General features: G+C 39.7%; 12 protein-coding genes and 4 long non-coding RNA genes across 31 annotated transcripts in view; 9 read left to right on the forward strand and 7 right to left on the reverse strand.

The window, feature by feature from the left end:
• The first annotated feature begins 7,366 nt into the window (after nt 1–7,366).
• Nucleotides 7,367–17,007, forward strand: prelp (proline/arginine-rich end leucine-rich repeat protein). Of its 2 annotated transcripts, none has more exons than XM_088424618.1 (7): nt 7,367–7,484; nt 11,821–12,238; nt 12,315–12,500; nt 12,580–12,737; nt 13,465–13,661; nt 16,226–16,301; nt 16,413–17,007. In XM_088424618.1, exons 2-7 carry the CDS (start codon nt 11,825–11,827, stop codon nt 16,501–16,503), a joined length of 1,122 nt encoding a protein of 373 aa, XP_088280744.1. In that variant the 5' UTR covers nt 7,367–7,484; nt 11,821–11,824; the 3' UTR covers nt 16,504–17,007. The 2 variants fall into 2 exon arrangements, with proteins under 2 accessions (XP_088280744.1, XP_088280745.1); XM_088424619.1 differs by lacking the exon at nt 7,367–7,484 and adding an exon at nt 8,171–8,314.
• A 5,912-nt stretch (nt 17,008–22,919) lies between these two features.
• il20 (interleukin 20) lies at nt 22,920–25,143 on the forward strand. Its single transcript, XM_088424128.1, has 5 exons — nt 22,920–23,069; nt 23,148–23,210; nt 23,303–23,455; nt 24,887–24,949; nt 25,048–25,143. Exons 1-5 carry the CDS (start codon nt 22,920–22,922, stop codon nt 25,141–25,143), a joined length of 525 nt encoding a protein of 174 aa, XP_088280254.1.
• A 6,799-nt stretch (nt 25,144–31,942) lies between these two features.
• On the forward strand, nt 31,943–35,557 carry il10 (interleukin 10). Of its 2 annotated transcripts, XM_088423178.1 has the most exons (6): nt 31,943–32,185; nt 33,234–33,345; nt 33,461–33,520; nt 33,622–33,786; nt 35,109–35,171; nt 35,249–35,557. In XM_088423178.1, exons 2-6 carry the CDS (start codon nt 33,253–33,255, stop codon nt 35,360–35,362), a joined length of 495 nt encoding a protein of 164 aa, XP_088279304.1. In that variant the 5' UTR covers nt 31,943–32,185; nt 33,234–33,252; the 3' UTR covers nt 35,363–35,557. The 2 variants fall into 2 exon arrangements, with proteins under 2 accessions (XP_088279304.1, XP_088279303.1); XM_088423177.1 differs by having other exon boundaries at nt 31,943–33,345.
• Nucleotides 35,558–46,654: 11,097 nt separating this feature from the next.
• On the reverse strand, nt 46,655–74,686 carry mapkapk2a (MAPK activated protein kinase 2a). Of its 2 annotated transcripts, none has more exons than XM_088424321.1 (10): nt 74,486–74,686; nt 51,301–51,440; nt 50,044–50,108; nt 49,501–49,580; nt 49,282–49,408; nt 49,112–49,187; nt 48,913–49,037; nt 48,412–48,497; nt 48,245–48,325; nt 46,655–48,153 (listed from the first exon to the last, which is right to left on the reverse strand). In XM_088424321.1, exons 1-10 carry the CDS (start codon nt 74,495–74,497, stop codon nt 48,004–48,006), a joined length of 942 nt encoding a protein of 313 aa, XP_088280447.1. In that variant the 5' UTR covers nt 74,498–74,686; the 3' UTR covers nt 46,655–48,003. The 2 variants fall into 2 exon arrangements, with proteins under 2 accessions (XP_088280447.1, XP_088280446.1); XM_088424320.1 differs by lacking the exon at nt 74,486–74,686 and adding an exon at nt 56,858–57,621.
• A 965-nt stretch (nt 74,687–75,651) lies between these two features.
• Nucleotides 75,652–87,108, reverse strand: dyrk3 (dual specificity tyrosine phosphorylation regulated kinase 3). The gene is made up of 6 exons (XM_088424225.1): nt 86,325–87,108; nt 84,281–84,390; nt 79,489–79,691; nt 79,092–79,398; nt 78,308–78,724; nt 75,652–78,228 (listed from the first exon to the last, which is right to left on the reverse strand). The coding sequence occupies exons 1-6, from the start codon at nt 86,365–86,367 to the stop codon at nt 77,497–77,499; spliced, it is 1,812 nt and encodes a 603-aa protein (XP_088280351.1). The 5' UTR covers nt 86,368–87,108; the 3' UTR covers nt 75,652–77,496.
• Nucleotides 87,109–90,360: 3,252 nt separating this feature from the next.
• On the reverse strand, nt 90,361–121,779 carry rassf5 (Ras association domain family member 5). 2 transcript variants are annotated; one of them, XM_088422932.1, is made up of 6 exons: nt 120,932–121,779; nt 105,386–105,507; nt 95,022–95,135; nt 93,774–94,077; nt 93,576–93,691; nt 90,361–93,161 (listed from the first exon to the last, which is right to left on the reverse strand). In XM_088422932.1, exons 1-6 carry the CDS (start codon nt 121,671–121,673, stop codon nt 93,018–93,020), a joined length of 1,542 nt encoding a protein of 513 aa, XP_088279058.1. In that variant the 5' UTR covers nt 121,674–121,779; the 3' UTR covers nt 90,361–93,017. The 2 variants fall into 2 exon arrangements, with proteins under 2 accessions (XP_088279058.1, XP_088279059.1); XM_088422933.1 differs by lacking the exons at nt 105,386–105,507; nt 120,932–121,779 and adding an exon at nt 101,425–102,146.
• Nucleotides 100,636–103,870, forward strand: LOC148419019 (uncharacterized). Its single transcript, XR_015866566.1, has 3 exons — nt 100,636–101,582; nt 101,664–101,829; nt 101,901–103,870. It is a non-coding gene; the product is annotated as an uncharacterized LOC148419019 (long non-coding RNA).
• Nucleotides 121,780–122,118: 339 nt separating the features above from the next.
• On the reverse strand, nt 122,119–130,654 carry ikbke (inhibitor of nuclear factor kappa B kinase subunit epsilon). Its single transcript, XM_088422931.1, has 21 exons — nt 130,330–130,654; nt 129,919–130,021; nt 129,686–129,823; nt 129,446–129,575; nt 128,967–129,148; nt 128,087–128,247; nt 127,891–128,001; nt 127,644–127,823; nt 127,315–127,511; nt 127,133–127,191; nt 126,957–127,048; nt 125,688–125,789; nt 125,535–125,592; nt 125,172–125,284; nt 125,033–125,109; nt 124,920–124,959; nt 124,738–124,839; nt 124,459–124,555; nt 123,505–123,596; nt 123,358–123,429; nt 122,119–123,281 (listed from the first exon to the last, which is right to left on the reverse strand). The coding sequence occupies exons 2-21, from the start codon at nt 130,006–130,008 to the stop codon at nt 123,218–123,220; spliced, it is 2,157 nt and encodes a 718-aa protein (XP_088279057.1). The 5' UTR covers nt 130,009–130,021; nt 130,330–130,654; the 3' UTR covers nt 122,119–123,217.
• LOC148419021 (uncharacterized) lies at nt 124,695–127,879 on the forward strand. The gene is made up of 3 exons (XR_015866567.1): nt 124,695–125,328; nt 125,711–125,971; nt 127,326–127,879. It is a non-coding gene; the product is annotated as an uncharacterized LOC148419021 (long non-coding RNA).
• Nucleotides 130,655–130,970: 316 nt separating the features above from the next.
• On the reverse strand, nt 130,971–187,537 carry srgap2 (SLIT-ROBO Rho GTPase activating protein 2). 3 transcript variants are annotated; one of them, XM_088423335.1, is made up of 23 exons: nt 187,135–187,537; nt 154,443–154,635; nt 149,045–149,207; nt 145,722–145,784; nt 144,700–144,915; nt 144,411–144,539; nt 143,777–143,998; nt 143,595–143,696; nt 143,315–143,512; nt 142,216–142,300; nt 141,934–141,961; nt 141,659–141,689; nt 140,749–140,809; nt 140,469–140,546; nt 140,250–140,384; nt 140,057–140,162; nt 137,961–138,185; nt 135,836–135,915; nt 135,350–135,530; nt 134,810–134,947; nt 134,054–134,267; nt 133,864–133,974; nt 130,971–133,658 (listed from the first exon to the last, which is right to left on the reverse strand). In XM_088423335.1, the coding sequence occupies exons 1-23, from the start codon at nt 187,199–187,201 to the stop codon at nt 133,098–133,100; spliced, it is 3,387 nt and encodes a 1,128-aa protein (XP_088279461.1). In that variant the 5' UTR covers nt 187,202–187,537; the 3' UTR covers nt 130,971–133,097. The 3 variants fall into 3 exon arrangements, with proteins under 3 accessions (XP_088279461.1, XP_088279460.1, XP_088279462.1); XM_088423334.1 differs by having other exon boundaries at nt 135,350–135,548; XM_088423336.1 differs by lacking the exon at nt 187,135–187,537 and adding an exon at nt 156,575–156,681 and having other exon boundaries at nt 135,350–135,548.
• Nucleotides 187,538–188,334: 797 nt separating this feature from the next.
• On the forward strand, nt 188,335–193,564 carry LOC148419023 (protein FAM72A). 2 transcript variants are annotated; one of them, XM_088422342.1, is made up of 4 exons: nt 188,335–188,870; nt 189,034–189,111; nt 189,890–190,027; nt 191,474–193,564. In XM_088422342.1, exons 1-4 carry the CDS (start codon nt 188,719–188,721, stop codon nt 191,520–191,522), a joined length of 417 nt encoding a protein of 138 aa, XP_088278468.1. In that variant the 5' UTR covers nt 188,335–188,718; the 3' UTR covers nt 191,523–193,564. The 2 variants fall into 2 exon arrangements, with proteins under 2 accessions (XP_088278468.1, XP_088278467.1); XM_088422341.1 differs by having other exon boundaries at nt 189,890–190,014.
• Nucleotides 193,565–229,096: 35,532 nt separating this feature from the next.
• LOC148419024 (uncharacterized) lies at nt 229,097–315,072 on the forward strand. Its single transcript, XR_015866540.1, has 3 exons — nt 229,097–229,190; nt 232,050–232,128; nt 314,978–315,072. It is a non-coding gene; the product is annotated as an uncharacterized LOC148419024 (long non-coding RNA).
• A 13,133-nt stretch (nt 315,073–328,205) lies between these two features.
• On the forward strand, nt 328,206–440,495 carry foxp4 (forkhead box P4). 5 transcript variants are annotated; one of them, XM_088422966.1, is made up of 18 exons: nt 328,206–328,730; nt 367,003–367,182; nt 386,338–386,427; nt 398,915–399,037; nt 403,839–403,961; nt 411,237–411,375; nt 414,051–414,252; nt 416,542–416,640; nt 417,675–417,773; nt 421,763–421,850; nt 423,150–423,233; nt 426,467–426,692; nt 426,765–426,841; nt 426,912–427,013; nt 432,500–432,621; nt 433,141–433,207; nt 433,932–434,104; nt 435,033–440,495. In XM_088422966.1, the coding sequence occupies exons 2-18, from the start codon at nt 367,012–367,014 to the stop codon at nt 435,229–435,231; spliced, it is 2,184 nt and encodes a 727-aa protein (XP_088279092.1). In that variant the 5' UTR covers nt 328,206–328,730; nt 367,003–367,011; the 3' UTR covers nt 435,232–440,495. The 5 variants fall into 5 exon arrangements, with proteins under 5 accessions (XP_088279092.1, XP_088279094.1, XP_088279090.1 ...); XM_088422968.1 differs by having other exon boundaries at nt 435,084–440,495; XM_088422964.1 differs by having other exon boundaries at nt 426,467–426,841.
• Nucleotides 434,824–474,862, reverse strand: LOC148419026 (uncharacterized). The gene is made up of 3 exons (XR_015866573.1): nt 474,766–474,862; nt 466,685–466,746; nt 434,824–435,234 (listed from the first exon to the last, which is right to left on the reverse strand). It is a non-coding gene; the product is annotated as an uncharacterized LOC148419026 (long non-coding RNA).
• mdfi (MyoD family inhibitor) lies at nt 455,957–486,912 on the forward strand. Its single transcript, XM_088422969.1, has 5 exons — nt 455,957–456,070; nt 458,325–458,515; nt 470,709–470,846; nt 480,906–481,271; nt 483,202–486,912. Exons 2-5 carry the CDS (start codon nt 458,371–458,373, stop codon nt 483,453–483,455), a joined length of 903 nt encoding a protein of 300 aa, XP_088279095.1. The 5' UTR covers nt 455,957–456,070; nt 458,325–458,370; the 3' UTR covers nt 483,456–486,912.
• Nucleotides 486,913–528,762: 41,850 nt separating this feature from the next.
• The window catches only part of tfeb (transcription factor EB), a 26,836-nt gene continuing 6,446 nt past the window's right edge, over nt 528,763–549,152 (reverse strand). Inside the window, exons 1-12 of one of the 5 annotated variants that reach the window (XM_088424585.1) lie at nt 546,153–546,307; nt 543,942–544,013; nt 538,526–538,630; nt 538,235–538,402; nt 537,744–537,842; nt 537,467–537,655; nt 536,777–536,866; nt 533,289–533,406; nt 532,965–533,021; nt 532,514–532,589; nt 532,032–532,179; nt 528,763–531,227 (exon numbers count right to left, since the gene is read on the reverse strand). In XM_088424585.1, the coding sequence (XP_088280711.1) occupies nt 530,655–531,227; nt 532,032–532,179; nt 532,514–532,589; nt 532,965–533,021; nt 533,289–533,406; nt 536,777–536,866; nt 537,467–537,655; nt 537,744–537,842; nt 538,235–538,402; nt 538,526–538,555 (1,548 nt within the window). In that variant the 5' untranslated portion in view covers nt 538,556–538,630; nt 543,942–544,013; nt 546,153–546,307 and the 3' untranslated portion in view covers nt 528,763–530,654. Of the gene's footprint in view, nt 531,228–532,031; nt 532,180–532,513; nt 532,590–532,964; nt 533,022–533,288; nt 533,407–536,776; nt 536,867–537,466; nt 537,656–537,743; nt 537,843–538,234; nt 538,403–538,525; nt 538,631–543,941; nt 544,014–546,152; nt 546,308–547,591; nt 547,700–549,152 lie in introns of those variants that run through there. The other 4 variants (XM_088424588.1, XM_088424584.1, XM_088424587.1 and 1 more) reach the window with 4 other exon arrangements.

Below are 549,152 nucleotides of genomic sequence, written 5' to 3' on the forward strand. Positions count from 1 at the left end.
GTCCAGTTCCATCTAGTTTCGACTTAATAGTGTTGGGAACGTGGGAAAGCTTTAGGGGAAACTCACAGAGCCTTGTGGGATCCCTTTCTTGCTTGGCTTCCAACTGCTTAAGCTATCTTAGAACACTAAGGTCATTCTCAGGCCATGAGATCCTTCGCTCAAGCCGATACATGTTGGTAAAGTACAGTTCACCAGATCAGTGGCTCTCAAACCTTTTTCAACAACATACTTTTTTTCAGCCCTGTTCCCCCTTTCCAGCAGAAAGCATTGACAATATGCATGCATATAAAACATAAAAAATGAGCCCCTTTAACAGAAGTGAGCTATTCCAGTTTATTTGCTCTTAATTTGAAAGGAAGTATTTCTTGTTCCTGTGACTGCATTAAAAAGCATGAAATAAGGTTTGCTGGTGCCTGCAGAGACCCTGTTAAAATCTCACCCGTCAACTAAAGTGCCTTCATGTGCCTCTGCTCTTTACACATAACAAGAATTCTGTCTTCATAAGCAGTCAAAATATGGGGCGGCATTATTCAATGGAAGTTTTCAACTCCGAGTCGAGAAGGTGCGGGTTCAATCCTTCAACCATCGTGACCATGTCAGTGTCCTTGAGCAAGACACAGTAACCCCAATTGGTCCTGATGCTGCCTAATCAGTAGGTAAATGAGCTGTCAGCATTCAGTAGTTTTGACTACCAAAGGTAAAAAAAAAAAAAGCACTATATAAGTGTAAGTCCATTTACCATTTACCGTATTTCTCCGAGTACAAATTCAGTTTTTTTTTCTTCCATTTTCAAACCCTATTGGGGAGGTTGACTTATAACCACACAGACCAGTTTTATCCACATCGAGGGCTTTTCGATAAATTAATACTCAGCTGTGTCAAAACAATAAAGCAATAAACAGAAACTTCAAATCATTCAATTGTTGCAACATTAGTTTGCGTCTACACGCACGTGTACATTACATCACACTTGTCTCGTTTCCACCCCACCCTCTCCCACCCATAACTGCAACAGTGTTATTATTCGATATACGATGAAGAAATGCATCTAAATGTACTGTAATTCCGTCATTTTAATAACACACACCTTGGACAGGCATGATCTATGTAACCACTAAAGTCAAGGGTAGACTTATAATCACGTAAAATTGTAAAATTCACCCAAATTTAAGTTAAAAAAAAAGGGGAGGGGGGTCATCATATAAACAATATTGACTTGTACTCGACAATATACAGTATATGAAAACAATAGTTACATTAGTCTGCATTTAGTAAATCACTAAAACGTACATCAGAAATTACCATCAGATGGATAAATGGCTGAAAAGCAAATTTGCAGACAGCTGTAAAGTCATATCAAAGGAACAAATTGTCTGAATGAATGACATAACATTTTTTAAAATATTATCTAATATTATTTAAAACATTGGCTGCACAGTAAAGCACAGTTTTTATCTTGGTGCCCATCATTGACATTATTCAGAAGACAGATATTGTCAGGTTAGAAGAAGCCGATGGTAAAGGAACATGATGTCATCACGAGCCACCTAAACGCAATTACTGTTTTTGTGCCCGCTCTCATGCAGCATGACTAAAGCCACAACCATACTTTCCAGGTGACAGTCACCACGTCCACCAAAAGCACCGCTGTGGAAGTGCTAGTGATGGTCTGAGCAGGCTTATGTCGTCCTAGCCAAGGCCCACATACAGTAAAAGTCTCATTCGAGACCGGATTTATCTACCCTGACCACATGACGTCAAAAGATGTTGAAGGAAACTCGCGGACAGCTAAAAAAACAGTTTACAAGAGGTACGTGATTAGTGAAGCTGTCAGGCTTTACGCGTTAAAAGCACATCTTGTCAGTTCCACGAAAATAAAAAAAAAGAAAAACAAATGTCAGCATCACGTTAATGAGGGCACTTCAGAGGAGCTGGGAGATGGTCCAAATTCTCCCCACGGGTTTTTTTTTTTTCTTTTTCTCTTAGACTTACTACATTCTCATTAAGTCAGTCTTGTTCTACAAAGCCAGATTAGTGTCGCAGCTATCCAAAGAGTTTTTGAGAGATTTCCAGGTGTCACATGTTTTATATGTGAGGGGAATAATTACAGGGGTTGGATAGCACATTACAACCTAGCTGCGTGGCTGTACATTGTACAGTATATTTATTATTGTTCAATATGGATTTAACATTGTTGTACTAACCCGTAACAAAGATCATTAGATGAGTTCGTGTAAAAATATATATATATTACTTAGGTAAAATGATGTAAAATAATGATGTAAAATACATACGTGTGAATATTTATTTCAAGTACAGTATTTGTCCTTCTGGTTATGGTGTGGCTCAGACCCTTTTGCAGTGGCGCCACCAGGGGGTGGCTACTCCAATGGTTAGTTTAGATTTGAGTACTTTTCCTTTTTGGTTGTCAGTACACCATAAATATGCATATTGCGACTTCTGAATACACATTGTTCATTTTGTGTTTATATAGTTACAGAGCTGCTTTACCTTATCAGTAAGAAGTTATGTTTTGATGTGAAAAGCAAGCTGGATGTTCTTCTGTGCGAGATGTAGTCAAGACTAAATTAATGGGTTTTGTTAATTGTAATTTTGTATCCAAGAGGTGCTAGAAAAAAAGAATAGTACACCTTATGCATTAGCTATTCAATACAAAAGTCAAAATAAAATCAAAATCAAAATATTAACCTTACTATGCCTGTACACATTACATCATTAATTACATTAAATATAACACTCTAACTCAAAGAATAAGGCAATAAGAGTAAAGCAGATTACAATAAATAAATAAAAATCGCCAATATGAGCATGAGGATGCGCTACTTTCTCCTCAAATATCTTATAAACAACAATAACAACAATTTTCTGCTTAAGGCTCTCCTACAAAGCCTTGTCGTCATGGTGATGACCTATCCAGACCTTTAAAAACAGCATAAATCTGTCCGTTCTCCTCTAACTGAATGAATTATAACCTTGAATCCAGCAGTTAAAACAATCTGCACGCGGAGAAGCTCCTGGGGAGTGAGAGCTAAAGTTAAAAATCCATTGATAGTTCAAGTATAACATACAAACTCGCATTATTCAGTTTGGACATGAGCAGAAAGTGAAAACAAAGCTCTTTTGTCCACAAGTATTTGCTGTTATGTTAACAATGTTAATGTTTCCAGATGCTTCTTAGTGGTTCTTTGATTTGGAGTCCATTTGGTTATGAACAATGGTGGCAAATTTTAGCAGGCTAAGCAACTTTAAATACTGTAGATGTAATGTTAGCTTAATAAACATCATTACTCTAGCACAAAAATGAATTGGCAATACCAAAACCAACTCAAAGTCTGGCCTAGGAAGCTGCGTCTCTTTGAGTCGGATTTCTCCTGTTGTGGATTCTTGTGTGAACTTTGATCTGTATTTTGCTATAACATTTTAAGAATTTTGAGTAGTCCAAAATATTTCAAGTGTCTCCTACATGCCCACCAAGAAAAACTCACCTAAATCTGCAATATGACAAAAAAAGGAAGATTATTAGAAACTTTATGATCAAACCCAAGTTTATAAATGTATTCATCCACATTTAACTAATAATCATATTTCATATGGCTAGATAGATTTACAGTATATACCTGTACAAAATGAGTGTAAAGTAAGGGGGGATTTAGATAAGATTGAGTCAAGCTAACAGTCTGGTATAACTATGGAGCACCTTGTTATTTTCACCTTACATAACTTTAAAAGCTAAAACAGATGGCAGGTTCGGACCCTTTTTGAACATTAGCGAGCAAGTGTTGTTTTTTTTTTTGTTTTTTTTTAAACTGGAAGCAGTGGATTTCTTGACTTTTAACATTCCTTCTCAATTCACCAACAATATTATTGGAATAAGTCTGCAAGTGTGTGTATTACTTTCCTGTCATAAGAGCAGGTAGGCTTTTTCCATGACTTACAAAGTTGTCGAAGGTTTGAATCAACTGGGGATTTAAAGATTGAGCTTTTGCTGGATTTTCCCTTCAGTAATGGTGTTTTACAAAGAAACATGTTTAACAAGCCAGAATAATACCTAACACCATGGAAAAGTTGGCTGATTGATATTCTCCATTCTGGAGATTTTCGAGTGGAAGACAAGGGGAAGTGCGCATGCGTATGTGTAATCAGTACATGTTTACTTGTTTCCAAGAAAACAAAACGAATAATGCTGACTCGGCAGTTTGATGAGCTTTACTGGTTCCGCAGGTCCACTATGCTACTTAGGAGTTTTAGTGCATTTATATATATTGTAGCAGTCTATCACAGCAGGAGCACTTTCTAATAAGGGGAAGAAAATCTTGGTTAACAAGAAATGTTTATGCCTCTACTCAGCTGATTGTACAATCATTTCTGTCAAAGACAATACACTTCAGTTTTTTGCTTATTTTTTTTAACTTCTGGCAGCAATTAAAATTTGAACCGGCTTCAGAAACAGCACACTTGAAACAATGCGCCTCAAACACGAGTCACAGAACACATAAGCTTCACTCAATCTTCTGACTGTGTACATGTCGCTTATTATGATGAGTCAACTTCCAGCTTGTAGAGATTTAAAGACTGTCTGATGGATAAATACAGTACAAACGTTTTGATTACTGAAGAACAGTGAAGAGGGTGACAGACTCACCTATTGAAAACCAACATATAGATTTTTTTTAAACTCTTATGTTACCGAGTTTAAAAATGCAGATGAAGGCCTCTGTGTAAAAAAAAAAAAAAAAAAAAAAAAAAGTTGAGAACACGCAAATTTCACGTAGGAAGCCCGGAGGCAGAATCGAACCCACCACCTCGGTATGTGAGGAAGACATGCTAACCGGTCCGGCACTCTGCCGCCAATAATTATGTTGACGGCATTGGGAAGTAGCAGCCTTGCTGAGCTCACTGTTATGGAGCGAGAGAAAATTGCTTTTTGCCCCGTTCCAGCTGTTATGGTTCAACTCAGACTAAAAACTGAAAAATAAAAAAACAACAAACTGTATTCTGTTTCATAAGTTCCATAAATTCTCATGTCATATTCCAGATCACACAGTGCATTAGTGTCTCCAGTCAGAGATTTATAATAAAAATATTTGTGTTTTTTATGATTTTTAGTGACACGGGTAAAAAGCTGACAGAGGAGATTGAACGGCCAATACTGTAGGCTCACGGACTTCAGAGAAATGGATTTTGGCCTGACTTTTGGGCGCGGCATGACAAAGACAAGAATGTTCACACGCAGCTCACAGGATGTGATGTCGTGTCATCTCAATGCGTGCAACAACATTTCAGTACATTATCAACTACGGGGAGGAAATAACTTCCTGTCTTGTTTTCTTTCTCGCCCCAAAGCTCAACATCTGTATACCGCCAAGTCCTGAAGATGACAGAAGATGTCTTCATGATTTCGATGCACATCACGCCAACCTGCCTCACTCACTCACCGTCTGTTTGGAAAGCAGCTGCTCCACTACGTAATAGCGATCAAAATGTTTCCGGCAGCGAAAGCAAGCGTGAGCGCTCAATAAATTTGGATCCTCTAGAATCAACAGGTAGAACCTCAGTACAAATATTGAGCCCTTTGTTGTCCATCTGTGTGGATTTGAGCACAGTGAGCCAGACTACTTGCATTCCAGATGTCATGTGACACAATTTGCACAAGCAGAAAGAACCCATAAAATAGCCTTGGACATTCACCTCTAGTGAAAAAATTCAAACGTTCCACTGATACACGGACGCATTTTGCCGAACCACACCAAGCAAGACTCCACTTATGCGTCGGCCTCCTCGACCTGAAGGTTTACGTCTGCTTTTTCTCTTTTGCATGAAGCTGTCTTTCCCCGGATTGCATACTTAGGGGTATTAAAAACAGAAATCAACTTTAACCACAACAAGTAAATGAATAGAAACGCTGCTTTGTTTTCTCCATTTCGTGTTGAGGTCAGTCTTAACCAGATGTTTGGCCCAGCTGTGTTTTGTGTCACAAGCCTGGGGATTCAATTCATATGTCTCAGGTTGTCACAAACTCTTCATTAACTGTATAGGGAATTTTTAGGCAGTAATTTGGAATCAGGTGGCACAGTGTGGATGAGTGTTTCACTATGCATGCTGGGTTCACTCTAGACCACAGCTGGCAAAGTCCAGTCCTGGAGGCCCGGTATCTTTTATGTTTTTAAACCTTCTCACTCAAACACACCCGATTCAAATGCAGAGATATCTAATAAGCTAAGATCAGGATACAGGCCCTCCAGGACTGGAGTTCTCGACTCTTAAAGGGAAAGTACACCCCAACTAATTAGTGCTGTCAAGAGATATAAAAATAAGATCCACTAATATCTGTAATTAATTGATCAATTATATTTTCAAATTCTCCTATACAAGAAATACACTTACCCAAAGTGTTTTTTTTTTTTAAGTTTAGATACATTGCATTATTGTGGCACATCAAAAGATGAATATCCAATAACAAGAAAGCAGCTTCTGTTATTTATTTTAACAGATGCTGTTACCACCACTTACCTTTTGCTGCATTTGATACTATTCCCAGTGCAGTGCTGGCTGCAATTTTTATGGACATATGGTGCTCTTTTCTTTCATTGATGGCAAAATAATAATAACATCAAAATTGTTTCTCCTGTCTGTTAGTGTTTTGCTCAAAGGTAGGTTGTGCTTGAGGTAGGGAAAGAACTTTACTGCTGCTCAATAGTAGCATTTTTGTTGCTTTTATTTGCTGCAGTCACAGCAGGGTACTTTGCATTGATGTGATAGGCTAAACTTGAGCTGCTTTTGGGGCCACATAGAACATATTGTAAAGATTTGTTTTTTAATCTTACCTAAGGACAAATGATAGCATAGTGTAGGCAGAAAATGTGATTGTTGTACGTGGGTAGACGTCATGCATCGTATTCATCTAATTTTCCGGTCGAACACAAATTTTTGGACCATACAGATCTGGCATACTTGAGGTAAACAGAAAAGAAAAAAAAAATCATGGGTGCAGTCTGTAGTTGGATGCTGTTAATGAAAACCACATGATGAGACGTGAGTGGCTTCATCTAAAACAAGAAAGGAGAGAGAGAGAGAAAAAGAGAGCGAGGCCGATGCAATCGCAGCTGGGCAGCTCTGAAAAAATATCAAATGATCCTTTTTTCCCACGTTTCTGCATTCGTGCAAATACACCAGAGTGATTTGCGCTACTTGGTTACTTTTGCACTGAAGGGAATCAAGATGGACTCTAAAGGCTAAAAGTCATGGGTCGTGAAGAAAGAGGCACTGTGACCTTGAGAGGAAAAAAAGCCAAACAACCCAGAGAGTGAGGAAAGGAGGGAGGGAGGGAGGGAGGGAGGGAGGCTGGGGGAGTTTGAGGGACAGAGAAAGAGAGGGAGTGGACAGCCAAGGAAGGAGGGCGAAAACCAGAGAGAAGAAAAGACACAACTTGTGACTTGACAAAAGAGGGCAGGTACCAAAGGCAGGTAAGGGGACTTTGTTTTGTTTTTTTTGTTTGTTTTTTTTTTTTACAGTGATGTTTGGGTGTGAAAACAGAGGGCGTGTTGTGTAAAGTGAATATTGGCATGTGTACAGCAAATGCCAGTGTGTTTCCATGGCGATGCTGTGCTGTGCCATACCTGCTGCACTCTGCGACTCCAGGAGATCCTTGTTTTGCCTTATGTGATATTTTCAATCTTTTTTAAAAACAGCAAAAATTGCTACGAGGTTTATTTCAACTGATGTTGGTTTATCTAACGCTACACTCCCAGATCATCACAAAAGTTAGTTTTGGCTCATTGGCTTGAAAACTTTAAACAAATATTTTGCAAAAATATTTCAGGCATGCACAGGAAACCGGTTGTAATCTTTTCAAAAAAATAATCCGCTGAGCCGATTCGGGCACTAATTCCACTCTAAAAACTGCATCACATTTGCTATCATTTCCTGTATGTGATGACTGTACAATTCCCCTAATGGACAAAAAGTACACAACTTGATAAAAAAAATCTCTGCTGTCGATTTACATGATTTTAAATGTCTGATTTACAGTATCGATGCCTCAGTACGCCCAGATGGCTTTACGGATGCACATTTTTGTACAGTCAATGTAGGCCAGCCACACCCACATGAGAACATGTTTGGCAATCCCATACTGAGACAAATGCAGAGAGCATGTTGGCGAGGAGGGCTTCAAAAGGGGGTGCACGCTTCCACAAAATTCCTTGTCTACGAGCCAGGTTGTGGATGAGAGACATGAAAGCAGCCCAAGATGGATGACGTCATCCTGAGCGACATCTAATTATGCATACACTTGGTGGGTTGTTTAGTCACAAATGACTCAAATATTTGAAAAAGGTTGTTATGTGGTTTGGCTTAACATTTGATCTTCTGTTTCAACATGGTGGACAATCCACTCATATGGCGATGTCTTGCAACAGCTCCGTTTACTTTCTTATTGTACTGTACATCATGAAAGCACTGGTTTTGAGGTTCAAAAACATAGCCAGCTGTACTACAATCCAATAGAAGAGCACATCAAACAGTTGTCTTTGCAAATAAGAAATTTGAGCCTCATGAGACCCAACCTATTCATTTGTGTCCAATGTTTGTGTCATATTTTGCCTCAGCAAGACAGCAAAGGTTATTGTATCCCATCGAGGTGCAAGCGACATCATTGGGAAAGCCAAAATGCCCTCTGCTGACCATAATAGGCCATAGTAGGGTAGCTCGAATGAGTCAAAAGATACAAATCAAAAATGTGTCCAACATAGGGGAGAAAAAACGATAGGCAGAGTCTCACAAGGTCAAGGTCGAATTGTTTCTGGTAATTGTGGCCAAGTGCAACATTAGTTAGCAAGTCTGCCTCACAGTCAAGAGGTTCTGAGTTTGAATCTGGGCTCGGGACTTCCTGTTTCAAGTTTGAATGTTTTTCCCCATGAATGTGAGGGTGTCTGCTGGAGACTCTCATTCCTAAAAACATACATTTTGAGTTATTGATATACCCTACATTGCTCATAATGAATGTAAGTGGCTATACAATGCAATGTACGCAGTACTCAACATCTGGAAAAAGTTCTTAACTTTTGATTGGTCTTGCATTTCTGATCGTGTCATGATAAAGACCAAAACTAATCAGTAGTTTATGTAAAGGCAGTTTATTGTTACTCTTCATTATCCTTTTTGAAGCCAAGTCACCATGGTAGCTTGCCTGAGTGCATCTTTTCCTTTCCTACAAAGTCAACAAAATTGAAGTTTAGTTATTTGCTGGGTTAAAAAACAAATAAACATTTCCATATGATATGAGGATCGAATCATATCATTGCTATGTTGTAGACATGACAACACTGTGGTAGAATCGAGAAAACAAGGCGAGTTTGATCTCTGGTGTAAAACAAGGGTCTGGAAGGCTCTGGTTGACTGAGAGGGAAAAGAAAGGGCAGTGCCAGAGATCGCCGTCAATGAAAAAAATTCTTATTTGCTTTTCCAGGCAGAACAAGTGCTGTCTGGAAGGTTCCTGCAACGTGATTCATGAGAAATGTTAAGCTGATGATCTAAAGATTTTCTGAGCTGTCCTAACAAAGTGATTAGAATCTACTGCCATTTGGGCTGACAGGTGCCCAGCTGTATTTTTCCCCCCACTCTTCAGATGAGGTTCTGAGTAGTTATGTAAGCAAGAACATAGTGGAGCTTGCTGTATGTAAGCTTGTTAATGAAATGGTTTGTGCAAAGACGCTGGAACTTCCAGACCGGCAGTCTTCCCTTTTCTCAAGTCTCCCTAAGGAGCGCCCCTAACAAAAGAGTCTTTATTTCTCCTCTGTTGTTTATGCACAGCATTCATTTTTGTTTTTTTGTTTTTTTGTTTTTTTAAGGACTATATCAAATCTTTTGATTATCAGTTACACTATTGATTACCCCAACACACGTTTTTATTAGTTGAAATGAGTGGCTATAACAATTCAATATAATTCTCTATAACGTAACCAGTTTGCAATTTTGATTAGCATCATCATTTAAGGTCAACAAATACTAACTACAATTTATTTCACATATACAGTACGTAGTGTTTTATGTACAATACACATGCGTTCGTGTCCTTCAAGTCACTTAGAGATGATGCTTGAACAATATTCCAGGAGTAAACTTGGGAGTGCAGCTGCCTGTTAGCTACTTTGAGGTCAAAAACATCCGAATCTTCTTCTTTGATTTGTGCTTGACTGGTTCTTCAGATTTTTTGGACTGGTAGGTTATATTTTCGGAATATACTTTTTGGGAAGTTCTTTCCTTTATTTTGAAACGATCCATGTGCTAATATCGTCTTCAATGGAAGCACTCTAACAAATAAATCAGTAAGGGTTTGAAAGCACACAAATAGCATTAGCCATTCGTACATTAGGGATTGCAGCTAGGCTGGCAAAGGAGTTGTGTTTTTGTTTATTTTTAAACAACTGTGGTATATGTTCCCAATTTGCAATTAAACATGACTTAATTTTTGTCACTCTTTGTTTTAATTGGAAATTATTCCAAGAAACTTTCTTCCTTGCCAATATTGCAACACTGCATACGTCTGCAAGAAAGAAAATGGTGGCGCAAACATGGTTCCTGCAACGCTTCGAGGCAGATATTTTTTTGGTTGAGCAATTTTGACTTGGTTGACTTTTTTTTTCCCAGTCCAAAATAGATTATATAAAACTAAGTACAATAAAAATGAATTATGTGAATTTATGGATGAAATATTCTATTAATATAGTCTTTATTGAGGACACAGGAGTTGTTCCTGCGATTATAGCTTTAAGTGTTGAAATATATTGTAGTATGGCAAACATTTCTTTCTGAAAGATAGGAGCTGAAATGCTTTGGCTACATACAAGCACAACTTTGTCATCACTGCAAACTTTAGTTTTACTGCAGGTGGTAAGCTCTGTAAAGATGCTTACCGAGATGTATGTTATGATACAGTATCATCGGCCAAAGAAACAGATGTTATCGCTACCCCAGGAGGGGTATGTTTGAAGTGTAATATTTATTAGGATTGTGGATGCCACAATTTGAATTAAACAGTCATAAAGACTTCAAAATATGCAGGGTTTCTCAATGAAAAATTGCTAAGCCTGGCAGCTAGTGACAGGAGCTCGTGGAGTTTACCTAGCCTGGCCTACTTAGCCTAGCAGAGGGGTTGGGGAGCGGGGCAGTAACAGCCTGGCAGGGTACCAGGCTTATAATATAGACTGGGGGAATATATGATATTAGATCAAACAGTTTTTTAGTAATTCAAACGTGATCTGATTTGTATATTCAATACATGCGTACAGGCAAAAACAAGGGGAACTCTTAGTGACAAAGCAAATTTTACAGGGGAGTGAAAAAAGAATGAAAAACCAAGGTGATGTCGGTTCAATTATCACACTATTTTCTCATTAATTCACTGTTAAATTCACCGAAGAGTGAGATACCAAGTCAAACCGAATATTAACCAGGAAAAGTTTGTTTTGCAGTTTTCGCAAAATGGGGGTTCCCAGAGCAATGGCGTTCTAACATTTATTGAAAAAAAAAAAAACAACAACAAAATTGCAACCGCAGAATTTTGGCACGTTGTTCTTCAATGCGCAACAAGCAAAAAAGCACATGAATTAAAAATTGAAATTGTCTGTCTTCTTGATGATTAATTTATATTTGCACATTGCACATTGCAAATTGGAAGAATACCAACCCATGATTAAAAATAACAAACCCACAAACCAAAAACCCACGTATATAGATAACACCCTTGCGGGCTGCCTTGAAAAACCTCTCGACATAAAAATGTTCTTGATGTTTTTCCAGGAGCATGAAGGCCTCAGCAGGAATCTCCTCCGGCTTGGTGCTGCTCCTGCTAATAGGGGCGGCGCTCGCCCAGAGGCCTCGGCCGAGGAAGCCCACCAGGCGCCCCGGTACCCCCAGGCAGCCCTCCGTCCCCCAGCCCGAGCCGCAAGAGCCGACGGACTTCCCCCCGCTCATCCTCGGCCCCCCTTCCCCCTACCCCGACTGCCCCAGGGAGTGTTTATGCTCTCCAAGCTACCCCAACTCTCTCAACTGCGAAAACCGGAACATCCGCGCGATCCCGGCCATCCCATTCAGAACCCACTATTTGTACCTTCAAAACAACTACATCACAGAGGTGACTGCGGAACCTTTCGTCAATGCCACGGACGTCCGTTGGATCAACCTGGCAAACAATCGCATTCATCGAATAGACAAACAGGTAGGACGGCTTTCTCTCTTGCCGGTTGCGAAATGCTTACGACAAGAACGCTCCTCTATTTTTAAACTTTGCGCAGGTGTTCCAGAAGATACCCGCGCTCCTGTACCTCTATGTCCAACGCAACCAGCTCAAAGAGGTGCCCTCGGGCCTCCCGGCGAGCCTGGAACAGCTCCGTCTCAGTAAGAATCGTATTTCCAAAATACCTGCGGGCGCCCTCAGTAAGATGGGGAACCTGACACTACTTGACCTCTACCACAACCAGGTGAAAGTCTCTTTTTCCATGCACTCACGTGTTCCCTGCGCACCACGTGTCAATATGCCGCTGACGTCTTCCTTCCTAGCTAAGCGACAACGACCTCGGCAAGAACACCTTCAAGGATTTGTCCAACCTGATGCAGCTCAATTTGGCGCACAACGTGCTAAAAAAGATGCCCGCCGGCGTTCCGAGCGGTCTCATACAGCTCTTCCTCGACAAAAATCGCATCGAGGACATCCCAAAGCAAGTATAGAGAGTCCCGCCGGCCGTGCCGTGAACAAAATCACGGAAACACACTGGACTCAACGATATTTGAGGTTCCGCGATGTGTGTGTCTATGTATATTTGTATATGTAGATATATGCAAGCATACACACATTGTGTATACTGTACACACACGTATTGAATATTCTGTAAGTACGGTACAGACAAATGTTTGTGTGTGTATGTGAAATAAACAGTTTGAGCTAAATAGTGTCAACTCTGACAAAAAATCCCTGTCATGTTGGATGGTCACTTGTTGCTAGGCAGACATCACAAGGCTCACTTTTGATAAATCAGCCAGCGGATACTAAACTTATTTAGCTCATTTTTTTCAGGAAGAAAAATACATTTTTTGTCTGTTTGATAACTAAATTATTTTTCAAATGCACTAACTGTTTTGTGGGTTTGGTCATGTTCACAAGATGAGCTGTGATTGGTTAAGTGAGCCTTGAGCACATGAGCTATCATTTTCGGTCAACAGCCATTGGGGGAAAAAAATGTGTTAAAGGGTATTAACTTTATAAATATAAACAATTGAGGGTTCAAATTAGTTATTGAAAATATACATAAATAAGTTTTTACTGCTGTTAATGGCTAAATGACGTTGGTTTTTCTTTAAGTTTTAGATGAATTTCAATGGTACTGATCATTTTGGATGTAGAATTGCGAGTTCCTGATGAAATCGAAATGTGATTCCCTTATTCAGAGACTACTTCCAAGGCTTCTCTCACCTGGCCTTTGTGAGGCTCAACTACAACCATCTGAGTGACAAAGGCGTCCCCAGGGCCGTGTTCAACATCTCCACCTTGCTGGACCTGCAGCTTGCTCACAACCAGCTGGCCTCCATTCCTCTCTTCAGCGCTCACCTAGAGCACCTACACCTTAATCACAACACCATTGAGAGTAAGTCGAAGGCTGTTCGTCGGAAACCGCCGTCGGTGCAAAGGCTTCATTATTTTGTTTCGTAATTCGATTCATAATGTGACTGGCAAGCAATCAGCCCATGGTGCACAACACCTTTCGGTGAGGCTCCCATTCATGACAGAGAAAATAGATGCATGGATGGAATTTTACTTTCATGTTCCCCATCACATCAGACAAGATAAAACTCGTCCTCAGCAAAGTGCAGTAGGAAATAACTGCTTTTGATTGACAGGCTTCTTGAATGCAGAAGCAACTTACAACACAATCAACATGCAACATGAACTACAGTATTTCCATACAAACAAAACAATGAAATGTCTATGAACAATTGAAACCTTTACAATTTTTCCATTGCTAAAATGATAAATAAACACAGAAAATACTACAACTATTTTTTCCATCCATCCATTCATTATTTACCGTTTTATCCGGAGTCGGGTCGCGGCACAAACATTTTTTGACAGGCTAATTGAACGGTAGGACAGCAATCGGTAAGTAATACCTACAAATTGATCAGCAATATTAACTCAGGGACACATTAGTTCAGACACTTTAGTTTACAAAACAAAAACCAATCAAACAAAACTAAACATGTAACCTTCCACACCTTTGCACAATTGCAGTGACTCATCATTGTAGACGTCCTCGTCTGCACTCCTGCTGCTTGCAGTTAATGGAATTGTAAAAGTTGCTTTAAGGAGGAAAAGCTTTTTAATAATCTCGGTCTCTTACTTCACAGTACATATCACAAACACTAAGAATTTGAACGGGGGAAATGTAGATTTTATTTCTGTGACACCGAATAGAACAGAATAGAATAGTGAAAAGTACATCAGCACTGAAATCCATGTTCCTACAACAAACAAAACTAGGGAATACAATTGCTAAATAAATGACATGTGAAGGCTGAAAGGCAGAATAAAAAATAGAATGATTTGGCATGCTATTCAATGAATGGAATGATATATAATGAGCTGGAATGTGCTGATTATGACTCTTGAGAAATGTGGAAATTACAGGTGTAAAACTCAAAATAATATGTATTTTTGGTTTGTTTTCGGTATGGGTATTTACATTTCAACGGTAAAAATTTGGAATTTTTGGTAACATTTTGCATCGGTAAGTATACGACGAACAGTTTTAATTTAGAACAGCACAAAAATGTAAAAAATATCAAAGAAAACACCCAAAATTGACATTTCTACATTGTTGTGGGTATTTTAATCTATGAATTTTCAGTAAGGAAGAAATTCAGGTGTAATTGATTTAATATTCAAATAGGAATTGACTCTATTAAGTTGAGTGCACCGCAGGGAAATAATAATGAGTGTTTGGTAAAGGATTTTTCAATTTTATGTCCGCTAAGTTAAATTATCATTATTATTAAACTTATTATTATTGTTATCATTATATGTAAAAAGTCATCAAACCCAGAGTGAAATGAGTCTAGATGAATATGTTTCAATATTTTTGATGATTACTTCTTAGAATGAACAAAACCCCTAAATTCTGAACAGTACTTCATGAAATGAGGGCTGTCACTATGGAATCATTTTAGATTTGATTATTAACGCCATTACAAATCACACAAAATGGATTAACGTCATACTCGCCAACCTTTCTGGAAACGATTCAGCTCACGGTGCAGTTACTGTTTTCTGAAATATTTGCAAAAGATAAGTCTATTTTTATGAATGCCTTTTTTTCATTACTTAACCCTTAATATAGATGATTCATTAGATCATTTGATTTGAACAGCTCTACACAAATTATGAATATCACAATAAAATAATGCAAGTCGCTCTTACACTGTACAAAGATTTGAGACAAATTGGTGTTCTGAAAAGTATTTCCTCATATTGTAAGTAATAAAATGTTATATAATGAGTTTTTTAAATAAATAAGTAATAACTTGTTTCTACTTTGTTGAGATGCAGGTGTACCGCTACGCTAAAAAAAGAAAACATGAGCTCAACTTCAAAGTATTGAGGAAGTCCGTCAGAGCCAATATTTAGGCTTCAATCAATTTAAAAATATTCAATTGCACCAATTGAATATTACCATAATGTTTGAAGTTAAGCTCATGTCTTTTGGTGTAAGGTTTTTGTGTGAGCCAGAATAGTTTGCTATTTTTGTTTTGGGATTCAAATATCATATGATGCAATTTTCCTGGGCTGACAACTATTTGCCTCCAAAATGTATTTAAAACGGAGCAAGCAAAGTGCGAGTTAAAAATGACGATTTACATCACATGACACAGTATGATGGTGTAAAGTTAAAATGTGTTATTACCCTTAGCCTTTCATTTGAATTAACACAGATCAAAATGTTGAGATCAAACTCCATCCGTGTAAACTAAAGATGAGGTCAGCTTGATTAAATAGCTCGAAGACGTCACGACAACAAATCACCTGCGCCGCGTGCGATTTCCTTTTGTGCCTTTCCTTGTAAGTGCACTTGAGAATTACTTAAGATTCGAATTCTACGATGATGTAAGCAAAGACGGCGTTGTTGCAATTCAACGCTGCGCTTCTTACCGACAGATATCAACGGCACCTTGATCTGCCCGCGTAGCCCGCAAGCCGACACAAGTGACCCCGGCCAAATACCCAGACTAAGGTGAGTCCAAGTGACGGAGGCGGCCCGAGCAGGAAGTAAACAAAAAGACTTCCAATATCGCCAGCCAAATGCGGCGGGTCGACATGTTAAGTCACGTTGGTGTTGCTTCAGGTACCTACGCTTGGACGGAAATCAAGTCAGCCCGCCCATACCGCTCGATGTCATCATGTGCTTCAGAAACCTCCACTCCATCGTGATTTGAGGAAGTTCTGCCCTGAAGGGAGGAGGCGTGCACGCACACTCCCTCGCACTCGCCACATACGTGCACATGTAGCCTCAGGGCGTTCCACACCGGCACTCTGCGAAACTGTCTCAGTGCGATACTGCAAAAACTTGGACGGTTAAGAAATTTCACAGATTCCATTTCGTATACAGTACACGAGGAGTTGCTAAATGATATTATGATACAACTCGCTGTTTAGAGAAATGTATCAGGACATGTTGTATTTTTGTTCTCTACAAAAAATAGATCAGAAGACAAATGCTTGAAAAGCATGAAAATACATTTGCAATGATTGACACGCTTCACGTATGCAGTTAGTATGTTTGAGGGGAAAAAACATGAATCCTTAACTACTAAGTAGTTGAAAGTGTCCCAATTGTGCATGCAATTTTCATGTTATTTCACGTAAAATGTCCTCGTATTCCTTCTTTACTTGTATAAAGCTTTGTACAAATAATAATAATAATAATTAAGTGAAAACAACGTGTCTTGTAATTTTTTTCTTTATTTAAGATTTACTAAGACTCTATATGCATTTTGTGTCTTTCAGCAAAATATGTTTGCATTTATTGAGGATTTTTTTGTTAATTTTCTCATATTATTGAGAATAAATGGCATGTACAATTTTGTTTCTGTAACTAGAGGGCGCAATTACAATTTACACAAGGATAAACTTTCTTAATTCTTCTACACTTTTTCTACAGCGTAAGCGTGTTTGCAAAACAGGCATGACAGGGCAGAAAGTGAAACGTGGGAAATGATGACACCACTCGCAGCACAATAAACAGACACAGTTACGGCTAGTGGCTAACAACAATAACAAAAAATTTTGAATTTAATTGTTGGGTGGCACTGACAATGGGTTGTAAAAACTCACTGTTTAATTCCAATCATCCTTGAGATTCAATTTTATTGGAAACGTTTGTTTTACTTTCAAGTACATTTGAACACGAGCAGCTTTCTGTGCCAACTGTCTGAAGCAGTAAGAAAAATAAAAGAATACATGTATTTAAATACAAGCAAAAAGCACCTGGGTTAAAAATGTAGGTTGTTTGTGCTCAATGCAAACCAAAATTCAAAGGTTATAGTCTCCAAAAAATGACAAATAATGCAATGCATCTGAATAGAAAAGAAAATAATAAAAGTGGTAAACGATTTTATAGAAAAATAAAAAAATATATAAAAAAAGGTGAGATTAAAAAGACACGAATTAGATCAATTAACTACAAATCTTTCCGTTATTTAAATCTCTGGACAACGCTAATTTTCGGGACCAGCCAGGTCAGGAACATTGAATAGATCACGTTCAAGTTCAATAAGGTTGTTGTCGTTTCACGTGCTTGACTTAAGACACTTTTACTTAAGTAATCAAAAATGGGATTTGTCGGACATTAAAAGTCCATGTCATCCATATTTAAACAGATCATCCTAAATTTTGCTTGAAATGGTTGTGATAGGCAAACTAAATAAAATGTTCAGACTTTAGCTAGCAAACGTTCAAAGATTTTTTTTTTTTTTCTAGACTTATGGTAAAGGTCAAAACTTTCCTTTTTGCTTTTCCTTACCAGTGCACAGCTGCGTCACTGTGGTTAAACTTTCCATCAATGTAAGCACTCGCCAAAATTAACTTCATTGTTTGTTTTAGTCGAAAAGACTACATAAACATCACGTTATTGTAAGAGACTTGAAAGGAATACCAATCATCTAACTATAAATGAAGGGTGGGGATACTTAATTATACTGCAAATTCATTCAAACCGCGGCCATGATCTATTCTTGGAGGGAAGCAATTGCATTTGGCGCTAGACAGAAACTAATAACCAGATGATATAGTTATGTAACAAAATAAATTAAATGCGATTTGCATTTAAGATGCACCCAAACAGGAAACCTCCCTTTTGCAACAGCACCTTTGTCACGAATATTCCCCTTAACTCCCACTCCGCTTAAATGTCAAGGAAAGACCTTTTTTACCTAAACAATAGCAACACCGTTTTGCAACATCAGGACTTTTCCCGTTGATGCAAAAAGATGCAGAAAAACGAGTCCATGTCACAGATTAGTGTAACTCTCCAGCCGGTCCACAATGCCGCTACACGTGTCCTGACAGGAATAGGGAGGTGATTATTCCGACAAGGAAGAAAAAAAAAATGATGAGGATCAGGATATAATAACAATACCTTCTGCTTATTCGTGATCGCCCATAAACCAGGACGTAGCATGCAAAATAATTCAAAGACGGACAAATGAACAGATATATTGGACAAGGCTATGGCGTATTATACTGTATAGCTTTTTATTCATATTAGCCAAGAGTTCAAACTTGGTGGAGGTCGGAGTTTGTTTTGGTGTCACTTGTATAGGACTTTCACATCAAGGTCATCAAACACCTTCGGGACAAACCAAAACAGAATCGGTGTCTGAGACCCGTTAATCAATGACGCTTTCATTAGGCGGCCCAATACTTTTGTCGGTCGCACGGGTCACCAAACCTTTTGAAATCATGAGCTGCTTTTTTGGTACTTAGAATAGAATAATGAGTAGGGCATCTACTTTGATACACGCCTCTGAAATAACAAATTTGTTCGAATGATCTTTAATTGGATAGGATTGATAATGAATGATGTTCATTTGTATGAAGACTTTGATCAACTTACTATGATGAAGAAGATAGAAACAGTTTAATTTCATTTCAATGAACCTGTAACCTAAGCATATATCGGCAATTGCATTGTGCATGTATTATTTGGTGTTTCTTTTGAAGTTGGCCTTTTTGTGCCTGTAATTTTGTGATTGCATGCCCTTGGCTTTGTGTCTTTTTACTGGAAGATTTTCTGAAATGTGTATAAGTGTACATTCAGCACTGGACCTCCCTGGAATCTGATTGGACCCCCCAAGGTGCTACCCCAGATGATTGACATTTTACCAAACCGCACGTCAGCTCAAGAGGAGCGTTTACATTCATTGACTGCTATACAGGGTTGGAGTGACTTTTAAGGGAAAAAAAAACTCTTCAGCTCACGCTCGGTTGTTGTCATGAGTGAGAGTTAAGGAGAGTATGCAAATGCGCAAAGGGAAGCACGCGACTTTACGTGTACCGGTTATGTGTATTCCTGGCCATGTCATTGAGCAGACATGGAAAGAAGAAGAAAACGTGGGCATCGTAAATTCAACCGCATCTAACCCTGTACTGACCACGTTTTAAAACAGACAAACAAGCTAGTTTATCGAGAAGTAAGGAGAAACAGGGACAAGCCAGCCCACTATCCCCGGGTAAGAACATCTACAGGAGCAGGTTAGTTTTCGTTACTCGGAAATGTTGATTATAGAAAGTGCGCTTTGTAATTGTGGTTAGAGTTTTAGTTAGATTACGCTGATATTTTGGTACAATGCAGATCTATCGGCCACAGATGCCCCTGCCAGGAGACGGTATCGATCTTGTCCCTGTGTTGCCAGGCTGCGCCGCTTTTCCTCAACCAAATGAAGTGAGTGACTTGAGTAACTGAGTGCATTTTCATGTTAAAATTAAAGACCAAGTTCAGTAGATTTTTTTTTTATGATATATAATAAACATGGTAAATGGTAAATGGACTTTCACTTATATAGCGCTTTTCTACCTTCGGTACTCAAAGCGCTTTACACTAACTAGTCATTTACCTACTGATGACGCAGCATCAGGAGCAACTGGGGGTTCAGTGTCTTGCTCAAGGACACTTAGACATGGTCTTGATGGTCAGGGGATCGAACCCACGGCCTTTCGGCTGGGAGACGACCACTCTACCACTAAGCCATGCCGCCCCAAAACACCTTACTCTGGCCTGTGTGTATATGTATGTATTGCATGTTGCTTTTTGGTAATGCATACATGAGTATGCATGCGTAGGTTTATGTGTACGCATACGTGTATGTTGATTTGACTTTATTCATTTACTTATTTTTCTTTTTTTCCCATTGTGTGTGTGGGGGGGTGTATGTGCATGACTAAGTCAATGTAAAATCAATACAAAGACATTTGAAAGAAAGACATTAAAGACCTAGGTTTTGCAGTATCTTGATCACAGTTAAAACATGAACTGTTTTTTTAATGTAATTTAAATTTATGTCCATTTGTTTTTTGTTGTTTTTAAATAGTAACTGAATGTGAGTGACTGTGACATAGTAACTAACTATGTGAGTAACAGAGCGCATGTGAGTGACTTGAGTAACTTTTTCATTCTGGGTGTCAGGTTGTTAGTGTTGTTGAATATTTTATGGATCAATAAACAACAAATTTGTTACATAAATGCCCTCTTCTGTGTGCTTAGTAAAAGAGATAGTTGTTATATGTAATATGTGGACCCCTTAAAATACCCTCTGCCACCCTCTGGCCACCCCAAGGAAAAAGGTCTAGGTCCACTGCTGTTCATTATGTCAATAACAAGTATTAATCCACAATTCAGGACATTTCAGGAAAATATTAAAAAAAAAACAACAACACTGAATTAAACGGCGTTTCCATATTTTTGACTGAAAGTGTAAATATTGCTAGATTACTAAAAACAAAGTCTATTTAAACGTTTCTGGGACCTGTCATATCTGAAAACAACTGATTGGAACAGCCAGGTCCCACCGTCTATTACAGCACGGCAGCTTTCTTCATTTCAGACCAGTGGAGTCCCCCTCTGCTGGCCAAGAAAAGCAATGCAGCTTCAAAGGCTTTCCATTCCAAAACACAATGCTCCAGCCATCTCTCTTTAACAAGGACATGGATTACAATAAATACTTGTCATCGCTCATTTGTTGTGTAATAAGATTGTGTGGTGTGCAACAAATAGCCCAGACAATAGGAAGTAAACTTCTGTGTAATTGCAGGCTGTCTTGATTACAATGTGTCGTGATGCAAACAATTTGATGTGGTTTTCCGAATTGATGGGATGCAAAAAATGAATGAACAATAAATAAACTGGCAGTGGGCCGCAATTATTAGAGTTCTAACTGGCATTGGCGTCACTGACTTTCTGTTTAATTCAAATAAGACAAAAGTCCTCAAGGCTTTTTTTTTTTTTAAACAGTCTTACCAGTCAGTCAAACATATTTCATTTTGGATAGCTTTTTTTCCCTCTGGTAGAAGGTAGAAATTGTATTGAGAAATTTGAAAAGCATATTAATTTTGACAGCAATCCTATGCTGAATGAAAAAAATCAGGAGCAATTTATTGAGACAGGTGAAAAATGAAGATGTGGTATAATGGGTCACCGATGCGGTGCCTGCGGGCGCAGGTAGCAAACATAAACCAGAGATTTACGTCACCACTCTACTCGGTTACCCGCCAAAGAAGCCGGTGTCATTAAGAGATGGAAGTTCTTTTTGATTGGACAGAATTTAGCGACACGGCTGCTACGTATCGGCTTGGCATGCTTGCAAAATAATAAAACCGTACTATGCGGATTCGTGTAGCAGCATTTTTGGATGGAAGTTTTTTTTTTTTTTTTAATATACAAAAGGGGGCGGGGGGAATATCCGGGTCTAAATAGCCCCAGTTACATCTAAACAAGGGGAAAGAAAAGACAGCGTAACCCGTTCCAACACAAGTGAATTTTTGAAAAATGCATCCTGTGGAATTAGCAGTTCAGCAAGTCGACTGGGTGTTTCCAATCTGAACTTGTCTGACTGCAGTAAAGTCCCAAGATTGGGTATACGGTCAGTAAAAACACTTACATTTAAATGCATATCAAAAATATTCAACAATATTGAAGGGGCTAAACAGTGGCTAACCAGCGCTATACCGGATACAAAAAAAAAAATGTATGAAAAAATGTTGGCCTTCAACCAAAATAAGACAGTTATCTAATATCCTGGATGCAGTATGTCGCCGAACCAGAACCAGAGTAATTAGCAGAGAAGAATGATGTCACTGCATGAATGAGTCAAGGATATTATGATATCAGCCTGGGGCAAGAAAAGTTTAATTCATTTCACTTTTTTTTTTTTTTTTTTTTTAAGTACCGGTTTCAACACTTCCTCCTACTCCGATTTTTGGAATGTTTGGAAATTACTATTGTTTCTAAAATCCCCTTGAGTGCACTATAAGAGCAGACAGCATGGAGGCACACAGACACAGCCAGCCTTGGATTCTACTCCAGAATACAGGTGAACACACAGGTGAGTGTGAGCACACTGATGGTGATGACTCGCTGCCGAGCATCACTAACATCGCAATGAGGAACAGCAAGCTTTCACTTTCCAGTCTGTCGCTCGGCTAATACTCTATTTTAAATTTAAAATGGGTAAAATATATACTTTTTTTAAATTCCACACGATACGCTAAATACTCTGCATTAGTAATCGTGAATGGCTAACAATTTTACAATTAAATGTATAAAATGACTTTTGTGTCTCCTCTTCAGACCGCCACAATGATGACAAGTTTGCTGTGCTTCTCGCTCTGCCTTCTGCTGGGCCTGATGACCAAACCCGTGTTCAACTTGACGCTGGGCAACAGTTGCAGCTTAAGCGTCCGCATGAGGGAACTACGCCATCATTACTCGGAAATAAGACCCAGAGCTGTGAGTCCATCGTCGCTAAAAAACTCCTGGTCGCATCTCGTCACGGGCGTGGATAATAAATCTCATCTTGTTTGGTAGCTTATAGAAGACACTGAAATTGGAGTGAAGCTTCTGAGCATAGCAACGATGAGAGAAGTCCAGGTGAGTCGATTTTTAGGTCTGACTGTTGCTCAAAAGTTCATACGCGACATTCACGTGAGTGTGTAGTGATGCAAGCTTCTGGCCATTTTTAGGTTGATCAGACATGCTGCTTCCTGCGCCTGCTCCTACGCTTCTACGTGGAGAGGGTGTTCCGTAACTTTGTCTCCGATCAGCCACAGGAGCGAATGAGCGCCAGCGCCCTGGCCAACGCTTTTGTCACCATGATACGGAATATAAACCACTGCGTAAGTACGATTGACCTGAATTGAACATGTGCAATACCGGTCAAAAGTTGAAAAAAAGGACAACGTTTTATTTCCTAGAAGCTAAGAGCTTTGCGCATCTAAATATTTTCTCAGTCAGCTTTATAATGTGGATGGTGCTCTATGACCTGGAATGACTCTCAGTTCACAGCTGTGCATTTTCAACTCTTTTCACGCCAGCTATTAAACAAAGACAGAACATGCCAGCCAATTCCAAGCGTTGCTCACCTTAGCGTTTTCTTTCGAACGTTCGATTTTAAGGATCAAACCAGAGGAACCCATTCCCATTTAAAAAATAATAAATAGTTGACAGCGACTGACGTAGACGACGTTGTCGGAAGGGTTCCAGTTGACGTCCTTTCACGTCACCGGCGCTAAAAGCGATCATATCAACAAGTATGAGAGCGCAAAGCGTTTCCAAACTTTTGACTGGTACTGTGTTTTCACTAGTAAGACAATCTAGTTCATTGCTTCTTAAATGGCTTTACGAGTACCTCGGGGGGAACATTTCAGGGGATACAAGAAGTTTTAACAGGGTTTCTGCAGATATCCGCAAATCTAATTTAGCGTTTTGTTAATGTGACAGTAACAGGATGGGGTTTTTTGTTTGCTTGTTTTGTTTTTAAGATCTAAAGCAAATTAATAGGAACGTGAAGCAACGTTTTGCCTAATAGAGACTCCATTACAAAATGTTTAGGTTTTATAAGGATGCGAATGGGCATTAGCAGCGCAGGTTTTCAACAAAAATAAAGAAAAAAAAGGGATGAGGTTACATAATCTATTTTCTAAAACAAATACCAAGAGATACCACAACAAATGCCGTTTCAAAGTTAAAAGACCGATGGCACAGTACTGTGTTGAGTCTTGTTTGTTTTCCTCCCTGAAAGCTGGTTAGGGAGTACTAGGCTGAACAGTTGAGTTCAAATGAACCCGATGATGGGTTAAAAAGGGACCAACACAACTTACTGGGTTATTTCATACAAAACAACCCCATTTCTGAGGTTGTCTTTACAAAACAAAGTACATTTTGGAGTTGTTTTGTGCAAAACAACCCAGGAAAACTGCTCAAATTGGCCCAAATATTGCCTTGATCCTTTTTTGAAGTCAAATTAGCTTAACCAGTCTGGTATTTAAGTGGGGGAACATGACTGAAAAAAAGATTGAGAACCATTGTGCTAGTTTACTTTGTGCTAACGGTATTACGAACAGAATGCAAAGCTATTATAAGATAATGTCACTGGTAACGTTTTTCCATGTGTGTGTCCAACGCGTGCAACTTAGAGATTCTAACATAGCGATGAAAAAACATAATATCACATGGACAATCGCTGAACGAGTAGGACATCGAATGAAGTCATTTTGCCCATAGACGTGTCATCAAGAGGAATTAACACTCCCATATGCTCCCCACAGCACTGTCCCTGCAACGAAGAAATGCACAAAGCAGCCGACTCTATCATAACGGAGTTTGACAAGGTACGCATTTACACAAAAGCCATTCTGAATATGTGAGCCTCTGTTCAATGTATTCATATTGCAATCTCTCTCCCCGCCCTTGTCGTTACCCCACCCAGCTGTCCACTGACAAGGCCACGATGAAAGCCATAGCAGAACTGGGCACACTCCTGGACTGGATTGACGAAGTGGACCAGGCAATAGCCACAGAATGATTCCGATGAGAGCAAAGACTAACTGAACTGTGACGTTTGACATTTCTGGACTTAATACTTGAATTAAATTAACGTGTTTACTTTTTTTTATACATTTTATTTAATACGTTCAATGCGTAGCATAATTATTTAACTCCAGCAAGGAGGATGTGTTTTCAGGCCAGTATGTTTGTTTGTTTGTTTACCTGTCAAAATTATGCAATGTTACAAATAATCCTCTTTGAAACTGTTTTACCACTTCTGCATTTCCATTAATGTCACAATGGTTCTTGATGATAATGATTATGATAGTGAACATTATTGTTTATGCATGTTTGTACAAGGGGGTGGAATTTGATTTTATTGTACCTGTCAATTGTTCTATTGTTTAAGGTCTTACTAAGTGTCAACATCAGTGAATAAAGTATTTTCATAGCAACGCCGACAGGCTTTTTCCTCACATTTTGCATGTAATAATAACAGTAGAACGTTTTTTTTTTTTTTTTTTAAAGGAACAATTACTATACAAAACGTAATACAAGGAGACGATAAGATACATCTCGGTGACAATCTTCTTTTTCTCTTATTGACAAGAAGTACTGGCACCTCTCAATTCATGTCCAATTCTGAGAAAATGCACTCTATTCACAGTGGTACCTTTCAAGCGAAACTAATGCATGACTGAGCTGAAGTTTTGCGACCACAACCACTTACTCATAACATCACACAATGTAATGCATACATGCATTCCCACGCACAGAGAAAATACAAAGTATTGTAGTACTATGAGTAAAGGCCTCCATGCCTGAGCCTTATGCGCGCACAAGTTCCAATTTTCTCCAGCAGAGGGGGATAAACGGTAAAACACTAAGTACACATTATGGGCCGGTAAATGAATACTTTTAGCCCTGTGTTCATTTCGTGTTAATGCAACGAGAGAGACAGAGACAGATAGACAGAGAAGATGTTTGACTACGACTTAATTTCGTTCATTACGTTGACCGAACTCTATCGCGGAGTGCCATCGAAGTCAATTGATGTCAACTATTTTTTTTGCATGTATTTCTATAGAAATGGCTGGAAAGAAAATTGGGCAGCTCTAGATTGATCATTAAGCTTGGAAAACATGAAAAAAAAGACATTATGGTCAGTCATAATGTTCGAAATTGGCTGGCAGGTTCTTTTTTTAACAAATGGTTGGGATTAAAAGCGATGCACATTAAAGTAATCAATAACTTCAGTACCTAAGTAATCAATTACTTTAGTGTACTTCAGTAACAAAATAATCAATTAGTTTAGTGCTTTAGAACATATGTACTTTATTACTTCAGTACTTCAAAACATAAAGTTATCAACTACTTTGGGACTTATTTATCTGATGTAATCAATTATTTTTAACATAATTACCTAAAGTAAGTGATTACTTTAGTACTTATTTCATCTATTACTAGCAATTTTGAAAACTTCCTTTAGAAAAAATATAATGTACCGGGGATTTAATGTCTGGAATCTTCAAAACAACAAAAATGTAACTGTATCTGGGATTTAATGAGTAAACTATTCAACACCTTGTGTTTCAGGTAGCTCAAACAATAAGAGGAAAAAGCAATTCTTCTGTTTTTACATTTTCCAATAATTTTGCTGAATGTTTCTTGAAACTAAATTGCAATCACATTGTTGATTTAGTTTTGCATGATTGTAACCGCCTCCTCCCTGATTGACATAATAAGGCGGAGTGCCTTATTGTTGTATTGTTAAAGCCAACTATTTCCTTGGGCAAAGTTCCCAAGGTGGTGTCTGGCATTATTTGCTATTTAAACTCATTCCAAACCATTGTATGTGCACATGCTGCCACACTGGTCTGATCTGCAACTACAGGAAACGTTTTGTTCTGGTTACTTTTTCCACACCAACCAGTTAATATATCCTTACACATACTTTTCCTTCCTGTACTCTAACACCTGCATGTTGCGTTCAGTAAAACACTGAAATTGAATACCTAGTGTAGAATTTGCTCTTCTGATATTGTGACTTTTGAGTTGTTGGAGCTTGGAAAACAAAGCCTAATCAACCCTTCAATTTGACACCAATTGACTGTCATTGAGTTTGGCACAACCTTATAGGCTCCTGTTGCGGGTGGGAGGCTAAAGGTACCACAGAAGCAGCTGAAGTTTAGCCTACCGCATAAATGCAAAACACCCAGCAGATTTGGCAGATTTGAAGTCAAACGTGGTTCTAAAGAATTAAATTATTAGAATAGTTTTTCTACCTTGGTTATCTATTCATTTACTCCCATTGCCAACTGTATTAGCTCAAAAATTATTTTGAATTCATTCACTGCCAGGCCACTAAGAATAGATCTTAAACGTCTTTTGCCGTAAATGGCACTGAATGAATTCGATGTTTTTTTTCACATAATGGCTGATTAAGTCATGTCGATAATATTGCATTTTTATACTACGATATATGCCAGAGATGTATGGGGACAGGTAGAAGAATTAACTAATTCATCGTGAACCTAGTTCAAACAAATCTCCGTCATTGGCAGTGAATGAGTAAACCGGGCTGGAAATGAATGAGTGAAAAACAAAATTACTTTGGCGCTGATGAAACTCGATAATGAGATACCAAGTGCGCCCCCATCCCCCAGAGACACACACACGTATCCACACACCCCGACATGCAAATGCAAATCAAACTTTTGAGGAGTTTCTGGACTCACGTGTATGACTCATTGTATTGCGTATGTATTCCTGGAGTTTGTTATGGAACTGCTTTACTGACAATGACAGCATGATGAAAACATGATGACCCTTTAATGTACAGAGGCTGCATTTCCAAACCGCACTCGAAACCTATGGGTGACGCGACACTTGACACCGTATACAGTCACATTTCTTAAAATTACCATTAATAGAACACTGCTGAATCAAAAAGTCACATGAACGGAGTACACAAGAGAAGTGGCCATTTTTATAAACGGGTTATTTGGCGATTCCCATCTGCGGTGTACTTGAAAGGAACTGGAGGAAAAACTGAGAATTTAGGGAAATAAATATTCAATTACATATAAAATGATAAGGCGCCGAATAATGAGGGAAAACACCATCATCAAAGTTTAATAGGCTGTCGATATAAAAACACAAGAGAAAAAAAAGCAGAGGCTAGATGAATGTATGTTCTTAGTATGCACTAAATAAGATAGAATCTCTGTCTGATCTCCAAATCAAAGTCGGAATAGTGAGCAAAAACTTTAGTCTCCCAAAAGGATACTTACTCACTCAGCAAAACAAAGAGCACATCATAGTTTCAGGTTACATTTCTTAACATCAATTTGCTTGCTCAATTCTGCCCTCAAGTTTCTGCGGAAGTACTTCTCATGATCTTTTTTTTCTGAGAATGTATTAAAAGGGGGAGTTTTCCAACTACAAGCAAGTGCTGATTATAGCTTCACGTCACTCCTTCCTCAAGTCGCTGACCGAAGCCACGCCCCTCATTTCCATGCATGCGAATTGTATCAAAGTACTTCTTAGATATGGCTCTCTTAGCCAAAGATACTACGTTACTACAGTGAATTATTCATGAATGAGTGTTGCAAAACACTAAAGTGATGTATTTTCATGAATGGTGTTAATCCTGCACAGCAGATGGCACATCTTTACACCAGAGGCAGGTTAAGCAGTGTTGGCACTTCTGTAGACACGAAATGAGAACGATACACGCTTCCCAAAAAACGAAACACAGACAAAACGGACTTTGGGAAAGGACCGTAACGTTACAAGCAGCATCCTGCACAGGTCATTGATGAAAATGAAATAAAACTGCATATTATGGCTCTGAATATTATTATTCTTCACTGTTTTTACGCCGGTTTAAACGGGGTTAACTTTAATGTGCTCTAGTTTTTTGGTGATCAATGTTATAATATTTACATAAAACAAAGGCGGGCGTATTCTTTATTTTTGATTCATAGACATAGCAAACGCTTGATTGCAGAAGAAAAGCCTAGTTATTTGATTAGGTATTGTTTACGTGACTGGATGGACCGTTAATTTTGATTAAGTAAAATATCAAAGTAATTCTTCTTGATATATTTCTTTTATAGGTTAATAGGAAGCCCACTGTAGTGAGATGTGTAGTTTTGATGTTTAATATACTGATGGACTTCTTTCTGTCTGAGTTTGAAATATCCGACTGCTTTTGAATGCACAACAAGCATAGTTGGCGGCTGGCGTTAACGCAGGAGATTTAAACTGTCATACAAAGACAGTGCAGTGGGTTAGCGGTTTCTGACATATTGTTACAGTTTTAATTGTCTTTCGCCCAAAAAATATTCGAGGCCAAAAATGTTTGAAGCCACTCACCTCTAATCTTAACAGCATCTTAATGCAGAGTACATTTAAATCTTTAAATTTAAATTTCAAATCTTTCTGCCACCTGGCAGGCGCATTTCCAAGGACAGCACCAGAACAGCCAGCTTGGCACCAACTGGTTTGCCAAATTGGCAATTGCTTGCACTTGCACAAAAATCAGGAGCCGACGGCATTTATGTTCTGTTGCAGCTGGGTTGTCTAGAAAAACAGAGATAAATATTACTTCTTTTTTTATATGTACAAATGAATTACAAATCTAAGAGCATGGCTGCATGCGTTTGTCTCTTTTGCGTATTGACATTTTAAACAACTTCATGCTTTTAAATCTATTTTGCATTTATAAAAAGTGAAACGGATTCACATACGCAATGAAGTTTGTCTCAGTGGCAAGTCCAGCAGTAAACGCGATGCACAGACGGAGGAAAGCGTGCAAAGTGTGCAAAGCGCTCACGGGGTGAGAGATAAACGTTGCCAACCGCAGTTTTCAAAATCTGACGTAATCACATGTTCCCATTCAACTGCTGCAATCAGGAGCACGTGAGTCACAAACTCTCAGCGAAGAGCAAGAATGCACCATAGCACACTTGAAAACAAACAGCCACTGCGTTGTGTTCTTTAAAAAAAATAAATAAATAAATCAAGGTAACTTGTTGGACTTCAAAAGCTAGCTTATTATCAAAAAAAATGCATTTTGGAACATAAATCTTAGAATGTATATATAATGTAGTGTTTTGAACTCAGACAAACCCAATGAGAAGTTGTTGTTTTTTTTTTAATTAGGAATGCGCTGTTCTTTGAAATTAGGAATAATTCACTGGAGGAAAACAGTATGACTCACATCTTAAAATGACACTGTTTATCAAACACGCCAACGCATGACTTTACACAACAAAATGATGAGGGCAAAAGTGTAAGCTCGGGGCTTCACATAAAGCTTCGTCATTATTTACATCAAGGGTGTCCAAACTTTTTTGCTCCGAGAGCTACATTTCCAACAGCCAACCTCCTGCAACCTACACCTCACAAATGAAAACGCTCATCTGGGCTGTGGCAGTCATTTTCACTAATTGGAATGGAATGAAATGTGTTTTTTTTTTAAGATTGTCGGGTCAGAGGTACAATGAAATATACAAGAAAACGAGCTGAATGAACCAAAACACATTGCAACTCAAATGACTGAAGTATCAAAGTATACCTTTTGATTTGAGAATCACTCCGATCTGAGATCGGAGGTATCAATATTTCAGTATCCATCTGCATACAGTCTCTCTAAAAAATAAAGCTCGTGACAGTCAAAATCTAACAAATGTTTTCCATGGAGGGAAAAACAAACATTCTTATCTCAGTAGTTGTACTGTATTTAATGCACTTTGTCATTGAACCACCGAAAATAGAATGTAAATCTTCAGTGGCAAGTTTCCTATTTTGAAAGAGGTCTTAATATGGAAGTCTAAAATTCAACGGCATTTTGATTCATTTCATATTCATCGCAATGCATGCATGACTATATTGAGTAGGTGATTGCGCCACAGTCTACTCGCAATTTTGACCTTTTGGCAAACTCTCCATGTACATTTCATAAATTTTGCAATGTATTGATTTTTTTTTTCCTTTGAACAAAACAAAGTTTTTTTCTGGTCTATTTTGACACTATGGAACCCAATTTAAATGTTTGAGACAGCTTTAGACTGGTCATACTTTATATGTGACTCAAGTGTCAGCGGGTGATTTAACATGAACTTGACCTCAAGTGACACAAGAGGTGTTTTGTACAAGTGAGACATGACTGCCCAAAAAATACCAGAATTACCCAATCACGATGGCTTGATGGACTGGGACACGAAACTCAAGGACGGGACGTCCCATGAAATACAAAATAAAAGAAAAACCATTTCTACATGAGTGAAATCGTTAAGGTTGAATGCAGTTATTTAAGGATGCTGGTTGTTCTGATTTATTTGGATTTTATGTTTTGAGAGGTTTTAGGGCAGGGGTGTCAAACTCATTTTTATTGTGGGACACATTGTTGTCACAGTTTCTGTCAGAGGGCCGGTATGACAGTGAAGTCCAATACATTTTAAATTTTAAATGGGGGGCAGGCAAAAACGGTTCAAAAGAGAGATTAGGAATTTTAAAAAAAAAATGTTTTTTTCCCCTAAATGTTTTAAAAGTTGAAGACAACGTGCTGGTTTGGTATTTTAGCCAAAAACATTTTTCAGGCCATCTAAAGTGATGTGGCGGGCTACTTTGAATGTTTGATCAGGAAACTTGCAGAAACCAAGTCTTCTTTTTGAGGGATTCCTTTTTAAGTAGCATTCGGCGTATGTCAATTGCACAATTGTCTTAACAATTCATAAGGTAATTAAAAATAAATATAACTGTTAAATGCTTTCCTGTTGACTTTCGTTTTCACGATTGCGTCATACCGGAAAAACAAGTCCAGAACTTCTTCCTTCGGTTTTTAACAATCATGGGAAAAAGGCAGTAAGAACGTACGCGAACTGAGCGTTCCAAGTGGTAATATTTGGGACCCGAAGAGGATTGTTTTTTTTATTCGTTTTACTTTTACAAAGAAGGTTTTGATTAAAAAGGAAAAAGACAGCTTTTGCAGATGCACAAAGAAGCAAAAGAAAACCCGTACTCACGTGCTTGACAGTTGACTCGAGAGGCGTTTACTGACAACTCATACAGTAGGATATCTCATTCCTTCATTGAAATCTTCATTTAATGCACGAACAGTAATTACTCATACTCATACTCATTGCAGAAGCTACGTGGAGCAAGTCATGATTTAGTTGGTACACCAAATCGGAACAGTCACTAAATTGCCACATCACAGGGTTGGGTAATTATAAATGCATTGACTTGTTTAGCATAGTTTAAACTGTCAACCAAAATAGCATTTAGCATTTGCTGGCTAAGGTCATAACACAACTACAGGTTATAGGATTGACTCTAGTGATTTAATTTGTAATAGATAGTTCCTGGTGAGTATTTGTTTTATATTTGATTGTCAGTGGAATTTTTGCTGCGGTGTATGTTTGTTTGTTTATTTATTTATTTATTTATTTATTTATTGTGTTGACTGACAACACAGAATTGAGACAGATTGTAGGAATAATAAATAAAATAATAAATAAAATAATCCTTGACAACCTACGTTGAAATTTTACCCAACATCATTCTTTTTCACACCACAAAATATGAATGATTAGAATTTTCAGAATAGATTTTGGCAAGTCACTGGCAATTACTAGATGTTGAAACGAGTGATTTACAGTCAACCCAATTTTAAGCACCTAAAATCAGGTCACATTAAAATGTCTGTGCAAAAGTTACATTTTTTCAAAAACAACAAAAAAAAACTGCCGATAAAACGACTTCTGGTAATGTTGAAATCTAGGGACACCCCAGATTTTCCCCCCAATGACATTTCAATTTGCACCAATCTATGTAATGGGAGGAGTAGCCCGTGTGTAATGAATGAGTCTGGGGGGAAAGAAAACTTTCCCGCATGTATTAAGCATGTTTAAGCTTTTTTTTTTTTTTTTTTTACAATTCCCACCCATGCCCAAATTTGCCTATATAAACAAGTTTGATTGACCCCCACAAATAAGCATTCGTCATTTACATCCACCGGGTCCCTTCAATCGCCGGAAGCCTAGAAATATCCTGCATGATGAGCACGAGATGCTTCTCGGTCCTTTTGCTGTTGCTGAGCGTCCAATATCTCCTCAGCAAAGTGTGTTGCAGTCCCATGTGCAACAACCAGTGCTGTCGCTTCGTCGAGACTTTTCCCGGAAGGCTTCGGAGGCTGCGAGCAGATTACGTGCAGATCAGGGATTTTTACGTGAGTACGAGCCGTCCAGACCGTCCGTGAATGCATCACTGCGCTGACTAGTCCGAGCACCTTATCGACTCTTTTTCTTTCTTTTTTCTTTTTTTTTTTTTTTATTATCACATAGGAAGCAAACGATGACCTGGACACTGCGCTGCTCGACCAAACTATTGAGGACTCTTTTAAAGTACGTTCCTCTCTTTTTGTACAAGCCGCCGCCAGAGCAAGGTGCACAAAACATCATTTTCGATATCAGCAACAAAACAGCAGTTTCTGTTTCTCGAGCAGACGCCGTTCGCCTGCCACGCCATGAACAGTATCCTGGACTTTTACCTGGGCACGGTTCTACCTGCAGCCATCGCCGGGGTGTCGGAGGACACCAAGGAGTTGAAACCTTATGTGATGTCCATCCAGCTGATATTTGATGAGCTCAAGAGAGACGTTACCAAATGTGTGAGTAAAGCAGTTGCACGCACAGGTGGCACGCATTATTTCTCGAGGGAACGAACGTATTCACACTGGACTTAAAAATAAGTGGGAAACCATACTTTACTTGTGTAGCATTTTTTTCGGGAGAAAAAAAGTTCATATTTGATCATTGCATCACTTTCCTTGCACAATTACAGTGTTCCCTCGGCGGAACACGCATTAACTAAAATAGAGATTGAACCTCCCCCTTTTTTAGTTTATTTGTTTAAAAAATACGTACAATTTTCTCTGTCCTTAGGAGGAAAAATATTCAGAAAAATGGCGAAGTAAACCTGTAATAGATGTGCTATTGCAAGACAATCTATATAGTTGAGGTAGATTTTTATTGAAATAACTAAATTGTTTTTTTTTTTTTTTTTTTTTTTACTGTTCTGACTTTGAAAAAAATGCTGACATAAACATGGAATTAAAAAAAAAAGGTATGGTCATAAATGAAAATCTACATCAGAGTGAAAGCCGCAATAAATAAACTTTAATGTAGCGTGGGAACATAGTCATACCTTGTTTTGTTTTTTTATTATTCTTTTGATTTGATTTATTTTGCTCGGTGCTGTCAACTGCAAAGGACATCACATGCTCAGGACTCACCTTTTTTCTGTGTTTTGGTCACGTGACGTTCCCAAGATGAGTGAAATATAGATTGAAAATGACTAAATGAGTAAAATTGCTCTTTAAATACAAACGTAAAAGTACGTTTTTACTCTATTATGCGCACCCGTTTTGATAACTTAGTCAAATGAAATTAGTTTCAGATAAGACTGCACTGTTAAACTTGCTGTGATTTCACAGTTCATAATTGGATAAGTTTCGCATTACTTTTTCAGTAATGAATACAGCAAAATCTTGTGAATGCATTTACAACAGCATACTGATAAATGGATTCTACTGTAGAATAACAGTAAAATCCATAGTAGAATCCAATTATGGCCATTTGGAGGCCTGGGAGTATGATCTTATGCTTTTGTTTTAATCCTGATGAAACCAAACGTTTCTGTTCATATTATAAAACATGTGTTTGAAAGACGCCTTCAAACACAGCATCAAAACTCCCCTCCTAATTGTGGGATAAATCCCCAACACTCCATAAGATGAGGCACATGCATGAGCAAAAAAAAAAAAAACACGGAAGAGGTCATTGGAAGGATTGTGACGCATTCAAAAAAAAAAAAAGCAAGTAGCAGCGTAGTTTATGCATCATCCTGAACTTAGAAAAGGGGAAGTCAAATGGAGACTTGAAGTAGTCTGCAGGCATATTAAGTAACACACTTTCTCTGTTCCTCCCGTAGAAGAAATACTTTGCATGCCAGAAGCAGTTTGACATCATCAAACTAAATACGACGTACAACCAGGTGGGTTTTCCTGCGGTGTGGGAATTGCACGCATGTAGTCTTCATTGTCTTAAGGGCGGACTTGTGTTTGTCCCCAGATGGAGAACAAAGGCGTGTACAAGGCCATGGGCGAGCTGGATGTGCTTTTTAACTACATTGAAACATATCTGGCCTCCAAACGCCAGAGGAACAACAACGCATTGTCCTTTTAAAAAAAAACAAAAAAAAACTCATCAATGTGAACTTGTTCAGTACAGTAAGAAGAAACTTATGGACAATATTGGATGTGCTAATGAAAAGTCTACTTTGGAATCATATTGAGTCCAACTTGTCGGCCGGAATATTTATTGTTATGATGTACTTCTTTATTTATTTTCAATTTGTACCAAATAAAGGATTTGCCCGCATTTTTTGCTTCACTTGATATTTTGTTCATGTACAAGGAGTGAAAACATGACACCCTATACATGTTAAGTGTAAACCCACGCTGATACGCTGATGCACTAACCTCAAACGTGACCTATATCCTCCATTTACCAGCAGCAGCTTTTATCTAAACTTACTGTAAGTGGAACTACATAGCACCTACATATGCAAGACCACTCACGCAGGGTTAAAAAAAATCTAGCGCCTACTTACTACACTTTAACAGAAGCAGTTGTAACATTTAACTTCTGCTGAGTTTAAAACTTGTCTCAAGGGCTGCAAGATTTAGTTTCAGCGATCGGGAGGAATGGTGCGGCTTTCTTTTGTCAATTAGAAAATAAAATTGCCCAAATGCCAGATCTTCTCGATTTAGTTTGGCAAAGAGATTTGCTATAGCTCGCTACATTAGAGTATTTGTTGGATGCGTTGCATTGATGTGGTAGGCTAAACTTCAGACGCTCCCGTGCTAAGCAAGCTTCTTCTTAAAAAGAGTGCGTAAAGATGTTTTTTTTCAAGTTAAATTCACCATTCATCGGATCGACAAATCTCACATGCTTTTCCTGAACTTTCCTTTTCACCTACAACCAACAGGCGCTAATCAGGTTATGGCATACTAATATATATGTATATATATATTATATATATATATATATATATTATATATATATATATATTTATTTATTTATTTTTTTTTTTTTTGCACGACTATGACTTCGCGAGACACGACTTGACATCTTTGCATGAATCCCCCCTTTGGATTGGTTGATCTGATCTTTTGGATTGAAATTAAGATGACGTCACGCCAAGATGGCAGGCAAAGTAAATCGATCTGCCGGTCATCCGCGCCGCCATAGGTCAAGCGGTGAATGGCGCAATGCACTGGCAAATATGAGCTTCAATCCGGCTTCACTCTTAAGCATAATGTATGTGCATTTTTTAGCGATGCTTAAACTAAGCTTTTTGGGCCATTTGGGGCCAATTGCTTGGAAAACGGCTTCATTTTAGGAAGCTTCTTCAACAGCTACGGCCCTCTACTGGTAGAAACAAACACTGCAGACTGCAGTTGATTTAAAAAAAAAACCATTTCCCTTTGAAACACGATCACTTAAGCGAAATCCTATGACGAAATAAAGTTTATCCATTCATCTAAACATTTTCTATAGCCGGGCAATCGATTAATTACAAATAAAGAGTTTTATATTAATTATTATTTCGTAATTGTTGTGGTTATGTGGCTCTCTTAATGACATCGTAACTGCCCAATTTATAATTTATTTTATTTTGATGATTTTCAAACAATATTGCTTATGGATTTGGAGTTGCAGGATTAGCTTGCGAGCTATGGAATTACTTACGATGTTACGACCTTTTGTAACAACTTTGGATCACTTGGCTCATCACTTGCTTTTCCTGGTAGCTAAGCGTGATGTCATTTTAGTTGTATATTCAATCCAAATCCAAAGAATCAGATCCACAAATCCAAAGGAGATGAAGTCGTGAAGTCGTCTCACGGGAAGTCACGGGAAGTCATAGTCGTGCAAATGAGAGTTGTACTTTGCACTCGTAAATTTTAAATTCGTAAATTCAACACAATTTAATGATAACTTACCAAGTTAGAGTTTAAAAATCATATTTTTAATGTTATTATAATTGTATATATATATATATATATATATATATATATATATATATATATATTTATATATATTGTTCACATTTTAAAAAAACAGTATAAAAATAAATTAAAAGATAGAGCTTTAACTTACAAATTATGATTACATTTAAAATTAAACGGTGTACAAACGATTATCAAAAAAACTATTGATTGATGAATTTGATCATCAATTAAATGTCAATTAAACATTGCACCGCCAGACTATTGTGATTATCATTTGTAGGGATGTGACACATGCCCTGAGGATGAGTCCAGTCTGTTTTTAGCCAATTAAAAATGCTTCCTCTGAGCCAGAATAAAAATAAATAAATGAAAAAATAAAATGCTGACAGTGCCAGTGTCCTAGTACATCTTCTTACACAAGATGATGTGTATTACTGGGCTTATCGGTTTATGTTGTTACGAAGAAAATGTTTGATATTGCTTATCTCTATTTCCAAGCTACAAACAGTTGACATGCGGTTTTGCCGTTTGTGTCTCGCTTCTTAAAAGAGGTTTTTCATTGGCAACCGCGGTCTCGTTCTTGTCAGAGCTTTTAGTGCTAATTGTAAATACCACGACTAGCAGCAATGTGGTCACCTAGGCAAACGTGATCATGAAGTTCCATACATTTAAATAGAGTGCAGCTACGCTTTACGTGAACGGGTCCTGCGCTCACGTGTCTGTGAAGTTCCTGATCTGACTCAGCATCGCGCATCGAAACTACATAAGTCTTTGGAGGGTCAGCAACATAGTGCCTGCAATGAGCGTAATGTCATTCATAATGAAAAAAATCGCTAACTGTGCCCCAAAATAGTATTGACCATGTGCAGAATTTTGTGGTCAAATTACTGCACATGGTCAATGCTATTATAGAAATTATATATATATATATATATATATATATATATATATATATATATATATATATATATATATATAGACACACATGCTCAGGTGCTTATGGTCGGAAGTGACCAATCATATGCAAAATGGGATTGAGCACAACGCCAGCCATCATTTAACCCTTCATGCAGTCAGTAATTTGACTATTTTAGGGTCCTTTTCTTCCACATCTTTCGTATGATATTTTAGCCAAGTGATGGCTTACTCCTTGTAGTGTGATGACAAAGTGAACGTGCCATGTTGAACTATGACATGTTTTCACCATCTGGATGAAATTTCAGCTCCCTGGTGTCTTCTTTCAATGCTTTTACTTTGATGTGAAATGCATTTGCTTTAAAAGTCGAAGGATTGGAAAAAACACCCAACAAGGGTTAGAGTGCCTTTTAAATCATTTAATAAACCTCAGATGCTAAGGAAAACTTTTTTGACTTGTTTTTGTTTTCAAGCAGAAACCTTGAGATTTTACGCTGACACTGAATACTATTTCAAACTGATTTTTCAACAAAGTTCTGAAAGTACCAGTTGTGACTGGGCTGAGACTGAGAGCAGCACTTGATGGATTCACGATAAAAGATATCAAAGAGGTTTCGTTGGAAACGATTTGCCACCTGTCGGCCACCACAAAACCACCCCCAACCAGCTCCTTGGTGTATCATAAATCAACAATAGGACAAACAACGCGCCTCTTGACATATGACACTGATAAGAGGCCAAAACATCTTTAAAGCTTTGAATACATTGGTATTGTTGCTTTTGCACAACCCTGTTAACTACCGCAGAGCCGTTATTAAGAAAAAAAAGAACGCCAAGATAGTACCTTTTACCACATAGTTGGAAGTAAAATGAATGACATCCGTTACAACTACAGTATACAGGAAAAGTGACCATGCCATGACGAACATGGATTTTTCAGTAGCCACTACCAAGTACAGAATGACTCATTTCCCTGTTAACGAAATCAAGAGACTTGACTGCTTCCTAACAATCCAAATGACTACATTTGGCATCATCTGAAGAGGTGGTCAAGCAACTAAATATAGTACAGTATAGTACAGTACAGTACAGTACAGTACAGTACAGTACAGTATAGTATAGTATAGTATAGTATAGTATAGTATAGTATAGTATAGTGCTTTGGTGTTTGAAAATAGATAAAAGGGTTACTTTCGGGTTTTTACTCAAACTGAATGCTTGATTTTAATTGAAAGTTAATTTGTCTGCTTTCATGGAAGATGCACGTTAAAAGACAGTTGAGTCAAAATCAACACAATTATGGATTAAAAAAGAGAGAGATAAACCCAATATTTGGGCAAATTTGAGCAAACCTTTATATAATATTTTTGAGGTTGTCTTGTACAAAAACAACCCATTTTGTGCAAAACAATCCCAAAAGTTGGGTCAAATTCACCCAAATACTGGTCAGTCTTTCATTGACAAAAAAAGAAAAAATCGTTATCTCTAACGCAACTTTTTAGAGCGTGACAAGAGATCAGTAAATATCTAACAAGCTGAAATTCCGCAGTTCTCCTCAGGTTTAATAAACTTTTTAAAAAGGCATCCAGATGATTGATAATCAAAGGAGACCACTGAAGAATCAAAAATACTGTAGTTTGAAGTCATTAACCTTAGCACTTCTGATTGTAACAAAATAACATTGATAAATTAAACGTACCTTCTGGATTATGTGAGTAAAAGTATTAAAAATTATTTTCTGGTATTAAATATTTTGTTTCTAAGAATAGGAAATAGTTAAAATACTAAAAAAAAAAAAAAAATGTATAGTAAAACTGTATAGTAGTAAATATTTTATTGTATTGGGGGGAGGAAGCGAGGTGGTGCCAGGAGGGGTGCGGATGACAGGGAAAAAGCTTTGTTTTTGTCATGTTAGGTGTATTTGCAATAAAATAAGTGTCAGGCACTCTGATGCACTTGTTTTTGTGTGGTTTTTTTTCAGTTTTACACTAAGCAGCAACCCGTATAAACTTTGTAAAAATTGATTAACAGTTGTTGAAAATTGATTTACTGTATATTGCTTTTTTTCTTTTGTTAATCCAGGTTTAGGTATATTTATAATTTTTTTATAGATAATAATCTTATTTATAGTCAGCGCATCTAGTGGGGGGGGGGGGGGGGGGGGGGGGTTCTGTGTCCTCAAGGGGGGGCTTGGCGAAGTACAATTGAGACGTTCAAACGTGACATAGGTTTTTATTTCTGAAATTTCGTTACGTCAACTAGGGTCCACCTGACGTGAACTACGGTCCCAAAATCACGTGTCACAACTTGGCTTACTTGCACAAATGTAGGTCAGCCGGCTTCCCGCGTGAGCGGATGCGAATGGGCCGATGAGCGCAATGGCACACCGCTTCAAGTGACGCGACATCAACACAAAGACCACATGAAACGTTTCCAATTGTGTTGGAAGCTGTTGAAATAGTTAAGAGCTTGACATCAGTCATCACAACCGATCTAAAAAAAAGACATCTTTGAAAACCACACCATCCTTTGAAAATTCCATCACAATCACACCTGTTTCCCATCCAGTGCACAATACTGTATAATTGTGACTTCATGAAGGTTCTTGAGATGCGAAAAAACGCCTTCTTTGTTTTTAACTTTCACTTTTAACTCATTCGATCCCAGTGACATTTTTTTTCCAAGTCCAGACATTGAATCCCAGGTACTTATAGAATTTTTTTTTTCTCAAAAATGTTCAAGTTTTTGGCTAATAAACTATCTAAAACTGGCTGATGAATTAAGAAATAGGTAATGAATGATTTAGCTACTAAAGTCGTTTTTAGGTACTAAAAGTAACTAAAATTTAAAATGTTAAGTAAAAAAAATGGAAGTAACTAAAAACTAAAATTGTTACTTGATTACTTTAGGTACTAAAAGCTAGTCTAAATTTAGGTGCTAAAGTAATCAATTAACAATTGACCGGAAGTAATTAAGTACTAAAATTTACTCAATTATTTTAGAACTTATTACCTAAAGTAATCGATGATTGAGTACATAAAAGTAATTAAGGCTCCTAAAGTAATCGATTACTTTAGTAAGTCAACCATTTTAACACGTAATGGCAATGAATCACTTAAGGTACTCAAACACCTAAAGTTATCAAATAATTTAGTACTTAATTTCAATCGAGAACTCAAATATTTTTGTACTTAATGGTGAATAATTACATAGGTACCCAAGCACCTAAAAATACCAATTAATTCAATGCATAATTATAATTGGTAACTCAATTATTTTAATACTTAATGTAATTAATTACTATAGGTAGTCAAACTAAAGTAATCAATTACTTTAGTAGGTAATGGTAATCGAGTGCTCAATTATTTCCGTACTTGGAAATCAATTACTTAAGGTACTCAAGCACCTAAAGCAATCAATTACTTTAGTAGTTAATTGTAATCGATATCAATATTTTTAGCACTTAATTATACTCAAACATTCAAAAAAACATTTGAAAAATATTACGTTGATTCAAGAAAAAAAAGACAGTCAGCTTTATTTACATATTGGGCAGCCAGTCGATGAGTTTGAATTATAGTGATCTTTGGTTTACACATATGCGCAAATATGGGTGCTGAGCTCATTGCAATAGCGGCACAAAAGTACCGAGTCAACTCAAACTAACAAGCTACTCAGCGAGCAAGTTACCGGCAATTATAATCGATGCGCTTACTAGGGAGAAAAAAGTAATAACTTTTATTTTTCACACCATTCTTCAAAAGCGAAAGTTGCCGGTTGTGTCAAGTCATTGTGAACAAGAAGAAGTCTTTCCAAGAAGGAGAAACTGTTAAAAAAAAAAAAGAACAACAACAACAACAAAGAAGGCAGCTGACACATTGTCTCGGGACTTTCAAAGTATGCGGAAATAATATCGTTAACATGTTAGCCATGTTACAATGTTATTTTCTCACACTAAACAAATTGATATTTTCCTTCATTGATAAATTTCTAAGAATTACTTGCTTATTCTGCGCTCTCGGTCCCGCCCAAGCCGATATAAATGACTTGTGAGGGACATACAGTAAGAAATTGAATTTCCAAAGCACCAAAGGTAAGATTACATCATTAATATACATCTATTTAATTGTGGAACGCTTAAAATACCATAATATGGGCCCTTTTAAAGTTGTGCATTACTTTATTTCCTAAAGTAATTGATTACTTTTGTACTTCATGACCTAAGGTAATTGATTACTAGTCTCATAGTACAATTGACCTCATCAATTACTTTAGGTACTCAAGCAGCCTAAGCAATTGATTTCTTTAGTGCCTGATGGTATTATTTGATTACTCAATTGTTTTAGGACATAGAGTAATGGAATTAAAGTAATTTATTACTACTTATTACCTACAACATTTGTTTTTAAAGATTATTTTTGTGTATAAAGCCATTTAAGAATTTGTAGGTAGTTAACTCATTTTGTAGGTAGTTAATTCATTTAGTTCCATTTTCAGACACTTAAGGTACTGAAGCATCTGAAGTATTTGATTACTTTACTACTGAATGAGAGTATGTACATGTTTTAGATGTTTACCCTCATATGAGCAATGTACAACAAACATTGGCAAATTCAACCAAGGATATTTTGTTGAAAAGCACAAGAAATATGTTTTTTTTTTTTGGTTCAGGGTGTCTGTGGTTTTCCCCAGAGTCAGAATCAGCTTTTTTGGTTTATGTGAGTAAAAAGCACGTGCCCAATGAGTACTACAGCAACAGCAATTAAAACAAAAGAATATTTAGAATGTTCTTTTTCTATGGGGGCAAAACGATGTGTAAAATATTTGAAAAATGGGATTCGCTCAACTTATTTTGGGGTAAATGTGCGGACGTGCAGATGGGTGTGTTTTCGGGATGGTTGAATTGCAATTGCAATTACCGTTGCACAAGTAATGGAGCGGGGGATCCCCTTGAAGCCCCCGTTTGGTCCCAATTTCCTCATCTGACAGGCATGTGAATGGGAGATGACTGTTAGTTTCGTCACACTCAGAGCAGGATCGCTGCTACTTTGCACCTGATAGACTGGCTGGGTATGTTTGAAAATTAGGTGGAACAAATAAACACACATGTTCCAAATGACTCAATTCCACCGAATTGGCTTTGTGTTTTATGAATATCCCTGGAGCCACCGTTAAAACTTTGTCACATGATGAGTCTGAGTGTCGCATGTCACAGCCCCTCAAAAAAAATCCAAAAGCAGAAAATTGCTGTTGTCATATATTGAGTCACAGCTGTTACATGAGCTCAGGAGTTTTAGAAAGCTGCATTAAAAAATGGTGTGGATTTGGCAGGTTTGGGATTTTCAAATGAGATGGCACAGTCAAGACAAACTTGCCTTCGAACACGTGTGGTTGCTGGAATGTACATTGTGTTGTACAGCATGCGTGGCATATACAAATATCTTGAAGAAGTTCTATATTAATGGGGTGGTTTCCCAAACCACTACATCTAATAGAGTGTATATCTACACACATACACACACACACACACACACACATACAGTATGTGTGTGTGTGTATATATATATATATATATATATATATATATATATATATATATATACACACACACACACACACACACAAATTTCCCAGTAAAATGTTACAGTATATAATACACACACATAAATACTATTTATACATACATACATATACATTCAGGATATACAAACACACATGCTGTATGGATAGTTATACACATATATACATACGTAGTATACATCTAGACATATATATGAATATGCACTAATTTCCCTTTAAAATAGTACGTTATAAACACACACACAGACTATATGTACTTTGTGTGTGTTTGTGTGTGCGTCCTCTCCAACTAGTCTAAACACAGTATTTAGATTTAAATTACGTTTGTGGATCATGAATAAAATGGAAAAAAATCCTGTTATTTGTATTGTTTTCGGGCTGTTTTTGCCCCTTAGTTGACTGTATTAATAAGGAAATAATGGTAACGCGGTGTGATGGTTGTATAGACCACACAATGGCTGTGATCTAGAATATGTAACAACACAATTCATCCATCCATCTTCTAGAGCAAGGATGGGCAAACTACGTCCCGTTGGTCTTTTTAATCCGGGCGCCTATGATGGCACAAAATTAAGGTTGGTTTCAATGATTCCATTCATTTCATTTTGACCTATGACAGACTACCACAGTGGGCGCAATGACATGATTTTGCAGTGTCGAGAAAGAATGAGAGAGAGCGAGAGCAAATGAGCCATTTTTAATTATCGCTCTTCTACTGGTCATATCAGAACACATCTGCAGCATTCTACTACTTTAGCTAAGTTTATGTATGATATGTACTGTTAACAAATGCGTTGTTTTTTTAAATGCATAATATCTTGTTGCTGTCCCAGCCCGGCTGTCAAGCCACAAAGTTTGCCGACCCCTGTTCCAGAGCCACCAATCTTCTCGAGGGTCGCTATTCCAGGTGTGTTCGGGCAGTAGGCGGGGTAAACAACATGAACTGGCAGCCAGCCAATGACAAGGACACATAGATGGATGAGCATTGACACTCACAAACATGCCTAAGGGCAATTTGGAGTGTCCAAATACATACATACCATGCATGTCTTTGAGGAAACCGGAGTACCCAGAGAAAACCTGCTCAGGCATGGGGAGAGCATGCAAACTCAACACAGGAAGGCCTGAGCTGCAATCAAACCCGCAACCTCTCAAAGGTGAGATGTACGTGCTAACCAACCACTCATCCACGGGGCTGCTCTCGTAGTACCGTTATGTATTCTGTTAATATATATTAAGATATTACCGATTTATTAACATATTCAACGTTATTCTGCGTTTTGACGCGCAGTACGATTAGAAATCACATTAGATGACATACCTTAGCCAGAATATTTGGATCCTCAATTTTCAGGCTGACATGTGACGTCAGTGGGCTTTTTCATCAGAAAAATTGGCAGCTGATCCGCTATGACAAACTGTGGACGGGTGCCAAAAAAAAGAAATGCTGTCTGTGCCGTCACATTTTGTCAATTAGAGGGAAAGGGTAGCTCCATGAGGTGCCTCGTAAATCGCAAAATAACCGGAAGGTGCTGTTTTTAAAGCTAGAAAAACGACTTTTTAGAGTTTCCCATACTAAAGACTGCCCGGTTCATTATTCTTTCATAAGCTGTCAGCACCGTTTCATGTCTGTTGCTACGTCAGATGCGGGATTCGTGAATTGGCACGCATGAATAGTGCAAGAGCTGGATTCGTTCCAGTATACTTCAATGTTAGTAACAGGTTGTAGAAGTGGGACATTCCAGGAAGTTCACCTTGAGATCAGGGGAAAAGTCTGAATGAAGATCTGAGTGGTCAAAAACCGTTATGAAATGACGTTACTGTCAAAAACAAAACAAACAAAAAAAGACAACGTTCAAGGTTTCCCTTAAGTTATTGGTTGTTTGGATCAACAAATTTGGTTAAATACATCATATAGTGCAGAGGTCCCTAACCATCGGTCCGCATGCGCCGCACCTGAAATAATGAACTATTTCCGTTTTATGTATTATCTGAAAGTATAAAGTATGTATAAAAACTCACTTTCTATAAACTCTGCAAAACATTTCCCTACTCAAATATCAGTGTTTGTCTCGTATGATATAGGGACGTGGCTATCGGGTCGTCAGATTTTTTCTTAGTGAAAAACAGTTATAAAGACCAAATAAAGTATTTCCACTTGCTGGTCGACGTTTGTTTTGAAGTGTGGTTAGCAGCACTCAAATTTCCTCTTGACACTTTAGACAAACCTTTGCCAAAAATTTTGGTCGAGGAAAAGAACTCTCAAGCAAATTTGAGTCAGTAGGAATTGCAATTGTTTCATGCTGTCAGCATCAAAGTGTTTTATGTCTGTCACGCCTGCCGATATGGAGACACCGAGCATCACTAAATCAATTGTTAATCCCCTGAATTGGCTAGTCGATGTGATTTCAGAACAAAATTGTGCTGTATTGTTTTAAGAGTTGAAGTTGAGAGGCTTGACAAGCAGGAACAATTTTAAGTCACAAAAAGATCGCTTTTTTTTAACATTTCAGTTTGCTACATGATTCTGAAATATCCAACTGGCTCATATTAGCTTTGCCATTATTATCATCCATTTTCTTCCACTCACCTGGAATTATTAGGTCATGGAGCCAGCGGCTTAAGAAAAAACGCCCAGATTTCCTTCCGGACATTTCGTCAAGAACTTGTGGGAGAACACCAAGTCAGTCTTCTCGCCGCCAAAATGTCGTTCACTGCCATTGACGAATATACAGTACTTGTTAATTACAGGTTTCAACAGTGATAGCGGGGCAGCGTTTGATCCTATACTACACTGCAAATGTCGCTCTTGCAAACAACTTTACTGATATACAATCACCAGTAGATGGCATTGATGCCCAATTTTAGATTGGAGATTGAAGAAAATACCCTGAAAATGTCAAAATGCTCTAAAATGGCCAGAAGTCAATAAGATAATTACTTTCATTCATTTCAGATGCAGGACTGGTTTGTGTGTGTTTTCTTTTTTAATTGAAAGCAAGCAGACAAGAGTATGGCAGTTGCAGCTGACAAGGGGAAAAAAAAAAAAAAAAAAAAAAAGACCGACAAATGTGCATAAGAAAAAAGTAACTTTTTTTCCAACCAATATTTTTACAGTGTGATATTTGTTGGTGCCACATAATGTTGGTGTACTTATAAAGAGAAGCAAAAGTAAATGAATGCAACCGTTCCCATGATCCCAAGTGAGCAGTGAGGACTTGACTGGAGAGAACACTGAAGAGGAACTATCAATTACACCGTGTGATTGTGACAAAGTCTTGCTGGTGGTGGGTCACACGCTGCTGCTGCTGCTGCCCCCCCCCCCCCATGCTCTTTAGTACTTTGCGACAGGATGTTTGGAGGTGCACTTGTAAAAAGAAATGAAAGAACGACAGCTTGTAACCACTCGTGTCTCAATGCTCTCCTCACAAAAAGATGCCGTGAGGAACACACACGCATTTCCCTTCTCTCAAATACACTAAGCAAACAAATACCCAACACCATTGGCAAAAGGTCCAAGCAGTGCTTTAAGCTGACAAGTTCTGCATAGTATTAACCTGAAATCGGGCAACCAAAAGATGATGTCGCTAAATGCCGAGAAACAAAGTCAATAAGGCATGTGCTAAAACGTCTGTAAAAATCAGTGAAAAAATAGAATTGAATCTTTTTCTTTTTTTCCTTTTTGCTACGTGCAGGTGGCGCTACCTTCTCTGCCCAGTGACTGGACCAGTAATAAGGAACTCTTAAGGCAGGTCAGAGGAGAGGCTACAGGTCAAAATGGCACAAAAAGCGCCCTGGTGAGAACATTCACTAAGACAACCAGAATCTCAATCACACAGAAAATGAGCAACGATTCCCTGCTCATTCCAGTCAAGGCGGTCCTTACAATCCTCTTGTCAGCTGAAAAGAAATTTGCTTCCACTGTTTGTATGTAAAAGAACTCAGGCCTTCCGTTTGTTTTGGGGATTTAGCTTTGGTGTTTAACATTCACTTGTTTGGGCTGGACATTGCGAACAGTGGGGGCTGCATGTGCTCGAGTGCTGAGCACAAAAGCAGTTTGTGAGAGAGAGGAATTCCACAGTGCTTCTCCTCACCTTTAGTCCATTCATAATCACTTCCCTCATCTAAAACCACAGATCGAGAACCTCTCTGGAAAAGGGAGTTCAAATTCTTAAGAAAACAAACAAAAAAAGAAAGCACTCTCCAACACATTAGACTCAACCATAAAAAATAAAACACTGATAAAAATCCATGCGGTGCGACTCACACGTCGACAACTTATTGCTTCCTTTTTACAAACTGTGTGCGCAGCTTTCAGTGAGTAGCAGACTGAGCGTCCGCCATGGCGTGACTGGCTTTCTTCCTCCTCTTCGTTAGGAGCGGATTAGTGGAGTCCGCAATGGTTTTAATCTTGATTTGCTCATAGTCAACCCTCATGGTTGCCAAGGCACTGGTCATTTCCTCCTGAGAGAGAGAGAGGGGGGAAAAAAAAAAATGAGCACGGTCGGCACATTGGTCAATTTCAGCAGACAAAAAAAACAAGCGCACGACAAACCTTGACATCCTCCCACGCGTCCTTTTCTTCCTTTAATACCCGGCTGGTGTGCAGCGGCGTCTGAGGAACCTCCATCGATTGCTGCGGGAAGACATGCAACAATGCGATCGCATTAGTGGACAGTAACTTCCAAAAGTATCGGACTGATAACGAGGGAGGATGTTTACATTAATCCAAGGGTGATTCATAAACTCTGTGATGGTCATCCTTTGGGTGGGCTCCGTCTTCAGGAGGGTCCTGATCAGCTGTTTCGCTGCCATCGGAAAACACTTCAAGTCAGTCAAGGGGAAATGCTCATTTTTGGGTAAGACAAATTTACCCCCCCCCCCAAAAAAAAAACTGGAAATAACCCATCACATTTTCAGGGTTTTATGATTGTAATAAAATTCTGACGAGAGATGTGCAAAGTTTAAGTTGTTAAACTGTTGACTAACTCCTCTTAATCAGGAAGATCTTGAAAAAGACATTGATAAATTAATTTTTAAATGAACCGGATAAAAACAAATCTAAGCTTCAGATTTCACAGAAAGCACTGTCTGTACCTTTAGTAAAAGTTTTCTGATGGCAATACAGAACCTTGAACAATCTAATGTGGCTTTTAATGATATTATACAGGTTAAATTTTCACTCATCAAAATGATCATGTTTAGCTTTGCCAATATCCTCACCTTCGTCTGATACGTCAGACCACTCAGGATTGGGAAACTCATACTGTCCCATTCTAATCCTCTTCTTCATCCCGGGGGAAATGGCTAGACCGTGGTTTGAATAAAAAGGGGGGTACCCGCACAACCTGCGGAAGAACCACAGTCACAGGTTGCAACAACCAAATGATTCCATGGATTGCAATGTTAAAACTTCACTTACAGGATGTACATAATGACACCTAGTGACCACATGTCACAAGATTTGTCATACTTTTCTGGCCCCAAAACCTCTGGTGCTGTATTAAATGATAAGACAACATGAAAGATTTGAACAATGTGGAATCATGAGCGGGCGAAAATCATGCATTTAATACAGAAAGGAGCTCTTACCAACGTAGTACGGTGTGTAGCAGGGGGTAGCAAGAGAATTGTGTGAGGTGGTTTCCTTAGCAAAGCCAAAGTCTGTGAGTTTGAGCAAAGCGTTGGGCCTCTTGCTTGAATACAGTAAATTCTCTGGCTGCAGGAAGTTTCGCATCAATTACTTCAAGGGGCGATACTTTTGACTTCTTGGTCCAAACAGAGAGAGTGATGGGATACGACCACACATACCTTAACATCTCTATGCGCAATGTTGACAGCGTGGAGATACTGGATAGCTTCGCCAATGTTCTTCATTATGTCTGATGCCTCTGGTGTCAAGAATAAACAGGTTTACATTGGATTAATACAGTCCATCTTAAATATTTGGGGGGTGGGTCCTTTATTTTTGTCATGTGAAGTGTAATTGCGATTAAATAATGATTGGCATCGTTTAATTCAGGCACTTTGATGCTTTTTTCATGGTGTTTTTTTCTTCCCAGTTTTAGACTAAACTGTAACCAGCATAAATGTTGTAAAAATGTAGTTAATAGCTGTTAATTTTATTTACTATTATATTTTGTTAATGGTCAGAAGGATACAGGTTTAGGTATGCTTATACAATTTCTACAGATAATAATCTGATTTATAGTCGGCGAGTCGAGGGGGGAGCTGAAAGGTTTTCTCTTTCCCGGGGGGGGCTTTGCAAAATGTAATTAAGAAGTACTGGATTAATGTTATCTAAATAAGTGAGCACAGTCGTAATTTCGGAAATGCAGTCGGTGTGTTTTATACCTCTCTCTGTGAAGGCCTGATCCCCTCTGTCCTGGATTCGACTGAAGAGTTCTCCTCCATCCATACTGCAACAACAAATGCATTTTCAATTTTGGGAGTGAGACAACAAATCATTCAAGTTTTATTTTACATTAACACACTAGTGCCATGGCCATCAAACACATACAGCGGTATTTATTAGGGCTCGGGGAAATAAGAAAATAAAAAAGGGTCGATGGGATGGGGGGTCAATTCCCAAACTCTATTATTCAATGGAACAATCCAATGGATAATAAATCTTGAAAGAAATGATAGTGACTGCCCTGGTATTTATGGAACACACCATATTGTTCATGTTGCAATGTTGCAGTTGTCATTTTATTTTGCATGCTTTGGTTTCTGTGAACAGTAGGTAACAGTCAAACGGAAATAAGTGATGCATGAGAAAATGCTAATCAGATGGATTTACATGATTCATTTAAGATCGTGTTCTTTATGACTGAGTTTCAGGTGCAATCACAAAGCCACGATTTTGGGGTTTGTGTGTGAGACCAAAGATGCATGACTGCACAAATTATTTCTCAGAGCATCCAGGTCAAAGCGTGGGCAGTCTTTGAGCATGGGAGGGTGTCCTAACCACAATACACTTCAAATTTCTCGAAATCTCTCTTTCACTATAAGCTTACTGTGAAATGCAAGTTCAGCAGCTCAAACATGGCCTTCCCAATGATCACCAGATTACCCTTTGACATTTCAGACATTTGGGCCTTCCCTCTGCGTGTCTGTTTTTAATGATATGGCACCAGTGAATACAGATATCTGACACCATCACAGCACTAAAACCAATGTACATGTTGTACAAAATCCACATCAAAACACATGAGAAGAAACAGTAATGCATAAAATAAGCTCCTGTTCCAACAGTAAATTACACAGACAAATTAGACATAGAGCATTTTAGGTAGTATGTTCAGAAATGTGGGGAGAACGTTTGGTGACATATGGTATCTTTCCATAACATTATCATGTAATCTGACACCCAAAATCGCAAAAAGTGTACCATTTCAAGACCAAGTGCGGACTACCGCTTTTAGTGATGAAAAATAAGGTTGCCTAGTTGCAATTGAAACCACAGACATTTATCCACAGACATCTGAGAATCTTATTTAAGATTTGTCTCATTTTGACACATCTACCTTACATTTATGAAGTTCAGGATTGAATCCCTGCTTCAGTCATTGTGTGCGTTTGTGTGCCTGTCTGAATTGGTAAACTCACCACTCCATGACAATGAGCAGGCATTTTCGACTTTGATAAAGGTTCTCGTAGACATCAATAATCCGTACTATATTGGAACAAGGTGATGCCCTCCAGTGGAGCTCAACTTCTCTCCGCGCTTTTGAGCAATCCTGCAGCATCTACACAGCAAGTCGGAAAGAACAGATTAATAAAGACCAAGCATGGGGGAAATTCATCAATCACACACTAGTCTGGATTTGCACACAGGACAAATGAAGGTAAATGCTGCCACCGTTTGGAGAAACACAGACCAAGCATTGCCGAGCTGCTCTTGTGCGGAAATGCCGCCTTCTTGCGGGGAAACTTGGTCAATGCACATTTTAAGGGGTGCTGTTTTTTTTTTTTAACGACTATAATAAAAAGCCAACAAAAAGTCTAAGAAAGCAACGCTTTTTCTCATTTTATGCTTTACAATCGGAATCACCATATCAAAAAAAAATTTATATCAAAACTTTCAAAGAACATGAACCTAATTATAGTACTGTACTGTAATCTATCTAGTTTGAAAAGGCTGAATACAAATTGAAAAAAGGGATGTCTTAAGGCAGCAGACAGTCTGATCAAATATAGTCCAAACAAGTTAGGAAGACCTTGAAAAAAAAGTATGATTATGATCGTAATGTAATTTTGGAATAAAAAGATGTAAAAATAAAGTTGGGAATGTATTCCATACACGTACTTCTGTATTGTTCGTGCCAAAGTGCCAATTTAATTTTTTTTTAATTTGGAAAGTGATGTAAGATGTTCGTAAAAGTTTGAAAATATATTTGTGTTTTTTAGTTTAAACTGTTAATTAAAGCATTGTAGAGGTGGGTCATTAATTAGTCATGGTTTATTACCGGGGTTTGGTCAAATAGCATTACTAGTTCTCTACTTTGTTTTACCATTTTCTTTTTCTAGTGATGAGTTATATATTAGGTTAGGGTATATATATATATATATATATTATATGTAATTGTCATTTAGTGTTATTCATTTGCATACTTAATATATAAAAAAATTCAACAAATTTCAAGATAATTCAAATAACATGAAATGAAGACACATTTTAAACGGGTTAAAATAACCATCAGCATCCGTAGTCAACTTTAAAACAATCATTTTCTGTTTTGTCCAGACCTCAAATTTCAACGTGTTGTTAAAACGTCAGAGGAATTAGCCAGTGCTGTAAGAAGAGGAGCCAAGGCCATGAACTAAAATAGAAAACGCTAAATCTAAATATACCCCCCACCCCCCCCCAAATACTCACGGAGTTATCATTCAAAAAATATATACAGACACCTCCATTACACCCCCACTATTGTTTTTTTTTCCAATAACTGTGGACTGTCCATCTGTTGTGGGCCCTTTCAGACAAAATCCAGAAGCCCGGTGAGAAGGAGGGGCCAGATGGGCACACAATGCATTTCCTAATGCAAACACAAAGACACTGGGGTGATGGGGTGAGGGAAGGATGCAGGAGAGTCCACCTGCCACTTGAGCCACGGCTGGGTGGATCCAGAGAAATCACACTGAAGGGGTGATAAGCCAGTGAAATTGGGTGGAGGGGAGAGATTACTTTTAAGCTTGAATCAGTCAAAAAGCCGCTTAGGGGTTCAACAACAATCCAAGAGAAGACGTGTTTCTGTACATTTGCCTTGAGTAGAGGCAAACATGTTTGTGTCAATTGGACAATCTGATTACCGATATGTCAAACTGTGTACAAAATTTGTGATGAATGAAGACTGTGTGGACTGTAAATTCCTATGAGGCCATACCTTACAAATAGAAGCAGTCACTGTGTTAATTAGAATCTAAGTAAGCAACAATGGGATATGAAATCAAAGGATACAATTAGACAGGTTGTTTCCCTGATGTGGTAATAGGAGATATTGCGATTCTATTCTATCAGTAAAACCTTATTTGTACTTTAAAATATATGACAATGGCTCAGAATGGCATAATATGTTAACTGTCCAGGGACAAAACATATTCATAAAAATGAGTGCTTGACCTCGAGGGGGAACAGAGAGTAAAATCGACACAACAAATGAGGAATCAAAAATAACTTTTCCTCTTGATGGCCCACGAATGTAACACTAAGTGCATTTGCTTATAGCCTTAACTTATTTAAAGTAGAAAGTAAAAACGGTGCCAAATATATCATGCCAGTTTCTTGCTGTAGCAACCGCTGACGGATAGGGACAAGGGCCGAAACTCAACCTAAATCAATCCAAAAAATACTTCATAAAGAGAAAAAAAAGCAGCTCCACAAAATAAGTCACATTTTTAGGGGGAGAGCTCTGTCTTGCGCCCAAACTCCTTCTTTCGTAAACTTTGGTGAATTAAAAAAAAAAAAAAGATGCACTGATTCTCTCTGACCAAACACCTGTCCTGCTCATGTACTCATTTCTCTCATCACTGTGAAATGGAAGTCTTGAATAATCATAACCCCTTTAAAAAGTCCAGGAACTCAAAGGTTCCTGGGGTTTCTGGAGTTCCAGGCAAGAATTCCAGGGGCGTGGGGGGCAGTGTGCTCCCCTTCCTGTCTACGGTGAAAAGTACACGGTGATAAGGGCTATCTGCACTGACAACAATCGACGGGCGTGGGGCCTGCTGCAGTTTGTGCTCGGTCCGTGTTCTTTTTGGGGACTTGCACCATGAAGAGCTTGCCGGATGACACGGGAAGCGCTCGCCGATGGCGGGTATCGGTACGCGTTTCCTTGCCCCCCAGCATGTACTTTGAGATGCAGAGCTTTTAGGCAAGTGCATGCCATGGACGGGCACCAGCTGTGGCAAGTTTCTGATCCCAATCGACGGGACACAAAATCTGTTTCAGTCGGACGTGGCTGCACTTGTGATCCGTGTGTTCTTTCTGGAGCTTTGGTTCGTGGATGGAATGTTGGGAGGCATTGAAACGCTTACAGAGGGCGGGCGCCGGAAAGGCTTTCCATCGACGACTCAACTCTGTGTCTACTCGTGAGTATTTGGGGTGACAAGGACATCCAATGCCAGTTTACTTCAACAACGAGGAGCAGACAGAGGGTAAACTCGCGTTCGGTGGGTGTTTCCAGGTCCCCCAGCATACTGTTGATGATGAAAAGCTACGAAAATAATACATGAACTGAACACCAATCGTAGCATTTCTGATGCAGATCGCCAAGGACGCTAAGTTGCTTCAGTCATTGTTCACTCCTTGTATTTTAAAAATATTTATGAGAAGAGGAATGCGATGTCACATTGCAAATGCGAACTAATATTATATTCCTAAAATACATAAATTGAGCTTGGCGGGAATAGTTTCTTTATGCAAGCCACCAGACTGTTGAACAATAGCGCTATGAGACGTGCAACAACTTGAGCATTAACACCATTTTATCTGAATGTTCCCTTACAGGTGCCAATTTTTAGAATTTTACTATGGCTTTTATCTTATTTTATCATTTTTAAACTTAATATGTATTTTATCGGAGCTTCTGAGCAAAACCTTTTTCACGTGTATACACTTGAGTGTGCCTAGGGGACAATAACTAAAGTTCATGCAGTTTAATCCCAAAAGCAAACAAAAAGGTAAGTGTGGTCCTCATAAGAAGACACAATAGTCTGCTTAATGGATACAAAACACATTTGGTCAAAGTAATGGCTTTAAAAGTAAAAGTGTTGGTTACTAATAAAAGTGTTCACTTTTACAAGATGAAAGTTGTACTTTGTGAACTGAACCACTTGTTTTGAAATAAGTAACAAAAAAACCTGTGTGCACCTACATGTGCACTGTTTGGAATTTAGAAAAACATTTTCATGTGACAATGTCTAGAGGGGTTCAAAAACTTTCAAGCAGAACTCTAAGGCAACATTTTAGACTCCTGTGACAACATATCGCAAGATTTGGATACCAAAAGATTTCTCCTCCCTACAAAACACAAGATCTTTTTTCTTTTGGCAGTTATTTCTCAATGGAGTACACTGAAGAACGCACTGACAAGGAAAACTCGACACTTTTGGTGAGACGTTAAAATAAATGTTATCATACTGAATAGTGTTTAACGGCTTAACAATGGGTGACGATACCAAACAACCTGTTACAGCAGGAAGATCACGTGTCCCGACGTAATACAAACAACCATGTCTTAAAATCCTATTCAATATCCAATTCAGCACACTATAAAAAAAAGGTTAATTACACTGGCATTTTATTGTACAGTGCCTGTTCCCAGCATTCAGCGCAGCCCCTAGTATAAATTGTCGGCTGTCGAGAGATTCAGATGACTGCATGGCTTGATGCTGACAGTCTGAGAGTGGCAGTTCATACTTTTTAACCCTTTCGTGAACAAACCAGGCTGTCTCTGATGTGTCACTTCACTTCTAACGTCACTTCATCCTGATCAAAATGCAAGGGGAGAGAATGATGTAAAACCGGAGTACTGTATACATTTAACTAAATGAAAATGTTATCCCTCCAAAATTACACAAGTTGGACATCTGTTAAGTTAAAGTGTGTTCTTTAGTCATCTGTGTTTGTATTTCACCAAGAAAAAAATTATATATTTATATTACATTTGATTAATACTCAGTCTAAATATCAGCAGCCCTACAGAAAAAATAGGACGTTCCAATTACATTCAAGTCACATTTGAGGATGTTTTGGTTTTCCAGTCAAACAAAAAAGAATAGTAAAATATTGACAGATAGGACAAAAATGGTTTGAACACTCAAAAAAAAAGCCATATACCAATGTTAACAATGACTGTATGCATTTTGTTGAACTAATCAGTATTAAGAGAGAGCTAAGCTAAAGCTGAAAAAAAAGTTCTGCTCTTCTATTTCACATTCGCACACTAAATTCACAATTTTGTTGTAGTCTACTCAGTAAAAAGAAAACATTTTGAAACTGAAAAAAATTATACTAGGCATTATACTACATTTTTTTAAACAATTAAATATTGGAGAAACAACAAGAAGAGTGGATGTTGTCGGACTGTCACCAGGTGGCAAGTGTATACAGTAAAGCCACAACATGCCGTAAGAGAGCAGCAGCATGTCATTTAAAGCATATATGGGGAACAGTCACCCACTTATTTAAGTTATGCATTTCTGTTTGAATAACCACACAGGATTTTTACACAATATGATTCACATGGCGACAAAATTGCGCAACTTTTGTAGTACATCAGAAAAAAATTCCATGAATGGATCAGTTTAATATGTGGCTATCAATCATTGACCAAACAGAGGTTCCCTAAATAGGAGCGTCACAAACGGGTATGCAGGTTTTAGGGAAGTACACCACTTGAAATATTTCACCACGGAAAACACCTGACATGTACATATCATGTCATAGTAATGGTTGATTCGCGTTTTGTGCAGGAAATCGCACAAATTGGGAATTCCGAATGCTAAGAGAACTTCATTTTGTTCTCAAGTGAAGTATGCGTTGGACTTGTGTAGTTATCACAAAGTATTTTCCTTCGGCAAGTTGGGACAGCCCGAGCAAGAAGCAAGAAGGGAGACAATGGGCCCCACCGGATGAATCGTTATTCGGTTCAAAAGTAAAGCCTACCTTGAGTGCATACTTGTCCCCGGTCTTCCTCTGGAAAATTTCCAGCACCTTGCCATTGATCCCAAGCCCCAGCACCTGACTGGTCACCTTGTAATCGTCTATAATGGCGTTCTTCTTTATCTGTAAGGTGGGTCTGCTCAGGAAGGGGAGAAACTGGCCCGCGGGGTTCGGCTGTCCGGCGGGATTCTGTTGCCCGGTTGGGTTGGGAAAGAGCGGCTGGTTCTGGGCGTTAGATAGCATTGTGTTCGTCTGAGGCGAAGCAACAACCTTTGGTGTCACGACTCCTCCGTCCGGCCTGTGTGTAAAAGTCCGTTTACGAGGCCAGGGGCTTCTTCCTGGATTAGCTTCCTTTTGACAAAACTATTGGCGGTGTCGCAACCAGGCCCGAGGAAGCAAAACGCGGCCAGCTTTCGTCGGACGCTAACAAAGTCACTTGCTTAGCCGATCGAATGCTAAACTAGCTAGCCGTTAGCATGTCCATTCGCTCCTATTCTTGACCTTTGACTTTTCGGCTAACAAGTCAGCTCTCGGTTAGCGTATCCATCTCCGGTCCTGGCCGCCACACACCGGTTCCTTCGAGAACACGCAATGAACTTTTCCCTTCGCCTAAAACATCCCAAAAAATGTTTTAGAGGGGCGTGCCGATAAGTGGCTATCGTCGAACAAAAATCAGAAGAGTTGAGGAAAGTTAGGTTAGCAATAAGCAGCACGGAAAACACTTCACTTAACCGAGGGCCAAGTCAAGTCAGTCAGACATCCAGCCAGAGCAGGTTTTACTGGTGACGTCATAGTCTCGTTTTCGGCCCTTAAAGGGGAAGCGCAGTCGTTAGCTGGGGGTCGGTGAAGACAATCAAACGGTATTTGACTTATTTTTTCACATTATTTTAATGGAGTGTGTTTTCGGTATTCTGCGTTTAACTGGACGCTGTTGATAAATTGGACGATATAAGACTTTTACTCAAATGGGATTGCAATCTTTTACCTAAACATAGCGTTTGTTTGTTGTTTTGTGTGTGTGTGAACCGACGGGAGTTTCACTCAAGAGCCACTTGTACTGTTTTGATAGGAAAAGCTGGAAAGATAAAAATAGAGCTGGTAATCTCTATAACCAGCCAGCCCAGCCCCACGGGCACCCCAAGGTGGCAAATGCATTGTACCTACACCATGTTCCCTAATGGACAACAACAGTATTTTTTTAAATACATTTTTTAGTGTCAACTTCGTATTTGGTTCAAACATTTATTTAATATATTTGATATCTAGGTTAAGCTCTATGTTCCGGTACAAGCTTATTTTAGTCTCACAGAATGAAACAATCCCACGCTTGTCGAAAAACTACAAAGGTGCAATAGTAAAACCACCGCCTTACTCGTACCATAATATTTTCCCTAGTAAATCCGCTGTTCACACATTTGTATGCAATTACACCTCGCACATTAACTAATGGTGGCATGGCAGATGAATCTCATAGTTCTGAGGTCCGAGTCCAGCCGCCAGTCTTCATGTGTACCCAGTTAGAATAAGTGGAACAGACGTTAGATGGATAGTAAACCAATGATACTAGTAAGTAGTATACTAGTAATAATACTTATAGGCCCACTTATAGGCATGGGGCACGTGCTCAGAGCCCCCTGAGCCCAATTACAGCACCAAATTACCCGCAAGTAATTTTGCCGCGCTGCAAAATTACGAGTTACATGAGTTGCCCTACTTTTAAAACAAAGTTGTCCCATTACTTTGCAAAAAACTCATCCAAAAGTGAAAAAACATTACTGCTTGTGTGCCCTACTTAGAACCAGTACACTGAATATTCCTCCTTATGAGGAAAAGGGACGTACATGGTCCTTGAGATCAATATCAAGAGAATGGAATAAATACTCTAAAATCCACTTAATCTCGTTTTTATAGTAATGAACCCAGCGGCAATCGCAACTGCAGTTCTCATTCTAACCGCTAGATGTCAGACCTGTCACAGTAGTTGATCTGAACAAAAGCCGTGATGCTTGGATGACATTTAAAGCGTTTATAATAAACGTCTATGATTCGTTCGTTCCGTTTTATGGTTTTGACGGGCGACGACCACCATGGTGACTGCGATAGTAGTAGTCACAAAGTTGGTAGTATGGTTAGCACGTCTGCTTCACAGATGTGAGGTTCTGGCCTTCCTGTCAGACCATCGATTTCACTATTGCATCAGCACTGACACTTGTGCTGAGAATGCAATATTTAGTGTCAACCCGCTCAGATGCTTTACTGGGTATTTTGCGACTCTTAATAATAAACGTATGACGTAAGTTACAGGAGTTTGATGTGCAATCAGTGCAACACCTGTACTCCCTTTATTCGACTGTTGCCAAGTAAATTGGCCAGTTGATAACATAAAGTCAATTATTTAATCTATAGTAGATCATGAATAAATTCTGCCTGCACTGGAAAGGTCTCGTGCACATCACCAGACGTCATCACTTCCGTTCGTTCGTGCCCTATCCTTTAATGACATGAATTAGTCCGTTTTTTTTACATGTAATTATCTTTTTTGTTGTTTTTGAGGACCCGATTTCCCGGAACAATAATAGTATCACAAATTGCAAGAGATAAATCTAACAAGAACATGTATTAAGTGGGCTCATGTGACGTCCCAGTACGTTGTAATAAGTACCGGTATGCTAGAGGCTAAAATTGAGAAGTGCTGGTAGGCAATACTGCTGCGTACTGGCCCACTTAAAGGGACAATGTGTAAGATTTAGATCGTTTTTCATTACGGACAGCAGGAGGTGCTGAATTTACCATTGTCCGTAGCTATAACAGACATGCCAGCCTTGGGAGGAGTGCCACCCCACATGTAATACAAGTTAACGATAGCTAGACCTACAATTATATTTAAAACATATTGTTGATCATTGAGAACACATTTATTTGCAAATTTTGGAAATTTATCATCACTTTTTAATTAAAAAACGCTATAAATCTTACACATCTTAAAGCACTGCATAAAATCCACCCAGTTTGACGCCACCAAATGTGTTCAATCCAACATTAGTGGCACACAATAAGGAGCTCAGAACTCCCAGAGAAAGATTGTAATATCTCATAAAAAATAAAAAGCAAATAACGTTGCCCATTTAAAATAGATGTTTGTCTTATCCTACCCAGCCTTTTCATTTATGTCCATCGTCGTCAACGTTTGTTTTTCTTTGTCTATATCTTTTCACGCATTTGAACTACTGTTGTAACGCCCTGTCGTTTCCAATGATGCCATGTGTTTGGATGGGATGCAATTAACTTTGCCGTCTTGATGAGACACAACTGACACAGCAGGGGACACAATTGGATAGGCTGTGTCTCAGGAGAATATGCACTGTAGCTGTCAATGACAGTGACTGCCTGCTAAGTAAAAAATGGATAATTGTCATCCATCAATGACAGTAAACTACTTAATAAACCAATGAAATGTAGTGATTGTTATTTTTCATATAATTGATCCTTGATGGAGCCCATATTATGTACCCAAGTGTCGGCTACTGTATGTAAATGACTCAAAAGGCCTGCATCTGAATTTGAATTTCAAAACATGGCTGTGGGAATTTGAGATGATTTGACATTATGAATCTTTAACAGACATTTGAAGTTGTGTTGTTAAATTATATTGCAAAAATCATTCCCTTCCAGTCTCATCGAAGTGTCAATCTTGATGTCGCAGGTTCTACGCTACTATAATAATGATATGGCTCAGTCTGGTATTGTTTTTCATCGTTATGTAAGAAAATGTCTCATGTGTCCTCACCCCTGTTCATGGCCATACACACACGTGTACACACACACACATACAACTATTGTGAGGGATCTCTGAAATGTGAGTGTGTTGACTGAGCTTTCACAGCTTTGTGCCGATGAATTAACACCAGTTATGGAGCCGCGATGATACCTCAATAGCCGCAGGTGGACATTTCGGTCGGTACACTTTGTTCATCAACGAGTTCCTCCCCATGGCAAATTTAGAAAGTATTTCATGAAAGCAGTCAACTTTTAAATACTGTTATGATTCCCTTGCGTAGCTGCTGGACTATTTGTCCTCTGAAGCACAAGGAATGTGTGGCCTGTGCACAGAGCTGCAGAATTTTGGAATGCTGACATTTTCATTTTTTCCTCTGCAATGGTTCCCAGGTTTTTGTTCTCTCTCTCTCTCTTCCTCTCTCTCTGTCTCCCTGGCTCTCTCTCTTCGAAAACCTGCATGGAAGACACTCTCCAAGGGCAGTCGAGGCATAGCCACATATCTATCATCTCTCTATACCTTCCGCTCCTCATTAGCCAGAGTCAATTTGGAGCGGTTATTCCCGGCGATTTCTTAGAATAATCTTCCATCAGCGCATGGGCTTGAAACCCAAGCCAGCTCTTGATATAGACCCATGGTCAGTGTTGGCTCTGCTGGAGGATTCTAGCACCTGAACACTTGCGAGCCCCCCTGGCCAGCATGGGACCTTCTGAACCGGTTCACCCCTCTGATGCACGTAGGCACACATATCCCCTCATGATCCCCCCCCAGCTATGATCTCTGGCTCCCTCTTTGTCTCGCCATCGCTCTCTAATTGCTATGTAGAAGACCAAAAACCTATATTTACATGTGAGCTCATTTAAGGCTGCCTTCGTCTTCTCCCTTCAGCCACTGAAATGTATTTGTATACACAACACGACCTTAGAAAAAAACTGGAACAAAATGTCAGTCTGTGTTGCTGTTTATGTGTCGGTTTATTTGCGTACTATTTGGCTCTCATTTATTCGCGCTTCTTCAAGACATCAGCTAACAGTAAAAAAAAAAAAAGAAAGAAAGAAAAAAGCTAGCCATAACTTTCCAGTAATGCGACGTGTGCTGTGGCCATACTCACTATTGTCAAAGACCGGATACTTGCAGGTTTTACATATACACACAAAGTTTCCACAAGGCTAGTGACACACACCCAAGAAAATAGCGGGCCCGGCCGCAGAACCCTCCACAAACACAGATCCGGAAATTCCAAAGTCAAATCACATTTAAAATGCAATATTTTTGTCACGGTTTCAAAGTTGACAGTTGGTGAAAAGTTAGATTAATTTCAGAATAGGAATTATTTGAAGCAAATGATGAGAAAAATATGTAGTATTCTCTAATGATGCATAGAAATGAAAATGCTTGACCAAACCTTTTTTTTTGCACATTGTCTCATGTCAGACAATTGGTGTCAGAAACGGACAAGCAAGCATCCTGCACAGTTCTGTAAAAGATGAAGATGAAATAAAACTGCATACTTTGGCTCTGACTGTTATTGTTCAGTCTTTAAAGCAGAGTAATTTTAATGGGCTCCATATTTTTTGTTTGGTAAAAGTTAGTTAAGCGTGGGCCAATAATAGATTCTGATGGTATAACTTTGAGCAAAGATATCACAGTGTCCCTTTTTTGCATTGCTTAATTGTTGCATTGCTCAGTTGTTGTTACTTCCATTATATGATACTAAAATGAACAGTAATTCGGAAAATTTGGTTTTTCATTATACTTTGATGCAAATGAAATTTCACTCGATTATACGATTATTAATCAAACAATCAATAGAATAAAAAAAATTAAAAAATATTAAATAGTGACAGTTCTAAATGAAACCATAAAAATGACTCATAAAGAATGTTTAATTAATCGAACATATTGGAATAATGAAGGCCAAATCCTAAAACAATAAAACGCTTGCACGTGTCAGTACCACAGGGAAAAACTGCTAATGTGCTTGAAGGTATTTTCAACGCATCCAGCCATTTATTTTCTGTGCTGCTTATCCTCACAGGGTGATGGGTAAGCTGCACCTGCACAAGCCAAACAGAAAAGGCCTGCACCTTGAACAGAAAAAGTGCACAATGCAACAAACTCAGCACATGCATGGACACAAAGGGCACAAGTTTTGTCATCCATGAAATGAGCGACCAGCAAGCACGTGACCACCACGAGAATCCTTTCATTCAGCTTGGACCACAGGTTGAAACATGCCTGGGACACCCAATGTAAAGTGCAACCAACTGAAATTTTTGATGAGGGGGGAAAAAGAAAAAAAAATGCTGCACAACTCCCTAAAAATACCCCCTCCCTCACGATATTCGTTTTCAGGTCAGTAGGGCAACAGTTTGCTAACGTACGTTTGAGCAGTCGCTGTCACGTTTTAGTCACATGGCCATTCCTGTGGCCCTTATTACCCTCCATAACACAAGAGGGCTTTTGATAACAAGAGACAATCATTTAGCCTACTTCTTTAGCCAGCCATCTTCGGTCATTCTCATCTGACAAGAATGCCTTCATTTCATGCTGTTAGTAAACACACTCCTACGCGCCTATTCGCTTCTTGTTCACTTGCGACGTCACATTCTGCTGACCATGCTCCACTTCTCCTGCACAGAGAGAGCCTTTGCAGTTATCGGGACTTTGGCTCACGACGGCTTTCCCCACAGACGCGACAATGTTATGAGGCCCTTTTCTCTCCATGATTCACTCTGGGCCGCTGACCTACTAGTCTTGGGGAGAGGACACACTCTCATAAACTGACACATTTAAGTGTGTGTTAAGCTACTTGCACAGCTGACAAACATACAAGCTGTCAGGCTGCAGGCCTTCATGATGGCCTACCACCAACAGCGACACTCTGATATTCTAATCTGAACCATGGCTTTACACTTTATGTAGAACACCATTGTATATATTAGAGGTGCAACGATTGATTGACAAAGAATGAAGAATGAAATAAAACTATCGAAGTCTTTGGAATTTCAAACTCTTATGTAATTTATTATGAAAACAAACTGATTACTGGAGCGTTATTTCAAAATTAAGGTTTTTACTTCCAGCTGTTACTGTGGAAAACAACTATCAACATTTTAGGAGCGGTCTGGTGGGTGAGTGGTTAGCAAGTCCGTCTCAAAGTTAAGAGTCTCAAAGTCAATTCCAGCTCGTTCTGGCCTCCCTGTGTGGAGCTTGCATGTTCCGCCGTGTGCCCGTGTGGGTTCTCGGGGCAGTTTGGCTTCCTTCCACATCCAAAAACATGCATGGCAGGTGTATTGGGTACCGTACTCTAAATTGTCCTTAGGTGCGATTGGTTGCGTGAACGGTTGCTCGTCCTTCTGTGCCCTGCAATTGGCTGCCAACCAGTCCAGCATGTCCCCTGCCTACTGCCCTAAAAAAGCTGAGATAGGCACGAGCAAGCCTGCGACCCTAGTGAAGATAAGCGGCTCTAGAAAGTGGATGGATGAAAAATATAAGCATATTTTCTAATGTGATGAACCAAACCAGTAATTAAAAAAAAAAAAAAAAACTGTTTATGTTTGTTCGTCCATGTGTGGCAACCAGTTCAAGGTATACCTCGCCCAGCTAAGAAAACGGATGGATGGACCTGCATTTCAAGTTTAGAAAAAAACACTATCAATATTCAATAATTGATCATTTATGTACACAATGTTACTATTTATTGAGATTGATGGGCATTATTTATTTTGTTTACCTGGACTGTTACTCTTGAATATTTTTAGATTTGAGGATGAGGTTGACACAATTAATAAAATGATTAATTATTCGATGAAATATGTCATCCATTACATTACATTGTAAAAATGTATTGCAAAATAATTTTTCACAAATTATACAATTACTATTTACAATTGTTAAATGTAGAAAACCAACAACTAAACAACAAGTATGCAATGCCACAAAAGGATAAAAATGTATACTTATTTATTTTTTAGTTGAGTGAACTATGCTCTGCTAAATTAGTATTCTGGTCAAAATGACGCATGATTTACAGTTTAAAACTTGGGAAATGTTTTGTGACAACACCACATAAAATGACCAAATACGTGTTGAAATATCACACGACACATCAATATGCGTTCAAGCGATGATTTAAAAAACACTCATTTGTCATTTGTCATATTTAACTGGTGTAGTTTAAAAATGGATGATTCCCCTGATCTTGCGAGTTCAAGTTTCAGCTATTTTCTTTTGTCGTCTATCTATGTCCCTCCCCTGGGGAGACCCTTGTAATCCAATAATCCATCCTAATCCAAACGGAGATTATGTGAGGTGAAAGAGCCACTTTGTGCCTGAGATTATCCTTCATGAAATCACTCCTGCATTTCTTTGTCAGTTTTGACCCAATGTGCATGTAGTTTGTTGCCCGTTTGCTTTTATTTATTTGAGTATGGGCACATTGCGCTGACTTCTCAGTGAGCAGCTGTTCTCTTGTGAGCAGCTTCCCCTCGGTTCCTCATCCCTTCCCCTCTCCTGTGTGCATTAGTTGAGGTCAGTCCAGCGCTCTTTAATCCTACCAGTCTGATCCCCATCACGTTTCACCTTCCGTACACTCAACCTACTGCCCCACTGGCCCAACATATCAAGCCATCATCCTCAGCGCAGAACGCTTGTATTTACTGGCCGGGTGACGCCTGGAAGGCGGCCCCGCTTGTCATATCCGTGACGCTGCAAAGCGCAGACTTCTTGCAAAATCCCGCAGACGCTGTGAGGCAACCGGGTTTAATCATCCTCCTCCCTCGGCTCGTCACTCGTCACTTAGCCCAGTGAAACCTGCGCGGAATTACAACTGGACGAGCGGCCATGTGTTCTAAGATTCCCGTGCAGTCGCAATCCCGTACTCGGCAGCTATTTTTAAGCTGCCCAGCTGGCACTGCCTCCCATCTCCCTCCCATCATTGCCGCAGTTGCACACACCCTCACAGACATGTGTGCAGGGTTGGTATGAAGGCCCTCTGCCTTGACTATGTCCTTGTACGGACATATGACCCGCACACCAGCAGGCCCCTCTGGTGTGGCTTTCCATTTGCGGAGGCTTGTCCTTAAACACATACTGTCGTACCCTCGAGTCGAGATCACGACCCGCTGCGCATTATGACCACTGCTTGTTGTTGTGTATAAATATCATCTGCGCATGCATTCGGTCTATATAGAGTTTGTGCGTATAGGACACACATGCTGATGTGATCTGGAGTCATTTTCACGTGGGACAGAAATAGACATCATTTAGTGTACGTTGCCCTTAGTCTATGTCCGCTAAAATATACAACATTGAACGCATCACGTTTCTCGTGTGCATTTCACCATGGACGGGATTAGTAATGAACTCCTGAACCTGGCTAGCTAACGCAGTCAGAGACTACACAGACTAGCATGATTTTCGCCAACAAAAATCTATAATTAATGCAAATATATATTTAGCAAAGTAATTACATTGCATGTTAGTTTTTTTATTTTATTTATGTATTCATTGATTTATTTTTACCAACAATGACTCCGCTGATAATTTAATATAACCCCAATTAATGTCTCTGCTAACCCTAAACATCTTGCAATTTACTATTTTTTTAGAGATGCACCGAAATGGAAATGTTTGTCCGAAACCAAAAATGAGAAATGGTTAATTGAAAACTAAAACAGGAGAAAACACGGATAAAGCAAAGAGATTACAATCTTGAAATCGCTACGCTGTATGTTCATACCTGTCTCAAATAGTGGGATGCGCCTTGGGAAGGGGGGGATGAGGGGGTATGGACTTGTATAAATCCTCTAAAAAAGTCAACATTTGCTGATTTTGTCACGTTTTGGCATGGGTAAGGGTAAGGGTAAGGGTAACCAGCATACAAAAAAGGCAAAGCATATGATGAAAAAAAAACAACAAACAATACTATCATTTATTGTAAAAGTTTATGGGAAACTGTATAATCCAAAAACGTTTGCGATGGTAACAGGTTTGATTTGGAAAATATTTGTAAATACATGGTTGCATGTTCAAATGAGTTTACTCCACAATGACAGCTCCACGATTCCGTAGATATGGAAAGATCACTGTTGATTTATGACCATGGTTGACTTCCTCAGAGGCCTTTGCTCTATGGCGCACAAGTTGTGTGTGTACGTCTTAACTAAGTCTTGGCTTTATGCTAAATTGTTGCCTTCGGCAAAACACGTGCCCAGTAATCCTCAAAGTATAAAAATTACACCTCAAAAAAATCAATTTCACAACAGCATATTTTCTATTATTTCTGGAAACTTGCCACATACAACACAGAGCTTTTTCTGTGGTCCCACAAAGCATTCCATTATGTCCTGACACCATTAACCTACTCCTAATATAGCACCGATGTTCCATGTTCAGCCAGCACTAACACATGAACAGCAGAATCACTGAATTATTGATGCTGGCCTGATGGGCTGTATTCAAAGGTCCCCTTTAAGTGTACTACAGCGTAGGAGTGCTCTAGCGGGAGGGTCACAATGTAAAATACGATCTTCATTTTGGCTCTCACTTCAGTAGGTCAGCGTGTTTCCCGTCACGGGCAGGCGGAAAGTAACCCTCCAAACTCTGACATGGAAAAAGCTCTCAGCACAACAATTCAGCCAGCAGCTGCTGTGAGGGAGACAGGGATGAAAGAACGAAAACGGGACACTGGCGAGAATAAGGCCAATGAGACATGCAAATATAGTCTTACCCACTTGACACAACATTATGGACACCAGTGCAATGTACCCTGATAGGAAAAAGATGGAGCAAAGTTTGTGTGAAACCAGAATGTCCACAGATTTTGCCACATTCCTGAAAATTGGGGAAAAAAAGACTATAGCATTCTTGATTAGATATGATTATATTTAACAAATATTTAACAATATGCAAATAAGATTTTGACATCCCTGGTGCGACCTAGTCCAACAATTATGACCATTAACTACAATGTCAGTAGTATAACAGCATTACATCTTGAACCTTGATTTACTGTACCCCTCCTCTTATACTGTGGGTCAAACTGTCCCATTTGAACGTTACAGTAAATGCTGAATGTATTTTTTTTCTGGCACAAGACCTCTGCTTGGTTAATAACATATCCGATTAAAAATGTCATTGTAAGTGCATTCTAAAATGTCTGCCATTTGTCTTAATTAAGCCAAACATGGCTCAAAGTGACCCAGAAATACTACTGCAATTATTGAGGAAAAATAGTACAGTATATAGTAAATGGTAACATTACACACACACAAACACACGCACACACACACACACACACACACTTTTGGATCAATGAACAAAGCTGCGGGTCATATTGACCCAGAGAGATTATTGATTCCTATGAAAATTGAACATATCAGACTTGTTAAAACAACATTACTATTTTGGATTTCATGTATTTCTGCCACATTTGGAGGGCTAAACACGCCTCGGGTCAATGTGACCCAGGGACTTTATTGCGGTTTCTTGCTGAAAAAAACATAATAGAAGAGTTTATTAGCTTGACATAAAAAATAAATAAATAAAAACAAAAAATGTCTAGTGCAAGTGGAGCTGTTTTGAAATGTGCAAAATGAGCTGAGCACAGCATACAGAGCCGCTCTTGTTGACCAACAGGCATAAAATTTGATTTTCCAGAATTCTTAGCTTGTGCTGTCATAACAGCTACATAAACTGAAGTCGTTCCAAGAAGAGACATTGCGACAAAACATGTGATACCAACTTAAGCCTCATCTAATGCGAGAACTGACGGTGCACGAGAATTTTCTTCCAATTTGGATGAAATTGGAAAAGACAAAAATAAAATGCAACATATACGCCATCTCCCTTCATCTGTCATTCGCTGGTGATTTAGCTGCGTGGACTAGTTTAAACTGTGCTGCAAGGTGGTTTACAAGAGAACCTTACGATATTTACTAACTACTTATTTGTGGGATTTAAAGGGATAGTGTGTAAGATTTAGACCGTTTTTCATTACAGACCGCAGTTGGTGCTTCAGGCGCTGCATTTACCATTGTCCGTAGCTATTACAAACATGGCCGCCTCCAATGCCACCCCCAATGTAATATAATTTAATGATAACTAGACCTACGATTATATTAAGAACATACGGTTGGTCACTATAAGAACACATTCATTGACAAGTTTTTGAAAATACACAATTAATTTTAAATTGAATGTATTCCCTTTGAATGAAAAAATCTAAATCTAAATCTTACACACTGTCACTTTAAGCAAGCTAATGAGCAGCTGTATCGCAATCTGTATCGCAATAACTATGCTAAATTTGAGAAGTAATGATGTTGGGTTGTCTTTCATGTGTTGCCATGGGGACATTCCACCTTGGGTCTATAAGGAGGACTGGAAAGATAACTCTTGAAAAACACATTACGCACACATACTGTATATCGAGTTATATATAGTAAAAAAGACAGACAGTCAGATTCATCTGTGAAGACGGCAGATGAGTCACCTTCTATTCCGGTCCTAACTGTGACCCAGCCAGGTCACGTAAACAAGGCGGGAGGAACTAAGAACCTAATTACAGGCCTAATGCAATATATGAGCAGAGCTGTATTTTTCACCACCTGTAAATACAGTAAGCCCTCCTTCTCAAGCCCTTGCACGTGTCCACAGCTCCATCTCTTACCGGCATTCTGTGGGGAATGATGAATAGCGTTGGGTTGAGTTGCCAAACGGTCTCAGGACAGCCCGAATGTATGACGGGGTTTAACTTGTAAAGACGTGCTCAGCTGCGCGTGTGAGCGCAGCTGTGTCATCGTACGATGCACAACGATGGAGTAGGCCGCAGTCTGATGTGTAGCATGTGGGGACATGTGTCCGGAGATGTGCATGCGCTTGGTGGGGAAAAAGGGCTGGCGAGCTAATGTAGCACGTAGCATGTCCTGTTTCGTCCATGGACTGCCAGGGTCAGCTGTCCCTGTGGTCCACAGCCAGAAGAGCCACACATCTCTCTCGAGTGTGTACGTGTGTACCGTATGTACTCGGTGACCTGGGACTTTGTGAGTTTATTATATTTGTGTGGGCGTGACTGCATTGCATGCGCTCTAAAGGTGGAAATAGGGGGAGAACATTAGCGAGGTTGAGCTGCAATCCAAACACTGGAACAAACCGGACCTTCTTGGCCAGCCTCAACTATATCAGAAGCACTGACCTATATTTACAGCCTGTATTTTAATTACTTGTTCCATAAAATTATACTAATTTATTTCCAATAGTTTGCACTCATAATTCCGTAGCATTTTATTTACATGAACGCTTGCCGCAAGTAGAAGCCACTTGCCTTGTGCAACCCCCTGGTTCCGCCCCCTGGTCAGCATAGTAAGAAAAGCTTGGCGTTGTTTTGGAGGAGAGCTGACCCGTTTGTCATTTTTGTGAGTTATGTAAAGCGTAAATAACTGCATGTAAAGTGTTGCGAAATTCTTGACCTTTAAGAAAGATGACAAAAAATGCATCACAGAAGCTATTACAACTGGGAACTGTTTAAAATGTAGAAATAATTCAAAAATAATGAGTTGAATCAATATTTTTTGCCATGATGATTATAGTGTCTTTAAGATATTTCCAATGGGGGAAAAAAACTTGGAAGTCAACCAATGTCATGGGACGGATGGTGTCCATTGTGTATTATTTTGAGGCACTTGCAAAAACAGTGACATCACGCTCATTCCTGCTACTGCATTCTTTTATTTGTTTGTCCCCAGCTATGACAGAGGTAGGATTAAAGTGCAAGTCAGTATGCCAAATGGTGACAGGTGAGCATATGGTCAGAAAGGTGATGGGGTTGGTATGTAATGGGATTGACCTAATCTTCTTTTACTTGATAAAAAAAAAAAAAAACCTCTGTAGAGAGAAATGCAGTTTGTTTGTTTGTTTGTTTTATACAACCAAACAGTATATAGTTAAATAGGGTCCCTTTCCATTTAGGTTTTAGAGACTGTTTGCTCCAACTTAACAGTCGCCAGATGTTTTAGCTTTAACTGTGTGTATTTTTAGATAATAGTTGACTTTGTTCTGCACAGGCTGAGGAATGGCGCCGGAATACACTTGGCTGCACGTGATATAGCCACAGATAGTGTACAAAAGTATTTAGACAACAAGAAATTTTAACAGCAAATAGTTCAAGTGTCCAAATATTTTTGATCAATCTCAGAAAAACATTAAAATTCTATTATGTTTACATTAAAAAGACTACTTTTCTATGCAATTTTGATTATTTAAAAAAAAAAAAAAACAGTTGTTTACATTAGGATCTGCTATGTGAGGAAAAGATGATCAAGTTGACTGTTGCTTCTGGCAGGAACTTCAAAATAAAAGCGTATAAAGGTTGTTTCCATCATACATTATTTTGAAGCAACGATCGGCCTTCTCACAACATTTGGCTGCATTACAATAATGGAGAAGATCGTCAGGCAGCATTTTTTCCCCGCGTATTTCATTGCACTACTGGCCATTTACTGCCCAGTAAATGGTCAAACCTGCTGGGTCATTTTACTTTTCATTTAGCAATATGACTTGGAAAAAAAAAAAAGAGCAACTATTTATTTGTTTTATTGGTGTTGAGCTGTATTATGTTATCATTGGTCATTATGACCCCCCGCATCACCAGTCGGACTCAATCGGATATTTGAAACTCGGATAGAAAAAACGTCCATCAACGCATGGAACGTTATATATAAATCTAAGACATGAGTGCTTTCTGTCAATTTATAAATGCTAACATTCCGTATTTCTCCAAGGACGTCGACCACCCCCTCCCCTTTTTAACTTCAATTTGGGTGAGTATAACACAGGGATTAAACATCCTGCGTTGGTTGGAAAAAGAATGGTTGGATGAGTTATGCCCCCTAATATGGGGTTGAAAATGTAGGAAAAAAAACTCAACTTGTACTCAGAAATACAGTATATCAAAAGGAATATTGATCCATCCATTTTCTATAGTCGCTTATCCTCACAAGGGTCGCAGGTTTGCTGACACCTGCCGTGCATGTTTTTGGAGTGCGGGAGGAAGCCGGAGTGCCCAGAGAGAACCCACGCAGGCTCGGGAAGAACATGCAAATTCCACACAGGAAACCCGGAACCAGGTGGATTGGAACTCGGGTTCCTTTAGCTGTGAGGCGGACGTACTATACTTTTTTGGTTGAACAAAATGCCACCTTTTTTGGGGTGGCGGTCATTCCCTGCAGCTAGGGGAAAAACTGTTGAAGCATAAGCCCAAGGTCATCTAGGCTAACCTCCAGATCAAATGCAAACCAACTGAGGCCAAGCACGACTGTATAATAAATAGATTATGGCCCTCTAAAATTCTTGATGAAAGCCTGAGCAGTTGTATCCATTCAAGTTACATCTGGGTGGAAAATTACTTTCTTTTATTAGCACGCTAATATGAATGAAGGCCCTACGTAAATGGTGCTAAGGGAGAATCACTGATGCACTGATGCAACTACTGACATGACCTAAGAAAATGATGTCTGGATGATTAAGCAGCTTGTCAAAATCCCCCTCCCAACAAGCATCCAGAAACAGCGCCTGGCCGTGATGAAGGTAACGTTGCTCGACTGGTTGCCGCGCATATGACAAACTGTTTCCTCCCCCAGGGCCGCAGCAGCCTGCATGTAAACACGGAGGACTCAACCTTTACGGGATATGGTGTGTAACTGGAGCAGGCTGTCGCTCGTAGGTAGATTCCAAAAACCTGAACGCTTGCAGATGGAGGGCAGGCTGGCTTTGACAAAACCCGTTTGACAAGTCAAAACTCAGTCATAGCACGTACATGTAAGAATTGAGGAGCTTGATAAGCCTAGTCAAAAGTGAGTCATCGGTTTTCTGTTCTTGAATTGTGCTTGTTTGATTCTACACCACTGGTAACAAGTAACTGTGGTCTGTAATTAAAATATATACAGTACTGTATATGATATGAGGAATGAATAAACAATTGATACAGGTGATGTGCATTTTTCAGCTTTTATGCTTAGCTCTTTGTGCATTTTACTGGCATTGGCATTAGTCACATTGTGTTTATGTTCTGGGTGGTGTTTGTTGTGTTTTTGGTTGGTATTTTTGGTTCTGGTTTATTGGAGTTTTTTTTTATGTTTTTAAGTTACAGCTCACCTTGTGCCAATGTCTTGTTTATTTGTTTCCTTTGTGTCTGCCAATCAGCTCCATGCTCCAATTGTTTCTTGCCCAGGTGTTCCTGGTTGTCTTGTTAGTTTTAAGTGTATGTAGTTCCCTGTTTTATTTCCGTGTTTGTTGGATTTTTATCAAGTTAACCTGCCCGCCTGATTTAGAAGTTTTTGCTGTCCTGTTTTTCCCACAGCTTGGTTGCCTTCTTGTTTAATTAAAAGGTGGCTTTCTGCACTTACTCCCTTTCTCTGAGCTTTCCTGCAATTGGGTGCACAATCCCAATATCCTCGGTGCCCCCTGACATTTTGATGATCTTTATTCATATTTTTTTAATACTACAATTGTTCATTTTATTCTGCACGTGTAGTTGTTATTTTGTCTAATTATCAACCCATTTTAAGCGTTGAAAATGGCTTTCTCTCTGTGATGATACTAAGTTAGCGATTGAAGAAACCTAGCATTTTTTATGTGTGGTTGTATGTCTATGGTTTTGAAGATACGAGGATTCCGAGAGACAGAAGTTGAGTTACTTTGTTCACCTTAGCAAATTGCAACACGTTTTTTTCCTATCGTGCCAATTTATCAGAAATGAGCAGTGTAGTGTACAGTTTACAATTTTACAATTCACCTTTTTAATTAACAAAAAAATCTAATTTTTTTTGTTTTTATTTTTTACATTTGGAGTGCTTAAGCATAGCGGGTGAATCGTTATGTATATTTTTACCACAGTTATCTCATTGTATAAATGATCTATTGTGTATACCTTCTCCACAATTATCTACTTTTACTCAAGAATAGAGTTTGAACGCAGTCACCTTTGCGCTACACTCATTAGTCTGCTTAACAAAGATAATAATTCTTTTTTTAATTGACACTGTCAGGTACGCTGTTATGTAACAAAAGTAGATGATTGCGGTGGTAGCTGGATGTCAAAAGATGAGGGCGTATTCACTAGTTAATTGCCTAATAAAAGTGCATAAATGTCATGGTCTATTTAGGGAATGGGATGAAGGGAATACCACCCATTTGATTGAAATAATAACAAAGTTTTATGAATTTATGTGTGGACTGTGCGTATTTGTGTGTACTTCCTCACACATGAAGCGGATGACACTGAGTCATTGTCACTTGACACATTTGTTGGCAAGGGCAGGGTTGAGTTTACACTTTCCACTTACTGAACCCAACATTATATGCACTTGGGCTTCCAATGCAACAACTGCAAAGCCAATTTTTCAGTTTATGTTTGACACAAGATAGAGAAGTATTGTTCTAACAATTCAAACATTTTATGGCAATCGTGTTTGTATTCATTTGTCAGTGGATGTGTTTAGAATTATTCCCTATCTATTCATATCCATCTGGGACCCAAAGTATTTATTTGTCCACGCTATGATGTCAATTTTGTCTTTGCAAGACAGAAATGTTCATTGCGTCGGTCGCACTCAAACACATTGGACATAATTGGAAAGGCCTGGATGTCCTCTACTGAGCACCCTAGGACTTAGTAGGGTATAAGTCATATGTACAAAAAAACACATAGAAATATTGGCAAATAAGAAAGCTACCAACAAATTTGCCCACAATTCTTGGTAGCTCTCTGTGCTGTTTGAATAAGTTGTTTGCATGTTCAGTGCTCATGTTGTATGTTAGATATTTATTTATACTAGCGAGGGGAGTATCTTTACCTTAGAGAACATCTTGGGATGAACATCGTGAGTGTAGTCGTCGGCTCACGGATGACAATTTCTTCATTAAACTTGGGTCTTTTTACTTCATCGTTGAATGTTTAACGGGCTCTCAAATCTTCTGGTCGCGTCCCTCACCCGTGGACATTTATTTTCTACTTTCAACTTCGTAACATTCTCACCTGCAGACTGTTTTTGTTTTATCGGTGAGCGTAACTGAAGTGGGTGGATAACTTCCGGACACCGCTCAATTCGGCCTCTGATTGGTTATTTTATCACTTGCCGATTCATTCTTGATTGGATTTCGTGAAGGCTTTGTTTCGTCCTTTGCTGACGAGATTGTCAATTTTAGCATGCTTATCGATGAGTTTTAGTTTTGAAAAAATACTGATAAAATGATACTGAAAAAATGATACTGAAAAAATACTTAATACAAAATAAATGTCAAAATGTTTGTCATCTTAACACCGCGCAAGTTTTTTGAAAATATAAAATAATAACCTGAGCAACTAGAAAAAAATCCTTTGCAATAATCGGAAAATGGGAATTGAATGGTGTTGCACGAAGTCAAGGGCACTGGTTCCGTAACCTGATCTCCGCCTTTGAGCTTATTCACAGCAGCCCATGAGCGCTATTGGAAACATGGTTTCATAACGAAGGAATCAAATGACAAAAACATTAATCCTATAAACCAGAGGGAAACTCGGGCTCATTGAGCCAGCATGTGGTCAGACAATAGGTATTATCTCTCTACCAAAGGGCATTTAGGGTACCTCTGGTCAGGTCTATGCGGCACTTCTAAGGCTTTTCTTTGCTAAAGATCCTTAATTGAGAGTGTCATGCTTTCCAGCTGGTTTAAGAATGGCTGAAGAATGTTCTTCACATCATCCACAGATTCTCTCACGTCGGTCACATGTGCTCCCTGCAAACTCTCAGTACCAGTCTGGCTGTGAGCACCGCCTGTGGACGTCGGGCTCTCATGCCACCCTTGTGAGGTCTGTTTTTGACAGTTTCACACTTGACATGTGGCATGCTTGAGGCCTTTTTGTCGTATCTCATGTCTCTTTTCAACTCTAATAAAAAAAAATAAATGATATCCCCAATGTATGACTGATTCTTTCCCACCAACCGGTGATGTGTTGAATTCATTTGACACTCAGTTAATAACAATTTTCTTTTATTTTTCTTAGAAAAAGAAACTATCACAACTTGATTTGGTTACTTTACATTTTTCTTCTGGTCATCACTCAGCAGTAACTCATCGAAACTGTGACCTCATGCTGAAACACCAAACATCCTGCTACTTATACCGCACACCACGAGTACAACATGACAGCGTGCAACTTTTCTTTCTTAATCCATGTTTGGATTATCCTTCCGCTTGACATTTTTGGAGTGACTCGCAATAGAAACCACTTCTATTAAAAAACAAACAAACAAAAAAAACTATGGAAATCCCTGACAGTTTTGCTTAGAAAACAAGGGATGAAATAGAAAAGTCTTTGAGCAGTGTGGTCCATACAACATGCACCTGACAAGTTTTTGTGTGTAAGTGTGTGTGCGAGACGGGACAGCACCACAATTCAGCATATATTAATGAGGTTCCCTGGCCTACATGACAGTGCGAGAACAAGGGGGAGGGGAGGGGGAGCGAATCTAGGTCAGACTGTGGAGCATGCAGGCCGGGCCCCGTTTGTGGCACCGCTACGTCACTAGACTGTATGCAAACGCCACTTTTTCTAGTGGCGGGCCCCGGACCCATTTCAAGTAAGGTCGAAAAATATTTATTCAAAAAACTCCGCTGGGGTTTTTTTTCTTCCATTTCTTATTACGCAAGCTGCAATTTTGTTGTACCTTAAGACTGCCCATAGTCATTTAGTCTTTTTTGAGAAGTAACACCTTTGTTTCCTCCTTTAGTATTGAGCCTACATTTTTTTTTTTTTAGATGGAGGAACAGGCAGATGAACGCTTGTGGTCTTGTGGTTGGAGACCCCTCCTACTTAGGATTGACGGATGTATCAAGTATGTCTCCCTGAGAAAACTGCCTTCAAATCGATAACACTGAGGGATATCTTTGTTACTGGCCCTTCTCAATAGAAAGAAAATGGCTCATATTTAGCATATTCTGCAACATATTAGCTTCTTTTCTTTTAGATGATCCACCCTCCCATGTTGTAAACCCTTCATCACACTGTTAGTGCATCCTAGTGGTCCATAAGCATGACTGAATGGAGACTTGGGAGGTTAGGCAGATATTCCTAAGAACTGAGTGCAAAGTGAAGCTGTGACACTTTAGTGACCAGTGGAGCTTCTCTCTTCACTCTTGTGAACGAGGAGGCTTAAACACATGGATCTCTCTTCACGTCTCCCACAATAGCACCACCAAGTCAGCGAGTTCAAGCGCACATTAATGTCACATATTGAGTTGACATGCTAGCAACAGGGATAAGGTAAAGAGGTCAATTAGAAGAGTTGAAAGGATATTGCAGAAATGACATGCTGTCGTCAACGAGTGTGAAAGTGTTGGCTGAATGTGTCAGTGTGCTCTTTCCTACCGTGACTGTTGGCTGAGTAAAGCTTTGTCTGCTATCGGTGAGCTAAGCGGGGAGTTTGTAGCCCTCATCAGTGTTCACTATCAAAGAGTGAGGCATTTGAGTGCGGACAACGAAAAAACTCGCGTGGGAACAATTCACGTTAAGAACACTCACACGTTTGTACAAAGCATAATCTAAATCAATGAATGTGGATAGAAATCGCACAGCCGCCCACGGAAATCCTCTGTATAAAAACTTGGTATGAGTTTTTTTTTTTTTTTTTCCTGTGTCGGCTCTCCTTATATTAAAAAGCCAGAACTGGGGTGTCGACACCACTCAGTAAAAAACAAACACAAAGGACAAGCGACCATTTTAAAACCTAGTCTCCGCTTCCTCCTACACTCTGACTCCTCCTGAGAAGTGCAGAGGAGTAGGGAGGGAGAAAGGAGATGAGTGGGTCTCTCTCTCTCTCTCTCTCTAAGTGACAAGTTTGGGTAGGACCGTGCGAATAGGGATGGTCTCCCCTGAATCTCCCAATATGTTGCTCCTCAGTTTGTTGCTTGCAGTAGTGGTGCTGAGGCCAGAGCCCGCCTTGGCCGTGATGGAGGGAAAGGAGGTGCTGTGGTGCTCAGGGAGCCGCTTGACGGGGGCCCCTTGGCTTTTCTCGGATCCGGGCAGCGGTTTGGGCAACCGGCGATAGAGCCAAGGGTGCCTGAGGGCCTGGCTGGGGGTCAGACGAGACGAGGGGTCCCAGTCCAAACACTTCTTAATGAAGTCAATAAAGGTGGCGTCCTCGCAACCTTTGAGCGCGGCGCTCCACTCTTTACTAGCCGGCGGGCCTCTCAACTTACCGCGGCGGGAGCGAGACGCCGTCAGCACAGTGGCCCCCGTGGGCAGCGTGTTGGTCCCGCAGTAGCGGGGGTGACCCTTGGAGTTGATAAAGGTCTTTACTCTTTTGGCTTGCTCCAGAACCTTCTGAGGAGGCATGCCAAGCAGCTCCATGACACAGGCCAGTTGGTCGCCCTCGTCCTCCCCGGGGAAAAGCGGGTAGCCCGTCAGAAGCTCGGCCAGGATGCAGCCGAAGCTCCACATGTCGATGGGCAGGCCGTAGCGAGCGCCGAAGATCACCTCGGGGGCTCGATAGAAGCGGGACTGGATGTACGTGTAGACGCGCTGGTGCTCGAAGCAGCTGGAGCCAAAGTCGATCACCTGGCAGGAAAAGAGACAAGCCGGTGAGCGAGTGAGAGAAGGTGCCTGAAGGCCGCATGGCGCGGGTGTGCTCCAATACCTTGATGCCGCTGCGTCCCTGCTGTTTCAGCAAAATGTTCTCAGGCTTGAGGTCACAGTGGATGATTCGGAGCCTATTCAAGGCTTCCAGGCACTGCAGGATGGAGTGGGCAAACTTCCTGACCAGAGGCAAGCTGAAGCCCTGGAACTTGTTGCGCTTGATCAGCTCGTAAAGGTTCATGCTTAGCAGCTCAAAGGTCATGCAGATGTGGTTGCGGAAGGTGAAATGTTCCAGCATGTGCACCACGTTCATGGTACCGCTGCGGTCCTGCTTCCGCAGGTGCTCCAGGATGCGGATCTCTTCCTGCGCCTGTCGGTGGAAACGTTTCTCGTTGCGGACCATCTTCAGAGCCAGGTGCTGCTGCTGCTTGTGGTCATAGACTTTGGCCACCTGACCAAAGCTGCCCTTGCCAATAATCTGAGAACAGCAAAAAGCAAATGAATGAATGAGGTTTAACTAGTGGAAATTAAAAAGTGCGACGACAACTCGCTTGACAAAGTAGACCATTTGCTCATTATATCCGATAATTGATTATTTTAAAATAAAAAATCGGATTTCTATTAAATCTAGGTTGATCATCTTTGTTTTGAATAAAAATAATTAACATTTGCTCTGGAACTTTGGAATTCAATGATCAAAAGCAAAAAAAGTATTCCGAATAACCTGTCAAACAATTTTTTGAATAAACCTACATAAAAGTCCATGTTTGTCTGGGGGAGGGTCATAACCAGGCTAGCAAGAGATGTTTGAGGTCAACATCCTATGAGCATATCCTTCGCCTTACCTTGAGAAACTCATAGCGGTAAGCCAGGTGGTCATGGGCTACATTGATGTATCCGCCTTGCTCGTCGTCGTAGCCACAATTGTTGTTGCCCCCGGCGACGGCAGGCCTCTTCTTGGCATTGGGTCCCACAAAGTAGACGTCTGTGTAGGAGTGGATCTCCGTCTGCTCAAGGCTGGTCAGTTGAGTTCGGTACAGCCTCACAGCCTGTTCTGGCGTGAGTGGGCCACACAGCTTGGTAGTGTTCCCTCCATTGGCAATCCCGAGAGTGCCAGAATTCTCATTGGAGCCTTTACTGGATTCTGTGGAGCTGTGATAAACCAGAGGAGACGTCAGGTGGTGAGCAAAACACCTCCATCGCAGTGTAAATAACACACTTTTAAAAAAATTGTTTTCCTACCTGTCAGCGCTATGATCCTTGGGCAAGGGGGCCCCTGGTACCGGTTTACTAGGCGTCTGACCAGCGGTCCCGTTCTGAGGTGCGGCTGTGGTAATGGCACTGATCTTGCGATTGTTAGAGGAGTCCTCATACAGGTACTTGACCTTCAGCTGGCCACCCCGTACAGTTATCTGATCCCTCATCACACCCTTGGCACTGACTGCCTGAAGAAGAAACGGCAATTAGATCATGGGTTTTAGCAGGTATCAGATACGAAACGTTGGTTCCGTGAATTCAATGAAACCACCGCAAACATGAAATGTTTGACACCAATCGAACTTTTCTGACACATGGCTGTTAAACCATCCGGAGTGTGACTTTCTGGATGAACTCAAGGTGCCATTCGACTATCTTCACCTGTTTTGAAGGTTTTTGACGTGTTGTGGTGCAACATCTTGCAAGTTTAAAATTGAACATTAAAATCACATAAAAGTTCCGCACGGCGCTGTAGGGCCTGCTTATTGCGAAGGAAATGGGTGTGGGGACATTGCACAGCACTCAGGCTGATCTCTAGTTGGCTGCAGGCTACAGCGTATAAGCTATAAGCGATGAATTGAGTGTTTTCCGCAATGCTTCGATTGACTGTCGATCACGTACTTTTCCAGGTAAATTGGCCAATGATTGCTGATGGCCCATCAATCGGCGCAAAATTCATCTTTCTACACCCGTGTTTAAATTTTGACAACCAAATTAAGTGTCAAACAGACCGTCAGCCATTAAGAGTAGGCCAAACCTGCAAAACTGGATGTAGATCCAGTCTGGCAGGCAACACCAGAGGCCCCCCCCCCCTCTAAAACAATAAAACAAAACAAACTTTAGTTTCCTAACCACACGTGTATTTAACAAGCTTTAGCCAACTGCCATACGATTTTACCTGACTGAACATATATGACTGGATGGAATCATTAACATTTCATGATAATTGGAAAAAGTTTAGTGTTGTTAAAACAAACACTGTTGAGAATGTTAAGATGAGTTTCAGTTCTTTCTGCCAGCAGTTTCGTTTGAGCAACCCTCTGGAATTCAGCCCTTTAAACTCTCTTTCTTGTGGAAAGAGATATATCCACAATGAAACATAAGGTCAGTTAAGTTATTTTAAGTTAACAGTAGACACTGTGTGTTGTTGAGGTATGCCTTCTGCCCATTGACTCCCTTTAAAATCTTTTTTTTCTATAGCGCTGTCACAAAGGTTACAGCTGTAACAAAGCTCTTTATAGAATATATAACATTAAAAAAATACAAAAGAACAAACCACGTAAAAATATTGACAATCAAATAAACAGAACTCGCTACATATGTTTTGTTGCCGCTTCAGTTGATCGGAGATGTCATTATCACAAAATGCATGTTGACACACACCTCTGCTAAGTCAAGTTTAAAAGTAAACACTGTTGATGAGTAACGTACATACATACAAAAAGTTGAATTCCCCAGTTCCATTTAGATTTACATCTAGTCACAAGAAACAACTATTAAAAATTCAACTATGCAAGTACAACCAGAATTTTGATGACACTAACCTGTATTTTTTTTCCCTTTATTTTAATAATTACATTTACAATTGACTGTCTAAGTATTCATTTTTGCAATACAAAATCAATCTGATACGAAAATCAGGTTGAATAATCTAATTTAGAATATATTGCTGCCATAAGTAAAACGTTTTCTGAAAGAAAACCAAATTTTCCCCCGAAAAATCTGTTTGAGTGAATCCATTTTTATCTAAACCATTGTATATTAGCAATTTAGCATTTTAGTTGTCAAGTCTACTACGTAAGCACATATCATGGCCGTAGTAGTTGTTTCCCACCCTCACTGAGCACTTTTGTTTGTAATCATCAGAGGTGGGGTAACTAATCATCAGAGGTGGGGTAACTTTTGCACAGCTCCTGGGCATACGCAGCCTCTATGTAAATGAGTCTAACTGCTGTGTAAATTTAAAAACAAACAGGATCTCACAGAATTCCACATGTTCAAAATATACAATATAAACAATGTGTTTACTTGATTGTTATATCAAATTATTCATACATGAATTATAGCAGGTGAGAACTTAAAACTAAAATAGCATTTTTTTTTTTAGGTGCCCCGCCTCTGGTTTTAAAAGATACAGAGCCACACCACCAGGAAACACACAGTAGATGAAATGAGGTGGTGACATTTGTGCTGTAATTAGGCTTAAATCATGACGATAACAGGGGCTGATCATGCATTCCAGAGAAGCGACAGAATGCAGGGTTAGTTTCCACGCATAATGATATGGTCTTGATTTATTGCAGGCGAGCCAAAAGGCTGACCCTGTGACATTCTGCGGCCGTTGTCCCGAAAACTGTAAAGCCAATGTCATTGATTGAGCCCCATCATCAACAAGTAATAGCCGACAAATCAAAGTGTGAGGTGGGCGCGGCGACAGTGATAGATTATTGATCTGATGGAGCAGGAAGAGCAACTATATAAAAAAAAAACATCAAAAGGGCCGACAGTTAAGAGTCAAAACGAGGGTGTCGACGGAGTTCCTTGCACGCCAAGTGTAACAGATGGAGAAGAGCTAATCTCTTTGCTATCAGAAACGCCTAAGCGCGCTGGCAGTTGCACAACGCTTCACGTGCAGCAAACACACAAAACTTGTCACAACGCAAGCCATCTTAAACTAGACAAAACAAAAGCTATGTTTCGTGACAGCCCTCAGCACCAACAACTTCAATAACCACAATTCCTCACGTGTTTGTTTATGGCTTTTACAGTGACTAGCTATCACCATTCCTCACGTGTTTGTTTATGGCTTTTACAGTGACCAGCTATGACAAATGTGGTTATTAGTTCAAATGAGCTGCTCTGTGCATTCCAACAACTGAAACTGGGGCGCGCTCCTGTCAGCTACATTCAATTGAGGATATTACCTCGGCGAGCGTGACAGCAAATACAAAAGAAGAGTGGCCCAGGAAAAGAGAACATGGCCAAACCCTTGTGCAGGCCCACCGATGGCGGATTACGCTGCACAGTACAACGAAGGTAGTGAGGGGGATGTTGATTAGTGATTTTGTTTGTGGGTCACATTTTCAAGTCCAATAAACCTTTTAGAGTTAATACAGTGCCATTTTGCCCCTTTTGGCATAGAAGACTTTAGACATTTATTGTGTGCATATTTGCTGCCAATGGGGCCATTCAAGACGGCATTCAGAGCAAAAAAAGTAAGGCCAATTGTGTCTACAGGCAATTTTGCTGATTTAATGATAGTAAATGTATTGAAATGGACAATCATCTAAAAAAAAATAAATCATACCAGCATGATTGCCCAAATCATTTTTGAACATTTTCGGAAAATAATAACCACCACAACTTTTACAGCTGCCTCGACTCAACATTGCAGATTACCATGACCTGGATCACTGTTAATCGATCCAAGACATCAGAAAAACTTTATTTTAACTTATCAATCACATTGGTATTTTCTGCTGGCATTGTCACAAAGTGTTAAAATAACTTTAACAATTACTCTAAAAGGCTAATGAAATGTTAATTCAACTTGTATGCATTCATAAGTACAAACAGGGTTTGTGAACCTATTCAATAATCCCCATAATTACTAGATGAAACATTGTCCTTAACAGTTGTTTACATGCTGCATTTCTACAGACATTCCATCTCAGGTGCTTATTTACAGTATTTTTAATCAAATATGAGACTAAAGAAGTCTGAAAATAGTTGGCATTGAATGAGATCAATGGGCATGTGTATGAGGCACGTGTAAAACTGCATTATATCATGGCCGATTGTCATGAAAATGAAACCTTTTGTTTTGATGTTTTACAAGCTGTAGCCAACTTATTTTACACTTGTGTAACAGTTCTTTCAATCCCAACCATGACAGCCGTTTGTCATTTAAAAATGGAAGGCTTCTGTTTCAATGTAATGCTAGACAAGCCATGGTTTGAATTTTTTTTACACTTGTACAACAGTTCATCCAACACAAATTAGACACGTTATTTTAGAGTCCAGGCATTCAACCAAAAGTAATTTGGCATTTTTTATTTTTTTGTTAATGTCTTAACAAAATGAGGGTCTTAATTAGGGTAAAGGACTGTCTGAAAATGGTTGGCAATGAGTGAGTATACATTATTACAAGTGTATCTGTATTGTAGCTAATAAAATTCTAAGGATGGCACTAGTAGACTGATTTAGGAATTGTTTTAAATATATTAGAGAGGATAAATACCACTTTTTCAGACTAATACCAGTACGGCTACTTAACTCTCGAGTAGCCACTGATACCGCTAGTACTTTTGAAGGAAAAATATATTTGAATTTGTAATTTAAAGATGCAGGTAATTGTAAAACTGCTCTAACGGTGCAACTGATACCACTATTGGCTACCATTGCATGTTAATATTACCACCTTGAAAGAAGACCAGGTATAGGCCAGGAACAAAAATTTGGAATTGGGTGCTCACCCATGTCTATTATATACACCAAATATAATACAAATCTGCAGTTGCCAGGGAAATGATTGCGGCGCCAGACGTTCCACTCAAATTACTTATATATAAAAAAAAATACATCCCACAAGGTAGAAGTAAAGAGATGAGCAAACATCGGCGTCATGCAACAGCAAAGGCTACACAGAATAAGGTTAATGAGATGACAAGAAAGAAACGGGGGGGTATTGCTCCAAGGAACAGGATGTCTGGAGACGGTGTGCTCGAGCACAGGAAATAGGGCTTTGTTGGCTTTGGGTGTTTGCATGTTTGCTTACTGGGAGCCTGGGCATGGGGGGCAGGCCAGAAGGACTGTTGGTGTCTGTGTCCTCTTTGAGGATGTGGTCCGTCCTCATGTACGAGTCGTAAAGTCCATCACCGTGACGCGCTGAAGGCACAAAGGGGACAAACACACCAGCGTGATCAAGGGAAACGATGGAATCAATAACGCAGTCAAGGATACAAAAGGTGTAATCTAATCTAGTTGCAAAACGTCCAAAGATAAATCCCATTGATTATCTTGTCAATCAATGACAATGTTGTGAAAACAAATGGGAGAAACCACATTTCCTGTGACAATCCACCCAATGATTGTATTCTGAGCAGTACATTGTACCCAAGAGCATGGCAGCGACCTGACCAGCTTAGGTAGGGCTTAGGGTCCCAGATTGCTAGCGCTGCAAGTGGTATTATTGGCCTAATGGGGGTAACAGATGCCCGTGTGACGACAGCATCTTTCCGTCTACCCATCTGTCCGGTCAAGCCTGCTCGTGTACTGCATGGACCAGGTCAGGTGTGCTCCCAAAAGGGAGCTCGTATGGCCATTTAGTAGCAAGGCGTGCGTCTGTGTGAGCGTGGGGTCACATCACTTCATCTGAGATGATACGGGCTGAAAGTATGAATGAGTCAAGCTTGTAGGTGGTTTCTCAGATGACAAAGCGCCGTCAGCAGGCTGTTCATCCCCACGGTCGTTAGGAAGGTTTCTACCTCAACACTGCTTGCGGGATGGCTCCAAGTGGCCAGTGAACATTTACATTGGAGACATGTTTGGTTAGCTGGAAGAAAAACAACTGGTGTTCCCTGTGACTGGCCCTTGAGAATGTTCTGAGCAGAGGCAGGTGCGTCACAGCTTGTGTCCCAAGTCAACAGACCTGCACCGGGACAGATTAGACCTGCTGCCTGGATACCCACGCATTAGACTCGCGCACAGCACAGCAAACACAGGCTTTAGGTCTCCACGCACAATGTTAGCCATGCACAGAGCCCTATTAGCCCATTGCTAAGTCCTAGCCCATTGCTAAGTCCTGATCACTCATTGGGGGCTCAGCACCTTTCAAGCAATCTGCCTAACCTCTAAATAAAAGAAAAAATGAAAACACTTTCCTCAAATGGTGAGGCTAAAACAACACTGTGTTTACAAGAAAAGCATGAACTAAATCACACACCTAAAAAGCTGGAAAAACTTATGCTGTGCATCAAGCCAAAAGATATGACTATGTGATAAATCAAATTCATGACTATTTTTAATTGACCATTTGAAAACTAGCTACATCGTGAACTTGTTTTTTGCACATTATTTATGATAAAGATTACATGTGCTGGGTTCATATAAAATGGAGGTGACATTTTCACATAACTGGTGTTGAGCAGAATCCTAGCATCTCCAAAAACATCACTTTCAGCTAAACGAAAATTAATGTTGCATGCATTTTCAACACTTTAGCTTTGATAATCATTTGTAAAAGAAATAAATAATAATAACGCGGAGACTGGCCAATGTCGGCAATTTCTGCGTGTGAAGGGGGTGACTTGTTGACAATTGTACAAGAGACTTCCACCTAAAACTACCATATGTACCACCTTATCCTTTTAAAAAAAATCTAATCTGCAATCTGTAAACGCCACTATATTTGAGTAAATACTTGGCAAGTTTGGCCAGACCCTAAAGTTCTAACGCAAAGTAGCCAACACGTGACTGAAATGTGACTTTTCAGGCGTTATCGAAGAATGACCTCATGCAGGGAAGCAAATAAAAACTACTTCCTGGAAAGTGAGCCAAAATACTAAGATACATGTCTCGTGGTTCGTGTTTACATGGAAAAGAAGGATTACTGCATTTACAGCAGACATTTGTCTCATGCTTATCTACAACGTGCCACGATATGACATTAAAGCCTGGATAAGTAAATCCACTCACGACTATTTAGGGCATAAAATACTGACGTAGATGAAAAACCTTGCGCGGAGATGAAACTTTAAAACGAAGGCCTGCTAATAAGACAAAAACAAAGGCACTACAAAGACATCACGTTTGGGAGTTACCTGTTGCAATTGGGCCCTCTGGCTTTCTGGTTATGATCATCATGATTGTAATTAATGTGTAATGCCAGCATCCGAAGAGAAGAAAAGTCCCCAAAAAACGTAAAAAAATGTTACATAGCAAACCGAGCTAGCTGGTGCTTCTTTTGGCGAATCTTATCTGGCGCAGAGTCCTGCAAAAAAATACCCTGAGTTGTGTTTTCGAGATAAAACTTCGACAGGCAGCGTGTTTCGCTCACAGTTGTGTATATTGTTTGCGCTGCTAGCGTTAGCCGATGTAGCAGCAAGGAGGCGGCGGAGAAGTGGGGGTCGTTTCCTCTAGCTCGCTAGCCAGCTAGCCACAAAACAAACCACGGCCGTCGGAGAGCCGCTCCCTCTCCCGGAAAAAAAACCCCCAAACACTTTCAAGTCCAAACGGAACAGCCCGCTGATGTGTTCCGAACGCCTCTCGCCTTTCTCTGTCTGCGAAGCCACTCGCTCCAGAGCACCATCCCCGTCTTTTTTCCCGTTTAGCTGACTTTGCGGTTTGCGAACTCCGTCGCAGGCTTTGGAGTCCTCCGTCGGGAGTCGGGGCTGCTTCTGGTGGGACTGCTTTGGTTTCGGGGCGGCTATTCAAAAATAGCTAGCGAGTCGTGCTCTCGCCCCATGCTAACGGAGCAGACGAACGAATCGTGGCCTTTCCGCGGAACACCTGTAGACAGCGCGGCGAAGAAGCGGCGTTTAATCCGTCCTCTCGACTGAGCGAGTATCTTATTCGACGCGGCGCTGTGTTGTTGCTATGGGCGTCTTCGGTGTCCCGGGGTGAGCGAGCAAGGCGGGCGAAGAGCTGGGAGGGCGAGGGGGAGGGGCTTCAAGGGGACGCTAGGTCACAAAGGAGTAAGGTGCGCCTCCTGGTGGCGATGAAATGTGCACAGCTTCAAAGCAAAAAGTTGATAAGAACTAAAAAGGTCATGTTTTCAATTAACTCTCGTTGTACGTCATCCAGTTGCTAAAAAAGGGCGGTGGAAAGAGAAATAGCCATTTTTGTGCCTGTTTGGCCTTTTGATAAATTACAACATGAATTGCGTGGTTACATTTACGTGTATGGGTGGACTCCAGGTGACTGTGGTTTTACATAAAAAAAAACAGGTTAAGCACTGCACTGACCTAATTAACCTAGTTGCATAAACCATGTGGTTCTCAACTTTTTTTTCAGTGGGTTAAAAAAGAAACAAACTTAAAACATAGCATCAGTGTCTTATTCGAATTTAGAATCAACATAATTTATAATCAACATAATAATAATAATTTATAATCAACATAAAGTGTCCTGGACCAAAGTGTTTTGGACCATAGAAGATATCTTTCATCAAAAAGAAACAACTTAATTTTTCATAAATATATGTCCATGAAAAATAATTAATATAAAATAACAGACCTGTTCATAAAATAAATGATAAATAATTAATTGTCCGCATAAAAATATTAAACATAGTGTCCTCTTTTGCGATTATAGTCAAAATCCGTTCACAAAAATGTCATTAACCTAAACATTAATAAATATTTGTCTACAAATAAATCAACATGAAGACCTGCTCTCAAAAAGAAATAATTATAAATAAATACTTTTACTGTTAGAAATTAGAACCTTTCAAACTTCATGTTAAAAAATTATCAACATAAAGTGTCCTGTTTTGGACCATAGGATATATCTTTAATCAAAAATAAACAACGTAATTATTAATAAATATGTGTCTATGAAAAATAATCATAATAAAATCTCAGACCTGTTCTCAAAAAGAAATGATAAATAATTATTTGTCCACATAAAAATGTTAACCATAATTCATCCTTTGGGATTACAGTAGAGATCTGTTCACAAAAACAAGCCATTAACTTGACAGGTGACGAGAGGTGGGACTTGACAAGTTGGGTTGAACCATTCTCGTATGTTTATTTATTTATTTTTTTAATTGAATAATTATTTTTATAGAATTGATGTAGGTAATATGTGTGTTGTAAGTGTGGAGACACTGCTATCCAATGGTCACAGTTAACACTACAGTGCTCAATTGGCCTATACTAGTTAAGCATTCATCAAGGGTGTCAGCTCTCCATAAAGAAACATATTTGACAAGAATTTTATTATTTATTATTGTTATTACTATTTTAAAAGACGAGAATTCTCGTCCATGGCATTGAATGAGTCAACCGAGCATCTGAGAGTTCCAGCCTGAGGAGAATGTCGCATTGTTGGCGCAACATCTTTACTCACCAAATGTGGCTCTATTTGATTTTTTTCCAATTCTTCCATGCTTCCTAGGTCAACAGAAGATCTGTTTTCACGACATGGATGACATCAGGTTGGCCTTGATTGGACCTGCGGACGATTCCGGAGGAATTCTTTCAGGGATATATAAAGAAGTGGAAGAGTTGAGTGGTAAGCAGCTCTTAGTATGATGCTTTTTTTGTGACTGTGTGTGTGAGACTAATATATGTATTCAGTTTATTACCTGGACTCTTCTTCTCCATCTTTCTTTGCATGCTTTTCATTTTAGTTCATTACCCCCACCAAAATAAAAATATCCCTCTGTCCACGACCTGTCTGGTGGCCCGCAATGACTTTGGGGTCAGTATGGCAAGGATCACAGACCACATCATCATTGTGTGGCTTTGTTACACAACTGGTGACATAATTTGAAGTGATAAATACAAAGAAATGATGAACTGATTAATCATGAGCCAGTTTAGCAGATGCACAGAGCTGCACAGGGCTAATCTGTGCTTTTTTTTTTCTTAACTTTGTTTTTTTATCCATGGAGGGTTGGAGAAAGTGGCGCAGAGGACAGACAGTGAGATCAGGCCTGTGTGAGGAGTGTTTGAGGCTAAATTAAGATGGTGATACATGCTGGACAGGCGCTGGTGCTAAACTAAGCGCTTTCTCAGAGGTGAGAAAAGGGGCCCGCCTATATTCACGGCCATAAATACGCATATTGACACACTTTCATGATGCCCTCCAGCTACCCTGATGCTCATGCTCCTTATTCTTAGCACGTGGACCCGGGGTGACAATGTTTCATAATCGATATACACGTGCACTCCTTTCCGAAGAGGTCAAGGTGTAAGTGCGAGGATCAGGAAGCATACTAAATCATATTTTACAACTACGCCACTGAGAAATGAGACCAGGTGCAGCCAAGAAGGGCTTGAAGGGCCCGGGCTCTATTTGGTCTCGCAGTCTGTGATCGACGCAAACACCTGTTGATTTGAGTACCATTTAAAACGAGAGTGGGTCTTTAAAAGTCCTAGGAAAAGGGTTGGAATGTTAGTGATGCATTATTTCTAAATGTTGAGATTCTCTGGATTTGAGAACATGAAATCACAAATTTTATATTTGCATACATTTACAACAAGGTGGGAGAGTGACATAACCATCTTCCGTTGCTGCTGATGGAATTCATCCTGTGCGAAATGTGACTATCACTAACATTGGTCACCACTTAACTTGCCTGGACGGCAGAAAAATAAATAAAGGGGTACTAAGCTTATTTAGCAATTTTCAGGAGTATAAAATTAATATTTTGTTTATAACTCACACACTGAATACATTGCTCTCTTTTAAGGTACTAAATGTACAGGCGAAATATTGACTTTTTATTGTTGAAAATGGTTAAATAAGTTGTTTATTCATTTTAAAAAAATCTAAATGTGTACAGTACATCTAATTTTAGATGTGCAGGATGAATAGTGCAGAAAATAAAATGTTTTACTGTGGCAAAATTAAAGTTAGTGATATATATACTCCATATTAGGAAATTAAAAATATTCTACTCATTGATTTTATTTGGCTGTGTTTGCAACTTGCCAGGATGCGGAAGGAATATTTTGAAACATAAAACCACCTAAGGTGTATTTTTGCTCAAGTGTACATCTGTCCATACACGCGGAGCTGTGTTGTACAGGAAAAACTGAAATATGATCTAGTGAAGGTGACATAACCGAGTTGAACGCTGGTCTCAAAGAAATCACATTGCAAATATTGAACACAAACACACCAACCTGATTTCCATAAAGGGATAACGTTTTTTATTATTTCGGTCTGATAGTCTGTACATCTCTATTTATATAGTTATCACTCGCTTCTTCAAGTCAAAATAAGTTGCAAAAAAAAGAAAGAAAACAAAGCATCAACCCTTGGGCATATAATTACATAAATAACAGTCAGTCAGACGCACTTAACACACGGTTTGCTGGAATGACAAATGGGTGTAAGGACAGCATGAAATGCGGTAACATGTGACACCACCTCAAAGAAAGCCGAAATTTGCACACATACAAAAAGCACGCATACAAGCACTGAGGCACCTCTGTACAAGGACAAACTGTCCATCTATTCAGGACATGTACAGTTACGCTTGGACAAATGAAACAAAAGGCACTGCCTGCATCAACACAGATTTCACACAAGATGTTAACTGAGCAGCACGTCGTTAGCTTAACAGCAAAATCTTGGCTTTCACATCCAGTTTGTGATTATCTGTAAAAGTTGAATCGAGGCACCCGGACTCTACTTGTTTGTCACAATTGTTGTGTTTACTTTTCTAAAACAGTTCAAATATGATTAACACAACTATGGCATTAGGCTAACAATGCTAATGGACACGTGAGAAACTGAGTAGCATGTCGTTATCTTAAGAGCAAATTAGACAAAATAATTTTCTCGCATCCAGGTGGCGATAATCCTTCAAAGTTGAATCGAGGCACCTGGACTCTTCTCGTTTATTCTTTTTGCCCTTTTATTTTCCATTAACTATTGTATTAGGCTGACCGAGCGCTAATGGACAAATGGCCTCTTATTTTTAAATGACCGGATTATGTGAACATTTCTTAAATTCTTTGGTTAAAATGTTGAATGAAATGGTTGAAAACATGAATTTAAGTCAAATTTATCATTTTGCCACTTAATTAGAAGATGGAAATCATGCACACAATGCACATTTTTGATAAATGAGACCACATGAATGTGTGAGAGAAAATCAGAACACACGCACAATGATGCCGAAAAAACAATGATATTCATCATAACAAACCATCATTTTCCAGTGTCTACTTATCACATAGGATGCATCACAAACCCATCATTGGCTTGCACATCATAACCTTTATGATGATTTTTTTTTTTTCTACCTTGAAACTGACTGGCCGTAACATTCTCCATGCAACGTACTGTAGGTACCTATATGGCTCTAATGTCTACTAATGTCACCTCTCCACTCTGAGAAATCCTACTTGGTCAGATGCAACACTGTAATATTCTTGGATACACCTTTTGGAAAGGAATTTGTAAATACGTCGTATTTGCCACTCCCAAAGTGAGGTGAGCAGTCTGTCTGATGGTATTTTTCAGTAGCAAACCAGCTATTATCTTAAATACCCATTAAACCAATAATTATGTGTCATCAGATGCAGCTTTGATGATGACTTCAAGCACAATAGAGCGCATCATGTAAAAAAACAGCTCTGTCAATCAAAACGTTTATGCGGTTGTTGAAGAAGTGGATCTGCCTATGGCTAGTGCCTAATGTTGTGGCCAGTCGATGTACATCTCACTTTTTAACTCTTTCAGTGCCATGGACGAGAATTCTCGTCTTTTAAATTAATAATAAAATTAATACATAATACATTCTTTTTTTTATGGAGGGTAGCTGAGACCCTTGTCGAGGACTTATTTAATTTAAGCCAACTAAGAACTGTAGTGATTACTGTGACCATTGGATGGCAGTGTTGCCATATATGCCATACAAGGAATGGAAATCATCCTTCATGTGATAACACACGTTTACACAGAAATCGCACACAATACTCCATCAGCCTTGAAAGATGGGTGAAAATGCTAAATATAATGGCGCTCTAGAAGTTGCCTTTTCCGATAACGCTCGGCACTGAAAGGGTTAAATATGACCTTGCATGGATGTGTTCCCTCTAAATTTGATGCAAACATCATAGCTATTCAATGCACAGAAACAATGTTGCTGAGACACAAAATGGCTTCATCTGCTTCATGTGAAAGGAGGATGGATCTTATTACAGTACACACCTTTGGTGACTGTAGGAAATCCAGAACGCTAGGATTGAGTAGATTATTGTTAAAGCTTTGTTCTTTGTTGAACAAGACAGCTCCTGAACCTTTTCACAACTCCCTCACAAGTCCACATCTTTTATTCCATCAACAAAGTGAACACCTGATTCTTGCATATCAGAGCCAAAATTTGGATGAAAGAAAACCCGCTTGCTATGATTGCCCTTTAATTCTCACGAGATTCTGCAAAGGTAATCATGCGGTCGATTTATCATTCTAAATGGGTTTTCTTGGGGGGAGGAACATGCATAAGTAACACTTTGCAGTAGCAGCGGTAGCAGGAGAGAGGGCCATTTTAAATGCAACGCAACACTTTGCAGTCCCGGCTGGGTTCTTGCTAAAGTCCCAATACCCCTATAGTCTCCTGGATCTCTTCAAAGAGGAAGGGGGGAAGGGGGGAAGGGGGGGAGGGGTGTATTATGTGTCCTGAGATAGGCTGTGTGTATGTGTACATGCGGAGATGAGCTCAGCTCAGTCTCCAAGCTGTCTGAATAGATGATGGCGGGCCTCTGGAGGGATTGATGGGTAGGCGTTCAGTGTTGAAAGGGTTTGAGGTCACATGGTACCAGGTGAGGGGGTCAGGGGTCGTGTTGTTCTAGGGCTTGTTGTAGTTTGCGTCTGTACATTGAATATTTGGACTGCACGGCTCTCACGCGCTCTGCCTCTTCTTTATCCAGAATGACCAGGAAGTTTTGGAGCTCCGGGACGGAGAAGGCATGCCACTGTTGACAAAAAAAAAAAAAAAAATTCTTATGTTAATAGTTAATAAGACCTGCACCGGTATCTGGTTGAGTCCTCCTAATTAATTAATGGATGATTGCAATTGTGGGTTTAAATGAGACCAAAAAAACTAGGCTGCAATGCTCCAAAATGCCACAAGATGGAACCAAACCCTAGCTAATAGGAAAGTAGTAACAAGTGTCAAGGGAGTGTATTGAGCAACATCTTGACTACTCTAAGTATGTCATGGACTTAAGCCTGGGTTGTTAAAAGGTTTGAGTCCACCCTAAATGGTTTTGAACTCATTCACTGCAATTGACAGCTATATACGTGCAAGATCCAGTTTTACTAAACGACAAGTAAAATCGACTACTGTAGAAAAGTAGAGTAATTGTAACTCAATGTGATTTTGTCACCTCCACTTCTCCTGTCTCGTTTTCCTTGAGGACAAAACTGAGCTGTTCTGGGTCAGGCCCCGCTATCAGTCTCAGAAGAAGGGGCCGTTCACACAGAGGAAGTTTCTGGAACAAATCTGACAAAGACAAAACCTAAACAATTAGAAAGTGATCCATTATACAGTTGTTTGGCATTTCAAGGTGTTAGCCCTTCATTACCTTGTCCATCACGATGCGTCTGCCTGTACAAGGCAAACTTGCGAGGGTTGTCCAACACCATGAACTTCTTCAGCAGGCCCTGGATGACCTCTCTGGTCGTCGTCGTGGAACTGATGTGCAACTGTTTCACGCAGTCACATGGGAGGTAGAAGGAGGTTCTGTCCTCACCCTGCCCACCGTCCCGGCTTTGTGACGGTGAGTCATCGGGCCCTCCCGGGACCGGCACCTCCACAGCCGGCACTGTGACGGGTCGACTGAGCCTCAGATGGACTTTGATGAAGCCAGTGTAGGAGCCGTCTGAAGCCTGCAGCACAGTCGCATAAAATAAGATGACCTTTGAAGCACAAGTGACGCTGCATGGGGGATTTGAACGATCCCTGAATGCCTCGCAGCAAAGCAGCATTGATAATACTGTTCTTTCACTGCGTCGTTATTCGTAATCTAAAGTGTTCTAATAACTTTTGGAAAAATCTCTTGTACATCACATCTATTTGAGAGGTGCATCATGTTACCTCAAGAGCCTTGCAGCATTATGTTGCTGACGATTGAATGTTTTTAAGACAGTAATGAGCATCAGCATTAAGCTAGCAGATGAAAGGTTCAACTGGGGAAGTTTAAAATACACCAAGTATAAAGGTCTTTATGCTCAGTTTGACAATAAACTTCAACTGGAAGCGGCGGAAAAAAAATGCTTAAAGCCGTTCTTTTCAAGGATTTTCCACTAATCCTATCTCACTAAACTGCTGCTTGTTCTGAGGTGAACTGAGTTCACTGCCACCATACAGCGTTTGTTTTCATTCCCTGGGATTTCAAGGCACCACTGTTATTTTAATGTCGTTTTCTAATTATTTGGAGATTGAAAAAAATAAGCATTGCTCATAATTGTGGAAATGAGCCACACTTGGGGTGAGTCATAAATATTGCTGAAGGTCAATGGTGCATCTGGTAAAGTAAATAAATGAGCTGAAAACAATATTTAAAAAAAAACGTGATTTTTTTATGAAATAGTTTCGGCATGAGAGATCAATTAGATAGATCTTAATCTCACAATTTTTAAACCCCTTTATCAATTTTCATGCATTTTAAAGGATCAGAAGGTTGAAAGGACAGGCTTGATGTTTAGTGAAAAGAGTTATTAATGCCTTTTGGGCTAAGTGAGTTTTGGCTGGGATTGATCTTTTTCCTCAATGTGTATCACTAAGGTCTGCAATTATTTGGGGAATTTTGAAAAGATGACAGACAACTCACCAGTTTCATGCCATTCTCTGACACACGGGAGTTATATTCTTCTATCCTGGTGCGCACCTCCTCTTCTGGAAGGTCTTTTGCTCCACCCTCCTCTTCCTCTTTTGCCTCACCCTTCTGTTTAAAAAAATAAAAATAAAACAACCATAAGCAATTGTGCAATGTTCACTTCAGCCGCAAGGGGGTGGTGCCTCCCTCAAGAAAGCGCCAGCTTCTTTCATGAAAAAACTAATTGAAGGCAAAAAAAGGGCTTTACCCCGCATCTCAAAAAATAGAAGGTGAATTAGAGGCTGTGCTTGGCTAGACACAGTTATTAAATCTTTTAGCCGCATTCAGCGGTTGGTTCTTAATCATTTTCCTGTCCTACATCTTTGCCACAGTCAGTAATAGGCCACTCTGGCTGCAGCTGATTAGGATGCATGGCAATAGTTTTATATTCATATTTAAATCTGCTCTTCCGGCCAAACAGCTTTGCTGCTGAAAAGGGGAACAGGAAATGTTGCAAATGAACAAGTGACTCAGATAGCATCACAGCATCCCAATATTGACGGCGTGCCATGTTTCTCACTCTTTGTGACGAAGAGGAGGAGGGCGAGAGCCATGGAAGCTGCAATGGGGATGAGGTGGAGGTGGGGGGGCTGAAGATAGCGAGTAAGGGGTAAGGAATGATGAAAGAGAAGCTGCTGAGCCAGCCTTAGCAACACAGTTTGACTAGGTTATTTATAGTACACTAGGAAGCGTCCTCTCTATCTTATATATTTTCTTTCTTCCTCTGTTCCTTTGCATTATCTGGGGCAGAAAGAGAGAGAGAGAGCGAGACACACGGTATAAAAGAGGGAGAGAGAAATGCAGGTCAGGAATGACTTCCGAAGGGAAGTCCTCAGGTTGTGTGCTGAAATCGCTGTTTCTTTTCGACAGAGATTTGCATGTGAGTGAATGTTTTATGTCTATGGATATAGAGGGTAATAACGCAAAGCTAATACATATACAGTACATAGCTCATCCTGGTTAGTGTTCTGCAAGGTAAGAGCATTATGTTGTATATATTATTTGTAAAATGAGTCCTTCAATACGACCATTGCAATATATGATCTCATTGGATCAGTTGAGACCTCAAAAGTCCACATTTCATCATGAACATCTTTCAAACATTTCTGGAGGCATTTCTGCATATCTTTAAGAGAAACTCCAGGGTCATTGCCAGGGTTATAAACAGTTATGGATTTTTTCATTTTTATATACATGTGTGTGTGTGTGTATACTTATATACACACACACACACACACACACACACACACACACACACACACACACACACACACACACACACACACTTTTGCTTTTAAAACTGCTTTGATTAGTTTTTCAAACACATTTGCTGGTTTTTAATGCTTCAAGTGCTTTGTTCAGTGAGAAAAGAGGATCATTGAAACCTATAACTCAATGAGGTAGTGCTATATGTGATAGAAAAAAATTCTATCAAGATATAGGCTGTTTATATCACTATAAAAATGTACCACAATATAAACAAACGCTGTATGGTGGCGAACTCAATAAGCACCAGCTTGGTGACGTTATAAACTGTAGATATCAAATCTAAATAGTTGATGTCAAGGGTTTGACAGGATTCATTCAAGGTCACAAACGTTCTTAGAATGATTGCCAATATTTTTGTAATTTTGTCATGAGGAAATTTGGAAAATGTTCAGAATTTTCCTGCAACAAGAACAGTACAGGCGAACACCTTGTGAACATCTGCGGCATTGAACATACCCCCGAAGAGAAAGCAAAATTCACTACCTTTGCTGACACTTGCAAACGTTTGCCCTTCGGTGGGATAGACTTATAGTACTAGTATTGTGAATCAGAAGAAAGTAAAATATAATTCTTGAATATCTGTTTGACTCTCCGTCTGTGTGGAAGTATGACAATACCATAGATTCCAAAACACCAGCGTTAGCATTATGTAGCTAAGTGAGTTCTACAATCCAGATGAAATGACACAAAGAGTCTATGCGTTACAAAAATTTATATTCACCAACAATGGAGACCAAAGTAATATAGTAAATGGGCTTAGAGAAGCCCACTGGCATAACTTTCCAATCAAAACTTTACACAACTTATCCAAATGGGGAAACCTGTCCTTGTTTAGGGTAAACACAATGAAAATGATACTTTGAAGGTTTTTTTGTCAGCGACGTATGTAACAGTGAAGCAGAAAAAAACAATTGGGGGCTGAGGAAAGCATCCGAGGAATATGCACGATATGCATCTAAAGGTCCTCCCACGTCAAAGGCAAGCGCATTGAAAAGAACCTTGCAGGAATTCCTGCGTTTGTGTGAGCCTTCAAATGCATCACAGGCAGTGAGCGGCTGGCCTCTCAGCATACCAGCGACAGTAATTACAAAACAATACTTGTTGCTTCGAACTTTGTGGGACCCTCCCAAAACACTTTCTCCCTTTTACATTATTTATTGTACTGCGCATCTAACGTTGTTTATTGTCATCAGATTCACTTTTTTGTTCTCAAATTACTGCAACTGCTTTCACTTAAATGTATAAGAAAACACAAGAAGAACACAATATTAGAACAGAATTAGATTCTGCTTGTTTCTGAGGACACGGATTGACGTGCTTATGCCAGCCAAATGTGTAAAAAAATCCAGTGCTCTTACATAAGGACACATGCATACACATTCACATTCATACCTCAAGGTGACATGAGGATGTGTTGATGCACTCATTTTGATGAGACCAGACAAGAGAGGTCACACTGCTGCTTGAAAGCCTGCACAGTCTGTTGTATTTGTATATGTGTGTATGTTCATAATGTATTAAAAAATAGCTCAAATGCAAACTGAGCAAGCGGTAACCACAACACCTGCGCTACAGCTCATAGCACACACACATAAACAAAACAAAGGTACATCTCAAAAACTACATACACAGTGCACAGACATGCTCATACGTTTTTAAATATGAATTAAAAACTCGAACTCAGTACATAACCTATCTAACATTGAACTGCTTAAAAAGCAAGTACTGTAGATGCAAATGAGAAGAGGTTCTTTCCATTGGACAGTCACGAAATGTCAGTTGTAAATTTGTCCACGTTTGAGCACGTTATAGTTCTGAATTCAGTAAGCAGTGAATTCCCTTTTCTGTCACGCCACACTCACAAACTAACGGCGTGTTAACTACGTGCAAAATGAAATCTGGTGCTTAGCCACAAAAACAACTCAACATGTGCGGATGTAAAATGACTGGGCTGTACCATTTTGGATTCTAGGGTAGATGAAACGAGTGTATAAATACTAATTTAACCAACTAATTTTTCTATACACGTTGCTATTACTACCGTATTTCTTTTCTGACAGGTATCTATTGACTTATTTACTCCAATTGATAGCAGTAGACAACAGAGATGAATTTCAACTGGGCTGGCAGTGAATAACATTAATAAATTTTTAATAATCACTTATTCATTCTCATTGAGAACGACATATATTTAAAAAATCCATCTTAACTGAGATGCCAATAAACGAGTTAATTGATCATTATTAGAGATGGGACGAGACACATCCCACAAGATGAGATGTCTCACCAGACTGAGTTGATGATAACGAGACTTCTGCAAAACTTGTAATATAAAGTAATGCCAAACACACATTTTTACTGGGCAGAATTGAGCAAAATTAGTGATCAAGTGTGCAAACATAAGCACAGAAGACAAAATAACACATTTCCACTAATTGTGAATGGAGAGATTTTTGATAATAAACAATTTATAGTCAAATACATACTGAAATTCTGGATAATTCACTTTCCATACATTTAGGTTGAGACAGTGACATCAGAACCACAGAATACAGTTAGCCTGGTTCATTCAAAAGTGATAAGTACAAGTGGCAACTGTCAGGCAAAGCATGCAGACATTTTCATTTTTTAAACTGCCTTTGAAAGGTAATCCAATTGATCTTGCCAGCCAATTTATGCTAGGTGCTGCGCTAAACACTGACAAGAGGCATTGTACAATAAAACGCCAGCATAATTAAATCATATTTTAGCGCCCTGAATTGGAGATTAAACGTGATTTCAGGACAAAGTTGTATTGCTTGTATCGAGTCATGAAGTCAGCCATTGTAAACAAAATACAAGCATTTGTGTCCATTGTCAAAATGTAGCCAAAAGAAAAAGCTCTCGTGCTGTACAGGGACAAAAAAAAAGTGCCTATCAAATCTCGTGAGATCTTGCTACGTGACGTAATTTTCACACATTAATCAGACATGTACAGTTTAACTTAAAGAATTGTCATGCCAGTCCTCAATACATCAAAAAAAATGAGAGAACAATGCAAGCAGCCGCTGCTTTACAAAAAGTAGCGCACATACACTAAAGCTAACAGGTTTATTTGAAGCTAAAAAGTGTAAATGCCACAAATGAAAAGATGATCTTAATTCCCCTTCCACTGTTTTGATGAATGTAGCAGTATCTGTGTCAAGACTGAACACAATCACTGACTTTCACACTTCTATTCACAGGCTGCCTCCGTTTGCATAATCTCCTTTACATATTCAAACCCATGGAAAAGAGGACAGACATCTATCTCCTTGCTGTACAGTAGAGTCAGAGAAGACACTCCCTCCGATGGTCCAGTGCCATAATGTCATTTACGACCATCTTCCTCGGGCTATGAGAGATAACATGCTTCACCAGCTGACAACAGAGATGCTGGCAGCACAGTCCGGCTCAGCACTAACAGCATTAGGTCTCAAGCGCATGGCAAAGCTAACCGCACATGCTGGCTACACAGCTGGTCAATTATTTAGGGATTGTACCTTGGCCAAATACCACACAGGAGGCATCGGTCAGACGGGTCGGACGGTGGATGTGGGGGCTTAAATGGTTGAGCGTTAGTTTTAGTTTTCAGCCATCTGAGTGAAACTGTGCACAGAGGAATTATTAAAAAGCTCCGGTCTCAAACTCTAGCGCTGTGGGCCGCACTTGGCCCGCCAGGTTATTTCATGTGGCCCACTAAAGCAAACAAAGTGCATACTTTAAATGTGTATACATACTGAAGTGTTTCAAGGATGAATTAATTCATTGAATTGGAAGCATATTTAATGTGCTGTGTTACAAGTGTATTGATTTTCAGATATTGGGTAAAATTCTCATTTATTTCATGGATTAGGGTGCATTTGCTTGAGTCAAGCAAATTCTAATGATTAGGGATGTCTTGTTGTGATGACAATTAGCGTTAATTAAATGTTCAGAAGTTGCGATGGGCAATCCGGCCCAAAAAATGGGCGGGCTTTTTCAGGCATGTTTCATACCTGACCAACTCGCTGGTTAAAATTTGAACACCTAAAACCACTATATAGCTTTTTGTGAAGAGGTTGCCTTTTCCGACAACACTTGGCACTGAAAGAGTTAAGTACAAAGATAGCATCAGCGATTCGACCACTAGGTGTCTAGGTGTACCTAGACAAGCAATAGAGCCATATGTCAAGATGATCTTTGCAGGGCCTTTCCACTTTGCAATAATTGAACATTATATTTGTCACTTTTTTACTTGGAAATTATCTCAAACTTTGACATCCTGTGTTTTTGTGGGTGAGTCTGTCTCCCTTTCCACCATTGCAACACTGCATATGTTTGCAAGAAAGGTCTGTGTTGAAAACAGTGGTGCAAACAGTTCTGGTGGACCTTCAAGGTAGATATTTTGACATTTCTGTTGACTTTTTTTTCTATGCCTTTTGTCTGACTGGTAAACTTGTATTGCTGCTGTTGTATTGGTGCATTTTTATGAGCACATACATATGTTCAATATATCTGGATGGGGATGAGATCCCGTCTGCACTTCAAAAGCAGTAACATGCACAGTTTTGCCACAATATTTATATGTGACCAGGGTGATAAAAAAAAGGCAGTTGCTATGGTAACTACGAATTCTAATGATTAGGGATGTCTTGTTGTGATGAGAATTTGCAGTGGCCGACACATGCACAACTACAGTCAAGTGTTACAGTATCAGCTTTGTTTCTACGGAAACCTCTCCCACACACTAAACTGGTTGACATCATTAACTCGGTTAAAAATACATATGGTGGCCTTCACACCTCATACATGCTACAATGTTAGATGTATGAGTGCCCTTGTAATACAGATGCCGGGTGGTAAGGCATCAAGGCTTGATGGACAAGGCCGATGTGATCAATGTTGCTGAATAATGTATGACTTCCCATACATTTATGCAGCAAGAGGCTGCCGACAGCGTCCTAACCACATCCTCCTCAAACTTCTTCTTTTTTGCCTTTGTTTCTCACTCAAATGATTGCTTTTAAGAAAAAAAAAAAAAAGACGAACTGATCTGCTTGGCGCCAGGATAGCCACAAAAGTTTCATACCTGAACCGAGTGCCTGGGTTTGCGGAAGAACGAGGTCTTGGCCGTGAAAAAAGTGAAGTCTTCGTTCTCATCGTCCAGGCTGCAGTAGCCGCTACTCATGCTGTTACTGCTGGTCATGGAAGGGCTGGGCTCCGTGTTGACCGTCATGCGGAAGTCAGGTAGAGCTCCACAAAGTTCCGCTTTAGCCAAACTAGACTCCCCTAGAATGTTTCAAGTCCCACCTGTGATGGCGCTTGCAGGGGGAAACCAGGAAATCCGAGAAGCAGCATAGATGTGTCACTTCCTCCCTAAGTGTTTGTTGCTCTGACACCAGATGCGCCTATACCTGAGTCTAAACGCACAGCAAGAGATGACCTAGTCCTGGAGTCACTTTACAGCGGAGTGTCAAGTTAACCCACCCGGCAGGTACTTGCTACACTTGCAAACTACCAGTCACCAACATATGCAAGCTATGCCACATCCTGTTTTCTTCTTAGGAGTCAGCTGAGCCAGTGCTGCTGATGTTTATATGCAAGGAGAATGTATCCAGCTTTACATTGTTTTGAGCAGAGCTGGCGCCTCCATGTACGCTCTCCTCTTCGATGTGTAGCTTTGGCAAAGCAAGCTAAGAGACCGATGCCTCCTTTGCTCACTCTCTCGTGCAGCCTTGCTCGACCATCTGTGCTTATCAGCCTGAGCGCACCCTCCCCCTTCTGTGCTCCCTCGCTTTCTCTCTGCAGTACAACATCACTTCCTCTAACTGAGAGCAAGAGAGGGAAATGTCGATGAGCGAGCTTCTGTTTTGCATATTGTGCGTACTGCCACTGAACTGCGATGACAGGAAGACGCGTATACAGTGCGGTATGCACCTTCTTCCATGGTGGAAGAAGACTGTTATGCGTGTGGGTGTACCCCGCCTCTCATGAGAAGTCTGCTCACAATAACAATGACAAACGCATTGAAAGAGAATGGCTAGAAAATTCTTCTGGATATATAATATCTTATATACAAAGTGGAAAGTGTGGATAAAGCATGTAAAAAATGAAAGGGGAAAGACCACAGTAAACATCGGAGAACTGGTGTCTCGTTTGTGGACGAGCCAGCATAATAATAAATGATGAAAATGCATCAAAAACCGTAACAAATAGACATTGCGAGTTTTGATCCCGTTTTAAATTAGTCTTGTTTGAGCGAGCGCTGGTGTCTTATAAATAAACTCAGCAATTTTCTTCACCTTTCATATCCCGAATTTTTGTAACGAGAGACAATATTTTTTCCAAAAAGGTGTTTCGTCACCTGAATTTTTTGTAAATAGAGACATTCGTAAGTAGAGGCACCAGTGTATATGCAGAGTTTAACTATTCACGAACCATTTTAAATTTCAAAATGATTATTCAAGGCGAAAGGTAATCATCGAATGATTTGATCACCAATTAGATATCACGTTGCACCTCTAAAATAAACAAAATCAAAACTAAAGAAAAAGGTGCAAAATGGGAATTCTCCCTTATGTCAGAATTCCCTGCCATACTTTAACAATTCAAACCTGGGAACGTCAATGCTACTATTGATGAGAACGACAAAAAACACAAAACAGTCAGCAGGGTACACAAATGCTCAAATGACTACATTTTAGAGGTATGCCTAATATAGTAGATCACCATCACTATTGACTTTTGTAGGGTGAGTGAGCATGTGCATGGTAGTAAAAAATGATTAGTATCTAGTTAATGATTACTAAGAGTGGTTAAATTAAACTGACCTTTAACCTCAGTCAGACCCTTTATTCTGGCCTCTAACTGCAAACGGCGTCAATTCCCCAAGCACTTCTGCCACTGAATATATGAATACTCATTACATCTGCACTTTTATTTTCTCCGTACATAAGTCATTGTTCAAATCTAAACAGGTGATGATTTTACCAATTTCTTGAGATCGATCTTTTGGATGCTTTGTACTCAGACGCAGGTTCTTAGGTCCTTCTGGTTTTATTTTTAATTTGTATGTGTGTGTGTGTGTCTATGTCCTTGTAGACAAGTAAGAGGCGATGTTGTATTTAATTGAGCGTAAAGCACTTTGAATGGCTTTTTTATAAAGTTTAATAGATGGATAGCAGAGGTTCTTACAGTTGCATTGTGAGCCTTATATCACAACAATAATATCCTTGTGGCTGGCTGCCTTACTGAATTTGATAAACTTGGTATTTTTTTTTACCTTATACACTTATTTAAAGCACGACAAACAAATCATAATTACAAAGAATTGTTCCAATTCGGTATTAAAATTAAGTTGTATTTAGCTTAGCGGGTGTAAATACTGCATATTTTCATGGCTGTATTGTAGAACCCCCAGGTGGTCAAGTTGCACACACCAGATGAAGCAGTACAATATCCATTGAAGCAAAAAATGTGTAAAGAACTGTCATTCAATTAAATATGTCATTAATGTGTGACCTTAACCCTGACCCTAACCCAATAAAGTACAGTATTATAGTGTTATTTTTCTTCTTAAAGGGAAGTCAACCTTCAATAAATTACTGTGTTCTATGAAGCACTATTAGTCTAAACATGTCATTTTGATTAATATTGCATTTATTGAATATAACTAAAGCAGCAAAATCCACCTGTGTGTTTCCATCTCAGGGGGGGTGGCCATTTTGTCACTAACCGTCATCTACAAATGATATCACAGTTGCTCAAAGCTCAGGTAACAACCAATCAATCAAAGTTCCCTGTTTTCTGATTTGGATCATGTGATGTTTACAAGCTCATCCGTGATTGGTTGTTACATCAGCTCTGAGAAACCAACACCATTTTTAGTCAACAGCAATTGGCAAAATGGCTGCCACTTGAGATTTATAAAAAAACAAGTGGATTTTGAAGCTTAACTTACATTGCACAACAAATAACTAGAATGATACATTGAGAGAAAGTTTACCCCCTCCCCCACCCACGTACACACACACACACACAAATAACAATTTTGTATGGGTGTTTTTTGATAGGCTGGAATGGATTGATGTCAATTCCATTCATTTTAATGTCAAAAGACGTCTTCGCGATACGTGTATCTTGAATTGCTGGTCACAGAACAAAAAAAGGGTAACAACACACATACACATACAAATTAAATCAGAACAGTAATGGCACCATCGTGGATTGTTTTCTGCTGACGCACACACATACAGTTGAGGGAGGTCTGAAACAAACATGCACACCAAGCCATAAAGAAAAGCAAATGACAGTAAGAGAATGGAGAGGACTACAGCGAAATAAATGGCTTTTTCTCTTTCTACTCTGCAGCAGCAAGTGAGCTGTATATTCAGCTCATTAAATTGAATCATTAGGCAGCGGTTCCGCTCAGACAACTATAGATTCCGTAATTGTTGTGACATTTGGTAACAAAAAAAAAAAAAGGCCTCCGCTTTGTCACTTCCTCTATCAGTTTGAAGATTTTTTGGGGTCTGCGTGATAGTACGAGTGGATTAGTTCACGCTCTCTCGAAGTGCAGTATTACCTGGCTCGCCACCAAAGTTCTAATTTGGTCTCATCTGCCCACTGGCTGCTGACATTCTGCCGTTTGTGTGATTCGCGCTTGTGTGGAACTGAAGAGTGTGCACGTGTATATGTGTTAAACCACAACTGTGTGGGTGACTGCAGCTGGGAGGCCGAGAGCACTATGCATGCTTAGCACACAATAGATAATAGCAACCGCAGAAGTGACTTATATAACTAAATCTGATATTTCTTGATCTGCAAATTGAGACTATAATGGCGGGCTGGTTCATGTTTAAGAGTGCTTCCTGTTATTGGTGGGGTGGAATCTTAAAAGAAGTGGGTGCTTATGTAAACGTGTGGGCTAGGAGAGCTGTTGAGGTAAGCAGTGTGCAATTACTGTATCTGCCACAAACACACACGTGCACGTTGCCTGTGCCATGCTAACTGCATGCAATGCTTGTGAACATAATATTGAAAATGCTTACTTTATGTTCAGCTGTTGAGCATTGACTTCTGGGAAAAGGAGTTTCTTCAGGCTTATTGTCTCTCTGGTTGCAGTCCAGCTGGACTTGCCTCTCACACTCCAGATGGCAAGTGTAGGTACAGTCTGATGAATGCGAAAACACACCAGTCAAACTAAATGCATAATACAGATAAATTGTGTCAGTGATCTTACAAATCAGTGGTTCTCAAACAGGAGTTCACTTCAGGGGTATGTGGAATTTTAACAAGGTTTCCTTAGGTATTAGCAAATTTAATTTACCGATAACGTTTTTATAAGGCTGTGGAAGGAATGATATTTTTTTCCCCAAACAAATTAAAGTTGACATTTTTAGAATAATACAACCATCATGCTTATTGGAAAGTTCACAACTTACTTTCCTTTCTTTTGGGAAACTCCATATGATACTATGGTTTTTGATGGATGCCTGCCAAATAACTGAATCAATAAGTGTTTTTAAGCACACAATTCATTTGGAGTCTAAATGATGCATCAACACAAGAAAAGGAGCATAGTATCAATCAAGACACTCTTTGCATATGTGCTGCAACATTGTTAGACTGCTGTTATTATTACTCTTCTGTATGTTCTGTATATATGTAAATATCTTTATAATAGGAAATGATCTAAACGTCTAATATCCTCAGTTATTTGGGGAGTCTTTCTCTTTAGTATTTGCCTTGCTTCAAATATGGCTCAGGCAGAGCTTTGAGACCGATATTTTTGGGTGACCTATTTTTATAGTTGACTTATCAGACTTGGTCGACTTTCTTTTCCAGCCCTAGACAATAGTAATGCAATTTCCATCAGATGAACCAGAAATAAAACAGATGATATTACACATTCTGTCTTCTGGAGTTGCTGAAGAAAATACATCAAGAGATACCACAACGACTGTAGTTACAAATAAGTTTAATAAATCAGACATGGACGGCACTAGGCACTAGGCAGAAAAAAAAACTTTCGCATGGATTACATCAATGAAAAAAAAAGTAGAAGTATAATAAAAATACGACTTCAGGATAGGTGCGGAATCAAGAAAATATCTTAAAAATCACTATAGATATGACAAGTTAAGACAGTGTTAATATGGTTCAGTTTCTAAAATAATCATGATGATATTGAGACAGTAAAAGCAAAAGCAGCAGTGATGACTTTTTCTCTGGAAAATTCATATTCCCTAGCCTTGATATGGGCTGTTTCAAAATAAGAACAACAGCTCTATCTAGTGGCAAAATTAAAATCCACACTTTCGGCAGAATGAAACAAATTCGTGTGACCATATTAAAACATGTTTTTTTCTGATTATTTCTAAATACAAGCAAATTGGTATATCTTTTTCTTTTCACAGGGAAAATGCAGCTGAAGAAATAAAGATAATGCTTCAAGCTAACCACCTTGTACAGAGACATGCAAGGACCATGCAATGTAAACCACACAATTCAGTAGACTAGAATGCTGACAGTCCACTTTGATACACACGCTACCGGAATAGCAGCACTGGCACTCTTAACTACCTTTTACTGCTCGGCTAGAAAAGAACAGATTTACATTCTGCTCCTAAAACTTCCCAAAAATACATTTGTTATGGCCAGCGGCTTTGCAAAAACTCTGTCTCACATTCCACGTCTTTGCCTTTGGTCACACGGTCGATAAAAAAGGAGATTTAAAAAAACAGAGGCAAAGATAGATGCAGCTTGCTGTGTTCTAATCTTTTATTTATTTATTTTTTCCCACACACAGGAGACTCAGAAATAAACTGTAGAAAAGAGGCACAATTATGGGTCATTTTTAACTTATTCAGTGCCACTGCCGACTATAAAAATCGTATTTATTTATTTTTATTGAACTCCATTGATATCTATATATTCCAAAGATACATTTGAACTGAGCTGGCAGTGAAGAAGTTAAAAATGTTACTTAGGACTTCTTGTGATAGACAGACAGATGCTGCATCAGCACTGTAACCACGGCAACAAGCTTTTCCGTACTCTTTAGGGTACTATTTTCTCAACCACGGATCATGCCTCTAACAGAAGTTGTGCTACAATTATTTCTTTTTTATCTGTATTTATTTATTTATTAGATAAAAGCTAAATTATATGTATCATGTGTAGATCCTATTTCTACAAAACCTTTATTATAAAAAATATATAATATTTAACATGAAAAAATAGTTTAATTGGCTTACACTACTTTATAGTCTGATACTGTTATCTCAGTTAGCTCTTTTTACTTGATTTTGAACTGAAGTCCACTTTTGCGTGAAATAATTCGGAAAAACAGTATTTTTTTTCACCTTTAAAAAAACATAAAACAAAATAACATGGAGCCACAAATAGAATTGCAGCTGCAGTTGTGTAAATCAACCCTCACCTGCCACAATTTGGGTAAAATGTGATTTAAAGCAGATGACACCACAGGCAACAATTTACATTTTTCGTTTCAGGAAAATGAACGGTTTCCAAATTATACGACCTTTTGGGTGTTGCACTGAACCGTGTGACTATAGACGGGTTCAAATAGAGTCCACGCACACACAGACAGTTTAGGGGCCTTGCGTGAAGAGGCAGTTATGGCTCAGGGATGCAGCGTCTTGCTGACAGCAGGGTAGTGTCAGAGGAAAAGCGAGCGTTCAGATAAGCGATTGTGTTGCGCTCACCTCTGTTTGGAGGTCAGTATGGAAAGAGAGCAGAGAAAAAAAACACAAAGAGGAAAGCAACAGAGGAACTCCTTTCCTGCTTCCATTTAGTCATTTTCATTTAGCACGAGAACATTTATGTCAAGTATAGAAGTTCATCTGGAGGAGCAGGTATGATTTGGGAAGCACAGAGATAAGAAGCAGTAGCTGTCTGTCCACCTATTTTTTGCTATTTTGTTTTTCTTCATCAGGGTTATAGGTGAGCTTGACCCTGCAAGTAACTTGGGCCAAAATGTGGTGGACACTCTGGAATGCTCATCAGCCAATCACAAGACAATATAGACACATAATCAACACACTCACAGGACACCTAAGGACAATTTAATGGTTCTAAAAGTATGACAATAACACAAGGCCCCCCTGGGTTTATAAATTACATAAATAATTATGCTGATATGCTATGAAAAGTATATAAATTTGTATATGCAGTAAATTACTGCCATGCAGACATATTGCCCCAGCTTGTGTTTGGATCTGTGATCATTTATTTTTAAACTCACTGATTGGCCTAAAAAAATCATGATTGCGAAAAATGGAAATTTGGAGAAGCAACATTTTTTTAAATGTTAGTTATGAGGGTGTACTACTAGTTATAATGATCTTTTTTTTTTAGGTTGTACTTGGTGGAAAAGTTTGCAAAACTCAAAAACTTTTGAAAAAAGTTTGCAAAACTTTTCAATAAACTTAAATGCACGTTTTTTGTTTCGTTTTTTTTTTTTTTTTTTTTTTGCAAAAAAGTCTTGAGTACCTGGAGAAAACAAATTCAAGCTTTGAACCTCAAAACTGTAAGAGCAGATGGGCTATCTAGATCTTCGCCGTGCTGCCCAAATATAAAACAATTAAAATCGCCGTCCCGCCAAAACATAAAACAATTAAATGAAAAATAGTAGATAGAGCAGTAAACCAAGTCGCCTTATATTCACAACTATCCTGCTGCCCCCTTGTGGCAAACAGCAACTAAAGCAGACCCAGAAATTGGTGCAGTCACAATCAATCCCAGACATGATGATGGTTTTTGTTGGCTGGCTCAGCGACAACCTTGGGAGGAGCGTTAAGCTGTCCTACTGTTGAGTGAAGTTTAAGAAAAACATCAGGAACACTCAGAGGGGTGGAAATTTTCCTTCGTGACGTGCCCACAGCGAGATGATAATGCATCTACCAGCATATCACGGTTCACCAAACATCCACATTATTCCCACGCTGATAAAATAAAGCCATGGAAGTCATTGATTTATGCACTTTACACTAAACAATATGGTTTGATCCTGTGTGTACCCATTATAGAACATAGAGGGCAATATTCGATAAATAAACAAATCCACAATGACGAAATAAGGGTGTGAGACGAAAACAGAAAAATGTTTTAGGGGTTAGCACTTTAAATTCAATATGCAAAGGGTGTAGTTCAGCTTTTGTGAGTGTAAATGGGCCCACATGTCTGTAAAGGTCAGCGAGGCGTATTGACAAATTATGTGCGTTCCCAGTGTGACACGTCTGACAATGTGTTGTTGGTTTGTGGTAGTGTGAGAACTCTAAGGGATTCCCGGGGAAAGTTCTGTTGTTCCGCAAACAGAAACCTGACATTAAGATGAGAAGACCAGTTCTGTTCAACTTCACTGGAGTCAAATTTCAGTTTCACAATACTTTTTTTTTTTTTTTTTACTCTGGAAGCTTCGTGATGTCACTGATCGTTTTGGCGTGGATTTACAAGTTTTCCTGCAATCTTACTGACTGGATTTAACTCTCTTTGTATTCATCTTCCTGAGAGACAGCCTCTTCATTTGTATCTACAGAAGTGGACCTTTTGTTTTTGGCCTTTATCTGTTGATCTTTTAAGCTTCTTGACTAAGTTCTAGTCTGCTCAATAGAGGACATCCTGACCTTTCTAATTATGTCCTATATTGTGGGTGGAAGCAATCTGGCTGTTTTGCTAAAACAAAATGAACAAAACAGTGGAGAAAAATGAATAGGCTCGGTCTTAGAAGCTCATTAGCGCAGAAGCTTCAAGATGTACAACTAGGAACAAATTGTCTCAAATGACTGCCATTTTTTATCTGCTTATCTTTATCATCACTGCAAACACGTTTGTCTTTGCTTTTCGACTGTATAATGGTATACTATATAGACGGGTCATTAAGACAGTTTGTGTAGAGAGATGCCAACAACACCCACCACCATCACCACAACCGTCATCAGCCCCAACAGATACGTCCCTCATCCCATAATTCCAGTCAGACCACTTCTAAACTGACACTTACTCTAGATAGGGAAGTGAGGATGAAAGAAAAGCACAATACAATGAGGTGAATATGTTGGGGGTCACAGTGTTAGCTGCACAAGCTAATGACTTTCCAAAGAATAGATGACTAACAAACAGAATAATTAAGTGCGTGTAATGAACTAAGCCACATACAAGAAACAAAATCAATCAATCGATAAATCAAAGGACCACCTTGCTATAAATTAAAAACATGACACAACCACATTACTTCATACTGTAGTTATCAAAGCCATTCTGATGTATACTTGAAACCAATCTCCTTTGTTAAACAACTCAATGATTATTGATGGTTCTACAGACTCAGAGCTCTAAACCAACATTCAACATTTCACATGCATCAAAGCCTTTCAAAGAAACAAGCAAAAAAAAAAAACAATGGTTATTATGCTCGGCGCATTTTTTAAATCTTTGAAGAATGGCTTTAAAGATGAAACGTCAGAAAGTGATGTAACTCAAGAGAGAATTTCTGGCAATGATGCAAGCTGTAGAATACTAAAACAAAAAGAAAAAATATATATATCTATATGGTGGGAGACCATAAAACAGACAAATCCCATAATCGCCTCCGGATGTGCCGAGGGAGTGAATGAGGATTGTGGGTGGTGTGAGGGGAAGGGTGTAGGCGACTGACTACACTTACGTAGATAGAAGTACACATTATAATTGCGAGACCTTAAAATGTTGTTGAGGATGGCCGTCAAATGATGGATTTGGTGCTAATCTATCAAGAAGCACTGCAATTTTATCATTGGCAAGTTAAGAGAGAACCAAAATTTGATTGACATGAAAACAAATTTAGAGGAGGACATGGTTAAGAAGGCAAGTGAGTGATACAGCTCGCTGTCACTCAGATAATTTCATTTTCAGGTGTTGAATTTACAACAATTAAAGGGTTGACCAAAAATATTCGCCTTGAACCATGTTTGGGTGATTTCTCATTAATTCGATGGAATATTCTATAAGATAATTGATTTATAAAAGATTCAAAAGTGTTTTGCTTGTTTTTTTTCATTCATTTTGCACAATCTTGTCCCACTATTTACTATTTGACTTTGTTTTGGAGAAAACACCATCAAAACAAATGTCGACTTTTGATCAGTATTATTGAATGTGGCACCTACTGTATACCAACACCTATTGCTGCAACTGAGTTCATAATACAACCTATGCATATGTACTGTACGTGTGTGTACATATCCAATGCAGTAAGCTTCTCTATTTGGCCTGCTAAGTGGAACATTTCAAGACATCTATACAGTATCTTAGGTTTCACAAACTCTCACTTGTCATAGTTCTTTGGAATCCCGAACAGTTGAAATGTTTCCCCATTAGCCAAATCTTCCGAGATGGCGCGTTTAAGAGATAGGGACGGAAAGACTGGGGATAAGTTGTGTGTGTGTGTGTGTGTTTTTACCAGTACAGACAGTAGTGTGGGACAAAGGCAGGAGGGGAAAAATGGAGATTAGTCTGAATCTAGGGGTCATGAAGGATATCTGTGTGGCACCAGATAGCGACATGATGGGCTCATGTTGCTTCTCCATATCTGGGTGAGGTAGGAGGGGTAAATCCGAGGTTAGGCAATTCTAAATCAGGAGCGATGCTATTAACACTGTAACTAATGAACCCAAAAGGGGTCTTATGAAGGAATTAAGACCAGCTTTTAGCTCGTCTGATCCCATCATCCTATCATAGCTTGTTTAGAAGAGCTATCCATATTCTGGCCGCAAGCTAATGCATCCCATCCTTCACTATATCACAAAGAATTAAAATGATGATGCACTTAGACATTATTGCTTGATGCCTTAATACGCACTCACCTACCAAGCATGAGATAACAAACTCTGTGTTGATGCAACATTAGATATTTTACTCATTCTCTTGAGCGCCATCATCTTCCTCCCATGTCAATGCCGCCATATGTCTGGCAACAGACGCAGACTTCACCAAACAAACAAGAGGAGAATTTAATTGTGTTTGTCTGGGAAAGGATTTTTGCGGGCTGAAACTGCGAATGGAGGCAGCTTGAAGACTCAAAGTGGTGCTTTCGTGATGGTGGCCAGCACATCATTAAATTTGTGGTTCATTTCACGCTTTAAACTCAGACTGCGCAATAATAAAAAAGCTTTCATGACATAAGTTAATCAAGACTGTTGTAAACATTTAGACAATTCTCACAATGCTCTAGTTTATGAAAAATGTCACCTAATGATCCTCTTTCACATGGACATGTAAAAATGACTGTAAAAACTGTTGGGTTCATTCTATCTCAGTGTTACAAAACCAGATGAACCAATGATTGTTTTCCCTGAGACTTAGGGGTATCTCTAAAAATCTTTTGAATACACATCTTACAGACATATGTGGGTTTAAAACTCAATATATGTATGTAACAAGTGCAAGACAGTAAATTTACACAAAGTTATGTCATGTAACACTTATGTAACACAACACGACAGCACGGATGTTTTAGTTGTGACGCACTCGCCTACACTTAACGCCTAAAACGATCACAAAGTTGTCTTCCTATTTCACATCAACTTTCAAATTTCTGTTTGAATTCTCTAAAATGACTTTTGCCAGCTACAAACAATAAGTATGAAAAGTACCAGTAACAACTAAAAAACCAACTAACAAAAAAATAAACTATCCTCACCACCCACTTAAGTGGTTGTGGAAAAAAAAATCGCTAGAATATTAACGATTAATTACCATGCAAATAATTTATTTACAAAAGAATGAGACTATGGATTACAGAAGCATAGAACTTCCAAATCCTGAATGTATTTCAGAAATAGTTGCCAGTACATCTGAACATATTTGTAGGATGAATCGCATTTGCTCCCGTAATGCCGCGGCGTGTTAGCGAACATATCCCCTAACATTATAGGGAAAAAAGCTATGTGTTTAGCATCTAACTTACAGGTACATTTGAACATACTGTATATATGTATACTTACTATAATGTGTACTCCTAATTACATTTAAACATACATGCAAGTGCGTTCGAACATAGGTTACTTGCAAGTACTTTTCAACAAATTTGTCAAAATGTTTAGTCAACTTTGGCAGCTCCACATTTCCGTACAGGATAACTCAAGGCCAAGGTTTAAACGTTAACATATTTGTTCATGCTAAGTTGGCTTATCCCTATAAGTTAAATCAGAGATCAAACTCAGATCCACTGGCAATTCATGGAGATAAAAACAGTTTTAACTCCTCTCAGCTCCCCAAGGGGTAGACACAATCCTTTCAACCAGTTATCTTTGGTACAGATGGGAAGTCTATGGGGAAAAGACATGTAGGCCAGCGCATCATGCGGCGACACCATCCTTACAATTACACGGTTTGGCAGCTATGGCACGTTAGCTTCAAAGCATGCCACTTTGACTATAACCGCGTTTTATTATAGCTCCATCAACCTAAGGGTACTTTTTTTCTTCTTAAATTTCAGACTCGTTTATTAAACTCAGTTCATATGACGGTAACTGAGCCATCACTATGGCAACTCAGCAGATAGTTCTGCCAAGTCATATGCCTGACCGCTAAAGTCTAAAAATCTTCAATCGTATCGTTTTAGAATTTCCCTAAAGTAGGACCAAGCAGGATTGTGTGTTTCTGAGTGCGTGTGTAGCAGAAGATAATTATAGGATAGTGAAGTAGAAGGGAGCGAGGAATTAACTGGGTTTCCTTACTGGGAGAGCCATCTAAAAATATCCATTATCTTCCTGTGCTATTGATCCTCTTTCGAAGGTCTTTTGTAGATGCAAGCATGACATCACTTAGGTGACTCCTGTTTGGATGTAAGCAGGTTTACACAGAAGGGGGTAGGGCACACTCAAAGACATGGAAGTATGCTGCAACATTTTTTTTTTCCAAACTTGAGCTGTCAGTTCCGTGTAGTGGAAGCCAATCAATAAGACTGCAGCGGCCAGCGTTTTTTTTTTTTGTTTTTTTTTGGGCCGGTCCCCATTTGTGCTTAGGTTACATTAGGCATTCATCAATTTGCTTTCCCAAGCTACATTATTAGTTTAACTGGATTTGGAAACAGGAGGAAAAAGATCAATGGCGTACAAGCATCCTGATGAAAATACGAAATTCAATAGTTTAATCGGCTTTTCCAGACATATTTAGCATGCTTTCTCTTTCTGTGTTGATGGCAGATCTGTCTGCGTTTATTTGTTCTGTTTACTGGACGGTTCTGCTGAGCCCAGCACATCTGTAGTCTTTGTGCAGGCTGTTCACACATTATGGTGCACGGAAAGTGACAGAGAGACAGAACTGTCCACAGTCCACAGATAGATCTATACACACACTATCCAAATATTTTGGCCCACAGAGTGCTTTTAAGCCACACAGAGAAAAAGTGTCCACTCATCACTTCCACACTTTGGGAAACAAAATACTGATCCGTCTTTTCATCGCAGCAACGCTGACCTCCATTCATGCACAACTTGAACTGAGTTGTCTGTCGTTCCAGCCTGAGTGACACTCATACCTGAGTTGGGGAGCAGTGACCCGTTGGAGGCGGACCTCCGAAGGATCTTCAGGCCGTCACTCCACGATCGAGACTTGGGAAGCCTCTTCAAAAGTCGTCCCAGCCGGCGCGACACCTGGCCGAAGCAGGCCCCGCTGACTTCCCCCTCCGAGTCCCCCCGCACCTCCTCCAGACGAAGAGACACCTGACCGAAGATTGTTCTGCCCACCGTGACACCTTCTCCATTGCCGGAACTGCCCCCCACCCCTGTCACCCTCCCCCGCCCATCTTGCCCAGGTGCTATCTGTGGCATTGAGGGAGCATGGTGGCACCATCTGGAGGGCATGGTGCCGTAACCCTCGCTGGCTCTTCTCTGCTGCCCCCGCCTGCCCCTGTCCCCCAGAGGGCTGCCCCAACGCCAGCCCCCCCATGGCCCCCCTCTGCCATCCCAGCGCAGCCACTCTGCCACCGGTGCCACGCTTCGAATGAAGAGCCCCTTTTGCGCTCGCTCTGCCACCCCTTCGCCGGTCCCCCTCACCCTGCTGATATTCCGTCGCCTCTCACTTCGCTCGGACCTCCCAGCCCCGAGGTGCTACTTTTCCCTCCATGGTCCGATTGCTGTGATATCGACGCCTCTCTAGCCCTCTGCCGGTCTGTACTGCAGCACCCACACTCTGCAGTGCTGTGCAGCTGACTTAAAGAGACAGAGACCCCCGCATGAGATAGCAGCGTCATTGTACTGTACGTAGAAGCTCTCTTCAAGTGGGTGCTTTCACCTTCATGCTTTTTTTTTTTGGAGAACAAGACATATCATGAATGACACTCTCATCTCGAAACAGACCGAGTATCAGGTGACCCGATTATTTATGCAGTTTTTCAGCATTTTCATCCATTATTGGTCCTTTTTAAAAATCTAATGGGCCAATAATAAATATGTTTAAAATCATCATCAACATTAATTACTAATCAGGGAACTATTCGTTCAAATTTTTGGATAGCAAAGCAAGTTTGATCATCCCGAGAACACTTTCATGAGGCTATGAGGATAAGTCAAATTTAACATTTGTGTATTTCTGAAATTATGGAGAACATGTTTTAAAGTAGAAAACCATAGGAAGCATTTTACTTTTTAAAGATTATGTTTAGCTTTTTAAGGCATAATGATGACCCTTGGAGCGTCTTAGTTTTTACATTAAATATGTACCGATATTGTCTAAAATGTATTCAAAAAAATCGAAAACGATTTTACTCAAAATGAATATCACCTCAAAGTATTAGCTAACATCTACTTTCTTTTGGAAAAGAATAATCAACATTTTTTTTCTACTATTTTCTGATGTTATGGACCAAACAAGTAACCAAATCATAAAAAAAGTTAGTTCATTTTCTGTACTGTCAAATGAAAAAAAGTTTTACAGTATATATTTTAATAAAGGGATTAAATCAAAATGCTGTAATGAAATTATAATCTGATTCAATGATTAATTGACCATCAAAAGATAAATGCAGATTAATTAAATAATTAGTTGAAGAGCTATTGAGTTCAATAGTTCGGGGAAAAATTGTGCATCTATTGAATGTGGTTATTAAAAAAAGACAACCCTTATATTGAAAAGGTAATAGAAGAATGGTTTACTCTCCATATATTTATCCAACCATCCATTTTCTTTGGAATAATACCTTCCATTAACAATCCTGGACACTGTAAGATTAAAACTGTTTTTCATTCAAAACGAATAAATTAAATTATTATGAATTTAGAAAACTTGCAAATAAATGTGTTCTTAACAACCAACGGTATATTTTAAATATAATCCTAGGTGTAGTTATCATGAAATTATATTACATAGGGGGTGGCACTTCTCCAGAGGCTGCCATGTTTGTTGCAGCTACGGACAATGGTAAATGCAGCACCTACAGCACTTCCTGTTGTCTGTAATGACACTGTAAATGGTCTGAATCTTACACAGTGTCCCTTTAAGAGCATGGGTGCGCTATCGTTTATGCCATCTGACAATGGATAAGATACGAGAAAAGCTCTGGACTGGTGGCAAACCGTCGTCCAGATAAATGCTAACTAGTACACCACTTAGCTGATACTCTAACACAAAATCAATTTAATTGTACAAAATAAGTAAAGAAACGGACCGAGAATAATGTCTGAGACTGCACACTTCTGAATGGGAACGTCATTTTTTGGCAGAGTGTTTGGAAACGACAAAGATAAATGATCCACCATATGTTGATTTCACCTGCGTTTTCAATGTTTATTCTAATCAAAAAACCTTAAGGTAGGATTTTCCGACGAGTGTCTTTGCTTTGTCCTTCCGCACTCCCACTATCCAACCACCAAGGGCAATCTAATTATAGAATGCTTGAATGTCTTCATCGCATGCACAGCATGGTGGCAACGAGGTCTTCCTACTTATAACATTTGTCATCTCCGAACCTCAATTGCCCATTATGATTCTTAATCCAAACTCCATTGGATGATATAACTGTTTTCATGTGCTAATTAAAATAAAGAGAAAAACACTAAACAAATGAACCATAAAAAGTATTGATAAGACTCAGTTGAATGACTGTGTTTCTTCTACATTCACTATTTTCTATCCTGCTGAAGTCTTGTCGGCTCATGCAGAGTGTGCTTTTTTTTATTTTTTAAACATTCATCACACGCCTGGCAAAGCTACATTGGGACAAGAGGTTTGTGAGCCTTTGAGCACAAGCTTCTTTTGGGGGTTTCTTTCTCTGTGAATGGAGCATTGTGGAGAACCAATGTGGAACAGATGAGATGCTGGACCAAAACAAGGACTGTACTGTGTATACTAGAAGAGACCAGGGAAAAGATGGACTGAAAAATGCAGACTACACTAACATTAGTTCTGGTGTTCCATTTAAAAAAAAAAAAAAGTTTGACAGCAAGAGGCAAAAAAAAAAAAAGGGATACAAGAAATGGCAGGAACGCTGTCACACAAAAACTACAAACATGGGGACTGACAAACGGCATACATTACTTCCTCTTTTGCCTATTCATTACAATGATAGCAATTGATTTAAACGTCTACACTACGGTATGCACGATTACCGCTGTTATGTGGCCTGGTTCTGTTACCAGTGGATAAGTACCACAAGTGCCTTAATATGCTCAAATAAAAAAGATAATGCTAATGTTAGCGATAGGAAATTTGCGCAATAGCAATAAATAGGCATCGGCTTGATAGTTTGCAGTTCCACACTGACACGACCAGAAACGTCAAAAACTCGAAAGTATGATAATGCATGGACACCATTAGATTAATTTTCTCATTGTTATTCATGCACCACACAGCGACTGAAAACAGAAATGCGATTCACTGAATGCAAGCACTTTAATGATGCTATTAGATGGTCCACAGGGAAAATGTAGTCTTCTATAACTTAAAACACTACCGCTTTTGTCCATATGGTGCCACCATAATCAACATGACCTGGCAGATCTTAAGTGTTGGTTCTATTCATATTCCACAAAGAAAGTATTAATCAGAATGTCTTGTTTAGTCCAGAAAAAATATTATTCTACAGAAGGCAACTGTGTATGCTGAGAAACATTAGATAATTTATGTTGGCAGCACAGAACATCCTTGGAGTGAATGCGATTTTTGTTTGCTCTGCTGTAATGCCCTATTTTGCACATCCAATCAATTATGTGATTGATTGTTTGGCAAATTTAGATATTAGAACCGGCCACCACTTTTTCATATATTCCAAATCATCTGCCGATCTGACACAGCTGATCAAATCCGAGTAAAGCCACATTCTGTCACTCTATGGTAACACCTAATTAGAGACTTACAGGTGCCACAACAGCCCGGCCTCCTCAAAGCCTTAATCAAATACAAATGTGACATCCGACTCGTCTGCCGTGCTAGTAATCCCAGTCTCTCCATCCATCAGACATAATCCTAGGCAGGAGACACACAGCAGGGATTAAACTAGCTGCCCCCCCCCCCCCCCCCCCCCCCCCCTACATTTTCAAATACAGTATAAACTGTGTTGAAAACAAGCTACGTATACTAGAGGAGGTGGACAAACAAAGCAACTAAATAACCGATTTACAAGGTTATGGTCACATCGATTCTCCTTAAAGTCATTGACAACATTATGAAACTACATGTACAGTACATGTATTGATGTGTGCAAACCAGACCAAGCGAGGGATCCGGCAAAACAAAGATGGACCATGCAGATCGAAAATGCAAACTGATTGTTTTCAGTTGCAAGAACTCCCAACTCAACCCCTGTTATTTAATGGGTGTAGTTGGAAGTGGATCATGTGTGCACGCATGGGCAGTTTCTATTTTGGTTCTTTGAAGCCGCAGAATATCTAGAAATATTCTGTATGCTGCCCCGTATGGGTGCACATCTATCTCATGTGTTTTTACAGAAAATAGTAGAGAGTGGAACATCTACTCCAAAACTCAGCAACTCGGATTAAAAAAAAAGGACAAAGCACTAAAAAGAACTTTTTGTGTGTTCCAAAGAAACTCATGACCAACAGTAATGTCTGCTCTCGCTTCACTGGGCAGCCACTCGCTGATGGAACATTAAATCAGACAGCTCTGCAGTGCTGCAGACCCTCTCGCTAGGCTTTGCTTGGCATCGACATTGCATCACTTTTGACTTGCATTTTGTCATCACATCCTGCATGTTTTAGTCTATAATTGCCTAAAGTCTGTGCTTTGACATTAAAAATAGGAGGCGGTAACATGATCTTTTAAATTGTAATTACAGAACACGGCCTGCATGCACTTCCACCCAAGCAATGTGTCCAAAGGCAGAGACACAGTGACCCAATTGGCTAGACAGGAGCAGTACAGGTGTTTGTGATGTCAGCAGTAACCACGTGACCCCCGCCAGAACACTTGAAACATGTTCACGAAACTGCAAATAAATAAGCTCCATTTCTAATCATTCTTTTTGGAATGCGAGAGAAAACGCATCGGAGCAGATGACAACACAAAACCACCATTTTGCTCCTTTCTCTTTCTCTTTAAACAAGCGCCATAAATCCGAGAGTGAGAACAAGGAGGCAAAGCTGCAAGGACAAGATAATGAGCTTTCCGTGGGTAAATGTTGGCGGCATATGTGGAGCAAAATGTCAGCTACCAAAACAACAACTGACTACTTGGATTCTCTTTCTTGAGATCGAGGCTGTAACTGCACGCTAGAACGCGCACGCACACACACATTTTTAACCTCAATACTAAGACAAATTGTTGCAATTGTAGAAGAACTATTGGTACAATAGTACATAATTCTATGCTCTTTGTTGTCAATAGAAAGTCAACTCAGTGCCAGTGGGTGTAGAACGACCATGTAACAGTTGACATATGTCCTACTAGTATGGTTTTATCCACTACTAGTATCACTGATGAGCTGAATATGGAAATTCTGAGGTTTATTTGAATACCTTGATATATACTGTATCTTAGTGAAGTGTGTGCTAGAATATGTCAGTCACAAGTTACAACTTTTGTTTATGTCTACGCATGAGATAAACACTGAATAATAACAGAATATGTCTTTGAACACATTGCTTCCTCAAAATCTGTTGAATTTTCTAGTATTGAGTGTACAGGTGCCGAAACAAGTAAGTAAAAGTAAAAAGAAGTAAGTCAGAGATGTCCCTTTATAAATTCATGGTGTGCTCTTACCTCCCAGGAAAAGGGCAGTGAATGTCCCTGCTTCCACCACCATCAAAGAAAAAGAGCAAAGCGAAACCTGTCTAGCAATTTCTTCTAGCACACACTTCGCCCTTGTTATGAAGACAATTCAATGCACAAGTAGACTAACTAGAGTACGCCAATAAAGAGACTGTGTCCTACTTGCTTTTTCCCACTACTACGTTTGGCCTGCTAGTACTTTATTATGGAAAGTTATTATAGAATACAGGTGCTTGATATCCATACAAGGTTTGTTATGACTAATATGTTTTGAGACAGTAGCAATGAGACAAAATTGTAGATGTCGCTAGTGTTAACGGGGATATAAACACAAGCATAGTTTACGCACACATATTGCAGATACTCACTTTGACACTCGAGGGCCTGCGCGGTTATTTGACGGCTACAAGCGTCACACCAGTCCTGCGTAACGGCCTTGGCTTCGAACCGGTGTCCTTGTCCCTTGTCGGCTGTCAGCCGGGTTTCCGACCCGTGCGGGAAAATGGCCCAGGCTTCTCTGCGGGGAGGCTCGCTACGGGCCAACCTCACCACTCCGCTCCTGCCCTGCGTGAGACGCCGCAGAGGAAGACCCCCGTTGACATTCCGTGCGAACGCCGAACTAACAGGTTTGGCGTCTCGGTTGGTATGGTCCCGTTCGCTGTGGGGAAGCTGTTGGTGCCGCGCAGCAAGCGATGAGTTGTTCGCGACACCGACCGGGGAACGCTGGAGCACAGCGTCCGTGTTGCGGTTCGGGACCGCGAAGCCGACATGAGCGTCTCTCCCGGTCGGGGAGCGCACGCCGTCCTGCTGCCCGGCTCGCTCCGGGCTACGTGGCGAAGGGATAGACGAGGCTCCTCGGTAACCACCGGCGGGTGTTGCGTCGGTAATAACAGCCGTACCGCCTGCTGGTCCTGCAGGCAAATGGCACGTCCCGGCTTGGTTCGAAGCTGTGACGGAACCGCATCTTCTCAACATCATTTTCTCCCAGGAAGACTTCCTCGGAAGGGTGATTTTCTTCCTGCTGGAAGCAGGTTTGAAGACCCGGAGAAGCGGTTCCGAGTCCAGCCTGTGCTGAGCCGGGTGTTGGCCCACCACGCTCGCAGATGCCATCGCGTTCCGAAGCCAGCCAAGTGGCCGTTAAGTGTTAACTTGTCTGTGCCGTGTTGCGTTCCCTCCGTGCCTTGAATGTTGACTGTACTCGCGCCTGACACCAGCGTGTCGCGGTGACGTCGTTAGCCCGATAGTTCTTCGAAACCTACTGGCGCGCTCCCGCCAATGCGACGGGAACGCGCTCGGATCCTCGACTCTAACAAAAAATGAAACACGAAGCACCCAACTTTATCGATGCTGATTAGAAAATACTGTATAAATTGCAATTTCTCACAAACCGTAAAATGACTACAAAAAAAATTAAGACTGAAGAGCGGCAAAAGTTAGCGTGATGTTCATAATATAATAATGATCCATTATTAAACTTGATTATTATATTGCTTTAATGTCAACGCAAATTCTCTCTCCATCTGTACTAGGTCTGAACACATAAGGGGAAAAAAGATTATAATATATATAAAGAAAGAGTTTAATCAATTTATGTACACTTAATTTGTACACTTTATAAGAAAATATACACTAGACAAACATCAGCAAATGAAGCGAACCAGCATATCCTGAGTACTGACTGTATATTAACTGCATAGAGTTGGCATTCCATAATTTTCTCCATATATGAAAAGACTTGAACTACACAAAATTATATTCACATAACAAGCACAGACTTATGTGTGAAACCTGTGACATTTTGCACTCAGAGCTGCAAAAAATAAGCCCACAAACACCCTCAACATTTTTTAAGCTTAACATTTGAGGAAAATAGTGAGTCATCTTCACTTAGATGTTGTAGACTTAGATCTTGAGTGAACATTAAAAACATTTACTTTCACTTCTCCTCTCGCATTACTGTAGACAACATTATTGCACAACAAAAGAATGAAAGCCAGATGATACAAATTTTAAAATAGACTCAAGACATAATTGCACCCAAAAGTGTGCCTGACATTAAAAAAATGAATTCCCCGTTTGAGTCAGTATTCTGTTTTTTTTTTTGTTTTTTTTTGGGAGGGGGGAGCAGAATTTTAAAACAATAGCGCTACTCGCTACATGGAAACAACCCAAAACTTACTTTAAATGAAACCAACTGTGATTGAGGGGGGTTCGACTGATCTAATCAAAGTGTGTACATGAAGTAAACAAAACATCATGAGTGACGAAGGTAACCTTAGTAAGATTCGACTGAGATGTAGGACTTCAGTCTCACCGGTGAGGTATAATGGTATGTAAAATGTCTAAAAGAATTGCGATTGCTCAATGCCCATTGTAGAGTTCAGGTTGCAATTCCTTCCCATGAACTAGAATGGAATAAACGGTACATAATATTGATGGATTGATAAAATGCAATAATGAGGTTTGGATTGGCGCTTGTTGGCAAAGGGCATGCACAAAATCCTCGAGTGGTGTTTTGTCCCCAACTGCGACTCTTATCTCTTAATTGGTTTGCAATCTGCCGTTTTCAGCTCCGTCTTGCAGCAGGCCGTCTTTGATAGCATCACAGCAGTCATCCAGCAAGTGTTCACCAGGCAATTAAAACGAGGCGCCTGTCACAGTGTGGCGGGTCGAGCCAAGCTCGGCCTCACAGCAGCCGCAGAGTTCACTGCTTCCAAACTGCAGAAAAATAGTCAAACAAAAGTGTTCGTTCAGCCTTGTGACATGATGAATAACAACAGGCCGTTTCGCCAACCTCTCAATAATGGTGTTGCTACACTGCAGTTCCCGGACAAGAATTTCCATTTCTTCCTTTAGGTGGTACATCCTAGAACAAAGAAAGAGGTGTTTGCATGCCAACTGTCGGTCGTTTGCATTTGCATCCACAGACACACAGACGAACCTGGACACCATTTGTTCTTTGTCCCCAAGTGCTATTTCCTGCTGCTGTCCAGCACTGCTTGGCTGCAGTGTCACCAAAATTCTATCCAGAGTCTTGAGGTGGACAGATGGCATGTTGTTTAAAAAAACAAAACTAAAACCCATCAAGATGGGGACAATTGAATTTAGAAAAAAAAAAAAAAAAAACACGTGAAAATGCCAAGACTCACATTTTTAAATAAACTTATTTGTGCTTAAATATACTGTATATTTGTTTAGTCAGCATACTGTATATCTTTGTGCAGAAATCCTAACAAAATGTTCAGCAAGATCCCAGGGTGATGAGCATTTCTCAAAGTTACATGAAAATTCAAACATGCAATAGCTTGCTGAGGTTTTCCACAGTAAAAACTCATTTAAAAAAGGAGGATGTTAACATTTCAATTCTTTGTTTTCAAACTAATTTAAGAGTGCTGCTTTTCCAACGCCAGCAGAATTGCTTATAAGCTCAATGTCAATTAATATATGCATGAAGTTAACAGAATTTTAAATTGACATAAGAAATCAGATTTATATGAAAAAAGGTTGACGTTAATATTCGTTAAAACGCAAAATAAATAAATTTAAAAAGAAAAATCGGCTGATCTCATAATCTGTCTATCGCTGATGAATTTGGAGTTCAAGTTGCACAAACATTAAAATACTCCATCAATATAAGCAGCAAGTGGCAGTCCTGAGTGGAAAATAAAAGTAACCACACAGACTGGCATCATTTATTTAATTGAGATTTTCAATATCTATCAGTGTTTAAACACTTAATAAATGTTGCCAGCTTTTGCCGATACAGTATATATTATTTGGATTTGCTTTATTTCAGGGAGACCCTAATAGAAGTCCGCAATGACAATACACCCAATTCATGCAAAGGAAAATATTTCTCATTGGGAGAGACTTGTGGCCACATTCCCCAGCTCACTTTGTTTTGGTGCTGCTCAGTAATCTCAAGATCAGCCAACAAGCCTGAGCAGAAGGAACTGAAATCTTGTAGATGGTTCTGCATCTCTAGTAAAGTTCTGCAAATACAGCAAGGGCATATTGTATTAACTGTACTGGTTACTGAATTCCTTTGTAAAGTGAATTCAGAGACTTGCTTGTTTAAGAAAAATGTTTATTTAGTAAAAACGTTCTGTCTGAGGTGAAGTGAATCGGGACCAATGTTGAGGGTTATGTTTCTGTGGTACAAACGTGTTCTGACCTGCTCCATGTCCTAGTGGTGTCCAAGAGATCCTTGTATCTTGGCACACAGTTATCTCTGGTGAGAGACTTAACCCGCTTGATGTGCGAGGACAGGTGGATTCTATCAAAGATGATAAGCACGTGATGGGATAACAATTCCCAGGCAGGGAGAAAGCTTCGGAGAGTAAGAGCGAGCCATACTTTTCAAACTTGTGGATTTGTTCATCATTATATAACAATTCTGCGGAGAAAATAAAACAAAGTTAACTAGGGCAACAGAATCAGAATGTGTCGTTAAAGAGATGCACACGCACTTCCTGAGATTCTGTCTTTACGGTAAAGTTGATGAATCGCCACAATCTTTTGAAGGAGCATTTGCATTTTCTGACGGCTGGGGGAGACGTGAGGTCAAAGGTCATTGCACTATGCATTGTGGACTTGCTGATTTTGTACCTTCTGTCACTGTTCAGAGTCTCAGCAAGCTTGGCCTGTTCTATCTGCAAGTGATCCAGGCGCTTCTGAAACTCATGAATGCCTGAGACGTAACCGGGCAGGTGATCACTGACCTGCATGGATGACAGCAGCAGTGCACAGTGACACCTCAATTACGGTAAATATCGATAGCATTCGAGGTCCGTAATGTTACTGACAAAAGCACCAAGCAAGAATTGAGAGTTTTGTTGTGTTTAGTAATGTATCCATTTCAAGCAGATTGAAAATACATTAGTACCCCAGCCATATTTCCAGTGACCCAATTTCAGCTCTACAGAATGTCCCGCTCCTGTGCTTACAATTAAGCCTCCTGGCATCGTTTACCTGCTGCAACCTGTCATTCTTATCAGCTGCAGCCAGGTTTTCTGACGCGTGGCGATCTCTTTGGAATAGGAAAGACGTGGGAGGAAAACATCAGGATGGGGGCATTTTTAAAATTCCATTTATTTTGCTGAGAACGTGTGCAAGGAGACTCACTGAGCGAATATTCTGTGTTGCAGGCCGAGGCAGGACTTGAGTCGAATGCTGATCCGTGCAATATTGTGCATGGCTTCCCCGCACTCCGAGCGCAACCTCATCCTGAAATACAGTTGTGACTTTAACAATTAAATTATAAGTATTATAAGCGCTTGATATCAGGTGGGAAGCTTGAAAGCGAGGCCTTTCACATGAACTTTTTACATTTATTTCCTCATGGATTCTTTGTCTTAAAAATCCCTGCCTGGAGAGAAGCTGTGGCATCTGCAAAGATTTAGTTGAAGGTAAGAGAAAAAAAAAAGCTAAACATTTTCAACATCAACATTTAAAGCAGGAGTTGATATACCCCCCTCATATTTTTCCCTCAGCAAATTACTCCCTAATCAGGGCAAAACATTTTTGAAAGGGGGGGGAAACAATTCTGCGCCATCAATGTCTGATTTAATAAACTTTAAACCATTGTACATTTGTAGTTGTATCTCTCTGCATATTTTATTCAGCGACACTAGAAGATACTGTAAATAGTATAACCTCATCTTTTTTATTTCTGGCTCATCAGCCAGAAAATTTCAGCATAAATGACGATGTGCATGCGTATAAAACTTGACAAAATTAAGGCATACAAAGTTTAGCAAAGGAGTCAATATAACATTTTTGCAATAAGTTGCTTGATTTTCCATATAATTTGCTCTTAATTTGAAAAGATTAATGGCCTGTGTGGCCTGATTAAGTGCCTTCGTGTACCTCCAGGGGTGTACGTATCCCCGTTTTAAACTACGGATTCAAAAAATGAATTGATGAATGCAGACGAGACGAGTGCGCCTCACTGGACTGGAAAGAATGAATGTAACTTGGTAGAAGTAGGAAAAAAAGTTCTTAGACTAGATTAAAACTATATTTATTATAATCAATAAATATTATAATATATAACAATTGTAATATTTTAAGGCTACCCTAGTCTGCAGTTCAGTAAATGTGGGAATACCCACAACAGTAATACAATCTAATGTGATTGAGCCCATTTAAAAAAAGTCTGTCTTAAAAAAAATAACTACCTGTTTTCTTTTTCTAAAAAAATGTTGAACAACTAAGATGGGTTATGGGATATTTGTGTTTTCCATTTGCCACTCCCTTTGTTATTCTGCTTTCTGGTTCATGGTTGAATAGATGACCAAAAACATTACAAAAGGACAGCCATTTGGATTCTGTGCTAAAATGTTCTGGTGTGAAGTGGGAAAAAAAAAAAAAAAGAACGGGCGTGTTACTCACATGTAACTGTAATATCCTTCCAGTAGCAGTTCTCTGTGTGAGTGCAGCAGTTGAACTATCCTCAGATATTGGTGGACCACTCCAACCATTAACTTCCATGACATTAAAAAAGGGAGCGGTAATGACTTTAAACCTTTTTTTTTTTTTTTTAACGGAATAAATTACAGTGGTGCTACCTTTGTGAAGTTGTAGTCGGCAATTACATCAAACTTGGCTGGGATGATCGGAGCCTCTGCTACAGATGGAACATATGTATGGTGCTGTCATTTGTGCCATGTACAGTGTTTCTCACAATGTATGCAGCAGGTAATATGAAATTATACAGGATGTACTATATTTTAAAATGTGTGCATCTCACGTTCCCTGAAGGGCAGGCTGCTGTCTGCTTCTGGCTGGTGACTCAGCAGGATGAGAGGCCTTGCTACTGTCGTGTGAGGGAGATTGACCACTTTCATGCTGCCCTCTAGTGGGAGATCATGGCCTAAGTAGAGCAGCTGTTGGTGCTGGACATCGATTCCAGTCTGCATTGCCACCTCTTCAAAGAAAGCAGACACCCTGGGCAGACGGACAAAACAAAGAACAGTTGTGGATCTAGAATAGAAGCAATACAAAATGTCTGCTGATACTAAGCCGTCATTTAAGTTGCTTTGCGTTTCTCAGCACACTTTCCAAAATGTGCTGACTTACGTGTTATAATGATGAATGTAGACGCAGTGCGCCATAGCCTGCTGGAGCGCAAACAAGTGCACCGGTTGTCGTTGCAGGATGTCTGTTGTTGCTGTGAAGAACTGGTCAAAGCCCCAACATCTCTCCTGGTCTGCCTCAAGTATACCGGCAAGTACAGGAACCAGATGCATTTTGAGGCCCCTATGGAGACAGTGAAAAATGGACACGAGTGAGCAAGAAATGCACGATGACCATAATGTGACATTACTGCGAAAGTTGGCAGCTGTCGGGCAAACATGAGCTCCACTCTATTGGTCCGTTTTCGACACGCTGTATTCCAGAAATGGCCCCTGTTGGTTTCTCTGTGGTGATTTTGAACCTGAAGAATAAAACACGGGTTAATGATGATAACTTCGATCAGCATATACTGACAATACTTTTCAAATGCAAAGTTCCAGACTTACATGGTCTGCTTGTCCCTGCGGGGTCCGCGAAATGGCAAGAAGGGGAGAGACCCTGTGGCAGTGTGATAAAATGTCACTCCTATGCTCCACAGGTCCACGCTCACTCCATAGGACTTTTGGTGATGAGCACGGAGCACAACACGCTCATACATGTCTGGGTGCTACACACAAATACACATGAATATACTGCGAAAGCTTAATAAAGGACACATTCTTTAAAAAAATGAATAAATAAGGCTTCAACTTCAGAATTACTTAAATATTTTTTTCACAATTTTTTTTAAATGAGCACATTTTTTTCAGCCATGTTCAAACGCGTGGGACCGCTATAGCTGGTATACTGTATTGATCTTTTTGACCACAAGAGGGCACAAATGTTTCAAGTCATTTAAAGATTAAAATGTGACACACAAAGCAACTTGCTAACATGCTTTCACTGACTGTGGATTCACAGCAGGCCGCCATTTAAATTGTGCTGGACTAGAAAAATATTGCTCGAACTCCTTCTGTCTCTGAAGCTGTCACGTGTCATTCAGACTTCCTGATTTCATATTGCAGCGACTTACATAACTTTGCATTGTTTCTGGTTCTTTATTTCTATTATGTAAAATGGCTGCTATCATTAACAATATCAGTGTACAGTGACAGCATGTGTTGATGCGTCACCAAGTGTTAAATGGCAAAACACAACTTCTGTTTAATTCTATTTTCCAAGGTTAAGTTTTACAATATGTATTATTACCAAAGGACGCTTGGGTTTTTACAGAAGCTACAAAAAGTAACTCCACATGAATGTACAATTTTAAGGAAAATATTGTAAAATGAGTCGAAATAATATAAACTTACTTGCGGATTATCATTTGTGTTATAAATTTCTTACCAGATATTCCTCAGTTCCATAGATGGACATAAACTTCTCGCCATCCTCCAACTCTCTCGCCGCTCCAAAGTCAGTCAACTTATAGACAGACTTGCCGTCCTCGCTCGACTGCCGCATTATGTTGCCTGGCTTAATATCCCGGTGCACCACGCCGTTCTCTCGTAGGTGGTTCATTCCCTGCACTAAAATAGATCAAAATGAGGCAAATATTCATCTTAAATGCACTTAAAAGGCATCTTAGGTCAGGGGTCGCTAACTTTTTTTAAACCGAGAGCTACTTCTTGTTTCCGTCACGGGAATGCTACTTGTGTGACACGCACTTTGGAGGTAAATCCTATCTTATCTCCACCTATGCTATGATTTAGTCACGCAACACAATACTGACCTTTTGCTTCACAAGTTCACACAGGTGCAAATATGATTTGACCTTTAATGGTCCACTGTATAATTAACAACATATTTATCAAACTTTAACCTACCAACACATTGCAATACAGTAAGAAATTCCGTCTCAGTGAGGCCAAAAGCATTTTCTGGCTCTTCGAGGAGGTTGAGCAAACTTCCCCCTGAGCAGAATTCCATGACTAGAACTTTCTGATTCGACTGCAGCTACAAACGACAAAGACTGGGTTAGGCAGATTCAATATTCAACCAGGAAATAAATGCTCATGTTTACACATTATGTTTTGTCCCTGTGAACACTGAACAGTTAGTCTTACCTCTTCCACGGCATAAAGCTTGACAATGTTCTTGTGGTTGAGCTTCCTCAACATGTCAAACTCCCTCATCTGGACCTCGTGAGTGCGGTTGTAACTGGCCAAGTTGAACACCTTGACAGCTACCAATTCCCCTGTCCGCTAAGCAACAAAAGGTTAGCATTTTGAGTGAGTGTACCAGTGTGATGCTGGAAAACAATGAGGAAAACAAACAAATGGGAAAAATGAGGGGTTACCTTATTTCGAGCCTTGTAGACGCAGGCAGTAGCCCCTTGACCCAGGACATCCTGCAAGGACCACAAATAGCTGGGGGTGCTTGCTGTCATCTCTGGCACTTAGCTAAGAAAAGTCAATTCAAGAAAAGACTCAATTTTAATTTACCGTTGTTACAGCGACATACAGAAGAAGCAGACTGATAATGTGAAACACAAATGAGGACAGTATTCCTTACAACCAATACAATTGTATAAACATAAGCTTTGGAGGTGTTTTTGGAGCCAGCATATCAGATTAACACTGAAACAATGAAATAAAAAGTAAACAAGAACATTTCTAAAAGTAATTTAAAAGCCTCCGTGTTGCCCGATTAGTTAGTTTACGACGCAAAAAGAACTTCAAAATTCTTTCCGTAGGTAGATAAACCACACCTGAGATTGAACGACTTGGCTGTGGACTATCCTTTCCTTCGTTTATGAAGCCAAAAACGTTTTGTCTTTTTTGATCTCAGAGCAACGTTGGTAACCACATTTCAGCATTTTCAGCCGCGGAGGAAGTGTCTGCTCGCAGTTGTGATTCAGTTTAGATTGCGGAAATGAAGCTTACGTGCTAACACGAACTGTTTAAATCAAGTGACATTACGTTGAAAAGGTAGTTATCAGCGAAATGTACAACCTTATTAATGTTGATTTTCGATTGAACCGGACAAAGTTAACTTAGTTTGGGAGATAAAATTGTTATTTTCGCATTGGTCACTTGACACAATATACTGCACGCTTGCACAAAAGAACTGGAGCTGGGCGAGGTGGCTTCTGGGAATAGTAGTCATTGGATACCTCAACGTTTGAGCAGTTCTTAACCAAACTATTCCAAGCTTGTGGGAAAATTAAAAACGTATTCTGAAGACACGAACTAGACTATTCCGAGCAAACATTGAGGTAAATCTTATTCTCCAATACCATCTACATTTTTGTGTGATGCTTCTATTCGCTACTGTGTGTACTGTATATAAAACATATTAATTGTGGCTACTTTAATGTGAGTTTGGGCACAAAGATGATACAAGTCAATATTCATAGCAAGCAATGTTTATTAAAAAAAAAAGATCTACAGCAAGAACTACACATATAATTATATAAGGCCTATTTGATTAAACCACCATTGATATTACTGTACAATATTGTACCAAAAAGAAGAGTGTACCTCTGTAATGTACAACATTGTATATACAAAGTACATCTGGACACAGGATTCTCCAGTAATACAAAGACGACTATAAATAAATTTGACATTACAGTCTCTCTCTTTTTTTTAGTTCTGTTTCCAAATGGACACAAATGCATAATTGACAAATTTGATAAGTCACCCGCACACAATTAGTCCACACACAAAGCCAACTTTGTTCAGGTGCATGATGATTGATTTGAGATCAGACAAATGCACCAACCACCCACATCCATATGTGTACATAAGCACGCAGTCACAGTCCCTCCAGTCGTTGCAATGAGGTAAGAGCAAGAAAAACTCAGTAATACACAATTATGATAAAGAAACAAAAAAAAGTACACGTGTAAATTGAATGCATGGGGGAGCGCGATGCAGTGTCTGATATGCAGAACAATGTTTTAACCATTTTAGGATTTCATATCTACACACTCATAAAATGAGAAATTTATTTGAAAATTAAAGGGAGCTATTCTTTGTAATAAACTGGTTCTTCTTTGGCCACCTTTGTACGTGTTTTGTAATTGTGTTTGACCTAAGGTTTTGTGACATTATTGCAAAATCCTGTGACTAAAAATACATGAGCAGCAACATATATTTGCCTTATCATAGCTTTGCCATCCTCTTGGAATGGATTCACCCATCCACCCAAGCATGCTCACATGGCGGCACACACATGCACACAACCAGATGGCAACACAGTTCCACATTTGACCATATAACAGTAACAGTGAAAAAGTCAGAATAAAAGGGTGTTTAAGAAGTAATTGGATGAGGTGGTTGGTTGTGCTCAAAACACTCTCAAAAAATCCCCCAGCACCATGCTTCCAGTTGCCCTAATGATTAATAAACATACATAAACACCATTAGAATATTTAAACTCTTTTTACTGCAACGTGTGAAGTATAATTATAGGAGCAAGCTTTTTTATTTTATTTTATTTTTTTGACAGTCACCCTCTTGCTGGTTTTGCAGATACATAAAAGGTTGTTGTCAGCCTTCTAGTCATTGTAAGCTGCTGTCAAATGGCAACAGCATGCAACCTGAAGGTGTTTAGCTGCCACAAAACACCACACACACATCTGTGGAGGATATGTGCATGTAGAGTCAAATATTAAAAAAAAACAAAAAACAAAAAAAAAGAAGAACAACCTGGCTTTCAGTGGTCCCGGACACATAAAAGAAAAGCTGCAGGAGAAAAGCAGCATACTGTAATGCCTTAAACTACCAGCGCCCCATTGGTCTTATTGCTTTATTTTAGGCCGAGGAATCTCTGTCAACCATATTCAATTCATTAAAAAACTATGATTACATGATCACAGGTTACATTTTTTATGCTTTTTATACAAATTTCTGTGACTCTTGCCAGATAAAATTCTTGCATTTCCCAACCCTGTTTTAATATTACTTTCAGCTACATTTTATTGGAACAAAGCCCCCGCTTAAAAAAACAAAAACAAAAAAAAAAACACTAAAAGATAAAGCTCTCAATCACCCGTGCTGATATTTGGCCCAGTCTTTAAATACAGAGGTTTATCTCCAGTCTTCCATGTATGAAGCAGCAAGACAGTGTTTCATTTCAAGAGCGCTTAAAACTTTTCACAGTCTCTTCTTAGAATCAAGACCTCCCTTTTGATCGTTACAGGGTCTTAAAAGTGATTCAAGGAAAAAAAACCAGCGCTTTTTCTTGCTTGGCACCCCCGAAAAACAGCTAACATCTGAAAGCTGCAGGTGCCTATTGGTCAGCACGTCGGAAAGACTTGAAAATCCTCCCCATGCTGCATCATTTTAAAGTTGCCTGCCGTGCAACCTTGTGACAATCTAGAATGGATTGTGATGTGTGAATGCTACAGTGTATTGGGTTAGCAAGTATGTACTGTATGTATAACAAACTAAGTGCTTCCGACACCTGCTCCAAGACCTGCTGGTTTAAGCATGAGGGTCAGATATGAACTTGGCCGGGAGTGAGGAGGTGCTAAGCTGGACAGGATTTGTCATTTGACTGGGATGAAGGTGGCGGAGGAGGTGCGTGAGGGAGGGAATGTGTGTGCCCCTGTGGCGGAGGAGGAGGTGTAGGAGGTACGGTGGATGTTGGGGAACCCATGGCTGGGCTGCCAGTCCCTCCGCCGCTTTTCGGAAACACCACTGGTTTGGGCCTCGTTGCCGGGGGACGCAGCTCTCTGAAGGAAGGAACCGACGAGGAGAGAGAGGACGAGGACAGGGAGGGCGACGTGGCGGAAGGAAGCGGACTCCTCGGCTGGCTTTTGGTAGCCCTGAAGGAGGAGGGCACGTCGCTGGCTGAGGAGGCGCTGCGTTGAAGCGGGTGGGCGTGTGAGGAGCCCCCCTCGCTGTCCCGCAAAAGGCGGGAATGGAGCGGGCTGGAGGGTTCCGACGCCCCTCCCCCGCCGCTGCCGCCGCTCACTCCTTTCAGCTGCTCCAGTGTGTCCAAGACCACATCAGGGGTGTGTTTGGAGGTGCTCTGTCGCTCCAATTCCCTCAGCTCATTCAGAGCGCAACTCATCGCTGTCTCGATGTCCTGCAATAAAGAGGAAAGAAACATTAAAGTCATACTAAACTTATTCCACCAATTTTGAGCAGTAAAAATGTAAATACTCTGTAATTTATTTTATCATTATTTTTTTATGTACCTTTAAAAACATACTCAATACATGTTAAATAAGCGTTAGAATAGAAAGAAAGAGCCATCTGCACCTAACGTCAACGCTGAGGATGAGCAGTACCTGTGAGCTGTGATCCACTTGGGCTACGACCTCAGGTTCCAGAGGTCTATGGTTGCTGAAGCTCTTGGAGCGTCCTGCTGGAGTTGACTTACGTAGCTGAGGGCTTTCCACCTATGCATTCATCATTGATGAATTAAAATCATGTCATTGTCTCAATAATGTCCAATCTCAAAATCTTCAGCCACAGTACCTTGGTTTTCAGTGAAGAATGCCGCGTGATGGAATTGAGGATGCTGTGAGCGCTAACTGGCCGTTTGTCCGCAGACTCCTTCACCAGAGCTCCGCCCACAGGAAGTGAGGCAGTCCTCACCCCTCCAACACTACTTCCACTGGCTCCTGGACCATCGCTGTCTGAGCTCCGAAATGTTCTTCTGATACTACCAGATTCTGGACGTTTTCTCATCCTGAAAGAGAGCTTTGTTGTTAAGTACTGTACTGCCTTTCTATATTAATGAGAATATGTTACCTAACACTGCAACATTCAAGTGGGTCAGTCCACATGACATGACCACAAAACTCATTCTCAACTGATAATCGCAGGCGCTCAGGAATCAGGTAACAACCAACTATGGCTCACCACATTTCAAGTTAGGTCATGTGATGTCTGCAAGCTAACCCACTATTGTCTGTTACTGTATATGAGCTGTGAGCAACTGTGAACAAGCAAAATGTCTGCCTCTTGAGATAAATAAAAAAAAAAAAAGTAGATTTTGCTGCTTAATTCATATTCCAGCAAAGCGGTACCTGTATTAATTAAAATGCTGTGTTAGATTTAGTGGCAGTGCAAAGAGCAACTTATTGTAGAGAATTTATTGGGGGTTGGCTTCCTCTTAACTGTTTCAGAACAGTATACGGAACTTTAAGTGGAAATAAAGCCTTAACAGACATGAGATATTCACAGTTAAGCTATAGTTCAGCTGCACATAAATCTGCATGTGAGACTCACTTGTTGAGGTTGGCCAGGTAGATGTCAGCCACGTGAGCTCCCGTAGGAGATGCAGCGCTGCCTCGAGTGGAAACCCTTTCTTCCAGCTGCTCCCTGGTGTCTACATCTGATTTTGGACTTCCGCGGCCGCCATCAGTCCTAAAAAGAACCAAAAGTTAAATCAGGTGTCCTGTCTTTGCACTTTGAATGAGAGAATAAGTGTTTACTATAAAATAGTCAATATGTCTTTTTTTTTTAAATATAGGCTGACTTAAATATTTCCCCTTGAAATACCACTGATCACTAAGCTACAAAGCAGCACGATGGCAACTCCCCGTAGCCACAACTGGAATCTCCCTCTGTATAGAGCTCTGCTCTATATTCAGGTGAACTCTCAAAACCTCACATAGGTACGTACCACGGCCACATGAATAGTTCAGCTAATCGGAAATCGAACTTTAATAATCTTTCATCGGGGATTTCCACAGGACACTGGATCGTGTTTGCAGGAAATGTTCATGTGCAAATGTGTAACAGGCATAGTGAGTGTACACATCTTACATGTCTTGAACCACAATATACTGATGCGGTACCAATCCATCCACTCCATTGTGTCGCCCCTCCCACCAGTCATCGGACGCTCGCTGATACAGAAGCAGCGGGGCACCCTTCTTGAACGACAGCTCGCGACTGGTCCGGCCAGAATAGTCGAACCGAGCAATGGCTTCAACTGGGTCCGACTCTGAAACAGCCAAGGTGCCTGATGTTGAGAGGATGGTGGATAGAGACAGGAAGCAACAGAGTGGATGGTGCAAAACAAGACAGAGAGAAAAAAAAGGGAGGGAAGCCAGAGCCATGTCGAGCAGGTTAGTGTTGCTGAGTTTGGTGATAGCGCAAATTGTAAAAAAATACACAAAGCAGCATCATCAGGCAGCAGGATGTGAGCCGTTGGCAAAGCTTTCAGCTACAAAGAGCTTGAGGAGATCTTGTAAGCTAGTGCTGGGAGCAATTGTACTTGACGAACGGTTATGGGAGTATTAAACGCACCATCTTCGCTGTTGTGGCTGACGGACACAGAATCCGGTGCCGGCTCTTGCACGAGTGGAGGCTCGCAGTGCGGACTGTCGCTAGAATGGACAGAAAGAGCAGATGAGGCTGCGTCAGACAGTAAAATCCACTCAAGGGCTATGTTTCTCATTAGTCATTTCTCATACATAGCAAATGCATTGAGGACATTTTGGTATAAAAAGACTATTTGGTCTCAGTAAAATTTACAGTTTGACTTAATCGAATATTTTACTCTCTTGAGAGTGTAAAATTTACTCTGTTCAGATTGGCAACAAATGATCTTTTAAGAGGAGAATGTATTCTATGAATGTTACTGTTTAAAACAGGTGTGTCCAATCCTATGTTGGTATTGGTCTAATATTTGTGGAAAAAAACAACAACAATCAATCGGATTATCCTCCTTAGTCCTAGATCATTCAATTGTGTCCAGTGTAGTGGACATTGGTTTTTGGTCTTCTAACTCATTGAAGCTACTCGACTAAGTCCTTGTCTGCTCAGTGGTAGACATCCTGGCCTTTCCAATTTTCTCTTGTGTTTGGGTAGAATACAATAAATTTAACTGTCTCAATCAGACAAAATACTGGACAAAAAGGAATAGCCTGGATTTCAGGAAGATATTAGAATCTAGTCCATGTCCAGAATCGTTGATGGTAGCATTCATATACAAGCAGTCAAATCCAAACTTTGCTGCCCTTATTATTCTAACACCCCCCCCCAGTACAAACAGTACATCACAGCCTATCACAATCACAGGGTATCATACCAATACAGTAGGTTGGATAAACACAAATGAGATGTGCTATGCCTGCTCATCTCGTGACACCAACACAACTTCAAGATCATTGTGTCTGCATCTTGGCCTCTGACTCTTTCGCAGGGAAAAAAAAAAGGCCAACATTACAAAATGGCACAGTTGGAATGCACAACACAGCTAATCTGTCCTTGACACGCTGCATATTTTGTGCTTTGATGTAGTTTCGGTCATTATTCATGCAGCATTTTTGTTACAGATCACAACTGGTGGTCTTTAGAAAGCTCAATTCTTTTTTGCACTAGAAGTAAACAGCTATATAACTTTGATTACTAAAAATATGTAGTTTTATTCGGCAATTCGGGTTGGGTCTTCAAGTCAAAATTTATACTTTGCAAGTAAATTACCCGAGACATTTATAAAAGTTGCTGTAGTTTGTTGTTACGGTAAAACTAAGTTGACCTCTGTAAGTATGTGTCAGGCGATTTTAATGCATCAGAGCAATTGCGGTCAGGCGCTACTTTAATCTCTTATGTGATGGCAGGTAAGCCGATCCTCGTGGCACTCTGACCCAGCACAATGTGGCCCCCTCTCAAAATCATTCCGTCAAACCTTCACAGCTCTGAAATGTGTCAGCTATATCTTACTGGCCGCACTGTTATGGCAAAGCCTCGTCTTGTCATTGAATAGTCCTGCTACTTCTGGATTCAACGTCTCAAGTAAATTGTGTGTGTGTGTGTGTGTGTGTGTATATGTATGTATGTATTTACAGTGTGTACAGTGGCAAAATGGCTGGCAGCTGAGACTGATGAAAATGGATGGATTTTGCTGCTTAATTCAGACTATTATTTATTTTTTATTTATTTAGACTATTGGAGGATGCATAAAGAAAAAATGTAACTTGATTTCTCTTTGCAAGGCATTTTTAAGGCAAAAAAGAACATTTAGTTCAGCTAGAGATTGAGGCAAAAAAAAAAAATCTAAATCCAAATCCACCATACCTGTCCTTTTCCATGCTACCTGGCTCCACAATCTCATCTCATCTGTCAAATTCTTGAAGTGACATTCCTGACTTGAATATAACGACAAAGCTACATACGCTAAACAAGTATGGCTGAGCCACATCCAAAATGTGCATGTCCCACATTATATACTGTGCATTATTGTTTGAAATGCCAGTCTTAAACCAATTTCCCTCATGTATAACTGCACTATCTTGCTCATGTAAAAACAGATGTACATATTTTGAAGTATTTTTATTGTATTTCGTCATTTTATTTTTGTCCCTTTCACTGTTTCAGTTGGGAGGTGGGTTGGTGCTCTAGCGCCCTCTATTGATGAACCTTCACTGACCAGAAGTCATCTCCAGCTCCAGGGATGATGTAGATGGGGCCCTGTAGGTCCTGCAGTCTTGGGAAGATGGTGTCATGGTGGATGATGATAGTTTTAATGAGTTCATTGACGTGGGCCTGGCAGGAGACCTGGTCGTGACCTTCAGGTACAGACATCAGGGTGGGGCCAAAACAGATGGCGAGGTTGTAAGGGTCCATCATGTTTTCCTCACTGTACTGGGACAAACTGTGTGGAGGAGAGAGAAGACACTGATTTACTTTCATAACCTACTTATTTCACGGGAATTAATCCATTATAAATTTTTGGTTGGCAAATGATCACAAATGAGGTACTATAGCAAGTGAGAGCTTTGAATGCATGCATGGGTCTATCAAATTGCAGTTAACTTATCCCCCACCAGTTTATTCATTCACTGTCATTGACAGCTATAGACATCTTTGCAGAATGAGCTGTGAATGATTGATACCTGAGCCTTGAACACATTGTCATTTTCAGTTGATGGCAAGAGGAAAAATGTGTTCTAAAGGTATTAATTTGACATTAAATATAATTTAGTTTTAAGAAGTAATTAGACAAAACATTAGCTTTTTACTTGTGAACATGGCTAAAAACGCTTAATATGCCTTTAAGTATGAACTCATTGAGCCTAAACCACGTATTTGAAAAAAAACAAAACAAAACAAGTTAACTCGTGGATGTGAGTCAGTGGGTTAAAACGGATGTCTATACCTTCAATGGCAAAGAATGAGTTAACTCCGAGTGCCGAACTTTATTTACAAGCAAGGATGTTGGAGTGTATGAGAAGAAGCAGACTCATTTGGGAGGCTGTAAATCACTCAGGCCAAAGAGGAAGCTCCTCTTCTGGCTCCACAAGACTGTCTGGGAGCACTGGGTTTACTCAGGAGTCTCACATTTCACGTGTCCGTTTAGTTTCTCTCTCCTTGTGATGTGATCAACTTGATACATGAGCATTTGTTTGTTAGGCATTTTTGATGGCAAATATTGTGTCAAAAAGAGTAAAAACTCTGAAATGAATCCTTGGCTGACGGACGAAGAGGTCTCCCCCTTGTGAATTTCAGAGATTGCCTTTGCAGGGAATACAAGCCTGTATAGCTCATCAAGACACTGAAAATGATACAGGGCTATAAATCAACCACAGAAGGGTGTGTGTGTGTCTTTTTTCAAGAAATGAAATAGTGAGGGGGTAATTCTAAACGGGCCTCCTTAGGCCTTTTCAAGATGTTTACCTCATCTAAGCTATCATGACAATTTTGTATTTTTTGTTTGACATTTTTTACCTTTAACAGTGAGTGCAGACAGAATGTGCTCAAGGGCAGTAGTTGAAAATACTGATCTGGGAGTATGGAGGGGAAAGAAATAAAAGGTACCAGCACATCTAACACACACACACATAATTTACTGTTCTGTATGTACTGTGCTGTAACAACACATTCTGTAATTGCCATATTCCATCAACATTACGCTTGTTTTAATTTTCAGACTATTAATTTATAATTGTAATGCATTGACTTAAGATTGACTTACTGCTATCAAATAGTTGTGGGTGTCCAAATTTACGCTTATAGAAAAATGCAGGCAGCACCTTGACACTCTCAGACTTCATCAACCCAAGGGTCTTTTTTATATTTTGGAGAATTGTTTTAAAAATGAATATCTGGTTCATATGCTTCATACCTAGCCAAGTTAAACATAGTATAGACCAGTGCTTAGCTAGTGATAACTGTGACCATTGGATGGCAGTGTTGCCATACAAACGACACATACATCACAATCACTCTTTCATACGATACCACCCATGTTTGCATGGACATAGCACACAATATTCTATTGGCCTTGAAAGATGAGTGAAAATGCTAAATATACTGGCACTCTAAGAGGTTGCTTTTTCTGATACCGCTTGGCACTGAAAGAGTTCATTTTTATATAGGCCCAGGAGGCTGAAAGAAGTGAGACAGCGGGCCACTAATTGTTCCCAAGCATTAGTTTGGACACCACTGATGAAGCCTGATTTTTTTTTTTAAGGTTCTTCTAATCTACTGGATCTCATCAGGCAGAAGTGTCTGTGTGCTACTCACTGGTTGAGGAAGGCAAACAGGTATCTCATGATGATGAGGGTTTTGCTTGGCAAAGACTGCAACACTTTTTTAATGTGGACAGCGCGCTCCTGGAGGCTCTCCATTGCTGAAATGTGGCAAGTGTCGACACCCAGGAGATTAGTCACACAATACCGTTGCAAAAACAAAAGAGATTGGCGGAGGTGACTCTTACAGACACAGGATATGAGGTCATGGAACACTTCCTTTGGAAAAAGGGCCTGGTCCAATCCTCTGAAGTAGAGCTTGAGGACACCAGCAATTGAGTCCATGTCATGGTCATTCTGGTCTCCAGCTAGAGGGTCTTCGCCTGAAACCCAGACGACAGTGAGATACAAAGTAGGAAGATGTCCGGGGCGGCTGTTCACAAATTTTCAGGAAAATGTAGTCCTACCTCGCTCAAATGCGTTCTTAATGTCATTGACCTCCACCTGGGAGCCCGATACTCGGAAAATGCCCTCATGCTGCAGACCTACACAGCCATAACCACACACAGTTGCTTTTATTACATCCATTTTTCATTCCCCCGATTGGAATGCCGGGTATCGGAAATGTAGTTTGTTCATTCGGAGACTGCTCGGGTCAGAACCGGTCACATGACACAACAACGCATCCAATCAGTGCACGGCAAAGGCTGGTGCTAAACCTATCACTTGATGGAAGAATTTCCTCACCATGGCGACTGATGAAACGGATGCAGCTCTCAACCATAAGAGGGATGGCTTCACCTGCATCCTAAAATTGGAGGAGAGCATTTATATAATTACACCCAATCCTAGAAGATAAATAGGAAGCGGGCAGGACTTAAAAAAACAGCGCACGTGTTATCAGGAGGACTACCTCGCACGTCTGCTGCACATGCATCAGAGCGCACGTTTAGGAGGAAGGGCTGCCACACATGGTAGGGGAGAGGCTGCTGTTGCTAGGCGACTACACTTCACCCTTTTGTTTTGGCTTTTCAGAATGTGTGTGCATATCTATCAAGTCATACAGGTTCAGTATATAATTAATTATTTATCAAATGAGTCAATAGCCCTTTTTTATCATTTTGGGATATAAAATATTTAAAAAAAATTCACATCTTAAGAATTACAAGCCTCATTGTCATAAATATAAAGTTTCTGTAGTCTTCCCCATAAAGACTTATTTTCCTTGAATTAAAAATAAAACATGTTCCAACATTTTATTTACTTTAAAAAATAATTATTGCCATGTTTGTGGGCTGATACACAATATGATGGTGTGCCAGAACTTTTTAATTTGACACACCCTGAATTTTTAGATGTCCCTGGACTTCACATGAGCCCACGTAATGCCTACACTCATATTTCTCATATTTCATTTTTTTTTTTTTTTACAGTAGAAGAATTGATGCCACAAGAGGGCGACACTAACCTTACATCCTGTTTTCATTATCACCTTGTCATACTGCACTAGTAAGACTCATAGATTACACTAATTCCATAGCAGACAAACATCTGTTCAAGCATATATGCTTCAAAACATGACCTTGAGTTCTAAGGGTGGCGTCGGTGGGAAAATGTGTTCAAAACAAAACTACGCACTTGCACGGCAGATAATTACCTGTTTCCGTACTGCTGAGTTTCTCCGTCCACTATGCACATAGAGAGAGAAACAGCACTCTGTCATTAAGTTGCCAGAATGACTATTTATAAGCACACAACTCTGGTAACGCTCTATTTGTTCACGCAGACACATATGTTGAGAATATCTTTAAAACTGTGACGGGGAAAATAATACCCCTGAGTGCCAAGAAATTAAGAAAACCCCACTTTGGCATGTGTATCCGAGATAACGTGCACGTGTGTTTCTGTACTTCCTTCCTTCACCACACGTACCTGGCAAGGCAACAGTCGGTCTTCTGACCTAAAGGGGGAAGACACAGGATATGTGTGGACGCCGGAGAGTAAAAGACAGAGCAGAATAGATGCGGGACACACATGAAAAAGACGTCAGGGAACAAAAGCTTTCCTGCTCGGTGGCGGAAATGCAGAGATTTCCTGAGGAAGACCCCCAATAGTCATCCCCCACCCTCTAACTCCAGCACATCTGTGTCCACATATGGTCGCAGTCACTGTGACCTCAGTAAATGATGTCTAAAAGGTATGAAGGACACTCACTCTCTCCTATGGTCTTCTGGATGAGGTCATGCTTGGCCTCGAGCTTGGTGATCAGGTTCCTGCCTTCAAGAAACTCCTTCAGCTTCTACACAACACACAGTATTATGAGTGTGTAGTTCAGGTACGGTAACACAGTCACAGTGTTCTTTGAAATCCACTTTCAATATTAGAATGCAGAGTGTGCAGTCATTCATGTCACGCCAGCCTATATGGAGCACTTGAGCACTGCTAGCTAGTGGCTAATTTATGCTATACCCGGGTATAATGGCATCTGAGCCATCGGTAAACACTGTGCTGTACGTCAATATCCAATTCAGCGTAAAGTTGCACCCTAAATTAGCGAATGAATGTGATTTCAGAGCAATGTTGTTTTGTTTGTGTTCTGGGTTGGGAACAATAGTTTCAGTAGAAAGACTAGTCAAGCTGGTATGCACTGACATGCTGCTGGGAACAACTTTGAAATAAGAGCGTACCAAGACATGTGTATCCAAATATTATTTGGTAAACAAAGATTTATCTTGAAGTTGGGCTTCTCACCGAGTTGTAGAAGTGTTTTACTGTTAAGCAGAGTGTTTGAAACTGGCTGCAATTAGCTTGACGTGTTTTGTCTGACGTGTACATTAATAAGAGGGTATTCCAAGGAAAGAAAAAAAATGCATTGTGCATTCTTTTTGAACTGGGGTACTCGAATTATACGAGGACTTGTTTTAGCCGTGCCTTATATTGTTCTGAGACCAAATAAATTAGGACTCGAGGCAACTTCTTGCTAAGTTGTGTTACACGGATGCAAAATGTTGTATTGTTAAGTTCCATATGAATGTGCATTGCCATTAGTGACGCAATTCTCTGGCAGACAATTAAAAAAAAAAAAAAAGGAAAAAAAGGTTGATGTTGCACAATCTATTTTCTGGAGTTGCTGAATAAAATATGTCTAGCGTTACCACTGCAAGTGTACATAATTTCAAAGTTTAATAAATTAGAAATGGATGACACAGCTCTCTCGTGTTTTTTTTTTTTCCCATCCAAAAATTGCTGGTAGATCACTGAAAAAATGTCTGAGAACCAGTGCTATAATCATTTATTCAAACCTGCCACTGACCGTGAAGTAGAATTGTTCCGTCTCCTGTTGGTTGGCCCGCCTCTTGGCGAGGCTGGGCTTGCTGAGATAGGATTCACTGAACGTGGACTTGACGGACTCCATGCTGTTGCTGTGGTGGAAGCACTCAGACACGTCGTAGTCCTCCACTGTCACCATGTCCTGGATGGTGGACAGAGTGGCCTCCATGGTCTTCTTCACCTTATAAGTAGCAGAGACAGACACATGTCAAGCCATATGTTGTAAAAATGAAGGGGAAAATAATACTACAACATCTCTCAACCTCTTCGTTCTCTATCTTGAGCGTGGAAAGGCGGGACTGAAGCTGCTGACACCTCTGGAGAAGCTCACCTTCCAGTGGCTGCTGTGCGCACATAACGCCCATCTATACACACACATAAACAAACAGATTGTAGTTGACAAAGTGTGGACGTACTGAGAGGCCACTGGTGGTCAAACACATACCGTGTCTCCCATGTGTGACTGGAAGTCAAAGCGAGCAGGGGGGCAGAAGACATTGTTGTAGGTCTCCATCAGCTTCTGTTTGTCTCCGTTGGGCTCCAGACTTTCAGCGGCACCCTCCAGTGTCTCCAGACCAGTGTGCTTGGAGACCTCCACGTTCTGTTCTGCTGACAAGTAGGTTCTCAGGGCACGGTGGAGACTGGCGTGGTAGCCCAGGTCACAGCACTGTAAAAATATCAAAATCAAACAGCAAGCATTTTGGTCAAAGGGACTCGAGGGGTGTGAAATGACTTAAAAGTCGGTGCAACAGCTGGTTGCACTAAATTGCATTCACTGCGATCCATGTTTACTGAGTTAATCGCAAATGAGTTTTTATTCTACCTGTCACTAATGGTCATTGGCTTATGTCAGAGAATGTCCAAGTAAATGTCTGAAATGGAAACAATTCTAAAGTCAGTGTGCCAGAGGGATACGGTGCACATTAAATGCTTAAAAACGGTATTCACTAATGCAGAGGTTCCAAAGTTGCAGTGCTCGATGAACAATTTATTGTTACAATACAATTTTTGTTTCTGACTTTTCAGGAAGCGTTTTATGATTTGAAAATTCATTTTGCCTGTAAGAGTTTCAGACTCACGTCGATAATGTCAGAGAGGTCATGGATGTAATACTTGAAGACGCAGCCGTTGGTGGCTTCTAGAGCAAGAAGGTACTCATTCCTGGCTTTGATGGCCTTCAGTTTGTTCTCTGTGTACTTGGCTTGTCTCTGCGAAGCAGATGGGACAATCGGTGAAGAACAAGGGACCATCAAGAACTCAACAGATGAAGAAGATTTACACCAGTCAGTTCTCCTCCAAATCTTTCGTGAGGAAAACACGGTAAGTCGGTACTACATGTAGTGTCTTCAATTGTCACCTTCTGCTCACCTTCTCCTTCATCTTTTCTATTTTTTTGACACTGGAGCGGCGGATGGGTTTGTCATCAGCCTTTATGTTAGCAAGCGTGTCTGGCGAACGTGGCGTCTGGCGGTCGTCTTGGCGACTGGAGCGACCCATCTGTTTCTCCTCCTGCTTCTCGGCCTCCTTTAGTTTGGACTCTGCGTTGATGCTGTCGGTGTTGTACATGTGGTACGTCTTCATCACCTGGGAGCATGACATTTCCGTCAAGTCATATTTTTGCATTCTGTGGCTTTGGGGAAAATTGAGCGTTCTGCAGTTTATTTTAATCGTTTCATTCGCTAGTGGTCAAACACATGAAAGTTCTGATTCAAAGAGAAAGTCATCGCTTTGTTTATGAGTATGTGCGTGCACGTCATTGAAACCAAATACATTTATAACTCTTCGCAAACTATAATTGGGGGGTTAAGCTAGAGCTAAACGTCGGTCGCACATACAAGCAGACAAGGACATCAGCGATTTGGCGAGGCTGCAAACAACTGACAGCAAAAGACCACTATAAAAAAAATGACTGTTGAAAACCTTTGGTGATTCTGCATCATGGATACATTTTCTAGCTCTATGTTTGAATAAGCCAATTAAAATAGGGCTGGTTAAAAAAAAAAAAAAGTTGACCAAGTCGAGGAAGTAACTTTAAAAAGTAGGGTGACTAAAACTATCCGGCTCAAAGCACCACCGGAACCATGTTAGCACCACCAATTTCTACTTGGAGCTGTTTCGCAGACGAACACAATAATGCAATGCAAACAGGACGCAAAATGCTTCGCGCTGGTTAGATTTTACAGGGTTTATATTATTAAAAAAGTTTGAGAACCACTGCTGTGGTTCTCAAATCAACCCCCCTCCCCCCATGCAAACCAGTACAACTGAAATCTGCATTAACGTGCTTCATTCCTTTCCGTCACTTTTCAATAGGTTATGCAAGAACCAACATGAAAACCCATCATTACGGATTTACATGTTTGAAAAGTGCCAAACTTGATTTGTCTTACCGAATAAAGCTCATTTAGAACTTTCATCAAGTCCTCTTGCAGCTGCACCCCGACCTCTTTGCTCTAAAGAGACAAGATAAAATGAGTTAATCAGTGTGAACAAAGAGGTTATTAACAATTATCTCGGTGTCATTAGCCAAATTACCCCACAGTCATCGTGTATTGTCCATCCAGTAAAATTCAGCTGTGATTTTATATATATATATATATATATATATATATATATATATATATATATATATATATATATATATATATATATATATATATATATATATATATATATTTTTTTTTTTTTTTTAATTTTATTATTATTTTTTTTTTCACTGTTAGAAGGCCTGCCTGGTAGTTATTATTACATTATAAATCATTGAATCGCATAAGATCTGAATAAGGCCTCGCTTGAAAAGACTGGCAAATGGCCATAAATCTGAATTACACAGTGTAAATCCAGCCTGAGTACAAACAAATGAGGGCAAGAAGTTGAATCCCGGAGAGTTCAAAGGTCAGGACGAGGAAGAGAGGGATAAATGTGTGCGGAGAGAGAAAGCGACAGGGAAAAGATTTAGGGTTCTGAAGCGGACAAACGAGATATTGGGACAAGTGAGGTTGCCCCGCCCTCTCGCTTTAAAGTGCTCAAGAGTAGTTGGGCTCCAGCAATCTAAAAGTAAAAAAGCCATGGCTGAGCTGTCCTATCTATCAACCGTGAATCTTGACCTTCGAACTTTCATCCTGTGGCCTCTCTGGTTGAGCAAGATCACGGGAAAAAAAATTGTGATGTAAAGCTTGTTAATGCAGTTTGACACAAGCACACTCTCACACACACAGACACGTCCTTTCAGTTGAACCTGACATTTAACGGTAGTAGCAGAGATGGGAGAGAGAATCCTCTGGCAAGGATTTTGTGTAGTGGTAGTACTGATGTAAACCACTGGATGGAAACAAATCAAGACATCCCTTGTTCCAAACTACAGTGGTTGTGCTGTTATGTATTAGTAATTTTAGTGTGCTCTCGGCTGTCCACACTGGAGGTGGAATGAGCTGAACCCAATTCAATTCACTTCTACAAGTGCTCTTGGTCCAAATATGAATGTAGTCTTCATTAGGGTTGGGGAAAAAGTCGACCAAAGTGGGTACATTGACTTTAAAAATGAGTTGACAAAAACGAAATAAAAAAACAAATACCAAACCCTCAAAGCTTCGCCAAAACCTTGTTTGCACCACCGTTTTACAATATTGGTAGATGGAGCTTGTCAAAATAAAGGGAAGAACTTCCTAAAACACACTATGGCTGTATTTAATGACAATATAACCTGTCATTACAAACAACTGAAAGTGGCTTGGTTTAGCTGTTCAAATGTTAACCAGTAGGGCGCAGTCAAGCATGCCGGGTCGGCTTGTTAAGAAGAAGAAGAAGAAGAAGAAGAAAAAGAAGAAGAAGAAGAGGAGGAGGAGGAGGAGGATGAAGTTATTGACCCTATAGTAGCTGACAGACAGCTCCACTCTCAAGTTTACTCATGAGTTATTGTTGAAGCATCATCTCTAAGTGATTTTAAAGACACTATTACATGTGTAATACATATATACAGGATGTGTAACTAAAAAACAAACAAAAAACAAACTACAAGGTAGTTAATGTTTGTAATTGTACATTAATGATTGCTAACCAGCTGGCATATGCAATTTTTTTAATTTAAAAATTCTTATCTATATAATAAAATCCACTTAATGCCTTCTTCAACTGTCTTATTTCAACTCGTGTTGAACCTCCTGTTCAAATTTAGTAGATTTAAAAAAAAAAAATCAATGCTATTACATTGAAATCAATAGGTAAATTGATGACATAACAGGCTGCTTCACTTTACCTTCACACGCATACCTTTCTTCCAAGTGAAGTCTTTTTACGGGCAACATTCTTTTGCTAAGTCCTGTCCTTAAACTCTGCTCCACTTGATCCTTAACCCAAATTCTCAACGCCTCAAACATATCATGGTGTTTATTTCTAAGTTGAAACTTTCAGCTCTTTGGATGTGATTTTAAAAGCGCAATTTAAATGGCTTCATCTTAAATCTGCAAGAAAGGAAAATTCTATCCAGCAATTCCATCCAAACACAGGATTAAGGTAAATGAGATGTTTAAGCCTCATTGTACACAAGTTTGCCATGAGAACATATTGGAAGACAGTGACCTTTGCTTTCAGTAAAACCCAGACAAAAGTAACTTCCCGTTTTTCAGAAATGGCAACTATGTAAAAAGTACATGGAACACAAGTGGGTGACGTTTGTCACACGCAAGGCGATGTTAGCTTCCTGCTAAGAATGTGTATTTAGCATAACATGTCCATACTGGAGGACTTGGAATGTGGTTGACAAGGTCTTTTGAATGAATGCTTCCATCATGACTCAAATGACAAGAAGACAGGCAGGAGTCCACCATTTGCTTTCTCAAGGACAGGCACTACGATTGAAATGGAAAAAAGGCAAAATACATTTTTGCAACTGCATTTTTAGAATGAGTCATTCCTAATAGGCTCTCCACTATGCTAAGGAGACAAGAGACTCGTGTAGCTTTATTTTCTATGCTTTTGATGTATTTTATTGATCTCTTTTAATTTAACAATACGTAGTTGGGCAGTCAAGACAGAATGTGTGTTATTTCAAAATGTGACACTTTTGTATTGATTCGGGACATCTTCCAGAAACTCAACGATGGCCATTAGCAGATAGAAGACATGTGTGAAGACGCAAGATTTGATGTTGATCACTGAGTGCAATTATTATTATAACTAAAATTGGATGCCTAGACTCTGGAAAAATAAGTAAATACACATCTTTGGGCTCGATTGATCAATGAATCAGATTTAAAATTTTGATTTAAAAATTTAAATTGAAAAAATTGTTTTTTGTTTCAACCCCTATACTAAAAAACATGATCGTTTTCTCAAATTAAATAAATAAAGCAGAAAATTCATTATTTGTAAAGAATATTGGAGAAGTTGAACACATAAGCTTGTTCATTGTCGAGGACTGAAATTTTGCAGGTCTCTGAACCAATCAACTCATTCAATCAAAAAACATGTTTATACATATTTTCAGAGTCAAAGAAAGGAACTTATTTATATTTTGAATTTTTTTTTCACACAATAGAGTAAAAGGCCGACTAAAAATGGCAGGTACTGAGCGAGTGAATTGATTATCCAAAATAATGATCATTTAAAAACAAACAAAAAAAAAAGTTGAAAATGACTGCTGAATAAATCATTAGTAATAGATGCAATGTGCGTGTTGCCCGACTTGTGATATGCATGTGTGAGTGATTATTGCCTTCTTGAAGAGTCGGCCTGAGTCCTCGCTGATCTGCGCAAAGCGGGGAATGATGTTGTTGAGGTAGAGGTCGGACAGAGTGGCGTGGTCGCGGCTCTCCCTCTTCACCTGAAGCAGCAACAAGTTCCAGCAGTTGACTGGAGATAATATGCTCTGCTCTTTCCTGTAGAGGATGACAATAATAGAGAATGAGTCTTAAAGTAGGAGTCAGTCCCTCCATTTTTTTTTTATTTCTGATATGTTCTATGCACCCCCATTCATCTAAAGAATTCTGATGAATATTGCGATTGGATATGATTTAAAGGGGAAGTCAACCTCAACAGCTTCCTTACCGTCATATAGTATGTTATACACAGACCAGCCTGAGAATGACATAACATGAAATAAAAGTGAACCGTGATTGGCCGTTATCTGAGCCCTGAGCGACTGTGTTGTCATCTTCAGTCGAAAGCAAGGATGAACGACAAGGAGGATTTTGCTGCTTAATTCCTATTCCACAAGTGCATGATTAATCAGAATGCCGTTTTTAGATGAACATTTTAGGGTTGACTTTCCCTTTAAGAAGCAAAATACACATTTTTATCCATCTCAAGGGGGCGGACATTTTGCCACTTGCTGTTAACTGAAAATGACATCAGTATCTAAACAACTGATGTCATTTTCAGCAAATGCCAATATGGCTGTGCTTTAAAATGGGGCGGGGGATTTAGCGATTTAAGATATTCTACAAAAACACAATATTAGATTGTCGTACTTCGACTATCGACGGTACATAGAACATCTTTAACAAGATAATTCCTGGGTTGCTTTCCCATTTAAGACCCAACTTTGAACAGAATTTGGATACGGAAGCTTTAAGTCTCATTCATCTGTTTATAAGTTCACATTTTCATCTTGTTGACAGATGCATATGCCGCCTCACGGCTCGAACCAAGTTCATTGTACAGCACGCTGTTTTTCATCAAGATGAAACAAGCACTGGAATAACAGGCATGGTGGGAGAGAACGCCCAGACAGATTTATACAGAAAACAGCCACCCTGTGTCTCTCTCGCACATGCACTTACACACACCCACACCCACACACACTCATACACAGCAGGTCAGTGAGCCAACCCAAACAGAGGATTCAGCCAGGGTACAAAACCCAGCAGGAAGTGGTAAGGCTCCCCAAAATGCACAGCTGTTGCAGAGAAGAAAGGACATTAAAAAAAGGGAGGGAAAGACTCGGAAGTTCCTTTCACGCTCTCATTTTTACTGATTGTGCCCACTTGTATGAAGGTGAAAATATGGAATGGGCTTGCTTTGCAGATGAATCACATTTTGATCTGTAGATGAGATGAAAAACTGTAAAATACTTGTCATCAATTAGTAAGTGATTACAGTAATAAGAAGGGATCTTCATTTTGATTAAATTACTTTGATCGATGAGGAAACCAATCAAATTTTGGAATGTTCTGAACACCAAATCATGAACTTTAATTTACTGGATTTGCATCAATGTGATTTACCATCAATTCCATTCAACTTCTTATGATTCTCATCACTAGTAGTATTACCAATACAAAAAGTAACATTTAATTTACAAATAAAATGTAACTATCGTGGGCGGGTGGGGGGGGGGGGGGGGGGGGGGGGGGCAAACTTTCACGATACTTCCTGTTTCAGGTTAAGTCAACTCAAGCAAACATTAATTCAGGGTTAAAAGATTTCTTTGTTGCCCCATCTGGGGTGTTTTCAAAAGTGCTTAAATGATGCATGAAACTGGAGTTTTTCCTGTAAGTAATTGCTTAGGAGAATGAAAACTTCAAAAATCTTTCCCCAGGCCCCCCACTTTGCCAGAAGAAAAATAAATCTTCCATTAAGGTAGCCTTCAAAAGAAGAATTGTGCCATGCAAATGACTTTTTTTTTACAATTATAATAACAATACTGTACTTGTAATTTGCAATGCTGTTCTCAAAAGCACCATAGCCATCGCTTTATTAATATAAACACACTATTGTGTGGCTTTATCGGTTTTATTTATTTATTGACATAGGATCAAGTCTTCAGCGCCCTTCTCCAAGAGTGCCTGTGTGTGATTATCCACGTCTGGTGTGGGTTACGGATGATCTATGGATAATCTAGAAGGTAAAATGGATTATGAGTTTAAGTGGTTGACAGAAAGCCTTTGTGTGTTAAGAGTAGCAATAAATGACTTGAAGAGGCTAATAGTGGACACATTGAACAGAAAGGGGTCATAGCATGCACTACGAGGTCACACGGACAGAGGAAGTCTTTGACAAAGAGGGCCACTGATGGATTAAGTTTGAGTCATACACAATGATGTGATATGCTTGTACCGGCTGTCACTGGTCACATGACTGAAGACGTGCGGTAACGTGATCTTTAAGGAACACAACTAACCACAATCTCATAATAAGATTGGCTATGCCAGCATGTGTCATTTTCAGATTATCTGCAACCCTACACAGAGTATGTTTGAAATTCCTGAATCAGTCTTATAGACAGACACTAAATCCCGCAGACTCGTTGGTGTCTGCTCAATTTCTGGTGCTTCTAACTTTCCCGCTTTTGTAACATTTTCCTCCGTAAAAACAAGTTCCACTATTTGCTCAATCAACTGGTCTTGCAAATCCACGTGAAATGAGCCAATTCCTGATCACCATGGTACTGCAGCACCAGGGGTGAAATAGCAGCTATCTCTGCCCGGCTCTCCGTTATCCTAATGTAAACACTAAAATGTCATTGGCCTCTTTTGAAGGTCACATGGTGCACTTGGTGGAACATTGTGAGTGCTGGGGTCAGGTGATGACAGTGAGTCACATTGGAGGGAAATGCTAAATGGTCATTTACAGTCAGGATCAAAGCACATAGCATTACATGGAGCGCTGCTGCCGGCATTTTTTTTTTCCATTACAAGTTCAACCAAATGACTTATGTGACTAGCCATGCCCACATAAAGCAAGCCATAAATTATTATTACAATAAATGTTAAGTACTAGGAGTTCTACAAAGAGTATTTTTGTCTGGGGTAGCTCGAGACAGTCAAATTTATTATTAAAAAACATGTCCGACTGACATGATCACTTAACTAACTCAATGTCAATGGCAGTAAATGAGCTTGGATGTCTATGGTGTCAATGGCAGTGAAGGAGTTAATACAATGGCTGTGAAAAAAGTTGACCAAGTCGGTCAGTCGACTAAAAATAGGTGGACTAAGAATATTGGCTTCAAAGCGCCGTCGTAACTATGTTTGTGTCACCATTTTGTACACTGAGCTTTCTTGCAGATGTGCGCAGTGTTGCAAAGGTGGCAAGGGAGAAAGTTCCCCCTAAAAATTACATTATTACAAGTTTAGGATAATTTCCAGTTAGGAAAAAAAAAAGCAAAACCATGCACAACAGCACTGAGAAAAAGTAGCACACATGCAATTCCATGTTGTATTTGTAAGATGCATTTTTTTTTCTTACAATAAATTGTATTATCTCTTACTACACTCTGTGAAAAACATCATTTGAGTTGCAACCCAAATCCAGAAGTGAGCTGCATGCAGTCAACGATTTAAGTTTTAATGTGACAGAATTTAACAATGTGGAAACCTGGCAGTAAATAGCGAACTGACAATGTCAACCTCCTGTATACTTCATACTGCCTATGGGCACTGTCGACAGCCAGCAAAAACACACACAACAAAGGTTTCATTCAAATACAGTATTAGGCATAGTCTCAGCCCGTATTTATTTCTCTTTAGATTAGGGAAGGAAGCCCAGCAAGTCATGTCTTCCTTTCCTGCTGAATGTTTCAAAATATGCCATTACTCAGCTGGCTTGTCCAGGAGAATGAACTCATAACCCAGGATGCTTCTGAATATGGGAGGACAGTCAAGAGGACATTGAGGGGATGGCATGCTATGCCATTTGATTTGTGGGATGAAAAAAATAAGAATAATGAGGTCAGGTAGCAAAGGACAGTGAGGATATTACAATATACTCACCAGACCTGTACATTTGCGTTCCCTTCATTTTATTTAATTACCTATGTTTAGTGATGCAGGATGATTTACAAATCAAGAATATCGTGTGTAGTATATTTATTCATTTGATTCCACAGCAGCTTACAGCAAAATACTTATACTGTACCTTGAGAAAAATAACTCCACAGAGCTTGAAATGTGATGCTGATTTTTCGCATTGGTGCTGCCCAGTGTGAGAGGGGATTTTCAGCGTGAAATCGGATCAAGAACTCAAGAGAGAGCCTTTTGCGGGCCTCTAGGCAAAGAGAGGCAGACCAGAGCGCAAGAAGGGAGGTGCCTCTGGTTAATGCATGACTTCAGTATACGTATGTGATGAGGAGGTCATATTATACATTTCAATGACATATCTGAGCTTTTTTTTGTATCTTGCAAACTTGCATCACAAAATACTTTCAATATATGAATGTTGTCACATTGTCACGTTGTCACAGCAAGTGGACGTATTTGTGGGTGAAAGGGTTGCAGTGCTGAGCACTTTAGAATCCGAGATCGATTCGGTTGCGGTGGTGCACTATTGTGTTTAAATTCACATATCACATATTCAGAACACACAAAGCCACTTTTTAGTGGGCACACTAACCCAGAAAATAGCTGAAATTCCAAAATGGCACCCGCGTCAGATGTTGGTAGAACAGCAGAATAAAAAGAGGGGAGTATGTCAACCAGAAAAATGATCATGTGGAACTTTACAAGCGCTACAAAAACTACGATTAGTCCTTGTGACATTCCCAGCCCTCCCTGGATATTATCAGCTGAATTTTATTGGCTGTTTTGAAATCAACTGTCATGTCTCACAATCAATTTGAAATGGATGGTCTTTGCTTCCTCACAAGTCTCAGTAGTTTTGGCCAAAGTGTGCTGTGCATTATTTTTACCACAGATTCATTCTGGGCAAGCATGCGATGCATATATATTAGACAGTGAATAATGTCAAGTCAAAAGCAAAACAAGGAGCGGAACCTCAAGTGACTTAAGAAGTTGTCATGTTTGATAGGATGTGTGTGTCTGTCAGGGGCTGTAAAAATATACGGTTTTAACAACTTGTCATTTCCTGATAGGAACTCGACATGATAGCAATATAAGGAAACAGAATAGACGGCACCCTTGGCCTCCAGGCATCTTTAACTCCAGTAAAATGAGTGTGCTTCATGATAAACCAGAAGTTTAGAAACTAACTAGCATGTGATTGAGTTTGGATACGTATCTTGGCAACCTTTGACAGTAGACCTGAACATTCATTGGTAACAAAAAATAGTTGTCCGGGCAACAAAGGGCAATAGAATTATTTCTCGCCAACAAAAAATGCCAGATGACTCCATTTTGACAGGAGTCATAAAAGCCAAGTGGTTTTCGTTTTCATACTTGAGCAGATGGTCTTTAGTGCTGCGTGTCTTCGTGAGGAAGCGCTCGGCCAGCTTTTCCATGTTGCGGCTGTAGTCCATTTCAATCTCTGCCTTTTTCCTGAAGAAATCCTGCAGGTCCTGGAGCAGCTGCACCCGCAGCTCACACTGCTGGTCCAGACATTTTAGCTGCTCCACCAGCTGGGCTCGAATCTCTGTCAGGGCAGGGAGGGACAAGTTTTTTGACATTATTAACATGATCTTGATATCAGATAAGAATATTGTACAGTGGAAAATCAAATAAATATCCCTCAAGCCATTTGTGGCATATGACAAATCAATGTATCTTGTCAGGCCATTTTGTCTCCAGAATAATAGTCTTTGTTTACCCAAAGTTTATAAATGTTTCCACTTAAGTGACCATGGAACTTATCATTTATATTATTTCCAATGGAAGAAACTGCTTGATATCTGTCATCACTATAGCAATGCAGTCATCAGACTTAAAATCCTTTCGCCATATGTTTTATCACTAATACCGCTGAGGTCAAAATTATAAATATGCACATCCCACTGCCAAAGGAGATTTTACTACAATTACATTTTACTACAAAAACTAATAAGCTTAACTAAACTAACTTTACTAAAGAGAAAATGCTGCTGCGGGGGAAGGGTGAAAAGATCAATGAAAAAAAACAAAAAACAAAACACAAACTGAAGCGTGTGGAATGATACCGAATGACCTGAATCTTACACAAGTTGGAATCTGTCAATATATGTGGAAACTAGAGGTGAATATGTAAATATTTATCATAGCTAAACTGAGAAATCAAGATTTTGCATGAGTGGCAGATACTAGCTACTAGCTAGTACAGGGGCGATGGCGAGGCAGACTTTACAACATTCTTTGCAGCGCTCCTTGTAAATAGTTGCTGACAGTTTTTTTTTATTAGATTTGTTTTATGAGCATGTCTGTGATGTCAAAAACAGGATGGACACATAAGCTTGAACATTGGCTCGAGTGAGTGAGACAGTTTGCAGAGCGACTGGGCACGAGTTATGGCTCCTAGCTACTCTCCACTGAGTATGCAACCAGTTACCACTTGGTGGAACAGAATAACTGAGCAGTCTCAAGGACTGTTTCACTAACTACATAAAAGGGTTACATTAAATATACCATATTTTCCACAGTAATTGGTGCACCTTCAAACTGTTTTCATACATAAGGCACACCGCATTATAAGGAGCAGAGAATAGAAGCTACAGAAGTGGCGGGGGTTGCATTATGCCTCCACTAGATGGAGCTACGCTAAAGGGAATGGCAACAAAACAATGATAATGTTTTGTTGATTTGATCAAAAACAGTTTCTGGATTTATTTTTAAAAGCGCGCTTCCTTTAACAAATAAATTTTAAATGTAAAAAATAGATTGATAACTGAAATGCAGATTTGAAAATTGAAGGATTTACATAGCGATGACATTATTTAATTTTTTATTGTCCCCTAAAAATGAAAACTGGTGGTTTTATGCACTGCATTGTTAGCATTGGAAAACATTCAACACTTTTAGGCGCACCTAATAGTGTGGAAAATATGGTAGGTGTGTCAAAATAATAGATTAATTGCTCTCATTTGAGTTAGGGCTTATCTCTGATTTTTTAGGCAATATTAAAAAGTTTAATTAGATCAAATAATTACAGCTCTTAATTCATTAATCAGATTTTCAGTAATCTTTTTACAGCATTAGTTCTAGTTCCTTCTGTGTTCCGCAAATATTAATCGTAGCTGATCACATTCCATTTCCTCCCTGTCCACCTTCTCTTCCACGCCGCCCCCAGTCTGGTTTCTAATTAATAGAGTGCACTTTGTTGATGTATTCAATCACAAAGAAAAACTCCTCTGGAGAATGGCGTGTAATGCAGCTTTGTTACAGGAAGCCAGTTGCCACGTGCACTCACGTGCACACATTAATGATAAATGGATCAGAGCCGACAGCTGACAGATTAATGCTATGCTCTCCTAGCCGCCTGCCAACAGTTTGTATGCACGCTGCACGTGCATCCTTGTCAAGAGCGAAGAAACAACAAACCCCAAACACACACACACACATCCCAGGCTGTTCAGTCACGACGAGCGGACCCACAGCTGCCCTACCTCTACAGTGTTGGCCGTAGAGGAAACAACGTGTTCTGCCCTCCATCCTGGCTCCTGTTCAGCATCAAGCTCCCCGACACACAAGCGCAGACCCAAGCGCACGTTTGCACGCAGTTCTGGCAGAGTCCTCTGTCAGTTGAGCCAAGAGCCTCTTTGATGTTGCATTTGTGCTTTATAGCTGAGAATGCAGTTCCTCATTTACCACAAAGAGAAGTGGAATCTCCAAAGGTGCCTGCACACGCACGCTTTATCTGCAATCTGTCTTGCATGCAGTCTTAAACAGGCCTAAATGCTGCCACCCATCAGTGAAGGCCAACTCACATTAAAAAAAACAAGCACACACACACGGTCAACAACTGAGCCAATAACCTGTTGTTGGTATTTGCTTTGACAAGATGCATTTTTTTTTGTGTGACTATACTAGTGAGGACCCCTGTGAGATTTTAGAGACATAGTGAAGAGATTTTGGAGAAGTGAGTACGTTTAGGTTGGTCCTCAAAAGTTCAGAACTCTTTTTGAACGTCAAAACTTGCTTTTAGAATATAGTTTTGAATTGGATTTTGGTTGCGGTTAGGGCAGTGCTTCTCAATTATATTTTGCCAGGCCCCTCCTAGGAAAGAGAAAAGTTCAACCCCCCCCACCCCCCCACCCCACCCACTCAACGAACTGACTAGTGTACATAAACCTGTATCCTTTTTAACATTAACAAAGAAAAAAAAATCACCACACATAACTGTTAAATATTTTTTACAGCGTTTATACGGGTTACAGCTTAGTCTAAAACTGAAAAAAATAACCAAGTGCATCAAAGATGAAAATTCATATTCCACTGCAACTACACATGACAAAAACAAAGCCTTTTCCCTGGAGTCATCCGTGCACCCCCCCTCGGCATCACCTTGTGCCCCCCTATTTGAGAAACACTGTTAGGGCAATAGTGAAGGTTGAACAAGCTTGTTGTGACAGCAAAGTTTAAGGGCTAGGAAATGCATTCTGTTAATGGATGTCCTCACAAGTATAGTCGTACAAGCCTATGTGTGCGTGTGTGTGCATATTTGTGACTGCAAAGCGCCGCCAATGACAGGGATGGAGTCGGCCCATAGTCCTGCATCTTGTGAGTGCGACCACAGAACCACAAGGTGACAGCCTTGTAATTAACTGTCACACGACAACAACAACGCATACCACACTGCACAAACACAGCAACTGAAAAGCAGGAACTCCTAAGAGAAGACCGCAATCATAAATGGTGGATACCGAGAATCAGGTTTAGGAGTGACATACAACATTTACGACCGTGAGCTCAAAGTACAGTTTTAAGACCGGAGTAAAAGATGAAAATTAGTTTTTTGTTCCACTTCCTTATTTCTGAAGCTACACAAAGACCATCTGATCAGAGAACAAAAAAAAAAAGTGTATCTCATCTCCACTTTTTATTCCATATTTAGATGAGAGTTTTTCAGAGAAACTATTAGGGAGCCATCAATTTTTATTTATTTATTTATTGTTTTTAGGCCAATGCAATTTTGGGAGAGAAAAATTATAATGGCTAAAATAGTGTTTGTTTCATTACAATGCATGCCAATTACAAGCAGATATATATTTTTTTTTAATCACGCGGTGGCCTAGTACATATAGCAGGGTTCAACAGTAGATATATTATTAAAAATAATAATCATGATAATAATACTTTTCTGTTCACACAATGCATTGCACGACACAATGAATGAAGTCATGGGACCCCATGTGGGTCCCAGGTTTTCATAAAGCGAGTGTAAAGAAGCTGAATTTCATCTAAGCCCTGAAACACATGGAGGAATTTCTGAAAAGCACATTGATTTCAAAAACCTATGACTATATGACTCAACCGCTGGGAACTCTGAGCTCTCTATACTACCCGCTGTTGATCCTGGCCGTTGGGCTAAATTTCCTTGCGTAATAAAAAGTCATCCTTTTCATCTTTGTCCACGTATAGACAGGCACGTCACAAAAGAGTGGAGGCGAGACCCTCACAGCGCAGGTCGATGCCGTCCCTCTGTAATGGTCATCATCCCCTCAGCCAGAAAGAAGTGGGATGTGAAGTGGAATGTAGCGCCTCCACCCCCTCCAGAAAGCCCCGTCACATTTTCCAGGCAGATGAGAGCAGGTCTTGCAAACTGGATCTGGGATTCTGCTTTACTGATGCGCACCTATGGGCTCTCTTTTTCCTGCTCCCCCGAGTTTATGTCAGCGTAACCAGGTCAATCACCGGCAGCACAAACCAAACCCTGAAATTCATCTCATCAATCATCTCAACGTAGTGGACATTAGTTTTTGGTCTATATCGGGAGATTGCAAGCCATGGCTCTAGAGACACATGTGCGGCTCTTTAGCGCCACCCAAGTGGCTACTTGTAGCTTTTTTAAAAAAAATCATAATGGATTAAATGGTGGGGAATATAATTTATAATATATATTTTATATATTAATGTTTTCTAATCCTGTAGAAATTTGTAGACAAAATGTTAAATTTGAACAAAAACATTTGCCTAGTCTGTAATGCGTGTTTCTTTCAGCTTGTCACACTGTCAGGGAGGTGGCTGTTGGAAAAAAACAAAAAACAAAAAAACAAAACAAAACGGTGAGCGTTTGATATTGGCCATGGATCTCAAAGGGAGAAAGAGAAACATGGTGTCCAGAGATGTCCAAAAACAGAAGTCACATTCAGCGGGTAAGAACACAATTCAGTCATAGTAACAAATTGGCTTTTTTCATTCAGTACCGGTAATTTCATTTTTTTTTTCCAGTATACAGTATATTTTGAATGACACATAGGGATATTATTTTATGTTGCTCAGGTCTGAGGGTGACCTTCCATTTTTTTTTTTGAATCATCAAAATAAAAATGACAACAAAATCCAGATTTCTTTATTGTACTTCTGTAATTTCATCAATTGAACGAAACATTATACATTAATGTTGTAATGGTGGTTAAATTTAAAACACCATTGAGCGTTTAATCATTGCATTATGATCATTTTAAACATTTAATCACTAAGGCTTATTATTGTAGGCACTTAGAGCGTGTGTTGTCATCATTATTAGGCTTATCTATAAGGCTTTCATTTTATTTGCGGCCACATACAGATTTTTCTTTTTTTTTGAGGTTTAAGATGGCTCTCTCAACATTTTGGGTCGCAAGAGTCCGAGTGTACTCAGTAGAGGACATCTTGACCTTTAGTCGGATGCAATTAACTTTGATGTCTTGCTGAAATCAAATGGACACAACAATGGAAACAAATGAATAGGCTGGGTCTCGGGAGGATATTGAAAGCCTATAATGGTCACACAAACATCTGCTGTCCTTCACATGACCTTTGATCTGTTTGTCTCCAGGCATAGAAAACCGCCGCAGAAAATTTATTTCAACAGCAAGGTCTCGAATTAAGTAGTAATCTGCAAAGAATATTTCAGTGCCACCGTTTTCACTCTCAAAAACTTTACCGAGCCATTTGTTGTACATTATTGATGACTTTTGTTTAAAATGGCCCCGTGCAAGGAAAATGAAAATAGAAGCAGCGATTTGGTGCAGTTCATACGCATTTGATTGTGTGGGTCTCAGGATAAACACTAAATGCTATTTTTGTTGTATAATTTCATTCATTTCTAATGTGATTGAATGCAGACCTTGTTTTCAATTGAAGATTTGAAATTGCATGGAACTGAAAAACGGTCTATTGTCTTTGGCAAGATATTTTACTCGTTCCTAAAGTCTGGGACTTAAGGCTGCTGCCTCAAATCAGTCAGACATGCCGCATGCTAGCGTGCGGTTAGAAATTTTGGGGCAAAAAAAGGCTCTGCCAAAGGGCCTGTCACATAAACAGTCTGGGTGGAGCCCGGGATGGATGTTCCTCTCTCTGTAACATGACTTGAGAAAAAGGCATCTTTTTTTCGGTTGACCAATCAATCTATCCGCCATCATGCGTCCGGTTGATGCTTTTAGCCAAACAGTATTAATGCATCATTTCTCAACACGCTGTAAATGGCTGGTTTTAGAGAATTCGAATAGATGCAAAGAAGTGACGGCAGCACTAAATTGGCACCGACACAAGAGACACATTTACTGCCTAAAGCACTCCTTCTACCTGAAGACACGCTGGGCTTGGACTCAACACACATAATCTGACAGCAATGCGACACTAGCTTTAGGACAATTTGGACCCTGTCTGAGTGGGTTATGAAATATTAATTTCCTGCTACTGTAAAATGTATGTTTGGTTCCTATCTGATGTTCGACTGCGAGGCATAGTCAATGTTCACAAGCATGCTGAAAATGGGAGAAAAAATGGACTTCTATCTTTCTTGTGAGCTTTCTTGGTAAACAAAAAACATCATGGACATTTTCATTTGATTGCTTATATCGAGGTAAGGTATAAAAACAAATTGCTTTAAAAAAAAAAAATCACAAAACTATGAGACCATCTCTCATTTTTTCCCCTCAATTTAAAGTTGAAACACTGGCACAGTCAAGCATACCGAGTCCCCCCTCCAGTGTTAACAAGCCTTGAGTCATCCCACCATGGGCCATTGTTCTCTGGAGAATGAAAGAAATACAATGACAAACGGGAAAACACAGCGGTGTAAAGTAGGGTGGTCGTGTCACAGTGAAATATATGTTCGTTCAGTCCTCTACGCAGGAAGCCACGACAGAGAAACAGGAAGTCAGTGGGAGCAGTTCATCGCCCATAGGGAGCACATGGGAGGGTTATACTAAAACAACTACAGGAAGCATGAGCGCAGAGGCCGGAGTTGTGCCTGTTTGTGGGTTCAGATGAGCAGAGGTAAAGGAAAGCAGGCAGCACTAATACGAGAGGAAAAACTCAACTTTGGCTTTTCTGGTTCAATGAAGAATGTATATTATCTGTCGTGTATGAGGTTGGCCTATTGGACGCAATTCCAAAGCAACTGAATGGGTCGGTAGCCTCAGGTTGCAGGTAGTATTTCCTAAAAGGATTCTTAAGCAGGGTGGAATCTATTAGTTCCAGACATGCCTTACTAATACTACTTCACTTTATACGCACTCACACACACACACCAGTATATGAGGAAGGGGGAGTATAGCAAAAGATAGAATTACAGTACAGTAAGTGTTGGAGGGAAAAGTATTGCTGGAATGGAACCATTCCAACCAATTTCTTTTTCTTGGGTCTACTGATTTCCTCTGAAAACGCACACACACACACACACACACACACACACACACACACACACACACACACACACACACACACACACACACACACACACACACACACACACAGGGTGAAAGCCATGCAGCCTGTCACCCGAATCCCACCATCTGAAGGAAACGCAGTGTTGTCTTAATGAGGAAAGTTAACAAGTGCGGTGACTTCTAAAACTTGCCAAAGTGTCAAGACCAGAGCAGCCGACAATTATTTGCAAAGCAAAGACGAGGACAATGGAGGAGTGGAGAATTTTCATTTGTGCTACAACCAAGGAAAATAACTAACGAGGGGGAATTTCACAAGTTCTAATCAGAATTGGTTTAGTGCATTTGTTAGTTCTGGTTTATCATAATGGAGAACTGATACAAATAGATAATTTTCCCCGGGCAAGGAAACAAAAGCTGGAACTTGTAAGAACCACAAACAAACACTTCCCATGTACCAATTACACCAGTGATGAGCAGTGGAATGTAAAATGGATGGTGGGAACAGAATTTCACAAATAAGTGATGAATTTGCAAGAGTTCAAAACAACAACATTTTGCTGGGCATTTTATGTAAATGTTTTAAACAGGACTATAACTGTAAAAATTACAGCAGGGTTCATTTAGTAATCATTTAGAGCAGGGCTGTCCAAATATTTTTGTTTGGGTGCAACAAAAATGGAAGGATGCAAGGGCCACTTCAAAATTCCTTGGCTAATGTATTAAACAAGCAATAATTGGTTAAGAAAGCAATGACATATTATTTATATTTTCAAGTCAATATAATAAACTTCTACAGAACAGCTTTTTATTAAATGTGATCGGGCAAGTAATTTAGCAATTTTTGGGTGGCCAACGGCCTAGTATCCCACTAGATCTAGACCCACAGCTGCACCGAACAGCAACCCAATCCCATCTAAACATTCAGAACTAGAACAAGAGCAAATTGTCATCAATGAATTGAGTTTGATTATATTTTGTGTTTAATCAAAATAAGACATTTGATTTTACTTTGGGAAAACTGTGAGCGAAGCATTGACTGATTCGGTTTCAAAAACATTGATGAGTTACTGAACTGTAACTGAAATCTACATGAGCAACAACTGGTTTTGCAATGCACTTTAATGCAATATTTTTTTTCCATGTTAAATCGACGGAATAATCGACAGAATAATAAGTTCCAAAAGTATCTGCTCATGACAGGCAGCCCTAAACAGGAGTGAGCAGAATGGATGCTGACAAAGAGTAAGCGACAAAAGGGGTGTGACATCAACAGGCCCAAATTCCTCCCCGCTTCTCTTCACCTTGGTGACCAGTCCAGGAAGTCATTGACCCTTCCCCGAGTGGAAGATGAGATGTTTGCACTAGGAAGGGTGTTGAAGCTTCTGTTGGCCAGGCTCTAAGCTGTGAGGGCTCCCTGCTAAGGTTCCTTGCCCGAGATAGGGCCACAGGTCAGGGGGTCAGAGGTCGCAATGCTACTAGGAACAGGTCGGTCTCCCGTGTCAACCAACTGGTATAAAACACTTGGAACAATACGACTTAGTTTCAGATCAGTTTCAGCCCAGGCAGGAGTATTGCGGCTTGCTGAATGTACTCTTTCACTCTCCTGCGCCCTTGCATGCTCTGATTCCTCTCTGACGGTAGCAGAGGGGGGTTCACAACAGGGATTGGGGGTTTTCTATGAATAATGAAAAGGGCTGCTTATCAAAAGTTAACTAACTGCTCACCCACTTACAGAGCCTGCCTGCTCTACTAACCCATTCTTGGCAGGGGGATTAAGGAGAGGGATGCATCTCACTAAGATTTACAGACTCCAAATAAGATTCAGCCTCACATTTCGGTTGGTCATTTTTCATTGAAATTTGGGGGAGGGAATTGTATTTTGTAGCAGCTTGTTAAATGATCACATTTTGATTTGAATGCAAATGAGGCAAAATAATGTGGACAAGGCTTTGACCAACAAATTCACTGTTTATATATAAAAAAAGGGGGGCGGGGGGCTGCAGTTGTTTAGTGACCAGTTCAGAGGAATAGATACCTGTTTGATTATTAAAATAATAAACGATTTTCTAATTTTTGTTTTAAAGAAACAGGGGTAGCGCTATCAAATTTAATGATTAAAAGGCAACTCGTTGTTTATCCAATTATTCGCCAGCTGATGTAATAAACAAATAATCGTTTAGAGCCAGAGTTGAATTTCAAATTATTGAATTCTTCAAATTTCAGCCTCTAAACTGGAATTATCTGGATGTCTGTCACCCTTCATGAAAGTTCCTCGAATATCGTTTAGTGTTTAATCAAAGTAAAAATTTGATTACATTTGGGGAAAACGATGACCAAACCAAATACAGAATCTGTTCCAAAAAGTGGAGTACAATATCAATCACTTACGGCTTAACTGCTGTTTGTTTTTAAATCACTGAACAAAACAAGGTAAACAATAATTGGTGTATAAAATATTGATGGAATTATCAAGAGAACAGATTCTAAAAATTTTCATTTATGGCATCCCTAGTTTTAACTAGTTTTTAATGAGAGAATTACTTTTGATAATTGATTGTCTGGCGATAATAATTGTCTTTTAGCTTCAGCACCATTAACTATGTTGAAAAATAAATATTCAAAAATCTTTCATTCCTTTTAGTTTTTCTGAAGCTTAAAACTTTTCATACACCCCTCATATGTTAGAGGCATACAAAGCAGAATAAAAATGTATCCCTTGCAGTAAATAATTGACTTAACGTGCCGTTTCACTGAAGAACACTTAACTCATTCACTGCCAATGACGGCTCTGGACGACCAGGATCCATTTTTACTGGCCTGGCAGTGAAAGGCTTGATTCAAAAATATGCAACAGATTAATGGATTACTAAAGTAATCATCAGTTCCAGCCCTAGAAATAATCCCCCTCATTATTTTAAAGAAACACTCAGTAACATGTTCATTCCATAGTGTACTCACAAGTTAATTGGTCATAAAATGAGAATCATAATGATGCTCGCATGACCATCCACCTGGTGTCACCTCAATTTCCTGTCCCTGACGGACACTGCCATCTGGGCTTCAATTTCTTCCAACAGGCTCCATCTCTGTCACGCTCAGTCTCTCACCCACACACACCAACACAAACACACACACTTTGCCGAGGGGATGCAAACCACGACCTTTTAGCGATCAGCGCCATCTGTCTGGGAAGGCTCGATGAAGTATCATAACCTGGCAAAACCTGCTCACATTTATTATACCATCCTGGATGCGAATGGGAGACAATATTAAGCTGAGCCACATCACCGTGTGTGTTTTCATTTATATGTTTATGTGTGCACTCTTTCCAGTGTTTCCAAATGGCCAGTGCATAACACCCTTCTTAATCAGCTTAGCAGCCAGTCAGGGGATTTGACTAATCCATAACACAAGCATGGGAAGAAGCCCGCTGAGTGTGTCTGTCTGTCGCACTGTGGGAGTGTGTGTGTGTGTGAGCCTCAACCTTTTCCACATCAAGCATTAAAGCGTTCATCTATAAGACACGCGATGAAATGAAAGTCGTGATGGGTGGGAGCGGACGCCATTCGAGAGCAGACGCGTCGTCTGGCGGGCCAAGGGTCAGCCCTAACTCCATTCGTCATTTAATTTTAGCCATATTTCCACTTGAATGAGGGATGGCATTCAACTCCGGCTCGGTAGATTAAATAGTAATTTTCCATGTTTACCCCACGGCTGTCATTTATTTCTCGCAGAAATTGATTCGTCAGCAAGAAGCTGCTGGAGGAAACTACCAGCTGTCTGAATGCGACACTGTGTGTTGAAGTCTCCATCTGTAAGCCGACAGTTGTGAGCAAGTTCAATCAGATGGAAGACTAAATGCGCAGAACTACGCATGTGTATCTGACATCCCAATTGGTGTCTGCTCATATGGGCAGAAATTCTTATCGCAACATTCCAGGGGACATGACGCTAGAAAGGCAGATAGAGTGAGGAGCAGAAAGACTCAAAGGGTCGTATCTGCTGATGGCTGTCAAGTGGTGATGCGTATCTGCATGCCATAGGCAGACAATGAGTGAAGGGAATATTTTCATTCGGACACACAACATGCCACAGCTTCTTTCGGCGACAAATTCCTTCACAGCCATGTAATGTAAAATGTAAATTAAGTTTATTAAAACATATCAGTATTAATGATTTTTTCCTAAATATTTTCCACAAGATTTATAGTAAATCAAAGCTTTCAATATATGTATGTTGCGTTTATTTCTTCCGTTAAAATTGTTTTGACATCGTAATCGTTGAGAATGATTGAAGAAAACAAGATTCGTTTTTTTTGGCCATATCGGCCGGTCCTATCATGAATAAGGGAAAAACCCTTCCCTCATGTTTTAGAAATATACATAATTACAACTTTGATCTAAAGTTATTAGGATATTCACCAAGAAATGTGTGTGATCTGGACGATAAACCTGACAATTAGAGGGTCAGCCATTTGGAGTAGCTATGCCAATACTATGCCATTGTGCACCAGTAACAGCCTCTTACAGCAATCCTTTGTAGATGTTAGATACAGCTAAATCGAGCACACGAGATGATAACAGCCCCACCCCATCTGCTGTTATTCTATGGAGAACAAGTACTATCACAGACCTGGGGAGTTCATGCAGCTTAATGTTTAAATACACCATAACTCTGGACAAAAAAAGAAATCCTTTTATGATGATCATATTTAGCATCTTGATACAGAACCTCTTGAAATCCACCACTCCTTGCTGCTCCCACCAGAGCATCTTTGGAAGTGGTGCATTGACATGAGGGGAATTAAAAAGTGGGGCAAGCTGTATGAAAAGGCTTGAAGGAAAGACTCTGGAAAGACACTGCACCTCAGCATAAAACAACCACTGCAACAACAGAGGGGAGGGGGAAAAAAAAAAAAATCAGACAAAGCCTCAGCGGAGATTTGTTCTTATTCCTTAAAATGTTTCACTATTACAATAAAACAACTGTAATAGTGCTGTCATACCTGGATAACACAACTTACTCTAACACATGGACCTAATGATACGAGTTCACGTACAATAAGATGAACACTGAGCATTTGTGCTGTTTCTAATGTGAACTGCAGTAATCTGAGGTCAAATTCCATTTTACAGCTTTCAACTGCATATTATTCATGGAAAACTGGCCAGGAAATAATGAGAATGAAAAAAACCAAACAATCCTAAATCCATGCAATACTACGTGTTGTTTTCACATTATGGTGTATTTTCAGGTTTTATTGGTTGCTATGTGCATCTATTTAAATCATATGTGAAATGACAGAGGTGAAGATTCTTGGGGTTTTTTGAGGTTTTTGAGTTCCTAGTGACACTTGTAAGTAAGCTAAAAAAAAAGGCACGAGATAGCATGTTGACTATAACAATTGTTCACTTATCACTTATTTTCATACTTTCTGACTACAATGTCAAGTTTTGGGCTGCCGGTAGAGGAAAATAGACAGCTTGTGGAGAACTCACAAAAGCAAAAGTGTTTATTATTGTATTTTATGCAACACTAAACTATTTAGCCAGAGCAGGTTACATATAATCACATTACACTAAAAAGTATTTTAACAACATATATTCCAAAGAAGTTTCTTCTTATGTGTTCATTCACCCTTTTGCTGCACATATGAATGGTGCAGGTGTGTACCACTGTGAAGTGGTTAGTGAAAGAAAATGAATGACTGAATGAAGGCAACTGTATCGAAACACAGCCTCTCCTCAGCCTTTGCATTTTCGACCACAATGGCAGATGACTAGCAAAATTTGTTGAAATTGTGTTTAGGAATGATTGAACTTAGCTTGTACGATTTAAAAAAAAAATCACAATTAAACGTAACACTCACAACTTACAAAAGGGTTGACGCAGAAGATATTATTTAGAAGGTATTATGTGGGTCCATTTGAAGTCCTGGTACATCGTAAACAGTCCCAGTATGCAAGCAGCTAAGTGCTGGTATGAAGTACCGCAACATAGCGGCCCATTTCAAACATCAGATGTAGGGCAATATGAGGTGAAATATGACCATACTGTCCATAATGAATAGCTCCAGCTAATATGTGTATCTCAAATTTCAACAATACAGAAGATTCATATCAGCCTTGAGCAAGCTTTGAAATCACCCTTTGCTTAGAAAGCACCACAATGCTAATAAGGAAAGGGGGGTAAACACTCCCTCTACTATTTATGGGTTTGTAAACTGATGCAGGGTGACTAACACTCACCTCAGGTGATTCTGAGAGCGACCTTGCATGGTGAAAACAGCATTTGCTCTGCTAAAGTGCACAAACACATACACGCTATTGTTTTTTTTGTTTTTTTTTCCTCCTCAGGCATAACAAACGTTCTCCCTTAGCGGTCCTGGCATACCACCCGCATAATTGTCCCAGCAGCTCAAATGTCAGCAGCTCATGGGCCACAACAGGCATCTTCCCATAACTAGTGGCAACACTTATTCCACAACTCAGTAGCATGTGGTTCAATCATAACAGAACATGTCAAAGTGGGCAGTTAATCAATAAAGGTACAGAGCCAAGTGCATCACACGTGTGTATTTCATCAAGATGGCAACCTTGTGAAAACAAACAGATCCCGTGTCTCGTCTCTGACAAGGAGGACAAGTAAAACGAAGATGAATTGTGTGACCACGAACCCTGAAAAGGATGACTGCAGAGAACCAGTGTGGATCCTCGCACCCAGTGGTAACGTGGACGTCACATGGACCAAAGTATGACTTGACCTCAAGTCTAACCTGCTTGACAACCTTTCAGTCTGGCTTCTGCCAAGCATAACACCACACGGATGTGTCATCTAAACTGGATCCTGGTTTATATTTCACCTTGTGACAGATGGAGTAATGAGTAACACACCCACTTGTGTTCATTTGCACACGCTTTAGGCAAAGCCTCCATGATTAAATAGTCAACCTAGTGAAAACTTCTCAGCCTTCTGTGAGACTTTAAAGATTCAAAAGAGAATCTGAATTAAAAGACAGCTCCCAGGGTTGCTGATAATCTTCTTCAGGAAGACTTTCAGATTAAAAACCTTGGTCCACTCCTGAGATCTTTGTTGTTCCCTTGGCGCCACGGGAAGATGGCGCCTGGTGCGCCTTGAACGCTAACAAAGCTATCTGCATTTGGCAATGGACAGTTTGATAGCACAAAATCTCAAACAAGTGGAATGCCACAAGTCTGACATTCCCCACATCATCTATATCAGAGACAGGACTCAAAGGGTGTATACAACACAATAGGTTGCTCTAATGTGGGCGGTCACACCCTTTCCTTCAAGCTTCAAATCCATGGCCTTTTGCGATGACCTCGGAGAGGCTTGAAAAGAAAAGGGAAAACAAGGAGAGACGGGGAGTGGACACATCAGGAATGAAATCCCTGTAAAAACAGAAAGCAAGACTTTGGAATACAGGAAGTGTGAGAAAGACTTGAGAGGTGCAACCGATTCTGGAGGGACAGCTGAGACAGCAGACAAGCAGATGGGAAAATGGGACGGACGGAAAGCAGTGCGGTCGCCGTGTGTCCTACAACATGGAGTTGAATTATTAATGCTGGAGCAGTAGAAGTGAGAAAAGATGGAACATTTTCACGTGCTTGGTGTAATCTCCACATCATAAAAATGCATAATACACGTACGCAGAGCTGTCTGGTACCGACAAGAACATGACCATTGCTCAGGCTCAAGACGGCATGGACATTGCTCATACAATTTGGGCTCAGCTGCCTCCATTTCAGGCAGTTTCTTACTTCAAATTGCTCCAGAATATTCTAAAACCATGCCACACTGACATCAGCCAGAACAAAATTTGGAAACAACAACAGAGTTGATAGTATGAGATATCTGATAATTACTTCTCAGCATGTGGCTTTTGGCCTTGCAGGAGACACATTTTATTGTACAGGAGACAGGGCAGCAAGAAAACAGACCACTGCAGCAGAGAGCAAAATGTGGATCTTGGAATGCCATATGGAATTCAACTAACATTATGGGAAAAAATATTCCTTTAGTCGCACAAAAATCAAATGATCCAACCACCATTATGCTACCACAAAATGATACCAGTGATGACAACCATAAAAGTAGAAATAGAAGTCAGTGTGGCAGAAAAACTACATTTCCAGAAAGAGATTACATATTCAGTTTTTCTTTAAATACAATTTTTGTTTTGAAAAAAGTGAAGGAAATAAAAGAGTCAAGGAGTGTAAAATGTTTTATACAAAACCCGGACAATTCTTGGTTTTAAACATGACAGGCTGATAGAATACGAAAAACCTCAACTTATTATTTTTCCAGGGAAGTGCCTCAAAATCAAACCACTACTACACCAAAGTTTGGTTATTTAAAAAAAAAAAAAAAAAGGAGAGTCCGGAAAGGCATCAAAGGACTGTGATAAACAAATTATGGGAGTGACTCGCTGATGCTGTAGTGAACCTTAACTCGACAAAGCAAGTCGCAAATTCTCATTACTGTATGTCATTAAAGTGACACTGTGTAAGATTTAGACTGTTTTTCATAAAAAATGATTAAATTAAATGATAAAATGTTAAAATCTTGCAAATAAATGTGTTCTTAACAACCAACAGTATCATTTAAATATAATCTTAGGTCTAGTTATCATTAAATGATAATATATGGGGGGTGAAACCCCTCCGGAGGTCGCCATGTTTGTTATAGCTACGGATAGCAAGAGGAGAAGTGTTTATTGCTGCATTTACCATAATGCCCCTAAATTACACATACACCCTGTGAGTATGTGTAATTTTTCGCATGCGCCCATGAGAACTTGAGGGACGTTACGGTAAAAAGGATGCTTTCAAAGAGGATGCTGGTCGTATCTTTGCCTCTGAGTGGTGTGAATGTAATCTCTGTAATAATGAGATGCTTATTAGGAGTTCATTGAGGAGGTAGCGTGTCACACTGAATAATTGAGCATGTAACATGTTTCTGACCGCAGCCAAGGCCGAGATTAGAAGAGGTCAAAGGTCAAACAAGGCCTGAGCAAGACATGTGGCCCACACCTGTTCACAGATACCCCACAGTCAAATCATTAAGAGAGCAAAACAAGGTAAAGTAGACAAGTGAGTCAGTCATTACTGCAGTTTATTGTTAAACTGTGAGAGACTACAAAAGGCTGTCATGTTTTGCTTTATCTCTCTGCAGCCAGTGTTTTTCTCTCTCTCCGCTGGCCCGGCTTTCTTTCTTATCCACAGAGGAAGCCTGTTTGATCTGGGAGACTCCCGCTGTTCTGACGCTCCAAACTCAAAGACATCAGGCGAACACTCCTCGCTCGCTCACTTCAGGCGAGAGCTTACTTTTTTTTTTTCGCCTTCAATGCCCCTCCTTTACAAAAAAAAAACCCTTCCACATCTTTCTACCATTCTCCCTTCTGCTAGTAACCATTCACATTCTCCCTCTCGTAGAAAAGACAAGACAATAATTCATGAACTCAAAATGGCCTCTATGCTGTGGAAGTTGGGCCGACGCCAGCACTGCAGCGTGCATATGGACCGTGTAGTATGTGAGCTATGACACCGGAGGGACAGTAGCCATCATTGTCTTACACAGCGAGAGCTGGACACAATGGAGAGGGATACAGGCAGGGACATGACTCACCACATACTGTAAGCTCTCCTGACCATTATGGCTCACAAAGACGCTGGACACAATAGGCAGTAAGTGTCAGCGTGTTGTGCAGTTAAACAATAGCAGCATTACGTATGCCAACTGTAGAAAACAAGATTAATGTTGAATTTGTTTCTCATTTACTTGAACAAAAGATTTTTTGGCATGTCTCAACTCATTAACTGAAAAATGTGTTCATTTAGGAATCATTTGGTACATTTCTGATTCAAAAACATATAAGCAGATAAACATTTGTTTTTTGGGGCTTCTAACAACACCTTTTTAGAAGTCAAGGAGGATGATAACCAACAAATTTAGAGTCGATATTCGTTTTCAGTCAAAGGGAAAATATTGGTGTCTAAATTTAAAATAAATATAGCCAACTCCGAATCTTAATCTAAGATTCATCTTTTTTTTTTTTTTTTTTTTTACAAAATAAAAGAGGGTTGTTAACTGTGATGATGGTTTATGGCAGGAGAAAATACCAATTTCCCATTCATAAGCCTATTAATCAAAACATTTTAAATAAAATAACATTTGTGTCCTTCCAATTTATTTCAGTGGGCATCAATTATAGGCACATTTTCGCTGGCCCTGATACCTATTCCCCACACGGATAGCAGGGTTCAACTGTAAATCAATTGTTAAAAAGTTACTCTTTGGTTCAAATAATTCATCGTGTGGCTAAAAGTATTTAATTAATGACGTTGTAAGTGCATTCACAACATTCCTTAGCGGGAATCCCACCAGCGCATGACACCAGTCCCACACACATTCATCATGTTGCCACCCAATGCAACCTTTCAACACAGTAAGTGGCTGTATGCAGGGCTCTGTGTGTCACACACTGCCACCTTTAACACCACTGTCTTCTGAGAGAAAGAAATGGATGACAGGGAGGGAGTGGGAACAGAATGAGTCAGAAAAGGAAAAAAAAAAGGGTAATTAGGGCGGGTATAGTAAAATGCTGTGCCTCTTGATTCTGCCGTCATGAATGAAATGAGGTGACTGATGGTAAAGTACATTGTGCCAAAGGGCAATGATCCTTGAACCCCGAAGTTCTTTTGTTTTATTCCAAAAGAGACTCAATGTGCAGCCAAGCAGATGGACTTTATTTTCCAATAAAAGATCCGATACAAGTCAATTTATCAAAATAATTTATGAGAATTTAGTGTAGAACTACATACACTGCAATGAGATGCATATACAATAAGATTCGTACTGATACAGTGCATTAAATGACACAAACGTTCCTCTGGCAAGCCTCAACAATCCTAATTTGGATCCATCCCAAAGTGTACCCAATACTTTAGATTAATATCCACCTCTTGCACTTGAATGAACTGAGTAGCTAAGATTCATGCATTATTTAACACATTGAACAAAAATTTTCTTAGTTGATCTATCTCTTGCCGCTTCATAGTTTCAACCAATTGTTGCATAGCTAACAACACCTTGGCAGAGACAAGAATAAATATTTTGTTTATTGAGTAGCTGTCTGAGCCAATGTGATATATTATGTTTCGGCAATCAATTGATTTCTTTATAACACTGCACAGGTGAAGGAACAATCAATGATAACTTAATACTGAACCAAAACAAAAGCCGCGACCCTTACGTAACTAAATGAGAGGCATGTCATTTCTCCAGGTAAATTACTCTAGAAATGAAAGAAGTGTATTATGGATGCACGTAAAAGGTCTAAAGAGTCCTGCTCAAATCGGCTGATGATAATTGATTTGGAGGAAGTTGGGGGGTTCAAATAAAAACAAATGTCTCCAAAAAGTTAAAAGCAGACTTGTTTGTCCAGATCTTATATCTGATCAATGGAATTGTGGTAGTGCACATCAAGTTGTGGTCCACGTGTTGCATGGGTCATGTCACTGTCAGTTCATACAACTCCTGCTCCGCATGGGCCACTGCACATTGGGAATGAGTATGTGTGTGTGCATGTAGAAAGGGGAGGGATGTTCCCATTTCCCCTCTGTTTGAAGCACACGGACTGAGTCGGAATGTCGAGGAAAAAAAAAAAGGAGAGGGGGGGTTAGGGAGCTCGGCATTGGAAAGAGAGTGATGGGATAGGCGAAGGCCGTAATCCGAGAGGGGAGTCCCACAGTGTGGGCAAGCACATGGTCTCTAGCCTTCACAGTGGGGTTGGTGCAGTGCTTCTCAAACAGTGGGGCGGGCCTCCCTGGGGGGGTAGCAAGGCGATGCCAGGGGGGGCGCAGATGACCCAAGGGAAAAGGATTTGTTTTTGCCATGTGAACTGTATTGTGGTAAAATAAGGATTGGCCCCTTTTTTTCAGGCACTTTGACGCACTTGGGGTTTTTTCCTGCTTAGAGTTAGACGAAACTTTAACCTGTATAAATGCTGTAAAAAGTAGTCGTTAACAGTCGGTTTATATTGCTTTTCCTTTTGACAATGTTAAATATATAAGCATCATTTTGTCCAGTTATTCAAAAACAAAGCAAAATTCTTCATCCAAGGTAATTCTGCTGCCAGGGATGATGGAATAAGTTATAGATTGCAATTCAGCGTTTTTGTTATGTAGACAACGCTCAACCGATGTGCTTTTACTGGGATTTTTGGCAAAACGACCTGTATAAGGACTACATGAAAACATCTATCCGCTACTGTTTTGTACAGCCCGTACTCAGTAAATTTAAACAATGGCACATGTGATAACATCTCTGGTATGAAAATGACATTGCAAATAATGAAAGAAGCTTCTCATTGATATCAGCGTGGCATTTATTTACATAAAGAAGCTCCTCCCATACGTTAAATTAGACTCCACATGACTGACTACTGCAGTTGGAGTTCTAACCAAGGACTGCAGCAGGTATTTTGTGGGGATTATATGATTAACCACGGTCGCGGATGTAAAACTCAGAAGCAGCAAACGAGCGCCAGGCCACCACGCACTGCGCTATTTACCGACGTAAAACAACTCTGGGGTAAAGAATATGAATTATGCATACTTTACGATGGAAGAAGAGATAAAAGAGGGAGCGCTCCAGACAGGACGAATTAGAAATGCTGAAGAGCGTCTGGAAAGCTCACTTGGTAGTGGTGGCACAGACATTTGAACAGTCCTTTTCAATAAAACATAAACAAAAACTATGAAAATGTGTCTTTGACAACACAAAATAACAGTTTTTAACAAATCCATTTAATCCTTTTAAATGATGTAGGAGCAACTGTAGATTTTTGTCTTTTCATATTAAGAGCAAATTAATTGAAACATGTAGCAACTTCTTGTTAATTGCTATAGCGATAACAACTCTCTCCTTAAATTTTGGTCTCAAGAGAAAAACGTACTGACTGAAACAGCAAATTTGAGTTAGCATGGTTTGTTAAAAAGTGTTCAGTTTAAACTGTGTCAGGAAGTGAGAATCAAAGTGTGCACTTGCTTCTAGCGGCTAATGTTAGCCCTTGTATGCTTTTATTTTGTTAACTTGCTGTTAGAAGGTACTTGGCCCTCCAAAAATATTTCACTTAATTGAAAAAAGGTTCTAACCACATTACTATACCCGTGTATGTGATTCTTCAGCATGAACTGACCAAATGTCAACAGGTTTCCCTCGATCGGTGGATGATGCCTATCGCATCTATCATACAAGTGTCCGAAAAATACTTTGATGGCACATTTATATCACTGCCTGAGGATGCACTGAAACATGCATGAGAAAAGACAAGCACTTCTCAGTGTGTCCTTCACACATGCGGCGCACACACACACACACACAAAACACCAGTACCCCATGGCGATGCTTACAAGAATCAGCAACAAGAGCAAGCGAACGCTAACAGGCGCCTGCAAAAATCAGCGAGATAAATATCGGGCCTCAGGTATGCGCTGCAAGTTCCTTAATAGCCCTCCTGGCACCTGCACTGACGAGCTAGTTTGACACACAAACAAATATTTAAGTCAAACATGCTTACCACACCCACATCCAAACATGAGGCTCAGGACGAGTGAGCACATGAAATGTTTCCTCTGAAGGCGAGTTTGACCACATTCATGAGGAACCGCCGCGTTGCCTAGAGGCTGTTACCAAAATAGCATTAACTAAGATGCATTTTTTTTTCCACAGTGTATCAATAAGTTACATTTCGGTGTGATACACTGTACCGTTTTTGACTTGTTAAGGGCAACGTGGCCTTGCCCTAATGCGAGCAATAAACTCCTCAAACAACAATTAAGGAACTGATTGAAACCCAAGTCAGATCTACTTTGTGCAATTTAACCTGCATGCACGACCTCATCCTCAAGTTCAACACGTTTATCTTGAAGTTGTAAAGTGAGGGAACATTAGGGCAGAAAAAGCAAAAGTTTCCATGATGCGATGAGGTGAGCGTGATCAACCCACCCTCCTTTTCATCTTGTCTATTGCTTGAAAGTACAGTACTGTACAATACAGTACTGTCAAGGGTACACGATGACTACCGTGTTAACTTATCAGTGAATTAAACAAGAGGTTTCAATATTGCAAGCTGGCACAGTCATTGAAATATGTTAAAACTTGCCTCATTTTCAGCCTGCTTTCAAGGAGTGGCTCAAAAGATCAGCACCTCTCTGGGTTTGGGAAACTTGCTTTTGGTCTCAAGAGCGGTCTTGAGACCACTGATACTGGGTGTCAGTATCAGTGAGAAGACTTATTTCAGGGCCAATCCGATTAAATCAGCCGACCGATTAAATCTGGCGATGATGGCCCTTCGCCTACGAAAAATAATTGGACAAATAGCAGGTATTTGCTGATTATGCCGGCTTTGATTACTTTGCACTGAGCTGTTAACCAAGCGATGGGACTTATCATAGCTTCAGCCCGTACTAGCCTATAGTACCATATGGGAGTTGTGTTCATGCATTGGGAGAAAGCAAACGCCAACATGTTTCTCTCATTCAAAACAGTTTAGCAGCAAATCTCGGTCTCAGCACTTAAAACAAGCCGGCGTGTGTGGCAACAAACACCGGGAGAAGAGGGGAAAGACTCATCCTCTCACTAGAGCAGAGTGGATGCTGGGAACAGCAGAAGTGGTGCATCCGCATGGCAACCGGGGGGGAAGAACACTGTGTCCTCACTTTATGCAGAAGAAAAGAGGCGAGCGAGTACGAGGCTGTGTGTGCAATGCAGATTTCAACTGAGACGAGCTGATGAATGGCTTCATTAAAACAGCATTAGGAGAGGTGAGGTGAATGGTGGGGTGCAGTGCAGCCATTTGCTTACTTATAATGCGATACAGACGTTCTCTTTTTAATAGTCGCACAATACAGCTTTACGCTTACGTATTCATAAAATATATTCACACACAGGCTTAGATGAATAAATAGCACTTAACACCAGGGGTAAAAAAACAAAACAAAAAAAACAACGATTATTTTAACTCATTCAGTGCCAGCTATTTGAAAAGGTGTTTAAAGGCGTATAAATATGTTTTAGGGAATCAATCTTTGGGATTTGAGATTCGGTGCCAGCTATTTTTAGAGCTTTACCAAATTATTTGAAAAATCTATCAATAAACACTGTAAATACGTACCTTGGATTGTATTAGTTGATGATTTATTGAGCGATTATTATTGTTGATGAATCAATGATAGTATTTTTTAAAAAGTTAAATTTTATCTGTTCTTTAAAGAGAGCATTTTTTTTAGATAACTGCAAAAAAAAATTCTTTTTTTTCTTTTTTTTACTTATTTAGTTGGTAAAGGCGCAAAAAGGACAACATAATATATTTTTTTTAATTCAACAACAACTCAAACTTATTAAGTACTCAAGAAATCTCACAATTTTTACTTGTAGGATCCTGAAGATTTGGACAATTGTAAGTCTTTAAGCAATTAACTGACGATTAAAAATATATTATTGATGAATCGCGCACCTCTAAAAACAATGACAATCAAAGGAAGAACCTTACTCGAAGGCTTGAAACTAGAGTTGTGCATGTGGCAACCTGATTAACCCACAAGACCTACAGGGGAGACAAATCTACATTATTCCCTCTCATTTTCCTCTATGCTCCTTTGCAAACTCAGAAAAATGGGGGCAATTCTTGTAACCGTAGCAACCAAGTGTGCCTGCGTGCATAGGCAAGCTGCTGATGGAGAAGGAAGGAGGGACCAAGAGGGGAGACGGGGAGCGAGAAGGCTAAAACGAGATCTTTTTGTTTTTAATTATTTTCATTTTGCAGCCTTTGCTTCGCTCCAAAGTCCAGCTCCTTCCTCCCCTCTTTGTTCTTGAGGGCTGTTCAAATACAACCCGTATCCTCAGGCGTCCTGCGGGAACATTATCCAGCCTTTCTTACACTTGTTTTCTCTCGCTCCCCTCACCTGGCCCCTTTGCTATTTATTTACAGTGTTCTGCTCCAGTACTGATTGTTTCATAGAGGATATGGCCAGTCTTTTGTCATCGCCCACCCTGTCTTTATATAGACCCATCTGCTCTTTAAGATGCTCTCATCTCATCAACTTAAACAAACATCCGCGGCCGACAATGTGGTTTGCACGTGTGGAGAGTGGACGGCCGGTTTGAAGCGCAACAGGAGGCTGTGTGTGTGTCACACGTCATCGCCACTGTCAAACATGATGAGGGGAAAGGAAGGAGACAAGAGTGACAGAAAGAAGGAGAAAAACAAAATTATGACTAGAGGGCCGGCGGTTCTTTTCACAATGCTGCGACTGTTCACTGAATGTGGGCAGAGAGAAAGAAAAAGATTAATAATGGGCGTGAGGGAGGAAGGGATCGACAGCTTTTCACATTCTTGCTGAGTGTTTGTTGTACTGTTGCACTGGCTAAAAGGGTAATTTTTTTTATTATATAGCCATGGGTTATTCACAATAAAAATGATAATTATATTGGTAATGGAATGCCATTAGGGAGACCCGACACTGTCCTCCCTTGTCGTTTTATTAGAGGAAAAAAATATGCCCTCACTGTGCTGAAGAATGAAAATCTCTATTGTTTTTATATTACCTTATTATTTAATCATTTGTTGAGGAAATTACAACACCAGGGATCTATGAGGGCCCTTCAGGTGGTAGGCTAGAGTTAAACAGGGTGTCCTTCTGCGGGTATCAGCAAATCTAATTTGGCGAAGTGACGGGAACACTACATTTGTTTCGAATTAAGAGCAAATCAATTGGAAAAACACATATTGCGGAATTGTGTTGCAAAAACCTGTATACCTTTATTTTGGTAATATCTGTACAGCAGAGGAGCCAAAATTAAAACTGATAATGTTATGCAATTTTATCTTCTGGAGTTGTAAGTAAGAGGTGTTCACACATAATGCAAATAATGACACTGTTGAGAAAACAGGAGCTCGGAACATTCGAAGAGACAAAATGCTAGTTTAATGATGAACTGAGATGTACATTTAGCCATAATAGTCGAAGATAGTCCAAGCTTCTGTGACTATGACTTATGATCATTTGATAATTAATAAATCTGTCAATAGTTTTGTTGATTAATAGAATTGTTTTTTATGTCCATCTAGTTATTAAAAAAGAGGCCTTTTTTGTATTGAAAATGCTAAATTATGTTTTTCCTTAACTTTGGAAAATATGAAAACACGTTCATCTGTGGTCAAAAAAATAGCCCATTCATGCGTCAAAAAGGACCGACCCAATATCTGGCGCAATTTGACTCACCTTTCCCCATATTTTGAGGTTGTCTTGCGCATAATGACCCGTTTTTGGGGTTGTTTTGTGCAGAACACCCCAGAAAGTAAAACATTGGGTCAAAAAGTGTTTTTTTTTCTTCCTCATCTTATTTTTACAGTATAGGTCTAGTCCATGCCATTTCCATGAAGTAAGTCTGTTAAAGATCAAAATATTCCTGATTGGTACTCTTTGGTTTGCTGGTGCACTTCTGCATGCGTCATATCAGATCAGAGCAAGGTGATTTTCTCCGACATTGCGAGAAGGAACTCTGACTCACAGTAGCTTACCATTGCACTTTTTCCTCATCGACAATAAGACTTCCTGGTTTTCTGGAACAAAACATTTACATATAAATATGTCTCAACGTATTAGGAAGGTTATCCTGATAAGGGTGACCTTATAAGGTAATCAGCTCCTGCACCCCCACAATGCACTGGGACACTACCTTTCAGCAGACTTTTAGAAATTGGCCAATCAAAAGAATGTGCACATAGAAGAGGAATCTTAAAGAGGTAGGAGCCAAACAGAAAAAAGCAGAGTATTAACTAAACGCAGGCATGTCATGGAGGCATTTTTGACAGCAGTCCCTCGACGGTACTAGCAGGGAATACCAGAATGAAAATGTGAAACAGAAAATAAACAGATGTCTCCTTTTAAAGTGATAGGCACAGCAAAAAGAGGTCTCAGCGGACATCATGCAAAACAGAAGCACACGGAAATCCACAGAGTGATTTGTCACCGTCTTCGATCCTCCGACTTTTCAAGTCAAAGCTGGAACACCTGAAACAATTGCGAAGAAAGAACTCCCTCGGCCAACCACTGCAGACTGAACATCTGTTGCCCAATCAGAGCATGTGGAACATCTGGCACCGATGAGCAGCAGTCATCTCACTGCTGACCTCTGCCCTCACCCGCTTGCCTCGACTGTGTGCATTTTTCTTTCTCGCCGTGTTTATTTCTCTCTGTTTCGCTCGAGCCCTCCCGATGCCTCGCTTCATCTCTCGCCGACATTAATCAGGCGACCGAGCGGAGCATCTGATACGCCAGATGTTGTTGTCACCTGCGCCGCTTCATCGACATACCGTAGCGTGGAGTCGCCCTGATTGCTGACATTCCTCATTTTATCGCTCGTCTTTTGACGGTAGAAAAGAACGTGCGGCGGATAGATGATCTTATATATGGCTATGCGTCTATCCTGTATAACGGGGCGGTCAACTTAGCGCGTGAAAGAATGAAAAACCCGACACCATGTAGTGAAATAGGGATGGGAAGTGATCTCAGATGACGAGATCTCACGAGATTAAAACGTCACGGGATTTTTTTTTTTTTAAGGTGGGAGGAGCGTGGGGGCAGGAAGACATGCTTGAGTGAGTCAAGAATGGTGACTCCCAATGTAATCGACACAACATCACAAAATCGCGTTCAATCACCAATTGAGGGCATTAAAAATGACTTCATCATGCGGACATTTTATCGTACGGCTTCTGTTGCTGCATTTAGAGCAAACGCTATTAAATATTAGCTGTTAGCTAGCAGCGTTCGAGTGCCCCTGAGAGCAGTCGGATTTTTTTTCAAAGGCAGTTTAATAGACGGAACAACAGCAGACTTTGTATCAAAAAACCCGACACGGTTGCTGGTACTACTGATCACATTTGAGCATGCCACTGCAAATAAAATTACGCCGAGCACTGCAGCAAACATGGGCTGTGAGGATTTCGTTAATTTAGCTCATCTGCAGCTAAAAAATGAGCCAGCAACACAAGCGCCTCTTCTGTTTACGTTTAGTTGCACACTAGCTTGTTAATTTTCTTGCGGTCTGCTCAATAAATTAACTTTGAAAACAGGAAAATTTATGCTGGACAATTATTTTATATGACAAATTTTGCCAATTGGGATTTGTGTCGTCCCATCCCTTGTAGTAAATTATTAAGTGTACCCACGAGTGAAGAATGAGGAAGTAGTGGATTGGTAGAGTGATAGTAGAAATCGATATTTTTTTCAGCCATACGGAGTCCAATGCTGAGCCAGCAGACTGCAACAAAGGCGGGGTAGCTGGTTCAGGTATTTTTTTCTTTTCTTTAAGATACAGCCAGAACGGTGTTATTGAAAGTAAACGAACACACGCAGAGAACTGCTCTTTTTGATTCTACTGAGCAAATCTTTGGAGCTCAATTTTGTGTGTGTGTGTGTGTGTGTGTGTGTGTATGTGTGTGTGTGTTTGTGTATACTGTAGTGACAGGAAGCTTCCTAGCACAATCAGTGTGTATTCAAGCTCGACTCCATACCCACGGTTTCACACTGACATCCTTCCCAACTGATTATTTTAAGCTCTGTCAGCAAATCCTTAATTCAGTCCGAAACACACGTGCGCACACACTTTTACTCACTCCAGCAAGCATCAACAATCTTGCACACCTCACAACTCATCCAGATTTCATGAACAAAATTGTTTTTTACGTCATGAAAAATTAGAATTAAGATATTGCTAATGTTGCTAGCAAATTGGTGGTGTCAGCTAACTCATTATGTTAACCAAATTTAACCACCCGCATTTAAAACAAAACAAAGTATGTCTTCGAAAAGATGACATCATTACATTTTGATGTCATTGTTGTGATTGTAGTTTGTAGACAGTTGTGTAGAACTGTATACATCATACTGAGTGTTGTGTCATTTATTTATTTACCTTGCGCATACTGTATATTTATGTCACAAAATGTTACTCGGCTCTTTAATATGGAAGCCCAAAATTTCCAAAATCAAGTAAAAATGGCATTTAAAAAATGATAACAGAAAATATAACAAAAACATTAAAATGTAAAATAAGGTAATTCCTTTTTTCCCCAAGAAATTCTTAGTCACTTTTTTAATAATGCCATTTTCACAAAGGCCTTTTTATGTCATGAATTAGTAATGTACTTTTTCACTTCTGATACTGCAGCCTAGAGTAATGTGTGAAACCAACATTTATCTGTGTGATATCAGCAGGAATGATACATGATTTGTTTTTTATTATGAAATGTTAGAAGAGAGAAAATCAAGTGATACTATTCAAACAAAGAATAAAACAGGTCTGAGAAAATGTTATTTTGGATATAGACCAATACAATCTGATACTGTTTTTTTTTTTTTTTTTTAAGGCTTATAATGCACTGAAAACTGATGTCAACGTGGGATCAGGACACCTCCACATTATATAATATTTACTTATTTAAAATTTTAATGACCATATTAGACATTTGTCTGTTATTTATCAGAATGGTCTTTCTTAATGTTGCTTGTATAATTTTGAGACATTTTTTGGCTCTATGTATAGGTGGTGCTGAGATGCAAACCACAAAAACAAATGACTAAAACAAAAACATAATTGCAAACAACGTTGATTTTTGTTTGTGATTTTATTTTGTTTCTTTGTGATTTAGGTTTTGTGTTTTGTCTTTCTTTTCTGTTTTTTACATCTTTGGTTAGCAGTGAGTGACCTTATCTTTTTTTGCTTTTGTGATTTGTATTTCTGTTGTACAAAAGTTGCACTACTTTTGTGATTTGTACCCTAAACCTAACCGTAGCCTACTCTGAAGGATTAAATTCAATTCCATACCACTGCAAACAGCAAGCACAACTCAATACAGTGTCACTCAAACCTCAGATGAGCTGCGCTCTTTTGTTTCAGGTCTTGTGATTAACTTCTTGTGGTTGCTTAATTGTCCCAACAGGGCTTGTTTCTTAATGACACGCAGATGAACATTTAACACACACAGACACGATCATTAAAAAGTGCCACTAATTCAATAGACTGCCGTGCTTGAGAGGGGTCAGTGTTGCAATCGCCATCATGCAGCAACGGCTATTCTTGTTTTATCACTTCTGCATTATTGCAGGTAATGAAGCGCTTTCGAAAGCTGTCAAGCGGCCGCATTCTATTTCTCTCTCCACCAACAACACATCAATCAAAAGCAAGTCCGGGCATAGTCTTACACGCGCGCTTACACACAAGCGTGTTTGCAGACAAACCCACTGCTGTGTCAACACCTTTCCTATTGTGAGCCAGTGAAAGCGGCTATTTATCCTCAATCATATGTTTCACTGGTTGCCGAGCAAACATGCGGCCGACTAACGACCTGTAGGCAGGCGGCCGCCAATACGGTTGGCGGCCTCGGGCACGCACGCATGGCGCTCGTCCCCTTTCGGGGTGAAAGATGGTCATATCTGAAGCTGTGAAAATCAAACAGATGCTGCTCCCAAAATGTCTTTTGGGGCCATCGCTGAGATTAAATCGATCAATAAGAGTTATTCAAGCGCACCATCGGACCGGACGGCGTACATATTGCTAGGAGCGTCTCGGACAGACCACAAAAACGCCAAGATCGATACGGTTTATTAATGGCAGTGGAGGGAATGTGGGTCACGGAGGCTTATTAATGGCTGCGTGGAACGGCAACAGATGCGGCGCCAAAGTAACCTTGAATAGTTTAAAACGTGTCAATGCACAAAAACATTTCCTGTGCTTTTCTTTGGAATACTATGGTGAGCAGGCTGATTGGTAAACCAGGAGCGCTATGTTGGCTTGAACAAATGCAGTCACATGGCGACTGAGCTGCACCGAAAAGCGGTCGAGCTCTGCATTTAATTCCAAGTGCTCCGTGCGCTCCTAATGTGAGATGATAAGCTCATTCCTTAACTCCATGTATAACCATTTGCATCTGTGTTGAAACATTCCTACCACGTCCAGTTTCTGAAAGACTCACACTTCTTAGTACTGAATATTTTTTCAATTTTCTGCTACTCTGTTTCTGGTGTGTGAGCGCGATTATGCTTCAGGACTTAAGTATTTGGACACCTGGCCATTACTTCTACCGATTAGAGGTACAAAACCGATTAGAGAAACAAAAAAATGAAATTAAAGTTTCTTGATGAAACAAAGGCAAACATTTGCAAAGTTATTTTGTTTGAAGACAACTATGATAAGTCTGCTTAAATGAACGATAACAGAACAGCAACAGATCTGGGCAATGAGTGAATATTCTGATAATTGATTATTGTTGTTGTTCTTGTTCTGTATGAAAGCAGACTGATTATCTTTGTGTTGTATCAAAAGGCATTTGGACACATCTGCTTTAGCTTTGCAACGATCAACATTTTTTTTCTGATTTTCCGACAACAAACCAAATCAGCAACCACATTAAAAACAAATTTGTTTACAATGTCAATTTGGGAAAATGCCCAGTTTTTTAATAAAGGGATGGAAATTAAAATATATATTTTTTAACAAACTGAAAAAATAAAATCGACGGATTAATCAATGATTACATTTTGAGATGGGCGAGATGCAAAGAGGGGATACCAAATTGCATGCGTGCTTGTTCTGATTTTACGATCAGAAAATAGGAGTTAGCAATTATTATATAGGTCTGTATTTAAAATAATCTGTTCTTGTTTTTTTAGGGGAGATTTATGTATAAAAAAATAGCAGTATCAGTACTTGGTATTGGTATTGATGGCTACAACATTCAGTACTGCTAAATGTAACGCTGTGAAAAGTCATTATGAAAATTTCTAATTAAAATCATTGTTACTTGCAGCCCTACAACAGATAGTGAAAAAGCAAGAAATTTTAGGGTTGCTCACCATCGGGGCTTTTCAGATACAGTGGGGTATTCCCAGTCTGTCTTTGTGATTACATGTAGTTACCCCAATATGCTACAGATAGAGCCTTATCAAGTTAAGCCACGAGGTGGGATTTACATTTACTTACCTTCTAGCACGTAGAATAACAATAAAAAAAAGATTATTCCTGCTTCCAGACTTAAGCCCAGACATAATTTGACTACATCTAGATTTGGGAAGTTGACGGATGTATGTTATCACATATTAAAGGAAGCAGACCGTTTGATACGCTCTATTAGCGGCTTGCAAGCTAATAGCAGATTGTGTGTAAGCTAGTGTGTGTGTCTTTAGGAACAGCCTAAGAACGTTGCACTTTCTGCAGACACCCGAAGCAGTCATGCAGTGGAAAACCACTGCGGCTGTTTACAGAAATGCTCTGTTGTACTTGACAGGGTGAGTCGATTGACAAACACGTAATCCACAGGAGACAATGGTCACCGGCAGCTCTGACAGAAAGCCTTTACAAAATGGACTTCAACGTGACGCTTGCTCTAATGGGAACAAATATCACACTCCAAATCAGAGATAAGGCAGGTGACTGGGAGCCGGGATGATTTCTTGTGGATGATTCCTAAAGCCTTTGAAGTACTGTAACACCAGAGTACAACAAAAGGGGCAAGAGGTGAATTTTGGAGGGCCGGGGATAACTGAGCCCACTTGTTCTGAACGGGAACATGAGAAGCCCATGTGACTGAGAAGGTGGTGACCCATCTTATCTACTGATCTAGGCCAATTGCAGCAGTAGCCAATATCCTCTCTTCCAAAAGCCTCTCATCCTTTTTCCTGGCACATTCTTGCCTGCCCTTCCACTAACACGGTATAGTCAAAAATGAACTTCTTTTTTTAATGCATTTTAACCATCAGAAAATGTATGGTCATTTCAAAAAGAAAAAAAAAAGCAGCCAAGTTCCAAATAACAACACAATGGGTACACATGTACTTGTTCCCGTCACTTTACACGGTGAGCATTGGCTCAGTTGAAAAAAAGCTGCAGATTTTTGAGAATTCAATGCACATAGTCTTTCCGGCTTTCTATATTTACATAGCTGACCAACTACGACAGTAACTTTCCTTCAAAACCTCTAATCAATAGAAATATATTTTGATTTACCATTCCAAACTAAGCCCGTGAAATGTAATGAGCTCTCAATTCAAGAACAGAACTGGACATTACTTTTATTATTGTAGTTGTGCTTTACGCGTCTATCTAGACAAGGGTGTAAAACAAATAGCCCGAGGGTCATTTATGGAACGCAACCTATACATTTTCAACAGCACTTTTTGTTTTGAGTAACTGGGACCTATAACTTTTTGAGATCATATTTTGACAGACAAGCAATCATACCTGCGATTAATAACAAACTAGATGTATGTTTTGGGACCGAAGGATGAAATTGGGAGTACACAGACAAAACCACAAAAAGAAAAGAACTTGAAGACTCCACACAGGCGGAATTGAGCCAAAAAAAATGAATAATAACTTATGTAGAAAAGGTCCATGATAAGAAATGGGCTCTGATGGGGACCGAATCTACACACCATGACTGTGACATCACAAAAGTAATACATTTCAAATCAACATCAAGACCAAAGGTTGTAAAAACTTCCAACTTGATTGAATCCCCAAATATTCAAATATCTATCAGTTGTCTCCGATTGGCATACTACGTGTTTTATTTTATAAATGCAGCTCTTGAACGTCAACAGATGGTGGTGCAGGTGTGCCTAATAAAGTGGCCAGTTAGTAGAGCTCCCACCAGCGTGTCTGACTGCCTGACGACAGAAGCATCCATAAACAACCAATCGGGCCTTAACTCACTTCAGTGCGCCTCGTGAAGATTAAAAAAAAAAGCAGCGGACGTTGAAGAATAATGGCCGTTTGGTTGCAATGTGTGTTTAGGCACACATTCTCAGGCGGTATGCAGAGCTCAGCAGCCTGCAGCACAGACATGCGGGATACGGTGAGGGAGAGAAAACGCCCTGCCTTGTTCCATTTCGAAACTGCAAGCCTTCTGCTAGTCGTGCATAGCGGACACGCAGCAGAACGCGTGAGCTTTCGCACCTCAAACAAGCTGATGGTGGTCAACAACACTTGAGCATGGGCGTTTTTCCCCCCTTTTCGGGTCTTTGTTGGCGGTTTGCGCTCAACGTTAGGGGGCGAGCGACCACATGAGCACACTCCGGATCACAGTAGCAGCTATGGTTCTACATAAATTATCATATACTATGATGAGATGGTAATTTAAAAAAAACAAGCAGGAAGGTGGTGGCAGCAAACAAACAATAAACGATCAACAAATGGTTCATTTAAAGCGCCGTTGCATCATCGCTTGGGGATTACGAGAGGCTTGAAAAAAGTTTTACCTTTAACTTGAGTTTCATATTCGGCCACGATCTCCTTGTCCTTTCGGAATTTGGCCGGAGACGTCATGGCTGGAGTTTGGAGATCAAACCACTTGTCCACGCTGCGAAGTCAATTTGCTCTCAATTGGGGTCGTAAAAAATAAGATCGCTGAGAGACTATGGGAACATCCACGTTGCGGCGAAAGGAGTGGGAAAAAAAACGGATGATCCAAATGAGAAAATGTGGCTCCTTGCTTGGTCCGTGTTGTCTCCCTGCGTGTGCTCACTCTGGGCGCATTGTGAGTTTGCCGCTGCTTCTGCTGCTGCACAATTTTCATGCGCGCCTCCTCTGAGCCACCGGCTGTGGTGCAAAGCTTTGGAAGTCAAAAGGGGGATTCATCCCCCCCTTTATTATGGGCGATAACTTGTCAGTATGAACTCCAGAAACGTCCGCTTGCTTCTTTAGTCCCGCCTGAAGTGATCTGCTCAACCCCCTCGTGTAGAAATGAGAGAGAGAGGGAGAGAGGAGGAACCCGTGCGTGGAGGGGCTGGCTGTTCCTCGACCCCACTGCGCAGGACTTAAGGATGCAAATCGTGCAAAGTGCTCTTCGTGGCACTTAAAACAACCTTTGGAAACAGCAAAGCAATACTTATCTAAGACTAATCGTTTAAATTGCAGTCATGACGGTCAGACATCTTTATCATATGCAGATATTTAAAATACGATTACTGTTAAACCGGGACGTATTGTAATTTCTGTGCAACTACACTATATATTTGTATATTTGTTGCATTCAAACTGAGCTCGATACAGTTATGTCATATTGTCAAAACCGGAAGTAATCACCAACTTTACTGGTCTACGTCTAATTCACAAATTTCTCTTAAAAATTCATATCAATGACAAAAAGTAAAACGCAACCACTCTTCTCATTTCCGGTCCGGGAAAACTTCACGCAAAAAGAAGGCAGCCCCGCCTAATTTTGTAGAACACAGGCGACTGTTTTCAAACTATTATTGGCTCGAACGATCTAAAAACGCGAGGAGGAACCAATCAGCATGAGAGACAACTGAAATGAGACCGGACCATGTAAAACAGATATCCAATCAAACATTGACTTGGCGATAAGCTTGGCCAATCGGGTGAATTACTGCGGCCTTTGTCCAATCGGAGCAAAGCTTTGGCTCTTTTCAAAGATTGTTTCAGGAAGTGATTTTAAATATCAGGAAGTTGTAAACAAACCAGACAGGTATTTGGTTAGCTTTTAACTGCCGCCGTATGGACGCGGAACCGCTCGCGTAAACAATCATTTTACTCGCTGTTTCTGGGTATATTTTGAAAGTTTAGTCAATCGGCTTTTTCGTGTGACGTTCAGATACTAATTCGGATCCCCCCGGAAAAGCTAGCATTAGCCACCTTTGCCGACGAGATAGACTCACCGTGTCCTGCGAAGTTAATTTGTAAAGTGAATTTCCAAGGCACTCTCGTCATACGTAAACGCTGAGAATTCAGACAACGTCACTGTGAAAATAATCTTTCTGCGGTACCATCAAGGCGGCGTTCAACGCTAACGCCTGCGCTCCCACCATCAAAGCAGGACGACCATGTCGACGTCCAACGCTAATTTCAAAAACAAGTGTGTCGCCCAGGTTAACTGCATCTTTTGTGACAGTCTGCTCTGCACGAGAGGCATGAAAGCGGTACTTCTCGCAGACACCGATGTTAAGCTGTTTTCGACGGATATACCTCCAAATAGGTAAGTGCTAATGAAGTTAGCACTGCTAGTAGCTTTTGTATAGATGTGCAATATGTTGCGAGGCTGGTGTACACTACAGTAACGAGTGTGATCGATAAACTTTTCTCTGAAATATTCTTCCAAATGTTCGACCTATAAAACATGTTTCGTTTACCCAACACAGAACTGTTGACTTCGTGGCCAGCTGCTACTCAACTGAAAGCTGCAAGTGCAAATTGAGAGACATCGCATGTCTCAAGTGGTAGGTAAAGCGATGTTTTTTCTGGCAATGTGCATATTCCAAGTTCTGTTTAAATGACACAGTGAATAACGAACGCAAACACAATCGAATACAACACCTTTATTGTACAGGTGTACAACAAAATAGTGGAGAACACATAATTAACCCGTAACACTCCTAAATATGCCTCGTTGTTAAAGCTGTATTAAATGAAAGAGGAGAGATTCAAAGTCTTCTTGCAGAGAAGTGGATCACAGCTGTCAAAACTGACAGCATGCATGATGTCACACACATCTGCCGCAAGCAAAGTTTGAAAGTAACTTGCAGCTGTAGTGACCGTTGATTCGTAAAATACACGCAAAAGAAAAGTTCGGCTCTCCAGTCCCATTCAGATCACCAGGCATGACAAGCTGAGCTTGGCAACGCCGCTCATCTGCTGCAACACGCAGGGGTGAAAAATGACCAAAATAAAAGAGAAACACTCCTACACAAGTATTCTACACAATAGCATAAAAACATCTACTGCATTGTGTCTGGTGGGTTTGTGAAATAGTTTAAAAACCTTCTAATGTATTGTACCTGGTTGAATTGTGAAATCCTCTGGAACAAGTTTAATCGTGGCGATAACCGAGACTCGTGTTAAACGACGAAGCATGTGTTTCTTTTGTGTGCCACCCCTTTGTTGTTGTTGCATGCAGGTTGAAAACATGGGTTTCGCGGCTGGTAATGGAATTAGCGCTTTTCAGTCGTGCTCATTGTATAGTGCTGAATCATGTTTCTTCTTTGTATTCTGTCACAGTGGTAATGTAGTTGGCTATCATGTTGTGGCCCCCTGCCAACCCTGCCTGCTCTCCTGTAATAACGGACACTTCTGGATGTTCAACAGTGACGCCGTTTCCACGCTCAACAGATTGGACGCAACAGGTCTGTGGAAACGGTACGGTTGGAATAGAACAGTGCTAGAGAACTCCGGTTCCTCAAGAGTCGTATCCTGCTTTATTTCAATGTCTTCCAAAATCGAATGATTACCATTGTTATCAGGCTTCCACCGAGCTTACTAATAAGCTGATCATTTGAGTCTGGATGTTGAAAACAAGCAGGATACGGCTCTTGGGCAAATGAGGTTCCCTACCCCTGTATCAGATACAACGTCAATATGGAAAAATTGGGACAGACCACTAGTTGTAAAGGGCATCTTTTGTCAAATTTTGAGGTAGATTGCTGGTGTTGGACAAACTTTCATAAAACTAATTTGTTGTGCTATTAGAAACATTTACTTGATGACTCGACAGCTAATTGGAAATCAAACGGCAAATGATTCATAATTGATGAATTGTTTGAAAATTCAAAATTTTCCACATGCTTTGAATTTTTTTTTAAATTCTGTCACAAAATGAAAAAATCAAAACAAAATATGGGTCACCGTTTTTTGCTTTTCAAATCATATTCAATTTGTTTGTGCACATTTTGCAGGCAATGTAAACTTTTTTTTTAATGTATGGAAAAAACGTTTTAATCAAGTCATTGAATAATCAACAAGAAAGCAGATTAATCAATTAATAGATAAGCATTAGTTGCAGCTCAGGTTAGGCAATAAATAAAAATAATTTGATTTGTCATTTTAAAAATTGATGATTTGAAAATAAGCAAAATCGTGAATTTAATGTTTTATAAAAGTGGCAGCATGCTGGACAAGTGGTTTACAAGACATGTTTGCAGTAGTTACTTACTACTTATCAAGTCATTCAGTGACAGCCATTTTTTGGCCTCATTTACACTGACACTTGGAAAAAAAACAAGGATTGAATGCCTAGACTCATGAAAGATACGTAAAAATAAGTCTTTGGAATTGAATGAGTTCATTTTGACTTTCAAGCAAGAAATGCTCAAGCTATGAATGTTAAGCTGACATTAAAACCAATACAAAATAAATTATGCCTTATCGGTGTATGTATATTAATTAATTATTCATTAATAAATGTTTGTTGTAGGTTTTCTAATTTTTTTTTTTTTTACTTTAAATAAAATAATTTAATGGTTCTGGATGACTCTTGAAAATCGAGATTTGATTTTTTTCACAACCGCCTGTCTCCTTGTTGCAATTGTACCGTCTTGCGTGTTGTTGATTTTTTTTTCTTTTCACAGTTTTGCCAATTAATCAAAATGTTATATACTTCCACATATTTCTATGTGGTCCATTTTAGAGTGTGCTATTTAACTTAAGTATCCAATCAGTAATTTTACTGTCTTTTAAAACAGCAATACAGTACCTGTTTTTCTACTTTAGCACAAAGCCCAAGCACTTTTAGCTCCTTTGTGTATGTGTACGAGAAGTTCCCACCCCTTTGAAACAGTGGTTTCCAAAACCTGTCCATGTATGCAGGTCTCAATCTGCTCCTGTGGGGAGATCTGCCCGAACTGGAAGACAGTGAAAACGAGGAACCAGAAAGCCAGTCAGAGGAAGAGTGTTTCAGATAAAAGTGGACTCTGTTGACCAGAGACACTTTTAAGATGTGCGAGACAAGGGAAACCTCAAGGTGTAACTTAACTCTGAATCACATGGGAATAAAAGGTGCTTCTTTCAAAGCCACGCCCCTTTAGTGGCGTCACAGCAGGTGTTTGGCCTTGGGCAGCTGGTGGAACACCTGCTGCGACACACGGGGGATTAAACGGGCCTGAGCCATTGCACACTCCGTAGGTTGACCCTCCAGAATACAGCACAATGGTTGTGCTAAGAACAAGCACGCCCCTTTTGTATAAATGGTTTTGAAATTCAGCTGCACCTATTAATCACATGTAATAACTACTGTTCGGCTTGGATCATGTGGGTGGCAGTAGTAGAAAAAAAAAAAAAGTCAAAGACTTTATCATATGGCTGGCATAATTCAGTGTTTGATTACTATTTAACCATAGGCCTTGCCTATTGTATGATCCCTATTGTTTCAAGATAATATAAACACATCTATTGTCTCCCGACTGAAATTAGGATTTCATCCCAGCCACTATTATTAACTTAAAGGTATACTGTACTCCTAAACAATTTCAACCCCTTTCATAAAATCTTATTCTGTATTTACACATGGCTTTTTGACATGATTGCACTTAAATCTAATGAGAATCAACTGTCAAGTGTAGCGCTGTGACTGAAAAGGTGCATTTATTTGAATTAGAAAAAAAATAGCACAGTGACTTTAAAGGGCAAGCGTTACTGGATGTGTGATGCTGTTGACACCGCCTCTACTATTTATTTAGCACATTTGAAAGAGGCCTGATTGTTTTGTGTTTGTATGTTGACTCATCACAGTTGCACCTCAAGGGTGAATGATTATTTAAAAAAAAAAAAACACTGAAATATGGGTTTCCATTATAATACAGTGGAATCAATGGGCGGTTGTCCAAAAACCACATTTTAAAAACGTGATTAACAAATAACATTTTATTTCATAACATTTCTCAATTCTAATACACGTGTAAATTGAATTGCTGTTAATACCACAGATAGTCAAATTTTCACCATCGGAAAGACTGACTTTTCAAAAGATGCTTCGTGTAACATTTTAACATTTCTAGTGTGTGAAAAGTTTACCATGTAATATTGATACATTATTAAATTAACCCACTAAAACACTTAACTAATAATGAATGGAAGGTGTAATGAAGTTGCATCGCAGGTGTGCCTCGTGCATCTTATTTTTAAGGTAACACAAGTGTATAAGGAATGAACTACCAAAGAAATGTAAATGTTGAAACAGTTAACTGTTGTAACTGGTAGTGAGTCTTTTGTTTCTGAATTGTACAAATGTTGCGGCGTTCCTGTTTTAAGGGTTGACAATTCTATAGGCCTTCATCTAATTAATAAGATTATATACGTGGATCTCACTGGATAGATCTTGTAGTTTGACAAGTACCACATTGTTTGGACTTGTGCGCCTTGAGACCATGCTACGATGCTAAAGTTAGCATACTTTGTGTCCTTGAAAGAGAATCCAAACTTTTGCTCTGCAGTTTTGTGTCTTATTGTCTTCTTGCTCATGTGCAGTATGGCTAGGCAAACTCATCCTTATGACTGACAGTCTCCATAATAAGTATTGTCATTGTAGTGAACCACTTAGAACTGTTATTTATTAAGTTCTCAGGCCAATTACAACATGCTTCCTTTTTGTTTACAATCTTTGTTTACAAATGCATTTTTTTGTAAAGTGCATTTAATAATATATATACATTTCATTTGTGATTTTTTTGAGTGTTTGGGGGTTGGGTGTGTGCATTGTTTTGCCTCAAAAAGGTATCACTTAGAGTTCCCTTTGGCTTGGACAATTGTCATATGAGAATTAAAAAAGACATAAATGTTTATGAAGCAAATAATTTGCCCTGCTGAAAATGTATATTTTGGAATTGCACTGAAACTGCGTTAGTGGTTTGGAAATCATTGTTTTGTAATGCTTGTAAGTTAATAAAACTTTATGTAAAAATATGCCTCTAACCAGTCATGTATATTAAATCTGTGTGGAAAAAAAATGGAACAAATATATACATGCCCCTTTTGGGGTTGTTTGGTATAGTATATTAATGATTTTCACTTGTTACTTTTAAATTACACCCTATCCACAAAGTACAATACATATAATACATTGGACATTAAAAAATAAAATAAAATAAAATCTTGTGGATCATACCCCTAAAATTTGAACGTCAATTTATTTCGCTAATGTTTTTGAAGCTCTACTGCCCTCTTGTGAATAACATAGAAAATTACATACACTTGCGACAATGATTATTATTTTTTTTTTTATACTTGAACTGCTTTGTCAAATATGAATTATGAGAGTGAAAACATATAGACCGCATAATTGAAAATAGGCATTTTTGTTTGTTTTTGGTTGTGATTTTTAAAGCAGAACAAAGTTAATCGTAGTTTTGGATACAATTTTAAAGAATTGAAAATGTCTACAGCAGCACTTAACACCTAAAACAAGGAGTCAGCAAGTCATGCTAACTTCTAAAATATAAATAACAGATTAAAAAAAAAAAGTTGGACATGTGACAAGAACGAACACCTGGCTGCCTTCACACCCACAAGACGTGGCTCTAATTTTTTAAAATGAAGATGCAGTACCAATCTCAACCGCAGGAGGGCAGACATTCCTCACTGGTGTTTCCAAGAAGAAGAACATGTCGTGGGCCTCTGCGAAATCGATGCCAACAAGTGTTTAGTTTGTTTTGTGCATGAGGAGTTAGTAAGTGTGTGTCCTCCAAAAATCGAACTATAATAGTACAAATGCGTATGGGAACTGAATTGGACTCGCCGTGTTGAAATAACGTCACCTGTTGAAATGGCCTCACTTGACCCAGGCCCAACTTCAATGCTTCGTGTATTTAATGGTGAGTGACCCAGATAAACTTACTTTTCAATTGCTTTTTGTTTTTGTTTGCTTTGCTGTTTTTTCCTATTTTGGAATGGGAATTTCAAGAGAGTCTTTTGACCCCCACCCCCTTTTTTTTTGCCATGGCTATCTATGCAATGTTGTTTAAATTTCCCATCCCTGATTTACGGGTTCACACCTGAAACTTAATTTTTGCTCGAGTGACTTCAATTTAGAATGTGATTTCAAGTGATCTGTTTTCACTTTTAAAATAGAGTTGATTATATAAACGGGGACATAGAAGAAAGTATAAGTTTTAAAATTAATGCACACTTTAAATCAAACCATCAATGACGGTACATTATTTCCTCATATCTGGGACAACATATATTCCAAGCAACGGTAGTTTTGGAGGCAATTTGCTCTATTGCATGAAGATCATTATCAAAGATACCTTGATGCAATAAGCCGTGTTATATTTTCCTAGTCTGTTTTTTATTCTGAGGTTTTGCATACATCACCGATATATGGTTATGTACAGTACTGTACGTATATCTGATCTGTATCGACAAACAAAATGATGTTACGCCAGATGGCGTAGTTGTACCACGAATACAAACAAGCAGAGGCCTTGCAGGAGTGGAGGGACATCCAGATTACAAACCTGTGTGTAAAAATACTCAAATCCGTATCATAATATCCGTAAATACTGTAATTTAACGTTATCTATAATAAAGGAGTATGTCTATTTAAGAATTGCATAAAATAAGTTCCCAAATCATGTTTGTGTTTTTAAAATCAAGTGTTTTTCTAAACCGTCAGTAAAATCTTGTTTACCTAAAGGCCGTGATCAATTTATTTTTACATTTTACACTACTTTTTTGTCTTTTTTTATTATTTGTATTGAAATGAAACTCGCAATTATGAAGTACATGCTTATAGTCAGACAGTATAGTCGGCCATCATATTTGAGGTCACCTTGACCATCATAGGGAAGAGAATATTTCATAGAAGAAACACAAGGAGGTTCATAAAAAAATAGGCAGGCTGTCAGGCCATCTCCTGATAATAGACCTAAAAGGGCTAATGTCTGCCATTGCCTGATTATGCATATTAATGACACCTCAAGAATTCATCACAAAAATCTTTTTACAATGGGTGAGGAGGGCAAATGGTAATAAACGGCAGGATTTATTCCCTTTAGGGACGCACTTTATCAGGGAGACATGTTTTAAATAATGTATCTAAATGATTTTCTCGTGGAATGCCAACACTTTTGAGTGAAATGCGAAATGTATCTAAATGATTTTCTCGTGGAATGCCAACACTTTTGAGTGAACCGCGAGCAAGCGGAGGGTCACGGAAACCGAATGGTGCAGGTGTTGTCGGTTTGCAGGTTTCGTGCCTACTCGTCCATGCAGCACTCCACTGTGAGACCAGCTGCACTGGGCTTTTGTTGCTCAAGTGCTTAAGATCACACAAAAGAAAACTTCAAACAAGCTGCTTCGTCTTTTTTTTTCCTTTTTTTTATTGTCTTCTGTTCTTGTGGGCAAGCTGATTACAGCAAGGGATAAAAGTTGTTCCTATATAGTAAACTAATGTGGAGAATCAGAGAGCTCTAATTAAGTCATGGGGGAACCAGAAGGAGCCGACATGGATGTGTTCCCCAAAGCCCAGATCGACGGATGAGGGAGGAAGGGGATTGGTTCGGTGGGAACTTCACAGGCCAACAGAAGTCGGCATCAAACGTAGTTGTTGTCAGCTGAAGGTCCAGTCGAGGTATGAACTGTTGCATGCATACGCACACAAGGGAGCGGTTCCAACGGATTTACCCCCTCCCCACTTAAAGCCCCTATAGTTAGTTACTCCAAATGCTCTGCTTCAGTTGCACAATAGTGCTTTAATGTTCAGACGGAACACTTAAATGATATCAGGGGTGTCTATATATATATATATATATATATATATATATATATATATATATATATATATATATATATATATAAAATCATTTTTAAGGCTATACCTAAAAGGGCCTGACCGATAAGGATTTTCTTTGAGGTTGATGCTAATTTTCAGCAAACGAAAAAAAAAAAGTCAGAATCAAAATAAGGCATTCACAAAAGTCAGCTTTTTTTCTCTGTAAAGCAATGATCAATATTCTCGTCAGTTTTGTTATTGACAGAAACAATAAATAAATAATTAGAAATAGGTTCATGAAATTTTGTATTTAATTAAAAAAACATTTGTAATAATTCATCTCATCGATTAATCACAGAGTAATTGATGAATAAAATAATCTTACATTGCCCCCTTGTCTGATCATTAGTTTGATGCTGTGCAGAAGTAGCCTAAGCAGCACATTTGTTCTAAAACCGTTTATGTCTGGGATTAATATTTTCTCTTGCATATACTAAAAATAACCACCACAAAAGTTGACCACTGATTGCAAATGAGATTAATTCAAGTCACTTACTGTAATGTTGCAGTGCTGGAAAAAGAAAACGGAAAAATAGTACTCACCTGAAAATGTACTAAATCCCCAAATTACATTTAAAATTTTGAAGTCCAAAGTACAACAGTTCTTTACACACCCAGTGCCAGCTACTTTAAAACTATCTTTTTACCCTAATATTTGTGGAGGTGGTGGCTTGGTCTTGCAGTGGTTAGCACTTCCGCCTCACAGTTCAGGGGCCCGAGTTCAAATCCAGCTCGCGCTGGCTGGCATTCCTGTGTGGAGTTGACAAGTTGTCCCTGCGTGGGTTCCCTCTGGGCACACCGGCTTCCTCCCACACTCCACAAAAACATGCACGGCAGGTGTATTGGACATCCTAAATTGTCCTTAGTTGTGATTGGGCGTGCAAATTCTTGTTCGTTTCTGTGTGCCCTGCAATTGGCCGGCAACCCGTTCAGGGTGTCCCCCGTCCACTGCCTGAAGTAAGCTGGGATAGGCACCAGCAAGCCTACGACCCTTGTGAGGATAAGCAGTTTTTAGAAAAAGATGGATGAAAAAGTATTTTTGGTATTGGATGTCACAGACTGTCATACATCAATGTGTGTTCATTTTTTCTTCATTAAAAAAAATGTCATTGTAGTGCAGTGTTTTCTTATTTTCCATTTAATATTGATGTAGCTTCCCACAAATTGAATTATTATACATGTAAAGAAGAACGATTAAGCAACTTTTTGGAAAAAGAAAGCTTCGATGGAAGATTCTAATCATCGTCATACTTTTTTCCCCACTCATGGCGTTATTAACAATAACTGTCGCCACTTGCGAGTTATAATTCAGCACCGCAGTTAAGATGGTGCGTTTCAGGCCATTCTTTGCATGTGTGTTTGCATGTTTGTCGGGTGTGTGTGCATGCAGGGGGAGGGGTCGAGAGAGCCTGGTAGAAAACCTCTAATCCGGGTGCTGTCAGGCCCAAACCCGGCTTGATGTCCCATTGATGTGGAACAGAACAAAACAGTGTGGGCCCCTTGCTAAGCTCTCTCGCTCTCGCTCTCTCTCACATACGCACACACAGACACACACAGCCTCTCTGTGAAGCCCCCGGCCTGGGCCCCCTGCTTTCCAACTGGGAGGGGCATTCCTCAGTCCGAACACACTCTTGTGCATTCCCAACAACAACTGACTCACACTCAGTTTTAACTCTTGGACTAGCATGCTGCTGAGTGTACCCATTTCCACATTTGATGCAAAAGACTGTCCATTTGTGTACGTGGATCGAAACGGGCTCAGATTCATTTTCTGATGATTTACTACAAACATAACCGTAATGCTGGGCTACGCTTAACAGAAGCCAGATGCGTCATTGTACTTTGGCAGTAATAAAAGTGTGTATCTGTGGTGACAACTAAGTTATTATTTCCCCACTGTTTGGACTGCTCCCTGCCCGCAACATCTCTGTTTACTATTAAGGCTTACAGAACGAAGAGCAGAGACGCAGGAAGTGAGAGGCATCTTTGTTTGAGGTGAAATATGAATTAGGGTCTGACTGGATTCTTTTAAGGCTGGTGCCGATGCCAATTTTCGGCACAACAAAAAGATTACCCGTAAATCAGACCATTATTTAAAAACGTGACGACGCATTTTAATTCGCTTCAATTCATTTCTATTTCTATTTTAAATATTGCTCATCTCATCATTGCTTGTAAAAAGATTTGCTTTTTTAAAACAGTTCATGTCTGTTAACAAATTTCATGATATCTAAAAGTGATGTCAACACAATAATATGTTCAATGATTTATTATGTATGTGGCATTGTTCACCAGGGACCCAGTAGGTGGCGATGTGCCCAGCAAGCAGGCATTGGAGCAAAGCCCAGAGTTGACCCAGGCTTGCCCCCAAATGCGAAGCAGTGGACTTCCTGTCTGTTCCACTGGAGCTGAAATAAATCTGCGGTCCTGAGTGCTTTGGTTTTAGCTCCGAGGTGGCGGCCTCAAGGTTTCACCCGGGACCTCATCCAAACACTTAAAATAACTGCCATGCTATAGGAAAGTAATACGTGCACGCTATGGAAAACATCCTTACCTGTGTCATACTCCCAGGGTCAGATTTTGACCCCCCCCCTCCCCCCTCCTCCTCCCACCCCTCAGCCTCCTCAGTGACTAAAATCACCCCTTAGTTTCCTCCGGTGAATCACGCTGATCTTTATTCCACTGCGCGGCTGGGCGCCCGTCCAAGTGAGGCCTGAGCGGGCCCAAACAAAATGTTTTTTATTGACGGGCGAAAGGAGTCGGGCCGACAGCGGCGATTGGCTGTAATTGGTCGGCGAGTCAGCCGTGTGTTTGAACTACCCCACGTAAAGTGGCAGCCTTTAAAAACGTGCACACACATTCAACGCCCACCCCTGTTTCTCTCCCCTCTGCTTGCCTTAAGAGAAGCCAGATGGGCCACGGGGAAGCAATCACCCCCCTATTTGTCTTGGTACCGGTCGGGTTAGTGAAGTGTTCTCAGGCCCTGCGCTGCCTGTTGTCTCTGTCGCTCACGGCAGCTTCTGGACAATTGGTGATTCAATGAGATGGTGGGAACAGAACCAGCTCTCTCGGATGACACTGCGCAATGCTTTTGGATCAGCATCAAACTGTACACCTTTAAAGATACGCTATATACTCTTTGCCCTGTGATTGGTCGCTTGTCTTTATGTGTCAATTATGGAAAATAATGCAATTGTGGTAATGATTCCTGCACGACAACAAATAATATCAGATCTATTTTGCATTATAGGAGACTAAGGTAAAGGCAAATGAAGCATTAATTAATATGAAAGACAGTTTACTACAGTTATAGGTAAACACTTACTAACTCCTTTCACGTGCCATTTGGTAAGCACCATTGTATAATAATTGGTGCGGTGCGGACTAATCAGTTGCTTTACCACTTCCTATATATCATTTTCTTTCATGAAACATGTCAATGTGGCCTGCACTTCTCAAAGCACTCATTCAATTTATCATATGGACGGATAAATAAATGAAACATAATAACAGATAGGAAAAATCGGATAATGTCGACTCGTGACAACGGCTGAAACGACTCCTTGAGTGCATCAGGTGAATAAACGTTCCTTGAGGCATTTTATATATATATACCGTAATTGAGTGAGTAATTGAAGAAATATGCAAGAGTTAATTCTTTGCATGACAGTAACATAAGATGGAAGTGTGCATAATTAAGCAGAAATGTGTATTTCAATAACAAATGAGCACCAGCAGGCATCACCACTCATCGTTTCGGTTGTTTTTAGGTTCAAATCCTACAGCTGAATTTATTGTCTTGAAATTTGACTGCTTGACAGCTTTGCACGGGTGCGTTTTAATTTAAATAATTTCCATAGTCTCCGTGTATGCTCAAACTTTGGACGCACATAAATCCAAGTCAACCTTACACAAATGGTGGCTAACATGGTTCAGACCGACACTCCGACGACATACGGCGGCAACCAAAAACAGTGTTTTTTTAATTCCCCTCACATTTTTTTTTTTTTAACATTGCGATGCGGAAAGGATCACGTTAGATCCTTGCATCAAAACCTCGTCAGACAAAACCTCGTTGAAATCTAGTGTGGTTGAAAGTTAATGTGGTACCACTCGCATCCACTCTGTCCTCAATGAAGTAATTAGCATTTAACTGCAGCCTTTGTAATTACAATTTCACATTATCACACGGCGATTAGTTAAATTTGCCTTGCGGTTGTATACACAAAAACGTACGACCACAAGCTAACAGTGGTGGCACATACTTAGAGACGTCTTCAAAAATATGCTATGAGTGCACTTCACTCCGACTGGTAAATCTGAGCTTTGGAGAATTGTGCCGTTCAGGAATTTATTATGACAACTTTGCAGAGAAATCAATACATTGAAGTTAAGCAGGCGGGTGGGTGGCAATATAAGATGGCCGCCGGTGGCGCTCCTTGCGACGGCGAGTCAGCGGCATTATGAATTCATTCTGTCCGTGAGTGGTGGCCTGAGATCAAACGCAGGATGAATATGAGGGTCATTGAGGAAGCTGGTAGCTAACATCCTTCACCTGCTAATATGGACACCGGCATTTAGAGGTCAATTGATGTGGCGGGAGGAGCCAGAACTGTGTGTCCGTGTGTTTGTGAGATTCCTCATGAACATACACATGGTTTCGCTTAGCGCAATGAAATCAGCACCAGACACTGAGCAGTGACAGTGAATGCGAGCCTCTCTTCATACACATACACACACGTACGCACGCACAGATGCGGGGAGCCGGCTTGTATGGGTTAAGGGAGTGATGGAATCCAGAAAGAATTCTACTCAAGGACTGAAGCGGAGAACTACAAGGTAGCCTCCAAACTGCCCTTAAGAGCATTCCTGAGTTTTCAAAAGCAACTTTAACATAGCAGAATGCATGCTGGATGACAGATGTGTGAACGCTCAATACAACAACTCGCACACACACACATTCGAAAATGTCATGAGAGTTTTGAAGGCAGGTCCCGCCTAGACATGCTCACATCCCGATTGGTCGGCCTTGCCGTGAACCTTGACCCGTGACCTTGTCTGGGACTTGTGACCTTGAGTGAAGCTCAAGGCAGAGAGTCGCTGCTCCACCCTGCCCACGCCCTCTACTCCGCTGTTCCCCTTTGGATCGTTCGTCTCGAATGGGGAGCGGGTCGGCGGGAAAGGCGACGCGGAGAAGAAATGTCAGGCAGACATTAAACAGGACGTGTCTGTGTGTGCTCTCCTAGTCCAACCTGTCTGATTGCCCTCGACCCTCTTCCTCCTCCTCCCGCCATGTCCATATACACTCCTCCAAGGAGCAATAAATTCATCCTCTCCTTTCCCAATCTCTTTGTCTTTCTATTGTATCAACACCCCTGTCACCTTTTGTGCACATCCTCGCTTTAGCCTCATATGCTTAATGTCAAGGCCTCTACCACCAGTAATTCAAATCAGATGCTTAAATTTAAGTCCCGTCTCCTCTTCAAAGCCCCCCCCCCCCCTCCCTTGAGCCGCCCTACAGGGGAAATGATAAATTACATCATTAAATTAAAACTTCATCTTCATAAATTGAATTAATACAATTAATTCCTTTTGAAAATCGAAAATTTGCTAAATTGTGAAATCGAGATTTTGTAAAGGTGGAAGGCTGCAGGCTGGTTCAACTTTACAATAGTTACTAATAGTTACTAATTACTTAAGTGTTGCATTTAATAAGCAAGCAAACACACGCTATGAACACCTAATTTTTTGCACAATCTATTAATGTTTATTCAACTAAATTCGATTAGAATCATAATTGTTCAGAGTGATTGAAGAAATTCAAGAGTTTATTGTTCGACCGTATCACCCAGCCCTTTTATTAATTATTCAACGGTATATACAATAATATTCAATAGAGGCAGACATGTTAAGGGTTAGTTTATTCAGTTTATCTCATTCATTGTCAGCCATTTTAAAACCTTTATTCAAACACTCGAAAACGTTTGAAAAAAGTACCTGCAATTGAATGCATGGACCTTAAGGAATATATTTAAAAAAAAAAAAAAAAAGTTTGTGGTATGGGTTTTCGAATGGGTTGACTCATTCGCTGCTAGTGACTGCTGTAGTCGTAAAATATGTGTTTCTCGAGCCAGTGGTGAATAAGTTAACCGATTCACTGCCTGCTCACTTAAAATTGATTTTTGATAGCTATAGTTGTCAATGACAGTGAATGAGTTAATTTGTGAAACATTACACCCAGGTGAGGCAAAGGATCTAGATCACCTGTGACCTTAATTGGGACTTTAGAACGGATGGATGGAGGGAGAGGTTTTATCTGATATAATTAAAAAATAAATACATATTGTGTTATTTATCCAATCTCATTTTTATTTTAAACAAGACAAACCTGTTATTTTGACAGGGGTGTGTTCACTTCCGCTGCAAGTTAAATGTGGAGCCTGTTTATATATTCCGCTTTAAAAAAGTTCCTGACCACAATGAGATCAACTCACATGACCGCTGTTTGTGTCCCGCAACCTGCTTTTTCTGTTGCATGTCTGAACACAACAGTCCAGAACAGCAGCCCGATTTTGTTTTTAGCTCCTGTTATTATTGTAACCGTGGCAACCAAGCCTGAGCGTTCCTTTTTTTTCCCCCCTGACCCTAACGTGCGTGTTTATTTTTTGAGACCTAAACCCAACCGAGAACACACGGCCACGGGTGATGTCAGATGTCATCTAAATGCCATCGTTGGAATATGATGAGAATGTGTTGAAGCAACGCCACCTGCGATTGAGCGCACGTGCACACACGCAACAGTGTTTGGTGTGTTCGCACGGCGGCCCGGCGCAGTGGAGTGGTGTTTATTTTATTGAATGTTTATTTCGCTGCGTAAAACATGCCACTCAGGGACTTTTGTGCGGCGATGTGCTCCAAAGCCTCTCTCTCGCCTCCTCCATCAGTGTAAACAGTGTGTATATATGGGAGCGTTCCCCTCACTAGTTTGTGTACTTGTGTAATCCATCCAGTCACACATTGTAAACAACATCTCTACATGTTTATAAATGCTGCCCAACTACTCTAATGAATTTATGGTAATGCCTTGTTCTACTGCTCCTGCACTGTGTGTGTATGTGTGTGCGCTGATGCCTATTAAGACTTTTTATCCTCGCATTTTCTTGCTTTTGAGGAAGGTTTTTTTTTTTTTTTTTTTAATGCACTTGCTGGTTAAATGTTAAAAGCTGCTGACAGTAGCCAGCAGTGACTGTTGTGAATCCCTGAGTCTCAGTATGAAGTCCATTAGCCGACCTGCTCACTTTATTCCTTTTTCACATTTTTTCGGCTACACACAGCGAGGTACAATCTGGTAATGATAAAGTTAATGTGATATATATTCTTGGTAACTTTTGATGTGTGTGTGTGTGTGTGGGGGGGGGGGGGGGGTGTTAAATACAATTGAAACTTTCCCACTGTTCTGTTAACTGACATTAAAAGGTATTTTTATATTTCTACTACATTAAAAGAACTAGAAAAACATATTTTAACTGAGAGATGTCAGATTAACAATCGCAATCAGTTAATCACTGTCACCGTTCAAATAGTACCTTTTAAAATCATGTCAATGATTGAAGGGTGGCTCAGTGGCACAGTGAATAGCACGTCAACCTCACGGAACAAGGAACCCGAGTTCCTGTGTGGAGTTTGCATGTTCTCCCCGATCCTGCGTGGGTTCTCTCCGGGTACTCTGGCTTACTCCCACACTTCAAAAACATGCATGGCAGGTGTAAACATCTTAAGACACTTTTGATAATATTCGAGTGATATGCAAATTTTGTAATAAGGAGCTTGCTTTCCACAGAAGCCGCGAAAGTTTAGCTTACCACATGAATGCAAAGCAGCTAACAATAGCTACAAAGATGCTAATGCAGCGAGCCATAGCATAGCTCATTGTCAAACTAAATTTGAGAACTTCCTGCATTTGAGCGAGTCTGCTACAGGCAAGAAGTTGACAATGTATTTTTTTTTCTAAATATCTGGCGATTGGGGGAGAAGAAAAAAAAACAGCTCCCCTCCTGATGGAAAAGAAAGGTCGCAGCCAACACTTGGGCAAAAACTAAATGGTTGCAAATGTATCAGTTAAAAAATGACAGAAGCAAGTTTTGTGTAGTTGTATATCAAACTTTTGATCAGCCACAACAATGCAATATATTTAAGATAAAAATAACAAAGCAACGTTCTCAGCAATTTTCAGGTGAGATTTAAAAGAGAATTGATGACACCTTTTAATCTTTCAATTTTTTTTAAAATCTTCTGACAGCACAAGTTGCAATCAATGTTTATTTCAACATTTTCATGTCAGATTGCCTAAACTCTTGTTGTTGTTGTCATTGTCACACAAAAATAATCAGATTTCATGGACTAGAAGAAGGATCACCACCTTTTTTTTTTTTTTTTTTTGAACAGAGAGTTACTTTTTTGGTACTGGTCGAGTAATAGGAACGGCCAACAATTTCATACACACTTCATACACTACGTCCTTATTGTATCTAAGTATCGTTCGCATGTTAAAGTTAAGCAAATGTCACTGTACGTACAGATGGAGATTTGAGGTGATTTGTCTTTTGAGTTTGTCGTGTCGCGCCATCCATGTGTTTTGTTGATTGGATAATTGCGTGCATGCAGGTGTGCGTGATGCGAGAGGGCACACGTGGGTCTGGGACTGGGCGATCATGAGCAGCCCTCATCAAGCCTGACAGGTGTTATTACATTGAAATGAGGACCAGTGATGTATGCATCTGTAATGTGAAGCGGGCCTCTTCTGCTTGATGGAACCTGACGCTTCTCATTATCGTGACATATCTGGGAAAAAAAAAAGAACAAAGTATCAACACTTTTCCCCGAGTGCAGCCCATCAAGGCTAATGAAGAATTGTAAGCACATTTCAGAAAGACATGACTTAAAGTGACGTTTAAAAATCTCTTGAAAGTCCTGACAAATTTTTCATTGCTGCTTCAAAAACTGAAGTTGCTACTGCAATCAAATTTTTTAACGTTCCCCTTCAACTTGAGCGCTTTTTTTTTTTTTTTTTTGCAACCTCGCTCTGATTTTTGACCTTCCTCGTACAAAATGGGTAGAGAGTCGTGACATGTCGCGGCAGTTTTACATTTACTAGCTGAAGGTTGAACATTTCTTTACCCTCAACATTAATTTCCGATGTGTGTTGCATTTCTATAAGCGCTATTTTCTATCATGACAAAAACGGTCCTCTCTAAAGTAGTTTGGAAACTTGTCAAAAGAGAACTGCATAGGACTGAGCAGAATTTCTTGCTCAACACGACACATTTGTTATCCAGCATCATCAATTCATCTGCTGAACGCTCAGCAATGTTTCTGTTTTCAAAAAAGTAATATTGTAATTTGCTGGGATTTTCTTATGAATTTAGTAAATATGTGATAAGGTGTATTTATTATATATGATAATGTAACACTACCAATCCGATCTTATTTGAAGCTTCTTTTACATAAAATGCTGTTCTTCAAATGTTAAGTATATGGCAACACAATAGCTAATGATTCCTACCTTACTTGCAAATTCATAATTAAAAAAAACATCTTAAAAAATAAATAAACATCATTAGATGTGGATATTTTTAGGATAATGATAATGTTGATTTTTGGCAGAAAAAATAAAGATTAAAGATTGAATTTGATGAATCCCAACCAATAAAATAGCATGTTTCCTCCCAATGCAGTTCCCTTGCTGTATTTTAAAACCAACAATTTACTACTCGTCGGCCAGCCTGGTACTGATTTCCTGCGAATAGCTGTGGTCAACAATATATTTAAAAAAACAAAACAAAAACAAAACATAAACCTTTTCCTTTTGTCTTCACAAAATGCTTTATGTGGCTCAATTAAAGGAGTTGTAACAGCATTAATTCTTTGTCAGATTGGGTTTCATATTTGCCACATTCATGCTTAATTTATATTGCAGTATGCATTTTATGATTTTTTTTTTTTTTGGGGGGGGGGGGGGGGGTCTGGCTTCGGGCAGTCGGCGGGGGACACCTGAACTGTTTGCCAGCCAATTGCATGGCACAAAGAAATGAACAACCATTCACGCAACCAATCACACCTCAGGACAACTCAGTATATCCAATACACCTGCCATGCATGTTTTTTGGCGTGAGGGAGTAAGCCGTAGTGCTCGGCGAGAACCCACATGGGCTCGGGGAGAACATGCAAACTCCACATAATAAGACCAGAGCGAGGTGGATTTGAACTGGGTTCTCTGAACTGTGATGCGCCCTTGCCAACCACTGCGCCGAAACAAGGAAACACAAACTTTATTTTGTTTAAATCATGGTTTGTATTTACTTAAATCCTTTGCATTCTCTTTATTTATCCCTGAGAGATACAAGCTAGCTGGATGGTTAGTTAACTCAAATTATCTCGGACAAAAAAGTGAGTATAATAGACAAAACATTTCACTTTGCTTGTATGAATGCATTCTGAAGTCAATGCAGCCAAGGTGACGTGCGCCGCATTGTATTAGCTACTGCCTTATCGCTAGCCTTGATTACTGATTTGTGAAATGAATGTATTAATTGTTGTGAGTTAATGAAGCTTTTATATGGTTCTGTCTCATCCAGTGGGGGGGGATGAGCCACAGAGACCACTGTGATCACACACAATGAGCAGTGATATAATAAGAGACAAAGATAAATGCTTTCCCTTTGTTAGTGCGTATGAAAAGAAGCAGAAATAAACAAAATGCAGCATCTTAACAAAGTGATGCATGTGTAAAGGGAATTTCCTTGCTCCACAATCAATGGGATTTAAGGGGTTTTAAAACGCAATGTAAATGCATTTATGCAGAATTGTGTATGCAAAGCACTCCTTGCTTCCAAGTATGGACTAACTTAAAAAAAAAATCTGCAAAATATAGTAATCTTGCGATTATATCTAAATATTGACAAATCTCACACAAAAAAAATCTAAATTGAACTTGAGCTTCTTTTTTCTCTGATTTCCTGCAAAATTCAGAAAAGCACGTTAAGCTTTAAATAAGACATTTTTGTTTACTTAATTTTAGAAGCAACTGTTGAGCAATTTCTGGTTCATATTAGGGACCTGAAGCAAAAAAAAAAAAACATTTAGTAAACAATAAAAATATGACCAAATGTTATTTTTACAGTTATCAATGTTTTAATGGATTTTTTATCGGAATGAGTTTTAAATGTCCAGCTGCATTTGAATGTACCGTGTGTCTCACGTTCACGTTTGCAGCTCACGGAGACTACTGAATGATAATTCATTGACAGCATAACTGACACACCCACTGCCCAGAAGATAACTTTCAAAATAGAAGCCTGATGACTAAACTGTGTCAATTGTTACGTTCGTATCATGGATCACGTCTAACGAAACCTAGCGTTCTTGAACACGAACTGCCGTTTAAAAACAAAAAATGACGTTGTGGGCAGGCGCTTGATTCTCAGTTTAGCGATTCCATGTTTACATGAGGCGCAGAATCCAAAATTGATCTTACAAACAGCAATGCAAAAACGGCTTTTGTCAAAACCTGCATGTTGTCAAACCTTTTCTCTCCAAAACACCTGATTGCCTTTTTCTGACATGTAGATGTTGCTGTGTTGAAAGTCTGTCAGCATTTTTTTTTTGGAATAAAAACGGACAATTACTGTATTTGCACATGGATTTATTTCTGTTACATCCAATACGAGGGGTCAGACTCTTGACAGTTTTAGATATCCCCTCTATTGGAGCATCAAGTACAAATCATTTCACATGTAACAGTAAACCTGCACTATAGTCGCCCATCATCTCTACTTAGCTTGAAACATCTAAACACTGTGGAGCGTCTTGCCAGAAGCAGCTCTCTTGCAAACATCTGTCCCATTTGAATGCGCTCCAGCCAACTTGATTTGCTGCCGTGCCGAACAGATGTGATGCCATATGTTTCTGCTTCTTCTTTGCAAAGCAGTCCACTAAGCTACTGTACGCCATGTTGGCATCCATCCACCTACAATGCTCATCTACACCGTTCTAAAAATCAGTGTTCTAAACAGTTCTAAAAATCAGATGTTCAATAATAAGAACGCTTGCGAGAGCCGGTCCGACTCAATGATAACATATATTGTCATATTAATTATTAATTTGTACTTTTTTTTTATTTTAAGAGTTGATAGTAATTTGTACTTTTAAGATAATTAATACTTACAATATTTGCTTTATTGCCGAATTTGGTGACGCATGTTACCTATTGGTCCAGCTAGCTTTCCATGTTCGAAGTGGCTAGTTGAATAATAACATTTCCTCTGTTTTTAATATGCAAGTTTCGGTATTTACAGGGATGACATGCAATAGCCCACCCCGTTATACACACTGTAAATTTTATAGTTGAGTGGTTCACAAATGAAGGTATGACTACCCCAAGTGGTAATGAAGGCGCTTCAGGCAATACGTGGGATTTTAACAGGGTTTCTGCAGGCATTAGCAAATCTAATTTGGTGTTCTGTAACGCTGTGATGGGAACAGTACATTTGTCTTCTAAAATTAAGAGCAGATTAACTGGAACATAAAACATCTTATTGCTAAATTGAGTTGTAGTGCCTCCTTTGCACAACATTGTGTTTTATTGAGTAAAGTTTTATATGGATTTGCATTGTCATTGGTGATGCCCTTTTTGTGCAGATGAGAAAGTTGAAGTTACATGATTTGTCCTCTGGAGGTGCTGAATAATATACAGTATGTCTAAATACCACTATAAATGAAGTACAGCAAAGTTGAATGGGACAGCACCCTGTTTTAAATTGTCTTAAAAAATACTTTGCACTGGTTAGAGGGTACTTGTATGAAAATCTTGACTTCACAGGGGGTACATAAAACTACTGCAATGGAGTACTTGGCTTTTGCCTCACTTTGTTGGGTTTCTTTTCCGAGTTGCTGGGTTACAAACCTGATCTAACCTTTCTCTAAGCTTTGAGAAAGAAGCTTACTGATTTTAAATGAAATCATAAGAAGTTGACAAAATTGTGTTCGAGAGAGAAAAATAGCCACAATGAACTTGAATTTGACAAGTAATGCAGAGTAAAATATGATCCAAGTCAACAAAGGCCTGATTTTCTGAACAATTATCTTGAGCTATTATCATGTCAGAACATATCTTTCTTGCTCAGCACAATTCTACAATGCAAAAAAACGTTCTAATTGGACACATCCATTGAGTTATTGTTCTTTTAGGGCAGGGCTTCTCAAACATTTCTTCAGGGACCCCTTTTAGAAAGCAAATTTTCCAAGGACCCCATTGCAAATGTTTGTGGAAACAAAACAACACAAAAAATAATTTAAGCCAAACATAAGTGCCCTTCTTATACGTATTCAGTTTGACAACAAGTATGTATCTTTTCAGCTATACTGAAACTTAATGAGTATAGGTATAAATAAAGAAAACTTTGACGTATATTAGATGGGGGGTGACACTTCTCCGGAGGCGGCCATGTTTGTTATAGCTACGGACAATGGTAAATGCAGCACCTGCAGCACCCCATCTTGTCTGTAATGAAAATTGTCTAAATCTTACACATTGTCTCTTTAAGGTCACTTGTTCTATTGAAACTATAATGGCAACCCTCTCCGATTTCAAGTAACCCATACTAAAGGCAGATTGAATATTGCATCCCGGTCTTTTAAAATTCTAATAGCCTGTTCTCTATGTACTTTCAGGTTATCTCAATTGGAGATGAAAGGAATGGAACGTACCTACGCAAAAAAAAAAAAAATCTGAAAAGGCTTACTCGTGAAAGGGTGAGTCATTTAGTTTATTTAGCCATCTGAAAAATCTCCACCTTTTTTATTATGAACATTTTATTCAGACGTTACATTGCCCACGTTTAATTGGTTCCACTTCGATGGTTCCATTGCATTTCACATTCATGTTGACACTTAAAGAAACATTACCAGCAGCGGCCATTTTTGATGAGGCATTATGCCCATTTGGACAGTAGCATCACACTAAGCAAACATTCCAGCAATACTAACATTTTTTCCTATTCATATTCAGTAGCGTGTGACCATGTTTCCCCTCAGAGATGGTTTGGCGGAATAGCATGAAAGGACAGCTCAAGTGTATTAGTGACTAAAGTATACACAGTTTATTGCCCTTCATTCCTTTATCTGCCGACGTGAAAGGGTCTCTTCACTCCGGCGGGCTTATGCGGTGCACGAACGAGCAGCCGCTCCCATGTGCGCGGGCTCCGTTTGTCCGGGTTCGCTCCAGCAACCGGGAGGGACAAAGGTGAAGCGGCTGATTTGTTGCAGTCGCTAAAATAATAGAGCAATTTCTTTCTTTGATGCTCAGGTCTGCTGTTGACACACACACACACACACACGTACACACACTCACAGACAGCGATGTCTGTCGAGAGCATTCTGTTCTCTCAAATCATCCGCAAACAATGACGCTTGTGAACAGATCACATCAATCTCTCTCAAGAGAAATATTAGTTTCCCTCACCCTAATACACTCTCTCCCAACTAAATCAAACACACACACACACATACACACGCACCTGCTAAGGACACTGCGCTTGGTGTGTGCGCGCAATGAAAAAGTGAAACATTTTTTGCTCGTGTTAAATTTATTTCCAATCCCGCAGGTGGCCCACAAAAACATTCAGTGAGATTCCAATGTCACAATCTTTCCAGGGAAGCGTAAAACAAAACATCGAGTTGGGAACTGACTGCACATCAATTACGCCTTTATTTGTTAGCAGAAGGTAAGGTGAGAGTGGCCTTGTTTTCGCAGCAGTTTAAAATGCTGCTTGTTTAAACGATTATAGCATCTCACAATAAAATCCGAAGTCGATAAATCACACGTTTTTGCGGCTGAATAGGAAAATAGAGGATGTTAAAGTGACTCACACTGCGCCACCTCCATCAAGGCTTAAATATTAGCCACATGTAAAATGCCACATTTTCAGGGGCCAAGCATTTGGTGCAAAGGCCCATTGAAAATTATTCTTAGGCCTAATGAATCGCTTTTTTGAACCAATAGAACCGTTTTGCATTTGTAGTGGATTGGACCACCCAAAAGTGGCTCATTAACTCAGCATAACCCTCCCAATAAATCACATTTGTAATGATTGTGACTGGCAGACATTGTCAGAGAGTCAGAGGTTACACATGGCCTAAAATACATGCATAAATAGGGACTGCTGATAAACCTTGGATTATTACCAGTGACAGCACAAAATGCCCCTAGAGTGAAAAACATTGTATAGTTGTGATGTCTTATTTTGTGCATCCAACAGGTAATCAATAGGCAAATGATGCCATTACAATCGGTCACTTATTTTGCATGAAATATAAAAAAAAAAAATCTTCCTATCCGATACAACCAATCACCTGCCCAAATATTTTTGAGCTCCAGTGTGAGGCTCTCAAATTAAAGCCGTATGATTGCACTTCAGTCACATCGCGTAAGCTAATAATGTCATGTAAATTTATGGAAAAAAAGCCTCAGTGATAAAAGTCGCTTTAAAAAGTTGCCCCTTTCTTTGCAGTTTAATTTTTTTTTTTTTTAAGAAAGGCAACGCTTTTCTCATTTTTCTCTCCCGCCCACACTAATCTCTGTATATGAGCTCTCAGGAAGGGAAATCTCGTTCTGTGTGTCCTGCTTGTTCTAATATGTGTCAGTTTCATCCTGTGCTCCATCGCTCGGCTTCCTCCTCGCTTATTTTGGCTCTCGGTTTCCTCCTGTCTTCATATTTCTCCTCTTTGTTTGACTCCTCTGTCCCCGTCTCCGCCGCCTCTATCATCAGTCGTCGTCACCGAAGACAACGCTCCGCGCGTGTGTGTATGTGTGTGCGGATTTGAGAAGGATGATGAGGTTCATGCCATTTAGCGCGTCGTCCTGGAATTCTTAATTTTACCCGGTGCGTTTTGTCAGCACGAGCCAGCTTTTCTTGACAGTTTGTATAAACATGCTGATTGTACTGGAGCTATGGGACTGTGTGTGTGTGCGCGCACGTGCGACTGCTGCTCAGGGTGCACCTGTATTTCCATCTAAACTCTCGAGCGTTCATTGAGCAAGTCATAAATCGAAAAGCGTGTGTTTCAAAACATCTTTCGGGGTTAAGAGATTAAACATTTGTCAAGTTCAATTCCACTGGGTTTATTTTTATAAATTATTTCCGGTCATTTAAAAAAAAAATCCACCTGTGTTTGTGTTTATGTAGCCTTTTGTTTCAATTGCTATTTGGATTAAGTGAAACAAATGTTGACACAAGCTTCGAAAAAGAAAAGTGCTCGTTATCGCTAAGCGGCAGTTCTAGCGGTTATTGAAACCTTGACTTTTTAACACCTCCCTCAACCCGGTTATTGGCCCACGTCTAGTGACAGCCTTACAAACAATGCACATGCATCTTCGTATTGAGTAGTTTAAAAGGTATAGAATTCGGCCTTGTACGTGTCATGAGAGAAACACACAAGTGCTGACAGTTAACTCGCTGTGATTTACACACAAGGAGTGATGTGCATTCGTGTTCCAAGTATGTGCTGCCAAAAAGCCAAAAGTTTCCAAATCAGTGAAACTGTATGCTTGCAAGTGACAGTAATTGTGAAACTCTTCCATGGTTGCTTGCTGGATGGAATGAAAATAAGAATCCTGCATGTGTCGAAAACTGTTTCTGATATTTCGTGTCAAAATGGATCCTGAGCCTAAAAAGTAAGTCTGTGACATTCGGATGTAGAGTAGAACCAGAATCTTTGCCGCCATATGTTGAGATGCTAGCCGTTGGGACAAAAATTCACATATAGCTTTTCCATTTTTAAATTTCTCTTAGGTACTTTAAAGTGCTTCTGAAACGCTTTCTGGTGCTGTTATCATTCCATCCAAGTTTTGTTGTAGCAACCTTATTTTGCCCAGCTTTTCCTTGCTATCACCTGATCCAAACACACACACACACACACACACACACACACACCATTCTTGCCAAACAAGGCTTTTTATAGTCTTTTAAAAAATGCAGTACTGTGTAACTTGTAAATCATTTACTGATGATGAAAAAATAAACAGTGATTTTGTGCCGTCCACTTAACAGTATCGTGAGGTAACGCTTCATTTAAATGGAGCCCCGAAGGCACAATAACAGACAAAATATGACCCGGTGACCTCATTACCTTTGCGTTGGCCCTTTTTTTTTTTCCCTGCCGCACATGATAGGAGATGCATGCTAAGTGTTCTGCTCAGTGCTCATTCTCAATATCTTTGATCTGTAAACAGTGGAACCTCAGACTTTGAACGCCAGAAAAAACACATATGAATTCAAACAGACGTTGGTTCAATGAATATGTAAAGGCTAAACTTCACAGATGTGGGTTTCTTTTTCTTTTTTTTTTAAACTCATTCACTGCTATTGATGTCAAAAAGCAGTTTTCAGCGCTTAGCAAAAATAACTGGACGTCAATGGCGTAAGACTAACGATGTTCACTCTGTAGCCCTCGACTCCAAGGGGAAGTCTCCCCAAAGAGTTTCTTTACCAATATGTTCAATCAAATTGCCAATTGACGTCAAATGATGATATCACAGTTGCTCAGGAATCATAATAAGCTTGTGAACGTCATATGACTGTGATTGGATGTTACCTGAGTCCTGAGCAACTGTGATATGTTTTCAGCTGACAGAAAGTGGCAAAATCGCTGCCCCCTGAAATGGAAAATAACAGGTGGATTTTCTTGCTTCATGCTAATTCATCTTAAACACAATTTTATTCAGAATGCTGTGTTTAGACTAATGGGAACACATAGTGGATATTATTGAAAAGATCATTTTTGGCGTGACTGCCCCTTTGTTTTATTTTCTGTTTTTCTGCACTGCTGTGGTTGCCTTAATTATGCATTGCAGTACTATTTCCACTCTTGACTTCAGAGAAAATGTGCTTTAATGTTCACACATTTTTCTTTTCACCTGAATTATTTTATCTCAACGCTTATTCTTTGTTCATTAATAGTAATTCAAAGCTGCCATTGTATTATTCTCCTTTTTTTTTTAAACATGATGCTGTCCATTCTACATTCACATTATTTTGTGCTTCTCTTCACCTTCGGAAAGTTTTGATCCTCCTAATTTAACACCTGAAAGAACAGGTTCCATGCAGTGCTTAAGGTTGTTAGTGAAATCCGTCACACTTTGTTTGTGTGCCTCAGAAATATATTTCTTCTTTTCACAAGGGCGCCTGTCTGCACTCGTCTATTTGCTTTTATGTCTCAAGTACATTATTTTGTTATTCTTATTAAGCGCAAATAGATAGAGCCTCTATCTTCTTTCTCCTTGAGTGCAGAAATTTAATACTGCATTTAAAAGTCAATTTCCACAATGGGATTACACAAATCAGCCTCACACTGTTTTGCCCTTTTACCTCCATTCATCCTGCTTGGTCCTGATGCACCTCTTCATTTGCTGTGGTTTACGCCATCGCATTTAACAGCCTGACTCATGTTTTGCCACTTTGCATCGTTACATTATAGATTGTGCGTGTGTGTTTTTACTAGTCCGGGCCAATACAACTCAGTGAATAGAATAAGAAGAAAAACACATAAAAGCATTTGCACATTGGCGGTACATTGGCTAGCAGCGTGATAGCGTTACACTTTCGATGTCTCTGCCGCACACAGTTTAGAAGAAAGTGAAAAAGAAACCTTGTCGCGTAGTGCTTTTTATTCTTAACGTGTGAAAAGAGAAGTTTATAAAAAAAATATAGTAACAAAATCCTCTATGCTGTTGCTTTGGGAAAATCAACTTGCAAGTCACAGTAACAGGTCATGTTCCTAAGCACTTAGCAACATCTACTGCTTGATATCGAAGATGATCAATTTGTTTTAAATGTACTGTATGTATAATTAGTGATGTCAAAAAAATGAACCTAATAATTCCCAAGGAAAACTCTGAGATGTTTTGTTTTTTTTAAATATAATTTTCAGGCATTGTATTACTTTGGCAGATCAAATGATTGCTGTACATCAGTGCTTCTCAAAGAGTGGGGCGGGCGCCCGTGATGCTAGGGGGAGCACGTATGACCCCCAAGGAAATGGCTTTGTTTTTGTCACGTGAAGCATAATTCCAACAAAATGAGGAATTTCAACATTTTATTTTTTAGTCTCAGGTTCTTTGATGCACTTGGTTGTTTTTTTTTTTTTTCAGTTTTAGACAAAGCTGTAACGCTGTAAAAAATGATTAACAGTTGCTGAAAGTTGATTTATATTGCTTTTTAGGTTAATGTTAAAAAGGATACAGGTTTAGGTTTACTTTTACTATTTTTATAGATATAATCTTATTTATCGTCAGCGCGCTGAGTGGGGGGGCGCTCATAAAAGGTTCTCTTTATTAGGGAGGGCTTAGTAAACTATAATTGTGAAGCACTGCTGTACAACAACCTCACAGTGGCTTCAGTCATTTATTTTCTTTAACACATGACACATTTAGATTCTGCTGTATCGGAAACTAGTCCCAAGTGCTAGCTACAGGATAAATTGTGCTGTTTTTATCACCAATGAGCAAATAATTAGATTAAAAAAAATAAAAGTTAAATTCAATTATCGTCCATCCTGTCAGTCTTAGACTTGCTCAAACACGGTTGATCTCAAGTCTAGTTTGGTAGAGAGCTTTGCTATGCCTCACTACATTAGCATCATTGCCGCTGTTGCATATCATTCTGCCTTTATCAAAAGTGCTGTTGAGGCCTTTTTTGTTGTTGTTTTTTTATTTTTTTATTTACTATTCATCATCATTCATCTGCTACTGAACTTGCCCTCCCACCCACAACAAGAAGAGGTTATGCCAAACATACTTGACCGCCAATCTGTATCCACACCATTGTGTGATTGACAAACAACAAAAAGTCAAACGCAGCACAGATCTAATTAGCAGAAAGCAAAAAGTTAGATTAAAGATTAGATTAATGTGATTAAATGAAAATAACACTTTAGCTATGACTGAAATTCATTGATCACAAAATATCATTTTTTTTAACACTCTATCACTATCATTATAACATTACATATAACACTATCATTGTCTTAACACTCTGACTTCTAAAATTGCCTTTGTGCGTCAAAACCACGACAGCACTCAAATAAACATGTCTGAACACTCAATGTATGCACTTATGTCTGCACCCTCCTTTTTTCCATTTTCCTCACCTCTGCAGATGGCATCTCTCACCCGCTCCACTTCCTTGCCGCTTGTTTACAGTAAGCAGTTCCCAGCGTGATGGTTTTACCTTTTATGGCCATTCTTCATCCATGCTAAAAGCGCACTAATACGACAGCTTGTTGCCCACCTGCCCCTCCTTATTTCTGACCTTGTAGAATGGGTGGCGTGTTTGTGTAAGCGCACAGACTATCATTGTCTGTGAAGCATTCGGTTTCAGCAAAGAGCAATTCTCAACCATTTTCATAGGCTGATAGAGGCGGTGGTTTGTTTTGAGTGTCTGCACAGTAAAAAGCTCCCCTTATAAGTGTTTAGGTTACACTGACACACTCATGCATGCATGCACATGCAGACAAAGCAGACAGGTGCGAGTGAGCGGGACCTGCTGCGAGGCCAAAGTTGGAACAAGTATGATTGAAGGGAAAAAGATAAGCCAGGCAGCATTGGGCTTATATACGTACGGTGTAAAATGCCAAGTTTTCAAATTCTTCATTCAGATCATTTTTCCTCTTTTTGCCTAATAATTGTACCCAAATCTGTGTTTGACTTGGCATGCTAATCACGTGCAAAAAGCTTTTCAGTCGACAGCTAGTGGCAAAATGGCCGCCTCCTGTATGGACAAAATTTGACTTAGAGCTACAGACGTAAGGTCCTACAGGTATGTTTAACGCGCTATATCTCGAGTCGGCATGAGTATCCATTTCCAAGTACAACAGGGGTGATGCGGTGTGCGCATTTGCCACAGGGCGTGTGCTGAGATCCGAGCCGGCCTATGATGAAATGTCAGCGCTTGCGAGTGTTTGCGCGGCTCTGGAATGCCAGCGTTCGGGGCCTGAGAAACACCCGCGTACAAACAAACACGGGCTCGTCTTTCCCCCTCGCTCTCCTCCTGTGCCTAGCGCTCACATGAAGGCAGGCGCACACGTGATTAGACGCAGCATGCTTGCCTGTGACTTGGGTTTATTGTCTCAGTGTTAACTGACATTGCTGCCATAGCTGGCCCCTGTAATTAGATTTACCTTTCCTTGTTTTTCTTTCCTCTTTCCCTTCATCAACGCTGTTTGTTCTTCCATGTGCAGACAATAAGGGGAGAATCCCCTCAGCGCTCGGGGTTTATCTTTATTTTTATTTTTCACCTGTCCCACGTGTCCAGTCACCCCAAAGACACTGCACATTGTAGTCAATTTTTTTAGAACTGGGGGGAACCCTGGAGTTATTTACCCCTTCCTCTGCCCCTAAAGACTACCATAGTCACCTGTGGGGTTTCTCACCCTTTCCCTTGCTCCAGGGCACCCACATTCCCTAGCCTCCAAGCACAAGTAAACAGAATTCAGGGTGAACAGGTGCTTGGTAGGTTTTTGTTAGTCCCTACTGAGAACTTGTCGACAGATGAAGAAGTGTGTGTTGTCCCAAAAGACTTGAGGTTGCAATTTGTCAGGGTTTTTTTTTTCCCCCTGTCTTTTATCCCCTCCTTCAACATATCACTTGCTTCTCTTCAACAGCTATTCCCCCATGGTTTGGGACATTCGGATTATGAAACTCAAAACAATTCTAAATTTCGGTAAAGTCTACCTACTTACTTATTTTCCTCATAATTTCAGCAAAGACTTTTTTTTATAACTTTGCTTTATTAAAAAGCACAAAACCGGTTGGTATTAACATTGGAACAGTTTTGTAAGCTCTGTAAAGTTCTGTAAAGAACTCTGTAAGTTCTGTAAGCATTTTCAACTTGTGGCACATTGGCTTTTGCCGTAAATTGTAATGTGAAATCAACCTTCCTTGAAACTATCTATCCAGTCGGGGCAAAATGTTTTTACATATTGCATTCAAACTGATAACTGCGCCTGACCCAAACTGCCAGACCAATATGATTAAATGAAATACCTGTAAAAAGGTGCATAATATGCTTTAACTTTCCTTCCTTCCTTCCTTCCTTCCTTCCTTCCTTCCTTCCTTCCTTCCTTCCTTCCTTCCTTCCTTCCTTCCTTCCTTCCTTCCTTCCTTCCTTCCTTCCTTCCTTCCTTCCTTCTTTTTAAGTAAATCTTACAGAAATGAAATGACGAGTCCCTTTCCTCCCTTGTTAAATCATAGTTAGGTAATTCTTCCAATAATGACTATCAGTGTCTTCACCGAGATTAGTAGCATAGTTAATAATGATAACATACAGTAGAAGTAAAGGTTATTTGAAAAACAAAATCAGTGTGTATCAACATGGCCTGTCACATTAATCAGTATCAAGTAGCTCTCAATTTCAAAAGGTCAGTGACCCCTGCTTTATATTAACATTTTCAATGAAAACAATTTATTTTGAGAAACCTGTCTGTTATTGAGCAAAATCTGTACACCTTGATGGATGTCTATTATGTATTCAGTGCCTTTCTATTATGAATGATGCGGTGGGTTTTGGTTCTGTTTTGGAAAGAAAACCTAAAAATGTTCCAGAGCCGGTTGATCATGCAGTGCCAACAGTAAACTCCTCTTATGGTAGTGTTACGGCCATCCGTGCGCGCCCGTGTGTGTATGTCTTCATGGACCATGCCACTTTGTTTTCCTCTCTAGATTTAAAGCCTTACATGGAGACAAACAGTCACCCAAAAGATACATGGAAGTTCCCCAGGGCAGTTTTCTGCGTGTGTGTGTGCTGTGTACACAAACCTCAGGAGCCTTTGGGGGACGGCTACCATATCAAAGGTTCATTGAGCGAGGATTAAATATCAAGCCTGCCATAGAGGAGGTTTAGTCCAGTTTGGAAGTGACAACAAAAGATGGAAGAACATTAGACAGTCACTGGAGGGGGTGAAATCTATTCCATTGTGCCCTCTAAACATCTCTTTATAATATATATATATATATATATATATATACGTGTTTTTTTTTTTTTTTTTTTTTTTAATATGACTACCAGAAAGGAAGCATCCATCACATCTGTTGCCTCTTTTTCCTCTTGCTTTTCTGCGGTCCCGTTTTTGTTTTGAATCTGTCTCTGAAAACCGAGGTGGCAAATGAAAGACAGGAGTTGAAGAGGGAATTTAAAAAAAAAAAAAAGTGAAGTATTGGACTCCACCTCCCGTCTCTCTCACCCCCTCGCCGAACCCTCCTCAGCCCTCCCCTCTGGGGAATGTTTGGGGGCCCGGCTCATATTTTGTTTGCACAATACATTCCTGCAGGCTCTTTATTTATGTCAATCTTCCTTTTGATCAGCGTCCAGTTACCACCGGTTACCCACTCATTGCTTCTGTGAGTGAAGGAAGCCACCTGTGTTGCAGTATTTCTTTTTTTAAAGTGCGTGTGTGTGTGTGAGCCCGCATTAGTGTGGGCCCGTCATTACAGAGCAAGTTTACCGTCAATTAATGCGACCAAATGAATCCCTCGCATGCTAAAGTATTTATGTAAAATGATCTGGCCCGGCGGTGCAGCTGTGCACATCTGTCTGTGATCTATGCCACAGATGGTCCTACCTGCTCTCTCTCGCTCACACAGGCACACACACATGCACAGAGGTGGAGAGGTGAGGCATGTGTTTTGTGTGTGGTGAGCCGTGTGTGTGTGAACTGTATATGGGCTGTAAATCTTTCTTTGCTGCACTGTGCTAACATTTATGAGTGCATCAGAGGAGCAGTCACATGCTCTTGGGATTATTATTATTGGATTTGAAAAAGTGATATTGCAAGGAAACACAATAACATATTGTTCAATAAGTAGAAAAATTTACATTACACATGGTCCTTTTTGTCATATTATTTGTATGGAATTTATGGTTTCTGAAAAGAGCTGCTATCTGATGGGTTTTGGAGCAGGAGAAGGAAGAATCCCCCCCCCCCCCCCCCCCGCATATTAGTTAGGCATGTGAATGGGGGAAATAAAAGGCATTGACTCAAGTGACAAGTCAACCTACTCTATCCAGGTTTCTTGGTATATACTGTAGTACTTGTCAGTGCTAACAAACAGAGCTGCCATGATTACTCAATAACTAATGAATGACTTAGTTCTGGTAATTGTTTTGATTAAGGAACTTAAAATTGCCCCTCAGAATTTTAGTTCTCCAATTGCAGAAAGATTATTATTGTCTTGAATCTAAATAGGAATTTTACAAAATTAGCTTTTATTTTGGAAAGCAATTATTAATTTATTATTTAATCAATTATTAATCACTTTAGCCATTTCACATCGCATTCTTGACCAAACGTTGGTTTTTTTTGGAATCATTTTTGGTTTTGAAAGGAGGTTCTATATCTGAATGAAAGTAGAGAAATAACACATTTTGAAAATTTGATTCAGCTAGTGATCTACAAAATAATTGACAGGATAATTGATTATTGTTCATCGGTTATTGAAATAACTTGCAGCCCTACTAACCAAGTCATAACTGCAGTACTTTTTCTCCTATTATGCACTCCTATTATCCTATCGATTTTAGTTTCCAGCCTCCATATTGTTTATCAATTTATTGTCCTCTCAAGTACATATATTCATAACTGACCTGAAGTTTAGTTCATGTTTCACCAGCTGTTGGTGAGATCAAATGTAGCTTACCTCCATCTAGTAAAATAGCCTAAAAAGCTACTTAAATCAGTTGTTAGTATATTAAATGAAAATTTAAAAAAAATCCAACAAAAAAATGCTCACCTTCAATTTCACAAAATTATTTTGTGAAATTGAAAGTCAGTATTTTTGGGCGATTTTCTACAAAACAAATCACTCTTTGCATTGATTTTTGTCATTAGTTTTCCTTTCATAGGCATATACTTCATTCATATTTTTGAGAGGCCAGGAGAGTTTAAAAATGGCTTGTAGTAAATTAATGCATTACTAAAGTAATCTTCTGAGGTAAATAAATGCTAGAGTCATGGATCATTTTTGTAACAAAATAACTGCATACTTTAGGTTAGAGAATCAAGCAGTACATTAATTACATTAGGTAATGATATATAACACATGGCGGTAACTCAGAAATTGATGGTTTTGGTCCATTCATCTTTCATTGGTGCACATTGTCTACTAAACCCTTATTTTCATAGTTAAATTACTATTTACACCTGTTGGCTGGGAAATTAACGCCAAGATCTTAAGGATGTTGTTAGGTGTGCTGTAATTACAGTGTGGCTTTTGTAGTAAGGCTATTTCATTTACCGTATCTTTTCTAAGAGGTAAAACGTTTCTACAAAGCATTCCATTGATTTATTTTTCAGTGTTTATTATTTATTAGCTAACCTCGACCCTTGTGATTTTGAAATGAACAAAGCTATCAATGGAAAACTTGACCTTCAATTATGTTTTTAATATTAAGGCCACAGCGCTTGGTTTATTTCAATAAAGTGAACTTTTGTCTTGATGATGTTGCAATCAAAAAATAGTGATGTGATTGAAAGGGAAGTACATGTTTTGAAGGACGGTTTGCACTCGGAGTGGAGGAAAAAAAAAAAGAGTACTTGTCAAAACGTAACTTTGCTGTTTAGCTACACAATTGTAACAACACATGCGGCATGACACAAAGAACCTCACAATGGTAAAACTATCAAAAAGTGGACCAACTTGAAATTTTTTTCTTAAACAACTTTGTATTTTTATTTTCCTTCTTTTTAGATTCCGGTGAAGATTTTCATTTGAGGTCCTTAACCTTACAACCGACATGCTTTTCCACATCTGGTACTCTGCAACTCATCATTCGCTTTTCATTTGTGTCGCCATGATTCTAAATCTTAGACATTTTCATCTGAAGCTTTAACCTGGCCTATAAAGAAGATGAATAGGCTACAAGGTTTCTGGAAGAGGAGAAGGGTAAGTGAAAGAATAATTTAAGCCGAAGCGGCCATGATTCAGGTAATTGGCCTCTGACAGCTCCTCAGTGGACACCAGCCGAAGCCTGCGGTGAGACAGGGCAGCCTCCAGGTGTGAAAGTATTTACGGGAAATGTGAAAAGATTTTTTTTTTTTTCTTGACCAGCCTGAAGAATTTTCATTGAACAGCAGAAGGCTGTTAAAAAGCAAAAGAGCCATTTTTTCCCCCTTAATACCAAGCCGCTACGCTTTCTCCTGCCGCCCCTCCTTCTTCTGCATCCCGCCATCCTGAAAGAGCCCTCAAGAGATGTGTGTACCCTCTCGCTGCCCATATCCAAATAATTAATCCAAAGCAATTACTCTCCTCCTTCATCTGTCCGTTGGCCCGCTAACAAAACATTTCGACACGTGTCCTCATCACTCCCCTTTAATTAAGGCAGCACTATTTATCACTCCCCTTTAATTATCCTAGCCTGTTTATCAGCCTGCCTTTAATGGAATTGGCACCAGAGAGATACTCGTAGAAAACACTTCCCGCTACGCTTTGGAACTGGCGAGGAGACAAGAAGCAACAACGCGAGAGAGAAAAAATGTCAAGAAAGGGATGAATACAAAATGGAGACTTTCAAAGTACAGACAGGAGCGCGAGTTGAGAGCCGAAGAAGATACAAGTTGTTGTTCTCCTTCTTTTCTTGGCAATCGCGGTGATGGCCACACTTGCGCGCTGCTGTGCTTTTGTTCCCGCTTCCGCCGACTCTGTGCGGTTCACACCGAGTTCAAACACACACACGCACACTAAGATCAAACCCACCTCCACAATAGTTCTTTTGTTTTGAGTAACCATGGTTTCTGTCAGCTTTAATGCCTGGCAACATGTGTCACGGGGCAACCACTCAGCAAAAAGGGGAGGTCCTCTCTTTCACTCCATAACGGCACAAGTGTTTAACCGGGAAACTCATCTGAACAATCATTGCGCCTGCGTCGTAGGGGTGCGCTTACGTTTCAGCTGAGGTTCAACCATTGACAACCATCAACTATCCTATTAATCTCTCATGACTTTTAATACCCGTGTTTGGAAGACTTTTCAATTGCCAAAATTTAAGCTTCTTAAACTCATTCAATGCCAGGGACATATTTTCACGTTTTCGTTTGAGTCCCGACATTCAATCCCAGATGTTTAATTCTTAAATCGATACTTAAGTGCATTAAGGACATTAATTTCCAGATACTTGAGTATTGACATGATAATCAAGTATCTGGGATCGAATGTCCGGACTCTTCTTGCTCTGGATATCCGCTCATTGGTTGGGAAAAAAAAAAAGTGTCATGCTATTCGCAGCATTCAAAACATGACGGTCAATTGTGACAGAAATGCAGTGAGAAGGCAAACTTCCAAGTAAAATCTTAGTTTAGCAAATAATAGTATATTGGTAGGCTTTTATTTTGAAGTTGTTCCCGGCAGCATGTCCCAATGTAGTAACTCGACTAGTCTTTCTAATGCAACTGCTGCTCCTGACTTCCTGTTGAATCATCAATCTGGCATGCTCACAAGCTTAATTAATTCCGCTGATTTTGACATTGACATACTGTGCCTGTTGACAGTGTTTATCAGTGGCTGTATGTAGCATTAATTAGCCGCTAGCTAGCTGTGCTCGAATGCTCCATATAGGCCTGATAGACATTGTCTCTGCATGCTTTGATGCTGACAGCCTAAATTAGTTGCCGTTCCTACTGATCACATTATAATACGATGACTCACATATTCCGCTTTAGCTCGCAAATATGTCTCAAAGACCAACGTAAATGAAAAGAGTTGTCTAAAATCCAATGTTTGTAAAGAGGAAGGTTAGTGGGATGCTACATTGTTTTTTGTTATGTGTTTCTAATAGTTTTTTCCCTGACCAAAAAAATACACACACACACGTGTGTGTGTGTATTTTTTTATTAGTATCCTTATACTTTATTTTCGATTTGAATTTTTTTATGTAATATCTGAATACCGTAAATATTCGATAGCTGCTGTCTTTGCTGGAGCCCTGCTTTTAAGCTTCCAAGACGCAATCGGGAGTGGAAGTTTTTGTGGTGTGCGCTGAAAAGACCTTGTTTTGCTTCGCCTCACGTGCTGCATATTAACAGACTTGTCCATCAGCCTTTAAGTAGCACAGGCAGAAAAGGGAGGAGAAAGCCCCCATGAGAGGCAAGGGGAGTTAGCCGCAGAATCAGGCCCACATCGAGCACTCCTCTCCGGGATCTCCAAACTTCACAGGTCATCCTCAGCCTGGGAGCAATTTGGTGATTGTAAATTGTAACCACACATAGGTTGGACAAATAGGAGGTCTCTTTCTCGCGTTGGCTCACACTCACACGTACACACAATCGCGCACAGACAATTTCCCCATGAAGGGTTTCTTAACAACGTAACTAAAAACCAGCTTTCCCAACCTGGACCTAATTGTAACTTTAACATCCGTTTGACATTTTGAGGACCTACAAAAGTCCTTATAATACAGAAAATGTCTTGTAAATGCACACGCATACAACACACACGGGCAGCTAGTTAGGGTCAGAAGTCTGGGTGTCACACCCTGTCATTGCAGATTAAGTTATGCAAAGTGAGGTGGTCGAGCAGCCAACCCCTAGGGCTTAACAAGCAGGAAACACTAATTGGGTCGGCTTGCTGATTGCCATAATTGCTACTGTGTGTGCATGTGGGTGTATGTACGTGTGTGTGAGTGGGGGAGCAAACGACCTGCTTGGTAATACGGCTTTCTGTACAGACCACTACGGTTGGTTTTGTCTGGTTTATGATTTAAAGGGTCAGCAAGACCTCAGAGGTCAAGCGCAATCCATTTTGGGACACTGCTCAATCATACGTTTAATGGATATTGAAATATTTTTTTCCCCGTTGGAAATTCGGTTTTTATGAATCCAGAGTCTTGTAATGTGGTCAGAGCTGTGATATTAGACTTGGAAACTAGATGTATTAGAACAGATGGATTACTGCAACTCTGTCATTCTCACTGTGGAGTTAAGGGGACTGTCTTGAGCACAGTGTATCCAAATTGCAAAGCAGTAGTTGGTTAATAAACAAGAATTGAGGAAAAGATTTGCAATAGACCTCAATGCAAAATGAAATTTTATCAGGTTATCAGATTAATCAATGAAGTCGTCGATCCTAAACATGTTTGATAGCGACATGCCTAAAATGTTTTCTACAAAGCTTGTAACGTATTTACTTATGTAAAATTTTGGATTAAACATTATGAATTTCTACTACAAAATACTAAATATGAAAGATTGACATGATTCTTTTCCCGTGAAGTTCAACTTTTGAAGAAAACCACCAAATCTTGCTCATCATTACATAACTTTGCCAACCCGACTACATACAAAACCTTTGGTGCCGGAAACACAAAAAAACACTTTTTTCAATGTGCGCACACATTCGTACACATGCTTAAATATATTTGTTTCTGAGTAGCGAAGCATCCAAAATGGCAAAGTCCAACTTTCTAATGTAATATGTTGTCAAGGGGTTCCACTTGTGGCGCTGAATGAAAGCAGCAGTCTCCTCCCGGCCTAATTGCTTGCTTCTGTTTTCCCTTCCGTCTCACACATACCCACGCGCACCGAGAAACTCCCGATGAGTTGCTAGCTCCCAGCATAGCTAACAATGCACACAAAAGCAGTGATGGGCCCCGTTAGTCCGTTAGCAAGTGCTCCCAGCAAGCATGCTGGATTTTGGGGTTTAGTGTCCCACCGAGCCGGAATAATGAGTGTATGTTTCTAATCTGCGGGCACTGCAGTGTGCGCATGTGTGTCGACGCGCAATGCTGGAGCATAATGAGTGTGTGTTGTTAATCTGGGCCCATAGGAGAGCAGCTCTCCGTGTTCCTCTCACTCTGCCGCTCCTATCCTCCTCCGCCTGGTTGGATGTAGGCTAATTTAGCTTGGGCTTTGATGCCTTCTCCTGCGGGCCTGCGTTTCCCCGTATCCAAATGCGAGGATTAGCCGGCTTTTATTCTCCAAAGCCCATCTCATCCCGTTGCGCCTCTCGCTGTCTGCTTGCCGTCTCCCCGACCCTCGGATACAGTGGCAAGGACTTAACGACCTGACAACAACTGCTTTGTTGTTGTGTTTTTGTGTATTGGAGCTCAGCCTTTTGTGGGCCTTGTGTTTGCCGATGTGTTCCGAGGATTCGCGTCAAATGGGATGCTGGGGAGATTTGGCTCGGATGACAGGAAATGAGGATGTTGGAGGGTTTATGGGAGAGAAGAGGAGAGTCGTTTAACAGCTTCGGTCTTGTTCATTAGGAGGAATAATGGGAAATTATGGGGGCCTAAAACACGTCCCTGGGTGACATCACCAGTCCCTTCGGTGCAAGCTTTGTGAGGGTATTTCTCTGTTTGTGTGTTTGCATGTGAGTGAGAGGAAAAGACATGGCAGGTTTCTTGGTGATGTTCTAAATCTCTTTGTAGACCGGGACTGTCACTTCTGAGTGTGTGCGTGATGAAAGTGAGTGTTAAGCGGCAGACGTGGCCTGCATGCTCCTGTAGATATCGCACAAGTGCACACACAAGTTTTTTTTTTTTTTTTTTTTTCTGTCGTAGTGGGGACATCCCATTGACACAATGCTGGCTGGACTGTAGGGAGTTTCCTGCCCAATCGCTTCGCATGATGTCAAGACATCTTTGCTCTGGACGTTTCCTGCCTAAAATGGCACAATATGTTTCTGTAATCTGTATTGCGTATCTGCATTTGTCTGTATTTGGTACACTTCAACCTGTTGAGCCCGGAAGGGGGTTCTTCCCAGCTGCGGTCCCTTCTGAAGGTTTCTGATTTTCCCCAAATTGGGGTTTTGGAGTATTTCCTTCCCCTTCTGGGAGCTTTGAGCAGGGGATGCTGTTGTGTACTTATGAAAAGAAGTCTCTGTACGACTCATTTTTTGCAAAAGAAGTCTCTATGACCTCTTTTCACCTTAAACCGGAAATAAACTATGTGTTCCTGAGTCCAACTGTTGGCATCTACAATGGCGAAGGCATAAAGTGCGAGTTGCGTCGTGACCGTGCGTGACTATTTTTGTGACTATAAAAAGTACAGTTCGTATAAATCAAAAGCGTAGCCATCTTAAATACTGTCTGCTTACATCATGGAATTTCTGTCCTTGAGACAACTTTCTCTATTAGAATATATGTCCCCCAAACAAACAAGAAACGGAGTTCTCATTTCTAACTGTATGACTAAGAGGCAGTTCAGCTTCAGAGGAGTCACTCTACTTTCCCTCCCAGCACCGCAAAGTGGTCCTATCCTGGTAAGCCCCACTTGGTGTGATCACATGATTGATGCCAAATCAAACAATGCCGAGCATCCATTAGATTGGTATTTGAGTTTATCATCCGGATGTGCCATCATGCATCACTGTTTGTTGTGTGTGTCATCATTGTGTTGTGGCTTCAGAGTCATGTTTTCTTCGCTCGACGGGCTGTGATTGAGCGCGATCCCTGACCTCCGTGGCTCTTAGGAATTCCATACACGGTGCAACAGTGACTCTTTGACCTTCAGCTGCGCTCTGATTCGATTGGCTGAAAGAATCCCTGTGCCTTGCAGCCCAGCGCCGCCAGCTAGTATCAAGCAGTCAAAGGTCAAGATGTGGAAATGAGCCGATTGAGTATGGGCCGTCTTTTACAGCAAAGCCACAAAAGCATCTTTCTGTGCGCATGGTGGTGCTTGGGAGAAACTGATAGAAGCGGGTGAACAAGCAGGAGTTGGAACAAATAAGCTATATAAGTCCGTGTGCTCTCAAAAGAATATTGGAGGAAATCCCGCAAAAAGTCAACACTACATTTGAAGTGGCGTTATTTTGTGCGTCATGTAACAACGCACTCCAAAAAAAAAAAAATGGCACATGTGCTTCAATGCACTCATAACTTGCCTGAAAGTGACCGTCTATTTATTCATATCAAATGGAGGACTTCTCGTCCACAGTTGAAAAAAAGATGGTTGTAAAAACGAAAATTTACTCATAAACTTTTAAATGAAGTCATATAAGCCACTACTTTTATCTCATGACTGGAACCTTGCTTCATTTAGTCCAATGCGGTGTAGCTGCTACCCAAGTATTGATTTTGAGTTTGAGTTTGAAGTGCTTTTGATGTGCCACCAGGGGGCACATTTTCTATTGGCTTCAGTGACTTTTGACCCCAACAAAGAAAAGCATAATTGAACAATAGGTCAGTACTAACAATATTACATTGTCAAAGAAACTTCAAAAGAATGATTAGAACAAAAAAAAAAAAAAAAAAAGTATCAAGGGTATAAAATTTGCTTCATTTCTTTCAAACACATTTTCATATTGGTTTATCACTTGCTAACCTTTTCTAGCTTGGAGCCAATAACCTAATGACCCTTATAAATGTGTCAGTTGTGCCGGCTTTAATGGGATACCCTTGGTGACAATCATGATTTTATTTCAGATCATCCCACACCCACTTCAAGTTGAGCCTTTAAACTTACAAAGACAAAATTCATAACTCCCCAAAGGTGTCATCGCCCAAGTGTCCAAAACTTCCTTTGACGCCCTCTGAACCTGAACTTTACTTGAAGGAATTTCATCGTTGTCTAACTGACATCCCCCCCATCTTAAAGGTGGCGGCGCTCGGGGTTGAGAGGCTGTCTGGACTGGCAGCACCTTGCTTTGGAGCAGCCTTGATCAAGCCTCATCTCTCAGCGCCACTCTGCCCATGACGGGAGTACAGAACAGGCTGACAGGTGACGACTTTACCGTTTTCTTCTTCCTTCTTCCTCTGAAACAGGCAGGTAAAAGCGTGGTCAAAGACAACTGACACGGTCAACTGTCTTCTTTCTGTCATACTGACAGTTTAAAGTGATGTTCTTCTCTAGGAGAATCACAAGAAGAATTTTCTCAGCATTTTGCATCATGCACGTAATGTCCCACACAGTTCTTGGAAATGGCACCGCACTGAGCCAGCCCCTCCCACAGCGTGATATTTTCCTCCTGTTGCTTCTCTTATGAGATTCCTTTTCTCATCGTGTGTTGTGAGGAGATGGTCCAGAAAAGGAGCCCCCAAAAATAACTGTCATGCATGTGGACAGGCAGTGATTAAGGATTTAACTGATCATCCTGGAAGTTGACAGTGAACCAGCTATTATCTAGCAGGAATCAAAGCCCTGGGAGGCTCGGCGCGCCCCTCAGCATCTCTCAGCTCCTCTCGGAGGCCTGGCCGACATGAAAGGAGACGTCAGGGTCTGGCAGCTGACAAGCCACTGTGTGTGTGGAGGGGGCGGGGGGCAAGGGAGCGAGTGAGAGAAAGCCTTAAGTAATAAGATCTTAATTTTGGCTGTTACCTCAGGGACTGTTTATCTGTGTTGCGGTTTTTGCGAGGTGGAACAGAAAGACCCGGCCGGTTTGTCATCACATACCGCTCGGGATGAGTCGTATACAGTAATCATTCGAAACCATTGCCGATGCAGAACGGGAAACTGGATGACCTTAGTTAAAAACAACGATGAGGTCTGTAGTGTGTGAAATGAAGCGATTGTTTTTTGGGTAGATTCGTGTCGGTGCGGTAAGGCTGTTCTTGCTCAACAAAGGGTTTTCCATTACACAAGATGCTCTGCACATGATCCTCCTTCTCTCCTAACTGAACTGTGTGCTTTTATGTGTGAGTGTGTCTGCGCACATGTAGCCGAATCCAGCTATGTAGCATAATGCTGACTTGCTAGCATCAGCGTACGGAACCGCCACCCCAACGGTTTTCATTGTAGAAACATACTTTCATACTGAACATTGTACATCTCATTTGAATCTCATTGAAATAATTATGAGAAAAACCTTTAGCAAGTGTTCCAAGTTCTGGCTGCAAAGTTTAGTTTTGACCCTCAGCAGGAATGGTGCTGCTTTCAATCACCAAATAATTTGAAAATCACATTAAAATGAAAATCATCCATCCCGTCCATCACGGACTTGCTCGGTGTTCTCAAGTTTAGTTTGGCAAAGAGCTTTGGTGTGGCTCACTACATTTGCGTCTGTATTGTGAGCTGTCGCTGCAGTCGAGGCTGGGTGCTTTGCATTTATGTGATAGGCTACACTTGAGCTGCTTGCCTGATAAGCAAGCTCCTTCTTACAAAGAATGCATGTCGCGCTATCTTTATTAAAAGTATCATTGGGGTGTTTTTTCAAGTTAAATTTACCATTCCTCACATGCTATTGCGGTTTCAAGTCTTCCTTCTGCTCCTGAACTTGCTCTCCCACCCACAACAGGAGCCTAATTTGCCAACCCATGACGGCCAATCAATGTCCATTCAGTGACACCTGGCCAGCATATGAACTTCTTCACCTACATTTTTGGATCACACTCTCACACGCTTCACATCAAATGGAAGAAATTATTGTTACGCAGCCTTAAACTGCTTTACTTTCCGTTTTACCATCAATGAGCATTTTTTTTTCTAGTTGCGACAGTACAGTGCACTGTACATTCATTCACACATGGCGAAAATCTTCCCACATTCTTGCGCAGATGAGTGCCATGCTCCTTCCTGCGGTCCCCTCACACATTAGACCAGCTCTAATAATAAAAAGGGAGAGGAGTCAGAGTGGATCCTTTGAGTGTTCAGTTGAGGGCGGGTGACCCACTTATCCATTCCACAGGCTTTGACTGGGCCTCTGGGTTAACCCACTTACCCACTCCCTGGGCTTCTGCAGGGGCCCTGGAGTGAAGGCCGTCACACCCCCCTCCCCTTTCTAAAGGGCAGTAGGCATGGAGTATTAACAGCAATACAATCAGAGAGAAAAAACACACACACACACTGTACTCAAACCTTGCTGAATGTTTGCCATATCGACTCACGGTGGTGTGTGTCTTAGTTTGTGTGTGCTTCTTCTTGTGTGCATATCAACCCGGAGATCTCCCTCTGTCTCCTCCACCATCCAAACTGCATTTGCATTTTAATGATGTCAATGTTTGTTCAAAAGCATGACAGGCGCTCAAACATGACAAAATGGAAATAAGGGACTTAAACTGGGGGGAATTACAGCCCATTCACACGTATTTTGCGTGACACTGACATAATGTACGTCCCAGTGTCCCTGCAAGAGAAATATGGAGGGGGTAGGGGGTGGGACGGGAGAGGCTCACCAGCGGAACCTGAACAAGAAGCAATCTATTATCTGATATCAGAGCTGCAACGTTTCATCATTTCACAGCTTTGTTTCATATAATTTCATTTGAATGCACTTCAGTTCTCAGCATCAATTCCCTTGCTTAAACTCAGTTTTTTTTTTCCTCTTCCAGACAGGGGATAATTGCCAGAACATCTTGCTAAATTGTCCATCACTGCGTTCTTAGGGGGAAAAAAGACACATTGTGCTAACCTTACTGTCTAGAAATATTCCCAAAGGCGCAACATAAAAAAATGTCAATGGATTTCATGATGAATAAATAATAAGAATAAAAACAAATAGAATAGTGGCTAATCAGCTTAGCACATCTAGCTCAAACTTTAGAAGTTGTGAGTTCAAATCCACATTCTGCCCTTCCTGTATGGAGTCACACATATGAAATGTGCCTGCAAAATACTAATTTGTGTGTCTAATATATTTTACAGGAACAACTTTGACGATTGCCCTGTGTCCTGGGACATTAAAGGTACGCGTTTTTCTGACCAGTGCAGCCCACAATGCCAGGTTTGTCAAAAGGCCTTTTCTTTTAGTTCACTGCGCATTCTAGTCCTTTGACTTAACCTTCATTCCCTCCACCTCCCTTATTATTATTTATTCATCATGAAGTCCATTGACATTTTTTAGAAGATGTTCTAGCAATTGCCCCTGATTATTTTTTTTGTGGACCAATAAATTGAAGTTTGAAAGGGTCTTAAGTTGAATTAATCAGATACTGATGGCATGTGTAAATTATTTTTCTTTTTCTTTTAAACCCCAAAATTCTTTGCACTGGTTAAGGGGTACTTGACTGAAAATATATCACAAGGGGTACATCACTGAAAAAAGTTTGAGAACCACTTGTTTTCAACACGATTAGGTTCATGACCTCATCCTTCACTTAGTCACTGGAAATAGAAATGTAATTCATTCCAAATGCATGCGACTGAGAGATGAGGATTTCACAACACTTACGTGCTGGTCCTCACCGGAAATGTAGTCTTCTTTCAGGCAAAATTTTGTCCATATTGGCGCCACTTAACAAAACCTGGAAGTTCAGAGATGTTGCATTACGAGATGGTGCATTCATTCTTATTGTTTTTTCCACGTGCAGTATGAGACTAAATTACAACTCCAGTATCGCTGGGCTGCAAAGCTTTGATTCTGACATTCTGCTTTATACTGGTCTGTGGGGTTTGGGAGGTTTTTGTTCAAGCTGTTGCCCATGGTTGTTAGGGCTTCGGGTGATACGGTATTTAATATCTCAAATCCCTGGTGGGATCATTAATTGTGGTTTGAAGTATATTATGTACAGTGCATAACACGCTGCTATCCAAAGAAGGCACTCAAAAGCTAGCGATCGCTAAAGATGCGGTGAATAATCAGATGAATGTACACAATCTATCCAGAGAGCACAGATGTAAATAGTGACAATGAGTTATGAATGGATTCCACTTGGCCGCCTTGGTTTCATTGTGGTGGCTCACAGGCATGCTGTCACGGCTTACTTGCACCCTTGAATAGAAAGTCATTAACATTCCTCACAACACCTGTGCATCCCACACTCACAAATCAAAACTTTGGGCAGTCGGGCTACAACGGTCGTGCAGTTTTCATTATTTGCCATTCCAAATGCCGAACGGTAATTCAATGGAAAATCAAATCATACATCATATAATCTTTGACAGAAAATAATATTTTTGCCACTCGCCCCTGGTCTAAATGTGCTGTACAGTAGCACCTTGACTCTCATCCTCACTTCTCCATATGCATCCAAGAGAATTTTCATCGCAGTGCTGTAAGCAACCCCCAGGAAAATATTTTTTCAGACCAATACCCCTGAACTAGCGCAAAGCATTTTTTAGATGGGAACAAAATGAGTACTATTGAAGAGATGTGCCATGCAATAAACTTTGGACCTGCATTTGTAATGGGATCTCTAAATATTGCATTAATGATGATGCAGATGCATAGACAATTTTAAATTAAAATTAAGGCATACAATATGTAGCAAAGGAGTCACTATAATAAAGTTTAGCAAAAACTTGTTCAATGTATCAATTATTTTTCTCTTAGTTTATAAAAAACAAAAATATTCCTGTCTGTGTCTTAAACAAGTACTTAATCAGACTTGCTGATATCTTTAGGAACTCTATTAAAAATGATCAAAAATCAACAAAATCAACAATAATAGGACAAAAAAATAGGACAAAACAAGAAATCACACATCTATGCATATGTTTCTTATTAAACTTTGGAAGCTCATTTGTAGTGGTATATCCAGACATATTTTATTCAGGAACAACAGAATATAACTTTTCTCCCAGAAAATTGTCATTTATGACAATGCACATCTGTATAATACTTAAAAGAAAAATAAACATACGTTTTTTGCAAAGTCCCAAAAACACAATTCAGCACGATGTTGCCTTGTGTTCCAATTAATTTGCTCTTAGCTTGAAAAGAACCAAGACTTATACAGTATCTGTCACGGCATTAAAAATCATTCAATCTGATTAACTGATACATTCAGGCACTCTGTTAAAACCTCATGTACTCTCAGAAGTGCCTACATGTAACCCCAGGGGTACTAGTACTGTTGTAGTGGGGGTTTTAGACCCCAAATTATGCAAAATTTCACCACATGAATTTTTTGACAGCAAAAATGATGTCTCCTCTCCCACTTGTCTTAACCTTAAGAAGTGCCTTGATGCGCATCTTCACTTCTCAATGTATTTTAAGTGAAGTTAGATGGTCCTTATGTATCATTGTGCAGTAATTATTAACTTTTACCCAGCACAAAGCATATTTTTGGATGACAAAAAGATTGCATTACAACAGAATGTTTTTCCATGCTTGTCTGATTTGTTAAACCTTGGAAATACATTTGTAGCGTTAACTCCAGAATATAGATTGTGTAACATCTGTTTAATTTCTGGCCTGTCTGCTAGAAAATTGTCATTCATGGCAATGTACTTTTGTGGAATACTCAACAAAATAAAAGGAGTCCTTATACCACAGTTTACCACCGTCATAGTGGGTTTGTAGATCACCAAATTCTGTTTGCCTTATCATCGTAAACCGATAGATGTGACATAGTCCCCCCAAAAATCTGAATGAACACTATGTAACTGCTTGGAGTGGTTTAGCAAATCTAAGAAATTCAAGTTTAAAAGTTTGCACACCCCTGTATTAAACGAACGATGATTGCACACGAAGTCGAAGTGATCCGCCCGCCCCATCTGCACCTCCTGCATCCCCGTCGCCTGTTTCCACTGCCTCCTCATCGGAGAGGCAGGCTGGCGGGTCTTATAAATGCTGTTGTGCTGTATTGAGCCCACAGGGAAACCCTACTCTGCTTTGGCGGCCATTACTGTCTAATGGCCAGATGATGGCTGAGACGCACACAGAGGCGGTCACAGATGCTGATTTACTGCCTTGCCGTGTATGTGTGTGTGCATGTGTGTGTATAAGCGTGCCGGTGTGTCACATAGATGCTGACATACCACCCTGGCCCCTGGGTAGAAGGGGGTTGGAGGGGGGGTGTAAGGTGATGGCAGTAACTCACTTGCAACTTGATCAAGCAAGGATAAATCATCTGAAGCTGTCCTGCTTCCTCACACACGCGCGCCATGAACACACACACACACACACACGCGCGCACACCCTCAGGGCCTCATTGAAAAAGATACGCACTCACATTGTTCGTTATGCGCCATACCTTGCAGATAAATATTACGGTTTTAACTCAGTGAGAGAATTCCGTTTTATTATTATTTTCCTCAATGCTCATAGTTGTAAGTTTCTAGTGAAGGCTTCTTGAAATCAATCATCCCCTCTCCAAAATCAATACATTTTACTCATATAAAGGCCAGTCATGGCGAAGTAAACATCCCGCTGCTGACAATGCATGGCATTTCAAACTTTTCAAAAATATAGCCTTGCTCCCTCATAGGCAGTGATACACAGACGTTGCGCATTGTTCTCTTTGAATGGGAGTTTGAGATGTTTTCGCCGACTAAAGGATAGTGAAATTCTGTCTTGAGCGCAGGTGTTTGAAATATCTCAATCTTTCCTTGTGGCTATATTTTTTTAAGGGGATGTATTGATGCTATTCTATTACATTAACGCTCAAGGACAAACAATCTGAGCTGGCTTAATCAGTTCACATCTTTGTCAACATTTATTCTTTGTGCGTGTGTGTGTGTTTTTTTAAATGGGTATTTTTTCAAATATTTGTGTAAAAAGTTCTGAGTGTGCTGTGACCATTTGCGCTTGTTTAATTGGACAATATTGCCTGTTCCCTTGAACTGTTTTTATGTTTCTTATCTGGGTTTGGGTGAATAAAACCTTTTAAACTTTTCAAGCATACGTCCTCTATTGAGGATGTGATCTTGTTGCCGCGATGAATGCGGAAAGGTCTTTAAGACATTGCCAACACTGAAATCAGATTTCTTTTGTATCAGGTGCACAGTGGCGGTCGATTTTTTTTTTTTTTTTTTTTTTTCTCCCCGTTAATGGACATCCACACATGCAAACAGTAATGCATCCACTCTCTCCTAAAGCTTTACAAACACAAGGTATAATACAAAAAAATTCAATAAATAAAAGAATACACAGGACAAGGACACCAGCCCCACTTCAGCTACAATCGGACTAACCTTGAGTGGCACTGGTCGTTTTTCCTCCTTGGAGCTGACTCAAATTATTTTGAATACTATTTCTATTACTATCAAATATTTTGAAAGAACTTGCGGATTTTCTTGCCTTGAGTGACAAAAGGAATAAATAGCCAAGTGTTGCACATTCCTTTTTCTGGGACCTGGTCTCCGTGACATGTGTGTCAAACCCCTGGCGCCCGGGCCATATTTGACCCGGTAAGCAATTACATGCGGCCCACTGGGATGTATGGAAATGGACCCGTGTGAACTCTTGTCCTAAGACGTCTGGGTAAAGTAATATCTTCACATGTTCATATAATGTGTCTGTGTGAGCAGCTGTTCACTGTAATGAATATTAACAAAACATTACGTAGGAGTTGCCTCACTGGGGAACTCCTGCGGTCCGTCCTGAGAATAAAAAGAAGACTCCGGCTCCAGCTCTGACAAAATGGCCTCTCAAATACTGTATATCACAAATGAGTTGGAATCAATTTATTGATGAAATGCCTACATGAATGTTTTGTTTTTTCCTGTCGCATTATTGAGGTAATTATGTTAAATTTTGATGTAGTTTTTTTTTTTATGTATTTTCAGCAATGGTTAACATTGCCTGACATTTTTTGAAGTCTGTTTTTTTTTTTTAACCGAACTAGTATTTTGATTTATCTATTTGGTTTTGTTTATTTTTGAGTAATTTGTGTTCTGTCGGCTTTTGACTTCAAGTGTACTTTTCCTTAAGCCGGCACAGCAAAACAAACATTTAACGCCTTCAAAACTACCACTAATAAAATTCATGAATCTTTTGCTTGAAGTAATTACAGTAATTTACCTCTTCTAACCCAGAAATTCATTCAGTGATAGTGATAGAGTCACTGACAATGCATGAAATTAATTGCAACTGTAACCTGTTAAAAAAAAAAAAAAAAAGTGAGTTGCTGCCGGGTCACTCGCTCGTGTGTTCTCCCCCCCGTCTGGCCTGTGACAGTCTTTCATGGTAAAGCTCTTGTCTTACCTGCGGATTAGGTGGATCAAGCATTGATTGGCAGGTCTTCTTTTGTTCCTCCACCTCCAGGAACACCATGTTTGGGGTTGCACGAGAACACAGGCGCGATAATACACCCGAGATGGAGAGGGCGCGATGAAAGATGAAGTCTCCTTGAATACGTTTGTGCACATGCCCGCATCAGTGTGAATGTGCGCGATTGTGCGTGCCCACCAAGGTGTATCTGCATTTGCAGCTGGATGTGTGCGTGTTAAGGAAAGGGAAATGTGTGTGTGTGTGAGTGTGTGAGCGCACGCTGAGCCCCGCTGTCAGTCCCTGCCATGTTTTACAGCCCGCACCGTGATTAGAGCTGTCGACTCTGATGTGATGACACGGGTTGAAACCGCAGCAGGGGTGGGAAGGAGAGACGCAGAGGAGTGGTAGAGGCAAAGAAAGACAGGCAGCAAGAGGCTGAGCCAGGGTCAGGAAGAGATCACAGGGAAAGAAAGTTTGAGGGGAGAAGGTTTGAAAGAGAGATTTGACCTTGACAACAGCTGCAGCAACCTAAAGCGCTGCTCTGCACCGGACAGCAGGTTCGGCCTGAAGAAGCCACTGTAGACTTCCGCCCAACGTTTCCTGCATATAATGGAACCTCACAAGTTCAAACCAATATATTTGGGTTATCTGCTTGTTCTTGTTCTATTTCAAAGTGAGTAAACATTTTCAGTCGTGTCATAAACACATCAAAAACCGGCTATAGGTGTGGTACAGCTTAGTGATGTGACCTTCACGAATGAACCGAGTCTTTAGATACAGTTGGATATGAAACTAAATAAATACTGTAGCTAGCTAGTTAATTAGCTAAATTACCAAAAGAACGTTTAGCTAGCTAGCTAACTAACTAACTAACTAACTACTAACTAACACATCCATCCATCTGTAGAATAATTTACTCATTCTGTGTCTTGCCAATAAAAGGGATTTTGACGTCTATAGTCGTCAATGAATCATGAATGAGTTAATAAGGACACAACGTTATGCAGATGTGCACTTTCATACTATACTTGCTGGGGGGTTGCAATTGTTTTCTTCTTCCGGGAGGCTGGGGGGTCATGACAAAATAATTGAGAAGTACTGACTAATGATGAAGTTCTTTTACAGCAAGTTCTACTTTGTTTTTTTTTTTATATCTATTTGTTTTGTTTGTTTTGGCTTTAGCATCTCACAAATAAACAATAAATCAAAATCTATTAGATGCTCATCGAACGAAAGCTGTTCTACACTCGCTGAAGTCTCCTATTGGGTCATTCGTGCAACACAGTCACACATTTTATGGCCACGACTCGAATATCGTTTCTATAACATATTTAATCCAGTCTCATGAAAAATGGCTGACCGTTCTACAAAAACCTGTGCTTCACATGTGCCCCATTTTCATATGTTCTTAATCGGGCAGGCCAAAGGAAAGGAGGAAAAAAAAAAAAAACTCCACATGGGAAGGGGAGTGTGCTGTGTTTGGCCTGTTTGGGTTTAATGTCTGCTTCTACTCTAATAGAGAATAAATAAACACTGCCCTGTTGTGGGGTGCACAGCCCATAAATAAATATATATATATATATATATATATATATATATATATATATATATATATGAACACAGTCATGGAGGCACACAGGTTACCTTCTCCTCGCAAGGCCAGTCAAAGCTAATACAGCAGAAAATGGTTTGCTCCCTGTCCTCCCTGTGTGCTGATACTGTTATTACTGCTGCCTAATAAGGCCCAGATGCCTAATATTAGACGTAATCTGTCGGGATAGTTTTGTTTATGTAATTTAATTTTTCCAGGCAGTTGTTTCCAATTAGATTGTTTAAAAGTTTTAATTGAATTAAATGAGAGATAAACATGAAGAGAAATGGCAAAACAAAAAAAACAAAAAAAGGAAAAGCAACCTGGACATGAGCCAGAGTAGTGTGCAAAGCGTGCGTGTGCGTGTGTGTGTGTGTGTGTGTGTGTGTGTGTGTGTGTGCCATAAAACACACCTATCATTAAAGCGCTCCCATTATTGCCAAGCCACTCAGGAGTGAGAGCCGCATCGTCTATGGTAATTATGACGTTATGAGGTGGCAATTACACTGAAATGCGTTTGACTGTCAAACGCCCACTACAATGACATGTCAGCCTGCTGAGATGAGCATAAAATGGTTGTAATGGAGAGAATGAAAGAAACAATAGCGAGGACTGCTTTGCTGCAAAATGGATTCTGACAAGAAAGAGTGGTGCAAGTTGCTTGACCTCGCTTACAGTGGTGCTGCATTGTCAGCGTCCTGTTGTGTGACGATGATTGATTTCTGATTTGGCCGATACTCCAAAACAGAATTTCCAATTGCCAATTGACTACCTGTGATAAAATGGAACCAAAATCCAAATGGCAGGGTAAAAATCCTGCATGTCCCAAAATGGGCAATTTTATGGTTTCCTTTTTCACATATTGGCCCCCAGTCAGCCTGCAAACTGTAACTACCTCAGAAGAGCTTCCGAAAAATGGTTCTCTTGTAACCACACATCACCGAAAACGAGAAATGCAAAATCTTTTTTTACCAGTATGAAGCACTAAAGTGGAAGAAAGGCTTTAGTGTCGTTTCTTGTCAAAATAGACTCAAACACCGGAACACGGAATATCCAAATTAAAATCCTTTGTTTCCCAAAAGTCATCCATTAAATACTCATCGTCAGTGCCATACAAAATACCCAAGAAATATTTTCCCTTTATGCTGGCTGACTTAAGGTCTAAATGGCCACGATCTCTCCTGAAATATGCTGACCTCGGTCGTTTTGACAGCAAAACATTTTGTGACTTTTAAGGAATATTTATTTTCCTTTCATAAACTGTTATTCTGAACGCATACACGGGGGAAAAAAAGCGAACGTTTTGTGTTGCATTCAATGTAGTTCATTTGTTTCCTTTTTTAACAGCTGTTGAACTGTACTCATGGTGCCAAGATTTTGATAATGCAGCATTAACAGCACAGTATTTAGCACAGTATCGACCACTTGATCGCGACGTTGAAACTTTTTTTTCTGTCAGTCGAGTACTGCCGCAAAGTGAGGGACACGCAAAGTTGCTATAGGAGAAAACGCTGGCTCTTTTACATCCCAGATTAGAAGTGAAATTTCTCAGCGGTGCTCTCCTTTTCAAATCCACTGTAAAGTGCTCAATAAGCTCAACCCCTTAAGAAGTCACTTTAGGCCTGAGATGGTGCGCCAATGATGTCCAAAAAAATTCGATGTTTGAACTTGGCTTTGCAAAGTGTGCACATTTTCTTTTTTCCATTGAGCCGTCAAGCAACTTTTTATAGTAAAACTACGAAAACGTCCATCCACGTGACTCTCCTCTTAGTTTCCTTTTTAACTGAGTTTACAGAGTTAAAATTTTCAACAGTTAATTAATTAATATCTGGCACATATTACCAGTATAATAACTAATTCAAATCTGTAATTTGTCTACTCCATTTTCTAGATGATGCTTGATGACCTATTTGAATTTGGAGGCGGAGCCAAACGTTTGGCTCACACTCTACATATAAATATTTCTTTTACCGTAGTTTTTGGAGGGACTGTAAGGCGCATGCAACCCCTTTCACTCCCAGCCAAGTCAAAATGGATTCGATAATTTGACGTAGATAGCTGCCAATGGCAGTGAATGAGTTAAAATCCTGTAATTCACTCAAAAATTGCCAGTGTGATTTATAATCAGGTGGTAAATGTCGGCTTTAATTCGTCATCTTTAATTCCTTTTCTTTCCTATTTACTTTAACTTACTGGGCTGAAAAACAAGACACCTGCCAAGAATTGATTATATATTAGAAGAAATACAATTTTGAAATATTCAATATAAATATGACTGATGAAGTTTGATTTATTTGCTGTGCTGGATTGTTTCTCTAATGCGCCTTATAAGCCGGTGTGCCTTATGGTCATAAAATACGATCATACTTAAAATGATGTATCGTTAGAGAGCTGTTCTTTCTTTCGCACAGGGGGCACACATGAGTAGATATGATGTTTTTCTGTGTTTTGAGCTTTGGGCCCGACCACCTATAGCGTAGCTGTAGTGCAGCAGTTATTGAGGATGTGTTGGTGAACGTACGCATCCCTGTTTACTTGGCACCTACCTACTGAAAGTATGAAAGGGTTGCCATTTTTTCTCCCTCCAAAGTTTTGGAAGTGAGGGTACGTAGATCATGGCATGGTGTTGGATCGGTCGGGGTGCGGAGGCAACATGTCAAATGCCTCAAAGGAAGAATAGACGGGTGCATGTCACGGCATTCCAGAGGAGAGGAAAAAAGAAAGACAAGGATCCCTTCAGAAGGCAGGGAAGTGTTGCATGACTGCTGTTTCATAAACACACGCACACACATGCAGCAATGCAGACATCTCTGGGGGAGGAATTGCGTCCTGATGTTTTTTCTCTCACTGGTAACTTTAGTATGGATGATTTAACGCTTAACTGCAATCAGTGTTAAAGCGTTCCACAAGGCTCACTCAGACGTAGCTGCCGGGCGTGTGCGTGTGTGTGTGTTCCGCACAGCCATAACAGACTGCCGGGCTGTTTAGAGAGGCCGGCTACAATGCGGAGGACAGATGTGGAAAACCCCTGGCTCTCCAGACAAGGGCCTCCTTCATCCCTCCTTACGCCATCCTTCACTAAGTCAGAGGGACGGGGAGATGGAGTTACTGAACTAACTTCCTGGATTACATCAAACGCCCTTTGCATGCAGTTTGTCTGAACGCAGCAGCGCCTCCTCCTTCTATCACTCAGCTGCTCTCATTCTATCTGCAGGGAGTCCATCACTCCATCTTTCCATCCAGACGTGTGCACAAACACAGTAGCGTCCGGCTCTGTCTGCCCCACTAAAAACCAGGCGTGTCTGGCATTTTCATCCCCGGTGCGCCGGGATCGCTGTTTGAACGGTCTGCGCGTCGGTAATCTGTGTTCAAGTGCACCGCCGATGTCAAGGAACTTGGCGTGCCGACGCAGATATGTTGAACTGTCTAATAGGGGTACGAAAACTGCGCCGATAAAAGCAAATGCTACAACTGGAGGAAAGTTTTGGATGATCGCTAGCGGTGCGACTCTGGTGTTTGGCAAGGGATGCCGCGGTTGAGAGAGTCCGAGCATGAAGCAGCAGGTGTTTGTGCTGTGTAAGAGGCATGGCCGAGTCAGTAGCCAGTGAGCCACGGAACAAGTTGGGATAGGGATTGGCTCTTATCTGCCCAGCCGTCTGCAGCTGTATTTACCTCCTTTGTTTGTTGTTCCCTAAGCAGTTGGAGATATGTGTGTGTTGCGTGTGTGTGTTTGCTGTCCCCCGTGCACCCTGAGGAGGACTGTGAATTTTCTGTGTCAGTGCGTCAGAGGATTTTGGTCAGAGTTTTGTTGATCCTGTCTTTGTTGATCCTGTGTTGTTGTAGAGAGGGGGACGAGAAGATTGAAGCATTAGCTATGGCAGCCCGGATTTAAACCCCCCTCCCCCCGCCACACCTCCGCTGCCGGGCAGGGCCACACGGTCCTCTGACCTATACCAAGTCATGAACAACTGCTGCAAACAAACAGTGCGAAAAAGCTCTTGGTTCCTGTCTTGGTTTTGTGTCATGCTTTCTGAAGCGAGGCGACTTCCAATTATTGGCCCCCCAGTTCGCTCAAGCACTCACGAGGTATGTGATGTTGAATGTCTGTGGCTGTGAGCCAATACTTTTTTTTTCCCCACTTGTATGACCAGTAGGGCTGCAACCGTCGAGCATTTTTCGTATTCGGTTATCCGACGGAAAATCAAATATCATGAAGACATTTTTAGGTATGAAAAACAACTTTTGTAAAACTTTGATCTTCAACATTTTTTTTAACTTACATTTATACTGTGCTTACACTACTTTCCTCTCTAGAAACATTAGATTTTATACAAAGCTCTCATCAAACATTTTTGTCTATGAGACCTATTTGCCAGGTGAGACAGCACATTTGAGTCAGCATTGATTGTCAAAAAGTGAAGACGCAAACTGTATTAGACTGAGCACAAAATGTACAGTATTCAAAACATACAGAATCATTTATGTCTATTGCGCCAGCCTATATGGAGCACTTGAGCGCTGCTAGCTAGCGACTATAATGCAGCCCGAGTCACTGGTAAAGACTTGCAACAGGTGCCCCATGTCAGCGTCTGCGCAAATACTAATTTGTTGGTGCATTTCCGTCATGTTTTACTATTATACAGAGCATCAACAATTGTTGCTCATCATCCTCATTGAAAAAAGGTTGCCCACAACAGATATACTAGATATAACAGATAGTATTTAGTAGAATAACTACTGTCACATTCTCATCTGTGGGGGACGCTCACATTTTAATCAATTTCAAGTTTTATGGGCACTTTCTTTTCAATGAACAAATTATTTCACTGCTTATCTGAAGGCCACTTTAAAAATACCTTGTTAGTAGTCCTCCACGAGTTTGGACACATTCCTCCTTAGAACCTTGCTCGGCATGCATAACAAGTGTCCCGGCTAAAGAAGGAAGTGGCGTGAAAGCAGCCTAAGAGCCTTAGCTTCCCAGTGTGACGCTGCAGTTCCAAACCATCAGAGGACGAAACACAGCTTGGAATCTGAATAACTTTTTTCTGAAAGCTTGTGTGAATGTCTTGGTGCCTGGAGAAAATGAGATCATGTTTAAAATCAAATATCCAAAATATTTTTGAAACCTAACGTTGTTTCCAATATTTTACATTTAAACGCCAATAACTTTAGAACAATGAATAGAAATGAAAGAAATAAGGTCAAAAACCCAGACTGCAATGGTATATCTTCTGAGGCACTGTTGGATTTGATGCTGTTCAAGTACTGACCATAAAGTTCCTCTGTTCACCTCTAGGAATGCAAAGTGTTTTATTGGTTTGCTTTGTAACAGTTGAAAACACTATAAACAGTAAATTGTCTTTTACCTGGGTATTAATCACATTATAAATGACCTTAGAGCTTATCCATAAAAGAACAACATTTACACTGATACATCCTACCCATCGAGCTATTTTACTTAAAAATTTGCAGCAAATTCGAGCAAATCACTTTTTTTCACTTCAGTGTGTGCCATTGCCGGAGAAATGTTTAGCTGGTATTTATTATGCACTAATGCTCATTTGAGCACTTGCAACTAGGAGCGTCAAAATAACACATTGCGATGAATTAATTACAGTCAGTTAAACCCTTAAATTTCTAATCATGTTAATCCAACTTCATTTCTAACATCTTTCTGGATGCTGATTTCATCAGTTTTCTTGCATTAGGCTTCTTGAGCTTGAGTTGTTTTGGGTTGGTCGATAGGTCAAACAGACAGACAAGATGGACGGTGTTTCACCTTAATGTTATTTTCTAATTAATTAGCCAATGACAAAAAAAAATGACAAAAAAAACCCAAAACAACAACACCGATTGATACCAATACTTTTGTTCAGATTTTGATTTGGGTAAGAATTTCAAGCCTTTGATGATGGTCATATTTATTCATGTACTCCTATTTATTTTCTAGATATTAAGTCAAAGAGCAGGCATAATAATTAGATTCACCATTTACAATTGAATTTGACTAAAGATAAAAATGTCACGGCCTTCCCCTTCCTCATTCGCCTTCAGATTTTTTATGACACTCCTATAGACCGCGCGCGATGAGGCGTGCTAGGAAAAGGCATTCATAGAGTCTATTAACACACTTGTGCAGCAAATAGTCTGAATACAAATGTTAATATGAAAACTCAATATGGTATAGAAATGAGGATTATTAAAAGACAGGGAAACAAAACAAAAGACACGGAAGTGGAAACTGAGATAGCGTAGCGCGCGCCAGCTAATATTGAAAAAGCCAAATGTGAATAAGGAAGGAACCTTTGTTAGCATTTGTGTGCTCAGATCCTTCGTAATGCCGAGGCGTGTGTGTGTGTGTGTGTAGGTGTGTGTGCTCGAGCAGCTATTTGTGTGTCACTCTGTGTGTATGTGAGCTGTGGCAATCACGCAAACAAATTAATTAATCTCCCATTGCTAAGGGGGTGGGGAATTGATGAATTGAGCTGTTCTTGGTCTACCTCCCCCTACCCATTCGTCTTTCTCCATCTCATCGTTTACCCCTTTTTATGAACCATGGCAGTACATGCTAAAATAATGCAAAGCCATGTTTTGAAATGGTACACAAAAATATATGAAACTAGTTCTATGTGCTTGATTTCTAAAGTGTTTACAGTTCTGCGACCGACCTAAAAGTTAAAACGCCAAATGAAATGCCTGAACTTTCTTCAAAACAGTTTTCTGTGGTGTGAAACATGATTTTTATTTTTTTTTTGGATAACATTGAGTCCTTCAGAGCCCACACAGGCGGAAGAAAAGAATTGATGCTTGTTGTATCACATGGTATTGAAGGCTTTTTACACAGGCATAAATGGTGGGCAGTTGAACAAGTCCAAGGCAATACAGCAAGACTTTCATCCAGCCATAAACAAACCAGGTCACAGTGTGTGTGTGTTGTTGGTCATGTGTGTGACCGCAGTCTGAAAAATGCTTTGTCGTTTTAGCCAAATGAATATTAAAGCAAGCTGCCATCCTGTTGGCGATTATTGGCAATTGTTGGAGGTTTACGGTTGCCTCAGATACCCCTCGACAGTGCAAATTAGAAGAAACAAAACGTGTTGTTGACTGTCCCCACGGCACCGGGCAGTAATTGTCCCGATGACAAATCCTGGAGGAAATGTCCCTCACTTGAACCTGCCTCTAATAAATGACACAGTCTTTTGGAATCACTTGGAGGTTTCCTGAATCCAGAGCATTTGCGCATACAACACACCAGAGATTCTTGAATATATTGCTTATATTTTAGGCATGTGCCATCATTAATTCAGTAATTTCTGCCCATAATGAAAGTCTTCAGCATCATGCAACTCCTGTGACCTCGTTCACTTGTGCCGACACAATTACGACCTTTTAAGAAGTATGTAGTAATTATAACATAAAATAAATTTTTAAAAGTTTGTAAAATATTTTGTAACTAGAATATTTGCAATTTCTGAAGAAATTGCGTGTGAAGGTGTAACCTCTGAAGGCAAAGGTGTTGAATGATGTGGAATGGTGGGAATTGGGGGAATTGATTAAAGTTGGAACGGTCCGAATCGGATGAAGAATGACAAAGATAGAAGTGATAAACTGAAAAAGTGGAATTGTGGGTAATTTTTGAACTCTGGAAAGAAGAAAATTCAAACTACCATTGAATGGGGGGAATTGGATGAATCGATTAAACTTGGAACGGTCGCAATCGGATGAAGAATGGCAAAGGTAGAAGGGAAAAACTGAAAAAGTGGAATTGTGGGAAATTTTTGAATTGTGAGTAAAAATGGAGTGGCGGGCATTGGGAGAATGGATTAAAGTTAGAACGGTAAAAATCGGATGAAGAATGGTGAAGATAGAAGGGAAAAACTGAAAAAGTGGAATTATGGGTAATTTTTGAATTGTGGGTAAAAATGGAGTGGCGGGCATTGGGGGAATTGATTAAAGTTGGAACGGTCAGAATCGGATGAAGAATGGCAAAGATAGAAGGGAAAAACTGAAAAAGTGGAATTATGGGTAATTTTTGAATTGTGGGTAAAAATGGAGTGGCGGGCATCGGGGGAATTGATGAAAGTTGGAACGGTCAGAATCGGATGAAGAATGGCAAAGATAGAAGGGAAAAACTGAAAAAGTGGAATTATGGGTAATTTTTGAATTGTGGGTAAAAATGGAGTGGCGGGCATCAGGGGAATTGATTAATGTTGGAACGGTCACAATCGGATGAAGAATGGAAAAGATAGAAGGGAAAAACTGAAAAAGTGGAATTGTGGGTAATTTTTTAATTCAGGTAAGAAGAAAATAGATACCACCATGTAATGGCGGGAATTGGGGGAATTGATTCAAGTTGGAACGGTCGCAATTGGATGAAGAATGGCAAAGATAGAAGGGAAAAACTGAAAAAGTGGAATTATGGGTAATTTTTGAATTGTGGGTAAAAATGGAGTGGCGGGCATCGGGGGAATTGATGAAAGTTGGAACGGTCAGAATCGGATGAAAAATGGCAAAGATAGAAGGGAAAAACTGAAAAAGTGGAATTATGGGTAATTTTTGAATTGTGGGTAAAAATGGAGTGGCGGGCATTGGGGGAATTGATTAAAGTTGGAATGGTCAGAATCGGATAAAGAATGGAAAAGATAGAGGGGAAAAACTGATAAAGTGGAATTGTGGGTAATTTTTGAATCATGGGAAGAGGAAAGGGGATACACAAATGAAATGGTGGGAATTGGGGGAATCCATTAAAGTTGGAACGGTGGGAATCGGAGCAGGAATGGCCAAGATAGAAGGTTACAAAGTTTTGGATGAGGAAAATGGGAATGAGGAATTATGGGTAAAAATATGAAAATAGTTATGAATTACTGGAAGGTGTGAATATGAGTAGTATTCAAATTGGGGAATGTATTAACTGATTAATGTGAGTGTGAAGTGGAGAAGCTTTAAATAAAAAATGTAAAGTCCGCCACTGGGAATGAATTATGAATTGTTATACATGAAAAATATGTAATTATGGGAAAATATTGAAAATTATTAATTGTTACAATAGTGGGAATGAGCCAACAGGCGAAATGTATGAGTTAAATGTTATGAATATGAAATAGGAAAGCTCAAAATGTGAAATGTTTAATCTCCCATTGGGAATGAATGGGAAGCCCTCCCATTGGAAATGAATTATGAATATTTGAAGGATGAAAAATATGGAATTATGGGAAAATATTGGAATGTATTAATTACTGGAATGATAGGAAGGATCCCTATAACGAGATGAATAAGTTAAATATTGAAAATATGAAAAGGGAGAGCTGTAATAATGAAACAAAATATGACCCAATGTTAGTCAATGGGACTTTTTGGGGTGGAAAACCGGGAATTCTGGGAAAACTGTGAATACTTGGAATTCCAAAAATGGAAACGCCCTTCGGGCGCTTTACTGGAATAATGTGAAATTGGAACGGTGTGAATCGGATAAACTGGGAATGAGCTGAAACCCGTCGAAAAACAGGCAGAAGTAGAATAATAATAATAACTAGAATATTTGCAATTTCTGAAGAAATTGCGTGTGAAGGTGTAACCTCTGAAGGCAAAGGTGTTGAATGATGTGGAATGGTGGGAATTGGGGGAATTGATTAAAGTTGGAACGGTCCGAATCGGATGAAGAATGACAAAGATAGAAGTGATAAACTAAAAAAGTGGAATTGTGGGTAATTTTTGAACTCTGGAAAGAAGAAAATTCAAACTACCATTGAATGGGGGGAATTGGATGAATCGATTAAACTTGGAACGGTCGCAATCGGATGAAGAATGGCAAAGGTAGAAGGGAAAAACTGAAAAAGTGGAATTGTGGGAAATTTTTGAATTGTGAGTAAAAATGGAGTGGCAGGCATTGGGAGAATGGATTAAAGTTAGAACGGTAAAAATCGGATGAAGAATGGTGAAGATAGAAGGGAAAAACTGAAAAAGTGGAATTATGGGTAATTTTTGAATTGTGGGTAAAAAATGGAGTGGCGGGCATTGGGGGAATTGATTCAAGTTGGAACGGTCAGAATCGGATGAAGAATGGCAAAGATAGAAGGGAAAAACTGAAAAAGTGGAATTATGGGTAATTTTTGAATTGTGGGTAAAAATGGAGTGGCGGGCATCGGGGGAATTGATGAAAGTTGGAACGGTCAGAATCGGATGAAGAATGGCAAAGATAGAAGGGAAAAACTGAAAAAGTGGAATTATGGGTAATTTTTGAATTGTGGGTAAAAATGGAGTGGCGGGCATCAGGGGAATTGATTAATGTTGGAACGGTCACAATCGGATGAAGAATGGAAAAGATAGAAGGGAAAAACTGAAAAAGTGGAATTGTGGGTAATTTTTTAATTCAGGTAAGAAGAAAATAGATACCACCATGTAATGGCGGGAATTGGGGGAATTGATTCAAGTTGGAACGGTCGCAATTGGATGAAGAATGGCAAAGATAGAAGGGAAAAACTGAAAAAGTGGAATTATGGGTAATTTTTGAATTGTGGGTAAAAATGGAGTGGCGGGCATTGGGGGAATTGATTCAAGTTGGAACGGTCAGAATCGGATGAAGAATGGCAAAGATAGAAGGGAAAAACTGAAAAAGTGGAATTATGGGTAATTTTTGAATTGTGGGTAAAAATGGAGTGGCGGGCATCGGGGGAATTGATGAAAGTTGGAACGGTCAGAATCGGATGAAGAATGGCAAAGATAGAAGGGAAAAACTGAAAAAGTGGAATTATGGGTAATTTTTGAATTGTGGGTAAAAATGGAGTGGCGGGCATCAGGGGAATTGATTAATGTTGGAACGGTCACAATCGGATGAAGAATGGAAAAGATAGAAGGGAAAAACTGAAAAAGTGGAATTGTGGGTAATTTTTTAATTCAGGTAAGAAGAAAATAGATACCACCATGTAATGGCGGGAATTGGGGGAATTGATTCAAGTTGGAACGGTCGCAATTGGATGAAGAATGGCAAAGATAGAAGGGAAAAACTGAAAAAGTGGAATTATGGGTAATTTTTGAATTGTGGGTAAAAATGGAGTGGCGGGCATTGGGGGAATTGATTCAAGTTGGAACGGTCAGAATCGGATGAAGAATGGCAAAGATAGAAGGGAAAAACTGAAAAAGTGGAATTATGGGTAATTTTTGAATTGTGGGTAAAAATGGAGTGGCGGGCATCGGGGGAATTGATGAAAGTTGGAACGGTCAGAATCGGATGAAGAATGGCAAAGATAGAAGGGAAAAACTGAAAAAGTGGAATTATGGGTAATTTTTGAATTGTGGGTAAAAATGGAGTGGCGGGCATCAGGGGAATTGATTAATGTTGGAACGGTCACAATCGGATGAAGAATGGAAAAGATAGAAGGGAAAAACTGAAAAAGTGGAATTGTGGGTAATTTTTTAATTCAGGTAAGAGGAAAATAGATACCACCATGTAATGGCGGGAATTGGGGGAATTGATTCAAGTTGGAACGGTCGCAATTGGATGAAGAATGGCAAAGATAGAAGGGAAAAACTGAAAAAGTGGAATTATGGGTAATTTTTGAATTGTGGGTAAAAATGGAGTGGCGGGCATCGGGGGAATTGATGAAAGTTGGAACGGTCAGAATCGGATGAAGAATGGCAAAGATAGAAGGGAAAAACTGAAAAAGTGGAATTATGGGTAATTTTTGAATTGTGGGTAAAAATGGAGTGGCGGGCATTGGGGGAATTGATTAAAGTTGGAATGGTCAGAATCGGATAAAGAATGGAAAAGATAGAGGGGAAAAACTGATAAAGTGGAATTGTGGGTAATTTTTGAATCATGGGAAGAGGAAAGGGGATACACAAATGAAATGGTGGGAATTGGGGGAATCCATTAAAGTTGGAACGGTGGGAATCGGAGCAGGAATGGCCAAGATAGAAGGTTACAAAGTTTTGGATGAGGAAAATGGGAATGAGGAATTATGGGTAAAAATATGAAAATAGTTATGAATTACTGGAAGGTGTGAATATGAGTAGTATTGATATTGGGGAATGTATTAACTGATTAATGTGAGTGTGAAGTGGAGAAGCTTCAAGTAAAAAATGTTAAATCCACCACTGGGAATGAATTATGAATTGTTATAAATGAAAAATATTGAATTATGGGAAAATATTAATAATTATTAACTGTTACAATGGTGGGAATGAGCCATAAGGCGAAATGTATGAGATAAATGTTATGAATATGAAATAGGAAAGCTCAAAATGTAAAATGTTTAATCTCCCATTGGGAATGAATGGGAAGCCCTCCCATTGGAAATGAATTATGAATATTTGAAGGATGAAAAATATGGAATTATGGGAAAATATTGGAATGTATTAATTACTGGAATGATAGGAAGGATCCCTATAACGAGATGAATAAGTTAAATATTGAAAATATGAAAAGGGAGAGCTGTAATAATGAAACAAAAAATGACCCAATGTAAGTCAATGGGACTTTTTGGGGTGGAAAACCGGGAATTCTGGGAAAACTGTGAATACTTGGAATTCCAAAAATGGAAACGCCCTTCGGGCGCTTAACTGGAATAATGTGAAATTGGAACGGTGTGAATCGGATAAACTGGGAATGAGCTGAAATCCGTCGAAAAACAGGCAGAATAAGAATAATAATAATAACTAGAATATTTGCAATTTCTGAAGAAATTGCGTGTGAAGGTGTAACCTCTGAAGGCAAAGGTGTTGAATGATGTGGAATGGTGGGAATTGGGGGAATTGATTAAAGTTGGAACGGTCCGAATCGGATGAAGAATGACAAAGATAGAAGTGATAAACTAAAAAAGTGGAATTGTGGGTAATTTTTGAACTCTGGAAAGAAGAAAATTCAAACTACCATTGAATGGGGGGAATTGGATGAATCGATTAAACTTGGAACGGTCGCAATCGGATGAAGAATGGCAAAGGTAGAAGGGAAAAACTGAAAAAGTGGAATTGTGGGAAATTTTTGAATTGTGAGTAAAAATGGAGTGGCGGGCATTGGGAGAATGGATTAAAGTTAGAACGGTAAAAATCGGATGAAGAATGGTGAAGATAGAAGGGAAAAACTGAAAAAGTGGAATTATGGGTAATTTTTGAATTGTGGGTAAAAATGGAGTGGCGGGCATTGGGGGAATTGATTAAAGTTGGAACGGTCAGAATCGGATGAAGAATGGCAAAGATAGAAGGGAAAAACTGAAAAAGTGGAATTATGGGTAATTTTTGAATTGTGGGTAAAAATGGAGTGGCGGGCATCGGGGGAATTGATGAAAGTTGGAACGGTCAGAATCGGATGAAGAATGGCAAAGATAGAAGGGAAAAACTGAAAAAGTGGAATTATGGGTAATTTTTGAATTGTGGGTAAAAATGGAGTGGCGGGCATCAGGGGAATTGATTAATGTTGGAACGGTCACAATCGGATGAAGAATGGAAAAGATAGAAGGGAAAAACTGAAAAAGTGGAATTGTGGGTAATTTTTTAATTCAGGTAAGAAGAAAATAGATACCACCATGTAATGGCGGGAATTGGGGGAATTGATTCAAGTTGGAACGGTCGCAATTGGATGAAGAATGGCAAAGATAGAAGGGAAAAACTGAAAAAGTGGAATTATGGGTAATTTTTGAATTGTGGGTAAAAATGGAGTGGCGGGCATCGGGGGAATTGATGAAAGTTGGAACGGTCAGAATCGGATGAAGAATGGCAAAGATAGAAGGGAAAAACTGAAAAAGTGGAATTATGGGTAATTTTTGAATTGTGGGTAAAAATGGAGTGGCGGGCATTGGGGGAATTGATTAAAGTTGGAATGGTCAGAATCGGATAAAGAATGGAAAAGATAGAGGGGAAAAACTGATAAAGTGGAATTGTGGGTAATTTTTGAATCATGGGAAGAGGAAAGGGGATACACAAATGAAATGGTGGGAATTGGGGGAATCCATTAAAGTTGGAACGGTGGGAATCGGAGCAGGAATGGCCAAGATAGAAGGTTACAAAGTTTTGGATGAGGAAAATGGGAATGAGGAATTATGGGTAAAAATATGAAAATAGTTATGAATTACTGGAAGGTGTGAATATGAGTAGTATTCAAATTGGGGAATGTATTAACTGATTAATGTGAGTGTGAAGTGGAGAAGCTTTAAATAAAAAATGTTAAGTCCGCCACTGGGAATGAATTATGAATTGTTATACATGAAAAATATGTAATTATGGGAAAATATTGAAAATTATTAATTGTTACAATAGTGGGAATGAGCCAACAGGCGAAATGTATGAGTTAAATGTTATGAATATGAAATAGGAAAGCTCAAAATGTGAAATGTTTAATCTCCCATTGGGAATGAATGGGAAGCCCTCCCATTGGAAATGAATTATGAATATTTGAAGGATGAAAAATATGGAATTATGGGAAAATATTGGAATGTATTAATTACTGGAATGATAGGAAGGATCCCTATAACGAGATGAATAAGTTAAATATTGAAAATATGAAAAGGGAGAGCTGTAATAATGAAACAAAATATGACCCAATGTTAGTCAATGGGACTTTTTGGGGTGGAAAACCGGGAATTCTGGGAAAACTGTGAATACTTGGAATTCCAAAAATGGAAACGCCCTTCGGGCGCTTTACTGGAATAATGTGAAATTGGAACGGTGTGAATCGGATAAACTGGGAATGAGCTGAAACCCGTCGAAAAACAGGCAGAAGTAGAATAATAATAATAACTAGAATATTTGCAATTTCTGAAGAAATTGCGTGTGAAGGTGTAACCTCTGAAGGCAAAGGTGTTGAATGATGTGGAATGGTGGGAATTGGGGGAATTGATTAAAGTTGGAACGGTCCGAATCGGATGAAGAATGACAAAGATAGAAGTGATAAACTAAAAAAGTGGAATTGTGGGTAATTTTTGAACTCTGGAAAGAAGAAAATTCAAACTACCATTGAATGGGGGGAATTGGATGAATCGATTAAACTTGGAACGGTCGCAATCGGATGAAGAATGGCAAAGGTAGAAGGGAAAAACTGAAAAAGTGGAATTGTGGGAAATTTTTGAATTGTGAGTAAAAATGGAGTGGCGGGCATTGGGAGAATGGATTAAAGTTAGAACGGTAAAAATCGGATGAAGAATGGTGAAGATAGAAGGGAAAAACTGAAAAAGTGGAATTATGGGTAATTTTTGAATTGTGGGTAAAAATGGAGTGGCGGGCATTGGGGGAATTGATTAAAGTTGGAACGGTCAGAATCGGATGAAGAATGGCAAAGATAGAAGGGAAAAACTGAAAAAGTGGAATTATGGGTAATTTTTGAATTGTGGGTAAAAATGGAGTGGCGGGCATCGGGGGAATTGATGAAAGTTGGAACGGTCAGAATCGGATGAAGAATGGCAAAGATAGAAGGGAAAAACTGAAAAAGTGGAATTATGGGTAATTTTTGAATTGTGGGTAAAAATGGAGTGGCGGGCATCGGGGGAATTGATGAAAGTTGGAACGGTCAGAATCGGATGAAGAATGGCAAAGATAGAAGGGAAAAACTGAAAAAGTGGAATTATGGGTAATTTTTGAATTGTGGGTAAAAATGGAGTGGCGGGCATCAGGGGAATTGATTAATGTTGGAACGGTCACAATCAGATGAAGAATGGAAAAGATAGAAGGGAAAAACTGAAAAAGTGGAATTGTGGGTAATTTTTTAATTCAGGTAAGAAGAAAATAGATACCACCATGTAATGGCGGGAATTGGGGGAATTGATTCAAGTTGGAACGGTCGCAATTGGATGAAGAATGGCAAAGATAGAAGGGAAAAACTGAAAAAGTGGAATTATGGGTAATTTTTGAATTGTGGGTAAAAATGGAGTGGCGGGCATCGGGGGAATTGATGAAAGTTGGAACGGTCAGAATCGGATGAAGAATGGCAAAGATAGAAGGGAAAAACTGAAAAAGTGGAATTATGGGTAATTTTTGAATTGTGGGTAAAAATGGAGTGGCGGGCATTGGGGGAATTGATTAAAGTTGGAATGGTCAGAATCGGATAAAGAATGGAAAAGATAGAGGGGAAAAACTGATAAAGTGGAATTGTGGGTAATTTTTGAATCATGGGAAGAGGAAAGGGGATACACAAATGAAATGGTGGGAATTGGGGGAATCCATTAAAGTTGGAACGGTGGGAATCGGAGCAGGAATGGCCAAGATAGAAGGTTACAAAGTTTTGGATGAGGAAAATGGGAATGAGGAATTATGGGTAAAAATATGAAAATAGTTATGAATTACTGGAAGGTGTGAATATGAGTAGTATTCAAATTGGGGAATGTATTAACTGATTAATGTGAGTGTGAAGTGGAGAAGCTTTAAATAAAAAATGTTAAGTCCGCCACTGGGAATGAATTATGAGTTGTTATACATGAAAAATATGTAATTATGGGAAAATATTGAAAATTATTAATTGTTACAATAGTGGGAATGAGCCAACAGGCGAAATGTATGAGTTAAATGTTATGAATATGAAATAGGAAAGCTCAAAATGTGAAATGTTTAATCTCCCATTGGGAATGAATGGGAAGCCCTCCCATTGGAAATGAATTATGAATATTTGAAGGATGAAAAATATGGAATTATGGGAAAATATTGGAATGTATTAATTACTGGAATGATAGGAAGGATCCCTATAACGAGATGAATAAGTTAAATATTGAAAATATGAAAAGGGAGAGCTGTAATAATGAAACAAAATATGACCCAATGTTAGTCAATGGGACTTTTTGGGGTGGAAAACCGGGAATTCTGGGAAAACTGTGAATACTTGGAATTCCAAAAATGGAAACGCCCTTCGGGCGCTTTACTGGAATAATGTGAAATTGGAACGGTGTGAATCGGATAAACTGGGAATGAGCTGAAACCCGTCGAAAAACAGGCAGAAGTAGAATAATAATAATAATAATAATAATAATAATAATAAAGAAAATGGCCGAACACAATAACATATGTGTGAAGGTTCCACCTTCACACAATAATAATAACTAGAATATTTGCAATTTCTGAAGAAATTGCGTGTGAAGGTGTAACCTCTGAAGGCAAAGGTGTTGAATGATGTGGAATGGTGGGAATTGGGGGAATTGATTAAAGTTAGAACGGTCCGAATCGGATGAAGAATGACAAAGATAGAAGTGATAAACTGAAAAAGTGGAATTGTGGGTAATTTTTGAACTCTGGAAAGAAGAAAATTCAAACTACCATTGAATGGGGGGAATTGGATGAATCGATTAAACTTGGAACGGTCGCAATCGGATGAAGAATGGCAAAGGTAGAAGGGAAAAACTGAAAAAGTGGAATTGTGGGAAATTTTTGAATTGTGAGTAAAAATGGAGTGGCGGGCATTGGGAGAATGGATTAAAGTTAGAACGGTAAAAATCGGATGAAGAATGGTGAAGATAGAAGGGAAAAACTGAAAAAGTGGAATTATGGGTAATTTTTGAATTGTGGGTAAAAATGGAGTGGCGGGCATTGGGGGAATTGATTAAAGTTGGAACGGTCAGAATCGGATGAAGAATGGCAAAGATAGAAGAGAAAAACTGAAAAAGTGGAATTATGGGTAATTTTTGAATTGTGGGTAAAAATGGAGTGGCGGGCATCGGGGGAATTGATGAAAGTTGGAACGGTCAGAATCGGATGAAGAATGGCAAAGATAGAAGGGAAAAACTGAAAAAGTGGAATTATGGGTAATTTTTGAATTGTGGGTAAAAATGGAGTGGCGGGCATCAGGGGAATTGATTAATGTTGGAACGGTCACAATCGGATGAAGAATGGAAAAGATAGAAGGGAAAAACTGAAAAAGTGGAATTGTGGGTAATTTTTTAATTCAGGTAAGAAGAAAATGGATACCACCATGTAATGGCGGGAATTGGGGGAATTGATTCAAGTTGGAACGGTCGCAATTGGATGAAGAATGGCAAAGATAGAAGGGAAAAACTGAAAAAGTGGAATTATGGGTAATTTTTGAATTGTGGGTAAAAATGGAGTGGCGGGCATCGGGGGAATTGATGAAAGTTGGAACGGTCAGAATCGGATGAAGAATGGCAAAGATAGAAGGGAAAAACTGAAAAAGTGGAATTATGGGTAATTTTTGAATTGTGGGTAAAAATGGAGTGGCGGGCATTGGGGGAATTGATTAAAGTTGGAATGGTCAGAATCGGATAAAGAATGGAAAAGATAGAGGGGAAAAACTGATAAAGTGGAATTGTGGGTAATTTTTGAATCATGGGAAGAGGAAAGGGGATACACAAATGAAATGGTGGGAATTGGGGGAATCCATTAAAGTTGGAACGGTGGGAATCGGAGCAGGAATGGCCAAGATAGAAGGTTACAAAGTTTTGGATGAGGAAAATGGGAATGAGGAATTATGGGTAAAAATATGAAAATAGTTATGAATTACTGGAAGGTGTGAATATGAGTAGTATTGATATTGGGGAATGTATTAACTGATTAATGTGAGTGTGAAGTGGAGAAGCTTCAAGTAAATAATGTTAAATCCACCACTGGAAATGAATTATGAATTGTTATAAATGAAAAATATTGAATTATGGGAAAATATTAATAATTATTAACTGTTACAATGGTGGGAATGAGCCATAAGGCGAAATGTATGAGATAAATGTTATGAATATGAAATAGGAAAGCTCAAAATGTAAAATGTTTAATCTCCCATTGGGAATGAATGGGAAGCCCTCCCATTGGAAATGAATTATGAATATTTGAAGGATGAAAAATATGGAATTATGGGAAAATATTGGAATGTATTAATTACTGGAATGATAGGAAGGATCCCTATAACGAGATGAATAAGTTAAATATTGAAAATATGAAAAGGGAGAGCTGTAATAATGAAACAAAAAATGACCCAATGTAAGTCAATGGGACTTTTTGGGGTGGAAAACCGGGAATTCTGGGAAAACTGTGAATACTTGGAATTCCAAAAATGGAAACGCCCTTCGGGCGCTTAACTGGAATAATGTGAAATTGGAACGGTGTGAATCGGATAAACTGGGAATGAGCTGAAATCCGTCGAAAAACAGGCAGAATAAGAATAATAATAATAATAATAACTAGAATATTTGCAATTTCTGAAGAAATTGCGTGTGAAGGTGTAACCTCTGAAGGCAAAGGTGTTGAATGATGTGGAATGGTGGGAATTGGGGGAATTGATTAAAGTTAGAACGGTCCGAATCGGATGAAGAATGACAAAGATAGAAGTGATAAACTGAAAAAGTGGAATTGTGGGTAATTTTTGAACTCTGGAAAGAAGAAAATTCAAACTACCATTGAATGGGGGGAATTGGATGAATCGATTAAACTTGGAACGGTCGCAATCGGATGAAGAATGGCAAAGGTAGAAGGGAAAAACTGAAAAAGTGGAATTGTGGGAAATTTTTGAATTGTGAGTAAAAATGGAGTGGCGGGCATTGGGAGAATGGATTAAAGTTAGAACGGTAAAAATCGGATGAAGAATGGTGAAGATAGAAGGGAAAAACTGAAAAAGTGGAATTATGGGTAATTTTTGAATTGTGGGTAAAAATGGAGTGGCGGGCATTGGGGGAATTGATTAAAGTTGGAACGGTCAGAATCGGATGAAGAATGGCAAAGATAGAAGGGAAAAACTGAAAAAGTGGAATTATGGGTAATTTTTGAATTGTGGGTAAAAATGGAGTGGCGGGCATCGGGGGAATTGATGAAAGTTGGAACGGTCAGAATCGGATGAAGAATGGCAAAGATAGAAGGGAAAAACTGAAAAAGTGGAATTATGGGTAATTTTTGAATTGTGGGTAAAAATGGAGTGGCGGGCATCAGGGGAATTGATTAATGTTGGAACGGTCACAATCGGATGAAGAATGGAAAAGATAGAAGGGAAAAACTGAAAAAGTGGAATTGTGGGTAATTTTTTAATTCAGGTAAGAAGAAAATAGATACCACCATGTAATGGCGGGAATTGGGGGAATTGATTCAAGTTGGAACGGTCGCAATTGGATGAAGAATGGCAAAGATAGAAGGGAAAAACTGAAAAAGTGGAATTATGGGTAATTTTTGAATTGTGGGTAAAAATGGAGTGGCGGGCATCGGGGGAATTGATGAAAGTTGGAACGGTCAGAATCGGATGAAGAATGGCAAAGATAGAAGGGAAAAACTGAAAAAGTGGAATTATGGGTAATTTTTGAATTGTGGGTAAAAATGGAGTGGCGGGCATTGGGGGAATTGATTAAAGTTGGAATGGTCAGAATCGGATAAAGAATGGAAAAGATAGAGGGGAAAAACTGATAAAGTGGAATTGTGGGTAATTTTTGAATCATGGGAAGAGGAAAGGGGATACACAAATGAAATGGTGGGAATTGGGGGAATCCATTAAAGTTGGAACGGTGGGAATCGGAGCAGGAATGGCCAAGATAGAAGGTTACAAAGTTTTGGATGAGGAAAATGGGAATGAGGAATTATGGGTAAAAATATGAAAATAGTTATGAATTACTGGAAGGTGTGAATATGAGTAGTATTCAAATTGGGGAATGTATTAACTGATTAATGTGAGTGTGAAGTGGAGAAGCTTTAAATAAAAAATGTTAAGTCCGCCACTGGGAATGAATTATGAGTTGTTATACATGAAAAATATGTAATTATGGGAAAATATTGAAAATTATTAATTGTTACAATAGTGGGAATGAGCCAACAGGCGAAATGTATGAGTTAAATGTTATGAATATGAAATAGGAAAGCTCAAAATGTGAAATGTTTAATCTCCCATTGGGAATGAATGGGAAGCCCTCCCATTGGAAATGAATTATGAATATTTGAAGGATGAAAAATATGGAATTATGGGAAAATATTGGAATGTATTAATTACTGGAATGATAGGAAGGATCCCTATAACGAGATGAATAAGTTAAATATTGAAAATATGAAAAGGGAGAGCTGTAATAATGAAACAAAATATGACCCAATGTTAGTCAATGGGACTTTTTGGGGTGGAAAACCGGGAATTCTGGGAAAACTGTGAATACTTGGAATTCCAAAAATGGAAACGCCCTTCGGGCGCTTAACTGGAATAATGTCAAATTGGAACGGTGTGAATCGGATAAACTGGGAATGAGCTGAAATCCGTCGAAAAACAGGCAGAATAAGAATAATAATAATAATAACTAGAATATTTGCAATTTCTGAAGAAATTGCGTGTGAAGGTGTAACCTCTGAAGGCAAAGGTGTTGAATGATGTGGAATGGTGGGAATTGGGGGAATTGATTAAAGTTGGAACGGTCCGAATCGGATGAAGAATGACAAAGATAGAAGTGATAAACTAAAAAAGTGGAATTGTGGGTAATTTTTGAACTCTGGAAAGAAGAAAATTCAAACTACCATTGAATGGGGGGAATTGGATGAATCGATTAAACTTGGAACGGTCGCAATCGGATGAAGAATGGCAAAGGTAGAAGGGAAAAACTGAAAAAGTGGAATTGTGGGAAATTTTTGAATTGTGAGTAAAAATGGAGTGGCGGGCATTGGGAGAATGGATTAAAGTTAGAACGGTAAAAATCGGATGAAGAATGGTGAAGATAGAAGGGAAAAACTGAAAAAGTGGAATTATGGGTAATTTTTGAATTGTGGGTAAAAATGGAGTGGCGGGCATTGGGGGAATTGATGAAAGTTGGAACGGTCAGAATCGGATGAAGAATGGCAAAGATAGAAGGGAAAAACTGAAAAAGTGGAATTATGGGTAATTTTTGAATTGTGGGTAAAAATGGAGTGGCGGGCATCGGGGGAATTGATGAAAGTTGGAACGGTCAGAATCGGATGAAGAATGGCAAAGATAGAAGGGAAAAACTGAAAAAGTGGAATTATGGGTAATTTTTGAATTGTGGGTAAAAATGGAGTGGCGGGCATCAGGGGAATTGATTAATGTTGGAACGGTCACAATCGGATGAAGAATGGAAAAGATAGAAGGGAAAAACTGAAAAAGTGGAATTGTGGGTAATTTTTTAATTCAGGTAAGAAGAAAATAGATACCACCATGTAATGGCGGGAATTGGGGGAATTGATTCAAGTTGGAACGGTCGCAATTGGATGAAGAATGGCAAAGATAGAAGGGAAAAACTGAAAAAGTGGAATTATGGGTAATTTTTGAATTGTGGGTAAAAATGGAGTGGCGGGCATCGGGGGAATTGATGAAAGTTGGAACGGTCAGAATCGGATGAAGAATGGCAAAGATAGAAGGGAAAAACTGAAAAAGTGGAATTATGGGTAATTTTTGAATTGTGGGTAAAAATGTAGTGGCGGGCATTGGGGGAATTGATTAAAGTTGGAATGGTCAGAATCGGATAAAGAATGGAAAAGATAGAGGGGAAAAACTGATAAAGTGGAATTGTGGGTAATTTTTGAATCATGGGAAGAGGAAAGGGGATACACAAATGAAATGGTGGGAATTGGGGGAATCCATTAAAGTTGGAACGGTGGGAATCGGAGCAGGAATGGCCAAGATAGAAGGTTACAAAGTTTTGGATGAGGAAAATGGGAATGAGGAATTATGGGTAAAAATATGAAAATAGTTATGAATTACTGGAAGGTGTGAATATGAGTAGTATTGATATTGGGGAATGTATTAACTGATTAATGTGAGTGTGAAGTGGAGAAGCTTCAAGTAAAAAATGTTAAATCCACCACTGGGAATGAATTATGAATTGTTATAAATGAAAAATATTGAATTATGGGAAAATATTAATAATTATTAACTGTTACAATGGTGGGAATGAGCCATAAGGCGAAATGTATGAGATAAATGTTATGAATATGAAATAGGAAAGCTCAAAATGTAAAATGTTTAATCTCCCATTGGGAATGAATGGGAAGCCCTCCCATTGGAAATGAATTATGAATATTTGAAGGATGAAAAATATGGAATTATGGGAAAATATTGGAATGTATTAATTACTGGAATGATAGGAAGGATCCCTATAACGAGATGAATAAGTTAAATATTGAAAATATGAAAAGGGAGAGCTGTAATAATGAAACAAAAAATGACCCAATGTAAGTCAATGGGACTTTTTGGGGTGGAAAACCGGGAATTCTGGGAAAACTGTGAATACTTGGAATTCCAAAAATGGAAACGCCCTTCGGGCGCTTAACTGGAATAATGTGAAATTGGAACGGTGTGAATCGGATAAACTGGGAATGAGCTGAAATCCGTCGAAAAACAGGCAGAATAAGAATAATAATAATAATAATAAAGAAAATGGCCGAGCACAATAACATATGTGTGAAGGTTCCACCTTCACACAATAAAGAAAATGGCCGAGCACAATAACATATGTGTGAAGGTTCCACCTTCACACAACTAGAATATTTGCAATTTCTGAAGAAATTGCGTGTGAAGGTGTAACCTCTGAAGGCAAAGGTGTTGAATGATGTGGAATGGTGGGAATTGGGGGAATTGATTAAAGTTGGAACGGTCCGAATCGGATGAAGAATGACAAAGATAGAAGTGATAAACTGAAAAAGTGGAATTGTGGGTAATTTTTGAACTCTGGAAAGAAGAAAATTCAAACTACCATTGAATGGGGGGAATTGGATGAATCGATTAAACTTGGAACGGTCGCAATCGGATGAAGAATGGCAAAGGTAGAAGGGAAAAACTGAAAAAGTGGAATTGTGGGAAATTTTTGAATTGTGAGTAAAAATGGAGTGGCGGGCATTGGGAGAATGGATTAAAGTTAGAACGGTAAAAATCGGATGAAGAATGGTGAAGATAGAAGGGAAAAACTGAAAAAGTGGAATTATGGGTAATTTTTGAATTGTGGGTAAAAATGGAGTGGCGGGCATTGGGGGAATTGATTAAAGTTGGAACGGTCAGAATCGGATGAAGAATGGCAAAGATAGAAGGGAAAAACTGAAAAAGTGGAATTATGGGTAATTTTTGAATTGTGGGTAAAAATGGAGTGGCGGGCATCGGGGGAATTGATGAAAGTTGGAACGGTCAGAATCGGATGAAGAATGGCAAAGATAGAAGGGAAAAACTGAAAAAGTGGAATTATGGGTAATTTTTGAATTGTGGGTAAAAATGGAGTGGCGGGCATCAGGGGAATTGATTAATGTTGGAACGGTCACAATCGGATGAAGAATGGAAAAGATAGAAGGGAAAAACTGAAAAAGTGGAATTGTGGGTAATTTTTTAATTCAGGTAAGAAGAAAATAGATACCACCATGTAATGGCGGGAATTGGGGGAATTGATTCAAGTTGGAACGGTCGCAATTGGATGAAGAATGGCAAAGATAGAAGGGAAAAACTGAAAAAGTGGAATTATGGGTAATTTTTGAATTGTGGGTAAAAATGGAGTGGCGGGCATCGGGGGAATTGATGAAAGTTGGAACGGTCAGAATCGGATGAAGAATGGCAAAGATAGAAGGGAAAAACTGAAAAAGTGGAATTATGGGTAATTTTTGAATTGTGGGTAAAAATGGAGTGGCGGGCATTGGGGGAATTGATTAAAGTTGGAATGGTCAGAATCGGATAAAGAATGGAAAAGATAGAGGGGAAAAACTGATAAAGTGGAATTGTGGGTAATTTTTGAATCATGGGAAGAGGAAAGGGGATACACAAATGAAATGGTGGGAATTGGGGGAATCCATTAAAGTTGGAACGGTGGGAATCGGAGCAGGAATGGCCAAGATAGAAGGTTACAAAGTTTTGGATGAGGAAAATGGGAATGAGGAATTATGGGTGAAAATATGAAAATAGTTATGAATTACTGGAAGGTGTGAATATGAGTAGTATTCAAATTGGGGAATGTATTAACTGATTAATGTGAGTGTGAAGTGGAGAAGCTTTAAATAAAAAATGTTAAGTCCGCCACTGGGAATGAATTATGAGTTGTTATACATGAAAAATATGTAATTATGGGAAAATATTGAAAATTATTAATTGTTACAATAGTGGGAATGAGCCAACAGGCGAAATGTATGAGTTAAATGTTATGAATATGAAATAGGAAAGCTCAAAATGTGAAATGTTTAATCTCCCATTGGGAATGAATGGGAAGCCCTCCCATTGGAAATGAATTATGAATATTTGAAGGATGAAAAATATGGAATTATGGGAAAATATTGGAATGTATTAATTACTGGAATGATAGGAAGGATCCCTATAACGAGATGAATAAGTTAAATATTGAAAATATGAAAAGGGAGAGCTGTAATAATGAAACAAAATATGACCCAATGTTAGTCAATGGGACTTTTTGGGGTGGAAAACCGGGAATTCTGGGAAAACTGTGAATACTTGGAATTCCAAAAATGGAAACGCCCTTCGGGCGCTTTACTGGAATAATGTGAAATTGGAACGGTGTGAATCGGATAAACTGGGAATGAGCTGAAACCCGTCGAAAAACAGGCAGAAGTAGAATAATAATAATAACTAGAATATTTGCAATTTCTGAAGAAATTGCGTGTGAAGGTGTAACCTCTGAAGGCAAAGGTGTTGAATGATGTGGAATGGTGGGAATTGGGGGAATTGATTAAAGTTGGAACGGTCCGAATCGGATGAAGAATGACAAAGATAGAAGTGATAAACTAAAAAAGTGGAATTGTGGGTAATTTTTGAACTCTGGAAAGAAGAAAATTCAAACTACCATTGAATGGGGGGAATTGGATGAATCGATTAAACTTGGAACGGTCGCAATCGGATGAAGAATGGCAAAGGTAGAAGGGAAAAACTGAAAAAGTGGAATTGTGGGAAATTTTTGAATTGTGAGTAAAAATGGAGTGGTGGGCATTGGGAGAATGGATTAAAGTTAGAACGGTAAAAATCGGATGAAGAATGGTGAAGATAGAAGGGAAAAACTGAAAAAGTGGAATTATGGGTAATTTTTGAATTGTGGGTAAAAATGGAGTGGCGGGCATTGGGGGAATTGATTAAAGTTGGAACAGTCAGAATCGGTTGAAGAATGGCAAAGATAGAAGGGAAAAACTGAAAAAGTGGAATTATGGGTAATTTTTGAATTGTGGGTAAAAATGGAGTGGCGGGCATCAGGGGAATTGATTAATGTTGGAACGGTCACAATCGGATGAAGAATGGAAAAGATAGAAGGGAAAAACTGAAAAAGTGGAATTGTGGGTAATTTTTTAATTCAGGTAAGAAGAAAATAGATACCACCATGTAATGGCGGGAATTGGGGGAATTGATTCAAGTTGGAACGGTCGCAATTGGATGAAGAATGGCAAAGATAGAAGGGAAAAACTGAAAAAGTGGAATTATGGGTAATTTTAGAATTGTGGGTAAAAATGGAGTGGCGGGCATCGGGGGAATTGATGAAAGTTGGAACGGTCAGAATCGGATGAAGAATGGCAAAGATAGAAGGGAAAAACTGAAAAAGTGGAATTATGGGTAATTTTTGAATTGTGGGTAAAAATGGAGTGGCGGGCATTGGGGGAATTGATTAAAGTTGGAATGGTCAGAATCGGATAAAGAATGGAAAAGATAGAGGGGAAAAACTGATAAAGTGGAATTGTGGGTAATTTTTGAATCATGGGAAGAGGAAAGGGGATACACAAATGAAATGGTGGGAATTGGGGGAATCCATTAAAGTTGGAACGGTGGGAATCGGAGCAGGAATGGCCAAGATAGAAGGTTACAAAGTTTTGGATGAGGAAAATGGGAATGAGGAATTATGGGTAAAAATATGAAAATAGTTATGAATTACTGGAAGGTGTGAATATGAGTAGTATTCAAATTGGGGAATGTATTAACTGATTAATGTGAGTGTGAAGTGGAGAAGCTTTAAATAAAAAATGTTAAGTCCGCCACTGGGAATGAATTATGAATTGTTATACATGAAAAATATGTAATTATGGGAAAATATTGAAAATTATTAATTGTTACAATAGTGGGAATGAGCCAACAGGCGAAATGTATGAGTTAAATGTTATGAATATGAAATAGGAAAGCTCAAAATGTGAAATGTTTAATCTCCCATTGGGAATGAATGGGAAGCCCTCCCATTGGAAATGAATTATGAATATTTGAAGGATGAAAAATATGGAATTATGGGAAAATATTGGAATGTATTAATTACTGGAATGATAGGAAGGATCCCTATAACGAGATGAATAAGTTAAATATTGAAAATATGAAAAGGGAGAGCTGTAATAATGAAACAAAATATGACCCAATGTTAGTCAATGGGACTTTTTGGGGTGGAAAACCGGGAATTCTGGGAAAACTGTGAATACTTGGAATTCCAAAAATGGAAACGCCCTTCGGGCGCTTTACTGGAATAATGTGAAATTGGAACGGTGTGAATCGGATAAACTGGGAATGAGCTGAAACCCGTCGAAAAACAGGCAGAATAAGAATAATAATAATAATAATAATAAAGAAAATGGCCGAGCACAATAACATATGTGTGAAGGTTCCACCTTCACACAATAATAATAATAAAGAAAATGGCCGAACACAATAACATATGTGTGAAGGTTCCACCTTCACACAACTAGAATATTTGCAATTTCTGAAGAAATTGCGTGTGAAGGTGTAACCTCTGAAGGCAAAGGTGTTGAATGATGTGGAATGGTGGGAATTGGGGGAATTGATTAAAGTAGGAACGGTCCGAATCGGATGAAGAATGACAAAGATAGAAGTGATAAACTAAAAAAGTGGAATTGTGGGTAATTTTTGAACTCTGGAAAGAAGAAAATTCAAACTACCATTGAATGGGGGGAATTGGATGAATCGATTAAACTTGGAACGGTCGCAATCGGATGAAGAATGGCAAAGGTAGAAGGGAAAAACTGAAAAAGTGGAATTGTGGGAAATTTTTGAATTGTGAGTAAAAATGGAGTGGCGGGCATTGGGAGAATGGATTAAAGTTAGAACGGTAAAAATCGGATGAAGAATGGTGAAGATAGAAGGGAAAAACTGAAAAAGTGGAATTATGGGTAATTTTTGAATTGTGGGTAAAAATGGAGTGGCGGGCATTGGGGGAATTGATTAAAGTTGGAACGGTCAGAATCGGATGAAGAATGGCAAAGATAGAAGGGAAAAACTGAAAAAGTGGAATTATGGGTAATTTTTGAATTGTGGGTAAAAATGGAGTGGCGGGCATCGGGGGAATTGATGAAAGTTGGAACGGTCAGAATCGGATGAAGAATGGCAAAGATAGAAGGGAAAAACTGAAAAAGTGGAATTATGGGTAATTTTTGAATTGTGGGTAAAAATGGAGTGGCGGGCATCAGGGGAATTGATTAATGTTGGAACGGTCACAATCGGATGAAGAATGGAAAAGATAGAAGGGAAAAACTGAAAAAGTGGAATTGTGGGTAAATGTTTAATTCAGGTAAGAAGAAAATAGATACCACCATGTAATGGCGGGAATTGGGGGAATTGATTCAAGTTGGAACGGTCGCAATTGGATGAAGAATGGCAAAGATAGAAGGGAAAAACTGAAAAAGTGGAATTATGGGTAATTTTTGAATTGTGGGTAAAAATGGAGTGGCGGGCATCGGGGGAATTGATGAAAGTTGGAACGGTCAGAATCGGATGAAGAATGGCAAAGATAGAAGGGAAAAACTGAAAAAGTGGAATTATGGGTAATTTTTGAATTGTGGGTAAAAATGGAGTGGCGGGCATTGGGGGAATTGATTAAAGTTGGAATGGTCAGAATCGGATAAAGAATGGAAAAGATAGAGGGGAAAAACTGATAAAGTGGAATTGTGGGTAATTTTTGAATCATGGGAAGAGGAAAGGGGATACACAAATGAAATGGTGGGAATTGGGGGAATCCATTAAAGTTGGAACGGTGGGAATCGGAGAAGGAATGGCCAAGATAGAAGGTTACAAAGTTTTGGATGAGGAAAATGGGAATGAGGAATTATGGGTAAAAATATGAAAATAGTTATGAATTACTGGAAGGTGTGAATATGAGTAGTATTCAAATTGGGGAATGTATTAACTGATTAATGTGAGTGTGAAGTGGAGAAGCTTTAAATAAAAAATGTTAAGTCCGCCACTGGGAATGAATTATGAATTGTTATACATGAAAAATATGTAATTATGGGAAAATATTGAAAATTATTAATTGTTACAATAGTGGGAATGAGCCAACAGGCGAAATGTATGAGTTAAATGTTATGAATATGAAATAGGAAAGCTCAAAATGTGAAATGTTTAATCTCCCATTGGGAATGAATGGGAAGCCCTCCCATTGGAAATGAATTATGAATATTTGAAGGATGAAAAATATGGAATTATGGGAAAATATTGGAATGTATTAATTACTGGAATGATAGGAAGGATCCCTATAACGAGATGAATAAGTTAAATATTGAAAATATGAAAAGGGAGAGCTGTAATAATGAAACAAAATATGACCCAATGTTAGTCAATGGGACTTTTTGGGGTGGAAAACCGGGAATTCTGGGAAAACTGTGAATACTTGGAATTCCAAAAATGGAAACGCCCTTCGGGCGCTTTACTGGAATAATGTGAAATTGGAACGGTGTGAATCGGATAAACTGGGAATGAGCTGAAACCCGTCGAAAAACAGGCAGAAGTAGAATAATAATAATAATAATAACTAGAATATTTGCAATTTCTGAAGAAATTGCGTGTGAAGGTGTAACCTCTGAAGGCAAAGGTGTTGAATGATGTGGAATGGTGGGAATTGGGGGAATTGTTTAAAGTTGGAACGGTCCGAATCGGATGAAGAATGACAAAGATAGAAGTGATAAACTAAAAAAGTGGAATTGTGGGTAATTTTTGAACTCTGGAAAGAAGAAAATTCAAACTACCATTGAATGGGGGGAATTGGATGAATCGATTAAACTTGGAACGGTCGCAATCGGATGAAGAATGGCAAAGGTAGAAGGGAAAAACTGAAAAAGTGGAATTGTGGGAAATTTTTGAATTGTGAGTAAAAATGGAGTGGCGGGCATCAGGGGAATTGATTAATGTTGGAACGGTCACAATCGGATGAAGAATGGAAAAGATAGAAGGGAAAAACTGAAAAAGTGGAATTGTGGGTAATTTTTTAATTCAGGTAAGAAGAAAATAGATACCACCATGTAATGGCGGGAATTGGGGGAATTGATTCAAGTTGGAACGGTCGCAATTGGATGAAGAATGGCAAAGATAGAAGGGAAAAACTGAAAAAGTGGAATTATGGGTAATTTTTGAATTGTGGGTAAAAATGGAGTGGCGGGCATTGGGGGAATTGATTCAAGTTGGAACGGTCAGAATCGGATGAAGAATGGCAAAGATAGAAGGGAAAAACTGAAAAAGTGGAATTATGGGTAATTTTTGAATTGTGGGTAAAAATGGAGTGGCGGGCATCGGGGGAATTGATGAAAGTTGGAACGGTCAGAATCGGATGAAGAATGGCAAAGATAGAAGGGAAAAACTGAAAAAGTGGAATTATGGGTAATTTTTGAATTGTGGGTAAAAATGGAGTGGCGGGCATCAGGGGAATTGATTAATGTTGGAACGGTCACAATCGGATGAAGAATGGAAAAGATAGAAGGGAAAAACTGAAAAAGTGGAATTGTGGGTAATTTTTTAATTCAGGTAAGAAGAAAATAGATACCACCATGTAATGGCGGGAATTGGGGGAATTGATTCAAGTTGGAACGGTCGCAATTGGATGAAGAATGGCAAAGATAGAAGGGAAAAACTGAAAAAGTGGAATTATGGGTAATTTTTGAATTGTGGGTAAAAATGGAGTGGCGGGCATCGGGGGAATTGATGAAAGTTGGAACGGTCAGAATCGGATGAAGAATGGCAAAGATAGAAGGGAAAAACTGAAAAAGTGGAATTATGGGTAATTTTTGAATTGTGGGTAAAAATGGAGTGGCGGGCATTGGGGGAATTGATTAAAGTTGGAATGGTCAGAATCGGATAAAGAATGGAAAAGATAGAGGGGAAAAACTGATAAAGTGGAATTGTGGGTAATTTTTGAATCATGGGAAGAGGAAAGGGGATACACAAATGAAATGGTGGGAATTGGGGGAATCCATTAAAGTTGGAACGGTGGGAATCGGAGCAGGAATGGCCAAGATAGAAGGTTACAAAGTTTGGTGAGGAAAATGGGAATGAGGAATTATGGGTAAAAATATGAAAATAGTTATGAATTACTGGAAGGTGTGAATATGAGTAGTATTGATATTGGGGAATGTATTGACTGATTAATGTGAGTGTGAAGTGGAGAAGCTTCAAGTAAAACATGTTAAATCCACCACTGGGAATGAAATATGAATTGTTATACATGAAAAATATGTAATTATGGGAAAATATTAATAATTATTAACTGTTACAATGGTGGGAATGAGCCATAAGGCGAAATGTATGAGATAAATGTTATGAATATGAAATAGGAAAGCTCAAAATGTGAAATGTTTAATCTCCCATTGGGAATGAATGGGAAGCCCTCCCATTGGAAATGAATTATGAATATTTGAAGGATGAAAAATATGGAATTATGGGAAAATATTGGAATGTATTAATTACTGGAATGATGGGAAGGATCCCTAAAACGAGATGAATGAGTTAAATATTGAAAATATGAAAAGGGAAAGCTGTAATAATGAAACAAAAAATGACCCAATGTAAGTCAATGGGCCTTTTTGGGGTGGAAAACCTGGAATTCTGGGAAAACTGTGAATACTTGGAATTCCAAAAATGGAAACGCCCTTCGGGCGCTTAACTGGAATAGTGTCAAATTGGAACGGTGTGAATCGGATAAACTGGGAATGAGCTGAAATCCGTCGAAAAACAGGCAGAATAAGAATAATAATAATAATAATAATAAAGAAAATGGCCGAGCACAATAACATATGTGTGAAGGTTCCACCTTCACACAATAATAAAGAAAATGGCCGAACACAATAACATATGTGTGAAGGTTCCACCTTCACACAATTAAAAAAAAATGCTACAAACCGATCAATTTCTGGAGAATTTTTAATGGGTTGTGAGAATTTCATTTGTGTTCCTATGCAGAGGACTTTTGACTTAGTGTTGGTAAAGGTCAGCGGTTCCCAAACGTATGTACAATCGAGGAGTGCTAAAACATTTATTCACATAGGATTCAAGGTTCGGATTCTCGACGACAGTTCGGAAATGATATAAAATGCCTCCAAACTAATTTTATTAAAACATAAAACTAAAATAAAAATATGCTTCCTGTCACACAGGACGCACACTTCCAAGGAAGAGGTAACAAACATCACGTCACACATCAATACACATTTTCTTGAGGATTAAGCAAATCTGATTTTAATGCTTTTTTTAGTGCAGTCACAGGAAGAGTACTTTTTCCGTTTTCAAATTAAGAGCAAACAAATTGGAACAGTACATTGCATAACTCGTTGCATAATTTTGTTATAGTGACTTTTTTGCAAAATTCTGTATATTTTGTTATGTTGCAGATGCATAGTGTCTTAGGGATGCATATTTTCTGGCAGACAAGCCATAAATGAAACTAATAAACTGTAGAGTTGCTGTATAAAATATGCCTAGATATACCACTTTAAATGTTGTGTCGATGGATAATGAATTACACACCAAATGGCACTCCGTTTTGTTTTTTTATTATGATTTTTTTTTTCTATTCTGTACAGTTGTTGTATAAAATCCGCCTAGAGATACCACCATAAATGTTGTGTCAATGTTTAATAAATTACACACCAATGGAACTCCATTTTAGTTATTTTATTATGATTTTTTTTTTCCATCCCCAAATTCTTGGTTAGGGTGTACTTATCTTAAAAATAAAATAAATCACAAGGTGTACACCAATTGGGAAAACCCGCCAAAACAAAACAAGCACTGGTTTAGGCGGTTGTTGCTTCTCCCTCGTCATCCTCTTTCTACCGCAAACTCGCTGAGAAGAAGTCAACAGAGAGACGAAGTCTATCTCGTCTGAGAATTATCGCAAAAGTCGACTGAAACTCTTGTCTGAGTTTGCCTCCGTGTCGCTTCTCACTCATTCCTCGCCTGCCTTCCTTTTCTTTGTGTGTAATCTAATTCAGCAAAACTGAAAAGCAACTTCTCCAGGGGTATAGGCTCAGAATGTCAGATGCCGTAAAACCCGTGTTCCACAAAAGTTAAACCCACCAAACCTTTAGGTTCAAAGCAACAAGCGCCCTTCACATGATGCAATCATTTTTGCATTGATTGTTCCAACTCTCTTCGGCGTTCTTGTGTGCGTGTTTTTTTTTTATGCGCGGCGTGCGATACACATTGAAGAAGTAGCGCATGATTGTGGATGAGCGTTTGCCCGAGACATGGGAGTTGAGGAGGCAGCATCCCGCCAGGGTTTAGATTCTTAAATATGCCTCAAGATCTTTTGTTAAATGTGATGCAATAGTGATGCAGGGCTGTCAATGTGTGTTTGTGTGTTGGAGCGACTTGTGATCTTGCTCTGTTTAATGCACTTTTTCAACCCCGGAGGAAATGATAGCTTCTCCATTGATGAGGCAGGGAAACCCCTCCCATCTCCAACTTGCCACTTCTCAGGCAGTGTGTGCGAGTGTGTATCCCAGCGTGTATGCTCGCACGTTTGTTTGTGAGTTGGAGAGTGTGTGGATATGAGTGGAAAGGCAGATATCTGCTCCATCACACGTGGACGTGTGCTAATAGCGAATGCCCCGCACTGCCACTGCCTTTGTTTGCCAAGGACATCCATATGCATGAAGTATCTGTGCGTGTGTGTGTGTGTGTGTGTGAGAGCGTGTGCATACATGGGGGGTTTACTAATTACTAGATTTCTATCATGAATATGTATGGCTGCATTCTTTATTATGGGATTGGCTTCTACACATCACGCGGGCTGACGAGTGGGACGGCAGGTCCGAAAGAGGATGCGCCTCTCAGTCTTTGTCTGTTAGAACTAAAAAAAAAAAAAAAAAACACCATCGCATCCGCTGTGGCACCTTTTCATATAATACAAATCAAATTTGGCGTTAAAGATTGGACGAATAACTTTCCATTGGATGCAGGAACAGACAAAGATGCCATTGTCGTCAAGAATAGAAGGCAAGAATAGAAAATTGACTTATTTTTGGTTTCTCAAACTTTGTCATTCTTACTGTTAAACATGTTAACCTTTGTGCTGTATTTTGTCCAATGATTTACCATCAAAGGCATTTCACATCAAAGGGAAAACATTGAAAGAATACACTAGGGATCTGAAATTTCACCCATTTGGTGACAACATGTCAAAGTTCAACATGGCGTCCCTTGGCCAAAAAAACTGAGTAGAATGTGGAAGACGTTGTCCAAAAATTTGAGATATTATAGCACAAAGTGTGAGAGGGAGAGATTTGAAGGTTAGATGATTTGAAGGGTGGAAAGTGTTATATCAGCAACACATTTATTTAAATGCATTTGTCTTTGTAATTGAAATGTATCCTAGCGTGTTTTCGCAAAGAAATGGCATGGGGATTCTGAAAGCGGCGTGTGAAAAGTTGAATGCAAGTATGTGAGTTGATGGGAAATTCATTCCTTCATTTAAAAAAAAAATATTTTTAAGAATTCATTAACTTATTCACAACTATCCCGATTAAAATTTATAATTGTCAGTTGTATAATTGTATACTTGTCAATATGTCACCCGAGTTAAAAAACAAAAAAACATCTTTGACTCCTCAAGCCATCAATGGCAGTAAATGAAGCAAATAATGAATAATGTAAAGTAGGAAACCTGTTCCGGTTGGGATTCAGTCCCAGATTTCCTACTGACTTTCCTGGGTATGCTGCTTGTTTCAAGTGAGATAAAGCTAAGATAAGGAACTGAATAAGGAATTGAATTGTGCGGAAACTAAGAATGTCAAGTGAGTAAAGTAGCAGACTGGTTGCAAGAATTTTGAAAGAATGTTCCATTGGGAATGGCGCAAATGTGATTATTAAGTGGGAGTTGATTCCAGAAATACCAACAGGTGACTTCATGTTGTTTCTGATTTTTATGTTTAGTTTTGAGCGCTCATAAATTACACTGTAATTAAAATGTTACTTGAAAGATTGTTCATTCAACAAAGGTTTTATGATGGTGACATTTGGGACCTGGAAGAAATACTACATTTTTCCTCATGGGAAAATCTTATTTAATGTCTGTCTTTGGACATTCTGTACACTGTATGATAAAACAAAACAAACCTTCACAAAACATACATACAATACTGTGTCTTTTTTTTTTCTTAAAAGCTTAATACCATAAATACTTACAAGATTTGATCATGTTTACATAGTTTTTGCTTGTCTAAAGAAGTTACTTGTACACAAGGTCAATCTATAATGAAATGTGCTTTTCATTCTCTCCCTTGGCAGGTCTTGTACATTCTTTTTCTGTCTTTCTTTCTTTCTTTCTTTCTTTTACACACAATGCACTAACGGCCCCAATTTAAACTTACACTCATGCGATCTGACATGTATACAAAATAGCAGGCATTAAGTATTTTTCTGCCTTGTATTGTTTTTCCACATGGACAAACTCAATTACAAGCGCCGTGGAAGCCTTTCCTTGGGGGGGGATGTCAATGGCGACGTCGATAATGTACACAGAAGCTAACAGTAGGGGGAAAAGAGGCATTTCAAAGCGCACCAACATTCAACGTCTGTTCGCAGGTCTCCAATGAGCGCGGAGCAAGTGTCACCTGCTTTATTATCTGTCCACTCCCAAACATAGTTTTTCTCTCTTTTATTCCCCCTACGCTCGGCCTGTGCTCACTTTTACGCCTGCCCCGAAATCAGACAATCAGAAGACGGTGAAAGCTGCTATCTCACTCCCTGCGTCCAGCGCTATACCTCTGACAATAGCCTGGCAATCTGAGCAAAGCCAAGGAAATAAAGGAGCAGGACACGGTTTTAAAAAAAGGGAGAATGTCAACTGTCAATCCGGCTGATGCCGGAATCGGAGCAGGCCATCAAACTCGTATCCTAAGAGAAATGGAAAAAAAAAAGAGAGAGAGAAGGAATGTGCAGTGTGTAATGAGGGGTAGGGGGGGAAATGACAGAAGCTTGCTTTGGAGGCTTCGGGTTCTCATTGTAGTGCAAAGCTCTTCTCAGCATCTCTCCATCTTGTGCGCTGGCCACTTCGTGGCATTGGAGTGCTTGGGAGGGCAAGCTCCTTTTTGCATGGGAACGGCGCTGACGCCAGTTGGAGAGAGAGCATGAAAGAAAGGTGATCAGGGCCACCGCTGTTTGTGAGTTTTAACACAGACATCACAAGTTTCCAAAAAGAGAGAGGGCACCGGGGGAGCAACGGAGCACAGAGCTGCAGAGAAAGCAAGGTTGCACAGGAGAGGAGGAGGAGGCGGAGAGGAAGAGCGGCAGCCCTGTTTGAAGAGCGCTGTTGAAATAAATCAGTATGTTTACGTTCTGGAGGAACAAAGTGTTCCGTTGGCAGAAGAGCACTCGTCTGTCCGTTTCCCCTTGCGCTGTTTTTACCTGAGTCTTTTGTGTTTGCGTGTGTGGACAGTGTCAAGGCCGGTTCCTTTTGACAAAAAAAGTCTTTTGCTGAGGATCTTGATTTAAAAGAAAAAAAGCAAACCCGAGAACTGTTGCGCGTGACGGTTTGTCACTACTCAGTGATTCTGTCAGCAAAATAAATTGTAAGCTGTACCAGTTCAACCAGAACAGTCCCAGTTTACAGCCCCATTGTTTTGTGTACTTTCACACAGGTCCCATCCCAGTGTCCCTGCTTATTTATTTATTTATTTATTTATTTATTTTTAATTGAACCAGCAGGCCAATTGTTTGGGCCATGTGCATGTCAATCACACAGTTGTCACACAGTAAACTAATTTAAGACAAATTTAACTGTTAAAGTCTATCACTCTCACGACCTCATTCACCTTTCTGGCATACCGGAACTAGAACTATCTTTTGTGGCACTTTTCCATTGTGAGACCATCGAGGTATGGTGTGCTATTGAAGTTTAATGAGCAAGGCATATAAATAAATAATTCAATGCAAACTCACAGAGTAGGACATCTCACAACTCTATTAAAATACTCGAGGTGCTTTCAATGACAAGTCACAGAGGAAAACTTCAAATATCCTAGAAATTCTTGACTCAAGGTGCATTCAATAACCACTCACAGCATCGACCATAAAAAAAAAAAAAATCATCAAATTACTTGACTGTGCGTTCAATGACCACTTAAAGAGTAGGACACCTTAAGAATCCATAAGAATATTCGACAGTAGGTGCGTTTAATGACCGCTCACAGAGTAGGACATACCAAAAATGTATGAACGTTTTCCATAACTCCTCCAAACGTTTCACGGTTTATCTGACAAACCAAAATCCGAACAAGAACGTGTCAACTCAATTTGCTTGGCCACGGAATGCAAATTTAACTGATGTGACGCAATACCAGGACCAAGCAAAAAAAGTCAAATATGGGTGAGTGCCTAACTGTCCCTCAAAATAGCATTGACTATTAGCTGAAGTAATAACACAAGCATCAGTCACCGGATTGACAAACTATTAAAATTGTTATAAATAGCTGTGTTTAGATGTAAAATTTGGAAAATATGGTCAAATTTGCGGTGTTCTTCTTGTTAAGCGTTTCCTTTTCATTGACAATGTTGTTGACAATCAAGCTAGGCTACGGCTAATTGTGAACATACACACGCTTTGTAGCATGCTGAACTGGGCCATGCGGTGGAAACAATACGCACAGAAAGATTTATTTTAGAGTTGCAGAACAGAAACTAAAAACAGCGAGTCAACCAGACAGACAGAAGCTTTTACTGATAGCGCAACTTGAGAGTATCTCCTCTTGTCGCTAGCTTGCGCGACGCCACCAAGTGGAGCCGGAATACGAGATATCAAGCCAAAGGGAACCGAAGGGAGGAACCCGTCCGGTATCTGGACGAGCCCTTCTCATTCATCGGTCTCGGCCGCTTCGTCTATCAGTGTCCAAGCTGCCCGCAGCAAAGGGGCGTGCGCGAGGTGGGGCGGCGGGACAGAGAGGCGAGAACGATAGCCATTTTGATTTTATTATCTGGAATGTATCAACTTAATCACAGCTCCATTCTCCCCCGGTCCTCCCCTGGGCTTTTGGAAGACACTGAAGGAAAATTGGAAAAGTATCACAGGACCGGAGTTGCAGACGAGCCGAATGGACACTCGGAGCGGGGGCTGTGGGTGTAACAACCATAAAGAGAGAGAGGGGGGAAAGAGATAAACCTGTTAATTTTTCATGGTCAGGCGGTCATAATCTCAGTGCTGGGTGCCCTTAGAGCCAATTTGAGCTTGTGCATATGTGTGTGTGAAGGAGGAGAGATGGATTGAGCTTCATTACCAGGACTTAGGGGACCCGCCGACGCCCCTCACACCCCCCTCGGTCCCTGACTGACTTCCGAAATTTATAATAGTCACTATCATAAAGGCACATTATCCTCTGATAGGGGACCGCACTTTCTTAAGGCTATAAAAACACTCCAGCTTAATTTATTTGCCATATATGGCCACAGATAGAAGTAATGAAGTGACAGCAAAGTGTCGGATCGCTTCTTTTTTTTCCCCCCCAAGTCCGCAATTTGCAAATTATATGACCAATGGCGCGGAATGAGTGGAACAAAGGCGCCCATCTCCGCAGTTTTCAACTTTTTTTGACTTTCTTTGACCGACCCGACTTTTTGGCACCATGAAACTGACTCGCAGCAGGAGTGTGCAGGGTGTGTGTTTGTGTTTATACATGCGTGTGTGCGGTTCTGTTTTCTGTGTGTGTGTTTGTGAGACAGAGCGAGAGAACGAGTCCATGAAATGCTTGCAGTGTCAATGACAAAACACCTGGCACTGTTTAAACAACATTTTTCTTGAACACAAGCTCCCTCCACACACACACTCGGAGCTGCTTAATAATGACCATAATCAACCATCCTCAACACACAAACTGACACACACACAGTCTGGCAGCACATGGCCATGTAAGGGGAAAAGCAGTGTGTTTACACTAAAACACTGCTTGTCTGAGAGGCTTTAGTGCTCAGGAAGAGTGGGTAGCCTTTTTAACAAGGCTCTTTTTTTTTTTTGCTAAAAAAAGAAGGAACAATAAACAAAACAAGCACACACACACACAGCCCTCTTTCCACTTACTGTATGTGATTTCCACTGCGAAAATAACTTACAGTTTCAGTGATTACGTCAAGGTTAAAGATTTCTGCAAGTTTCAACACAAATGAGTACATGCGTGTGTGTGTGTGTGAGCACATCCTTGGTTTTTGTTACATGGCATGGAGCAAATATTGGGTTTTACCTCAAGTTCAGACCTTTTTCTGAGGGTTTGTATTAGATTTTGGTTGAGATGATCAATTATCAATTATATTTTGCCAAGACCCCCTAGGAAAGAGAAAACCTTTTGTATCACGCCCCCCCCCAACATGCTGACTATAAATAAGATTATGATCTATAAAAATTATATAAGTATATCTTAACCTGTATCCTTTTTAACATTAACAAAAGAAAAAAAAACAATACAAATCAACTTTCAACAACTGTTAATTATTTTTTACAGTGTTTGTATGAATCACAGCTTAGCCTAAAACAGAAAAAAAAATCCTGAAACTAAAAAAAAACATACAAAAAAAAACCCAAACAATAATGAAAATTCTTATTTTATTGCAATTACACTTCACATGATAAAAACAAAGCTAGGCTAATGCTGGGCAATCTGTTGTTGATGGTTAAGGTTAGAGACTAGGAAATGCAATGGATGGCTCCCACTAAGATAAGAAAAAAAAATGTGTGTGCTTGCACACGCATGCGTGTGTGTGTGTGTGTGCATCTGCAGGTCAGAAAGGCAGCATTTGTTCTGTGAAGCCCTATAAACATCTGTGATCCCTTTTAAGGGATTGTTTAGATTGACGGAACGCAAAAATAAACGTTCTCGAGGAGTTCGGTACACTCTACTGAAAGAGGGATCTCCACTACCGACATTACAATGTGTGTGTATTTGTGTGTGTGAAGCTTAAAATGACAGCTTCTTTTTTTGGGACTGTTTGGCTTATCACTGGACTCTTTTACATGAACCTTTCATGACCTCTCATCATTTTTTTCCGTCTACCTCTAGCTTCAGCGTTGTAAAAACCTTCGCTGGCTCACCACCTTTGTTTTTTCAACATTCGAATGGGGTTGCCCAAATTTAGCCAAAATGCATCACGATCATTTCTTTAAATGCAATTTTTGTTGCTGTTGTGGCAATGCGTAATGTACCTGAAAAATTCAGTGAATAACGCCCCTTCAGAATCATCCTTAAAAACATTATTTGTCTATACTTGTGTATAATACAGCCCCCTGATTTGCTTGTATCCTTCATTTTTGAGAGCTGATTATCCTCAAAAGTGTTGCAGGCTCCCTCGTGTCTATCCCAGTTGACTAGGTGGGGGACACCCTCAACTGGTTGCCTGCCAACTGCAGAGCACACAGAGACCATTCACCCTTTAGTCATTTTTAGGAGGGCGAATAACAATTCATCTGATAATCATTTAATTTGTTGATTATTTTGTCAATCGATGAATCTAAAGTATGTTTGAAATAATTGCCCACATTTTTGCCCAAATAAAAGCAATTGTTTGATTTTATTGTTTGATAAAACATGAAGATTATCAGCTGTCAATACTGGCCTCGTCCGAGCAGATGAAAATGACCGAATGAGGAAATATGAATATAATACTGTAGTCCTTTGTAAATCAACTACAACTGTCGTCAACTGTACTTCGAAGCCGTCCCCACCTCATCCTAGGAGACGTTTATACTTTTTCACTTTTGTACTACATAGGTACTCGTAAACATTGTAATGAGAAATATTTTGTTTCATATCAAGCCCCTACCCCCCAAAAAGGATGTCTGGAAAACTTTTTAAAAATGGATGCTATTGTTTCAACTCCTTCCTAATCACCAGCCCGCACCATCAATAAGTCACTGCACACCAGCAGAAACCCCTCCATCTCCCGTCTGTTTTTTTTTTCCACAACACCCCTCCTTATGCAGAGGAGTTGTTGTGTCTGGGTTGCTAGTAACATGTGGGATATATCAAACCCGGCCGGCACTGCCTTTCCTTTTCGCCCTCTCTCTTCTTCACACATACGCACGCGCACACTTTCTCGCCCACAGGTCTGCCGGTGGAGCACCCGTCTCCTTGAGAACGTCCAACTTTGAGGAAGTGGGGTGTCGTCCAATTGTGATTTAGGTCATAGAGAGGCAAAGATGGGAGGCTTCTCTGCGCTCTGTTTATTTGAAGCGGGAGCCATTACTGCTGTCTCTGGGGCCGTATTTATACACAGACACAGAGCAGACACCCGCTGACACAACTGGACTCTGCGCATGGTTCTGTCTCGGTGTGTCAGAAAGTTCAAGGAAGAAGTGGCTTGCGGAGGGGCTGTTATCGTACGCGTACAGTAAAAGATAAACTGCTGTGATTTGTGTCGGCCTGAAAGAGGAAAGACCTGCATTGGGAAGTCTTCATCAGCGAGCCTCGGTGGGATAACATTAGGCCTTTGCGGCTGGCCGGTCACAGCATTCGTAATTGAACGAATGAAAGGGGTCTAATCAACCGCCCGGTCTTAAATAAGCAAACGACTCCAGCTGTGGTGTGTCCTTACAGGATGTAGCGTGAGCTTTCACGGTCCAGAGAGGCTCAAATAGATCGATGACATTGAAATTGTGAATGCTCAATGCGGAGTTATTCAGATTAAATATCATACCGTTATTATTGGGACACAACTTGGATACTGTAGGGACTTGCTTTCCTACAAAATCCAGCGCTTTTTGTTAGCACTTTTGTAAGGATTGGATATAAGCTGCAGAGCTTTTTAAGGGCTCCGGTTGAAGATTATATTAATCGGTTAGTCAGTCGACGGTATTGTTGATTAAGTGATGAATCGGATTTTAAAAATTGTTCATTGGAAGTGTAGCATTTCAACTTTTTTTTTTTTGACCTTTCATAATGACAACAATGAGTTAATAATCATCAGCTGTGTCGATTCAACTTTGCATGTATTTGTTTTTTTTTAGTATGAAGCGTTAGGAGGGACTTGATCAAGTGATACTGTTCAAACAGAGACCAATAAAAGTGACAGTTGCTATGAGAAAAAATAACCCATTTATTCCAAACTTTTTGGTTGGATAAATTTAACCTCAAACATAAGAATGTACTGCATTTAAATAAAATAAAAACAAAATAAAGGGAATGACCTATGCATATGAGTGTAAATATCAGATTTTGGCTGCAGACATATCATTGGATATTGCATTTTTGGCTATCAATATCGTACCAGGACACCGCTGCCTAGAACTATTCAAAGAATAAACAATTTGTTGAAATATTCCCAGACATTGTCAAATTAGTTCTGGTTTTTCATCTCTTGTTAATGTGCAAGTGTGCCTAATTTTGTGTGTGTGTTCTTGACGTACTTTCTGGCTGCTTATGTAGAAGAAAAGTCAAGAAAAGGTCGAGGCATCAATCATAAACTGCTCCGTTAGCCTGTTGCACGCATAATTTTGCATGCAACCAGTTCAACATCTCTAAAGGTGATATGTGTTTGCGCGTTTGTTTGTTTGTGTAGGTGCGCGCACGCACGTGTGCGCCCTAGTTGTCTCACGCCTGTGCGGCGTAAACTAGTCCCTTGGCGTCTGTAGCCTGGCGGCCATTACTTCAAGGTTGCGGCAGCTTGTAAAAGCCTCGTTAACACAAAGGCCCGCTCACATGTTAATTGGCTAATTGACTAATTAATTTTTACATAAAGGCGAGCAGGGGGAGAAAGGCTGCCTAATTGAAAGTGACTATAGGTTTAATTACGTGAAAGGGTGAGGAGGAGGAAGTTGTGAAGGTGGGAAGCTCTGATGTATTTGTTTTTTTATTCCCGGCTTTATTAGTTCTTGTTTTGTAGGCATCCGTCTGTTTACTCCCCTTTTGTCGACAAATAATTGCCTGGCAGTGAAAAAGGCAAGTTTTTCAGGATCACAGTCTGACGCGTGAGTGTGTGGGCGAAAGATGCACAGCCAGACACGGGGGACCGATGCCAAATAAAACGATAAAAGCCGGGACAAAAGTGCCGCTCGTTCTCACAAACGTTCCCCGTTCGACTGGGGATAATTTGAGCATCAATGCTAAAACGGCACAGAAAGCTCGTCAGACACCTTGAACCATCTGTGGACATCTGTTGCACGCACGCAGGCAGGCAGTGATGCAGGCATCAGTGTGATCATGCATTCACATCAACAGTAATCCAAGTCCAATTATTGAACGCTACGCAAAACGGGGCGCACACAATGTGAGAATGTGCGAGCGGACGAATGTCTGTTAATTCAATTCCAATCCAGCGCGCTCTAAAACGCCACCACAAATTAAATCGGCCAGAGGAGCAGACGGCTAACAAAGGAAATTAACAATGATGCCGCCTCTGTATTAGGCCATATGGATTCGCTGCATGTTTGCTGCGTGCGCGCGGCCGCCGTCTCACGCCGCGGTATGCGGTGAGAAAGGAGGGGTGAGGGGGGCACTTTTAATCAAGAAATCCATTCCACTTTGCTAACCCCTCTTCGCTTCCTCCGCCTCCTACTCCTCCTCGCCATGGCGGACCCGCGTGGAAACACAAGTGCTAAATTACCCTGGAGCAGTCAGACAAAAACATCTTGTTGCCTTCTAAATTGCTTTGCATGCATGTTAATTGGAGAGAAATCCCTGCAGTGTATTTAGGTTTGCCTGTGCATGGCTACTGTATCTGTTTATGGAAGTGTGTACGCGTGTGTGTTGGGCAGCGCCGGCGAGCTATTATAGCTGCGACGCCTCGCCGAGATTGGGAGGTTATCTGTTTTTGTTGGTTAATTGTGAAGCTGATAGTATCGAGGGTCCGGGCCAATTCAAGTGGGCTTTCAGCCAAATTACCTCAGTAATCGTCTGTGTTCAAGTCCCCGGGAGCCCTCGACCAGATACGGTTGCAAAACCCCCTCCCAAGTCCGCTGCGGAAGGCCAGATCGGACCCCCGCTTTAGACGGCTTAGACTGTAATTGAAATGATATTTTTCCATGCGGCGTTATTGGATTGCTGACAGGCTTTCACCTCAAAAAAATCCATTTGTGGTCAATTTGATCCTGTTTGTTTTTAATTAGCGCGGGCGGCTAATGAAGTCAGAGGGGATCTTAGCCCGATGATCAGAATTTCCTCCATGTTTCCCTGTTATCTTTTAACCAAGTAGGCTTTAGAATTGGAGCATGAAATTGTTTGAAACCGGGAGAGTAATTCGTTTGGATGGAGTGCGGCACCCAAAAAAATAAATAAATAAATAGAAGCCAAATACAAGCAAAAAAAAAAGGCCTTGGGTTTTTAAACCTGTGATCATCGAGTATGTCAAGGAATTTCACAGCCTATGACTAGAGATTATTTTTAACTTGCTTATCATGGCACAGACATGAGAGACTAATCATAGTGGCTTTGTTTACATGGACCGCAATAACCCAACTACTGAAGATATTCGCAGTGATTATTTGTGAGTTGAAGATAGCTCCTTCAAATAATATTCCGCTTTCGACACTACAAAGCATTAAAGTGAACTTCCACATGCTCATTTTCTATTACAAGAAAACATAAGCATGATTTTCTCCTTGTTTTTTTTTCCCCTCAAAAATTTTTAACCCTATATTTTCACATTTGCAAACCAACGAAATAAAAAAAATGGGAACTGTAAAATAAACCACAAAAACCATGTAAAGGGTTTCTTTTTCCTTCTAAGAAGTTATATTGACGTCTTTATTTTGGTTTTCTTTACTAATTTACTGTGTATATTTAGTAAAATCCTAAAGTAACATTTTGGTTTTATTGATGATGGTGCTTTGCTTTTTTTTTTTTTTTTTGCCCAAGAATAAAAGTAAAAAAAAACCACTATATATATATATATATATATATATATATATATATATATATATATATATATATATATATATGTATATATATGTATATATATATATATATATATATGATTAAAGAAAAAATAGGAACGCAGAAGAGAGCAAAAGGAAAACACATTGAAACCTCTACTAATCGCCAGCAACTGGCGGCATATATTAAATGTCAGCTTTTTTTTTTTTTCTTCAAAATTCAAGATACTAGAGTTTTATTGTCTCACTTGGCATAATTAACAATTGAATTTCATTTCAAAATAGCGGTGAGTAAGGTTAGTCAAAAAATGTTGGAACATTTGGAACAGTTGGAACAGCAACTGTTTAAACTGACTTATTTCCATCTATTAAACTACATTTGAAACATAACCCATTGGTTCTTGACAGCATATATGGTTGAGCACCACTTGCTTCTGACACAGTTTGTGCCGTAAACCGCAAATGTTGGAGCCACGGGTAGACGCGGGCAAGATATTTCGCATAATTTGTAGTTATTAAGTCTTTTTTAGCATATTTATATTAATTAGCATATTTAGTAGTTGAACTTACATCAGTGTAGTATAGTTCAGTGGTCCCCAACCAGCGATCCTTGTGAAATAATGTTTTGGAACTGTTCTTTCATTTGTGCTTTGTTTGATTTTTTTCTTTTGTTTTTTGGCGCCGCCTCTGGCAGCTGTTGATATTACATACTGAGAAGGATGATGTGGTTTTGAGAGCAGTCAAGCGGGAGCCCCCCTTCCTCCATGGGGGACCATTATCTGCTTCAAAATAACATTGTACAATAGCATTGATGTCAGTGTTATTTGGGAAGATAAATTGGGCTTCTTATTGAATAGCATTAACACTTGTTAACACTTGTTGGCTCGTCTTTTTTTCTCACCTTGTACTTTGAATAAATGGGTAAGGAGCCAGAAAAAAGTGCCTTGAGCAAACAAGGTACTCAAATTACTCAAAAATGTATCACCGCCGATCCTTACCTCTTGTCCCAAATTCAAGTTTACAGCACAAAAGCAGGACACATTAGGCATTCCTAATGAAGTAAAGTTCTAAAGTCAAACTTTGAGCTTTACAGCCACCAGCAAGGTTCATTCACAAAATGACCCAAATCGCTCTGGATTCCTCTCGCGCTCTTGCCGGACTGCAGGCCATGAATCTCCAGACAGTGACCTCATATCCATCCCCATATCACTCACAGACAAACACACACCCACACACACACTGTTGTCTTTACCCTTCCTGGAGATTTACCAGTCAAAGTATTCCGTTTGATTCAACATGTCAGTCAAATCAAGCCGCACGTGTGCTTGTGACAAGTCGATACAACACGTCGCAGCCTTCGAGCAATCATTTAGTTGTTGCTGTCACTTTGCCCCCAAAAGTGTGATGGAATATTCTGCCGCACATCACAAACACATTGTGTAAGGCAGACAATTACACACACACACACACACACACGTCGAGCGCTGTGAGAAGCTGCGAGCGTGAACACTTAACCCTGGAAAGATTCAATGATGGCGGATAAAAGAGTGATTTGTGTTCCGCTAAGGGGAAAATGAGTAATCCTATCATTCAGCGTGACATGCAACACAACACGCCGCATCAGTCACAGAGAAACGCACAGGCGTGCACACAACACTAAACACTGCCTATCAGGATGATAAAAGCGCTCCTCACCCACACTATGAAGTGTTTGATTTTTCTATTTTCCGTGTCATGCATTTTCTCTTTACGCTGTGGTAAACCTGTTTCCTCACGATTGACTCCCGTAGGCGTCGCTCCTGACATATCGGTGTTTTCATGTAAATATAATAACTAACCTCTATAAATATATTTATAGGACCTAATACCTTTGTGCGGTAATATTTGACATGCTGAGCAAAGAGGTTTCACACATGCACATTTCTTGCTTTGGGTATAACCAATCCCTTGGTCTTTCTTTCCCCCTGTCAGGGCATTAATTCTTGCCCATATTTCCATCTGATTATGGTCCAGTTATACCCGCAACTAATTGAACATTAAACATAAAGAAAGTTAATGAAAATGTCCTTTATCCCCTCCAAACTGGGCCTGAGAACGCATCTATTAGCACAAATTAATCTGGCCCCGGTGCATGTTTCAAGGGAAAAAAAAATATATGCATGGTTTGCCTTGCTCATCGAAGACCTAAATTATAGTACCTCTGTATAAGTAAGACACATACCAAATTACACATTGCTCATCTCATATTTAAGCATTCTGGGAAGTCTTGTCGCTTCACAGAGAAAACATTATCTGGGATGATGTGTGTTGAGCTGTACGTGATGATGTTTGTCTAAAAATTGACTGCAAACGCTTGCATCAGTTAGAAACTATCTCATCTTTTTGGAATTTGTCATGAAGTAAAACAAACAATCTCATTGTCTGATGACAAAATTGCTCCGTTCCACTTTTCCACCAATTCATACTGTTAAATTCAGTTTACCATGATTAGGGCTGTGGAAAAAAGTCAACCGGGTCGGGTTAGTCAAATTTCTGAACACGTCAATCAAAAGTGCTGAAGGAAGCTGCAACATGTACCCATATTCATATTGGGACTCTGAAATGTGAGGCAATCATACTTAAACTTGGCCAACTTCTGTTGTAGTCCACGGTAAACGATTTTTATAACCTATGGCAGTTTCGAACTGCCAATGTGGAGTAACCATTTTTCAGTGTAAACCTACCAATATGTCTGAACTTGCAAAGATGTTCCAATGTGTGTGTGTGTGTGTTTGCCTATCAAACATGTTTTCTTCACATTTGCCAGTTCAATGCTTTTGTATGTAAGAAAAATGTGGGGAATCCGAACAATATTTTGGATTACGACATAAATATTTGAGGTTATGTTTCTCAGGTAGCAACCTAAGACTCTATCGGATTTATGTTCATCACTGCGAAATCTGACAAACAATTGTTGTCCAATCATCCAACGCATACAAAACTCAACTCAACCACTCGGTAGAAACAAGGTTCAAAATTGACCCAATATGTCATTTACACTTCATAAGATGAGGCCTATCAAAAAATAAAAGCCTCTCCGCCACGGAACTTTCATCTGGAGTTATTGAATAAAACATATTTCGCCAAGTGAAAAAGAAAACCGTGAGCATTCAGCTTGAATCTGCAGTCAATTGTCTTGTTAGTTTTACTCCTTCTGTGCTTTTCCCCTCGGAGAAGCTTCCTGTGCAGTTGGCTCCAGCAGAGCTAAAGACACCCGCTGAGCACATGGCCAATGGCTAGTTGGATGCACAAGGAAAAAGGAGAAAGCAATGAACGCTTGGATGTTTTTATTCCGATGAAAGCCATTTATTTTGTCCATAATCCCACTAAAAAGCCTTCTCCGTTCCCGCAACCCCCTCCGGCTCCCCATATTAGCATCTCTTCTGGACAGCGAGGGGTTAACTAACCCATTTAAGGGGAACCACACAAAACAATGCTCGGAAGCCTGAAAGACAATGGCGACGCCTTTCTCCTCCGTATTTGTAATTTAACATCAAAAGGCTCCTCTCCAAGCGACCTCTGAGAGGCAGCATCTCTTTAATGAAGTGCCCCACCCCCCTTAATCACATTCAAATTGGTTAGTGTTCAGAAAATAGAAATATGTATTAGATAGCAATAAATTTTCATCATTGGCTAAGCCTGCTTCTTAATTGTGCTGTCCCAAGGCTTGGGAATTTCATTGTTCGTTAGGTGCTTAAGTCCCCCATCTCATTCAGTCTCTCTGACATCACTGCTGAGGGCTCTAATGCCCAACTAATTTGAATGGGGATTTACATGATAGAGCAGGGAGCATTAAAATGTGGACGGCACAGAAGAAAGAAGAATGGGGAGGGGGGGGGAGGCGGAAATGGCTGCTTTCACTTAAAAAGTCACTTTGTTCAAAGTCAAATGGCAGTGTTTAAAGATGCTCTATCGCTCTTTCCTCAGGATTTTGGACTGCGGTGCCAAGTTTAATGGTTCGTTATCTTAGCCCCTCCGTGTCTCACTTTCCCTCTCGCTTTCTGATGCCATCCATGCTCCTTTGGCACCCCGCAGTTTCAGAATATACATTGCTTTAGAGTGACTTTGAATTATAAAACACCTTTAATGCCCCCGTGCCCGCAACACTCGTGACCGGAGGAGCTAAGATAGAAGTTTGTCTTTTTTTATATCCGCATGCCCCCGTGCTGGTTATGGAAATGTCGCGGGAAGCCCTCGATCAAAGTTCATTACATCAAAAGTAAATAACCGTCTAACTGAAAGGAAGAGTTGGCATATTTAGGTAAAAAATATTTTTTTTAAAAAACAAAACACCTTTGTCAAAGCTGTCATGGTGAAACTTGTTACAAGATTGACTCGCAATTCAATTTGTTCCTGGGGATAATCGCAGTGTACCGGTTTTTATTTCTGAATATCTGGTCACTTTAAGTCCAGAGCAAACTAGAAGAACGATAGCCACCCTCACGGACTAGTCATGGCTGTTTGGTTCATTTAATGAGTATTTCTTTGAGTTGTTCTACTCTATGAGTGATCAAATAACACACCTCAAGTCAAGTATTTCTATGGATTTTCTAAATGACAACTCAAGTCAAGTACAATGTTTTAATGTGCAACTGTGCAATCATTGAACAAATCCTTAGCGTAAAAAGCGTTTAAATGTAATCCTTAGCAAATCCTTACAAGTATTTCTATAGATTTTTTTAGATGTCCTACTGTTATTTGGTGCATTAAATTAATATTTCTTTTAATGTTGGAAAGGGTCTCAGTTCAACTACTTGAGACAAATTCACTTTCACTTGTTTCTCCACTTAGCTTTTGATTTTTGAATGAAAGAACTTTATTTTCCAAAACCTTGTTCAAATAACTACAAAACGGGGTGTGGGGTCACCCTATTATATATTTATAAAATGGTAATCGTAGAAGAGTGCAAAAAAAAACATGGTTAGTAGCTAACTACACATGTGCGTGCTAAACAGCGACTCCAGTGGCATTAGTGGTGATTCAAGTCCTAACACAACCTGAGAGTAGAGAGAAATTGGATTTTGGTTGACCTCATTGATTGCACTGTGGAATTTTCACTGATGCTCTTTGGTTAATGTGATTGTTCTTTACACTAGTTGTGTCAATGGACCAATCACCTGTCACTGTTAGCTAACAATAATGCGCAGACCAAAAGTGAAACACGGAAATATAAACATAGTGTCACAACCTCATATTTACCACAACATTCTGACTTTTGTTTTCCTTCGTTTTGCTTCAAAAAACACACTCTCCACCTAGAATTTCTCATAATTAGTGTAATCTTCTTTGACCCGCTTGTCACCTGTGACGAGAAAAGGTTGCGGAGGGTCGCAGCTAATGAGAGAGAAGGCTTGACCTTAGACATGGAGTCATCCTGGAACAAAACGCACAATAGCACAGTGAAATCTTGCAAAAGAAGAATGGCTCATTACTTAATTACCCTCCGGTGTTGACAGCAGACTTTATTATTGCGATTCTGGGGAATACACTTTGTTTTTTTGGATGACTTTTACTTCTATTTTGTGGATTTGCACTCCCACCATGGGGCACTCAATCAATATTTTGTACGATTGGATAAGAATTTTAAGAAATCTTACCTTTTTATTTATTTTTGAAGCCATGAAAAGTGACGAAATTATGTGGAAGATAGACAGGTTAAAAATATTCAGATTAGTATTAGGTACTGCCAGAATGCGCAACCATGGTTGCGCCAATTCAGTAGATCAGGCTTCGGGTGTCCTCAGACCAAAGATGAGGGTCAGAGTGCGAAGGGTTAACTCTGGTAATCACCTCTATTGATCTGTGTGTGTTAGAGGAAAAATCTCTGCTTCCAGAGCAGCCAGCCATGAATGGTTATTGATCCTATCATAAAGAGCCTCTGTCTCTTGAGTGTACGGCTCTTTAGGTAATCACTGATGCCTGTTGTTCTACTTTTATGGCCCTCTGACCACTTCATATCTTACGCCTGTCTTCATCAGTTTCCCCAAAAAACGGTCACCGTTTTGTAGATGAATGGACTGAATTGCTACCGATAAGTTACTTGCCAGCGTTCTTATAGTCACAGATTTCAACCAATGTGTTTCCATTTTTAACTGAATACTGATCAAGAAAACTACTTAAAAGGTGGTGGAGAAATCAGCATGTATTTCTGTCGCATTTTTTTTTTAAATTAGAGATTAGAAGAATAGAAAACTCACATGAATTTCTTCCAGCTTTAAGCTAATTTTCTGTACAAGAGAACATTGGTGTGTATTTAAAATAATCATACTTTTTTTATGGAAGTTTTATATATCAAATGTACTCTGGATCAGTGACTACTCAAGAACATGATATTTGTGTCGGTATTAGTCTGAAAAAAAAGTATTAACATCCCTAAATTAAAATAGTCAATTTTGTCAGTGCTCAGATTTCCTAAAGATATTCTTCTTTTAGTACTACTAGTAACATTAGGAATGCTCCATACCACTTTTTTTCCGATCGATACACGTGTGGCAACTCAATTCCTTAGTAGTCACTACCCATAACAACTCTTTTAATACAGACAATTTTCCCCAAAACACATGCAGATACATTTAAAATATCCCCGTTCAGCAATTTTCCCTAAAACACTAAGGAAATGTACATTTTCTGTCCTAATTTCTAGATTCTCACCATATTTAAAGGCCCGGAGTGAGTCGCAAGTATCGATACCTTGAAATAATGCTGGTATCGGAATTAATACCAATACCTGAGATTCGTAAGCGTATAACAACATAATAATAATAAAAAATAGTTACCATGCCTACATGATCATCTTGTAACCTTTGTTCTGACCAGTTTTTTTTTTTTTTGTTTTTTGCTGCTGCTAAGCTAAGAGCATTTATAGATGACTGCTGTAAATGATTTACTTGGTTCTGGCTTAGCCGCATTAGCTGAAGCGCCACCAACGATAGCTCTCAGCTCCCAACTTTATCAGTGTGATAAAGCTCCGCGAGAGCCTGCATTACAGACAATCAGCCAATCTCCCCTTCAGTTTGGTGTCTAGGTGGAAATGGTTGCCACATATTCTTTTCACTGCGACAAGACTGAGAACAGGATGACGATGCGATCCCACGATGTCTGTGCTTGATAACAAGCACACAGAAAGGGTACGAGAGACAGCGGCCAAAAGTCTGACGGTCAAAAGAAAAGTCAATTTTGTATTTGACCACATTTTCACCTTGTAAGGTTTTTTTTTTTTTTTTGCAAGGGTGGAGGGCGCCTAATTTGGGAGGTTATGCGCTAATGTCACGCCACCAACGCCCACTCATCACCATTGGGAAGCACATGCACACAGGCAAGCACACACATCTTTATACTGGCATGCAAACGTGAAGCAAAGTATATTTTTATTATGTGCGCGCAGGCTTTTACAAATGACATGCCTATACACGCACACACCTTTGCTCACTAGGTGCGCACATACAAAGACACAGACGAATGAGACCTTAGTGGAATACTCGGTGGTTTTTTTTGCTACGGTCATGATTTCCTTCAGGGCTGTGAAAACACACGACATATGGAGTCCATCTCCTCTATGGCTTACTGTAGACACTAAAACACACACAGCATCAACACGTGCACTCACAAAAAGAATCTTTCCACTTTGAGCGTGCTACTGTAAAAGTAAAGCTGGCAATCCAAGATTTCTGATAAATATTGTGATCACGTTACAATTTTTTGCTTTCATACTAAAAAACTGATTTTATATAATCTGATAAAGTAATCTGAGCTGCAATATTGAGTTCATATCGGAAATTAAAATGTTTGCTTGTAAAAAAAAATTGTGACACAACAAGGTGCAAGGATAACGGAGTGCAACTAAATCTGGGAAAAAAACAAATATATTTTAGCCAATTGAAATGTTCATCAGATGTATATGTTGTATAAAATAAAATATCTGCAAAAAAAAAGTCATGGTGCGAAGGATGTTTCAGAATCAAACTGTTGCCATCAGCAAGTTTTATCAGTCGGTTAGTTAGTCAGGTTGTGCAAATCGAGTGTCCACAGAATGGAAACCAAGGAGCTTGTATAAATCGTTTACGTTCATTTATTTCAGTCTCTGATAGGTTCCTCATGTGTTACCTTGTATGCTGTTCGTTCTCTGCTCTTGAATGAATGAAATTGTATTTTATTTGATAAAATAACATGATATTCTAATCAAATGAACTGATTAAATATAAAAAATGATTAAAGTACATAACCTACATTTAGAGTTAAACGCTTGGTATTAGTGGTACTATTTAGCAGGTCTTGTAATACTGTAGTTGTTATCATCTGTTGTTGATAAATGTTGTTGTTGATAAATGTTCCTAAGTAAAATTGCAACATTCCTCTCCAACAACTCTCAATTTGAAGTGTAATAATACATGATGAGGTCGTAACAAAATGTATCTTGGATGACGGAACGGTTGATAAGCAGGCCTTTGTGGTTGTGCATGTATCATCTTTGTTTGCGGTGGAAGTGAGATAGATGTTTGATAAAGTACATTAGCGCTTGGAAGCTATTGTTGCATGTCAGGAAAATCAATAGGAAGCATTTTGTTCTTTAGAACAACTGTTTATTGAGTTACCGTCACTAATGTGTTATCTACTCGGGGGGATGTTTGTGTGTTTGATTGTATTTATTCATTAACATCCTTATCACCAAGGAAAAAAAAAATGCATCCGGCCTGTGCGTCTTGTTTCCTCCCTTTCTGCTGTGACTGGGTCAGGGTGTAGAAATATTGACCAGTTGCTGAGGGAGAGCGGCTATCGATTGTGACTTATCCAGCTGTTTATATTTGAACCCTGGGTTTAACCTCCATCGATTGACACGCACCTCGCAGTCGGCAAGGTGTTCAACTTTGCTTTCCACAAATGGGTCGGAATGCACAACGTGTCCCTGTGTGAGAGTGTGAGGGAAACACGAAATGTAAGTGTAAGCACGATTTCCTCACTGATCTGCCATAGCCAATAATAATACCATGCAGACATTTTGTACAAAGTATTATTTTTTCAGTAAAGGAAGATTTACAAAAGCTTTTTGCATTTCATTCAAGCAATATATTAATGCATAGCTGACTATCATGCTGGAGAAGCGCTGTCAGTCTCACGCCAAAAAATCTTGCGCTAAATTAGAGGAAATCTTACAAAAGCTCCTTCATGGAAAAACAGTTAGATGACTTAAACAGGTTGTCTCTTCACCAAGTATGATCAGCAGGCCTTTACTATATCTTATATTATCATAAAGGGGATAATGTTGTCTGCTGGAGATAGTCTAGGGGCAGAATAAATATTGATGAACATTTTGGAATACAATGGATTTAAACTTATATTGGTACAGGAGCTGTTATCAGGAAGACATGAAAATGGAAGAGCATGAGAGATGTCAATCCGATTAATGTTAAATGTAACCTTAAAAAATGCCCCGCCGGCAACTTTAATAAAGGTAGTGTGATATGCATTCTTTTAAGAAGGGAGTTTTCTTCACACAGTAGCAGCTTAAATTCAGCCTACCCCATACAGTGAAGGCAAAGCTAACAATAGCAGCAAAGATGCTAATGTAGCAGCCCAGAGCAAAGTTCTTTGCCAAACTAAACTTGAGAACACCCCGTGTTTCAGCAAGTCTGGGCCAGACACGATACACAATGTTTTATTTTGGTGTTATCGTCTAATTATGTTGTGATTGACAAAAGATTACGACACCATTCCTAATGATTGGTGAAACTAAAGTTTGCAGGCAGCACTTGGGACTTGTCTCAAAAACTGCAGAGTAAATGGTTGCAACTGCATATGTTAACGTTTGTTTTAGAAAATAATGATTGAAGCCACTTATTGTACGGTAACTTAACTACTACTTAAAAAATAACTATTTTCAGTTTGCTTTTTGTGTGTGGTTGTGTATGGAGATGTCGGTATTCAAAGATCATCTTTGACATTATCGGTAAGTGATTGGCTCACATATACTGTCACGATATACAGAATACGTGAATCTACATTTGTGTTCAGGTTTTAAAATGTGGGTGGAAAAAAAATAATATGGGCGTGTGCGTTTGCATATTCTCTTCTATGTTCCTCTCCCTTCTTCCCCATTTGAAGGGTTGTAATGAGTCATCAGGGAGAGCTGACGTGAATTATTAATATTCAATCATGATGCTGTTCCTGTATTAACTGATTTTAGAAGAGGAGGGGGAGGACAGTGGCCAAAACACCGAGATCCATCGAATGACAAGAATGCCGGAAAATGTAGGAGTACAGCCTTACACACACAAACAAGAAACATAAAGCCCTTTTCCAAGAAACAATGTACAGATACTTTTTTGATCGAAGATGATTACATTCTGACGTATCTCATACATAAATGAGGGTTTTGCTCGCAATGAAATATTTGAGTGAGATCCATTAGTTGAAAATGAAAGTGATGGAATTGGAAGCGCCAGTGGCAAAGGCAAACAGCCATATTATTACCTCGAAGCGGTCACCTGCATAATCTGTCACAGTACGCAAAAACGATCCAGACAAATGAAAAGGCGGAGTCGAAAGTAGTTTGGTCACTGGGTGTGTTTCCATTCCTCTCACATATGCGCCAAATACAAGTTGAGCAACAGAAAATACAGAAAATCAGAGAAAACTCCCTAATATCGAAAAATGTTTTTTTACGCTTTCATAAGATGCTTTTTGAGACGTGTTAATGCAAATGCAACTATTGTTGACATGGTATAACTCCTTGTGACTGGCTCCAAGCCAGCCTATGAATCTTTCAAAATTTCTCTGCTAAATAGATTTGTCACAATAATGTTTGTGTTTGCCATTTCAACTGATCACATTTGGTGGGCAAAATCCCGGTTGCGCCCGATTAATTGATCGACGTCTACAACTACTTTCGTGTGACGTCAACCTATCTACCATCTATTTTCGCAGGCACAAATAATATATTGTGGTTTTATGCATAATACGTATGACTCTAAAGGCATTTCTGTGAGCGCGAGTCAATTTGTGAGACAGGCCAGAGTTCAAATGGTAGAATGCTGTATTCAGGGCAGATTAAATGAAGGTTTTGTTCAGTTTGCTCCAGATGTTGGGTCTATGTGTTTTATTTTTACATTCTTGGCCTGTGGCCTGTATATATATTGAATTGGGCAGGGAGTATATAATATCAGTGGAAAATGCTGCGGTCTGGTACCTTTTAAATAACATTTCCTCCTTTTTCTGCTGCTGTCCTGTTTTTCTTTCCATTTTGTCTTTTATTCGGAAGGTGGTGATGTTTAGAAAAGCGCTCAAATGAGGCTGGCGGTGCGGCTGGGGGGAATCACTGGAGACCCCCTAAACACACATATGCAGAACACACAGAAAACATACACATGAGGTGGAATCGAAGGAATGGGTGAAGAGGAAGGAGGTCTTAAATGATGAGGGTCAATCGGGCAAGCGCTACTTCTCAGGGTGGGCCAGCCTGGACTGTGAAGGATGTACTTGTACTAATATTTAGCTCACTCCCCATGCTCTAGTGCAAAGACTTATACCGAGGGTGCTTAGGGACCCACGTTTCGGACTTTACTTTCCTCATTTTCTGATTTATTTCCGGACAAATGTGGTCCGAAGCGGGCTAAAATCCGCACCCGCTAAATTAATGGAGTTGTAAAGCGGGAAAGGCTCGTGGGAAATATGACCATAGGGCTTGAAATGCTTCTCTGTGTGTGTGTGTGTGTGTGTGTGTGTGTGTGTGTGTGTCTCTGTGGTGGCCCCCACTTCTGTTTGGAGCGACGTACTACTTACACGTACTCCTCATTCACATCCAACATCGTGGTGGGCCCTGTCATCACTAATCCCATGCCTACGGTAAATACTGTATGCATATATGTATAGTTTCCGACTCCGGTATCCTGGTCTAGTTTCTGAGTCCAGTTTTCTGAGTCTACTTTCAGACACTCGCTGTGGTTATGTTGGATTTTTTGGTGTATAAGGACTCTCTACTTTCCGCTTCTGTATTCTCGGCCCAAATTGTGCTCCTCACATGACAAATATTGAGGATTTAGCGACTGGCATATCCTCCATCGCACTCACACATTGAGCCCAGAGAGCAAGAATGAAAACAGCATGTCAGCATGCAATGTTCTCGCTAAAGAAGAAAATACAAACTTGTTTCCTCAGTCAAGCGAAACCATGTTGTAAAATACAGTGCGGCAAAGCGAAGCGTCTCATGTGTGGTGATGTGTGCCTCAAAAAGTCTAGTACGGCACACATTTTTTTTTCATAGTGACCATTTGTTAAAATGCTACTCAAAAAGACACCTGAAACGATGGAGTTCTATAACATTAAAGTGTCTTTTAGAAGAGTAGCCCCTTCTGGAGAAAAGACTGTCACAATCAGAGAGCTGCTGCTGCACTCAGAGAAGCTCGGTGCTGGGGTCAAAGGTCAGCGGCACTGGACGAGTGGGGTTGGAGTGGGTGGAGAATATTATGGGGCGTGCACTGAGGGATGAGGGAGCGAGAGAGGAGCTGCATCTGGATCCAGAAATGTTTCCCAGCCAAGTTGCTTTTGTTTAGTCTGAAAGACAAAAGTGTGAAAGCAAGGAGGGGCTGACACTGAAGGAACGTAAAAAGGGAAGCGTGGGCGGTCAGGTGTGATTGAATTGTTGAAAGAATTTCGACACCTGGCAATTATATAAATGCAGGAAGTAAAGATATGGAGATGTTCAGCTCTTTTGCAGTCTGTGGGAATTTTTGTCCATTCACTCAATAGATTCTGTGTGAATTTACTGACGTAAGTTCACAATCTGTTGTAATTCATCACAAAGGTATTTCATGGGTTTGAGGTCAAGGCTGTCAAGTTATTCCACACCGGACTCACCTTCTTGGATGTTGCTTCAACTTTGGAAATATATGGAGCTGTCACCTGCAGTGTAACTGCAATTTTACAGTGTAAACATGTCAATTAGCAGCTTTTACATAAATCTGTACTACACTCGTTTTATATCCGTCTTAAAGCAAGCCACGTATTAAAGCATCTGTAGTTTACTTTTTTCACAAAACCTAGTGACTTTTTTTAAACTTGCAAATATGCCATAGTTTCAAAACTTTAACACCAAATCAAAAAAGTCACACAAAGAACTAAAAGAAAGCACTAAAGAAGAACTGAAGACTAAAAATCTAATAAAAAAATCTATAAAATAATCCTTTCTAATTGAATAGTTTCTAATTGAAACTAACTGAATCAAAACATAACAAGACATGACAAAACATCTAAATACACAGTAAATTTCTAGCTTACATTTTACTTTACAAGACATTAGAATTTGCTACCAATGTTTTACTCTCTTCCAAGTACATTTACCTTTAAGTATTACTCTGTTTAAAGTCTAAACAGAGTACTGCTGTCCCAGTCTAAACTTTAGACTTAGACCAACTATAGTGTAGTCTTTTTAGTGTAAAATGTACTCTATGATATTTACTGTGTATTTTGAAAAATCCAAGACCTTTACAAACATGATACATTATGAGTTGGAAGTTTTGAAATCAGTTTTGAAATCAGTTCTTTCTTTTTTTCTTTTTTTTTTTTTTTTTGAAGTGACACCATGATTATGTTGTTCTATTTCCATATAAATGAAACACGTCTACAGAGGTTTTTCCTTTGTGGTATATGCACAGAAAATATTCAAAATATTAACAATGTGAACTTCAAACACAGTTTTTAGTGGCCCTTAAGTGGGTGTTTGTGTGTCTGTGCTTGTTATGCGTGCACCTCCCCCATCTCACCAGGTTTGAGATGGTGGAGAGGTCAGCCTCCTCTTGACCTCTGCGTTCCATAGCCCCGCACCATATTAAGACCACACGCACGTAACACACACAAACCAGTCGCCCAGTGAGGAACTCAGACCATCAAGTTGAAAAGTTGATGCATCCCTAAGGCAACAATTATTTGGGGAACAGCAACAAGTCAACAAACATCTGGAAGAAAAAAAAAAAAAAGAGTAGTTGGGGCAGACATTTATCTGCTCTTGAACCTACTTTGTTGCTAAAAAGCAACATGAACAGACTTGGTTACGCATTCTCAACTTAAACTGTTAGGTAGTTCGAAATTGGTAGGTAATTGCTGATTATACAACATTAAATCAACACACACAGGGCAATATCTCAGGCTGTGGAATAAATTGAATTAATTGTTGTTTTTTTTTTGTCATGCAAAAAGATGACAGTCAGAAAATCAGCTAAATCATGAAAACGGGTTTTGCACAGAATGCTGGATAGATGTTTTTTCAAAATGTGAATATAATTAGTTGTGGCATAAGTTGAGCACGTGATATGAATAGCTAATCTTTTGCAAATGTTAAAACTGACTTAAAGACAGCATATGTTATTGTTTTCTGAACGTTTTGCACCCATTAAAGGAAAAACGGCTTTCAATTAATGTATGGTGAGTTTATTACTTCGATTAATATGGCTGGAAATCTAAATTGCCCAGAATGAGTTAAAAAAAAAAAAATCTGCCTAGATTGATTTATTTATGTATCTTTTTGTAATAGGTGCTGCGTATATATAATATACATGCATACAATTAAATAACATCATAAATAAAAAAATATACAAAGGATTTATTTACCTTTGAGCGACTTATGGCCATATTCCATAGTGAGAGTAGCCCAGCCTAGGCTAGCTTAGCCTTCTTCGTATTTTTTTATGATCTCCAGATTCGTTTCCATATAGATCATCTTCTTCTCTCTTTAACATCACTAGCACTCTTGGGACCCATGGCTAACCCATTCAAGTTTGAATTAAGCAGTAAAATGCACAATAAATACGTTATTTAAAGCACTCAGACGAGATCTGGGCTTTAGCATGCAGCCATTTTGACTGTGACGCCAACCAGTAGCAGACCAGCATTGTATTGACATAAGTTGACGCGTGTATAGACGTGTGAGCGCGGACACATCCAACATAGCGGTCACGCGCGCACACTAACCGCCATGTTGGATGCGTCTCAAGGGGACAAAGAGGGAACAAAAAACCATTGCGGTCCTCTTGATAAGTTGAAAAAAAACATAAGGCAGGGACGTGGTAGACCGGGGGTCCACTGTACCTGAAAAACATTTTTATATGCATAAAAAATAACAAAGGTGTCAATCACATGACCATTATTACAAAGGTGGGCAATATAACAATAACCAAACACAGACGACAGAATTGGGGAAAAACTACATTTTTCTAAAACAAAAATAGTGTTTTTGAGGGAGTTGTACTTGGGCACGTTGGTTTTTAGAGTTTTGCCAGCAGTCTTTCATGTTCGACTACACAGACAGCACTTTGTTCAGCTGGAATTTGGTTTCCTGACCTCAACACATACACTCCATAATATATATAGGAGTATGTACAGTAAGGTGGACCACCCTAAAGGCTTTTTTAGTGTGTGCTCTCTCTACACTACACTTGACCATGGTTGTGAGCAAATGGGATTTCATGTGGCGGCTGCTGACAATTTATCAGTAATTGTAAGTTGAGACCTACTGAACCGAGTAAAGTGAGTTTTTTGTGTTTTTTGGACGTCAATCTTTACGGTTTCAAGACCTCCGACCTTTCGTATGTCTTTGACCTAATCAAAGGGAGAGGAGAAAACAAGCATCCTTCAGTCATTCATCGCTTCATCTTTGTCCCCTTTAAGAGCGCTCTGTCTGTCGTAAGGAGAAATCAATGTGGATAGAGGGACACAAAGAACGCTGGGACCCCCACATATGACACACACATAGCACTAATGAAGTTGAAAAAAGAAAGAATCTTTGCAGAAAAACTACTTTACGAGCACTGTGGAATTGCAGCCATTTGTTTGGGTCCAAAGTTCTTGACCTTGAGAAGAAAGAAATGAAAAGGTTTGAAAAGTCTTAAATGTGTTTTGAGCTTCTCCTTCATCTTTGAATATAGCGTATGGAATTGTGTATGGAATAGTTATTTGCATTTTTGGGATTTCTTAGTTTAGTCCTCAAAGGTCCATGATATTGTGAGGATGGCATTGTAAATCTCAAATAAATAAACGAAAGCATTAGGGACGACAATTAAAGCGTTTGACAGCATGATCGGTGTCATGTGATTAACAGACAGGGCACAGAAGTGGGAAATTACAATGTTTTTATACACAATTATCACTACCATCTGAAGCTAGACTCACAAACTAGACTCTGAAAAAAACTAAGATAAGTTGACAGTTTAAGAGCTTGACAACTTTTTGACAATGTGCCACTGAAAACCTAGACCTTAAATACTGTCACACATTGACCTTACATGACATAAAAAAGACAAATTGAAGGACTATTAGTATCTGCCTAGCATCTGAAACAACCAGGAACAAACCAGTCACAACAGTGACTATAGGATCCTGAAATGAAATATGAAGCATGATAAATACATAATATTGACAACGATGACAAATACATGAGCATAGCAAATGGTTTCAAAAGAATGTTTTATGCCGTTGTGGGCATGAACACTGACAACAGATTGTAAATTGTTTCTCAAGGCCAAACCAAATAAATCAAAATAGGCCAAATGGCCGATAGTCCCTGATTATCTGATCTTTTTACTGCTATGTACTCTAACCGTTTACAGTAGTTGTATACAAGTAACAATTCACAGGTAACAAAGGGTTAAAATATAAATGAAGCACGTATGAGGTAAATATGACCCTCATTCAACTATTAGTAACACAAAAACATACTGCATGACAAGAATTAACGTCCTTATAACTTCATCAATGGCGCTACGGTATCCATTGTGGGGATTGAAAAGAAGAGTTCATTTATTTGTTTGTTTTAAAATACTTTTACTGTTGGCCCTCGCTATTCACAGGGAGTACATATTATGCTGGTCAGGGAATAGTGAAATTCCCCATATAATTCACACTCATTCAAATGAATTCTATATTATGCATTATAATTTTCTTTAAATCAATCAGTCAAATAATTGGTAATCTGTATTTTTGGGGTTCAAAAATTCACATCCGTTTGAAAATATCCACCCTGTTTCTTATATCATATGGGATTTGAAAACCGATCATAGAATTTAGTACTGTATAGTCGGATGAACATTTGGCCTCAAATGAAGGCGTAATCCATCTCATGTTTTTTGTCTGTGTGTGTGTTTTTACAAAGTGTGCATGTGTGTGTGTGTTTGAGCACACGTGTGATATTCTGTAATGGACCTGTATGTAAGCCTCGTTAGCAAACGCCAGTAAGACCTGAAGTGCCTTCAGGATATGAGCGCTGCTTTTGAGAGCCGCATTTTCCACAGCATTCTTACAACGCAAAACACATCATGCACACACTCAACAAGCACTTTTGTGTGTGGGCAGCTAACAGAATTGTTGAAACAGGATTCCCCGCATCTTCTGGGGATCTGAACGCATCGTCATTAGATATCCGAGAGCCTATATCCACTTTTTCATTTGTGTGATGAAGATGATAAGCGTTAGGTTTGCTCTAGTTGTCAATCATTCTTTCAATCTACTTTTTTTTTCATTTAGATTCTTCCATTCTTTGCCAAATGCAAATTATGAAGATTACAGGTGCAAACAGTTTTTAAATTTTTTTGTTGTTTCACCTTCCTTGTCACCCCTATTCCTATTTTGTTTGGTAACCTAACCTGCACCCCCGTTTTTTTCACACAACACACACAGGCACGGGAATGAAACTTTCTCCTGGAGTTTTCCCTGCAAAATCCAAACAAACATAAAACAGGACTAACGCAAAAGATGGAGGAGGAGAGAAAAGAGGAAGTTATTTTCTCAGGTTTTTGAGGCTGCGCTGCATGTACTTCTGACAGGTGGGAGGGGAGATGAAGCGTGCATTGTGCGCACTTGCTAATTGGCATTGTTAGCGGGGACCGTTCACTGTGAATGGCGGAGATAGCATTCGCGAGGTTTCTGCACAGTGAGTGGTAGAGATAGGCAGAAAACGGCCGTCACAGGCAAAGGCTGCTTATGCTAAAGCTACATAAGGTCTGATAAACTTGTAGGCCTTTCATGGGCTCAGCGGGAGGAGAGAGACAAGGGGGGAGGATGGATAAAAAAAAAAAAAAAAAAAACTCTAAAGCAGAGCACACTAGTCAGCTTCTGGCTATTCTTTAAACACTCTGAATAAAAAGCTCGATGGGGCTCATGAAGCCAGGTGACACATGCAGCAAATAATGAGCCATTGTGTGTGCGTGTGCGTCAGACTCATGTGCACTTCAAGTGTCAGGTAGCACACAAGGTGTGTGTTACAAGCCACTGGCCACATGAATAGCCTTGCAAACAGCACTGGATACATTTACACACACCTGCACGCGCACACACTTTGGCCAACCCGCTTTTTCAAATGCACTGCACATATATGCCGTTTTCTAATAACTCGCGAGCACATGTGAAAACAAACCTGCAAGGTTTTGTAGGTGCCGTCAGTTCATTTGTTTGAACCTCCTGCATTCACCCTCGGCATGCCACCCACCTGTCCTTTATTTCAATGTATTAACTTCAGTGTCCCTTAGAAAAGAAAAAAAGGCCCTTGACTCTTGTATTGCTTCTGGTCTCTATACAGAAAATGGAATACTAGTATACACACATGAATATCTCAATGGCCTCACTTTCAATCTCCTGAATGGCTTGGTGGCTGACAGTGAAGAAAGTGATGAGTATGACTCAAGGTCCAATGACCTCTCCAAGATTATTGAAAAATGCCTTCACACAAAAGGGTCACGTGATCTGCTTTTCAAAGGTAGTAAGAAAACAAAAATGTGTAATTTTTACATTTAAAGCAATACTAAGGAACTTTTCAACCTTCATGACATTTTCAGAACTCTTCTGATTTAACATTGACGTACAACTAATTGAATGGTACTTTTGTCATGGGGTGAGGTGGTCTTTATCGCTTTTACCGGTACTAAGCAGCTTTGAGGAGGGTGGCGGTAACCCTGCTACACACAAAAAAAAAAAAACTATAAAGAGCTGACTGTTACACAACTAAGATCACTTTACCTCTCTCCATTTGTGCCGAAGACGGTTCTCGGTTCATCTACGCGCGGTTCTTGTCATGGCCAAAGCTGCAAATTCAATGTTTTTGTTTTTGTTTTTTTTCTTTTCTGGTAAGACAAAAAATAAAAAGGGAGGCTACCCGGATAAAAAGGTCATTCAAGTACTGTGTTCGGACATATTTGAATATATGTTCGAACACTCGTAAGTGCATATGACTGTTCTTGCAAGTATGTTCAAACAGGTTTTTCAGTCAAAAATGTTTATTCCACATTACACATCCTCTGTATGTTAGTGCCTGTTGCATGACTAACTTGCACATCTGTGATAATTCTTTTAATAAATATTGTAATGATTTACCAGAACAATCTGAAATGACAGAAAATTTCAACAACGGTCGAAAAAATAATCCCCAATCCAAACACAATGAGTAAAATATGAGATAACACAGCAGTATGAATACTGTTTAACCAAAGAGGAAGTAAATTGTACTTAAAACAGAAGTCATTCAAATGATGAATTTTCCACGGCGCTGTTTGCGATGAGAAAGCTAACCATCCCAAACTGAAGCAAGTAGAACTGCTCATTCACATTAACCTCTTGTAATCACATTGTTTGTCTTAGAAATGAAACGAGTGTTTCGTTCGGATTTGTTGAGCTTGGCGTATGCTGGCAACGTAAGCGAATTGATTCACTTTTGATTGTGGAATTGAGGCGGCCCGAAGCAAATCAACTTCCCCGTTACGTTGCTTGTATAGAATTACGGTTGCCTCTAATGAGCCTCATTATTCTTTACTTGATTAGTAGCTATTATTTAGTACAAATCCCTTAAGATAACATGTTGTTGGACCGTGTTATCCTTGTAGACCACAACAGAGTAGCATTTCATTTCCCTGCCAGCAGTCATAATCCTCCGACCGGTGCGGCCGTCGCAGATGACGTGGAAGCAGATGGCAAGCGCAAGATGATGCTGGCGTAATGATGCGTTTGTAAATAATCTCCCAGTCACAGTGGTAAATAGCAGTTTGTTTAACAAGCATCACATCATAGGGGCACTTTCACCCTCTGCTGTCACTATTTCTTCCTCCTCTTTATCCCTCGCGCGCTCCCTCTTCTCCTCTCGCGCTTGCGTCGGGTACAGCAGAGAGCATTAATAATAATAACAATGATAAACACAGAGCGCAGATAACCAGAGTAGTGTGTGTATAAGAGGCCCTCACACTCCGCCGGCTCACAGCGCTTAGCCCCCATTAAAGACGGGATGCTGAGGGATGGGTGGCGGGAAAATAAAAAGCGGCTATTTTGCATGATATTAACCACATGAAAGCGTACGAGGACAGTAAAAGTGGCTGAAGACGGAGGGAGGGGAGCGAGAGGGAGATGGTGGAATAAAGTAAATAGCGGTTGGCGGACTTATCGGGCGTAGCACCGTCAGACGTGTGCGCATGTGTGTGTTATCGTGCGCAACACTGTCAGGCAGCCTATTGTTTGGGAAGTGATAAAAGGCAATTCCAGAGTCCCTTGTAGAAACGCATGCTTGGCTTAATTTGAGGGCCGTTTTCCATAACAATGTTGACAGTTTATACCGAACATCTCTTCTTCTGCATAAAGTCTCCCCGTCCCCGTTTGTATTCCCTTGTTTCCCCTGCTCATCATTGCTGTATGCGTCTTTTCACTTTGTACTAACCTGCATTCATGTCTGTGTTTATTAGTATGTCACCCTCGTGTTTGCCGTATTCCCTTTGAGGAGGCGACAATAGCTGATAGACTAATACCTGTCAGTAACGGCAGATTGGAATGTTTTTCCCTCTGCCCCGTCCTAATCTGGTACCGACACAGAGCATTGCGAGCTGCGCTTCGCTGCCATCAGAGGAGAGCATGTCCTCTCATCATTGTGAGAGAGGGCCTATTAGAGCAGCCCGGGATGATGGCAGGCAGGGAGGAGCGAGGGAAAATAAGGGAAGAGATCGCAGGTTCAGGGCAGGATAATTGACACGGATGCTCCCATAGCCTGTGGAGGAGTCTTTTTGTTTTTTTCCCTCTCCAAGGCCTTTAGTGCAGGAGCAAACAAGAAGACACGCTCGCAAACACATGTACAGTGCATTCGTGATGAATGCATGTTTTCAGAAGCCCATGTGCTCTCGTTTGCTCTTTGTGCAGCGCGACCTTGATATGAAACTGTTGCCTATAATCCACATTGTGAGTACATTGCAAACAAGTCGCATAACGCACATAACAAAGCACGATTCTGACAAAAAGCAGGACTGCAATCAGGTTTCTTGGGTGACCTCCAATGCAGTTAAACTATACCATCATAGATACCCACCTCCTGTTTCCAGTATTTCCCGGTCTTGTGTTGTTGGGTTAGGGTTAGGGGTTAGGGTTAGGGGACAGAGAAAGGGAACAACAGCTGCCTTTCTCTGTCCCATGACATCCAGTCAAACGGCGCTAGTTTCAACTGTGCGTGTTAGTGAGTTCCACCTCAAGTTAGGGCAAAGATAGTGCTCTTGCTTCTAGCTCCGTTTCTGTAACCATTTGGGGTTTAAGACGATTAGGTGGTTGGCCGAATATGCCCAAGGCATGGTCCCGGCAGAATAAATCTTGAAAAAATCTGAAATTTAGGAGACAAATTTAGGGGCAGTAACTAATGAAGGAGATCTTTTTTTTTTGCACGTTGACCCAGAAGTGCAAATTCAACATACGGGAGAATTTGCTGCCTGTCAACCTGGTGCATTATCGTAAAACAGGAAACATTGTGCTTCAAAATACTGTTCCATAACAAATTAATGTATGACACGATAGCTAGGCGGTGTATCGGTCGACCGCAGTCGACGAATTGAGCACCCCTGCTCTAGATTATGCCTCAAAGCAGAGCAAAAAACACGCTTGAAGAATCACAATAAATTGTACACGGTAAGTGTACCTATTTGGGCCAGAAGCATTTTCCAATTTGGACTTTGACTCTTGATCTATCTTTATCTGTGTTATGACTCGGTCCACATTTCTTTTTGTCATTTACATTTTGATACGAAGCCAAAATGTCACTGCAGGAGGATGTTGCGTTTTTCCTTTCAACACTCAAACTTGAGCCACAACAGAGTTGGTTTTCGTTAGAGATAAACCTAAGGTGCTATCTGCTTACTATAATCTACGTATAAAAAAAGAGGAGAAAAGACTCGTGGCCATTCTATTCCTTAAACCTGTTATCATTTTTCAAAGCTGAGCTGTCTCTTGCTTTCTTCCCTGCTTCAAGGCTATTTTATTGTATTGCAAGCAGGAAGTGTTCTTATTGTAAAGTATTTTTTTTTTTTTTTTATCATCGTATTTTATTGTCTGGGGAGACGTCCTCCGGCTGGTGGTCTTGTGAACAAAGCCAATGAGGGGGGGATTGATAAAGACACTTTAATGGGCCGCTATCTGCCCTTGATGGGACTTCAATACCAAGTGGATATGTGACAAACCAGTCTGCGCTTGAAATGTTGCAGACAGGAGAATCAAGAAAAAAATGTAAGGAAGACTTTCAAATGCAACGGAGACATTTCTTCCTTACATAAAGACTTTTGGAGGACTCTCAGATAAATTATGTGCGCGGGAACAGGCTCGAGCACTCTGGGCTCTCCTCGGTTGATCCCCTCGTCCTCCCCGTTACAAATGGCCGCACGTAGGAAATGAGAGGATTGTTATTTCAAACTTAATAATGTTACACGACTCCATTAAGAAAACGCTGCTCTATCAAACTCCCACAATCTCCGGAGATAATTTAATCACCAAATGCCAAACTGCCACGCCACATTTAGGTGTAATTTTCATCCATGCAAAGGTAATTTGTTTCGGTATTATGAATTAATTAAAGCCTAACAAAGATGGAGGAGGCTGTAGAATGTCTAATCAACAGACCCTTGAAGACTGATTGATTCTTGCTCCTCCGCATGGTGGCCTATCATGCTTTGTCCTCCACGTCTCATCTCGAAATTGATTCTTCTACCTTTACGCGGTGGCTCTGTTTTCCTCTTTAGATCCGACACTGTTTGTGTGAGTGGGTTGATCTGGAGAAGTGTGGTTGACGTCTTGTACCGTCAGTCTGATGATAGGGCTCTGCAAACACCACTTCTTACTTTTTACTTCATCACGCTGCATTTAGAAAGTCAATCTGTTGGCAATATAACAGCTTATCTAACATTTGGGAATTGTTTGTTTATATCATTTCAGAGAACTCATCATTCGTCATGATGGCCGGAGAGACCACACGAAGTTTTTCCACATCATTTTCTATCACAGAACCATGCATATTTAAAAGCATAGTGCTCGTTTTTGAACCGTTTGCGTGAATGACAAAAATTCTCTCATGACCTGTTCAGTATCTGAGCATAAACAACAATGTCTGCTTTCACCCCAAATCACCCTGATAAAGCATTTTCTTTCTCTAATGTTGGTTTCCTCAATACCAGATTGAATATGAGTAAAGATACCAATAAAATGTAAATGCGATGGACTGTAGTTTCACACAAAAAAATGGCTTATGTTGCAGAAGTTAGTTTGGAGTTTTTGATGAAAATGGAATTTATGGAAATACAAATTTCCATTTTGAAATTTCTATCAAGGCAACCTACTTAAGGGCTCGACTTTTATTTCCCAGGAGCCAAATTGTTCAAATTGGAATTGAAGAAAATACATTTTATTTGGAAATACAAATTTCCATTTTGAAATTTCTATCAAGGCAACCCACTTAAGGGCTCGACTTTTATTTCCCGGTAGCCAAATTGTTCAAATTGGAATTGAAGTGTATGAAAATAAGATTAGTGGATGATGCGCACCCTTAAGAGATGAACGTACCAAGTGTTTAATCGTATTTTCCCAAAAATAGGGATTTCACTTTGGCAACCTTCAAACTGCCATGTATTGTATGTAATTTTAAATGTAATTAAATGTAAAATAAGATGTCAATGTCTCAATATATATTTTTGCCGACATAAGCCCGGTTTTGTGAAAAAAAATCCATCACAATCGTGTTTAATGTGTGGCTTTGTAATGTGCACATTTTTTCATATTAAGCCATTGAGCAACTTTAAGCTACAAAAAGTAAGCGAGAAATTTATCCATCTAATGTGACATCTTAACAGTATTTTAATGTTTCTTTTCTTGTTGTGACCCTTGTAGTTACACCCACACCCCCTATTTGGAAATCAGCTTTGTACTAAAACATAGTGTCATTAATAAATTTAGACAGTATGTAACAATTTAAGGATATATTACACAGGATAGCAAAGAAGATTTCAAAAGTTAACACTACCTTCTTTGTTATGGGCAGTCTTTATCATTTTGGTATGAGCTGCCAAATATACACATTTTTATCTGAAACATGAAATTTTTCAATGGATTAATCCCAAACAAACTGCTTTATATGTGGCTGTAGATGTTTTATTTTGAGTCTGATTTGATTCTCCATTTCCTTTGAACGTTCAAAGATTTATATTAGACAATACAAGATCTGAGTATATAACTTTAAAGGTCAAAATCTTGTTTTGATTCTTTTCAGCACCCATGAATTCAAATATTTTTAATGTTACACTTCAAGTGTCTTCAAGATGCTTCGACATGTCGGAACATTAACTGGATTTGATAGCATCATAATCAAACTCTACTTTTTGTCATGATGTTGCTTCTCTTTGATTTTATTCACTATCAATCAATGATGGACAACGAGAGACTTTTTTTTTTTAAGTCTGTCATCCTTTCAGGTTTTCATACCGTTGTGAAGCATGACGTTCATTGACATTATTGTCAGACTTGTTACATTCCTTTTTTTTTTCCTATCCTGTACATGCTGGCATAAAATGCATCAAGTTGTAGCCATTTGTCACTCAATCATTCCTGTAGCTGCTTGTCCCAGGGGATAATATTGTGTTTTCATATACAAGCGCATGCCGCAGGGTACCTGAAAGCGTCCTTTTCACCCCTAAACACTCACTGGCAGATGCAGCAAATAACACTAGAAACTATAAATCAAAGTTATAACATGTCAAAGTCATATGCAGACAAGCCCTTCTCACGCACACACCACACATGTCAGTTGTTATCTGTTTTCCAAATCTCCTGTACACAGTGTGGAGCTCTCGCTGCCAGCTGCACATACACACAAGCGCACACGCTACAAAAATGTTCACACCCAGCCGCATACAGTAAATACAACAAATACCTTCTCATCTGCTAGCAACAACACACCTCAAATCCAACCCTTGCTTATGTAAATATTTATCCTGCCTTAGTTGAGATATGGAGGGCATTGTACGTGGTGAAGACAATAGCCTCTTGGTTTGAGACTCAGCCTCTGACCGAAACTAATATTTTGCAAACACCATGTACACAAGCCGGGATTGAAATGTAACAAAAAAGTTTTGTTTGTCAGATAGCTGTAGGTGCATTCCTTTGCACGGTGGAGGGGGTGGGAGGCGGTTGGTGATAAAAACTGCGAGAGAAAGAGCACAAGTTAAAGAAAGGCTGGGGTCAGTGTGAAACTGGTGCACTTCAGATAAATCAACCTTGTAAAATAAACATTGTTTAGTGACAGGCAGGAGGCTTTGCGGAACCTTTTTGGTGTTTGCACTTTTCATCAGGAAACGCAAGTCTGGACTCCGAAACCCATCGGAACTACATATTGAAAGGGTCAAACAGCAATAATGATAACCATTGTAAAGAAAATAGTTTTGAATATTGAGATTCTGAACTTTCAGTTGGATTGATTTGTTGTGAAGACCTTGACAGCTCAACCTCAACAATCGCATTTGAATGAAGCCCAACTTACATTTAAGGATAAATGCACAGCCATTCCTGCAACCGCACTCCTTATTTTGTAGGAATTATTCCCATAAGAGTTTTCGCTATGAACTTAAATAACTCTTTATTTTTACTCCCGCTTCCATGTAGGTGACAATGTCCACGTTGCATCAAGTGACTGACACATTGTGTTGCGCAACATTTCAGCATCACGCTCGTGGCATGTGATGCACATATCTCAGAAATTCTTGCAGCGTGTCGATTTTCTGATGATTGGTCTATTTTGTCAATTGCAGCATTAGGTTTTTTTTTTTTTAATAATATTTTATTCAAGTTATGACAAATACAATGAGTCTAAACAAAACCAGTGAAAAATTCTGAATGATTTTAGTTGACCTTAGTTTGGTTTAATGCTAGTGCCCTTAAACCAAAAGCAAACACACACACACAATTAAAGAAAATAACAAATCACATCAAAGGAAAGCTGTGCAAAGGAGGTGCATAAATATGTCCATCTTTACATTAGCAGCTCAAGCCACTACAAAGGTAAAATGTTTACGATGGTTGGCTTGGAGCAGATGGCCTGCTAGTAACGATAGAAATAAAAACAAAGTGTAGGAGTTAAAAAAAGGATCTGGAATTGGCCATGAAAAGCAGAACAAATTCCATCCTAGCGAATGCCAGCCATAGTGACCCGCCTCCGACTTGAAGTGAAACTACAACACGTTTTTAAAAAAAAGCGCCTGTGGGGTCCGTGGGAACATAAAGGCAAACTACACATCGCCCCAGTTATCTTCTCAATTGGAAGACAATTTAATCCCGCTAACCATGGGGTTTTATTGGCATGGATTTTTGCCTGGGTGGCTCCCGTACTGGACAGTTAGCTGTTCTAGCTAGTTAGCTCTGGGAGTTAGCATACAGGCCGAAGAGCTGCTGGCTGTAGTCAAACCTCTAGGGCCTGAAAACTATGACCAATCCCTACCAAAATGCATACACATTGTCTTACTCTTAACCATTTTCAAGTGTAAAAACATGAAAACAATCATCACAATATTTTTGATTTTATCACATGATTACTGTTTTTTGTCATCTCAGCTCACAATTGCTGTTAAAAATAAATCAAATATTGGGCTATTTTTTATATGGATCGCAGTTTGAAGTGGACAAACGTAGATGATAACTGAATGTAACAAACCAAGCCAGGAAGCATTAGAATGTTCGCCTTCTATCTTCACTCGCATAGGCTGGAATCACGCTGACTCCTTTCAATTTTGGGGCATCCCAGAATTTGTTCAAAACGAAACAAAGAAACATTCTAAGTTTTTTGAAGGATAATTTTAATAATTTCCCAACGTTCAACCCAATCAAGTGACCTCAACCCGCTTATATTAAAGACATGCGTTTTGAACAATGGACCAGGTTTTCTTTTTTAAATCAGTGATGATTCAAGTCCTATTTGGCCACTTTACATAGCTAGTTAGACCCCAGGATCACCTGCTGTTAGTCTCCGGTGGCTTGAAGCAGATGACCAATTAAAAATCCTTTGGCAAATACCCAATCAGCACTGTGAGGGTCTTCCTCTCCACAGCATGCCACTGTTTTTTCACAGTCCTCTCCCTTTTTCATTGTGCCTATCGCGCTGAGCCACGGGGGTCTTTTCACTGCATACGGACACACAATGACACTCCTGCATGCACAAAAAGTGCACGCTCGCGAATACACACACCAGCGCAGCGCACCTTATTACTCTTTATTAATCTGCAGGGCGTTAATTGAAATCCCCCTGAGTCTGAGCCATACCTGTATTCTCGCTCTCATTATCATCCAAGGTGCCTTTGGGAGCACCGGGTGGGGGTGGTGACAGAAAGGACTTCAGAATCTTCTGTGACAGGCCAGTTTCTACATCCGCAGATCACAGTGAATTCGACTTAGCACTTGGATTCTGTCTTCTTGGAAATCAATGAGAAAAAGACAGATTTCTGGAGTCTCCGAATTCTTGTGTGAACAATACTTGCTGTGACCTCTTCCAGCACGAATGTGATCAGATGCATGTCTTTTCCATTACACCTGCCATCACGTGGAAATGCCTTCAACAAATGATTGGTTCATGCCCAATATTAAAGCAGTGACAGATAAATACTGCAGGTGCAGTATGCGAAGCTCTTTCTGTTGGAAGAACGCACAAGAATCCTGGATCTGGATCACATTGCCTAGAGTAGCTACAGGTGGACATCCAAGACACAGCTGCTTTGAGTCACAGACCACAATTTACAAAAGAATAAAAATAGCTTCAAATCTTCTGTGATGTAGTTCTGAAGCCTTTGGTGCTTCCATTTGGACCATAGCACAAACCCGTACACTTCGCTATCCTGGTTCACTTTCTGTTCCAGCTAGCATCAGCTGGCTCTCAACCGTAACTTCTTTTCACACTACACTCAGCAGAGCTCAACACTTTGTGGACGAACCCGTTAACGCTAAATGTTCTGCTTTGAAAATGAGGAAAAAAAGACTTGGACTCTGAGAAATACGGTCATTGGGATTGCGATCCAGTCTGGATGCGAGTTACCTCTAGAAAGAAATCCATGCAGTACTAAAGCATCAATTAAAAACCACCCAAGTGTAACGACCGTAGCACAGGTGTCGAGGCAAGTCTTCTCGGTCCAGAATAACCGAGCCGGAGTTCCGTTTACTTTTCTGGTGACAGAAGTTATACGCTACGATGAAAGACCATGTGCACATGCGGGCACACGAGCGTCAATATGTGCCAGGAGGGAAGAGGAGCCGATTAGTACTACTCTGAAAGTAATTACCTTAATTAAAGCAGTAATGTGTGGAGGCAGAAGAGTGGAGAAAGGAGAAGGGGGGTTGGACAGGAGAGAACCTGCCATCTTTTATGGAGCAGTTTAGGCACTCTGTGATTTAAGGGGTACACTCAACAGTGTGTGGGGGTGGGCAGAACAGCGGTTGAGGAAAAGGGCTTGTGGGGAAATAAAAGCGGTTTGTTATGGCAGGATAACAGGATAGGGGATAGTTAATAATGGAGAGATTGGGTGACTGTGGAAGAGAACTTGTGGAAATACGTAAAGACGTTTCTGTTACCGCTTTGTTACAGCTGAAACAATTCTTTTACAAAAATCACACAGGTATAATTGTCACTCTTAAAGTCAACAAAATCCCCCGAGAATGCAGCAATAAATAATGCAATGTTAAGCACTGTATTATGCTGAAACGGCTTTTAGTTCATTACAAAGCTGTGACAGCTGTGTTTTAAGTTCAAATTCATTCGTTTATTTTGTTCAAATAAATAGCTAGCATGCTAGTATCCGGTGTACTTTTTGCCAGGTTGGGCTTCTTGGTGAGAGGGGCATATGTTTTATATAAAGCTTAATGTCAAGGTAGCTAGCTTCTTTATTGCACTTTATGCCTGTTCACCATTGCCATGAGCTTGTCAGTCAGTCTAGTGCAGTATTTGTCAACCTTGTTTTATAGATGTGCATATACCCTGTGAAAAATTGTTTTTTTCTGCCAAGTACCCCCAAACAGCCATATTTGGAGTGTTGGGACATCCGTGCCTCATTTATTAAAATTTTGAAGTTAGTTTCTTTTGCAGTTAGATCATGTAACATCATGTGTTTTATTTCTGGCTCATCTACCAAAATATTGTGCAGTCATATACAACTTAACCAAATAAAGCCATGCCATGCCTTGCAAAACAGTAACAACAGTAATTTAGTAACAGTTGTTTTATGCTCCCTTTAATTTGCTCTTAATTTGAAAATAGACATTTACTCTTCCTATCGCAGCATTAAAATGCTCACTTTTAAGTGTGGCAAAGTCCTATAATGTGTGAATGGGTGCATCACAACATGCACCTGTGTCTTAACTCATTTAAAATCTATAAACAATAAAGTTCATTAGCAATCCCTGAGAGGTAGCCTACATTGAACTTGCGCGATTGCTTGGAAAAAACAGGAAATCAAATCGCAGAGCTTACAGGTGTGTGGAGTTGTGTGTGCGTGCCTGTGTTTGAGTTGCCATTGAAATAGCATCTTCTCTGATGGAGCGATAATGAAAATAATAACATCCCTGACAAAATATTCATAAAGGTAATGATGAATGCCACATTTCTCTGAGAGATACATCAGACGACATCTTGGTTAAAGGAAAAACAGAGAGCATCGTCTCCGGCACCCTCAAATTATCTGCTGCTTTCACAACTCACTGATAGCATAGATGAGAGCTGAGGAAAATGGACACACAATTATGCTCACTTGTCGTATATTAATACTGCTTCTTGACATCTTCCATGGACCCTGGGCTGTCATCTCTTTGTCTGCTTTAATTGAAAATTAATGGTTAGTGTGTTGCCAAGGCAACTGCGGGAGCAATGATGGTAAGTGAGTAACGTTCAAGCAGACACCAGTGGCATTGTTTGTCCTGTCTGACCTTGTAAGTCAGAGTAGAGGACAGACAGACGAGGACACAAAAGACATTTGAAAAAAGAATAGAGTGTTAAGGGTTGAATGCTGTGCACCGAAGCGGGGAGGAAAAATAAAATAAAGTTATTGTGGCCGTGCTTTTCGCCGGGTAGGGAGGAAAAAAAAATCAGTACATGGGGTGATTGAAGATATGATGTCAAAATGCCAAATGGAGAGACTTATTTTTGAGTGCAAGAGAAGAAAAGGCCTGGGAGTTCGCTGGGGAGCATCAGCGGCACCTTTGTGTTGATGGAGTCAGAGGGCACCTTATAGCTTCAGAATCATCTGGACACACGTGTCTTTGTATTTGTGTGGACATATTGGCTCCTTATGTTTACAAATCAAATGGGGCAAAAGGACAAGAAGACAATGACATTAAGGACAACTATCGGATTAACGCCAATACAAATTCGAAGGACATCAACTGCTTTTAGAAGAAAACTGTAACGTCCTGTCTAAAGATGACATGTTTAATATAACAAGATTTATAAGTTGAACTGCATCAGGTTGCTATCTGAAGTCAGTAAATTCCACATTTAAATATTCACCATAGTAACCGAAATACAGTTTTTGAATACAAAGAAATAAGTAAATGAAAACAGTATAATGAGCATTTGAGCATGGCTTTATATCTATCTAGCTCTCATAACTGAAGGGATTGATCTAACTGAAGGCAACGTACAACATGCTAGCGCCATCCTTCTACAAATTGTGTCCTCGGACTGCAAACTCACAACACCAAGTTGATAAAGAACAATTGAGATTTCACAGTAACCTGTTGCAAAATTCAAAGTTGTCCAAAACAATTTCTAACTTTTCAAAATGACTTCTTTTTACTGGACAACAAGGTCATGTCGATACAATGGAATTATAAACTTTGAGTGGGATATTAGACCAAGAACTCAATTTGTTTTGAACTCTTCTCAAAGGTGAAGGTGGAATGCTGACGTAAAATCCCAGAAGGAATGGGCAGCGGTAAAGGATCTTGTCAACGCAACTACTTTTACCGCAACAGCTGGTTCACCCATGGGCACCCTCTGCTCTGGACATGCGCATGCCAGGTACGCACAGATCATTACTCCGGTTGAAATTTGCTTGAAGTGAGCAGCTAGAAAAATTGTGGCCAATTTTTATTTTGTGTGCTAATATCACAGAAGTGTGTTTGAATTGCTATAAAAAGAGGATCCACCATCAGAGCACAAAAAAACTAAAACTAAAGACCCTCAAATTGTCCCTAGCCAATAGCGTTTACTTCTCCCCCAAATAAAATAAATGTATAAATAACATAGGGTTTCATCAAATAACATTTGTACTTACAGACTAAATGAAAAAATGTAATTATTGACAATTAGGTTTTGTGCTATTACCAAAATAATTGGAACTCAAAAAAAGATGTATTTGTGTCTTGGGACATGATTCATAAACAGTTCAAAACTAGCTACAACTTGTCAGTATCTCATTCCAGGTTTTATTATCGCATTTATGCACTCAGGAAACATGTTGAAAAATGTAGCAAAATGCCATCTCACGTGATTATAAGCAAGATGTGGCAAAGCAGTCGTCATGAAAACTATTCCAAAAATATGTGCGGTCAATTTGAATTTTTACACAAACATGTAATATTCTCGTTTCACTCACTGCACATATTTTTTGCTATACCTATTAACTACAACATTTTTAAACCTTTAGATTCCCTTTCTCACCATCACCGACTTAGAAGTAAACTACAAAAAATAAATAGTTGATATGTTTTCAATTTTAAAGGGCGAAGAAGTGCTCTGCATAAATTGTGAGGCGTTTTCAATGAAACGTTTTACGAAATGAATTAAACTTATGATTAAATTGGAATTTTAAGGACACATGTTGTGCAGTTATACACTACTGCAAACTGTTTGGAAGCAATAATAACACTTGGTAAAGCATAATTTTCTGCCAAGGGCAAACAGCCCCAATTTGGATTGGCACCAAATTAAACTTCTCACCTTTTGCATACGTGTGGAAGAAACTTGAGATGACAAGAAATGTATCAGCGGCCGTATTTATCGACCTCACAGAAGTATCGTGAGACTTCATTGTAAAGGATGTCCTCTATTCAGTACTATAGAATTTAGTAGGGCAGTGTGAATGGGTCCAAAGCTATGAACCAAAAATAAAGATATGGGTCCAAAGATATAAACCAAAAACAAATGTCTACTATGATGGACACAAATGAACAGCTGATATCTCACGAGGATATTGTGCTTGTTATATGCTATTTAAGATGTAAGATAATCCGAGATTCATTCATTAAGATTTGTGACGTGTTTTGACAAAAACAGGCGAATGTAGGTGATATGAGTTTTCGTTTTCGTTTGTCAGCGGCCAAATAATTAGAAAATATTAACATGAAATGAAAACACTATCGGTCCTGTCTGTCATACTTGCTCGAAAGTGCGGCGTTCACGTGTTTAGTTTGGCAAAGAGCTTTGCTATGGCTCTCCACATTTGCATCAGTGTTGCTGCTGTTACCTATTCCTGCAATCGTGACCGGGTGCTTTACATTTATGTGATAGGCTAAACTTGAGCTCCTTCTTAAAAGAATGCATATCACTCTTCCGTTATCGAAGTTGCCATTGGGGCATTTTGTAAAGTTACATTTAGCATTCATCGTACTTACAACTCTCACATGCTATTCCATTTGCATGTCTTCCTTTCGCTCCAGAACTATTAAATAGATGGACAAAATTAAAAAAGTAACACCTCGACAATGACTGCAATTAATTGCTCATAATCAATGCGTTATTTTGACTCCCCTCGTTAATATACACTATGTCTGCAAAGTCAATCGTGTGTGCAGGAACCTTGCTTCTTGTGCGGATGACAAACGGAGACTTATTGAGAGGCTTAAACTATGAGTCAGAGTGTGTGTGCGAGGGAGAGCTACAAAATGTCACTTCATATGCATGATATGGAAGATTGAGGTAAGAAATTGGGGATGGAGAAAGATAGAAAGTCTGAGAGAGAGAATGAGGCCAATGGATCACTTTTCCATATTGCATGTGTAGCTGAATCCATCATCTTGGGGAGCCATTATATGCGTCATTCACATCAAACTTTCCAAATTAAAGAGCCACCTCATCTCTACTGTACTCGGCTGGCTAATCCCCCCCACCCCCCCTTTCCCTGTTACTGTTTAGCCTGTGTGCGCCCTCACACGCGCGCCCCAACTTCTCCCCTTCTTTGGAATAAAGTTGCTGAGAGGGCTTATATATGATGTTTTTGTAGCTGCAGCGTAGCCTCGGGATGCAAAACACATCTCAGAGCTGCCAGATGAGGCCTTGCTGGTTATCTTATCTGATGCGAAAAAAGGGGGTGGTGAATTTTATTTGCATGCTGCATTGATGTTCAAATAGCTGTTTGAATGCTTCCTCAGCAGCCCGGACAGACTGTGATTGTGTGGCTGGTGAGCAAACAAGTGTATCAGATGATATCAGCCCTGCCCTACTTAACGAGCCCGGGTGAGACGCGCAAAACGCCGCAGATTGTGTAAACTTCACTTTGCTTCTACGCGCAGCGCCAGTCTAAAGTTTGGAAGCGCCTTCGAATTCTCGAAAACACCCAAGACGTCACAACACTTTGATATTGATAATGCAAAGCTGTGAAGTGATTGTCATTCCAGGCCAGAAAACAGGATCCACATCATAAAAGTGATTGAGAAAGTACATAGATTTGGAAATTGTTTATCTGGGGGAGAAAGGGACTTCCTTTGTAGAATCTAAATGATAAAACATTCTGTTTCAAAACTTTTGATGACAAAATAATTTCATCTTAACTGGCACAAGTGAGATGTGCAAACTCAGCAGAGCGTATAAACATCATTCCGCTTCTACATACAGCACCAGTCAGAAGTTTGGAAACTATACATAATGCACAGCTGTGAACTGAATGTCAAGGTAATTGAGAAAATACCATTATGTGAAAAATGTTTGTTTGGGCAAAAGGTGCCTACTTTGTAATGTAAATTATAAAACATGTTCCGTTTCAGCACTGTTTTGTTAACTAAATACTTCATTGACTTAAAACTAGCACAGCCAGCAGACACTGTAAACTTCACTCCGTTTCTATGTTCCGTAATGTCAAAAGTTTAGAAACACCTCCAATTTTCACTTACCTGTGCGATGAATATCATTTCAGGTTAAAAAAAAAAAAAACACTATCAAATAGCTGATTGAGAAAATACCAAGTTGGAAAGTTTCTCTCAGGGTAAAAGGGGCCTACTTTGTTTTTTCTAAATTATAAAGCCTACTTCGTTTCAATTTTTTGTCATCAAATAATTGTTTGACCTAACAGGTAAGATGCACAAATGTGGCGGTTTGTGTAAACTTCAGTCCGATTCTATATGCAGTGCAAATCAAAAGATTTGAAAACATATGTTACAACTAGTCATAATGTGTATAATATATACGCACCGGTCTATGAACTGAATTTCATTCGAGTCATAAAACAACATCATGAAGCTGATTGAGAAAGTACCCAGATGTGGAAAGCTGTTTTCTGTGCAAAGTTTGCCTATTCTAGGTCACTATTTTCTTTACGGGGTTTGTAAATTAGTGATTACTATCATTCACACTCTCATTTCCAACTACTGTATGAGGAGTTTTAATTGCTTGCATGCATGCTTTGAAAGGTAGACATTCCAGGTCATAAAACATCGTAAAGCTGATTGAGAAAATACCATGATTTAACAAAGGACAATTTAGGGTGTTCAATACACCTGCCATGTGCGAACCACGCATCCACCGAGCCACCGTTAAAGAATATAAATTATAACAATTGATAAATATTCTTATGTTTCCCAAATAATTCTTCCATCAATGGACAAATCAGGAAACATGAAATTTTGGGGTGACTCTAAACTTTTGACTGGCACCCGAACTTCACTTCTCAGCAACACATGGATTAGTGTGTGAGTGTGTGTGTAAAAGCTCCTCTACTATGCATCTGTTGCGCTTTATGGCAACAATAAGTTAAGTACCTCATATTGCAGCTATAAAATAAAGTCTGGTCTGAAAGTAGCTTGATGCAGGTTAAAAAAGTTGGAAGGGAATAATGCCACAAATCACATCGTGCTCTTTGGCCTCACACACACGCCGGAGGGGCCTGTCTGGCTTTCGTATGGACCCGAAAAATGACAAAAGGAGAGGCGAGTACAGGAAAAGTGAGGAGGAGAAACAAGAAGACAGATGAAAGGAAAAGGGAAAGAAATCAAGACAGTTATTGGCGGACGTGTGAATTTTAAAAGAAGGAGGCGTCACTCAGGGCGAGTGCCGGGCTTTCATCCCTCGCTGTATCGTGTCCTCGCACCTTTCGAGAGATCTATTTTCATATTTCTGGAGCAATGTGAACCAGGAAAGGTGAGCACGGGCAAAAAAAAATCTTCTCGAATCTTCCTATCTCAGTGCGACGAGAACTTTTTTTTTTCTTTGACAGACTTTCTGAGGTTTGATACCTGCGATTCCGCACTTAATCCTAGTTAGAATTTAAATAGGAGCTAAATCATTGTCTTTTCCCGACTTCCTAGTCCTGCCTCGGTGATGTCGCCCAATCTCCCGCGCTCGCTCTCCCGCAGGAAAAAGCCTGACCTCCACATTTTTTTTTTGTCTCCTTCCTTAAGATTGGTTTTAAATACTCAGCAGATTAAAGCACAGGCATGAAAGCTCACATTAGCCATATATTTAAAAATCCCCCCTGGTCGATAATCCATGTATTTGTCAGAATCAAACACAGGGAGAATAGAAAAGGGAAGCAATGACATGATGGGTAGCCAGAGCCAGACACATTGTGAAGGGGAATTAGAAGGAGAGAGATACATTTAACAGAATGTGGCCCGTAGGGAAAAAAAAAAAAAAAAAGTCCTTCAGGGTGATTATTGAAATTCACTCAACAAAGGCATCTATGAACGTTTTTGATGGAACTTTAAAAAAAGCAATGATGACCTCTGATACCGTTTTTTTTTTTTTGTTTTGTGAACACAAACACACATTGTGACCTGAAACGATAAATGTCAATGATGAAGTATGCAGTATGAGATGCCGCATAGGTTGTTCATATATCTCATACTTGGAGTGTTCGCAATTTGCCGCTTTTGCATTGAGGCAGGTGCAAGCTGCATCAAGCATTTACATGACGATGAAATGAGATGTTTTAACTCACTGTTGGGAAAGAGCCTGAATGAATGTGTACATGCGTAACATTGATTTAAATGCACAGCACATTCAATGGAAATTCTTTAACACACACAAAAAAAAGTGAGTTGTAATTATGAATACACTAGTTGCATTTTTGTTAGTCTAAAGCAAGTGCTGAATAGTTCTGGAGACAGAGGAGGACATCAAAAGAAATCAGTGAGCCTTTCAGGCAATGTATTATACACATTCCCCAAATTTAAATACATACATTCCACATTGCAAATTTCATGGAAAATATATCTCTTTTGATGATCTTAAACCTCCAAGGCTGTGAGAACTACTGGACATGAATGCTTTTCTTTCTTCTGGTTCGAAAGAGTGGCAGTTGAACATGAAATTACAAAATGTTCATCTGCAAAAGGAGTGGCAATAAATGAAGCTCCGCAAAGGAAAGCGTTTTACTTTCAATGTCACAAAACTCAAATGCGTATTTGTGTTTTGTTTTTCTTCCAGTTCATTATTTCGCAGCCAGAGTGGAAATCTATTGGTGCTTTGAGGTATGAGTTGAATCACAAATCATTTTTATATTGACATGAATCTGAGTGCAATCATGCCATTCATGGCTCCCCACAAAAAAAACGGATGAAAATTTGTTATATCAATGAATGAGGATAATAACAATCAATAATAATATGAATAATTAAAGGTAAACATCTAGTGGTAACATAATTAAATATAATCTAAGGAATTAACGATTTGTGCAACATAGTTCATTGTGGATATTTCCAGTGTAGCTTTGGTACATTCATGCAAACACAGCAAACAGCTTCACAATCTCTTAATGACTTGGTAAAATGCAGTAACATGAGCCTTTTTAAAGAGGATAAAGAATATATGCTCCGGAGTATTTTTATTATGTCTGTCTGAATGTGTTGCTGCACCATTAGTGTTGAAATATCTACTGTTTAAGACCCCATCCCACTGAGGGATGAATTTTGGCTCTTGAATATTTGGATGTTGTATTTTTGGCTCTTTTGATTTCATCAGGTTTCGTTCAAGGACATAATTGTCCTTAAGGCATTCTGAAACAGTCTTAAGTGGTCTGAAACAGTGTTAGTAGATTTTCGTGTCACAAGGAAATTTTAAAACCTGCCAGACCATTAAGATTGTTTCAGAAAGTCTTTAGAATATTTAAAAAAATGACAATGTGTCATATATCTTTGTTGTATATTATTTTTGACAGTAATTAAGAATTTGTACGTAATTGGAATAAAATAGTTGAACACTTTTTTTTTTTAGTCTAGTGATGATACAGATATCAAATACTGATAGCACTAGTACTTTCAATACCCCCCAAAAACCCTAAAAAACGACAGACAAATTTTAAAACTCACTAATTTAATTTGGCAATTTCCTTAATGTTTCTCAATGACAATTTTCTATTCGTCCAATCAGAGCAGTTGGAACCGGTATCGTCTCGATCATCATTAGCATTGATACCTTGGATTAAAGTGAGGTATCATCTTGATATCGATATGTGGTATCAGAAGTAATCCATCTCTAATTTTTTGTAATCTCAGCAATTTGCCAATTTGCTGCTTGTTAAGATGAAGAGTGAAGCTAATTGCGCACCATAGAGAACTTTTATTGACCTCTTTTATTACTGACAGGTCAAAATTAAACAAAAAAAAAATACGCAGGCATTTCAAAGGGTCATTCGCATTGAAGAATATTTTTAGACATCAAGTACTGCCTGTTCCTAGTCATCCTAACACCTTAAAAAATTATATCATACTTTGCACTTTATTTTTGTTAAATAAAACAGTCCTTCCTGCAATCTCTCACCTCATCACTGCATGCTGACAGTCATGAGCTGGTTATTGTATCTGGGCTGTTATACATGTCATCTTAACACTGATGGCCACACTAATGTGACACAGCTCTCTGGGTTACGTCTCTTTCTGTTGGATTTAAAAAAAAAAAAAAGAAGACATTAGTCTTTTCACAATTCTTCTTCTGAAACACACATTCCAAAAAGGTTATACTGATGCATGCCGGTCACCTCTCCATCTCCCAATTCTTTGGCGGGCTCACTCACACCTTGAACCAGTGACTGACTGCACACAATGAAGAGGTAGAATCGGCGCGGTGTTTCTCCGTCTGTGTGTGTGTGTGTGTGTGAAGCTTTCGGAGACAAAGACCCCTGCTGTAGGGAGTCCTGTGGGAAAGGCGTGCGGCCGGAAGATGTGAGCGCATTGGCGAGTGATAATGTCAGCTTGAGAGATACGGCGTGTCATTTTACACAAGCGCGCATCAAAAGTGACAGTGCGGGGGGGACGACAGGCAAAGACAGCATGTCATTTGTTTGCTTTGATACAAGATCGCACAAGGGAATGGACTAGGTGTATGTTTGAGAATTGTGCATCTTTACAGATCGCTACATTTCAAAAACAAGCAACATCTCAATTCAGGGATTTTAGTTGGATATCATACAAAAATGGTCACTGTTTTTGGAGTGGCACACATGACAGAATGTGAGGCGATGATCTGCGCAAATTGACAGTGAATGATTGTACGTATTTGCTGTCTGAACGGCAAAGGATCCTGGTCTACCTTCAGCTCTCCTTAATGCTCGGGCCGATATTAGATGCTGACAGTGTGATAACCGTGAGCAGAAACATCAAAATATCCCTGTATTAAAATTACATCTTTTAGCAAGTCACAGTGCCCCATCACTGGTAAGCTATTTTAAGACAAAGACCTCCTCCTTATCCTTCATGCATGCCAAGAAGGTTAAAAAAAAAACATTAAAATAAACAAATAAATAAGTCATTGTCATCTAGTCATTTTCAAAGAGGCAGCTTGAGTCAGCTCTGCAAGCACTAGTGATACCATATCACTACTTCTAATATTGTTGAATTGCACCACGTTGCCATGAATGTCCACTGTGAGGTGCACTACACTTTGTGAAAAATCCCCTAAAAATATATTGTTTTTTTTTTTCAAAATAACATTGAATGTTATCAAAGAGAACCCTTAAAATTATACAGAGAGTGAAGTGGTTTGAACCACGAGTCCAGACTGTGAGGAGGATCTTACCCGATGGCCTCACCTGCTGTCAAGGCATCTTTGCATTGGACACTTCCTGCCTGATATGGCACAATGTGTTATTTTTAACACTCGGCCTCTCGTGCAACCTGTTGAGCCTGGAAGGGGGCTCCTCCCACTTGCGTACCTTCTGAAGGTTTCTTATTTTCCTCATACAAAAAATATATGGAAAGTTAATTCTGAAGGAATCAAGCTGAAAGATTCATCATGTATTCTCATCTGGCCCCTCCATCACTTCTAATGTTTTCCACCACATTTCGCCCGGATCAGTTTCAAGCCAAACATCAAAGTGAACCCTTCACGCTGTATGTGAGTTAAATGGTACATGAAAACATGCACATATGGTGAAAAGATTGAGCATATTGAGCATTACACCAATCAAAGCTGAATCTGGTTGTTAATAAACAAATTCAAACATTGACTTTTCTCAGAGCGTTAAATGAAAAAAGAAACGGTTTATACGTGTGACAATCAAAGTGTGTGTCAAATTTCTGTCTCTCGCCTCTGCAAGTCGTCACGCACAGCTTCAACTGTTGTGTTTGGGTTGATGTGAGTGTGTCACTGACACACACGCACACACACTCACAATCTGAGCGCTCCTTCCCAGACATTTTGGTCACAAGTGCCAAAAAAATGAAGGGAGTCCTTGAGGTATTGAATGAAACCTTCCCTTACCTTTTTAGCTCTCTTTGCCCGCCTGCAATCACAAACATCTTGTTCAGGCTTCCTTGGGATGGGACTCCAAATCATTCCATGCTGAGGTCGCACAATGGGTGTTTAGTTGTGTGATGACGCTAACGGTGTTTCTGAGTGAAAAGCTGAAAGCGATGATGAGCTTGTTTTTGTTCAGTTTGTTCATACTTCTTCCAATGCCATCACACTGAGGCCACATACTGTATGCACACTAGAACTTTTTTTATTTTTTTTCATTTATTCATTGTAAGGACAGCCACAGTGTGATTATGCATGCAGCACAAGGGTGCATGTGCAGTTTGTTATTTGTAAAACAGGCTCTTTTGCGTTATCACGCGTCTGTGTTTTGCCTTTTTGTGTTTATTTTGGGCCTTCTCTGCTCTCAAGGCATTAACTGGGACTTGTTTGTAAACATCAACGGCAAGTTGTGTCGTGTCGCTTTAGTTTATCACGACGTTATTCCCAAGAGACTGCTAAAACTCACAGTTTATACCGCAGATGCAGCACATCCTCCCTCCTCGCACCCTCTCTAACACGGTTACCCTCAAACAAACAACACAACAAGGGAAATTGATTCAACAAGAAAAGAGATACATGTTGGAAATTTGCTTTTTTTTTTTTTTGCTAATCAACCTGGTTGTAGTCGAGGGATCGGCGGGTCTGTGACACTTTGGGTGAATACTGCCATATTTTTCTTTAATTAAGCCTGGAAAAAAAAAAGAAAAAAGCTTGTATCACAGCCAACCTAGCTCATGAAGCCACTTGTGTTTTAATTTAATTACCTGTCCACTTTGATAATTCGTCATCCTGATTAACATGGGGCAGAAGGGTCCAGAAATACGAATGGGAGAGATGAAAAATGGACTCATCCGCCTGCTTTCATCCAGTCACACAAGCCTGCTCCTGTCGAGGCTTTGCCCAGTTTTGTCACTTTTTATCATCATGGCCCAAATTATGCTTCTTAACAGTCACACCTCTGTACAAGCGATGGATGGATGGATGGATGGATGGATGGATGGATGGATGGATGGATGGATGGATGGATGGATGGATGGATGGATGGATGGATGGATGGATGGATGGATGGATGGATAGATACTGGGATGGACAGACAGACTATCATTGCACAGGTACAAGGTGTGCTACGCTGAGACCTTAGAAGAGATAGGTTTACATGGAAGGTTGATGGAGGAGAAAAATAGGGTCTTCAGCCATGCCCCCAACCCCCAAAGGGCATGACTTCACTTCACTGCTTTGTGCAAAGGTTTAACAACATACAACATTCTCAGTTTCTTTATTTGCTCATTTTCATGATTGATTGATTCTGATAGGTATGCCTAAGACATTTGATGGTGATATTGATCCATTAATTCCTTAAAAAACAGTTACCGTTTTGGCTAGCTTAATGGTGCAGATTATTTTGCAGCTATGAAAGTGATCATTATCAAACTCAACCCCTTGACGCTTATTTGTTATTCCTCAACTGCCGATTGATATAATACCAACACACACCTAGGAATCTTTTGCGAGCATGACTTTCTTTGCTTTTCAATCATATGTAATTTGACATCCTTTTTTGGACAGCTAACAAAGTTCACCAAAATGTCACCAGAGGTTGCCAAACGTTCACCAACAGGATCCAGCTAGACACACACTCTTACACAAACGCTCAGAGACATTCATATAATATACATATTTTTAGCGCTATTGATTGTACTAATGAATGTATGGTGATTTACTGCTTCCGTAGCCCTTTGTGAGTTGACGCTCTGATGGACCGTCATCATTTTCCAATGGTAAAAGCTTCGACAGAGAAAAGGTAGGAGGCCGAGTCCCCTTTAATAGCCCACGCCAAATTATTTCAAGATTCCCCTTTGAGTTATAGCACACTTTTTTTTCCCTCTTCCTCACATAGCTTTTTTTTTCCTTTTGCCGCGGCAGGCATGATGTAATTCCCCAAATTCTTCAGAGACAGTAATTTCAACACTGATTATGCTGTCAATTAGTAAATGAATGAGGCGGTGAGGGAGAAAAAGGTGGTAATAACTCTGCAAAAGGAGTTGTCAGGCTTCCAAAATACATGAAGGACATAGTGAGGTCTGCAGACAGTAAAAATTGTCCAATCACAATGCAAGTGTCTATTTGCAAGGAAAGCACATCACGGCAATGAACCCACTCAAACTGCCTTTATTTTTTTATTTGTGGCATAGAGTTTTATTTAAAGACTGACACCAGTCTTTTACACCTAAATCAATATTCAGTTTGAGATTAAAGTTATCTTTATTTTTAGCTTCCTCAAATACATGCTCACAATGGTGGGATTACACCAGATCGTATATAAAAACACTGCAGTTGTGTCAGTGCAAGGAGAGAAGAAAAAATGTTCATAAAAGTGAATTGTTCTTTTTGATTTTTTTTTTTTCTTTTAGTGGGTTGTTTTTCTCAGCTCAGCACAGGCAACCCATCTGTTGTTCCCTGACTACATAATGGCAAGACTCAGCCGGGATGCAAGGATGTCAAAAGGTCAGTGGCTTCCCCTCACGCACGCACACGCACACACACGCGCAGCAAGAGAAAGAATGTCATGCTACATTTAATCAATTTGCTATTTTGTTTTTTGAATTAAAAATAAAAGCAGTAATTCGTGCACTAGAGATGTCCTTGTACATTTTTCATACTAATTGTTAAACTCCCCAAAAAATCTTCATTCAAATAGTTTTAGAATTAATAGGTCTGTGATTAATAAATTAACTAATCTCATTTTAATCTAGTTTGAAAAACATCTGAGTTATATGATCTCATTAATCTCATTTTAATCTCGCCTAAAAAAATGGAGAAAAACCTTGAAGCAATTTTGTTTGTTTATTTCTTTGTTTTACTGAGATACATTGCATTATAGTGGACTGATAAAAAATATAGACGATATAAAAAATGTGGCTTCAGATGAAGTTATAACAATTGCTCTTCTACCTGCAAACTTTAGTTCTAGCCACCAGGAGGAATTATACTGTTTTCTTTAGTCAATTTCCAAATAATTAGAAATTACCAATACAATGAAACATTGGCTGTGGCTGTAGTTGCAGTCGGATGCTTTGCATTTATGTGGTAAATTATTCTTGAGCTGCTTTTGTGGTTGGCAAGTGACTTACAAACGCATAGATAACTCTACTTTTGCTGACAGTTGAAGTGAAATGTTCAAGTTAAATTTAAAGCTCACAACTTTTTTAGCACAACGTTTGAGAAAATAAATGATATCTTTAACTCTCAATGAGGCTTTTGCACCTGTGAGTTTTGAAATAGAAATATGCGTGCTAATGTTTTTCTAAATTTTGATCACGTAATGTGTCTTGAAATGATTACTCAAAATGATTACCATCGTGTGCCAACGGATTAGCAAAGTGACTGGCAACTATTTTAACAAGTATTTTGTTGTCTGACCTTTTACCTGGCTCAACATGTTCCCATGTGTCTGCACCCCTGCACAGGTACCAGTTGAAATAGTTACAGACAGATTAGAGATGTGTCTCCATTTTCAGAAAAAGGTTCAAGCAACTTCTTTCCGGCATCCTTTAAATTGTTGGAAACAACAATGCTCCTGTAGTTACTATAGTGTAATACTGTATTAGTATAATATTTTGAAGGTTAATTATAAAAGGACCAATGTAAGTTCTACCAGAACTTTTCGGCGATGAGATTTGAACGAGCAACCTCAAAATCTGGAAGGCAGCCTTGCAGGCAACTTTTTGCCTCCTTTCATTCTTGAGTCAGTAGCTCATTTTATCACCTTCGTTGTGATTTAATGCACTTTGTGCATCATTGTTTCAGCAGAGAGGCTTTTGACCTTTAACAAACACTTTACTAAACGCTTCCATGAAAAAGTGCCAATGAATAGACCATCTGTCGTTTTTTTTTTTTTTTTTTTTGATGAAAATGTGATAAGATTCACTCAAGACACGAAGCACAAGTGAATTGTAGAGCTGGAGGAGAGGCAAATATCCCCGAAGAGGAATCAAATCATCATGAGGGGAAAAGAGGGGAGAGAGAGGCGCTGTTTCCTATTTTAATGGAGTTTCGAAAAAGCGCACCTGCTTTAGAGGCATTACGGTAGCGCACAAACTGTCCCCGTGCAGTACGCACACACACACGCGCACACACGCTGCCCCAGTGATTCAAGGCTGATTTCCAGCGAGGGAGCGTCAGAGTGGATGGCAAAAAAGAGCGGAGCGGCGGCGGACCAACTTTGTGGCGTTGAAAAAAAAAGAAGCAAAAGACAAACCGAGAGTTTTTTTTTTTTTTTTTTTTTTGGACGAGCTAGCGGGAGAGGCTTGGCGAACGTGAGCGAAGCAGAAGTTGCGCACGGTGGCACACTTTGAGCCGCACAATTGTTGTGACTTGACTCCAGAGGCGCACAAAAGAAGCGAACAACAAGAAGAGGACTAAACTCGCGAGCACGCTTTTGTAGTCTTCACTTTTCCGATCCTTGCTGTTATTTCCCCCCTTAGTTTTTATTTTTATTTTGACTTTTTCTTTTTTTACATTTTTTTTTTTTTTTTTTGCGCGTGTGTCTCTCTCACACCCCCACCGGCGCGTGTGGCCTTCTTGTCGCCGAGAGAACGAGAGGACACGCAGGGGGCCGAGAGGAGCCGGAGTCGGGCTGTCCACATGCTCCAACCGCTGGCGTGAAAGTTGACTTCTTCCCAACACAAGAGAACAGGTTCATGCTCGGCACGCGCGCACACACACACATACGTACACACGCACGCACACACGCAGCCACACTGTCGCATTGTCTTGTCCACGCTGCGAGATCACGCGACTTTTTATTCACTTTTCTCCTCGTTTGTCAACTTTTAAGTCGCTCTAACCACGTGCGAAGTTGTCTCTAATGGGATCCAGTGTGAACAGTTTTACGCACCGCCGTGTGTGTGTGTGCTCTTTCACTCTCGCATTTTCCTCAAAACTTAAAAAAAAAGCTCGCTCAAGCGGATTTTTCATTCTGTGCCCCAATGGAAAATTCAAACGGACCCCAAGCAACCCCTCAAGCATTTTTTAAGCATATTTTTGTATTTTTTTAACAAAAGTTATTTCTTCTATTTCTTTGCTGAGGTGCGAGCTTTGAGTTTCATTATGAAGCCCCTCAGCGGTCAAGTTAGTCCGTCTTTTATTTACAAGCCAATTGTAACTTTCCCCTTAACGAATCCACACACGTCTTTTGATCATAAACGCCGACGTGAAGTTATGTGGTGGTAATTTTACAGCACATGCGCTTTGACGTTCACCCTTTTTATTTTAAATTTAGCGTTTTTTTTAATGCGCCCCTCACTGATGATAATAAACTCATTGTGCTAAAAAGAAAGAGAAAAGAAGAAGGGGGAAAAGCTCTCTAGTCAAAAGGTCAGGGAACAATACCTTCTTTTCAAGCCCGTTTTGACGTTTTGACTTTTTGAAATTTTAACCGCTGTGGGACCTGGCTGAGTTTTTTTTTAAGTACACGATTTTTGATATTTGTACCATCCAACAGTAAATTTGAAATGCCTTAATGCGGAGAAAGTTGTCTCTGCACCGTTTAAGTCCAAGTGCACTGCATGCATTCTATTATTGGAGAATGAATTCTGGAGCTACTTAAAATGAAAATGTTTTGTTGGAAACAAAAAAAATCCATAATTTCAGAAAATTATATTTTTGATTAGGCTATAATACAAAATTATTTAAAAAAAAGGACCTTGTTAATTAGGGTGCAGTTGAAGGTATCTTTTTAACTGCAGTTGACAACTCACATGCAACCTCATTCTGACATTTTAATACTTGAATTTGAGTTAATATGCATGTGATCTATCAAGTGAACAAAAAATGGGGTGAAACCTGAAACAACAATTTATTGCAGTCACTTGTTGTGTGTCACTGTGGACACCAGCATCATTGCCACTTGATTGATGGGCTTCCAGACATTTGTCAAAATTGATTTTATTTACCATGCCATTTGGCTCTCATTGTTTTTTCTCTTTGTTTTGCTTTCCCTTCCTCTTCTTTGCTTTTTTTTCATCTCACAGACACTCTTGCGATTTAACAAAAGATGCAAAAGCTCTCAATCACGCTTCATGACCTTGTCACATTTGTGCTGTCAGGCAAGTACTTGGTGGCAAGTTAGCATCAAATTGGAATTTCACATAGGTTGAAAAGAGGGGAAAAAAAACTCACGTTTGCCGTCAAATGCACATCCTCTTGTAAAAGTCTTAAAAGTAAGACGTGTTAACTATGTATTTCCAAAACTTTTATTTAACCGAAAGAAAAGAAATGAATGTTAAAATACAGCAATGTATATAGAAATGTCTGGAATGTCAAGGTAATAGACTCCAATTGAGTTTTTTTTTACATTTGAATTTAAAAGCATTTTCTATGATTGTCAGTCACATTTCAATGCAAAACAAATGTCTATTTGCATCTTTGATTTTCTCAATATTGTGGGCAGATCTAGTCAAATGCCATTTATCAACTGTATTCAGTTTAAGGTGTTACACATTTTTGTGTCTTGTTCAATCACACTGCTGCCATTAATATATATTTTGATAGAAATGTAAACAACATTTAACATCAAGTTTTATTTTTTGTTTTTTTTGTGGAAGAACAGAATTTCTGTTGCCGGTGTCCACTATTGTGTAGTTAACACCATTTTTTCCCTCCGCACTCTTGCTCCTTTTCTCTTTTTACCTTCTTGTCTCATCTATCCCGACAGCTGTGTCTTTTCCATGTCACGTTTTGTTTGTCGTGCGCCGCTGGGCCGGACCTCTATCAACCAAAAGCCTTTCCAACAGAACCGACGGTTAAGCGTGTATGTGTGTCTTTCTGACATTCGGGCACAGTGTGACAAAAAAATCATCTGCCTATTATTTAACAAAAAAAAAAAACTTCAGCTGGTCTAAAAGCCATGCTGATATGATTGTTTTAGTCCATAAACTCACTCAGAGGGTCCTCTCACCTCCATGAGAAGGGCTGCTGATAGTATGTGTAAAATGAGGAGTTTGTACAAAAGTGCTTTTTTACCCCCCTTTTTTTTTTTTAATTTCACCTGTGCTGCTCCAGTGAAAATGGACACGATTTGAAGTTTTAATGCGTCGGCTGTGTCCGTAATATGCTGCGAACCCCAGCCCACAAGTCTGAGTGGGCTTTTGGATGCAAAGTGATGTTGAAGAGTGCCCATATGTGACATTGCTATAGTGAACATGTAGGCTTTGACCAGCCATTGGAAGCTTTTTTTTCTATGCTGCCACTTAGCCGCAATAAAAACCGGATTGGTAAAATGTTCATTGAGGTTGGAGAACAAGAAAAAAAAAAATCCGCGCAGGTGCTGAAACAATAATCAGTTTAAGTGGAATTGAAATTAATAAAATGCATTGCGTTCCACATTTGGGGAAAACTATTCAAGTGTGTTAAGTTCATAAATACATTTTATTTCAATCTTTGTGATTATATTATCTTTTTTTTGGGAATCAATTATACTGGATGACCACAATAATTGATGCAGTATAATAGACACGTTTGTTGAAGTGCGGCAAGTGGGAGTGATTGACGGCATGGCCAAAATGCCGTCACATTGCTTTTAACTGAGTCCTGATTATACATGTGTTTCAAATTGAGCTTGTTATTTAGGAGGGCTCTATGCTTGTGTGTGTGTGTTTGTGCGAGCGTGCGCATTTAATAAATCCCTGCGCATTTTTCAAAGATGAGATGTGTGTTCCTGACAGGTCAGGAGGCGAGCGGCGTACTGTAAAGTTGCAGGAGAGCAAGGCGAGGAAGAATTGGGGGGGGGGTGAAGGATGCCCTGAGACACATCTTAAATAGATGTTGGCCACCTGCGAGCGAGGCGCGTGTTTGCTTTTGTCTTTTAAAGAAGCTGTCATTGCCTGAAAATCTTAGTTAAAACAATATTTTGTTAAAATGCCTCGCCGATTTTCGATTCACGCTTCTGACGTGGGCCGGTCTCATCGAGTCGTCCCGTAGAACGGCAGTCCATTAACAGCTAATGGATGTGGGAAGGAGTGACCCGACGGTTCCAAGCGGAAGGGACCGTTTCCTATAAGCGGGTGGCGGTGGGGGGTGTAAAGGGAAGCGAGGGACAGAGCGGGAGATAGAACATACGAGCGAAAAGGCTGGTAGGAGCGTCCAAGAGTTCTTGAGGCGTGGGTCATTACAGCTGAGGAAGCATTAGATCAGCCTCTCCAGGGTGCGTTTGGCACCTGAGGCCATGGTTGGAGCAAAGAGCTGGAACTGAAGGGGTGGGGCATGCCTGAGTGTGTGTGCGTGTGTGTGTGTGTGGTGGTGGTAGTGCTGTCAGTGTGATGTCTGGAGGAATGGGAGTGAACTGGAAAGCAAGGAGGCAGCGGTAGGAGCTTTTCAAGTTTCGCTGGAGGATCATGAGGTCAGAAGCACTCAAGATGCTTAGTGATACTCCTCATCTAAATCGACGGCTGTCAAAAACAAATGACGCTTCGGGAAGGCAAATGAACTTCTCATTGCCATCCCAGGCAAGGGGTGATAAGGGGTAAAATAAATAAATAAATAAATAAGCACGTTGGTAACGTTCGAGAGAAGTCGCCGCTTATTTCTTAAAGAAAAATTATACCTTTAAAAACTCATTTTGTCCACTAATTTTTTTCGGAAAAGGCATCAATTGCACACCAACTAATTCAGACACAAAATATAAACTTTTTTCGCTGCTAAAAATAACAAAGTTATATGTTTTTTTCATTTTATGATGTGGACCGCGACATGTTTTTATCCCCTCTTTACGCCATTTTTTTTGCTTTATGTCATTAAAAAAAATTCTCCTCTCAAACATGGTGGTCAGTGTGTGCGCATGTCTACTAGTGGCAACGCGCTAATACGTCACTACACGCGTCACTGCTTACATCACTACAGTGCTGGTCCGCTATTGGCCAGCGTCACAACTCCCTAAGATACTGGTCTACTATTGGTCGATGTCACAGGTCACTAAGATGCTAGTCTGCTATTTGTCGGTGCACGAGGTCACAAAGATGGCTGCCAAGAGACTTGATCTCGAGTGCTTTCAATATTGAAACTTGAATTGGTTAACCATGGGTCCCAAGATTGCAAGTGATGTTAAGAAGAGAAGTAAGACGAATATTAATATGGAAACAAAGCTGGAGATAATCAAGAAATACGATGAAAGCTAAGCTAGCCTGGGCTACCCTCATTAGGGAATATGGCCGTAACAAGCTCCTAAAGTCAATTTGAAGGTAAATAAATCCTTTGTATAGTTTTTATTTATTATGTTATTTAATTTAATTATTTTTACTAGTTTTTACCTGGGCTTTTACACGCTTTTAACATAGGTTTGGATTGCCCGCCATACGGCGAATTTGCGTTACAATCCCAACCGTGGAACGGATTAATCTCATAAAGCGGGGGCCCACTGTATCTCTGAGTTTTGCGAATGTAAAATGTAAGAATAACCTTTAATGCATTTTCAGCAAAAGAAATGAGTTCACAAAAGAATTGTTTCTTGCAAAGTGCCCAACTTATCGAGATACTTTGGCTGATTTAGACACTTTCAGCAGTTAAAGGTGAATATTTTCTTTATATTTAACTTGATAACATTGATTCTCTTTTGTGCCAAAATACGTTTAAATTGCATTTTGCCACTTGCTTTTGACTAAAAACAACAAAATCTACTCAGAGCTCAACGAACAATCAATTGCACCTCAGATGGTGATTCTCACACGAGCCGTAATTGGTCATGACCTGAGTATTGACCACGTGATGTGGTTTTCAGTCGACAGTAAGTAGCAAAATTTATTTTAATGGTATTAAAATTAATTCAAGACAACTTAACTTGATTTTGCTGAAAACGGCTCGTTAAGTGGACTATTTTTTGAAGAAGACAACTCCGCAAACTCACAGAGGCAATGGGGCCTTTTCACTGACCAAAAAGGCCATTTGAAAAAAAGACAATGAGAAATGAACATGAACTCATGTTTACCGTGTTTCCGATGAAGCATCTCAAAGAGCGGTGGCTCATTGGTCGTCGAGTCTCGTGCTAACTCCGCATTGCCGCTGACAGCTTTATTTGTGTTATGGATTTTCCTTCACTCCTTCCCGACTCCCTTTCCGCCCCTTCCTATCCCCGCGGTCGGCTCCCTTCGCCTCCAACCTTCTGACCTTTTTGTAAGCGCTTCATCAGAGAGCCGTTGGTGTATTCTAAAGTACGGCGACAGACTGACAGGGCGGCTGTCAATCGAGCGGAGGAGCGAGCCAGCAGATCAGTGGAAAGCTTCGCCGGGAACAACAATGTGACTCAACTTTGTGCGCCGTCGCTTGAATGTGGATTGGAAAAGATGGCAGTGGAGGCTAGGTGACAGCTGTGAAGTGCGCGCCTCGTGGCATTATGGCGACGCCAAAGCGCGCTTCATAAATCGGCTGACTGGAAAGACAAGCTGGCAGCCCCGAGTGTTCATTTGTGCTCGGATTTAGTTAAGTTAGCGCAAAAGGTTCTCAAATGGCGTACGTGAAGGCACTTCATGGGCTGTGTGAGATTTTCTGCATGTTTAAGCACATCTAATTTAAGGTTTTGTAGTGCCGTGACAGGAATAGTTGGTTTCTTTTCGGAATAAGAGCAAATGGATTGGAACATGAAGCAATTCATTGCTGAATTGTTTTGTAATGACTCAATTGAAAAACATTGTAAAACTTTTGTTAGGTTTAACATGAATGGGTATTGCCTTCAAGGCCCCTTCTGAAACAGTTATTGTTGTTTGTGTCACAAGGAAATTGTAAACGTGATAAAATTTCTCGTAAAACAAAAAGACAAGACTGTTTCAGAACATCTTAATAACGCCTCAAGAACATTTACGACTCTGAACAAAATTTTTTGAACAAAATTTCCTTGACACGAAAAACACGACAATTTCAGAACAATAAGAAGTTTCAGAGTATCTTTTAGGACATTTTTATGACTTTTACGAAACCTGACAAGGTAAAAAAAAAAATAGAATATTTCATGCTTTTAATGCTGTGACAGAAACTACTTTTTTTCTTCTAAATGAGAGCAAATTAACTGGAATATGGAATATTGCTACTTTTTTTTTATAGTGACACCACCTCAGTATGTGATCAGCAACAATTTTATGGCACATTATGATATCACATGGTCTATGGTCTGAAGTTTGTGAATGAAATATGCCTAGAGATGTACTTTCATCCATCCATCCTTTTTCAATAGCCCCATATCCTTACTAGGGTCGCTGGCTTGCTGGTGTCTAGCCCAGCCGTCTCCGGGCAGTAGGCGGGGAACACCCTGAATCGGTTGCCAGCCAATTGCAGGGCACGCAGAGACAAACAAATATTCACCCACTCAATCACACCTAAATGGGAGCGTCCCATACACTTAGTGCTGAGAGAGAGCCCACGAGGAGAACGCGCCAACTCCACAAAGGCGCCAATGTCGCTTCAAAGACTCAGCTGAAAAAAAAGATCTCACAGGAGGTACTTCATGGAAAACTACGGGCCTAATTGGCACTTTTAATTACACCGTGACTTAGTCTTCTCTTATTCGATTTGACTGTTCGTCTGATTTGCTGCATTTCTAGTCAGCGAGAACATACTTGTAGTTTTAGTCTGTGCCCCGCGACCGGTCAGGTAATAAGCATTTAAATGCATCTCATTATGCCTTCTAATCCGTCAAGTATCGGGACGTTGGCGAAAACGTCGCCGGGGCTCTTTTATGGTATTAGTATTTGCGGTATTAGTTCCGCCGGGACACGGGATGCCGACTTAAGCTATTAGCATTTGAGGCGCCACGCGGGATGATCCATCCCCTGTCAGGACGAGCCGTTAGCCGGTGTTGGACTAAATCACAATGGGCGGCCCGGCTTGATGGATTGACGGAGCTTTTGACACTCGTCCGGACCGCCCTTTTCCTTCCTCCTCTGCTGCTTGTAACCTCACGCGGGAGATTAGAGGAGGCCGGCGCTTGGGAACTTTGAGTTTTTCGAAATAGTTTGCTTATCTTCTCCTGCTTTGTGCATGGCTTTGCTTCTCAAGGTAGAGACACTGGGCAGGCTTTACTCGGTAGGGGTGCAGCTTCCTCAGTGAGGGGGGGGGGGTCGCTGGAGACATTATCTGGAGTGGAGCGGATGCTGTTGCGCTGTGGATACACTCATTGTGTGTGTGCGTGTGCGTGCACATTCAATTAACTGTCAATCACCGGCTGACCCTCCACCTCTCTCTCCACCCCGCACTGAATTCCTCTGGTTTTAGGTTCTGTTTTTCAAGCGGCTGTGACGGGGAAGAATAAGCAAACAGGTCATCAGTTTTCCTAACTTGTATGTATTCTTTAGGGCAATTCATCACCGGGGGGAGATAGTCTGATATTATTTTTAAAGGTGATTTCATCATTTAAAGGTTTCAGTCATACAGGGAGGATTGAGATCTTTGGTGCCGGTCCATCAGAGGCTGTTTTTTCTTTTTTTTTCCCCCCACTCCACTTTGTGCTCTTTTGCTGGGCATTGAAACCGGTGTCGGTGTGCATGTGCTTACACATGCGAGTCTGTGTGCGGTGGGCATTGTTGGCCGAGAGACATCTGCCACTAGATTATTCCCAGCTGTTATCTGAATAATTGTGTAATCCCCTCCTCCCTAACACCCTCCCTCCACCTTCCTTGCCCCCTTGTCTCCTCTTCCTCCGTGGCGGGGAGGGATGTGCCTCCATCTTGTGCCACTTGTTTATGAACGTGTGACTATCTATCTATCTATCTATCTATCTATCTATCTATCTATCTATCTATCTATCTATCTATCTATCTATCTATCTATCTATCTATCTATCTATCTATCTATCTATCTATCTAATCTGTCAATTCATACTGTCAAGCAGTTTTTTTTTAACAATTAATTGCAAATCATCTCAATCACATTTTTTGTTTATTATTAACTATTTCCTATGAGGCTTGCAACACAAAATTACTTTTCTATAGTCTTGGAGTTAACATTAAAATCATCAAATAATAATAAATTTTTCCTTTTTCAGTTTCAAAGACTTTCAATAGCTTTCACTGATTTTTTTTATGCAATGAATTTCCTGTAACATCGAACTGTTGAACAAAACTACCCAATCTGACTTCAAAGTGCACAGATTCATTTTCGAATGAGTCATTGAGTACTTTTTAAACTGAAACAATGTAAACATCCACATAAGTCTTTGTCCCTATGACCGGGCCTTGCAAACTTTGAGAGCCCTAATATATATATATATATATATATATATATATATATATATATATATATATATATATATATATATATATATATATATATATATAATTTTTTTTTTTTTTTTTTTTTTTTTTTTTTTTTCTTTGTCACCGGTCATTTTCTGACATTTGTACAAGGATTTAAGCACACACGTACACACCTGCCTCCAAGTTCGCTTTTCCTCCCCTCTTCCTCCCCTTGGCTCTCGGGGAAATAAAAGTATCCTAATCCAGCCAGATCAAGATTGCTGTCCAGCGGAGCTTTGCCAGTCTGTGAATTAGAGACTGCTCTCATGTTCCTAAGGAGCGAAGGCTGCGTGTGCGTGCGTGTATGTGTGCCTGCGTCTGTGTGTGTTTGTGTTGTTAGGCTTTGAAGACTTGCGGGATTTAGAAGGGATGCGATAGCGAGAAAAGAAAAGGAGCAATTAAAAGTAAGAGCAAATAAAGTGAGATTTTTTTGTACTGATAAAAATTGCACATTATTAAAAACATTCATTATTTATCAGTCAGCTAGAATAACCAGTTTGTTATGCTGTATTGCTTTGTTGCAAAAGAATCCCACCCATTGTAAAAACAAAAAAGACAATTTAGATTTTTAGTCATTATTTATGGGAAAATAACAGGACAATAATCTAATATTAATTTTGTGCTAATCAAACAAGCATTTTTTAAAATGCAAATTTCTAACAAGACTCATTAAATAGGGTTTGTTTCCAAGTGTCCTTTTCACTGGCCAACTTGAAGGTCCAACTCTTTTTGTTTTTTCTCTCCCTCTCTCTCTCTCTCTCTTTTGCATCTTCCTCCTTTTCTCCTCACCTCTTTTTTTTTTTTTTTTTTACATTTCGGGCTCACTCCGCCTCTCGCTGTCAAGCCTGTTGTCTCTAATTATGGCGGCTCTGCTTTCCCTCTCAGCCTCTTCATTACATCCCGGCTGTCATCACAGTTTACTTCCAACATTTGCTACCTCTCCTCACGCTTGTTCAATAGCAATCATTTAATTCTGTAGCAGTGATTTGACAGGAATGCGCCGCAAGGTCAATCAATCAGACCTTTCAGCAAACTCAACACAATACGGCTGAAGCTTTGAAAATGGAGACGTTTCGTACACATTCCCATCCCGTTTGTTAACTAAATATTTTCATGCTCAGCCTCCACGGATTAACACACATTTCTCATTTGGCTGCCGTGTAAGCTCATAGATTTGTGTATGCTTTTATCATATAAAAGGTCATAAATTGTGTTTGGTGGGCTGAATACACCGCTGGCTGAATGAACATTTTGTCACTACACCTGCTCGTCCCTGAAATAAATTAGATGGTGCATGACTATAGAGTACAAAATCTGTTTTACCACTCTTATTAAGTTTTTTCGGCAGTAAGTAAAAGGCGTGTTGAAAGGCGCCCGCCGGCTCGCGAAGGTCGGAGCTGCCGCGTGCGAAATTTAGTCCGTGTAAAGGTGACCTCGTAACTGTTTATCGGACCCGGAGAATCGTCAACAGCGGGGAGGGGACGACGGTGCGAGGGTGGGACGGGAGGCTGAGCATTAGGCAGGATTTTGGGGTGTCCAGCAGATGCTTTGTTATCAGTGTGGGCGGATAGCTAGCGATGATTGCGGGAAAAATTATTTTGGGGTGCAGAGATTTAATTTAATTTATCTGTTTTTCTCGTGATGCATCTTAGTGTAGTGTTTTTTTTTTTTTTTAAATCCTAGTACCTGTTAAATTACACATGATCATTTTGGATGAGTTTTTTGTTGTTTAATTTTGTCAATATTTAATATAACATTTCATATGTGTGTGTGTGTGTATATATATATATATATATATATATATATATATATATATATATATATATATATATATATATATATATAATTTGTTTTTTACATGAGGCTATGAGACAAATACCTTTAAAACCAAATTTTTCCACTTGCTGTCAACTGAAAATGATATCATCTGTGTTAAAGGCTCGCAAAACAACCAATGACTGCTCACCTGTTGGTCATGTGACATTCACAAGCTGAGCTGTGGTCATTACCTGAGCCTTCAGCACAAGATGTCATTCTCAGTTGACGGCAAGTGGCAAAATGTCTTTTGAAAAGTAGCAGTTGTACATTAAAAATTATTTGGTAATCCAATTAATCATGAAACAAAATACCTTATTACTTCTTGAAATGGCTTAATAAGGCTTTTTAAACTTCAGAATGACCTCTGTTGTAGTCTAGAAATGTTTTTAGTACCGTGAGAACATAAATCATGTAATATCATCATTTGGTCAAAAAGTGTCACTAATGAAAATGCGCATCCATATAAAACAACAAAATAAAGTCAGACAACATTTTGCAAACACTTTAGCAGTAAGTTACTTCAGGTTCCAATGAATTTGTTCTTAAAAAAAGTCTTCAGGGCATCCAACTATATTTGATGAACAGAAACCCTGTTAAAATCTGTACCCCCATTCAAGAACTGCTCATATATTGGGTCCTAATTTCTAATGAAACAGATCACCTTGACCGTAAAGTTTGACAACTAATGAAAAGGTCAAGAAAATCTCGTTGAGGTGTAATTTTGCTCCTAAACGTGATTGATGCGAAGGTGGAGAGGAGCGAGCCCAGTTTTCTATCCCCCCAAATTTGAATGTCTCATCCCCTGCCCCCACACCCCCTCCCACAGGGTTAATTGAAGGGGAAATTGATAGTTGTGCGCCGTAATTGTGGCTTTAAGAATTCTCCCGTCTCTTAGGGAGAAAGATGAGGGCAGATGGACTAAAGAGAGGGGAAGAGAAATGGGGGGACCCAAATCCGGACAGATGGAAGTATAAGAGCAACTTCCACCCTGGAGCTTTAATGGGGGCTGACTGGCTGATGAGGCGGCGCGTTGATTGGTTGATCATAAAGTCTGGCTGGATTCTAATATTCATTCCATTGATGATCCAATCACAGAAATATGCCATATTCCTCTTTTTCTGATTGATTCTTCGCTCTCATTCTTCTCCTCGTGCTCCCCCCCTCCCAATCTTTGCTCGCCTCCCTGAGGAGGCCTGGATGGACAGATGAGCCTAGTGCGCTGTGTCTGTTCGGTTCTGCTCTGCTGATCGCAGAAGTAGAGAGAGAACTTATCTTCGTCTGATGGCGCTGAATGGACCCCCCCCCCCCCCCCCCCCCCGCGCTCTCCCTCTGAGAGGGGCTTTCCTTTGCCAAGGGCAGAGATTTTATAATTAGTATTGCTCCAGAAATAGAAAACTAGTTTTCTTAGGTGAAGTCATCCTCTGATGAGTAAATCTAGCAGGATATGAAATGAAGTAAAATCTGTGTCAAGAAACTATTTTTTATTACTTCTTAGTTTCACTTTTGCCCCCAAAAATATTTTGACTGGTGGTCTTCCTCTGCCACACAGCCATTAAGTTCATCGTCATATTAACTCAGTTTATTGCATAATAGGGATGGATTGTTTTTTTTGTCTAAATTGCCTTGAGGAATCAGAGGGACAATAATGATGACTTGTTTGTCCACAAAACACTAAGATGAAATGTTGATCTCTCAAAGCTAAAACAAACAACTATATAAAATTAAGTAGGACTTGTGGATTGATATCCCCATGGTGATAAGGTTCAAAAAACGCCAGCACTAATCTTAACATTTAGTGCCATTGACAATTATCTCCATATTTTCTAGGCTCCACTGGCAGGTATAGAAGCCAAAGTTCCTGGGCTGGAGGTTAATGCGTTAATTGTTACTATGCTAGCTTTCCATTTGAAATAAAAAAAAATAGAATTAACTTATTGGGAGCTGCACGCACTTCTCTCCAGTCTCAATTGTGACTCCACAAACACATTGCCACATAGTTGTAAGATATATCCAATCATGATCAGCTCTTCCTATTTGAGTTGATGATTGGACTTTAGCTCATCTGGGGACAAACGTGCTAGTTTTGGAATCAGCATGCCAATTGTCGTTTTAATTGGAATAAAAATGTAACGTAAAAGTCTTTTTTTTTTTTTATTAGGCGTCCCAAAGTGTTTTTCTTTTATTATTTTTAATAGGATAGAATTATATATTGTATGAATTCATTAATGGCTGTTTATGATAGCTTTCTGTTTTAAGAATCAGCATGCCAGTTTTATGGCATTGGATTAATTCAATAAATTCGGATAAATTGAGGCTTTTCCCTTAGATCCACAGCACCAATTCATGAATTGATCTATTGATTACTATGCCCATTGCAATTCGCTAAGCTTTGCCTGTACCACAGCCATTGGCTCCCGTTTTGCCCCTTCCCTGTTTGCTCCGCCTCTCGCTCCCTCTTCTGACTCTCCCCCGTTGCCCCCTTTTTTCCTCCCCTCCTTCCCTTTCCTTTGCTTTCTCTGTCCGTTAATGAGAATGTGTTAACGAGAAAGAAAGATCTATTGGGCGTAGCACAATTTATCAGTACAGCGGAGGTTCGGAAGAGAGGACAGGAAAAAAAAAAATGACGGCGGCGGCGGCGGGCCCTTCAAAGAAGTCCTATTCTTGTGCTGGTGAATGTTTGATGAGACAGTGAAAAGTTCCCCCTCCAACGTCATGGTGTCTGAACAGAGGAGAACAGAACCGTTCTAATCATGCAGCACCGCAAAAAAAAAAAAAAAAAAAAGACTTCCAACCCGATTTAATTAACTGATAAGAAATGGCTTCAAATTAATTTTTCAAGGATGTTAGATTTTGATTAAGGAGGAACTCTGAAAAGAAATACACGAATAATCAATTTTTATAATCAACATACTCCATTTTTGACTGGTTCATATGATAATTGTAGCTATTAGGGCAAATATTGTTGTGCTGCATTTATGCATCTCATTTAAGGAGTCACATCTTCACATCTAATTATCACATTTCTGTTTTTGCATGTGCCTTCCTCCCCATTTTACAATTCTTTGTTTTTTTTTTTTTCCTGCCATCTTAAAGAGATAAGAAGTGCGAAAGATGAAACTTTCATATGAGGACACGTGAATGGGGCCTTTCATGCACCTTGATTGCAGTGGCAGTTAGGGAAGGGACTGGCAGAGAATGACTTTATTTCTGCCGGTTTTACATTACAAGGCTGAGATGGATCTTTAGATTAACAAAGCTAATAGCCGCTGGCTTCGCTGTGTGTGTGCGGCGCGTGCGCGCGCGTGTGCCATGGCGTACTCAGAAGCGAGCAAAGCGTACTCACCGTTTCTAATCCGTAAAGTTTAAATCGTCTATTCAGTGAGAGGAGAGGGGAAAATCTGATCCATCTTGAATGAAAGATTGTGCTGTTCACCTGCTAGTGGCCATAAAATGTGACTGTGTGTTTGTGCGTGTGTCGTGTATGGGTGTGTGTGTATTGTGTGTGTAGTTTCAAAGGTATTATAAAAGAGGTGAAGAGGGGCCAGTTAGATGCAGGGAAAGTACTGGCAGGGGGTCGGGGGACTTTACAAGAGCTGTAAGTTCTTTACTTCAAAGACGCCTTATAGCCTGGACAAACGGTACCCCTGCACACGCACGCACACACACACACACACACACACACACACACGAGGTCCTTCTCTTTTTCCTCTCATGAGATGAGCATCCATCTCATCTTTGCTTCAGTGTCGTCTCCCATTCACTGACAAAGTGTTTGGTTGCTTTAATTATATGCCGCTCATATGATCCATGCCGTTTCCATTTGGCGAGACACACACACACACACACGTGTGCCTCAAACAAGGAGGTATTCCTGGCACAAACCCCTGGATTGAGCATACATATTCAATTAGCAAAACTCATTACGAAAACTTGGCATTTGTTGTTGTTTTTTTTTTTTCGCCCCCTCCTCCTTGCGCCGCTCCTTGTTGCGCAGAATTAATGGTTTTGATATGCTAATTAGCGGGTAATTTAATTTCAAAAGGCCTCAATTAACAGCAGCGTTGTGGACATGAGGAAGTTAAGCAGCGTAATCTAATTTGCATTAGTAACGAGCGGGGAGTAATTAGTCTCTAATTAGCCACTTCAGACAGCACTTGTGTTTACTTTCCTAATGAAGTGGACGGGCTTTTTTTTTATAGGGAAGCCTGTGAATACGTAAGCGCCTTTATGAGGCGTTTGCATGTACGTGTGAGTGTGTGTGTGTGGGGGGGGGTGCTCCCACACTTTGGCTCGGGTTCCACACATGCAAGCATAAACAAACACCGCCTATCAACCGAACGTGTGATTGGGTGTCAAAGCCCATTCGGATGAGCTCACTTACGCATGCCTCTATGTACAGATTGATGCGTGTTTTCATCTGGATGATGTTTTAGCACTCGGCAACAGCTAGCGACGTCTTACATTAGGGCCGCCGTTCCGAACCCAAAATGGGCCGAGCGTCATTGGTTCACAGAAAAATGCTGTCGTAGCATATTTTATCGCTCATTAGTGAGCCATATAATTTCTTCGCTAAGGGAATTTTGATTCACTTTAGCTGTCATTTTTTGCAATTTTAACAGTTTGTGTCAGAGAATATAATTTAATGGTTTTGAATGCCATGACAGGAACAGTGCATGTTTATTTTCAAATTAAGTGCAAATTAACTGGAAGTTGAATCTACGTTTTGCTAAATTGTTGTAAAGTATGCCTTTATTTTGTTAATGATGATGTTAATGATGTAAAATGATCCTGTAATAGGAAATCAAAACACGGCTGGCACAGCTATCTGTTTTAAGTCTTTTTTTTTTTTCAATTCACATCACTTGGCTAAAAAAAAGAAACATTTCACGGGGGGTACATAATTGAACAATACATTAATAAATATAACAAAAACGGCTATGTTTGTAGAATTTACAGTACTGAGTCAACCTCTTAGGCCACTAACTTTGTTTTTATAATGACCTGTTTCACAGCAGTCAACATGGCTTGCAAAACATTAACTCATAGAACACAGTAAGTTTACACAACCTAATACAAAACCAGTGACCACAAAAGTTTGTACAGAAATGCAACAGCGATAACATTTCAAAATCCATTTTAGTCAAGATCTTGATCAGGCGTTCTTAACGTCTTGTCAAGGATGAACCGCTTGTGTGATACTTTTTTTTTCTGCCAAGTACCTCCTAAACAATGCACACAATTTTTGGATTACAAAAACAAAACAAAACAAAAAAAAGAGTGATGTACCCTCCATGTCTGATTTATTCAATTTTGAAATTACTTAAAAATTTCAGCATCTCAAAAAAATTAAATTGTGTCTGCAGTAACATAAGATTTTTAAAGGCAACATGCATTTGAACAAAAGCCAACAAAATAAAGCCATTCAACATTTTGCAAAGGAGTCGCTTTAAAGCAGTTTAGCAGTAAGCTATTTCATGTTCCATTTCATTTGCTCTTAATTTGAAAAGCAAATACAGTGTCCCCACAATGATTAAAAAGCAGCAATTTGGGTTTACTCATAGCTGCAGAAACCCCGTTGAAGTGTTTTTATATGCCCCCAAGAATACTCAAAGCCAACCTGAGTGGATGTTGCTTTTTCGTGGCATTTTAGTTATGCAGTGAAGATCTTCACATCATTGATAAATCATCAAATCCAACGGTGTCCCAAGACATATGCACAAGGCCGTTTGTGTGCCATACATACTTGAATAACCTTCCAAAATATTTGGATGATCTTGGCAAAGTCGGGAATATATCTGGTAGCTCTGGGAAAACACGTTTTCATCAGCAACAGTTTCAACTTTTCCATTCACAGGCGCATCAATAACAATCTGAAAACAACATGCGTCCTCCTGGGCTTTATTTTTTTGGAAGGGGGCTGGCGCGGAAGGATCGCAGGGAGCAAAATAGCAGGCTTTTAGCCGAGGGGGGAAGGGGGACCAGCAGCTGCCCTATTAGCCCAAAATCTGTTGTTCAGAGGAGGTGGGAGGAGGTGGAGCAACAAGCGCTGAATGTTCACAAAGGGGGAAGCGCACACTAATGGGCATTTCAACGCGAACACGTCTTTGGGTGTACTTTTTGTCAGACTTTTTCCAATAATCCTACGCACGGGATTGGCCCTATTCCTGATAGCGAGGCGTTTTTCTAAAGAGTTTTTTTTTTTCCTTGGGAATAATAAGAGAGGTCAGAAAGTGAGGCAACTTCCTGCTTCAAAGTGCTGGGTCAGACCGCTGGTTGGCAGAAGAACTCAGGGCTCAGCAGAACACACACAGACACACATATAGAACCAGCGGCGCTAAGAAGGTCATAGGCCTCAATAAATACAAAGAATGAAGTTGGCACCGCAAGTAACATTCAATCCCAAAGATTTTTTTCCTTTTTTTCCCCCAGACATTCAATCCCAGGTGCTTTTTTAAAATGTTCAAGTGTTTGGCCAAAGGCTGGTCTGAAAAGTACTAAAAGTACTAAAGTAATTAAATATTTTAGTACTTTATTGCTGAAAGTAATCAATTGCTTAAGGGTAATCGTCCAAAGTAATGCATTACTTTAGTAGTTAATTCATTTAGTACAAGCTATTTTTAGACCCTATTTTGGACAAACACAAATTTGGTAACTGCGATTGAATTTCTGTAATCGATTACTTAAGTTCTTTACTGCGTAAAGTAGTGTATTACTGTTATGCTAAGTTAAATAAAGTAATTGATTATTTTAGTACTTAAGTGATTACTGGTTAATTCCTTTGAAAAATCAATTACTTTAGTAATTAATTCATTACCAGCCATCTTTGGAACGTCCTTTCACCAAATGTTTGATAAAATGTGGAAAAGATAGAAGCACCCGGCTGCAATCGATTGCTTTTGTTCTTTCGTTCCGAACGTAAAAGATTAATGGCAAGTAAATGACTTAATAAAACAAAGTAATCCATTACTATAGTACTTAGCAAAAGTAATGATTACATTACAACTTAATTACCTCGGGTAATTGATTATTACTTACCTACAATGGTTAATTACTACTTAATTACCTAAGGTAATGTAGTACTGGAACTTGATTCATTTAGTACCAGCCGTTTTTAGACCCTCTTTGGCCTAACGCTTGAAAAAAATGTGAAAAAAATGTAAATTGATTTGGTTTGAATGCATGGACACATAAAAAAAATGTCAAAATGTATTTTTGCCTTTAAAAGCGTTGAGAGTGTTTAGAACAACAACCTCTTCCAATAAGCACAAATTTATAGCCGCAAACACGCACACTCCAAATAACATCCATAAAGAGGCAACTGATTTACAAATGAGCTGACCTGCATGTTGGCCCTGCGCTCAGATAGGCCCACACCCCCGCCATGGTGCATAAATCACAATGAAAATGCATATGCATGAGCATTTGAGGAGGTGGGGGAGAAGCGTGCATGTGCATGTGTGTGCCGCACGCCATTGAGGCTTAGTTAAGTGCCTTTTATTTCATTGACTTAAAGTTAAGGGCCGTGGACGGGCCTCACTCCAACGTGTTGCTTTTGAATGGAAAGAGAGAGGTATAAAGAACTCTTAACTCTTTTTTTTTTTTTTAGTAGTATCCAGGGATGGCACATCACAGTAATGGAAGCGAGATGACGTTTCAAGTCTCGTGTGTTTCTAGGAGAAGTGGTTTTGGTGTTGGATCTTCGCCTACTCTGTGTGTGTGTGCGCGCGCGCGCGTGTGTGCGCGCGTATAATGTGAGCTGCTTTAACCTCTGCTTGTTTTATGGACTTATGCATGGCTCGGGATGTGGCTGCCGCAAGATTAATTTACACAGCACTCACACCGGCTTGCCAAATCTCCGGTTCCTCTGCCGTCTCAAGACAGAGCAGATATTGCCCGCCGAGGTAAATAAATTACTTCCATCGATTGCTGTAGTTGTCGAGTGACTTTATCTCAGGCTGACTTGTCCAGATACACATCAGCGTGTGACGGGAGGGTCGTCTTTTAAATAATGTGCCCAATGTTTCTTATTTTACATGTGTTTGTGCGGGTGGCGGGCTCAAATCAGATCTTCCTGATGGCTATCTCGGCTTATTTAAAGCCTCCGCTGGAGTTATGTGTGTGTCTGCGTGTAATCTAATTGAAACATTCTGCCATGCGCATATTGAAAAGCCCACGAATTCGGCTCAAATGATCACAAAGAGATTTGGGTTCTCACCTTTTGACTGGAGTTTATTGCTTATTAGCCAGCGGCATTGGTCAGGAGACTTTATCTCCATGGCCGATGCCAGCCTGGTGTGTTGTTTTATCTGCATAGGCAAAGCTATGGGGGGACTTTTTACCAGCGAGGCCCAGATGTGGCAGCATAGGAAGAGGTTAGAAGTTCAGTGTTGAAAAGCAGAGGGTGTGCATGCATGCGTGTGTGTGTGTGAGACGGCGGGCCGGGCCCACATGCGGTTTTAATAGACGCTATGCTGACATGACGGCAGAGGCCAAGAAGCCACCGTTAAAAAGTTTTGGAAAAAGTGTGAAAGTATGCCTCATCTGTTTAACAGTGGAACAACTGACCAGTGAAAGAGAGGAGCTCATCCATGTGCTCATTTAGTCATCATTTTTTATTTCATACATGAGCATTCTTGGGTTTAAACTCGTGTGTGTTGTAGGAGGTTTTTAAAAACATTTTATCACTTGTGTCAGTTGGGGTTTTGAAGCTATTTTAATATGTAATTACCTCATTAGATCATTTTCTTGTTTTCTTCCCTCCCTCCATTAAAGTCACGTGGAAAATTGACATCATTGATCTCCAGGCCTGGACTGGCCATCTGGCAAAGAGGGCAACTACCCGGTGGGCTGCCTTCTCTCATACCGTTGCAAGCATACAACACGGTTGAGAAGTCATTGTATATTTTACCATCCGCAGACATGGCGTCATGAAATAAATTGCGCAGGTATTTAGAACAGTTATCTATATGGTAGATTCCTTGAGATTCGGCAAGATGTACTGCTGAGATGAAAGAACAGAGAGAAACGTCAGCGTGTTCTAGAAGAAACTTGCGGGAAAACATAAGGGGTGTTGTTCAGCGAACGCTCTCCAACATGATTAATTGAATTGCATGAATAAGTGATGAAAAACATAATCAAACATAAACTGCATCTTAAGGGCTCGTTCGGCCCTCTTATTTATTTATTTTAGCTTAACTTTTATTGCTCCGATAATGAACAAAAACTGGCCTAACCTGCATTTTTCACTTCACATTCGCCTCATCGCCCTGGGTGATGCAAATGAGTGGCGCGTAAGCGAGTGGAAAACATTAAAAAAAGATTTAAAATAATGCTAGAGATGAAACAATAGTTGCATTTGAATGTTGTTCTAATTGGGGCAAATGGCTGACTAAATAAACAGACACGAGTCGCTGGCTTGGTAGCTCTTCCTCGTATCTGTGCTATGGTTAAAAATTAAAACCCCATGCAGCATAAATCAGAGAGGAGAGAAAATTAATATACAGCGAGGGGAGATTAATCAGATAGCCGCGCTTTCATTGTAATTTTCTCCTTTTGTCCTCAAGTGTGACAAAAACATTATTTAACATCTTTACCTTCGCTTCAGCCACTCGGGCTCGGCGTGCTAGCCGCAAACCTAACAATGTTTTAATATTGCCGCTTGTATATTCTAATCCTGACACCACTTGAAATATAATTCCTTCGCCTATTTTAGATCATGAATGTGAAATTGCATTAAGGCAGGAGTGTGTGGGCATGAAAGGCGGGATGTTAAATGGACATATGAATGCAGGGGTAAATCCGGACCTATTAAGCACTTTTCTTATTATTTCTGAAAGTGGAGCGTGATAATTAGTTTGGTAGAAATCCTATAGCGGGGTGGAGGTAAGGGTCTCAATAGTTGAGCCAAATTAATTTCTTCTGTCACCTTGAGCATACGTTCCTCTTAATAGGTTTAATCTATTTCACGGTGATTAACTTTTATTTTTATTTTACCACTTGACTGCGATACCTTTTTTTTCCTCCACTTTGCGGCTGTCTTGGTACGGACATGCGATATGGATGCATGGCGTCATTACCGCTTGGCTCCCTACTCGGCCTGATCTGAGGGATGGCAGTGGGCCGTTTTCCCAGGGGTCCTTGCAGCTGCAGCCCAGTTGTCATGTGATCCAAGCGTCTGGCCGGATCGCCGTTTTTTTTTTTTTCCCCCCCTTCTTCTCAGGAGTCACTCCAAGTCTTTTTAGTGCTAAAAGTTAACAATCATTCCTGATGTTAAATCCATCAGAAGGCTCCATGTGCCACGAGGTTGCTTTAATAATCTCCCCTGTGTGTGTGTGCGTGTGTGTAAGGAGAGGTTAGGGTGGGCCATGGGAAAGTGGAATACCTGAGAGGATTAGAACAATCCCAAGGACACTTTGTGTGGGACTCCGATCGAAAAGTCATTCCGCATGAATTCAGTTGTGTTTTGGAACAATTCGGATACCTGTAGTCTAGGGCAGCAACTCGTGATTATTTCAATAACCTGTTGGTTATGTTCAGAATAATCAATGAATTTGAATTTAAAAAAAAAATAATCAACTCGTTTAGTACAAGCCGGGTTCAAATGGACCTTTTACGTCTATGGCCGTCAATGGCAGTGAATGTCTTAACTCTAGGGCTGACAAATCTGATTCCATCAATCTGTCAATTGATCAATCGAAGAATAGTTGTCGATTACCGGATTGTTACACCTTTCAACGCAATACAATTTGCATGATTGAGGACAAATAAATCAGAGAATATTTATTGTCAAGAATTTGAAGTGTCTATCTAATCAATAATCTTGTTTCAAAAAATCTTACCGATTCATTTGATGATTGATTAGCTGTTGATTAGTCGATTAATTGCATCACACCCCTACTTCCATCGTTTTGCATAAGTCTTCAATATTCATCCAATGTATGACTGCTGTTTGTGTTTATGTGTGCGCGTATACGATGTGCATGCTTTATATTTTGCTGGAATCGCCTAAGTTTTCCTGTCTGGTTTCAACTTTCACTGGTAAATTACACCCAGTCACTGAAATTACATCCTATAGACTGTGAGTGTGTGTGCGTGTGTGTGTTTCCCCTCATTGCTGACATCATCTCACAGAGCTGTACTCCATGTCAGCTTTGATTAGGCTGAATGAAGTCCAACTGTTTTTGTGTTTTCGTCATTTAGAGGAAGAAGAATGGAAATGCAGCTGTTTTTGCGCGTGTGTGTATTTGTGTGTGTGTGGATGGGTGTATGTGTTGGCGGGAAAGGCTGAGTTGTGTGCGGCGTCGAGTGCGTAAGAGTGGTTGTCAAGCGGCAACGCTTGTGTCTGTTTTAAGGTAAAGGAAGCTTGATGGGACAAAAAGTCCCCAAAAAAGGAGGCTGCAGTTTGCCAATTAGTGCACCACAAATGGGAGTTATCATTGGCGTGAGATCCCAGCAAATAGTTGCAACACCGTGTATATGTCTACTGTGGTAGGTTGGAATGAATCCCCATCTGGGACGACTTGCTTTTTTTCGATATTCTTCTGGTACCTGCAGTGTTTTTCTAAGTTCTGTCTTTTGCTGGACTTTTTTTTTCAGCATTCTGGAAATGTAAACACTTCTAAAATACATCCAGATGTTACCAGATGTGCCGCGCCACCACAAACACTGGGCAGGGAACATGCATGTGTGTGTGTTGTGTGACTCTTTGCCCAGCCTTTCACTTTTCTATGCCGACAAAATGATTGCCTGATTTTGTCACATGTCTTTGCTTTTTGAATACTTTGTACGCAAGGCTGGTTGAATTAAATACGCTTTTAAGTGCAGGAGTCAGCGTGTGACAAAGACAGCAATTTTGCAAAAAATATTGACCCTAATGGGTGCTCAATTATCGCTGTATCTGACACACACACACACACGCACACACACACACACACACACACACACACACACACACACTGGCATCTAGTCCACATGCACACAAGCGTTCACGCAGCAAGGCGGACATTTTGTGTGGCAAAGCTCCATTTGGATTTGTCACTACAAGAGGTTGGAGTGAGTTCAAGTGCTTTGTGTGGGCGAGGTTGAGACGACTATAATTGTGGGCTAAATGCTGTAAATGATTGTTTACCACGTGTCCACACACAAACACATACACACACATATGCATGCACAAAATAATATTATAAGCATAATCAGGCTCCATTTCACTCACGTACACGCTTGTTTCATCCTTCAGATTTTTAGTTGTCAGGTTACTGTACACACATGTACTGTGTGGTGTTTTTTGTTCATGCACGGTGGTCATGTTAAAATTTTGCTTCTGGGGGAATAATTACGGATGAGGTTTTTTTTTCTCATTAGTGGGAACGTAGTGAGAATTTTCAACTCAACTTTAAAACAACCTTTGCTACATAGTTCCTGTTTACTGAAAAAATTCTGAAATATAGTAATGCATAGAATACAAATAAAATGCATTTGTGGGTAAAACAATTCCTAGATTGACTCAAGACGCTCGTTTCATAGAATGCCCGAGGTATTTTTTTTCTACCAAGGGTTATTTAGTGTACACTGTCAAGAAGAAGTCCATAAATGCTATGCAATATGGGTAGAAGGCCAAGTTCAAATTAAAACTTACCCTAAATAAAATATGGATATAAAGGGGCACACCTTTATTTTGAGGCAGATCCCAGCGAGCAAGTTAGACAACACTTTGTCGTCATGTATCCTATGTGGTCTCCTAGTTTTCGGCACGTTCAGTAGCAAGTGGTCTGCAGACCTAAGGTTACAGTTACGTTACAGTGGTGCAGAAGTTTGGAGAGGTAAAAACGTCAGACAAGGGAAGAGGCCCCAAAATAGAACCCTGTGGAACACCGTACGGCAGACAGGAAGGCTAAGTCAGAAGGTTCTGCCAGCGCTACCACTAATGCCCACCTGGTGTTGTAAACGAGCCAACAGAATACCGTGGTCAGTTTTATTCACATACAAACACACACAAACACATGCAGAGAAAAGTGGTGTATTAGGGCTGCAGCTGATGCTGTGATTTCGTACCAGATATACGTGGTACAATTCCCTCACCGCAAGTTTATTTTGTCCAGTGTGTGTGTGTGTGAGAGAGAGCAACATCTGGCCTGCGCAGCCTTCCCTCCTTCAATTCAAACGCCACCTTGTTTGTTTGGCTTCACCCTTACAAACACACCATTAGCGCTGCCCTACGCACTGATGGGCTATTCCTGACCCGGGCCTTAGTTTAGCTCAGGCCTGCTGCCTGACTCACTGGAGGTCCCTGCAGACAAACCTCAGTCCTACCAGAACCGAGGAAGAACCGAACCACAGCGCACCGCCCAACCACCACAATGTAACCCTAGCCTGTACTTGAAGCTCCACTGTCAGATAGTCTTTCAGCATGTGTGTGTCCTGATCTGCAAAGTCCACCTTGTCTGCTTACAGACAGACAAGCAGACCCAGTTTATAGGGAGGACATGAAAGCCAAAGAGGTGAAGAAAGGAAGGCAAGCGGTGGTTGGAAGAGAGAGAAAGAAAACAAAGGTGGTCAGGACAAAAGCAGCATTGTATCATTGCAATGACTTGCGAGTTGAAAGGCTGAAATGTCCTCCCCAGAGTTCGCTCATAAAGCCTGGAGGACGGGCTTGGCAGCTCGGGCCAAAGCCAGACAGTTCTGGCGCTCCGGCGCAGAGAGATTCCAGTAAGAGGAGATGTAAAAATCAATTTGCAGTGAAGAAGGTAAACAATCGGAAATGACAAAGGCGACAGTTCTTTCCATTGTGAGTTTTCTTTTCTTCTCCTCTCGCTACTTTCATGGTTATTGGCTAAGACACATGCAAAAGCGAAGCAAGTGACTAATCAGGGGTGTTGCGGGAAGGGATCCCAAACCGGAGTTTTTCCCCATTAAATACCTGAACCAGATTTTCAGCTACCATGCATGCGATGCATTAAATTGATTGGACTGTTTGAAGCGGAGAAGAAACAATGGAATAAATCAGGCAACTACATCTAAGAACTATTGTACAGATTAAAAAAAAAGTTTTTCTTCAATATATTTTAAAACTGTCCTTAAGACGGGCTATATGATTAATATGACAATTTTATGCCACTACCTTGATATTCAAAAAAACAACGCATCTGAAGAAAAACATCTAATCGGAACCTCATACGTCTCATACTCATAACTCAAAAGTCATTCATTTGCTCACTGATTGGTTATGTTTCATTGATGGTTTTCTTTTTTTTTATCATCAAATTAAAGGCATAACACAAAGCTAGGGATGGGTAATATAGCCCTATGTTTTTCAGTTATTCTGGACACTTAGAATGTTATCTAAAATAATAAACCCAACAAAATTATTTTAAAAAAATGTATGAGTGGTTCAAAAATAAATGTTGTGCAATGTATTTCGGCAACAAAAAAACCTACTGATTTTAAATCAGTATATTTTTGTCAATTTTATCAGTTTTAACTCAAACAAGATTCAAGAACATGCAAAAAACAGCTACTGTATTCACATATTATGCATAACTTGTTTAAAACAACAAGTAGTTATTGTTATTGCAAACACATCTTATCAAGCACCCTTTTAAAATTCTGCCACAATTTTTTTAAATGATGAATTTTATCAATGATATTTATTGCTCTGCTCTAAATGGAGCCAAAAAACGCTATCATATGACTTAATCCTGAAAACAGGCGAGCCGTGGTTGCCTCTTGGCGTAAATGTGATGTCATTTTCAGTCAACAGCAAGATGCAAAATGGCCGCCTCTTGAGATGGATGAACCAAAATGAGTAGATTTTGCTTAATTCATTTTCCACCAGCACAATATTAATCTGAACGCCTTGATTAGATCTGGGGTTACTCTTCCTTTAACCATGGCTTAACTAAAAAAAAAAAAAAAAGCAACAAAAGACATGTAAGTGAGATAGGAAATACCACTTTACACTCTCGTTTAACTTTGGTGCTTATTTGCGAGGGAAAAAAATCGTCGCCCAACAGCAAACCTGATGGCGTCCCCGAGGGCCTGCTATGTTTTCGACAAACGCAAATAAGGAAGCATCGGCGGCCCATAGAGGCTGAGGTCAATATAATTGTGTGGATGGAGAAACAATGGAGGGATGACAGTGAAAGAGATTGAAAAGAGAAAGGGGAAGCGAGTCCTCGGGGCCTGTTTGGTGGTTAGGGGCCATCGGGGGCCCCAGCAGAGACCTCCATTAGCGGAACGATCTAACCCTGGGGGAGCCGGTGCACCGGCGGGCCTCGTTGGCGAGGGCCGTCTGTTTAGCAGCAGTTTGTCCGCATTGCTCATAACATCGATCGAGTGCGGCGAGCCGAAGCTGCAGGAAAGCTCTTTGCCGCTGAATAGGCTGGAGCGGCGGCCTATCGATGAAGTAGAGTGGAGCGCTCCCGAGCCGCGCACCCCTTTGGTCATTTGGTGAAGACGGACACGTCTTATTCAATACGTACGCCGCATGGGCGCCCAAAGGCATGTTCGAGCTTTGGCTGCATATGATCGCGCTTATGTGTGTGTAATGATTTGTGTCTTACACGCTCTAATCCTCTTTACATCCGTCCTCTTCTTGTGCGTCGGATGAGCAGATCCGCTTTGACTGGCTGGGAACAATATGAAAGAGAAAAAGTGAAGAAATAAACATGTTTCCCAGGCTCGCATTATCCTTCCTTCACTGACCCTCAGATCTGTTCTCTTGCCCTCCACCTTCCCATTTTCTCCTCTCTGAAGTCACATTCCATAAAATCATCTACAGCCACGAATGCTGGTAATGAGACGTTCTATTGCTGTCGAAGACTCTCATGCTATTTGATATTGTACGTAACTTAATTCCTAGGTAATACCCCTTGTAGCAGCGTATTGGGTACTTTGAGATGATGCCGTTGTTTTGCATCGTGTCTTGCCGCAGGAAAGTCGAGACATATTCAAATGTGCTTGCCAGCGATGACTCTAGTCGTGTGGAAAATGGATATATGGGTAGTTGATGCGTTGTAGTTAGTTCCTAACTAGGAATGTCCCATTGGGGTCAAAATCATTTTTTCAAGGGAGTCCTGGAGGCAAGAAAATAAAAGTTACTTTCAACACAATTTTAACAGACTATATATCGGATAGGACATTAATGATATTATATTAGCCTGGCACATACATAAATGTTTTAAAACCTTAAAAGGAAAGTTATTAAGGTAGCTCAGATAATATAGCAGTATTCTGATTCATGTGGTTGTGAAAGAGGTGGCGTTTTATCACTTGCTGTCGACTAATGATGACATCGCAGTCAGTCAAAGCTCGAGGGACAACAAAGTATTGCTCAGCTTGCAAATATCACGTGACCTACTTATGAAAACAGGTGAGTCCCGATTGGCTAGTCACCTTTACGTGATGTCACGCGACAGTAAGTGTCAACCAATCACAGCTCACCTGTTTTCGGACTTTCACAGACGGAGCTTTGATTGCGAATACCACATGACCAAAGTCAGAAAACATCCGAGCCGTGATTGGTTGTGACCTGAGCTACCGTGATGTCATTTTCAGCAGAAAGCGAGTAACAAAATGGATTTTGATTCTTTATTCATATTCCACAAACATAATAGTGAATTTGCTAACTCATTGACTATGAATGGTAAGAAAAGATTTAATTAGAGTAGCATGTTTAAGCTTTTGAGGCCACATAAAGCTGTGGTTCTCAAATGGGGGTATGGGTACCCCTGGGGGTACTTGAAAGAACTCCAGGGGGTACTCTAGATTTTAAATAAACATGCAAAAATCGTAGTAATTAAATGTTTCAGGAAAATGAAAGTTTCGGAAAACAATTTTTATGTTCAGTAGGTTATTCAATTTTATTGTTTTAAAAAAGGCAGATTCTCCCCCGTACCAGAATGGTTTGACCCAACTTGTCACGTGCCAACTCTCCTTACCTGTCAAGTCAATCATTTATTTTTGTGAACAGACCTCTACTACCATCCCAAAAAAGGACACTTTAGGTTGAATATTTTTCTCTGGAGAAATATTTATTCATAATTATTCCATATTATATGTTTATTATTTTTTGTGTATTTATTGATCAGAAATTAAGTTATTAACTCATTTTTTGTGAGCTGATCTCAACTGTAATCCCAAAAGGACAGTATATGTTTAATACTATTCCGTGGACAAATATTTATTTATAATGTTATTTCTTTTTGATAACAGATATCTTGTATGATCCAAAACAGGACACTTTTTTTTCTCTGGACCAGTACCAATGAAGTTGGTTCTAATGTTTAATAAATCAAACAGTAATGGCATTTTATAAGTCTTTTTTTCAAGCCCAAAATGCTTTGCACTGGTTAAGGGGTATGAAAAAATACTTCACAGGGTGTGCATCGCTGAAAATAGGTTGAGAACCACTGATATAGAGCATGTTGTCTAGAAAATTTTGATGTGGCTTCCCTTTCAACACACCTAAGACCATGGATAGATTTTTTACAATAATATATACTTTATTCATCCTTGGTCGAGAGGGCAAAATATAGGCAGTCATTGTTTTACTGGATATCTAACACACTCCACCAGATAGTTCGTTATTTTGTTTCCTTTTTTTTTTATTTGCTTGGACACACATTTGTGAATTTGAGCATGTGTGTGCTTTGCGTTTGCTTGTAGAGCATCACACACCGGCAAACAAACAAACCAGTTTGAAGCCGTTTGTACAGAAAGCATCAATTCTTAATGGGATAATGACATGCTAAGCGATTCGCAGCAGCCGCTCTGTTTACAGACAAAGACAAGTGACAAACAAAAGTTCTCCACTTTCATTGGCTGGACCCGCAAGTGATGAACGCATGTATCCAGCTAGTGCTATAACGTGGCTTCAGACCAGATTCGCTAATAAAACAAGAATGCTGCCCGTGGCATCCAGAGTTTTCCGCTGGAATCATCCATTCATCCAGCCCGTTTCCTGCCCCGGGGTCTTCTTCTCGGGCCGGGCAGGCGAGAAGGAGAGGGAACCCTCTGTCTGCCGCTCTTCCCGCTCTTCCCCAATCTTCCCCCTCCCCTCGCTGGCCACATCCTTTTTCATCACTTTTCCTTTCCCCGCGCTCTCTTCGGGTCACTGCTGGTGGGCGACCGGAGTCTCGTCTTTGCTGGATTTTGCTTGTCTGGCCGCGGAGCCGGCACAGGCACATGACTCAGTGTGAGTCACGGCTATTCAGGCTGAGGAAACGCCGCTGAATAGGAAGAGAAGTGACTTTCTCAGACTGGTACCGGAAAGCACACTCATGCGTACTGTACAACTGAACAAACAGACAAACTCTCCAAATTAGCAGTGGACCAACTTGAAATAAAGTCAGCCCAAAGTTTGGAAAATAAAATAAAATAAATCACTTTAACCTTGAAACGTCCCCTCGCCTAGCTCCCTCATTTTTTTTTCATCTGTTAAATGTTTGAGTGTTTGATAGTTTGAGGTCTATAGCAGAACCCGCCCGGGAATTAATGTCATTCATATGCCCCGCGGAAATTACTTTTGAAATGCATATAATCTAAAACATGCAAATGAGGCTGACTTTGTGCACCCTGTTTAATATGAATTATCATTTTCTGAATACCTATTATTACTGCGTACATTTCTCCAATTATATTGTTCCTTTTTGTCACTTTTGGACATTGACGCGCATGTGCACATCAGGAATACCGAAAGCATGCATGTGCCTGGTCACTTGTGCTCTCACGCAGAAAAATGTCTTTGTGATTGGTGTATTTTAATGAGGAGTAATAACGATGGTAATGACCTAGTCCACTTCTGCCTCCCGTTCTCCTTTTTTCACATTTTTTATATTCTCCTATACAGCTGTCTCTTTTTTTAGAATAAAAGGTCTCAAGGAAAAGTAAAAAAAAAAAAAACAACATAATGCCGCTTGCACATGCTGCACATAAAAGTCCCAAAACAGCAGATGAAAATAACAAGGCAAGAAATACAAGTGTTGCTCATCAAATTTTTATGAAGGCGCTGAAATATTGATGTGTTTTAAAAGTGAGCAGTGCATGTTTAGTTTGTCGCTTCCTTTTCTGTTCTGGTGATGGAGCACTTATTAATGTCCTTGTCTGAGAGGCAGACATTATTTTTTTGTCTAAAATTAAATGGAAGGCATCTCTATTTCAAACGAATTACTCTATTAATTTATTTATACTGTGCCATAAATTATTCTTATAATATTAGTATGTTCCAAATTAGTATGACTACTCTGTGGTCCTTCTACTTTTATTAATTAGAATGCTTGTCACTGTATAACGAAGTTTTTTTTCTGTGATAAATTATAAAGAAGTCATTTTTTTAAATGCAATGAGAAACGGCTTAGAAATTATTCATGTTATAATATAAGGCAGCATAATATGTGCAATGTGAGACAAAAAAAGTGCAATGAAAAGAGCAAGAGGAACCGAAAACTAACAGTTATATTGAAGAGTCCTCCACTGGTGTTGATTTTTTTACTTTTCATGCTTGTCTGAGGGTGTTATTTGTGCACACTGTGGGATATCATCATTTTTTTTTTTTTTTTTTTTTTTAGTACTTTTGGATAGCATGTAAATTAATTACCTCAGCTTGGACCAAGTTCAAAAGTACTGAAATTCAATTAATTTGAAAAGTGGACATGCTATCATTTCCTCGCCATGTCTCCTTTTAACGTCTGGCCTGTTTTTACTGTGCTCTTATTCAATTATATTTGATTAAACTTGCTCTGATCCAATCTATTAATTAACTCAGAAATGCAAAGTGCTCCGACTTGAAAGCCCGTGTTTAATATTATATTATGTCCACTTTGATATTTATTTATTTATATAAACCGCACTGTTTTAAATCCTTTGTAACACTTTATGAGTGCCATCGCCCATTCCCAGGTAATATTAAATCTGCCCAACTCATCGTCCTTGGAATGCAAATTCCGATCATAAATTGTGTCACCTAAAGGCAGGGAATGTAGCTCTTTGGCAAATAAAGTTCTTCTTTTTATTTCTTCTACAATTTAGTGCTTTCACGGAACGACATAGATTTTTATACCTAATTTGAGTGGGCCTTTATTCAGTTGGATAACTCTGGCAAGAAATCTTTTTTTAATCTTTGAAGTTTTGCAAAATAAATGATGGACTGCAGAGCATCGATGATACCCTGGTTTTAAAATATATAAAACAATAAGTCGACAAAGATTAAGGCACGAGAAGTTGTTTTGAACTCCTGTTTACTTTTATTTTGTGTCCTCACGTGGACACAACCAGTCCCAGAATCTTTGTTTCATTTTTGTTACTGCACAGTCAATTTGAAACGTTTTTATTTGATTGACAAAGTAATCAACAAATTATTCGAGCACTGACACTTTAAGTGTCTGGCATGAAAGGACGTCAACGGGACCCCTACCGATAAGCTAAAAATAAATGACAACGTTTGGTAAATAAACTCTAAATCAGGAAAACAAAAATATATAAATGCATAGTAAAATTCCATGCAATTATTCAATCAATCAACGAAATAATCGATTGAACAATAAATTCTACGAACATTCGATAATGGGATTTTTTTTTTTTAAACAGCTGGCATTAAAAGTTAAGATAATCGTTAGTTGCAGCCATACCCGCCTAAGATCGAACTTATTAGTCATTTAGTCCACTGTTGGGTCCATTTTGTCTCAGCTAGACAGGAAGGTCAGTTGCATCCCTACCAATCATATGGAACGTCATTAGAAAGGACTGGATGTCCTCGACTGAGCACAATGGAACTTAATAGGGTCGCTTGTCATAAGATATGGACCAAAAACAAATGTCAACTACAATTAAACACAAATGAAAAAGCTGTGTCTCAGTAGCCTTGTGTTTTGCATAAGCACATTGCTAACTTGCTACCTGCTAGTTGCAGCCAAATAGCGCATACCTTGTTGTCACAATTATTTGACTATCCATCAAAAATCAACATCATTTTTTAAATGCTCAAACGATGCATGCCGAGTCCTGCTGTTTAGAGACATAACCAACTCTCTCGTCGTTTTATTTGTAGAATAAATACACACAGCACCATTACAGCTTTTATTCCTGAGCGACACAGTTTCATCAGAACTTGTCTTCATCAGCCAACATCTCCCCGTTCGCTCTCTCTGTCTCTCCCTTCCCCGCCTCCCCTCCATCACAGTTGAAGGTCATCCTAATAAAGCGCTCTCTCAGGACACGGCTGCTAATTGCTCGGCTGCTTTCACATCCAAATAAAGGCACGTTGCCTTTTTCTCAGCCCCTCATTCCTCCGCGGCTTCACCTTTCTTCCACCACCCTGAGCATGAACCTGACCTCCATTTACCTCTCCTGACCAAGTGGCGAGATAAAGGGGAACATTCTTTTTATGTTTTTCCATTCTCATCCTCATGATCACTTACACGTCAACCTGACCTCTTTCGGAATGCGCAAGCGGTGTTTTTTAGGCGCCGATAAATTAGGTGTGCGTGAAGTTTGCTCCTTTTACAAATATTGGTGTGTACCTTTGTGTCTGCATTCACTGTTTTAAACCTACAGTGGCCGGCAAGCTGGTAAATCACTTACTGCTCTCTGAAGGAAGGGCCCAAGAGTGTATGTTTGCCCCGGTCACACAAACATACACACACACGCCGAGCGATCTCATGGGTGCGGAATGCTCTTCATGTTTACCTATGGCTCCAGAACCCACCTGACCGAGGGAGGCTAATCTTTATGGGCTCTGTAAACAAGGACTTTGTCTTCGCAAAAATACGCCACGGAGCCGCGTGCACACATATGCAGTCGTTCACACAAACGTACAGATAAAAGCCCGTCGGATTCATTTGTCTTCATCCCTCTCATGTTTTCACAACAGCTTGTTGGGCGAACACCTGAGGTCGGTCTAAAGTCCAGGCTAGCTTCTCTCATTCCTGACGAGGCTTTTTCAAGCCTGCTCGCTAGCAGATCTTGGCCCACATGTGACGTGGGATCACAGTGTTCACCTGTTAGCACTGGAGCGGGGCCAGGGCAACCGCAGACATCCAGTCTTAGCTCTTAGCCAAGTTAGCCAACCTGTTAGCACTGGCAGGCAGCCAGAGTGGCCCGGAGCATCGCCGTTAGCCTGTTAGCTATAGCGCGCGTTTGAAGTTTACTTGCCTCAAGCTTGCATAATTTGTGTTCAAGACCAGCTGCAGAGGAAGAAACTGATGATATGCTGCTCTGTGTTTGAGAGGGTAGCGTTATTGCTTGCTTCAGGACCTCATCGCGCCTTATAATATGACCAATAGTAAGTCCGGAAATGCTACGGCAGATATGCGTAGATATCACATAGGTAGTGTGGTCTAAGTCAGTGAATTTAGAGCTGTGTGAATTTGAATATACTTTTTTTATCGTTCCATGGTCCAATTGAATTAATTAAATAAAATAATTACTGTATATTTTTACCCCTTTTTTTAAAAGAAATATTTGGTTGTCAACCAAAACTCACTTAAATATTGGTTGGTAATTTTTTTTTTGTTTTTTTCCTATGATTGGATTCTTTTTTTTTTTTAGCCCAAATGGTGTTAAGAGGGCATATTAGTTATATAAAGAATGTCCATTTTTTCCGCAAACAAATGATAAAATATATTGCTTTCAGTTGCTTAATTATCATTTTTTATTTTCTATTTTTACTAGAAGCAAATTGTAACACACATTTTGTGGTTTTTAGTTAAAAATAATATTCATTTTTGACACCCTTTTCAATTTTGTTTAATACAACTCACAATATTGTAATAAGACACTGAACTATAATTGCCTGTTTTTCAAGTCATATATTGTACTTTACAGGCATTGTTGAAATAATAAAATGCCTTTGAGGAGCAGGACACACAATCCCGGAGCTCTATCTTGAACCCTGAAACTAGGCTTATGCAAAACAAGTATTGTTCGTTTGACGTTCATTGCCGCTTTTACACAAATAGAAATGTACTCAAAAATCTTTTCAGTCAATAAGTTCAGTGTTTGCTATCTGTCTTTCATGTTCAATCAATCAATCATCAATCAAATTTTATTTATATAGCCCTAAATCACCGAAGTCTCAAAGGGCTTCACAGAATGAAAAGAGGTCATACAGAGACATCTTTTCAATGTAAGGTACACAACAGCATCCCCTGTCAAAGCTCCCAGAAGGGGAAGGAAAAACTCAAAAACCCCAATTTGGGGAAAATCAGAAACCTCCAGAAGGGACCACAGGTGGGAGGAGCCCCCTTCCAGGCCCACAGGTTGAAGTGGATGCTGCATGTACCGAACACAGAAACAATATAAATTACAGAAAACATATTGTGCTATATAGTGCAGTGATGTCTTGACAGCAGGCAAAGCCATTGGGCAGGAACCATCCCGCATTCCAGCCAGGTGGACCGCAGACGGCTAGACTCCTAACCCGTGATGGTCGACCAGCGCAGGACCCAATGGAGGCGGTCAAGTCAACCCTCACCATCTCGCTAGCCCCCTCTCCCGGCCGGAAGAGGGGGGCAGGAAAAAAGAAGAAAAAGAAGAAGGCTGCAGACAGGCTAATTTAACTAAATGCTTTTGAGTATAGATGTGTTTTTAGTCGGGATTTAAAGATTTCTACCGAGGTGGCTGCGCGAACTTCCATAGGTAGGGCATTCCATAGTACTGGCGCGCGAATGGAAAATGCCCTTGATCCCGCAGACTTCTTTTTAGCCCGTGGGGTCGATAGCAAACCGGCATGTTGCGTGTCACGCGTGGTATCAATGGCAGCCTGAGGGCCCTGACTTGATTGGTGAGTTTGTTCTGGGGATTGGGGAGGCAGCGGAATGCCTTGAGGGGAGGGGGTGGGGTGTCATGGTTTATTTAGTTGAGCTGGTGTGAGACCAGGGTGTGTAAAACATCTCTAAATGATGATGGAGTTCAGGAAAATACCGAGTTGGGATTTTCAAGAGGAGAAACTCTGAATTTGTCTTTCGGGGAAGATTTTAGTGGACACTGACAGCAAGCAGGATGCAATAAAGAAGCACCTGTCAGGAAGAGGAAATATGCAATGCATTCAATGTCAACACGTACTCCAATTTTCACACATTTCTTGTCGTCCTCGCTCAAAAATATGAATTGAACAATGAAAGATCATAGCCGTAACCTATATGGATTCTATTTCAGGGGGAGAACTTTAATGTTTTCCAGGGTTGAGCCCGCCACTAGTTACCCAGGCGCAACCACAGGCAGGGAAAGACAAATGATTCAAGAGTAGGATGAAAGTAGATTGGATGGAGTGCACATACTGGTACAGACATTTTCCCCCTCCTCCTCCTCTCTCCCTCCCACTCTTATTCCCTCACTTCTTTGCCTAATAAGCAGCGTTCCTGTGAGCTGATGCAAGGCGGAGGAAACAGAACAGGCGTTCTGGGACCGCTGGAAATATTCCCACATGAGGCATAACATGATAAAGACTTATTATCTCACTAAGCTGCTGTAAACACAGATGCGCACATAAATACACACTGTACACAACTCGCTCGCCGCCTCGCACACGCGTACACTCGGAGTGAACTCGGTTCAGGACTGGTGATGAGCGCTGACCAGGAGGAATCTGACAGAGCCGATCCGGCTAACAAAGCCACAGAGCGATGCCGCTCGCCGGGCATTGAAGTTGTTTGAACTACCCCCCCCCCCCCCCCCCCCCGAGCAGTATGAAGGAACAGTCAAGAGTTTGGCTGATTATGAGGGCAATCTTTTCGTGAACATCTGAACAAGCTACATGTCAAAACAGGACCGTTCTCATCAATCACAGCAGTCACATACATGTACACGTATGCAACCTGGCTGTGAGCTAATCTATTACAGTACAAAGGTAGGTGCCATCAGCAACATGTTGAGTCCTATTTTCTGTCTTCTCAATCCCAATGAGCTTTTTTCCCCCCCCCTATCTGTCTGCTCAACCTTGCTTCATCCCCTTGAGCTACGTTGGGAATGTCTCTTCCGCGCACACACCTCTCGGGTCAGAGGTTCAGCTGGAGGGGGTCGGATCTCGTAGCGCGTTGAAGACGACGACGCACAGACCGGGCGCGCTAAGCGCGTCCAGGCAGGCCTTTTCACCAGCCGCTGCCAGAAACACTTTAACCTAGAGCTATGTGTGTGCGCATGCATCATAGGCCTAATCAAAGACTTCAGGCGAGATTTATGCCCCTGCCTTTTCCCCGACCTCCATTACACCAGCTTATATACACCCATTAACAGGATATGACAGAGCACACACCCTTTGCAGCGCCAGAGCGCATTGACGACTTGTGTGTGTGAAAGACAGGTTATGTGCTCACTTCCCCATTAGGTCCCTGTCCACCTGCGAGCTCTATCTCCACAAGCATATTGCTAATAAGGTCAATGAGGAAGCGCCAGCGGCAGATGGGCGCGCAGTACATTACAGCACGGTGCGGGCTCAATAGGCGGCCGGTGATTCATGCTCACTGAGACTTATGATGACGCCGAGAGTTTGTAGCGCCGCAAAGTCAGTGGATCTGTTGATCACTCTGCACTATGCGTGGCTTCATAATATTACCCAGGGGAGCAGTTTGACCTAACGGGTCCGCGTGGAGGCGGGAGAGATGGTTGGGTAGGGGAGTGAGGTTGGAGATCAAGTGACTAGCTTTAAATGTCACAATAACGCTCTACTTCTCGGTCTTAACCTCCCAGGCGGGGATGGGTGCCAGGAGCGAGGGGGGAGGATGTTAAAAAGTACTGCGGTCTTGATTTATGCTTTTCAAGTGACTGCTTATTAAGGAAGAATTCTTGACCGGACTGTTAGCGGCTTGTACTTATGAACCGCAACATTTATGAACGTTTTTTGTTTTTTTTTTACTTCAGTAACTTTTCAATTAGATGTTTTCGATTAGATCTACGGAAGCTAGGAGCTGCCAATATGGAGTAAACATTTTTGACCGGCAAACGTGTCCAAATGTGCGTATAGGCAAAGTGCAACAATTTTTTCCCCCATAAAGTCGCAAAGTGTTGACCTGCGCATTATGCCGATACAGTTTAAGCTAGCAATCTGTGTTTTTTTGCATTTTATTGTTATTAATCATTTAGTTGACAGATACTGTACATTCAAATATATTTAAATATAATGTACTGCAATATTTAGTATTACATTTCCTCATGGAAACATTTCCTCAATCAGGGTCTTGCTGCCTTGGAATGAGGAATGAGTTATCCTTGTGTGTGACATTATCTCAATCTTATTAGTCACAATATTGAAAACTTGAACATTTGCTCGCGACACTACTGTGTGAAAACAGCATTAATACGGTCGTATAAGGTCTGTAAACCAAATTAGCTACTGAGGATGGACAATTGGAATAGTACAGTAGGATTCCACACATTTAGCTGGCATTGATCAATTTTCTATTAAACCGTGACTGGTGACTTCATCTTGCGGTTGCACAATCCGTCCGTAATCGAGCCTTCAATTTGGAGATTTTTCCTCTACAGATGTTGTAGTTGTTAAGCGGCATTAATGTCACCACAAAAGTCTACTGAGCTGTTTCCAAGGCTCAAAAGTGAGTTTGAACTATTTATCAAAAAACCCACAGTTGTCATTTATTCTTGTGGTGAGTTGGAGTTGGTGTCTTGTTTGATATAATGGCATCCCAGTTATGCCGTTTATCAGCAAATTATATTTCTGGGATGTGACGTCGCTTAAGTACATTCTGTATCCACTGTGTGTATGATATGCGCCAGAACCACAAAATAATAAAAGCAGAAACCGTTTATGTGGCATTCTCGGCCCTTTTAACTTGCATCTTTTCCACCTGCACAATAACATGTTTAGGCCTCTGTCCCCCAGCAAGCATCTGGCAACATCCCATTAATGGGGCCGCTTGTGTTCTATCCCAAACTCACCTGCTGTCACACTTTCACATTGAAAATGTGCGCAGACATACACACACGCACACGTTGCCTCAGAGGCAAAGAAAAGTTGGAATCTGTGATGAAATGTCTTTTATTATTTCCACAGAGGGGTTAGTTTTGCACACATTGTCCCACAGAGCTGGTGGATAGAACATCTCAATGGCATTTTGTGTCCCCACTTTGCGGCAAAAACGGGCGCATCAGAAGTTTTGGTTGCTGTGTGTTAATTTCTCAAACTGCAAACGGCAGAAAGGCGAGATTGAGCTTGTCATTAGGAGTTCGCAGCTTGCGTGCTTGCATGAAGGTTTGTTTTGTTTTGTATTAGCCGCGTTCTGTGAGCTCTACACGGCGTACTCGTGTGCGTGTGTGCGCGCGCGTCTCGGCACTCCCACGCTCGCGCTCCCTAACGATGGCAAATGTGCCTGTGTGTTTGCCAGGCGTTGTTTCTCAAAAAAACAACAACACATCCAGGAACGGCGCGTTTTGTCTAGTTTTGTGGAAGGAGGGCGCTCTAATTAGAGAGGTCCTATGAAGGTGCTTCAAACAAGCGTTGTCAAAGACCAACCTGCTCATGGCTTCTACACAGCGCACACATGCCACCTCTGATTATTGGAGAAATGCGTGTTTTATTTAACTATATCGCAGGGTATTAGCAGCCTTGTCAGTTTAGATTTGCTGCCTGTCTGATCCTAATCCACGCGTACGCTCCCAGACGCTCACATCTACATGCAGACAAAAAGTCTGCCTCAGGTGTCGCTTTGTGGCCACTTGCGCGTGGGTGGTTCATGACCAAAAGCCCCCCTTTTTTTTTTTCCCTACAAAATGCACGCGCACGCACACGAGCACACACAATTCACTTCTCTATCTCGGCATGTGTTTGCTTTTGCTTGCAGACTTGTTTACTCTCTCAGATAGGAGCAGGATTTCTGTTTAAAAGTGCCCAGTTTGCTTTTGTTCATTCTTGTCCTGTGTGTCTCCCGTCAGGTGCCAGTGATGATGGTGGAATCAGCCTCTGAGACCATTCGAACCACACCGTCCGGCCAGAACGGAGTCAGCAGCCTCAGCAGCCAATCAGACGGAGGAGGAGGGAGAGAAGGCGGGTCCAACGGGGACGCAAATGGAGAGATCAGCCCGGTCGATCTACTGCACCTGCAACAGCAACAGGTGCGTGCCTGTGTACGTTCTCTTATACATCTGTCTAATCGTGATCGTCAAGGTGAAGGCCATCCCACTTTTGCAACGTACCGTATGTACAGTATGTTGTGTACAGTAGAACAGCATGTACGCACCAGGCTGTTATATAATGCGGCAACTTTTGACAAACTGGCTTGTCTGCCTTTTAATCAGCTCATACTCTCCATTCTTCATGATTTCCCACTGAAGACATATCGAACATCTGAGCCCCAAAAAGGTTAAAGGAGACATTATTTTCAGCCTTGAGAATCTCGCAGCGCAATACAAACACACAAGCGCACAATAGTCGTGTGTCAGCGTACAGTGTTCGTTTGTTTGATTTTGTCCTTCATGCACGCCAGTGTTTGTCAGTGTTTGTGTGTATGACACATCCGCATGAAGCGTCTCCAGTTAGGTTGTTTATTTTGCCTTTGGTGCGTCAGACTCCCCTCATCCCGCCCAGAAGCCCACCAATATATACAACACAGTCACTGCAGAGGTGGGTAGCAATGCCATTCATTCGCGCCATTACGTTTACTTTAGTAACTTTCTTTTTTTTTTTTCAACACACACACATATAACTGGGTTGATTTGTATCAAAGCAACTCAATTTTTAACTTTGTTTTGATTGATGATGTCAAAATAACATTCCTTGAGATCAGTTAACTACACTCAGTTAAAACATTGTTTGTGAATTAACCCGTTAATCTCATTTTAAACTCTAACTTTAGGTTTTCTGTATGCTAATTTGAGTCTAGGCTTGGAAACTCAATCACAACCTGAAGCAGACACTTGATTTGCTGTCAAAAGTTTGGCCTAACCTGATAGGCTCTTGTTAAGAGATGGCAAATTCAGAAGGGAGTTGTGAAAGTTGTTGGGCCAATGAGTGGCGAATTTAACTTTAACTCATATTTAACTAAAAAGCTTCACCGGCAACCTTATATGAAGGTAGTGTGATATTCATTATAAGAAGGAGCATTTCTTATCACAGAAGCTGCTCAAGTTTAGTATACAGCATAAATGCAAAGTACCAAGACGCGGCTGCAGCTAACAATACCTACAACAATGCTAATGATTGTGAGAATAAACTAGCAAACTAAATTTGCTAGTTTCAAATGAAGTTAGCTTTTAGCGAATTTCCAGCTTTTAGCTAGCCATTTTTTTTAACCTTTACGCTCACTGCAGTGTTTGTAAGATCTTTCTAGGTCTATCAACCTATGGTCTTAAAACTTTACTGTCTGGGCATTTCTATTAGTGTGGGCATAGGTTGTCCACATTACATACTAGAGGAAGTTTGTGTTAGGTTTTGGTTCCAACATGGCAACCGCTGAAGTTCGAGATGAGGAAACTGCTGCTTGCTAAAATAATTTTCGTAATTATTATGATGAAGCCTCAGGTCTTTTTCTGAACACTCAAGGCCCTTCACTTCCAGTTTTGGCCCCCCTCCCCTGACTGCATCCTCAGCCTGCTTCCTCAGCCTGCTTCCTCAGCAACCTTCATCCAAGGACACGCAGACACACATGCAGTTCTGCACTAATGCACATGCATAAACACCCAACCTGTGGCACACACAAAGCCAGTCTTTCTTCTCTGGGACGGGTCTTTGCTCTCGATGTTTTTGCACCTGTGTGTGTGTGTGTGTATATGCTGGTATTTCCTCTCTTGAGCGGGTTACCAACCACAAACATGCCTCCTTCTCGCGTTCCATCTTTTTCTCTTCCTCTCACTGAAGCTCTTTTTTGCTTCAGTCCACAGTAGACCGTGAAAGACAAGCACAACCTTTCCTCCAGATTTGATCTCCACCTACAAAAGTCTCACAGTCCAATATTAGTAATGTGGTCTTGTGAATTTGTCATATTAAACAAATTACTAATTGGAATAAGTGTAAACAGACTGAAAACAGGAAAGCATCTTGTTTTTGTAGTAATGGGATTTTTTAATTTTTATTTTAGCTGCATAATTACATTTGAATCACACAAATTTTGCTAAGTCTAACCACAATACAAGGTATAGTGAAGGATTAAGTGATTAGGTGACACTGTCAGTAAGTTATTTACATTGCTACAGCAATACTAATTCTTCTCAGCCTTTTTTTTGATGTAGCCCTTGTGATTTTTTTTCCAGTCAACTGCTCCCCTAACAGTGAAAATCATTTTTGAATGAAAACAATGTCTTAAAACAGAGTCAAACATTAATATATATGATTTATTTACAATTGTAGCGGTATCGCTAGCTATATCTTATACAGCAGCTCCAGCCCGTGTAGCATCGCCCGTTTTCGAAATGTGCCACTAATGACAATGTGTAGCCGTATAAAACTTAACAAAAGGCTTAAGTTTTGCAAAGGAGTCACTATAACACAATTTAGCAAAAGGCTTCCTCATATTCCAATTAATTTTCTCATAATATGAAAAAAAGCTATAGTGTTCACAGCAATAGTAAGCTTTAAATTATTTTTGCTGTGAACAGTATAGTAATTATAGTTTTTGCTACATCGTGAAACCCTGTAAAAATCTCTCATACCCCTTGTGGCACCTTTACATACCCCCAGGGTACTAATACCCCCATTATACTGTACGTACGTGAAGCCGTTTGTGAAGCCAAACTTTTTTAAATGACAGTCCGAATCCATCACTCCCAATTGAATTGTGCGGTGGTACCTAATGCTGTGTCCTGGAGAATGTTGAGGATGGCACTAGGGAGAGGTCAAAGACGTTGCTCAAACAGCTGCGAACGTTTGAAATTGAAAGGCGAAGCAAAAGGGAAACACGGCGGTGGTCACTGTTGGGGCTGAAGTGAAGGGATAGAGAGAGGGATGAGGGAGGAGTGTAGCGTTGAGACGTGTCAGAAAAAGGGCGCCTGGGCCCCCCTGTGGAATGCGGCCTGTCTGCCTCCCCAGAAAGAACAGCGCAGCGGATAGAAAGGGAAGAGGGGGGCAAAAAACTAGTTCTGCCCCATCATGTCGTGGAGCGGGAGGAGGGAGGCCACCAGAACAAAGAGCGCCGTTACACGGCGAGGGAAAGGAGAGGTGGAAAAGTGAGAGTGTGTTGCACTTTGTTGAGGCGCACGGGTGTAGACATGCGATGATGCATAGCCAAGGAGAAATGTAAGCGGGATAAATCCTCGCATACCTCGAAACGGTATGTGTGTTCTGACGAGAACCAGGTGTCTTCACTGCTTTCCTTTTCCTTACATCTCTCATCCGCCTCCCTCCCATTTTTGTAGTTCAACTACTACATCGCTGTCTTCTCTTTTTCCCTCGCCATCAATTAATGGCTTCTGGTGTTCCAGCCGCCACGGTAGTAGTAGCAGCTGGTGATGACAGCAAAAGAGGGGAGAGGAAAGAGAGAGATGGCGACAAAAAGGTGCCGTTTCCTTTTAAGAGTGCCACTCATCTGTTTGGGCTTTTCCCCCTTTCTTTCTTTTTCTCACCATCTGCCTTGGCCTTAAGTTACTCCTGAAGGCAAATAGAAAGTGAGAGGCGCATTGTAGTCATGCTCGGCCTTCCCCAGGGCTATCAAAGGGACATTGCTTGAGGAAAAGAAGCAGTTTTACAAATTGGTCTGGACGCTCCATTCATACTCTCATTTGTCATGTTCTATTTTTTATGTGCTCTATCCTTAGTGTAGCGCTTCTCTCACACACACATATCAGATGTTTGTATTGCCATAACGCCTTCGGTAGCCCTAAACCATCTCTGTTAGGGGTCTTCACTTAACCCTTGCTCAAAGATGAATCAACTTCAAACTTTTAGGGGATGCAAGAGTAAAATGTTGACTGGGAAATCAATGTAACTCTTAAACTGACCCTAGCACATGTACCAATTGGCTGTACGTTGACTGTCCTCGTGCTCCTCTATGGCAGAGTCTCTCCACGCTTAGCTTTATCTATCTATCTACTTACCTACCTACCTACCTATCTATCTATCTATCTATCTATCTATCTATCTATCTATCTATCTATCTATCTATCTATCTATCTATCTATCTATCTATCTATCTATCTATCTATCTATCTATCTATCTATCTATCTATCTAGCTAGCTAGCTAGCTAGCTAGCGCTAGCTAGCTATCCATCCTGCCATCCATCCATCGTATATAGCTTTATCGTATCATCTACTGCGTTTACTAATTCTATAAAAATCTCAATCTGTATATCCATTGATCTATCTAGCTGGCTAGCTAGGTTTGCATGCTGCCTTTGCTATCTTTGCAAGCTAGCTAGCAAGCAAGCTGTTTTTGCTGACTAGCTAGCTTTCATTTTACCTGGAAATACAATTTTTGTTGAATGCTCATGTGATATTACGAGGCATTTTTTTATTCGCTGCATGTTTTAACGTTGTTAAACTCATCTATCTCCTTACCTAACTTTTCCAGGTTTGCCAGCTAGCTAACTTTGCTCGGTTTGCTAGTTAGTGAATTACATTTGTTAGCTTTCATAGATAAATAGCTTGATAGCTGCGTTTGCTAGCTGGCCAATTAACTTTACTAACTTTGCTGGCTAGCTAGCTTGTGTACCTGAAAATGCAATTTTTTGACATTAAATGGCATGTTTTCATTATTTACTCCTGCAATGTTTTGACATTCACTGCGACACAGCAAACCTGGTGGCTAACGGTCACTTATAAAAAAAGTAGTTGCAGAAGCCTGTTCGCTATTTGATAGTTCAGTCACGTGGATGTGCGATGGGCTGTAGAGTTGGTTATGAGTCAGTTCTGTGAATGTATTAATGTTTTCTCTGAGCCTCCAACTCAATTTGGGCCAGCAAAATAGAAAAGTATATGCATACTCACACTATCTAACAGCCTTTCTTTGCTCATAATGCCTTCTACAGCTCCATCTCTGGTGGTTACCTATAACTAATCTTTTCCCAAAGTCTCACAATACTTGGAGTCTAAAACTTCATTTTCTGTCATCCGATACGTAGTTGTTCTCATGCCTTCAATCTAAAATTGGTCCTGATTAAGAGACAAACAAGAACATGCACATGCACATGCACATGCACATGGGTGATGTAAACTAATGGAGGGTGTAATTAAGTAGCCGCAGTGATGACTGGAGATCGGGGGAAACTGATACAGATCTTAGATATACAGTTATACACAAACACTGATAATATGATACGGGTCCCTGGAGAAAGTGTGAAGAGACTGCAACCAAGCATATGTGCGCTAGAGATTAATAAATGGACCCAGAACGATTGTGATTGGCTGGTTATGGGCACTGGGACGATTTGCAAAAGTAATGGGAGGTGAATGCTGGTCACTGGGACACTTATGTCTTGTGTGACCCCCAGTTCTCCTCTGTAGTTCACGTTCAGGTCAGGGGTGCTCGGGAGATAGAGGTGCCAGCTAAAAAGAAAGCGGGAGACATTTCCTGACAACACCTTCTGATTTCTTAGTGCAGTGGGATTTCATTTAATCACATTATGCTTGTGCATCTACATGAGCAGTCCCCTTGCACAATGGTGTGGCACTTCCCTCACTGTGTGTGTGTGCGTGCGTGTGTGTGTGTGTGTGTGTGTATGTGGGAGTGTAACACCCAGTATGTGCACCCATGTTTCCCACTGTCATGCTCAGTCCACTAAATCAGCGGCGGGCCTCTCTCTGAGTGCTGTCACCTCCTAAAAGCGTTGCATTGGTCCCATCCAGCTTGGCCTCTTTATGATTGAGGTCAATATAGTTCAGAGGTCACCAGAGGTCAAGCTGGGTTTCCAAGCATCACAGAACACCCACTGCTGGATGGACCACATTACAAAGAGCACTATAGAACGCCGACTTCCTCCAAGAGTTGCCAAAGTGCTAGTAACAATGTTTTTTGTATTTTGACTTTTTCTCTCTTAAAGAGACTGGAATATAGATAAGATTCAGATAGATTGCAGACCTTGTAATTACTTTCTCATTTTGGTGCTATCTAAAAAATGGTTCATAACTTTTATGGTTTAATGCAATTTCTGTCTTGTAGATAGAAATGACATACAAAACTATTTTTAAATAATACCTTTAGACATTTATAAAACTATTGTTTCAAAATCAAAAGTTTTTGAATTGTGTTTATTTGTTGATTAAATTGTTGTACACTATATTAGAAGTTACCAAAATTCTGCACTAACGGTTGTGCATGGGCTGGGGCCTCAAAAGTAGGGCTGTCACTATCTAATATGTTTGTAATTTATTTTTCCATTGATTTTTCTGCTGATTAATCGAATAATCAGATATCATTTTATATTGTATTAAAGTGCATTACAAAACTTAGTTTCCTTATTTAAAGATTATAAACCATTACTATTGCTTAATTTATATTATTTAGTGATAAAACAACAATGAATCATTATTACGCATTTTTAAAGTGATTCAGTCACTGGTTCGGTCAAAGTAAAATCAAACAACATGTTTTCATTAAACACAATAGTTCAGGGGTGTCAAACAACATTTTAATCGTGTGCCCAATTGTACTTTTCTGTTCTGTTTGAGGGCCGTTATGGCTGCAAAGTCAAGTACATTTTAAGTGTGATTGTCACACATTTACTTGATAATTATTAAACTGCCAATTTATTTGATAATCGATTATTGTTGATTAATCGGCTAAATTTGACCTTCAATTCCAAATTGTACTTGATCAAAATTGTACAAATACTGCTTTTAACTGTAATGGAAGCATAGCTAGTTACTTTTTTTTGTTAATAATTCACAAATGTTTACATAAAAGAAACAACAAAACAGAAATAGGGAGTGTTTCCAAATTTGTTAATTTATTTTTTCTTATTTTTTAGCATCAAATTACAACCCTTAGCCACTTGTTTCTTTTTCACATTTTGAACGAAAAAGTAACAAACTAATTTAGATGGTTAATGTCCATCGTACATGTACAGTATCTTTCTTTGTTGTATTCTTTTTATTATTATTTTATTTTTTTATTTTTTTTGCATTTCATTGAGACTGAGAGTCTGAATTCCTTCATTCACTTCTTTCTACGTACTACTTTGCGATTATCAGGTGCAGCCACAGTTCTATCCATTTCTGAGCAGATGGAAAATGCCATCATAGCAAGTATGAGTGGCTCAAAAGTGTATAAAACACACTTGAAGCGCCTCGCTGTCTGTCGTGAGTCTACAATCCAGCGACAAGGCTACATGGATAAATCGGAGACGGACTGAAGAGATGGTTCAGCGGGCCAGATAAGCCTGCATGGACACAGTCACGCTTGGTTGACCCAGTCAGCCAAGAGGCTCGGAGACAAGAAAAGACAGATAGCAACCCAGCTAAAAAGGAGATGTGTGTGTGTCTGTGTGTAATCATGTGTATGTATGTGCCCCGTCTTTGTTGTGGAGACTGAGTTATACACACTTGCCTGGGCACCTGGAGTGCTGAGGTTGGCTTCGGTTGCCATGGGAGTGTTTAGAAGCACTTAAGCTCAGAGGGCCTTGCCTGTGCTGGCAGGTAAATAACACACACGCACACAAGCGGTGGTAGACTTGAAATGAATTTTTTTTTTTTTTTTTGGAGGAAGGACTAAAATGTTGACTGTTCTGCTAATCTGCAGGGCATTAGTTAGAAGGGTCAATGACCAATGCAAGATTCTGTTGTGGTGTTGTGTATATGCAATACTTCCTACCAGCAGCAGTCAATGTAGCAATCATTTGATACATTTTTTTTTAGCTACAAATGGTTCAAACCGGTCACGTGACGCCTCACTTCTCCTCCTCAAAGTCCTTCATTACACCACTTCACCATGCCACTGACAGGTAAGCATCGAGGGGAGGTTGAGTGACAATTAAATAGCGGCAAAGTTGTTACCCAGGAAACAAACAGATGCACATGCTTACAGTAGATAGGTACACAGCAATGCATACAATAGCATGTCTAAAGTCTTGCTAAATAGCCAGTGAATGTCTGCTCATCATGTGGGCATTGTTCTATCTATGAGTAACAGAGGAGTGTGTGTGTGTGTGTGTGTGTGTGTGTGTGTGTGCGTGTATATATATATATATATATATATATATATATATATATATATATATATATATATATATATATATATATATATATATATATATATATATATATATATATGTGTGTGTGTGTGTATTCTCACACACACACTTTGCACAGCAGCCAACCACTTCCGCTGTTTGTCTGCGTGTGTGTGTGTGTGGTGTAGGGCTGGCTGTAAGGGTGTGTCTTGCCCCAAAGCCACAACCAGGTGTAAAAACTCTCTGAACCAAAAACATAAAAGAAGTTTATTTCTATCAAAGCAGGCGGGCAATACTTTTACAGGCCACTGACGAAATAACCAATTTGCCTTTGTGTGCACACATTCGTCTTCCTGTGAGTGTGTGTGTGTGCGTGTGTGCATGTGTATTTGTGTGTTCATGTGCACATGACAGACAGTCTCTGTTTACATATAAGTGTGCTTTCACTCTGTCTCCTGAGCCAGGTCTTGGCAGTTTCTTACATGTGTTATTAGTTCAATTTTTTTAACTCTCTCCTTTTGGTTATTAATAATAGCAGTTAAACGGCTTCCATATGTGCGACCTGGTTGCCAGGCTGGAACTTGTGCTCATCATGGCCGGGCCCGCACAGGCTCCCCTCTAAGGGGTTCTTCTTGTAGGGGAGGAGGAGAGTTTTCAACTCCGGAGGTCAACCAAATAAGAGCAAAGTGGCCTTTTTTGCCCTGGAGCATGACCAAGCTACTAAACTGTCCGAGCTTATACATGATGAGGGTGAACTAATAGGAGGCTCAATGCATGTGTGTGTGTGTGTGTGTTCCGCTTTGGCTTGAGTCTGTCTGGAGTGAGACCTTCCTCTCTTGCCAAGCGAGCTGTTTTGGAAACCACGGGGAAACTGCATATTCCCATATAATGTATGACGTGTATGTGTAGACCTATTTGCAATCAATTAGTCGCATGGACTGCAATGAGGCTCAAGCTACAGTGGAAGCCCCTTTTACTCTATACTGATAGAAAGGGAGTTTTGCTATATTTCTGGCCCTTCTTCCCTTGTTTCTAGCCCATTTTATTCTGGTGCTCAAGCACCCCTGAATTTAATTCTAACACTCCTAAAATTTCAGGCATTACCAGTTTTTTTTTTAATGCATGTCTATTTTAATAATACATTTACAGCCTGTCCAAACCAGAAAATGTGTAACATTTATCACCTTCCACCACTCAATAACTCCCCAATAACTCGCCAAATTTTTACTCTGAAAACGTATTTACTATAACTCTGATTCAATATAAAATGTACCAACATTGTTTGCCTTCTTTTTTACGATATGTGGAAATTGAACTGCATTAAATTCGTGTGAATAATAACGTTTATCTTGCCTGGCCCTAGATCCCGCCCTGGTTGTTACTACTTTTTAAGATTTGACATGCGTGTGTGACGGTAAATTATCTAATGATATAAAGCAGTCCTGGGTATTTAGACATTGAGCATTTATGACCACGGCTATACCCCTGCGAATCAATAGAAACGTTAGATGAGTGTCGGGAAGGGGAGGTTTTCTCATTCCATTCGCGCTGAAGAGAACCATCTGGAAAACAACGTCCTTCCTGGATTTTCAAACAGGTCGCTTTTTGTGAAAAATAGGATGTGAAAAAAAACTCTCAAATCGGCGAGCATTACAGCATATTTTGATGTTCCTTTTGGAGTTTGTGAGTTTTTATTGCCTTGGCTCTGGAGCACGGTCTTTCCTCTCTTTAATGGTCAGTCTGGGCCCAGAGAAGCCTAGCTTCAGCCGTTTCAAAACCTCAGCTCTCTAACTAAGCCTTTATATTGCGGAAACGTTACATTAAATAGCTGCGGTCGGCCGATGTTTCTGTAGGTGTCCCAGATAGCTGCGGCTCAGCAAAAGATCGCGGTGCCATTCCCGTTCGAAAGGTGGGCAAGCGCTTTGACTGGGCTCTGAGTGGAAACAAATGCTTGCAGCGCAGGTCAGGGAGTTGATTAATTCCAGAGAAAGAAAAGCCCTGCGCGAGGAGAGGACGACTCGGACGGACGGGGCAAAAACTTGGCGCGCTCTCTTCTCTTTGTAACTCACTGTAAAATTGAGGCGCTTTAGCAGGATTTGACTCCGTCTGCACCCTATTCATATATGTTTACCGTGGGGAAATGTTGATCCACTGACTGTTTTCTGAGAAGTCTGCGCCATAGCAACAATAACCATACAAAATTCAACTATTTAGTTTCAGTTGGTTGCTTGTTGACGGATTCACTATGACAGTTGGCATCACTAATCGCATATTATATTAAATGATGTTGCCAGCTGTTTAACGTATTTTTCCAAAGCTGTTGCCCACCTCTCGAAAAATATTGACTGCACTGTTTTAAACTCTCCAAAGGTCAATTAAGCGTCTGGGTCCTCTTTTATTTCAGCCTGAGACCAAAAAAAATATCACATAGTATGGCTCCTGAAGCAATGATGATCTCTTCCCATATTTGTCATAAATTTGCTGACAGTATGAATGTGGGCTTGTTTAAGTTTATACAAGGCTGATTCTTGCAGGCCTTCATTTTTAATTAACGAATAATCGAATTAAGCGAAAATAACTTCCCACGGCACCCCTAATGATCTCGCATGGCATTAACTTATTTATCTCTCTGTTTCATGCAGCATAGCGGCACACATCAATAAATGAAACATATATATTGGAAAGACCCTCCAATTTAATTTAATGAATTTTCGGTTGATACTTAACTCATCAACAATATGAAGATGTGTTGACATTATTTAGACGACACGAAATGTTCATCCAAGCTTTGTTTTATGGTTTATACTCTTCAGAATTGGCACCCTTTTGCCCAGATAACAGCTTTGCACATCTTGAAATTTTCTCAGTTATCTTTATGATGTGGATGATGTTTTATGAGCTGGAATGACATTCACTTCACAGCTGTGCACTATCAAGAATTAATAGCTCGATTTTATTGACCTCTTAATGTGTTTTAGAATGGTAATTTTCAATCCTTTTTCAATTATTTACCCCCTGTAAAATATTTCTCTTAGATGAGTAAGTAACGGCTTAAAACACAGAGCTGTGCCATCCAGTACATAAAATTGTGGCACTAATGACAATGTGTATCTTTATAAAATGTATTACCAAATAAACACATAGATCATGCTCTTCATGTACCAACTGAATTTCTTTTAGTTTGAAAAGGAAAAATTCACGATTCCTGCCAAGGCATTAAAAATCATTAAGTTAGATATTCACGAAGACTGTTTAAATCACACGCACCCTCTAAAGTGCATTCATGTACCCCCAGGGATCCACATACTCCCACTATTTTAGACTATTTTCATTTAAAGGTGTTTCAAAACTTTTTACTGGTACTTTTTGACAGGGATTTAAACATTTGTGGACTCTTGAAATAGCTCCTGAAATGGGTCACATTCATTCGGACAGTGGGCTCGGAAACTAGACTAAAAGAAACTAGATAGACAGATTGACACGAGAATTTGAGAGTTTGACATTTTGACTTTGTGTCACTGAGAAATTAGCCCTCAAATACGTTCAATCCTATGTAACATAATAAAGCAACCTAGCAAATTAATTTGTGTCCATCATAATTGATGTTTGCTTTTGGTCTATAACATTTGACTCATTTGAGCTTCTCTACTAAATCTTAGCGTGCTCAGTAGAGGACATCCCGGTCTTTCCAATGATGTCTCGTGTTTGGGTGAAATGTCATTACCTTTTCTGTTTGCTGAGTGTTGTGTCCAACGGTGGACACAAATAAATAGGCACACTCTCAGAAGGACTTGAAAAAGGTGAAAATTGCATAAAAATAACCAAGGAGGCAAATACATGACCACAGCAAAATGGTATTCTCTTAAAAAGTCACGAATCTTCGAGAAACAAGTAGGACTTTGCTAGTCGTAGGCTGTCAGTCAAAGTAAAAACGGATTTGGTTTGGCGTTCCAATAACGATAACGCCCAGTGGACAGAGGATAGTCGGGATCACGGGGGTGACCCTGGAGGAAGGGCAGCTTTGAGCCAGCTCTAGCTTGGCTTTCAGCTTCAATAACAGCCCCCGAAAAAGTGACGAAACTAAAGAAAAGATTGTGAGGAAAATAAGCCCCGCCCCCTCCCCCGTGAAGCTATGTCTCCTGCCGATCCAAAATCAGAAAGCATGCAGGCCTGTAGAGAAGCAGCTGGGTGTGACGGGCTTTTCTCTGCGTCTTCACCCGCTATATCCATCCCCTTCTTTTTTGCCCTCCCCTGGGGGGGGGGGGGGGGGGGGGGGGGGGGGACTAGAGCTGTATGGATAGAAGTGTATTAGGGCCCTTTCTCCCTTCAGACATACTGTACCTGCGACGCGTTTAGTGCACTTGCTGAGTTTAGCTCAAACAGTGGGCCTCTCACCCCCCCTCCTGAATTCTTCTTGGTCAAAGTGAAGAAATGTGATACCACCTGCCTCCTCCTTCTCCCCCAAGGACAGCAACCCTGCGCTCGCCCCGGGGACTGTTTACCGACCAGGGAGGGCGCGATGAGGAGTGGATGCTTGGTGTATAGGGGAGGTGAGAGGGGGGCACGTTTGTTTCGTTTTGCCCATCAACAATGGACCTCAGTCAGCGCTGATGGATTACTCCAACATATGGTACCCACCTGTCTTTTCCCTCCCTATTCGAAACTTCACTCTTGTTTAGATTACTTTGCTTCTCTCTGCCTGTCTCACCCAAACACACTGGATGGATTAGAGACCAGATTCATCACACACTCATGCACGAGCGCACGCAACACACACAGACCTGTTTGCTTTAGCAACCTGAACCAGATATGTACACATACACATTCTATTTGAGTGAATAGAAGCTCATCCAAACCTTTTTTTTCTGAGCAATGGTCAAAATATCAACAATTTAAAGACACAATGACAAATTATGTGCAGAGGAAAATATAGGCAGACATGTTTTTTTTGGTTCCTTTGTTTGTTTCAGGACCATAACTGATTATTAATAGTTAAGGAGGCAGATAATTAGAGCCAATATTAATTTTTAGCAAAGGAGGGAAATATTGGCATCAAACTTTAAAAAAATGGTAAAAGCTCATCTTTGTTGAAATGTCTTAAAGCAGTGTTGCTCCTATTAAGTACCCACTGTGATTTTTTAACCCCCTAACAGCACAAAATATTAAAAACAATACAGTTAAAGAAGGTGTTGTCATAATTAACTTTGGAACTATATTTTCTGTGGTACCTCAATGTGTATATTCAAACATTCCAGAAAATATCTCCTATGTGGAAAGATATCATCACCATAGTCAATTCAAATTCGTTTAAAAAAATTACTTTCTTTAAGGAATCATCATAACACAATGTAGAAATAAGTTGTTTCACATTACAATTTTTTTGCACTTAATTTGAAAAAAAGTACTGTGTGCAGAAAACCTGTTTTCATTTTAGGAACCGGTGTGTTAAAGCATCTGTTTATCGACTAGTTCAGATTTTCTATGCGTTTGCTAACAATAACCCAGATTTGTTTTGTTTTGTTTGCTCTTGTCTTATGAAAATTCCAATAAAAAGTTCAGGAACCTTCAAAGTCTGTTTAAAGAAGTTTAATGAAAACTTAGGCAAACACCAGTGTATACCATAGTTCCCCTTAGTTTTCTTCCTTAAATATGAAAATAAAAAAAGGCCTAGATTCAGCAACATCTCCTAAGAAGTTAACGGCAAAGTTCAATGAATAATTCCCTGAGGTGTACACGGTTTTAAATTGATTTTTTTATCGTCCGTCGGATTTAAAAACAAAAAAAAAGGATCCATATCGATATTCTTCAAAATGCTGAATATCAGCGTCAATAATCGTCTATCCCGAGGAAAGTGTAGAAATCAAGCATCAGCCGGAGAAATCATCCCGCATTTCCACATGAAGTCCCCCCATTGAAAAATCATCATTTACTTGACCGAGCTAAATGAAATGTCCAAACGGACGCTCTTTAATGGCCCTCCTTCGCAAACTCGTTAAAATAAAACTTTGTTGTCAGCCGTTTTATCGACTTTTGTTACGGGGTGGGACTGGACCTGACCATAGCTGCGTGCGCGTGTGTGTATGTGGGTGACCCTGCTGGATTAAAAAAATGCGCTGTTATTAAAGGCTGTGTCAGAGGCGATGATTTACAGAGGGGAGCGATGACAAGTCAGAAGAACACACTCACACACACACACACACACACTCGCAGTGTGTGCTCTCAGGCCTCCAAGCTGAGCGCTGACCTCCTCACCCCTCCTTCCCCTTCCTCCTCCTCCTCCTCCTACCTCTCTCACTCTCATAAAACCTGTCTGACACCATTGATGTGTGCGTGTGTGTGGATGTTTGTGAGCATGTGTGTGTGCTCCTCGGCAGCACAAAGACTCTGTTGTTGGGCCTCCCTCTTAGGCCTCTCTCATATTTTCTTTAAAGGTGCAGTGCGCCCCCAGGAATGCCACAGGGGGAACAGAGAGTTGGGTTTGGGGGTGGGGGGCCCGTTTAGGAGGAGCTGGTTGTGTGTGCGTGTGTGTGTGTGTGTGTGTGTGTGTGTGTGTGTTACAATGCTACAGCTCACCCAGGTCACAGAGAGAAAAAGAGAAGGTGAAGATGAGAGATGAGGAATGAGTGAGAAGGGTCAACAACGAGGAGAGCTTCTTGACTACCTTGAAATGAGTGTGCGTGCATAATTGTGTCCCAGTGTGTGTGAATGCCATTCCAGTAACTTTTACATAGCAGTATTTTCCTTCTGTGACCCGGCACATCATTTTTTTTGGACTCAGATGTTCCTTACCGAGTCCTAGTGTGCTCAGTAGAGGACATGTTCGGATTTGATTCAATTCACCTCGTCGTCTTGCTGAGACAAAACGGACACAACATCGGACACAAATAAATAGGCTGGGTGAGGATATTATCATTTACCCCATGTATAAGAATACAAAAAAAAATAGAAATAAAACTTGGCCTGCACTAAAGAGTTCTAAAGGTTAACATGACATTATATGTAAGACGCATTTGTGTGTATGCAGTTGGCCAATCCACGGCCTTTTAATAAGTCACCAAGCAGTGCATCATCCTACTGTTTGCCAACAGTAAAACTGTAGACATATCCACTATATATCTAGACAACTTGTGTTTACACTCGCACTGCCACAACTGTGGAATCTGGGAGATGTGCCCTCCCGCTTCAGACTCAATTGTATGCTCGTTTCCCATTTTTGTGTGGAAATTGTGAGTTGGGCCAAATATTATCTGGCAAATAATGGGGCCGCTGTTATTGATTTAAAACACACAGTATATATTCAGTCCTAAACATCTAAATAACATTTAAATCACAGGGGATTTTCAGAACATTCAAATGTCTCTAATAACTGTAGTCAAGTATTTTGCACTTTTAAAAGATTCAAACATTAATGGCCACAGTGCTTTTTGTGGTAAAGTGGTACCTTGACTTACATCACTTTAGGGTTTGTGTTTTCCATATAAAGTGTAACTTTGATAAAATAAGGATTGGCATTGTTTTATTTCAAGTAATTTGATGTACTTTTTGTTCTGTTTAAGACTAACCTGTAAAAAAATGCTGTAAAAAAGTAGTCAACAGTTGTTTATTTATATTGCTTTTTTTCTTTTGTTAATGTTAAAAAGGATACCGTTACAGATATATTTATACCAGTTTTATAGATATTAATCTTATTTATAGTAAGCGCAGCGATTGCGAGGCCGGCATGAAAAGTACTCTCTTTCCGAAGGGAATCGAGGCTTTGCAAAATTCACTGCTCTAGGGATAGACCTATGATGAGCCAAACAAAATATCGGCGGCGATATTAGGTGTTTTAGGGATAATCTGCATCCGCCTTTTTAAATAAAAACTTCATGGTCGATAATCACTTAAACTTGTGTTAATTTCAATTGGTCAGAGATTCTGCTGACCTTGTGCTACCTTATGATAACCCTACGAGCTTTGTCGTCACTTAGCCTGCGCGCTAGCCTGCTATCATTGACCATTGCTCAGTGGGGGAACCTGGAGGTTGAAGTAAACGATTTTTAGTTTAAAATGAAAACCTTTCTATATGTTAACGTGGCACCTTTAGCACACTTGCTGTTGTTGGGGCACAACGATTAGGTTTCCATGAATTAAGTTTGATGGCTTAGTAAAGCTCTTTTGACAACATACGGGGTAGATAAAGTGCATGACATTTACCATTATGAGTAAATTGGATTTTTCATTTGTTGGACTGTGACTTGCTTTTCGACAAAAGTACTCCCCTGGATTTGGGGATTCAGGGGTTTGAGTCTAGGTGTTAGTTTTAAAAAACACTCTGTTTTATTTATTTATTTATTTTTGTATTAACCCATCCACTACCAGAGAAGTAAAATTGACATTTTTGAATGGAAACTGTAACTGTCAACTTGTGGGCTTAAACACCAATTGCAGTGAATGTGTTAAAAGCATTTTTGGTGTACAGTTAATTTCAATGATGAAAAATTGATGATGTACAGTGCATGCATATAAGTCACACTTTTTTTTTTTTGGGGGGGGGGGTGCCACAGTTAATTAAACTCATCAAGGCAAGCATGTATTTGCAAGCATTATTGATTTTTTTTTTTTTTTGTATTTGTCACATGCTTTTCATAAGCAGATCTATGAATAGCGGCGGAGGAGAGGAGACAGGCATCACCTCTGCTCTGTTCTAGCGTTTATGAAAGCCATAAATGGTTCTTTAATATAGTGGTAATCAGGGTGGTAATTTGGGTGGAATTGTTCTTTATTGTTGCCAGACATGGCTTCCCAACTCCTGCCAACACACACTCGCACACACCGAGACAAAAGCGCACACTCGCTCTCGGGCAGACATGGTGTTCAAGGCCTAATTCACACCACATGCCAACAAACTGGGCGGTTGTGTGTATATATGTCTGTGTGTCTGTGCTTGTTTTAATGCTGAGGTCAAACCAGTAAATGGGAGGGGGGTTCCCGTGATTTTTTTTTTTTTTTTCCTGTTCAAGTGTTAAAATTCAAGTGTGTGTGTATGTATACAGGCGCGTCCACAGCCACATCTGTGTATGTGTGTTTTAATTGCGGTCTCAGCAAAAGTCGCAAGTGCGCTCCTTCCAGATGGTTTTCATCACTATGACTGCACAGAGCATTTCTGTCTCTTTCAGCCTCCCTCTAATCTCCCGCTCTGTTTTTGCAATTAGACATTACTTAATGTGCCAGAGCGTCTCATTTGACAATTCATTAAATATTTGACATTATACAGTACCTCTTTCACAACGTCGTTCTTCTCTCTCGTTGTCAAATGATGCTTTAGAATTCATTTCGATTGCGTAAGATTGACGCCGAGGAACATCCCGAGTTGCGACCGTTAATTTGTGGTGTCCGCACGCGTGCGCACAGACTTTCATAAATCAATATTTACTAAGGAACCTTTCCCCTTTGAGTTAGAGGAAGCAAATGTGCATCCTGCTGTCTCCCCTCTCTAACCCTCCGTCACGAGGTTGTGTGTGTGTGTGTGTGTGCTCAACTGTGGTGTTTTGAAAAGGGTGTTTTCTTGTTTTGTTTTCGGCGCAGTTCAGACATTCCAGCAAAAAGACCTTTGCCTCTGGAACGGATTTATCTTGACAATAGCACGCTATTATGGACTTTTAACACTACAAACGGCTCCATATTGTAATAATGTGAATGCTTGTTTGTGAACAAATAGGAGATGTAAGTTGAGGAAAGTCCATGAAGACAGAAAAGTTGAAAAGGAGGATTCGCGACTCTTCAAGGCTCTTTAATGTGCATCGGGGTCGACTTACATCACTCCGACACAGATAAACACTGTGCGAGTGACACACATGAAGATATCCTGACACACTTCTGCTTCAGAGGATATGGACAACCCATTTTGAACGGTGGAAGGACCGAGACACAAAATAAAGAGGAGGTGGCAAAGACTGCAAGAGGCAGCGAGGGAGGACCAAATATTGGAAATAGGACATTTGTAATGACTGGAGGAGATAAGTAACTTATAGAGAGTTTGAGTCAAATATGTCGTTGAAGGGAGTGGCCAGTATTAGACTGCATACTTTTCAGTCTAAAGTTGAAAAGCATGTTTTTGTTTTGTGGCTGAGTATATATAAACAGAGGTTCTACAAAGAAAATACAAATTACGTGGTCCCATCTGTTTGTATTCTGAAACATACTAGAGGACAATTTGGAAAAAGGGATTCTGTTGATTATAGCTAATATTGGCATGCTGACTCCAAAATTGCTGCCAGAAGAAGTTTCTTTTTTTTCTTTACAGCTTATCAGATAAGCAAAATTCCAGGATTATCTGTAGTAAGAAATGCCAACTGATCACAATTAAACTCACCTGAAGCTATGTTGAAAATTCTCCATAAAATCACACTTGAGTCAGCAATATCAATATTTGTGAAAAAGAAAGCTAGTGAAGTAGGAATTAATTTTGGTTTATTTAAAAAGTGTTAAATTTTACATTTAATTTTCAGACAACAATAATAATATTGATTTAAAATCAGCTATAGCGTATTCAAAGCTATTCATTGACTGCCACGATGAATTAGTAACTTATTAATATTATTAATTATTATTAAATACTATTGTACACTATTGTGCAAAACCCCAATTTCACAATTTAGCTCTTTTCTAAATGGTAAATGATTAAAAAATGAATCGAATGAATTAAACGTATTGCCCAACCCTAATACATACGCATTTATTCAATAGATTTATTTTTAAGAATATGTGAATGATTCCCACCTTTATTAACCGTAGGCAATGTTTTAACATTCACTCAAACTGCATATAAGTGCATAGGAATTATTCATTGACATCAGTTAAGATGAACATAATCTTAACATAATTATCTATGTTGAATCAACATTGAGGTGATTCAGGCAAGTATAGCAAAGAAGTGACTTTAAAACGTTAAAACAACATATCGTAAGTATCTTGTCTCATGTACAGTATAACGCGTGTGCTTTCCTACACAACCAAAAAGTTACAAATTCGATTCTGTTTGAAATAAACGCCGATCGTGTTCGACACGACAGTCGTATTTATGGTTCCCTTCCAAATCGCATGCCCTAGGATGCGCCGCTGCTGCGTAGCACCATTTGACCCAGTGTTTCCACGTGTCCATGTTCCCATCATGTCCGTTCTAACTCTTGCAGGCTCTTCAGGCGGCCAGACAGTTCCTCCTCCAGCAGGCCTCTGGACTCAACTCCCCCGGCAGCAACGAGGTCAAACAGAGCCCCGTGCAGGTCAGAGCATACTTCAACACACTCGCTAGCACACAGATGTGCAGAGGTCTGTGTCCATGTCAACTACACAGTGTGATATAGGCACATATCTTTCCTTCCTTATTGCTCGGGCTTCCTCCTTTTTATCACCTTTGTCACATTGGGGCAGTTTGATTTGTAGCCTCGGTTCACATTGGGGTCTTTGGACTGTAAAGTCATCAGACAGACGGTAAAACAAAGAGAGCGGCGTTCAATGATAATAATAGTCGAAAACATTGTGACATTTTTATTGAAATATTGTACATAGTGTCAAAATAATAATAATAAAAAATAACATCTTGAAATGAGGTCCGCTAATCAAAACCTGAACAGGAATCATAAAGAGTTTATTGATTGAAATCCAGATTAAACGACGTGACTTATACTGTTTCATGATCATGGTTGTTTTTTGTTTTTTTAATACAAATTCTAGATTTACACAGCAGTGTAGTTGAATATAAAATAACCAAAATAACATCACGGCCTTAAGGAAGTGACACATGGTTTCAATCTACACTGCTGCTTCTTTCAGTTTGTGGCTGTAGAAATGACAACATTGTTCCTTGTTTTAAACCGCAAAGGCAATGGGAAGAACAACATTGATACAATGGTATTCAAATATTTTTATTTTCTGTTGTTCGGACATGAAGTGATATCAGTAACCTGGAATGACAGTTTTGGATTAAAAAAAACATGGATGGAACACACGTCCACTCGACCTGCCTCATGTGCACATTCTGATGTGGGGTGTTACCTTCTACTTCCTTCCCTCGCTTTTTCTCTACACATACACCCCCCCCCCCTTCCCCATCTCTCTCTCTCTCTCTTTCTCGCTCCATCTCTGTCTTGTTTGTCTTGTTTGTTGGTGCCTGGCCTGTTAGCCTCCCTGCACTATCCAGGGCACCCGAGCTACATCTCTGTTGTCTCAGCTGTCAGCTCAAATGGTCACACACATCCTGCCAGTGCACTCTAGGATGTGTGTTGGCAGGGTGTGTGTATGTGTGTATCCTCAGTGAACAAAATGAAGGTTGTAATTTGTGATTTAAATGCGATCTACTAAGATTTGTCTTAGGCGTGGTTCTTATGAACAGATAAATCCTCAGAATATATAAAATAGTCAAATTTTCTTTTTAAGTCACGTATTTTGCCGCACCAGTTTACTTGTTCTAGGTTTATGTCTGTAGCTTGCAACATAAAGTAAAAGTTGCATTTCTCTCAAGAATTTACTAGGAATTCTTGGAGATGGTGTTGTTGGACATCAACACACTTTGATATGATGTTAAGGTAGCATCAAATTAAGTTAAACAGTCGCACACTCAATCTATATACTCTATACAATGTGTTAGTCTGTCTTAAAACATGATAAACAAAATATTAAAATGTATTCTAACAACATTTTTAAGAAGTAAAGGGAAGAGGAAGGCCATCATAGTGAAATGTAACAACTCCGGCTAAATTATATATTAATATTGTATCACTGTTATTGTTGGTATTGATCTGAAAAATGTATAGGTGTGTAATTATGTATGTATGAGCAGTGCTTCTCAGTTAGTGGGGGGGGGGGGATAAAATAAAATAAGAAATGGTCATCTTCTTTTTTCTCTTTTTTTTTTAGTTTCTAGGCAATTTGATGCACTTGTTTTTTTTTCCATTTTAGACTAAGCTGTATAAATGCTCGTATAAATGTTTTAAAATATCTTCAACAGTTGTTGAAAGTTGAGTTATATTGTTTTTTTCTTTTGCTAAAGTTAAAAAGAATTAAAAGGTAGACTTACACATTTTTTGTAGATAACCTTATTTTCTTAGGGGGGGCCTGGCAAAATATAATTGAGAAACACTGCTGTAGGGCCACACTCAGCATCAACACTCAGTGCTCTTTTCTGAACCTGCTGAAATGCTTTACAGTCGTTGCCTACTTAGCGTAAATGTCTGCTTGTGTAAAATTCAAGACAGACACCTGCTGGTTCTCATGACACCACAACATTTATTTTCAGAAGTATGGTTAAGTAAGTCCTAAAACCAAAAATACATTCTTTTGACATTTTCAGTGACCGAAAATTCGGTGAATCCCTAAAAATAATGTATGAAATTGACAGAATAGTTGGTATGCTGATCAGGCAAAGGAGATTAAAATAGTAAAAACTGATAAGTTCAAAGCAAGTATTTTATCATTAATGAGTGTGTTGAATACTGTATAATTTTCTCTTTTGTGTTTTTTGTCAATGCTTTGCTTCTATTGCTTGTTTTGTATGGTTGTCCTTTTAGTGTACTTATTTTATGTATCAGCATTTGCTTCATTATTTTGTGCATATTTGAAAAAATATGCCTTTAAAATGAATTGTATCATCATACTTTAAGGTTTTGATGGTCAGTGGAAGAGTGGTCCGTACCAAGTACAAAATGGTCGTCGTCAGGTTGTTCCTGGGGTGCTCTCTCACATGCAAATGAGTGTCAGACAATAATTAGATCTTTAGGAGCCTGATAATTAGATTTTTTCCCCCTTCTCTCCGAGGGACAGAGAGGGGGAAGACTTCGTCTTGTGTCTTGACTTCTCTGAAGTCATGGTTTATGCTGACAACAAGTCTAATACTACCCCCCCCCCCCCCCCCCCACACACACACACACGCACGCACACACACACACACACCTGTGTCCCCCGCCTATTCTCCATCATATTTCTCTTCTTTTTCTTCATTTGTAATGGAAGTGAGGATCTGGACTGCGAGCGAAAGATTCGCAATGATTCTATCTGCTCTATGATTGGTCGTTCTGAGATGGTCTTTGTGTTTGACTGCTTGTGTGAGATATTATCACTCCACTCTGTGTCCGCGCGTGTGTATGCGTCTGTCACTGTCTCGTGTCACGTTCAGGAGAAATGTGACAATAGCTTACGTTTGTCGACAGGCAATTGCGGCTACAATTGATGGCGTCCAATGGAAGTGCAGCTGCAATAAAGTTACAATAGTGTGATTTAATGTTTGAAGATGATGAAATTAAATTAATAATGGAAACAAATGCATTCTCAGTTATTCATTGTATTGTATGATCATGTCTTGGTCCATCACGTGCTGCCAGTGGGATGCAGTCATACAGTAAGTCATAATTTAAGACCTAAATCACTGAGCCATGATTTGATGTGTTAAAGCCAGGGTGCGACCTATTAATCGGGCATTGAAAGTTCTGACAAAATCTTTTAAATTTATTTATGAAAAACAAAGTAAATTTTTTCAAGCAATGGATGGGTGAGAAATATAGGGTTGAAACTAACAAATTGTTCTAATAATCGATTAACCTATTGATTATATGGTGAATTAATCGATGAACCAGGTTTTCAAAGAATTTCCCTAGTAAACCACCTTCCCTGTGGCTCGGTGGATGAGTGGTTAGTACATCCGCTTTGGAGTTTCCAAGTTCAATTCCAGCTGCCTGAATTGACTAAAAAAATTATCTGTATCCGTCAGGCGCTAATGAAAGCGCAGTATTTATTTTTGCTCAAATGACCAGTTTTAAATGTGAAATTTGTGTTGTAATACACATGTTTAGATTTTGAGTCTTATTAAGATGAAAGATCCCCGCTGCAAAATGCCGTCATTATAGAAGCATTAAGGGTAGACACCTGAAATTATTCCCAGCCTCTAAAACAAATCACGTCGTTGATTTTGGACCTAAGTGTGACGGTTATCTTAATTGCCGGTGGCAGGAGTGGGCGGGAGCCCAATCGGCTGACACAGTGGCAACCGGCAGATTAGCCAGCATGATGCGAGCCTCCGCGACCTGCCGCACGAAGCACACCAGCCACACTTTGGCACACGCTCACATGGCGGGTGGCACATATAGCGTGTAGCCACTTGGCACTGCTCGCCTGGCACACTTAACATGCCGCCACTTGGCATGCGCACATACAGATTAGCGTACGGACTTGGCGGCGGCCCATACGTGTGTAATTGAATAGTGAGGTGTCCTGTTTTCATGTATTATTGAGGAGCGTGTTTAATTAGGGGAAAATGTGAAAAGACTCATTAGAGGAATGTTAATTAGGTGCCATCTGAAGAGGCCTGGCATCCGCACGGTAGGTTGCGTAGAGTCATGTCAGTCCAAAAGCAAGATTTTACTAGTGAAACCTCCGATCGTCTGTGTTGTTCCAGGTTTTGAGCCGCTGCACATGTGAGAACCTCAAGCGTGCATTGTTTAAAAGTCTTTATAGTGACCAACAAAAAGTATGTGAAAAGATGAGTGCTTTGCTCCTCAGAGCGGGACTTGAGCAGCCCTTCTCTCCCTTCTCCATTATTTCCTTTAAAAGTGTTTTTCCCAAAGCACTCCTTTTGTCCACTCACTGAAAGTGTTTAGTCGACAGTTTCTCTCATTTGATGTGCGGGGAATTGCGAGGGTGTGTTATGTGTGTGCGTACGCCTCGGACAGGCGGCGGACAGAACAAAGCTGGGGGGAGCGCGGGGTCCTGACAGTTTGTGAAGGGTGTATGGGAAGAGGGTTGGGATCGGGCCGGGCTCCGGCCGGGATGGAGAGAAGGGTCTGCTTGGGAGCGCTGGAGTGTGAAACTCTTATTTTGTGATTTGAAACATGAGTGAAATCAATAATGAAATATGGTCAATAACAGCCACTCCTCACACTTCCCAATGAAGTGGCCCGAGTGTGTGTTTGCGTGTGTGTTTCTGGAAGTGTGTTGTCATTTTTATTCTGAGGCACTGGGGCGTTAGATGGACGAGGGTGGGGGGCAGAGAGGGAGGGACTGGCTAGATTTTCCACTTGAACTTGATGGTCTGTCACTGTCCTCTGAAGTTTTCTTTTGTTTTCATTTTGTCTGCGCCCTGTCAAGGAGAGTATTTGGCATGAGTGTGCGTCTGCATGTGCACAGCTCCCAGCTCACGAATAGGCCGTCGGAGCCCTGAGTCAGTGTTCTCAGCAAATTTTTGTCCCAAAGCCCCTCCAAATAGCCATCCATGTGACCCACCATTCTCCAAAGTTCTCTGCCTCTGGAGAGTCCTTCACACTTGCCTGTGTTTTAATATAGAGAGATGCAGGAAGTTCGATATGACTATGTGAAAACTACGTTATAACTCACATGTCGTCATGTTACACATTCCTGCCACCTATGAGCAATACGCCAATTCAAAAGAAGTAGAGCATAACCGCCAACAAAACATCTCTAAGGCCGTACGATTTGGTAACTGACAAAATTTAAAGGACCTAGATCATGATAGTTTTACACTTTCCACCATTAGATATTTTCATATAAATTACTTTTGGCACATTGGCGATTTAATTTATTAATAAATATGAGTTTTGCGGTACTGTATTGACATGTCTAACCAAGAAGTAAAACATCTCGTTGGCGGGCAATGCGTCTCGCTGTCTGGCTGACACACCCTCTTTATGATATCATCTTGACCGCTTGTCCTCATGAGGATTGTGGACTGATTGGAGCCAAAAACAGGCCTTTTACTGACACTAAAATGCAAAATTATGACACACGTTCCTCAAATCGCCCCCCATAGGAACCTAGTATTCATAACTAAAGGTCTGCCCATGGGTAACTGACTTTGATTGCCCATCTGTGTGCCTCCAAAGACGCATTTTTAACACTTTGGCATTCCCGACATAAAACTAATATTGTTGTTTTTTACTTGACGACTCGGTGCAAAATCTCTCCTCATCTAAAAAATGTCAACTCTTCCTGAACCTGAAAGAAGAGCCACATTTTTTGTTCTCTCGTGATGCAATCTCTAGCTAATCCAATTGTTCCCCATTTCAAACAGTTTATTTCTCTTCAAATCCCCAACATCATTTGCGCAATCGTATGCAGTTTGAACCATCACTTTGACACATACCAATGATGGTAATTAGACAGAATCCTCCATTGGGACTGACTTATTTGGCTCCATGCCATTATGAAATGTTTATGTCTTCCTGAGGGAAATGGGAATTTGGTATCCGAGGAGGCGCCATGGTCAGGACAACCCAAACTCCGCTCACCTTTACTTTGCTTATTGGGCCCCCTCCCGGCTAATGTGGCCCCTGGCCCCACCGTGGATTAGTGGTACTCACCGCACACAATGGAAGCCCTTCTAATTCCAGTAGTGCTCTGACCCTGAGCTGCAAACACTCTTTACACAGTAGGGACTCCTTCACTTACTTTTTTTTATTCCTTCAGTCCTCTTGTAGAGCCCACTTGCTCTCAAAAACTCTCCCACCCCTCCACGCCCTCCTCTTCTTGGCAAGAAGAAGAGACAGGTTGTTTACCTGAAGGGGGATAGCTTTTGTACAAACAAGTCCAAGTTCAAGAAGAAACATGGTGCTTCCTTTGTATAGTGCAGTGGAGACTTTATTTGGAATGCAGGAGACTCCCCCTTTGCCAGGATCCCTTCGAGCCTGCAGAGGAGGGTCATGCATGCATGCAAACAACACAAGTTCCCATGTTGTATGCGCAAGTCAAGTTTTCAACCACATCACGGTTTGTGTGTGACAGCGAGAGTAACAGAGAGGGGAGAGGTGGTAATGCTCAGTGACAGGGATAAACAGCACTGCTGGGGGGGTGGCAGGGGTTGCTCCTACCAAGGGAGGAGGAGGTGCGTGTCAGCCTCTCTCTCCCTCCTCCCTTGTCATTTTTTTCAATTATCCCTCTCTCCTATGTGTCCCCGTAGACCCAGAGGCAAGGTGCACATCATTTAGACTGAGAGCCTGTTTAGATGGTGATTATGGCAGCTTTTCTTCTTTTCTCGCGGTGCAGCATGCTCACAGACACATGCGCGTGTATCTAATATTCACCTTCGTACACTTATTATGATTATTATTCATTCTTTTTGTTAGTATAACAACTTCCAATCTTTATTCTTAACAATAGGACCTGAGAGATACAGGTTTTTTTAGGCCGATGCCAATTTTTTGGCTGAAAAAATATTCAGATTTCTAATTACTTTCCTGATTAATTAAAAAAATTCCAATGAATAAAATAGAATGTATTCTATCCTTTCACTTCACAAAATGAGTTGCATGGCAAAGGTAATGAATTTACAAGGGCAATATGTATTTTCATGTATGCTTGGAATATTTAAAACATGTAAGATCAATTAATGTTGCTCACGCATGCCTTTTATGACCTTGTTTAAAACAAACCATGATTTAAGGTTGCGAGTAAAATAGTGAGACCCAGGTGAATATTTTGAACAGCTTCCTTGCACTGCTCATTCAGATGCAGCCCTAGTACAATTGCTACTTTTCAAAAATAATTTTGCTGCCTGCTGTCAACTAAGAATGTTTAAGGTTCAAGTGGCAAACCAATCATGGCCCAGTTTGCAAATGTCAAATGACCAAACCCAGAGAACAAGTGAGCCGTGATTGGTTGATACCTGATCCCTGAGCACATGTGATGTCATTGTCAGTTTACAGCAAGCTTTATATTGCGTGTTTAAACAGTCTTAATTGTATATGTTTAAAAAGCGAGTTCTCAAATTTATTATAGATAAAAAAAATCAACATATTTTTTACTGAAATGCCTGAATAATATGCCTTTAAAAGGGAATTATAGGAGCCACTATGATGATGAATGATAAAATCAGCTGTGTTTATTCCCACTACGGCACAATTGTCCCTTTCAAAAGTGTCTGTCTATGGAAAGACCACAAGAAAGAAAAGTCCTTATATGTGCACGGTTAGACGACACTAGAGTACACTTAGCATTAAAATTGGGACTTTAAAGTATGTCCATAGAAACACTCAACTGGGATAGGCTGATTCTCAAATATTATCAAAGTTACCGTGAACAGGAAAAATCATAGAAAATGGATGGATTGGTGTTTTTTCCCCCCTAGACAAATGCCTATTAAGTCTGTTTGTATAAGTGATGAATATAGAATTTGATTAAACTGGGCCAGACCCATTTGGCCGAATTGAGCTTTGGGTGTTTGTTAATACAACAGACCACCAATCAGATCTAAGGTGAAGGTTTCCAAAGTTTAGTCCCTCCTTGGAGATAATGCCTGTCTGGATATAGACACGGAGCCCAGACCCTCTCCAAGGCACCGGTTTAATATCAGATCGTCCTCATCGCCATCTTCCGAGGTTTCATCCGAGAGGTAAAGTGGGGCTTTCCCTCGTTCGTGTTTGAATGGAAAGTCATCAAGGGAGAAAAGGAGAGAGGGATGGAGCCCTCATTGAAATGCATGTTGCATCCCCCCTTTCTCCTCTCTCCTCTGGGGACTCCCTGCCATTCTCCTCCTTCTATTTCCCATCTTTCAGATGCTCCCTCTCTTCCTTTGTTAATCAGTTAAACTCCCTCTTCAAACAACCCCTCTAATTACTCCTCCACTCTCTGTAAACGACAGGGCTGTCTCCTGCATCTCGTCTCCATCGCGCCCCCGCCCCTCCCTCCCTCAGCTCCAGCTCTCCATGGCTGGGGTTGACCTCTGTCAGCCACCGGGCCCTCAGCAGTGTGCTCTTGTACGCACGCACTATAACTGATTCTGCATGGTAATAAAAGGAGCAATGTGTTCGCTTAGGATGTAATATTTTGTCTCGATGTTGAGGATTTTCTTTTCACACTTTTGAAACAATACGCTTGTCTCTAGAATATCATAAGATAAAACAATGGTTCTCAAATAGGGGTTTAAGTACCTCTGCAACGAAAAACTATAAATGCATTTTTTTTTAAGTGCAGCAAAACATTGAATGACAAATATTAAATGGAAGCAAACCTACAACAAAACAAGTGCGAAAAAATCATGAAGATTAAATTACCAGTAAATACCGTATTATATGAGAATTGAAGTACAAAGATCCCCAAAAACAGAGCTAAAGGGGTGACCCAATCAAACCATCCTTCTCTCTCAGAGTGTTCTTTTTTCACATGTTTTGTTGTAAGTTTGCTTCCATTTCATTGTTGTGTTTGTACCCATCAGCCACAATATATGCGAGATATTAATAGGGTTTTGTGGTGATAAAAATGAAACGCTTTTTAGTTCCATGTCATAAACAACATATTTTTCTTTTCAAATTGAGAATGAATTATTTGGAACATGAAGCAAATTATTGCCAAGTTGTCTTATAATGCCTTCTTAGCATGTCATACCAGGTAATTTTCATGGCGATTAGTCCAGAAATTAAGCATGATGTTAACTTGTCTATCTTTTTGAGATGCTGAATAAAATACGCCTTCGGATGCCACGATGAACGTAGTTCCAAAGTTTTCCAAATCAGATGGGATGGCACAGGACATTAAGTTTTGTTTTTTTGTTTTTTTTTGCACAGTTGAGGTACTTGGCTGAAAAAAACAATTTCACACAGTGCGCATCTCTGAAAAAAAGATTGAGAACTACTGTAAGAAAACGGCAAGATAAAAATGGTGAGGTGGCACTTTGCTCATAGAGTACCTGTTGGCCACACTTTCTTTTATTCTCCTTATAAGGCAATTGTTAATTTTTAAAAAGCAGTGACGTCCTCATTTTCTCCCTCTACCATCAAGCCCCACCTTTCTGGCACTAATCTACACACACATCTCTCTCTTTTAAATTAACATGCAACAAGAAAAAAAGGGGGGAACAGAAGGGGGAAAAAATTAAACGCATTTAATAAATGGCTGACTTCAAATCGCCCAGCTTTTCAGCCTGCCCCTATTCAACAGCCCAATGAAAGGGGAGAAATCATTCACTGGGGGAGACAAAGCCGAATGAAAATATAATTCTGCATTGTGAGGCGCTTTTGTCCCGGCCCGTCAAATCGTTAATGGCAGGGCTTTTGTTTTGTGTCGTCGCTTACCGCCTGGCGGTGTCGTATGGCGGTGGCATGGCGTGCCCCGTAATCACCGCGCTTTGTGATATTAGATTATAGGGGCAATTAATGGCATCAAACCTTTAACTACTCAGCATTCAGGTTGTCACACACACGCATTCAGTCTCCTGTACATCCCCACACATAAGTTGCATATATCAGCACCCGCGCCGCGCGGGGCATAGTCGACATGTGGAAAGGTGCTATAACTCCGATAATTATTATGCCTCCGACTTGAAAATGTCAATGGCGGTGTGTATAAAATAGAACGTAGGAGTTGTCAGCATGGAAGAATGGGATGCACAAGAGCAATTAATTACAGCTTTTCATTTGGCAGCCTCGAATGACAATGCCCGGCGGAGGGGGCACGCTGGCATAATGCCAAGTGGCGGCCAAACATGGCTCCCACCTTGCTCACTACCCTCCCGTGCGTCTCCTCTTGTGCCTTTTCCTTTTCCAACTGCCACGGCCCCTCCCCGCCCTCGCTCCACTCTGTCATTAATGCCGTCTGGCCCTGAGCTCAATCGCGTATTTTCTAGCATGGCTTATTCATCTTCTGCTATAACTCGACCACCTCTTACTTTTCCTATCACCGTAGGGATGGGACAAAATATTTTACGAGACCTCACGAAAACAGGTTGGATTATGGCTCTCGAGGCGCGGACTTGGCCAACTCTAGTCGATAGCATCAATTATTTGCTAGCTAGCGCACTAAGAATTACCTCAAGAACTGTCAGATTACCGTAATTTGCCAAAAATAAGACATACTTTTTCCCGAAAAAATTAAGGCCAAAAGTATGGGTGTGATTTATAAACGGTAACTTAAAGGTTAAAGAGATGTATTTTTATTCAACGCCATTCAAGGAAGATTGAGCTTTCAGCCACATAAACTGAGTTTGATACACAGTTTATTCCTGATGATTTTTACATTTGGATGTTGTTAATTTTCTAACAGTCTGCTTAATAAAGAGAAAACTTTGAAAAAAGGAACATTTATATCGGGCATCATTTTATATTACAAATTTCACCCGAATTTCATTTTATCTCATTCTTGTAGACTCAATCTCATGAGACATTTTGTCTCTTTGGATTTCCAACCCTATTCCCATCACCTTAAAAGCTTCTCTTCTACTTACTTAATCCACTAAATTTAGTTGTCATTCTCAGCAAGTGCAGAATCAGGAACACGCTCTCAGCGCTTCACGCTGCCCTTTGTAACTTCCTTAGCTTTCTTGTGGGCGATCAGCAGTGACACAGTTTGATGGTGATAAATAATTCTACGCGGAGTGGATGTAGATAAATGGACAGTTTGTGAGGTGATAAGTCATGCTTGTATTTCTCTATTAAAGTGCCATCACTGCTTAACAGGCAGGATTATTTGTATAGCTAAGGCAGGATAGTTTATTGATGTGTAGGCAGTGAAGGAAACGCGAGCCATCCCTCAACCTGTTAGGAGAGACACTAGATCCACTCTGGCACTCACGCTCACTGCTTGTCTCACTAAATATCTGCTTTGTCTTTATCCCCTTAATTGTTTCCTCTATGATTTGTCAATTCATTTAATATGCAAATCTGGTTTTACACACCGTAATTTGGCATCTATGTCTGCAATGTGTGATTAGTTTGCTTCGGGTTGTGTTGTTTGTAATCAGATTAGCAACTCTGCCTATCTCTGTGTACACTGTTTTTTCTTTGCTGTGTCTCTGCTTGCCTGCTGGATGTTCTTATGAGATAGACATCTCACAGTGACAGCTGAGATGTTGTTGTATGTCTTTCCTTAGCCAGGCTTGGATATGTGGGAAATAAATCATAGGCAACCATATTCATGTGTTTATGGAGGGAGATAAGATGTATTTATTATTTTTTAGATGAAGATTCCCTATCAGTGCATGTATATCTGCCGCTGTCCCATAAATTGCCTCAATTATTTTCAAAAATACCAGCACAGTGGACAAACGCGCCAACAAAATATGTGTGAAGTGATGTCTTTATTAGTCTTTGTGTGATGTTGTTCTACAACGAACCATTTATTTTTTTCTTTCTCTCTCATTTTGAAATGTTTATTTGATATTTAATACAAAGTGCTGATTCATCTGTCAGATTAATGTGTATAAATAAACTTAGAGTACATTATAGTAGTGTGTTTGGCTGACTAGCTGCCTAGCGTAGACTGTTGTTTTCATTGGCATATGGGGCAGTTACTGTTGAGCCCCTAGAACTCCGCCTAGCAACAAGTAGCCACTCAAGTCCAAATAGTTTTTCAGTTGTAATGTTTTGTCATAAATCATGAATGACTTCTGTTTGTTGTGCTATTTATAACTTTGCCATCAAAAGGACAACTAATTTACAACTAATTTAGCTTGATAAATTGCGCTAACTTGATTAGCTAGCTAGCTACCTAGCTAGTAATATAGATAGATAGATAGATAGATAGATAGATAGATAGATAGATAGATAGATAGATAGATAGATAGATAGATAGATAGATAGATAGATAGATAGATAGATAGATAGATAGATAGATAGATAGATAGATAGATAGATAGATAGATATTTTATTCCTCTGTGAGTGAATTTGTATAAATATTAAGGAATAATCTTTTTACATACCATGATCTAAAGCTTTGATTGTGTTTTCCTACTTATGCGAGTACAAATGTGAATGTTCGTGTTCTTGTACTTCATGCAGGTTCCTGTATCCATGGCTATGATGAGCCCCCAGATGATCACTCCCCAGCAGATGCAACAGATTCTGTCACCCCCGCAGCTCCAGGCCCTGCTGCAGCAACAGCAGGCTCTCATGCTTCAGCAGGTGAAACACACGCGCTGAAGCAAACACACACACGCTGGTGGTGGTTGTGGTAGTGTCTCTTGTTGGACTCAACTCCTGCACAAAACATGTTTCGATGTGTCTGATATTTCATTGAACAATGACACAAACTAGGTGTGCCCGTATCTCTTTTAATGCAGTGAGATCATTGAAGATAAACTAAGGCAAACATTCTGACTCATGCACGTATATTTTATTAAAAGTTCTTCGTCTTCAACATATTACAACTGTGCATGATTGTTATTATAACCAAGCATGACCCCGCCTGTAGTCACACATACGCACTAATCGTTCGGTGTTTTACGAAGGCTTCAGATATTCAGTGTTGCCATGCCAGTAGCCAACAAACAAATACAGTAAATGCTGCTCATCTGCAAAACCTGTCATATGTTCATACGTACACAAGATGTGACCTTAAGTGTGAAACTGTAGATTCAAAGACTTGTGGATGAGAGGTGAATTGTACTTCATATACTATATAGCACTTTTCTACCTTACAAGGACCTCAAAGTGCTTTTCAGTTGACTACCTATTCCCCTACCGATAATTTAGCATCAGGAGTCATCAGTATCTTTCTCAAGGATACTTCAACATGCTCGCTTGGAACTGGTACCCGGTTGGGAGACGAGAACGCTACCGCTGAGCCATGCTGACCTCAAGTACTTTATACTTGTACAGTAGAGACTCCAGAAAACTAATACATGCAAAAAGTGAATTGAAAACAAAGTCAAAATTGACTCAGTCTTAAAGACTTTCATTAAATGAAATAACATTTTAAAAAAAAATTAATTAACATTCTCCGATCTCACAAAAAGTTCAATATCTGTTTTTTTGGTCATCATCAAATTTGTATACATATATCTGTGGAGTCACCCCCAAAAACACTAAAAATCACACGTAAATTAATTTTTTTTACATACTAAGTTCTCAGGAAAGTTGTGTAGAATTTAGTATCAATTGATACCAAGTGAACAATAGTGCCAATTTCTCTTATACCAATACCAAGTACTTAATTTGTCTACACACTATAATATTAAAGTTCTTCTATTACCATGAATAAAACAAAAGGTAAACCTATACCTGGGATTAAAAATGTATAAAAATCAATCAAGACCAATCTGCGCATCTGTATGTTTTTCAAGCATTAAAAAAACATTCAATTAGATTTCGATTAGGGTTAGGATTGATAGATTTGCTGTTATCTGCCGAAACCTTTTTTGAAACACGATTTGCAATGACAGGTTATGACGTTTAATTGAAATTTTCCTCACAATTCTAATTTACCAGCTTTTCGGATCTGTAGCGTGGTTATATCTGTATTTTTTTCAGCAGCTGAATAAGAAATCAAAGCTGTGACATCTATGATTTGTGAACATGAGGGTGGCTAAGAAGCTCCTCAACGACAGAGAAGTCAGACTAATAAAACCACTGAGTTTAACATCATTCTGCCAGTTAATTAACCACAGTATGGACTTGTCTCATGTCTAGATCTGCAAGCCAGCACTTTTGAATGAACCAACATAGACACACACACACACACACACACACAAAGAGACAATCAGCTGACATATCACTCAGCAGAGCGTTAAATTTCATAACCCCATGGCAATACAGTTGTATAAAAATGTAAGGAAAATTTACGGTCCACTACCGTGTAATATTTGTGTGTACGCCTGTGTAAGTTAACCTTTAATTTTTTTCAAGCCTTTACTCATGCAACATATGCGCTGCCTTTCCTTACCGGTGTGTTCGCTAAGGCAAGGTCATGATAATAGGCTGAAGAGGTGAGTGCCTCACTTCCATACTCTTAAATGCATAGAGCCACTGAATCAAATCATTAAAAGACCTTAATTATCACTTAATTATTCCCTCAACTCACCACTCTGCAGCCGAGTGTGTGCGCACTCGCAGATGCATTTGCATGTGTGACGAGGAGGGGGATCAGGGCTAGTGAGGCAGAAAAGAGATATTAACCCCGCCTAAGGAACAATACAAGAGAGGAAAGGCAGATGGGGGAGAAAGAAAGCAAAAAAAAGGACTACGTCTTCCATTAAAACAAATTAAAGATAAGAAAGTATGTCATTGTTGAAATGCAAAGTAAATTATGCAAAACCGAAGCTATGGCCAGGATAAGATTGAAGCCGGGAATGTAAAATGGCGTATTGCACAAAAGGGATTTTTTTTCCCCCCCCCCCTTTTTTATTACACTGCTCAGTTAGGATGCTCACTGGTGTCTAGTCGGCTCCATCTCGGGTCAGACGGATGAGAGACTGCAGCAACTGCTGCTCTGTGAAGTCATTCTCTTCGGAGAAGCCTCTTTGAACATTTGATGCACCATGAAACAAAGACAAACTGCAGAGGCGCGCACACATGGGCGTCAATCTCCAGAGGATAACCTCCCCTTGCACACTTAAGCGCACACTGTGGTCAGAGTTTCCCTGCCTGCTTGCTCTCCTCGTGTGCGAGATTGTAATCTTAATGGAGCGGCCTGCCTAAATGACTGATTACTAACACAAATGCACAGACAGGCTGTGGTCAGTCAGGGGAGACAGCGCTTGGGTGTTTGCAACGTGTATTTTTTAAATTAAAGAATGGTCCAAGTGGTGGTGTAGTGGTTCACACAGCTGACTTTTGTGCAGATGGCGTCAGCTCAAGTCGCACTCGGTGTCGTCTGGATGTTATCAGTGGGCCTCGTAATAAACCGATGTTGCTTTTTAGGGACTTTTCTATCGCTGGGGTTTGCTCCCGTACTGTAATTGTATGGATTTATGGATGTGGTCGCAGGCCCGCCTAGTACTCCGCTTTTCATTCGGGGTGTCCAGATCCGATTACATTTTCAGCTGATCGGGGGGAAAATATGAGCCTCAACAAATTTTCATTGTCATTTATTTATTTATTTTTATTTTTAGGGGCTGAAAACTACAGTACACAGATATTACCAAAAGAATATATTGCCCCCCCCTCAAAAAAAAAAAATCTAGCATTGCAACCTGGAAAGAGCAATAACAATAAAAAAATGTACATAAAAAACAATAAAAAAATTACTATAAAAAAATAAAAAGACAATTTGAATACACTCTTTCTTCTGTCCTTAATACATTGCAGAGGTATTAAACCAAGACTCTCAAAATCAGGTGACTCGAACATCTCAGGTGAAAAAAAATGTGATTGGTACATACCTAGTCTTAATTATGACGATTAGTGTAATGTCACAGTTGTTTCACTTTTTTAATGCCATAAATTGAAAATTCTAATTTCATTTGCATTTATTATGCATTAGAAGCAGAGCTGCAACTATCGATTGTTTTAATAATTAATTACTGTCCATTATTTTGCAGATTATTTGATGATTTGGAATTTAAAAAAAAAGATGCATTCATTTCCATCCCTTAGTCAAAAACAGGATTATGTCAAATTTAAAATTGTGATTCATTTCCTGCTTTGGTCCAGAAAATTGGCAATCAAAATAATATTTTTTCAACGATTATGGCAGCAAACACCCCACACGTAAACACTCAAATGAACAGAGAAAATTTTGCACATTGTGATTTAAATATTGCGTGCTGAATATCAGACAGATAGCATAATTGCCAGTCACATTTTAATGTATTTGGAAATGGAGAAAAATCTCCCATAGCCACAAGCAATATAGACTGAAGTGTGTGTTGTGGATGTGTATCTCTGATAATGTTCTTTTCACATTTTTTCTAATTGTCCAAATAATTTCCCAATCCAAATAATGCACTTTCAATTAAATGTTTTGGGTAACTAACTGTAATGACCGCTCCGTTTTTTACAGTAAAAGGTGAAGCGCGGTTCTTAAGTAAATGCGTGGTGCAGTCAGTCTTCCTCGTGGCGCTCAGCCAGAGTCAGCTGGGATCGACTACAGCCCCCTGCGGTGATCTCATGAATAAGTGGTGTAGATAATGACTATCTGTGTGTAATTCCCTTGGAGGGATGTGCTCCTTCTCAGAGTTATAGATGCTCTGAATGTATATAAAAAAAAAAAATAAAAAAAAATGAGAGGCATCTGCCACCCTCATATCATGTTGCCCTCACTGAAGCTTTTCTGGTCACAGCCAGCTGTGTTTAATTGCTTGCCATGGCGTTGACATCCATAATTGCCTTGCAACAAGTCAACACACATGACTTCATACTCACTCCAAAATATTCTGTAATAGGCTGCCATGGCTTGTTGTGTGTGCTTTGTCAATGGACCACATGCTGTCGCAATAATTAAATCATTAATTGCCAGCTATTTTCAAACACTTTCCCCCAATACCTTACCCTATAATCTCCGTAGTCGGGAGAAACAGTTGCGCTTGAAAGACGATTCTAAAACTTCAAAATAAGAATATACCAAGATACTTGTGTCCATTTATTATTTGGTCAGGTTTATTTTGAAGTTGGCTTTCTCCCAATGTTTCTGGCATCTGTCAGAGCATGAAAAATTGTTACTGCAATTGACTTGACATATGTTTTTTTCTCATGTGTACGCTAATAAGCAGGTCGGCTATCTGCGGAAATTGCTTTGAGTTTTTTTTTTAAGAGGTACTCAAATTACTCAGACTCATTTCATCCCTCCTTAACTCATCAAAAAAAAGCAAAAAAAATTCTATTTTTACTGTTTCAGCCCTAACTGTAAACAAGTACACTGGAAGCCAATGTCTGGACTACAAAGACATATAAACAAATCTTTGGGATTGAATGAGTTCAAGAACTCAACTGAGTCTTTTTGATGTTCGATACAGAGTTCTGATGTTTCATTTTCACGTCCTCGCAGCTCCAGGAGTACTACAAGAAACAGCAGGAGCAGTTGCATCTGCAGCTCCTGACTCAGCAACAGCAGCAACAGCAGCAGCAGCAGCAGCAGCAGCAACAAGCCGGAAAGCAAGCCGCAAAAGAGGTGAACACAAAGTGCACACTCATTTAGGTCAAGCACACTTTGAAATATACGAGTGCTCTTAAACGCATCAAAAAGCGGTTGACATGAGAGCTCGCAGAAGGAAAAAAGTGTCTAATATATCGAATGTGCGGTAGGCAACATATGTTGGCCGTCTTCTACTTCGTTCCTCGTCTTCCTTTGTGGTTTGCGGTCAGCTCATCTCCAGACGAGCATCAGTGAGCGCACGCTGTCATTTTCTCCGTGTCGGAGCAGTGTAGGAGTGCGAGTGCCAAGCCGTTGGCTGCCTTGCCAAAGCCCTCATTTACATGCCTTCAGCTGTGGGCCTGAGGTGAAATCTCTGTGTAGGAGGGGTCTTTCTCTCTTTTAATTGTCAATTAACCCCGCCAAGCGCTGGAGGCCTATTCTGCTTTCTCTTCCTCGTGCGTGGATAAATACAAACGCGCCGCTTTAACCACGGCTGCAAATCACCTCGGAGGATCATGCCACACATGCGTAATCAAAAAGAATTAATCTTGCTTGGGACGAGATTGGCGCAGTCTGTCTTGGACTCCTTTTGTGTCGTTGTAGGTTTCATAGTTGTTGAAAGAAAAATTATATTCATGCAAAATTCCAGCGCCTGAGCTACTGCCACGTACTTGTGCTTGCTCGTTTTTTTTTTTTTTTTTTGTAATACTATTCCATTGATCACGCAGCAGCAAAGAAGAAAAATGTAACCATAGAACTAAAGATGTAGCTTATTTTAAAATGGTTAAGTGGTACGTTCATGCTTGTTCTGGCTGCTCGGTGTAATAGGCTAAGTTGGCAATACGTTTTTAATGATAATAACAGCAGAGTTACAGAATGCACATCGGAAAGTATTCACCAACCGAGCAGTAATCTTCCTTCTGTCTTGTCACATTTCATTGAAGTTATGGTTTTAATGTTTCTAGCTGTGGTTAGCGTCTTTTAAAATTCATGACATCCTCCAAGCATTTCTCCGTTTCCCAATACACGTAGAGAATGCATTTTACAGTTCCCTGCTTTTACTATTAACTGCAGTGAATTTTTACACTTAAATTATATTTATACCTGTGTATTAAATTTTGTACAAATGTGTTCTGATGGATAATTTTGTGGATTATGGGAAAATTCACGTAAAACCCACATGTTGACCAGAATCTTTAAACTGAGTTAGAGGTTCCACATCCATATTCTTTGATAATAATGCATTTTTCTACTACCACTGGCACAGACTATAGCCATTTACTCTCACATTCAAATGTATTGAACATTTTACAAAAGAGGAGTAGAAATTAAGATTATTAGAGAAAAATTGTAGGCGGGATTCTGCCTCTAAAGTCAGACACCTACTTTCATTTTTCATTCTGAAATCTAAGTGAGAAATCTATCCACCCAGTTTCTATAGCCTGTTATCCTTACTAGGGTCACTGGCTTGCTGGTGCCTATCCCAGCTGTCTTCACACCCTTTCATGCACCCAATCACACCTAAGGACAATTTAGTATGTCCAATACAACTGCCATGTGACAGAACCCACACGGGCTCGGGGAGAACTTGCAAACTCCACACAGGAATGCCAGAGCCAGCTGACATTGAACTCGGGACTCTGAATTGTGAGGCAGACATGCTAACCACTCTTCCACCGAGCCACTAAAAGTGAAAAATCTTAGGATAAAATCAGATTTCTCTTACAAAAAAAAAAAAAAAAACATTTTTCAAAGTCTGACTCAAAATTAGTCAGAATTTTCACTTTATTCTCATAATTCTCATTTTAGTCACAAATGTGACTTTATTTTCCCAATGATGAGTTTTTTCAGTTATTCAGAATTCTCATGTTGAATTCAGAACTCTGACCCCCAGAGTTCCCAATTCATCCTCAGAATCCTCACTTAAAAATGTTGTGAGTTCTGACTTTTTTTCTCAGAATACTCACTTTAAAGTCTATTTTTTTTCTCAGATTTAAAAGTTCAGAATTCTAACTTCACAGAACTCTCACTCGCATGTCTGACTTTGTCTCATAATTGTAACTTTAAAGTCAGAACCCTAAATACAATGCTTGACTTGCAAGTTGAAATTCTGAGAATAAATTCTGAATTATAGTGTTAACCCCAGCCGTTCAGTGGTCCTAATCCTCTTTGGAAATACCATTTAGAGAATTGAACTTTTTGGATGAAAAAAAAAAATGCCAGGAGAAACCCCGCTTAAGCATAGGGAGAAAATGAAAACTACACACAGGGAAGAGCCCAGACTCAAAACCCCTCACCTAAGAAATGTAAAGCAACATGCAAAGCACTTGATAACCACTCTGCCCTCCAACTTGCTAATTTAACTAATGAGCATCAGTGAGGTACAAATGAACCTGAGAGGATCTGACAAAACCACAAGGCGACACGTCCTACATTCCATCTGTTCTCACAGAGGGCCGGATCCAGCACACCTCTCACCTCCCCAGCTAACCCCTCGCCAATAGCAGCCAAAAGCATCAAGCGTGACCAAAGCAAAGCAGTTGTGTTCGCCTCTCCTTCTCTCCCCCCGCCCTTCCGCTGTCCCAGTTTTCAGGTTTTTTTTTTGTTGTTGTCCTGTAACAACTAGACAAGTGCAATCACTGTTCATACAAGTACACATAGACTGTTGATGTGCAGTGGGTCACTGCACAAACGCATGCTCTCGGGGCTATATGGCTCCCAGCAGAGCTGCGCGCAGCTTACATTGTTGCAAGTAACAACATACTTTTGCTACAATATAGTATACTCAAGGAGTCAAGGTCGGACCGGGCAATAAATTGAATTAATTCTTTATTTTGAAAATCAAAGATTTGAAAATGAGCTAACTTGTGAAATCGGCATTTTACAAAAGTGGCAGAAGTTTTGATGGCGGTTTACAATAGGTACTACTACTTAATGGTAGCAATTGACGGGATGATCCACTTATTTAACCAATTTTAAGAATAAAACATTTTGTCTACAATTAACTCTATTAGTATCAGACATATTTAGTGACTCCCTCAGCCTAACACTTGAAAATATTTGAACAAAATATAACTGGTCTCTTAAAAATATAAAATTACGTCTTGGGCAATGAATGGGTTAACTTGATAACAAATGCATTTTTCACATAATTATTGCTTTTAAGAGCACATTTTTTCACATGCTGTTGACTGAAAATGACATCACATGAGCTGAAGGCTCAGGTAAAGACCCATGACCAACAGGTGTGTGACGATTGGTCATTCGCCAAGCCTTTAGCACAGGTAATGTCATTTTCGGTTGACGGCAAGTCGAAAATGTCTTTTTAGAGGTATTAGTTGTACATGATTATAATGATTTAGTAAGATAATGCAGTCAAATTAATTATAAACTATATAGTAACTTTTCACTGCTAAAAATGGCAAATTAAAATGACTGTCTCTTTAAGCAAGTTATGGCAAGGACTTTTTTTTTAAGATTTTTAGATCTCTATTCATTATTTGTGTCGGAATATTTTATTTCATTTTTTATTCGGGAATCAGACTTTTAAATAAATGTTTTTTGGGTTTATTTCTTCTATTAAAATTGTTCATCATAACAGCCCAGAACGATTGAAAAAACAAAACAAGAATTTATTATTTGGCCATATTGTCGTAAAGTTTACATCTACAAAGCAAACAATGTTATATAAGAGCAGTTGTTCTCAGATCGTTGTGGAAAAGGAGTTTTTAAAGGCTAACAAGACAGTAGGAGGCACAGACGTGAGCAGAGGGAGGGTAAAACCTTTAATCACTGCAGAGAGATTTGCGCTCAAGTGGCGATGACTTCCTGACCTTTCGCCCGTTTTCTGCAATGCTTTTTTGTGAGTGGAAGTGCTTCATTCCAAGACTATGAAAGTGTCTGGGTTTTTGTGTGTACGCACGTTTGGGACTGGTCAGGAGTCAGCTTAATGAAGTGACTCTGAGCATCGCAAGAGATGTGTGTGCATTTGTGTGTCTGTCGGTGACTGTCCATTTTTGTGTGTGTGTGCGCGTGCATCTGTGTGACTGGCAGGCTCAGACAGTGTGTGATGTGCTCATAAATCACATTGACAGCCTGTTACAGCGCTAGCTTTGGCCACTCAGCCACAGCTAATGTAAACAGAACACAGACACACACGCACAAATGCACGCACACACACAACGTGCGCTTTAAAGAAGGACATATCTCACGAGAGGGTGAGGGATAGAGGGGGGCAGAGGAGCAAATGAAATGGACAGACGCAGAAGAAAAAAAGGGCAAAAGGGCTGGACAGAAAGAAGTTATGGAAAAAAACAAATGCCCCCTTTAAATGGAAAAAAAAAACTAAATGAGAGCATCTGTCCAATTCATTTCAAACTTTAAATGTTTACAATATAATGCTAACGTATACAATCGGACTTCTATTAACACTTAGCTTTTAGAGAGAGACATCATTATATCACTTGTAAATGGTAATTGAGGGATGAGGAAGGGGCTTGTCTTAATTGTATGTAATTTTTAATGATGATTAACTATGTCATGCACAGTTAGGATTGCAAAGGGGGCATAAAATTGTAGTCAGTGAATATCTGGAAGGCTTCCAGAAACTTTCCAGAGGAAGTAAAGCGAGGGAATTTTGGAATGATTCCAAATTGGACACATCCCCTTTGAGGCTGCATGCAGGGGGTGTGGTCTAAGTTGCATTGCCATCAGTGGCTTGAAGGGATTCACAGTGAAGGGTTCAAACACAACTGAATTTGAATTGTTTTAGCCAAGGTTGTGCTGCAAAATGCATAAATCGTCAATCACATCATATAATGTTTTTGTAAAACAAGAAAAAACACAATTCCATAAGTGCACATTCTTATTGGATTTTTTTTTTTGCTTACGTCTTTGCATACTTCCTTACATTTTTTTTAAGGTACAAATAAATCACCTATGTGTGTTTCATAAAAAAATGTCTTACGTATAATTGTTGTTTTCTCAAAATATCGATTAAAATGTAATTTATATCAGGCCTGTTACATATCTACCTAAAAAATTACATATTTATATATATGAAACCTAAATAAAAAATAAAATAGACTTTTTTCATAATTATGGTAATGTTGTCAGTTATGTTAGGCCAGCAGAGAAGGCCTTGCTGGCTCTGACAGCCCAGCACTGATTCACAGTTATTAGGTTTTGACTGTTGCATAACATTGACCAATCCAAAATGTTGAAGCCCTCGTGCAAACGTTCCCCATGCATTTCTAATGGTTGAACAAACTTTCCAATTTTGGGATCTTTTTTTCATAGAGCACCAACAGCCGGCATTATATATGTAACCAAAATTAAATGTTTGACCTCTAATAGCCATTGATCTTTTTTCCTCTTAGCGGGTAAATGATGAAGTAGTGATTCCATGGAGCTCACAGCATTGTCCGTTTCCTGTTGTCCTTCCACTTACCTCGCGCAACCCTTCACATACTGTCCATGCTGCCACCACAAATTCTCTCCCCGGGCCCCAGTCTGAAAGGAAGTGACCTAGCTGCCCTTCCTGCGAGTCGGTTGTTCAAAGGCTTCCATGTTGCCAACTCACTCGCTTTCTCTCCCTCACACTCACACACAGAGGCACACACTAAGCAGGTCCTCAAGTCGTATTTATTTATTTTTTTCTCCACCACAAGTTATCTGTGAGAGATAAAGCTCATCTCTCTGGGGTTAGCCTGCAGGGACTTCAAACAGCTCTGCACAGTCCCGCTCAAGTCTAGCATGGGAGAGCAGGAAAGAGGACATTTATCACTGTAACATCCACACACGACATGTGACCTTTCAGTCCTTTCGTCTCTTCATCGTTATGGCAATTTTGTGACAGTAAAATCACATTTTATTGTTGTATGTGGTCCAAATGTGTGTGACTTTGCACTTGGATTTATTGGCTGTGAATGAAGTAATAAACGCATTGCAGTGTGGATTTAAAAATGTGGTTTCTGTGCATAGAGGTTTGTGAAGGTCTGCATGGGTAACATGTGCTTTCTGTTTTTAGCTTGTGTCAAATATAAGTTACTGTTGTCACTTCTGACATGTCCAATCAAAGCGAGTCTCTGAGATAGTTTGGATAGTTTTCGCACCATGCTACACATCCATTTTTTGTCATATCTGGGCTTCAGACCAGCAATGGCTGCATATCAGGACACAAGCAGATTATTGAATTTGCAAGTTCTGCATGTAAGACAACAGCATGTACCACTGCCATTACATTTGTGCCAAATATACGTCGTTCAACAACTCCAGTACAACTTTATTTCACTGTACGCATATTTTTTCTTTTGAAAGACAATGTTAAAGGGAGAGAAAATACAAGTGCTACATTTTGTCTGAAGCTTAATGTTCGCCAAATCACTACGACAATGGAACCTCCATTTGGTTTGTATTTTGTGATCATTTATCATAAGGCCATTAATAGATATACAGTCAATAATTAAAGTCAACGGTTCTCAAATGAGGGTATGAGGACCTCTTGGGATACGCGAAGGCACTTCAGGATGTACATGAGATTTTAACAGGGTTTCACAGGTATTAGCAAATCTCATTTAATGTTTTGTAATGTCGTGACATAACTTTTTAAATTAAGAGCAAATTGGAACATGGAACAATGATTGGTAAATTGGGTTATAGTGACTCTTTGTATATAAAACTTAATGTATCTTTTTGTTTGTTTTTAGTATCATACAGATTCAAATTTTCATTAGTGAAAGCTTTTCCTGCAGACCAGCCAAAAATAAAAGTTACATGATGTATTTTCTGAAGATGGAGCTGGAGTTCTGGGGTTATCGGATCCAAAGAGTTTTTTGTTTTGTTTGTTTGTATTTTTCAAAAAAGGGGGTACTTCGCTGAAAAAATAATTAATAGGGGTCATCATTGAAAAAAAGGTTGTTTTGACTCTTAATTTAACATTTTTTGTCATAAAAATCGTAAAATCAAACAAGATGAAAGAAAACCCATCATAGCTTTGATGAGAAGTGAGACTGCCGACAATATGGTGATGCTGTTGTTTGGAATTTTACTGTGCATCTTTCTTGCTATCATGAGAGGTTTGTCCAACTTTAGAGACCCGATTAAAAAAAAAAGAAAAGAAAAAGGAGTACAATTTTACAGTTTATCTCAAGATCTTAGAAATATGACCTGACATTTATAATCGGTGTTGACTACATATTCCTTTCCTCAAAGTGAGTCCCAAAATCAAGGAGTTGAGTTTCTTATTACTCAAGAATCAGAGTAATCACCGACTGACGAGTGCTTCCTTCCCCTCGTTCTCCTGGTCTACAGCAACTTGGCAGCAAGCAGCTGGCCTTCCAGCAGCAGCTGATCCAGATGCAGCAGCTTCAGCAGCAGCACATCCTCAACCTCCAGAGACAAGGCCTGGTTCCCCTGCAGCCCACCGCCGCCATGCAGTCCCTGCAGCAAGGTATGGACGCTGTAGACGACACACAAGATCGACACTGCGCACCCTCGAGCCTGCTTCACCTCTGTTAAGTTCATCAGGCTGTAAAAGATAAAAGAAAACCCAATTGGTGGCTTTGGGGAAGGTACTCATTGGGATAATAGGTCAAATATGCCACTAATTTCCCAGTTGGAGGTGTGTGCACTTGTCATTAAAATAGCCAGCGTCAGAATGCTATTTTTAAACCCTACCACAGTCCTGTCAATTTGTTCGCCGGGTTTCTTGATGAAAGCATACCGTTCCACCCACACTGACCATGTGTGGAACACGTTCATTCATACTTTGCTCACAAATTAGAATAGATTTTGCGTCGCTCCTGCAGCTTACATCCACCTATATGGCTTTGAGCATGTATAGAAACAGTTGATTGTATATCCTCTGACATCCAGACTATTCATTTGTCTCCACTGTTTTGTCCGTTTTGTCTCAATGAGGCAGCAAAGTTAATTTAATCCCACTCAAACACTATAGACCTTATTGGAAAGGCCTCTACTTAGCACATTAGAACTTGGTAGAGTCGCTGTAGGGGGGTTAAGTCAACTTTAAAACTAGGTTGACGAAGAATACAGTATTCACCATGAATCCCTGCACCACCACATTTTCTATACTGAGCTTTTTCGCAACTTTGTTATAACAGCAAGTGATGACTCCTCCAAAAATCAGGAATTCTTCAAGTTAGATTCAAAAAGGGTGTCTCGAATGAGTCAACAGATAAAGATCAAAATCAAATTTCCACTACAGTGCATGTAAATGAATAGGTTGTCTTTGCACTAAAAAGTTTTTAATTTTTTCTAATTTTACCACACCGGACTTTGGTATCTCCCTCTCTTGTGCTCTCCCTCTGTATCCAAAGTGGAATTTCCCCGCAGTGTGAAAGAGCCGGCCCATTGTGACGGCTCAGCCAGGCGTGAACCGGAGCATTCCTCGAGCCAACCGTGCCACACAAACACACTGCCGCGCACACACAAACGCTTGCGCACAAATGCGCATAATTAGACACTCACGCACAACAACACACAAATGAACACGCTAGTGCGCTGCCTCAAAGGGCTGTTGTGTCGGGCTCATAAGTGGTGCTGGGCGACAAGACCTGGAATAAGACAGAGAGAGAAGCTGCGCCGGTGGCTCATCAGTGTAAATTTACAATAAATATGCTGTGGTTAAGATCCCCGGCATACACACGTTGCACTGGAGCTTGTCATGGAATATATTACTGTAACACTGACCAGTTAAACCACTTTGCTTTCGCTATCAGAGAAAAATTACAGTAATTGGGAATTCTTCATTGATTATCTTTAGTTCAGCCATGTAAACAAAAATAATAATAGCCATACATACTGTATTTTATTATGTTTATAGATCAATATTTATAAATAACTGTAGTTATTACAAATGTAGAAAAGTTCCAACATTTCTATATATACATTATTATTATAATTTTATATTATAATATAATATTATGTCTTTATATTGTCTCTTAAACCTTCTCATGTTTAGACTTTTCTGCACATTTTACAATTAATGAATCAATAACTCCAATAATAATAACAATGGATCAGACACTATCATCTTGACATCAAAGGTGTCACCTGGAATATGTTTTTTACATTCAAAACATCCGCAACTCACAAGTAAATGTCATAAAAATATTATTTTTATGACATTTACTGAAAATAATATTGTTATGAGGCAAAAAAAAATGTGAAATGTGAAAATTCCAGGCCCTTTACAAACCTTTTTTTCATTTTTGAGGAGTAAAAAATGAATTTTAATTATGTGTTTTCATTTGGACAGCAATAATTTAAGATTTGAGTTGTGCTTTGCACAACCCCAATTTCTTTTGCGTATGCATTATAACTATATATTGCTCCAAATGTGTTTAGGGCTCTGCTCCAAATGTGCTAACATGCTCTTCACTCATCAGATCTTCACTAGAGTGTTTTCTGTTTTCATGAAGGGGTTGTTTAAACTTTTGGGCCTGCCCAATAAGTTAAACAGGAGGAAACGCTCCGCATTTTTTGAGTCAGGGTGTATCCATAGATTGATCAGGTTTCATGGGTAATAAGTGCACACACGGAGAACTTTATACCAACAAGAGGCCTCATTCCTCAACAGTGAGTACTTTTGTTTTGGCGGGACCAGTGGAGAATGCAGTCAAAGCAGACATAATATTTGTATTGCTGCAAGGTCGCTGGGTGTGTATGTGTGGATACAAATGGCTGCGTGCAGGCAAAAGTATGTGAGCGCTGAGATACATTGGAGTGGACTTTGGCATTTTAAGCATCTCGCTTTGAAATTGAAGCAGAAATAACAAAGCTGTGCTCCGAGTGTACCCTGAGACAAATAGTGCCGGCGACAGCCGCCGCTGTGCTGCTCCACTGATGGAATTGCCATTTGTGTTTGGAATGCGTGTATAAATTAGCTTTTAGTTAGCTTCAGCTGCTGCTATTGTCCTCTCGCGATAAATCTCAGGGGGCCTAGCGCTCGCATTGTCATTTTAATGAGTAGGAATTAGAAAGGGCTGTCTCCCTCTCTCCTCAATATTATATTAACCACGTTTTTTTTCTCAATTTAGGTCTCTTAAACAGATATTACATGAAATACCCTCATTGTGATCATCTTGCCCGTCCGTTCCGCAGCCATGTGTCCGTCGGACCTCCAGCAGCTGTGGAAGGAGGTGTCGGGGGTGCCGAGCAGCGACGAGGCCTTGAAACAAGCCGAGGGCCTGGACTTGAGTACCAACAGCTCTAATTCTACCTCAGCCTTCCCCAAAGCGGCCAGTGCCCACATGCCACTGCACAACCTGCCCAACGGACAGAGCCACACCCCAAAGAGAGACAGGTATGCCAAGAGTTGACCAATGACACGAAGCGGCCACAATATTAGGTACACCTGCGCAGCCCGATGTTATATATTTCCGACTCATTTAAATTAAGTTGGTAGCAAGCAAGTGTCAAGGTTATTATTATAGTTTCTTATAGTTTTTGTTTTGTAGTTTAAAAATCAGTCAAAAATAACCTACCCCTTTGGGTTATTGACAACATTTAATTTTTGTATAAAATGACAATTTTGTACAAAACATTTTGGCGAGCTTTTGGGGGACTTTTTGTGCAAAACAACCGAGATTTTTGGATCAAATTTGATTCATGTAGTGCATTGGTCTATTTGTGACCCAAATTGGGTTGTTTTTGAATGAATCATTTTTAGACACTGTAGCAGGTCTAACACTTTTCGACTCAAATCGAGTTATTGTTGACCAAATTGGTGTTTGAGTGTGAGTCCATTTCTCCCAAAAGAAATCCAAAAGCTTGGGTTGGCCCCTTTTTATAATCAATTTGGGTTATTTTCGACCCAACTGTTTTCGGGTGTAGTATTATTTATTATTATTATTTGTTATTATTATTGCGGGGGGGGCTTAAAAAGTTATAAAACAGAACCCTACCAAAAAGTAATGAAAAAACACACTATAATTAATAAAAAAAACAAATATTAGTAAGTAATCTTGTACTTGATTTCACCTGTGTTTATTTTTGTAGCATAGCCTCCTGCAGTAAATGAGGGAACCCTATCAACTATTTGCTGTATTTTTTTTAACATAATAATGTTGGATTTAGGTTTCTTTTTTTTAAGAATCCCGCTACATTTTTTTTCACTTTTCGGTTTGAGATTTCTGTAAGTTTTCATTAACAATACTAAACTTTGCATTTGTAGTATCCAGTATGTTGTATTTTGTGTTCGGCAGAGGTAATATATCTCAGCTTTGATTGACAACGTCAAATAGGCATTTCACAACATCTTGATTATTGCAGTTGCCGTTATAGTGAAGCTATCCAAAATTAGATCGGGTGGGTGTACCCAATGTCGTGGCTGATCGATGTTAGTGTCCTTCCACTGTGTGACCTGTCATCTTTCTAATTCACACACTCTCTATATTTCAATTTCCTGCCTTCCTTTTCACTTTTTTAGCCATTCTCCCCTTGCAACATACGCAACACGCCGCACAGCACTAAAGTGTTAAGTCATTTGATAGAGAGTGTGGGTTGAGTTATGTATGTACTGCCAGTATGCTGTCAACCACATGCTAATATGATATATAGGGAGAGGATGAACGGAAGGAAGGAAAAGAGGTGGAATGGTTTAAAGATTGAGATTGATAGATCAAATTCTGCTGGCAGAGTGTTGAATGAAGGAGTATTAGCACTATTCACATTCAACATTCATAATATACATTATATCCTTCTAAGACCCAGCCTATTCATTTGTGTCTGCAGTAGTGGACATTTGTTTTTATCTTTTGACTCATTGGAGCTATTTCACTAAGTTTTAGTGTGCTCAGTAGAAGACATCCTGGACGTCTCTGTGATAGCTCTTGGGTTTGTGTGGGATTAGGGCTGTCACTGTTGAGTCTTTTTAATATTGATTATTCCATTGAATAATCTATTAATAAATTATTATCATTTATAAGTTTACATTTTTAGATACCAACACACACTAACTACTGTTTAGTAAAGCATACATAATGTAATAAGTATGTTAAACATGTTACACATATTCTTAAAAGTACTTGAAGACGACGCTTCAACAATTTTCTATGAATAAACGTGAGAGTGGAGCGGCCTGTTAGCTAATATAAGGTCAATAACTTGTAATAACTAGTGGGCGTCTGCCCACTAATGGCTGCATTTTGAACATTTATCGCAGGTAATTTTCTTGGATAATACAGCCCTAGTGCATTTTGAAAAGTACTTAAATAGCATCGGTCATTTGGTCACCCTCGTGCAGTAAGACAAGCAATGGAGTCGTATATCAAGGTGGTCTTTGCACGTGTTTTTTTTTTTTTTTCGCCTCCACTTTACAGTAGTTGAAAGACATGTATTATTTTGTCACTTTTTTGGATTGGAAATGATTCCAAACTTGCGATATTCTCTCTTTTTTATGAGTGTCGACTGCCTGACTTGGTCCACTCTTACTTCTCCAGCCCCGGTGGGATGCATTTAATTTTGCTGTGTCGTTGAGCGAAAATGGGCACAACAGTAGATGCAAATGACTAGACTGGGTGTCAGAAGGATATCGAGGTCATGTAGACCCATGGCTGTCCGAGCTGCTCATGGGCTTGTCTCCATTTTTAAGAGCCAGACTGTTTGAGTGGATATCCTCCTTCACCAAGGCAGACAGTGGCGACGACCATGCCCCCCCATACTCCAAAGGCAGCCAACCCCCCACCAGCCAGTGAGTAGCATGCACACTCATACACACAAATTGAATGCTCCTCAGAAGTCACATTGGACGGTAGTCCAAAAACAATCAAGATGAGTGAGAAAATTGCTATCATTATCAAACAGTGGAGGCTGAAGCGAGCAGCATTTGCGAGTTAGCCTGCTAAGCTAATGTATGGCTGATGTGGAGGAAAATGTGGTTGCCAGCAGTTTGTCACGGCTGCTGTCTGAGCAGCTTCTGAGTTGACTCAACCACAGCCAACACACACGCACACACACTGCCCCAACCTCTGCATGCACATTAGATCAGGAAGAGGTGAAAAAGAAAAAGGGGAGAAGGAGACATTTTTCCATCTGCAAAACAAATGGTTTTTGTTAGACGATCTTATGATGTTGATTTGGTAGGATCCCCAATCCAGTCTTCTCATACACTTACACACACACACACACACACACACACACACACAATCATGTATGTCGATGTGGAGGCAGCAGTTGCCAGAAAAAGTTTAGACCCACATCTGCTACTGGACTTGCCACACACCCATATAAATACATATTTGACTCCTACAGTATATAGTGTTTGTTTTACCAAGCTCGAGCCAAGCTGGCTTAGTCACTTACACACACGCTCCACCAGAATAGCCATCGTCTGATGGCGGCCGCCGCTAATCAGACTTGGGCCCACTCCGGCTCTGCGTCAAGACCTGAAACACAAGACCCGACAGCAAAACGAACACACACGTGCTCCACATGCGCGCCAAGGACAAAAAGACAGGTCATGGACTTGAAAATGCGCTTCTGAGGTTGCTGGAGTGATCCCCTTATTTGCCTGGCTTCTGTAACTGACCCCACTCTGCTCTATCATCCTTTCGCTGCACTTGGCTCGGCGAGCGGCACGAGCTAACCGCACTCAGATGGCTGTGTTGTTGCTACTGCTGCAAACAGTTATTCATGTGTGGTCGATTGACACTTTGCCGCTCTGTCTTCTTGCCTTTCTTGACCGCATATTGTGTTGCAAACCCTAACCGAGCTCTCTCCCCGCAGTCACGAGGAGCATGCCGGCTCCCATCCTCTTTATGGCCACGGAGAGTGTAAGTGGCCTGGCTGCGAAGCACTGTGCGAGGATATGGGACAGTTCATCAAGTAAGTCTTAAGTTTTTTGGGGTTTTTTCTTGTCTTTTTTGCTCTACAGCGCCTATTGGTGTTGATTTAAGCTTCAGGCGCTGATGTCTCTTTCCAAGTGTTCTCGGTTGTTAACCTAAATTTTGGCAGTGGCTCACTTCTTTTCTCATTAACCACAAACTTTGTTTAAGACCACATCAAAACAGTCTCCGATTCCATCTTGAATTGTAACACATTGCCTGTCATTTAAAAGACTCAGGGACCCAATTTCTTCCATGTATTAAAAGAAACATGACATCTTATCTGATTGAGATCACTTGTAGGAAGATGAAGTAAAACCCTAGTGTAATGTAGTGTGTCAGTCACACACGCCACTGATGTATTTTAACACCTCTCTAAGTCATCTATTGCCGTTGGTTGCATCACAGTCGATGCTGGTCTGACACATCTTTACATGTGTAAACATTGACACCTTTCACCTTTCGCTCAGCTAAATCTTGACTGGCAGTAAAGAACATAGTATAGGGAAAATTTTGAAGGTTTTTAGTTTTTTGCTTCTACATTTTATCCATCCATTATCGTAACCGGTGGTTGACTGTATAGTAATTGTATAAAGCCTGTTTTAGTTTGACAATTTAATGGTAATATGAATGTAAATAACTGCCTCAGCGAGACCTTTGAAGCATAGTAGCTTGGGCTCCACCGATTGGTCAGCCGGCCTTTTAAATCGGTCAATTAGTAAATGTCAAATTTCTGCCAAAAATTAATATCATAATAATATCGTATCATTGTATCCTTAAATGTACATCATGATAATTGTTGATCTGCCTTTCAAAACAAAGCAAATGTTAATTTTTACCAGCGTTGATTAGATGACAATGTGAGAAGTTGTCCAAGGACTTGACCTGATTTTCCCTATTTCTTGCAATTTATGTCAATCTTGGAAACACATGTACAGGTGCACAATTACCAGGTCACCTACATAAAGGTCCCATTTTAGAAATGCGATCAGCACAGTTTGTGAGTCCGCTCTTGATAATGACAAAATGTTCCATAGTTCTTAGTGAGACATTGTCAGAACATCAAGCCAAGTAAAGCTCTGAACAACAGCTGATTTATCAGGAATATGCATTTTCTTCTTTCGAAAATGGGCATGGCCCTCAAGAAATCCTCATTGGTTAGCTAGCAGTAGCAGTAGTGTGGATGCTTATCTCTCAACATTAAAAGAATTAGCTCAAGCTGTTTCATCTCTACGGTTGCAGCTGAAACCTCAGTCTTCATCAGTGTTATGTTCCAGTTCTTCCTGTCTACATCTTTGTTGGTTGTTATTAGCCAGCATGAAGTCAATTGAGGATGCAAAGTCTGGCCTTGACACGCTGTTAACTTCCTCCTCCATCACACAGACACACAGCGGACTTCCCGTAGCACTGCGGCCGCTAACGACGGCTTCACAAGCTCGTAACGAATGCCCCAAAACAAACTCCCCGTCATTATTGTTTTTATGGTACTATCGAGCTATTTGAAAAGACGGGAGGGATATTAATTAGCCAAGGTGATGAAATAGGCCTTATCGTGAAAAGTGCGCTCGGGGATTGTGATGGCATCGGACAAGCAGATCAAAGCTCGCAGGCAGGCTGGGAAAGTTTGGAGAGGAAAGCTGTTGTTTGGTGTCTCATTTCACGTAGCCTCAGGCAGATGGAAGGAGAAAAAGGGGGGCAGTGAAAGTGTGCGAGAGAGTTGAAGATGAGAAAAAAGAGGCGGTGACAGATAATGCCCGTAAGTCCGACAAGGCTCCCCCCTTCTAGCCAGCCTTTGTCATCTCCCCATGAGGGTAGCGGCAAAAGCAGAGGAGGAAGACGCTCCACTATTTCAGCCTTTCTCCCCCCTCGCCTTTCCTCCCCCTTGTCAAAGTCCTCTGGTATAACATTCAGGCTGTGGTTGATAGTCCCGGGTATGATGTGGGTTAAAGTCTTGTCTGCCAGCACTCAGAGGAATAAACAGAGCCTCATTTGTGGGCCACATCCAAAAAGAAAACCTGCTACTGTTTATGTCCCATCCACAGACAGAAGGGAGTTTCTTTTTTTTTTTTGAATCATTGGCATTTAGGGAGATGTGGGAGGGGGAGAGTGGACGGAAGAGTTAAAAAGGGGGTGAGGGGGGAGAAGTGAGATCATGTTTTTGTTATTATTATCGTGCACTTGTGTTGAGCCACGGATTAGCCATGCCATGACATCATTGTTTTTGTTTCATTTCAAGCCTCACTCCGATATTGCCTAACTTTCCGAGGTCTAAGTCGGACACACACATGCACACACACAAGCACACGCACGTACACTATCAAGTGCAACTTTCATTCGGCCCAAAACAGTGAGAAGAGTGCTTCCTTTGGATTAACACCGCATGATATCATAAAAAGTCCCTCCGGAGCACGGGCACACACACTTTACGGATATGCACTGGCACAAACACGCAGTGGGCGGGCGGCAGCAACCTGTGAATAACCTTGGTGATGACAGAGGAGAGAACGGGATGGAGGAAGGGAGACAGGGAGGGGTGCAGTGGGAAAGATCAGAAGGTCCCAGGTCCTCCCACAGTGGAGGAAACAAACAGCACCAGCACTCAGTCACATACGAACACGCATTCATATGAAGCGGTGTGAAGTTTAGCGAGAAGCGCGTCTGAAGATAAGCTTTTGGCCGATAACGCATGAGCTCATATCCAGGTGGTTGTCTTGGAACACGGCTCACTTAGCACCAGTGAAGTATACACACACAACACAGCTGCTGCGTCCTTCGTCAGACAAAATAAACTATGAGGACATTTCTGAGACACTTTGGAACTTTCTGCTAAATAAAGTGGGATAGCTCTCCAAAGTCTCGCTCTAAAAACAGTTTGGTCAAACCTAATCCAAATTGGGCCATAAAGGGACCATCTCAACCTTTGGCGGGTTATATATTTAAATGGGTCATAGGAAAAAACAATACAGGTTTTTGAGTTTTGTTCTTTTTATAACACAGCACAACTCTTGGATTTTATCCTTTCACTATGTAATGATTTATTGTCATTACTACTATTATTACGATCTTTAGTAATATTTTATTTGGCTGAATAATAGGCTTATAAATTTCAAAAAAATGCGAAAGGGTGGGATTTAATAAGTCTAGACTTCTTCTCACTCCCTTTTGAGCACGGAGTACTCGTCAGGAGTTTTGCTTGTTTTGTATTCATTTTTCATTTGGAGTTGAATTTGTAATTGTTATTAGTGTTGCTCTTTTTTCAATTGTTTTTCTCGTGATCTCATCTCCAAAAATTAACATTTTTTTATTCAACCCATTGTTGAGTTTAGCCCAATTCCTCATTTAGCCCAAAAAGTTGAGTCCAAACTGTCATTTTCAGTCAACAGTAATAGGCAACATTGCCACCTCCTGAACAACTTTTAATGCCATTTAGGTTATTTTTCACCTGACAATTTTAAAAACACTTGGGTTAAATGTAATCAAATTTTAACTAAAAAATGAATCTGAGCCCAATATATGGGTCAATTTGACCCAACTCTCTGGGTTGCTTGATAAAAAAAAAAACAATGCAATTCTTATTCACAACAACCCAAAAATTCGATGCTCATGAATGAGTAAATCAGAAAAAAAATAAACGGGTTTGCTTGCAGGTTATTCATTCTGACCCAACAGACATGATTAATTCACTGCTCATGTTTGGTCACATGAGGTTCACAAGCTGTGCCGTGATTGGTTGTTGAAGCTTTAAGCACCCGTGATGTCATTTTCAGTCGACAGCAAGTAGCAAAATGGCTTCCATGTGATTTTAATCTGAATGCCGTTTTTAGACTAGTGGGGCTGCATAGAGCATTTTATTTTCTATATATTTGGGGGGAGTTGACTTACCCTTCAAATGAATAACCCAAAAAGTTGCGTGTGTCTAGATTTAACCCAACAGTTTCTAGAGTGCAATGAACACTTCAAACTGATTTAACCCTGTCCCGTCTTCTTCAGGCACTTGAACAACGAGCACGCCCTCGATGACCGCAGCACTGCTCAGTGTCGAGTCCAGATGCAGGTGGTTCAGCAACTGGAGATCCAGGTGGGCCGCTAACACACACACGCCATCACACACGTTTAATTGTCACCGCTTCCCAAACAAAAGGCCCGAGCCGACTCTTTTTCAATGGCGCTGACTGGTCTGAGGCCAAGGAGCCGTGTTTATGGAGAGCAGTGGAGCTTGTAATTTAAAAGGAGCAGTCGGCGGGGAAGCTGCCATCGCCGCTCCAATTATAAAGCTGCTCTGGTCACCGGCGAGAGCGAGCAAAGAGCGGAAGGAAAAGAAGGGGGGGGAGCGAGACATGAGCAAGAAAGCAAAGGAGCATGTAGCTTGGCTTCTTTCTGCATCAAAATACTTCATTCTTGACACATCACTTTCCAGAAAAAAATGATTGATACGCAATACACACAACTTTTTTTTCAGATTGTTCATGTCTACTATGAACAAAAGTATTTGGTCCCAGGCCTTCATGAAGTGAAAAATGAAAAATAATATGGACCCTCAGTCCTCTTTTCAGGTTCCACACATCTGGCAAGACTTTTCAGGCTCAAGCGAGTGACGGATGCGGGCTCACAGTCTATCTTCTTGCTCATCAGATGAAGGTGTTTGATGTGGTTCTTCCACAGCAAAATCATGCAAGCATACTTGCATGATTTTAAGGGTGCTGTAGTTAAATATGGAGGTGCTGAAGCACCCCCAAAAACGGGCTAGAAATACCCATGGATTTATTTTTACACATGACTGACATTGTATAGTATTAACAACATTTTGTAAGTGACAGGACTGAATTTCACAAAAAGAAAAAGGTGAGTCCCAACAGTGGTGATAAACATGACTTATTTGAGATGCTGACACCTCCACCAAGGAATACAAAGTGACAGAAGAGCAGGCAGCGTCACATCACATCGGAATGTCCAACTTTATCTCACTGACATGTCACTTCATCCCGCAACAGTCACACATACTCACACACACACTCACACGCATGCTGAGCGGCAATGTTTACATATCTAATATTCACATATAGCCGCATGGCGTTGCAGTGTGTGTGCTAATAGCGCTAAAACTACATCGCGCGCACACTGACAAACACGCACAAACAGAAAGGATATCCACAGGCTATAATGGTAACCATTTAAAGGCAGTCAACAATGTCAAAAGGGAACAAGTGTTTCTGCAGGCTAGTGCGATTGTGCGAGAGTGCTGCGGGTGCTCTCGTGCTTCTCTCTGCCCATGGTGTACTTACACTCGCAATGCTCTGTCAATATAGCATTGCATTAACTGCGAGAGAGTTCAAAGTGTGTCCATAACGTGCCTGTTTTTTTTTTTTTCTCCTCCCAGCTGGCAAAAGAGAGTGAGCGACTCCAAGCCATGATGACCCACCTGCACATGCGGCCCTCAGAGCCAAAGCCTTTTAACCAACCTGTGAGTTCATAATTGCACTCCGATATTGTTAGAACAATTTCCATCACCACGTTTTACATAACCTCCTGAGACCCAGCCTATTTATTTGTTTCCACTGTAGTAGACTTTTGTTTTTGGTCTATATCTTAGGGGTGCCAAAATGACAGATACACTGAGCTCAATGAATTGGAATCATAGTTCAAGCATTGTGTTTATTTAATGTGTTATCATATTTATTATCTAACTTTATGCTTTTTGTATGCTCAATATATCCATTTCTATGCTTTAGGCATTGAGTTGTTGGGAGGTGGAAGATAAAATGTGCGATTTTTCTTTTCAGATTAGTAATAAATTTAACTTTAAAAATGCCTCAACGGAATTCTTGATAAAGGTTGGAGATTGCCTACCACAGAAATAGCTCAAAGTTTAGTTTACCACATAAATGCAAAGCACTCAGCCGCAGCTAACGATAGCAACAAAGACCGTAATGTAGCAACCCGTAGCAAAACATTTTGCTAAACTCAAGAATATGAGTCAAAGACCGATAAGATGTAGGGTGTTTTATTTTTATGTTATTTTGTAATTATGTGGTTAAAAAAAAAAACTGCACCACTCCTCCAGATCATTAAAACTAGTAGTTGCAGCGAGCACTTGAGGCTAGCTTCAAATCCAACAAAAGGTAAATGCTTACAGCTGCATCTGTTAACGAAAATAAATGACTGAAAAAACAGTTTTGTTATATATTAATCTTTTGATCTGATAAAATATCACAATTTTTTTAAATTAAAAAAACAAACATTGAAAGTTTCTTTCAAAAATGCTTAGGTGAATGGAAAATGAGATGAATTAGATCAATTAATGATATCATAATGTGTTGATTAATGTTTTTAATCTCTTGAAAACACCCTTATATCTTTTGGCTCATTTGACCTAACCTACTATGGCCTGACGTGCTTAGAGGAGGACACCCTGGCCTTTCCAATGATGCCTAATGTGTTTGGATGAAATATAATCAGCTTTTCTGTCTTGTTGAGACAACATTGACACTAAAGTGGACACAAATGAATAGGCTGAGGTTTATGAGGATAAATTGGGAGACTTTTTTTTTTTTTCATCTCTGAAGGTCTTGGAATATATACAGTAAACTCTTAGCGGAGCTTGCCGTATGCGCCCTCTATTGACCAAACTGAGTTAATGTTCGGTCAGCTGCTCAATTTTATTCTCTTTTATTTCACCCAAATTGGGTTCTTCATTATTTTTATGCAATATTTAAAAAGCACAATTTCTCATCTGCTCTGAGAGGGAAATACCAAAGCAGGGTGATGAGAGCTTGAAATTGGATGTAATGGTAGTGAAAGTGTGTGTGTGTGTGTGTGTGTGTGTGTGTGGGTGGGCACTTTTGACCATTGGTGTGCTTATTAGTCATCTGTCTAATGAATATTTCATTATTCAGATTTACGAAGAGTCCTATTAAAATATGAAGATGTTGAAATTAATTGTCAATTAGAGGAAGAGTGTCATAATTTGAGTCGATGTAAATGGTGCACTTGAGTGGCATGTGCGTGTGTTCGCGTGTGTGCGGCTGATGGGGGGGGGGGGATCAGGCGCCATTACAATCCAATAAGGAAATCAGGAAGAGGCGTGTTCTGTCACTGCTGGAGCCGAGCCTCCGGGTCAGCTATTGGAGGGGGAGGGGCAAGGGCGGGGCATCAGGAATGGAAACAAAGCTTGGCCTCAATTAACGGGGTTCGACTGTTGCCGTGGTGATTTGGCAGGGTTGGCGCGTTAATGAAGTACCTGTTAAACAGTCCCGCCCCCTCGAGTCGACTTAAATGGTGGCGAGAGGGTACGGAGCAAAGCTGAGGAAATTCACACACACACACACACTCACACACACACAGGTTTTAATTAGTCCTAAACTAGTCGTCCTAACCTCTGTCCCAAAGAGACTGTGGGTTGCGGTAACGTGTGTGTGTCTCTGTGTGTGTGTGTATGTGCATGCAAGGCCCTAATTGGACTGTATTCTTCCGTGAAGACTTGGCCACCGCAGAGTGCCTCTGTTTGTGTTCCTTACAAACATGCCGGTGTGTGGTTTTGTTTTTGCAAGCAGGGTTAATTGCAGGATTGTATAAATATATGTGACTAGAGGGGAGAGAGGCGCGGGGTATTTCAAACTAATAGAGGAAAGTACACTGTCATGCGCTGAATGCAACTTAAAAGATACTAAACTTATTTAGCAGTTCTCAGAAAGAAAAAAAGTTATTATTTTGTCTATAATCAACTTGATAACACAATTATCTTTCATGCATAGTTAATACTACGAGTGCGGCAAACAAGTATTTTATCTTTCCACGTAGGAAGGTACAGCAATAATCAAAATAAATACATTTATTTTAAACCCCCAAAGCTCATGAATGATAATGAAGTAGGACTGCAAATATTATTTTAATCATCGAATAATCTCAAATATTTTGTGAAGTCATTTATGAATCGGATGAGCAGTTTTAATTTCCATCTCTGTATTCAAAGCTAGGACATTATTTCAAATTGACATTGCAATAATATATCAACTAGGATTTTTTTACTGGTTTGGGCAAAAATGTTGATTTTCCAATTTCAAGCAAATGATTACAAGTGTGTAATTAGTGAAGAAACACTAAAAAAAAGAGTGTATTTACTGGTGAAAGACTGAAATTGGACAATTTTAAATCAAACTAGGTCTTGAAATGGTTAGTTTTTAATGATGATTATCGATTAATTTGATACTTGGCTAGTGTTAAGTTGATTTAGGTCAGCTCTGATTAATATGTTTAAAAAGACCTTTTTACCGCTTGCTGTTGCCTGAAAATTTCATGATGCTTAACGACCAATCACAGCTCATCTTGCAAACGTCACATGGCCAAACCCAGAAAACAGCTAAGCATTGATTGGTTGCCTCAAACACATGTGATTTTTTTTTTAATCAGCAGCAAGTGGAAAAATGAGTTTTTAAAGGCGTTATTTGTACAAGAGAAATAATTAATGGACAAAACGTGAACTATTTAATGTTGAAAATGGCTAAATAAATTTAAATAGTTTGTTCCTCTACACATAAAGGATTAACCACTGTAAGTTTATCTGTTTGACAGGGTTGATGTTCAGTTAGTTTTGTCATTGTACTTTAGCTTGGATACATAAAACAAATAACAAAGAACAATTCTTTGTGTTACATAGGCCACATACAGTAACTGATGTTTTTCTTCCTTTTTTTTCAGTTGAACCTGGCCTCCAGTGGCTCTCTGTTAAAACGGGACAGCGACGTGTACCCGGAGGGTCTCCCTCACCCCCCCACCTCAGCCGCAACCCCCATCACTCCACTGCGCCAGGGACCCTCGGTCATCAGCTCCTCCAGCCTTCACACACACTCCCACTCCCACGCGCATGGCGTCGGGCCCATACGGAGGCGCAACTCCGACAAATACTGCACCCCCATTGCTTCAGGTAGGCCCGTTGACTTTCAATTGTTCTTTTATGTACAGACTTCATTTCTGATCTTTTTGAATCCCAACTCAGAGCTGGCTCAGAACTGCGAGTTCTACAAGAACGCTGACGTCAGGCCTCCCTTTACCTACGCCTCTCTTATACGTCACGTAAGACGCCTCGGTGCGCCTCGCCCCCCTGTCCGTCTTCCCTTCTTCATTTTTACCTCCATGCCTGCAGGCCATTCTGGAGTCCCCCGACAGACAGTTGACTCTGAACGAGATCTACAACTGGTTTACACGCAAGTTTGCCTACTTCAGGAGAAACACAGCCACGTGGAAGGTAAAGACAGCAAATAAATGCATTGCACTTTCTCAAACTAATATAGTGCAGTATTACTGTAAGCACATTGAAAAGAAAACCTTTGTAAAATGCTGAAAAGTAATGAGAAGAAAGCTGTGTAAACTGTCAGTTACTTTGATCTTATTGTTGTCCTCACTATATTTTTCAAACATTTTTGCAACGTTTGAAAATTAAAAATAAAAGTATAAAAGTATACCTCAATTTTACTATACGGCTCTACGCAATGAAATTCATTGACATTGAATTATTTTTGATAATTGATTATACATCAAATACCTGAAATTATCCAAATCCTCAGAATTTATCACGAGATATGACTATCACTTATCATTAGATTTATTTAATTCTTCATTAAACATACAAATAATTGATTCATAATGGATCTATTTTCTGAAGTGTTGCTGAACCACACCAGTAACTGAAACATAAAAAAATGTAACTGGAATTTCTGCATTGTCCATCTGAAAAAAGTCTTAACAAAAGTATGAACATCAAAACTAGGGCCGTTGATTCTTCTATCGATTATTTTCATCAAATAATCAAATTTGCAGATGTTTGCAAATGTCTTGTTTTGATTGAAGACAAACATAATCTCCTTAATCTCCTTTTCCTTAATTGTAAGACGACTGAAATCAGAGAATTACTTTTAAGAAACTGAAATCAGTTTTGAAGATTTTTAAGTTAAACAATAGCGTGCTACAATTACTCTATTAAAATAGTTGCTGATAAATTTCTTGATCTTGACATGTTGATTCATCTATTCATTTTGCCTGCTCGAATCTAAATATGACTTCTACGGTCACACTCAAAAAATACACAATCGATTATTAGCGTCATCGTTAGTTGCAGCTCTACTCTGCTTAATTTAGGCAATTTCAATGTTAATTTATTCATTTCAACCTTATCTCATGTTTTTTACTCTTTTCCCAAAATGATTTTTCTCTTGAAATTAAGCAATGAACACTGATAGAAAGACAACTCCAATATGTAAAAATACAAGAGGGTTGAAACAGAAAATGCTGGATCACAGCGAGTGAATCAAATACTTTTATTGAAACCTAAAAAACAGCCCAAATCCACTGTTCTTGAAGTGTATATTGATTCAATCATGCTCGGAAATTATACAGCACATACTTTCACGCAGCCTGAGCTCAGCTCCCCAAAGACATGACTGATTGGACAGTTATTGCCGCTTTCTGTCTTTGATGAGACACTTTACTTTTCCTCTGTCCTCTCAGACCTCCTTCATTGTCTCACCTCACCCTGCACATCCAGTGCCTCATTACAGGACTCAACACACACACTCACTTGCCTACCCGGCCTGATCCCACCATTGTAGGCGCTGACCCATTTCTGCAGAAACCTCTCGCTTATTTGAGTGGCAGCTCCTCAAGAGATTGAGAGTATGAACATGGAAGAAAAAGGACACCTAGAGACCCTGACCTTTTTTTTTCAGTCCTAAAACTGAAAAGAGCAAGAGCAAGCGATGAGGGCAAAGAGATGGGTGCAGCCTGGAATATCATCTTTAAATATAGCCTTTATAAATATATGACCCTTAAAATATGACTCTTCTTTGGCCTTATGTATTTATACAGCAGCCCAATGAGTCAAACAGGGCCGTGAAGATGTATGTCCCTTAATAAGCCGTTAAATTTCATGAGGGGAGCGGCGGTGTCAAGTGAGTGCAAGTCATTGATCAGAGGAAAGCAGGACCACAGAAAGAGGCAAAGTCAGCGAGTTAGCCAAATGATTCAAGCTGCAATATGAATTGTAGGCCGACTAGAAATGGTTTGATTCTGCCATGGTTCCGTTTGGGCGGTCAGAGTTTTCTCCGCGGTGGCCAGTGTGCCACAAAACATCAGTGAGGGAAGGTCAAGATTTCCTATTGTGTTACTCCAGGATAAAACAATTACGTTTTATTCAGGCTTTTCTGTTCTTTTATAATCAGCAGAAGAAAATAGAACAGTTTCTCACCCAAAACTTACCTCACCATCCCCGTTGAAAAACATAATTGACAAGTATACTGTCAAGGACAGTGAGTCCCTTTAGAAGTCCATTCAAAAAATATTTGACGATCATTTGTTCAATACAGTCCCATTTTGATTAACTAATTCAATGCATCCCAGTTAAAATGGATTTTTGACTTAAATCGTCCTGAGACCTCGCCTTTTCATTCGCGTTCATTGTTGTGTCCACCGGGACTCAGTAGGGCAGCTGAAATATAGGGCTGCTGGGGGGGAAAGTTGACCAAGTCGGGCCAGTCAACTAAAAATATCTGCTTTGAAGTTCCACCGTAATCATGTTTGCGCCATCATTTTCTACACGTATCTTTCTTGGAGTGTTGCAATGGTGGCAAGGGAGAAAGACACACCCAAAAAAAGAGAGGAAATTACAAGTTTGAGATCATTTCCAATGAAAAAAAAAAAGTATGATAGAGAATAACTTTCACTTATTGCAAAGTGAAAAAGGCATATCACAGAAGTACATGGGGAAAAAAAGATCTACACTTAGTGCGGTAGCACAAATGATTCACCAAAAGCAAATGTCCACAGCATTGGACACAAAAAGACTGCTTTTCCAGAGGATATAGTTTTGAATGGCTGTGAATGAGTTGGCTCAGTAAAACAAAATTGGATCTTTGACGTCTATAGTCGTCAATGGCAATAAATGAGTTAATATTGCATTTGTGGAATTAGAATTAGCCAGCAAAATTCATGTTTTTAGCCATCTCAGGGGGCGGGCATTTTGCCACCCGCAGTCAACTGAAAATGACATCACAGTTGCTCAGAGTTCGGGGACTGAGTGATCCTGGCTCAGCTTCCTAACGCCATTTGACACATATCAAAAAACGTGAGTCGTGATTGGTTGTTATGTGAGCCCTGAGGAACTGTGATGTCATATTTAGGTGACAGCTAGTGACAAAATAGTCGCCCCCCGCGACGGTTCAAAACAGAGGGATTTTGCTGCATAATTCATTTTCCACAACCCCAATATTAATCAGAATGTTGTGTTTTGACTTACAACGTATTATTATAAAACAAATCTTTTAATTGACTTTCCCTCTCAATTAAACACAAAGCTCAGACATATACAGTCGACATTTTTGTCACCCAGTCTCCGTTTTTGTATGGCACACAATCGAATGTGTTGTTTTTTAAATGAGGCCTCCCGAGCTGATGGATGAGTGACATGAATGTGGTGACCCTCTCTAAATGACTCCTAATATTTTAACTGGGAGAATCAGGCTTTCATCACGGAGACAAATGCAAATAACGCTTTTATAGCACCGGGCTGTCGAGTGTGTGTGAGAGGTGTGTGGCTCGGCGTTCCTCCCCGCGCGCGTGTGTGTTTGAGTGAGAGCGCGTCGTCAGGGTGGCAGGCGGAGATTGGGGTCAGACTCATTTACAAAACTTAGCATCGCGGCTCAGGGGTTGAAGGGATGCGGGGGAGAGAGGGTTCCTGCGCTGATTATGGCTTGTGTAATTATGTGTGTTTGTGTGGATGTGCGCGTGAGTGTGTGCGTGTAATTACGGCAACGAGTGATGCATGCCTGGCCTGTCCCTCCCTCTCGGCTTAGAACAGCATGTCAGAGAGAATATGCAGGATTTAATTATAGACGAATTAAAATTGGTAATGAAATTGGGCATGAACACACTACAAATGGCAGATGAAAAGGGAGGCCTGTCCCTGGGGGGGCCGACCGAGATAGCCGTGTGTCTGCCGCGCTGTCTGAGTCCGCGCGTGCGTGCGCGTGTGTGTTTGTGTATACACGTGCGTGTGTATGCGTGATGATGACGGATAACAAAAGTGTGAGATGAAATAATGCTGCCTCGCACATATTAGCCCACGCGCACAACTGCACCGTGCGCATAAAAACTGATTTTTAAAATGAAATGCATCTCATGTTCCCCGCTTTAATTTAACGCTGATGTTTTTATTACGTGCACTCAGTTTGAGGGCTCTTTCCGGCTTGGAACTTGAAAGGGATTCTTAGCCATTTTCAGCAGTCAAACGTAGGATTTGTCTGGAATTCATATGATTACTTAATTATTGTTCGTGTACAATTCGTGCCTTTAAAAGCGCATTTTGTAACTTGCTGGACTGAAAATGACATCACATGTAGTTCGAGTTTCCAATCACGGTTTGGTCATGTGACAATCGCAAGCTGAGCTGTGATTGGTTGATAGCTTGGCCCCGAGTACATGTGATGTCAAGTGGCCAAATGTGTTTTCACAGGTAATAATTGTACATAATAAGAGTTATTCAAATGAACTATAGTCCAAATATGAACTTTTTACTGAACGTTTCTGAAAATGGCTAGATACAGTAAGCAAAGCATCCCCTTGAGCGTGAAACATGTTTTGCACTGTTGTGAATTTGTCCATTATTCAAAATAGTAATAATAATAATAATAGTAGATATCAATAATCGTATTAACAGCAATAACAATGCTAATCACTTTGCACGGGATCCATTGTCACATAAAATGGAAAAATGCAACGTTTCTGATATGTTCATAAAAGTAATTACAAAATACATTTTTCTTTTCAAATTGTTTTGGGATTTTTTTGTATTAATTACTTGATTTTTTTTCTTGTAGTAATGGGATGTTTTAATAATAATCACATCTTCATCAGGAAAAAGATATGAACAATATCAACAGCAATAACTAACAAGCAGGAATGAATAGTAATCACTTCATATGGGATGCAGTGTCACATAATACAAGATTTCTCTGTTCTCTTGTTTAAAAATGCATGGTTTCGAAGGGTTACAAAAGTATTCACTGTGTCAGCATTTTTTTCTTGTAAAATTCTTTTTGTCTTCTTTTTATTGCTCTGTTTGGAGTTTGTTCATTAATAACAGGATTTTTTGTTGCACTGTGATGGTATTCTCATAATAATGATAATACTAATTATTATCATAGTTATAATGATAATAATTGATAAAAAGATAAGATTAACAGCAATAACACTGATCACTTTTTAAAAGACCCAATGGCACAAAGTACAGGATTTTTTTCCACATCAAAATACAACCTTATTCCGTTATTGTAAATAGAAAATCTTGTAAAAAGACAAGTTTTCTGATATGTTTATGAATGGAATAACTACATCAGTAACCCATTCTTGGATTGTTTATTAGTGCAGGCCTAATACTTACATGAACATTTTGATGAGGTTTCCTATTTTTGTTTTTGTTTTGTTTTGTTTTTTTCATTTTTTACATTTTTTAATACATCAATTTTAGGAATTTGGATTAAAAAAAACATTTGAAAAGATGCTGCGAGGTTTGGCCTCCTGGATGAAAACATTCAGTTTCAAACGTTTGATTTCCTAGTGAACCGTTGGTTTGTCATCTCACATTTTAATAGGGGAGCGCAGGGCAATTACATTTTCAAAAAGGAAATCGAAAGCTTTTAAATAAAATTATAAAACACGATCATTTCTTTTCTCCTTTCCCAGAATGCTGTGCGCCACAACCTGAGTCTGCACAAATGTTTTGTTCGTGTTGAGAACGTGAAGGGGGCAGTGTGGACTGTGGACGAAGTTGAATACCAAAAGAGGAGACCACCAAAGATGACCGGGTAAGTGAAATTGCACACGCACACACACACACACACACACACACACACACACACACACACACACACACACACACGTTCTGATTAACAACTTTCCTAGGCACACTTGAGCTTGATGTGAGCATAAGCCTATTGGGTGCTGTTATTAACGATTGCCTAAATGGCCGTACATTTACTGTATACATGTATGTGTGTGTGTGTGTGAATCCCCGTATGTGTGTGTGTTCCTTGTTAGTCAACACCATTATCAAGCAGCTGTGTGATGCACGGGAAGAACAAACCTTGTTAGTGAACGCAAACAGATGTTCCCTCCAATTGCCGGAAAAATTGGGGTTAATTAAATGCACACACACACCTGCATATCAGCTATCTGACAGCCTGCTATTGTGTGTGTTTAAGCATCTGTTTACAGAGTGTGTCCTGCATGTTTCTATTCACGACAACATAGAGTATTTGTGAGATTCTGGGCTGACATTTTCCTGCCTGTTCTTTTGTTTTTCTATTATGTGCGGGTGTGTGTAGGAGTCCCACTCTGGTGAAAAACATGATTTCCGGCCTGGGCTTTGGATCCCTAAACGCCAGCTACCAGGTAAGAAATGCCCTCCTACTCCGTGCTTCTCTCTGCCGCACACGTCAGCCAATCACAATCAAGGACACTAATATCAATTCCCTTTTATAATTAGCAGATTCCCTAACGACGTTCGCACCACCTCCCTCGTCTCCCTCATGAACCTCACCTCCCACCTCCCTCTTTCACACAGGCAGCCGCCCCCACTTACACACACACACACACACACACACACACGCACAGCAATTTTGCACAAGGCGTCAAGTAGTAGTCAATTAAGGTTACTGCATAAAATTATGGCCCGTGGCAGCACAAAAAAAAAAAAAAAAAACACCCCTAAACTGACATCTTTTGTCCCTTTTGTTTTTGTGTAAGAGGACACCAGGGTGGATGTGAGTGTCCAAGTTGTCTCCTCCACCAGCGGTGACAGACGCTGCCCTTTGTTGGGGCACTTGTTTCCCTTCCCTGAAGTTGACGCTTCACGTGTTTGTGCGCGTGTGTATGTCGAGGCACTTTTGACAGCCTCTTCCCTACTCCGGAGCAATCGATGCAGAATGTACTGTGTACAAGTGCCCCCTAGTGGTTTGTCAAGTCATAGCCTCCAAAGCAAGAACCCTGAGATGATCGAGCAAGCACATGGGTGTCCGCATTTCTTTTTTAAACAGTTTCCTATGAAGTCAATCCCCATGTATGTTGAGGAAATAAGCCTTGTGGATTAAGTACATGTGTGTGCGTGTGTGTGTAGGCGGCCCTGGCAGAGAGCAGTCTGTCCCTGCTCAACAGTCCTCCCCTGGTGACCCCTCCATCTGCAGCCAGTCTCAACATGCTGCACGTGGGCCATGATGATGTCAGCTCCACGGTGGAGCAGGTCAACAGCAACGGCAGCTGCAGTCCCACGCTCAGCCCGCAGCAGTACAGGTACACACACACACATCTATTATTAATTGAATATCCGCCTGAGACTCAGCATATTCATTTTTGTCCCCTTTAGTTGACATTTGAATCATTGAAGCAAACCTACTAAGTCCTAGTGTGCTCAATTGAGGACGTCCTATCCTTTCTAATGATAAAGAGTCCAGACCGACAAATTGATAACCTAAAGTAATCAAAATATTAAAGAAAATGATTACCTTTGGTAATAAGTACTAAAGTAATTGATAACTTTAAACTACTGTAGTGATAAATATTACTTTAATTTATTGAGTAATTATTTACTCTTGTACTTAATTACCTAAAATAATTTATTACATTTAAACTTAGATCACTTATCACCATTTTTTTTCTTTTTTAATTACTTGAGATTGAATGTCTGGATCCTTTAAAAAATGGGCTTTAAACAAATGCGGTGTTTCTTGTTCCACGTCTGTCGCCGCGAACCCAAGCCGCTGACTGTAGAACTCTTGTCTTTTAGCAACAAACGGTTCATTTTCTTTAGCCGTAGCCACGTTGTGTTAGCCTTCTGTTTGGTGCAAGTGTAATGTGAACAAGAGGAAGGCGGGAGCTACAGAAGCTCATGAGGGTGAAACGTATCGCAGCAAGAGAACAAAAATATCAATGTTATTATTTTTTTTTAATAGTTTGTAACAAAAAAATGTAATCATGTGAGCTAAAAAAAATTGATATATTGTTCAGGCCTACTTACAACAATTTGCTATTTTGCGGAAAAATATTTAACTCATTCTCTGCCATTGACTGCCATAGATGTCAAAAGAACCATTTTAACTGAGCTGGCTATGTATGAGTTAAACTTTTAGCATGGAAATGATTAGCAATCTCTTTAGAATTCACCAAATGACTTATCACACAGCCACAATCACGAAATCAACACGCCATGTATTTACTGTAGCAACTTTGGGCCACATGGGACATCTATAAGAAGTGTGGTTGCCCTCTACAGCCACGCGGTGCACGTGAAGGAGGAGCCCACCGAGATCGAGGAGGACTGTCGGCCCGTCTCCCTCCTGGCCGGCATCACACACAACCTGCCGTTGCCGAGCGACGACCGCGACCTGGAGGACGACCTCCCCGCCGAAGACCTGGAGTAAGACCTGTCCGAAAGATGGGATCCAAGGGGGGCGGGGCTTAGTCAGAAGCAACACTTGAGCAAGTGAGAAAAGAAGAAAATGAAACGAGAATGGTTTTTTTTTTTTTTTAATTTTTATTTGTCGTTACGAGCAAGCAACCAAGGACGACATTGAGAAACTCCAAACAGGGTTTGAAGACCTCCGTTACTTTAAGTCTGTGGAGCACTGCTTTAACTTCCCGTCTCTTTCCACCCACACACACCTACACACACACACACACGTCGGCGCACTCCTTCACTAGTCGAAGCCTCCTTCGGGGAGACCGGAAGAGGTTTGGATCCAACCTCTCCGGTCCTCCTCACTCGGGCTGCCCGTCTAGGCGCGTAGGCCGGCACGAGTGTGTGTTTTAAAGGAAAACCACACGCGCGCACACTCGTGTGCGTGACCATGTGTATATAGATCCAGAGCATTCGCCAGGGGGATGTGCAGTATACCTCTCCATCGCCCAACACACTTTGGAGTCAATCTTTCATCAGATCCAAAGCAAACGTTCGAGAAGAGAGGAAGATGCTTTCAAAGAATACCTCGGACTGCGCCCCGACACATTCGGGAGGGGGTGTGGCCCCCCTTTGCTCGTGAGATATGAAATAAACAACGAAAAAAGAAGAAGCTAAAGACATTGTCCCAGCCACCCAAAAAGACTGCAAGAAAAGGAACATCCAGTGAGTCTCTTCTCCTATTTGAGATGAACAGATGAGTTTGAAACACTCAGAAAAGAAAATAGCCGGGAAGTGTCTATAGAATATTGTGACTTAAAAAAAAGGAACCTGTCAACGACGTGGAAAAAAAAAAAAAACGTGGTAGCTTTATCATTTCCTTTTTTTTTTATTTGATGTTATTATTCTTTATTTTTGAGGAGCATTATTCCCATGTTGGTGTTTTGTGTTTTCGATGTATCTTTTCTGCCGATGCTGGTTTATTTTTGTATTGTTTTTGTGTTAGATTTTTTTCCGCACCATTCCGGAGGAGTATGAAAAAAAAAAAAGAAAGCGCAGTATTGTCTCCCTTTTCCTTTCACTCCCGAGTGTAGCAGGCTAGAAATTTGGAAATAGCACTTAAGTTACCATTATCCAAACAAATTATTTAATAGCATCTTTCTGTCTCATTCATTTATTTTGTTTGTTTATTTAGTTGAGCGATATCAGTAATGCTTTAAAAAAAAAAAGATATATAAAATTATATATGAATGCAGTCAGAGAATACCTCATCCCACAAAGGTTCCGATTTGAAAAAGGGGGGACTTGTTTGCGTGGGATACCAAAACGTGGCTCTGTTCAAAGCTCTGTGCTCGTGATTAGTTACCGTGTTGACGCTATCTGTGCTTCGGTGTGTGAGGATGTGTTCAAGGAATATCGCCTGAGATTTTTCTCTGATTTTATTTTTCAGTTGTATTTTGTTCCCTGAGCAAACCGGTGCCATACCAAATTGACCGTTTTCAAAACCTGCTTCTTACTCCCATCTTATTTTTGTTACAGGTAACCAAAGAAATATTTAGAAAACCAAAAACCCTTTCTTTTCATTATTGTTATTATTATTTCAGTCTCCTTTTTTTTTATTCTTAAAGAACTGGCCAAAAGACAGCAAACCAGGAGTTTGAGCTTTTTATTTGATTTCTTTTTAGGTATTGTTTGAAAGTTAAACAGGATTTACAGTGCTGGCCATTCCCGCAAACCAAAGTGTGAAAATCAAACTAAATATTTCAAGTGAAAGCTTTTTTTTCGGTTACAAATCGCTCATTGTAGGTATGAGGCCAAATATACAGAGGGGTGTTAAAGCGACAGTAAAAAGAAAAGAAAATGTTCATGTGAGGGAGGAAAAAAAAATCACATTTTTGTTCAGTCAGTGTGCCATATTAAGAATGAAATGTCAAATTCACATATTGTTAAAAAATTGTTAAATGACTTCTTGTTAACAGAACAAAGATGTGTTTTCTGTGGGGTTTTTCTGTTTGTTTTCTTTTTCAGGGTTAAACATCACACTGTAAACTTTATACTGATCAGGTGATAATGTGAAAATTAATTTTCATTGTTTGTCAAACACACCTAGTAAATTAGTGCACGTTCCTCTAAAAAAGACTGTATTTGGTCCCAAATAAGTTCAACGTAAAATGTATACTTGGAGGGGGGTCAAATATTCATAGTAAATCCAAACATGAATTTTGCTGTGTCGACGGGACCACCTACATTCATTTTGGAGTAAGATGTACTCATAAAATGTAGTTTCTAAAAACAGTTGGGTCAGTAATAACCCAATTACAGGTAGAAAAAAAGTTTACCCAAATTTCTGGGTGGTTTGTTACAAAGCAATCTTATACAAAATTACCCATTTTGAGGGGGTTGTTGTGTGCAAATCTACCCATTTGGGTCATATTTACCCAAATATTGAATCAACTCTTTTTTTGACCCATGATTGGGTTGGGGTTAGGCTTATGTTTTCAACCATACACTCTAAAAACCATTGGTTTGAAATATGTCCCTATTGTGGGTCAAAAAAGGGCTGACCCAATACAAAACAACCCAATTTTTGAGGTTGCCTTCTTATTTTGTGCAAAACAACCCAGCAAGTTGAGTCAGTCAGTTTTTTTTTTACCCGTAATTATTTTGTTGTTGTACCAAATATGCCATTCTTTCCAAACCAGTTATTGGGTTGGTCCTTTTTTTTGTCCCCAAACTTTGTCCCCACTTGTTTTTAAGAGTGTAAATTGTAACTTTTCCTTTTCATAATGCCTTTTTTTTTTGTTCTCTATTTTCAACTTGGCCCTTATACTCCTTGGTACAAATAAGTATTAACGTGCACAGTTCCTCTTACGAAGACAAAAGCAAAAAGCACTTAGATGTGAAAAATTGTGACTGCCGGGCTCAAGCTTGAAGCGTGTTCCAAACACAATCCCAAGACGAAGTCATTCCAAATATCTGTAGCCAGGAATCTTTTCATGAGGGAACAAATACGTAAACGATACCAGTGTGAGAGGACAACAACCGAGGGACGTCATCTATCAAAGAAGTTCACATTTTTATTCGTAACTTTTGCACTTGACTCCATTTTCTTATTTAATTGAAGAAGCTTTTGCGTACTTTACCAACGTGTTTCCTACGAAAAAAAAAAAGAAGCAAAAAGACAGACCAAAAAGTATACTACCTCCTTCTGGAACGCTCTTCAGTATCCCCCCTGCCCCCGCCTCCATAATAAAAATATATGGACTCCCTTCAGCCCAAAAACAAACATAATGGACTGTAAAGACTACCTCGCCTTAGCTGCGACCCGAAACTCTCTCTGCAGCCCAAAGTGTAACTCGAGTGAAGCATGATGGAGAACCCCGTGATGTTGCAGGGAAATTCTTATCAGGTGTGATTATAGACAGAATTAAACACATACACACACACACACACACACACATTCTGTACATGGGTGGCACAGAAGCAGGGCTACATGGGTTCGTGCAAACAGAGGCTCTGACCAAATATCCAAAGACCCCCACCTCAAAAGCAGTCACCGCTTCTCAAGATGACACACACACACATACACACAAACACTCATGATGGCTCCTTCAGTCCAAACAAGAGGAACTGCTGCATTCAGTGGAATATGTAGATGATCTCATGCTTTAAAAGGTACACCTGCAAACAAGGAGCTTTTATAAAGATTGTTGACAGGTCGCCGTGAATAACCTGATGTATTCTTGTATATTAGTGATTGACTTAATCTCTCCAGGGCATTCGTTCCTTTCCTTTCTTGTCTGCTTTTTTTGTTTGTTTGTTTTTTGTTTTTGTTTTTTTTTTGGGGGGGGGGTTCCTGAACCCATTTAGCTATTGTAAAGCTCGCAGCTCTGGTTCCTATTCTGTACTGCTAATGCTGAAGTATATGTATTTATCATATTAAGTATTGCAGGTATCTTGGTTTTGGTAGTTTCTTTTTGTTTCCATGTTTTCAGTTCTTCATAAAAACGTCTGGGACGATTTTTTTTTGGTGTATTATCGCAAACAAAAAAAAGGTTAAAAGAATAAAAGTTAGATCAGTGGTTTTAGGTAAGATCTGTTTGTATATTTATCTTAGCTAGGTCTATTTTGATACTTTTTTTGTCTCTGTACCGCATTTATGCATTTTTAAGGAAAAAAACACAAAATGGACAAACTAAAAATTTACTTCATTATGTATTGATACCTCAGAAGGACTTTTTTTTTTCTCAATGACAGGACCAAAACCTTTGAAAAGAAAACGAGTGTGAGAATATTTAGCCTCTTTCCTGCTTTACACAAATGTGGACTGTCTGTTGGCCCTTTCAGGGGCCAACGTTGTGTCCCCCTGACCCCTGACCCTTTGTCATTCCTTAACTGACCTCTGGCCTGCAGAGCTGTCAATCATCCGCAGTTGGGATGGGGGTGTGACTCGTCACACGATTCCTCTCTTAATCCCGAAAAGGCAAATCAAATGCTTGCATTGTTGACGCTCATCCTATTTTTGTTGTTGTTGTTGTTGTTGTTTTTTTGGCACGGTCACGGTACCAAAATGTGGACTGGCGCTCTGAGGTGCAGCTCTCCGTCTGACTACCAAAGTCCAATCTCCTGAACTGTAACCAAACTGAAACCTTAACCAAACCGAAAGTGAGCTACTTCCAAAAGTCTCCATTGACATCGCAGATCACCTTCGCCGATAGCCGTTTCCTCAAACTTGTACATGCGCGTGATAGACGGCCTGAAACGGGGCCCCGATCGTCATATGTGATTGGACGCTTCTCGGGCGTCTTTGAAAAAGGGGGGAAGGGACGCTCAAAGTGGAGCCTTGACGCTATTGAACAAGTCCCAATGACCACTTCAGCTCTCCTCTGGTTAAACCTTAGGAATGTGTGTACATTTTCAGCAGTGACTCTTGAGTGCGTTGTTACTTAATTTCACTTTATGGCTTTGCTTATTTTGTTGCTATTTCTTGTTCTTCGCAAGTGTCACCAGACTTAGAGGCGGGGGGCTGGGTGCAGGTGGCTTTAAGACACAGAGTGGGGCCTCCATGCCGGGTAGCCATGTTGATGATGCCAGTCACTGCCCTTTCTCTCATGCTGTATAAAACACACACACACACATGCATATATCTGTGTATTTGTAACCTGAATCTTCTTGTGTCTGTCCATGCAGACAATAAAAAAAACTGTACAGTAGGTCTAGTTGCATGTAATCTGTACTAATTATTGACAATGGCATTATAAAATGCAATAAAATACTTATTACACTGTCTGATGTTGAATCTTTATTACTTTAGGATTGATCGTTTTAATAAATAACAATTACCATTAATAGTAGATGATGTAATAGTGGTGGAAGCAGTGTTACATATTGTAATAAAATTGTACAGTGTAGAAGCAACTCAGACTCACGGCTGTGCTCATAAGTGTGTTTATTGTTCTAAAGAATTTCCCCTTGAGATACATCATCTCATTTTCCAGCGGGTCCAAGTTTACTCCAGGAGCACAACTGTATATGTCACTGTTCACCCCTAGTTTGCATAAACAACGCTTATCATAAGTTCACATAAACTACAATTATGTAAATTTATTATCACAATTGTATACGTCACTATTCAACTCCAGGTAACAAAAATTGTTCATCACTCGTTGTGCTCATAGGTTTACATAGTGGTAGAGTATGTAAACCTATCAGCACTTCATTATAATTTCAACTGAAAAGTCAGCACTGTCTGATCACATCGTAATAGAATCCAAAACAATCAACTTGACAATAAAAAAAATATCCCTATACATGCTAAGCAAATCCAAACATCCTTCAATTAAACAATAAAGGAATTATACTTATTCTAATCATTTTCTCCATACCCAGGGCTCCTATTTATATAGATAAAAGAGAAACAAATCAACGAAAATGAGCATGTACAGTTTTATAAAACAGTTAAATCATTATTTAAAGTCTGTAACATAACATCTTTATATTAGTTTATTTTGTAATTAAAGCATTCTTGTATGTTGTTTGCACACAGCCGTTTTGTTTTGTTTTGTTTGTTTTTGGTTTTTGTTTTTTTTCATTTACTTCCTGAAAGTGTTAGATTTTACGTGAATGACTATTCATTGTCTTACCACCTCGTAAATCAAGTTTTTGTATGGTTAAAACATGATCACGCCCTGAGATGAAACGGTAATGAAAATGCTGAGTCAAGTTTGCTGTTGTGATACAAAAAACAGCCACCAGGAGGAGTAAACAAACCGGACAACACAAGCTGCATGTCACAAACATGCACAGTGCAACAAACAGACACTTGCAGTGACCTGCCAACAGGGTGAGCCAGAGAGTTCAGAACCGTTAGAAACCAGGATGCACGCTCCCTTGCACTTTTTGAGATGGAGGCGGATTGATGGAAGTGTTTATGCTTCAAACTACTGTAGTTCTTGTCACCTTGCTGTCTTTCCTCGCGCTTCCTCTTGCTGCACGTTTGGCACATGCCCTCCAGCTTATCTTTGAACCTCAGCGCTGCACTCTGCATATCTTGCCACAGGGAGAAGGGGAAAATGGCTCCATGTTTTTTGTTTTTTTTTAATCCTATATTTTTTGGGGGTGAAGTTTTAATATTTTGCTTTTCGGGAACTTCTCTTAGTCACTCGGGAGGAAATTCACTCACTCCTGGCATTGAAATGCGGGTGACTTTTACTTTATGGAGAAGTGTGTCTGCAAACATACAGTGGCATGTATACGGTAGACTATGAGGATATATACTTGCGCAAGGTGAGCCAGGGTGCAAAGCAATATAAAGAGGTTGTTCTTGGCGCGTCGTTTTGCCGTTTGGCAGCGGCGAGCTGGCTTTCTTTCGGAATGCTCATCTGGACTGAGTAAATATTAGGTGTGAGGGCATGGCTGAGTTTAGACTTGACTAGTTATGCTTGTGAAACTTTGATGCGTTTTATATAGATATCAGCTTGCATGTTGAATGCTGAACCACTTATGTGTCTTGTTGTGAAGGGTCCAGCATCACGCAGAGAGCACTGAGGTCCAGGCAGACCCTATGAGTCACTAAATACATTGAGAGTACTGTACATAGAGTCATGCTGACATCTTTGACTCAGCCCCCCATGTCTGTGGGCCGCCATAGTGGGCCCTCCTCCAAACTGCATGTTGACTCACTAAAAACAACACAACATGCTAAGTCCAACCACACGACTTCATCACTGATCATCACTTCACTCGAATATGCATATGAAATGAGAGGTGGGCCTTTGCTGTCAGTGATGGATGAACGTTTTGCTGGCATTTTTTATTTTAAGATATCCAATAGCTTCAAACGTGAACGTTCCACCACGGGTTATGGTCACTTTGACCTTTTCCGGCATGTTCCAATAGTACACTTTTTTTTCTTGTTTTCTGTGTACTATTGTGGCTCTTAAAAACGAAAAAAAAAAATTATGCTAAAATAAAATGAAATATCCTAACCCCGATCAACAGTTGTCTCCCTGTGGTGTGTATCATTTGTATTGGCATGGGACAGTTACTCTAGACTGAATTATCTTTATGAGTAGTGAAAAAGTGGTATTGGCACACTCCTGAAAAAATGTGTGTGTCTTATTGGTCCAATGGTATGCCATATACAGTGATATTATCACAACAGAGACGGAAAATAATTTGAAAACTCTGTGGAATCAATGTTCCAGTTAGGCAGCCTGAGCATGTGGCAACGTAAGATGGCCGTCGCTTCTCCAATAGCTATACAAGTCTGTGCTTCTCACTCAATTCAATGCCGTGTGTTGCTGTTTGTTCAGTACGGTTTTGAGGTTGGGTCCTTGGGGTCTCGTGACAGTTTTCGATGCAAGAACTGGTAGCAAAAAAAAAAAAAAAAAGCTAATTATACTTGGGAGAGGTCAAAAATGGAGACCGATTCATGCAAATACACCATTTTGAGAGGGAGAGAGAGAAGACTACAGCTGCAGAACAAAAGCATCTTTGTGAGTGATTGGAACCACATTTTCGACCTCCTCCTTCTCCTTTCTCCCATCCGAGCGCTCTGAGCGACTAGCGAGCTACGTCTGAAGTTGATCATCACTCTGCTTGTGCGCATGTGTCTCTAGTTTTTGTTCTCACACAAATAAACCTTCTCTCACACTTCTCTCGCACACAAATAAACCTTCTCTCGTCTATGGTGTCAGCGCCTGTGATTGTGAATTAGTAGGGCAGTGGAGCAGCTCTTTCCTTAGTCCACCTCATGGTGAGGTGAACTTGCTTTCTCCCCTCTGGAGCTCTGCTGGCTCTTCGCACAGCGGAAAGCCTCAGCAGAGGCTCAAGCCAAACAAGCATGTCTGCATCCTATGAGAAAGGTAGAATTGCTTTAAACACACCTGAACCTGGCATGGCTACCTTTGTAAGGACAACGTGTCCTTGCGCGCAGCAGGGAACACAGTCTTCTATTTAATACGCATTTGTGCTTGAGAGCAGGCGCTCAGCAAGAGCTGGAGTGATGAAATGTTCATTTAAGTCTAAACTGTTACTGAAGGTCACGTCTTATGTAGTCATGACCAATCTTTATCTGGACTTATGAAACATAACTGGAGTGAAAATTCAAAGTATTTCTTTACAGGGAAATAAATACCATGGGATCCAATGTAAATAGGGTCAAACATCTGCAATCATAAATTGAATGCAAAACAACCGCTGACCGGTGGTTGTGTGCTATCTTGTACGACAGTTCAGCAGCACTATAATAGTTAATGCTCTCAACGTTATCCCACCAATTGTGTGAATATTCGTATCCCTTGGCACCGTAGCTTATGTAAATTCCAAACTAATGCTCGTTGCCGATTCATAATTGGAGGTTGATTTGATGGAAGTGATGGAGGTGAGGAATTTTGAACGGCGCTGTTATATTTGCCTGCTTGGTGCGCTCTGCCGCTGGATGGCTCAGCCCTATTCACCCTATTCAGACCAAGACCATGTAAGGATTAAGATGTTCAGATTTCTAATGACTTATAGAGACGCTGTCACCGTACATTACTAGCATCTTGAACTTTAATACAAGCCGATTTTAAGAAAGTTAAAAAAAAGGCTTATATGAAGAACTATATTCTTAAAAACTATCTTTTCTTTTTCTCAAAATCTCACCCCATCAGCAGAATTTGTTTGTCTTAAAGCAAACAAAAATGGTTAATTTGTAATATATTTTTCTTGTTTTTGGTCTGGCACTTTTTGCAGTGTACTTGTAGTCCATAAATAATTTGGGAACAAATATAGTTACAGTATACAAATATAGTTTATCTGATAATATTTCACAGATCACTAATGTGCCATGCCACAATGGTCCGTAACCACTGGTCAAAGTTATCAAATATGGTTCCTTGCCCTATAAAGGACCACCTGGAGATGAAATGGGATGCTGTGGTGAGCCTTAAATACTGCAAATGTGAATTATTGGGCCATCCCCACATGTTGCTTTGGTTAAAAGCGGCGGTATCACACGTGCCGTTATTGCACCCCAGTCTTCATTCCAAATTAATCTGAATGTTTAGATAACAAAAAAACTGGCCATTCTGAAACAATGTGGATCCTTTCCTCAATGCAAAAAACAAACAAACAAGCTACCCCCCTCAGACACGTGTCAGAAATCCTACAAAGATCTCACTGTCAAAGCTTTACAGGTTCTGATGAGTGATTGAAAGAACAAATTGAAAAGGAAGCCAACAGGTTGTTAAGAAAAATGAACGTTGTGAGAAAGAGCTCTGAAGATTTTCTGCCCCGAATGACCTCCCCCACGCTTTTGCACATCAATCAAACGGCGCACTCTCATCAGCTGCGAGCTTCAGGTGTTGACATGAGCTCACTATCCTGCCATGGGTTGGCCTGGATCACGCCTCAGTTGTTTGTTTAATGTCCTGTGCAGGCCTGTGCTGAGCACTACAAATATGTGCGACAAACTCTACTGTTCAAGCAAAACTGTGCTAGCAAAAAAAAAAAAAAAGTAGTTCTCAAGCAGTCTTTTTCACACTCAGAGGTGTGATGTACCAATATTTCAGGGTTATGTCATGTTTATGTCAGTTTTCCACGCAATGTTGGCTACTAATGCTGCTCTGTCAATGTGACAGCTATTTTTTTCTGAACAAATAAATAAGATCTTTTTTTACAGATAAAAATGTTAAACCGCACTGCAAAAAAATCATTTTCAGCAGGAAGAAAATGTTTATAATAGGAAATACACCGTATTTTTATGTATTGAAATGGAAAAATATCTTGTGCAGCGAAGAATTCTGCAAAAAAAAGAACGCTTATTTTAAAATATTAAATCCAGTGTTTGCCTATGATGACTTTTTTGTTCAAATGAATAGTTTCTCATAACAAGATGAAAAGATGCTTTTGAGTTATCTACAGCTTAAAAGGGACAATGTGTAAGATTTAGACCGTTTTTCATTAAAAAGGAATAAATTAAATGATTCTACTTTTGAGGAACCTGCACATAAATGTGTTCTTAATGACCAACAGTATGTTTTAAATATAATCGTAGGTCTAGTTATCATTAAATTATATTACATGGGGGGGTCGCACTCCTCCGGAGGCGGCCATGTTCGTTATAGCTACGGACAATGGTAAATGCAGCACCTCCTGCTGTCCGTAATGAAAAACGGTCTAAATAGAACACATTGTCCCTTTAAGAACAAAACATTTTTCCTTAATTTAGGATATGATAGCAAAAATAAAATCTTATAATGATGGACTTAGAAATTATATATTGGAATTATGTTTACTTAAACCTATGGTATGCTGCTCATATATAATATAATAATCATAATTTAAATTATGGCTTTGCATAGGTATAATAAAAAAAAACTCTTTTTCATGACTTATTCAAGAAAATTGAAAAGTCCTTGAATCTAGCATAACTGGTCTGAAATTTTAAATGAACGAGAAAATATTGCTAACATTTTACAAAGTATTCAGACTATTTGCTTCAATCTGGGCTCAAGGGGGGGAGGGGGGGGGGCACACTTATTTTAAACTACAATCTGGAAAAAAAATACAAGAGTTTCAATTTTACCTTAAATTGAGAACTATTTACTTAAATTTGATTGGCAACTTGCTTAAATTAAGAATTTATGACTTGTTTTTGCACTCAGATTATTCTTAAAACCATTTGAAAACATCCACCTTGAATTATAGTATTCATCCTTCTGATAAGCAAAGATTCACGATGACTGTGTTGTAACATATACTCACAGGTAAATGCTGAATCAGCTAGTGATACAAATTGTTGTTGCTATCTCCAAGATGACACATCAGGTTTGTTGATTGCAATCACATTTTTTTAGTGTTATTTTGCCAGAACTAACTTCACTTTGTGTATTTTTGTTCCAGAGTATGTCAGTGCTGACCATTGCTAACGTGTACATGATGAACAATGACTAAGTGCAAGAAAATGCTTAGTAATGTTCTGAAACCTGTTATTGTTTATGGCCTTTTCCTGGAATAAAAGACGAACAATCCCTGAGGGAGCAATGCTGAACCAGAATAGCCACTGGATAGTTTATTGGTCATTTGATTGATATTCTATGATCAAAATATGTCTTTCTGCATTGGCGGTGTATAACTGTGCTACAGTGAAACCTAAAAGTAAGGGCGCGATCCATCCCTGGGACACCTGATGTTTAATGTCATGTGATTTGATTAGTTGTTGCCTGAGCAACTCTGATGTCATTTTCAGTCGACAGGAAGTGGCAAAATGCCCACTCTTGAAAAAAGGATGGAGTCAAACGTTGGGTCAGTCTGCTAGTTCTTTTCTTGAAACCAAGAAGGTAACAAACAGTGTTAACACAAACGCCACTAAGAGCTAAATAACAAATGGAGAACGTAAACAGGATATACAGCTGGCCTTCCAGATTAAAAGAAGATATTTCAAAATAAGATAACACAGGTAGGTAAACATATGAATTGGAGTGCTTGAAGAATTCTTAACACCGAATAAATCTCATCTTAATGCCCCTGTTTGTGAACACGGGTGGATTCAGACGTTGGTTCAGTCTGCTTGCTTCTTTTAATGGAAAATAATGTGGTAGAACCTTGGTTAGCAAAAGCTGCTGTAAGCAACTCTGGCTGTACACACTCAACTTATTCAGTCCGCTTATCTGTGGAAACCGGGTCAAAATGGCTCTTGGTTTAGACTCAAGGAGCATCATAGAGAATATTGCTAAAAAAAAAAAAAAAAAAAAAAACTTGACTTCCCCTTTAAAATCAATAATGATAAAAAAAAAAAGATCTTTATAAGGAGACTGTTTTCTCCCTTCAAAAAGTGTGCAAACGTGCGTGTGAGTGTGTGTATAACTTTTGGAGGGGGTTGAAGAAAAGAACCAAATATCACAGCAATGAGTCATTACAGTAATTTCTGTTGACTTTTGTGCCATTACAGTGCGTTCTTATTGTGTCGATATAGCTACCTGCAACGGTTGCCATCAGTGACAAAGTCTATTATTAATGTGAAAACATGTGGCTACCGGCCTCGTAATTCACTGGCATGAAAGCTAACCCGCAGTGCTAGCTGTCTGCTTTGGGTTAAGAGGTAATTATATGACAGGACTGTATAGCTCAGCCCAAGCAGTTTGTAGCCCGGAGGAAGCACACTCACTGACTTGCGAGTTTCCTGCCCAAAACTTGCCGCACGCTGGGACCGTGAAGGCAGCACACGGGACACACACGCATATAAGAAGTCAAGTATTGAGTCTGAATTTTACTCGCGTGAGAGTGAGAAAAACTGCAGTCGCAACTTTTTTTTCTTCTTTTTTTTTTCTCTCAGCGAGCTGCCAAAAGCGTCTCAACATCTGGAGGACGAGGGGCGAGCCGGAGTAAGTTTTTTAGGGAGGCGGAGAGGAAGAGTTGGGAAAGGGGGTTATCGAGTGGTGAAAAATGCACTGAAAAGTTTTTTGGGACTTAAGTAAAGTTGGCAAGATATTGGCAGATTCGGACTTTCGCGATCAATACCTCTCAGATAAAACGTCGTCGAAACACCAAAGTCGCCTTTATGCCTCCTTCGTAACACAGACTACCAGCTACAATGTCAAAAAAAGACATTTGTAAAATATTTAAACCGTTTCTTTCGGTGAAAAGACGCAATTGAGCTCTATGAGCAGCAGAGGCTGGGCGAGCGCGCAAGGGACAGTCTGCAAATTACTAGATGAGGAGGGGGAAAAAAACAATAACGCCACAATTTGTGATTATGAATTCAACGAACAAATCAAAGACATTAACATAATCATATTGGGACAGTGCTTTTGAATAAAAAAAGCGTTTGTTTAATTTTGGATAATTTGTGTACTTAAAAATCATTAATAAACTGTATATTCATCTATAGCTCCAATATTGTTTAATATAAAGAGTCCAAAATCACTGGGCATTCATGACATTTTCATGATCGCACTACAACACTCGTTTTTTAAATGAATTATTTTGATAAATTTTGGGGCTTTATTTTAAATGCTTGTTAATCATTTATGCCCTCAAAAAGAATCAGTGGCTCCCCTTTTTGAGTTGGGGTAAACCCTCCTAAATCACTACAACCATCAATGAAGTACTCCCAATTATGCAACAACTGCTGGTTTTCTAATAAATTCCTTTGCCTAATTTTAAGGATTTTTTAAATGCATATTGACCATAATTTACCAATATATTGATTAATAGCTCTGCTGTTGGTTGAGTTAGGGACTCCAAAATCACCACAGACAACAGTGACACCCCTCGCCTTATGCTACATTCTTTGGTTTTCAAATAAATCCCTCTGCAAAATTTTAAGGATTTTTTTATGATTACTGATCAATATTTACCAATATATTGATCAATAGCTCTGAGTTTGGTTGGGTTAAAGACTCCAAAGTCACCCCACACATCAGTGACACCCCTCCCCTTATGCTACATCCTCTGGTTTTCAAAAAAATCCCTCTGCCTAATTTTAAGGATGTTTTTTATGATTATTGATCAATAATTACCCATATATTGATCAATAGCTCTGCTGTTGGTTGGGTTAGGGACTCCAAAATCACCACACACATCAGTGGCATCCTTACCCTTAGGCTACATCCTCTGGTTTTCAAATAAAGCCCTCTGCCTAATTTTAAGGAATTTTTTATAGTTATTGATCAATAATTACCCATATATTGATCAATAGCTCTGCTGTTGATTGGTTTAGGGACTCCAAACTCACCAAACACATTAGTGACATTCCTACCCTTATGCTACATCCTCTGGTTTTCAAATAAATCCCTCTGCCTAATTTTAAGGAATTTTTTATGATTATTGATCAATAATTACCCATATATTGATCAATAGCTCTGCTGTTGGTTGGGTTAGGGACTCCAAAATCACCACACACATCAGTGGCATCCTTACCCTTAGGCTACATCCTCTGGTTTTCAAATAAAGCCCTCTGCCTAATTTTAAGGAATTTTTTATAGTTATTGATCAATAATTACCCATATATTGATCAATAGCTCTGCTGTTGATTGGTTTAGGGACTCCAAACTCACCAAACACATTAGTGACATTCCTACCCTTATGCTACATCCTCTGGTTTTCAAATAAATCCCTCTGCCTAATTTTAAGGAATTTTTTATGATTATTGATCAATAATTACCCATATATTGATCAATAGCTCTGCTGTTGGTTGGGTTAGGGACTCCAAAATCACCACACACATCAGTGGCATCCTTACCCTTAGGCTACATCCTCTGGTTTTCAAATAAAGCCCTCTGCCTAATTTTAAGGAATTTTTTATAGTTATTGATCAATAATTACCCATATATTGATCAATAGCTCTGCTGTTGATTGGGTTAGGGACTCCAAACTCACCAAACACATTAGTGACATCCCTAACCTTATGCTACAACCTCTGGTTTTCAAATAAATCCCTCTGCCTAATTTTAAGGATTTTTTTTGTTTATTGATCAATATTTATCAATATATTGATCAATAGCTCTGCTGTTGGTTGGGTTAGAGACTCCAAAATCACGGCACACAACAGTGGCTTACCTCCCCTTAGGCTACATTCTCTGGATTTCAAATAATACCCTCTGCCTAATTTTAAGGATTTTTTTTATGACTATTGATCAATATTTACACTTATATTGATCAATAGCTCTGAGTTTGGTTGGGTTAGGGATTCCAAAATCACCACACACATCGATGACATCCCTCTCCTTATGCTACATCCTCTGGTTTTCAAATATATCCCTCTGCCTAATTTTAAGGATTTTTTTATGATTATTGATCAATAATTACCCATATATTGATCAATAGCTCTGCTGTTGGTTGGGTTAGGGACTACAAAATCACCACACACATCAGTGGCATCCCTCCCATTAGGCTACATTTCCTGGTTTTGAAATAAGTCCCTCTGCCTAATTTTAAGGAATATTTGATCATTATTGATCAATATTTACCCATATATTGATCAATAGCTCTGCTGTTGGTTGGGTTAGGGACTCCAAAGTCACCCCACACATCAGTGACATCCATCCCCTTATGCTACATCCTCTGGTTTACAAATAAATCCCTCTGCCTAATTTTAAGGATTTTTTTATGATTATTGATCAATAATTACCCATATATTGATCAATAGCTCTGCTGTTGATTGGGTTAGGGATTCCAAAATCACCAAACACATTAGTGGCATCCTTACCCTTAGGCTACAATTTCTGGTTTTCAAAAAAAATCCCTCTGCCTAATTTTAAGGAATTTTTTATGGTTATTGATCAATATTTACCCATATATTGATCAATAGCTCTGCTGTTGGTTGGGTTAGAGATTCCAAAAACACCACACAACTCGGTGACAACCTTCCCCTTATGCTACATTCTCTGGTTTTCAAATAAATCTCTTTTCCAAGTTTTAAGGATTTTTTTTATGGTTATTGATCAATATTTATCCATATATTGATCAATAGCTCTGTTGTTGATTGGGTTAGGGACTCCAAACTCACCTAACACATTAGTGACATCACTCTTCTTATGCTACATCCTCTGGTTTTCAAATAAATCCCTTTGCCTAATTTTAAGGAATATTTTATCATTATTGATCAATATTTACCCATATATTGATCAATAGCTCTGCTGTTGGTTGGGTTAGGGACTCCAAAATCACAAAACACATTAGTGACATCCCTACCCTTGTGCTACAACCTCTGGTTTTCAAATAAATCCCTCTGCCTAATTTTAAGGATTTTAAGGATGGGTAAATATTGATCAATAATCATAAATAAAACTCTTAAAATTAGGCAGAGGGATTTATTTGAAAACCAAAGAATGTAGCATAAGGGGAGGGGTGTCACTGATGTGTGTGATGATTTTGGGGTCCCTTACCCCACCAAACTCAGAGCTATTGATCAATATATTAGTAAATATTGATCAATAATAGTAAATAATTCCTTAAAATTAGACAAAGAGATTAATCTGAAAACCGGGGAATGTAGCATAAAGGGGTGGGATACCACCGATGTGTTTGGTGATTTTGGAGTCCCTAACCCAACCAACAGCAAAGCTATTGATCAGTATATGTGTAAATATTGCTCAATATTAATAAAAAAAAAAAATCCTTAAAAATAGGCAGAGGGATTTATTTGAAAACCAAAGAATGTAGCATGAAGGGAGGAATGTCATTGATGTTTTTGGGGAATTTGGACTCAACTAACAGCAAAGTTATTGATCAATATATTGATACATATTGATCAATAATCATAAAAAAATCCTTAAAATTAGGCAGAGGGATTTATTTGAAAACCAGAGGTTGTAGCATAAGGGTAGGGATGTCCCTAATGTGTTTGGTGAGTTTGGAGTCCCTAACCCACTCAACAGCAGAGCTATTGATCAATATATGGGTAAATATTGATCCATAATCATAAAAAAATCCTTAAAATTAGGCAGAGGGACTTATTTCAAAACCAGGAAATGTAGCCTAATGGGAGGGATGCCACTGATGTGTGTGGTGATTTTGTAGTCCCTAACCCAACCAACAGCCGAGCTATTGATCAATATATGTGTAAATATTGATTAATAATAATAAAATATTCTTTAAAAATAGGCAGAGGGAATTATTTGAAAACCAGAGAATGTAGCATAAGGGTAGGGATGCCACTGATGTGTGTGTTGATTTTAGAGTCTCTAACCTGACCAACAGCAGAGCTATTGATCAATATATGGGTAAATATTAATCAATAATATAAAAAAAATCCTTAAAATCTGGCAAAGAGATTTATTTGAAAACCAGAGAATGTAGCCTAATGGGAGAGATGCCACTGATGTGTGTGGTGATTTTGGAGTCCCTAACCAAACCAAACTCAGAGCTATTGATCAATATATTGGTAAATATTGATCAGTAATCATAAAAAAATCCTTAAAATTTGGCAGAGGTTTTTTTTTTTTAAACCAGCGAATGTAGCATAGGGGGAGGGATGTCACTAATGTGTTTGGTGAGTTTGGAGTCCCTAACCCAATCAACAGCAGAGCTATTGATCAATATATGGGTAAATATTGATCATTAATCATAAAAAAAATCTTAAAATTAGGCAGAGGGATATATATGAAAACCAGAGGATGTAGCATAAGGAGAGGGATGTCATCGATGTGTGTGGTGATTTTGGGGTCCTTAACTCAACCAAACTCAGAGCTACTGATCAATATATTTGTAAATATTGATCAATAATAGTAAAAAAAAATCTTAAAATTAGGCAAAGAGATTAATCTGAAAACCAGGGAATGTAGTATAAGGGATGGGATACCACCGATGTGTTTGGTGATTTTGGAGTCCCTAACCCAACCAACAGCAGAGCTATTGATCAATATATGGGTAATTATTGATCAATAATCATAAAAAAAATCCTTAAAATTAGGCAGAGGGATATATTTGAAAACCAGAGAATGTAGCATAAGGAGAGGGATGTCATTGATGTGTGGGGTGACTTTGGAGTCCCTAACCCAACCAACAGCAGAGCTATTGATCAATATATGGGTAAATATTGACCAATAATGATAAAATATTCCTTAAAATTAGGCAGAGGGTCTATTTTCAAAACCAGGAAATGTAGCCTAATGGGAGGGATGCCACTGATGTGTGTGGTGATTTTGTAGTCCCTAGCCCAACCAACAGCAGAGCTATTGATCAATATATGGTTAATTATTGATCAATAATCATAAAAAAATCCTTAAAATTAGGCAGAGGGATTTATTTGAAAACAAGAGGATGTAGCATAAGGGGAGGGATGTCACTGATGTGTGGGGTGATTTTGGAGTCTTTAACGCAACCAAACTCAGAGCTATTGATCAATATATTGGTAAATATTGATCAGTAATCATAAAAAATTCCTTAAAATTTGGCAGAGGGATTTATTAGAAAACCAGCGAAAGTAGCATAGGGGGAGGGGTGTCACTGATGTGTGTGGTGATTTTGGAGTCCCTAACCCAATTAACAGCCGAGCTATTGATCAATATATGGGTAAATATTGATCAATAATGACAAAATATTCCTTAAAATTAGGCAAAGGGAATTATTTGAAAACCAGAGAATGTAGCCTAAGGGTAAGGATGCCACTGATGTGTGTGGTGATTTTGGAGTCCCTAACCCAACCAACAGCAGAGCTATTGATCAATATATGGTTAAATATTGATCAATAATCATAAATAAAATCCTTAAAATTTGGCAGAGGGATTTATTAGAAAACCAGCGAATGTAGCATAGGGGGAGGGGTGTCACTGATGTGTGTGGTCATTTTGGAGTCCCTAACACAACCAACAGCAGAGCTATTGATCAATATATTGATACATATTGATCAATAAATTAAAAAAAAATTCTTAAAAATAGGAAGAGGGCTTTATTTCAAAATCAGTAAATGTAGCCTAAGGGGAGGGATGCCACTGATGTGTGTGGTGATTTTGGAGTCCCTAACACAACCAACAGCAGAGCTATTGATCAATATATGGTTAAATATTGATCAATAATCATAAATAAAATCCTTAAAATTAGGCAGAGGGATTTATTTGAAAACCAGAGGATGTAGCATAAGGGGAGGGATGTAACTGATGTTTGGGGTGACTTTGGAGTCTTTAACCCTACCAAACTCAGAGCTATTGATCAATATATGTGTATATATTGATCAGTAATCATAAAAAAATCCTTAAAATTAGGCAGAGGGACTTATTTGAAAACCAGGCAATGTAGCGTAAGAAGAAAGATGTTACTGATGTGTGTGGTGATTTTGGAATCCCTAACCCAACCAACAGCAGAGCTATTGATCAATATATGGTTAAATATTGATCAATAATGATAAAATATTCCTTAAAATCAAGCAAAGGGATTTATTTGAAATCCAGAGGATGTAGCATAAGGGAAGGGATGTCACTGATGTGTTTGGTGATTTTGGAGTCCCTAAATCAATCAACAGCCGAGTTATTGATCAATTTATGGGTAAATATTGATCAATAATGATAAAATATTCCTTAAAATTAGGCAAAGAGATTTATTTAAAAACCAGAGAATGTAGCCTAAGGGTAGGGATGCCACTGATGTGTGTGGTCATTTTGGAGTCCCTAACCCAACCAACAGCAGAGCTATTGATCAATATATTGATACATATTGATCAATAAATTTAAAAAAATTCTTAAAAATAGGAAGAGGGCTTTATTTCAAAATCAGTCAATGTAGCCTAAGGGGAGGGATGCCACTGATGTGTGTGGTGATTTTGGAGTCCCTAACACAACCAACAGCAGAGCTATTGATCAATATATGGTTAAATATTGAACAATAATCATAAATAAAATCCTTAAAATTAGGCAGAGGGATTTATTTGAAAACCAGAGGATGTAACATAAGGGGAGGGATGTCACTGATTTGTGTGGTAATTTTGGAGTCTCTAACTCAACCAACAGCAGAGCTATTGATCAATATATTGGCAAATTATGGTCAATATGCATTTAAAAAAATTCTTAAAATTAGGCAAAGGAATTTATTAGAAAACCAGCAGTTGTTGGATAATTGGGAGTACTTCATTGATGGTGTAGTGATTTAGGAGTGTTTACCCCAACTCAAAAAGGGGAGCCACTGATTCATTTGAGGGTATAAATGATTAACAAGCATTTAAAATAAATCCCCCAAATTTATCAAAATAATTTATTTAAAAAACGAGTGTTGTAGTGTGATCATGAAAATGTCATGAATGTGCCCAGTGATTTTGGACTCCTTATATTAAACAATATTGGAGCTATAGATGGATATTCAGTTTATTAATGATTTTTAAGTACAAACATTGTCCAAAATTAAACAAACGCTTTTTTTTATCCAAAAGCACTGTCTCAATATGATTATGTTAATGTCTTTGATGTGTTCGTTGAATTCATAATCACAAATTGTGGCGTTATTGTTTTTCCCCCTCCTCATCTAGTATTTTGCAGACGGTCCCTTGCGCGCTCACCCAGCCTCTGCTGCTCATAGAGATCAATTGCGTCTTTTCACCGAAAGAAACGGTTTAAATATTTTACAAATGTCTTTTTTTGACATTGTAGCTGGTAGTCCGTGTTATGAAGGAGGTATAAAGGCGACTTTGGTGTTTCGACGACGTTTTGTCTGAGAGGTATTGATCGCGAAAGTCCGAATCTGCCAATATCTTGCCAACTTTACTTAAGTTTTTTTGGGGGGGTGTGCACGTACCCGGCGTGCAGTGGACAAAATCCGTGGAAGTGTGGAGATAAGTGGAAGGGGGGAGACGAGGAGGAGGGGAAGGAGGGTGAGAGAAGTCCACCTGGAGAGGTCAGAGAATGAATTAGCCGAAAGCTTGGATATTCCGTGACCCATCTACACACAAGGTGAGTTCGTGTCGACGTCTTCGTTGTTGTTATGGTTCAAAATGACTGCTCATGAAAGATCTTCCCACTCAAATGCACGCACGGACTCGTTAAGGGAAACAGACGCGTATAATTAAAGGAAAAGCAGTGCAATGTTTACCTCGCAACTATTGTGATAACACGCCAAAAGTTGCACGAGTTTGAAATTTGTGTTGACTTCATTTGGGGGAGCTCGAAACTTTCACTTTCCCAAGTGAACTTTATGATGAGTTTGTGAGTGTATACGCCCAATGCGAACACGTTAAAGTTGGTTTCTTGGGTTGTTTTGAAGCCAGAAAAAAGTCAAGGTAGTGGGTTGGCGTGTCAAACAGCGGGAGCGCGCAAACAGCTGGCCAGCTGACTGGCACGCGCGTCAAACATGCACGTGATTGAACGTGATCTTGCTAGGTTTCAGATCTAAAAAAAATAATAAATAAAAATGACATTTTCACAACTGTTTGTCTCACGTTCCAATATGGCTGTAGTCGCTGTATTGATTTGATTTGACATTCAGTGTTTTTTTTTGGGAGGGTTTGGGGGGATAAATTATCCGACCTTCTTCCACTTTCTAACGATGAAGAGACATTACAAAAAAAATAACATGATGAATAAATGTTTTGATGATCCAAATGTGCTTACCCAGCATTCTCTCCCTATCATTGTCAAAACACCCCACGGTGGAATGTCCTACTGAGTCAAGACCTGTTTGTCTTCTGTGGCCATTAATCTTCCTTTCTCCAAAGCGTTCTTCACTTTTTGTGCTATTTTATCATTTTAATAAGCATTTTTTTTATTCCTGATTCGAATGAGCCTTATGATAAACTGTTCAGAGGTATTGTCATCTCAGATTTGTGAGAATTTATTCACAGTTGACTCAAAGTTTTCTCTCTGAAGTCAAAACTTGAAAATCTAAATCACTGATTGATAGTGCTGTGCTAGTACCATTTGTGGTATCCTCCTTGGAGGGCTAAGTATTTTTAAGTGGTATTTGGTGTAAACATTTTTTAAAAGCATTAATCCAAATCAGTGCTTCTTGAACTGGGTTCGATCGAACTCGAAAGGTTCAGTGATTTGGTCCCAGGGATTGACTTATCAGGTAAATTTGTAAATTTTGTAAATTTAAAAAGGAAATTTGTCCCTCACTACCTGCAGATGATCACATTAAATTGCTGCACAGAAGTTACTGCACTCAGTATTCAATGTTTGATTGATATGGCAGTACGTCGGTTGATTGCCTTCTTAATATTTTAATTCATACCAACTATGTTGAGCAATAAATTCAAGTGGTTGGACAAATATTTACAACATTGATCAAGGAAAGTGATGGGAGTCAGCGTCCTATCTGCATGATTTGCATACACTGTTTATTTTTTGCGTCAGTAAAGAAAAATATACCTATGTCTTAAATTTGAAACAAACACATATTTTGTCTTTCATTAAAGAAGGGTTTGGTAAACGGGCAAAGAGCTAGCATTCAACAATCAATAACTATGTAGAGGAGGAAAAGAAAGTTAGTATTGTAGTCGCTCACACAATTGACTGGAGGTGTGTTCAATGACCACCCTGAAATTTTCAAACATCAATAAAAATACTTTTTCAATACGCAAAACAGCAATGATTAGAGCACAGTGCAGAAGGTATATGGAAGCATGAAACAAAATCAGAACAACCGCATATCAACTTTATCAACCGCATAACAAATTTGCAGGGACAGGAAATACAAATTTTAATGCAACAGTAAAACACCTGGAATAAACAAAAGAGGTCAAATTGAGGTGAGTGCATTGATCTGTTTCGCGCAGTTGAATTGTCATCCAAGATAGCATATAGCATTAGCTAAAGTATTAACACAACCACCTGTCACCCCATGGAATTACAATCCAATTTGCTTTATAAAAAGTTCCTGGTAAGAATTTAATGCATATTTTTGTCATTTTTCAGCAAAAATGGCATGTCTGGTCACTGTATTGGTAAAAGCGATTTCTAATAGATTGCAAGAAACGAAGCATTTCATGTAAAAAAAAAAAAAGACTGAGTCAAACCTAAACATGATTGGACATTTCCGGTTTTGAAAGAAAACAAAACCTGTGCCTTTTACTTCTTTAGGAATATCTTAATCACGCTTGTGAAAAAGGCTCCCACCATTAGCCACTTAATACAATAAGAAGTTGTTCCTGTCATTCGTGCATCATTTTCCCCACCGCGATATGCCTGACGATTCTTTTCCTCTGGCTAGTTCCTGGGCCCCTCCACCTCCTCGAAAAAGAGCCAGGCCTACGTCCATGGATGAGGAGAGGAGCGCTGCCGCCACCACCCCAGAACCACCGGATGATGGGGACCCCTATCCCATAGAATCCTTCCCCAGTTTACATGTAAATGCGACCGTACAGATTGAAAATAGCACCTTCATCCCAGCGTCAAGTAGAGGTAAGATAAAGGGTTCTATCATTGGCCATGTATTACTGCTGTAATAAGTGGAACGTTGCGAAAATGATGGGTTGAGTAAGCTGCATTAAACATTTGTTTTTTTATGTTGCATAAACTGTCCCGGCTAGCGTAACGGACGCACAAAGTAACCGCAGAGGGATTTTTAGAAGAAAAATGATCCTGTGGTTTGAGTGTAAGCAGATTTTTTTCATGAACGTGAACATCATTAGGCATCGCAGTGGATCTGTGATTAGCGCATCTTCCTCACAGTTGTGAGATTCCGAGTTCACATCTCAGCTTCGGCTCTCTTGTGTCTAGTTTGCAAGTTCCCCTTTGTGCTTGTATGTTATTTTCTAGGTAGTTTCTGTCACATTCAGAAAATATGCAAGCGACTGTTTCATTGTGAGGGAATAATGCAAATGACCAAGCTCGTCCAGAGCCTGCTGTCACTGGTGACACTCGTAAGGGAAAAATATTTGTTTACAAAATGGATGGATGGGGAAACAATGGCGGTGGGAATCTTTGCGTCGCGATTCAGATTTAATTTTCGGGTCTGCAATCCAATTGATTCAAAATGTATTTCATTAACAACGATTTCTGCAAGACTTTAAAATAATGTTTTTGTAATGTTTATTTAAGTATATATAATATATATATATATATATATATATATATATATATATATATATATATATATATATATATATTGTATCTATATATATATATATATGTATGTATGTATGTATGTATGTGTATATATATATATATATATATATATATATATATATATATATATATATATATATATATATATATATATATATATATATAATATATATTTTTTTTTATTTGATTTGATTTTTTATTTTATTTTTTTTTTTTCCTGGGAATTCGCAAGCGACCTGTTTCTTATATGATTCAACCAGCATGCGTGAGTGCAAATGTTATGGTGTTACCATGGCATTCTGACTTTACTGAAAACTTTTTCTTTTAATTTTACCATTGCCATTTGTTACGGTTCCTGTATTCAATGTGCTAGTCTTCTACTGGCTACTTTCTGGTATATCCCGTATTATGGGATTGAGAAGATTACCCTCTAATAGTAATACCTCAGTAAAGCCTTAAGTTATTTTAAAAAGCAGGATGGTGCCTCAACACGTTCTTAGCATTACGCTGACTTTACCTGTGCAAACTCAGGAATCTATGGCAAAGTAGGACTTCTTCTATTAAAGTTAGGCTGCCGGTCTGCCTGGCTGGTTGTGGGTTTGTTGAGTGAATGTAGGTGAGAGCCAGGGCGGGGAGGAGACCATTGGTCAGGCTACCACAGAGGGCAACAAGGCCCTGCTTTCAGTGGTCCACCCCCCCCCAACTGGAGAACGCAGGGGCAACACAACACGTACGACGACAGTGAAAAACACATCTGACGCACAACACTTACAAGAATCTAGCAGATATTTGCCTAGCCAGCACACGCATTAAAACTGTTTTCCCTCACTGTTGGCATGAACAGCTCATGACACATGACAGTGTGTCTCTTTGACTTCCTAAGAAGTGGTGCAAGACTTGTTCAACCACTGCGCTGATGTCATGCTCAAAGACGCTTTGGAAACGCAACTTTAACAAGAATCGGGCTGTGTTGTCCGACCTTTGCTGTCAGCATTTTTAACAACATTTTTAAATGATGTACTCATTGTAACTTTTCTTTTCAATTAACTACCTGCTACATCTGGAACTACATTTGCAGTGGTATCTTTTGGTGTTTTTCATTCAGCAACTACAGAAGATAGATCGTTAATCTGCCAGGAGATTGTGTCACTGATGGCAATGTGCAGCCATACAAATTTAGAGGAAAAAAAAAATGTTTACAATATCATTTTCAAAGCACCCCCAGTCATCTAAACATGACTTTGTAATTTATATTATGTTTTTGGAATATGAATTAAGAAGCAAAATTTTGCCATTTGTTGTCGAGTGAAAATAACATGCCAGTTGCCCAGGGCTCAGGTAATGACCAATCATCTGTTTTCTAAGTTTGGTCATGTGACATTCACAAGCTGAGTTGTGAGTGGTCATTGGCTGAGGCTTTAGAAAGTGTGATGTCGTTTTCAGGGGACAGTAAGTGGCAAAATGGCCACATCCTTAGATGGACAAAAAAACTCTGGATTTTACTTCTTAATTCTTAATCTACAAATACCAGAACACTATGTTTCAACTAGTGGGGCTTTAAAGAACATCTTATTGTCACAAAATATCTTGGGTTGACTTTCCCTTTAACAAAATAAAGTCATACAACATTTTGCAACGGAGTCACTATGACAATTTAGCAATACATTACTTAATGTTCCAATTCATTTGTTCTTGATCTGAAAAGAAAATCTACTCTTTTTTTGATGGCCTAGTCCAGCCTATAGTGTCCACAGCAGTAGACATTATTTTTTGGTTTATAACTTTTGACTCAATCAAGCTATCCTACTAAGTCCTAGTGTGCTCAAAGAGGACATCCTGGCCTTTCCAACGATATCTCATGTGTTTGGGTGGGATGTGACTGCTGTCTTGCTGAGACAAAATTGACACACCGAGACATAACTTAATACGCTGTATATCGGAAGGATAGAATATTTTCAAGCCATTTTACTTTGCACAACTTACTAACTGAAATGCCACAATTTTTGCCAAAGTGTCCACAGTTTAATGACCAACGTGTCCTTTGAGTAGTGAGTTGAACTCGCTCTGGGTTAGCGACGGAGTCATCCTCGATTACGTTCGCAGCCTTTCCTGCTCATAGTAAGTAAGTCAAGCTCCCCTCAGCAGCTCCAAGGCCACGGAATGGTTCTGTGTTTTGACAGATGTGTGCTCCTCACTATTGGGAATGTTTCTCTCCCTCAGACATGAAAATGCAATGAGGCTATCTGTTTATGTAGGAAACCTTCAGCTCCATATTCTAACCCCTCATTCTTTTTTACCACTGGCATCTCTTCTTCTGTTTTTGACCCACTTCTCACCCGTGTTGTTTCATCTTGCGAATTGTTGACGTGTGTCTCTGACCATGTACATTTACTTGACTCCTACATACGGTCTATTGCCTTGATATTTTGTTGAGAAAGGAAATCAAACTGCGTCACTCTTTTCATTCATCACTGATTTTTATTGCTTCCTCTTCTTTTTCCGGTCATTGGTAGACTGATGGTTCTCATAGCTGAAGACACTCACAGTCTGCACGCTGCCTGTATAACCGGCCACCAGTACAGTGTCTAATGCGACAATTCTGTTGAAACTGAAATACAGAAAAGTCCCACGGTTAATTAATTGATGTGATAATGATGTTCAGTTACTGTATATTAGATCAGTGTTTTGAAAAAGGTCTCATATGAGACTTTAGTGGGGAAAAAACCTAAACAGTTGATACGACTCAATTTATTGAATTATCTGACTGGCTACAATGTAAGCCGTCAATAATAGCTGATCATGAAAATAATACAGCTTTCCCTATTGAATCTTTTTAAAATCAGTTATACTATCACCCCCCCCAAAAATATATATATATATATATATATATTTGATCTTTTTTTAATTTACTGCAGTTGAATGTAAGTTGGATCTACATGAATACATTTTTTATTGTCCTCTACGCATATGAATTATTATGAGTCAAAAAATTTGCCCATGCTAAACTGTTAGCATTCATAATTCGCATTTATGTGGTACCACTTAGCAACCCCTAATGTCAATTCCGACCCGATTTGGACGAATCATCTGTAATCATCGTACAAAATTAAAAAACAAACAAACAAACATAAAAAAACACTAAGAGGCTAAAAGTGACAATAGAATGTCTAAACAGGTAGAGGTTCAAAACGGCACCATGTGTTTATTCCAAAATGCGTGCAAAAGGAATTTATTTGATGGCGCATTTTGACCGTATTTCCTACGACACTCAGCGATTAAGGTCAACAAACACAAACTTATATTTAACACTCACAATTTTTTTTTTGTACATTACACATGTAATGCCTGACCATAATATGTAATAATGTTAATAGGTCACTTCCAAACAAGGCTTCAACTCTATTCCATAAGTAAACCTAATAGTGGAGTGAATAACTTTCAAAACGGCTTTTGGTTTTCGGACTTAAATTTTACTCGAGTGAGGTGGAGTCATCAAGATTTAGTTAAATGTTCAATGATTATATTTATTCAGTTACTGTTCATTTATTTATGTTTTCCTCCCAAAAAACATCTGCAGTCTAAATATAGACGATATTTTAATTGATCATTGCATGTTTGTTCCACGCTAAACTACAGAATGTCTCTCCTATGCTGTGTAAGGATGCAGCTATGTGCCCGCTTGTCTCATTTTAGTCACAGAGGTTCATTGAGGCCAGTATCTAATTTAGTTCACCACCAAGTTTGAAATAACCAAGGTGCAATTTGGGGCATTTTTACAGCATATTTGAAGTACAGAAATGTGGCAGCTCTCCTTACCACCTCGTTTCAGAACGTGTTGCTCTCTCTCACACGGGAACACAAACACTCATTAACTTATGACTGACTGTCAACATAATGTGAAAGGCAATAAGCAAGCCTTTCATGTAAATCTACTTGGCACAAGTTTGAATTCATCTTCAACAAGTCTGAAGCAATTTTGGACTTTAAGACTCCTGATTCCTGTAAAATTGGTGTTTGTGTCCTTGAGATACCCAAACGCCCCCAAATTGATGCCCCCGAAACGTTCAGGGTTGAACTTCAAATGAGTTCTCTAGTCCGACTGCTTCCATCATTATTGATAGAGGCGAAGAACTTCAGAATGAACTCTGTCTGGTCATTGAAAAATATTTTACTATCTTGTTACCTGAAATATTTAATGACAGCGTCATATCCTCCTGAGAGGCAGCTTATTAGTTTGTGTCCATTTTGTCTCAGCAAGACAGCAAAGCAAATTGCATCCCACACATGAGACGTCATTGGAAAAGCCAGGATGTCCTCTACTGAGCACACTGGGACTTAGTAGGGTAGCCCGAACATGTATTAAAAAAAAAAAAAAAAAATAAGCGTCCAATACAGTGTACACAAATGAGTAGGCTTAGTAGCAGGAGGATTTTGACCAAACATTGTCCAATGCTTGCTATTTTAACAACTGTTACCTCTTTCTGCAGGCTCATTTCTACTACTGAGTCACAGTTACTCAATCCAAAAAGACATAAATCAGTATGATTATTCTTGCGCTCCATTTTCTGGAATATGTTTGAAAGCCCATTTCACATATTTCTTACTCAGTATTGAAAAATGGAAAACTTGCTGCCCATCAAGGGCAAATATTATCTAAATATTTGGTCAGATCAGTGCCTTTGCTGCGGATCAGATGCTCCTCAATGGCACATGTACGATTCCTTAACATTCATGAAAATTTTATTTGTTCAATCAAGGACCTCTGCTGGTTTATAATTTGTGTGTGTTTACCTTCAAAATGTTGCAAATACTGGAGATCACAATTTAAAGTTGCTTTTTGGACGCACAAAAAAATGACATTATAAAGGCTGGCATTTTATTGTGTTTTTGTGTATGAGTTAGTCATTATTTTTTAATAATTTATACTTGAATGATTTATATTGTGTACAACAACAGTCCTCTAGGTCCCTCGGAGTACATGAAAGTCCTTTTCGGGGCACATGAGATTTTAACAGGGCTTCTGCTGGTATCAGGAAAATCTAATTTAATGATTATTAAGACTGTGATGGGAGGTATATTTATACTTTCAAATTAAGAGTAAACCAATTGGAACATGAAGGAACTTACTCCTAGCTTGTGTTTGCAAAACGTTTTGTTGACAGATGATATTACACGATCTAGAGATAACACAAATGTAACATTTTTTAATCTGTTTTAAGGTTGTTTTTTTTCCCAATGAAGAATAATTTGCACGTGCTAAGGGGTACTTGGCTGAAATTTTTATTCTCAAGAGGTACATCACTGAAAAAAAAGGTTGAGATATTTATTGAGACCTTTTTTTTCCAAACCAAATGGCATGTCTTTAACAGTTGAAATGAGCAAAAATAGCCAACACAAGTTCAATCAAGTGTGACAGTGCAACAGTTAAGGTGTAGGAAGCAGACAAATCCCTGAGACACAATTACCGTTTTCGAGTCGTCAGTTTTTAGTTTTTAATGAGCTGCGATCTCCATCATCCGTCCAAGCAAGAATCTTTCCCTTTGGAAATTTTCCAGTTATTTATGTGTGTGCGCGCCAGCCAAACTGCAGTTAAACAATTAGTTCCACTATTCCTTTCACTGTGTGCATGCTCCTGCATGCATTTATTTTTGTTTGTTGCTGGAGTCAGATAAAACCATCCCAACCAGAGTGTGTGTTACATTCACTGGTCCAAAGCCTCAGTGTTGGTGTGTGGTTTCAATCAGTTCCAGTTGTTACCGCTGTCCAGGAAGATACTACGGCACAGTCCCTGCTATCTCCGGGCTACTAAGCATTAGTCTGCTTTGATGTTCTGTACCTCTTTCGAGTATTATTGACTTCTCGCGAGCTTTTTTTTTTCAGGCCGGTGAATAGATGCGTTAAATGCATTTATTAGAATAGCCATTTGTTTTGATGTGTGACTAAATGAATAGACTATCCACCCATTCATTTTCTCTTACGCAGTGCTTCTCAATTACATTTTGCAAAGGCCCCCCCAGGAATGAGAAAACATTTCGCGACCTCCCCTCCCCCACTTGCCACGCCGACCATAAATAAGAGTATTAGCTATAAAAATGGAATATTCCTACAAATGTATCTTTTATTAACACTGACTCAAGGAAAAGAAATATTAAAAGAACTTTCAACTGTTAATTACTTTTTTTACAGCATTTATACAGGTTAAAAGTTTAAGACATGGTGTCAAACATACGGCCTGCGGGCCGGATCTGGCCCACAAATGGGTTTAATCCGGCCCGTTGATGATTTTGTAAGGTGTAAAAATAAGATTTTTTTTTTTTAATAAATGAAAAACTTGTAATGTTTTATGATTATTAGTAATGTTAATGTTTTATAATTAATAGTGATGTTGTGCTTTTACTATTTTGGATAGTACATAATCAAAAAATCCTAATAAATTTGAAGTTGTTTTTAACTTATGTAAACCTATACCATGATTTCATTGGTTTGGTGCACTTGGGAATAGATTTTCCTAAGGCCTGCAAACTAAAACAAGTTTGACACCCCTGGTCTAAGCAGAGAAAAACCCAAATGCATCAAGTGCCCAATTTATTACAATTACACTTTTCACGGCAAAAACAAATCATAGGGCCCCCCCCCCCCCCCCCCCCCCCCTCCCCTTGGTTGTGTTTTCTCTGCATGTAATAAATGCACAACAGCAGACTGTTCTTTTGGTATTCGCAACAGCAGCATGTTGTCTTTCAACGCTAACCATCATTTTGGTCTTCTTAAGCAGCAGCATGTTCTCTTTCAATGCTAACCATCAGATTTGCAGATGTTATGTCTGCTCTGCAGGTGGTGGGTATTATATGAGGACAGGCGATTTATTTTGTCACGTGTAAAATATAGTTCTGTGTGAGTAGACTCGTTGGAGTAAATTCAGTTTTCAAATTTCAGCTTCGTTGTTATTCTTACGTTTTATTCCTCACACGTTTTTGGTGTTCTTTCACGTCATTCATTCGATATATGTCATTCCAATTTCGTTATTTTTTGAATATTCATGCCTTTACCAATTCAATTTTTTGTCATTCTGAAAATTTAGTTTTCCCCACGATGAAAAATGTTCTACCTTTAATTCACCATTCATTTACGATTGCATTATCAACATTACATATGAACATTGTTCTTGTTTGAAAATCAAAACATTCAGCACATTCGGTTCACCTTGGGAAGGATTTTTAACATTCCAAAAATCAACACATACCAAAAATGATATATTTTGATCATTAAAATACACATATTTTCAGAAATTAACATTTTTTTCCTCTTTAAACCATTCCAACTTTAAACTGTTCAGATTATCAATGCCGATGCCAAAAATGACCATTTACCAAAATGTCAACATTTTGCCAATTAAAATGCCCAAATTAAAATACCCACAATTGTTCTTCCTTTCTACATTCTACATATATGACAAATTTAAACTGTCATTGTGAAAATAGGGAGAGAGGAATATAAATGTCTTACCTCAACCACGCAGGGAGCACATAAAGCATGCAATCAACATGCAATCGTCCAGCAAAACATACCTACCAACACAGGTATAAATCATCAAGAAAAAAAAAAAATCTTTACTGCTAATAATTACAAAAGTACTGTTTGTGAAATGATAGTATACCGTAACCTGTTACACTCTGACTTCAGTCACTTTGGGTGATTATCTCTAATATGCATTATTATTATTGAGAATTGATTTCACATCCCGACACTGAGTTTTGTGTTTGTAAATTTAAACTGGTCAGTGGGTAGACACAAGGTTGGCTAGGTCTGAAAGGCAGCAGCGATCCTCGTGAAAGAAACAGGAAGCTGTGCTATCCTGCTGCTGCTTTAGAATATGTCACAGCATTTGCATCAACTCATATAATAGCCTCTGTGTGTACAGTAAATGTATGTATGTGTGTGTGTGTGTTTTCCATATGTTTTGCTTTAATAGCTGTTTACACCAGGAAAACCAAATTCCTCCGCATTGGCCTTCAGGGACCCGCACGCAAGTGCATTGTGTACACACACACACACACACACACACACACACACACACATACAGTATGCAAACACAGATAAAAACACTCACGATATGTGAACAAACAAACGTGCATGCCCCCAAAAACACATGTAAGCAGACAGCCGGGTCTCTTCAGCCCTTCTTGATTGCTCTGGTCTGATTCGGATTAGAGGCTCATCATTCTCAGATCTCACTAATGGCTCTGAGGTCGGGCGGTTTGGCGGTTTGATGCTGATGCCAGCAAACAATTGGTTGAGGGCCTGCCTGGATGGCACTAAGGACTTTGGTGGGAATGTGTTTAGTTCTCAGGAACTCAAAAACAAGACCCGCTTTTAACCCATAATACTCCTTTGGCAGTAGGAGTCAAAATGAGTCAGTACATGCTGGGAACGGATCAGCTGACCGCACCATTGACATGCATGATATAGTGTGCAGATGTTATCCTAATATTCAGAAAGCAGGTGTGTGCAATCACTGCTCGAATCATTAAATGCACTTGCGCACTCGATCGAGGCCCTGATCTGGAAGTCAAATCTCCCTACTTTTATGCCACCTATTCTTAACCTTTATCGGATTACATCATCATTTCAAGGAGATGAAATCTACATCCTTTACAACAGAAAGGAAAGTAGCAAATATATTCAGGTATATGGTTATGTGGAGCGTGCTTGTCACTATAGGTAGCTAGACAGATAGCTTAGTTAGCTAGATAGACAGATAGCTTAGTTAGCTAGATAGACAGATAGCTTAGTTAGCTAGATAGACAGATAGCTTAGTTAGCTAGATAGACAGATAGCTTGGTTAGCTAGATAGACAGATAGCTTAGTTAGCTAGATAGACAGATAGCTTGGTTAGCTAGATAGACAGATAGCTTGGTTAGCTAGATAGACAGAAAGCTTAGTTAGCTAGATAGACAGATAGCTAGCTAGATAGACAGACAGATAGATATATTGATAGATGGATATTTCAATTGAATATCGAGTATAAAAACCTGTTAAAAACGCCAAATACTATATTTCCGGGACTTTATGAATGCCCAACTTTGATTAATTGCTTGATGAGCACCATTTATTTTACTTAGATTTAACCTGTGCTTAGCATCACTAACGTTCCTACCCCTCGAAATCTTCCCCTCATAAATTTTGGTCTATGAGATGAATTTGGCTGGCATATTTGAGTGTGTGGTATTGAAATGCCACGTACAATTTTGTTGACCTAGAATGAGTATCAATTCTTTCAAATGAGGTTAACCTCAAATTGTTGCCAACTGTAATCATTTGCCTTGTCTTACTTCAATGAGGTCAGGGCTGCGTTGAAAGCGTATATCCAATCCGGCCATTTACGCTGCAGTCGCATTGACAGGTACAACGCATAGCGGCTTTTTACCCACATTTAGAGGAGGCATGGTCCTGATCTGAGGATATCCGGTATAATGCATTTTTCCCCTTCTCTTTGCGCTGCCATGACCCACATCTGAATTGTGCCACTCAAGAGCAAAAAAAAAAGAAAAAAAGTGTCACTTGCGCCAAATAGTGAAAATGAAGTTAAATGAATCTTTTCATCTAAGAAAAGTACTTATCTTTTTCTAAACTGAAACGCCTTTGTAAAGACTTTCCAGAAGTGTGAATTCGTTTATTAGGCAAAGTCAGCTATTTGAGGGAATATATTTCAAGTGAGTGCGAAGGAAATTAGAATTTTTAGGGGGTGAGATGCCAGGGACAGAGACGGACGGGAAAACAGATAGAGAAGTGAGCGAGAGTTGCTAAAATAAATAAACATCGCCGGGAAGTGTTGAGTCCATGCACAGGACGTGGTTTGACTTGTGTGTGTGCGTGCGTTCGTCTGTGCATATATGCGTGTGTTTATCAAACCCAGCTGGCACCCATTTGCCTCGGAATGAGTCTGCACCTCTCGGAGGCCCAAGCTTGCCCTGCTTTGAAGGCCTCTGTCTTGTATATATGTCCATGCATATATGTGTATGTGTGTGTGAGTGAGCGTACATAATGACAGCTTCATTAGAGTAGCCTGTGGTGCCAGAGAACATATAAAACACCCACACATGCTGTGTATATGTAATTTTTTTTTATATTATATGTATATTATGTGTTCTCCGCCTATATGTTTTTAACACACATGTAGATGTACTCTCACGCACATACTTATAGAGCCACAAGATTTCAGGTTACGCAAGTGTGCACATAGACCCCTGAACAGTCCCCAGGGATTGACGGTAACGACTTCCAGATGCAGGTTGAGCGCAGAAAGCACACTAACACAGAAACACAGACAAATCTTCTGCTTTGTTGAAGTCAGCGCAACTGCTTTTTAAATTAATGAAGTGCGTGTGGATGTGAATAACAACAAGAGTTGACATGTTTACACAGACAGTGTGGCTTGTTCGTCACACAAATACGGCCAAGAAAAGGAATTAAGAGGTGCAACGAGGAATCAAAAACTGATGGATGATCAAATGGATTGATAATTGCTTTTGCTAATCATTTGCCTTCTCATTTATTTAGTCCTCTGTGAAAATAGACTGATGATTATTGTGTTGAATCAAAATGTTTGCATATATATATATATATATATATATATATATATATATATATATATATATATATATATATATATATATGTATATGTGTATGTATGTTTTTTTTTTTTTTTTTTAGCGACCTAAATTGGCAGTTTAAACTTCATTTCAGAACAACACTGTGTGACCGTGTTTTCAGAACGGCACCGTTTTTTTTCCACATCGGCGCCTGGTCACAATGGGAACCAAAGATGATCAAGTTGGTCGTTTCTATGCTTCAGGGAGGATCTTTAAAGTAAAAACGTATACAGGCCATTTATGTCATTAGTTACTTGTACCATTTTTTTAAATTTTTTTTGTATTGCCTACCTTGTTATTTGCTCAGTTATGGAATGTAGTCCGCTCGGATAAGTGAACAGAATAAGAATTTTATAGTGTGGTATTACTATGCATATGACAATAAAACTCTTGAATGTTGAATCTGAAAAGGTACAGTTAATTTTGAAGGATCGACTGGCTTCTTTAAAACATTTATCTTTTACTAGGATAAAATGGCTTGACAGGCAGCTCATTGTCCTGTATATTTCATAGCGCTTCCAAAAAAAAAAAACAAATTACGCGCGCACACCCTCCCGGTAGATCGCGGGAGGTTGGCTGCTGGAAAAGGGTTCGGGTTAGTTGTAAAGTCTTATTAGGCTGTTTTCTTACATGTTAACCAGGTTCTCAGATTTAAAAAAAATATGTATTTACAGCTCTAATCTTCGGAAAGTGTCTGTTTTTTTGAAATAGAGATGGAAACTAAAATACGTTTTGAAAAACAAGCATAAGTTGCAACCTTAAAACTACTCATACGGGAAGTTATATAGCGGCAATAAATTTCAAAATAAAGGTCACCATGTGGTCTCAGACAAAAATATGATCTAAGCTATTTAAATTTCTTCTGTTTGTTTTCCCAGATGTGGCCAATACCTACACTGAGCCCCTCATATTAAGGTCAGATGTCATTCCAGAGAGGACACAAGATGACGACGGAGGCAAATGCCAAAGCAGCCTCTCCCACTCTGAGCTTACTACACCCAGCAGGAGTATCACATGTGAGTAAATAGCGCGCTCGCACGCACACATTCACACAAACTGTGAAAATTGTATTTCCATTACATACAGTATCACCAGGTCGGATGAGTCACATTGTCCTGACCTTTAACAAATAGGCCCACAAAAACGATCCGCATTGTCAGCCAAGTAGGTTACTTTCGTGATTTTTGAAAACAAGCAAGCGCACTTGTTTGTCTCATTTTCTGCTGTCTTCTGCCTCCCCCCCGTTATGGGGAAATAAGTCTCGAACGACTGTGGCGGCTACTGAGAAATTTGCTTCCATTTGTAAGTCTCATTTCATTTTTCACGGTTCATGGGACATTATGTTATCAGTTCAATCAATATGAATCCTAATGAAATATTAGATTTAATCAGTTGAAAGCCATGCTGGATGATGTCACATTCTCTTCAAGAACCCTGTATTTTTTTTCTGTAATTCAGCCTTTCTACAAAAAAGACATTGTGTGCTCCTTGTTTTTAATTCTCCATGTGTTTTAGCTAAAAACAAAACAAAACAAAAAAAACATAAAGGTTCTGTTCGGGGCCTGGTCGGGACTTTCCTGACAATGAGAAACAAAAGAAACTGCTCTATCAGAAAGGTGGATCAAATATCAAAAACTCAACAACATCAGTGGACAAATGAAATGGACCGCAGAACATGACTACCTGTATTTTCCATTACTGCACTTTGAAAGCACTTTCCCACCTACGTTGTTTGGTCAGAACCAAAATAATTCATGTGATAGCGTTTGAGAGAGCAGTCTGGACCAAAGAGCCAAAATTTGATCCAACTCAAGGAGGTGGTTTGGGCTTAGGACAAATTGTGTTACAGTCTGGTCGGTTTGATCCGCAGTGTAATAAAACTGTTCTAAGGTGTCAGGGAAGGACTGTCACATTTTAAAATGTAAAAAGTTTGTACAAAAGTCTTTGTACAATCAAAGTATGGGAAGACAATGCTCCCGCACTTGATTATGGTAGAAAGTTGTGGAAAATTAATTGCACTACTTAGCTGCAGGCTTTGTTCATTGAGTCCAGAAGATATTAACACAAACCATAATTTGAACAAACTACATGATGCTTTGGTCTTACAGGTTAGGCTTATTCTGAAATAGGCAAATGAAACAAGAACTAAAATGAAAGACAGTTGACCTACTTTAATTGTTGATTTTATGCATGCCATCAAACAACTTCTACCAAACAAACGTGGTGTAAAAATAATTCATTTGTCATACATAAGCAATGCCTTTGTAATTATATGACTTACTATTATTAAAGGAGAACCCCAAAATGTACTTAATAGTCGAAATAATCCATTTATGCCCCCTTAGTCTAAACACAGCATTCTGATTATTTTGTCTGTAGTCTAAATTAGGCAACAAGATCCACGTGTTGTCTTGGGGCGACAATGTTTATGTTCTCTCTAAATTTTATTTGAGCTGTGTGGTATCGTCTTCCTTTGGTCGCACATGTGCGAAGATTTTTTTTTCCATGCTTACGCTATGCCTTCGCTGTGCAAAAGACTTTTTTTTTTTTTTCTCGTTCATCACCCTTGCGTTTTTCGTTTTCCCCATCTAAGATCTCGGAGCGCCGCTCTCGTGAATCACCCCGATTGGCCCTATTGTCCTGTCTTCCTTTTGAGTCAATGCCTTTGTTTATTTCTCGGACGCTTCGAGCCTGTTAAGTTAATCTCGTTGCCTAGTACTTCTGCGGGTGTAATGCCAGTAAAATGTAAGTGAACTGTTTAGTGTTTATCGTGCTAGCTCTCACTGCCTCAGTTTTATCAAGCGAACACCTGGAAATCCTTCTCTTGAGTCATATCGTTATCGGCCGACACCACCCATTTCCCTCCCTCATATTTCAAGTCAGTGTCAGCCAAACAGTCTGTCTCTCACTCACTTTCGTCTGGACTTAAGCTATGTCTGCTGTATCGAAGCCAAAGATTGCGCAATGATGCTGCCAGTACGCCACCATAGATGTAAATTTGTCTTAGTCTGACTCCAGTTGAAATCAGGCAAAAGATTGCCCTCTAAAAGCGCATTTTCTTCCCGTTTTGTAACAATGACCGAAAAGAGCAAACGAGAAGCGGGAAGGCTGTTGAGTAAGTTGACATTTGAGCTCGTGTTAGAGATTTTTGTTTCCTGGAATCCAGTAACGGGTGACGTGCACATCCAAACCTGCTTTGTGCTAATAGTTATTTTGTGGCAAGTGAGCGACCCGCAGAAGAGTTAGGAAGCGTATAAGTAGGTGAATGGTGAGTGTGTGAGTGGGTGTGTGAACGTCTGCCGTGTCTGCTTGTGGTCTGTGCTTCGCTACCTGTTCTGTCTGATGTGCGTGCGTGTGTCCCTATTTTCAGGTCCACCGTGGTGTTATTCTGAGTCTTGTGCTTTCTTCCTCCCCCTGTTGGGTTTTATGACCCTATAAAATCTATGGACCCCGCTGACTCCATATGGTACGCAGAGAGTTACGTAGCGAGGGTTTAGTTGGAATTCTTTACCATGCTTCACACTTCACGGCTTTTCTTAGATACGTTGCTTTAACCGCAAACTAATGCCGCATACACACGTAAAGATAATTGTGCTGTTGCGTTCCCGATTTGGCCCAAGGATGTTAAGCACCCTACTGTCTTGTTAGGGCTGTGCAATAAATCAAATCAGTTTGATTAATTCATGATATTGTACATTGAAAATGAGCTAAATTGAGAAAACAATGTGAACTCGCAAACACAATTACATGCATTCTGTCACTTCAAAACCTCAATTATTTCCGTCAAGGAGTTTTAAAAATTGAGATTAACTAACATCTGTAAATAATTGATCTAAATATTCTCTTTTTAATCCCACCTAAAAAAAAGTGAAAAAGATTCATATACAAAAACAAAAAAGTGGCTTTGGACATACAGTACATTTTCTTTGACATACTTCAGCAGAGGCAGTTGTAATCAGTTATGTTCTGCTTTATCTGAGACCAGCCACAATAAATGCTGGCGGCAAACTTTAGATTTGGCCATCAAGAGGCTTGATTCTGTTTTCTTCTGTCAATCACCAAATAATTAGAAAGTAACATTAAAATATAACATATTTTGTCCTATCTATTGCACTTAATACAATGCGGGGTGTTCTTCAGTTGAGTTTGGCAAAGAGCTTTTCTAGGGCTCACTCCTTCATGTTTTTGTTGGGACTGCGGTCCCAGGTGAGTGCTTTGCATTTTGCTCAGCCTGGTCCTAACCCTAACCCTAGTGAGATTGTCCCATAAGATTAACCAAAACTTTGAGTAGTGTTAAGCGTACATTTGTCCAGATAATAGAACAAAGGAATAGATGGTGGGACATTACATTAAAAGGATAGCATTTAGCCATTATTTAGCCATTTTCAGCAGCAAAAACTTCATATTGTTTATACACTGGCCCAACCTCCAATGACTTTTCAGGGAAAATATCAACATTTTCCCAAAATTCTTGATGACCGGCACATCCTTGCTGTCTGAAAATGACATCACATGTCCTCAAGGCTCACCTGTTTTCCGCCTTTGTTCACAACATGCCGTTTTCAGTCAACAGCGAGTGGAGCAATTTGTTTCTAAAAGGTATTTGTTGTACATGAAAAGTAATTTAGTTATCAAATCAAGTACAGGAAAAATATTTTTAAAAAATTGCTGAAGATTTGCTGAAGAAGTTTAGTATCTCATGTTGAGAAAAAAAAAGAAGCACATCATAGAACACCAAAACTGTCACAGTTTAAAATATTCAAATATTTGAAAAGTCCTTGTGCGTATGAAGCCTAAGACATATAAAATGACTGGAGGTGTGTATTGAGCTTATGGCTATGTGAGATCTGCCCATCATTGCGTATTAGTTTGTGCTTGTGTGTGTTATTAACACGGAGTGCGAAGAAACAAAAGCCAAAACAGGATGTTTCTTACCAATGACGTTGTGATGGCTGTAACACAAGCATGTGTCTGGCGCTGAGCGTACGACCAGCCGTCTGAGAACAATGTGCCTGTCAGCGTGTGAGTGCATGTGCGCGAGTGAGACAGACGCACTCCTCATTAGCGATGTCATGAACCCACCGCGGCTTTGACGTCAGGGTCACAGCAGGATGTGTTTGCATAACGGTCCTACCTCACCAGACACTTGTAATTCATCAAATTAAAAACGCTGCCTTTTAGTTCCTCGACGAAATGGATTTTGATTCTTCTCTGACTTATGCTTTACTTTTACAGGAAGAATAGCGTCGTTTGTTGGCAGGCCTACAAACAGATGGCCCTGAGAGTATGACGTCTTAAATAACGATGACAAAGTTATTTTTTGTTTTATGCATCTTGTCATCACGGTGTCATTGGTGAAATTTAGCAGGACCGTGACAAAGTGCTCTCAAGGGATATTTCAGTAGCTGCAACCCCTGAATTTATTGAGATTCAGTGCAAGATTACGTTCCAAATTCTGCCGTTTCAATTATTTGAAGTCATTATTTAACAAGTGGGATAAATTAAAAACAACTTTCAGTAAGATGTGAGACAGTTCAACTTCAGAACGAGGAATTAACATTGTAACAGGCTCCGAATGGGCCATTTAATAACTGTTAACCGATTTATATGGGGTGATTTTTGTATTCTTTTTATAATACGTTTATGGCATATAATACTGTGCACAATACAAATAGAATCCTCCTCCATTCCTAGTCAGATTCCATATTCTTCAGTGGCAATGAAAAAGTGGTGCATGCCAACAGAGGATAAGTGGCGTGATAAATACATCTCTGGGTTGGGGAGTAGAGCGCATGAGGAGGGTACGGTGCGCTTTTACTGTTGGTGACTCATTTTTAATTGCGCATGTTGGCACATTGCACTTAATAATCTGCAACAAAATATAATACGAGCATGTGTTTAAGTATTGAGGACGCTGCAGTTTCCCAGTCTCATCATGTCAACACCACACGCTGTTATTTTTAACCGCTGCTGAATCATTGTGTGTATGAGTCACGCCTGCGCAAGTCTTCCTGTCCCAAATATCAACGTACAAACACCGACCCACTTTTTTTTTTGCCTTCCTTCTCCCACATGTTCACTTCGTTTCAATTTTTTAACACACAATTTCAAACAAAGGGACCTTGTGTGTGTTTCTTTGGGGGGGGAGGGGGGAGTTGGAGTGAGGCCTTCACGTGTTCATGCGTGCATATATTCAAACTCTCTTGGGAGACAATCCTGACTCATGAGCTCTCAGAGTTTGTTTGTTTACATGCCAGTTTCTGCTATATCCTTCTGAGAGCAAGCCTATTCATTCATTTGTGCCCACTATAGTCAACATTTGTTTTTAGTCAATATATTTGGACTCATTTGAGCTACCCTACTAGTGTGCTAAGTGGAAGATGTTCATCCAACTATTGTCTAGATCTGCTTATCCTCACAAGGGTCCCTGGCTTCATGGCTGATGTTTCATGGTATAGCTATATTGAAATTAAAGCTCTATTTTTTCCTATGGAACACAGCCTGTTTTATTTTTCAACAAGACTTTGAATATCTGACACATCAAGATATGTGTACCATGTTTAGTACAAATGAATGAATAATAATATACATTAACGTTCTACTTTTTTTTCTTAATTGTTTTTCGAAAGTTACGCCCCGTCACTAAGCTATTTTTAAAGCCCTTGTACGTATCCTCCATGCAACGCCACATTAAAAAAATAAAAAACACACAAAGACAAAAAAAAAATTGTTGCCTTCTCAACTTGTTGAGTCAACTCTGAAATCACTAGTGATACCATATCAAGACTGTTTGGTAAGTTAACTGTAACACACCCAATGACAATTTAGTATGTCCAATACACCTTCCATGCATGTTTTTTGGAGAAGAATCAAACTCCACACAGGAAGGCCAGATCCAGCTGGCTTGGAACTTGGGTCCCCTTAACTATGAGGCGGACGTGCTATTCACTACACTATGGAGCCGCCCCTCATGTCAATATGTTTTGCTTCATTTGTATGTTTGTTTCCTCATATATGTTTTATGTTTTGGTACTTTTTGGTAGCAGGAAGATTAAGACTTCACCAACAAATGAATTGAACACCCAAATTAGTGACAACACTCACTTTTCGTAGATGCACACTTGGGGAAACATGCACAAAGAATAAATGTACTGTACGTACTGTGAGCCACACCAGATTTAGAAAAAATTCCTCTCAATGATGTGAGTTTGATTTTATCACTTGCAGACTTTAAATTTATACAGCAAGCAAGTTTGTTTAACTAGCATACATGTTAAAAGAAAATGTAAAAAAAAAGAGCACTTATGTTTTAACAATCGTTGTGCTAAGCATTATGACTTGATTTAGATTTTTAAAGTTGAATATGTGTCACGTGCTCCAGCGCGATTCTTAGGTCAGAAGGGGTTAAGACAAAGACCTCCTCCTTATCCTCCATGTCCGCCAAGAAAGGAAAAAAAACAGCGATTGCCACCCAATTATTTTTGAAGAGGCAGCTTGTTGTTTTAACTACACACATCCAATCATATTCTACCCTGTTTATACGCCCCCTTTATTAATTTAAGCAAAAAATAAAAGTTACCGTTCATACAGTGATAGTTCACCAGAGAAAACCGTCAACCCGGTTAGTGGCCTAGCTGCAATCCTTGGACGGCAACGCAAACCTTGAGCCGTGTGCGCCATTGTGCCACTTTGTAATCCTCTACTTTTCTCACCAAGCTACCTATATCCTGGAATTTTTGTGTTTTTTGTTTTTTTTTAATGAAAAATGCTTAAACAGAAGAGAATCTGAGCGGTACAGCTGGCAGAGGTTGATGAAGCGAAGGGCGGAAGAGACGAGAGCCGTCCCCGTCCACTTTCGCAATAGTTGCGCGGAGAAACTATAGTTCCTTCGGGCAATATGCATGCACGCTGGCTTTGCGGCTTGCCAAACATCTGGAGTAAAGTTAGAAAACGCTGAATGAAAAGAATCTTAAATAACAGTGGATTGGTTGTGCGACGCCGGACGCGAGCCAGTTCAAACAGTCCTTGTTGGGTTATCTGTCTGGGAGCGGTTATCGAACAGACGCTTTTATTGCTCGTCGTGTTCCTTAGCCAGAGTTTAAGACCACACTCTCAGCATGTGTGCGTGTATGTGTGTGTGTGAGTTGCAGTGTAACAATTGTGATTTTTTTTTTTTTTTTTGCTGTGCTCTACTGTGTCCCGACGCCATATGCTTTAAAGCCAAGAAAATACTCAAACATTTAAAAGATGCTATGAAATGTCGCCACTGCAGCAGGGCTTTGACTTGAATATTATTTTTTTTAAATTTGCGTTTGGCAAGGCACCAAAGGTGTGTTTTCCCACCTCTTTGCCACTTCAGCAAAGACTCCAGAGATTAAACAGGGCACATTATAAAAAGCCCAATTAGAAAAAATTGGCACGGGGCGTTCAGTTAAATCGAAACAGTGATTGGTAAATCCACTTTTACTTGCATGTACACAATATACTTGTGTTAGGCTTGAGTTTTTCATATCGTCGGCCACATAATTGCTTGAGGCATGTTGGAATGGTTTTGGAAAACAAAAAATAACAGTTTTAAGATTCCACATTGTTTTTATATGAGGGGGAGGGGTGCTGTAGCAAAAAATTCAAATAGATGTCCGAATGAGTAAGTAAAAGGAAAAATGCTTTGAAATTGCTTCAAATGTGATAAATAGAACGAATTTGTCATTTAATAATCTATTTGAAACTTGGCTGAGCAGTGGAATCGAACTTTCACACAATAAAAGTGTCAGGAAGGGAAAGATGCGGTTTTGAAAAGTTACTAAAAAGGTATTTTTGGCATTTCAAATTGCGAAAGCTACGGATATTGACATATTAAAACTGACCTAAAATCAATATACATTATTGTTGTTTGAATGTTTTGCTGAGTTATAATTTATTCCCGAGTTAAGCAGATATGTTTTTACATCTCAAACATGTTGGCGTGCGCGGGCGTAAAAAGGTTAAGATGGAGTAGTATCCATTTTTCACTTGGTCACTTTTTTTTTCGTAAATTGTGCCCATATCTTTTAACTATCCATGATTTTGTCACCTCATTTTACCTACAGTATTGTCATTTTTTAAAACTCATTTAAATTTACCATGGTTTATGCTCATTTTTACTTTCACTTTAGGGATTGAGGTGAAGAAGCACACAATTGTTTTCTCGCAGGGACAAAACCCGATCTTGCCTGGGGAGAGGTCGAGACTGGCCGCAGACCGGTCCAGCAAACTCTCCCCCTGCAACCGCATTGCACACAGCGTGGTTTTGTATTGTTGAAATATTCATGGCCACTTGTACTTTTTGGCTTTTCTGGAGCCATCCTAGTCGTTCCAAGTTACTGACACAGTCTTAAGACATGACAGGAGCTTGGCTTTTGCCTACGTAGCTGACTGGATGGTTCCGTGGAACCCGCGGCGTCCACACCGAATTCAAGTGACCACAACACACATTCGGTCCAGCCCAGTTGCCCCATGCGCAGAGGAGTTGACGTCGCTTCTTGACACAGTTCAAATTCGGCTTCCTTTTGGAGCAGAGGAGTTTAATTTGGCGTGGCTGGTTCCAACTATGTATTGTTCTTGCCAAAGTAATCTCGGGCCCATGTGCTTCTATCAGCAATTGATGAATAAGCGCTCTCGATGAAGTGAAGTGGCGGCTTAAGGATCGTACTTCATGGCTGTTCTGCTTAAGCTTGACTCCTTTTGTCGTTATACGTCGAAATGATCCACGTTCAATGAATCGTTTAATTAAATTATGCACCGTAGAGCGAGGCATATTCAAAGCCCGTTTTACATTTATTTGGATGAACATTGGAATCGCTCTCATTTAATTGAAGGCATTTCTCAGAAAACTGCTGATCCTCTTCCCGGTTTTGCTGCTAAAGGACGAGATATTGCAGGGAAGTTTGACACCTGTTTTCAAGTGACATCATTAGCATGACGATTTTTAGAAGGAAAAAAATACAAGTGTTACTTATCAGTCGGCCAATCAATTAAAATAAAATGAATGAATAAGACATTTGCTCCCAATGCATTTCAGTGGGTATCAAGTATAAGCTGTTCCACTATTCACAGGCCAAACTGGTAACCTAATTCCCACAAATAACAGCGTTCAAACATTGTTAAAAATAACACAGACATGCAGAATACATTGTGACACAATTCATGAAATATTAAAGCATCATTGTCAAGTGTTTTTTACTAATAGTTGAATGTGTGTCATATATTACAAGTGTGCTTACACTATGTTGCGCTATGTATCTGATCAATATATTCCATGATATATATTGAAGGACACAAGATTACGGGATGGGTTTAGGTGTAATGAATGATGTCGCCAGTGTCACTTGTATACGACTGCTGTAATTGGTTAAAGTACATAACAATGGTTGAAAAATACTTTTCCAAAAATCTGCAAATATTGACCATTTGATCTATTATTTTGGCGTTTGATGGGCCATAATCAGCTGGCAGTTGTTCATTGGATGAGTTAAGGTGTCAACTGTAAATAGTGAATTAAAAGCCCTCTTCTGCCACTCAATTATTCAGTTTATTATTTTGTTACTTGGTCATTCCCATCCTTTTATTAAAGAAATGGGACATTTATTCAAATCGATGATGCAAATACAAATCTTTCATGATTTTATTTCTCCTTCAACCCGTAACATGTCAGAAAATCGGCAAAAATATTGATCGCTGTTTTCCAAAGTAAAAGAAAACATTTGAGAACGCTTTCAACACAATGGCGACGAGTCAAATGAGCATATCGAAACTTTTGATTTCATCAATCACACTAAGTTAACGATTGGCTGTCGATTCATTATTCAACTTCCAGAACTCGGCTTTTGAGGTGGGCTCCCCGTGCATTTCCACACATAGATGTGATCAGCCTCAGGCCGTACAAAAGTCGGCGAGCACTCCTGCACGCACGCGCACCAACAATCCAAACATGGAAACCACACACTTGTAATAATAATAGCAAAGAACCTGTTATCTTGTATTTCTATGATATGAAGTCAGTATCAGCTAACAGTAACTCCTTTGTCTCTTTCCAGGTCAACCAGCAGGCAGATCCACACCCATCCACCCCAGCCAGCCGTGCCGGACGCAACCTAGCAGCCAACTACGCAACGGAACCAAACATCACACGCACGCACACTCCCCTCACTGTCCGCATCCCACGCCTCACACGCACTCACTCCAGTCTGGCGGGGACAGGAATGGGGGCCCTCATCCAAAACTGGGCTCCCTCCCAAGAGGAGGCTCATCCACCTCCTCCTCCTCCTCGGCGGGGCCCCGGAACGGCAAGAAGTTGCAGTCTAACCCTTCCATCACCTCCCAGAGCAGCAAGAGGAGCAAAGGCAGCTCCAAAAGCAGCTCCAAGAGCAACAGCTCCCAGATTCCCACAGAGGCACAGGATGGTAAGATGCACGCACCAGTAATAATTGCAATAATAATAATAATAATACAGCGACAAGATTCTGACTCCACCCCCAGGACTATGACAACTTTTTATTGTTAGGACAACACAGCGCATATTTAACATTTACGTAATGACAAACCACATTCATCGTCAAAATGCAGAGGATTAGCTTTGCTTTAGCTTGGCAGCACAGTGCAGTTGTGGTAAGCAACCATTTATTAAGACCGTGCGTATTCCCTCTTGTCGGGCCGCCTGTAAGGCTTCTATATGACTTAATACCGCAATCAAAAATGATACTATATGCGAACGGGCCAACGGGAGGGGACCATTCGGCGAAAACGCTCATTTTATAGGGGGAGCGAGAAAAGGAAGAAAACCAAGAAGCAACGTCAAAGAGAATGAAGCGGCGTCCGTTATTTTTCAGGGACAGAGGACTCAAATGAGCAGGATTGCTCCCAGGAGGATATCAAATAGTTTACCTAAACTACCTGAAACTATGTTTAAAAATGCATTTATTGCCTCACAGTGGCCTAAGAACCGAGTCAATTTGGACAATCTGTGCACGGCCTCCTGTTCTAAACCTCTACCCTTAACTTGGATGTAGACTACAAAAAATTCAGTATATGGCGTTGTGCTTAGGTTCAATGCACTCTGTACAAATTGTACTGAGCTTTTACAATGTCCAGAAGCACGCAGTTTCTTTTTTTAAACCCGCTTTTTGGAGATCTTTGACATCATAGGTCTGCAGGGGAAAATCCCCCTATTATTGTTTGTCATGGTACAGGGGCTAACTGTAAAATCTGATCTGGTTTGCGTTTTATTGCTGGGTGTGAAGATGGGGAGACGGATAGCTGCATCAGCTACATAAATAAAAAAGTGTGACATCATTGCACAAAGACGCAATTCATTCGCCAATTAACTCGACAAGAAATATATACACAACATAGCACAGTGCTGCTCAGTGGCTAATTATTTGGATGTGTTTTTTGTTTTCTCACAGTCAACCGATATGCTGAATTGTTTATTGTCTCTTGACTAGTTAATGGAAACCTACACATTTAGCTCGTCCCCACGCAAGCAAATATTTGTTATGCGTTGAACACTTTGAAAGATGAATCAGTTGTGTTCGCGGACACAGATTCGCAGATCTTCATTGCGCAGAAATGGACATCTTGTCGCCAGTGTTTACAGGTGGTTCGGCTCTGTTATAGCTGCGCGTAGCATCACTAGCTAGCGGCGCTCGAGTGCTCTATATAGGCTGGCATTGTAGACATGAATGACCTGCACGCTTTAATACTCACAGCCTCACGGAGTTTGTCCTTCTACCGATGACTGTTAAAAAAAAAATCACATTGATGCAAATGTGCAGTTTAAATTTAGGCAAAAGTAATGTTTATCTCGGTTGGTTATTCATTAAGTAAGTGGAAATGTGTTATTTGGTCTTCTGTTTTTACAATTGCTTTTCATGTCGGATTCTTTTTGGAATGCATTAGTTGTCAGTTATTCATTGCACCTTTGTTTCTACATTCATTTGTAAAATGATGAATTGCTTAAATAGGTGCAACACCGTAGTCAATTAAAATATTGAGCATTGGATACACAAAATGCTCTGTGTGTCCTGGTGCAACCTTTTCATTTCCGATAAAAATGCCGATGTAGCAGCTTAGAGTACGGTCCGATACCGATCCGAATGTTATTAGTATAAAGAATTGATAATATTCAAACAAAGACCAATCATCAGCATCAGTTTTTATGAGAAATTCAAACCCGTTCATTCCAAATATTTAGGCTCCCCATTCAACATGAGAATGTATCGCATTTGAATGAAATTGTTTTTTGGGGCGGATGGGGACGCCCCTACCGAACCGATAGTTTCCTCGAAGAAACTGCTTTTGACGTTAAAGAGCGAACTTGTTTTCAATCTCCAGACTGCTGCGTTCACTGCATCCTGGCCTGCCTCTTTTGTGAATTCGTGACGCTGTGCAGCATCGTGCTGGACTGCGCCACCTGCGGCTCGTGCGCCGGCGACGACTCGTGTTTCTGCTGCTGCTGCGCCTCGGAGGAGTGCGGCGACTGCGACCTGCCGTGCGACATGGACTGCGGCATCATCGACGCCTGCTGCGAGTCGGCAGACTGTCTGGAGATCTGCATGGAGTGCTGCAGCCTTTGCTTCTCCTCCTGAGCTCCGGGGGGCGCCGCACACTTGTTGCGAAGACGCTCTCGACGGGCGTCTTGCCAAAGCTGCAAAGTGCTACGTTCGGTCTTTGTTGTCGCAGCTCGGCCGGGACTCTGTGGCTATATTGGCTCCAGAATACAATACGTCTCTCGAAAACGACTCCGAGAGCAGTCAATGGTGAATACCTCCCTTTTTTTACGGATCGAACCAGAGAGCGGCCGGCTGCAGAGTTTCAGCGGCGGTCCGCGAGCGTGCGCGGGCCGGACCGTTCCGACGGAGCCCCTTGTGTCGTTCTAAGTGACTGGAGTTCTCCAAGCGTGAAAAATGACCTCCAAAAGCAAATGAGAAAATGGATCCATTTAACCGGATTTTAGCGTTTCTGTTGATAAGAGCGGCAAGCGTAATGGAAAAATTGAAGCTCAGCTCTCTGTAGAACTGTGGCCGTCTGTCCTTGGCAAGGTTAACGTCTTCCAGTTTGATTGCGCGGCGTGGCCTTTGTGACACGCGCGGCCCGAGAGGCTGATGTCGGCTCCATTGATGTCTTTGTCCACGGAGAAATGTACAAAACAGAGAATAATGGTGGCTTGTGGCAATATTATAGACACATTTCCTTTGTTCCTAAGTGTCTCATTTAAGGGACGTAATCAGCGACCAATCATGAGAGAGTCATTCATCAGCTTGCAGATGGAGCGCATCAAATCGGGAGCGTTAGTGATGGACATCAGCGGGCGACGCTTGATGGCCTTTCCAATGGTCACATTGTCTACTGAACATGTGAAGGGAGACGTCTCTCTCCTTATTTCAGAGTTCTTACTAGGGATGCACCGAAATGAGAATGTTTGACCGAAACTGAAAACGAGAAAGGCTTAGTTGAAAGGCGAAACGCGCAAATGGTAAATACAAACGATAATAAATACAATATGATGACAAGTGTGCGTAACAGGAAACAATCGATGGAAATGGAATAAACCTGCATGTTTTGCCTCCGACAATTGTTCTTCGGCGTTTTAATGCCCGGTTAACCCTTCTGCAATATTTGGATCGTTTTTGAGTGATTTTCTACCACATAACTCTCTCAGTATTTTAGCCGAGGGATGCATGCACGGAGCATTTATTTTAATGACTTAAAATATCAATTTTTACCCCATTGTTCTTCGTGTTTTAAACATTGATAGGAAGGCATTTGCAGTTATTAGCATTTAATCCATTGATGGACTTTTTTTCTTTTTGAGTGTGACATGTCCTACTGTATTTTTTAAGGCACCACAGTTAGCGGCTCGCGCTCACTTTGGAGACACGTGCCGTATCATACAATGACAGCCTTAATTAGTGATTGAATATAATTTTTTAATGGTGGTGTGTTGATGTTGGTACACAGTAGAAATGAGTTGGAAGGTGAAGTCAAGCTAGTTGGTAGCATGCATCAATGCAAAGGCTAACTTCAAAATTAAAGCATACTGCAGCCATTTCATTGTCATTCTTGTATGATTTGATGCGTTTATTTTGAAATTGTTGATGTTAGATGATGTTATTCAGATAAGCTGGCAAGGTTTTTTGCGTCAATACAACATGCTTTTTCAGTGGTATTTTAACTGTCTTTCGACCAAAAAGCTAAAATGCGTTTCGGGGCATTTTCATCCAAAAATGATCAGCGGCTGAAAATTCGGTGCATCCCTAGTGTTTGCTTAGATTTGAGGACCTTTGGCTGTGTTTACCTGAGTCTGCCTCCAAATGGTCAAAACTGGTAAAAGGACTGAAATAGAAAGGCAGCATCTTTCTTGAATAAATTTCATCTTTCTTTGTCACGCTTGCCGTGTGAACAAATGGCCTTCTGGGCTTAGTTCACTGCCTCCATTTCCAAGTAGATTCCAAATCTCTATTAATCCTTTTTGGTGGGCAAGATTTTAGTTAAGATATTTGCATTTCTCCTCTAATGTGAAAATCACATTTCTGTATTATCAGGTTTGGCCAAGCTAGCTGGAGAGCAGGTACTGCTCAACATCTAATTGAATTCCGCCAGTGAAAATATCTCATCTGGTATTATGCTAAGTTGGATCCATGCGCCTGAATGGTACACTTTTGTTAACGGGCCCCCAACTCCCATACCAACACTATGTGCCTTATAAATGACATGATACATATCTCTCCCCTGCCCATCGCAATTGTGCAATGTCGTTTCTCAAATATCAAGGTTGATTTCGACTGGAAGGTCGCTTCGATTTTCGAACGGAAGGCTTTGTTTTATGTGATTTTTGTAAAGTCGAGTTGATAGCGCCGATGCTTAAATGCAAGTTTCTGGGATCGAACAAGTGGAAGCGGTAAAGATTTTATGACTAAGAGTGTTTGAGATTTTCCGACATGTTGAAAATGATAATCCTGGAAAGCCCTGGAAAACAATGCAATATTATACAGAGATTTATGAAGGGACAACTGGATCATAGCGTACTACAGATAAATGGATTAGGACAGGGCCATGTTTGGGGTAAAATACAAAATATCAAAGCACTTTAACTGGGAACAGTTTCTCTGTCGCCAGGCCAACCATAGCAAAGAACAAGCATCACATTTTTATGCACAAAACAAAATCCAAAGGAAAATAAATGTCAGTTTGTTTTTTTTTTGTTTTTGGCAGAAGAGATGAATCTTCAAAGTAAAGCTACATTGTACCACAGTCACTGACTTATTTCCACTGATTAGGACAGCTCAAAGTTTGTTTGCTTGTTTGCTGGTAATTCCTACTTGGCTAGGCTAGCTGTGACATCATCACATTTAATTTCATCTCGTACAGTGTAAGCAAGATTTCAACTAACATATGGACTCACCAACACGAACTTGAAAACCGCATCAGCATTAGTAATCCGTTTTCTAGAGCCGCTTATCCTCACCAGTGTAGTAGGCCTGCAAAACAAGGTTAATTAGGTGAGTGTAACCACGTTGCTATGGCAACACCTTAGCCAGTAGTCCCCTCATAACAGGCCGCACGAAAGCTTGCTTATGAAAAGTCGAATTATGACATGATGATCTGGATGCAGGGTTAAGACTGGAAATTGAGAACTCATTGTAGAAGCGGATAACACCAAAAAAAAAAAAAAGTCATCTCATAAAACATTCACTATGGCTGTTTTTACTGGAAATAGAGATTTTATGTACCATACCATTTATTCTCTGGAATTTGAATGATGTTCTATTATTCCCATTTTTCTACCTTCACAAAGGTTGTGTAACTTTGTGCGTTTGTAATCTCGGTATACGTTTTGTTCAAAAGCGGTTTCCGTAGAAACCCAGCCCCTGTCCGAGTAGTTTTGAGTCTATCGCAGTCCGGATGAAATGTTACTTGACTGTTGTCCGCGATCATGTCAATTTGTTTACAACATAGTAACTTTATTTTCATTTCAAATGCTGTCTTGGAAGTCACATTCAACTTTTTGTTTAGTACTGAATAAACAATGTGAACTCCAGAAAACCGGGATCTTTCTAATTGTTTCTTTGGCTTTATTTTCACACCAAAATCATTGAATATCTTAATACATGTTTATTGCCACTAAGAATGTTCAAATTTTTCTTTACAGTATATTTCTTTAAAATATTTTCCGCTCCCTGAGATGGCTAAAATCGAGTGTTTTTTGCTGCTTAATTTATCGTTCACTGACTCCGTATTAATCAGAATGCCGTTTAGACTGTTAGGGAAACATGGAAAATATTATTGTAAAAATATTGCAGTTTACTTCCCCTTTAAAGTTGCCTGTTGGGGAAGACCAATTCTATATTTCAATTTTTTCGTATAGCTAAAATGGTTTTAAAATACAGAGAGAAAAAAGGACCACAATCCTGAAGTGGATTATCGTAACTCAGTGCTCCCGAGTTTCTTTTTTTTTTTGCAGCATTCTCAAAAAATCAGTAGTGCCTAGAACCGCGTGCCTAATATGAAAATATCCATAAAGATGTTTGAATTTGTCACTCAAAGTCAGAAGAGCAAGATCAATGTGGCTCAATATTCATCTTTTGCCTTGTTTTTTTTTTTTTTTTTGTAGAATTTCTTTAATAATATTTTCAAAAACATCTTTTAGTATCTGGAGGTTTTCCCGTAACCCCGGTAAGATTAGTTGTCTCTGCAGCTGACAGAAAGAAGAAAAAAAAATCTCAGAAATACGAGAAACTGCGCAACAACTGGGCTCAAGCAGAAGCGAATCCTTTAATGTGTTGTTTTTTTTAACGGCTTGCCAAAGTAGTTGAGGAGGAATGTGTGCTTACGCCAAGATATTAATGTGTGTGGAGAAGTTCAGGGGACATTGGTTTTTACAGATTTTTTTTTTTTTTGCCTTAATCCTTCCTTCATTTAACTGTGGTCTGTTGCATCCAGTCAGAAGCCAGCACTTGTGTCTGGTGTGCACTCCGCTAATTATTAGGAGGTGTTGGGCCATCGTTACTTTGAGAAGATCTTTTTTTGTAAAGTTCAGGAGAGATAATAAGGGTAAAATGGTCCGCTCCTGTTTATTTACGTTTGCGCGGTTAGATAAAAGTGTATTCATGTCAGTGACTCATCTGATTGGAATAGAGATGCAAAGGACAATTTTGGACATCTGCAAATGTTTTGCAGGAAGCCATGCTACAGTCAGCCCTGGTTTCCTTTTCCATGTACACACACACACACACGCACGCACGCTCACACACAAACTCAACAAATCAAAAAATGATACACATCCCTTGCAGAAATTTCACATGCAGCAAACGGGCGCAGGGGACAAGTGGCTATTGAATATTAAGCATGAAATTACAAAGGCCGCATTCTAATGAAGGTGATGAGGTCAGATGCTGGGATGGAAATCATAAATTAATACTCCTCTCATGACAAGTCACTCGCCCTTGGCTCACCCGACTCTCCTCCTCCTCTTCCCCTTCCTCCTCCACAGGAGTCCAAGAAGACACCTGGAGGAAGAAATCGTTGATTCATTATTAATATCGGGTCACGCCGGCCATGGAATGTGCCTGATAGTGGTCACGTGTGACACCTGTATGTGATGACAACAACGTAACCTCGGCCTGTAGCTCCGGCGTTCTCGCTGCTGTTTTGAAGGACCTCTATTAGAGTGTCAGCTGTTTTGCAATATGCTTAATTCATTGGTTTCTTCTATCTTTGCCTTGCTGACATACTGAAGATGATTGGAAGCGACTTATGAGGCAGACGTACATGCATACGCTGTGTGGTAATTGATGTGGTGGCTGCGCTGGTCACAGATAGAAACCATATGTTTGACTCCTAATACGGTACAGTGGTGTATTGAGATATGAGTTTCATTTGGGAAAATGGCACTATAAAATATTGTCATATCCTATTGAGCCTATAGGCATTTGTGTGCACTGTAATAAACGTTTGTTTTTGGTCTATGAATTTCGAGTGATCAGAGTCACCCAATTAAGTCCTAATGTACTCAGTAGAGGACATTCTGGAACTTCCAATGAAGGCGAAATACAATGAACTGGAAAAAAAAAATGAATGGGATGGCTCAGGGGGCATAATAAAACATTGATTGGCATAGAATGAATTGAAAGCCATTGAAATTTAAAGGATCAAAACTTTTATGCGGCAAGGTCAGTTACTCGGGGCTCCTTTTGATTTGAATGACTTGGCCACATGCAGACAAAATCAACGACAAGTTTTACCGCTATTGTAAGTCACTATGTAAACTGCAACAACAGCAGCGAATGAGTGAATAATACTGCCGTGGTCATTATTTTGGCGGTTTACATGTGCTGCTGCACCATTTGAGTTCAAATACAACGCCAATACAGCCACTACTATAGTAAAATTATATATATTACACACACACACACACACACACACACACACAAACACACACATATATATATATATATTTTTTTTTTTCATATCAGTGTAAAGAAGAGTTAAAAAAGTTGTCCATCTCTCTAATCAAAAACACGACAATCTAAAATCGACAGTGCTGAAAAAAAACGCTAAGACTGATTCAGTTACTGTTTTTTCCCGTAAGATGTCATAAAATACTTTCAGCAAAAACAATCGTTTCCCAAAGCAAATGTTTTGATTTGATTTTAATTCAACACGAGACAATCAACAGCAATCAGAAAATGTTGAAAAACTGAAATCCTGAGTATTTGGACATTTCTTGAATTAAAAATCAAAAGAAATAATTACCAATGAATGTGATTGATTGTCGATTAATCACTGCCACCCAGCCTGAAATTACTGCTCGTAACCCCCCCGCCCCTCCACTCCCGTTCTGGAGGTCAGGTTTTTTTGAGGTTCAGCCAAGTTAGCGGTAAAAATACCACTTTAATTCCATACAGATATTTTGGAAAATGTCTTGCCATCTCCTGAGTGAAACATCTGTTTCAGATCAGAAAAAAACAACATGGATGAATACTTGTTTAATTGCACATTTTACCGACTGCCCGCGTAAGGCAATAACATCTTTTGACACGGTCAGCTGTTCAATAAAGTTCTCTTTAATTAGATAATGGAGGCGTTCGCAAAAGGGTCGGATTTTTACACTTTTGGGACATTTGCAGCTCATGGCATTTTCTATTCAAAACAACGTCTGGAAGTTTAGCCATGAAGAAATCCTATTGCGAAATGCGATTGTATATTCAAACAAAGCCCCTTTGACCTCAAAGGCTCCATGTTGCGTCAATTGGATAACGCCAATTCCAGGTCAGATCAATGCGGCGTGAGTAATTACGTTCGTTTGACCCAAAAATGTTTGCAAATGTTTAATTGCATGCTAGCAGTTCAGTCAGAGAAAGGCGTGCCAGACTATGAGTCAGACCTTACAAAGAAACACTTCTTCCTCTTGCATTGCTTCATGTCAGCCAGAGGAAACAGGAGATTGTGGTTGCAAACTACACTTTATCATGACTTTTGTATTACACATCAAATTTGTAGGCCAAACAAGGCCCGTATTCAAACCGCCATTTTGAAATGGCTCGCGTCTCATTAAATGTAATTAAAGGCATTTTTTTCTCAATATTGAACGGTGTTAACTAAATGCTAGCAACTTTTTAGACGTTCTGCCCTTCTGATTTTTTTTTTTTACAAGCTGAAGCGGATCTAAATCACTGCTAGGACACAACTTTGGATCCGGGACAAAAATGTGTGTTTACTGTATCGAGTTACTGCTGCTGCAGAGCTACCGAGGCCACCGCAAGCCAGTGGCTTTTCATGAAAAGCGTACACATAAAGCGCGCAGACGCGCGGGCAACGGGCCTGAGAGTGGGCGGGGCAAGCCGAATGACCATTTGCGTGTGTAACCTTTAAAAAAAAAGTATCAAATACCATCTGATGTCTGTTTGACGTAAGAAGAATGAAAAAGGGTTCTACAGCTGCTCACGAATTCTGCTGGCTCTGGAGGACAGAACTTGTATATTTTCACTTCAAAATAGCACCTCCCTCTCAATATGTGATGTTCTCATTATACGTCTTTCTTAAAACCGTATTCGGTAGATTCATCTAATGAGTCGATTAGCTCAAACTTTTTTTTCAATAGGTGAACCACCTGTTCAAAAAAAATGCATTCCCTAAACAGCAAAAAACATTTTTGGGTAAAATTCAGCTGAAATTCTGCTGAAGAATTGCAACTCTGCTGACAATGCGCATCAGTGTTTTGACCATGTTTGAGTCATTTTTTTTTCTACATCGTACCAGACTCCTGGTAGGTGGTAAATGGTTGTGCCAGGTAGTACCATCTGGAATGAAATTTCAGCTCCCTATCGTTTTCTTTCCCTTTGATGTGAAATGTCTTGGATTGGATAAAATACTGCACAAGGGTAAAATTAGATATGCTGATACCTCCAGAATCTTGTTAGAATTTCATATACTAGGAATGAGTGTTGCCAGTGATTTTGGATTTGATCCAATGCTAGAGTTGGCCCAAAAAATTTGATTCACAAAAGAATACATGTTCTCATTGACCACAATTCCGATATAGAATGTCCCAAAATGGATTTTACGATGATCTTTTGTGTACCTATGCCAAACAAGCGCTGCTAAGGAAGGAAAATGATGTCACGTTACACCCCAAAGTCATACTGCAAAGGCCCCCCCCAAAAAAAAAACCTACCAAAGAATACATTAACGCAATGGCCATAGTATGCTTTTATTTTGAAGTTTGCCTTTGCTGGGGTGATTGCTAACAGATAGCTTTACTGCTCCTCACAACTCAATTTTTATTGCCATCGCCAACATTTCATTCAGACGTTGATTAAGGATAAAGAAAGCACTCATCAAATACAATAAGTCTCCACCTAGCCACTTACTCCATGGTGCATTCAAAGATCGTCAGACATTTGCAAATTAGAGAGAAATACATGGTCCCTCAATGCTTTTAACCATAACAACTATAAAGATCCAAGTATTTAGAATTTCTATCAATGTATAAAACCCTTTTATTATCAAATGAAGAGACTTCGGTTTTCCATTATAGTGGTTATGTCAATTAATTGGTCCACGGTTTTTCATTATTATTCAAAGTGTAATAAATGTAAAAAAAAACAACAACAACAACAACAACAACAAAAACTGACACTTTAATGTCATTCTGTTTTGCAAAACACACTGAAAAACAAAGTAGTTTGCAAAAAATACAAAGAAAATAGACTAAATTAAATGCAAATATTGATAGTTCAGCTTGAGAATTGATCCTTAAATGCCTCCATGTATCCCATTTGAGAAAAGCTATGTTAGATTATGAATCACTAATAAAAGATCATCCCAAAGCTAGACAAAAGTCATTTTAATATGATATCCATTCATCTGCTGTAGCAGTACAATCAGGAATGCTGATCTGGGGTCAGTTTGTTCATTTCCGCGCACGTGTTTCTTATCATTGTAAGGAAATAAAAATCTTCTGTATACTTGGCCATAGTGGATAGAAGTTATCTGTCTAAGTTGGTCAGGGAAATGTGGGAAGGTGAAAAGAGCCTTCGGAGTCATAATTCATGGCTGATAAACGTCACTGAAGTGGATTATACGGGTAAAAAAAAAAAAAAATAATAATAATAATTTGCACTGCAGTGCCCTTTTGTGACAAAGTGAAGCGTAACTTTACCCAATCGAACGCCAAGCGAAACGATCATTAGAACGTTTTATCCTTCCCAGACGCTCGCGAATGCCGAACAAAAGAGGGGACCAAGGCAAACAATAAAAAGGCAGGAATGGAAAGATGTTGAGCGTGAACTCTTCCACGAGTGCGTAATGACAAATACACACACGCATATGTCAGACTTGGGAGGTGCGCGCTGAGCAGACACTGCCACTTAAGCGTTGACTTTCATCTGCGTGGGTGGGAGATGCCAAACACACCGAGGCGGCGCGGCGCTGCCCAAAAGCTACACTCTGCATGTGCGCAATTCCGCTCCTTTGTATTTTTGAGCGCATGACTCACTTGGACTTGCTATTTTCAAATGCTACTTCTACTACCACTAGTACTGCTTTTGGTAGTAATTCTAGACGGCCAATGACCATTCAATTTCACAGGCATCAAAAAGGTTTGTTGATGACTGTACCACATTTTTCATTAAAAGAAGCAAGCAGACCAAACCACCGTCTGAATCCATTCGTGTTCACAAACAGTGGCATTAAGATGAGACTTATTCAGTGTTCATCAAGCGCTCCAGTTTGTATTGTATATTTGTCCCTTATTTTGAAATATTGCTTTTAATCTGGAAGGATGCACTATATTTCCTGTTTACATCCTCTGGTCATCATTTAGCTTTAATTGGTGTTTGTGTTAGCCAAGGTTGTATTTGTTCTTGGTTTTAAGAAAAAAACTAGCAGACTGACCCAACCTCTATCCTCATTCACATGCAGAGGCATGAAGATGACATTTATTTTGTGTTAAGAATTCTTCAAGCACTTTTGTTTTTAATGTTCAGTGAGATCTCTACTTTCAAAAGGTGTGCTTTTAATCTGGAAGACGGCCCTATATTTCCGTTTCCTGTTTTTACCTTCCCAAAACTGATTGGCTGTCTCAGGTCACGTTTCATCTCCGTTATACCAAACACGTTTTATAGATGTCGCCCTTTCACCCAATCATGCAAACTTCATCGACTGCAATTCAAATACGCCATCTTTGTAGTCAATCTGATATATATAGATATATATACAATATTATTTATTAATCAGAATGCCATGTTAAAACTAGTGGGGTTGCAGAGATATTCTAAAGAAAACTTGTTGGTTTCCTTCCTCTTTAAAGGGATATTAAGAGCTCAAAACACATGCTATTTGTTAACCAGTAAATGGAATTTCCAATTATGTGTTAGTATTTGTTTAGTTAAGTGGTTCTTTTTTATACACAAGGAATAATTCTCTTTCATCCGTTCAGGTTGACAGTAAACTTCTACTGTGTGCGAGTGGCATTAAATGATTTGAAGGATCGTTTGGAATTTTTTGTCCGCTGATTTTGGCAATTATGAATGCGAGCATGGCTGAATCTGGAATAATAACCACAAATTTATCAACTGATTCAAACCAGGGACCCACATTTTTTTCTATGATAATTACTTCCATCTTTTTAATATTGCATTCCGCATGCTAAGGTGTATCTCCATGCTTATGAATTTTGTAATGAATGCTTGAAAATCCTAACAGAATAATTCAATTTAAAGCGCATGTGTTTACTTTGGCTGGAAGCTTGAGACCAGAGATTGACAGAAAGGCAAAAACGCATGCAATCATCGGGGGAATCAAGGGCCAGTGTAGCTGGGAAGAAATGTCGACTTGTGACTCGGGGTGTACTGTATGTACGTGTGCGTGAGTGTGTGTCCGACAGTCCGTTGGCAGGCCACACAAAAACAGAGCTCCTGTTTTTGAGTCAAGCTGACTCATGCCACCTTGAGCAAACATTGAGCACAGACCGGAGCCTTGTCCAAACACATTCACACACATATATATATATGCACAGAAACGTGCGCGCGCACACACGTTTCCTCTGCATCCCAAAATGACTTGATACTGCAGACACCATGTTGAACACTTTAACAAAACATAAAATTATATTATAGTTAAACCGCGCAACAAAACACCATTGTTTCGCTACTGCGCCCTATTTAGATATATTGGGAAAAAGAATAAAAAGTTCGATTTTGAGGGAGGGGGACGGGGAGGGATTGGGAAGGCACAGGAAGGGGCGCCCTGTCAACATAAATACTTACTTCCTGTCCCGCGTCTGACCGAGCTCCTGCGAGCATCATGTGTGTGTGTGTGTGCAGGAGCGCACGGCTTAGAGGAAACACACACGGCGGTCACACTTCAAAAGCACATTGTCCAAGTGACCTAAATGCCTGACCTGCAACCCGGCGAGGGAGCGGACGGCCAGCGTGAGTCGCGTTAATGGCCCCAAGACTATTTGGGTCCTAACGCTCTCTTGTTACCATGGCAACCCATTTCCTGTCGGTACCTTTCACTTTTGGTTGCCCACCTGCGTGTGGACCTCAGAGGAAAACGCAGTCAAACTGAAACACATCATTCGCACCACATGAGAAGTCACTCATACAAGAAAAATAAACCTAAAATCTTACTGAATATGTAATTTACACAATATGATCATGATGGAAAAAATGTACAAGTCACACATATTTAAACACATACACATACTGTATAAACTACAGGTGTCAAACTTAAGGCCAAGGGGCCAGATTCAGCCCGCCACATCATTTTACATATATGCTAATTATGACTTCATCTTTCTGGTCAAAGATTTTCAAGTTGTCTTCAACTTTTACTACTGTTTTTTTTTTTTTTTTATCAAGACCTCCTTTTTTGAACAAATTGTCAACTCACTCATTTTATGTGGCCTGCAGAATGCTAATTATGACTAAAATAACAAACTTGCAAGTTGTATTCATTAAAAAAAGAGAGAAACAACAAGCATTTTTAATGCCAATTCCCCTATTGAATAATTTTTACTGGATTCTGATTTCAAGGCAAAGTAAATGTTCAAAGATCATACTGTACTTAAAATTTCTTTGACGTCACAGTCACAACGACCCCAATGCTGCCCACAATAAAAAGGAGGAGTTTGACAGCCCTGGTATAAAGCATGTATTTTCCCAGGAGCGAGTTAAAAAAGTGAATGCAAAGAATGTTGACGCTACACTATATTGATTACATGAGTCAAAGCTAAAAAGGAGAAAAGGAGATGATATATAAGGGATTCTCAAACTTTTTGGAGTTAGGTTCCCCTTTTTGGAGTCGGCGACCCTAGTGAGGATATGCGGCTAAAGAAATTGGATGGATAGATGTTACAATAACCTAAATGAACTAATATTCAGTCACCGGTTTGTCAGAAAAATGCCAAGAATGTTGATCTTTTTTTTTTTTTCTGAAATCAAGTCTCGAGTCAACACAAAGTCTGCTTTTTACAAGAGGATTTGGACAACTTTAAAACAAATTGCATCCCAAAACGATGAATTGATGATCAGGAATGATTATCGATCAATTCGAAAACCTATTAACGGTCAATTATTTTTTGCCACGTGAGTGAAATGTATCACGCTGGGTTTTCAACTTGATGATTGAAAGTCCTCGCTCCATTATCGGGCTGACTGGTATTCAGGCCACAGCTATCTCTGTGTCCTATCTGTGTCAGGGCAGGTGGGACTCAGGCCGTTTCTGCGTGCCGCGCGTCTCCTCGGATCATTCCGTCAAATGGAGGAGTGTCAGCAGAGATTGCCGAGGCCGACGTCTCGGCGGACAAGCGGATGATGTCCTTTCACACCCTGGCGAGCGGCCGCGGCACGGTACGACGTGGAGCAGAATAATTGGCGTAATACGGACGACCTCGTCTCGTCATCTCCTTCTGATTCTTGGTCGGCGCGCTCAAGTCACTGTAGCGTGTAGTTGATTTCACACTGTGGCTCTTTGCCCCCTATCCAGACATGCTAGCTGCCAGATTGAGTTGAAAAGAACAGGATCCAGTCATTTTTCCATCTGCGGCGAGAAGTCGAAGCTTTGGATATCTTTGTCTATGGTGTTTGCTATGGCTTCAGTTCAGCTTCGACCCAAACTTCAAACAGCAGCCCTCATTGTGCCATAATTAGCATGACCATGTCTTCTATTCAAAGGACATATTTTCAGCACAGAAGGAGATCTTAGCGCCATGGTTGGGTTTTTTTTTTGGGAGGGGAGGAGAGGGGGTGCTTGGTGTACAGTTGATTTTTTTTAAACGTCTGGCTGTACTTGGTTTGTTTTCATTCAACAATAAATAAATATATAGGCCTATAGACTGGACATTCCATTGTTGTTTGGAGGGAAACTCACCTTGCTATACGTGGTCTTAAGCAAAGTGTTTGTTTACTTTCTAAACGACCAGGTTTTAGGGTAAGCTGTTTTTATTCACAGCAAAAAAAATCAATCTTGAACTGTATTGTAAACTGTGTTTAAAAAAAGCCTGACTATACATGGTGTTGAAGTAAACGTGTTCGTTTTTCCACCAAAAGATAAAAACACACCCTCCAAAACAGTTGCTTTACAGGCACAGATAAATTTCCAATCACACACAGTCTTGTTAAAAAAAATAAAAAAATAAACCATAAACGGTGGTTGAAATACACACCATTATTATGGTGATTAAAAAATGCTATACTACACTTGGTCATTTAAAAAAATTGCTTGACTATACATCATCCATAATGTGATTAAATATTAACATAAATTAGCCATTAGCTAGCAGCACTCGAGTACTATATTTCGGCTGGCGAGTGTTTACATTTAGTTAAACTTTAGGTACTGTTCAAAAAAGAGATTGGGAACAAAAACATTTTTTTTTCCTCCCAAATTTCTAATAGTTGAAAACAACTTGCTAGTTTGGTATTTTAGGCAGAAACGTGGAATCAAATCAGTATTTTGTCAGAGTTTGACACCTGTGGTATGGATGGTTGTTGTTTTTTTTGGAGGGGTTGCCATACTTTATATGGTGTCTTGGTGTTATGCTTCTCTTTTTGAAATGTGGACATAAAACTGCATTAAAGTTTACAATACAATTGAATTAATCTTGCACCTTGAATCTCTGACCAATTTTTGGGTTTCTTTTGACCTGAAGACTAATTTGAAGAAAAAAAAAATGCAACAAAAAGTAAGACGACAAAATGCTGGCCTGCCCTTTTTAAAATCGTGAACCTTTAGTGAAACGGCCGAACGAATGGAAGCTGCGAGGTTCCGTAGCGCTGCGGAAGCTAACGACTCTCCACCTGTCATTGTTCTTAAGCTCGCACGGAGGTGCAATGTCAGCTGCTTCATGCATGAGGACATTATGCAGGCCTGAGAGGCACACAGCTCAATTACGCAGCTCTACTACTCATGTACTACTAACCACAGATTGACTGGTCGGATGGAGATATTTAAAAGCGTTCCCGCACACACACACGTGCGCGCACTTTGCCTTTGCACATCAAGACCACGGTTCAACCTGTCTGCCTCTTTGTCATTGCGTATGCGTGTATTTCTGCATGTGTGTGTTACCTCTGTTTGGCCATGCGGTGTCCAGTGCTGACCCGCTAAGGAGAAGAGAGGAAGCGAGCGGGAGAGTGGGTAAAGCCAATTAAAAGAAAGATCACTTGCGTGTCTGCCGGAGTGTCTCTTAGAGACTCTCACGGTTAACCTTTCCAGCTGCTGGAGTGAACAAACGAGTGAGAGGATGGAGAGGAAAGGCGGCCGGGGAGATCAGGCGTTTCTACTTTAATGGTCCCTCCGTGTTGGAGTGAGGCGGCTTAATTTGCTTGCCTTCTTGCGCCGCTGCCAGGCGTTCGCTTCTGTCAGAGCAGCATTCTGCAAGAAACACGCATGAATAAAACAGGCCACATTTTGGACAGATATTCCGGGGGAAGAGTGCTTTTTTTTCTGCAGTTGCCTAATTTCACTTTCATCTTTACCTGTTAGATGACATTACGGGAAATGGCAAATAACTCAAAGGCTGCGTGAGACGAGGTGCTTGCAAATAGGAGTGTATGTGTGTGTGTCTCTTTACGTCAGTGTTTCTCAATTATATTTTGCACAGCCCCCCAAGAGAACCTCCTAAGAGAACCCCCCCCCCCCCACTCGTCACAACAACAATTAATAAGGCTTATAAAAACAATATAAATCAACTTTCGACACCTGTTAACTCTTTTTTTAACCCTTGTGGTATTATGTTACAAATTATGGAAATTACTTTTTTTTTATGATACCATAAAAGAATCCATTTCTATGTGATTGCAGCTGGACGTGAAAGATTTTCTGTCCAAAAAATTATCAATGTCCAAATTTTGGACCATATAAAACCATTATAATTACAATGTTTAAGATGTATTTTAAGAAGATTTATTACATTGATTTTCATGCGATTTTTGCAACATTCCATTGAGCAGCGGTCAAACCATGTCAGCAAACAGAATTCTTTGTTGACTTGCGGTTCACCTCAAGACACTAGGTGGCGGTAGAGACCGGTTAATGGCTATGTCTTAAAGTGTCATCATCATGTCACAAAATACACAGACAGACGATACCATTTTTCATTTTCTATGCAGGTGCTAATAAATTTAACCTACAGATGTATGAATAAAACTGATGCCACGGAACAATTTGAGTGGTTGAAAGAAAAATAATACATAAAATAGTACATATGTTGAACCGCTTTGAGTTTTCTACCGACATAGTGATGACATTTTGAAAAAGTGAAGACATTTAGGCCGGTCCTCCCTTTTTCAGACCTGTTTTTGAGGGTTAAGACTTGCTTTAGAGGAATGACTTGGGTTAGGCTTGAGGTTAGGCTAAGGGTTAGGCAATCATCTCTGATGGTTAAGGTTAGAGGCAAGGAAATTAATAATGTCAACGGATGTCCTCACAAGTATAGACGTCCAAACTTTTGTGTGTGTGTGCGTGCGTGCATTACGTGCCATGCATCAGAGCAAGCTAAGACAACACAAATTGGGCTAAATTAATGGCGAAGCGCGGATGTGTGTGCATGTGATTGCGGGGGCAGGCGGGCGACCGACAGTGTGTGGCGGCATAAATTGGGGTTAGATTAATGCAATGCAGATCTGCCACTGTGCTCTGACCCTCATCAGGGCAGAGATGAGCTTTGTGTCTCAATTAACCTTGCCAGAATACGCATGCATACAAATACACACACACCCACGCATCAAGATGCTGCATTTTACAGCGTACAGTATAAATGAAGAGTGTGAGACGATGCTATCAAGTCAAAGTTTTCACTAGGGGAAAACTCAAAAAAGTGCATGCACTTCTGACATGTGTGTATTTGACAAAGGGGAAATACTATAGACGGACAAATGAAGCACTTGTAAAAAAATATCACTCGTCTTAGATGACACTCTTGGCTCAATGAAGCAGGAGAAATATAAGACTTTTTCCACAGCCCCAGCATTTATATGTAAACTAAGAGCACCATCTAGAGGAGTACAACAATGCTACAAGTGTTTCATGATGCTTCATTTTGCCATTACTAGAAAAAAGATAAAGTAGGACTCTCTCCATCTCAGATTATTAATACTAATATAATTAATATGAAGTGGAAGACTGAATGAATGGTTAGTGGCTGGAATGTGGAGTTTGCATGTTCTCCCTATGCTTAACTGAGTTTTCTGCAGGAGCTCCTCCAGCAATAAATACTCCTTGGGTGTGAATTTGCCTTAATATACTGAACATCATAATTATAAAAAAAATCGTCATTATAAAAAAAAAACCTTATTATACATAGTCTTTTTTAATGCATTACTTAACATTATTGTCAAAACAAAAAGTAGAAAAACAAAAAACAAAACAAAAAAAACATTTTTTTTTTATACTAGGTCCATTAAGGACTATAAAGTGCCCTTAGGCGTGAATTCGCCTTATGATATATATATTCAAAGAAACACATCACTTTAAACTTTATACTGTACATGTTTGTTTTCTCCCTCAAAAAAAAACTAATCTTATTTTAATGTAATTAATCACATGAGAAAAACAAAGCCTTTTCCCTGGGGTCCCTGGTCTTTTGTTTCTTTTTTAAATGCCTAACTAAATAAAGTGTTTGGTGGATTAAAGACATATATAAATCATCTTACTCATTAGTGGCTTTAAAACTGGGAAACACCAGAAATTCTGTCCATAAAGCTAATGAATAGAACTGGTGACAAAGGGTGGAGTGCAACCCTCACTGGTAAAGAGTTCCACTTACTGCCGGCAAAGCTGCGAGGCTCTGACATCACTGATACAGAAACCAATCAGCCCGTATCAAGGGATTCGGTACCCCATTCGGTACCCCGGTCTTCACACCCACAATGCAGCAGAACACCTTTTTTTTGTGTCAAATGTCATATTTGTCATGAAAATATCATATAAAAAACATCATATAAAATCTCCACATCTGACTCCAAATATAATTTGAAAATAAATCTATAAGTCTTGAACAAATCAGCGTTGCGTTGCATCCCTGAGGGACACAAGTGACGCAAATGGTCACGGATGTTTGAACACGTGTTTGCATTCATCTCCGAGGCGGTGTGCGGCCGGCCTGCTGACTGGCCCAGCTGTTTGGCTAATTAACGCAAGGCTCATCTAGGTGATTAAGTAATCAAGTAATTAATTAATGAAAGGGAGGTCTTATGATCTGTGGCACACAGCTTGTCAGTATGTGGCGGGAGCGATGAGAGGGCAGCAGAACAGAGTGCTGACACACAAGGGAGACTTTGAATAAGACAGGACACCCATGCGCATTTTATCCATCATTCCCCATTGTCCCGGAGTTTAAATGGCTTCATCGACCCCATGAAACAAGGGAGCTCTAGCGCTATAAAATCATCATCGCTCCAAAACCCCAAAGGTGGACCTCCGTATTTATATGTTTCATTATCCGAGAGGGCAGATGGAATTAAAAGTGCAACGGAAGGAAAACTTGTTGGGTGATTATATTTGAGGCGGTAAGACGCCCATTTGAAGAGAATGGCCGACCCTCACGCATCTGAGGTCAAGGCAAGGTTAAGTCTAGCATTGGGTTTAGTGCAGGGAAGGGTTTCCCAACCTCTGCTGAAATGAATCACATATTTTACATAATAAATTATAGTCTCACGTTTGGGTCAGGTTGGCCTTGGATTTATCTGGTCAAGGTGGCTTGTGGTTAGGTTTACATTTGGTTAGGAATATGAGCTTTGGCTGAATGAGCTAAGGTTAAGGTTAAAAGAAGGTTAGGGTGTGGGTAGGGTGAAAATGAGCAAGGATTGAGATTAATGGATAGTATTTACTGACATTATGGGATGACGTGATCACGCAAGTGAATGCCATTGTATTGGGCTAGCGTACAGCATCTCAGGGTTGCTCCATGTTGGGCCAGGGAGACCAGATTTAAAAAAAAAATACTGGTTCAAGTTAGCTGAAAATGAAATATAAAATGAATTCCCACCAGGATTTATTTATGAGAGATTTAAGCAATCGGGTGACAGGCGGTTGTGTTACGAGCTAATGCTAAATGCTAGTCGGTCAGTAAAATTTGCATCCCCTGCTCTTGCAAACTGAGTTGACATGCGGCTTTTCTGATTATGGTTTGTGAAATAAATAGGCAAATGTTTTAAAGTAATCCCTGCAATGTGCTCACGGACAAGCCATTTCTGTTTGGTGCATTGAAATAGTGTTTCTATCAACATTTGAGAGGTCCTACTATGTGATTGGTCTTTGAACACATCTGCATGCATAGTTTTTGCTTTCTCATGCTTCTCCGTGCAGCTATTGATCATTGCATGTAAGCAGTACATATCTCGCTGTCCCCCCAACAGAAAGGTCACCTTGCCGTGGTCCGACTTCATTTCCCATGATTCATTTACACGGAAGCAGAAAGTAGTTTACGTTCCGGTTTGACATGAATGTGAACGTAAACAGTTTACATTCCTATTTAATTTAGTTTACATTCCTATTTATTGGAAAATGCTGACATTGATATTGTTTTTCTTTTTTTAATTAATTTAAGAGCTAAAGTAATTAATTACTTTAATTAATTTAGGTACTAAGGTAATACAATAAAATTGAATTTAGTTCTTCATTAACTGAAGAATTGATCACTTTAGTACTTGATTACCTAAAGTAATTCACTAGTTTTTTTTTTTTAATTCATTTAGTACCAGCCATTTTTAGACCCACCTTTAGCCAAGTGCTGGTAAAAAATGTAAACACCAACCAAGGATGTGTTGTCAATGTCTTTACTCCTAAAAAAACAAAAACAAAACAAAAAACATAAAATATGTCTATGGGATTGAATGTAATCATCACCTGTCCAACTTGATACAACAACAAATCCAAGACAGGAAGTAAAAATAAACTTAAACCAAGAGTTTTTTGCGTGTGTTTATCACATCAATGGTACCAAAAGTTCACAATTATTTTCTTTGGTAACATTTTTTTACTCACAAAAACCTGCCATTTGAACAAGAGTGTGTAGTCTTTTCACATCCATTATACACGCTACACACACAAAAATGGAAAAACACACACACACGCCGAAGCCCAGCCTTCCGCAGCCCTCGTTTTAAACACTCCTTTAGCTATAATCATTTTCATATAATTCACTTTCATACAATTCCTTCTCCTAATCATTATCAGGCCCACTAACGTCTTAATGACTTCATAAATTTAAGCTATAAAAAGTAATGGAGAAAGACAAATGAGATAATTAGGAATAAATCTTAGTGGAAAGCCATTTATCAAAACATGGAGAGGCCCGGAATATTCCCCACCATTAGGCGCTGCTGTAATTAACACGGGCTCTCAGTTATGAAGGAAACCTGGTAGCAGAGATATTAAGATCCAAAAGCCTCACTGTTATTAAATTGACCGATGAATCTCCGACGTATAATATGATGTGGATTATTAGGATCCTTTTTAATTAAAAAGAGCGTTCAGATTTTTTTGATATATATATATATTTAAAATTTTAACGCTTTAATGGTGCCTTGAACTCATCTCTGCGGTTATGAGCCAATGAGACGAAATAAGAGGGGGGGAGGGGGTGTTATATTTCTTTTTTGAAGACTATTGTAAGTACATGAGAAGAAATGGTATTCTAATTTAGCCATCAAACGCATACACCGAGCAGACATCATTGATTCTGATGGTGGTTTAAAGTGTTTAAATGCGATGTAATGCTTTGCTCTGATTAGTAAGAGTCGCATTCAGCATTTTAGATTTTTCATTATTGGAAATACACTCTCACACATCCGCTCGCTCATCTTCTCCTTTGTCCTCCGAGAACAGTAAAGCCTTCACATGCTCAAAAGGATGTCATCAAAAAGTCCGAGATTTTCCATTTTATTTCTTGACCTTCAATCTGGTTCTGGTTCAGCAACAATGGCCGCCTTCAAGACTCATCAGATCTCCTTTTCATGTTCATTTTCTGCCATTTGCTCGAAAATCAAAACGAGAACGTGGCCTAGTTGAGAGAATAGGACTCCTTCAACGTGTTGGCGCTTGACAAATTATAAATAAAGCTGCAGTCTGACCTTCCTTTTGTTGTTCCAAATGGTGAAATTTGCGAAGGGTGCTCTGTTGAAGTTTTGGTTTCACCACATGGAGATTGTGTAAGATGCATTTGAGGAGGAAGTAAATGCAAATTATCTTCACATAAGTGACAGGCCAACTTCCAATGGCTGACCAATTAATGACCTTCCGGGGCATCTTGTGACACATCAGCTGCACTAATTTATACTTGACAGCTCCCCTGGTGCATTACGTATGTGCTGTATGCGCACATGTGTGTGTGTGTGTGTGAGGTCCCCTTGCAACAGTTGAGCTCATTACTATGGAAACCCAGTTTGCAGATATGTGGGCGTTAGTCACAACATGCTTGCTACTGGTGTGTTCTCGATCCCATAATCACAATCTGCGGTTTTTGTTTTGGGCTTGAGTGGGATGCCTACGTTCATCCCTGAGTGCACTTTTTTCTACACAAGCTTTTAGAACTCTGTCCCTCACAGTGCAAATGCGCATGTGTGTGTTTTCACACCCATCACTAGCTCTTGTTAGGACATTAATTGAAAAAGAGTAATTAATCCTGAGAGGGAGCAATACTGGGCTGTGGACCGGGAGAAAGAAGCGGTGGTGGGCCGAGAGCTGATTGTTGAGTGTGTGACTCAATACTGCCCCCTGTTGATGCTTTGCTAAGCCTCCGCGCCGCTGCAAAAAACAAGTCATCGTCAGCCTGCAGCGCCTATACTAACTTCTTTCAAAAAAAAAAAATCATTATCTTTTAGGGTTTTTTTGTCTATGTTTTGACCAATTCTCCCCGCTTCAACATCAAACTCTTCAGATCACCCCCACCCAAGAATATTAAAAATATGTACATATACACTTGTTTTAACTGATATACACGGTTGCAACTTTGACATTTTCAGTTCATACATAAAAGACAAATATTTAACTTTTTGTTTTCCGCCCCTCTCATTCCTACACTTTTTGACTGGTTCAAACCCTTCCAGTTGTGAAATCTTTAATTGCTCCTTGACACATTTGTCAAAATTTCAGATTTTGATGTTTCCCCCTGGAAATTCCACTTTTTTTTATTTCTTTAGTCAAACTGCTCTAACTTAAATTGTTTGATATTTTACAACATAATTCCAAACCATTCAATATCTTGCCACAATTCCACATTGTTCAATATCATTCTACATTACTCAAGATCATACTATTATATTCCATGATTCCAAAAGTATCCATTCCATTCTAGATTCGGCTTTCTGCATTCGCAAACGATTTGCCTAGTTTCTAAATACATATGTGTTGTTATATTATTGTAACCTTTCTATTATATAGATTTTTCTCGATTGATTCACAAAACAAAAAGAAAAACTGACATTTGCTTATTAGTGCGCTTTGTAGCCCATCCCTACTTCTGGTTCCTTGTGAAATAAACTTTTTTTTTTTTTAAACCCGCACAAGCAGCTAGACAAGTAATTTAAAATGATAAAGAAGGTGAAGAATAAGACTAAAGCCTGAAAAGGTAGGGGGCCAGGCCGGGCTCCTGTGGTGCCCCCTGTGGCGAAAAGGACATGGCAGATAGGCGCTGGCCCCAGTCTATTATTCTAATCCGCCGTTGTGTCTGGGTGACCTTTGCAGGGATGATTGTTTCTCATTTAGAAGTGTAAGGCGTGATCTTCCCACCCGTTTGATCCCGCTCACCTGACCTTTGTAAATTGCCTGTTAAGCATATCGCGCCTTGACCCTTGTGTCTCACACATTGCCTATTAATACACAGTGGCCTCAGAAGTATTTAGACACTTTGAAACACGCATACACGCCACCCCATCCAAGTTTTAGATGTTTGCCGGCGGGATTCAAAATTAGAGCGCCGTAGGTAAGTATTTTGAGCAAACGAAACATTTTTAAAACAATTAGCAACAACTGAAGAAATTTGCACTTTTTATTACGACACTCCATGGTATTTTACTTATGTTTCATAGAGAAGATTGTTATTATTGCAAATAGATTTTTGATTTGTGAGAAAAATAGGCGTCTTTTTTAAACAATATTATCAAAATTCAGTCACTGTGTTCTCTGAAGTGTGAGAAGCACAGTATTTGGTTACAGATTGATGGCCCCACATAAGCTTGCCTTCATAAAGAAAAAATGGAGGAGAAAAGAAAGGCAAAAAAAAAAAATGTAATTGTCCATTGTGCAGGGCACCTTTGTGGGCTTGCTTTTAATGAGGGCCGGAGCTGAATGCTGTGAGGTGATTTTTCCATCAGGTTGATGAGAAGAGAATTAAACGCCCTCAGCTTGGTGTCTGCAGCACCATTACACAAAGAAGGTCTAAATTCATTTGGCCCGGCCACCATTCTAATTAACAAGTCAATGCCACATAGGAAGCGGGAGAAGGGAGCATAGTATGGTTTCATCTCAGTGGAAAAATGTCAAAAAGATTGCTCAAATTCATCTTTAATCACCGAGCGTGGCGACAGTATACCGGTGCAATTTGCAGCTTCTCTTCGCCCCCTTTCACACTCGCAGTCTTTGTGTTTGTGCCGTCCCTCTCCCAGAAGTTCTCCTGGCCCGCGTTGCCCGCCGCCGTGTCCCGTGGCTCTCTAAAGCTGCGGGCTTACCAGGGACATTTCCCCGGATTAAAAAAGATGATTTCATTAGCCTCCTCCGGTGTCAGGTTTCATTCCAGGGATTAAATTCTGCAGATTAGAAGCCGAGGCTATTCTCCGGCATCTCATTAATATCTAATAGCGCGGAGATGTAATTTGGGAAGCCTGCCTTTCTGATTACTAAGCAAATGTATGCTTTGCCATTTAAGAGCATCGCTCGGGCTGAGACGAGTGCGTCTGCCACATGGGCCTAGTATAAACTCGGCTCTGCAAAGTACATGCGCCAACTTTTAGCTCCCTGCAGCCTTCAAGCCAGTCATGGTCACAAAAGGTGATAGCAATTTTGCAAACTGTTCTTAAAGTTCTTAAAAAAGTGTCACAGAGAACATATGTCATCGGTGTGTCTTGTGTGTACCAAAACAACAACAGTGGATCTCTGTTATTATCAGCATCCATGATCTCTCTCCAGCACTATTGTTTCAGGTTGAAGTGTCTTACTGCAACAATACGGTAACTCATTCGCTACCAGCACTGTAAAAATGGATTTTTGATGTCTACAGCCATCAACGGCAGTGAATGAGTAAATGGTACGTCCTCATGTGTGCTGGGATTTTAAGCATACAGTTTATGTGACAGGAGCTTAATCGTCTCCTCATTTCTTCTGGTGAGTCTGACCGTCAAAATGGATGTTTTGCGTCTACAGCCACCAACGGCAGTGATTGAGTTAATTGACAGGACAGAACTGAGATAGGCACTGCCCAAAGTCAAAATTGTGTGCCGCAAACATAGAATAAATGCAACCGTTTGAGCTCAGTGTTACAGCTGTGGATTTCGCCATACAATTTAATTCTATATGGTTTTAAAATGTAGGCTGCGTAACTATTCAAGGACGGGTTTATTTGAAAGTGGAAATCCACATATACACGTCAGCTGCAGCCCTATTTGCAACACTGATTTTACAGAAAAAAAACGGAATAAGCTGGGTCTCAGGAGGATATGGATAGCTCTTTGCTCTTCAAATTCACAATGTTAAAAACCTGCTGTGCGATGACAATACAGGCATTCTCCATAAACATTTCGCAACATCTTAAAAATGACAACCCATGGAGACCTTAGCTATGACCACGCAAAAGTTGCTAGTCACCAGGTCTCACCTGATTTCTAGGGACACATACAAGTACAGCCCTTCCCCGCCTTCCTTCCCCTGTACCGAGGAGACAACGGAGGACCTCGTCACATCGGACCCGTCCTGGCCCGTGCAGGTCCCCGCAGAGGAGCGCTCGGAGCGCTTGTGCGCCTCCTGTCAGTCACCATGCCCCTCAGCTGCCTCACTCCCTGTTGGAGTGTGGACAATGGAGAACAAGGTGGGCGCAAGGGGAGGCCGCTGACTTAATGAGACAATTTCTCAGATAATAAGATTGGTAGATATGCTAATATTTCTACCTTAAGGAGATAATTATGATGTAGAAGATAGAATATTTTATCTTAAAGCGACAGTGTGCTGGTCCCAAACCTATGCGGATTTTTTCTTTTTTTTTTTTTTTTCGTATGCGTGGCATGAGTGGAGGGGGATGATGTTTGATGCTCAGTTTTGGAGCTGTGGGACAGTGGCAAAACAATGCTAGCAGAGCCTGAATGCTTTTAGTGTGTTTTTTGGGGTTGAGCCTTTGATCATGCTGAGCATTTGACACAAGCAGGAGAGGCAGGGGACTTTCAGCCTTCATAAATATTTATCTCATTACTGCGGGCCAACAATCACAGAAGAAAGGATGAGAAGAAATCAAGTGATCGTTATTGTTAATTGACCCAAAAGTATACTTAGAATACAGTGATTAAAAAAATGGAACAACAAAAACATTGTCCCCTCTCTCTTGTGTCTTGCAAACTTGCTCTTTCCTCCTCAGGCTCTTGAAAGAATACTTCATAATAATTTTGTTTTGCTGTTTAAATTTCTTATCGACGAGCTTTTAGTCCCTTAAAGGCAACACGCGCTGCCACCTTGATGGCTAGAACCGGAGGTGAAATGATGAAAAAGTGTGTTATTGAAGAATAAGCAGAGTGATTGTGGCCCCTGCTCAACAGCCGGGGGCCGAACGGGGGGACATCGAGGGACCGCTGAGGAAGATTGTCACTTCCCACACTGATTACTTCTTGTGGATTCTCTCGCTCGCTTTCTCTCTGCCCTACACTTTACCACTTTAATTAGGCCAGAGTGAGCTCAATCATGTAATTAAGAGCTCAGCTGGACCAGAAAACAAGTCAGCCATTAGCCACGACCAACCCAGATTATCCCGAGCAGCTCCTCGGCGCACATGCACACACACCTGTCAAAAACAAGATTTTTTTTTTTTTTTTTAATCCATAGATCTTAACTTTTAAATGATGTCAATTTAAGAAGAAACCTTGGGGGAAAAAAACGTCCTCCGTTACTTGTGGTTTTTTTTCTTTTTTTCAGGGTGTGTGTGGTAAAATTCAATGTCAGAGACAGTGACAGGCGCCCCCTTGATGTTTTTATTTCGATAAAGTCAAAAAGAGAGAGTGACAAAGTGGCACCATTTTTTTTGTACAGATCTTTAACTTGCTAATCTCTTCAAGTTACTTTTTGTGTGTGCAGAGTATTAATTCGAGGATTCCCATCTAGAGGGGAACAGGAACTGTTGTAAGATACTATCTGGAAATTAAGCAAAATGTCCAGCAAATTTTGGACTACAAGCCATCATCATCAAACCTAATGAGGCTCCAAGATCAGTGAGCATCTAAATTCCACAAGTAGCAAAGAAAAAAAAGTGTGGTGGTTTACCGTGCATATGCTAAAATGCTAGGCCGGCTACTCAAAAGACTAGTATTCACCATTTGTTTTTTTGTTTTTTTTTTTTTAAAGGGGATGGCAAACCAGTAACTTATCCATGTTAATCTAAACACAAAATTCTGATTAATTTCACAGTTACGGAATATGAATTTAACAGCAAAATCCAACTCTCTTCATAATTCTAAGGGACGGTCATTTAGTCACTGATCAGATTGTATTTTTTCTGAGCTCTGAATTGAAAGCAAGAGACAAAATGGCGGCCGTTACGTTGTATGCAACCCCTTCTAGTGTAAACATAGAATCAAGCTTAATATTGTGTTCATGGAATATAAATTAAACATCAAAATCCACCCGTTTATATCCATCACATGAGTTGGCTTTTATACCACTCACTGTCAGCTGAAACTGACATTACAGCTGCTCGTGGTTCAGGCAACAGATCAATGACGACTGAGAATGTCACATGACCAAACTGAGAATATCAGTGAGCAGTGACTGGAAGTTACCAGGCAATGGTGATGTCGTTTTTAGGGCGACAGCAAGTAGCAAAATGGCCGTCTCACCCTTTAATGAAAATGTTCAAACGTTGTGCTCGCTGATAACTTCAATTTGTAATCTTTTTTTTCTTTCTGTGCAGTCCGAGCAAGAAACACATTCAGTTTACATAGATATGTTGTGGGAAAATTGTTTTGATTCAACAAACGTTAACCGTCACATTTGTTCAACTTAAGAGGTTCAACTACATGTGTAAAGATTCTTGCATCCTATCATATGCAATAATAATAACAGCATGTGTGCGCTTTATCAAAGGCAACACCTGGCGAGTGGCACAATCAGCCTCTTGAGATCCAGTTGATTTAGTTGGAGGCCATTCATTGCCCCTCGTGTAAGCTATCATGTTGCACTCGCGTGTGAACAACTATTATATATTCACAGAAGGCCCGTCTGGGGGAGTTGTCAATTGCACTCTAGCTGCACGCCACATTACAATGCAAACAAGGTTAGTTTTCAAACGGCTCATTTGAATGCGCTCAACAAGGAAACATATCAGGCGGTGCTGCTTCAATGGACATGCTATTGCTTCCAGGAGAGGCGAGGGGAGGCGGGGGCGGCTTGACGCGATACCGCCGGCCGATAGCGGCAGAGGAATGGCAGTTCATTTGAATATGGCACCCCGAGCCACAATGATTATTATCATCACCAAATCAGGCAGATAAATGAGAAGAGGGGCTCCAAAAATAGCGCTGAGAGCCTTTTGTGCATAGCAGGTAGGCCCAGTGGGGGAGGGGGTGCGAGTCGGGTGTGCGCTAGCTCATTATCCAGGGCCGGGCAGAGGGAACGGAGGGATCGAAAAAGAAATTGCATTAATGTGACCACGGACACTCTTGTCATAAGCGCGCGCGCGCGCACACACACACACACATTCTATATGCCTCCTATATGGCCTGTTTAATTTGACTAGCAGCAGGAGGTAATTTAGCCGCACTGCTGTCACCTGCAATGAGGTCACAGACAGAGGCGAGAATAGTGAGAACAGATTGAAACCAGTGAGGCTTGAGACCTCTTCTGCCATTCTTGCCCCGCGCACCTTCGTCCGGTTACATCTCTTCTCCATTTGGTCACCAACGCTATACAGTAAAGGCTTCTTTTTCTCGCTTTCTAAGCTGTCACCCGGCTCATCTCATGTCCGAAGCGCGCTGCCGCCGCCGCCGCCGCCGCTGCTAGTGAGTCATCCCCGCCACTCATTTGATTCATGCAGCTCCGGGCTCTCATCTCCCCGGAGAAATTACCAGTCATTTTAATCGGACCTACGTCTCTAATTCATTACACAACCGCCGTCCTGACACACACACACACACACACACATACAGGGCTACCTGCACATAGTCACCTCCGTCTTCGATGTCAAACGCCACTTAACATTGCTGTCATTCACATACTGTCAGAGGAGAGCTGAAGGAGAGAATGAGAGGGCCAAATGGAAGCTATTCCAACTAATATCTCATCACTTTACCACACCGACGATTAGTTCTCCACTCTGCCTGCGGACGGCCGTGCTTCACTTCTGCTCGGCTCTCAAGTTTAGAGTCAAATTCCCTGTCTTGATATAGTTCTGAAATAGCATATTTGCTCAAATTACCGTTAATTGTGTTATTATGTTTAATTCATGATGCTCATCTATGTGAAGGTAATGATCATGTCAATGATTCCTCACAATTAGGGTTGCAGCTATCTGAGAATTTTGGTATTCGGAGATGTTAAAGAGAATTTGAATGGAAAAATGGGTTTACAGATGAAATACCGTTTTATTATAAAATAAATCTAGGTAAGAGATTTCCAACGGTCTGGTGAAGGTCTTTGCTCCTCTGTCTTGGAGGAGCAACGATCTGCGTGTTTTACGAATGAGACCGGCACATCCAGGTGTGAATCGCAGGCAGAAGTTGGGGCGGAGTAGATTACAAACCCCTGCCCTCATTGGATGATGATCACGCGGGACCAATGATCAGGAAAGAACTTCTCGATTCTAGAAGATGAATCTAGTTCTAGCGGTTCTAGAAGAGGCCTCCTGTTTACTATTGTGGTGCTTTGTGACTTGGTGAGCAGTTTAGCTGTCTTGAATTAACTTGCAAACATCACATGACCAAGCTCAATTATGATTGGTTGTTACCTGAACCCTGAGCAACTGTGATGTCATTTTGGTTGACAGCATCTGGTAAAATGGCCACCCATTGAGATGGAGAAAAACTGCTGCTTAGTTCATATTCTACAGGCACAATATTAATCATAATACTGTCTTTGGACACGTGGGATTGCCTAAAACATTTTTTCCGTTGTATCCTATTCAAGCACCCCTCAATTAAATCCTAGCTGTCGATCAACTAACTTTATTGTGTATGTGACACTGTTGGCACCTAAGGCACATTCAAATTAAAAATGCCTTCCCCCAATAATCGTTGGGTCAGCATGTTTACACTGGGATCTCCAAGCCAAGGATACACAAACAGCCTGCTGCTAGGTCACTGAGTTCACTCCTGTGAGAGTGATTTTTAATTTTCAGATGCTTTGCCAGCTGATGGAGTCGAAACTACCTTCATCATTTTGTTAGAATACCTAATACTTTGCAGAACAAACATTAAAAAAAAGTCTTTTTAGTTCGCATTTGAGTTCAAAAAACTAAAAACAAAAACCCGCCCTTCTACTTCCTTGTTTAAAGATTCCTAAGAGCGAAGCAAGGTGCAGCATTGACAGCAGACTCTAGTGATTAAGTCCTTTCATTGGTTAATTAGCCCCTACAGCGAGGCAAACAACCACTGACTCACCAAGTGATCAAAGACACAGCCTGTCAAGAAGCTCCAACTCTTGCAGTACCTGTGGGACAATCACACACACAAAGTCGTACCTATGGGACAGTGTCTCTGGCACACGCACATGCGCACACACACAACACACACACACACAAGCATGTCTTCTTACCTGTGGGAAACTCCCCTGTGTCGCCTCCTGAGGTGGAGTGCTGCACAGTCGCACACAAGGTTATGATACACCTAAGAGTTGGGGAGTTCACAACATCCGCAAAAAACCTGCGAAGGAAAAGGGACAACAGAAATGGGATTGAAGAGGGAGTTGAGCCGTTTGGGAAACTTGGCTGGAGAAAGCTGCCAGCACATTTGTAGATTTGGGCTATCGATTTTCAATATTTTCAATAATAGATTATTCCATTCATTGTGTGAATGCGTAATTGGTGATACGTCCTATCAAGGCGGTGTTATCCCCAAAATTCAGGATGACGTTCTCGTGGGAAGCCACACAGTTGTGGGTGAACAGGGTGTACTGTAGAGGATGGGACTGAGGACGCACCTTTGTTGTGCCCCTGTGTTGGAGATGTTTCTGGCTGAAGTTCTGTCCCCTGTGTTGAGGACATTAGGTAGGCTGTCCATGGTCTGACGGAACCGGTGCTGGTCCTGTAGTCCGTGATATGCTGTAAGCCCTGCCACATGTGTCCTGGGTCAGCAAAAAATAGAATGGAATAGAAGCCGTCTAGTTCGTCTAGCTCGAACTTCTTCTTAGCTGCTGCGATGACTTTGTCAGTTCGTTACTTTGCAGTTTTGTACTCTGTCTCACTGCCCGATTTAAACGCAGTGGAGCAAGCACGCAGGATACGGCGTACCTGAATGCTGATCCACGGCTTCTGGTTAGTAAACTTCTTGACTTGGAGGGCAGAATGTTCTCTAGACATGTACCCTGTCAACATTGCGTGCAACATTTTAACCATCAAAAAATGTTCCGTTTTTCACCTGGTATTTCTGCACCTTTTACCTTTTCAAGCCATTCCAAACTTTAACTCTTCATACAGTATTATATTTATCAATTCCAAGATTTCTTTCTTGGCAAAAATTCACCAATTTCAAACATATAGGTACACATAAAAAATTCCTAATTTTTAAGATTTTCTGCGTTTTCAACTATTCAAACAGTGAAAATCCTTCCACATCAGCCAATCGCATTCCAATTCATATAACGATATAACGCCTTTACATTCTGCCGTATCGCCTTCATATGGATTTTTTTCAGGAATTGCATTTTCTAGTTAATCCGATAATCACACATTTTCTTTTGCATATAAGTGCATTAATAATTTACTCAATTACTGATTATTTGCTATTGCATAGTGATTTAAAAAAAACCCACATAAACAAGTATTGTGTGAGTCATGTCCAGAGTCCAAAAGGTAGTCGGTCCCAAATTTCCGAAAGTAAGTAAGTAATAAACCTAACCTGGCAGCATCGCAAGCAAAAGAATGTCATGGCAAGAAAATGAACAATGACATTTGACAGCAGGTAAAAAAATGAAAATAGCTCCCCCACCAACATTTTTTTTCAAAAGTATATAATTTGGGGTCTTGTTGTGTGGCCACATATTGTGTTTTAACAATAATTAAAGACACGTTAACTCACTTTGCGCAAGATGCCGGCGCTTACATCAATGTCACCTGTGACAAATTAATGGTTTAAAACTTGAAATTTGAAGCCCATTGATGGACACCACAAAGCCGAGGTGCAGCAGCGTGCCGGCGCTCGTCGCTGGCCCACAGCACTAAAGAGCAGTAATGGTTCTAATTCCAATAAAGAGAAAATCCAAGGTCACACTGTGAACTTCCTCGCCATCAGAAGACCACAAAGACTGTCTGGGAGAGTGCATAATATCCTCACAGCTATTTTTACCCTCAAATTAAAATCTATGACATGTTGAAATGACTGCAGTGAGCAAGAGGGGTATTCAAAGCAGACACTAATGGCGCTTATTAATGGCATGAATGAAGTCTTGACAGGTCGTGTGTCATTTTGCAGGCAATGCTCCACTGGCATAATGGCTAATGTAAGTGGGGATAATTATATATATTATACCCTGTCTTGTGGTATTTTGGCAGGAGTATGAGGAGCCAGGCAGTTAGAGAGGAAGACTGAAAGTACTTGCTCTTTTTAAAATATGCACGTGTGTTTGTGCCTGTGCTACATCTTCATTGCTGCTCCGGCCGGCACGTGAACAATTGTCACACAACAGCACCAAGCTGTGGCTGAACCAGTGCTAGCATTTCTAATAAATAAATAAGTGGCGCTTATGTGGACGGATACAACTGGAGATAACGCGTTTTGTCCATTTGTCCCTTTTTCTGTTTTTTTTTTTTTTTTATGGTTGCATTTTTAGAATTATTGTATAGTGTTTGATTACAATGTATTTCAATGGTCATCAATTCTAGGCAAATTTTAGCAATTTCTGGGCCAGACTGATTCTACTCCTCTGTGATGGCATTCTTTTCACTCAATGGTTTTCTGCCTTTTATCAGTGATTCACCCCACGAACCTGTGAAATATTTTTTTCAGCCATGTACTTCTGATACTGTGCAAAACATTTTTGGATGAAAATAAAACAAACAAACAAAAAAAGACGAGTGCCACGCCAACTGTGTCAGATTTTTTCAACCTTGGAACTATATTTATAGCAGTATCTCTAGATGTATTTTATCCAGCAACTCAAGACGATAGACGACATAATGTCTGTTTTATTTCTGGTTCATCTGCCAGATAATTGTGTCACTACTAATGACTAGAGCAGTGGTTCTCAAATCAAGTTACATGTACCCCTGGGGGTACGCGAATGCACCACAGGGGGTACGTGAAACGTTCAGTTTGTGCAGGTATCAGCATATCTAAATGAATGCTTTTTAAGACCGGAACAGAAAGAGTAAATTTTCAAATTAAGAGCAGATTAATTGGAACATTAAGCAACATATTTGCAAATTGTGTGACGTTGTATGTCTTTGATTAGTTATGTTGTTAAAACAGATGATGTTACATTTGATCTATCTTCTCAAATTGCTGTGTAAAATAAATCTACAGATACTACAAGTACTCCAAATGCAGTTCCAAAGTTTATTCAGTCTAACTAAGATATCATTCGGTTTTAAGATTTTTGTTGTTTTCCTCCAGAAATACTTTGCGTTGGTAAATGACCGCTGGAAACAAGTGATGAAAAATAATTTTTCCATGAACTCAAATTGGTCATAGCATGTTATCATCAGTTAGAATGTGTTTGTGCGTGTTTTAGCTGGCCAATGAGCATTATATTAAACTAAGACAAGAGTCTCAACACCTTTGTCCCTTCTTTGCTGTTAGCCTCTTGACAGCAAAAGAAAGTCTCAAAGTCGGACACTCGACCGGAGAAACTTTGTTAGCTTAGTGCTCCGTTTCTCACAAATCACAATGTGCATTTTGTCCAACTTAGCAAAATAAAAGCATGAGGCATACAAATATGCTGGTGTAAATGTTCATGATTACCCATCTCCAGTGAAAGCAGGGCTATTGCTAGTAATTGTAGGGACGGTAGAGGTGATGGTACTGGTGGTTGTGGTGGCAGGTGGGCCTAAAGCAGGCACACCTGAATGAATCCTGGAGGATGTCAGAGGCGACTAATTGGAGAGCCGGTGTTAAAACGTGTTCATTGATGCCTCTGAGTTTCGGTCGCCCCCAGCGCAAATAAGCTCCCTCATTTATTGGCGTATTTACCCAACTCCCCTCAAAGCCAACACAGAACCCGGGAGCGGGTTCCGAACCGAATATGAGCGAGAAGGAGAGCGACGTGCGGAGCGAGGGAGGGAGGGAGGGAGGGTTAACGTATGCTCAGTGGGAATTAACAAAGCACTGAGTAATTAAATCCAAATTGACATTCTGGTAATTAGCCCCTTGATTAGGAGCAATAACACAATTAGCCAACTAGTCTTTGCTAATTGTTAATTAGTATAAGCAAAGTTATTGTGCGAGTGCGAGAGGGAGGCATGTAAAAGAACAAATGTTAATCTGTCTCTCTTTCAACAGCCTTTCTGGCTATTGAGCTAGCAGGCGGGCGGCTTCACCGTCTTTGTCTCCATTCACAGGCAAGCCGCGCAGGCTAATTAGCTGAAGGTCTTATCCAGGATGTGATCAGAGAGCAGGCTGGCACATCTCCACTTCTACTTTCTACCCGCATGCCTCTCCAGCACCGGCGCCCGCTGACGTATCACAGGGGCGCCGTTTGTTCCCAATGAAGATGTGATGTGGATTAAATGCAATCAAAAAGGCAAGCGAGGAAGCCGCTGTGCTGCAGATCAATCTGAAGGAGATGTAATTCATCTTAAAGCTTTTAGTTGATGAGGGAGAGAAACAGAGCGACTCATTAAAGCACCCGGAGGGGACACACACACATGTAGGAATAGTAACTCGTTCAATCCCAAAGACATATTTTTATGTTTTTTTTTTAAGAGTCCAGAAATTCAATCCCAATCATGGTTTTTTTTTCCAAGTGTTTGGTTCAAGGAGTGTCTAAACTGGTTGGTGCTAAATAGGTACTTAAGTAATCAATTACTTTAGCATATTAAGTATTAAAATCATTCATTAATTTAGATATTCAAGCAATTGATTACTTTGGTACTTTTAGTACCCAAAGTAAGTAATTAATAATTTTAGTATTTCTAGTACCTAAAGTCAGTATATAATTATGTTTGTATTACATTAGTAAATCAAAAATCTCTCACGTGTTTTCTAAAACAAAATGTTCACAGATGAGAGTCAAAGTATGCATACATTCCAACATTAATTTTCTGTGATTCCAAAGCAGTTCCTATCATTCCACCTGCTTCCGCAATTTTTCCGTTCAGCTCTCAGCATTCACATGCAATTTCTCCAGAAACTGCTTCATCTTGTTGATAATATTTTGGGATTATGTAGACTTTTATGCAAATGAAACCTTGAACAAAACAGTGTAATTTTGCCACCCTGTTTTTTTTTTTTTTTTTAAACATGGCTATTCTTTTAAGAAAGGGTCTTTTTTTAATTTAATGAATGGATGATTGAATTAATTGATGATTAAAGGATGACTTTGAGTGCTCATACTGTACCTGGCCTCCACTCGTTCCGATCGAGGTAACAGCCTTCCCTGTCGACTACGGACAAAAATTGGTCTCCATTTTGCTCCCGCTGCTTCAAGACGTTCAGTCGGTGAGAAGCAAACAGAGTATTTGGAATATGCACGTGAAATATTTTTAACAATAAATTCATCAGTCTGAGTGAACTAGGTAAAACAGATGAGAGAAAATGAGAAGGATAAATCTGGGTGTACCCAACAGAATCCAAAAAATGAGCTGTTGAAGATTAGAGATGTTAGTGAGTGTGTACATTCAAACTCTCAATTTCTTCCTTAATGAAATTTTTTTGACAGAACATTAAAATTACCAAATGTGACGGAGTGTGTGTGTGTGTATGCGTAGGTGTTATAAGGCCTGTCTTGCAGCGTCTCCCACCATGTCCCACCCAGTGTGCCTCTAATTGGATCCTTATTACCAGGCCAACCTCCATCTGAGGAATGATGGATTCATACCACGCAGAATTCCATTAATCATTCCTTTTTCTCAGTCCACTCGGAGGAGAGGGCAAATTCATTTCTTTGGCGAGCCGAGCAGGCCGGCATCATGAATATTCATGAAAGGAAATTTGGGGTCAGGCCTAATAAGGGAGGTAATTTGTAATTTGTCCCGTTCCCGCTTGGGTCTTGTTCAGGAGGTTAACCTATAGAACAGTCGCACCCATGTAAATTTGCGCCGTTGGAACATGCATTGTAACTACAAAAATGTTTTAATTTGATGCTAAAAATGTTTTTTTGTACCAATAAAGACCTATTGACATTTGAGTATAGAGGAACCCTGCCCGCTGCAAAGATACACTACAGTAAAAGATCGGACACACTCGGAAAAAAAACTGGGTTGAAAATAAAGCCGGGGCAACCGAGAAATTTAAGCCAAACTGACCCAATTATTGGCTGATTGAGTCGTTTGGTCACTCACCACGATAGGTGTGAAGGACAAACCTTTTACAAATTTATTGGATTACTATTGACACTTTAGTGCAAGTGTTGGGCAACTGGTGACTGCAATTTAGAGGCCTTTTTGAGTAAGCCTCCCTCCCAACACCTAAAAAATTCTAACAAACCACAAAAAAAAAAAGCTTTAAAAAAATGCTGATGAAGAATCATAATCCGTTCCCCACAGAAAACAGGGGTAATATGGAAGAAAAATCCTGGAAATAAAAAGTCAGGTTGCACAGTTTATATGACTGACAATGCTCACTAAAGCATTGCTTGCCAAAATTAAGAGTTTCTTTGTTATAAATGAGAAGCCCACAGAATGATCTCACCAGTTTTTAGACTAGATCAAAAAAAAGGCAAAATCAGCCCTGTAAGACACACTTAAACACTCATGTGCGGTACAGCATAGCCCAAAGAAATCCTCGCTTAAAGCGTCACTTAATTAAAAATTGATCAGTATATTTGAAGTGATTAAAATTTATGATTTGAAAGTGAATAGTGCCCAGCACCCTCAGGGTGTCCAATCACTGCACTGTGTCCCTTAGATCAGGAATGAATTCTTAATTGTACCTGGATATTTAGTGGGGTCAAGTAACTCCTTCATAGTGTGTGTGCAGGTTAAGTGAGGTGTGCACGCACACACACATGCACACACACGCTCCCACAGCCAGTCATAATTTGTCTGTCACCCTGTCATCACCTTCTTGTCATCACAGCCCTTCCTCTTTGTCTCCAACGTCCACCTTTGTTGGAGACAGAAAGAATCATTAAGTCATCATGATTGAGACGTCGTGTCCGAGCCCTGTCACTCACTCGCCGGCACACGTACACGCGCGCACACCTGCACGCACACACAGCGTCAGGCTGCTCACTTGTTAACACAGGCTCAGTATGCATGTGTGTTCAAAGAAAGAAAATGATCATTAGTTCATGCTGTGACACCATACTGTATATGCATCATATACACTCAGATTTTGATGCAACCTAATTTACCCATTCAAAGCCAAAAACATATTTGGAACTTTTTTTTTAGGGGTTCAGACATCCAAACGCAGGTACTTATTTACTTTTTTGGTAAGTGTTTGGATATAAGAGCTATGGCTACTATGGCTGGGGATTAAATGAATAAAGTAGTAAATTAATCAATTATATTAGGCAATTATGTACTAAAAAAATCAATTAGTTAAGTTCTTCTGTATCGAATTGACTTCTGATAATTAAGTACAATAGTAATCTACTACCGCTGGTAATTGAGTGCTAGAGTAATCAACTAGTTGGGAACTTAAGTAATGAAGTAATCAATTAGTTTAGGTACTAAAATAGTAAAGTCATTAGCTACTATGTACTAAAGTAATGATTACTTTAATACATAATTTTCAGAATCAATTAAGACTTAATTACCCAAAGTAAGGAAATACTTAAGGTAATTAAGTCATTTAGTACCAGCTATTGTTATAAAAATAAAAGCAGTTGAAAGAAAAAATTAAGTACTAAAATAATCAACTGCTTTTGTAATTTATTGCTAAATCAATTTTCCATTAATAACAATTAAGTAGCAAAGTAATCGATTATTAATTATTAAGTATATATTTAGATTTATACACGGTTTAAACATTAAATAATTAAGTGCTAAAGTAATCCATTTCTTTAGGTACTTTAGTACAAAATTAATCAGTTGGCTTCACTTCTAAATTAGTACAGTAACTAGGTACTAAAGTAATGATTCCTGTAAACCTTAATAACCTAAAGTAATCGATTACTTTCACACTTAAATCATTTAGTAACAGCCATTTAGGCCAAACTAGAAACAAACGTACTTAAGTAATCAATTACTTTAATACTTTAGTGACAAAACAAATTTCAATCGGTATTTATTACCAAAGGAATCCATTATTTTAGGTTATTAAGTAAAATAAATAATAAATAAATAAATAAAATAATAAAGTACTTTAGCACTAAACAAATCGAATCGTTTAGCTACTAAAATACTAAAGTATTTAGGTACTAAAGTAATGCTTACCCCTGTACTTAATTAGCTAAAATAATCCATTACTTTAGCTATTTAATCGTTTAGTACTAGCAATTTTAGTTCAATCATGGTAGAAACAATTCAAATGGATGACCAGTTTTGCACCATTGTACATATTTGTTTTGATGTATTGATTTACATATGTGTAGGCAACATCAACTTCATTTAGTGTCAAAATAATATCTAGAACAATACAATTTCAATGTTAAAGCTCTCTAAAATAGAAAATCTCTCAAATAAAAAAAATCTAGCACCATTATCCATTTAACGTAAAGAACACATAAAACATGTATCATTATGTTAAAGCTTGGCCCTCCATTGATGCCCTTAACATTGAAATGCTGCATCATTAATAATTTAGAATCCAAGAAGAGGAGCCGGTCTGCATAATGCGTGTTTCCACTTACTGTATGTCCACCTTGAGCACATTGTTATGTTAACTCCGATGTTTGTGCCACTTAAAATCTGCAAAAGCAGTGTGCGAATATTACAAGCATGCAGCAGTAACCGGGATCCAATAGGACATGAGAGTAAAGACCCCCACCGCCACTAAGGACTAAACACAGAACATGATATGTGTCTTTTTCACGGTGGAGGTGAGCAAAGTGGCCAGTGTTTCTCTGTCCTCTCATGTATAAAACATGTCTCCCTGTACACCCCCACCCCCAAGGTTCACAAGCCCCCAGCACCCCCAGAGACCAGTGCACTCTTTTAAAGATATGTGCTCACTTAATCACTGAAGAAAAGAGCCCCAGAGCTAGCCTAATATTATAATTAATTAATTCAACCAAAAAGGGGGTATTAAATTTCCTGCCTCTTAGGATAGCATGTTGAATACATTGACCTTTGGAGAAAAGCCTCTCACTCCAATCACGCTCACACGCGCTCAACTTGTTTCTTTTAGTTGCAGTTTACATGCAAAATGTATTGAACAGGGACGGCACTACTATTTAATATTGATGGGGAATGTAAATCGTCATATCTTGCCTATTGTTATAAGCATAACAATAATACAAGAATTATAATATTTTCGTATACTCGCACACCTTTTTAAAACTGATTTATTAAATTCGAATGGATTGGGCAATCAATTCTTTTAGGGTTAGTACTTGATTACTTAGGTACCAAATGACTAAAAGTAGTGAATTACTTTAGTTATTTAGATAATCAATTACTTCAGTACTTAATAAGTTGCTCATGTTTAATTCATTTAGCATCCTTTTTAGACCTTCCCCCGGCCAAACATTTAAGAAGAAAACAAATACCAATAAGTACATGGAATTGAATGCCAGGATATAAAAAATATATTTTTGAGAGTGAATGAGTTAAAAAGATGTTAATAATAATTTTATATGCGGTGTTATCCTTACTTTAGATGTCAAAAAAAGTGTGATGGGTGGGTCCTACTGTTTTGTTTTGTTTTTTCCTCTCTGACAATGAAAGTTGGCTGCCCCCGCACTTGACATTGATCCATGGAGATCCAAAAATGAAAGAGACACCAACCTGAAACAATCAATGTCTGCTCTACTCTACAATCCACTCTACTGTTGGGCTGGAGCCTTCCCCTGCTGACTTCGGGTAAAAGATTAGAAACCCCCCAAAACAGCCAATGACAGGACATATATATGGAAGACATTTACTTTGAAACTTACCGTATGGCCATTTTAGAGTATTCAATGAAACTAACATTTTTGGGATATGTAAAAGTGATAAAACATCAAAAAGACCCAAGCCAAGATTCAAATCTTTGACTGTCGCGATTCCATAGTCCGCAAAGTGTTTATGTGAACCGGTGTAAAGGAGTGTGTGATCTCGGCGCACACACAGAAGAAAAAGTTTTCTTATTAGTGGAGAAAGTGGGGAAATAGCAGTCAGCTAAGTCTGTGTCTATCTCGACTCCCCAGTGTACTCTCAGTCTTCACTAACTCTGACTGAAGTTCAGAGGGGTTAGGTGGTATACTCAGGAGGGGGGGGGAGACAAAAGGGAGGAGGCACAAGGAGGGGGGTTAAGTAGGATTGGAACAGTGGCAGTTTTAAAACACAACTTTAAATCTCCACCTACGAGAGTAGGTGGGAAGGGGGGGGGGGGGGGGGACAATGGCGTCATGTGGCGCGTCGTTATCTTTGGGGAGACGGCGGTATGAGACTAAAAAAGAAGCTTGAAGAAGGGCATAAATGTGATAACAGCTGTAGGCTGTATAAGCTTCTTCTCATGGAGCGATGCGGATATGAAAACGAAGAATCTAATCTTTGCGACCTTCACATCATAAGTTCACTGAAACATAGTCTTACTCACAATATCGCAAATGGATTTGCAAGATGGATGGATGAATGGATGAGCGCCTGGAAGAGAAACAAACAGCAACAGAACAAATAGAACTTAACAGGAGCTTTCAGGCTACAATGAATCCTGAGTGTGTGCCACACCATTAGCTTGCGCTCTTCCATCAAGGACAATGAAATTAGCCATCATTTAGGAGGGCTTTGTCCCGTGGATAAATTTATGGCCAGAAGAAGGCTGCAATCAGGAAAAGGTGCGAGAAGGATACATCCCTCTCAACCGCCGGAGAAAAGATTGAGTCTGTAACCTTCAAAAGGAGACAAATACCGCCAGCTGCATTATTTATCTTAGTGACGATGATATTAAATTAGCAGTCAAATCTAAATGATGACGGCATATTTGTGTTATCTCGTTGATCATTCTAGTGCCGGCTTAATGTTATGTCTTGCTCTTACAGAGGATTATACTTTTCTTCCCAGCAACAGTCACATATTTCACATTAGAATGAAGAGGAGGCACATGTACACTCATTCAATCCCAAAGACGTAATTATACGTCTTAAGACGTATAATTTTATACGTAAGACGTAAGATTTTTCAAATTTTAGAGGAAATGTGTGTCTGAAAATACAGGAACTGGCACAGAATACATTTGCCAACAGGTGAGAGAATTAAAGGAAGGCGCAGAGCTACAGGGTGGCCAGGAAGGGCTAAGGCCAATAATAATGTAATAAATGTACAATTGGTTCTCTTTATTAAAACAATCTGTGTATGGTATCTCATAGCCCCTTACTTAGGTGTTGTGTCAACCTGGCCAACCCACTGAAATTTCTGGCTTTGTCCCTGACTAAAAGTATTAAATTTCAATTTGTATTTATATACAATACACTTTTTTTTTTTACTGCCAAATTGGCTAAGTACGTTTAGTATGTCATCACATTGCTCTGAATGTCGCTAAACGTTGCCGACACAGATAGATATCTTCCTGAGATCCAGCCTATTAATTTCTGTCCACTCTTGGGGTCATTTGTTTTTGGGCTTCTGACGCTAGTAAAGTCATCCTACCAAATCCTGGTGTGCTCAGAAGAGGACATCCTGGCCTTTACAATTTTCTCTCAAATGTCTGGGGAAATGGACACAACCGAGTACACAAATGAAAAAGCTGGCTCTCAGGGGGGTAAACAAACATAGATTATGAGGGCAAAACTGGTTGGAAATCACAACCAGAAGGCCAAAAGTATTGGGACACGAGGATAATACAACCACGAAAAATGGAACATAGATTGACCATCGACTGTTCTAACTTGCTTAGGTACAAGATGGACTCCACTAAACTGTCCAAAGAATTGTCCAAATGTTTCGGAAAGATGGACGTATAAATGTTCAGGAGGAAGTAGTTTCTGGCTAATTAAAAATGTTTGTTGACCGCTGTTGACAACGCCATGGTCATCAGACCTCGATCATCTCCTATTGCAGACCACTAACTCCCCCTACTGGATATAAGAAGAAAACCACCATGGTAGTCGCGATAGAGTGGTTAGGGATACAATGCGTGGAACTCATTTGGGTGCAAAAACAAAGCGATGCAAAATTAAGAGAAAACGTATGCTTTCCTTGTGGCCTGCAGCTAAATCTCTTAAATTGTCATCGCACGTCTTTCTTTACCACAAAAAAAAGCAAAAAAGACAGAATGTGACCACTGACCACTACACCATCAGAACCCCACATCACATCACCTCCACACATGAAAAGACCAACCCTTCCCTTTGCCGCTCATAATGGCGGGGACATTATTCATCTCTCCAGCCAATTTGAGTTCCTTTTTCTTTCAGGAAAGGAAGCAGCGGAGGTTGAGGGAAGTCAGTGAAGAGTATTAAATATGTAGAAGAAGATGGACAAAAGAAGCGGCAGAATAAAGAGGGCAGCAGAGGTGGGAATGAAGAAGGACGGGAGGTGTGAGCCGTTGATGTGGAGGTAGTTACAGTGAGAGAATGTGAAGACGGTAGAAAGAAAAGAGACGACGCTTTGCTTCTCTGACGGGTGGCTGCGTGTGCTCTCAGTTTTGACCTTTCAAAAAAGGACACTTCTTTTCCACATTTGAATGTAGAGCCAATGAAGCTCAAATGAGGAGTGCACAAAAGTGACAATGTCTAATGCGGCTGCTCTCACAGTGGAACCTCCAAGGTCGAACGCATTCTGCAATGATGGGGGGAAAAAAAAAAAGATTACCATTGAAATTTTAAAACTTTGTTTCTGGTCAAACTGTTACCATGGCAATCAATTATATAGCATTTGAATATTTTGAACTTTCCGACGTGTACGAATGCACTTAATGGTCTGTGTTGTTTTATGTTGGTGCCATCTTGTGTCAGGAGTGAGCTGAGTAGTTTCATTAAGACAAAAGAAGTGATTTCACATCACCTTAAGTCATCTTACAGTTCAACTAATTTGCTGCCAGCTCAAAAAAAATGGACCTTTCTCATCTGTAGCTGTCATTGGCAGTGACTGAGATAATATCGAGGAAGTATTTTGAAATTACAGGTAGTTTGTTTTATTTAAACAGATATATTGATTTTCTGCTATCTGGTGGCCTTTACAGGCAACTGTAAATCTTTTAAACTCTTTAATACCAGCTGTTTTCAACAAAAAGAACCCTGCAAATCTATAGTGAGCATTCTGATTGACCACCATTATTATTTTTTTTTCATCACACCATTTAAAAAAAAAAAAAAAACATAGTTGAAGTAAATTGGCGTCGATGGCCCTGGGGTTTTCACTTGTGTCTTTACACGTCAACGGCACTCAAAGTGTTAAGGAAGGTGATAATCGCAGATTCTTGCTATTAGCAGCTTGGTTGCTGATAAATGTTTTTAATATTGAAAAAAATTGCAATGGTCAAACCCGCAAGTACCAATTTTGGATCAGAAGAAACGATTTGTGTAATCCACCTGAGAGCCAACTTATTTGTGTCCACTTTTGTGACCATATTGTCTCACCAAGAAAGCAAAGTTAATAGCACACTCTAAAAACAGTCGAGTTAAAAATGATCCAATAATGACTCAAAAAAGGACTGACCCAATATTTTCGTCTATTTGACCCAACTTTCTGGGGTATTCTGCAGAAAAGAACCCAAACATATGGGTCATTTTGTCCAAGACAACCTCCAAAATTGGTTTGTTTTGCAAGAAACAACCCAGAAGGCTGAGTGAATTTGACCCAATTTTTTTTTTTCAACTATATTTGGGTAATTTTTGACCCAACTGTTTTTTAGAGTGCAATACTTAGTAGGATAGCTTCAGTGAGCCAGGGGATATATATCAAATACAAATGTCAACTGTGCACGAAAATGAATAGGATGGGCCTAAAAACCATACAAATCGGTGTCAACAAATTATGCACATTTTAAAAAAAGAAAGAAAAAAAAGATACAAATTCAGAACCAAACATGCTTACTGTGCCATATCATGCATGACTGCAGTTTGATCTTGAAAGTTTTGTGCAACTTTTTACATATTTCAATTTAAAGGCTCCAATGCAATTAACCATGCCTGAAACCACAATCCGTAGCAGTTATGAAGAATGGCTCCCAAATCAATTTTTGTGTCGCTTTCTAGAGAACGCGCTACACGAAGATGTACGATCCCAGAAGCCATAAATTGTCTCCAATCTTTATCGTGTGGTGAGCTCCATTATTTTTGGTTGCCCAGTAAGATCGGGCCGATGCGGAGGAGATCGTAAAGTGTGCCGTGATTGACGGCGACTTAATGGAGAAGGATGGATCGATGAGTAATATCAGCAAGGCAACACACATAAAGCTTTCTCAACTTCACAATGTCACTCGTAAGTTTGCTTCATATCCCCCAAAAGATAAATCCATCAAAAAAGTCTTCCCAGATTTTATAGCCCTTCTTCCCTTCCTTTCATCAGTCCGCCTCATCTCCATTTTGATGTCTGTCTATTAGCACGAGGTGAGGCCTTGCCTGCTCTCACATCCAGGGGCTAAATTAGCTCAATCAGCCCCCTTTCACCTCTCTTCCATGGGCTTCTAGCAAAGTGACACACTGCTCCCCTGAGGAGGAAGGTGGGAGAAAGGGAGGTAGCGATAGGAACGCCAAGATTTATTTTACAGCGCAAAACCTCCGAGAGGCAAAGGCATTCGAAAATGGCACGCTTTCTGTTTAGCGCAAGTGAAAGGCCAGATTCGCATGCGAGTGCAACTCGAGAGCCGACGTCTTGAGTTGCTCCATGTTTGATTTGTCTCAACCTTTCACCTTGCCTCCTCTTACTAAACAGCCTCCCAAGTATCAATGGAAGTGCAAGGCAGGCACTTATCCCACATAGCGGCGCGTGCGGGTGAGATCGGAGGTGGTGATCGGAGTGAGCCATAAGATCTACTCTATGCAGCTCTACAGGGATTTATTAGAGCAGGGAGTACATTAGCATCATAAAGACCCTGGAGAATGGGCCTGCGGATGGGCTGCACACACCACCACGACACTCCAACATGCTCCCAATGCATCAGTGTGTGTGCCTGTGCGCATGTGTATGTCTATGTGAGGATTAGAAATAAGATTACCTCTATTTAAGTTAAGAAGGACTATTAAAGAGTTTATGGTTCATCTTGAAGGAGACTTGGACGAATACATCACAAGGAGATGGAGGGAAAAGGGACAAAAGGTGGAAGGTGAAATGCGAATAAAGGAATATATATTATTTCTTGGGTGTGACGCATGATGCCATATATATATATATATATATATATATATATATATATATATATATATATATATATATATATATATATATATATATATATATATATATATATATATATATATATACTGAATGGTAAAATGTTTTCTCTGCATCTCATTACAGCGATTCAAGAACTCTTGTCTTCAAAAGCTAATAGATCTCTACTGCTCTCTTGTGGACATTAGTATTATCACATGAAGAAGTAGATCACTTTAAAATGTGTTGAGAAATTGAATATAAATAGGTTACTAATAACTTTATAAGCTCTTTTAAACATTTAACTGACCGCTCAACCACATGGTTAAAATTTGTACTGTTTTTTTGTTTGTTTGTTTTTTTTGGTGCGGTAAAGGTGAATTGCGTCAAAGTTTTACTCTGCACCAAAACAGTGCCGCCAGCACTCGACAAATGAAAAAAAAAAAAACTGTTTTCCGATTAAAGACTGATTTTTTTTTTAAAATACTTGTCAGAGATTAATCCGAGCATTTTTTTTTAATTGAGTGGCCAGGTTAGATTGATTTGTTCTCGTTGGGCGAAGCTGGTCCAGTTGGCCATTTAGGAAACCACTTAGACCTCATGCTGTTGCCACACAAAAATAAAAACCAACTCGATGTATTTTGTTTTTGTACGTGTTTCAATAATATTAATCACTAAAACGATGACAACCGCAATGCTGTTCAAAAATAAACTAACAGTTAACCTGGCTTCATCAAATTCATATTCTACTTTTGTTTGTAATATTCAGCATTATTGAAAGCCTGATGTGCTATGCTACCGCCTAGCCTTCAGTAACGGTACTGCAACAATGCCGTGTAGGGCATTTTGACTTGAAAAAATATTTTTAAAGTTGATAATATCAACATCCATATCAGATATCCATGTTTGCACAATGAACACATCTCAAATATAACGACAAACACGAATAATGATTTCGTGTTGCACACAAAACACTCAACACAAATTAATCGTTTTTGGTAGAACATTTTATAACTTATTTAAAATCAGGACATGCCCCTTTGAGCATTTTTGCCCTGCAGAGCGCCCTCTAGTGGAAAATTAGAGGGGCTCCGGGCAATTCTTTGGAGTGTTGGCAAGTTGTCAACAACAGTCAAACTGTGGTTGAAATGGGAAAAGGCATAACTCTAGTGGAAAAACAAACACGCTCAGGTACAGGCAACTCTTCAGCGCAAAGTTGAGGTGAAGTCAGTCTTCCAGTTTCCATGGAAACCACAGCTACAAAGAAAGGGACAAGGCACAGCAAAACTGACTTCCCGCTGACCGGTCGCACTGGTAAACTTTACATTCACAATGTGAGAAATTCGATTCAATCAGATCAAAAAATAACCTTTCATCGACTGGCTTCAAGAGATAATGAGAAAAATAAAAGCCCAATTATGCATATAAAAAGAAAGGAAAAAATGGTTTCAAAATGTACAAATATCCCTAGTCTTGAAAAGTTCTCACATGGCTCTTTGCTCCATCTCAAGTAACACATTGGTGGCTTTAACTGGCTTTAAAGAGGGGGGGTTAGGGTTGGGGTTGGGGGGGGGGGGTCCAAGAAAAGAACAAAATATTAAAAGCTGCTTTGTGGCATAAAAGCAAAAATAATAAGAATCCTTTTGTACAAAGGCAAACAATAATATAGTTTCCAGTGCTTTGGGAAAATAAACATCAAACTACAAAAAAGAAACATAACTTATAATTAGGGCATAATCTTCTTTCAATAATGATTAAGAAACATGACATCACTGCCATGGAAAGAGGCGTTCTGAACTTTCACAGGGCAATTCTACTCTCCCAAAAGGAACAAAGAATCAGTTCATTGAGCGTCATTTTCCCTGTCATCAATTAAAAAAAAATTGTCAAGTCCCCATCATCATCTTATAATCACCACAAGATTTCTAGCATGCATAATGCCCCGATGCCCCACATATATATATATATATATCATATGTGTGTGTGTGTGTGTGTGTGCGCACATGAGATCTGGCATCAGTGTTTAGTGAACATTTTTATGTGTGTGAAGCAATGTGATCTATGGTGCAATATGCACAATTAAAAGCCACCCTGTGTATGGGCCTCTGTCATTAAAAAAGTTTACAGTATCAACTTTTGTCATGAACTCTGCCAGTAAAAAGAGTTGCTAAAGTCATGGGCTTGGTTCAAGTGCCCATCAGCACTTATTAAATTGACCCTGCTTCTGAATTCTATTACAATACCTGAGTATGATAGATATAGATGACAACATGGCAGAAACGAGGAGGCATAAAAAATGGCACTGGTGGATGTGTGAGTTGACAAAAAAAAGTAAAGCTCATAATGTGCATATATCAATGTGAAGAATTTAAGGACACGCTAAATCAAGCATGCTAGCAATGACCTTTGGCTGGCATTGACCAAATAGTGCTCGTTGTGACAGCAAAGTTTTCAATTACAGATACACCCCCCCAAAAAAATAATCAGACAGAGCAGAATCACTACATGTAAATTATACAAACTTTCTGTATTGATTCCGTGTTAAGTAATCTTTCAAGGTGATGTGGTAAATGGGACAATGTACAAGATTTTCATCCTATGAATAAAAAATGACCATCACCTTCATACTTGTCAAACTTTCTGACCTCAGTAATTGTTTGACCCTTCAAAATGTTCTTTGAACGCTTTGAGATCCTCAGTTCACGCCCCGTCCATTTTTTTCTGATGTTGTGAAGTGTGGCGTGTGTGTGAGCAGTGCAAGGTATCAGGTGTACTTTACCGGATGTATCCGTCATTGTGATGATTTGGTTTTTATACTATAGTGGTTCCGGAAGCCTTTTTGTCAAAGCGCGCGCTGGCAGAAGTGTGTATGTGTGTGTGCCTAGAGTACGTCACCATCTTCTATGCTGAAGCTGGATCTGCGACTGGAGTCGACAGAGGCCTCCGGGGACATAGTGGAGAGAAGGGGGTCGCCTCCGCCGAGCGGGGACAAGGGCTCATCCATCATGAGGAAAGCCATATCGCCTCTCCGGCCTTGCATCTCCGGTCCTCCCAGATCGCCCAGCCCCGGCACGGCGTCTGAGAACGGCTGCATGCCGTCGCACAGGTCCAGCGACTGGACAAAGTCAAAGGGCTGGGAGCTGCCTATGGCCGGGTATTGGATGGGCGGCTGGTGCTGGAGCTGCTGCGGGACCATGCTCAGCTGCCTCGCCTGCTGGGGCTGCGCTTGGCTTTGAGGGTGCAAGTGGCTCTGCGGGAGGAAGTGATGCTGCTGGGGCGGGGCTGGAGCCTGATTTGGGGTTAGCTGGTGGTGTGCGGCTTGTGTCTGAGTGTGGGAAAGATTCTCTTCTGGGCTGGTCTCTTGTTTGATATATGGGGCCATCAGGTCTCCGGGGTTGAGGCCAGATGGTGAGTTGCTGGGTAGGCCATGCAGATGAGCTTGCATCTCCAGCTCCTGTCAACGCCATCATTTGCAGTGTGAGAATATTGTCTTGAAGTGTCTCCAGATATAGTTAGGCCCAAAATCATTCATACCCTGGACACATTTGCCCAGAAAAGAAAAATGAAATGACCATGATCTTGTCTTAATTTACTCTCTAATTTTCTTAGAGTGAATCTGGACAAGTTTAGTTGAACACAAAGCTATTATTCTGTTGTTTTAACATCAGCAGGTGGATATACAAGCTAATTATTCTTCAGCGGAAGAGCATTTAATTTTATAAAAAAAAAAAAATATATATATATATATATATATATATATATATATATATATATATATATATATATATATATATATTCTCCATATACTGTATATACTATGTTACTATATAAAAGGTATAAAAATATATGATAAATATGACAAATACCATGAATTGTAATAAAAATGAATAAATTGGCTAGTCTGTAGAGTTTTTTTGTTTTCTGAAACTTGCAGTAATGTTTCAAAATAAAAAAAATACAAAAGTCAGAGGGAAATGAAATGTCTAATGATGAAAACAAGTGTCTGATGCAAATAAATAAAACATCCCACCCCCATACTCCTCACGGCTGGCAACAGGCTTCTGACAGCATAAAAACAAGAAAAAAATAATTATATGAATGTAATTGTGGGCATCTACACTGTACTTATCAGATTGTCTTATTGTACTTAATTTTACCATTTTATTGTGTGAGTTCTGGCAAAATGATCCCCACGCATGAGTAATGTATGAGTAATATTCATCTTAATTGTTTACGGTCAGCAAAGTTATGAAATGACCTGAATGCGAAGCATCAACTGTTTGTTGGCCATTTCCATCCTTCTAAAGTTGGTCTCCACCTCTCTGGTCCTCTGAACATCCTTCTGCATACGTTTGATGTAGTCCACAGACGCTCTAAGGATGGTGCCCTTGTTCCAGCGAACATCACTGTGCAAACAATGAATGTAAAAGAACAGTTGAAGTAGCTAGCATTGATACTGTATGAAGTGCCTGAAACTATTTTATCTGTTTAAATAACCAGGATTATAAATAATAATCATCTTTAATTGAGTTAACTGAACGTGATTAACCCCAAACATTATCTGATTACCTTAAAGAGAAATGCCCCTAGTAACAGAGCAAACGTTTGATTGCTCATTTAAACATATCTAGATGTTTCTAACTTATGCTCGAGCGTTCATCTGGAGGGCAAATCACAGATATTACACCTGAGCACGTAGCGTCTCCACTAAATCATAATATAGCAAAAAAAAAAACTTACAGATCATTAGTTTTGGGAATCATCGTTCCAAGCTCCTTAATACGATCATTGATGTTGAATCTCCGTCTTCTTTCAACTGTAAATAAATGAAAAAAGAAGGAAAGACAAAACAGGAAAAATATAAGAAAGGAGTCAAGAAAGGATCATACCGAAAGTCACACTTGTGAGCGGGACAAATTTGCCACCACTCATTCAAGTTCCCGGTCATGGACAATTACGTGAACTTCAGTGCCAGAGCAGCAAAAACTTTACGGACACACAATTACTGCACTATGTCTGCTAAATCAGCAAAACGGGATATACAACCTGTACAGGATTAAAGTTTGTATGTTCATGTGCATGTGTTGCTCCTGTGCAAGATTATGCAATGCAGAAAATAACAAAATCATTGTTTTTTGTTTGTTTTTGTTTTTTTAAATAAATATGCATGCTAGAAGAGGGAAAGGCTTACTGAGATTGTGGTTGTCTTTCTTTTGTCTCTCCTTGGCCAGGGCACGGGCTTCTGTGTCTTTGCAAAAACAAAAAGTCATCAGATAACAGCTGATAAAATTAAAAAAAAAAAAAAAAAAAAAATATATATATATATATATATATATATATATAAACACACACACACACACACACACACACACACACATACACAACATTGCGTCCAAAAATGTCAACAAATCAGTGGTCTACATTTATCTACAAGTGTAGTGTGAAGTCATACAACTCTTGCCGTCACCAAAATTAATCGTTTCTCATCATCAACACGCATGCACAATGGCCGCACCTGAAATTTCTCGTTTGATGGTCAAGTTGGCAGGACAGGAGTTGCTGGTCATTGCTATGGCTGGCCCTTTCATCCCTGGACCTGTGTAAACATCCAGGTGGCTGCTGGACAGAGGGAGCTGTGGAGGAGGCACATCAATGCAAACAATCAAAAGCCCAAAAGTCAAGTGGTCAAAACCTGCGTATCTACTTCTGTCACAATTTTGTTGGCATTGCCATGAGATTTTATTTCTAATCCAAAATAATAATCTTCAATGCTATCATCCACAAAAGTGCAAAACTCCATGTCACATAATGTCAATCATAAAAATTGAAAAGTCAAACAGGTGAAACGGGTGTGACTAGAGATTATTCCTCTATGGGTCGGAGAGACTCATTTACAACCTCACATCCTCACTTCTAGTACCTTTATAAAGTCAGTGGCAATGTTTAGTGTGCTGTAAAAAACAGATAACTTAGGATAATGCAATAATATCACACCTAAGCACACAGCAATGATTGCCTGTCATCCTCTGGCCAGTTTCTTATCTGTCTCTAAGGCTTTATTCTCTCCTTAGCTGTGTCCAGACCCTCCCAAACGCTAATAAAGCTTGCACTTCGCCACAAAGACTTAAAACTGTTTTGTTTAGTCAGTAAAACTTGATGTCTTAATTTAATCTTACTAAAACCTTGTTTTGGCATTGTGTTTTACTCCATGGCATGAGGCCAAATGGGACCGTGTTAAATGGGGCCTGAGAGATAAAGATACCTTATCTGCTGGCTACTGAGCAAGCTCGGACATCACAACAGCACATAAAAACACCAGCTCCTTTGTGTGTAAATTGCATGCTGTCAAATGTAAATGTATTCAACCAGATACAATTCAATTTGTTTTAGATTGTATATGAACAGATAAATTATGCATCGCACTGCAGAAGCGTTGCAACGGCTTTCAAATGAAATTGTGTGACCCCTCAAACTCCATATGCCAAAAGAAATGTATTCTAATGGCACATTGCATGGCTCAGTATTTCAGCGCACATGTCCTCACATTAGGACACTAAATATCCACCCCAGAGTAAGTGCCTGGCATTCAGTGTTACCCCAGTTCTTACTAAACTCTGAGATTCCAAGAATTCCAAGAGTATGCCTCTTTAAGCCCCATTAGGATTAGCAGGTGAGGTTGACTCATTGCTTTGTCAGTTGATTAAAAAAAAAAAAAAAAAAAAAGAAAACGTTCATTTAACTCAGTGCTTCTGAATTATATTTTGCCAAGCCCCCCCTCGGAAAGAGAAAACATTTCGATATATAAGATTATTATCTATAAAAATTGTATATGTATAGCTAAGCCTATATCCATTTTAACATTAACAAAAAAAGCATTATGATTCAACTTTAAACTTTTGATAAACATTCCATCTAGTCACACATTTACGATACCTAATCAAATAAATAGGCTTTCATGTACTTTTCTAGTGATTGTCAATCAATCAAACCAAAGACTAAACCGGCTTTTATTTTATCTAGTTAGTATGACATTTACCACCAACAAAAACCTGGAGCACATTTATATATCTATTCATTCATATATATATATACACATACACACACTCAGTATATGCACAAGCACCATATCATATATATATATATATATATATATATATGATATACATATATATATATATATACGTGTATATATATATATATATATATATATATATATATATATATATATATATATATATATATATATATATATATATATATATATATATATATATATATATACACACACACACACACACACACACACACACACACTCAGTATATGCACAAGCATCACACTCCTGTGTCAGAGTTGTTGAACAATGTTCCAATAGAATCAATCTGTTGTGCTTTGTGATGTTAGATTACATGTTGACAAATGCGCTTGGTCAGTATAAACCAATCAAGTTAAGAAATTTCTACTACAAATATTTTCTAGTGGGGTGAAATAAAACTTCAGCATTCATAGCAACACCCTTAAAATGCTTTTCACCCCCCACACTTTGTGTCCACATGTAATCAGTGACCTCAGGCTGATAGTTAAAGATGGCCTCATGTTGGTCCCTACAGTCAGTCGTACGACAAGAACCATGATCAACAAAAAAATACTGAGCACAACAGATACTTGTTTAAAAACAAAAACAGCAGACAAAACACATGTCAAACATCTTACCAACTGAATTTGTTCTCCTTCAAAAACTTCCACAATTGCATATGTCTTACTCATCTCCTTCATCCTCGGATCTACCAGTAAGGTCCGAGGGGTCTTTCCTCCGCGCTTCAAGGCAGACTGTGTCGGGACGCTACCTCAGCAGCACTGATCCAATTTTTGTCCCTCCCCACCAGCAAACGAGTGAACTTTCCCCTAACTGGACTTTCAGCCTGTTTTCCCTTTGCACAAATTGCCCTCATCCCCCTCCCCTCCTCCTTACCCCCCTCCCAAAAAAAAAAAAATCTTGTAAACAAGTTGAACTCTAACTGCTGGAAGTTTAATTGTTAATTCTTTCACACTCCTCCCCCAGGTCTTCAATTGACATGTTTTTGTTGGGATGTATAACCTTGCTCAGCATGTTCAAATCAATATAAACCACTGTGTGTTTACGCAAGTACATTCTTGTGACATCACAGATTGTTGCTTGAGTCTGGACACACAAAATAAAAAAAAAAAAAATAATAAAAAAAATTGAAGTGATAAACACGATGTTTAAAATCAAAATGATTTATATATATATATATATATATATATATATATATATATATATATATATATATATATATATATATATATAATGTATTTTAAACAAAATTCTTTCAAACTAAATGTTTGTAAATGTTTTTTTTATATTCAACAAAATATTAGTATCTTATGTCGCAGACTACAGAAAGCAGATAATATTTTGTATTAATATTTCGGCTAAAATTCTGAGGGGTTGGACAATTTAGAATAGGCTCTCAAAACATTCGATTAATTATCAAAAATTCTTATGATTAATTTGAAATGATTGGTTGTTAGTTAATCATTTCAGCTCTAATTATGTTTAGCAAAAAAACAAACAAACAATGTATTAATTTTTATTTTGCTGTAAAGTAATTTGGTACAACTATATAATTGTGCCTAAATTAATATGCTTGAATTGCAACATTTATTCATAATAAACACTGGTTGGACAGTATTTCTAAGAAGTTGTTATTACACAAATAAGACATTAAAAAGGAAAAATAAAAAAGGAAAGGAAAAAAAGGAAAAAAAATCTTTAACATTGTAGATTTTGATTGTGGTTTTTTTTGTCTATTGATCCAAAAGAACAGATATTTCCGATACATCAGGGTGAGCAAAAGAAAGAAAATTCTGAGAAAACTAATCTGTGTGGATGAACTCTGCACGAATTGATTCATGACTGGAGCAATTTGATTGTGTCAGCACTTTTAAAGTCATTCAGAATTGTCATTCACTTGATCACTTACTGTGTTGGGCATCTGAATAGGGTCTATGTAGGCATGAACATCATCGTAACTGGATTGCATGCTGATGATGTCATCAATGACCTCATCCATCTGAAAAAAGCACGGGAAAATGTCTGAGTATTATTGTTACCATTAAGGACAAGTCATGCATCTGGAGAATTTTTTACACACAAAAGTCTCTTATAGCTATGTTGCAAACACCAGTTTACAAGCCAAGATCTTCAGGTGAACTCACCTGCAGGCGCATGCTTTAGTCTAGAGTCAACTTCAAAGATGACTTCTCCATGGAGCCCAACTGCTTAGACTATTTCTTAACAGTAATACTGACAAAACTGAAGCTGAGCTCTACGGTTTGAGATGTTTTGGTCAAAGTCTGCCAGGTTCAAAGGGCCTTGGCATAGTAAAATGTTTGTCTGTCACTTGTTAAGTCGTAATAGCCGCTGCAAGGCCATAATGGAGCACTTAAACTTCAATGAACGCCATTGTCAGTTAATCAACACATTGATTCACCTCCTGTGCGCACGACACAAATGGCTTTTAGAATGCCGCTTTAGCTTACCAAAGACCAAAAACATCATTACGATGCTTCATAAAACGTAACGGTAATGGGGCTAATATTCAATCCCCGTAATTCTGTTATGACCTACAATGCATGTTTACAGGCGTAGGCCACAATCTAGAAGCCCCTACCTCTTGCTCATGGCTCGAACCGATGTTCAGCATGGCCATAGGGCTGTTGGGTGCACTGTTTCCAGTCATAAGTTGCTCAGTGCGCCTGTGTGGAGAGTGTAGGGGTGGGGGTAGAGACGCTGAACCCCCCGTGGGCCCGATGGCCGCAGGTGGAGATGGTGGCATTGGCCCTGCGACGGCGTGAACCATCTCGAGACAGAGAAAACAAGAAGAGTGGAAATGCTACTCATACAAAACAGTGTAATAGTATTGATAAAGGATGACGATTGACAGACACCTGTTTGGTGGCAAATGTAGTGGAAAGATACTCTTTCACCTGCTGCCTCCGAGACTGACGGATGTGGTAGTCTGTTGGATTCTCAAGGTGGGTCTGTACCTGTGTTGGGAAAAACAAAACAAAAAAACACGAGCCTCTAAACAAGCGATTCTAAAATGGGCGTACGTCAAGGCACTTCAGGTGTACGTGAGATTTTAACTGGATTTCTGCTGGTATCTAATTATAAATCTAATTACAATTACAATTACAATTACAAATCTAATTATATTACATTTGATTTACCTTGAGAGGAGTATTATATTTTTTTTCTTTTCAAATTAAGAGTAAATAATCGAAGATGAAGCAACTTATTGCTAAATTGTTAGAGTGACTCCTTTTGAATCAAGAACAAATGTACATGAAGCAACATGTTGCTAAATTTTGTGAGTGACTTGCAAAATGTTGACATAATATATACAATGTAAATGATCATACGCAGCAGTCTTACTGACCTTAAGAACCTCAACGGGCACCTGCATGCTTTGGTAATTCTGGGGTGTGCTAATGGCTGCAGTTGGGGCAGGTGGCCCAGCCATGCGGTGCTGCATGTACTGCAGAGATGCATTTTGCTGCTGTTGCCGCTCACGCTGCTCCTCCTGCTGCAGCTGGTCTCGCATCAGCTAGAAAAAAAACATGAATGAACTCTAAACAATTCACAACAACAAAATTGCAACGTTTCTCCTTGCTCCAAACTTTTATAAAGAAAATAACAATGGGTGACAAACGGCGCTCAAGTGTTTTACCTGCATACGCAGACCAATGCGCGAGGCCATTGCTGGGGGGCGAGGGGGCAGGGGAGGGCGAGACGAAGTCAACGCACCGCAGTCCAGTCCGAGAGGTAGAGGAAGCTGTGAGGGAATACAAGTTGAGAAAAAATTAGCAAGCTAATTTGGCTTTCCATTGCAGCCATATGCATCTCAATAGCTAAATATGGCTATAAGATCCTTAAAGGGACACTGTGTAAGATTTAGACGGTTTTTCATTAAAAAGGAATACATTAAATGATTATAAATTTAAAAAACTTGCAAATAAATGTGTTCTTAACGACCAACAGCATGTTTTAAATATAATCGTAGGTCTAGTTATCATTAAATTATATTGCATGGAGGTGACACCTCTTCGGAGGTTGCCATTTTTGTTATAGCTACAGACAATGGTAAATGCAGCACCTCCTGCTGTCCATAATGAAAAACATCTAAAACTTACACAGTGTCCCTTTAAGAACTGCATAAAAACACACACACTTTTATTATTTTGACAAAGCAAGCCATAAAGACTGTGTTAAAAAAAACGAATTACTTATCAGCCAGCCAAGCAAAACTACATCCTTGACATCTTGAGTTATCAAAACAAAAAAACAATATCAGCATTAATTTAAGTTGTGAGGCAACTTAAAAAGTTGTCAAAAAGTTGCCTAGAATAATCAATCAATAAAAAAAAGTTGATGTCAGCCGTTGTTTTAATTATGAAAGTACTTTTATTTTTTTTTATTGTAACTAATACGTAATTTACTTGCCACTTTGGCAGAAATATTAATTTCAATATAATACTAATGTAGAATTGGTATAATTATCTAGAATATCACTCCAAAAGTATATTTAAATCCACATTAATGATGAACAAGTATTTGTCGATCTTGTGACTAATATGACTAATACCTAGCAGAAAATTTCACTTCCTTTTTTCCTCCACTTCTTTTCAGATTCATAAATAATTTTCCAAGACATTTGTATTATCTTGTTTTAAATATCAGCTCTTGAATATTCTCATTTGTGTGTTTTCTATGCCAGTTTCCTGCCAAATTCAAAAAGTCTGCTTATTAGATTAGATGAAGACTAAACTAGGTGAGCAAAGTGGTTAAAGGGGAAACACCTTGACCTCCTTACAGTTTTCTCTCACGCATACAGTCTTGTGAATGCAAACATTCAGCGGGGAGTCCCAGTTCCCCTTCTGCAATGACATGTGTTCATTTCCCTGCATGACTAAGCTGGTCTGGAGTCAACAAACAGTGTGCTGGGAAGTGACTGATGATTTCTACATCATTTTCCTTGTCTCTGTGTTGTTTTGACAGCCACAGAAGAAGTCACATGAGGTTGTAAACCACCAATCAGAGTCAAACGCAGACATTGGACGGTCATGGTCACGAAGACAGAAGGGAAAGAGACAAAGAGAGAGAGAAAAGGTCATTGTGTGTGAGGTACAATAAGAATGGCAGCTCCTATTGAGAAAGGCTGAAGCTGCCTGTTGTCCAAAGTGTACATTTCAGCAGCAGAGGGGGCAGACACAGCTCGCTTTGTGCCTGCCAACATGAAAAAGACACATCCAGAACCAGAAATTCAAACACGAAAAACTAAATTGGGAATTAGAAATCTGATCCACACTTGAGCGACACTCAGAGGTCAAACGGCACTAAAACTTGTTTTACAGTGATTTCCAACTTGAGTAGTATATTTTGGAAAGAATGAATGGGAAAAGGTGGGTGTAAAAAAAAAAAAAAAAAGTAACCGTCAAACTCAAAGTAACCCTATCTCTGACCCCTTAACGTTGTATGAATTCCTTAAAAAAAAAAGTAAGATTTGCATAATATTATTTTGCTTTCTATAACTTTAGACAATAATCATTCTTGCTGTGAAATTGTGATTAACTGTTCAGAGAACTCTATTGATCATGGACGTCTTAAAAAGGTAAATGAAGAGTGCAAACAAAGTTCTATAAAGTAACGTAAATGTTAACATTTGACTTATTTTAGTTTTAATTTTAAACAGAAGGTTCTGGATCTTTTATAAAGTTACCTAAAAATAGAAATATATACTTTACAATGTTAAACTCTTTCAGTGCCATGGACGAGAATTCTTGTCTTGTAAGATAGTAGTAAAAATAATAAATTCTGGTCAAATAAGTTCTTTTATGCAGGGTAGCTGACACCCTTGGGCACTGTAGTGATAACTGTGACCATTGGATGGCAGTGTTGACATACACATAGTACATATCCCTAAACATATCATCAGTCTATCTCTAATTTAAATATATTAGATGCATACCCCTTTGTTGTCAGTCAATAGTGTTTCCTATCATCACAACTGCTCCTAAAAGTTTCCATCATGGTAACATTTACATTTCACAGTCCTGCTTTTTATTTGTTTGTTCTTGATCCGCACAATGAAAGGGAATAACAGAATAACAAGTCAAAGATGAAAAGGAGAGGTAGGAAAGCCAGAGGGGTGATATAAAATCCATATGCTGTCAAACCCATGTAATGTAACTAGTGTGTAGCTTCCAGCTCTGACTAAGGCATGATATGTAACATGTGGTGTGTAACACAAACACAAACGCACAAGTGGGCGATGACTTCCTGATCTCATATGGTGACACACGGCTACCAGGCAGTATAACATCCCACACTGGCCTTCCTATTGCCAAGCATCCACCGGGGGAAGCAAGCATCTGTGACGCAGTGCGGGGACAGCAGGACCATTGTGTGTCCGACGCTGTGACGTCACAAGCCCCGGCACTTTGAACACTGAGTGCCAGTGGGAAGGCAAGGAACGGAGGAAGCCAGGGCTCAGAGGTCAACTCTCCAGATTAGTCACCGACATGCATGTACACAGAGGTGTGCAGACTATGGACATATTACAAGTGCTTTTCAACAACACGGTACAGTCCATATTTGAAAGTGTGCACAAACACACACTTGAGGGCAGTGTGGCGCCATGGCTCCTTTGCTCACAGATATGGTGTTAATATGTGTGTGTATTTTTAGATGTGTTCTATGTCAACGGAAGGGCTTACAGCAGCAAAGACACAGGAGTAAAAAGAATGAGTACATGTGTACATTAGCACACATAGAGGCTTGTCCAAAACATTTCCAAAAACAGAAATTTTAAATTTTAGTAGAGCTGAAACGAGTAACTTGAGTACTTCAGCTCAAAATATGCCAATTATTATTTCTGCATTGGATAACCCATTTATTTAGGGTAGTCACGAAGAAGTTAAGCAAACCACAGAAACAAGTGTTCATGCTAATCACAACAGTAACACGCCACCAACACAGTGCGAGGGCCAACTTCTAAATTAACCTTACCTTCCCAAATAACAAAGAGATCAATAGCTTGCTTCACTTTTATCTTTGAGTACATCCCTGCAGTGTACCGCAGCAAAGAAGCTTATGTAACCCTTTAAAGAAGTTAACTAATGCCACTATATTGCCCTGAAATCAAGTACAACTGCTAATTATGCTTATTAAGGACACTTATAGGGGACGTATCAATGGCGTTCAACACCCCCAAAGTGTTATTTCTCTCCCTCGTACCACCCATGCAAGAGTAATCCGTGCCGAGCTTATTCACGTCTTTTACTTTTGGTTTGGTTTCGGAGTTGCGGAGAAAATATATTGCAACGAGTCGGCCAGGTTAACGACGTTTAATTTATTAGTTATAATGTTTTACTGCATACATTTTCCAAGAGGTGAAAATTTATGTTGGGAGCACGCAGCCAGACAATCAATATCTGAGAGAAATAATTCCCCCACAGGCGGAACCGTGGTTATGAATACTGGTTTTCCATGAGGACAGATTAAATAGGTGAACGCCTCTTAGTCAGTGCTGTCTCTTGATACTGCTTGGCATTTTAATATCAGAAAACGCCTGTGTTGGCGCCTTCATTCTCTCTGCCAGGATCCGTGACCCTCGTGCAGATAAGCGGTTAGAAACATCAGTACCATCAAATTCATGTTTTAATAAGAACTTAAATAGCCAATGTGCTAAATGCAATTGATATGCATATGTTTAATTGTGGAAAGTGGAAAAAATACCATGATCTAGGTCCTTTAAAAAATACACTTTTTTAAATGCTGACATTGTATTACACAGTGGCCGTTGCGAGTGTTTGTGAAGGCTCCAACATAAGTAGCTACCAGCACTAGCTCAGGATCAAAGCACGAGATGCTAACAGTGTTAGCGGCTAGTAGAACTCAACTGCCCATATAATGTACAGTAAGCTGGCAAGTGCCATGGAGTGAGTTTTCGAAAGGCTGTTTAATAAATGCAAAGGTCTCAATAAGACTGTTGCTGTTCCTACTGATCACTTTCCAACAAACCAGGACAACACAAATGTGCTGGACTACATACTCTGATTTTGAAGTCACTTTGTCTCATAAATCATAAATCAGGTTCTAATGGTTTGAATTCAAGTAATACAAAATGTTGAATACCTTAAAATAAAAGTTGTCAATTAAATTGATATCCTGATTTATTATTATTCATGTTCCTGTTTATTAACCATGCAAAAGCATATATTTAAAACACTTATCTGAATACCCTATTTTTGATATTTGATAATAGTAAGGCCTAAAATAACATGTTTGTTTTCTCTGTTCTCCTTTTCAGGAATACGTTGTAACATTCCTATGAGACATGCATTTCTTTTTTTCTTTTTTTTTTTTGTCATACTGTTGTGTTTATGTGTGGCTTGAGGTGAGCCTATGAGCATGAACACAAGTGCCGTCAGTTCCAGGTTATGTTTGGTAAGATTATGTGACTCGGCTGGCACGGCAAATATGACCTCACAAACACAAACAGCCATAGCCCTTGGTGACAAGGAGACACCAAACATTCTGGATGAAGACGGACACGCACTCAGATCGTGTTCATGCTGTACATGCTTCCCAATCTGCAAATGGGAGTTCATTATTTAAAACATAGGTGTCAAACTCTAGTCCTTGAGCGCAGAGATGGGAAAACCAGGTCCAGGAAGTAAAAACCCTGCCCAGTACTTCTATTCAACCTGCACCCAAATGAGCTCATTAACCTCCCAGTTAAGTGAAAGCACCTGTGGCTAAAACCAAACTGAGCCAAGGTTTTTACTTTCTGGACCCTGAAATTCCCATCTCTGCTTGAGGGCCAGTATCCTGCATGTTTTCCCCTGATTCAACTGATTAGCTTATTAGCCATCTCTGCAGGAGCTTGAAAATGATCCTACTCATTTGAGTTAAGTGCGTTTGAGAGAGAAACATCGAAAACATGCAGGATACCGGCCCTCTGGAACTGCAGTTCGACACCTGTGATTTAAAAACAATGACTGTAAGAAGTCTTCTGCTGATTCACTGATTCTAGTTTTTATGCATTTGATGCCACAGTCATATAAGAGTGCATACATATTTACCTTGTTTAAGAAGAAAAATAGTTGGCAAACAGGAATACGCTCAGCTTCTGCTGCTGATTACATGTCGGGTAGCTGAAGCATGATGACAATGGGCAATGGTGGAGAACATGGTTGATGGGATGAAGCCACAACAAGACATACAAACAAAGAAATGAGGCTTGGTTATGAAAAGCAAGTGTATTTGCAAAAATAAACAAAATAATGAAAAAAAAGTACCGGTGATATTGATATTAAAGTGTTGCAACTCAGTGGCGTTCACTTAAAGGTTTTATATTGGTTTAAAATAATATTGCATTCAATCCAACATTTTCCAAAAGTGACACTTAAGTTGCAGAATACGGTAACTTATTGAAGATATAGTCAAAGCTTTAAACAGATAATTACATTTCAGAGCAGCATGATCATTTTTGAGTCTGGTTATTCAAAATAATAACACAGTGGTGCAATGTTTTTGCATTAGAAACACAAAATACGAAATCAGCTTTTGTTGGCATACTTTCTGTTTTCTGCCCAGTTTGACACTGTATAGTCGTATACTGTTTTTTAAGTTAGTTTTTTTTTTTTTTTTTTAAATTTTGTGAAATGTTTGCAAGAAATAAAATCATCTGGAGCCAGACACATTTTTAAAAGGTAAAAAAAATAAAATTGATTAAATGCAATACAGCATTTTTTTTTTTTTCTCGGAACAAAAAACAATTGCAGCAAGTTGCTTTTACATAGCTGAGAATGTGAGAAGAGCATACACTGAAAAACATGTTTTTGAAAAATTTACGTGTAAAAAACAAAATACAGTAATGTGAATTTAGATGCAGTTTTCAAAAGGACTACATACACACACAAAATGTAACTGTATTAAGTTGATTATATTGTGTGAAACCACCTGACAAAATCAAAATGTTTTAAATTCAACACAGCAATGGAGGATTTTTTTTTAAGTTATTTTTTCATGCCAACCCTTGAGTCTATTAATGCCCCCAAGTTGAGGCGCCACTCCAAACTTTTACACTATGCAAACCACTGGTGTTAATGAAAGGATCGTTGAGCAGATGCAAGGACAGAGATTGGCAAAAGCAATGTCAATGAGTGACATGTTCAAATGGGGAACATGCTGTAACAGGTGCACAAACCGCAGAACCACCCTTGAAGAATCTTAACAGTGGAAGCACGAAATCAACAGACTGTGGTTTTGATCTGAATATCCACATACACTAAATGGAGCATATTCAAATATGACCTATGACTGCTACAACATAAACATTTTCTAATTACGTCTGTTAAGTGTAAAAAGTGGCTTAATTAACATTTGAACATGTTGCAAAATGTTGTGTGCAGCTAATTAGAGCTGCTGCTACACAGTTGTACCTTTTCACAATAATTACCCAGATGAGCATTTATACTGATTAACATTAACACAACGTTCTGAAAGCCACCATAACTAAACCACCTTCACCTGTCAACACCAGTGAATCATATTGTCACTATGCAAAACAAATGTCTATATTTAATTCATATCCAGTGAATGTGTAAACATTTGGCAAGACACAGGAAAGACAAAGATGATCATCATCAACAAAACACAGTGGATCACTTCCCCTTTCTTCCCTTCAGTTATCACAACTCCTACTTTTGTCATAGTTGAGGCAATTTCCTCTATAGACAAAACAAAATGTTTTTAGATTTTGTTTTCTAAAAACATACGACAACACAACAAACAAACAACATATCGATTTTAAAACAGCTAAAGAGGCGATTCGCTTTACTTTGTAATTATGTGCATGAAGTAAGAAGAATTGTGTCTAATTTGACACCAGAAAATGATAACAACCATTCTTCCTGCCTAACCAAACTGGTTGGACAAAAATTATTTAGCGAACATGTTGTCCAAAGGTATTCACAGTCAGATCATGAGATATATAACCTGTTGTAAAAAAAATCTGTTATTTCCACATGTATATTTGAGTGTAACAAAGTGTACAGTGTATGGAATTTGAAAAAAAGTAAATTGCTATCAGATGGCACCTGTGTTCCAGTGATAATCTTGTGACCAACAAAAATGGTCATTTTTCAGCTCATCAATACATTACCAATGATTTGTGACCATATTGTTGTTTCTAATTGGTTTCTGTTGTCTACTTGTCTTAACTCCGAGTCACTAGGAGCATAAACTCAACTTTCATGTCAACTGCAGGAAATAGGAGCTCAGATTCTTACCGGCAATTGTCCAATTAGCTCAGGATGAGCCCACCTATGTGAAAGCTGCTCCTCCACGTGTCGGCAGACACGCTTTGCTGCCAAGCTTCGCAAACTATTGCTTACAAAAGCAAGTTGAATGGTTGTGCTGCCCGCCCTCCTTCAACCGGCAGAGTTACAGTCACTATTCATCATCTTCCTCGCCCTTCTCGAAGCACTGGCTCAGCTTCCTCCTCCCACTCTTACTATTCCCCTAAATTAGTCTGATAGCTGGAGTCAACAACAAGCGGAACCTTGTCTAGAGAATTCACCCCCAATGTTTTTTTTTTCTTGTCTTCTTGCTAGTGTGGAAATTCAAGCCCCATTCTCATTTACATAATCTGTGCAAGTCTCAAGCCTGTAAAACAACGATTTTGTTTAGCGGTGCATATAATTGGCAGATTGGATTAGATCTTCACATAAACAGTTGACTGGAGGTCTTCAATCAGCGCGACAAAAAAAAAGCAGGAAAAAAAATGCAACACCACATGTTTTACACCGATTCAGTTGCTGGTTCCGGCATCGTTTTCCAAAGTAAAAGCAATAAAAGCAGAATATTTGATTAGACACACAAAAACTATCAGTTTGCTTTTATGAAATACTGTATTAAAGAAAGCAGAGAATAATTACTGCTGAGAAGCTGAAATCGTAAGACAATTTTAAGTTAAACAATAGCTATTAAAACACAAAGACACAGGTTCAAAAGAGGAAAGCACAGAATGCTCAATGAGGTGAAGAAAAAAACCTAAAACTTGACTCAAGAATTACAAAAATCTTCGGCTGACGATAATATCTCGGTTAAATAAGATATTAAACAAATGAATGTATTAGAGCAGCGGTTCTCAAATGGGGAAATGTGAAGGCACTTCAGGGGTGACGTGAGATTTCAACAGGGATTCTGCAAGTTTCACTAAATTAAATCTAGTGCTTTTTAATGCTGAAACAGGAACAGTACATTTTTCCATTCAAATTAAGAGTGAGTTAATTGGAACGTCAATCAATTTAAGGCAAAAGGTTTTTTTTGTTTTTGTTTTGGGTTTTTTTTTTCCAGTGAAACCTTTGGAAAATTTAGGATACCTTTTCTCTGGGTGCATATTGTTATTAGTGATAACATTTTTCAAAAGCCAGAAATAAAACAGAAGATGTTACAAGAGCTACCTTGTGGAATTGCTGAATGAAACATACCTAGATATACAGCTACAAATGTAGTTCCAAAGTTTAGACTAATTAGCGGGTACTTACAACCGTATATTACATAAGGAACATATGAGTGAAAAAAGGCCAGGAATAGCATGGTCAGGTGAAACAAGGATGGAACTAAAGCACGGCGTCAGTCTCCCAACTGAAGCTTAACAAAGGATGGACAATAAACAGCACAACAACCAAAGGGCAGAAGTAAAACCACACAAGTGGCTGGCTACCTTCCGTAGTGGCCAAGTCACAGTCTTGACCTCAACCCAAGTGAGATGTAGTTATCAGAAAACATCCATGCAGAATGGCTCGCCAAGTGCCATCTTCAAGAAAATCTTTCAAACAAATGTATGTAAGAAACCTGCCTACAGCTTTTGTTTCCATGAATGCACACAAACTTTGGTATCAAAGCGCCCTTCCACGAGAGGTTGGCGCCTATCACAACAAAGCCCAACATTTATAGGCTTGCATGGTTCAGCAGTACACGGCTGACAAACATGCCTTGTTTGTACACAAAGCATTCATCAGCTGGGCCAGCTCCAGTTCTCATAGTGCCTGCAGTGTATTTACAGGGTTATTTTGGTCTCGGGGCAGGACCCCTCCAGGCCCTCACTTTATTGGCTGGGAAACCTGCATTCCTGTCAAGACCAGCCGATTTGAAAAAGAAAGTAGAGGCAGACAAAGCAACAATGACCATGACAGTCATGTACACTTTTGACAATGGGTCCAACACACACACTCAAACAAAAACATACATTAAGTGTATTTGCAAAAGTAAACAAAATAATGAAAAAAGTATTAAGAGTATTAAGGGTGAACACATAAACCAGTCTGAACTGGAACATTTCTTTACTTAAAAGATGCGAGAACATTGGTTCAAACCAAATCGCTCTACTTTCAACTATGTCTAAGTGTTTTTAGATTAAAAATAAACACAATTGAATCAAGACTAGCTTGAAAATATGTACTTGCAAAGCTCAGGTACTGTTGAAATGGTTTTCTCAAATTCTTGCCCTGGGCAATTTCTTCCCTAACAACAGGACTTAATGATGCATTAAATGTGAATGGTTATATTAACCAAACTTGTCAATTCTACTTTCATGGTCGTTTCATGGTCGTTTTATGGAAATTTCAGGTCACGCAAACACACACACACACACACACACACACACACAAACAAACACACACGGTTCAGCAAGATATATATATATATATATATATATATATATATATATATATATATATATATATATATATATATATATATATATATATATATATATATATATATATATATATATATATATATATATGTGTGCGTATGTGCGTGTGTGTTCCAGTCACAACAAAGTAGCTAAACTCATAACGTTTATTGTAAAAAAAATAGATCTTTTCTATTCTGAACATATCCAATGTCCATTATTAACACTATGTAAACAAATGGAGAACTACGAATGAGCTTGTGTCGGTAAAAGACCATGTGCAAGAACCTGTGAAGCCACCCAGCAGCATTTCTCTCTGCATGGCTGAGCGTCACCATGCACAGAGAAATGGAATGGGAGTTATTCGTGAGATCAATTGTCAGATAAGGGGCACACAAAATTAAAGCGAGTCACTCTGCTTTGTTCCTAAACATATTGAGAAGATATTTCCCTTTACCAGAAAGGCTGTGTTGCCCTCTTGAACCGTTGAGAAACATAAAACCGAATAATCTGTGTGTGCTAATCACAGATATTAAGCCTTACAAAGCATGGGTGTTATTTTTAATGGCTGAATCACTCATTCAGGTAT

Source organism: Hippichthys cyanospilos, chromosome 9, assembly GCF_059441005.1.
Source record: "Hippichthys cyanospilos isolate Australia breed blue-spotted pipefish chromosome 9, RoL_Hcya_1.0, whole genome shotgun sequence".
NCBI classification, from domain to species: Eukaryota; Metazoa; Chordata; class Actinopteri; order Syngnathiformes; family Syngnathidae; genus Hippichthys; species Hippichthys cyanospilos.

Bases quoted from the DNA above. Each gene is read 5' to 3' on its own strand.
- prelp (XM_088424618.1), top strand. From the start codon at position 11,825: ATGAAGGCCTCAGCAGGAATCTCCTCCGGCTTGGTGCTGCTCCTGCTA. The intron at 12,501-12,579 runs GTGAAAGTCTCT...CTTCCTTCCTAG, and splicing joins TTGACCTCTACCACAACCAG to CTAAGCGACAACGACCTCGG. The intron at 13,662-16,225 runs GTAAGTCGAAGG...TCTTACCGACAG, and splicing joins TAATCACAACACCATTGAGA to ATATCAACGGCACCTTGATC.
- il20 (XM_088424128.1), top strand. From the start codon at position 22,920: ATGATGACAAGTTTGCTGTGCTTCTCGCTCTGCCTTCTGCTGGGCCTG. The intron at 23,456-24,886 runs GTAAGTACGATT...TGCTCCCCACAG, and splicing joins TACGGAATATAAACCACTGC to CACTGTCCCTGCAACGAAGA. The intron at 24,950-25,047 runs GTACGCATTTAC...TACCCCACCCAG, and splicing joins TCATAACGGAGTTTGACAAG to CTGTCCACTGACAAGGCCAC.
- il10 (XM_088423177.1), top strand. From the start codon at position 33,172: ATGATGAGCACGAGATGCTTCTCGGTCCTTTTGCTGTTGCTGAGCGTC. The intron at 33,521-33,621 runs GTACGTTCCTCT...TTTCTCGAGCAG, and splicing joins CTATTGAGGACTCTTTTAAA to ACGCCGTTCGCCTGCCACGC. The intron at 33,787-35,108 runs GTGAGTAAAGCA...TTCCTCCCGTAG, and splicing joins AGAGAGACGTTACCAAATGT to AAGAAATACTTTGCATGCCA.
- mapkapk2a (XM_088424320.1), bottom strand. From the start codon at position 57,097: ATGCTATCTAACGCCCAGAACCAGCCGCTCTTTCCCAACCCAACCGGG. The intron at 49,038-49,111 runs GTAAGTGAAGTT...GTTCTTCCGCAG, and splicing joins GGTGTCATTATGTACATCCT to GTTGTGCGGGTACCCCCCTT. The intron at 48,154-48,244 runs GTTTGTCGTGCG...TCTCTCTCTCAG, and splicing joins ACGCGTGGGAGGATGTCAAG to GAGGAAATGACCAGTGCCTT.
- dyrk3 (XM_088424225.1), bottom strand. From the start codon at position 86,367: ATGATGATCATAACCAGAAAGCCAGAGGGCCCAATTGCAACAG. The intron at 84,391-86,324 runs GTAACTCCCAAA...TTGTGCCTTCAG, and splicing joins AGAGGGCCCAATTGCAACAG to CGCGTCACGGTGATGGACTT. The intron at 79,399-79,488 runs GTAGGAAAACAA...GGTTTATCACAG, and splicing joins AAGGATCATAGCGCTGACAG to CTCCACAGAATCCAGTAAAG.
- rassf5 (XM_088422932.1), bottom strand. From the start codon at position 121,673: ATGGCATCTGCGAGCGTGGTGGGCCAACACCCGGCTCAGCACAGGCTG. The intron at 95,136-105,385 runs GTAAGCATTTTC...TTTTTTAAACAG, and splicing joins GCTCAACAGCTGAACATAAA to AAGGGTGAGGCAAAAGAGGA. The intron at 93,692-93,773 runs GTAATGAAGGGC...TGTCTTTGTCAG, and splicing joins GACGCATCGTGATGGACAAG to ATTTGTTCCAGAAACTTCCT.
- ikbke (XM_088422931.1), bottom strand. From the start codon at position 130,008: ATGACAGCAAGCACCCCCAGCTATTTGTGGTCCTTGCAGGATGTCCTG. The intron at 124,556-124,737 runs GTCAGAACACGT...CTGTATTTGCAG, and splicing joins ACCACTAGGACATGGAGCAG to AACTTTACTAGAGATGCAGA. The intron at 123,597-124,458 runs GTGAGCTGGGGA...GTCCACCTCAAG, and splicing joins CTGAGCAGCACCAAAACAAA to ACTCTGGATAGAATTTTGGT.
- srgap2 (XM_088423334.1), bottom strand. From the start codon at position 187,201: ATGACGTCTCCGGCCAAATTCCGAAAGGACAAGGAGATCGTGGCCGAA. The intron at 141,690-141,933 runs GTACGTGTGGTG...CTATGTGCATAG, and splicing joins ACCGACTGTTGCCTTGCCAG to TGGACGGAGAAACTCAGCAG. The intron at 133,975-134,053 runs GTACTGTGGCTG...ATGAATGCATAG, and splicing joins ATTCTTCACTGAAAACCAAG to GTGGAAAGCCCTCAGCTACG.
- LOC148419023 (XM_088422341.1), top strand. From the start codon at position 188,719: ATGTCGACGTCCAACGCTAATTTCAAAAACAAGTGTGTCGCCCAGGTT. The intron at 189,112-189,889 runs GTAGGTAAAGCG...ATTCTGTCACAG, and splicing joins GACATCGCATGTCTCAAGTG to TGGTAATGTAGTTGGCTATC. The intron at 190,015-191,473 runs GTCTGTGGAAAC...CCATGTATGCAG, and splicing joins CAACAGATTGGACGCAACAG to GTCTCAATCTGCTCCTGTGG.
- foxp4 (XM_088422964.1), top strand. From the start codon at position 367,012: ATGATGGTGGAATCAGCCTCTGAGACCATTCGAACCACACCGTCCGGC. The intron at 367,183-386,337 runs GTGCGTGCCTGT...TAACTCTTGCAG, and splicing joins TGCACCTGCAACAGCAACAG to GCTCTTCAGGCGGCCAGACA. The intron at 421,851-423,149 runs GTGGGCCGCTAA...TTCTCCTCCCAG, and splicing joins TTCAGCAACTGGAGATCCAG to CTGGCAAAAGAGAGTGAGCG.
- mdfi (XM_088422969.1), top strand. From the start codon at position 458,371: ATGGATGAGGAGAGGAGCGCTGCCGCCACCACCCCAGAACCACCGGAT. The intron at 458,516-470,708 runs GTAAGATAAAGG...TTGTTTTCCCAG, and splicing joins CATCCCAGCGTCAAGTAGAG to ATGTGGCCAATACCTACACT. The intron at 470,847-480,905 runs GTGAGTAAATAG...GTCTCTTTCCAG, and splicing joins ACCCAGCAGGAGTATCACAT to GTCAACCAGCAGGCAGATCC.